Raw genomic sequence first — 576,716 nt, 5'->3', positions numbered from 1 at the left:
ACCACCGCCAAACTCCAGAAGAGGCTCCAGCGGATCCAGAACGCCTCAGCACGTCTTATCCTGGACATCCCCCGTCGCAGTCACATCTCCGGACACCTGCGAGACCTGCACTGGCTCCCGGTCAACAAGAGAATCACCTTCCGTCTCCTCACCCACGCACACAAAGCCCTACACAACCAAGGCCCAGGATACCTCAACAGCCGAATCAACTTCTACGCTCCCACACGCCAGCTTCGATCGACCGGCCACGCACTCGCCGCTGTCCCCCGCTTCCGAAGAGCCACCAGAGGGGGAAGGTCCTTCTCCTACCTGGCTGCCAAGACTTGGAACTCCCTCCCGACCCACCTCCGCCTGACCCAGGACCACCTCGCCTTCAGGAAGCAGCTCAAGACCTGGCTGTTCGAGCAGTAGCGGACCCCCCCCACACCCCTAGCGCCTTGAGACCCTCCGGGTGATTAGTGCGCTTTATAAATGCCTTGATTGATTGATTGATTGATTGCTTGATTGATTGATTGATTGATTGAGTTAATGGCCTGGAATATGGAGACCCCACATCATGACATTGGCACTAATATGAGGTATCTTGGTATAACAATAACTCAGAAGCTAGAATATATCCCGGAAGTCAACCTTAAGCGCATCTTTAAACAATGTCAAAAACAGCTCAACTCATGGCTGCATCTCCCTCTAACAATCTTGGGAAGGATCAACTTGGTTAAAATGTCCATCCTCCCCAAGATAACATTTCTTTTTAATTCAATACCACTTGCTTTTGATATAAAACAATTAGCTAAATGTCAAAGTATAATAAACTCATTTATCTGGAAGCACAGAGCAACTAGGTTAGCCTGGAAGAAACTTAGGCGGAAGAGGGAGAAGGGGGGCTTGGCATTACCAGATTTGCAGTATTATGCTTGGGCATTCCAGCTGACCCACTCTCGAATGCTGCTGAAAATGCCAACTGACACTGCGGTGGGAGCAATGTATCGGGCTATGTTAAGGGGATCCGACTTGTCAGAATCTGGTTTCTTGTTTAAATTTGGAGACCAAATTTTTTTTAAAAAGATTAAATTGAAGACCTTACAGTCAGTAGCCAGAAGCTGGTCGGATATCAGAAGGAGAACCGGGCTGGGCTATTTCTCAAAAAGGGCACCACTATGGGATTCCCCGGGCACTCCTGCATGTCTCAGTGACTCTCTGAGTATTCCGCTGAGAGAGTCTGGGCTTTTGACGTGGGGAGACTTGTTAAATGGGCCAGTCTTGCTTTCTTGGGAGGATCTTCGTGAGGTAGTGGGTCCCGGCTTATCTAACTTTAAATATCTCCAATTAAATAGCTGTTTCCACTCACAGCTTAAAAGTAAGGTTCCCCTTGGGAAAGATAGCAATCTAGAAGATCAACTGGTAGTAAAACCTAGAGGGAGAAGAGAGATTTCATTATGGTATTGGGCCATAGCAGAGGAAGTGGATGGCGAATTTACATTGGCTGATGAACTGTGGGGAGCACAGCTGAATAAACAGTGTGGCTTGCTGTGGAGGGAATCATTTAATACTCTCTATAGAATAGTCAAACCCGCTTGGCTTAGGCGTAATCACATTTTCACAGCCCATAGAGCATACCTCTCCCCCCTTAAACTCTCGAAATTCCAGCCCGGGAAAGTCTGCAACAAATGTGGTTTCCCAGAAGCATCAGACACGCATATGTTTAAAGACTGCCCCTTTTTATCTGAGTTTTGGGATAAAGTAAGAACATCTATGGAATCAATCTTGGGAACCCCTTTGATTATCAGCTTACAGATTATAATCTTCGGCCTGGACGATAATATTGTTGGCCCAGCAAAATCACTGCTTTTCTACGCAATGCTTCTGGCAAGGAGGCAAATATGCAAGTATTGGACAGAACCAGCAGCACCGACGCATTCAGAATGGCTGTCTTCACTGTATGAAGTCTCCAAAGTTGACTTGGCCAGATCTTGTAATAAGAACAAATTGGCATTTTGGGACCTGTTGAGAAATAAGCAGTAGGAGTCGGGGTTTTTTTTTTTTTTTTTTTTTTTTTCCCCCCAAGTCCTATGATTATGCCTGGATTGCTCCTCGGACTTCCTTAAAGGGTCTCCCGGTTATACTGTCCGACAGGTTTTGTGATAACCTAGATGGAGTAAAAATTCTTTTTCCCACATGCCTCCCCCGAGTAAGTGAGTGTCTTTGGTTGTGGGCAGTAAACAACGAGAACACCAGGACACGTAAAGAAAGAGGGAGGTTACTTATTTTTTGTTGTTGTGGGGATAAGGCAAATGTGGACACAAAAAAAAGAAGAAGAAGAAGATAGATGGCCAAAAGAAACCTTGGTGTAACTTTTGTAAATCTACCTCTCACTGGTTCAGTGAGTGCACCAAGAAGGACACAGCTCCTACCAGTGTAGCACCTAAGGCATCTGCACACCCTAGTTCAGTTAACAGTGGTAGTTCTCAACCCAAGGCTATAGTGGGGTTAACCATGGGTACTGAGATGGATTCTGGCCTAGTCAGGATTCCAACTCAGGCTGTTCTTGTCTGTGATGTGGACATGGCTATGTCCTCTACTGTGAGTCCCAGTACTCTGGGCAAGTACAGGCAAACACATTTGATCAATGATAAAGTGGCTCAGGCCTACAGGGACACATGTGTCAGTGTCACCATGGTGACGCCTAGCTTTGTGGACCCTGGACAGATTATACTGGGGGATAATTACCTGGTGACCAATGCAAGCAATGTCACTACTATACATAGGGTGGCAGTTAACTTCTCCTGGGGAGGGGTAACTGGCCTCAAAAGAGTTGTGGTAAGTGCAGATCTCCCTGTGGAGTGTTTGTTGGGCAATTATCTTGAATCCTCAGTCTGGTCAGAAGTGGAGTATAGGACTCATGCAGAGATGTTAGGCATATCAGCTCATGTCCTTGCTGGTACCAGGTCACAGGCCAAAAAGTGCCTACCCCCTTGCCTCAAAGTGAAGATCAGCCTTCTCAGGAAGCTGATAGTGAGGCCCCTGAAGGAACTGTCCTAGAAGAACTTGAGCCTGAACAGGTGGAGTTTCTTGGGACAGGGGGACCTTCAAGGGCAGACGTGAGACAAGCACAGTTAGACTGCCCCTCTCTTGAACCCCTCAGACAGCAAGCTGCTGCTGAGGCTGCTGGGAATGCTACAGGTACCCATAGAGTGTACTGGGATGAAGGACTCCTTTATTCAGAGGCTAGAGACCCCAAGCCTGGTGCTTCCATGAGGTTGGTCATACCTCTGGCATTTAGGGGTTTCCTTCTTACCTTAGCCCATGATATTCCATAGCAGGACACCTTGGCCATAATAAGACTTGGGACAGGCTTTTCCCTCACTTTCACTGGCCCCATATGTCAGAAGATACCAAGGAGTTTTGTCGCTCCTGTGTGACCTGCCAAGCCAGTGGCAAATCAGGTGGCACAACAAAGGCCCCCCTTATACCACTACCTGTGGTGGGGGTTCCCTTTGAAAGAGTAGGGATTGACATTGTTGGACCAATGGATCCCCAAACAGCCTCTGGGCACAGATTTACACTGGTGGTAGTGGATCATGCCACCAGGTATCCAGAAGCTATTCTCCTAAGGACCACAACAGCACCTGTTGTGGCAAGAGCCCTCCTGGGAGTTTTCTCAAGAGTGGGCTTTCCGAAGGAGGTTGTCTCAGATAGAGGTGCAAACTTTATGTCTGGGTATCTAACTGCAATGTGGAAGGAGTGTGGTGTAAATTACAAATTCACTACACCCTACCATCCACAGTACAATGGCCTTGTTGAAAGATTTAACAAGGCCTTGAAGGGTATGATTAAGGGTTTACCTGAAAAGCTTAGGCGAAGATGGGACATCCTTCTACCCTGCCTTCTGTTTGCTTACAGAGAGGTCCCACAAAAGGGGGTTGGCTACAGCCCTTTTGAACTTTTGTTTGGGCATCCTGTAAGGGGACCTCTATGTCTGGTGAAGGAAGGATGGGAGTTACCTCTCAAAAAGCCTAAACAAGACATAGTGCACTATGTACTTGGTCTCCGCTCCAGAATGGCCGAATGCATGAAGAAGGCTTCTAAAAACCTTGAGGCTAGCCAAGAACTTCAAAAATCTTGACATGACCAAAAGGATGTGCTGACTGTGTACCAGCCGGGACAGAAGGTGTGGGTGTTGGAGCCAGTGGCCCCAGCAGCCCTCCAAGACAAATGGTCTGGACCCCACACAATTGTTGAGCAAAAGGAAGAGGTCACCTACCTGGTGGACCTTGGAACTCCCAGGAGCTCCCACAGGGTGCTCCATGTCAACAGACTCAAAGCATATGTTGACAGGGTAGACATGGGCTTGCTCATGGCTACAGATGAGGGGCAGAAGGAAGAGAGTGACCCTCTCCCAGACCTGCAGACTCAGAACCCCGATGATGGTTCAGTTGATGGCGTGGCCTTAGCTGGCAGCCTCACTGGCCAGCAGCAACAGGACTGTAGACAAGTTCTCCAGTCCTGCAGACATATGTTTTCCTTGACACCTTGTCAGACAAGCTGGTGCACCCATGAGGTGCACACTGGTGACAGTCTGCCTGTGAAGAATAAAATCTACAGGCAACCTGACCACGTCAGGGACTGCATTAAGACAGAGGTACAGAAGATGTTGGAGCTGGGAGTTATTGAGCCCTCAGAGAGCCGCTGGGCCAGTCCAGTAGTCCTTGTGCCAAAGCCTCACACCCAAGATGGTAAGAGAGAGATGGGGTTTTGTGTGGACTACAGAGGTCTCAATGCTGTCACTAGGACAGATACCCACCCAATTCCAAGGGCAGATGAACTCATAGACAGATTGGCTTCTGCCACGTTTTTGAGCACATTTGACATGACAGCAGGGTACTGGCAAATCAGATTAGCTGAGGATGCAAAGGCCAAAACTGCTTTCTCAACCCCAGGAGGCCATTACCAATTTGTGGTGATGCCCTTTTGCTTGAAGAATGCACCTGCCACTTTCCAAAGGTTGGTGAACCAAGTCCTCACTGGGTTGGATTACTTTTGTGCAGCTTATCTAGATGATATTGCTGTCTTCAGCTCCATCTGGGAGGATCACCTGATCCACCCGAAGAAGGTTTTGGAGGCCCTGCAGAAGGCAGGCCTAACTATCAAGGCCACTAAGTGCCAGATAGGACAGAGTAAGGTTGTGTACCTGGGCCACCTTGTAGGTGGGGGTCAGGTTCAACCTCTGGAGAGCAAGATCCAGACCATAAAGGACTGGGCTCCCCCAACCACCCAGACACAGGTCGGAGCTTTCTTGGGCCTGTCTGGTTATTACAGAAGGTTTGTTAAGAATTATGGGTCCATTGTGACACCACTTAATGACTTGACCTCAAAGAAGATGCCAAAGAAAGTTCAGTGGACAGTAAGCTGTCAGAAGGCATTTGATGACCTGAAGAAGGCCATGTGTTCTGCACCTATTCTGAAGAGTCCTGATTACTCCAAAGAGTTCATTGTCCAAACAGATGCTTCTGAGTTGGGGGTGGGAGCTGTACTTTCACAACTGAATGTAGATGGTCAAGACCAGCCCATTGCCTTTATTAGCAGAAGGCTGACCCCTAGAAAGAAACGTTGGTCAGCTATTGAGAGGGAGGCCTTTGCTGTGGTTTGGGCCCTGAAGAAGCTGAGGCCATACTTGTTTGGCACTCCCTTCAACATTCAGACAGACCACCTCTTGTGGCTAAATCAGATGAAGAGTGAAAATCCCAAACTGCTCAGGTGGTCCATTTCTCTACAGGGGATGGACTTTACAGTGGAACATAGACCTGGGACTGACCATGGCAATGCAGATGGCCTCTCCAGATATTTCTACTTAGAACATGAAGACTCAACTGGTCAATGTTAGTTTAATGTCCCTGCGTTTGGGGGGGTTGGGGGGGGGTATGTAGGAGAGTAGGGTCTGCTTTCCTATGGTCACCCCACTTTTTGCTTTTTGCTTTACTGGTTTTCGACTTTAATGTGGCTGTGGGCCTGCTAATCAGACCCACAGCCCAGCTGTTCTCTCTCGAAATTCATACCATGTACTTTAGGTACATAACCAATTGGAAATTGGGTCACCTTTGTGAGCCCCTGTATAGTGTACCATAGGTACCCAGGGCATAGGTGCATCCAAGGCCTACCAGGGGCTGCAGCATGTATTATGCCACCCCTGGCTGGCCATCCAAACTGACACAACTGGCTGATCACTCAGCTGGGGCAAGGTCGTGTAATCACCCCTTGCTTAGATATAGTATTCCTATATCTAACACTAGCAGCCCGTCCTGACCTTGTCCGGGAGCAATCAGGCTTCCCCGACCCCTGCCTGCCCCGACATGACCCCCGCCTGCTCCGACATTGCCCAGCAGCCCGGGCCCCTGGCCGCTCTGTCCCCCGCCTGCCCCGACCCCCGCCTGCCCCGACATTGTCCCCCGGATGTCACAAAGGCCCAGTGTTGAGGCGCTCTGCATAAATCTCCATGGCAGATGCTGTAAGTCCCCGGCCCCCTCCTGCCCCGACCCCCGCCTGCCCCGACATTGTCCCCTGGAGCCTTTCCTCGGCCGATGTAAATTGTACCCTTCTGTTTTGTTGTAACTCCCCGTCCCCGCCTGTCCGACCCCCGCCTGGCCCGACATTGTCCCCCGGAGCCTTACCTCAGCCAATCTAAATTCTATCCTTCTGTTTTGGTGTAAGTCCCCGTCCCCCGCCAGCCCCGTCCCCCGCCTGCCCGACATTGTCCCCCGGAGCCTTACCTCAGCCGCCGCTCCTCAGTTCACCGCTCCTCCTCCTGTTTTGGTGTAAGTCCCCGTCTCCTGCCTGCCCCGACCCCCGCCTGCCCGACATTGTCCCCCGGAGCCTTAACTTAGCCGCCGCTCCTCATTTCACCGCTCCTCGCCGCTGGTCACCGCTCCTCCCGCCGGTCCGCTGCTCCTCACCTCCTCCCCTGCGCCATGTCCGCGGCTCGTCACCGCTCCTCCCCCGCGCCATGTCCGCCGCTCCTGGATGCCGCACCTCCCCGCGCTCCTGACGTCAGCACGCAGGTCGCGGCCGGCGCTACTTCGAGGGGACTACTTTTTTAATAATGTTAATTTTTTTAATATAACGTATTTTTTAACTTTATATAGCCTATGTCCATCTGCACACCCTGAGGATTACAACGATGTATCGGGTGATGTGGATTGGCGCTGTGGTTCCCGAGTTTACACGCCTCAAAGCCTCAAAGTTCTTCCTTTATAATAGTAGTATAGATTATATATAGACACATATGCACCTTTAAGTCACTCCTATAGCAGGCCTTAACAATCCTGAAGACAGAAGGCTTGGTTTTATGTGAGATGGTGCTCTAGCATGAGCTGAGCCTGTCTGCAGCTTTCGGAACTATGTCCTTATAGCTGTTCTATGATATAGCCATACCATATACTCTTAAGTGCATTATAATCGTTGCGGTTAAATGCTAACTCTGGTTTGGTTTTATCAAAACATGTCGTATAAGGTGTCATACGCTTTGGAATACTACCCCCTCGCCAGTTCTGGCGACGGGGGTAGCATTCCACCCTTCTAGAGGGAGAAGACATGCTGTTCCTGTTAATCCCGGTTAAAGTTAACCTGAGCCTCAGCATCACAAAATGGATGCTGCTGCCACAGACACAAGTCTGACCTCCTGCTGCTGGGAGTCCTTCCAGTGAGGGAGGCTTGGACAATAGGTTTCCTGTCTTGGGAGGTGCTAGCACCACCCCAGACAGGCCATAGTGTATTGGGGCAGGGAATGAATGAAATGAGACACTGCCTGGGGCACACAAGGTGCTCCATGCATAGTCCGGTTCAAACCAGTTGCTGGGGCACTCCAGACCCCGCTCTGGCGCGAAATTGGACAAAGGGAAAGGGATGTAACCACCCCCTTCCCTGGTACCACCCATAGGAGGGACCTAGCAGGTAATCCAGCCGCTTTGATTGGTATAAAGGTAGGAGCTGAGTCAAGAGACTTTAGATTTATCCTGAACTGAAACTTGAAACGAAACTCTGGACCTTCGACATTCTATTGCAACTAGAAGACTGAAGAATCTCCCTTGTGGTCAAGGAGTGACCACCCTGTGCAAACAGGCACCATCCAGCGATCTGCGGTTTGCTTTGTCGACGCTCCCGCCAGAGCCCGAGCACAGAGCCTGACAAGAGCTGGACTTCTAGACTTCCTTGAGCCCGATCCACAGCCACAGCAAAGCTGAGACCGGTGGAGGCGACAAGAGACCTGGGACCGGACATCTTGAAAAACCTGCTCTTTGCTACTTGTGCACCTTCTGAGGCACCCTCGGAGTTGTGCATTGGGGATTGAGAAGCCCCAGCCCCGAGCACCTTTTGCACCGACGCACAGCCCTCTACACTCACCGAGTGCCACGGGGCCTGCTGGTACTTTTGTGCTCAACGCGTCTGTCCGGTCACTTGCCCGTTGGCTAGTGGCCTCTGTGATGACGAACCTTTGAATTTAAACTGCCTGCCTGGTTGCTCCAGGTTGGCCCCTGCTTCCCTGCAAAGGAGAAGCCCCATAGACCTTGCTAGTCTAACTCGAAGCGAATATTCGATTCCTGCGTGGGTTGCATTTGCCAAGGACTGTTGACTCCAATCCGGAAGCCGACGCCACCAACAGCGACATCCTTTGTGGGACAGTCCGTATCCAGCTCCTGGTCATCGTCGACGCCTCCTGGTCCACGTGGCTGCAGAGTCAAGCTTCACGACATCGCCTGATTGCTTCACGACATTGCCTGGTTCCTTCCTGGTTCCTTCCTGGTCACTGGCTAGTGACCCAGACTCTGTCCCCTCTGCTTTCAGGTACTCTTCATCCTCGATCCGCCCTTGGATCCAACCGGACACTTCTCTCCTGGTCGCCTGTAGATTCTTTTTACAGATCTCCATAGGATTCAGCGACGAAACCCGACACAAATTGACACCTATGCACCCGGCTCCTGTGGGTGAGGTAACGCGGGCACTCCCGGGCTCCTGTGGGTATTGACTATCCTAGTGTCCTAGTTTTCAGTAGCTTTCTCCTAGTTCATCCGGAAGTGTCCTAAATCAACTAGTTTCTAACTCTTACGTTCCCATTGTATCCCTATGGTAACTCGCGTGTGTGAATAGACATTGCACACGCATCCCGTGGGCCTCCTGCTTCCTAACACTTGGTAGTACAGCGTAGCCCCAGCGATTTCCTAGACCCTAGGCCTACTCCCTGTTCGTGACGTGGTTCTGATATCACTATTTTAGTATATGGTTTGCAATGCCCCTAGGGCTCAACTGTATTTTGTGCAACTTATTGTATGATAATTAAGTAACTTGTTATGTGCTTTGTCCTCTGACCTCATAAAGAGTTCAGAGGGGTTGTGTTAGTAATAAATACATATATATTTTATATATAACCTGTGTGGTGTCCTTTCATTTGGTATTCAAGGGGTTACATATGGTAAAACAGCTTGCTTCACATGCTCTCTGAAGTTTTAGCCTAAGACTGCTTTGTCCATGCTACCACTAGGATAGCTGGTCTATAAGGTTGACTTTACAACCATCACCATAAGGGTTGTTTGGACTGGTGCAAGGTGCTCACTAGAATAGTGAACATCATATACCAGGCCAACTTCTCACAAAGTGGTCCAACTTACGCCTACTGTGGTAGACGATTTCTTTGCCAGCTTAGAACATTTGATGTTTTCTCCTAACAACGAGAATGATTTTTGAAGTTAGCACACAGCGTTCTATATTGTATTCGAACTTCACTTGTGAAAAACAAAACTTCCAACTTTAGAACTCTATTTTTCTGCGATTTGACTTTTACCAAAATTGAACCTTTTTGGCACAAAGTAATCTGCTTAAAGTAGAACTATTCTTAGAGAACAATAATTCTTTGAAACACTTCCAAGAGACCATATTGGACCATGTCCACCACCTAAACAGTTTATACATTCTGTCATGGAATGGTCACGACTTTTCTTCTGTATTTCAGAGCCATTTCATAAATGTTATTTCATGACTCATTCTGATAAGCATTTTCCAATGTCACTCTACATGCTTTGAATGAAAATATTGTTTTTTTAAATGCGTACAGCACACATGCTCATCTTTCGTGTACAACCATTTCAAATGCATTTTATGTATTTTGGGAGGGATTTTTACACATCATGCTTTAGATATGTTTAAAAATGCTTAGAATTTAGTAATATCGAACATGATAAAGTGGAGTGGGTGTTGTGAAGCATTTTAGAATCCAAGTGTAATTTACCAATTCATGCCCTTATATAGGTATAATTCACATTGCCCTTATATAGACATAGAAATCATACCCATACTTAGACATAACCCATCCAGTCCAAATACAAATACAGACATGGCTACTTCCACTAGTTCCAAAAAGCCACAACGATTTCTTGGAAAACTCGGCTTCAGCAGTCAGGGACATCCCCTTGCTTGAATATTGCTTGCTTGAATATTGATTTGTCCTAGAAATCATGGAGTTTTCAAAGAACTACCATTCCCTTGGGGTTCTTTGATGACGTTATTATGTCCGACTTTACTTCAAACTAGGCACCTTCAAGGTATAAATATGCCTACACTTGCCCTAGCAAAGGTTTGGAGCAGCTCGTCTATCTACTTGCCCGACGCAGCTCGCTACAGCAAGTGCTGAAGGAAGCTGACCCTCCAGCTGACGCACTGATCGAGAAGCTGTCCTTTCTTTCGCTGAGAATCCAGCTCCAGTGTTTCCAAGCTCCCCTCGCGGGGTGCTGGGAAATCGAGTCCCGAGACAGAGATACCAGACCTCCTTCATTCTAAAACCAAGGTACGGAGCTGATTAGACCCTAAGAGAAATCATGGATAGATTCTTTAGTCAAAAGAAAACGAAACCTATGCTACACCACACTAGACTTAGGTTAGGTACATTGGGGTAGGTGTATTTTAGAAGCACCAGTTGAGTACTTTTAGCTTTGTTATTTATGCATGTATTTATCTATGGTTTAAGAAACCATACAATGCTTTTACAGTATTATTTCATAATACTCTTCTTACTGTACGCATTATAATTTGCAACCAGTATTACGATTGTAGCAGTTCACTTTACTTGCATGAGAAAGAAGACTGTTCATCAAACCCTTTTATTAAAAACGCCCGTCTCTCTATTTCTCTGCACCTCTGATGAAACGAAGCATGCATGATTGACTGAGTAAAATATCTATCTATTGTTTCCACGACTCTGAAGATCAGTTTTATTCTTGGGGAAACAATGTTGTCATGTTTATGCGGTTGTCAGAGAGTAATCCCTTCTTGTGTATTCGAGAAAGTTGGTAGTGACCTCTGAGCTAGCTGGCACTCACAATTAAGTCTAATATATTCGATAGAGACATAGTAGACCCAAGTCCTACATCAAATCTATAGGTTATATTATTCCAATGCGCAGAGCCTATTGGGAATATAGGAACTACACTAAAGCCTCAACGCCAACCTCCTCCACGCACTCAACGCTGGCAGATCCACCACCTGCTTTCAGGCCACCTTGAAGTCATCCACGGACTCTTTGCCTGCCGAAGCTGCAGCTTTACCAGCCAGCGTTCACCAACACGTCCTGCCCCCCCCCTCCCCCCCCACCAAGGCAGGCCACAACCATCTCAGATGCATACTGCTCAACACCCGCTCCGTCCATAGGCTCGCCGTCAAACTCTGGGACCTGTTTGACGTCGCTTTCTTGACGGAGACCTGGATGAACACCTCATCGGCACCCGATATTGCCATAGTCATCCCGGACAGCTACAAGATAACCCGCAGGGACCACACCAACAGATTGGGAGGAGGAGGAATCACTATTGTCCACAGAAAAACCCTCAGAATCTCGACCAGCACCGAAGACACCCTCAGCACCGCCGAACACCTGCACTTCCAGATCAACATCGATCCCAACACCACCCTCAGAGGAACCCTCTTGTACAGAACCCCCGCCGACCCCAGCAACAGAACAGTTCAGCGACTCCATCACAGACACCGTCAGTTTGCACGCCGTGGCCTCCACAGACTACATCCTCCTCGGAGACCTGAACTTCCACCTCGAGAACACCGACGACAGCAATTCCACTACACTAATGGACAACTTTGCCAACCTCGGCCTCCAATAGCTCATCACGACACCCACCCACTCCGTCAGACACACGCTCTACCCCATTTTCTCAGCAAGCAGCCACGTCACCTTCAGGCACACCACCAAACTGGACCGACCACAGCTGCGTCCACTTCTCCTTCGAGAAAACCACCGCACTCAACCACCAGCAAAGGATCCCCAACCGCAGCTGGAACAAGGTCACCGACACAGCCGCCATCAAACTCAGGCAATAAATTGACAACTGCGCCAACACTCTCCCCCTAGCAAGAAAACCTCAAACAGACGCACTGACAGAAGGGCCATCTGGTTCACCGCCGACCTCCATGCATGCAAGCAGACCTGCAGAAAGAGCAAACACCGGACAACCATGCAGCCCTCAAGAACGCCAGCCGTAGGCACCACCAACCGCCAAAAGGACCTTCTTCAAGGAACGCATCGACAACAACGCACACAACAGCAAAGAGCTCTTCAACATCAACATCGTGAAGGAACTCGCCAACCCCAAGCTCCAATGACATCCAGCCGTCACAAGACCTCTGCGACTCTCTAGCCACCTTCTTCTACCGCAAGATCATAGACATCCTCAACAGATTCAACACCCAGACCCCCCCTCCAACAGCCGCCGACACCCTAGACGAACCGCCCCCAGTCACACCGGCCTCCTGATATCCTGGAACCACGTCAATGATGAGGACACCATCAAAACCATGAACACCATCCACTCCGGCTCACCATCAGACCCCTGCCCCCACCACATCTTCAACAAAGAGAGCGTTATTATCTCACCCCAACTCCAAAAGATCTTCAACAGCTCATTCGAGACCACCACCTTCCCGGAAAGCTGGAATCACGTAGAGATCAACGCCCTATTCAAGAAACCCAAGGCAGACCCAAAGGACCTCAAGAACTTCCGGCCCATCTCCCTACTCCCATTCCTGGTGAAAGTCATCGAGAAGTCAAAAGACAACTGACCCGATTCCTCAAGAGAACAACACCTTGGACTCGTCCCAATCTGAGTTCCGCAGCAACAACAGCACCGAAACTGCCCTCATCGCCTTCACTGATGACATCAGAACCCTGCTGGATAATGGTGAAACCGCTGCCCTCATCCTCCTAGACCTCTCGGCCGCCTTCGACACCGGCTGCTACCACACCCTACGCACACGCCTCTACAACGGAGGGATCTGCGACAAAGCCCTGGACTGGATCACCTCCTTCCTCACCGACAGAACCCAGAGAGTCTGCCTCCCTCCTTTCCAATCCGGAGCCAAAAAGATCACCTGCGGCGTACCCTAAAGATCATCCCTCAGTCCGACCCTCTTCAACGTCTACATGACACCGCTCGCAGACATTGTCCGATTACACAACTTAAACATCATCTCATACGCCGACAACACCCAGCTGATCCTCTCCCTCACCAAAGATCCCGCCACCACCAAAACCAACTTCTACAAAGGAATGAAGGCTGTTGCCAAATGGATGAAGAGAAGTCGCCTGAAACTGAACTCGGACAAGACGGAGGTCCTCATCCTCGGCTCCAACCCTTGCGCCTGGGACGACTCCTGGTGGCTGACCTCGCTGGGAGCTGTGCCGACATCCACCGACCACACGCGCACGCAACCTGGGGTACATCCTGGACTCATCTCTGTCAATGATCCGCAGCAAGTCAACGCCGTCTCCTCCTCCTGCTTCATCACCCTCCGGATGCTTCGCAAGATCTACAGATGGATCCCCATCGGAACCAGAAGGACGGTCACCCAGACCCTTGTCACCAGCAGGCTGGACTTCGGCAATGCCCTGTATGTGGGAACCAAGGCCAAACTCCAGAAGAGACTCCAACGCATACAGAACGCCTCTGCATGCCTCATCCTCGACATCCCCGCCACAGCCACATCACTGCCCACCTGCCGGACCTGCACTGGCTCCCCGTCAACATGAGAATCACCTTCAAGTTCCTCACCCACGCTCACAAAACACTCCACGACGCCGGACCAGCATACCTCAACAAGCGACTCACCTTCTACACTCGCAAAAGCCAACTTCGCTCCGCTGACCTTGCCCTAGCCATTGTTCCACGCATCCACCGAACAACCAATGGCAGCAGATCCTTCTCCCACCTCGCCGCCAAGACATGGAACACCCTCCCCATCCACCTGCGACAGACCCAGGACCTGCTGACCTTCAGGAGGCTTCTCAAGACCTTGCTGTTCGAACAGTAGCAGCCCCCCTATCTGAGCACCATGAGTCCCTCACAGGTGAGTAGCGCGCTCTTCAAATGTTTGATTGATTGATTGACTGGTATTTGGCGTGCCCTGGTGTGCTCCTCATTGGGCAGTTAATAACATAGCTCTACACCTTGACCCCCGATATTTATACATGCATCGAGCCCATAAATTAGTGTAAAAATGGAAACAAGAACACGTGCAAGACAACAGTCATGCAGAGGTGGATACTGACATTGGGTGGTGCACAGAGGAAGCTATTGCGGTGAACCACGCTGTAGTACACTGAAGCACTCCTGAAGTGCCTCTTTTGGGTGTGCAGCCCTACGCCTTAAGGTAAGAGGCTATGCAAGCTGTAGTGCCACACCGTGCAGCACGAAAAACGTGTCTATGTGCCCTGCAGGGAAGCATAGCCATGGGGAAAGACCAACCACAGAGAGGGGCACATCAAACGAAGATAGATCAATACACGGCACCGGGAGGCACCTCGACGTCAGATACCTCGCGCAAGATGTCTACAGACAGCGACAATACACAGATTGCCCCTACCCAGGCTCAAATTCTAGCAGCTATAGAGACTTACAGTGCAGCTGTGCATGCCAAGATTGATGCAATGTCCCCCGAGATAGGACTGTTACCGGTTGACCTACGTACTGTAGCAGAAAGATCCATAGCAACCGAACAGAACGTTACTGTACTGCAGAGTGAGGTCTCTACCCTGAAAGCTTCCCTCTCAGATTTAACCGCCAAGTCTGGGGTCCTGGAACGGCAAGTTGAAGATGCGGAGGGTCGCTCTCGAAGATGCAACCTCCATTTTGTTGGATTGCCTGTAGGAGCAGAAGAGAACACACCAGAACTTTTCCTAGCAGATCTCTGCTTTGGGATCACTAGAGAAGGGCAATCCCGAAGCAGGGATACACTCACCTAGACACCAGGGACTCTTTTTTGATGCAGGGAGCTGCCACCATGCAATGAGCTAGTGCTCCTGACCTGGGCCCAATTCTTTCTGCCCTCCCCTGGGGCAGATTGGAGGTTCTTACTGGGGCAGCAGGAAGCCCACTGGAACCTAGGGATTTTTAATAGGGACATAAATGAGTGAGGGCGAACCACCAAGACATCAGGCCTAGTCCCCACCTTTCTAAAATAACCCCAATAGTCTTTCTGCCCCCGTCGGGCAGATTGGAGGTGTTTTTCTCCAATGTACCCCCAGCAGGAGGCAGAAAGCCCACTAGACCAACAGGGACTATACTTGGAGGGGTAGTGCCCCACGGCAATGAGGTAGAATACAGAAGAGTAGAACATTTGTTATTACCAATTGTATTTCTCTGCATAATGTAAGGCAGTGCGTAAGAAAGAAGACATTTTGATAAATGCCTTCTGAATCACATGGTAGTATGAGTACCCACAAATTCAGAGATGTACAAATAACCACTGCTCATAAAGTCTGTACCTGGTGTCTATTTTATAAATACCTAGGTTTCTCTGATACCTATTTTTCATTCTTTAAATTTTAAAATATATGAATTGCTCTACACGCGGTATGCAATAAAATACCATTGTAAGGTGCAGTTCAGTTGTTGGCTCTAGATACATCGAGTTCCTGGAGAACCTACAAGCACTATATATCCCCACATCCAGAAGGGTCTAGCACACATAATATTATATTGCTTTTGTAAATCAGCCATCGTGACAAGAAGGTAAACATGAAAATGTTGTTACAAATGGCTGTTTTTTCGTACAGATTTTAAATATTGTTTTACTCAAGTTGTTAATTTGTTTGGGAAAACCTTTAGGGGTCTACACATATGACCCCTTGCTGAATTCAGCATTGTGTTTACTTTTCAGATATGTTTAGCTTTCCCAGATCATTCATGGGTTTCATCCTGGTTTCCATCATAAACTGAATGTAGGTTGAAAGCACAAAAATTAGGAAAAATGGATTACCTCTTTGAAAAATGCCAAAACAGTGGTAAAAAAATTGTTTTTGTGATTCAGCTCTACATGTTCCTGATAGCCGGGAAGATTGTGATTTTAGCACAGCAAAATATTTTTGACGCCATTTTTGTGGGGGGAAAACTAGAAGCTTTTTTGCGAAGCACTCTTTTCCAATTTTTCTAAAAAGAAAACCAAAATTTGCTATATTTTGGCTATTTTAATAGTCCTTTTCAGTGGAATCCACTGGGTACCTGTAGAATTCCTTGGATGCTGGAAAAAAGGACACAAATTTGGTGTGGACACCATTTATGGAACAAAATGTATGGGGGCATAAGCGCAAACTACCCCAAATAGCCAGAAAAGGACTCTGCACGAGGTGGGGGAGGGGGGTGGAGGGGGGAGGAAAGAGATGACTCTTCAATATTAGAGCAGCTTTGGGGGAACCCTTAGGGATACGAGAATGTTAATCTGGATCCTGGGTGCATAGATGGAATGGCCTGCAGCTTTTTTTTCATACTTAGTAACCGGACTGATGGTGGCCTTCTACAGGTGTGCCGAGAGTCACCATGGGTGGTGAGATGCAATCACTATCAGTCCTATTTAAATACACCCAATTTGTTTATTTCCAATAATCATAGAAATAGATGCATTTGTAACCAGGGCCATTTTGTTTCAGAAGAATACTCAGACCGAGGGATTTCATCTGGTTGTTTATCATGCGAGAAATCTAAACTATGCAGAACTTAATTATACCAATTAACATAGAGTCAATGGTCAGAAGAGAATCATTGAGCCAACACATGTTTCGTCAGACAATGATGTTCTTCTATCACTGACTTCATCAGGGCTTCACATATAGAATAAATCATAATTCTTCCAGTAGGCATCTGTTTCATCAGGTAAAGTGACGCCACACTGAACCGGTTATGGAGTTCTCTCCACTTGAAATCGTGTACATATTTTGGTCTGATTGACAACTTTACCTGATGAAACGGATGCCTACTGGAAGAATTATGATTTGTTTTATATGTGAAGCCCTGATGAAGTCAGTGATGTAAGAACATCGTTTTCTGACGAAACACGTGTTGGCTCATTTTGAAGGCTAGAACTGAAGATGAGAGTATTTAAAAATTGAAGAATATTGAACAAATATATCAATTTGAATACAACAGGAATTGGATACATCTTTTCTTCACACGTTGTTGCTCGGGAAACTGTATTGACTGTTTTTGGACTGGGTTTTCCCCGTTCATTTCTCTGGGCAATAGTGGCAGCCCACTTCCCTGGATCACCCCATTTTGGAAATTGTTCTTTTTGTACATAAGGGAATAAGTAATAAGCTTGCGCAATTGACCCTGCCACCTTTCCTTGTTATAATTTACGATGTTTATGCAATTCGATATTTTTACTCGATATTCTGTCTCTGCACCCTCTGATGCATAGATGTTCTCTTACAGACAGGGGAGGGGATCACATTGTTCGTGGCATGCATGAGGAATTAATAGGAGAGTTTATGCCAACAGCATAACCTCCGGTCAGACTGAGCTGACACTCTGCTTCTGCTCAGAGAGGGGATCCCTGGTTTCTGATCTACTTTCCATAATACATTGTTGCTCTTTAATTTATCATCTTCTCTCCTATATGTGATTCTATTGCAATGTTCTGTAGTTGTTATTTTTTCCCGTTCTAACTACTTGCTATGTCTTGAACCACACTCACACTCTCTTTCCCCCTCTCTAGAGATTCCAGCTGAAATAATACTAATACAGATTACTTGTTTCATATGACTCTCCATCCTGTGGTTATGTTATCTTCATTTTCAGATGAATCTATTTCCTGTGGCTACGCTATAATTTGTATATAAAGCTACATCCTGTGGTTATACTATCTTAATTTTCATATCTTCTATATTCTGTGGTTATGCAGTCCCAGGGTGCTGTTAAAGGCAGTTGATGCTATTAACTAATTTATTCGTTTTTTATTGTAGCTACATTTATACAGTGATCTATACCACGTTAGATGGGATGCACAGCATGATACACTGTAGGAAAGTGCTTGGTTGTACCACTGTGGAGAGGTCTATGTGGGAAGTGTTTTGAAGCCATGTATCAAAAATCTGAGTGGTGCTCTTTTCTCGTCTTAGGGTGTCCCACCGAGGCATTCGATAAGAGGAAGAGGCGTGAACGATAGAATGCATGCATATAGCGTTAATTTATTGTTGACTCTGCCTGAACAGGTGTAGAGTAGTGCACAGTATACACTGGATCCAGGGATTCATACAATAGCCACCTTTGGGAACAGGACATCAACCCACAAGAGAAGAAGCTATTTGTGGTGGATGATTTCACGCAGTCCACATGTACACCCCTGGAACAGCCACCTGCAGTAGATGATCTGAGGAGACAACCAGAAATGACCATGTGTAAGCCTGCAGGCAGACACATGGGAGACACACCGAATACAAGTGATATATAGAGACCACCCATGAGTGGTAATGGAAAGGCACGCAGGCGTGCACCTGGTTTACGGGAAGCATGAGTATATCTCTATGTATGGTAAACAGGTGGGCTTGGACCAGGCCAAGGAGATACCAGCAAAACCTTGCAGTAAAATGTGGGAAGCCTTCAAAAGGATGCACTTTCTTACAAGTCTAAAACATGCTTGTATCCCACAGATTCTACCTGCAACTTGCAGTCCTCATGGGCCTTCCTTCAAAGTTTACAGACAGAGACACAAATAAGACTTTATCTGAACTGTGACCCAAACATTACACTTAAATCCACACAACTTCCAGACATTGTTTTAGGCTACTCCACGTCTGGAGGGCACACTGATTCATGGCCACAGAAATCCATAAGGTGGTCACTGGGGCGACAATGAAGTCCGAGCTGGGCTACAGGAATAAATCCATTACTTACTGGTAAACTTAATTCTTCCAATCATTATATCAGAGAGGATCCCTGATCCTAGGCAGGCACATAGCACCCATGGCGTAACAAAACAGGATTGGGATCCCCTGCAAAGTTCATGAAGGGGGGCCCCCATGCTCCCGACCCAGTCAGGTGTTCTCAGGTTGAACGCCCGCTGCCAGTGCACAGTGCCAGAATGGCCCCCGGAGTACGAGGGTAACCCTGCCCTGCAGAGCTGCAGGGGCAGCTCTTACACCACTGCATAGCAAGCAGTGTTGCTTTGGTGACTATGACACCCTGTTATAGGGTCCTTCCTCCCTTCCAACCTCCAGTAAATAACAAGTAATCTAGTGGAGGTGCAAATCTCAGTGGAAGGGGAGGTAGGAGCATTGACTGGGACAAGGAAGATCTTAGTCATGGTAATGAAGTTTACTGGTAAGTAATGGTTTCATTACCCTCTCAAAGGACCTCCTTGTCCTAGTCATTATATCAGTGAGGAAATCACAAGCAGCCAATGTAAGAGACTGGCTCTATATATACTGCACCAAAGTGAGGTGCAGTGTGTATAGAGTCCAAGGGTCTCCAGAGGTTTGGCAGACGTTAAAATTAGATAGAACCGTCCTCTTTAAAGTGGTAGCTTGGTCAAGCAGTAAGGCAGTATCAGAGGACAGTGTTAAGCATTTGATGTACCCAATCAGTCAGCAAATGAATTCACACACTCAAGAATTGAACTCTAGGCCAATTGTTGTATATAAAAAAAATTATACTGTTGTTTATTTCTAGAACCAAGAAAGCCTGGTACAGGTAAGCATAGAAGTACTTTGCAGTAGTAAATTACTTTGTGTGAACACAGTTCAAAATTGCAGTATAACTTGTACTGATTTTGGTTACAGTTTAAGTAAGCAGTTAGCAACACTTAGCAGGCATAGTACATTCGATTGAATGGCTTTTTAAGTATAATGCAATTAATTACTTTTCAGATCACGTTTGCTAACACAGGGCTGGATCTTAGATTCAGCACTGGGACATTTCCTGAAAACAGTTGAGTAAATTCATTTAAGTTCGAGGTACGATTTTTAAAGAATATCATTGTATTTCAAAAGTTGACACTTCGAAACTTTTTCACATAAAATTACCAACGTTATCCTATGGGAGGAAATTCACTTAGCAGGTAAGTTACTTTAACAATACTTTTCTTACTCAGTGCTGGTTACCTAAATTCAGCACTGGGATATCTCCTGAAAACAGTTGAGAAAATGTGTTTTGGTTAATCGGGTGATTTTTAAGGAATATTCTCAGTTTTCAAAAGTCAACAGTAACTTTTTGGAACAAAAAGTGTCAATGTTATTCTATGAGGAAAAAGAGGTTATCGGTTTCCAGATAGGTAACCAGTCTTTGGAGTTAGGGTCCTGGGGTTAGACTCAGTGGTCTCCCAGGGTCAATGATGCACTGTTGTTGCACCCTCAGCGGCACTCAGACGGCCGGGTGCAGAGTGTTGAGGCCCAATGTTATCCTATGGGAGGATAGGGGGACTCCGGTTGTTGGCGGCTGGCAAGCAGGCCACGGGGTTGTGGAAAAAAAGCTCCTAGGGTTAAGCTCAGGGCAAGTTGCGGACCACACTTCAGCAGGTCTTCCAGCTCAGGCCTGCCACTATTCAGAAAGGGCACCATGGGTGGATGCATGGAATGTTGAGGGTGTCTTTCATTTACAGGGAACGACAGGGCAATGTTACAGAGATAAATTGTATGTTACGTTGGATGTAAAACAATGTGGCTGACACGTATTTTTTAAATCGTAGATACCCCTGACGAAGGCTAAGGAGCCGAAATGCATTTGGTGTGATGTGTGGACTCTTTGTGAGCATTGAAATTCTTAAACGGCTCACTGATAGGCCTGGATGGGCAATCATCGAGCAAATTACATGCACAAGAACAATGAATTTTGTAACCTTTGACGTGACATAAAAAATGGAAAAACTGTGGAATAAAGATGGATGAACTATGATTAAATATGGTTAAGGTGGATTAATTTGGGCTACTGTGTGCATAAAGCTGTGCAACTCATTGACTCGCAAATCGTGGGCCATATTCTGTAGAGGTCAGTAGTTCCCATTGTTTGCCCATGGTTAATGGCTGTTGCTGTGGAATGCACAGATGTGCTCCTCCAGCCTCTGGTGCTCACTGGAGCTAGACACCACGGCACATAAGAATCTTAGATCATAGGAATACCCATATTCTTTAAGTGGCATTTCTAAAGGAGTTATGCAAAACCACCTTTACCACTGTAGAGGGTTTGGCATGGTGAATCTGTGGATAGGAAACATCATGAGGCTGCTCCACTGCAATCCACTATTGCAGCCTGAAGGAAGGTCACCAACTTCCCCATAATAACCTATGGAAAGAGTAAGCCTCATAGGTAGTGAAAACATGCACAAGTATTTCTCACTACCTGGGTGCACGTGCGCACACAGACCTGCGATGGCAGGTTGGATGCATAGTCCTCAGCACCAGGGATGCAAGTGCACCCGCCCCAGGCTGCAACAGTAGACTGGATACTGGTTTAACTAATACATCTGTCAGTGCTTACGCACAGGCCTGCGATGGCAGGCTGCACGCGCAATCAGGGGCACCATAGGTGCGGGTGTGCACACACCGCGGTCTGCAATGGCAGGCTGCTCATAAGTGTAATCCTTTTAGAAGCAAGTGTTCACCCACCAGTCTGCGATGGCAGACTGGCCATGGGCTTACTCAAGCCCTAGCACCTCAGGTGCGAGTGCGCTCACACACCCCTGCCTCGGCCAGCCGGACACAGGTTGTCCCCTTGCGAGGGTGATTGTGCACACCAAGTTCGCGACGGCGGACCAGGCACCTTGTCACTAGCACCATGGGTGCAAGCGCGCGAACACTGGCCTGCAACAGCAGGCCTGACCTGGGAGTTAGAACACAGGGAATGCAGGTATGCACTCACCGGCCCACGATGGCAGGCCAGGCACCTATCCGAAATGCCATCGATGCCAGGCAGACTGGACACATATTTGAAGCAGCATAAGGGCCGGTTCATGCTCCCAGGTCTGTAATGGCAAGCTGTGCGCATAGTTAACACCCCACATGTGAACTTGCTCACTTCCAAGTCTGTGTTGTCAGACCAACCCATGTTTTACAGTTTCACAGTGCACCTACTTAAAACTTTGTTTTTTTTTATATTTTGCATGTTTACTTTACTACTGTTTTGGTACTGTCTTACCTTACACGTTGCCCTAAATTAAGCCTGTCTGCTCTGTCCCATAGCTACTAAGGCGTTGAGCTCAGGTTAATTTAGTGATTGTAAGGGTTCACCCTGAAAAGAGTTGTGATTATTCCTTGCGGTGGGTAGTTATTTTCCCAATTAATAATTCAATTACTTACAGTGAGCCACCAGATAAAGCACAGGGATAGAAGATTTGCACTACTGTAACCATTATTAAGATCTAATAGGAAGGATTTACGTAATTTTGACAACTGTAACTTTGGATATTTGTAATTTTATTATTATATACCTGACGGTTGCACTAGGAGAATCCTTGTTAGACCCTATTAGGAGAGATAGGAATTTTCTTTGCCCACTGTAACTTTGTAAACTCTTGTAATTTTATGATTGTAAGCTTGAGAGTTACCTTGAGGGAAACCTTAAGTTTGCTACAGTACACCTGAGTGGATTATGGTAACAAGCCAATGATAACAGCTCTAGGCCTAGTTGGTTCACTAAGAATAGGTATTTAAGATGCTGTAGGTCTGATCTGTTCATTACGAAAAGCTACAACAGAGGCTGTACGTCTGATTTATTTACTAGGCAACACATATGTTAATGCCGAAAGGCTTTTAGCAGTGGTTCATTTATGCACTGTGTTAAAGCCTGCAGTCAAGTATTTTGTTACATAAAATCTCACATATTACTTTTGTATGGATGACTATTGGTGTTAATGTACTCCCTCTGACAAACCTTAAGTAGGGTGTAAAAGATTTGCATTGTAATAATTCTTATTAGAATCTCTTCGGAAGACCTGACAGCCTTAGCTGTGTGCCAGGATGTTGTCATAAAAAAGAATTAAATAATACATACGTTCATATACATAGACATATATCTATAGAGATACACAGAGGACCTTTTCTTTTGCCATCTTGTGCCATTTGTCTATCTCAATGTAATTTACAGTCTCCTTCCATCAATGACATCATACTGCATGGGGTAATGGTTCGGTCCACATCCGTCATTGGATCTCTTGCCCTGTGAATGAGGGCACTCTTTCATCGCATGTGCACAAGCACGTGTAATGGGTACGCTTCCATGTTAAGCTGGTTTTGCCAGTCCTTTAATTTTCAATCTCTTAATTGTATAGTTTCCCTGTAAATCATTATTATTTTTTCTTTTTTCTTAAGAAGATACTACAGTTCCCCAGTCAGTACTACTGGTTGCTTGCTTGCCTCTCATTTCATCTTCAGTGCACTCTGCATCATTGCTTTACCATGTCATGACGGCCAACTCGTTGGCTATAAATAAGGTGGCCATTCTGGAACTGTAAAACAATGCTAGCCAATGTGCAACACCACTGCATGATGGAAACTGGCTGCTATGCTCAGTTTTGTTATTGCAAGCATATTCCCACTGTGTTTAGAAGGAAGCATGTTGTTTTTTCCGAACTTGTATTCTTTTAATTTTTCTTTCACGTGTTGGTATATTTGTGTGTATTAGAGGGTGAATGCAAGAATGAGTCAGTGGATGGAATGGATGCATGAGTGCAAAGATGAGTGCCAGGGTGCATATGTAACTTATTGAGTGCCTAAATCCATCAATGACACAAAAGACACTTTCATTCATAAGCCAGACCTGTTGGCACTGCTAATGTTCATTGCTACTTTGTTCCTAGCATTTGCAAAGCCAATAGATGTTATTTCAACACACTAAACAGCATGAATGTGTATGCTTACATTAGCACATATATGTTGGGTTTGCTAAATGCTTTTTTTAAAGCAGTAACAACGTGGCTTTACCGTTAACTGATTATGGCGAGTTCCCAAGTGCACGTAGCGACTAGAATGGTCCACGTGAGACTATTTTAAAAAGTAGAGGACACTGGATGCTTCTACGCTGACTGGTCCTGCATGGTACCCTTTATTTATTTATGCATTTTTATATAGTGCAGACTTTACCCAAAGGTGTCAGAGCGCTTCACAATGGGACCAGTTATGTTACATGAGGAAAATGTTACAAATGTACATGTTATAGAAGCAAATGAGATACAAGAAGAGGTATAATACAGCAATAGATGGTAGTCACTCAAAAACACAAAAACACACTGGGATGACACTTGTACAGGTATAGAATCAGGGCACAAGTCCTAAAAAAAGAAGTGGGGGGACGCTGTCACCGGAAGGGACGTCACGACAGCAAGTGACGTCACGAAAAGTGGCTTGAACCATCGGGCTCATTGCCTCCCCTCGCTCACCCCTCAGATGCGATTGCATCCGAGAAGCCAGTGGGTGTGCAGCGTGCTGTGAGCTCCGATCTCGTCCCAGAGAGGCCAAGGAAGAAAGTCCAGCTGCTTGGCAGGGGGGACGGCGTCCTCCCTGTAAAATAAGTGGGGGGACACCGTCCACCTGCGTGGTACCCCGACTCGAGCCCTGTATAGAATACAATATTTACAGTAGTGAAAGACCTTCCTTTAGGGACTTGAAAGACTTAGTTCTGGAAGTGTCTTTGGAAGAGAAGAGATTTGAGGTCAGGTTTGAAGGTCTGGGTAGAGGTGGAGGTGCGGAGCTGCGGTGGAAGCGAGCTCCAGATTCTCACCGCATTGCCTGAGAAGGATTGAGCCATCGATCTCTCCCTTTTGAAAGTGGGAGGCTCAAGCAGTAACTTTTCTGCATTACGAGACAGTCTAGAGCCTCCAGAGATTTTCAGTTTATTCGCCAGGTAGGGAGGGGAGGAAGTGTGCAAGGCTTTTTGGGTGATACAAGCCGTCTTGTAGATTGATCTTGCTTTGATGGGAATGGGTGTGTAGTAAATACGGAAAGAGAACTGTGGGCAGTCGGGATATCTGACAGTTGTTGGTGCAACTATTATTAACTGGTTGCACAGCAGGTGCCCTATTCCTGGGATGGCTGCGGTGGGGGCATTTATAAATTCTAGGGTGCTGGGGTGACATGTATACTCTGCTGTTCAAAACTAGGTCATGCTTGCTTAGTGTAGCGCTAACAGTTTGATCTTGGGCAGAAGAAAATATTCAAAGGCCTTCTCAAACACAATCTGTTTCATCCAGGCTTCTCATGTTGATCTGAGAGAGACCCAGCGCCTGCCTGACGCACGGTGTGATCTTCCTCTACGGGGCAGGGGGGCAGCCTACGATGGAGCCCCTCGGCTGCCCCAGACCAGTGGGTCACCAAATGTACATAAGCCCGTCCCTCCTGTGCTCGCGCAGGCGCAGACGCGCGGCTGCCCGTGGCTGTCAGCGGAAGTCACATGCCGGTGCAGTGATCCCGTGATCGGCTGCAAAGGAGCAGCGGACGCCGCCGGGGCCCGGGGCGAAGGGAGGGAGGCAGCTGGAACCGGAGCCCTCACGCCTTCACCCGGCATCCCTCCAGCGCCCGGCACCGGCCCTGCCCGGGCCAACTGCAGCGGACACCCTGGCGGAGAAGGGAGCAGGCAAGTGAGGTGTAGCGCCCAGAGGATGGAGACAGGTGTGCCAGGCGCTTGGCACCCCGGGAGCTGGGCGTCCAGTCTCTATGTATAGCATTGTTGTAGGTATATTGGGGTAGGGTGGGGTGTATTTTCTTTTAATAATGCACCTAACCCTGAAGGGGATGTTTTTCTCTGTCCAGAGGGTACGCTGCTTTGAGGTTACAAAAGGATGCTAGCGCCTTGAAACACCCCATCTTCTAGTCCAGCGCATTCTTTTTTGTCAAATTTGTTGTGTTCAGGTGTGACACTCCAGTTGTTTGCGTTGAAGTTCACGAAGACTGCAGTTCCCAGAATGCATCTGTTTGATGATAGAGAGCCCGTGTTTATCCTTGTGTTCATGATGTCACGGAGAGGTTATTCGTACACATGACTCAGCCCGGCATTATAGAGTATGTCACACCGTTTATGCTCGCGCCAGGACCTTTGTTAGCTGGATGCTACCTTTGTTAGCGGAATATTAAATGGGTGTTCTTGTTTGTGGTGTTTTGTGCTCCGACCTCATTTTCGGGATACTTTTAGCGTTTTACTATAGCGCTTGCATACCCCTCACAGGTTCTCAGATCGCTTTATTGGTGCTCAAATAGTTTGCTTGTTTTACAGCCTATTGTATGTGAGAGTTATTTCGAGTATTTAGGAAGTATTTTGGTGTCGTGTGGGGTTTGGAGATGTACGCATTCAGGGGAGTGGCAGACGATCTATTTCTAAAGGGAGCGGAGGGGGGGGGGGGGGATTCCAGACTGTCTTGGAGATAAAACCGTGCCAGGGCTCTGGTTTGGCTCTAAGAACCAAAGCCAAGTCCTCAGAAGATGTAAAGTAAGTTATGTAACATATCTCATGAAAAAATGCGATAACTTTAAAATGGAGCAAATGTATTTTCAAAATTTCTCAGTGTCATATAAAAAAAAAAGAGAGAATACCCCCTAAGGCCTGATGGTATTGCCACTAGTTATCCAAAATGTGCCACATTGTCATGCTCTAAAAATGTGCCACATTGTCATGCTCTCTGTTTAACTAGCTTATGTTCTCATTAAATTCGAAACTCGAATATTTAATATTAACTGTGTAATAGTGAGATCTTGTACTGCATAACTTCAATGTGCTTTCAGGTTAGTTACTTAAAGAAAATGATACCTAGTGAAGTAAAGCTCTGACCACGGATCACCAAGGTTGGTCAAGTGGGGAAGCTTGGATTTGAGCCTGTCAGTGTAATAACACCGCATCGGCCGCCATGCGCTACTTTGCTGGCTTGACAGGGGAACTTTAGGAGGGGTTCACACACCAGTGACCACAATTAAAGAATCAAACAACGAGGACATGAACTGGCTCCCACTCCCTCACAGCAGAGTTTCTTCCACCAATCACACTGCTGCAAGGAGGCGGGTGATGTGTAGCTGGACTCCAGAGAAACCTGTTGTGACTGCCTATGTTTAATCTTCAGTTTTTTAACTTTAAGATCATTGGGGGCAGTGGTGTTTATTATCCAATCCATTAAAAATATTGAGGGCTGGTACATCTTCCCTCCCTCAGTTTCTACTCCCCTGCTGAACACGTTACACAAATTTGCAGCTGTGAAGCCGTGATGTAGGCATGCTGAAGTCCCATTCTCATTAGCTTTACATCCCCAGAGAAGCCATTTTTAGGTTTTGCCTAGCAATGCGTACGAAGTACGCATGCGCTAGCAAAACCTCTTGAGTTCTATGTCGGGTGATGACCCGCCTCTGTCTATCATTGGCTAGCTCCATAAATGGAAGCTAGCCATTGGAAGACATTGGCTGTCAATCATTCTTTCCCCTCGGAACGCGATTCGGGGGCGTTTCCGTGACTTTTTTTAAGTCCCGCCCATTTTTCGTCATGGCATTCGGTGGGCGTTTCATCTGGCAGCTTCCAGCCCTCACCTCAGGTCAATTTTTAATTGTATTCACAGTTGACAAATGTAGACAATTCGGGGCCATCTTTGATTAATTCATTAACTTGCTATAGAAACATAAAACTTTTTGTTGATGTTACTTAAATGTTCAGCAAACCGAAAAGCAAAAATCTTAAAAAAATACTACGTTTACGTTTGTATGGCTAATTTTTTAAACGTTGTTTAATTAAATGACTTATGCGAGAAATATTGTTGGCCCGTAGCAAAAGGAATATTTTCCTTCATGTGACTCGGGCTGCGGCATTTCACAGTAGCTGTTGAACTCAGTATAAAAACGCATAAATAAAGTATCACAGTGTTTCGCTCTGTGCAGGAGTCCTTTCACTATGTCTATGAAAGCCAGTTTCTATTGCCCTGGGGAGGAGTAGAGGAAGCCAACATCTCGCCATGGCTACTAACCGGAAGTGCGCGCGGATTCGGCAAAAGTGACTTTTCAAACCTAGGAGGCAGGCGCGAGGTTTCATGTTTGAGTTCGTTTACTTACTGAAGAAAGGGGTTTAGAGGACGAGCGTGCGGGGCTGGATGTGAGAACAGGGAGCGAGCGAGCCGGCCGCAGAAACGGACACCTGACCCGGTGCTCCTGGGGAGGGGGGGGTGAGTTGTGTGTGAAGCCTCGGAAGATTGTACTACATGTTGGGTTTTTGAATTAAACTGTGTTGTGGCGAGCTGCGGGAGGAGGGGCGATATGACATTCACAGATTCAAATTAGGGAAGCTGCTTTCCCTCGGACTCCTTTGAGTCAGCTGTGGCTTCTGTTAAAGAATCCAATAGAACAGCCTGCAGTTTATGATTTACTTCAGGGTGGGAGGGAGGTTGGGTGTTCAACTGAACTACTGATCCCATAATGCATTGTTCGAGAGTAACAGAACCAGCATAGCTCCCATTGCTCCTTGTTAGCAGCAGGGATGTCCCCAGCCCCCCAACTGTGCATTACCGCCAGTCACTGAGGCATCACTCACACTGGAGAGACTTGGCAAGATCGCTAAATCGGTCATCGATGAATCCAAAGGGACAGTCCCCATACTACTGTCCTCGTCATGACTGGGAGCCGAGACTGGGGCTGGTACTGGTGAACATACAGGTACTCCCTCCCCCTCCTTCACAAGACGGTGTTTAATCACTTTCAATGGATCAGCCAGCTTCTCTCCCACTCTGATACCACTGACCTCGGGGGGCACTTTCCCTTTCAAAGACCGCCGACGGAACAGCTGCGGGACAGTCCGCTTGCCTTTCAAAGAAACCGCAGAAACAGGCTTTGTAGTGCCGATAGGCACCGCGACCTTCTCAGCACCCCCGCTGGCAGCTGACGGCTCCTTTCCATCGGAATCACCGGGACCGGCAATGCGTGTGATACCGCGTGTCTTCGCTGCTGCTGATGCAGTCTTAGAGGCTGTCTTTGGGGCCATATCGGGGGCAGAGCAAAATGTGAGGTCGATACACCTGAGGGAGCAGGAGCCGGAGGCGGAGCGCACGTAGACCCAGAGCGACTTGGCGGTAAATTTCGCTTGCAACTGACTAAGTCTGTGGATCATGGTCATCCAACTATGCAGCAATAGTCACCTGAGCATTGGCTGGCCAAAAGTCAAGTCTGCATACTGCCTACAGCAAACACCACAGCAGACTGAAAAGCAGACAATCGCCTGGGCAAGAGGAACAGGGGGTGGTCGAGGCAAAAGACGATAGGGGAGGAATTCACCAGGAGAGCACTGACACCAGCCTATTCAGCCGAGCAAAATCCTAGATTCGTTCCCACTTAACGATGTGTTGGTTACTACATTTCGGATTGTCAACAACACTCTTAATTCGAAAGCAGAACTATGAAAATCATAATGCAGCAGTACTTAAATCAGAAACCTGTTAATGACTGGACTGCTCGTCTTTGAATAAAAAATGTATTCCTTTTATGGATATTGATTCTATCCAAGCAAGGAGCTTGGTGTGGTTACTTTTCAGTACAATGCAAAATTGTAATAAAGAAAAGGATAATGACAAACTACCAGCCGTGCCCACGTCATACAAGTCTGCTTCCCCCACGCCGCGAGGCTTACGCAGGCAGGGAGGGGTGCCTGTTTCGCGGCTTGTCCAGCCCTGACTGACCAATGAGATGCCGAGCCCGCCTCCCTCCTACAGGTGAGCTCATTAGGCTGCTATAAATCACTGAGCCTGACACGGCTTCTGTTTGTTGGGTCGGGAGGCGACAGGGGAAAGAGGGTAGTTTTGGCGGTGCATATTGACTCCGAGATGACTGAATGAACTAAGATGTTTATTTTTGTGAACAGTTCGTGAGAAATCGTTTTTCTTTGTCCTCGTGAACGGGTTTACTTTAAAGCGCCATTAAATGTAATAATATGCAATTATTTAGTGGTAGGCCTTGAAAGTGTTTAGAAGTTTGGTTCTCTTTGCCCCCAAAAATGTTGCTTTTGAATAAATACTTGCTGGAAGAATAGCTCTAACTTTTCCAAAGGCGAAACCGTTGCATTGTAAATGCTTGTTTATTTGGGGGTGAGTCCTGGGCCCTTAGTACACCTGATGGTGGGCGGGCCTTGTTATATTTCTATGGCAAAACCTTTTCTATTGGTAGAGACAGCCTTACATCACTTCCGGCTCTGGTGGGCAGCACATGTTCAAGGCAGGGCCTGCTTCAGTTCCACCCAATTCACACCAACCTCCAGGCCCAGGAAGAGGGGTGTCAGCCCTTTATCACTGTCTCTTTAGACACTTGAGATGCTGCTGTTCGCATTGTTCTGCTGTATGTCCTTTTAGAACACACCTTTGTTTACCCAGGGAGTGTTCATTGTAGCCTGTTAGTGAGATGCCCTCTCACTCGCTGGGCTCTTTCACCCAGTTTATGGCCTGAAAGAAATAAGTCGTGAGTTAAATTTTATTTTGCATTTCACAAGTCTGCCAATTGGCCCTGCCAATGCAAATTGTGTTCTGAGCTGGGTCTGGTGGCTCAGTGGAATAATGCGTCCACTGCAGGGGCCTGTGTTCGATCTCATGGTCAAAGGTCAAATCCCGGCGGGTCCACTCAGCCTTTCTTCCATCTGAGGTCGATAAAATGAGTACCATTGAGTTGGGTAACAACAAACATCTGTTATTCAGCGCCAAGATACCCGTAGTGGTGAACGTGCGCTTTACAAATACACGTGTTATGTTCTTTCTCCTGTTGTGGAAGGTGTAATGCCAGGCGTCACAGCACACGAGTTGTACACATGGGCAGCAGCGAGTCCATCCCTAATACACAGAATAAAAGTCGGGTCGCAGAAGCAGGAGGGCATTCGATGCAGACTAAAACACTAAAGAGAGGGTCATAGAAGCTAAAGGACTGTTGTACGCTCTCCGGAGATAGACATCAACAGACGAGAAGTAAAGCCACCTATATAATTTTTGGATATCCGTTTGGAATCAAATCAAGTATTTTCAACTCTAATATTCCTTTCTCTATCACACACATATTCCTGGGCAGCCTATCTCCCATTTGGGAAGATCACATTTTTAACACTAAGATTGTAGACTTGAGGTTGGCAGTTGCATTTCAACAAATCACAAAAAATTGGAAAGACTTTACAAAGTTATCATTCCAGGCTTGGTGGTGTGCAGTATGCTATCATCACAGGTTGTATACAGCTTGTGTTCATCCCATTCATTTAGCTATGAAACGCTCCATTATATGGTCACCTGTTACATTATTCTTTGATCGTAGTGCTAAATGTTCCTTTTCCTTATCTCCTACTCAGCAAGAGGTTGCTCGGCCTCCATGACATTCCATATATTTGATATTTCTATTCTACAATATGATGTTATATTTTGGTTTAAGCTATATTGCTGCGTGGTTACTATATGTAATCTATTGTTTATATATGTATTGATATTTCAATGCCTTTTTCATTTCAACCTAGATGTTTTATGATACATTTATGTTTCCCTTTCCCTGCTCCTTACCCCCCTTATACTGTATTGTACTGCATTACCTGTTCTCTTAATAAACTTACTTTCTGAACTAAAAACTGATGGAATTGGCATACTTTCATGTACTTGCAGTACGATGAAATATCAGCTACCTAGTGTGCTGTGCTTCATCAGGGGTTCAACATATAACACGGTGTATCATAGAAGAGTACTACTATTAGCTAGTAGTGCAGTTTCCTAGTTATGGTTTCCCTAATTTGGGTGCGGTTATGTCCCTTAAGTCAACTTTCTTCCCCCCCCTTGTTCTATGTGTCCACTTTTGTCCCCCCCCCCTGTTATACTCTGACCTATATTAAAATTGAGTGTGGATGAGCTCAAATATTTTTCACTGGTGTCCCCGTAGTACAAGATTAAAACACGACCTGTTTTCTGTTGCAATTTTCTGCACTCTATTATCCCCATGGGGCCAGGCACTTTACTCGCAACTGCAGACCTTGATATATCGCATCGAATATTGTGAAACAGTCCTTGATTCAGAGGGCTGTTATACAGGTACCTTAAATATATCCTTTGTTTATTAAATGAACATCACATCACAGAACCCATGGAATCAGCAGCAGCACTGCAAGCTTTCCCCATCACAGAACACATGGCAATCAGCAGCAGCATTGTAAGCTTTCCCCATCACAGAACACATGGCAATGAACAGCAGCTGCAGTGCAAGCTTTCCCCATCACTGAACCCATGGGATCAGCAGCAGCAGTGTAAGCTTACCCCATCACAGAACACATGGCAATCAGCAGCAGCAGTGTAAGCTTTCTCCATCACAGCACACATGGCAATCAGCAGTGCAAGCTTTCCCCATCACAGAACACATGGCAATCAGCAGCAGCAGTGTAAGCTTTCCCCATCCCAGAACACATGGCAATGAACAGCAGCTGCAGTGCAAGCTTTCCCCATCACAGAACCCATGGAATCAGCAGCAGCAGTGCAAGCTTACCCCATCACAGAACACATGGCAATCAGCAGCAGCAGTGTAAGCTTTCCCCATCACAGAACACGTGGCAATCAGCAGCAGCAGTGTAAGGTTTCCCCATCACAGAACACGTGGCAATCAGCAGCAGCAGCAGTGTAAGGTTTCCCCATCACAGAACACATGGCAATCAGTAGCAGCATTGTAAGCTTTCCCCATCACAGAACACATGGCAATCAGTAGCAGCAGTGCAAGCTTTCCCCATCACAGAACACATGGCAATCAGCAGCAGCAGTGTAAGCTTTCCCCATCACAGAACACGTGGCAATCAGCAGCAGCAGTGTAAGCTTTCCCCATCACAGAACACGTGGCAATCAGCAGCAGCAGTGTAAGCTTTCCCCATCACAGAACACGTGGCAAGCAGCAGTGTAAGCTTACCCCCATCACAGAACACATGGCAATCAGCAGCAGCACTGCAAGCTTTCCCCATCACAAAACACATGGCAAGCAGCAGCAGCAGTGCAAGCTTACCCCATCACAGAACACATGGCAATCAGCAGCAGCAGTGTAAGCTTTCCCCATCACAGAACACATGGCAATCAGCAGCAGCAGTGTAAGCTTTCCCCATCACAGAACACGTGGCAAGCAGCAGTGTAAGCTTACCCCCATCACAGAACACGTGGCAATCGGCAGCAGCAGTGCAAACTTTCCCCATCACAGCAAACCTGGCAATCTGCAGCAGCAGTGCAAGCTTTCACCATCACAGAACATGTGGCAATCAGCAGCAGCAGTACAAGCTTTCCCCATCACAGAACACATGGCAATCAGCAGCAAAGGGTGCAAGCTTTCCCCATCACAAAACACATGGCAATCAGCAGCAGCACTGCAAGCTTTCCCCATCACAGAACACGTGGCAATCTGCAGCAGAGGGTGCAAGCTTTCACCATCACAGAACACGTGGCAATCAGCAGCAGCAGTGTAAGGTTTCCCCATCACAGAACACATGGCAATCGGCAGCAGAGGGTGCAAGCTTTCACCATCACAGAACACATGGCAATCAGCAGCAGCAGTGCAAGCTTTCCCCATCACAGAACACGTGGCAATCGGCAGCAGAGGGTGCAAGCTTTCCCCATCACAGAACACGGCAATCAGCAGCAGCACTGCAAGCTTTCACCATCACAGAACACGTGGCAATCTGCAGCAGTGTAAGCTTTCACCATCACAGAACACATGGCAATCGGCAGCAGCAGTGTAAGCTTTTCCCATCACAGAACACGTGGCAATCGGCAGCAGCAGTGTAAGGTTTCCCCATCACAGAACAAATGGCAATCGGCAGCAGCAGTGTAAGCTTTTCCCATCACAGAACACGTGGCAATCGGCAGCAGCAGTGCAAGCTTACCCCATCACACAACAAATGGCAATCGGCAGCAGCAATGCAAGCTTACCCCATCACACAACAAATGGCAGTCAGCAGCAGCAGTGCACGTTTCTCAAACAGCTTATCTTTGTGTGCACAAGGCCAGGAACTGCAGCTTCTGTCCCCAGGATGCTACAGGACCGGAAGTGGTAGGACCTGGTGTGGGGCAGGGGTACCAAAGGACTAGAAGTGGTAGGACCTGGTGTGGGACAGGGGTACCAAAGGACTAGAAGTGGTAGGACCTGGTGTGGGACATGGATACCAAAGGACTAGAAGTGGTAGGACCTGGTGTGGGACAGGGGTAGCAGAGGCTAAGAAGTGGTAGGACCTGCTGTGGGGCAGGGGTACCAAAGGACTAGAAGTGGTAGGACCTGGTGTGGGGCAGAGATACCAAAGGATAAGAAGTGGTAGGACCTGGTGTGGGGCTTGGATAACAAAGGATAAGAAGTGGTAGGACCTGGTGTGGGGCAGAGATACCAAAGGATAAGAAGTGGTAGGACCTGGTGTGGGGCTTGGATAACAAAGGATAAGAAGTGGTAGGACCTGGTGTGGGGCTTGGATAACAAAGGATAAGAAGTGGTAGGACCTGGTGTGGGGCTTGGATAACAAAGGATAAGAAGTGGTAGGACCTGGTGTGGGGCTTGGATAACAAAGGATAAGAAGTGGTAGGACCTGGTGTTGGGCTTGGATAACAAAGGATAAGAAGTGGTAGGACCTGGTGTGGGGCAGGGATACCAAAGGATAAGAAGTGATAGGACCTGGTGTGGGGCAGGAATACCAAAGGATAAGAAGTGGTAGGACCTGGTGTGGGGCAGGAATACCAAAGGATAAGAAGTGGTAGGACCTGGTGTGGGGCAGGAATACCAAAGGATAAGAAGTGATAGGACCTGGTGTGGGGCAGGAATACCAAAGGATAAGAAGTGGTAGGACCTGGTGTGGGGCAGGAATACCAAAGGATAAGAAGTGATAGGACCTGGTGTGGGGCAGGAATACCAAAGGATAAGAAGTGGTAGGACCTGGTGTGGGGCTTGGATAACAAAGGATAAGAAGTGATAGGACCTGGTGTGGGGCTTGGATAACAAAGGATAAGAAGTGATAGGACCTGGTGTGGGGGCAGGAATACCAAAGGATAAGAAGTGATAGGACCTGGTGTGGGGCAGGAATACCAAAGGATAAGAAGTGATAGGACCTGGTGTGGGGCAGGGATAGCAAAGTATAAGAAGTGATAGAACCTGGTGTGGGGCAGGAATACCAAAGGATAAGAAGTGATAGGACCTGGTGTGGGGCAGGGATAGCAAAGTATAAGAAGCGATAGGACCTGGTGTGGGGCAGGAATACCAAAGGATAAGAAGTGATAGGACCTGGTGTGGGGCAGGAATACCAAAGGATAAGAAGTGGTAGGACCTGGTGTGGGGCTTGGATAACAAAGGATAAGAAGTGGTAGGACCTGGTGTGGGGCTTGGATAACAAAGGATAAGAAGTGGTAGGACCTGGTGTGGGGCTTGGATAACAAAGGATAAGAAGTGGTAGGACCTGGTGTGGGGCTTGGATAACAAAGGATAAGAAGTGGTAGGACCTGGTGTTGGGCTTGGATAACAAAGGATAAGAAGTGGTAGGACCTGGTGTGGGGCAGGGATACCAAAGGATAAGAAGTGGTAGGACCTGGTGTTGGGCTTGGATAACAAAGGATAAGAAGTGGTAGGACCTGGTGTGGGGCAGGAATACCAAAGGATAAGAAGTGATAGGACCTGGTGTGGGGCTGAGATACCAAAGGATAAGAAGTGATAGGACCTGGTGTTGGGCTTGGATAACAAAGGATAAGAAGTGGTAGGACCTGGTGTGGGGCAGGAATACCAAAGGATAAGAAGTGATAGGACCTGGTGTGGGGCAGGGATACCAAAGGATAAGAAGTGATAGGACCTGGTGTGGGGCAGGAATACCAAAGGATAAGAAGTGGTAGGACCTGGTGCGGGGCAGGAATACCAAAGGATAAGAAGTGATAGGACCTGGTGTGGGGCAGGAATACCAAAGGATAAGAAGTGATAGGACCTGGTGTGGGGCAGGAATACCAAAGGATAAGAAGTGATAGGACCTGGTGTGGGGCAGGAATACCAAAGGATAAGAAGTGGTAGGACCTGGTGTGGGGCAGGAATACCAAAGGATAAGAAGTGATAGGACCTGGTGTGGGGCAGGGATAGCAAAGTATAAGAAGTGATAGAACCTGGTGTGGGGCAGGAATACCAAAGGATAAGAAGTGATAGGACCTGGTGTGGGGCAGGGATAGCAAAGTATAAGAAGTGATAGGACCTGGTGTGGGGCAGGAATACCAAAGGATAAGAAGTGATAGGACCTGGTGTGGGGCTGAGATACCAAAGTATAAGAAGTGATAGGACCTGGTGTGGGGCAGGGATAGCAAAGTATAAGAAGTGATAGGACCTGGTGTGGGGCATGGATACCAAAGGACTAGAAGTGGTAGGACCTGGTGTGGGGCAGGAATACCAAAGGATAAGAAGTGGTAGGACCTGGTGTGGGGCATTGATAGCAAAGCTCTAGTAGTGGAAGGACCTGGTGTGGGGCATTGATAGCAAAGCTCTAGTAGCGATAGGACCTGGTGTGGGGCATTGATAGCAATGCTCTAGAAGTGGTAGGACCTGGTGTGGGGCAGGGATACCAAAGGATAAGAAGTGGTAGGACCTGCTGTGGGGCTTGGATAACAAAGGATAAGAAGTGGTAGGACCTGGTGTGGGGCTTGGATAACAAAGGATAAGAAGTGATAGGACCTGGTGTGGGGCAGGAATACCAAAGGATAAGAAGTGATAGGACCTGGTGTGGGGCAGGAATACCAAAGGATAAGAAGTGATAGGACCTGGTGTGGGGCTGAGATACCAAAGTATAAGAAGCGATAGGACCTGGTGTGGGGCAGGGATACCAAAGGATAAGAAGTGGTAGGACCTGCTGTGGGGCAGGGATACCAAAGGATAAGAAGTGGTAGGACTTGGTGTGGGGCAGGGATACCAAAGGATAAGAAGTGATAGGACCTGGTGTGGGGCAGGAATACCAAAGGATAAGAAGTGATAGGACCTGGTGTGGGGCTGAGATACCAAAGTATAAGAAGCGATAGGACCTGGTGTGGGGCAGGGATACCAAAGGATAAGAAGTGGTAGGACCTGCTGTGGGGCAGGGATACCAAAGGATAAGAAGTGGTAGGACCTGCTGTGGGGCAGGGATACCAAAGGATAAGAAGTGGTAGGACCTGGTGTGGGGCAGGGATACCAAAGGATAAGAAGTGGTAGGACCTGCTGTGGGGCAGGGATACCAAAGGATAAGAAGTGGTAGGACCTGCTGTGGGGCAGGGATACCAAAGGATAAGAAGTGATAGGACCTGGTGTGGGGCTGAGATACCAAAGTATAAGAAGCGATAGGACCTGGTGTGGGGCAGGGATACCAAAGGATAAGAAGTGGTAGGACCTGCTGTGGGGCAGGGATACCAAAGGATAAGAAGTGGTAGGACCTGGTGTGGGGCAGGGATACCAAAGGATAAGAAGTGGTAGGACCTGGTGTGGGGCAGGGATACCAAAGGATAGGAAGTGGTAGGACCTGGTGTGGGGCAGGGATACCAAAGGATAAGAAGTGATAGGACCTGGTGTGGGGCTGAGATACCAAAGTATAAGAAGCGATAGGACCTGGTGTGGGGCAGGGATACCAAAGGATAAGAAGTGGTAGGACTTGGTGTGGGGCAGGGATACCAAAGGATAGGAAGTGGTAGGACCTGGTGTGGGGCAGGGATAGCAAAGTATAAGAAGTGGTAGGACCTGGTGTGGGGCAGGGATACCAAAGGATAAGAAGTGGTAGGACCTGCTGTGGGGCAGGAATACCAAATGACTAGAAGCGATAGGACCTGGCGTGGGGCATTGATAGCAAAGCTCTACTAGTGGAAGGACCTGGTGTGGTGCATTGATAGCAAAGCTCTACTAGTGGAAGGACCTGGTGTGGGGCATTGATAGCAAAGCTCTACTAGTGGAAGGACCTGGTGTGGTGCATTGATAGCAAAGCTCTACTAGTGGAAGGACCTGGTGTGGGGCAGGGATAGCAAAGGATAAGAAGTGGTAGGACCTGGTGTGGGGCATTGATAGCAAAGCTCTAGAAGTGGTAGGACCTGGTGTGGGACAGGGGTACCAAAGGACTAGAAGTGATAGGACCTGGTGTGGGGCATGGATACCAAAGGACTAGAAGTGGTAGGACCTGGTGTGGGGCAGGGATACCAAAGGACTAGAAGTGGTAGGACCTGGTGTGGGGCAGGGATAGCAAAGGATAAGAAGTGGTAGGACCTGGTGTGGGGCATTGATAGCAAAGCTCTAGAAGTGGTAGGACCTGGTGTGGGACAGGGGTACCAAAGGACTAGAAGTGGTAGGACCTGGTGTGGGGCATTGATAGCAAAACTCTAGAAGTGGTAGGACCTGGTGTGGGGCATTGATAGCAAAACTCTAGAAGTGGTAGGACCTGGTGTGGGGCAGGGATACCAAAGGATAAGAAGTGGTAGGACCTGCTGTGGGGCATGGATACCAAAGGACTAGAAGTGGCAGGGCCTGGTGTGGGGCATTGATACCAAAGGACTAGAAGCGATAGGACCTGGCGTGGGGCATTGATAGCAAAGGACTAGTAGTGGTAGGACCTGGTGTGGGGCAGGGATACCAAAGGATAAGAAGCGATAGGGCCTGGTGTGGGGCAGGGGTACCAAAGGACTAGAAGTGGTAGGACCTGGTGTGGGGCAGAGATACCAAAGGATAGGAAGTGGTAGGACCTGCTGTGGGGCATGGATACCAAAGGATAAGAAGTGGTAGGACCTGCTGTGGGGCATGGATACCAAAGGACTAGAAGTGGCAGGGCCTGGTGTGAGCTCTGGGTGGGGCGAGATCTATTTTAGTCTGCAGGGGGCTGTTTTTGATATCCACTTTACTTGGGTTCCCGTGTTGCTGCATCCGTCCAGGCATGGCATAGTTTTAATTTCCTGTATGTTAAGGCGGATGTGATGTTGCTCAGGCGACGCTGGCTGTGTACACACTAGTTTATAGTACATTACAGTCGAGCCAGCAGCACTTTTATTATAGTCTTGCCACGTGTAGCTCCCAGTCCACCCCTCCTTCCTGGAGCTTGCTGCAAAGCAGAGGAGCATGTTACTTGGTGCATTCATTGTTGGCAACACAGGAAGGCCTGAAATCATTTCAGAAAGATCACCCTTGCTCTAAGGCCTCTTACTGTTAATAAAAATAGATTGCAATTCACGTTTTATGGTATTTAACATTTGTCTTTTCTTATCCCTATTGGTTCATTTTGGGTTTTATATTTCCTCATTAAGTTGTACGTGAGGGCTCCTACTTGGAGGCCTGTCGGTTTTTAAGCTCTATACACAGCCGTATTTGATACAACAGTACACTCACTTGAAAAACTTAGCATTGTAGTACACATGCCTGAGCAGTTATTTTAAGAAAAACTATCCTTTTTAGGTCGAAGCCTACCAGACCGCTGCACTTCTGGTTTGCTAATGACATCTTAAGGCTGTTCGGAAAGCTTTCCTGGAAATGGATTCCGCCTGTAGGAGAGTGCCCCTTTTTTGCATTGTTACCCCCACTTTTTTGTGTGAACTCTGATGCAACCTGACTTGATGTGCCCTGGGTACCTGCCAATCGGGTTCCCAGGGCCTTTGTTCTTTACTTACACTGTAGCTTTGTAGCCACAATTGGCACATCCCTGGCCCCAGGTAAGCCCCTTGTAAAAGGTACCAAGGACACTGTGACTAGGGAAGCTCCCTAAAGCCTGCAGCACCTATTGTTACCGCAAACAAATGATGAACGGAATGCTGACAATGCAAACATTCTCCCCCTTTCAAAAGATCCGGGTTAAATCCATCGTTCTTTTGCCCACTACGCCACCCCAGTTTGGTCCCAGCCATATGCAAATCAGCCCTGACCCTGTGCCCCATGGGAACAGGCCAGGTCCTCCCTGGACTGGAAACCAGCATCCTGGGACCGGTTTCAGGGTAGGTCACCCTTCTTCAGCCAGGCTAGTTTTAATCCAGTGGCACAGTGAGCAAGGCACCTATTGTGCCACCCTTAGAAGCCCTTCACCTTAACACCCACACACTGAATGAATGAATGGGGGTCTTATAAAGCGCAACTTAGCCCAAGGGCATCAAGGCGCTAGAGCGGATCATCCAACACACTAACAAAGGGGACAGGATTACAAATATGCCTCGGAAAAAAGCCAGATTTTTAAGACCTTACGGAACAAAGGGAGGGAGGGAGGGCTGCCCTGATAGCTCTAAAGGGAGAGAATTCCACAATCTGGGCACCACAATGGAAAAAGCTCTACCACCCCATTTTGCCTTGGCAAATCTAGGAACCGCAAGAAGGTTTTTATTGGAAGAACAAAGAGATCTACTGGGGGTATAAAGATGAACAGATGACTTGATGCCCTCCGGACCAGTGCCATAAATGGCTTCATGAGACAAACATAGGATTTTAAAGGTGCCATTACAGGCTGCGTGTTTTGGTGCAGAAAAAAGTGAAGTCGACATGGTACACATCCCTCTGTGCATTGCCTACAACCCATGCATGAGGCCTAAGTAGTCACCCCTCTAGCAGGGTGCTCTAGCTCTCAGGTGAAGGCACAGTGGCATGAGCCCTGTACCCCTACAGTCCATTCTTAGACATTGTAAGTGTAGTAAAGCAATAAAGAGTATATGGTTTAGGAATTGGTCATTACCAACTCCACAGCTCTATAATAGCTTTAATGAAACCTTTAAAGAATGGTAGGAAACTTCTCCGCACATTAAAAATGTACTCAGAGGGCATCTTAGAGATGCTCCCTGAAAAACGACCAGCTCTGGTGTGGTTCCTGAATAGTTGTCTACCATTTGCCACCACCTGGCAGGTTTCTGGACCCCTGGGTAGAGAGCCTCCACTCTCTGGGTCTGGAAACAAAGCACATCCTGGACAGAGGTGTCATGCCTCCTCTCCCAGGATGGGCTGGGTCCACGAAGGGGTGCTTCAAAGGCCTGTCGCCTTTGGAAGCTGTCCCTGTCTTTTGCTGCCCCCAGGAACTAGCTCCCACCGGTTCTTCCCCCCCACTTTGTGCAGGAGAATCTGCAGGAAAACCAAGAGAGGTGTGCCCAACTTTGCCAACCCCACTCCTCATGTGGGGAGGCTAGGTGAAGCACACATCAGTCCCCTCCATCTTGAAGATGAGGGGACTCTCCAAATTAGGGAGAGACTCATGCCCCCTCCCACTGGATTGTGGCATAAGGGGTGTACCCACCCCAAGGAAGGGACTCATTGTTCCCGACCTGCACACCACTTTAAACTCCGATAAATCTAGTATTTGGGGGCAACCCTGGCCTTGCTTACTCAGATTCGAGGAAGAAAGGACCAAAGAGCTATGCTGACCCAGGAAGAAGAGGACACCTGCTTTGGCCCCAGCCCTACCGGCCTGTCCCGACTACAACCTGCATACAGCAAAGAAACTGGTGTGTCCAGCAGCCCCCCCCCCACCCCAGAGGACCTGCACTGCTCTCCCCTTACAAACTCTGTCTCCCGTGAGCACTGGATTTGCTCAACAAAGATTCCAAGTACAGAATCCGGATTTTGGCGACTCTGCAATTTTGCACTGGATGCTCACGGCCAGAGTTAGAGTAGCCCAACACCACGAGGAGGTCTCCCCAGTGTTCCTGACCTGGGATCTGGTGATCCCCAACCTCCCTGAAGCTTCAAGAGGACGCCTGCAGCCTCAACCTGAAGGGTCCCCCTGACCACAGCCGGTAAAAAAAACCAACGCCAGAAGACACCCCTGCATCCCAAACCCCCACGGTCTTGGGTGGCCCAACAGATGGTGTCCAGACATACCCTAAGATCCCACTTTCCTCTCCAGCCTGAGGCCTCCTTCAGGAAGTCTCCCTGCCCGTGCCGCAGCAACTTCACAGAACCGAAGGTCTCCATTGAAAAGCACAGGATGCCAACGTCTTTTTGGCACCCTGCACCTGCCCATCCCAGTGTTGCTGGTGGTGCTGCCATAGTGCTGGTCTTTGGCCCCTGCAGTGCTGACCTTAAACCTAGGGGCTTTGCTCCCACACCCGAGTGGCCTGCTCATCAGCAGTCCCTAACCAAAGACCCCATTTGCCCCATTGGCTAACATTGGGGCCCTGCACTCTGCACCCGACTGCTACATTGCTGCTGGTAGTGCAGCTCAAGTGCCTATCAAGACCTTGGGGAACCCCCAAAACTCCCACTCGTAAGTCGTGTACTTGCCTAAGAAATCGCTAACACTTTTTTTCCCATAGGAACCCATGTTTTGAGATTTTGGGCCCAAAATGTTCTAAGTGTTGGACTAATTTTTGTATGGAGAAAAGAGAGCTCCACCCCTTACCTACTACTTACGTTTAAAAAAAAAAAAAAAAATTTATTATTCCCCCGTAGGGACAAGTCAACAGAACATAAGTCAACAAATTCATGATAAACGACAGTATATATATAACTGATACAAACATTTTTTTAGCAAATAGCATTTCAATTCTCCAAATATTCTTGAATTGCACCCCAAATTAATATTCCCAATCGCCGTTTTTTGACCCCCTTCAAAGAATTTAGACTCCATTCCAATTCGTAAGTATGATATAACTTCGCCCTCCAATGCTCGAATACAGGAGGTTCTTCTTGTAGCCACTCAGAGGCAATGCATAGGCGAGCAATCGTCATTGCAACAAATATCAACTATCTAAATCTAAATAAATCAGTACCCTGTTTCACATTTTCACTTATACCTAGAAGCATCATAGCTGGAGACATTTTTACAGTGAGTTTTGTAATCATAGAAAGAAAGTTTTCAATGTGAATCAAAAAATCACGCAATTTACAGCATTCATAAAATATATGAGTGCTATACGCATTGTTGGCTCTACATCGAAAACATTTCCCTTCATATTGTGATCCCCACTTCCTCATACGCTCTGGTGTATAATATAACCGAAAGATAGTTTTAAAAAATTGAGCTTTCAAATTAGCCGAGAGAAAGGCTTCCTTATACAAATCAATCGCGTCTTCTATTAACAAAGACGATTCCCCCAGCTGATTTTGCCAGTACACATTAAATTTCTGCAAATCAGTTCTGTATTCCATTAATAATTTATACAAAAACCCTATTTTCTCGCCTCGGCGAATCGCCTCTACCAACGAATTAGTTTCACCACTGACATGTCTTCTGTTAATAAAGTCTCTTAACTGAACATATTTAAAAAAAGCCGATTTAGTCAAGTGATGCTTTAAGGTCAGCTTTTCAAAAGTGACTACTGTTGCATCTAAATCAAACATATCCCCTATTTGTGTTATCCCTCGATGTGTCCAATCCAGCACCACTCGGTCATGAAAAACAGCAGGTAATATTTTATCTGCATTAAGAGGCGTGTAATACGATACTTTCCTGATATTAATCATTTTAGTTATCCTTCTCCATACCTTAAAGGCTGCTTCCAGAGCCTTATACCGAGTTCTCTTATAATAATTACCCTCCAACTCTTTAAACAGGCTACGTCTAGCATGTATTCCCAGCATTAGGTAAAATATAGAGGGTGCTTTAGCCATATCCTCTACTGGTTCCCCCGTTAACAACACACGCAATCTTTGTAAAACACATACATAGTAATATAACAAAAAGTCAGGAATTGCCCGACCCCCCCCTCTCTCGACCGGGAGAGTCATCCATCTCATTGCTCTCCGAGGTTTCCCTGGAGACCATATAAATTTGGTGCATGCTGATTGTAGCTGTTGTGTATATATTGGGATGGAATCTCAAGAGGTATAGCTCTAAACATATAAAGGACTTTTGGCAAAATACTCATCTTGATTACATTTCCTCTTCCTATAATTGACAGTTGCAATCGTCCCCACCTGTCTCGTGACTGTTGAATATGTCGAAACGTATTAGACCAATTAGCCTCTACAATGTCTTTCATGGATGTTTTAATTATGATACCAAGATATGTAGCTTCAGAAACCACTCTCACATCAAAAAATCGCAAATTCTTAGTACAAAGAACTTGGGTCTTCCCTGAGTTTAGTTTGTAGCCAGATTTAGCTCCAAATGCTGAGGCCAGTTGCTCAATCTCTAATAATGCATCCGCTGGTTTAGTCGTCAGAACCGCCACGTCATCCGCATAGGCGAATACCGTGTGCTCTATATTTTGGGTGACAAATGGCTTAATTAAGGGATTGTTTGATAATCGCTTCAAAAAATGATTGATAAATAAGGCAAACAGCAGTGGCGAGCAGGGACACCCCTGTCTTGTCCCTCTAGTGATTTTGATAATATTAGATTTCCGTCCCATAGCAGCAATTCTTGCATTTGGGGCAGTGTATAGTACCTGTATTGCTGTCAAAAAAGAATCACCAAATCCTGACCGCTTCATGATCTCCCATAAGTATTGCCATTCTACACGGTCAAAAGCTTTCTCAGCGTCAAGTAATATTAAAGCAAGAGCACGTTTTTCGGCCTGAGCTATATCCAATAGAGTAATGACTTTATTTATGTGCGTCACAGCACCTCGGTTAGGAATGAATCCGTCTTGAACTAGAGAGACTATGGGAGTTATAACCTTTGAAATCCGATTAGCCAATATTATTGAATATACTTTACTATCGCAATTAAGTAAATAAATTGGTCTATAAGATCCGGGATTTCAGGGGGTTTGCCCTTTTTATTAAACACAGCAATCATCGCCTCATCCCAGGACTTTGGTGCTTTACCTCGTTGTGCAGCTCTCACAGTATCAAGCATGATATGTTTTAAATGATCAAAAAATAGTTTATACACCTCCCCTGGAATGTAATCGGGTCCGGCTGCCTTACCATTCGCCAAGCTTTTCACAGCATGCTCTAATTCTTCCAAAGTGATTGGACTATCCAGCCATTCCTTTTCCATATCAGAGAGCTGTACAAACTCCCCTAGATCAAATCTGTCATTGCTATCTATTTTTTTGACCCGTATACTATTCCGTATAATATTGATGAAATATATCAAGAATCTTTTCTGGGTCCTGTTGTAGTTTACCCTGTTGATCTTGCATTCTAGTTATAGATCTAGAGGTTGATTGCATCTTTAATTTTAAGGCAAGTGACCTCCCAATCGCCTCCCCGTACTCATGAATATGACGTTTATGTACCAGGTACTTTCTTGCGTTATCTTGGCTCCATATCCCCGTTATCTTGCCTCAACATCGAGCTACTTTATCCTCCGCATCTGCTATGTTCTGTTGATTATCAGTTTTTTGAATTTCCCTTAATAAATTCACCTCGACAGTTTTTAATGCCCAAGTCTTGCATTTCACCCTTTATTTTCTTCTGTCTATAATTACCATAACTCACCACTTCTCCCCTAAAGCACGCTTTGAATGTTTCCCAAACTATATCAATATTAGCCGTTCCCACATTAATATTAAAAAATTCAGTTATCCACTTTGACATATTCAATTTAAACTCTTCATCAAGACATAGTTTCCTGTCAAAAGTGAACATTCTTACTTCTGAATCTCTTGTGTAGTCCGGTATAGTTAAAACAAGGGGCGCGTGATCTGTCGTTACTTTAGGAAATATTTCCACATATGCTTCAGCCAACAATGATAGAGGAGAAAAAAAATAATCTAAGCGAGCCATTTTTTTATGTGGGTACGAGTAATATGTATAGCCAGGTAATGTAGCTTTCTGATTACTCCATACATCTACCAGACCGTGATCATTTACTAAATTATATAAAGCCTGAAACACCTTTGGTTTACGGCCAACATATTTCTCAGGTCCACTAGTGAGTGCTGTATTTTTTAAATTAATATTCATGTCTCCACATATTATCACCGGTGTTATCCAATTTGCTAATTCCATATTTAAATCTATTAAAGTGTCTGGTTCATCTAAATTTGACCCATATATTGAGCACAGTGTAAGATGAGCAGATTTGATTTTTATCTCGGCTATAGCCCACCTGCCCCATTTGTCCGTTAAACTACGAATTAGTGTACACACTCATGGTTTTGCTAAAATCATAACTCCCCTAATCATTGTGGTCTGTTGTGATGCGCAAAGCAGTGAATACCCCAGGTCTTCTACGACTAAGCGATTGCTCCATGGAAGATGTGTCTCTTGGAGACATACAATGTCTGAATATACCGAAGCTCAGAGGCTACCTTGTATCTTTTTTTCACGTTATTGAGGCCGGACACATTTAAAGAGCAAATTTTAATATTGTAAGCCATTCCAATATATATTCATCATGACCCAACATACTGCGGTACGAATCTTTCTAATAACCATATATGTCCTTATAATCATGATCTTACCACAAACATTTTCCTCCCTGATCTGTGACTTATCCCTCACCGGGTTTTTTACCCCTTTTACCCCCACCAAGTTCCCATCCCCTTCACCACTCAAAGACCCTGGGTGCCCCTCTCCCCTCCCCCCTACTACCCTCCCCCTCCCTTTTACCGAGGCTTTAGGACTGATGGTCCTTGGATGTGGAGCCTCCCAGACCTCCAGCCTACCCCCACAAGGATACCAATTTTACATATAATCATCTATTTACTGATACACATGAGAAAGCAACCTCTACTAAACCCAGATTAGCACTAGACCGCTTTGATTTATAAAACCATGCTGCATACAACCTATTGAACTCTGCTCCTTATAGAGTCTGTAAATATTCTTTTGCAGCCTTTATATTCGTAAAATAACGGGAATTTTCTTTATAAATGACTCTGACTTTAGCAGGGTTCATTATATAGGCCTGCGCGCCCTTGCTCTGGAACTGTGTGACCAACTGGCGTAACTGCCATCTATTATCCATGGTGTATTTGGAGAAGTCAGGTGTTGCAAAAAACTCAAAGCCCTCACCCTTTCTTTTCTTGTTGGGGCGTGTATTCATATATACATCCTCCCTAGCTAAAAAGCTATTGAAGGCAACCAAAATCGGCCGAGGCCTAATCTCAGCCGCCCCAGCCTGTAAGTGTGGCAGGGTATGCTCAGACGTGAGTCCCTTGCTCACTTTGCCACTGGATTCAAGCTAGTCTGGCTGAAGACGGCTGGAATGCCAGAAACCGGTCCTCGGAAGCTTGTTTCCGGTCCAGGGAAGGCATGGCTTGGCAGTTCGGCTGGACTGTTCCCATGAGGCACAGGGTCAGACTGATTTGCATATAGCCATGTCTGAACTGGGGTGGCAGAGTGAGCTAAAGAACGGTGATGGATCAATCCCAGATCTTTTGACTGGGTGTGAGTGTTTGATTGGTTCAGATGCTCCGTCCATCACCACCCCCTTTTGTACCGTGATGATTACTAGGGCAGAGGTCTGGACTGCTCATGTTTTTATTTCTTTTGTCCTGATGGCTGCTGTTGGGATCTCTCCAAAGTGCCCTGATCACAGCATGATCACTGTATGGATCCCAGCTCCGAACCTGTCCTTTGGTTCTTCTCTGCAGATGGAGGAACTAATGAACGTTCAATGGTGTTTCCTCTCATGAAGCTGCACTCATTACACGCAGCCAACATCACTTGTCCGATAATATAATACATTTCCACTCGCTTATAAATTATGTATGCGCTTGCTTAACCGTGGCCAGACAGTCTCGCAAATATGATTTCAGTGCACTCAAACTATTTGTAATTGGAAGAATTTTCTGAAGGGAGTTCATTTCTCTTTGCATCCCTTCTTCGTTCGCCCCATCAGACAAACTACAAATTGGATTCTAGATGCTCTGGGAAGTTTTATTATTGTAGACCCGCTATAGTTATTTTATACAATTCAGTAAATCCCTAATATGCAACTGGGCTGTGTCTTCCATTCGGATCTCCAGTTTTTGTTTGCTGATTTCCCATTTGTACCGTGTCTATAGCTCTGCAGATTCTTTATGCATTGGAAGGACAGTGGGCCCGTGACGTGGGCAGTGGGCCCGTGACGTGGGCAGTGGGCCCGTGACGTGGGCAGTGGGCCCGTGACGTGGGCAGTGGGCCCGTGACGTGGGCAGTGGGCCCGTGACGTGGGCAGTGGGCCCGTGACGTGGGCAGTGGGCCCGTGACGTGGGCAGTGGGCCCGTGACGTGAACAGTGGGCTTGTGACGTGGACAGTGGGCTACGTATAGACGGCTATCTACAAATCCACCTTCCAAATTCACCGGGGAGCTTCACCATCTCAGACGAGATTAGAATTTGGAGTACTAAACGAAACACTGGGAAGGAAGTATGCAACTATCAAGCATTGGTATAGCTTGAAACAGAATATAGCAGCTTCAGAATTGCACAAAGCACTGTGGGACGAAATAAAAACTGATGCAAAGTCCCCATACAATCAATTTCTCGAGAAGGCCTTAACAGACACCGGCACAAGAAACCTTTGGGAAACCAATCTGCCTTACCCGGCCTTCAAGCAAGCCATAATAAATAAGTCAACAAAATTCCATTCACTTTTAATTGATAAAGCCACCTTCAGCACAAGAAAACATGCCTTGATGGTTATATCCAAATACAAAACACTGACTGCAGCCCCATATCTAACAATTACATTCCCGGCCCCTAGAAAACAACCGCTAATGGCGCTACGACTGGGAATTTCCTTCCACCATGGACCAGCCAATCTGGGTTCATGACGGACCCAAAATTTGTAGATTATGTGGGAGCAGCAAGGAGGACTTCATTCATGTATCTGCCCGAATTTAGCCCATGCTCGAGCCATCTTCCTAAAAAAGGCCATGAACGATCGAGGCATAAGAACGTGCAGATCGGCGATTATGGCAACCCTAAATCCAACAGACACCCGTTTGAACTGCCTATTCATAAAGTTATTTTTGTCTCATGTTCAAGCGTTGAAATGTAACCTGGTACCCTGCCTAGAATAGGGTAATAGGATGGTGGGCTCTGTGGCAGAGGAATCTCTCTAACTCAACAAAGAATAGTACCAGAACCTTAGGAGTCATTTTACATGGATCAACAAAAGTCTCTTGATTGATTTTTTTTAATTTGTATATTATGTACACCAAAACGTCTACATTTTAAAAATAAGAAAATATTTTCACTAGATTCAGAATGTTTTAGGATTAAGGGAAAGAGAATGTAGCCAAACATTAAGAGCTTCATCTGTAGTACTTGATTTTACAAAATGTATCGTTATGGTTTTAATTAACTGAAACAAACTTTATTATTATTACGTGGATAGTGGGCTCGTGACGTGGATAGTGGGCTCGTGACGTGGATAGTGGGCTCGTGACGTGGATAGTGGGCTCGTGACGTGGATAGTGGGCTCGTGACGTGGATAGTGGGATCATGACGTGCCAGGGCCCTTAAGCTGCTACCTCCTTTCTTGTCTCTGCCATGGGGATGGCATCTTCCTGCATCCCCCTGGCTGCTGTTCGGCCGCAAAAGAATCAAAGACCACGTGACCCGCCCAGCGCACTTCTACAGCGATCAATCAAAAGGGTGGTGGCTAGGTTTAAAGGTGCACACGTCAGTTACAGGGTCGGATTGGTAAGGCGGGCATTTGGGCATTGGCCGAAGGGCAGGTATCCGAGTTCTAGCTGTAGGCTGCTTTTTTTGGGTAGCCTGATGGGCCGATTTGGGTGGTGTCTGTGTTGTTCGATGCCACCAGCGGCCCTTTGGGGCCCTTAGTGACCTTTTCTGGAGGCAGATGGGCGTCCATTACCTCCCTTTGATCAAGGGGGCAGAGGTGTCCCACCCTTTCTCTCGCTTGGCCGGCCCATTAATGTATGCATATTGAGCAGAAGTGGCCTCACTTGTTTTCAGGTGTGTTTCACCAGTGTAATCTAATCCATGCATTTTTTTTTTTTTATCTAAGTAAAGTTAAGAAAACATGCCTCTGTCAGACTACCTCCACCTTCTTTTTACAAAACTTAGCCGAAGCAGTGTTTTGCTAAAAGGCAATATGCAAACGTGGGCAGCTTTTTTTTTTTGTTTTTTTTTTTTAAGCGTGTCCATGCCGATATTTAATCCCAGTCCAACCCTGGGTAAACCATATCATTATAAAGGGTCCATGTTTGAAATGTCCATAAGTTATATGGTGCTCAGGAGGAGCCAACCCATCCTTCTCTTTAAGGAAAAGAGAGATTTTCCAGATTAAGTTCCAAACGAGTCTCCGAGCACTCAATAAATCAATGTCGACGTTGTAGTATCCACTGTACTTTTATTGCAGTATCTGTTTTTAGTCCACACATTTAGACTCGTCACTAGCCCAATTTCCTTGCCAACACGTTTCGTCTATGCTGTATCTTGTGACAGCAGACTTCTTCAGGGCTCATTATCGTAATAAACGCTGTCAGCATTGATTGAATATCTCATAGTTGCAGATCCAGTAATCTTAACCAATAGAGTTGTACATACATCCTATCTAATATCCTGTGTCCCAGAGTATGGACCGGTTTAGTACTGAGCAAGATCTATTTACGGGAGTAGTGCCCTCGCGTCTTCGGAAGCCGTCGCTTCTACACTTCTACAGCACTTGGAAAGCTAACAAGACACTCTTGTCTGGGGGGGGGGGGGGGGGAATTGCCTCGGGGATACGAGCCACAGACCCTGCCAGTGCTCCATTTGTAAAATAAAAAAAAAGTGCCAGGACAGGAGGTCACCCCAGCTTGCACCATCCATTGCCAGTGACAGTACTGTCGCAACTATTAGACTTGCCGATTCTGAGCCCTGGGCCTCAGGCTGCACCCAGAGGCCAGGGAACGGAGGGTCGGGCTCTCCTGATCTCAAGGTCTTCGAAGGGGGTCCCTGTCAGCCTTGTTCTTCGCCATCTCGGGAGCTTAGGGACCTGTGGGGCGGGGCAAAGTACTCCCCACGATCGCCCTCCTCCTTAGCCCCCCCCCCCCCTTCCAAAGAACAGTCTCCCAACATTCACCCAGAGGCCTTGCAAGAGGAGGCGTGCACTCTTTCTCCACGGCTAGGTGCAAGTCAGTAAGTCTGTCTTGGCACTGTGCTCAGCTGGAGGCTGTTAGACTGGCCTTTCTGTTGGGAACAGAGACTTTTTGTTTTCATTTTAACAGCTGTAACGCATCCCCAATTAAGTTACATGTTTGTTGGCACTGTTCCTTTAACTACTTGAGCTCTGTCTAGATCGCACGCATTTACAAATGTCGGTTTACTTTGTACCTCGGGTGCCTTTGTGGCACCTTTTATTATTCGCAGAGCCTCGCTGCGTGCTGCCTCTACTGAAGTGTGTTTTGTGTTTGCACTAGTCACATATGTCTGTTGCAAACACAGCAGCCCTGGAAAAGGTGGAACCGCTTCTGACCATCAAACACCGGGGGCTGTTTGATTTATTGCCTTTTTAGACAGCTCTTCTAGGCTTAGAAATGTACATGTGACTTTCTGCATTCATCCATTCATTCATTCTTGCTATCGTCTTTGTTAACCTGCCACGTTAAGTTATTCTGCCACCCCTTAATGCGGAGTTTGTTGCTGGCACGATGTTGGACTCTGCTGGTGGACCCAGAGCTGATCGCCAGGCCGGGGCAGGGGCTTTTTCTCACTTGAACCCTTTGAAGAGGGAACTAGAGAACCCCTTTGGTAGGTTTGTTCTTCCTTTTAATGACCACGTTGTGGGTTCCATCTGATGGTCGTGGGAGCTGTGCGCTATAAATGAGCCCCTCTGATAAGATGTTGCTGCAGCCCAGAATGGTGCTTCCACTTCGGCTTTGCTCTCCTTGGATCCCACCTCCGGACTGTGCATTGTAGGCCGGTAACAGCTGGACCTTTGTCTGGTTTCTGGATGAGTCTATATCCAGGCCAAAGCCCTACCTAAAACCTCATTCACTGACCTAAGCCCATAGCACTTTTCACCCTAAGTGGGATGGGTATGCCCAGACGTGGGTCCTTTGCTCACTGTGCCACTGGATTCAAGTTATCCTGGCTGATGAAGGGTAATACCCAGAAGCCGGTCCTAGGATGCTTGTTTCCGGTCCAGGGAGGACCTGGCCTGGCAGTTCGGGCTGGATTGTTCCCGTGAGGCACAGGGTCAAAACTGATTAGCATATGGCTGGGTCTAAACTGGGGTGGCATGGTGAGCAAAAGAACAATGAATTTAACCCAGATCTCTTGACTGGGGGTGAATGTATGATTTATTCAGCATTACATCCATCATTTGTTTGCGTAGCATGTTTGTTGCTTGAGCAGACCTGATTGCAGATCTGCCTGAATACTGCCTGCCTGTACCCCTCTCCCTGCCCCGCTAAAGGTGCTGGTATTAAATGGGACACAGTCCACTTCCTGGTGGCCATGCTCACAATTTGTTTCGAGCGGATAGATGTCTGGAATTCAGTGAGACCCCCACCTTGGATATCTGGCCTGTCTCACTTAAAATACATGGCTCATTGACCAGTTGGTGCAGGCCTCTGCTTTTTGGAAACTCCTGGGAAGATGAGACCAACTTTTACTTGTCTGAGTTATGATTTTTAAATGTGCTCCAACTTTTGTTTAGCCAGTTCCTTGTATTCATTTTCCATACTGTAGGACCTCTGCAGACTCGATCACAGAAAGCATCCAACCAGGATGCCCAGTTTTGACATTTTCCTCCCAACACTGACACTAAGCCCAAGATGTAGGCAGGTGGATATCTGACTATATGGTTACCCCAACTTTTTGCCTGGTGTTTTGCTGGATTTCGACTTAGACTGCAGCCCTGAATAGCAGGGTCCCAGGCCAACTATCTGCTTTCTCTATAAAATGGACTCCATGTACTTTAGGCACATACCAGATTGGTTACTGGGTCACCCTTGTGAGCCCCTGTATCAGTGTACCCTAGGAACCCAGGGCATAGGTGCACCCTAGGCCTACCAGGGGATGCAGCATGTATTGTGCCACCCCTGGTTTGCCTTCCAAACTGACACCACAGGTCTGTTCACACAGCCTGGGTAAGGTGGTGTAATCACGCCTTACTTAGATATAGTATCCCTATATCTATTCTTATATAGACACATATACACCTACAAGCCACGCCTAAGGCAGACCTCGACAATCCTGGAGGTATAGTTCTTGGTTTTATGCGAGAGGGTGCGCTAGCATGAGTTGAGCCCCTCTGCAGCTTTCGGAACCATCTCCTTATAGTGGTTCTATGATATAGCCATACCATATACTTTTAAGTGCACTATAATCCTCGCGGTTAATGCTAACTTTGGTATGGCTTTATCAAAACATGTTGTGTAAGGTGTCAAACACTTTGGAATACTACCCCCGCCAGTCCTGGCGGCGGGGGTAGCTTTCCACCCTTCTAGAGGGAGAAGACATGTAGTTACTGGTAAACCCGGTTAAAGTTAAACAGAGCCTCAGCATCACAAAATGGATGCTGCTGCCACAGACACGAGTCTGCCCTCCTGCTGCTGGACGAAACTCCGGCAGGGGAGGCCTGGACAATAGGTTTCCTGACAGACAGGGTTTTGTGTATTGGGGCAGGGAGGGCTGCATTCAGTGAATGCTTTCCAGACACTGCCAGGGGCACACTAGGTGCTTCATGCATTTCCCAGTTCAAACCGGTTGCTGGGCACTCTGCCCCAGCTCTGGCATGAAACTGGACAAAGGGAAAGGGGTGTAACCACCCCCTTCTCAGGTCCACCCTTAGGAGGGACCTTAAAGGTAGTCCAGCCCCTAAACTTGGTATAAGTATAGGATCCCAGTCCCTAGGACTTTAGATTACCCTGGACAAAACTCTGAAACAGAAATCCTAAACCATCGACATTCCATTTCGACTGGAAGACGGAAGACATCTCCCTTGTGGTCAAGGAGTGACCACCCTGTTCAAACAGGCACCAACAGCAACTTTGCCGGTTTACATTTTTGAGGCTCCCGCCGGATCCCGAACAATCTGCGACACAGGACACGGACTTCCAGACATCTCTGATGCTGCTCTATGTTCACAGCAAAGCTGAGACCCGTGGCGGACACAAGAGACGTGTGACCGGAACGCCTGGACATCCTGCATTTTGCTAACTGCATCGAGTCCCGAGGTAACTCGCAGTTGTGCATTGGGGTACGAGAAGCCCCAGACCTGAGCACCATTTGCACCGTAGCTCAGGCCTCCACACTCCACGAGTGTCCCATGGGGCCCGCTCTTGCATTTCAGCTCAACGTGTCTTCCCGGTTCTTAGTCCGTTGGCTAGTGAGCCCCCTGAAGACTCCATTTTGAATCTAATTTGCTTTCCTGGTTGCTCCAGCTTCCCTGCGAAGGAGAAGCTCCACAGACCTTGCTGGGTTGCAACAAAGCCGATCTAGACATCCTGCATGGGTTGTGTTTGCCAAGGCTTGTTGGGTCCAATCCGGATACAAACACCGCAGTCAACAAGATCCTTTGTGGGACAGTTCGAATCCAACTCCTGGTCATCGCCGACGCTTCGTGGCTGAAGAGAAAAACTTCACCTTTCAACCTGAAAGCACCCGCCATCGCTTGGTTCCTTCCTGGTCACTGGCAAGTGACCCAGACTCTTACTCTTACTCTTTCTTCTTCTTTCTTCTTCTTTCTTCTTTCTTCTTTCTTCTTTCTTCTTCTCCAGGGGAACCTTCGTCCACCGAATTTGTTGGTTCTGGTTTTGGGTACGACAAGCGAGTGAAGATGAGCAGAGCGTAGATTGCGATTTGGGCGGTAAGGAGTGATGAGTGAGGTCAGGAAAGCGGGGCTAGTGCAGTGGAGAGCTTTGAACGTGAGGCAGCCCAGCTTGAAGGCCACCCTCTGTTCTATAGGCAGCCAGTGCAATCTGTGCATCAGGGGTTTGCCCGATTGCCATTTTGGAGATTTGAAGATGATGCGGGCTGCCTGGTTCTGGACTACCTGAAGGCGAGAGAGAAGTGTTTTAGGAAGTCCATGATAGATGGAGTTGGAAAAGTCCAAGCGGGAGAGCACAAGAGAGATGATTACTTGGATCAGAGCCGGTGGGGGAAGCAAATGGCTGACCTTTCGAATCTTTCTGAGTTGGAGGAACAGGATGAGATCACGGAGCCGACATGGGGTCGGAGGGAGAGTTCGGCGTCGATGGTCACGCCGAGACTCTCTACAGAGTTCGAGGGGGTTGGTGGAAGTCCCAGTTCAGTGGGCCAGAACTGGGTACCCCAAAAAGAGGGGCTGGAGCCCGGGAGAAGGAGCTCCGTTTTCCCGGGGTTCAGCTTCAGTTGATTGGAGTTCATCCAATCTTGGATGTGAAGCATAACGGAGTGGCAATTATCTACCGCATTAGGGGAGTTGAGTGGAAAAATGATCTGCAAGTCATCCGCATAGTTATAAACTGTGATGTCCCTGTTACGGAGTGAGTGGAGTAGGGGCCGGAGGTAAAGGCTAAACAGTAAAGGTGACAGGGAGGAGCCCTGGGGAACTCCGCATGACGTGGGTGTCTTGGGTGCTGTGTAGGGGCCCAGCCAGATGGCTTGAGTTCTACCAGACAAAGACCGGATCCTGCTGAGGGCAGGGTCCTGGATACCAGCCTGTTCGACACGGTGAAGCAAGATGTTATGATCAACTGTGTCGAACGCGGCCGAGAGGTCCAGGAGGACTAGGGCCTGGGGGGGGGGTCCCCGAGTCGGCGTTTCTCCTCAGCGTGTCCAGAACGGCTAGGATGACAGCTTCAGTGGAAAAGGAAGGCCTGAAGCTGGCCTGATTAGGCTCCAGGTAGCAAGAGGTCTCAATAAAGTTCGAGAGGCATCTAGTGGCATGCGCTTCGAGTAGTTTGGAAAGATAGGGCAGAAGTGATATGGGGCGGTAGTTTGATAATTCAGCTGGGTCCGCGCCAGGTTTCTTCAATAGCGGGACTAAGATAGCCTCTTTGAAGGAGCTGGGGACAGTACCTGTGCTGAGCGAGCCGTTCAGTAAAGGTAAAATGCATTCCGGTAGGGAATGACAGACGCTTCGTAGAACTGAGGGTGGACAGCCATCATTCGGGGAGCCTGATTTAATCCGGGACGCAAGCTGTGCTAGGGAGGGAGGGTTGAATTTGAATTTGAATTTAAAAACATTTGTACAGCGCACGCATACCCAACGGTTTCATGGCGCTAGTGGTGATCAGTGGATGGCAGCAGCGACGGATTTAGGGGTAGGCTTGGGTGAACAGAAAAGTTTTAAGATTTTTACGGAAAAGGGGATACGAGAGGGAGGTGCGTAGAGCGATTGGGAGGGAGTTCCAAAACGTTGGGGCCAGGACAGCGAATCTCACTCCGCCCGCCCTCTGCTTTTTAAAGCGGGGGATGGTAAGAAGGGCCAAGTGGGCCGAGCAGAGTTCTCTGCCTGGGCAGTATGGTTTGATAAGAGAGCAGATGAATTTAGGAGCAGTGCCCGCTCTGGCTTGGTAAGTAAGACAGCCGAGCTTAAACAGGGCACGCTCTCTTATCGGGAGCCAATGCAGGGTCTTGAGTAAAGGGGTGACCCGATGATATCTGGGAAGGCCATGGATCAGACGGGCCGCCTGGTTCTGCACCAGTTGCAGACGGTGGATCATATATGCAGGGGCTCCGTTATAGACTATGTTGCCATAGTCTATCCGAGATAACACCATGGCCATCATGATGATTTTTAGAGCAGGGGGGGAAAAGAAGCGGGAAACCTTCCTAATCACTCTGAGGGAAAAGAAAGATGAAGAGACCACAGAGTTAACTTGTGGGAGAACCGAAAGCTGGGGATTAAGAAAGATACCCAAAGTCTTCACTTTAGGAACCGGGAGTGGAGGGACACCAAGGGAGGGGGGCCAAAAGGAGGGAGACCAGGGACTGCAGCCACCTCCGGTCAAGACCAGTTCGGTCTTGTCCGGATTTAGTTTGAGGTGGCTGCAGTTCATCCAATCTTGAATAAGGGTCATGGTGGTTTGAACATTCAGAGCGGATGAAGGTGAATGGGATAAATTGAAGATTAACTGGAGATCATCCGCATAATTAAATACGGTGACCTCCAGTTGCTGTAACATAAAAATGAGGGGGAAAATATAAAGGTTAAACAAAAGAGGGGAAAGTGATGAGCCTTGGGGGACCCCGCACTCTACCTTGCGGGTGGCTGCTGCAAAATCAGCCAGATGGACACTCTGTGTTCTCTCAGCCAGAAAGGACTGTAGCCAACGAAAGGCTAGGCCCTCAACCCCCGCCGCCCTGACACGGTTAAGAAGAATGGTGTGGTTCACCGTGTCAAAAGCGGCGGATAGGTCAAGGAGAATCAGAGCTTGCGGACGGTTGATGTCGATTCCGTCACGCAGCTTGTCCATAACTGAAATGACCACCTTTTCGGTAGAGTGCAGGGGGCGGAAGCCAGCTTGACAGGGGGAGAGGCAATGATTTGTCTCAATATGAGTACTCAGCGTGGAAGTGATGTGGGTTTCGAGTACCTTAGCAAGGTAGGGGAGGAGTGAAATAGGGCGGTAATTGGAAGCAGAGAGGGGATCAGCGTCCAACTTTTTCAAGATAGGGATGACAACCGCAGATTTATGTGAGATGGGAACGTGACCATGAATAAGGGAGTCATTGAGGAGGGTCAGGGGAGGAGTGAGGCAGACTGAATAGATTTCCCTGAGTATATTGGCGGGGGCAAAATCCTGAGGCGAGCCTGATTTGACCCGTTGAAGCAGGGGAACGAGGGTATCAATGGTAAGGAGTGGGAAATTGGACAATTTAGCAGAGGGGGGGGGGGGGAGAAGGGTCCATGAAAGTGGGGGAGGGTAGGGGAATGTTATGTTTAATCTTTTTGACTTTATCTATAAAAAACTCATTGAGCGAGTCACAGAGGAGTTGGGACGGGGGAATGGTGGACGTGACTCTGGTGGAGGAGGCAAGCTCGTGAACAGTGGAGAAAATTTCTTTCGATTGTGACTCCGCAACCAATATCCGGTGGGTGTAATATTCAGCCTTAGCTTTCAGAATGGTCTTTTTATAGGTATGCAGAGTGGCCAAATAGATGGTTTTTAAGGCAGGATCGTAAGTTCTACGCCAGACTCTTTCAGCCCTTCTAGCAGCAAGTTTTTTCTCTTTCAGATCGGGGGTGAACCAACGGTTGGCTGCGTGGGCCCGTTTTACTGAAAGGCGCCTGAAGGGGGCGAGTTTATCTCCAGCCCTCGTGAGCCAGTTGTTAATTGCGGCAAGTTGGAGGCCGGCTGTCAGGCCAGTAAGGTCCGGGCAAGTCGTGGCCAGGGCCGAGCAAAGGGAGGGCATACTGACCTTACCCCATTTCCGAACCCAGGTATTTTTAGGAAGGGGGGGCTTGATCGGGAGTGATAGAGCAAGGGAGAAGGTGATGGTAAAGTGATCTGACCAAGGGCAGGGTAAAATGATGGGCGAAGTGGATGGAATGTTTAATGTCCAAATTTGGTCCAACGTGTGGCCACGTTGGTGGGTAAGACTGTGAATAAGCTGTACAAAATTCAAATTTTCCATGAGGCTAGTGAATTCCTTGGACTGGGGGCTTTCGGCCGGGTCGGAGGGCCAGAAATTAAGGTCCCCAAGGACAAGTACAGAGGAGTAATTTACTACCAGAGTGGCCAGCAAAGTCTGAATCTCAGGAAGGAACGAGGGAGTAGGCTGGGGGGGGCGGTATATGAGGACAAAAGTAAAAGGGACTTGCTGGGAGGTTGAACGAGCTACAAGAAGGTCAACGTCCGCAATGGGAGGGGAGGGGAGGATATGAAAGGTGATGTCCGTGCGGGCTATTAGCGCCACTCCACCTCCCCGTTTGCCGTCAGAGCGATCCGCACGAATGGCGGAATAGGTAGATGGCAAGGCGGCAAGCACATTGGGGAGGGAGTCGGTCTTGAACCAGGTCTCAGTTAAAAACAGGAGGTCTGGTTCGTTGGTGTCAAGATAATCAAATAGCTCATATTGATGATTTACAGCGGACCTGGTGTTAAGAAGGGTAGCCGAGGTGGAAGGCTGTTGAGTAGGAGGGGCAAGGAGTGACTGGGGGGGCAGGAACGGGTATGGAGGCAGATGGAACAGAAAATGATGCAGAACTAGGGGGGTGGGATGGGGGGGAACAATATAGGCCAAGATGTTGTAGGGTGGTAGTCGTGGTAAGATTTAAGCAGCCGGGGGGACCATAAGAGGCAAAGCTGAGACGGGGTATAGGTGGTATAACCAACAGCGTCCCGTGCCCCTAGCCCCGGCTGGCCGCAGACGGGCTTAACTCAGGCGCAACTCCGGCGCGCATCCGTCGCGCCCGCTGCGCTCGTCCGCTGCGCTGCCTCATGCTATCCGTATAAGTAGGTGTGGAGCGGCGGGGGGGGGGGCGGGGCTGAGGTGGAGAACGAAGCCCAAGCCAAGATGGCGCCCGCTGCCACTGGGAGCCCGCAAAGGACCCGGTCAGCCCAGCCGGCAGCTCACCCCTAGATGCCCAAAGAAGTTTAGATGCCTGCACAATTTGAAGGGTAGGTTAAAACAATTTAAAAACAATTGTAGCCAGAGAATCGCCACTGCTCGCAATCAGCGGGGCGGGAGGTGGAAGAAGCAGCAGCTCGCCAAGCGACCGACCAATCAGCCCACTGCCACCGGGCCACTGGTCAGACACGAGGGGAGCGAGGAAACGCGCTGCTAAGTAGGGGTGGAGCGGCGGGGGGGGGCGGGGCTGAGGTGGAGAACGAAGCCCAAGCCAAGATGGCGCCCGCTGCCACTGGGAGCCCGCAAAGGACCCGGTCAGCCCAGCCGGCAGCTCACCCCTAGATGCCCAAAGAAGTTTAGATGCCTGCACAATTTGAAGGGTAGGTTAAAACAATTTAAAAACAATTGTAGCCAGAAAATCGCCACTGCTCGCAATCAGCGGGGCGGGAGGTGGAAGAAGCAGCAGCTCGCCAAGCGACCGACCAATCAGCCCACTGCCACCGGGCCACTGGTCAGACACGAGGGGAGCGAGGAAACGCGCTGCTAAGTAGGGGTGGAGCGGCGGGGGGGGGCGGGGCTGAGGTGGAGAACGAAGCCCAAGCCAAGATGGCGCCCGCTGCCACTGGGAGCCCGCAAAGGACCCGGTCAGCCCAGCCGGCAGCTCACCCCTAGATGCCCAAAGAAGTTTAGATGCCTGCACAATTTGAAGGGTAGGTTAAAACAATTTTGATGGTTGATGGGGGGAATTCGGTGAAAACTGATGAATTGTTGAGGGGAATGTCAGAAGTAGTGGTCTGAGGGACAGTGGGGATCGATGCTTTGATTTTATTAATTTTTTCAGTGAAAAAAAGATTGAGCGTCACAAGTTTCTTGGGTGGGGGTTTGGCCTGGGAGGGTTCTGTCATCAGATGTGAGTTCATTCATAATTTTAAAAATTTCTTTAGATTTGTTGTCCGAGGTTGAAATTCGGTTGGAGAAGTGGGCTGATTTAGCTGAGGCGATTGCTATTTTTGTAGTCTCTGCGAGCCGAGGTGTATTGCAGTCTGTCTGATTCAGAGTAGTTACGTCTCCATGTCCTTTCCAGCTGACGTATCTTCGATCCACCCTTGGATCTACCTGGACACTTTTCCTCTGGTCGCCTGCAGCACTTCTTTGCAGCACTCCATTGAAATCGACAACGAAACCCGACATCAAAAGACACCTATGCACCCGGCTTCCGTGGGTGAGGTAACACGAGTACTCTGGTAGTCTCTAGGGTATTGGCCCTCCTAGTGTTTAAGTCTAAAAGGGTTTCATCGTAGTCCATTCGGAAGTATCCTTAAACTGTAACTTGTTTGTTTCTTATAGAAAGTCAATGGTAACCCGCGGCTGTGTTTAGACACTGCACCCGTCTCCCGTGGGCCTCCTGCTTCCTAACCTTTGGTTGTTTAGAGTAGCCCCAGCGATGCCCCAGGCCTGCTTTCTAATCCTCACGTGGTTCTTATACCACTATTTTAGTATATGGTTTGTGAGGCCCCTAGGGCACAACGTATACTGTGCAACTTATCGTATTCTAATTGAGATTCTTGTATTGTACTTTTAACTCTGACCTCATAAAGAGGGCAGAGGTTGTGTTTAGAATAAATACATATATATTTGATATATACCTTGTGTGGTGTCCTTTCATTTGGTACTCCAGGGATTACAATTGGTCAAACAACTTGCTTAATACGCTCTCTGAAGTGTTAGCCTGATGACTGCTGGTCCATGCTACCACTAGGATAGCTTTCTATAAGGTTGACTTTACAACCACCATCAATAAGGATCGATTAGACTGGTGCAAGGTGCCCACTAGAACTAGTGGACATCATATGCCAGGCTAACTTCTCACACAAGATACCAGTCACCCATCTCTACGGTGGTAGATGAGCTGCTGGAAAGCCCTACTAGGAGCCAACCTTACCAGAAGGGCAAAGAGCAAGGACGGTCTTAACTTTTCTGAAACTTTGTGGAGGACGCCATGAGCACCTTGGAGCCCAGCTGGCCATTACTGAACGTCCAGAGGGCTATGGATGTCCAGGAGCCATTCAAGAAGTCTGTTTTTAAATTTGCTCTTCCCCTTTAACATTTGTAGCAAATAATATCCAAAATTCTCGCCCAAGAGGTATAATTGAGTTTTTTTTTTATCTATAGGAGTGAGTGGAACTCTGAGTTTTACTCTGCAGACTTGCCAAAAACTCAGAGGTGCTGCGGAGTTCCACGAGCTACAGAATTCCGGTCTATCGTGCTGATTCTTAGAGTCGGTAACTTGTGTTTCCCCCCCCCCCCTTGTAAAATCAGCATGGCGCGGCGTGCTAGAGGGCGCTGCTTCTATCTGCCACTCAAGTACATTTTCTACTATAGCAGCAGCTTTTGCAACGTGAGCAGAAACTTTCTCAACCCTAGCGGTAGTGACCGCCCGCGTTGAGAAATCTCACCAGGAGGCGGTCTAGCGCTTTTTTTTTTTTTTCCCCTCGCTCACCAACTTAACTTTTGACGAGCTGTGAACTCTGGGCGGAGTGGGCAAAACTCTGCAAGAGTAGCATAGTTTACCGCCCACCCCTAGTTTTTCCCCTTTCGTGTTAGACCTTGAGCCAGTGTGCTGCTGGTTGAGGCTAGTTGCCCTCATTACAGAACTGTCTGCCCCATTGCCCTGCTACCCACAGAAGAGGTGCCTTTAAGATCTGGCGCTGGGCCCTCTAGGTTAGAGGCCAATTTCTCACCACCTCATTTCTGATAAAGGATCACAAGATGGACACTTTTAGAGTGACCGGTCAGCCAGCAGTGTGTTGGCAATCATGAATTTGACTCCCCTTTTGAAAGGGATGCTAGATATATTTGTGATGTTTGCATTAGTCGGTATGCTCAGGCCAGCCATCTGGCTCCATTTCTTGTGAAATACTTTTAGCCAGCTCTGGTATTTTAGCTAACAATGGCTTGCATTTGGAACGTGTAGTTTTGTATTCAGTATTGTAAGAATTGCTTAAAAAAATTATAATAAAAGCTCGGCATGCAGAGTGCTTTTGTCTAAAAAGCCAAGTCTGTCTGGAGGTGTCGCTTAGGTCCTGGGGCCATTTGCTAGTCTGCTATGATAATTTGGCAAAATCAAGGGCAGAAAAGAACATCAGTTTTGCCAACATTCTTTGACACCCTCGAATTCCCTTACACATTCTTGCTTCTTTGCCTACAGTGTTTTTCTATTTCACATATCTGATTTATTGTCAGAAAACAAATGACATTTTCAGCGGACTCGCTGCTTTTTACTCTGCATATATTTAGTGTGCGCTTGAGGACTTCTGAAACACATTATTTGAAGAGTGTAGGCTTCAGTTGCATATAATGCTTTCATTTGCTTTTTTTTTTTTTTTTTAGTATTTACTGCATAATAAAAAAAAATGTGAAAAAATAGATTTGCCTTTTTGCTGGGTAGGGGGGCGATTAAAGTATTTTACAGGAAGGGAGACTTCGCATGGAAATGTTTGTAAACCACTGACATAAGGTATCAGATAAACCACATTTTATAGGTGCAATTGGCCGGAGTTGTAGATGGAATTTACCTGCACACCTTTAATCATTTTTCCCCTTCCACGCATAACTACAGGTTGAACATTTGACTTTGCAGACCAATTTAAAGTAGTGCCGGTAATCTTGCTGATAAAAGTTTAATACCCCATTCTGACCGCAGCCCCTCTATTAGCTGGGTACTCTGGCTTTGAGTGGACCAGGTCTTTGATATCCCCAAACCAGTGCATGCGTGAGAATCCAGTTTGGTATGAGGAGTGGCCTTTTGGGTGTTGCCACAGTTTGTGATTTTTATGCTATACTGTCAGCTGTCTGGACTCAAACCATGTGCTTGTCTCCTGGAGACACTGAAAGCCAAGATCCAGGCCAGCTGGGGCATGCATGATTGTTTTTCAGCATTTTGTCCAGCATCATTGTTCATTGACTGGGAAATTGGAAGTAAGCCATTGTATTGTGGCATGTGTGTAAATGTTTCTGTATTGCGTAGCTACTCCGTTGTACATGGTCACTGAAGTGTGTTGGTAGAAGCACCACCTTTGAATGGAGTGTTTTGAGTTCAAGAGATGTACTCCAGACTTGGTGTGGCAGCATGGAGCAGCGTCTTGCGCATGAGGAGGATTGCAAAAGGAATGTGAGGGATAGCGTCTCAGGCAGCATAATCAAAACAGTTGACATACTGTCAGTCGGTAGAGTCATAATTTTGTCAAGAGACAGGTTTTTTTTGTTATCTGAGGCTGTACATGGCTGTTGATGATCCCTTATCCTCTTTGGAAATGAGTTTCAGGGATTGTTGTCTGGATACACAAGGTGATTGTAGGAGAGTGGGGTCTGCAATCCTACGGTCACCCCAGATTTTTACTTTTTGCTTCACTGGTTTACGACTTTCCCTGGCTGTGGGCCTGCTAATCAGACCCACAGCCTAGCTGTTCTCTCTCTAAATTGACAACCATGTACTTTAGGTGCATTTACCAATTGGTACTGGGCCACCTTATCAGTCCCTGTACAGAATACCTTAGGTATCCAGGGCATAGGTGTACCCAGGGCCTACCAGGGGCTGAAGCATGTATTATGCCACCCCTGGCTGGCCATCTAAATCTGACACAACTGGCTGCATGACAGCTGGGGCAAGGTGGTGTAAACACCCTTTGCTGTAGATATAGTATACCTATATCTAACCCTAAAATGGACACATATATTCCTATCAGTCACTCCTATGGAAGGCCTTATCAATCCTGAAGGCAGAGTGCTTGGAATTATGTGAGATGGTGCTCTGGCATGAGCTGAGCCCGTTTGCAGCTTGCGGAACCAAGTCCTAATAGCTGTTCCATGATAACGCTATACCATATACTCTTAAGTGCATTATCAACCTCGCGGTTAAATGCTAACTCTGGTATAACATTATCAAAACATGTTGAGTAAGGTGTCATACGATTTGGAATACTACCCCCTCGCCAATTCTGGCGACGGGGGTAGCATTCCACCCTTCTAGAGGGACACGACATGTATGTAACTGTGAGCCCCGGTTAAAGTTAACTCGAGCCTCAGCATCACAAAATGGATGCTGCCACCACAGACACAAGTCTGACCTCCTGCTGCTGGGAGTCCTTCCAGCAAGGATGGCTTGGACAAAGGGTTTCCTGCCTTGGGAGGTGCTAGCACCACCCCAGACAGGATTTTGTGTATTGAGGTAGGGAGGCCTGAAAGGAATGAGACATGCCTGGGGCACACAAGGTGCCCTGTGCATACACCGGTTCAAACCAGTTGCTGGGGCATCCCAGCCCCAGCTCTGGCGGGAAACCGGACAAAGGATAGGGGGTGTAACCACCCCCCTTCCTGGTCCCACCCAGGGGAGGGACCTAGTCAGTAGTGCAGCCCCCTCTAGGAGAATAAAGGTAGGAGCTGGTCCCATTCCAAATTAGATTATCCTGAACTATTCAACAAGAAGAAACTCTGGCCTTCGACGTTCTGCTCCACAGAAGACTGAAGAATCTCCCTTGTGGACAAGGAGTGTCCACCCTGCAACTTCAGGCACCTTCAAGCGTCCAGCGGCTTCCCTTTGTCGTCTTCCCTCGAGGATCCAGACTTCAGAGCCCGACGAGACCCGGATTCCCAGACCTCTCCGACCTCAACCTACATCTGCAGCACAGCTGAGATCTGTGGGTGCGACGAGACACGTGGGACCGGCCATCTTGGAAGAAACTGCACTTCGCTTCCAGCGCGACTCCCGAGGTAAACTCGACCAAGTGCTTTGGGGACTGAGAAGCCCCAGCCCCGAGCAGCCGCTGCACCGAAGATCAGCCCTCCAGCATCCACAAGATCTGCGTGGGGCCCTTCTGCTAGGTTGCTGCTCGACGCGTTGTCTGGTCACTTGCCGGCTGGCTAGTGGCCTCCTAGACGACGAACCTTTGCTGCTGGTCTGGTTGCTCCAGACTGGCCCTTGCTCCCTTCCAAAAGAGGGGCACCCCGGACTCTCCTAGTCCGCACCAGACGCTTTCTTCACTCACCGCGTGGGTTGCCTTTGCCAAGGCCTGTTGACGCCGATTCCGGATCCAACACCGCCGACAGCGAGAGCCTGCGTGGGACAGCTCGTGCCTCCATCCTGGTCCTCGAAGACGCCTCCTGGTCCACGTGGCTGCAGAGTCAAGCGTCCACTCTTCACCTGATCGCGACGACGACATCTGGTTCCTTCCTGGTTCCACTCCAGTCACTGGCTAGTGACTGTGAACATTGTCCCCTCTGCTTTCAGGTCTTCTTCAACAATCCACCCTTGGATTGCACCGGACATCTTCCTCCTGGTCGCCTGCAGCATCTTTTCTTTCAGGCTCCATTGACTTCAACGCGAGAACCCGAAGCACTTTGACACCTATGCACCCGCAGCCCGGGGGTGAGGTAACGAGAGCATTTTGGTGCTCAAGGGTAGTTTTTTTTTTTTTTTTTTTTTTTTTTTTTTTTTTGCGTAAGACCTTTATTAACATAAAGTAGAATACACAGCATGAGCCCACAACCCTGAGGCCGGCTCGCCACCGCACCTTGTTAGATCAGTACAATCAGAAATGAATATGCAAAGTAATCTGTTAACAGTAGATAGAACCATCCGGTAGTTTCCAGTCAGGGCACGCATTGTACAATCAATATGAGTCTTACATTTTGTGAGTTTATCAACTAACCTCTAACTTCCCCAACTTAAGACCTGCTATTGCCTTCAGTGACATCCTATACAGTGAGCCAAGCAGTGTTCCATAATTCCTTCTAAATAGTCTTCAGGGGCCGTAACCACACGACACTCACTCACCTCACGGCGTCACCCACACATCAACTAATCCTCCCCATTCTCCTGTAAGGAGTTCAAGTAGTCTGTCAAAAAGCACCATACATCCTTGGGCTTAGATTTAGCAGGTAGGTCCTCTTCATACGTTTGTAGGTCATCCCTACAAGTAGACATGCTATGCATCCACCTCTTTACAGTCGGTATCTTACGGCTGTGCCAACATTGTGCCACCTGTCTTTTGGCCATCAGCAGTGCGATAGCACAGAATTTGCGCTTCAGCGCTCTGAGTTGGGGTATAATACCGAGCAGACAGACCTGTGGTGTGCAGTGCACCTCATCATCCAACATGCTCGACAACGCGGCTGTGACCTCCTCCCAGTAACTCGCCACACGCTCGCACTTCCATGCCAAATGTACAAAGTCTGCCCCATCCCTGTTGCAGCGCTTACATTTGTCTTCCTCTTGAAGTCCATATCTGCGCATTTTCACCGGTGTGTAATAGCTTTGGTGGATGAACTTGTAATGAATAATCCTCAGATTCCCGTTAGGTGTAAGTATTTGAGTCAGTGCGCATGAGCTGTACCATTCCGCCTCCGTCAGTGGAGCCTCCAGTAGTGTATCCCATCTTTCTTTGGCTTTAAGTGTATGGCCTGCTATGTCCGATTGTGCAGCAGTGTAAAGTTTGGATACCAAATGAGACAGATCGCTCGTGGTGATCAGCATCTGTAATGGCGCAAGCGTTTCCGGCTCCTCTGGGAATGAAGGGTAATGTCCCTTCAATGCCCTAGTCAATCTGTAATATGAGAAGCGGAACATAAGAGTCTGATGTCGTATGTAATCTAGTTTATCAAGTTCTATAAATGTGCCCCCCTGAAACACGTCGCACATTTTGTCGATCCCGGCTCTGGACAGTAGTGACATCCCCACTTTCTCGCTAGTGACTGATAAGGCCTGATGGTGCTGTAGTGGCATGTTCGGTGCGTATAACGGGGTCTTGTGGGCCAATTGTCCTAGTTTATTCCATGCCTTGATCGTGGTGTCTACCGTGTTGATGTCTTTTGTATGAAGCGGGGGTCTAGTGTGTGTCAATATCGCCGACAGTGGGACCGGATGGGCATCCCCTTCCTCAATGGCCACGTGTGTAATGTAGGGGACTTCGTGATACCAGTACGCTGCGTACTGAGCCTGAGCACAGAGATAATATAGGAGAAAATCTGGAACCCCGAAACCACCCTTCGCCACTGGGAGCGTTAGGGTCTGTAATTCAATGCGAGCCTGCTTACCCGCCCAGATCAAGTTTAGTACTAGTGATTTGATGCGCCGAAAGACCTCCCGTGTAGGCGTGATTGGGATGTTGTTGAAGAGATACAACAACTTAGGCAGGATGTTCATTTTGACGATCGCTATTCGATCAGCTATGGACAATGGCAAGTGTATCCAGCGATTGACCTTATCTTCCAGTTTGGCGATGACCACTCCGTAATTCGCACGTATGACTTCGTCTGGGTCCCTATGAAACATGACACCTAGATAGCGTATGGGGTCGCGCTGCCACTCTAGTGGATAATCTATTGCAAAGGAAACAGTGGAGTCGGTGAGGGGTATTAGCGAGGATTTGGACCAGTTTACCGCCAATCCTGAGTGACCCCCAAAGCGGATGTACTCCCTAAGGAGCGGGTTTAAATGTGTTTCTGGATCGCGAACATAAAGCAACATGTCGTCCGCATAGAGCGATATGTGCAATGGTCTGGACACAAATTGCAACGCCGATTCCCTGTAATTTTGACGCACTATGCACGCTAGTGGTTCCAACGCTAGCGCGAAGAGCAGGGGTGACAGGGGGCAGCCTTGTCTCGTTCCTCGACCAATGTCGAATGGCGCCGATACGTACCCATTTATCCGGACCCTCGCGCACGGTTTGGTATACAACAAGGAGATCCACTGAATAAATCTTTTAGGAAAACCCATCCTATTGAGGACGGTCAGCATGTATCTCCATTCTATTGAATCAAACGCTTTGGCGGCGTCGAGTAGTACAGCCACTGCTTTAACCGAGGGTTTTAGATAGTGCGCCAGAGCAAACAGGGACCTTGTGTTGTGTGAGGTGGATCTCGTGGGGACAAACCCTGCCTGGTCCGGGAGCACTAAGCGAGTCATCAGGGGGGACAATCTGACAGCTAGTAATTTCGCAAGTATTTTAGAGTCCACATTTATTAGGGATAGGGGCCTGTAGGAGTCGCAGTAGTCCGGGTCTTTAGCCGGTTTGAGGAGCGCGATGATCATAGCTTCACGCAGAGTGGGGGGGAGCAGTGATCCTTCAAAGGAGGTGCCGTACATGTCCACCAGATATGGGGCAATAATATCGACAAATTTTTTGTAAAATTCGGACGTGTATCCATCCGGACCGGGCGCTTTACCGTTTGGGAGCGACGCAATCACTTCAGTGACCTCCTCTACCGTGATCGGCCGAGCCAGATATTCCCGTTGGGCATCTGACAGCCAGCCAATCGCCACATCATGGAGGTATTCGTAAGTTTCCTCCGCTGTAGCCGTTGGCTGAGATTGGTATAATGTGCAGTAGGAGTCCGCAAAACATTTGACTATGTCCGCCGAATGTGTGTGAACTACACCCGCCTCAGATTTGACCCGAAGGATCGCCGAATGTCCCCGCCCTTCACAAATTTTCCGCGCCAGTACTCGCCCTGGCCTACCCCCTTCACCAAAAGCCCTTGCGGAGTGTTTGCGGTCTAGATACTTGATTTCTGACGTTAGGAAGTCAGCATGTTCTGTGTGTAAGTCTCGTAGTTGGGATAATAGCTGTATGTCCCGTGTATTTTCATATTGCAGTTCCAAATCCCTCATCCGACTTTCGCAGCGGTGGATCTGGCTCCTAATGTCTTTGAGTACACCTATGGTGGTGCTAATGCAGACGCCCCTTATCGTGGCCTTAAAGGCTTCCCAGAGTAGACATGGGTCGTCCGTAGTGTGAGAGTTATTAGTGAAGTAGTCCTTGATCGCCGTAGTCAGGGTGTCAACATATACGGGGTCTGTGAGGGCCTGGGAGTTAAAACGCCAGTGGAAGGGGGGAGGCGTGTAGTGCGGAATGTCTAGTTGCAATACTACCGGATTGTGGTCCGACAATGTGCGTGGAAGCACCTTCACCGCACGAGCCCATAGTGCAATATCCCTGGACCCTAGCCAATAGTCCAGTCTGGACCAACTATTGTGTGATGCTGTAATGTGAGTAGCTCCTGGCTCGTCGGTATGTTGTAGTCTCCAGATATCCGCTAACGCTAGATCGCTCATCATGTGGTCTATCATAATCCTCGCCTGCTTGTGTTGTTCCACTGATTGGGAAGATCGATCCAGCCCGTCCCGCAGTGTCACGTTCCAGTCCCCCCCACATAAAATGTGTGTGCCAGCGTGGTCCTGTAAGTGTCCCCAGATTTCCCGATAAAAGTCAGGTGCGTCGGTGTTCGGGCCATACACGTTGAGGAGTGTAATGTGATGTCCCCTGAGCTTGCCGGACACCAGCACGTATCTACCAGCTGGGTCTTGGGTCACATGTTTCTCTTCGAAGTGTACCCCTTTCTTGACCAAGGTGATCACCCCCCGGGAATAGGAGGAATATGAGGCTCTGTAGGACGACCCCGCCCATCTCGACCCTAATGTAGCGTGAGTATGCGGAGCCAAGTGCGATTCCTGCAGGAATGCAATGTCAATATTCCACCTGGTGAGACTGGCAAACACTTGCCTGATTTTCTGTGGGCGTGAGAACCCTCGTATATTCCACGTAAGGACGTTTAGTCCGCACTTGCTACCAGCATTGGAACCTGGCGTACCCATTTAACACAGTACCATTCAACCCTAAGCACGCAAGCAATCCACCCCCATCCCGACCCCATCCAGCTCCATGAACATCACTTGCAGACACAAGCCCCAGCAGGGCTAACACGTAACATGCACTGGTTTGCAATACCTTTGGTCTTAGTAAACAGTGAACCATCCCTCCTCCCCAGATCCCTCCCACTCCAACAACCCCAACCTCCCTGAACCCACCCACTCCAGCAACCCCAACCTGCCGAAGCCATTCCCATCCAGTGCACCAATCCGTAACTTCTACAACCATAAATACAGTGCCCAGAACCAAACTCTTACTGGGTTATACCCTTGTAGAGGTCCGCCAGGGGCACAACTCTCCACCCGGTGTACAGGTGTGGGCGATGCTAAAGAAGCTGTATGAAACGCAGTTTAGGTGAATACTCGTCGTCCCCCCCACCCCCCGAAGAGCCAACAACAGAACCACTGGCTGAGCAACATGTCTGGAACAGTGCGTCCCCAATGCAGTCACATCATTTAAACAGCAAGGAGCAGAACCCCTCGCCTCCCACTTGTACTGCTCGCCACATAGAATGCATCGGGGATTGCTGACAGTCAGTGAGCGAGGCGTCCCATAGTTAGTGCATATTGGGCAAAGCACAGCATACAAAGGGGCAGCTTTCTGCCACACGTGAACTAGCCTGCAGAGAGCAAACGCCATAGGGTATTAGTATCTCCCAGCCGTTTAGGCCAATATTGTGTCACGCAGAGTGCATGGGCCGTGGGGCATTCACAATTCAAAGTTAGCAGTGATCCGCACCGTCAAACAGCAGTCTCTGAGCTCCAACGGGCCCTCTTCACCCAAACATGCTGTGCACGTTGTACCAACACCACAATCGATCAAACTGGAAAACAGGATCATGAAGGCTAGCCAAGTGCGGACAACAGTGTCCATGCCAAAACGCAAGATTTTGAACAGAACGGTACACTCACCAGTGGCAGACCATGAATCAACCCCATACCTTTAGTCCGAGTCACGTCGCTGTTCATTTTGCGAATTGTCTCTCATCTCCCGTTGCACCCTCTTGACAAATTCTTGTGCTGCCTTTGGTGACGGCAGTACAGTCGCTTTCTCTTTCCATACCACCCTGAGGCGCGCCGGATACAACATGGAATACACAATGTTCAAATCACGCAATTTGGCCTTCACTGCAGTGTATTCTTTCCGGGCCTGCTGGACCGCAACTGTGTGGTCAGGGTAAAATTCCAAGGAGTTCCCTTGATGCTGGATCTTCCCTTTCTCTCTTGCTAGCCGAAGGATCGTATCCCTGTCGCGGTAGTTGAGGATTCGCGCCACAATCGGTCTTGGCGTGGCGCCGGGCGGTGGTTTCGGGGCCAGTGACCTATGTGCACGCTCCACGATGAAGAGGGGCGATAGGGCCTCAGCCCCGAACAGGTCTTTGCATAGGGTTTCCACGTAGGTCTCCATGCGGCCTGTGTTGGTGGACTCCGGCAGGCCCGCGATCCGTACGTTGTTGCGCCTCGAGCGCGCCTCCAAATCCTCCTCCTTCGCCCTGATCACCTCCAGGAGCCGTTCCATATCTGCGCATTTTGAGGTGGAGGCCCGTGCCTCATCCTCGACCGCGGAGATGCGTGTTTCGGCCTCATCCAGTCTCTCTCCATGCTTTTCTTGCCGTGCCGCCATGGTGTCCATTCTGCAAGTTAAGCTGTCCAGCTTGCCATTAATGTCCTGTAGGTTCGACTGTATCGCCAGCAGGATCTTTTCTATGTTGTTATTGGGCGCAGGCCCTGCCTCATCCTCCACCACCTCGTCAGTGGATTTCTGCGTTTTTTTTCCCGCCTCAAAGGACAGCTTCTGTTGGTGTTTGTCCGGCTTGCCCATTTTGGCGGGCGGGGAGACTGTCTTCCTGCACGTGGGCCCCGATGCCCTCGTAAGCCTGGTCGCTGACGCCGTGGTGAACCCCACCCGTGGGGTGTTCGCCGTCGAAAAGATCGTCACAACGCTATACGTACAGGGTGATGGTGACACCCTCCTGGGTGCGAGGTAATGCGGCCAAATGCTGGCTGCTCGCTGATTGTTCCACTGTCCAACAAACCCCCTCAACGCAGTTGGCTTGCGGCCGCTCAGCCGTGCGGAAAATGCGACCTAGTGTGGCAGCTCACTGTGCAGATGATTTCTCGGGCCTCACCGATCCCCCAGGTGGCGTGATGTCGCGGTACGTCCAGCACACTCCCTCCACATTCGGTACCTCTAGCAGCAGGTGTGTCGTCTCCGCAGGCACAAAGGCATGTCAGGCTGCAGGTCTCAGTTCCAGCCTCGGTGGTCCAGCAATGCCGGGGTCTGCGAGCGCCGAACCAAGAGGGGTGGCCACACACGTGGTCGCTAGTCAGCCCTCGCTACTCTCGTCAGTCACCGACCCGGGCGCCACGGAAGGAAATCACCGGGCTCTCATGGGCTGAAGGGGCAGGGCAGCGATGTCCACAGGTCCCTGAAGTAAAGGCGAACCCCCTCAGTGCATCAGGTAGCACAGCCAAGCGCAGACTGTCCGTCGCTCTCAACGCGTGTTGTCATCAGCCATCACCACCCTCCCTGTAGGAGCGTGTATATGCCACCTTCAGTGCTCGCGCTCAGTACTGCCCTCCACGCTGGGTATATAGCAGCTTGCTGTCACCTTCTCTGCTGCACCGGGCCGCCATCAGGGTCGTGGCACAGCCGCCGGATCCGGAGACGGGTCGGCTATGCCCGCGTTTTTTGAGCTGCGGCCGCCATATTGTCAGGCAGACACTCCGGCGCTATTATGGGGGTCTCCGGCGCTCTGCAGCGCGACAAAGGATGGTGCAGTGGCAGCGGAAGGGCCAGTTCTCAAGACCCTACCTTCAAAACGCTGCGGTGAGCATTGGTGGTCGATCGGTGACTGCCTGATTCATTGCTGCTGTGCCCATGTCCCATAGCGGCGGCCATCTTGTCAGGCACTCGGACATTCCGTTTTGTTCATCGGCAAATTGAGGAGCAATCCATGTCCGCCGGGGGCCTTTCCTCACCGCATTATGTGCTACAGCACTTCCCACATCCGCTGAGGTGCTCGGGGAGCCGGTGGCCGGGGCGAGACCGGCGTGATTCACCAAAGTTGACGATCGCCCGGCGGAGCTGCTGCTCAGGCAGCCATGTCGCTGTGCGCCCCCTAGCGCCTCCCCGTGCTCAAGGGTAGTTTAACTGTCCTAGTGTCCAGTTCCACAGTCGTTTTAGTCCTACCTAGTCAGGATTGTCCGTACTCACCTTTAACTTGAACTGTACTGTCCATAGACGTTATTACGCATCTCGCGTGTGAGTTCACACTCTGCACACGCGTTCCATGGGCCTCCTATTACTTACCTGAAGTTAGTGTAGCGTTGTCCCATCGATCCTACAGCCTCTGGACAGCTCCATTCCTTTTATCGACTCTCACATTCCACTTACTTAGTATATGGTTTGTCGTGCCCCTAGGGCACCATTGTAATTTTGTGCAACTTGTAGTATTTTTCATAAGAGATTGTCATGTGCTTAGCCCTCTGACCTCATAAAGAGTTCAGAGGTGTTTGTTATTAATAAATATACTGTTTATTTTCATAACAACCTGTGTGGTGTCCTTTCATCTGGTATTCTAGGGGTTATATTGTGGTGAAACAGCTGGCTTCACATGCCAAAAGAGTTTAGCCTAAGACTGCTTTGTCCATGCTACCATTAGGATAGCTGGTCTATAAGGTTGACTTACAACCAATCATCATAAGGGTTGTTTGGACTGATACAAGGTGATCACTAGAACTAGTGAGCATCATATATCAGGCCAACTTCTCACAGTGATCCCGCCAGTGTGGGTTTAGGCAGACGCAAAAAGAACAGTTGATGGACCGAATGCTGCATAGTGTCTGAAAAGTTTCAGCGCTCTGTCCAACTCCTTGTGTTTCTTTGTTTGCCCTATGTTGGCAGGGTATGCCCAGATGTGGGTCCCTTGTTCCATTTGCCACTGGATTCAAGCTAGCCTGGCTGATGAGGGGTGTTACCCCGAAACTGGTCCTAGACTGATTTGCATATAGCGGCGTCTGAACTTGGGTGGCGAAGTGACTTAAAGAACGATGATGGATTCAACCCAGATCTGTGACTGGGAGTGAGTGTCTGAGAAATTTCAACTCTCCGTCCATCATCTCCTTGTGATTTCGGCAGACCTCTGCCCAGGACTAAGGGATGAGCAACCACTGTGTTAAGCCTTCAGTAAATACTGTCTGGCGCCCACCCTTAAGCACCAGAAGCTCAACCCCAGGAGATACTGTGAAGTCAACAGTAGATATTACTTGAGTTCCAGCTGAGTAAGAGAGTTCAGTCAGTCAGTCAATTATCTTTATTCGATTATTAAAAATCATAAAAGAACGAGCATTAATACATAGCAACATTTCATCAGAACACAAATTAATACAATCAGTATTTAAAAACTCTAAAATCACAATGTACAAAATAAGTTATACAAAAATGTTAAGAATATTAAAATCAGTGAGATAAAAAAGGGTAATCAATATTCAGGAATAGGGTGCCTAGTTCTTGTGTGGTGCTTATTTATGCGTGCTCCTGCAACTAAAAAACTAGCAACATGAAAAGCTACTCTTACATTAGGAAGGAGTTGCAGGAACATCAAAGCTGGTTTTACCTGAGTAAAACCCAGGTTGCACAAAATTGGAAGCAAATATCTTTTTCTAATCTCAGTATAATGGCCGCAGAACATGGTAAAGTGAATCGTGTCCTGGGTGGAGAAGTGATCACAATCACATGGTTCAGCATTGTCGGGTCTATTCCATATTTTAAAATTGCCCAGAATGAAGTGAATCAAATCAAAACGGAATCTCGTTAGAAGGAAACAATGGTATGGTTTAGTTACCTGGAAAAGGTATGGTTCCATTCCTGGGACAGATGTCAACAAACAGTGTTTCCTAACCATGGGTTTATTTAGCTCTATGGCTTCCCTCTCCATAACATATAAATTTGTCAGGGTATTTTTTACTATTTTTAGATCTTCCTGCTTTATCAAATCTGGAGATGAGAAAAGCTCAGGACAGCCGGCTAAAATTAGCTGCGTTTGTACATATTTTACCCACGGAATGTTTTGGGCTCTATCCAGGGCTAAACAATCTTTCTAGATGATGTGATTTAATGTAAGCTCCTGGTTTAGCCAAATTTTCATCCATCCAATAACTGGGGCTAGTTTTAAAATGTCAGTTATATAGCCCAATCCTAGCTCTGTATGTATTGCATAGGTGGAAGTCGATTGGGGGACAGAAAGCAGAGTTCTCAGAATTTTTTTTTTCTACTTTCTGGATTTTATCATGATTTGTGTACCCCCAAATAACAGAACCGTATTGGGCAACAGACAAACATTTTGCTTTATAGACCTTTATAATGCTTTCCATGGGGCGGGCTCCAAGTTTTTTAGCAAAACCAAGCAACCCAGCTGCCGCTCTTGCCACAGCATTGCTTTTAACGGAGTGCTGGGGGCCCCACGTGCCCTTTTCATCGAAGGTCACCCCTAAATATGGAAAAGATGGAACTCTCCTAACCTCTTTCCCAGCACAAAAAAATGTTTTCGACTTTCTTTTCCTGCCTGCAGCTCCTGCAATCATTACGTGAGATTTCTCTGTGTTGGTTTTCATGTCCAACAAGGACATGAAATCCCCAAAAGATGAAAGGAGTTTATTAAGTGCCACTCCGGAGCGTGCCAAGAGGACTGCATCGTCCGCGTACAGGAGGACAGGTATCTTTCTCACCTGCACGCGGGATGTCGGTGTGGGATGCTGCTAAGACTGCCTCGAGATCGTTTATATAAAGAGTAAAGAGGAGGGGGGCAAGGATACACCCTTGCCTAACCCCCCTCTCTGACTTAAAGTGGCAAGTGCATCTCCCTTCCCTAGTCACTCTGACCGAGGTCATGAGGTCCCTATGTAACTCAGCCAGGTATCCAACCAAACGGGGGTCAATGCCCATGGTCAAAAGGACCCTCCACAGCTTAGCCCTGTTGACCAGGTCAAAAGCTGAGGAGAGGTCCATAAAGGCCATGTACAGAGAACCCCCCTTGGCGATTGCGTATTTATTTATGATCAGTTCTAGGTTTAGGCACTGATCTAAAGTTCCTCTTTTGGCTCTAAAACCGTATTGTGCATTTGATAGGACACCCTTCCCTTCTAAAAGCTGAGTCAGTCTTCCTAAAAGGACTCTTCCCAAGATTTTAACACTGGAATCAATGAGAGAGATTGGCCTATAACAGGCCGGATCTGTTCTCTGTCCTTTTTTAAAGATTGGTATTATCGTGGACTTGGCCCAACTAGTAGGAAAAATGAGATCCCGTGTAGCATTAAAAATATTTGTGAGAATTTTGGCGCTTAGTTCAGGGGCACTCTTAAAGAAATCTGCGGGGACCCCATCGGGCCCCGGTGCCTTTTTATAGAGTGTGTCATTAATTGCTTTTTTCACCTCCTCTAAACTAAAAGGAGAGATGGTAGTTACTACTTGTGAGAATGTCTTCTCACAGTCTAGAGTGATATCAGGACAGCTATAGATGTTACTGAAATGTGTCACCCACTGTTCGTCAGGTATAATGCAGTCTACTCTCTGATTCTCTAGTCCCACGAAGTATGGATGGTTTATTATTGCCCAAAATCTAGCGCTATCTCTCTGTATATCAGGCAACAATAAATCATTCCAGGCCGCCTTTTTAATCTCGGATTTCCTCATCCTGATAGCATAGCTGTATTGTTTCCTCAGTGATGCTATCTGCTCTTTATCTCTGGGTTTATTTTTTAGAGCATTTAAGAGGATAGAGTGGGCCTTGGAACAATTTGAGTCAAACCATTTGGGGCCCCTGGGCATATTGGGCTTTTTCTTTACGGTCAGGTCTAGATTGACCTGACGGCAGATAACATTGAAAGCCTCTATCATGGTAGTACCAGAGTTATTATCATCCAAACAAATGGCAACCTCCCCCTCAACTTTAGCCAGAGTGTCCTGTAAAAAGGTGATTGGGGTTACTTGATCCCATTTCAGTCTGCGATTCTGATCTCTCAGGACTAATTCTGTCATGCATAGAGCATCAATCTCCCTTTTTCCCAAGACTCCCAGTGATACGATCTCTAAAATTACAGGATTATGATCGCTAAAAACTGTAGTTTCTACCTTATAATTAATAACTTCAGGCAAAATACTAGAAGATAAAAAGATGTAATCTACAATTGTGCCTGTGTCGTTGCCCCCGTATGTTGGTAACCTCGGGCCTGTGGGGCAACTACATGATTCATAGAGATTAAAAGTTGCTAGAAGCGATTCCAAAGCCTCTCCACGTGATGAGTGTTCGAAATGCGGTGTGGAGGAATAGGGGGAAAATTCCTCGTGTTCCACATGGCAATCCACATGGCATGGATGGATGTTAAAGTCGCCCATAAGGATCACCTCATGCCCATGGACACTGTTCTCACTGTGGGTAGACAGGAATTCCTCTAAAGTTACCAAATGCTCATTTGGGATTTGACTGACGGGAGAATTATAAAAATTAACAAATAATCTGGGCTGAGAATTTGGTGTAGTTAGTTCAACCGCTAAAACATTTATTGAATTAGTTTTAATCTGTCTTGGCTTTCCTTGAATATCTAGTGAGATGTATATAGCCAAGCCCCCCTTTGCCCTTCCTGCTTTACTAGGAACTGCCGGTACAATGAAGTGGGAAAAGCCGTCCAGAGCCAGTCCGTCTGACGTTTCCCAGGTTTCTTGAAAAGCAAGGACGTTGTTGGATCTAATTATCTCCAGCCAGTTCTTGTCGTTGTATTTGGCTCTAAGGCCAGCGATATTCCAGCTCATAATTCTACAGACCCTAATGCCTGCAGAGTACCGGACTAGTGAACTGGGAGCAGGCTGAGGACCCTCACCATTACTGTCTTGTCTAGGGGAGAGTCAATCGTTTTGGTCCATGAAGGATAACTGGACATAGCGGTTGAACAGTTGAAGAGGTTCTGCAAAAGGATTGTGCTGTACAAAATGGGAATGATGGGCTGCTACGTTATGCCTTGGGTCCCGCCCCCATCTGAGGTTTGAATCCCAATTTCTGTCCCACCCTGGCGCAGGAGTCCTTGGGTGGGTAACATTCTGCTGTTCACCGTAAAAAAACTTTAGGGTTAAGGGGGCAACAGTACCCTGTCTGCGTTGGGGAGGGAATAAGTTAGCAAGAATGTTGGGAAGGACGTCTTGATTTGAAAAGCTCACTGCCACACAGTCCCCTTTAAACTTTTTTGGCCGGTTTCCCAACCAGGGGACCCTAGTTGCTGACTTGATTACACTTGCCAGATGATACTTTCCCCCTGGTGCTAGCCGCATGTTACTGGTTAACCAGTGTAATGCCTTGCTTGTGAGAGAAGTGGAGCTTTCCGCTGTTCCCCTTTCCAGAGGAGGGACATTTGCTAAAACTAAAACCACTGGTGTGGCTTCAACTATAAATTGTAGGGGGTCCATTGAGTGAACTTGTACTGGGGGGATGCTGACAGAAGGGGTTCTATCTGTTGGAATATTGACTGATAGAGGACCCTCACTGTTAACAGTCAATGTTGGTAGATGAGGTGGTGAATTCTCTTCTGGCAACTGGTTTCCTGCGCCATCACTTACAACCTCTCTAGCAACATTTCCCCCTGTGTTATTGCTCAAGTTTGTAACTAACATAGTTATATTTTCTACCCCACCTGCAACCATAGTATGGAGTCCACCCAACTTCTTGATCTCCGCTTGCAGTTTGTCAATTTTTGATATTAGGGGTTTAATAATAGCGTTGATTTTTAACTCAAGAAAATCAGCAATTCTTTCAAAAAAAGCATCCTCAGATGTGTGATTTGATTTGTCCTCCACAGTATTCACTTGCTTTGACTTTGGGGTAATAACCCTCTTCCTTCTTGCCCCCAACCGTGGTCCGCCCTGCTTTGGTGGATTTTTGGTACATAATCGTCTTGGCCTGGTGGCACGCCCTATGGGCGACTGCTCGTCAGATGAAACACGAGTCTGTTTCTCCTGGTCGGAGTCAATGTCAATGTCGCTCTCAGCCTCTACATTGGGTACCTCAGAGGCCGGGGCTACGTTAACAGATGTGCCACTTATTCCTTGAGAAATAGGGCCGCTAGTTATGACCACGTGATGAGCTTCCTGCAGTATGGTGTCGTCAATCAGAATAGATGCGGAGGGGGACAGACATCGTAAATCTGGGGATTGGCTCAACCCCAGAGAATTTCTCCTCTGCGTATTTATTTTTTTAACAGTCTGGACAAGGTAATTGTCAATAGTGTTTAGCAGGGCTTCCTTAGGTTTTGTAGACATGTTTACAATATACACACAGACTCACTTTTGTACAAATATAATATCAGGTAGCAGAATCTTAAAACGATAAGTCTTACTTGAGGAAAGGGACACGCAAATATTTCCTGCAGCGTTTCTGGCCCTGTCCCTGCCTCCTCCTGCCGATGAGGGCCGTAGAGGGCCCGCCCTTTGCCCGGGCTTTGCCCCGGGCGTCCCGCGACGCGGGGGTGTGTCCGGCTTAATGGCGCCCTCGGCGCTGTCACTGCGCGTCACTAACGCGCCGCCGCGAGGCCTGCCGGGTGTTGTGGTTCCCGGAGCGGAGGCGCGGGTCTTAGAGGCAAAGTGACTCTCGGCGGTGGCGGCTTCTCCTTCACGGTGTCCCAAGCGGCGTGGCAAAGGTAAGTGGTCTCCCCCGCTCTGCCGGGGTGTGTCCGGCTTTATGGCGCCCTCGGCGCTGTCACTGCGCGTCACTAACGCGCCGCCGCGAGGCCTGCCGGGTGTTGTGGTTCCCAGAGCGGCGGCGCGGGTCTTAGAGGCAAAGTGACTCTCGGCGGTGGCGGCTTCTCCTTCACGGTGTCCCAAGCGGCGTGGCAAAGGTAAGTGGTCTCCCCCGCTCTGCCGGGGTGTGTCCGGCTTTATGGCGCCCTCGGCGCTGTCACTGCGCGTCACTAACGCGCCGCCGCGAGGCCTGCCGGGTGTTGTGGTTCCCGGAGCAGCGGCGCGGGTCTTAGAGGCAAAGTGACTCTCGGCGGTGGCGGCTTCTCCTTCAAGGTGTCCCAAGCGGCGTGGCAAAGGTAAGTGGAGTAAGAGAGTTGTTTTTTTGTTGGTTAACCTAAGAGGTCTTGTGGTGTCCCATAGGGAGTATTAACTTTTAAATATGGATACCTTTGTTGCCTGAGGTGCAACCTAGGATTGTTACACAGTCTGTGGTCAGGCAAAGAACAGCAGACGGAGGAAGGTGTTGGGTTCATTGAAAGGATGGAGTAAACGGTGAAGGGACAGAGGTCAGGGCAAAATGGCAAGTGCTCTGACCTTAGGAACTCTCAAGGACCACACAGATAGGATGCCTTCGGAAGATGTCCTTAACTGCTCCTCCCTTAATCTTTCCACCCTTGGACTGAACGTTCTGGGTAGAGCGGCTAGGAATGGTAGACGTGGTAAGGAGAGAAACTCCCATCCCAAGATGGCACACTCCACAAGCAAGAGCCCTGGAGAAAGGGGTGAAAGAAGCAGATACAAGCCGTGAGACCCAGTGGTTGGACGCCTTTAGAATGTGATGATTCTGTTTACAGCGTAGCAGCTTTGACTACTCTTTTTGGGCTGGAGGATAGTAGGATGGGAGTGTAGGACTATTTTGACTACTTTTCAATGGCGGAGGACAGTAGGACCCGAGCGGATTCCAGTTCTGTCTCCAGGCTGAGGGAGTATGAAGGGAGATAAAGCTAACACGCGTCACTCTTTCCATGATGAGGGAGACGAGCGAGGCTGCTGCTACAATCTACTGTTAGGTAGTGAGAAGAGTGGGACTTGTAGAGTGACTTGCACTACTTCTCCAAAGTGGCTAGTAGAATTGCTTTCACTTCTCTTCCCAGATTGGAGAGACAGTGGCCGCACAAGTGAGATCCTCCCTTTTCTCTGGGATGGAGAGAAGGATGGCTTTGAAGGGTCACTTTTAGTAGTGTCTCCAGAGTAGGATGGGTTCCCTGCTCTCTTGGGCGGCGAGAGTTGGGTGGATTTCACCGCTCCCTCCCTGGTGAAGATCAAGGGTAGAGCGGTGGCTACCCTCTTCCATGGAGGAGCGGGCGGTTCAGAGTTTGCTGATTCTTCTTTTTCGTGAGCGGGTTTGGGGTGGATGGACCGGCCATGCTGGACCTTCACGTGTTTGGGTGGACTGCGAGGAGGCGAATGTGCAGGAACAGATATTGGGGCGGCTCGTCGGCAGCGCCCTATGGGGAGTGGGACCTCATGATCAGCTGACAAGAGGAGTCTGTGGAGGCATGACCAAGGCGCTGTGAGGAGGCAGGGCACAAAAACCACTGGGGTGAGGAGCTCCTGGACAAGGCACTTTAGGAGCTGCGGGCACGTGAACGGATAGTGCGAGAACGTTCTGGACTAGCCTCTGAGGAGCGAATGCACCCAGGCAAATTGCACGAGTAGCCCATAAACTAGGCGCTGTAGGAGTTCAGGGAAAGGTGCTCTGAGTAGCTCATAAACCAGGCGCTGTGAGGAGTTGGGAGATCACAGACCTGGAACAACAGATTGTGGTTAAAGGAACTAAGAGGGCTGCTCAGTAAGTTGGAATTAGACCACCTATGGAACTCTCCCATTGCTGAAAGCTTCCCATCAAAGGTATCATTGAAAAAAATGTATTGGGAAATGGTATGGTCGTCCGCTTATAGTATTGGATCCAGCACAAATTTAACAGGACGTTTTTTGGATATCAAACCCTTACCATCTTGTGAGCTATACTGGGACATTATTGAAAGGCCGTTTGATAGGAAATTGTATTTTCAATTCAGAATCGGGACCCTTCCTATAAAGGCGTTTACCCGCAAATGGTCAGCTATCCAGGATGACAAATGTCCACACTGTAAAGACTCGATTGAGACTATTGCTCATTTTCTGTTTGTTTGTCCCCTTTATGTAAGCCCACGACGGAAGTGGATAAAACCTGTGTGTTTAAATCTAGGCACACGCAGGTGTATAGAGGCGCTAAGAATGCTGGAATCGGATTGCACACTCTGCTTGGCGATTGCCGTTGCAAAAATTTTAGGTTGGTCATGGACTATACGCACCCGTACTTTACAACAGCTAGACACTGCTTGGTGAATTAACTGACACCGTTTATTATAGGTTTGCTTTTAAAATATTCATGTTTTATTGAACTATTTTTTATTGTTAATAAAGTTTCTCTAAAATTGTAACTGACAGCGCTATGGTTTAATGAGTTTTTAAAAAAATAATGATTTTAATATTTATTGTGTAGAGTAGGATGTAAAATTGCTTTTATGACATGCTGTCGAATAAAGCTTTGAAATTTGATTTGATTGTGGAAGGACAGTCACTGATGGTTCAAGGAGCTCCTGGAGAAGGCGCTTAAGAACATTGAGTGCAGGAGGACATCTGAGGAGATCATGGACTAGGCGCTCTAGGAAGGTGGGGGCACAGAAACCAGTGGCACGAAGAGCTCCGCTTCGATGCGCTGTGAGAATCTAGAGCACACCAGTATGTGTCAGAAGGAGGTGCTCAATGATAATTTGGTGGGAAGAGCAAGGGTCACGTGGACCAGACATGCTGCGAGTACCTCGTGGACGAGGCTCGCATCATCAGGATGGGACGCATCGATGGGTACTTTGAGGAGCGATGGACGAGGTGCTTAGAAGACCCCGTGGCACTCTGACAGACCGCTGGAAAAGTTGGGACCTCGTTGAAGACGACGGAGGCTTCTCCCTCGGTGTCACCTTTCATGGGCGACAAAACCCATGTGCGCCTACGCCTCGTCATTCGTAGTAAGCGCTATGTGCACTATACTGCTTACGCTGTGACTTCTCCTCCCTGCACTCTCTTGCTATACACTGCAGAGATGCCGCTCGTTATGTACGAGGATACATATATGTGACACGTACACCCTTCTAGATGCCGTGTCCTGCATGACCTCTGACCTTAGATCGGGGGTCTCAGATGCACGCTGGTTGTGGCCTGTGTGACCTCTGACCCCAGGTTAGGGTCGCAGATGCACGCTGGTTATGGCACGTGCGCCCTCTGTCCAAGCTTGTGACCTCTGGCTCCCGGGTCAGGGTCGCAGGGCCACGCGGAAGAGGTGCTGCAGGCCTCGGTCTCCGAAGGGGGGGGCTGCTGCTGGGCAGAGCGCACCTCGCAGCTGGGTGTGGGCGCTGCAGTGCGCGTGGCCTCCGGGCCCAGGCCGAGGCCACTGTTTGCATTAGAATCTGCAAAAATGCCACCAAATGTAGCGCCTAGGTGATGTATATCGGCACCGCCAGATGCGAGGCGCTTCTTTTCTTCTTTCATTTCTCAATTTAGACAGTTCAGTTGCTGCTAAGTTGCTTGATCACAGGCGCTATAGGGGGTAGGGGTGAGCTATGATGGATGACACACTGCCCGCACCCCATGGGGGCTTTCGTGGGGGGGCAGTAAAGGTTTTAGCGTACTAAGTTTAAAACATTTTTTTTGTATAATAAATGAAGGAGTGTTTGCTCATTAGCACTAGAATGTTAACATCTGTACTTGAAGTACGATCCTCCGCCCTGTGAAGAAAGGCATAAACAAACTAGATTAAAAAAAAATCTTTAACGTAATTGTTCGTTGTCTTGTGACACCTTTAACCTGTCCTACCTAAAAATACCAGCATGCAGATGTTGCTGGCTAAAAGGCTACTTTTACCTGACGTAGTCCCGCATGGCTTAAGACCACCTGGATGCTATGTTTTTACATATTTCAGTGCAGCGAGCCCCCTTCCAATGCTGTTTGCTGTTACTGCTCGATCGGCATGGAAGCTTAAGTGCAAACCTTGTACCTTTTTCATGCGAGTGCACGATTTCTTTCCCCTCGTCCTTGAATAATGAGAGTTAACAATGCCGTTTGACTCTGGAGTAGTGTTTAGACAAAAGATGCTTCCAAGCTTCACTAAAAGGGAAGATGGGGTTATCAAGGGCAACATATGGGAAAAATGGCCCTGCGCGTGACCGTGTGGGAGGGAATGGGTGCTATGCTCGTGCATGTGCCCATGACCCAGCATTCTGGAAATCATTCTTGGCCACGGGGAGGGCATCCCATAGATGGCATGGGGATATTACCCTGGCACAACGCAGGTAATATTTGGCATATGGGGCAACCATGGCAAATACCTGGTGCCGACATATTAGACGTAATCCTTGGCGTAAGAGAGAGCGCAAGGATGTGATGTTATCGATTGCAAAAAGCGGACTGAAGCATACCAAAGAATTTTTAACAGAAGGGGCACCCATGGTAAAATTCTGGCTCTGGCATATTATTATAAGTATTTTTTTGACAAATGGCAGGTACCTGTGGCATATGGAGGAGGGGGGCACATTACAAAAAAAATCCTTTATCATACCGAAGGCAACTCTTGGCATAGCTCATAGCAATCTTCTGGCCCTGGCATACTGGAAGTAATTCCTGAAATTCAGAGTGCACCCATCACAAATTGGGTCAGCTCCTGGGGATGGTCAGGCCTCCTTCAAGCACCATAAATGTATTGAAATATTTGTTGCGTGCCCATTAAAAACCCATGGCTTTCTTGTAAATGTATGTGAAAATTTTTCTTCAAAGTGCACCATTTATTCCTTTAAAGATATGTCTATATTTTGGGATCCTCTACTAGAAGTTAAGCTCACTCACTTCGCCTGTCACCTGGAATTCTAGGCATGTATTAATCCCTGTCGAGATCACGAGTCTCTGCTGGAGAGTAGAAGTAGCAGACAGTAGAGGGGCAGTGTATGTGCAAAGCTGGCGCGAGCAGAGATGCAGCATTGGAATAGACTACATTGTCCAGTCTTTAAAATGGATTAGATTGCATGTAATTCACAAGTGGGTGAGCCTGCAGCACTCCATCAGATCTGCTATTCTTCACAATATATATTCAAAATTGGGACATGTGACCTGGGACCCACCAATACATTTGTGCTTCTGGTGCCAGTAGTGTGGTAAGGTGGTGTCAACAAAATTGGTTTCCTGTTTGAGGTTTTCTTTTGTTTTTGTAACTCTACTCTAGTTTTTTTAATGATCTTATCTCAGAGGTTCAGTGTATATTAATGTTTTTGTTTTGCATTATTCGTATAGCACAACCTTGCATCAATAGGCAAACAGCCGCTTTACTAAGGACAAAGATACTCACCCGATGAGCGAGGGTGCAGAGTACCAACACGATTTACAAAATGTACAGAAAGGAGAGAGAGCGGTTTGAGGAAAGGAAGTAGCTGGATTGGGGAAGTCACAGCATCCGCACAGTATATAAAATGCAGAGACAGGAGAGGTTTGTGGGGAAAGTACTGGACGGATTGGCGAGGTCACAAAATATCTACACTATGTACAAAATGCAGAGACGTGGAAAAGGCGTAGGCTGGTTGGCTGAGGTTGCAGGGTGCCCACACAGTACGCAAATATATGCGTGGGCACTCTGTGACCTCACCCGTGCAGCCAACACTATTCCCCCATGTCTCTCTTGTCTTTGCATTTTGTGTACTGAGTGGGTGCCTTGCGACCTTACATGTCGTGCCAAAACCATAAACCCCCCCATACTGCTCCTCTATCCACATTTTATATACTGTGTGGGCGCTCTAAATTTGCCCATCCGGCCAGCACCTTTCTCTCGTACCTAAACTATCTACCTTATGAACTGTCTTCTTGATGAGTTACAGAGCTGGCTCTTGTACTGAAACAGCAATTCTAAAAATAACAGAAGATGAACTCCAAATTTTAGACAATGTGACTTCTGTCTCATTCTTTTGGACCTGCTGGCAGCATTTGACATAATAAACCCTGAATCTCTTATTGAAATACTGAAAAAACATGGGTGTAAAGGGGACCATTCTGAGCTGGTCGTCTTCTTGCATGAAAAATTGAAGCTGAAGTTTTAAACTGGAGCACTTTCTGTCCTATAAAGTGGGATATCATGGTGTTCATTTCTGATGCAGCATAGAAGGAAGGCAGTGGTTGAGCGCTTGCTTCCAGGTGTGGTCATTGGAAGATGAAATTGCTTCACCTTCTGGTTAGTGCAAAGCGGTACTGGCAGGGGTAGAAGTGACCTCAGGGGATCCACCTTCAAAGAGACCAGCTCCATCTCCCGTGCCTGAAGATTGATCGCATCTCCTCAGCATTTCTTCTTGTTCCTGGCAACACTGGGAACAGAATTGTTTTGGAAGGTTGCCAAATTGATGCCCGTCTGTGCTTCAGACAAGCATTCCTTTATTTCCACCCTGCTACGGATGGGGGTTGACTTGCATTAGTCGCCATCTCTGCAATCTCATGATGTGCTGATTTCTATTGATGTTATTGCTGTATCTCCTGCAGATTAGAGTCGGATTGTTTCCGGAGTCTTTCGCACTCTATTGATCTTTGCCGGTCTTAAGTGCATCACTGTTTGTCACTTGGACTCTTCTTACTACTTGTTGGCAGGACACTATCTTTTGAGCACAGACACCATTGACGTGCGTCTCCTTGATGTGTTTTGCTTCTTCCCTGGTTGGCTGTGGATCCGCTCGAGCACGGGTGAATTAAGAACTCTGCGTGGCATCATTCCTTTAAGGAACGAGACACTCCTTTCCCTTCTGTGCATGTTGGGATCTTATGTATATTTCTTTTCCTCCACAGGGAGTTCGGCCTCCTGCCCTCAGTTTCCCATTACCATGTCGGAAAGCTCGCCGCTCCTCAATTACCGACTGTTCAGCTCGCTCGCCAGCATCACAGGTGATGATGTGCTGGGCAACCATGAGACAACCGTCAGCACCTCTGTCATCCCGCCGGACCAAAGCAAGAAGCTGTCAACGTTCTTCGGAGTGGTGGTGCCCACTGTCCTCTCCATGTTCAGCATCGTGGTCTTCATGAGGATTGGTGAGTGTCCGCTTGGCCCTGCCGAATGACTGCTCATGTTCCCACATCTCTTCCTTGTATGGTGACATTGCAAGTCCATAGCTTTCCATGTAAAGTGGTGTTTCGTGTGACTTTTTGAGTGATTAGACGAATAGCTTGTTCTGCACTTCTGCCCTTTAACTGTGGGTTTAACCTTCAACTAACGGTGAAGCTGAAGGTTTTTTAATACAAGCACTGGTAAACACTAACCTAATCTTGCACTGGGGAATTTAAGAACTAGCTCAGTGTATTGTAATCTAATAGCAGTATCACTTAAAAAAATAGTTTTTTCTTTTTTCTTTCTCGTTCGCAAGTATAGTCAATCGCTGGGTTTCTGGACAGCGTGTGGGTTGAAGCTGCTCAGCACATGGTGGTTGTCAGTAGATGACAGTGCTCTGAACATCGATGGAATTGCACCACCTACCAGTAAATTTTCTAGGAAGCTTGTATATGTTGGCAGCTGAAGCTCGTCTTTGTATATTTAATCCAGTGTATATGTTTGAGATTTCAGAACATGTACGAACAAAAATGTGGTTTATTTCATATGATGAAAAGGAGATTATAGCAGACACGTTTCACTCTGAAAATTGTGTGACTGGTGACATCCGAGGACCACGAGGAACCAAGGCAGTACTTCACCTTAAACCGAAGTGACATCCTCTCTACTCTTTCAGCCTGTTTTGAAAGCACTGAGATGTCCTGAAGAAGCTCTTGGCGCAAAACGTGTTGGCATTAATCTCCTTTAGATTTCTAGGAAACAAAAGCTTAGATTTTACAACCACATTGTTGTTTGGACCAGTAATGGATGCCCATGTTGTAGATGCATATAGTGGAATATATATATATATATATGCAAAAGAATACTTCAGCTCAGGCTCCACAACAAACTTATTCAAAAACGTCTATTTAAATGTGACTTTAGCAGCTAAAGAGACCGATCTATCAATCACCGACACTGTCTTTCTCTCTGTTAAGGGTTCTCCAACTTGAAGTGGTTGACACACTTTTGAGAGTAATTACTTCTGGCTAATTTCAGGCCAAACCACTGTTAAGAAGAGTTAAAAAAAAAAATAGGAAAACTATTCACTTTAATGTATGCTGGAGCCAGTATTCCCTATGGTTATCCGCACACCAGTTGAAATCTACATACTCCCTTTTTCTGCTTGTACCTTGATTCTGAAGTAATTGCTTCCATTGTCGCTAGCCAGTGCATGCTGTTTAGTTGACCATGGGGACATTTTTTTTCTATTTGCCTTCACACTCCATTTTCTTTGTTTTTTGTAAATGTAAATCGGATATCACTTACACTATTTTGCACTAGAGATGTGATTTCATAATGAATTTAGCTTTCTGTGTATTGCCAATGATTTTTGGAGAGTTTGTTAATGATTGGTGTTTTGTTGCGCAAAGGTGTCATTTGAGGAGGTATTTAATCTGCCATGCATTGCACAAAAGAAATGATCAGCGAGTGTTAGATAATCGGTTGCATTTGCATGTGGAAAAAATGATTTTATGGTTGGTAAATTATGAGACCCTCTTTTTTTTTTTTTTTTTTGGTTCGGTTTACAATGAACCTCTGAGATATTCTCCCTGGTGGGGAGTCAGGGGAGGACACTGATGGGAGTCTGTAGCCCAGAGGAGGACTCTGCCAAGTGTGGCTGTAGAAGGTTGGAAGTTTATCAAGTTGAGGACCCAGATGTCCATTACTGAAGAAATTACGGAAATGATACGCCCTCCCCCACCCCCCAGAAAACAACCCCCATCTCAGGATTTCATTAGCTCTATGTAGAGCTTTGGTTCCTATGGCAGACTCATCCGTCCATTCCCAAACTCCTTCGGTAGGCTTTTAAACGATTGAGTATCAATACTGTAATTGTTATAGACATGTCCGGTGATGTAGCGTTCATAACACCATAAGGTGGTTAGCTAAAACCCATTCTTTTCCTAGTTGTATTGCTTAGAAGTCAAGCCATGCTCTTGAGGTTCAGGACACCATGTTCAATGGTTCATTATGCAGTTTGTGAGGAACATATGCGAAAGCACCGGGTACGTGTATTTTCAAAGGTCTATAATTTGACTAAAGATCGTGTAGACAAGTACCATCACCTGGTGAGCATTAGATATGGTAAGAGCTGCTGCTTTCTGCTGCTGGTCTACATGGTCTTGATGCTTTGCAGGTCTTGCTTCAGTCTGCTGGGACATATTGCTGTACATGACCCCTGTCATTGACTGTAAGCAGTTATTGTTGGCACTTGCTGCTGGTGCTTCTTGTCATCAATTGTATATGGGTCTTGCCACTTTCCGAAGAGGATTCTTGCTGAGGGTTCTAACCGTTATTGATTGTACACTGGTATTGTTGATACCTGCTACTGGTGCCACCCATCGTGGAATGCAGACCGGTCTGGGTACTGTCCGCGGAGGTTTTTCTGCTGCTTATGGCACGTTCATTGATTGAACACGTCTCATTTGTGTCTGCAGGGGCTTCCTTCTGCTGACGCTACCCGTCATTGCTTGTACATAGGTCTTACTAGTATTTGTATGGGCTTTCTGCAGCTGGTGCTACCTGTCTGTGGTTGACTATTTGTCTTGTTAGGATTGGATGGGCTTCCTGTGTGGATGCTACCGATCATTGATTGCACACAAGTCTTGTTAGTATCTGAAGGGCTTTCTTCTGCTGGTGCGCCCAATCATTGGTTGTCCCCAGGTTATGTCGGTGTCTGGCGATCTCATTTCTGAACTTGTTAATTGACATCGTGTGCAGATCTTGGTGGTGCATGCTGCTGATGCTCCATGTCCTGGACTGCTCACTGGTAATGATGGTTCCTGCTGTTGGGATCCCTGGTGCTGATTGTACTCGGGTCTTGTTGGTGTCTGTGTCTTTCCGTTGCATCTGCTGCCAGTTGTACGCGATCCTCTCCGCAGCTGTGGCAGTTGTTAGGTCTCTGTTTGCATTCTCTGTCTTTCTGGGTGCTGGTCAGCAGGGAAGCTTTGACTCTTTCCTCCTCAGTTGTTTTGGGTAAGCGGCAAAGCGATACTTCCTGTGATCAAGAGATCCTCTTTCACAAGTGACAGTTTCTTTATGACAAGCACTGATAAGACATACAGGTAGTAACCTCTGTCCTGTGTATATTTCACTTCTCTTTTAAAGGATGAGAAGTAAATGTATTCTGAATACATCTCTTGGTGGTTGGTGGCCTTATTGACTTCAAGATCTTGTTTCAAAACCTGTGAAGTACATACTCTGTCGTAGAGGTACAAGTTCATTTGCTTTGGTTACTTTTATCCTTCCTCGTTAAGGCAGATGCTTGGAGGTTGCGCTGCTTTTGAACAAATCCCATTGTGGTGGTGGGAGTGCAGTACCCACAGACCCCAGCTACTACAGGGATGCCGCGGACATGGGGTTGCTCAGTGGCAGACAACAAAGATCTAGGGGCCCATAGAAGTGAGCCTTGATGGGCTTAAATGTAATGCTAATGTTCATTCTAAAAATGGTGCTTCCCCAATGTTCGTCTTCATCAAAGCCAGCAGGTCAATGGTTAACGGAGATCAATTGAAACCTATTGAAGCTTTTTTTTAATGGACTTATGGGTGGACCGATGGTCCCATAGAATATCAGGCGTGACTGTGCTTCACAGACTGGCACAAAGAATGGGGCATGGGTGAATGAACTCCTATTTTCCTCCCTCCCCCAATCCTTTCCCTCTCTCTGATCATTCGTATCCCCTGTTCTCTTTTAATGTTTTTGTAAATGCTTCCTCTCTGCTTCTCACACAAAGCATCCTCTTCATCTGGTGGTGTTCTGGCCTGAGGGTGTGACCGTGGCCATGCTAATAGATGTCCTGTGACCAGGAAAGTAGGTCTGATGACGAACGCCTGACGCAGACCTCTGCTGATGTTGTGAGGAGATTTGCTTTGATGGCATGTGCCCTCTGCAGTCTAGCATTGCACATTATTTTGTGAATGTTTTCTGTACCGCGACCCCTCGATGGTGCGCTAAACACATCTCTGCCTCTTTCCTATTGTTTATCCTTTAGCAGGCACTGGAGTTGTTGCTGCCCGTTCTTTTAAATGTCCCCTCTATTTTTGTAGAAAGCTTAACACTGACACTATTCTTTTAGTGCTCTCAATCTTTGCTGGACAGTGGATTTAAAAAAAACAATAACCAAGTGATGGTTGGAATGCTTGGATTTCGCAACCATTGGTGATCTCTTGGTGCCACATTCTAGTCCATCGTTTTTTACCCAGTGTGCCACTCTAGACAAAGACCAGTTGTGTATGTGCAAGTCTGTCTTTGATCTGCTCGAATTGAATAGAAGGGGAACAGCCTATCCCGAAGAGACTGCCTATCCCGAAGAGACCAGTCAGGTCCTGTCCAACCAGGAGCATAAACCTCCCCAGACCGTTATCAGCCTTCTTAGGCCTCTTCAGGGAGGTATAGGTCGGGTCTTTTGTCCTAAGGAGATTGAGCCACAGAGAAACAGGAGGATTTGCCTATGATCACAGTATGGCCATGTAGGAAAAAAGGAATTTGAGCTCTGGTCATGAACCCAGGCACTTACCATGATGGCTTACCATTGCAGATTGTGATGTGGAATGGTGTGTTGAGGCCGCGTGCTGTTATCAGCCAGTGTTTGTTTGCAATCATCTGTGATGTGGCCTACATGTTACAACTTTCTCTGTTGTAAGAGTGACAGAAGGCTAATGCTGAAATGGTTAGTCTTGCTTCCAGGCAAACACCTGAATTGCACAACGTAATGGCGAGCAGAACATCGAATCAGGGCTAAACTGCTGGCAGGTTTGTGTAGGCCTTATACGTGATTACAGCCTTGCGCACGGGTAAGTAGGTGATGGGTGCATGCAGTTTTACACGTGCAGCAAAACACCCTCACAGTTGCTGTTTTGGGCCTATGTACCACGAAGATGGTTCTGGCTGGTGAACGTTTCTCTCTTTTTAAAAGTAATTTCTACACAAGGATGTAGAGCCCTCAAGGCAATGCTATACTATAAGCATAGGTAGGTTAAAGTCACAGATATATATGTATGTTTATGTTTGTGTGTGTGTGTGTGTGTGTGTGTGTATATATATGTGTGTGTATGCATGTGTATGTAAGTATATATATGTATATGTATATGTATATGTATATATGTGTATGTGTGTGTGTAGTGAGCAAGGCGGTGCATACCGCTGAAACGCGTCTTGGTTGTTTTGTTTTGAATAAAGTAATTTTGCTTTGGAAAATATCCACCGAGTCAGCGCCTGCTTTTGAGCGAAAGTTCGGACTGGTATTTGATATATATAATCTACGACACTTATGAAAGTGAAGATTGAAAAGGGGCTGCAGAAGACTAGGAATATATGTATGATCGACCATATTACTCAAATGACTGACCCCGTCATGAACCCCGAAGACCTTACCATGAATTTTCAGCTGCATTGTATATACCACCCTATTCCCCTGCTGCCACCACCACCACCCCACTAGTAATTCTGCCACCTCCATCACAGGATGAAGAAGAATGCAAGGATGGGTCTGTGGAAGATGAGGGTAACGGTAAACAACCACAAGAAGATGGAGGAAGAGCACTGTTCTGAGGAAGTATTGCATGATTGTGCATTACCCTTTGAGGGTCAGATTATACTACCTCGGGCTGATTCAATTCTAGATGATCTCACTGGATTACATTCGCTCATGCAAAGCGCCTTGTAGCACTTTGCCTTACCTACGAGCGCAACAGAGAAGAAGTTCTTCCTCTGACTTTAAAAAGCAGTCAACAAAATCCATTAAGTCTATTCCAATTTTGGATAATGTATGGGAAGTGGTTCTAAGACTGCTTACTACGTCCCTCAAATAGAAAATGACTGCCACCCCCCAGCAGCCTCACCCCCTCATCCCCCCAAAAACGATAAGTTTAACATAACATACTGTACCATGGCCACCAAAGACTGCTCTTCCACACTCTCTGTCTCTTTCTCAGACTAAGTGATCATGGTGTAGCACTTGGTTTTACTGCTTTCCAGATTTTCCTCCATCTCCTTGTTCTTTCATGGACACAAACACAACAGCAGAGAACACAGTAGTGCATCTTTACAAGAAAAACAAACAAGCACTGGCAAAGCCAATACATCTGGGTTTCGTCGGATACCATAAGTGAACGCAGACATCGAGAAATGCGCACAGACTATTTATGCCACATCTCTATAACCGGTCTATTTCTATGCCACCTGTGCTTTATTTCGCAGGCTTATGGTGGCAACAACTGGTTACAAAGTGGCATGCACCATTGGTCTGTATTTGTGTGTGCATGCTTCAGTGTACATGCATTATCACATTAATGGAATCCAGAAAATGTTTTCCTCTGTGTCCATTTATTTAGTGCTTCATACCATATTGCTGCTGTTTCCCAAGTGGCGTTCATAACCGGTATTCCTATTGCCCAAATGTTGGGTATTTTACTTTACCCAAGGTGGAAGAATGGAATTCCAAATCAGTCTTGTTTTCAATTGTGACCGGCAGAAATTCCCGTCTTTCATCAGTGAGTATCCAACTTTCAGAGCCATGCTGCTGGCTGTGTCCTTCGGAGAGGCTAATAAGTAGGAGTATGACCTTCTTTAGTACATTGGCTCTAATATTGTCCCAAATCCTGCAATCAATCTCTTATTTTAAGAATAAAGTACTAGTCCTTGAAAGCTGTTGATAGCCAGGTGCAGACTTCACGTTTCTTTTTGTCCAAGTTTTGGATGCTCCTGCCTGGAGCCAGCTTCATCACTGCCTGCTGTGAGATTCATCACCTTGCACAAAAGCGGTTTCTGCACCACAACCAGAAAATGACATTTGACAGGCAGCCATCCCAAACTGTTTTCAGGACCTTAGGCAATAGATCCATATCCTCCGCCTGGAAACGAATATACAAGTGGCTTAGTTCAGTAGTGTGAGCCTCTTTCCTTCCTCCTTTTTTTCTGGCTTGTTGAAGCATCTGCATCTATAGAAACTCTAATACTAGGAAAGAAATGTACTTTCCTGTAACTACACTTCTCTCCATGCTCTCTCCTTCCTCCCTTGTGATGCTGTAGTGTATTTACTTATAAAAATCTTAGGATGTAGGCAGGGTGACGTCCAACTTCATTCCATCTAATTTACTGCAGTCACGACTCTAAGATTGAGGTGGATGGCTTACAAACAATACTGTATTAAATATGTATAATATTGCTTTGTAACTTTCCCCAGCCTGAGCACATGACTGCATTCAAATATGTCATTGTATAAAAGATACCAACATTGAAGACCTCCAGTAACAGGCAGGCACCTCTTTCATTTGTAACTCTGTGGATGTCCAGATGTCTCAGGCCTTTTTCTCGAACACTATTTATGTTCTTGCTGGTATGCAGAGCTATCCTCTAAGGAGGCCCTTAAAGCCATCAAATGAACCAACCATGATTTATAGAATAATGTGGGTGAAGGATTAAAGGATAACCAGTTTGTGATTGTTACTAAGGTGTTATGTCTCTAGGATGGTGAGCTGTATAATGAAGAGGTGGAAGCAGCTAAATCTGTAAGTATTCTAGAAAGATAACTAGATTCAACCATTGAGAGGAGTATACCATTTCCTTCCCAGGATGATTTGCCAGTCTCCAATCATTTTGAATTCAAGTTCGTCAATGTTTTTTTATTTGTGTGTAAATTTGACATCAATTTTGTAGGTCTTCAGATTTTGTCCTGTTTATCTTCCTGAACCCCTTTTAGTCCACTTGAGTCAAGCCATGAACATGTGTTAATGTGTGGGGCCTGGTACTACTAGAGTGGGAACTGATTAGCGGATTCTTCTGAAACCGTGGCTTAGTACACCAGACAGTTATTTGTTTAATCCTTCTTGATGAGTAGAAGCTGCTAACGACCACCTGTTGAGAGGTAGCAAAACAAAAATGCAACTACATGTAAGACAATTTATACCTACTCCTACAGGTTGGTTTGTTTTTTCTTCTTTTTGTTTGCCATGCACTGTCCTGTCTCTCCGTGGTACCAATGCAGCACTCACTTTTGATTTCTTTCCCTCTCTACCTGCAGGGTTCGTGATCGGTCACGCAGGTTTCCTCCAGTCCCTGCTGATGCTGGTAGTTGCCTATATCATCATTTCTCTCACGGTCCTCTCCGTATGTGCCATCTCCACCAATGGTGCCGTGCAAGGCGGTGGAGCCTACTGTATCCTTTTAACCAGTGAACTGCCACTCCACCCCCCAATACCCCCCAAATTCAATTGGCTCCTACTGTAGGATGATTTGATTTAACATGTCTGTGAACATTGACTGTAAATAACATTTTTTACACATGGTTTACCGAAGGACTGTACAAGTCCACAAAACAGTCCATTAAGTTTATTCTACCTTTGGGATCTTCATTAGATCAAAATACCTCATTTAAGATATCTTCTAAGTACTGTTTAAAGGAAACTGTAAATCTGATTTCTGTGGTTAGATTATGTCTGATCATCCTTAACAAAAGAATATAGCTGTAGATATGCGAGGTCTCATACAACCCAGATTCAGTTACTCTAAAGTACATTTGAATGAAACATCAGTCCAAAACCTTAAGAAATGGCAAGGTGTTGAATGAGGTTCCAAGGCTTATTTGGAAGTGTCACATTAAGGATTCTGGAAGCTGCACTGCATAGCAGGGTTAGTTTGTTCATTTTTGATTGTCACGGTCATGCAAGAGTCTGTCCCTCCCCAGTCTTAATTTTATCCTGCAGGTTTAGTGAGGAGCAATGGACTAGTTTATAAATTCAAAGAGATTATCCTTGTTTGAGGACTAGGATCACAGTTGAGTGCCCTTTCCTTCTCCATCATAGAATGGTGAGCATGAAAATGTTGCCTTTTTATAATGTATTCTGTGTTGCTGCTCGTAGGTGAACATGTCTCTACTATTTATGAATTCCAAGGAAATAGATGATTGAGGACTGGGATTACATGCATGAAACTTTTCCTTTTTGGTTAAATATGAAGGTGTCACTAATATATTGTTTTTTTATGGCTGCTTCTCTGCTGGTACCCTTTTGTTCTTTTTAATGCTTGAATATCAGTTGCTGTATTCTGCAGCTACAATTTTTGATAATGTTTTTGGCATTGCTTAAGGATGTTTACCTCTGACTTTTTTAACCAGTGGTATTTTTTTTTTTTTGAAAATCTTTATTGACATATAGGCAGCTTAAACAGTGATCGTGTTACAATACATCATTATGTTTTTTTTTGTTTTTTCTTTGTTCATATTGGTTTACATTTAAGAGGTTGATTGTCTTGCATCAAATACCGTGTTCCACAAAAGTTCTACACAATAGCACTATACATTCCTCGTGGCACGAGCTTGCCCATACGTTTTGGTGATAACACTACAACTGAGTAACACTAATTATCGTCTTAGTGACTGTATCCAGCTTGCCCCCCTATTCATAATAACCTTTTGAACATCCCCCCCCAACTTATGCCATCATAACTTTCACTTTATCATCTCCCATTGTCCTCAATCAGGTCCGCTGCCTTTCCCAGCTCCACTCAGTCTCCATATAGCAATTCACTCCCGTACTCTGCCCTCTGCATTGCTCACTCCCAGTCGCATCCTCACTCATCTTCCCCCTCTGAGTCTATATTCTCTCCCTCCGGAAGTGGTTCGCATATGTCCCCGCGATATACATTCCATGCCATCCAAACCTTGTTCCACTTCCGGGGGGAGGCTCTGATGACATAGACCACTCTCTCTGTCACCATCAGCGCGTCCATATTTTTAGCCCACCTGCTCGCCGTGGGTAGGTCTGGAGCCCCCCACTTCTGCGCAATGTCTCGCTTAGCCACTGTCATAGCCAGCGTAGCCCACAGCATCCCATACCTTCCCAAGTCGTTGGGCTCCCAAACATTGAGGAGACATTTGCGTGGGTCAGGCAGAATAGTGATTTTAAGTGCTTGAGAGATAGTACGCAGCACCCGTCTCCAGTATTCCTGTATGTGTGTGTGCAGTCCCATAGTGTATGAAACAGTGTGCCCTCCTCTCCGCATCCCCGCAGGCAGAAGGGGTGTGGCGCTCTATGTATTTTATGTAGCAGTGTTCTGGTATAATAAATGCGGTGCAGGATCTTGAGCTGCACCAGTCTGAATTTTGTCGAAATTCCCACCTCTCTTGGGGAGGCCAATGCCTCGTTCCATTCTGTTTCATCCATCTCCCCTACCTCCCTTTCCCATTTCTCTTTCAGTTTTTGTGTGGGGTCAGCTAGGTTGTTAATGATCTTTTTGTAGGTAAGAGAGGTCGCTTTGTGTTGCATGAAGTCAGTTAGCAGTCTATCTTCTAGGGGCGAGGATTCCGGTAAGTCCGTGCCCGCCGGAATCGCCCGTAGCAGTGCATGCCTGATTTGGACATACCTATACGTCTCCGTAGACCGAAGGCCGTATAGATGCTGTAGTTGTGGAAATGATATTACTGTGTCTTTGTCCCACATATCCCCAACTGTGGAAATGCCTATAAGGTCCCACTGCGTAAACCCCTTGCATATCCTCAGGGATCCCAGTGCCTTTGTGTCCCATAACGGTGTCAGTTTCGTTATTTTCCCTTTCCATCCCATCCGTGCCTGTGCTACGTGCCATAGTGTCGCGGTGTGTCGCGTTGGGCCTGTCAGGCGCCCCAGCTGCTGTCTATTATAGAGCACCGAGAGCATACAATCCATCCCCAGTTGGGACCAGTCTGCTTGGTAAGCCGGGTCGTTCCTTGGGGCATGGATCCACTGGTTAATCACTTTAAGTTGAGCTGCCCAGTAGTATAGCTGTATGTTGGGTAACGCTATTCCCCCTTCATACCAGCTTTTTACCAGTTTGTCATAGGCTATACGTGCCGGGCCAGCGTTCCAGAGCAGGTTGGAGACCAACTCCGTAATTTGCCTAAAATACCGCGGTGGGACAAGGTATGGGGTGTTTTCAAATATATATAAAAACCTGGGCAATGCCATCATTTTATATAAGGCTGCTCTCCCCAGGAGGGTCAGGGGCAGTGTGGCCCAGTGTTTCACATCCGCACGTAGGCGAACCAGAGGCGGCTTCAAGTTTTCGTTAAAGAAGGCTGCGGCATCCCGCTTGACCACTATGCCCAGGTATTTAAAGGAGGACCACGACGTCATTAAAGGGCAGTCCGTTTGCAGGTGTGGCGCCAGGCCCGTCAGCGGATATATCACTGATTTTGACCAATTTAAAGTATAGCCCGAGGACCTCCCGTGTGTGTTGCAAAGCTCCAATAGGGCCGGGATCCCGGCGTCAGGGTCGACCATATAGACGAGCATGTCGTCTGCATATAGTGACACCTTGTCTTCCCTCCCGTCCTCCCATTTAATGCCCCGGAACAGGGGCGTCTCCCGAAGCAGGATAGCCAAGGGTTCGAGCACCAATGCAAACCGCAAAGGTGACAAAGGGCACCCCTGTCTGGTCCCTCTGCCCAGTGGGAATGGTGGTGAAATGTGGCCGTTCGCTATCACTTGCGCCACCGGTTGAGTGTATAGGAGTCGTATCCAGGCTATGTATTTCGGCCCAAAGCCCATACGTGCGAGAACCTCGAAGAGATACTCCCACTCCACCAGGTCAAAGGCCATTTTGGCGTCAAGCGAGATGATGACTGCCCCCTCCGTGAGGAGGTGTGCCCGAGCCAGTATTCCATGGACCCTCCTCAGGTTCAACGCTGTACTTCTATTAGGCATAAAGCCTGATTGGTCAGGGTGGATCAGGGCCTGTAGGTGTGGCATCAAACGAGTGGCTAGAATCTTGGCCAGGACCTTGGCCTCCACATTAAGCAGCGAGATTGGGCGATAAGAGGCACAGTCCGTCTGCGGTTTTCCGGGTTTCGGAATGGCTATGATCGTCGCCATGCGCTGGTCAAGCGGTAATACCGCCCTGTCTCTACTCTCTTTATACATTTCTAACAACGGTTTGCTAAGCTCCGACGCCATGGTTTTGTACCACTCTATGGGTAGTCCATTAGGGCCTAGCGCCTTGCCTGATTGCAATGCCTGGATTGATAAGTGTATTTCCTCTTCTGTCGGGTCTTTCTCTAGGTCTAGCCGAGCCTCATGGGAGATAGTGGGGACGTCAATTGCTTTCAGTGATTCCGACGCCACTGGAGCGGTGATGATATTCTTCGGGGTGTATATGTCCTGAAAGTGAGTAGCTAAAGTGTGTACAATGTCTTCTGGGTGTGTCAGTACTTGGCCATCAGTTGTGTGAAGTTTTTGGATACCCCTTGGTCCTCCCCTTCTTTTATCTAACCATGCCAGCATTTTTCCTGCTTTGTCGCCTACATCGTAGATTCTGTGTGCGGTGTTGGTGATGTGGCCCTGAACCGTCAGTTTGAGGTGATTCTGATATTGCTGCTGTCGTAATTGCAATGTGTGCGTTGTGGCCGGGGTGGGGTCCGCCATATGGGCGGCGTTAGCGTAATACAGTAACAGTTCCTTCTCCGCGAGTTCCCTCCGGGAGTCCCGTTTGTGTCCCGCTATTGATGCTATCGCTGCGCCCCTGAGGACCGTCTTGTACGCTTCCCATAAGACTGATGGTGAAGTCACCGTGCCCGTGTTTTCCGCAAAGAAGTGTGTCGTCGCTAATTTGAGTTGCTTCCGGATCTTAGGGATTTGTAGGTAAGTCGGATATAGTGGGTAGAGTCTAGCGCGCTTCTTGTCCCCGGTGGTGAGCGATAAAATGAGTGGTGAGTGGTCAGATATACCTCTGGGCAGGACATCAAGCTTGTCCACTGTTCCCAGCCCCATTCCTAGGAATAGGAAGTAGTCTATTCTAGACAGACTGTTGTGCACCGCCGAGTAGTAAGTGTATTGTGTCGCCGTGGGGTGTAAATGCCGCCATATATCCGTGATGCCTAGGGCTTCTAGAAAGTCAGGTAATGCTGTGTTCCCTCTTGGAGTGTCTCTAGCGGGCATTGTGTCCACCTTCGGGTCCATTATGGCATTCAGGTCCCCCCCTATAATCGTGTCACCCTCCGGTAGGTCTAGGAGGAATTTACCTACGACAGGCAGAGCTACGGAGTGAAGCGCCGGGGGTATATAGACAGAGACTACATTCAGCGGTCTCCCCTCCCATTGGCCGTGTATAGCGGCGAAACGACCCTGGTCGTCTGTCACGCGGTGAGTGATGATAAAGGGCGAGTGTTTTTTTATTAGTATGCCTGTCCCCCTCGAACCGGTGGTAAATTCTGCATGCGTTGCCATCTCATAGCCTCGCCTATCAAGTGCTTTACATGTCGTCCCTGCCATATGTGTCTCCTGGAGGAGGACTAAATCTGGGCTCTGGCGCTTTATGGCTTGTAGCACTAACCCCCTCTTAATTTCGTCCCCTAGGCCCCTGACGTTCCAAGTTAAGAGGCGCAGAGGAGGCACAGCTACTTTCTCGGAGTCAGCCCGTGCGGGCGCTACATACAGTGGTTGGGTCATGGGACTGGTGTGGCAATGGATTGCTGATTGTGGCGCTTACGGCAATGCCGACCTGATGGGTAACGCTAGATTGTAAGCGTGCGGTTCCACTGCAGGAGATAGTGTAGTGCGTGGTTCGAGTGATGGCTAGCAACAGAAACAAGAATAACATAACTTTAACTCTTTCCCCCCTCCCTGCTCCCCTGCTCCACGGACAAACCCCCGCCCGTGACCCCAACTTCGCAGAGTGCTTTAGTCCCTCCCCAACTATCTTACTTTCTCGTGGGGTTGGTGAGTTCCTTACAGGCACTAACTGTGCCCACCTTACTCAGCTGCTTCGGAACCCAGGTCCATTGTGTCTCATCTTGTCTCGCTCCGCTTCAGGGAGTCATCAAACCGGGGCCGGCTGCCCCGAATCGAAGAGATCCTGCGTCGCCTCAAAATCAGTTCCGTCCGTGCCGTCCCGACGCGGTGAGTGTTCGACCTGTGTGTTCAGCTGTCTGCCGTTCCGTTGATCTGGCTGTTCCCTGTTTGTACGATGTTGTCGTCCACTTCGGCGCCATCCATCGAGCCAGTCCCGGGCCACTTCCGGATTATCGAAAAACCAAGTTTTTCCGTCGGGGACCACCCTCAGTTTGGCTGGAAATAACATGGAATATGGAAGTTCTTTGTCTCTCAGCGCTTTCTTAACCTCCGTGAACGATTTGCGGCGTCTGGCTACCTCTGCCGTGTAGTCCGGGAAGAAGGCCAGGGTTGCGTTATGTATCTTGACGGGGGGAGAGACTCTCGCCGCCTGCAGTATAGCGTCCCTGTCTCTGAAATTAAAGAGCCTCGCCAGCACAGGCCTCGGAGCAGCACCAGTTTTGGGCAGCACGCCTGGGACTCTGTGTGCCCTTTCCACGGAGAAGAAGTGGGAAAGCCCTTTCGGTTGTAATTTGGTTTTGATGAGGTCTTCAATGTAGAGGTCCATGGCTCCCTTACCCTCCGTCTCTGGAAGGCCAAGGATTCGCACATTATTTCTTCGCGAGCGTCCTTCCTGGTCGTCCAGCTTGTCCTGCAGAAGCTTGGTGAACTTCTCCATCCGTTCCACGGCCGTTTGTAGCTCCGACGTGTCCTCCACCAGCGATTTCGTCACCACCTCTACCTGGGACACTCTTTCTGACATCTTTTGAAAGTCCGCTCGCAGCAGTGTGACTTCAGATGAGATGGACCCTACCGTGGTTTTGACATCCGACAGCGTTCTCATGATGTCTTCTAACGTTACCTTCATGGTTTCTTTCGTGTCTTGAGAAGTCCCGGCGGAGTTCCGCCCGCTGGGCTGAGATCGTGCATGTTGGCTGTAGGCGAACTTGTCTAGCTTGGCCTGCGTGGAGCCACTCCTGTTTGTCTTTCCCGTCATGTCGAGAGGTCCGCAGGACGTGGCCTCGACCCTTCCGTGGCGGGATGTTGTAGGAAGCTGTGTTCGGGGCTGGGCTCCGTGGATCAAAGTTCGGCCGCGCTCTCAGAGGACTCCCTCTCTCCGTGTCCCACTGTGGTCAGCCCCTTCGTCGCTCCGCTGCCGCCTGGCGACACAGTATTCTCAGCTGTCGCTGGTTGCCCGTGCACTTTCACGCAACGCAACCCCCCGCTTCTGTATTGTGCAATGTCCAGTCTGAATGCCAATGTCTCGGCTCGGGTGAATGGTGTTTCCGTTGGCGTGGCGTCCCGGCACGATTGCGTCGCAATGCGCCACGCACTGGACGCGTGCTGTCTGTACTTTCAGGGTCTCAGTGGGGTGCCTTTATTGCCAAGTCCCAGTCCCGGGCTCCACACTACGGCAGTAATGGTGTTATGTGGCGTTATTTTGGCGTTACTTTGAACGCCGAAAGAGTACAGTTTTTTCTGTTTTAAAAAAAAAAAAAAAAAAATTCTCTGTTAAGGAAAGTTGCAGCGCTATGGCGTGCCCTCCGGCTCTCCGGCCTCCCACTGGACTCTGCAGCCCCGATTAGTGCTGTTTCTCTGTGCCAGCCTGCCTCCTGACTGCGCGCTGGACAGTCCCCCGGGGGTACTCGCCTTTTTCCCTCTGCCGGCCGGACCTCGCCCCTCGGATTCCGACAGTCTCAGGGGGGGCCGGCGGCGTCCACTTAGGCGTCTGCCTCCGAATACCGCACTCCGCCGATCGGCGTCTCCCCGAGGTTCCCGCTGTGGTTCCTGTGGCGCTTCCTCCCGCCAGTCCCCGAGAGGCTTCTCTCTCCCCGTCCAGATGGGGCACTCACCGGCAGGCTCAGCAGGCCGCTGCACCCCGGGGTCGTAACTTAGGGTCCCGACCGTCGGCCGATTCCTGTTGTGGGTGGGTCGTAGGTGTCGGCCGGGCACCGGGAGCCGCCCCCACTAGTACGCCGGCCCGGTCCCACTTCCGCCGGGGCTGGAGGCTCACGTTAGCCTGGTGCTTCCCTCAGCTTCGTCAGCGCAGGCCCAACCGCGTCGGACGATGCCGGAGCAGATTGCAGCGTCTGTTTTTCTTCGAAAGCGGATCAGGTTCTACCGCTTCGGACCCAGTCCCTGCCGCCGCCGATTCAGGTGGGTTTTTCACCGGATTAGTGTGTCGGATTTATGGTAGGCCACAGTGCCCTCAGGAGCTCCTACGTTATGCTGCCGCCATGCTCGGCTGCTAGCCACGCCCCCCAACCAGTGGTATTTTTGAACGAATGGTTTAGATTCCCTCCTGTATTGTACTTTGTTATTCTCCTCGGCTGTTTTAGTGTTTCTCCTCAATTTATGATCATGTTTAAAAGTGGCAGAAAAGAGAACAGACCGGATGGACGGAAATGGCTTGGCAGCAGGAATGCGGCATCATTCTAGAGCCGCGGCGGCATGGCTATGACTGCAGCTCTAGACTAGGTCATTAAGCATGCCAAGGAAATTGGTGACCATCAATTGGAAGGTGTGTGCAGTGGGGATACTGGCGGATGTATTCTACCTAGCGGGTGAATTTTTAATGAATCTTGCAGGTATGGGGAAGCATGCCCAAGCAAACGAATGCTGTACAGGGACGCTGGGGGTGGAGACTAGAAGAAAAGATGAGGCAGTAACTGCTTGTTTACTTTAGTTACCTGTGTACAGTGTCTCTGAGAAGAACCTCCGATAAATGCACCCCGAATGCAATATTCCTCTGACTTTACCATCACTTATCCCCAAATCCCTATGTATCTATGTGCAGACACCTTCTCCCACCTTCCCTGACACTTTTACCCCTGCTTTATTGCCTTGTATTTTGCCTGGATCATGTGTTTGATCAAAGTCAGACTTTCAGCTTTTTACTCATTCAGTACTCTTTAATCAGCAACTTATTGAAGAAGAATGCATAGACTGATTTTATTCACCTTGGGTTGTTATAGCAATGTAATTAAAATGCAACCCATCAGTCTTCATATGTGAGGCCCTGAATCGTGGAGAATCATCGAAGACGTGCCTCCATCTCGTTTGAAACCAGACCATTAATGAGATTACTGTTCCTGTAGAGCTTGACTCTCCAGGGTGTGCGCTGTGTGAATCGTTGGACTGAAACCATGCTGCATAGTGCATGTATACATCACCATGAGACTTATTTCTGTCAAACTGTTCCAAATGGCTACTATTCAGCTGCAAAAATGGATTTACCTTTTATTCTTGCTGGATTTTCCTTTACATAATTTTCACCATCAGTTATGATCAGTCGGACACTCGGCCCGGAGTTCGGAGGCAGCATTGGGCTGATGTTCTACCTCGCCAATGTCTTTGCCTGTGGTGTTTATGTCCTCGGTCTTGTGGAGGCCATCTTGGACGTTTTTGGGAAAGGTGAGTAGTATGTGGAAGAGCTATTGAAAGTAAGAATTAAGCGAAAAGCACAAATCTGCTTATGGATCGATTTCGGTGTATCGAATTGGTGTGTGGAGCATGAGGATGAGGAGGCATTGAGGTGTTAAAAATACTTACAGATCAGAAATCGCAACACTGAGAATTCACCTTTGCAGTCGAAAAGGCTAACCTTGCTATTCCAAACTGCAGTAAATGAATAATACTTTTCCACACGCCGGTCTGTCACTCCCAACAGTTTCATAGCACTTTTGTATAGCTCTGTGTAATCCAGAGGAAATTTTACAGCTCTCCCAGTTCAAAGCTGTGAAATATCAGAATAGAAAGATGAAATGATTTAAAAGAAAGCAAAAATAACTGTTCACCTCGAGGGCAATGCTGGGACTTTCTCTGTAAAATGTGTCTTAGTGGTGTTCCTTGCATATGAAATGTACTGATGGTACTGTTGTTCAACTTTGTAGTTTTGCCTTTGCTTCTGTCAAATTGATGAAAAATTGACTCCTCTCCTTCTACAACTCGTAAGCGTTACACACTTCTCCAGAAGATTCTGTATGCCTTTTTAACATTTTGTTGCATATCCCAGAATTGTCTTTGCGAATTAAGACTTAGCAAAATGCAAGTGTACCTGATCGTGCCTATTGACACACATAGAAAGCTTAAACTGCTAAATACAATGCCATTGTGGTGAAATTGATCTGTGTTTTGATTTTGAGTTAAATATGTTGATCACTGTGGGGAATACCACCCCTAATACTGAGCTTCAAGCATCAAGTTTCACTATTTGCACACTTTGTATCGTGCATTTTACAAGGGTTCCCTGCTGGCCTTTACTTGTAAGAGGAAAAGGAGTTGATCTGAGGGTAACGTAGTAGGGAGACAATACTCGGTTATCCTGCTGCCCCTCCCTCACAACTGGTTGACTCTTGCATGCTGCAAACTGCCCTGTACATTTTATCAAGGGTGCTCTGTTAGTTTTAATGTTTCTTTGGAACTATCCTTGCATACACAATTGTTCAAAACCTGTTAGTTGTTGTCTCCTATTGGGGTGGGCAGTATCCACCTCAAAGGCTAATGTAACCATCTGATAGAAAGCACACAAATTAAATAAAATAAACCTGTGCTTAATCCCTGGTAAAGTGATGCAAAGCAGTCCGGCTTAAATCAAAGGGTTGTAAAGTATTTAAGCAATGCATACACAGAGAAAGGCACACAAAATTCCTAATTATAAAATAAAGAGAAAAATTCTATGAGTGAAATAAGGTCAAAATGACAGAATCCAATACTGGAAACCGAAGATCTGAAAGATTTAAGTGAAAATGGCGCAGTGGTAGACCCGGATCTAAGTGTGATTTGAGGCCGACCGCAATGGAGCGCTGGTTGGATACAAGTGGATTAATCCTGTTGAAAGTCTGAGAGTTCAAAAACTTTTCGAGTCCAAAATGCAGATAGAGTTTGTCACTTTTTGAGCAGTAAAATCCTGCTTGAGGGGTCTAGTGCTGAATATGTAGCCGCTGCTGTTGAACTAAAGCTGGATACTTGAAACAGGTTGGTGCCACTGGAGCTCTGGAGCTTTGGAAATTTCTCACTGAAAAGTTCCTAATTCTTACTGCAGGATGGGACTTAGTTGCTTTGTTCAGAGGTGCTGGGAGCCTTGACTGGGACAAAGCTGAAATTCAGTCTGATGCCAGGGAACTAACAGTCCGATACTATTACCGTAGGACCACCTGAAGCTCTGGATGAAACCTTATTCAAAGTTTCCAAGCTTTCTTTGACTGCCCAATCAGAGGAGTATACTTCCAAGGCCTCCGGAGCGCAGGGAAGGCCACTTAATGCTCAGGGTGTCAACAGAGGCCCTCAGCTAAGTCCAGTCCAGATCAGTTGCCCTTGCTCAGCTGGGTACTCCCAGAAAAAGGACATTTTCAGCTGGTCACTGTAGCCACATGAGTTCAACCAACTGACCCTTGGAGTCGCTTCCTTGTCCTTGGTACAAGAGGCTGTAGATTCAGCCCTTCAGCCCTTCTCATGACAGACAGCAGGTTCAGTCCTCTTCTGATCATCCGCTGGCCAAAAAAGTGAACTGAAGAGGTGCTGCCAAATTTATGCCTGCAAAAACAGGTGATGGACAGAATGCAGAACAATGTCATACATTCACCCCAGTACAGAGATCTGGGCCTAAATCCATCGTTTATTTGCTCACCAGGCCATTCCAGTTTGGACCCAGATATATGCAAATCAGTCTTGACCCTGTGCCTCATGGGTACAGTCCAGCCCGAACTGCCAAGCCAGGTCCTCCCTGGACTGGAAACAAGCATCCAAGGACCGGTTTCGGGCTTTCAGCCTGGATAGCTTGATTCCAGTGGCATGGATAGCGTAGGACTTGCGTCTGAGCATACCCGTCCCACTCGGGGTGACAAATGCAAAAACACCAGGTGATGGACAGAATGCAGAACAATGTCATACATTCACCCCAGTACAGAGATCCGGGCCTAAATCCATCGTATTTTTGCTCACCATGCTATTCCAGTTTGGACCCAGCCATATGCAAATCAGTCTTGACCCTGTGCCCCATGGGAACAGTCCAGCCCGAACTGTCAAGCCAGGTCCTCCCTGGACTGGAAACAAGCATCCAAGGACCGGTTTCTGGGTTTCTACCCTCATCAGCCTGGATAGCTTGATTCCAGTGGCATGGAGAGCACGGGACTCACGTCTGAGCATACCCGTCCCACTCGGGGTGACAAATGCAAAAACAACAGGTGATGGACAGAATGCAGAACAATGTCATACATTCACCCCAGTACAGAGATCTGGGCGTAAAGCCACATTTATGCCTGGCATCAGATAGTGGGTAGAAGGGACTCCTTGGCACTCCCTGTCCAATGGGGTGAACATTTCGAGTGGCAGCCCTGCCCACTTTTTCAGAAGTTCTTGTTTGCCCTACTTCAAACAAACCCACAGTGCACCTCACTCTCAAAATCCAAGATGGAGATAATCTCTCCTTGTTCTTAGCCTTTGTGCCCACCCAAAGGTGTGTACAAGGTAATGAGCAGTGCCCTCTTCTGTAGTCACTCAAAACCAGTTCTGGTAGTACCATTTCTTCCCCTGGGTTTGGTGCTTGCTGACCATGGGGCTAAACCCTGGGGCTTTCCCAGTGTTCTCTATTTTTGTTTGTGACAGGACAGGCCCCTTTGAAGTTACCCAAGTTCTTGAAGCCCACCCCAAATCTTCTCCCTGCCATGTCATTGTCTGTACTCTGGGAGTAGCTTTCACACACTTGTCACACTTAATTCCAGCAAAGGAGTGCCTGGGCTGTTGCTGGAGAAGTAATGCAAAAATCAGTTTACCATTGATTACAATTTTATTAAATACTAAACAAGTGTATTAATGGAGCCTGAAGTTGGTACTGGTCAGAAGTTATAGATTAAAGTGTATAATCTTTGTTTTGACTTTTATTATGTGCCAGCTACCGCCTGACTAGTAACCATGTTTTTGGCGTAGTCACTGGGAGAAGATGCCATTTCTAATGTCACACGTGTTCCACTCTTAAATATTATTCCCCCTAACTTATGGGACGCACACTGCTTAGGGGTGACCTATTTAATATTTGAAATCTGGTTTATTCACCCATCAAATGGGTAATTTGTATTTTGTTCGAATTTTTAGAACACAGAACGCAAGTAATGTGTATTAAAACACTTTACAACAAGGACCGTCACATAGCAAAGATTTGTCACATACTACTGCAACAGCCCACAGGCAGAATCTCTTGCTCCACAATATCTGTCCACCCAGATAACAGCCCCCCACATCAAGATCTGCCTTCTGGCCTCCATTAATCGCAAGCAACGTGGCCTGTTTGAGAGATCCATAATCCGAGAGAGCAACTCCCTTGTAAACTTGGCATCTCTTCGGGCCACTTTAATCTGCTGCTGCTCATCAGCCAACGCTCATTCCTATAGGTCTTTTGTCCAGTTGATCACCTCCGGTGCCATAGAAGTATGTAGCCGTCGTATGTCTCGCTAGCCCAGTTCCAAATCTCCTCACTCGGTATTTCATCGTACTATGTTTCGTTTTGACATTCTGCCAGGTAGACACTTCTATTGACATCTCGATAACTGTGGGGTTCCCCATAAGCTGCATCACCTCTCCTCAAAAGCCCACTATCTGCGGCAGCACCATGTTATCTGCAAGAAGTCTGCCAAGTGCTGTCCACACATTCAGAGGTCCTATAAGGATAAATCGGATTAAGTTCCCTGGGAGTCATGTGCAGGAAATTTAACCGCATCATTTTTAATCTGACTTTTGGAGATAGATGTTCTGCTTGTTCACATGTTTTTTTCCAGTCTGTCACTATTAACTCAGTTGGAAAATCTGCACTCCAGCAGTCTTTTACCGCATCTGTCATTCCACCTCTCTGTCAGTGGTGCAGTGGACAAGTGCGTTATTAATTTTCTGCACCAGCTATATCCAGCAGTCGCTGCATGACCAAATATTCCGGGGGCTCTCAGTAAAAGAGCTCCAGATCATGTGCTCAGTGTCTGGTAACCAACCCTGTATACTGCAGAAACTGTGCCGACCTCACTCCAAACTATTCTGCTCCTGCATGGATGATATAGCTATACTATGTATAAACAACTTGTTAACAGTCACCCTATTACAGGACATATCTTTTAGTATAATCTGAAACAGATGGAAGGACCATAGGAGCATGTCAAATGCAAAGGGAGACCATCATTTCTTTCTTCACCACCCTATGCCTTTTTCTGCCATTTATTGAATCAGGTGGGGAAGTTCACTAAAAAACCCTCCGTCTCATGAAAAGTTCCAGAAAGGTGTAGCCGGGGTGCAGTCCTGCTTTTTTTTTTTCTTGTTTCTTCTCTTCTTCTCTCACCATTTTCTCCCAGTTAGGGCCATCCTCAAACTATTTAACCGTGTGTTGTAATGGCATAGTATAAGAAAGTGTCGGGGAGTTCCAAGCACGGGAGATTTAAAGCAATTTTACACAGCTTCTCTTCCCAGTGGACACCAGCATGTACATCATCTTGTCCGGCCTGAGGAACATCGCTACTGGGAAAGGATGCAAAGCATTTTGCAACACATTCTGGCAGCGGTGTAAAAGCCATCTTGGCCAGAGAGATGCAGCCCATTACAGAAAGAGGCAATGATTCCAAAAGTCTACAGAGCTATATAATCCCTCTAAAGCTTGCCAACATTGGGGTCCTGCTGTGACATTGAACGCTGTGTTACCCAAATCCCCAAGTATCGGAACTTCTCCCTTTCCCACTTTAGCCCAAGATTCAAGGGGATGTCCATGCCAGTAAGCCCAAGTCTACCCAAGGGGAACATTGTTGACTTGCGTCCATTCATATGTGATCCCGAGATCGGGGCAAATCCCTCCCACTCATCCGTCAATTGAGCACAGACTCTACAGGGTCTCTCAAATACATTGGGGCACTGTCTGCATTTAGCGATACAATATGAGCCGTGACGCCTAGTCAGATTTCCCATGGATGAATCCTCACTCTCAGTCTTCTGGCCAGCGGTTCACGAGCAAACATCATTGGGGTAGCTGGCATCCCTGCCTGGTTCTCCTTCTCAACCGCCTGGATTCTGGTACTGTATTACCCCTTCGCACCCTGGATGTATAAAATAATTACACCAAGTTAATGTGATTGGGGCCAAAACCTACGTGCCACAGAACCACCCTCATATTGCCAAATCACTATTGAAAGCTTGCTCTCAATCCAGTGACGTACGTTCGCTAATGTGTTAGCCCATTTCTGTTGGTTCACTACCCTTCCCTTCCACTGCTGAGCTTCAGAGCCTGCTTTATGAAAAGTTAGGCTTACAGTCTCTGAGGAGCACATCATTAGCATCCATAGAAATACTTCAGCGCTGTACAATACATACTTTACTAATGGGGAGAAAGTCAGCCAGGAAGCAATAGTAGAGCAGGTGGTGTAGATTGTGCCTCATGGTCTTGGAAGGAAACCTAAATCCACTGAAAACTTTCTTGAAGGACATCTTTCTTATCGCTAATTTGGCTCAGTTGTTTCTGAATACATTGTCCATCAGCAGTTGGGGTTTACTGGCCAAGCGCAGAGACACTGTCTGGCGTGACCATTGTAACCTGTAACCATTGTTGTCTACCACATGCCCTTGTGTGTCCATAGGTGTATTAGTGTGTCTTTGCAAATCTGTGCCAGTGTGTATGTGCCCTCGTGTATGTTGGTGCACAGTTGTGCTATTGTATGTTTGTGATCTGTGTGAATATAGAGGAGTGTATCCTTAGCAGTGTGAAAGTGTGTGCTACTGTGTGTCTTTGATAGTCTATGCATCTGTGGCAGTTTCCCTGTATCAGCTTGTGTCTGTTGTATCTTTATCCATGTAAACCTGTGCCTGTTTTTGCCAGTATCTGCCTGTATGCATCTGTGCCAGTATGTGCGCATTCATGTGTCTAGATAGGTATGCTTCGGTGATCTCCAAAATGAGACCTTGTTTAGATGCGAATGGATGATATGATGGGCCTACGAACCCATCGCCTCGATGCACTAGATTGTGGGGCTTGGAGGGAGCTGCTAGATGTATAATTGAATTGGGTAAACCTGTACCTGCTTGAAACAGAGGGGCCATTGCATTTACTGAGAAACACTGATGATTGGGACAGAAGGGAGCGTTTGTATAGAAGAAGAAGAATGATACAAGATGTGGTTATTTCCTTATTAAAAAAGAAGATATTAGCCCATCTCTACAGGTTCGACATTCACTAAATCTGTGTCCAGAGGGTATTCTTTGTCTCACACAATAGCTGTCTCAATCTTTCTAAGTTATTTGATTTTTTGGGCTTCTCAGTGCATTAGTATTTATTCTGGTCTAGAGAGAGGTAAGGGGTTTCTGACTTTAGAAGGCCTTGACCGTAAAGTTTTAGGAGTCAGCCTGGTTGTGCCGATAGTTGGTACTTGTTTATATGAACAAATGCATGTTCCCAAGTAACATACAGTGCCACAATGGAGAATCATTCCTTGCTGAGCATTTATACATTTGTCATATTCCTTCTTCCTTTGTGGGTATTTAGGAAAAGATCAAAATAGGCTCTGGATGGCCAGGAAGGAGAACTGCGCTGAGCAAAAGAGGCGGGATAGCTGAACAGCAAGACACATTGGCATAAGCTGAGCCTTATGTTAGAAGTTTATTGATTTTTTGTTTTTAAAAAATGTGGCAAAGCACACCTGAAACTCTTCTGGGAGATATGGGAACCTCGAGGCATCAGTCGTCTACTGATTGTGCCCATGAGGATGATCTAGTGCAAAATATTAGAAGTGTTTTTTGATCTATTGCTATAAACCACATCCATAGGCTCTTGGGTTGCTGTTACGGATATAAGCAGATGATGCATCCCTGATGGTGTTTGTTACCTTCTGATATTTGTAGTTCTGTATTTAGGATGGGAGAGAAACATTACAAGCACCTGAAGAGATAACTAGTACTGAGTGAACGATTTACACCTAGAATGTGACAACTGCTAGTATCCATGGATGTCAAACCCAACCCTTTTTTTGCATGCACTCCAGTTTCCCAGCCTAGCAGATGTGCCTTGCAAAAAAAAATTTCAAACAAATATTTGATTTGTCAGGTAACGTTTTAGCACTTTGAGGCCTTCATGCACCCTCGGAAGGTGAATCTTTGATTGCTTGAGACTTGCATTATTGTGGAACTATATATTTAGTCCACAAATCAGATTTAAGTTGTTGGCAGTAAACCGTTACTTAGGTTATTTTTTTGTGTGTATGCAAATCCTCAGTTTGTAGATTGTAGCTTTACATTACAGGGAGAATGTGTAAATTATCCACACTAGGACACCTTTCAGGTATATGCCTACACATTTCTAATTAAATCCGATCAGCCATAAATTAAGTCACTTACACCACCTTGGCTGTGCAACCTAACTGGTCAGTAGAGGGAACTGCCTCCACTGCCCTTGCTGAGGATCCACCCTCTTTGAACATTTCTCCATGCCTGGTGAGAATTCCTAAGCCTTAAGAGTAATCGCGGCTTAGACGTTGTTTTGAAGTCGAAAGATTTTGCCAAGTGGGCGCTTTGTTACACCCGCTGGGCAACTTTTTTTTGGTGTTTTGTTTAAAAAGAAATCCATGCCGCTGACGCAGGGAGTTTTCTCCCTGTGTACTGGGGCCGTTCATTGATTTCCCTGCATGGGACTGTTCTGGACCAGGAATTCTAGTGACCGTTGCCCTGCCCTGACTAGGGCAGTACAACCGTCACTATGGCCTAGCAGCTGTGTGACCGATGAGCCGTCAGGTTTCCAACTGCAAAGCCAGAGAGGCTCTGCTGTCAAAAAGCCTGCAGCTCCCCCACCTCAGAACGTGGGGGGGGGGGGGGAGAGGGGGTGGAGGGGACTGGGGTAGGGGGAGGTGGAAGGCCTCGGTGAGTTTGGTGTATTGGTATCTGCCAAATTCTAAATGACCTACATAGTCCTTTAGTCCCTAGCCATAGAATGGGGGACTGTGAAACCTTGAACAAGATTCAGCTTGCTTCAGCTCATCTACTTTTGTTTAGTCATGCAGTTTTGTCTTGCTTTCTTTCTCTCCCACCCACATGGGGCTCTGCAGGTGGCGCGTCATCCGGAGAGCTCCATGTCCTTCCCGAGAGCTACTTCTTCAACTTCTTATATGGCACGGTCATCCTCTTCCTCTGCCTGCTGGTGTGCCTGGTGGGAGCAGAGATCTACTCCAAGGCCTCCTTCTTCATCTTCCTGCTGGTCAACTTGGTGCTGGTCACCATTTTCATTAGCTTTGTCGCGGTGGGACAGCGTAGCGTGCAGATTGTTCACAGTGGCAACCAGACCTACAACACCAGCTACACCGGTTTCAACATATCCACATTTCGGGAAAACCAGTATGGTAAGAGCTTGAGAGTGTGGAGGGTCTTATGTCCAATACATACATTAATATTTAAATTCTCAAATATGGGAATGGCCACTCAAAACAAGGTAAAGTGTCTTTTCTGCATGCTTGTCCGCATTTTGTCCCTTTGAGAGCTTGTTATTCTACAAAATGGAATTTGTCTATTTTAAAAGTTGTTCTACTGAAAACCTTTAATAATGTCACCTGCATACATAGTGACCCAGGATTCTTAGTGGGTTTTCACAACACAGACCCCTTTAACCCCTACACAGCCATTTTATTGGCGCTTTCCCCAGAATGCTGAGCTAGATTTGTTATTTGTGAATTGTTTTGAGAATTGTGTATAGTAGCAAAAAGCATAGTCAAATGATTGATGAATAATTGCCAAAACCTCATGAATTCGAAATGTGTTCAAACCTTGTGTCCTACCTTGCTTAACATCATAGGAAATGTTTTACAAATAGAAGGCGGGCTCATGTCCCTAATTTAGATATCTACAGAAGTCAGTTTTCTGATAGTAGAAACTTTGACAAGTTAACCAAAAAGGTAGATAAGCCCAAGTCTGAAAAGCACGTAAGCACATATAAGCAGTTGCAGTCGTGTCTTCGAAGTGCTGCATCTAGGATCGTGGTACTGATATGATGCAGAGCAAGGAAAAAGTACAAAGATGTTTAAAAATTAAAATGAAAAACTGGGTGGGTTGGGGGTGAATCCTGTAAGCAATATGGCAATAGTCCATTCTAGACTGGAAAGGTTTATCAGGGGCACGTTGCTCTGAGCTTCCTTAGCAATGTTTGTAAAGAGCAGTCATTGTCACAGAAATGGCTGTTGGGTGAGGTTACTTCCCATGCTGACTGGGAACCTTGATACATTAAAAAGAGTTCCATGAGATTTACATCTTCCTTGTCCCACATAATGAAATTCCACTACAGCCTTCTCTAGCTTACCGAGCGGGGATTCTCCAAGCTGGAGGTTATTGCTTAAATGATGTATGACAGCTCACAAAAAAGTAACAGCGGTTGTGTAGTGAGGAAATAAACTGGGAGTACCCGTTAAACTAGAACAGTGGCTTTTATAGATACCCAGCTTTCGTAGATAACCTTTACCTAAGATGGTGAATACATGCTGGACTTGGAAATGTATTTATTTCGCTATAAAATGCAAATGGGCACCCGAAGACAATATCACATAATGGAGAGAACATGCAGAAACGGAGAACATAAGGAGTGCCTGACGTACGCTGAGCAGAACGAATATGATTTGAACTTTATATGAGATGAGGGCGTAAGTATCAATTCGGCGTTGCGGACATTGGGGAGCTTAGGTCTCAAGATTCTATATGACCCTCCTGCTTCCCCACCCCCCCACCCCCCCGGACCCCCTTACCCTCCATCCAAGTGAACTGGAAAGAATATGAGGCTTTAACAGATGGTTGAGCCGGTCAGGACTAGTGTGATAGGTTTGATGCACCTGGTCATGAAATTTTAATGAATCCACTGCTTGATGGGGAGCTGGTGGAGTTATCGACACACAGAAGAAACGCTGTCATAGTTCTGTATCCCAGATACCAGCTCTACTGCCATATACTATGTCCCTTAGGACATTTATTTCTTTAGTCCAGATGTAACTGAATCCGACAATCTACCACAGTAGCACATTATTCCGTGGTGAGAAAGAGTAGTGTACTATCAAAGTAGGGAGCAGCTGCAAACAGGAGGACCACAACCTTTGAATTTTAATAAAAAAATACCCATCTTCTGACTGCTCAGTTTTTAAAAATAAATTGAAACCTTCTCCAATGCTGGGGCGCAGACAGGCAGTTGCTGAGGGATCAGTGGATGAGTTGTCAAGCCCCAAATGATGTTGCATACCATCTACATATGACCGCACCTGGAAGCCAGATTCCTTAATCAACTTTTTAAGGGGATGTACATACATGTTAAATGGAGTATATGAGAGGGCAAAGCCCTGGGGAATCTGAGGTTAATGGCCTTTCGTTGGAACCAAAAAGGGTTACAAACACATCGGAGGTTCCCAAAGATCAGGACCTACACCTTTTCACAGGTATGATCACCTAGCCCATTCCCACTAGGCAGTTGATAAAGTTGGCATGACTGACTATAAAATGTTGTACAAGAGGCCAGCTGGGTGGTTAACGGCTCTGTTGTGGCCAGGTCTATGGTAATCGGTTGTCTAAAGGCACAGTTAACGGTCACTTTGGTGATGCCTAATTCCTTCCCGCTTCTCACACTTGGGGAAACACTGTTACTCCAAAAATATTGTTATGCACACTAAAATCAGGCAACCGATTATAGTTACAACATTGTTTGCCATGGGATTTTTATTTAAATTTTTATGGGGAGAAAAAAAAGGAGCAGAGCTGGTTGCAGGGCTGAAGGCACAGAATTTCTGAATCTGAGCACTGCTGATATAGGAGGCGTTACTTTGCAGTCTTTTTTGTTGTAGATCACATGCTGTGCACTCTTGACATCTAAGGCTGGTTCTCAGTATTGCAACTTGTCATATTTGGACCCAAGAAAGACTAATGGTGCGCTCCCTGAAATCCACAATACATCATTACAAAGACTTCAGCCAGGATTATGTTTTCAGACTTCTGATTTAGGCCTGGAGTCAAGAGTGCCATGTCAACCAGTATCATGACCCTGGACAATGAGAATTGGGTGACCGGCAACAAGTAACACATTTTGTGCTAAAAGAATGTTTACTTCTGAACATCGCCTACAAACCACACACCACCAGAGGCTAAGGTTATATGAGAATGACTCAATGGGGCAAGTCCTGGAAAATATGCAATTTTGTTTCTGCTCCAGTTGCTGTAGAAAGGTAACATAATGTGATGGGCATTGGATTTGTAATTTGTGCTACAGTGTAGCTAAACGCTCGACATTTCAAAAAAAGATTGACTATCCTTCATGACTAGACAGCCGTAGGTGAACTCACTATAGTGCGATTTTTACTATCGAAGAAGGCCACTAGGCATATGAAGAGTTTGAAAGTGATGCCAAAATGGTGAAGGTGTATAGTCCTTTCATAATAATTGACCTGGAGGAAGAGGATAGAGATCAACCACATTCAGGATGAGGATGAGGAGCATTCTCCTAAAGATATTCCACCCCTCGGAGTTGACTTGGAGTGCAAGACTTGCATCGGTCTGACCTCCACATCAGAAAAGGACCTGCCTTGAAGGCGAGCCCCATCTCTCAAGGTGTATCAAGAATAACAGGAAGTCATAACACCCATAACTGAAAGGTATTTGTGGCAGCAGTCGTTGACGCCATTGATGCCCCTAGATGCTGCTCACCATCTGAAAAGATCCTCTGTATACATCTGCATCTCAGAGTAGAGGTTAGGCAAAGGATATCGAGGAATCCCAAGATTCAAGACCTTTTTACTGATCCTGAAATGGAACAGGTTGCAGCCGGGACACGAGCCAAATCAAGAGCGTGTGGATGACACACCACCACTTAGACCATACATACAAATACCCAAACTAACCAAAGGAAGAACAATTTCTTAAATAAGTTACATCTTAGTCCCCATCTTTAACTTAGTATCCTGCTTTAGAGGAGGAAGGACACATGAGGAAGAGCATGTACACATGAACATGATGGATTTGAATAGTAAAAAACCAAACAAAATCCTCTAAAACCACCTCCACTTGCTGAAACCTCGGTATACTGTTCATTCAATGGGTGTCAAGTATAGGGGTAATGGCTGTGGAAGAAGGGAGATGTTCTCAACCAGACTTTATCAAGTGCAGACAGATGTATACACGCACCCATATTAAAAACAAGATTCAAGAGTACAAAAGTCTATTCAAACCTAGATCTGTAACCCCAGGGATTGAGGGAAAATATAAAGCTGCACCAGTAGGCCCTGTCTGCATCGAGGGGTGCTGCGAACTCCATGGTGGTGCTCACTGAAACTTTAACCGTTGACCTCTCTCCTGACAAACTAGAAAGGGGATTGATGCAGCTGTGAGTGCAGCTATGACCTGTAGGATGACAAACTCAAGCACTCTTAGGCAGGTATAACAGTCCGCAATGGGAAGACACTGGAGATCTTCTTCTTTTTATTTACAAAAGAGAAAAGGTAAACCTAGCTGCAATGCAAACGTCCCCTGTGCAGCCGATGCTGCTGGTACAGCCTGCAAACAATTTAACAGTAGAATAATGCTGCTCAGGCATTCTTGGTTTGGAGTTCCTGATTCTGGCCTGCGGTCCAGTAACATCTCTTAAATATGCCCTTCGAGGAACTTTTGTTTGGACAACCCTTGGACTACATGTTGTGAAAAATACTAAAAGGGACATAAATACAGCAAACCCAACGGGAGCACAACAGTACCACTGATCCCTCTGTAAACTACAAGAAGGTCCCTCTGGCTCCTACAGGCAGTCGTATGAAAGCCACCTGTCTGTCCAGCAGTCTGCCCCTCAACAGTTTCAACAAACCCTACCTTTTCAAGGGGCAATTTCTGGCCTATTTTTATAGCTTGTGCGACTCACTTCATGCTCCCACTCCTTAATAATAACAAAAGCAAAATGTCCAGGAAGGAAACATTCAAATACTAATTCCCTTTTTCATTGGTGTCACAAATATGAACACTTAATTGTTTGTAAATATAGGGATTCAATGCAAGACACTGTTACTGTATCAAAAAATATAAATTTTTAATTCTCATTACACATGTAGCTTTTCTCCAAGATAAGTCTGGCAACAAAAATACTACCGATATAATCATAATAAATACAATGGTAGTATAAAAAACACCTTTTGCATTAAATATGGACATTTGATTCAACCACATTTGAATGAATAAACACAGTACATTTGGTAAATTAAACTCCAATTAATTTGGTATTTATGCAAAAACGGTGTCGTGCGTCGACGTTTCGGTCCCCGTTGGTTTAGCCGATCCTTAGGACCATCTTCAGGACAAAACAGTTGCACAAGAATATCTAAAATAAATACAAAAACATAAATAACACCCTAAGGTACAACGAGAATTATGTAGTCTGCTCACACCACAAAGGAAAACAAAACCAAAATACCACGAAAGTGTCATGCAACCACAAAATTAAAAAAGTTTCATGCCACCACATAATAGAAAGTCACCACACCACCACTACAGTGAGTGATTCAAACCAATTAGTAACTTAGTCAAAACATAATTAAAAACCTCCATAAATGCCCGGTGAGAATGTATAAGTCACCGAACAGACTCCAATTACTCACATGTCTCAAAAATCAGACTTAGTCGTAATCTAATGGGAATAAGACAAGGTATTTAACATACAACAGTAAGTTAGTGGACACTGACCAATCCACCACAAAAAGATATTACTCACGTCAAGACAAGCCAGATTGGTCATCTACAATATAACAACAAAAGCCCTAGTTACCAAAATCTACATCAAACTTAATCATCATTGCTGCTTATGCAACACCCATGTGTAAAGATACTTAAAAATAACTTACGTCACGAAAAGCCACAATACAACCTGGAGATGTAAAATGTTGTATACCGCCATTAGTCTCGAGCGTATAAAATGCCAAAGACAACATAATGGGGGAACATGAATCATTCGTTATTTTTACTTACTTAAGCGGCAGAGAAACCGGCAACACTCAGTCTCTGAACGCCCGACAAACAGTCCAGGATTCACCGGGGAGCAGCTAACCCCGTGGTTAAGACGCCGAAAGAAAATGACGTCAAATGCCAGAAACCCCGGCGGCCATATTGAAGTGGATCAGAAAGTATCTAACCACATAGGTATATCCGCCCTGAAAAGATTGAAAATGCTCAATGTAAAGCCACCAACTCGTAATTCAGGGTCAAACTGGTCATTCAAATGCGCCATACAAAAACGCCAAGAATAATAAACTTTAATAACATTAAATCAAAATGGATGGTGGCCATATTGAAATGGGTCTTAAGTATCGGGCCACATAGACATATTAGAACTAAGAATGGGCACATCTAAATGTAGCATAAGCTCAAGGACATACCATACGTCTTGTAGTGAACTCCCTCAAATGTGTACCATCACCAAAATAAATAGAAAGAAAACAAACATGAAAACTATGTCAAAATGCCCAAATTGAACACACAGCAGAGTGTTCAAAACACAACTCGAAAATTAATCATTAAGAATTAAAAATTAAAAATGTACTGGACCAAAGAACCATATTTCTACATGGTAAATGTCATGGTCGACCAATTTATAAACCTTTACTGTAATGGAGAAACACTCAGCCGAGTGTTTACCAAAACACCCAATATCAAAAAGGGGTCGATCTGTACAGCTCAAAGGGGAACCACAACAAGTCGTAAACGGTCATGATGTACATGCTATACGCCATAATTATCTTAGAATGGCTAATGTATGCCATTCAATTAGACCATTCAATCCATTTTCAACCGCGTTGCATTTGTTTTCCTTCTGTGTGAGCAGCTTGTCTACATTCTGTCTTCTCTTTGTACCTTTTACAACTTCAAGGACAAACCATTTCATTTTAGATGGCATATGTGACATTTTGTTATAATGTTCAACCAGAGGAGCTGTATTAACATTGCAGCGGATACGTGATTGGTGTTGTAAGATGCGCTTCTTGATTTCCTGGGTTGTTTTACCAATATAATTCAAAGCGCAAGGACACTGTATACAGTAGACCACATTTTTAGTTAGACAATTTGAATGGTGCCTTAATGTTAGTGATCTCCCATTTAAACAGCAAGTCTTTGTTATCTCAGTGGTTGCGCAAGCCGCACAACCACCACAGGGGTAATGTCCTACGATAGGTGTCAAGCCCCATAGGTTGGTGATGGTACTAGATGTAGGTTCAATGTAAGCTTTTACAAGATGATCACGCAAATTTCTCCCCCTCTTAAATGCAAAACGTGGAATTGCTAATTTGTGGCTCTACCTTTCTGATGAGATGCCAATTGCGTCTGATGATTTTGCAAATTTGCGTTGACTCAGTACCATAAGTCATGACACACGTGATGGGTTGTGTACTGTTCTCATTCAAAGTTTCCCGTTTTGATTTCTGTAATAGAGCTTGTCAGTCATAGAACCACACACGTTTCATGGCGTGTTTGACAAATCTATATGGGTAAGATCTCATAACCAGTTTAGCCTGAAGTATCTTAGCTTCTCTAAAATAATCCTCCCTCTTGGTACAGTTCCGCCGAATGCGGAGAAACTGACCAAAAGGGAGATTATCACGCAGATTCCGGGGATGATGGCTATTGTATTTCAGTAGCGTGTTTCTCGCCGTCGGCTTAGTATATAGACTCATTGCAAGGACCTCTTCATCGTGTGTAATCTGTAAGTCTAAAAAGCTGGTTACATTAGGACTGCTTTCTAATGTGAACCGTAGGTTTGGATCACTCTGATTTAACCATGAATGGAATTCTCCCTATTTGTCCTGATCTCCTTCCCATACTATGCATACATCATCGATGTATCGTAGATATTTGCATAAATTTACAAGGAAGAGGTTATCATTATATATCACCCTTTCCTCAAAGGCAGCCACAAAATGATTTGCTATGTTGGGTGCAAAAATTGCACCCATTGCCACGCCTTGGAGTTGCACATAAAAGTCACTGTTAAAAAGAAAATAATTCTCTTCAAGGGCAATTTTGGCACAGTCATTACTGACTATGTTACAAAATGTTTCCCAGCATCGGAGACAAATCGAAACTATAGATGTGTACTTTCCGTAGTGAAGAGCAAGTATTATTTTGGAGGTAGTCTGTGTATTGATGCATTGCGAGTTTCGGGGAGCATGACCATGAGTCGTCATTTGCTTGCTCGGTTCTGAAAACTAAGAGTTTGAAGAAAAACAAGTTTCAGTATTTTGAACCCAGTGCAAAAATGCAGAAGAATGCACAGCATGAGATCTAAGTTACCAGCGGCAGATCAAGTGTTACAGGTGAGTAAGTCTCCCTTCCTGGCCTTCAACATCTCCAGATTCATTATTGAATCTCTTCGGGTGGTTGTGGGACCACTTGGATGTAAATGCTCATAGGATGGGTATGAGGGTCATCGCATAATCTCCACTTTATACAGTTGTCTGCTGTGTGTAAACCGCATCTTTAGCTTCAAAGGAAACGGGTGCACAGGAGCAGGGATAATGGTGACATGATTAGATTACAAGACTCGCCCTACAATACCAACTGGCATATCCGCGTGAATTGTTAAATGTTCAGGATTAAGGAGGACACTTGAGGTGACGGATCAGATATGCATTTCCCCGTCAACATGGGATACCATTAAATCTCGATTTACTGCGCAAGGAAAGTTGTCATCATCCTCAGAGAAAAGTGTTCATATTGGTCCATGGGGTGAATTCTTTTTTTAGCAATATGTAAGTGCCCAAACGGATGAGATGCATTGTGCTTGGAAGCAAGAAGGCCAGTTTCTGAAGGACAGCCTGACTAAATATCCTTCTCTTCCTCTGCAGCCAGCTACTCGCGGGATTATACCACCAACAATATGATGACGTTCGCCATTGTCTTTGCTGTGATGTTCAACGGATGCACTGGCATCATGGCGGGATCCAATATGTCTGGTAAGAATGGGCTGGTGGGCTCCATTTTGAAACTGAAGGGGAACCTGCACTCACTTGGTATCCAGTAATAAATAACCCTTTGTGTGGAAGATATCTGACCCTTTGATTTTATTCAGCTTCATGTACCGTGGTCCCTTTGTCATAGTCAATGACACAAGTAGTGAATAGATGCAGTGTGCTAAAAGGGTTGTCATGCTGTGGTATATTTGCTAACACTTTGATTGGGTGATGGTCAGGTGGCATGAGACCAGCCCCCCCTTGGTTATCGGTGTTGGGGAGCAGTGTTTGGAAGGTGTTGTTAACCATTTTTATCATACTGCATGAAAGTAATACTTTACAATCGTATTAATTAAATCCTGTTTCTCCTTTCTGGTTCAGCAGTCTATTAATACACGCTGTGTCGATTGGGCAGGTGGAGGTGGGCTTTTGGTGTTCAGAACTTACTAGACCCAGCTGTCACTTTACCCGATTTTTCGCGGAATTTGTTTGAGGTGACTGTAGGGACTAGTTTTTTATTGACCTCTTTGTTTTCTTTCTCAGGAGAGCTGAAGAACCCAAGTAACTCTATCCCGAAGGGGACCATCATCGCTGTGGTGTACACCTTTGTCATCTACTTTCTTCTCTTCCTCTTGACTGCTTTCACCTGCGAAAGGTCAGTACTGCCACATTTCTCACTTAACGTCCTGGTAGGTAGCTGTTTTTAGTAAGACTATTCTTCAGTAACTCTTCCTTCCGGGAATGCCTCCTACTTCTGGCATCCCTTGACAGAATTATTTGCAGCCCAGTCACAATGTCTAATTTTTTTTTCTTCATATAACCTTCCTGTATGCACAAGGGTTTCTATGGTAGATCCAAAAACAGGTGCTTAATTCTGGCCTTACTCTTGTGCATAAAGGTTGTTTCTTGGAGAGTTTGTGAATACTCTTAGCACAAAGATCCTCATCCCGCTGCTTGTCATATTGAACACGATACTTTCTGTCCAAGGACAGTACAGGTTTGTTTATTCCCTAAAAGACACTGAAAAGAAGAATCCGATGATGTTTAGGGACTTCACAGATGGCGCTTCATGTGCCATGTAGACCTTATCTCCTTGCAAATTTCTGGTGCAGCAAATGATGGATGTGGGTCCCACGCTCACCATGCCACTGGAGTTAAGCTAGCCTGGTTGATGAAGGGTGATACCCCGAAAACGGTCCTAGGATGCTTGTTTCCAGTCCAGGGAGGACCTGGCCTGGCAGTTAGGGCTAGACTGTTCCCATGGGGAGCAGGATCAAGATAAGATGAGAGGTAATGGGAAAAACCTGGTTCAGGGAGAGTGGGGAGGAACTGTCTTGGGTATAGGAAGGCGGAGATGAAGAGTACGAGAGACTAGAGTGCAGGGGTGTAAGGAGGATCACAAACAAAATGCAGCATAGGCCAAGAGGAGAAAGAATGATGGAATAGAAAGCTCCTTGGTGAAAGGAAGTTTAAAGATTTATGTAAACCAAGGAAATGGACTGCATAGAAATGTTTCAATATGAAGAGTTTTTCACCAAGATCAATTCAACAGCCTTGGAATGTTTTCTTTGATAAAGGCACATTGAGGAAATTACTTTGTAGAGAACATTTCTCCCAAAATGATTTCCTTAAGTAGGCTTTATTCCAGAATCGTACACCAATTTGAACTAGCCAGCTGATAGAGCAGTTAAAAGATTGGCTCTTGAGTGCATGTTGCTCAGGTTTTGAGTAATCCACACTGTTGCCATTGTGGCTGCAGATGCAGGGGTGTGTTGGTTATGTTTGTGTTCGAGGCATTTGGGCTGCTAAATTCATATCTTATGCATAGATCGCCGCCTAGTGTTGGGTCCGGATGATTGCACATTGTTGTCCTGGAAGAGTCTTCGAAGTATCACGAGATAGGTGGCTCCTCCCCTGGACTACAGTGCGCATGGGCATCGACTCCATCCCCAGATTGTTTTTTTCCGCCATTGGTTTCGGATGCGATTTCGACGTCTCTTTGTCGGAATCTGTAAAACATACTTCTTTAAGGCCAAAAGGCCTTCGTTGACTGCGTCGGTATTGTTCGCGTACGGTCTCGGCCTTCATCCGACTCTTCGGGTCGAAATTCTGCGGAGTCAACTAACTCTTCGGACATCGAGGCCCTGTCGTCGCGGCAAGACCCCGGCGAGCTTACCATGGAACGAAGTCCGTTCAAGCGCTGCCCCGTGTGTGGATCCAAATACCCACATATCGACGTGCATCCAGTCTGTGACAAATGCCTCTCGCCGGACCACAACGAGGACAACTGTATGGCCTGCTCACAGTTCAGGTCGAAGAAAACGCTCAAGCTTCGGCGCGCCTCGAGGCCCAGCGAGCGGCTCCGGCACCCGACGACATCTTCGACGAGCCCGAGGCAGATGGCCCAAACCATCGCCTGCAGATTTCACCCCCATCAACGGAGGTCAAGGCAGATCCCGGAGAACCCGTTGAGGGCCAGGACCTTGAATACGTCGAGGAGGTAGGGGACGACGAAGAAGTTTATGGGGCCGCGGAAGATAGCTCGGAGGAAGAGCTATACCCCGAAAGTTACATGGCTCAGGCTCAGGTCACGGGATCGCCACTCGGCCTTACCCACGACCCTGCACCGCTATCCCCGGCCCCGCCTTCTGGCCCGGCCTCGGACACACCAGCGGAGACGCCATTGCGCGTATCGAAACCGAAACCTTCGGATTCTACGACACCAAACATGGCCGACGTACCATCGAAACCGAAACCTTCGGATTCGACAAAACCAAAGATGGCCGACGTACCATCAAAAATGAAAAAGCCTGCTACGTCATCGACTCCGTCGCCCGCCGGGCCTCTGACGCCAATGAAGGCTGTCGAGCCGACACCGCCACAGAAGGTGGCCAAAGACCCGTCCTCTAAGAAGGTCGTCCAACACGTGTCGAGCACGGTTACTCCGGCAAAGTCCACTAAGACTGTTGACACTCCTTCGGACGCGACTGCGGCGCCAACTGGCAAACGCCCAGTCGAAGCAAAGTCGGCAAAGGGCCCGAGCCAAAATCCGGAGGCCCTACGCATCGGCACACAGACGCCGGATCTAAAGCATCGGCATCGGCATCGGCGCATAAGCCTACAACGGAGGCGCGGACCATTGGGGCCGAAGATGCGTCGGCGGACACCTCGTCGGTACGGAGGGCCTCCGATGGAGACGGACATGGGGCATCGGTCACGAAACCCTCCGCTTCCTTCACAAAGCAGGTCACTGACTCCCTCAAACGAATTCGGGAGAAGACGTCGATGACTCACACACCGTCGGCTCCGAAACTGGTTGACGCACCTACGAAGACTTCAACCAAGCTTCTCTACACTCTGCCGCCGAAGGTGGCACCGAAGGCATTTGCACCCAAATCGGTGCCGAAGACCACTGAAACATCGGAACCTTCGACGCTAAGTGGCCGATTGGATCGACATCAAGCTTCAGAAGAACAATCTGAGCATTATATCGATGCCGAAACGGGGAAATTAACGCTCTATAAGCGGAAGATCACTTCCCACCCATTGGAATCCTATGTCATACCACTAAAGAAGAAGAGGCCGGCACAGGACATTCCTGCCCTTGTTGAACCTATTCAACCTCCACCAAGGAGGAGCCCATAACCTTCCCCCAATCAGTCAGGGGGAGAGGACGATGACCAGGATGACCAGTACAATTTCCCGGCTAACACTGACCCTGATGAGCAACGGGACTCATGGGTGGACACTGGTGACCAGGGAGGCCATCAGGTGGTACAGGACCCACAGGGTTTTGGTGCACGAACATCCCCAACTGAGGATTCAGCGGCATTTAATGCCTTGATAGAGCGGGCAGCTGCAAATCATAATGTGGACATGCATGCTGACCCGGTGGAAGAAGATTTTCTATTTGACACTTTCTCTGTTTCAGAAAAGACTGTTAAAACGCTTACTATGCTGAAAGGTGTCCTTAAGCATGCATCAGAGATCTTTAAGGAACCTACCAGGGCGAGAGTGGTAAACCCACGTATTGAAAAGAAATACAGACCGGCACCTGGGGACCCTGCATATATTCAGGGACAGTTGCCTTTGGACTCGTTGGTGGTCGCAAATGCCCGCAAGAGGGCGAACTCCCAGACAACGGGTGAAGCTCCTCCCCCAGACAAGGAGTCGAAAGTGCTTGAGGCATCTGGCAAAAGGGTGGCTGCGCAGGCTGCCAATATCTGGCGCATATCAAACACACAGGCACTGTTGGCACGTTATGATAGGGCGCATTACGACACCCTAGAACAGCTCCTTCAACACCTCCCAGATGAGTTTAAGGAGGCAGCCGAGATGCTCATACAAGAGGGAAAGCTCATTTCAAACGCTGCAATAAAGTGTGCGCTTGATGTGGCAGATACAGCGGCTAGGGCTATTAACACTAGCGTCATGTTGAGGCGCCAAGCATGGCTTCGCATATCCGGTTTTAAACCTGACATTCAAACAACTATACTCAACCAGCCCGTTAATCCAGACAGACTGTTTGGCCCAGAAGTTGACCGATTTTGGAAAAGGGGGGTGGTGATGGACAGAGTTTCTGAATGATTCAGAATACTCTTACCAAGTCAAGAGATCATGGTTTTAATCCATCACCGTTTTTTAGCTCAATGCACCACCCCAGCTCAGAACCTGGCTATATGCAAATTAGTCTGTTCCTGTCCCAGTGCATGATGGGAACAGGGCAAACCAAACTACCAAGCCAATTCTTATACTGGGAAGGAAACAAGCTTCCGGGGACCGGTTTCTGGCATCACAGCCTTCTTCGGCCCGGCTTGCTTGAATCCTGATGGTGCAATGAGCAAGGGACTCACGTCTGAGCATACCCTCCCACACATAGTGTGGATAAAACCGATTTTGGAAAAGGGGGGTGGTGATGGACAGAGTTTCTGAATGATTCAGAATACTCTTACCAAGTCAAGAGATCATGGTTTTAATCCATCACCGTTTTTTAGCTCAATGCACCACCCCAGCTCAGAACCTGGCTATATGCAAATTAGTCTGTTCCTGTCCCAGTGCATGATGGGAACAGGGCAAACCAAACTACCAAGCCAATTCTTATACTGGGAAGGAAACAAGCTTCCGGGGACCGGTTTCTGGCATCACAGCCTTCTTTGGCCCGGCTTGCTTGAATCCTGATGGTGCAATGAGCAAGGGACTCACGTCTGAGCATACCCTCCCACACATAGTGTGGATAAAACCGATTTTGGAAAAGGGGGGTGGTGATGGACAGAGTTTCTGAATGATTCAGAATACTCTTACCAAGTCAAGAGATCATGGTTTTAATCCATCACCGTTTTTTAGCTCAATGCACCACCCCAGCTCAGAACCTGGCTATATGCAAATTAGTCTGTTCCTGTCCCAGTGCATGATGGGAACAGGGCAAACCAAACTACCAAGCCAATTCTTATACTGGGAAGGAAACAAGCTTCCGGGGACCGGTTTCTGGCATCACAGCCTTCTTCGGCCCGGCTTGCTTGAATCCTGATGGTGCAATGAGCAAGGGACTCACGTCTGAGCATACCCTCCCACACATAAGTTGACACCACCCTCGAAAAAATTAAAAAGGACAATGAGACAGCGAAGTCCATGGGGGCGCTTCAGTCCCAGCTATTCAAGGGGAGCACTTTTCGTCGCTCAGGTACCCGCGGTGTTACCAGAGGACACCTGGCACAACAAACACAATTCACGAAGGGTGGCGCACAGTCCTCGTACCCCAAGCAAGGTAGAGGGGGGTACAGAGGAAATAGTGCCAAGGGCAGAGGCAGAGGAAACAACAACTCCCGTTCCTCTGCCACCAACAAACAGTGACTCTCTGTCACTGCCCCCCGACCATCCAACACCTGTCGGGGGGAGACTCCAGCAGTTCCTGCCAGTCTGGACGTCCATCACCACAGACAGGTGGGTGAGAAACTTATCCAGTACGGTTATTGTTTGGAGTTGACATCCACTCCACCCAACATTCCCCCAAGACAACGTCGTATGTCGGCAGAGCACTTGCACTTATTGCAGCAAGAAGTAGTAGTGATGCTGCGAAAAGGCGCAATCGAGCTCGTACCAGTGGAGGAGGAAGGTACAGGGGTCTATTCCCTGTACTTCCTTATCCCAAAAAAGGACGGATCCCTCAGACCCATTCTGGATCTACGCCCCCTCAACCTGTATATACTGTCAGAACACTTTCACATGCTGACGCTGCAGCAGATTCTTCCCCTGCTAAACCAAGGGGACTTCCTAGCGACCATGGACCTCAAGCGACCATGGACCTCAAGGATGCTTATTTTCACATACCACTCCACCCCTCCCACAGAAAATACCTCAGGTTCACCATCCAAAACGGGCACTATCAGTTCAAAGTACTACCCTTCGGAGTGACCACTGCCCCCAGAGTGTTTACAAAGTGTCTGGCGACAGTTGCGGCGCACCTCAGGAGACAAAATATACATGTCTACCCTTACCTAGACGACTGGCTCGTTCAAGCAAAGTCGGAACAGCAGTGCGCCGCAGACATGTCCCACACCATTCACCTCCTTCACAGTCTGGGGTTCTCACTGAACTACCCAAAGTCGCACCTGCAGCCAGCCCATGTGCGGCAGTATCTAGGCGCGACAATAAATACCCTAACTGCTATGGCTCAACCAAACCCGGTGAGGATCGACAACTTTCAGTCGCTCATCCAGAGGTTCAGACCGCAACACTCACTACCAGCGAGAGTGTTCATGCAGTTGATAGGCATGATGGCCTCCTGCATCTTCATAGTCCGCACGCAAGGTTGCATATGCGTCCGCTCCAAGAATGCTTGGCGAATCAGTGGACACAGGCTCAAGGACAACTGACAGACCTAGTGTTGGTTACCGGTCGGGCATACAACTCTCTGCATTGGTGGAATCCACACAACCTTTGCAAGGGCCGACCGTTCCAAGAGCCTGTGCCACAGATTATTCTAACAACGGACGCATCTCTCCAGGGGTGGGGAGCTCATGTGCTCCACTACACGGTGCAGGGACTGTGGTCGACGCAGCAACAGAAGTTGCACATCAACTACCTGGAACTGATGGCAATCTTCATGGCGCTCAAGTCCTTCAAAGTACATCTGTGCAACAAGGTCGTGTTGATCCGGACGGACAACATGACAGCCATGTACTACATCCAGAAGAAGGGAGGTACTCACTCTCCACAGCTGTCTCATCTGGCTCAGAGCATGTGGAAGTGGGCCATTCAGAGGAACATCTTCCTCATGGCAGAACACCTCCCGGGCAAAGACAATCAGATGGCGGATCTACTCAGCAGGTACAGCCATCAAATGCACGAGTGGGAGATACATCCATCAGTACTCCACCCGTACTTCCAACAGTGGGGTCATCCGGAGATAGACCTCTTTGCCACAAGGGAAAACGCAAAATGCCAAAGCTTTGCCGCCAGGTTCCCTCACCCAGAATCGCAGGGGAATGCGATATGGATGAACTGGTCAGGCAGATTTGCGTACGCTTTTCCCCCAGCGCCTCTCATTCCACTGGTGGCAAGAAAGCTAAAGCAACACTCGATGACTCTCATCCTGGTTGCTCCAACGTGGGCACGCCAACCATGGTACACCACGTTTCTAGAACTTTCCGTGGTACCGCATCAAAGGCTGCATCTCTCTCCAAGCCTCTTGACGCAGAACCATGGCGACATTCAGCATCCAGATCCGCAACAGCTCAATCTGGCGATCTGGCTCCTGAGGTCCTAGAGTTTGGCTACCTCAACCTGCCTCCTGAATGCATGGACATCATCCGGGAGGCAAGAAAGCCCACTACCAGAGCTTGCTATGCAGCAAAATGGAAGCGGTTTGTCATTTACTGTACTGAACACAATATCAACCCGCTAGATGCATCCATTCCTAACATCATCTGCTATTTGTTACATCTTTACAAATGCAATCTGGCGTACGCTTCCATTCGGATACACTTATCCGCCATAGCGGCTTATCTCCAAAACAGGCAGCATCTCTCTGTTTTCAGGGTGCCTGCCATTAAAGCCTTCCTGGAGGGACTGAAACGAGTCATTCCTCCAAGAACACCACCAGCTCCAGTGTGTAACCTTAATGTAGTCCTCACTAGGCTGATGGGCCCACCTTTTGAGCCACTACACTCATGCGAGATTCAGTTCCTGACATGGAAAGTGGCTTTTCTCATTGCTATTACATCGCTCAGGCGTGTTAGTGAGCTGCAAGCGCTCACAATCCAAGAGCCATTCATACAAATTCATTCAAACAGGGTAGTGCTCCGCACTAACCCCAAATTCCTTCCGAAGGTGGTGTCACAGTTTCATATCAACCAAACTATTGACCTGCCCGCATTCTTTCAAAACCCACAAACAGTAGCGGAAAGAATGCTCCATACATTAGAAGTAAAAAAGGCGTTGATGTACTACATTGACAGAACACAACACTTTAGGAAAACTCAACAACTTTTTGTTGCCTTCTCAGCCCAGCACAAAGGCAACCCTATTTCCAAAGCAGGAATAGCCAGATGGATTGTTAAGTGCATCCAGATTTGTTATCAAAAAGCTAAACGTACTTTAACAATCCCCCCCAAGAGCGCATTCCACACGCAAGTTGGGGGCCTCCATGGCTTTCCTGGGGAATATTCCTTTGGAAGACATTTGTAGAGCAGCCACGTGGTCTACACCGCACACATTTACCAAACATTACTGTGTAGATGTGCATTCCAAGCAGCAAGCAGCTGTAGGACAGGCTGTTCTCAAGACACTCTTTCAGACTTCTGTAGCTGGCACGGGCAACCGCCGTTAATGGAGGGACTGCTATGTATTCTATGCATAAGATATGAATTTAGCAGCCCACATGCCTCGAACTGAAATGCTACTTACCAGTATGCATCTGTTCTTGGCATGTAGGGCTGCTAACATTCATATCGCCCACCCTCCTCCCCGGTGCCCGTAGCGGCTGCAGATACTATCTTGCATTCAATCATTAGCATGGACATCCTTTACACTATTTCACTCCATCTCTGCCACAATGGCTAAAAACAATCTGGGGATGGAGTCGATGCCCATGCGCACTGTAGTCCAGGGGAGGAGCCACCTATCTCGTGATACTTCGAAGACTCTTCCAGGACAACAATGTGCAATCATCCGGACCCAACACTAGGCGGCGATCTATGCATAAGATATGAATGTTAGCAGCCCTACATGCCAAGAACAGATGCATTCTGGTAAGTAGCATATTCATTTCTTGGCGGCACTCTAGTCCAGGCATCCATTTTAATAGGCTGCATTTGAAAATGAAAGGCTTTGATTCAAGCATTGCCTTATTTGTGCCTTGCATGTAAGAAAAACATGGTAATCAAGATTTTGATTTTCTATTTAGTTCAATGATTTTGAGTTATGACAGGCTACTACAGCTGCTATATCACAATAATTGCAGTCAGAAATAGGGATGGCAGGAGCTTTAAGTAAAGTGATATCAGAAGAAGCAAATATTAAATTGGCAAAATGAAAGATGTGAGTCGGATCATCTACCCGGAGATGCATCAAAGCTTGTAAGGTTTGTTTAAGGTCCTGTAAGGTCATGAGTTAATGTGTGCCAGCAGCAAAATCTTATGGAGCGAAGACATTGCAAGAGTTTAGGTAATTACGTGTAAGGAGTAATATTCAACCACACAATCATGTCATATTGAAGAGTGGGAGTAGTTATGCATAGCTGATAATACAAATCCAGAAAGGAGCTGTAGCAGAGAGCAAAAGTCCTTCAGATAAGTTTGGCTGCTTCTACCCGATTGAGTAGGTTGCTTCTTCCTCTTGTGATTCTGATGGTCTTATTGTTCATCGAGCAGCGAAGTCGACTTCTGAGTGGTTATGTAGCATTAGCATCTTTGCTTTATGGATTTGAAGATTGAGTTGCAACGTTTTCTGAAGATAGGGGACATGGGTTTTCCAGCAGTTCATGATCTCTGTAGAAAGATTGCAGTTGAAGCTTCCAGAAGATTAGTTTGCTGGTTTGAAAAGTAAGCTGCTGGTTTGATGGTAGGTGGCAATAGTTGCTTAATGGAGTAGTTGGACAAAGGTAACCGGTTTGAATAGATTGATATATAAGTAGAGTGTGTTTTTGTTTTTTTGCGTTTTGACTAACTGCATGTGAGCAGGAGGTAAACAGCTCAGTTTTTGAAAACCTGCTTGGAAGCCATAGTGTTCGAAGGTTATTGATCAAGGTTTTGAACATTTAAGTAATTAAAATGAACTCGAGAGGCTCACTGGGTAGCTTGAGCTTGGGGGTCCTGTTGATCAGGTGTATGATGCCTCTTAAAACTTGGGATGTAAGTGATCTTGGGAGGGGCAGCATGAGTATTTTGGTGTTGGATTCTGCGCTTGGCCTGAAACAAATTTATTTTGTTGGGTTCTGATAATTAACAATTTCCTGAGGGGCAGGTTGGTGCTTCTTTTACCTGCTTCAGAGGAGATGAGGAGGTCTTGTTGGTGGTTGGATGTATGGTGAACGTAATAGTGACCATGCACACCCAGATAGGCAGACATTTAAGAACATTTCAATCCATTAAAAGGTTTTCATAATGTTGAAACCATCACAATTCTAGACTTTTTAAAATAAATCCCGCTTAAATTTTCAAATTGGCAATCCTATTTCTTTATACAATAACTATATCAAATAAAGAATTATTTGTCTATTTTATTGAGGATTGTCTTTCTACTTTTACACATTAGCTGTTGCCGCGTGTTGATCAGGAGCAATTCGTTTAGAGACCTAGGGGATGTTCTTGCAGTCTTGCAGCTGTACCATGTAGAAAGTTTGGTACATTAAAATTTTAAAAAAATAGGTCCTACAGCACAATATACAAATGTATTTAATGCAACTCAAACTAGAGTAGGAGATGCGTTGTACTTCAAATTTGTACGCAAGGTGCAGGAGTGCACTGCAACTTGATTTGAACTCTCCTGTACTGATTGCATTTTTGTAATATGCACCAAATGTCATTTATCCATTGTACGTTTTAATATTATTTTTAATGTGAATCAAAGGGCACCCAATATTGTGTAATTTGTGAAATCATGATTTCAGCTATGCACTGTTTCAGACTGCATGGTTAGGATCTACATTTGCCTTTTGATGCACAAATGCCTGTAGTTGTTAAAACACTAAACCATTCCATTAAGCATGTGACTTGTGGAAGATCACGAGCTGCATGCATGCATGCAACGCTACTGCTTTTCAACGCTGGGAGCCACGATTACGTAAGTCATTTTGTAATGAATTGGTTAAACAATGGAGTATGTGACACTTTACTCCCTCTTACGTGTCTCCTGCAGAACGCTTTTGAAAGAAGACTATGGCTATTTTCGAGCCATTAACGTCTGGGGACCCTTTGTCTTGATTGGTGTTTACTCCACGTCCCTCTCTGCCTCCATGAGCACACTGATTGGAGCTTCCCGCATCCTCCATGCTCTAGCCAAGGACGACCTCTTCGGTGAGGGATCAGCCTTTTCTGTTTATACAGTTATACTATTTAATTCTTTCCATGGTTTTTCTTCTACCATCTCCTTTACAACACTCTTGCTCCCCCACTCCATTTACATTTTTGCCAATATTCGTTTTGCTTGCTCCATGATAATTTTTCTCAATTCTTTCTCTATTACAGTTTCAAGCACACACTTCCACCATCTCCAATTTTCTCTGTTCCTGCTTTTCGCTAAATGAGACAAAGGGATGAATGAAAATGTTTGATCTTCATTTACTTTTTTGCCACTTAGACCTCAAGATTGTGCCATTTTTCCCTCCAACATTCTGTTCCCCTAGATAAGAGGGATTCAGGCAAGGAAAAATCCCTTATACACCAAGAGATTTGGGAATTTGATGCTTTCCCAACACCTCAGACTACCAGCTCACCAGACCACACTGGTGGTTCCACCCCTTTGAACATCTGGTGAATTCTTCATCATTGCTGCTGATCAATGCTTTTTTTCCATTTGAGCTGTGGCGGTAAACTTCTGTGCTTTGTCATTTTTTGGTTTTTATTGGGATGATCGCCTCCGCCTCCTATATAAATTTAAACACAATGGGGCATGTTCAGAAAATGCTTTTTGCAGTATGTTTAGTTAAACTTGATTAAACGACACCTTTCTTGTCAATGCGTCTTTTCTGTAGCTGACACCGGATTTGTGTTTTCAGTGCCTGTGGGGCGAGCCATTTCATGCCTAATAAGTTCTGGGTGATTCTTCCTCCTAAAAGGTTCTTTTTAATATATCTAATAGGTAAACTTCCATATTTTTGATTTACCTCTTGAAAGAAAATAAAAGAATCCTTGTTAAGAAGCAGAAGACACCCCAGCAGTCACAGGTGGTTGGCTCTTTATTTTCCCTGGCAGGCCTGATTTTGTTTTTTTCTGTCAGTGCCTCCCAACCATCGAGGAAGTTTCCATTGGACCGCAAGAAGGTTGGGCCACTGAAGACTGGATAACCCTCCCTGGTGCATAACAGACCTAATGCAGAAGTCTGCATTAAGGTGTTCCTACAGCCTGTAGGCACCCACCCTTTTGCTGAAATACCCCATAGTCTGCTTGATAGCACTTCCACCAAGGAGGCCTCCCAACTGAACCACACTGTAACATCATGCTCGAGGTTCCTTCATGAACTCATTTGCCCCTGAGAATACATCTGTAGTACAACAGCACTGTAATCTGGATAACCTCTCTTCCTGCTGTAAGTAGAAACTGTTACGAACTGAGGCCTGTCTCTGACAACCAAGACTTTTTTTTCTGCACAGAAAATATGCCTCCTGGAAAGAAGACTTTAATCATTTCAATAGGTTGAGGGTTGGATTTGCCTCATAGACTTTGTCATAAAATGAGCATAAATTAAACTACTCGGTCAACGCCTTTTATTTAACCCAAGCCAGCCCAATTGTTCTTTGGCATCTGAACCATGTTCTCTCCTTGGTATTCATATTTTTATAGTTTGAGACAGTATGTCTGTTTCAATGCTAAAATGAACACCAGCGGCCATCATTTATGCTGGGCCCATTCCCGCAGATCCTGTTGGGGCTGGCTCTATATGGATCAGTACCTTACTTATGAGGTGTGGCTGCCTGCCCACAAGTAGAGTAGGAGCCTTCTTGGATGTGTGCACCCCTTTGCTTGTTGAGTCTATGCTGGTGCCCCAGAGGAAGTAGTCTCAATGAATATCTTTGAGAGATCTGTAGGATAAACCCTCAGAGGATCTGTATATGTGCTCTTTCTGTAGAGGCTGACCTGATCTGGAGTACATTGTCCATTCCACAGCTGCTGGATGATATTGCTTCTGACACCTCATTCACTATTACCAGTAGAACTCCAACTCAGAGCTGCAGTAGGTCCAGCACCATACAAGGCCAACCAACGGTACTGGTACTGCAACACCCTCCCATAGAAAATAATGGCGGGAGGGACTTCGAATAAAACCCTGCAGGAAATAATGTTAAATTAAATTATTTAAAATAATTAATAATATAAATAAATGCAATTTAATGTTTAAATATCTAAAAAGGAAACATTTAATTTTGGAGTTATAAAACTTTAACCTTTTTCGAATTTACAAATGAATGGAACATTATTTATTATTAACTTATATTTAAGTCATATACAAACGTAGGTAGTGGTGTTCCCAAAGAAATTTTGGAATACACCGCACATACACTGCTTGAGGTATGTATGAAGCCAGTACTGGATTAAACAGTCAAAATAATCTCTCCAAATACTAGAGACGGAGTGCTGCAGAGACCTATATCCCCCACTACCAGAAAGGATCAAAAACTCTCAATCCAAAGGATTGGCGAGTATGTACATAAGCAAACAAATAGGTCAGGAGAGCACAATCCTAGAAAATAGCTGTGTACAAACTGATATAATATACAGTCAGAGTAACATGTAGCTGTAAATGAGGTAAGGGACTTCTCAGGCGTTATAGAACGAAAAGAAGAATGAAGTTCAAATTTCAGGTCATCTTTTTCTTTATTAATTCTCAACGTGATTTTCAAGTTCATAAAACAACAGCCGACACGTGTTTCGTCCGTACTAAGAATAAGTACAAGGACTTTATTATATCAGTTTGTACACAGCTATTTTCTAGGATTGTGCTCTCCTGACCTATTTGTTTGCCTATATTTAAGTCACTTAATTTAATACATCTCTTCTGATAATTACGTTACTAAAAACTGTATTTGTTTCTTTCGGTGCCAATTTATTTTTGAACTCAAACACAATTTTAATGTATCTACATTTTAAAAAAAATTATATAAATTTAATTTACAATAATGTTGTGCATAACCATATTATTTCTTTGTGTTAAACTTTTTTACTTTTCCCTATACTTTACCACAGCCAGACTCCACATTATGGATAGAAATCTCCCTATGGTAATGTATAGGGGAAATTAAAAAAAAGTCTAAACTTTATAATAAATTAGTAGAAATATTTTGGGTAAATATCAATCTTAAATAAATGTTATATGTATATTTTACTTCAGAATTAAAATGTTCATTTAAAACTATTACATTAAATGAAAGTTATCTTTCTGAAGTTTAAATTAAAGTATATATTCCCACAAAGTATACACATTTGTTTGCTTTACTTATTAAAAAGTGATGTATAAAATTAAAGATGTAAAAATTGCTGTTGCATTCATTTATATATCCAAAGTTTGTTGAAATATTTTATAATTAAACTTTTTTGTTTTTAGATTTATTTAAAATGAAATTATATGTATTTATATTTTAAGTATTTTAAATTCATTTAGTATTACCTATGGGGTTTTATTCCAAGTTCCGGTCTCCATTATTTTCTATGCAATTGTGTTGTAGTATCAGTGTTTGGTCATGTGTGGTGCGGGACTTACTACTACTGTTTCATTTTGACAGTACTAACTTGCACTTGTAGATTTGGCTCCAGCCCCTTCCCTTTTTCAGGGGGTGGATTTGTGAGTGTACACTTTTGAGGAACTTTATTACTTTTGACTCATCACAAAACTTAAGTATAAAGTTACACAAAAGTGTAAAAGCAAATTACACCTGTAAACTACTTTGTGAATAATCCTGAATGTGTGTTAAGATGCATTAAGGCCTAATTCTTAATAAACATAAAGGCCTTAAAAACACACTGGCCCTAATTAACCCCTTCGGGCTGATGACGAGCTCTCCGCTCGTCATGGGCGTAACCTGCCGTCACTGATGACGAGCTGAGCTCCTCATGTAACGCGGGTTTTTGCGAATCGCAGCGCGCAGCGGGAAAACCGCTAGCGCGCATGCGGTTAAGATATCGCTCAGAGTTGCCGACATCTCTGGTTTCAGAACAGACCGACCTTGTGTCGGCAGTCTGAAACCGCAATTACGATGTGACCACACATGGTGCGGTCGCAAACTCCCATCTCCCTTTGGGAGCTTGTGAGGCGGTCAGAAACCGGCTGCAGCACAAGCTCCCATAGCGAAATGGGAGGTACTGTAAATCCCTGCATCGTGTGGCAGCCGCCTCACGGTGCCTGCACATGGTGCAGGGATTGGTGGAGGGGTCACCATAGGTGCCCCCCCCCCCCCCGGCCCACAACTGTAGGCCGGGGAGAGAAAGGGGCCCTGCCAGGGCCTCCAAAGTCGCTTTCTGACAGGTTTTCCATGTCAAAGTCCACCATGGAAAGCCTGTTGGAAACCAACATCATAAACAACATCAATAAGGGATTATGTATGGTTTCCAACTGGCCGATGAACTCTTTGAGGGCATTGGAAGCCAGCCGGGTTGACCAGCCAGTTTGGATTCGTTGGAAACCAGCAGGATTGACCAGCCAGGTTGGATTCGTTGGAAACCAGCAGGATTGACCAGCCAGTTTGGATTCTGACCGCCGTAATCTCAATACAGCGGTCAGAATCCAAACCAAAGATATGGGTTGGTAGCTTACCGACCAACATCCTAATTAGGGCTTGTATGCCTTTAGCTGATCTCAAACTATTGATTGCTATTTTGGGTAGTCCAGTGCATCTCCGATTACAGCAAGGTTTCTGGTCTCTTTCCCCAAAAGTCTCCCATTTTTGTGCACGGAGGGCCAAGATAGTGTATGCTGCTTGTCGGATCCACTTTCTCCTGGATATCCTCGACACTTCAGCTGTGGCCTACACACAGGAGTTTTGTAAGAAATACTTTAAAGATATTGATTCATTAGCTGGTGCTCCCTTTGGCCAAAATTTGTGTCGAGTTTCTTTGTCCATGCTGCATCAACAGTAAGGTTGCTTACCATTCCGATCCTTGCTTACAAAACTCTTTCTGTCTGTCATTGTGGAGGGAAGGGTAATTGGGCGGATCAGTCTTTGAACGTTACTCACCAGACTCTTGTTCTGGAAGCCCTTGGTACCAGTGTATAGTAAAGCATTAGACTCTGCTAGTGGGTCCTTCAGCTAACTAACTCCTTTGCAAATGATCTATTTACTTTTTAGATTAATTAGTCTGCTAAATGGGATCACTGCCAGACTAATGTGCATTAGAATTCCCAGCAAAATACAAGTGTCCTTTCATGGTTGTCAGTGTTTACTGGGTAAGGTTCGGAAGCAAGTGTTTCTCAGATGGATATCCATTTTGGAGAACCATTTTTACAGGAAAGTGGCCGTCTAGCTCCATTTAGTTCTTGTAAGGTATGTTCACTTTCTTAGTGCTGGAGAATTCTCCAAAGGAGTTTTTTGTTTGTCTATTCATGTCATAAAAAGGCACCACATTGATGTGTACATATTGCCTTAGAAAATTGTAGAAACAATGCAATGAAAAATCCTTATTTGGGACCAATATGTACTTGAATGAATGAAAGAATAATAGTCTTGTAGAGCGCAAACTTTGCCCAAAGGCGCAATGAAACTGTTAATAAGTCAGTTATATTCTTGGCTAGGTGAAAAATCTAAGAGCTTCTAAATCTTGCATGTTTTTCACAAACATTTGGGTGCTGTGTGCCCACCTTTATGTTTTAACTTTCATATTAATTAGACATGTGTTTATCTAGTCTTATTTCCTAGGCTGTTACTAGCTAAGTTGAAAAACCTTTTGTTAGGTCTCATAGAAATTCAGACTAATGCCAAGTTATGTTTCATCGTTGATTTGATATGCTAATAATGAGTGCCCTTATGTTTTCTTTGGCACTAATTTTGGTTTGTAGGATCTTCCACCTTACCAACATCACCCACCACTCCGCTATGTTATGGTCGTATTATATGCCCTACAGCTGCTTTGTCAGAATGGTTTGTGAGCCCTCATGGGTAAGAGGGCTCAAGAGTCGGGAGGTGGAGAGATGCTGGCTCCTAGGAGCATGTCCAGTGCTGTGCCAGAGGCTCAGCGGAAGGTTTCCATGAGCTGGTAACGTCGGAGTAGACTATTGGTGTGGCCAGTTAGTTTTTATTTATAAATAACATAAGGGAGAGGAGTTGGCCTAACGGCTAGGGCGGTCGTCCTCGAATCTGGGGAACTGGGTTCGAGTCTCTGTAAAAACATTGAACATCCTGTGATTCTGGGCAAGTCACTTAATCTCCCCGTGCCTAATAAAACAAAAAAAAGAATTTGTCCTCATGTAACGCAACTGGTGCTATGTAAAGCGCTCTGATCCCCGATTCGGGTCAAGTTTGCGCTATATAAAACTCTGTAACATAAAAAATAAGCCAGGTAAAAATGTTTGTCATAAAGGAATGTTGGAGCAAAGGACTGGCGAGGGCTGACTTATAACCATTTAAAGGAAGTTAAATCAATGTTTCAAGAATGGGGAAACATTGAATGCTGTTTTTGTCTGACAAACCTTCCTATTTTTCTACTCTAGGTGTTGTTTTGGCTCCAGCAAAGATCACTTCCAAAGGTGGAAACCCCTGGATGGCTGTAGTGTACACATGGGGACTAGTACAGGTAAGCAAAGGGATTCGAATGAGAGATTTGTTTTATTATCTAAAGGGTGAGAAATTAGTTTTTTTGTTTTTATTCTCTGTATATTCTTAACCATCACAAAAGTATTATTGTCCAATTTTACAGAAATGAAATACACAACCCATGGGTCTCTGCATATATGGATGCAACTGATTGAGAGCAAATCAAAACAGAATTTCCCCATCCTGGTTGTATCTACAGACTGACGTCCCCTTTCCACCCTTATTACTAATACTCCAGAAAGAGAAATCAATAAGTGCACTGGCATTGAATTGCTACTCATGATTGGTGGGATTACCCATTGACCTTAAACACACGCTGCTGACTTCTGCTCCTACCTTAAGGTCAGAAGTGTAAGTTCCGACAATGTGACTTAAGCCTTTCCTTGCTAGGTTGGTTAATATACTGCGTAACATTATATTGGGCAATAGTACCCCCTATTAATACGAAACATAAGACTGCAACATTTAAATAAGCGGGCTAAATAAAAACAAGCTACTGTTATTCTGTTATTCTGATTGTTATGAAAGTTTAGGGTGCTTTCAGACATCACCCCCGCCGGAGGGGCACTGGCGATTGCATTGGTCATGAAAGTGCGCTCTCCATCCCCTTCTTAAAGCAGTCCGGAGGACTGGTGCAGCACGGATGCGGCTTACGTACTTTCTATTTCACGTCTGAAGGGTATTGTGTGTTTTGTCTTGGATTTGCCTTTCACAGATCATTGTTATTTGGTGTCGATCAATTGATGCAAGCCCCGACCAAGACCACAAGTCTCCGAATTAATCCATTTTTTTCACTGAAAGTCCTGAATTGAATAAATCATTTATCTTGACCTGCAGCATGATGGCAAGCCTAGGCCAATGCTGTTCTTAAACTGAGCACAGATAAAGGACTTCTGTATTCTACACTGCAATTTGTGCTATGTCATGTTTTGCTTTGACTCGAGGGCATGATGATGAGAACGAACAATGTAGATGAGGAAGAAAGGCAGACGTCAGTACTGCCTTCAGTGTAGGTGGGGAAACAGGATTGACTTTGTGCTGGAGAGTGGTGCGTGATGATCAGACACAAATGAGCATTGAATTTGTTGTGAAGGATGGGTTTGTGTGCTTACATGGGTTATTTTTTTTTTAGTGTGAATCTGTTCTGATTTCAAATGCTGGGCATAACCTCACCATTTAGAGGCGGAGCTTGAAAAAGGATGTTTATGTGAATTGTCTTTTTTGTTTTGGGACTGAAGCACCAGTGGAGTCAGTATAACTGATATTTACATGAAACACACAGTGACCGGCATTGCACAGGTCATCTTCACATTATGATTTTCACAATTCAACGTGTGTGCTGTCTGGAGGGGAGAATCATTGTCTTCAGAGATGGGTGGTTTTAGACTCAAATTAATTATCTCATCAAACTTACATGTGTGCAGTGGAACTCTGGATGTGTCATTTGTGCATCTCGCAGGAACAACTCTCATTGTAGGGGTTTTTTCACAGTTGCCGCTCAGAAATTGAAAATGCATAGAGTAGTGTGCTGGGGGTTCATGCAGCAGAGTTGACCTGAGCCAAGTTAAAGTTTGTCCTTGAACCTTCAACACCAAGAAATCACACTCTGGCTAGCTACCAAATAGTTGCTCCTGAAGGTTAGGAATGGTTCTCGTCTTTGGCTATGCATAAAGCGCTTAATAAGATCATATTAACCTTTCCGTCTGGACTGAAAGATGTAGCACTATCATTTCAGATCTATCAGCCTTGAAGGCTTTGGAATCTGCTGCTTAGACTTGAAGTGTTGGGTTATAGAGCTGAAACTATTGAAAACATAACAAAAGTAGCCCTTCGCCCTTGAGCCGAAAAAACACGAGGTGGCATAAATACCGGTGCTTTCCAATTGAGCAGAGAAGTAGGTTCCTTCAATTGGGCAGTAAACATATTTCACATCATTTTCTGCCAAAAAATGTAGCCTACTTAAAAAAATATAAAATTATGTTTTTAGAAAGCCGTGGATTCTTAAACTTTTCCCAGAAAACATAATGAGAAAAGGTCATGACAGATTTGTCAATTTAGGTTTAAATCTTTTTATTGTGTGATTTGTCAATTTAGAAGGACAAAGACTTACTACAGGGTGGAAAGGATCTAAAATATCACATGGACATGCTGTCTTTTCAAGGCAACCACCAGAGGTGGAACATGGTGAGGACTCCCAAGTGCCTGTGATTATGATAAACGAGAGCAAAGAATTTGGGAAGTTTATTAAGCAGACTTGTCGTCAGAAGAGTGTACGACATGCCATTTGCCGATTGTGGTGTGTAAGTACCATGCGAGTACCTGGAAAAAGGCAGCTCATTTGTATAGATTATAGTTAGAGAAGGTCTGATTCCTGAGGGATACTCAGACACCCCTTTTCAATGTTCAAAAATGTTTTGGCTGTGCTATCACAGATGCTGCAACAGGGATGTGACATATTGAGGATTCCAACCACTGCTCAGTTGTTTACTCCATAAATGAACCATACGTTCTCTTTGCCCGTGGTCATCCTTTGTGCTAGGAAGCGGTTGATGAACCTGGCTGACAAAACAGGTCAACTTCCTCACAAGGAGCACAAACACCTGGTGCCGTGGGCAAGAAAATAGTGGAGTCAGTTGCCATGCAGTGAAGTGCCAGCTCGGATGCTAGTTACACAGATGGTGTATAGCATTTGTGACCAAATCTAAAGGCCACAGAGAATGGCAGATGTAACTGTTAGACACAAGCCTGACCTTCTGGAAAATGAATAAGTGACGCTAAAATGGGGACTATCTAAATAGATCCCTTCCATGTGAGAGGTCAGGAAGCATCCTTTCTAGTCTCAAAGAAAACAGTGTGTTCGAGGCATGTGGGCTGCTGAATTTATATCTATGCATAGATCGCCACCTAGTGTTGGGTCCGGATGATTGCACATTGTTGTCCTGGAAGAGTCTTCGAAGTATCACGATAAAGGTGGCTCCTCCCCTGGACTACAGTGCGCATGGGCATCCTCTCCATGCTCAGATTGTTTTTTTCCGCCATTGGGTTCGGATGTACTTTCTTAACTCAAGTTCGGAATATATATAAATACTCTTTCTCAAGGCCAAAAGGCCTTTGGGGCGTCGGTATTGTCTTTCGTTCGGTGCCTTATACTTGTTTCCAGTTGGAACACGACGTCGAAGACAGATTGCCTTTCGACACCAAAGGCCCCATCGACGATCGACGATGGAACGGAGTCCGTTCAAGCGCTGCCCCGTTTGCAACTCGAAATACCCTCACATCGATGTGCACCCGGTGTGCAATAAATGTCTCTCACCAGAACACGACGAGGCCAGCTGCATGGCCTGTTCAAAATTTCGATCGAAGAAAACTCTTCGTCTTTGGCGCGCTGCACGACGGTCGGTGCGGGAGTCGGCACCCGATCCAGAAAACATCTTCTGGGGTGACGGCGAGGAGGGGGTACGAGAGGAGGATCCTGCTCAGCACTCGGATCCCGCATCGGAGCAAGACTCCCACTACAATGAGGATGAGGAAGAACTCTACGTCCATGATGTAGACATCGTCGAGGTAGGAGATGACGCACAACCTCTCGGAGCCGTCGACGACGACTCAAGCGAGGAGCTAGGCCTAACCGCAGTAGCGGGGCCCCATACAGACTCTTTCACTGCTCAGGTCGAGGCATCTTCCACGTTCTATAGTCCCGCTTCGAGGGCCGACTAAGAACATTTCTAATGAGCCATTGGTCGAACGGCCACTATCCGTGGAGCAAGCGAAACATGCAGACACTAAATCAAAACCGAAAGTGGTAAAAACTACCATCGGCTCGACGACTTCGGAACCTACCAAGTCGAAACGTGTGCTCGACCCCTCGGGGTCGACAGGGGGCGTCGACCCGAAGATCGGAGCGACAAAGCCCGTGTCTACAGTTAAACACGTCACGCTCACGTCGACGTCCGGCTCCAAAGATGGCGACTCTTCCAAGGGACTAAAGGCACAAAAAGCCATCGATCCGAAGATTCAGAAGCCGCAGTTAGTCAAAGCCTTCGAGCCGAAATCCAAGCTCGACCCAAAGGAACAGACCTCGTCAAAGCACACAAGCATACCTGCTGCGCAGCAACGGCTCGAGTCAACAAAGAGCCACAAGCACACGGACCTGTCGGAGTCGGTCTGATCGAAGTCTTCAAAGCAAGCAGGTCCATCACCGATGCTTACGGCGCCAATAAAATATGGCCTGCACCCCACGGCACGGCCTAAAACTGTCCAACTCCCAAAGGCTACCGACTCATCCAAGTCACCGACTGTAGCTGCACCCACTCAGACTCGGACGGAAGACGTTCTGTTCCACCCACCATCCCACGACGAACAGACGAAATTATACATAGACTCCGAATCAGGTCGACTCACCGTTTATAAACAAAAAATCAGGCCTGAAACTCCGATGGAGTCTTACAGGATACCACTAAAGAAAAAGAGGGACTCTACTGCCTCTCCTACACTTTTTGAACCCATACAGCCATATGGGAAAGACTATAACTACTCTCCCACACCTGTCACTGAGGATGTGGAGGAAGGGGACAATGAGGACCAGTTTAACTATCCCATTGACACAGATCAGGATGAGTCCCAGCCATGGGCTGACACTGTTGACCCTGATGAACCACACATCACCCCTGACACTCAGTCATATGCTGTCAAAACTTCGCCTACTGAAGATACTGCTGCGTTTAACGCACTAATTGAAAGGGCAGCCCTTAACCATGATGTCGACATGCACGCTGACCCTGTGGAGGAAGACTTTCTCTTTGATACGTTCTCAACGTCAGAAAGATCTGTAAAAACTCTGCCTATGCTCAAGGGTGTGCTCGAACATGCTAGCGCCATTTTTAAAGAGCCCACTAAAGCGAGGGTGGTGAACCCCAGAATTGAAAGGAAGTACCGGCCTGCGCCAGTGGACCCTACGTATATCAAGGGCCAACTCCCCTTGGACTCCTTAGTGGTGGCTAATGCTCGTAAAAGAGCAAACTCTCAAACGACTGGTGATGCTCCTCCGGATAAAGAATCCAAGATCTTAGAAGCTTCTGGGAAGCGTGTGGCAGCTCAAGCAGCTAATATTTTGAGGATCTCCAATACACATTCCCTGTTAGCAAGATATGACAGGGCCCACTATGACACGTTAGAGCAGCTACTGCAACACCTACCAGATGCTTATAAGGAGGGAGCAGAAATGCTTATACAGGAAGGGAAGTTGTTCTCCAACGCGTCCATTAAGTGTGCGTTAGATGCAGCTGACACAGCGGCTAGGGCCATAAACACTAGCGTAATGCTCAGACGGCATGCCTGGCTCCGCATCTCTGGTTTCAAGTCCGAAATCCAAAATACTATACTTAATTAGCCAGTTAACCCTGACTTCCTGTTTGGTCCTGAGGTAGACACCACTCTAGAAAAGATTAAGAAAGACACTGAAACTGTAAAATCCATGGGAGCTCTGCAGTCTCAACAGTTCAGGGGCAGTTCCTTTTGTCGCTCCGGTAACAGGGAAGCTTCTAGAGGTCAAGCGTCGCAACAAGCCCAATACACCAAGGGAGGCACACAATCCACCTATAACAAGAACAATAGGGGTGGATACCGTGGAAACAGCACCAGAGGACGTGGAAATAATAATGCCAGATCCTCTGCCACTAACAAACAGTGACGTCTGGTCACTGCCCCCCCCGACCATACCACACCGGTCGGGGGAAGGCTTCAGCAGTTCCTGCCAGTCTGGGAAAGCATTACCACGGACAGGTGGGTGAGACAACTTATACAACTTATACATCACGGCTATTGCCTGGAATTAACCTCCACTCTACCCAACATACCCCAAGGCACCGTCCTATATCCGCAGAGCACATGCACTTATTGCAGCAAGAAGTCATCTCCATGCTGCAAAAAGGGGCCATAGAACTCGTGCCTTTAGAACAACAGGGTACAGGGGTGTATTCACTGTACTTCTTGATCCCAAAAAAAAGACGAGTCTCTCAGGCCCATTCTAGACCTCAGACCCCTAAACCAATACATCCTATCAGAACATTTTCACCTGCTCACTTTACAGCAAGTTCTGCCACTGCTCAGTCAGGGAGATTTCCTAGCAACCCTAGATCTGAAGGATGCCACATTCCCATTCACCCCAGTCACAGGAAAAATCCCAGGTTCACCATCAACAACCAGCATTACCAGTTCAAGGTACTGCCTTTCGGGGTCACTACTGCCCTCAGGGTGTTTACCAAATGCTTGGCGACAGAGGCCGCGCATCTTCGGAGACAACACATCCATGTCTATCCGTATCTAGACGACTGGCTTGTCCAAGCAAAATCGGCCCAGCAGTGTGCCAGCCACATGTCCCGCACAATTCACCTCCTACACAGTCTTGGATTTTCACTCAATTACCAAAAATCCCATCTACAACCTGCACCTGTCCAACAGTACCTAGGCGCAGAAATAAACACTCTCACTGCCACAGCGCAACCGAACTCAGCGAGAGTCAACAGCATGCAGGTGCTGATTCGAAAATTCAGGCCACAACACTCACTCCCAGCGCAAGTGTTCATGCAACTAATAGGCATGATGGCCTCCTGCATCTTTATATTCCCTCACGCGAGGCTACACATGCGTCCGCTTCAGGAATGCTTAGCACGCCAGTGGAACCAGGCTCACGGACAGCTGAAAGACCTAGTGTTGGTAACCGGTCGTGCATACAACTCTCTGCATTGGTGGAACACACAAAACCTGTGCAGGGGATGACCGTTCCAGGTGCCTGTACCACAGGTGGTGCTGACAGCAGACGCATCTCTCCAGGGCTGGGGAGCTCATGTCCTCCATTATACTGTGCAGGGACTGTGGACCACACAGCAGAAACGGTTGCACATCAACCTCCTGGAATTGATGGCAATCTTCATGGTGATGAGGGCATTCAAGTTGCATCTCTGCAACAAAGTCATGCTTATCCGGACGGACAACATGACTGCAATGTATTACATTCAAATGCAGGGAGGGACACACTCTCCACAATTGTCACACCTAGCACAGTGCATGTGGAAGTGGGCCATTCAGTGGAACATGTTCCTCATGGCGGAACACCTCCCAGGCAAGGACAACCAGATGGCGGACCTGCTCAGCAGACACAGCCATCAAATGCACGAGTGGGAGATACATCCCTCAGTGCTCCAACCATATTTCCAGTAGTGGGGTCATCCAGAGATAGACCTATTCGCCACACAAGAAAATGCAAAATGCCGCACCTTCGCCGCCAGGTTCCCACACCCGCAGTCTCAGGGCAATGCGATATGGATGAACTGGTCAAACAGATTTGGTACGCTTTTCCTCCGGCACCACTCATACCGCTGGTGGCGCGCAAACTGAGGCAGCACTCCATGACACTCATCCTAGTTGCTCCAACGTGGGCGAGGCAAGCCTGGTACACCACGTTCCTAGAACTTTCAGTGATGCCCCACCAGCGACTAAAACTCACACCCAGTCTCCTCACTCAGAGCCATGGAGACATTCAGCACCCAGATCCGCAACAGTTAAGCCTTGCAATCTGGCTCCTGAGGTCATAGAGTTTGGCTACCTAAACCTGCCCCCTGACTGTATGGACATCATCAAGGAGGCTAGACGACCTACCACCAGGGCATGCTATGCGGCGAAATGGAAGCGTTTTGTCATCTATTGTTCCAATAATGACATTAATCCACTGGATGCTTCCACGCAAAACATCATATGTTACTTGCTGCACCTATACAGATGCAATCTAGCGTATAGCTCCATCAGGATACATTTAGCTGCAATGGCCGCTTATCTTCAAAATAGACAGCACCTCTCCCTTTTCAGAGTGCCGGCCAATAAAGCTTTTATGGAGGGACTCAAAAGAGTCATTCCTCCAAGACACCCGCCTTCGCCTGTCTGGAACCTCAACATAGTCCTCACCAGGCTCATGGGTCCACCATTTGAACCTCTTCACTCTCGTGAGATACAATTTCTCCCATGGAAAGTGGCTTTTCTGGTGGCAATCACGTCGCTCAGACGGGTTAGTGAGCTGCAAGCCCTCACTATTCAGGAGCCTTTCATTCAAATTCATGCTAATAAGGTAGTGCTGCGTACCAACCCTAAATTTATGCCCAAGGTAGTTTCACAGTTCCACATTAACCAAACTATTGAACTACTGTATTACATAGACAGGACTAAAGATTTCAGGAAAATTAAACAACTGTTTGTTGCCTTCTCTCCACAGCACAAGGGCAACCCGATTTCAAAATCCGGTATAGCCAGATGGATTGTTAAGTGCATACAGATCTGTTATCAAAAGGCTAAACACACATTAACAGTTCCCCCAAGAGCGCATTCCACACGCAAGTTAGGGGCATCCATGGCTTTCCTAGGTAACATTCCTCTAGAGGATATATGTAGAGCCTCCACATGGACCCCCATACACACATTCACCAAACACTCCTGCGTGGATGTACACTCAAAACAGCAAGCTGCTGTAGTTCAAGCTGTTCTCCGAACTCTTTTTCAGACTGCTGCAGCTGGCACGGGCAACCGCCGCTAGGGAGGGTACTACTATTTATTCTATGCATAGATATAAATTCAGCAGCCCACATGCCTCGAACGGAATATGCTACTTACCAGTATGCATCTGTTCTTGGCGTGTAGGGCTGCTGACATTTATATCGCCCACCCTCCTCCCCGGTGCCTGTCGCAGCTGTAGCACTCACAATTATTCTCAAGCATGGTCATCACTTACTGTATCATACTCCATCTCTGCCACAATGGCGAAAAACAATCTGAGCATGGAGAGGATGCCCATGTGCACTGTAGTCCAGGGGAGGAGCCACCTATCTCGTGATACTTAGAAGACTCTTCCAGGACAACAATGTGCAATCATCCGGACCCAACACTAGGCGGCGATCTATGCATAGATATAAATGTCAGCAGCCCTACACGCTAAGAACAGATGCATACTGGTAAGTAGCATATTCCATCAGATGTTTGATCTGCACCTATTGGCAATGGTTTGAGCAGCTAGAGAGGAGGCAGCAACAGGTCTGGTTACAGAGTTAATGGGGTTGGGGACGAGGCCGTCCAAATGAGGGAATTTTCAAGATCAGGAGAATGGGGTGGGGCTGGCTGTGATCCAGTGGGCGGTCCCTCACACCTGGTTTGTGCGGGGTTGGCGCCATGCCGACAATGGATGGAGTCCTTTAATCTTGCGGACAAGTGTAGCACAAGTAGAGTACAGTTTTGGGAAGTGGACATGGCTGCCGAGGTTTCGGATTGCTCAGTGTGACATTTTCATGGTTTCGGTGTAATTGTGAGTGACATTTCAGCCACTGTGGGTGACACTATCTGTGAGCGGAGGTTGGGCAGTGGAGACGAGCAGAGCATGGATGTCCGAGTTTGCGCCCATTTGAGCCACGAGAGGCCCTATGTGAATCTTGGGACTGCTGCAGGTCACCAGAGATGGAGGGGCACTGGTCTTTTACTTTTGTGGTTTTGGGAGTATGCAGTGCATCATTGGACAGTTAAGTGTTTTCAACCGGGGTGTTTGGCCCCTCCTCAGTAAAAATTTGCTGGGGTGGTGGCGATTTGGTGGTACCTTGTCTCTGGTGGAGTCACAGCGCAACACTGTTGCACCTGGGTGGGGAAAGATGGACACAGTGCAGCTGCCGATGTCTTTTGGAGGTGTCTCTGTGGGTTTGTCTGTCTCACACTCACTGGTTCAGCCCACTGTATGCGCTCCGCTGTTGTACTGTGGCGGGGTTGGCTCTGTTCCCAGTCGCGACCGTGGTGGGGAGCCCCCAAGAGCTCTTGGTTCTTGACTACCACTGCTCGGCTGATGTGAGGGGCGTGTCTGTCCTGGATACCACCTGCTCGGCCTCTCCCAGACTACTGGTGCGTGTTCATGGGGCGTTGTGGTGTTGCCAGGCCATGGCAACGGTTGCTGGGGCACGGGCTCAGGGTGGTAGATATGTGGTGCATTTTCATGACGGCGCAGAGTGCCGCGAGTGTTGTGTGTGGTGGGGGATAGCGAAAGTCAAATTGCTGGCATTGTGAAAAAGGAATATAAGTGAAAGCGCACAGAAAATAAACATGAGAGGCGCCCACCATTGCAGATCGGAATATTCAAAGAGGTGGGGTTATGTGAAGAGATGGGAGAGTGCAAAGATAAATAACCAGCGTGGCCGCGAAAGTGAAAGCGACCCTTGGAAACATGATCAAGAACAGATGGCACCCTGCGCGTCCCTGCTCGCTCCCGCAAGCTGGAGGCCGCCACACGTACGAGTTTAAGAAAGTGCAGACCGATTCTGAGAGGTCATCTCCTAGAGCAGTGCATGCGCGCTGCAATAGGCTCGGCCTAAAAATGACAGTGCCAGGATGTAATTACCCTACTTGAGTCTGCAATTTTCTGATGCTTCTCAGCCGAAAGGACTCACTTTCACACTCCACTGCATCCTAACCACTTAGGTTTGTAAAAGGTTCCAAACATTCATTTCTTGTGCGGCCATTCTGAATCAAGTCTGCTTGGAGGGTGTTTACCAAATGCATGCCATCTTCTCTACGGCACGTTTCAAGCCAGCTGCAATAGTGGATTTTCAGTTTTTATGGTATGAAACTATTAGTTATTGTATGCTTTTGTGCTTCTGTTACAAGTTTCATGCTTGGATGTGAGCAGTAGTAACGGACTAGCATTCAGTGCTTTTTAAAAGCTTTCAGCTTACAGGGTGTGCAAATGTTTCTTTGAGATACTTTTTAGCACCGGCTGCTTGTACAGTCGTGCATGGCAGAGGTTGTGTTTTGCTTCAAGACAGTGAATTTGTGTAGTGTGTGATGTACTATTTTGAGTGATTTGTGAATAGTTTTGGCAAGTTATAGGTATGTTTGAGAGAAGAAGGTTAACTAGATTGTTTGGGAGGTCTTGCTGTGCTGGCGAAAGGATTGTTGTGATACAAAAGCACATTTTAGTCCTGCCTTATTAGGTTTCTCTGTTTTGTAATGTACTGTGATAGGAGAAGGCATTCTGGAAGTCTAATGGATTCTTTATTTGGGAGCTGGGGCTGGTGGATCAGTGCTTGGGCAGTGTGATAAAGTTGTTTGAAACGCTGTGAGAGAAATAGTGTGTTTTCTTTGGGATTATTTAGTTGTAATTGTGCTTTGGGAAAGTTGGTTTGATCATTGGACAGTGTGTGGCTTTGTAGGGGGTAGGTCTGGGTTGGTTATGTGGCGGTTTGTCTAGTGAGGAAGATGTGGAGGAATTGTCAGAGTAAAGGTGCTGGGTGTTTTTACTGTGTCAGTGGTGGTTTTAGTGTGTGGGTGAGTTATGCAGGATATTTACAAGTAACAGGCTGGCAAGAAAATTTCTGGGAATGACCATTAGATATAACTGTTCTGTATGATTGTTGTGAGTGTGGGGGTGTCACTGTGGTTGGTCTCATGATCCTTTGACCCTTTGGCTAGTGTGGGAACCACATAGAGAGATTACTGAGAGTGAGCTGTTTTCAAGCAGCATTGTAGATGTGAAATAGCAATCAAGATACAATAGAACATTGTCCAAATCGAGGTGTAATATCAATGGAAACAAATACAATTAAATAGACAAATGTCATCCTCTTTAAGACTCATCACTTTTGCTTCCATTTTAAGCAAGTTGCATGTAATAAAAACATCTTTCGGGAAGGGTGTGCGTGGTATCCTAGTAGGAACGATGGGGAAAGTGAGTAAGGATGTTCATCCTAATAAACAATGCCAAGCTATTCATAATGTTCTTTTTTTTAAAAACAAATATGCATACACCTTTCTAAACAGTCCTCATTCTTTGTCCCTGGACCAGGGAAGGTAACGCTAGTAAGCCCTGTAGACTGAGGTCAAACTGCACTCACTGTATGCGTAACATTTCCCCCTTCACCTGCAGCTGGTCTTGTTGGCGGGGAAGCTGAACAGCATTGCAGGCATTGTGACTGTGTTCTACTTGATGGCATATGCAGCTGTGGACCTTGCATGCTTGGCCCTAGAGTGGGCATCAGCCCCCAACTTCCGGTGAGTTTTTGCTTGTATACATTTGCTCTTCTGTTGTTCTGATGTTGATCATGCTTTCCATGACTGATGGTTGATGTAGTTGCCATCGAGTGCTTGTACTGCACACTCACTTTGTAATAGTGGTTTGGACACTGTTTTATCCTTGCCTCTTTAAATGTGTGTTGCTTTTAGAAGTCTGCATCAAAAGCATGCCTTCAGTGAGTACTTTTTTTCCTTCAACAATCAGCCTGAATTAGTCTTAAATTATTTTCTTGTCATTTTGGGATTTGCTTGCATTTCTCAACCATCCAATTGAGTATCTGTCTTTAAGGCACTTTCCCTAAATACAAAGCAAGCTTTTATTCAACTCTTAATTTATTTGTAGATCACGGTCTTACTTTTGTTGCAGGGCACACCTATGTGCTTTCTTTTTTGCCGTCCACCTGATACTGTAGGCTGGACTTGCCTCTCGCCACCTATCTTGAGATTTATTTATTTTTTAAACATCTTTTTATTTGGCATTTTTACAACACAATCAACTCCACTGACAATCCTCCCTCTCCCCCTTGGAAGCTGCGACGAATGTGATTACCGAAGTGTGTACCCACATTCCTGGCCAGAATACAGCAAATTCTCTCATCCGTGCGATCAGGCTTACATCTCCTCCGGCCACATAAGTCTCTCATGCCTTTCTTTTTGGGTTGAGCAATGCCCAGTGACCCCATCTCAGGGTTTCAGTAGTTTCTCCTCACTCTGCTGCCTCCTCCACCACGGGCCCCATATTTTAAAATGCTTTTGAGGACATCCTCTCACCTGGTATATTGGTTCCTCTGCTTGTCTGCACCAATCCATAATAGAGATCCAGTCTCCCCCATTTACCCACAACATCCCTCCGTGCCACAGCCAAGACAAAGTTGCAGAGGGCCAATGTGCATCTGGCCAACATCCCTTCCCTCCCAGATCCACGGGGCCATCAATCAAGGAGTGAGCACCAGGGTGTCGCCCACCACCTGGGAAAGTCTTTTGTATCCCTAACCAATATCAACATAGTTATGGGCTTTCCAGAATCATATGTAATAGGGTGCCTTGCCTACCATATCCCCTTCAACACTGGTTGGTGGTGGCTGCACCCATTGATTGCACCCTCTTCTGTGTGATGCAGGCCCAGGGAAGACATTTCAGCTGGATTAAGCTAAATCCCGCCGTAATGGCCACTTCCCCCTGAAATCAACATGCAGAACCCCATTCATTGTCCTCCATGTTCCTCGGGAGTCCCTAGTACGCTGTATTCCAGTGGGTTACCTTCTGGATCCTGGGTGTAGCCCAGAAGGTGAAGAAATATTTTCTAAACCTGCATATACCATAGGAACTGCCCACCTGACAGGTGGTATTGCCTCTGCAGTTTTTCAAATGTCAACCATCCCTTTTCTCAGGTACCCAAATGTAGAGATACCCAGCACATCACATTGTCTATGTCCCCTTACCCCATGTAGTTTTGACAGTTTAGTGGAGTCCCATAGTGGTGTCTACAAAATCAGGCGGTCCGCTCAGTCCATCTTATGCATCGTTTGTTTCCATAGCCAGAACTTCACCTCCGTAGACTCGCCAAGGTGCTGGACTCTATCTGGTCCATATCATCTCCTCACATTACCGATGGGCATCTGTTGCCCTTCGAGCTGCTAGTAGGGAGGGTTCCCACTGATCCGTGAAGGACCAGTCGTTTATTATAAATGATTGGGCATTTAGTTCAATTTTGGCTGCAGTACGGAAATGTAGGGTCTGGACTTGTGCCTCCACATCTCCACCAGCCTGGGTTTCTTGTGTTTGAGCAGAAACCTTCGCAAAATGTCTGTTTCAGCTACAGATTCTGTATGCTGATTATTTTTTCTAGGATTTACATTTGTGGATCACACTTTAAGAACACAGTTTCCTTAGCTCCTTGTTGCATGAATTCTAGGACAGCCCCCAATGAGATACTCCCTTTTCAGAAACAATAATGCATCACAAGTTATTGAAGCAATTCAGGCTGTCATTGGAGGTAAAAGGTAGCCTGTGCAAATATTATTTTCCAAATGTGGACTTCTGTACGTGCCTACCCATGTCCTGCTGTGGTGGATGTAATTTCTACCTTAGTTTGTGTCTTAGAACTTTTTTCATATTCCCTTTCTAGCCCTACGTTCCAGGTGTTTAGCTGGCACACGTGTCTGCTTGGTATCGTCAGCTGCTTCGTCATGATGTTCATGATTAACCCCGCGTATGCCTCTGGCAGCATCGTGCTCATGGTCATCCTGCTGGGCTTCATTCACTTCCGTTCCACCACCAGTAGCTGGGGCTATATCAGCCAGGCCCTCATCTTCCACCAGGTAGGTCCTCTGGATTGTGCCTCTCCTTTTACCAGACAATGAAATGGCCATCCTTTGTCACCTAAAGAAGCTTCTCAAACTCATTTATATGTGACTGGCCTGATGCTGTTTTAGAAAGCTGGTCTCCATCATCACTGGCTGGTTTCCATGGAAGCTCTTATTTCCTCCCCTATCCTTGCATCTCCTTCAGTTACGCCCACAAGTAGTTTGTTCTTTTATTTGCTTGCTTCTTCCTTTCTTTTTCACTCCCTCCTATTCGCCCCATCAGTTCTAATGAAGCTTTTTTGTCTTCTCTGCCCATCACCCGCCCAATACATCTTCCGAAACACCACAAGAAGTGTCAAGATGCCATTTTCTAACTTTCAGATCCCACTTTCAATGTTTTTCACTTGGATAGGGCTGCACCCCCTTCACCCACACCTTTCCAGTGGACCCTGCTGTTTCAACTGAAGAAATATCGTGAAGTGTTCATAATCCAGTTTATGGGCATGAACGATATTTCAAAGATTTATAGCTTTCATTGAGTGATGAAACTTCTATTGCACAAAGTTTGGAGCAGAATCACTTCAGTGTAGATGGATTGAGAGCTCTAATAAAACGAAAGCCGCTGGACATTTACGCAGCTGCTATGTTCATCTCCGAATGTTCTGCTGTCTTTTCTGCTACACCGCTTCCTTTGTCTGATGTGGTGTCTGTGACCCACTTTTAGGTGCGGAAATACCTTCTGCTACTCGACATCAGGAAGGAACATGTCAAATTCTGGCGGCCCCAAATCCTTCTCATGGTCTCCAATCCCCGCACCAGCTGTCAGCTCATCAAGTTCATCAATGACCTCAAGAAAGGAGGCCTGTATGTGCTGGGCCATGTGGAGATAGGCGACCTCGGTAAGCTACTTTCTCTCCCTATTCAGTAGCACGGGCTTTTGTTGGGAGTGTCCTGCTTGGGCTGGGGAAACTCTTCATTTACTTAGGTGCTGAAGGAAAAAGACACTCTGCCATTGATTGGTAAGTGACAACATATGTACATTTCCTGGGCTGTCTGTTTTGTAAACTGTGAATAATGAAAAGGGAAAACTGGTAAATCAGGGTAAGGACTAAGTACTGGGGGGCAATGGACATTTTTGGGGGAATTGGTTGTGTTGGAAAGGTTTTGAATGTTACGTGCTATGCTACAAAGCGTCTGCTCTGCCGCACTTCGTGTTACGTTGGTAGAATTCATAAAGCACATGATCACTATAGGTTTCTTAGTGTTAGATCAGTGGAAATGGAAATTGCTAAAGAATTTAGCAGGATACAGAAGCTTGGCAAAGCAAGATTTTGAGAGTACATCTAAAACAACAAAGGGTGTCTCCATGGGGGATAGCTTCCAGCAAAGAATTCCACAGTGTAGCTGAGCAGAATGACAAGCTGCTGCTGTGGGCCCAGCTTTTAATACATTCTGGCATGACTAATAGGTTAGCTATAGATAAACAAAACAAGGAATGGCCTGGGTTACATCTCTTTAGATGGTTCCTAATGAAGGTAGGTGTTTGGTTTTGAAGGGCTATCGAAACATTGTTTTGTGCTGTCAACTGAATGTGCTATTTCAGAGGAAGCCAGTGGAGGAGGTAGAGTAAAGGACAGCATAGGAGAAAATACGGGTCCTCATAATCCAGCAGGCAGCAGCATTCTAGATAGTTTCAAAGTTATGTAGATCGTTGTGTGGGATCCCGAGGGAAAGGGAATTGGTGTAATCTACCTATGAGCTAATGGTTAATTGATGTATTGATTTATATAGCAAATGGATACCTTAAAGTGTCCCGGCGCGGATAGGCATGGTCTGAGGGAGTCTAAGACTGCAGAAATGATCAGGTTTTTAACTTTTTACAGAGTGATCTAAAAGAAGGCGAATGAGTGATGTCAACGGGGTGGGAAATCCAGTAGTTTGGTAACACATAGGAGAACAAAACCTCCTCCTTGTCTGGAGAGTTTTAATACGAGAATGGTACGTTGATAGCTGGAAGCTGGCCATAGTTGGCCGGGATGTTTTGTAAAGGTGGATTTGTACCTAAGATAGGCAGGGCCAGTATTTACTGCTCAGTCGATAGTCTGAAGCTGAAAATTATGCGTTTGTGAATGAGTAACCAGTGCAGGTATGGCAAGAGAGTGTAAATGGACTTAGGGCGGTGTATGGAGGGGGGGGAGGCAACCAAATTTTGAGCAGTTTGTAGATGGTTTAGCAGGTATTGAGGTGTCCCCAAGTATAACGAATTTCCGTAGTTGTTCCTGGAGACTATGAAAGCATGTATACCTTATTCTGCGAGCTGACTAAGAAAGTAGAGGAAGAACCTTTGCGATGCGTTCTTAAGATATGGAAAAACATGGCAGCCTCATGATTCATCTGGGTGGCAGAGGAAAGTTTGAGCAGAAACAGTCTTCTGCCACTGTCCGTTTAGATTGAAAGGTTTTTTCCTAAGTAGCCCAAGATGCAAAGTATGAGCAGATTGCTGAATAATTTTGTTTAAACATGGATATTGGATTGTCTATTTTAATTCCTTATTTTTTTACAAATTTTGTAGGCAATAGAGGGTCCAATTTGACTGGGCCAACAAGGGTCAAGTTACTATTTGCAATCAGTGTTTTGGTTTTGTCCATATTCATTTTAATTGAGTTCACTACCCACAAACTTTCAGGGACCCAGTTTATTCCTTTCTTGGGAACTTTACCATGTTGATATCTTTTCCTTCCCAGACACCATGCCTTCTGACCCTGTCCAGCCGCATTACAATTTCTGGCTCAGTTTGGTGGATAAGGTCAACGTAAAGGCTTTTGTGGACCTGACTCTCTCCCCCTCGGTGCGGCAGGGGACGCAGCACCTGCTCAGGATCACTGGTTTGGGTGAGAAATGTATCTTCTTCTATCTTTGATTGTAGAATAAAATACCTGTTGTATGATGCGCAAAGGAAAGTCCAAGCTGGGGAATAGGTGAGATTCTGCATAATACAATACATAGTGGAGCAGACGGGCACCTTGGACCGAGCAGTTCTTTCCGGCCATCACTTATGTAAATGTGAGCGTCCTCGTCGATTAGAAAACCTCATGAGTTTCCATGAGGAAGAACTGCCTCTTATGGTAATGGTGTGTGTAATTAATTCACGTGTGGTGCACACTGGCAGTTAAAATTAGTTTTAGTGTAATAGGTAATAAGTGCTTTTGGACAGGGCGCACTGAAGTCAGTTTTTCCATCATGTGGCCTACATTAATATCCATAAACAATGAATATATTCAGCTAAATGCAGCATTCCAGAACACTTGTGATTTAAAAGTTTCTCCATCTAAAAGTGCCCATTTAAAGGTAGCATTTTCTTTTTTGCTGGGATGAAGAAGCCATTTTTACCCCAGTATTGGAACTTTCATAGATTCCCATGCTTTGTATCATTCCCCGTCGTCGGAATGGGAGTCTCGGTAACAAAAATACCATAGCTGTAGGTACAAAAGACAATGGAAAAAGGCCTAGGCCTCATTCCCTTTTGTAGCATATCACCCTCTTTGTGTAAAAGAGACCAAACTTTGGCATCAGCCAATCAGAAGTGCCTCACCACTTAGAACCTTCCTGAAGGAACCTCAGAGCCTCAGATTTTCTACCGCACGTTGTGCTTAGGGAGTCTCCTTTGAGCTCTGCTCAACTTCTACTCTTCAAAAGGATTTACTTCAGAATTTTTCTTCAGAATTCTTCTAATTCAGTTTGGAATTGTTGCTGCCATCCAAGATGTCTGAAATTGAGAAGAAAAAAGCCCTTTTCAAGCCTTGTTCCTCCTGTGGCAAGAAAAGGCTTTTTGTGGAGGATAAGCATAAGGACTGTATATATTGCCTCTATCCAGACCACCAGGCTGCTGACTGTAAAATCTGTCGCACCTTTTCAGTCAAAACCCTCCGAGACCGGGAAGGTAGGCTTTTGACATGGCTTCAAAAGCTTAAAACCAGGAAGGAGAGTGTCTCAAGTGACAGTGAGGAGGCAGCGTCGATGGTTTCTACGAAAAGGTCAGTGAAAAGGGGTAGGGGTTCCCCTTCGACTTCTTTGGAAAGATCTTCAAAGGCCTCAAAAAAGACCCCCAGTGAGTCTGAGAGCCAGGGTCCCATCAAATCTCCTCACAGAAGTGTAAAGGAGAGGGCCGGACCATCTACGCCTTCTACAGGTGAGAAGACTGCCACAGCCTTCAGAACACCTCCTTCACAGTCTTCTGAGAGGACTTCAAAGTCCTCGACGACGAAGACGGCGGAGGTTCCGTCGACGGAAACACCAAAATCAGGTTTATCGTCGTCGAAGACACCGTCGACAGGAGAGCAACCGTCGACGGCGGGGTCCTCACGGTCTACGGAGAAATCGAAGCCGACGACGAAGGTGCCGTCGACGAAGGATTCGTCGACGTCGAAGGATTCGTCGACGTCGAAGGATTCGTCGACGACTGATACTCCTATGGCGTCGACGACGATTGTGCCGACGTCTATGATGACATCGATGATGTCGACGACGAGCGTCTCGTCGACGAGGGCGTCGACGACTTCTACGGTGACAATGACAACAGCTGGCAGGTCGTTTCATTGTCGACGACGTCGACGATGCCAATCTCGACGACGAGGATACAACCGTCGACGACAGATCCAACAATATTGTCCACAGAAAGGAGGGTTAGCATTTCGGTGACGCGAATCACACCAGAAATAACATCTCCAACGAGCGTATCTTCCCTGGTGCCGACCATGCTCCTTCAGGAGGGAGAGTCAGAGGAAGATGAACAGGATACTTACAGCTATGCCAATAGTCCCTCCCAGCTTTTAGTCAAATGCCAGGACACTGACTCAGAGGGCGAATACGGCCACGAGCAGGTTGGTCAACTTCAGCGGCAGCAGCAGCAATCTGAACAGGACATGATTACGATACCAGCATCTTTCCTTCAAGATCTGCATACGATGCTGCAAGACTATAAATCTAGGGCAAGTAGGCCTCTTCCAGTACCGTCAACGCCTACCACGCCTGCAGGGGCTCCGGCGCCATTTGTGACATGGGATTCTCCGGCTCACACGTCCTTCCAGCAGGATTCCTCTGGGCTACAAGAGAGCCATAATGATGATGATGATGATTCCTCGGATGAGGACCAGCAGTCTGATCATCTCTCTAATCCTGATACGGAATATGATGAATATGTCATTGAGCATCCTGCATCTCCAGTTCCGGACCCGGCGGACTCCCCGCCAGCGGATATTGGGGGCTTCCATCGGCTGATGGAGAGAGCTGCTGCAAGATTTAAATTAGCCATGCCTAAAGTCACTCAAGATTGTTTCTTATATGATTTTAAGGAACCCTTTCGGAAAACTACTAGGTCCATACCTATTGTGGATCACCTATGGAAAGAGGGCATTAAAACTATGAAACACCCAGCGACGGTGGTCCCAGTGCTACCGCGCCTAGATAAAAAATACAAGGCTACCGATGATGCTCCTGCAGCCTTAACAGGTCACCCAAAACCGGACTCTGTGATCTCGCAGGCGGCGCAGAGGAAATCGCGTAATCCTTCTGCCCCACTAACAACTCCACCAGACAAGGAAGGGCGGAGATTAGATAACGTGGGAAAGAGATTCTCATCTATGGCAAGTTTACTGGTGAGAGCGGCTAATGCCCTAGCGATCCTGGGTCGGTACGACCGCCAACTCTGGTACGATGTGGCCCCGTACCTTGATCACCTACCTCCAGAATCTACGCCTGAGGCAAAGAAAATTTTACAGGAGGGAGAGGCGACATCGATGGAAATCATCGACTGTGCAATGGATATTGCAACAACTGCATTCCATTCGTTGGCTGGAGCGGCAGTGCTCCGTCGCCAAGGTTGGCTTAAGGCTACTTGGTTTCGGCCTGAGATCCAGAACAAGGTCTTGGATCTCCCCTTTGATGGGGAAGCATTGTTCGGCAAACTCATTGACGAGACCCTGCAGGACATAAAAAAGGACACAGACTGCCAGATCCCTGGGGACCCTTCAATATAGGAAGTCTCCTTTCAAAGGATCCAGAGGCAGGGGTGGTAATTACAGAGGATCCTTCCAACATCAGCGCTATTCCACCACGGGCTCAGGTTCTCAACAATACCGTCAGCCCTATCAACAGCGACAGGGCCAGGCTACCAACTACTCCAGGCCTTACAATGAAGGAAAGCAGGCGGGACGTGGACGGGATTCGTCCAAACGCCAATAGCGACCTCCTGGCTCTTCCTACTGGACCCTCCTTCAGGAAATCATCAGTTGGAGGCAGGGTCACCAAATACCTTCAGAACTGGTCCAGGATAACATCGGACCGTTGGGTGCTCAACATCATTCGGAAAGGGCATACCTTGGAATTCACGCAAGTCCCTCCACCCAAGCCCCCGGCAGCCACTCCATCGAAACACCAGCGTCTTCTTCGGCTCGAAGTTCAACAGATGCTCCGGAAGGGAGCGATAGAGCCGGTTCCCTCACACCAAAGGGGTCAGGGATTTTATTCCAGATTCTTCCTGGTGAGGAAGTCGCTAGAGAAGTGGCGCCCCATTTTAGACCTCAGGGAGCTAAACACCTATCTCATCTCCCTGTCCTTCCGGATGGTGTCCCTCCAGGACGGTGTGTATCACTTACAACGCAACTTTTACGTCGTAATGCTGTTACAACGCAGCTATTACAACGCAGGATCCATTACAACGCATGGCATTACAACGCATGGCATTACATCGCAGATGCTATTACAACGCATACCATTACATCGTAAGTATTGGTAAGTATATAATTTATTTTAATTTTATTTAATATTATATAAATGATTTAATTAATATTAATTATAAATAAAAATAAATAAAAATATTTATTTATGTTTTTAAATATTATAAATTAAATTTATTAATTTAAGTAATTTTTTAAATAAATATGAGTATAGGAGTATATGTATTGGTGTACTGAGGTTTTAGGGCAGGGTTTGGGTTTTGGGGTACAGGGGTGTTTTTAGGTTTCAGGTTTGGGTTTTGGGGTACAGGGGTGTTTTTAGGTTTCAGGGTAGGGTTTGGGTTTTGGGGTACAGGGGTGTTTTTAGGTTTCAGGGTAGGGTTTGGGTTTTGGGGTACAGGGGTGTTTTTAGGTTTCAGGGTAGGGTTTGGGTTTTGGGGTACAGGGGTGTTTTTAGGTTTCAGGGCAGGGTTTGGGTTTTGGGGTACAGGGGTGTTTTTAGGTTTCAGGGCAGGGTTTGGGTTTTGGGGTACAGGGGTGTTTTTAGGTTTCAGGGTAGGGTTTGGGTTTTGGGGTACAGGGGTGTTTTTAGGTTTCAGGGTAGGGTTTGGGTTTTGGGGTACAGGGGTGTTTTTAGGTTTCAGGGCAGGGTTTGGGTTTTGGGGTACAGGGGTGTTTTTAGGTTTCAGGGTTTGGGTTTTGGGGTACAGGGGTGTTTTTAGGTTTCAGGGCAGGGTTTGGGTTTTGGGGTACAGGGGTGTTTTTAGGTTTCAGGGCAGGGTTTGGGTTTTGGGGTACAGGGGTGTTTTTAAGTTAAATAAAATTAATTATATTATATTAATTACATTTCTTAATTAAAATAATTAAATTAAATACATTATTTTAAATTTATTTTAATTACAATCAAAAAAATATTTAAAATAAATTAATTTAATTATATTAATTAAATAAAATTAATTACAATTTTTATTAAAATTAATTTAAATAAATAGATTTAAAATTATTAAATAAAAATAATTACTATTTTAAAAAGTATTTTAATTAAAATAATTTAATTAAATTAAAATAATTACATTTTTTTAAAAAGGTATACTTACCTATACTTACGATGTAATGCCATGCGTTGTAATAGCATCTGCGATGTAATGCCATGCGTTGTAATGCCATGCGTTGTAATGGATCCTGCGTTGTAAAAATTGCGATGTAACGGTCTGCGTTGTAAAATAACGCGTTGTAACATCATAGATCCGTCCGTCGGACATCGTGAGAAGATCCGGCAGAATTCTCAAAGGCAAGGGAGGAGCTATTGACAACAGATGGAGCTCCGTGTACCAGAACTGCCTCGGCCAAGCCGGGGCTATCAGGATCATCCGGCACCGCTCCACCTTGAGTTTCCTGATCAGTCGTGGTATCAGAGGAATGGGAGGAAAAGCGTAGACAAATGTCTTTGACCAAGCTATCGAAAGCGCATTTCCCAGTGAATGTTGATGGGGAAACCTGCTTGCGTAAGACCGGCATTTCTTGTTGGTCGGAGTGGCAAATAGATCGATCTCCGGCTTGCCCCACAGGCTGAAGACCTGAAGACCTGAAGACCTGATCCAAGACTCTCTGATTCAACTCCCATTCGTGGCTGACCGATGATGACCTGCTCAGTCTGTCGGCGTTTTCGTTTAGGACGCCCGGCGCAGTGACATCCTGTGAAGGATTGCCCATTCCCAGATCTGCTGAGCTTCTTGCGACAATGGGCGCGATCTGGTTCCTCCCTCCTTGTTCACATAGTGCATGGCCGTGGTGTTGTCCGTCCTGATAAGCACTTGTGAACCTTCCAGGCGAGGTAGAAACGCTTGTAGAGCCAATCGGATCGCCCTGAGTTCCAATAGGTTGATGTGGAGGCGTTTCTCCTGGGGTGACCAGTGACCGCTGACATGTAAGTCCTGCATCACTGCTCCCCGACCCTCCAACGACGCGTCCGTTGTTACCACCTGTGGAGACGGGTCGTTTGCGAAGGATAGACCTTGGGACAAGTTGTCTTGATCTGTCCACCATAAAGCCGCTTCCTTCATCTCTGGAGTGACCGTCACCCTGTCCTCGAATGAACCGTGGACCTGTCTCCACGGATTGTCTAGTTGCTCCTGTAAAGGGCGCATCTTTAGTCTGCAATGGGGAATTAGTGGAATACACGACGAGATTACTCCCAGCAGAGACTTGTAGCGGCGTACTGAAAGACACCTTTTTGCTTGTAAGTCCAGGGCCATGGTCTGTAACTTCTGCATCCTTTCCGAAGTAGGGAAGGCTCTGCAGAGTTTCGAATCCAGGATGGCCCCCAGGAAACGAGCTCGTCTGGACGGAACCAATACAGACTTCTCGATGTTCAGAGTGAGTCCCAAGTTTTGAAATAAATTGGTACAAGCCTGAACAGCCTTCAGTGCTGCTACTCTGGATGGAGCTTTCAGTAACCAGTCGTCTAGATAGGGGAAAGACTTGAAAGTGATTGCTTCGCAGGAAAGCTGCAACTGGCGCCAGCACCTCTGTGAAAATCCTCGGGGCTGAGCAGAGTCCAAAGGGTAAAACCCTGAACTGGTAATGGCTCTTGGCTACTGTGAATCGCAGAAACCTTCTGTGTGCTGGATGAACTGGAACGTGGAAATAGGCATCCTCGAGATCGAGCGTGGCCATGAAATCCCCCGGGTTGATAAGCCTTAAGATGTCCTGGAGGGATCTATGATGTTACAACGCGTTATTTTACAACGCAGACCGTTACATCGCAATTTTTACAACGCAGGATCCATTACAACGCATGGCATTACAACGCATGGCATTACATCGCAGATGCTATTACAACGCATGGCATTACATCGTAAGTATAGGTAAGTATACCTTTTTAAAAAAAATGTAATTATTTTAATTTAATTTAATTATTTTAATTAAAATACTTTTTAAAATAGTAATTATTTTTATTTAATAATTTTAAATCTATTTATTTAAATTAATTTTAATAAAAAATTTAATTAATTTTATTTAATTAATATAATTAAATTAATTTATTTTAAATATTTTTTTGATTGTAATTAAAATAAATTATTTAAAATAATGTATTTAATTTAATTATTTTAATTAAGAAATGTAATTAATATAATATAATTAATTTTATTTAACTTAAAAACACCCCTGTACCCCAAAACCCAAACCCTGCCCTGAAACCTAAAAACACCCCTGTACCCCAAAACCCAAACCCTGCCCTGAAACCTAAAAACACCCCTGTACCCCAAAACCCAAACCCTGCCCTGAAACCTAAAAACACCCCTGTACCCCAAAACCCAAACCCTACCCTGAAACCTAAAAACACCCCTGTACCCCAAAACCCAAACCCTACCCTGAAACCTAAAAACACCCCTGTACCCCAAAACCCAAACCCTACCCTGAAACCTAAAAACACCCCTGTACCCCAAAACCCAAACCTGAAACCTAAAAACACCCCTGTACCCCAAAACCCAAACCCTGCCCTAAAACCTCAGTACACCAATACATATACTCCTATACTCATATTTATTTAAAAAATTACTTAAATTAATAAATTTAATTTATAATATTTAAAAACATAAATAAATATTTTTATTTATTTTTATTTATAATTAATATTAATTAAATCATTTATATAATAAATAAAATTAAAATAAATTATATACTTACCAATACTTACGATGTAATGGTATGCGTTGTAATAGCATCTGCGATGTAATGCCATGCGTTGTAATGCCATGCGTTGTAATGGATCCTGCGTTGTAATAGCTGCGTTGTAACAGCATTACGACGTAAAAGTTGCGTTGTAAGTGATACACACCCCGACGGACAAGTCTGGCACCCAGATCCACAGTCGTTACACCTGACTGCATGGCTCCTGAGCAGCGAGAGTTTATGAACCTGCCTTTGTCTTCGGAGATTAGGGAGGTCCTGTCTCAGGCAAGGGCTCCTTCAACGAACAGGACTTACCGCCTCAAATGGAAACGATTTTGTTGTTGGTGTAGGGGACAAAGCATTGATCCTTTCAATTCCAAGCCTCATCAGATCCTGCCTTACTTGCTGTCCTTGGCCAAATCAGGTCTAGCTCATTCGTCAATTAAAGTCCATCTGGCTGCTTTGTCACGCTTCAGAAGGACAGGATCCGGTCCTTCCTTGTGGTCATCCAGGATAATCAAGCAATTTCTTAAGGGATTGTTCAGGGTCTATCCACCAGTGAGACCGCCCCTCCTACATGGCATTTGAATTTGGTTCTCTCTCAACTCATGAAGGGTCCATTTGAACCTGTCCATCGTTCTGACATAAAATATATTTCGTGGAAATTGGCTCTCCTTCTTGCTCTCACGTCAGCTCGGCGTGTTGGAGAATTACAGGCTTTGACCATCCAGGAGCCTTTCCTGCAATTCAAAAGAAACACTGCGATCATGAGAAATAATCCTAGGTTCATGCCAAAGGTTCCCTCGGATTTCCACTTGAACGAACCGGTCATTCTGAAGGCGTTCTTTCCCCAACCTTCAACGCCAGCAGAGAAAGCATTGCATTCGTTGGATGTGCAGCGATGCTTGAAATTTTATTTGCAACGGACGAAAGATTTTCGAAAATCTTCTCAACTATTTGTGGCCTTCGGAGGTCCTAGTAAGGGCCTTCCGCTCTCCAAACAAGGTGTCTCGAGATGGATCACGAGTGCCATTCTACATTGTCACAAGGCTGCAGGGAAGCCTCTGACTGGAAAGATCCGAGCACATTCCACAAGATCTGTGGCCTCTTCGACAGCCCTCTTCGCGGGGGTGCAGATTAAGGATATTTGCAGAGCTGCTACCTGGAGCAGCGTTCACACCTTTACCAAGCATTACTGCTTGGAATCTCTGCAACAAGATGATGCGGAAGTAGGACAGGCTGTCCTGAGGAACCTCTTCCACTAAGGGTGAGCTTTCCTTTCTTTCCCACCTTCCATCTTTCACATTTTGTATCTAATGTCATGTTGTCTATTGCTATAATTTGCGATTCAAAATGTGATTCTCTGCCGACTGCTTGATATTCTGATACAAAGCATGGGAATCTATGAAAGTTCCAATACTGGGGTAAGAAAACAAGTTACTTACCTGTAACATTAGTTCCCCAGTATTGGTAACTTTCATAGATTCCCATGCGCCCACCCACCTCCCCGAGGAAAGCTCAGCCTACAACAGATATGGTGTCTAAGTACACAACCGCTACGAAAATCTAAGGCTCTGAGGTTCCTTCAGGAAGGTTCTAAGTGGTGAGGCACTTCTGATTGGCTGATGCCAAAGTTTGGTTTCTTTTACACAAAGAGGGTGATATGCTACAAAAGGGAATGAGGCCTAGGCCTTTTTCCATTGTCTTTTGTACCTACAGCTATGGTATTTTTGTTACCGAGACTCCCATTCCGACGACGGGGAATGATACAAAGCATGGGAATCTATGAAAGTTACCAATACTGGGGAACTAAAGTTACAGGTAAGTAACTTGTTTTCTAATTCCTCCTTCTACATTGAGAATTACCAAAAATTGGGCTATAGAAGGCAATGGCTTTAGAAAGTAGTTTGGAAAGGTCTCTAAGGCAGCAGGGAACCGAAGGACCGGGTAGTGCCAGCTAAAAGTCCAATTATTTTCTGCTCTGTGGATCAAGAACACATGATTTTAACATGTTCTACCTTTTGCTTGTGTTTTGCTTACTTATAAGCAAATGGAATGTTTGAGATTCTTGTTTTCTCCGCCTGGCAGTATAGTAATCTTCGCCTCCTGGTTTTTTTTGTTCTGAAGTGCTTCCAGTTTCAGTGAAGGTCTACGGCATGCCTCAATTATAAATATCTGAAGAATCGGGTTTTCTGTAGACCAAACTCAAATGAAAGGGTCTCAAATTATTTTAGTTTGCCAGTTTCCCATAATGACTTCACTTCTGGACCCTTGGAAAGGGGAGACATATTAGCTTTGCCTTGTGTTGTTTTTCTCTGTGAATTAAGTGTGACAAATGTGCATAGATGTGGCTTCTATGCTTCACTGTATCGCAGGAGTTGAGCTGTACCTTACCGATGAGGCCAAAGAAGGACCCAACATGTTTGCTCCAGGGCCTAATTGTTTGTATTGGAATACCCATAAGTGGTGGGACAGCGACTGATTTGCATATGGTTGGTCTCCGTTTTGGGGTCTCTGTTCTGCCATTCTACGGCTCCTGTAGTGCTGGAAGAAGGGCTGCAGGTTGCGACTGAAGTGTGGGTTTGGGTGTTTTCATATTTCAAAAACCTGGGGCAGATCCCTGCGAGTTGAGGGACTAAGACCCTGAAACTCCTAAACCTAAGGACATATCCCAGCCAACTGTACACTGGAAAACTGAGTTTGGTTTAGCCTTCCACTGAAGACATGCAAACAGCAACAACTACTCTTCAGTGGACTCTAAAGAATACTGGTTAGGAGAGGACGCAATCCGTCCAGCTGCATTTGACCTACCTACCTACTTGATTTTCCACAAGTAGAAATTCTGCTGGGCAGCATTATGCTCCCCCAGACTAAAGCTCTGCGCCTGCCACCAAGTGGTTGCTATAGAAGGTAAGTAATTTGATCATCATTACATAGGTTTCCTTTTTTTCTGGTATCCTACAGAATTGCAAAGCAGATTTTAGAAATTACTCCTGTGATGGAGAGGCCCATGATGGAGTACTCCAATTATAGGCTGGTATCTTTTCCATTTGTCTCTGATTGGGTCTGATCCAGCACCATCAGCTGAATAGTAACGTGGGCTGGACATGTTGGTCAAACAAACCATATTTCATCCACATAAATATCTGGGATTTAAAACTATTCAGTAAAATGGAGACTAACACAGAACACTGCTTTATCTCCACTGTTTTTAATATAAATATCATGCCGATTTAATAAACGACAATGTGCACGTTCTCGCAAAGTTTTAAATGGTCATGAATGTCTTTCTCTTGTTATCTCCAGGTGGTATGAAGCCCAACACCCTGGTGCTTGGATTCTACGACAACAGCATTCCAGACGACTACTTCCTACAGGACCCGGCCTTCAGCATGAGCCAAGAGAACGACCACTTTGGTGTAGACATCACCTCTTTGCAGGCTCACTTCCCTCCAGCATGGGACGGTGAGGGCCACAAGTCGCTCTCTCCTTCCGAGTATGTTGCAATCATCTCTGATGCTATCAAGATGCACAAGAATGTTTGCTTGGCACGCTACTTCTTCCAGCTGGATAAGAAGGAACTGTTTTCCAAACGTCAGCCCGATCGACGTTATATTGATGTTTGGCCACTTAACCTTCTACGGCCAGACAGCACCAGCTATGTGGATATTTGCAGCCTCTTCCTGCTTCAGATGGCTTGTATCCTGACAATGGTGTCCTCATGGCGTTTGGCCCGACTGCGCATCTTCCTCTGCATTGAGGCAGGGGATCAAGGTTGGATCCGCAAGGAGGAAAAGCTGCGAGAGCTGTTGACCAAGCTGCGCATCCGTGCCACCATAAAGATTGTGCCCTGGGACGCAGTGGTGGCCTTGCACTGGCACAAACAGCTCAGCCCAGAGGAACAAGAGGAAAACTTTGTCAACATGAATGCTGCACACATCACAAACGAGTACCTGCGGGCTGTGAATGAGCTGGTGGTTACGCAAGCTTCCAACACCGCGGTTCGCTTCTTGTATCTACCACGGCCACCAGCAGACACTTCCCAGTATGAGCGCTACCTTGAGCAGCTGGAACTCATGACGCGGGACCTGGGACCAACACTGCTCATTCACGGGCTCACGCCTGTCACTTGCACAGACCTTTAAAGCCCAGTGGTCCTGCACTGGCATTCCTTCACTCGCTTAATGCTGAAAGTCTCAAAGGGCAGGACAGCTCTGGGTGTGATTCCCCTCAGACTCAACCTCCTTAGTGCCCCAAGACAACTCTTTGAGAATATTTGTGCCTAGGCAAAAGGACTTCTAAAGGTGTGAGAATCCTCTCAGCAATGACCCTAACTCTCATTTCATGCTTGGCCGACTATGGAATGGGGCCTGTTGCCAAAAGGATGAACTAGGCAATGGGGAGTGTTTTGAGCTGTTTTGTTGGGATTACTGAACAATTCCTAGCAAAAGTGAAGGAAAATGTAAGGAAACTGAGAGGTGGAGTACATTTAAACCACAGGAAGAGGCCATAAACGGGGAGATAATGAGAAGGAAGGCCCTGGGACACACCACAGGAGCTTGCCCATTTATATTCTGCTTCCGTTGTTGACTGCAATTCATCCCTTCCCAGTTTGGCAGCTTTAAGGTGGCCAACTGCTTCCAGATGAGCGGTCCAGCTGACACTCCACGAGCACTCGCTTAGTGAAGAATTGCACTGAATGCTTTTGTTTTTCATTTGTACCAGTGTCTATTTTCTATTTATCTCTTTAGTAGCAGTCCCTCTACAGAACCAAGAACCCTTTTTATGAGGTGTGGCAGTGAAGTTATTTTCCCTTTTTGTTTTCTGCCCATCTCATTGACAGAGGTCTGAAATCCTCCTTGTCCTGACTGGTCAGGCCTCCGACAAAGGAGGGACTCAGAGGGGGTAACGTAGAGTGAAAATCCTTACTGACAGTGACAATGGAAAAAATAACTTTTAGGAAATTAAAAAGTTATTCTGGATGAATGCAAAGTATAATATGCACTCCTAGAAAATGCCAGCCCCATCAAAGAGATGTTCAGATTGTGGTTGGGGGCATGAATCGAGCATTATTTTAGCCCAAAAGTATTGGAGACGGGTGACGAGAGGTGGGAGGTTGCTTCTTCTGTGTAAATGTCCCTGCAATTATGTATGAGGCTTGCAGGCAAGACTGTTGTGCTTGATCCTAGTCTACAGAAGCCACAGATGATGTGAGAAGCTTGTAGTGCTTGACAGAGCTTTACGCGGGAGCAGAACAGCACACTAAGGTGAATCTGCTTTATTTGTTTGTGCGAGAGAAATCATGTAACCATGTTCTCAGTTTCTGTTTTGGATATTTTACTGGCCTTATGCTCTATTTAATTGTTGTGCGCTTTTGTTTTCTTGACAATTGTCTAAACCAGAAACTAAGGCAAGTACAGGTTAGTGTGGTAACCCGGTGAGTCGTGGGTAATGATGTCATCCGAGAAGTTTTACATATTACAGATGTACTGTAATACTTGTGTTCAGACATTGCCCAGCTTGATTGTGGTGTGAATGATTTTGGGGGTGGGGGAGGGGGGTAACCTCATGGACCTTGTACATGGTTTGAATGTACAGAGGCGAAAAGCAATGTACCTTAAAAGAAATGGCAGCTTTGTAGCGGCTTAGACCATGCACCCACCATTCCTGTTTGCAGAGACCTTGTGAAGACTCCTGAGAAATCGGGATTATTCAGAGATCATTTGCATATACCATTCTTCCTTGATCAGACATCAGAGGTCTTAAAGATAATCATGTAGCTAAAGGCTAGGAGAAGAACCTTGAGGAGAAGTGCTTGGTTCTCTTAACCCTTCTCTTTCCTGTGAGGAGCAGTTTCTGGGTGTGTGGCTAGAACTTTACCTCTATGCTGTAGTTTAGGAAGTATTGTTTGGAAGTAACAATGAAACTGCTTGCCCCGCTAGTAAAGGTGCCACAATGTTGCATTGTTATTAACTCCGCTTGTTCTTTTGCATTGGCTCAGCTGCCTTAGACACAAACAGTTGTACTCTGATTACAGTGGAAACTAGGTGCAGGGATTTGTGCAGGACTTGCATAAAAATGTTTGACCTGAAGAACATCTCACTGGTCTTTGGACTCCTGCATTACATGAGAGAAGTGCCATCCCTTCTCAAGGGCAGCATGTGACATTTGGCCATGGTGAAGGGCATTAAGCGTGAGCCTTGTTACCGAGACTACAGTGAACGTGGTCATTTGTAGCCTTGCTACAGTACATCAAATGGAGAGTCCTTAATGTTCTTCTGTGTGAAGCAGTTTAATATTATCGCTCTCTCCCACTTGCTCATGCTCTCTTGCTAGCTCGTGATCCAAATGCATCATCTGAAAAGCGTAGATTAAGTGGCCAGCTAACTCCTCTGCGTGTGGAGCCATTTGTGGAGCCATTTGTACCTTTCGAACTTAATGTTGCTCCTTGCATGTTGAACGAGTGTTAGCACCTGTAATCACACTCCTATATAATCAAATATTGACCACAAAAACAGGACTTTATGTTGCTAGGAGGTATTTGCTATATTGTGATGCTGCGGTGTGGGGGTCGTGTACTCCTCATCGGAGCGCCTACCTCGTCGATGAGTCTTGGCGTGTCTTTTGGTTGAAAGGCCATCCCAGTATACGTGTTGTTGACTCAGGCGGACCATAGTTCTCCTGTTCCCTACCCCCAATCACAAGGAGCAATGTCATACTCTTCATACCAACAGGACTTTAAAAAGGAAGATCTGTTTCTTTCAGTATTTTCCCAAGTTGCAAAGTGTTTGGACTCCTTCTGCAAGTAGAGCTTTTTTCGGTTCTAGTTGACTTTTGGAAGGTGGTTGAGAAAGGTGTCCTAGCGTGATTTCCTTTATTTCCTATGTTTTTATTGTTTTTATTGTGTAACTCTTAATAAATGGTCTAATCTCAAACCCGTCCTGGTGTGCATGCACCTGCAGCGAGAGATGGTCACCTCTGACAAGCAAGGGCTTCGGACACACCTGGTGCCTCGGATACAGGCACCTCCTCTGTAATCCTGTGCACGTGAACACACATTGCCGCACATGATGACATGAGACGCATTCTCTGCGGAATCTTCTGAGATTTAGTATATGCACGTGCACTTAGATTTCACACTGAGGCAAAGAAGGATTTGTATGATCACCTCAAAAGCACAGTGATTTAGTTTCACCATAGAAGTGTTAATTCACATAGCATAAGCGCCTAGACATATAGTTGCTAGATAGGCGTACAATGTCCTTGGAAACAGACAAACCTGTATCTTCGTGCATCTCGGATACACGTCCAGTTCTGATTGCCTCGAACACATAAAATGTGATGACACGAAAGGCACAGACACTCTTGCAACCTGGACACTTGATTGTTAGACACGAGTACTGTGAAGCAGACACACATCATGGTTGCTTATTTCAAAGATAAATTTGATGACACTTAGGCCAGTACTCCAGTGCCTTTGAGACTTCCACAGTCGCCCCACAAACAAGCAGAGCCCTTGTATAAAGATCCCGTATGCCTGGGAGGCTCTACACGTAACAACATTTCTGTGCAATGAGATACGAGCATTTTGAAGCGCCTGATCCTGACCATCCTGACTATTGATGGTGGCCTGGCTGGGCCTCTGCGCCAACAAGCCCTTGGGTACCATACGGCCTGCTTTAAACTAGACTATCTCATTGTGCACATACCTAAGAGTATATCTGTGGGTAGGTCCATTCCCCAACTAGACTTTCTTTTGGCATTCTTTCACACTCCAAGCCTTAATCCCCCTGCACAAATGGATGTCCATGTTCTAATCCTTTTAACAGCCTCAACCGAACAAGCCAGTTGAGAGCATGTGGTACCCAGACGTGTCTGTTATTTTAGTTTTTTATGTATAGGATAGCCTCAGGTAGAAATATGAATGTTGTGACTTGGGGGCTGAGAGCGCCGTTCTATGTAGTTTTGATAAATAAAAACATTGGTTTTTTTCCCTTGGAAAAAGTAAAAAGCACTAAATAAACTAATTACGTTAAAGACTGATTTATTGTCGTTTGAGTTGCTTCATTTATGGTATTTTAACGATAGTTCTATTTCCAGGTATTTCATTGAATCCCTCAGGCCCTACATGTTTTGCTTGTGCACATTTGTATCCATATATCCGGCCCACTAATATTTGACATCTACTTGAAAGTAGGGTTGCACTCGTACACCCACACTGATTAGTAAAAATCCATTCAGGATTTCAGGCTTCCTAGAATGAGTATGTATGCTTTCTGCAGCAAAATCAGCAAATACTGTTTATTTAACTGCTCATGTCCACCAGAAAATTGGGGCTGGTTTGTCCTGTCGAAATGTACAAGAGAGAAATTACAGGGCATACGGTATTTACCACAAAACTGATGATTCCAATCTGTGTGCAAACAGGTGTTTGCACAGGCAAAGGAAAAAAACATGCCACGCAGAAGGGTTAAGTAGATAGCAGTAGGTTTGTAACTCAGATGGACACAGGAATTGCACTCCATCTGAAAGTCCACCCAGAGCCACATAGTAGGTAAAGTAGTACAGTTAAAATAATGAACTACACAAAAATAAGTCATGGTACCTTCAACCATGAGATGTGACCCTTAAGTCCTTTAGCCTTTAATAATTAAAGTAGCATTATCATGTAAAACAGAATTATACAACGTTTCTAGTGTGTGCTGTCCTTTGGGGTGGAAGGGAGGGCAACTCAGGAGATGTGAGATCTGATGGAGACAGACCAAAAAGCACATCACCCAGAAGTAAACTAGGATTACAAATTCACGGTCAAGGAAGTCTACTGACTGGAAAAGGCAACTGTTTCATAGTTCCGTGAAAATAAACGTTCTTGAATCTCCATGAAAGTGGACCATTTTTAGTTCAATAGTTTGTGGTCTGGCAGACACAGTTCAGATGAGACTAGTTGAGGGTCTTCACTGGCCACTAGGCCAGTGTTTGGACAGCAGAACTACTGGCGAATGTCATAGGGCTGGTGGATTCCCCTGAGCTACTAGCCTTTAAGTCTCCATTTATTTGTACCTGCAGGTCATAATCTAATATTTCCAGTAATCTCCCAGGAAGCATCCACAGGGGCTACTGAGTTCCACAAGCAAGTGAGATTGAAGTTTTGTTTCCAACCATAACAGTGTTATCTACAGTCACATAGGGTGTAGAGATGGTGCCACATATTTCAGGACTGATGGTGACTAGCCTAATTTGCTTAAACAAATGGAGACAGCGAGGATTATGATGGGGTACGTCCCTATCCCCGGGATATAGTACAAAAACACAGTGGACGAACCCACTAGTAAAGTCAACTCTATAGTAGTTATGAGTGCCAGCAACCCATTAGGTTTATAAAAAAGAACCCTCACCCACCAACCTAATTGGTGGCATGCTTCATCATCTGCTCCCAACTGGGTAGCCGAATGCCACCCAGTTGTGCTACAACGCCTGATTACAGCAGAGCTGGATTTGTGATTGTGTGAAGGGAAAGTGCTAATAAAGTGGTGCTAGTTAAAAATGTCTCTGGGAATCCTTACTGAACGGTTTTTATTCCCAGCCGCCCAGGACAAGGTTAAAGGAATAAGGACAACATCAGGATGAATTGATATTAGTTGTCACTGTGGTCTACATGTTTCAGCCTCTTTTAAAAATAGTGAGGTTTTCTTCAGGACCAGGTGAGATGAGTGAAGTTGTGGCAAAAACACGCCACATGAATAATTGTGCAGCACACGCGCTAAGGTGTGCTGTGCATGCAGTGGTATCTGTGTACTGGGTGGCATTTGCCTACCCAGTTGGGACCCCGATGATGAAGCATGCCACCAGCTAGGTTGGTGAGTGAGGGGTCTTTTTATAAACTAATGGGTTTCTGGCACTCGTATAACTACTATTTAGTTGACTTTACTAGTGGGTTCGTCCACTGTGTTTTTTGGACTAGCCTAATTTGTCATGATGCCACGGTTGGAAGAGAAAATCCCTCCAGCTTCCACATGCTGAAAAGGAGAAGATGTACTCACTACAAAATTGGAGGGCAGGGTGAGTCAGGACAGAATCGCAATCCAGAAATAACTAATGCTAAGCAGATGACCTTCGTTTAAATCCGGACCACTGTCCTACAAGGTCTTTGTGGTGGCAGGAAAGCTCACTTCCATGAGACTACCTTTAAATTGTCTTCAGTTTGAGGGACCCTGCCCTTGTCCACCTGATCAGTTGTTAGTGTCTCTCCACGCACTAGGCAAAACAGCTTTCTCTTCTTTCAAGACAGGTCCCAGTAGCAGTGTTTCTGATGAATATTTTTAACCAAATATTCCCAACCTCCGGATTGGATCTGTAATTCTTTAAAGCACTGCCAGTCTGACTCAATGACAACCTTTTAACCCCCTGGAAGTAGTAAGAGTGGAGCAACATATAGGCACCACGCCTGTACACTGATATCAGTTCATCCTTTCTGCTCTTTCAATGCAGAACCAGAACTCTGCTTCCACATTAGTCAGTCTTTTGACGATTTCAAATTTCCAAATGTGCCCAGGAGAGAATGGTCTTCTTCCAAAATTACAGGATTAATGCTGTGCCTCGACTGCAGAAAGCAGATGTCAGTCAGAGAGTGGGAGGCAAACTTCTGTGTAGGTGAACACAAGAAGAAATTGTATTTGAAGCATCAGGTTCGAACCAAGTTGCAGGGGTGCTGCTGCTGCTCCAGACTGCAGAGCAGTTATTGCCCCAAATCACTTCCTGCCCCCCGTCATCAGATAAGTGAAGTCTAAGGTGCGTCATAAGTGCCAGAAGGTGCCTCTCCCACTATTTTTATGGAATATTATTAAAGATAAGGGCTGACAACATCCGTCGCATCATAACAAATAGGTGGTAAGTCAACATTGTACTACTTACTGATCACACCTTTATCTTTTTGTCAAAATTATAGAACAGAGCACATTAATAAACCATTACTGTAGTCGACAGGTTTTAATTTAGAGTAAACTACACGTGTCCCCATCAATCTGTGATAGTACGTGGTAAATATTTACCCCAAAGTGAGCAGACGTGGATGCAGCTACCAAATCAAAACAGAGATTAGAAAGTATAAAACGTAACTTAATTCCATAAACAAATTATCTGAAAGAATTTTGCAAAGTTGATTACAAATAATTGTTCCAGTCAATAAGTAGTCCATAATTATATACCTAGTGCATGCGAGAAACAAGCTTTTCACAATGTTTAATGTCCCACATCAATGTAATATGGTCAAGGTGTGGACAAACAAATGTACTAGCACCTTCTCCATTGAATAAAATGTAGTCCTTTGGGGGAATCTCTTAGAAGAATTTAATGTCCAAATTCCTTGATCTCATAAAAATCAATGTGTTTAGACCTTGACCTTTAAGGGTCTCCCCAGGACATAGGCGAATTTAGGCGTTTCAATTAAATTTCAATTAAATTTCCAACACATTTGTACCCCAAGGAGTGATTTTGTATGGAGTTTGACCACCCAATATTCCTCTAGGCAAACTATTTAATGCTTTCTGAATCCCTTAAAGATTATGTAGCCAGATTAATTCTGTATCCATTACCCTATTAACTCAAAGCTTGTTTAAGTGTACCATTGGCAAGCTGTATGGTTCCTGACAGAAGAGGTTGCAAGTTTGGCAGTTGTACTCCCAGAGGAGCCAGAGGAGTCCTAGCATACATGAACGCCTTAGCAGCGAATGTAGGTGCGTTGTCTGAATGAAAAATATGAACTGCTTCCATTGCTACTAGGCTCTGCAAGTCTTTTATGAACACTTGCGCCGTGGCCGTCTTTTGTGGCCAGATCCAAAGGAATCTAAAGCATCAATCAACTCAAACAACATATTTGTATATTGTTCAACACTCTGGAGTGGCCTGAAGGAAAATTACACCTAAGTCCTTGAAAACAGATAAACATCAGAAATTACACCTTTTTGAGCATCGAGAAGCTCTAAAAACAATTTGAAACTGCCTGCTGCTCAGCATCTGGAATGGAAGGCCAATAACCTACTGCCCCTTCTCAATATCTCACCTTTCTCTTCAACCTTCTGCCATGCACATACTCCACCAAAACAATCTTCTCCAAAACACTGCAATACGCTTGCATAATCTTCCCACATTCTACATTTTATACTTCCTCAGACCACTGCATCTGCTTACAGTACCATGGACAAATCACTTTGCAGTCTCTGACCAGATTAAAATTGCCAGATCATGCTTGGCTAATTTTGACACATCACAACTCCAAACTCCTTGCTTTCATTATATTAGCACACAGTTCACCTCTCCAAACAGATATCACTCTCTAGCCAATGCTTGCCCACCTTCTGTACTAACTGGCCACATAGCAACTGTGGGAAAATGCTGGCAACATGAACTAACACTGCCTGTACGGTGACAGTGTTGTCACGTGACTTTTGTTGTGGAGGGGTGTTTGTCTTCTGTATCCATGACCACTTACATGTCAGCATACGACTTTCAATCCAACCAATCTACACAAAATCCCAATCTAACATGACCACCATTATACGTTGATGAACACAAAAAGATACGTGGATTCACTCCTTGGGAAGGGATTTGGAACGGGACCAGTATGCAGCACCAAGCTCAGGTGAGCGCTGGAAGTTTGAACAAGTTTATTTTATACTGCAGACATCTTGTACTCATGTGAAGGTGCTCTCATAGGTCATGATAAAGAAAAAGGCAACTCCATGAAATACAATATTTGCGTAGGATCACACAACTTGAACAGTTTATTGGTCAAACGCATTCCAGTTAGGTTGAGTAGATTATTCAAGTCATTGGACCTGCAGGTCCGGTAACATTTCTATAATTTTGCGAGGCCTGCTACAGCTGTTTTGTATGAACTATCTGGTTTTAACACCAGGAAAAGTGTAATGGTAAGGCACTTTTTCTTGATATTATAGCTGATCTAAAATAACTTTCATACCCTACGTAGCTTCTGGCGTCAAAGGACATTGAACCTGAATTTGGGGCTCACTCCTTAAGAGTATAAGTGGGACAGATTCTCTATCCCACCCTGCTTGGTTTCTATACAACACAGGAACCTGCTTCATATTACATTCTTGTGTGTACTTTCCCTGAGTCTTTCAGGTACTACTTTCATTTTTACCTCCTTACTTCAAGGTGCATTACTTATGAAAAATAATGAGGCCAGCTATCCTCTGCAGGGATGATATCCTCAGCATCTGATAATTAGACTAGAATATAGCTTTAGTCTTGAGCAATGCATCTTCTTCAATTTGAATTTCTACATTTTAAAACCTGTCTTGTGGGTTTGCGTGTACATCTGGTGTCTCAATTTCTATGTATTTTAGTTGGTCCCCACCAGATGCTCCTTGAGAGTCGCAAACTATTGTCACATCTGCTGCGGTGTCCAGAAGTGCTATTGCCCAAGTGCCGTTCCGCCTAAGTTTCCATACGTTGTAGAGCATCCCTCTTTTCTAAACTGGCTACTTTCTTTTTCTTAGAATGAATATTTCAATCCAAACTTTTCTATTCCTTCTTTATACTAATTCCAACTTCCCACATTGGCTCGCTTTTCTCTTGGCCATATTCGTCCTTTCTGCGATAGTCTGTCCTTCCACTCCTTTCGCTGTCCCCATAGTCCTGAAAAGAACATGAAGAATGGCTAGCAGAATACTTGATACTGACCTGTTTCAAATGTTATCTTGGTACTTACTTCCAGTAATACCCACCTTTTCTGGACTCCTGCATTGGAAGGAAACCAGTTCTGGTTTTATGTTTTGCGTTCTGCTTTTTCTTAGCCTCTGGTGCAGCTTTTTCGTTACTGGAGCCCTCAATCTATTTTTTTTGTTTTGAGCTGCTGTTTTGTGGTTTGAGAACCTAAAGTGTCATGACACACAGAGGTGTAAACTTCTGTAGTAATCTGAGGAAGGTCTCATTTGTGAACTTGACCAGCAACATCTGCCAACTGCTTGTGCACTGCCAGAGCTGCTGCTTCTCCTCAAATGTTACTCAGAATTATGAAGGAACCTGTATCAAAATGATCTATTAATTCCATTCCTAAATCAAGAGCAAGTGCAGCTCCATGCCCAGTTCGAATTTATTTCAACGCTGCTAATGCATTCTTACACAACTGGTACTATACCGAGAGCAACATATATAGTTAACATTCTGTGCCTATCACAGGGTGTTGTGTGAGGATAAACCGCTTCCATCTGGTTTGGTTTATGAGCAATCTAGAAAAATCTTATTTGGCATGAATAGACTGTGGACCCATTGCCTTCACCGTGGGGGACTGGAAACGAGTGCTTGTGTCGCAATCAATTGTAAAACATACCATAGAGTTGCCAACAATTTGCCACTATTTGGTTTAGTAGGTGTCTTACTTATTCAATTGTCAGATTTCCTATCTCAAGATATGGTGTTCACCTAACTAATATCTGCCATGTAGCCCCTTCATTACTCAAGGGACCCATTCTAATATTTTGACCTACATAATGTTGTTGGCTACCAAACCATGCTTCGTGTTCTTAGTATCCTAACGAGGACTTCTAAGTCCTGGTGGAGTGCATCATTTTCTGGGATCACAGCTGCTCTGTAAGAGTGAAAATCCACTGTTTTAGGATCTACAGCATCAAACTTTCAAAAGGATATGCAGCATGTGCATTTACAACCAGTGTTAGCCCACCTCCAGTGTTGGAAACAACACTAGCCAGAAGATGTTAGGTCACTGCTGCCCTGAAATGTACTCTTTTCGAAATAGGTTGTCATTATAAACCCAATTCAAAGCCTGACTCTAAATCTTTAATCAAAACTGGCAATACACATTTAAAAGTCAAGCACCTGACCAACCTACAGCAGAAAAGAAGCCCCTATCTGTTCTGGAGGAGGTAATCAATGCTGCAATCAGCATCGTAGCTAAGTGTATCGCCCATAATTACTAAATGATCTAAAAGAATGCGCCATTTGATAGGGCAGCAAAACATACATTTTCTAGATTTTTTCCCCCTCCAGAACACAGCCTGGGAATGTTTTGTAGACCCCCTGAAACTAAGGACTTTGTCGATTTCCTGACCTGAGACGTAAGCTAAATGGACTGCAGCCACTGTACAACCCACTGAGCCGTGTCTCAGAGTGATGGGTTTCAAGGTAAGAATCAATCTCGTGAGATATAACAGGAATAATTGATGGAAGTCAAATTCTCTTCCATTATGTAAAGACACAGCCAAGAACACTAGGAAACCAGGGCCATGTAATAATCTCACTTGACTGGCAGACATTACTCATTCATTGTCATGCAAAGGACAGGGGAAAAGTAGAGGGTGGGGTTTGCTTTGCTGCACCAAGTCTGAAACCTGCTCCTAGACCAATATCAGAGATGGCTGTCTGCAGAATTGTGGGTTAATGCTGTGGGGACTTATCTGGACTGGATCAGGATGGCCTTTAGATTGACATATTGGTTATACTGGAATAAAACCCTCTTTTACGGTCCGTGCTACTCAGCAGGTGAGTGATGGCCTGCAGGCCCAAGATGAAGTATCTATAATAGCACACAGAGATAGGGCATAGAGTTAACTGAGTTGTGGGAACTGGAACATGAGCAATATGTTACTTTTAACTGCCTTATTAAACTTGGAAAATCATCCTACATGCGTTCGGGGGGGGGGGGGCGGTATTGTGGAAAATGACAAAAATTGGGTATATATAAGCGGCGTTCATTTATGTTCACCCCAGCCACTGTTGAAAGTAAAGTGAAAATCGTGAGACAGTGGCCACGCCATCTTGTCCCTTTTAGGCCCCATCATGCACGTAAGTGGCAGCCATTTTGTGTGTCATGGCCTCTCTGCCCATTGCCAATAGCCTGCGCGTCTCTCCCCGGCCTCGCAAGCATTCCCCCGCGCCCCGGCAGCCCCCGGTCTCTCCTGCTTGAGCCATAAACGCACCTCTAACGCGACCCTGTCTCCGAGCCACATCCCGTGCTGAACCCCCTCGCTCTTTCATCTCATTCAGAGAACAGGCCCTTTTGATAACCTCTTCCTCCCTGCCCGATTGTCCGGCCTGATCCCAGGCCATCACCTAGCCCAACAGATGCAGTTTATTACCCCCTACAGTAGGACCTCGCCTCACATCAAAGGAGCGGGGATTAATCAATGCTTTCGCACCCCGAAGATCCGACTGTTCACACACATCCCTGTTCCCAGCGGAATGCCCAGCTGCGCGATAACCACCACATGCTGAGATCGGGGTGGGAACTCTACTGTAGATGTGTGTGGGAACGAGCCTGGACCGGGGATTCCTAGGATGTCTTTTCTGTCCTTTAAAGAAACATTACGGATGCAGTGTATGTAATAAAGCCATAAACCTGTGTATAAGAGGCCAGGCCTCAGAGATGCGGTTAGAGCACCTCGAGAAGATACCCTGTTGTCTGATTTGACGTGTTCTGCTCCGTCGGAATAAACTCCTGTTTCCTGCCTTCTGTCTCCAGCGCCTGCCTCTTTGTTTGGTAATCTAGAATGGTATGAGAGGCGGCTAACGCCGGGCAAATACTGAAGGGTTCTTGGTCGAATTCGGCCCTTACCCTTTTACAATTGGCGTCCCAAACGTGGGGCCCATCAGCGACACGTGGATCCAGTGGGAGAGGTCCCAACGACAGAGTGAACAACTGCAACGATCGGGAAGTGCACCTGCCCGATAGACCCTCGTCTGGCAGCCGATCATCCGAACTTCACTGGTTCCGAGCAGACCTCTCTCGAGTGATCCACGGTCCTGACTGGGAACCATCAGGAGTGCCACAGCAATTACGGAGAATAGAGGACGATCGGGCGCTGGAAGCGGAAGACGAGAAACCGTCCATGCGGTCCGGGTAAGGTCGTGTAACACGACGAATTGCGAATTGATTGTTTGATTGTTTGAAAATACTAGTATTACTCATTTGATTGTTTCTGAGAGATTCTCTATTTGCAAACAAGCACAGAGTCGCAATACTCTGTTTAGTCTTTGCAGATAGTGAAGGGTAGGTAACGCAGGCCTTTGCCCCCATTGTAATCCGTCGTGCCTGCTTCCCTCTCCATTTGATTGATTGTTATCCAAGCATTTACTGTTTTGGAATTGGTTCTCTTTGGATCATTCTCTATTTACAAACAAGCACAGAGTCGCAATACTCTGTTTAGTCTTTGCAGATAGTGAAGGATAGGTAACACAGGCTTTTGCCCCCATTGTAATCCGTCGTGCCTATTTTTATCCCTCATTTGATTGATTGTTTGTCCGAACATTGACTGTTTGGAATTGGTTCTCTCTTTGGGTATTCCCTATTTACGAATACTGTAGAATAGAAATATTCTGCCTAGTCTCCGCAAAGTAGTGAAGGATAGGTAGTGCAGACTTTTGTCCCCATTGTAACCTGTCATGCCTATCTTCTCCCCATTGTTTAGTAGTTGGTTCAGCCCGGACCGTTATTAGAGGTAGATCATCCGGCTCCACCAGAGGACACCCCTAATAAAAAGGACATATATATAAAAATACGGATTAGCCGCTTTATCGTGCTAGCAAACTATAACATAAAAATCGTTAGGAAAAACAAAAGGAATCAAGCAAAATCAGTAGGCCACTGATGGGATCTTTTGACCCCGCTAAAATAGAAACATTAGGAACAACCCCTCATGAGAAATATGAAACTAGTGAGAAGAGCCGAGCTCGACGCCATGATGGCCGAAAGACAGCTCGGCTCCGTCGCCCACCCCGCCCAAATAACGACAAACCCTATGCAAATATTATAAATATATACAACACTCCAGCAAAGTAACATGTTAAAACTTTTTATTAAACAACTATTTACATGGCAAACGGCTGCAACAACAATCCCAATGCATTCGACGCTGTTCCTGTCCCTCCTTCCTTAAAGTAGCAATGTTGGGCTACTTTGGGCTGCTTTTTAGATGGTTTTGGGCTACAGAAAGTCTACAAAAGCCATCAGCCGGCGAGGTAGTGTCGGTGGCGGCCTGGGGTGGAGGACCGTTGTGCGAATAGGCCGGAGGCAACCCAACGCGCCGAGGCCCGTCCACGGATCATCCAGAGGTGATGTCCAGCAAGTTGTGGGCGGGGGATGCCTTGCTGATGGCTCCCCCCTTTGTTGCCTGGTCCAGCCACCTTGTATACCTACACCAGAAGATGGCGTGGGGCGCCCGCAGATGGCGTGGGGCGCCCGCGGAGAGGCGGCGCGGACGGCCCCCTCTCCCCCGCCCCCCCCCCCCCCAGGTGGAGGTTCCTCTCCCGCACTAAGACTGCCATTAGCGTTCCACTCAACGAGCCCCCGCGGTTGACTGGCCGAGGGACCCGCTCCGGTGGCCGTGGCGAAGGGCGGCTGCTGGGGGGGGGCTCTCAAGATGGCGGCCGGCTCCCCGGATTTGGGCCTGGTCCACTAGGATGGCTCTGGGCTACCATGGAACTCAGATGCTTGCCTGCTCGGGCATGAGCCCCACTCCTGAAGACGTCCTCTCAGTTTTAAAGATTCTACGAGAGTCGTTGGCTCTCGACTTCTGCGGGCTTCCGGTGGGGGCAACCGCCACTGTTGCTAGACTGTCCCCCATGGATGTGCCGCTGCCCCGGGCGACCGCCGCCTTGTCCACGTCTGGTGCCGTGGGAGAGACTGATTCAACGCATCTGTGGAGGGATGCGCCTGCTGTCCCGCTCTCCGGAGTGGCCACAACGTTGTCGCAAGATGGTGATGCTCTCATGCTGACACCAGCTTTTGTCCGAATGACTAAGAGACACTGTAGACTGCCAACTCGATCAGTTCCGGTGGGACCTCAGCGTGACCCGGTAGGGAAGATTTTGCCTTCCTCGCCTTTAAGTCGCGGTTCATGCTGCCTATCTCTTCTGCTGGCGTTAACTGAACTTTTTTTGAACTGCCGAAAGGGATTCTGGTCCGGCCGCTAGTTATTGGAGGCATTTGAACTATACTCTGGACCCGCCTGGCCTCGATCAAAATGGCGCCAGTATGGGCGGGACTTGCAACTCCTTATGACGATTCTAGTTACTTAGCCTTGATGTTATGGGGGATGTATGCAGTCTTTGTGCACATGGCGGGCGGGGAAGTGTACTGACTGGGCATGCGGACAACCCTATTGATGTCGGGTTTTTACTATTGATTATTGTATTATTAAAAGCTCCGAAGTAATGTTACTCATGATACTCGCCCATGGTGTGCGTATGGACGATTTTATTGTAACTGATCCTGTTATACTTTCAATTATAAAATCAACCTTCACTAATCCTGCAACCGTTTGTCACGTTTAGTTTTTTCCAATTAAATGGCTCGCTCGTTACGTACTCCTATACTACAGTGTAATCTCTCCTTACCTCATGCGTTTCCCGTCTGCTCCGTGGCCGGCCTGTATGGTTGGAGGCCCTTATTTGAATGCTGACATTTTTACAATCAAGGTTTTAAAAGGAAAATATATATGGAACTAGCATCATAACAGTCATTTAGATTGATAGGGTTGTTTTTTTAAATACCATGCTCTGCGAACAGGAACGACCCTATACCACCGTAAACATTTTTTCTTTTCCTCGAATGAAAACATGAATCCGTCACCCCCCCACCTTATACTGAATACCCCTGGCCTTTGACCCTCTTCTACATGCGGTCTGTACTACTGCCCTCGGGCGATATATGTAATGAGCAGACTACCATTGGTTATCTTTTCCGCACTACCAGTTCCTCTGGGCTTCAATGCCGAGACATAGGGGACTGCATCCCAGAGAAAGAAGTCAAGTACGTGGTAGGTAAAAACATTTTCTGGTTTATGCGCGCAGATGTGCTTTGAACGCTGCCCCCTCCCCCCTCTTTTTCTTTTTGCAGATTACATCGGAATTTCAGCTGAAGTATGGAGAAGATCTAAAACCGCACCGTGTTCCACGCAAGTAAAATAGGCTAGCTCTGTGAGATGGTACATTATATGTAGGAGCTATCTCTGGGAGCGTGAAAAATTGTATGGTATGAATGTGTGCATGGGCCCTGATTTGTACGGTATGAATGCGTATGTGTGGCGCACGTCTGGGTCAATAAAAGAATGCTTTTTGTATGATTGAGGCGTTGATCGAACGGTTAATGGGATAGGAAAATTAAGCCCGAACATGGTACCCGCATGTGAAAGACGAATAGAAATATAGCACTTACCTTACTTAGGAACGACTCTCTCTGGAGCTAGCGAATGGGAGAGTGGCCTACACCAGAAACTTGAAGGCTTATTTCAGTACAACGAACCCAACCCCAACCGATATCCCAAATGTACACCCAAAATAATGGGCACCAGTGAGTCAATTTATGTGCTGACTAAATAAGAAAAGTTAAGAGTACCCCGGGTTGGGGTTCATCCAAAATCCCCCTCAGCCCAGATATTAGGGATATTGTTATTTTTTTAGATTTACCCCTTCTTCTTCCACCCTCATAGAAAAGTCGGAATTGTACCACCGCACGTCCGACTGACACCCCTCCTTTACCTCAGCTTGGATCATCATTTGCTAGATGTTGGAAGACCCCACCGTGAGTATAAGCGCGACTGGACTAGTGTCCGACTAATTAAAAAGGAGTAAGTATTTTTGAAGCGAGGTTACCAACAAAAATTGTCTACTATTAGGAAGGAAGGAGAACAACGAGCTCGACCCCCAGAATGAATTAAAGGGAATACTGAGAATACGCAACATGCATGACAAAGTCCTTTTGCCCAAAATAGCTCTGCGTCCTGTCTTAGGTTTCCGTACTTGATGTATGTACTGTCGCACCCTATCTGGTATTTGTGTATAAGTAAACTATGTATTTATGTTTTCCCTCAGCTTGTGTTTTATACGTGAAACCGACCCGTACTGTTCTATATGTGTGTGCACTGAATAACCTATTATTATACACGTTTCTCTCTCTCTCTTTATGTTGTACGTGTACTAATAGCCTATTTGGTGCACACGACGCTCTCTCCCTCTGAGGGCTCCCTTGCTCCCTTTTGAATAAATGACGACACTGTACCTCGCCGGTACAGGTATAATTGGCTTTGGACACGACAGTGTTTGAACAAATTGACAGAAACAAAACGATCGTATTTTGCCATATTACTACCTCTCCTTTCTGTAAAATGATGGAACTTAATTGACTGAGAAAGAAAGGACAGGTAAGACGACTAATGTCCCCTAATCTGACCCTTATAAGGGAACTATATGTCAGTGGCTTTTGTTTTAGTGCTTTAGTAACACCACCCTCATCATTTGGATTACCACCGCCCATTGCACAAAAGTAGAATGTCCGAAACGTCCCCGTTTTTCCAGAATGGTCCCAGTTCTGTAACCAGCCGTCCCAGAAAATGTTAGAGATTGTAGCTGATGACCTTGTGTTTAAAGATAAATCGTCCAAAACTGATAAAAGTTAGCAGTTGCTGCCAGAAAAGAAAGAAAAAAATGCTTAACGTATGTCCTGCCCTGGAAAAGGTAGCTGTAAGCCCATGATAATAAGCACTTCACACTTTTTATGAATTAGCAGACCTTGAAGAAAAATATAGCTCAACAGGATTTGTTTTAGAAAAACTCAAGTCTCTACTGGAGGAGCCGGTTTGAATTCGATGAACCATGTAATTGTTGGATATCAGACTTCTTGCCACGCTCGCGAATATAACCGGAATAAACACCAGACAGACATGATGTTTGAAAATAGAAAGATACTTGCAGACCTGCACCACAGCAATAATGCATGAGTTAACAGCATACACCGATGTAAGGATTACTAAGCATCCACCCTATCGTGACCAATAAACGTTTCCCCAACTACTTGGGGTTGGGAGAGAAATTAAAGTGTATAAACCCTGCCAGTTCTCTAAAAACTTGTTTTTTGTACTCATTTAAAGATAACGTGCGGTCGTCGGAGGAGAGGGGCCGGACGTGATGCACAGCCTGGCTGCAGATCGGGGAATATCTATGACCTCGACCAAGGTGGAGCCACAGAGCAAAGAGTTGCGGGACAAGGCACCATTCTCAACGTGGAAAGTGAAGGAAAGAAGGGCTGTCCAGAAGCCCCTACATGTTGATGAGCTCGTGCCGAAAGTCCCAGCCCATTGTGCCCGATTGATGGGCCCACTTGCTTGAAATTTCTGCCCTCCTTGGTCCGTTTCAGGCCTGATCCCACTCCACCCTCTTTTCCCTCGGCCTCCCAAAGCACGCCCCCATCACCCCATTTTCCATATGGAGTTTTTGAACTTTGACTTAAAGAAGAAACACTGCACAAAAGATAGAATAGGGTTTGTCCCGGAAAGAAGAACGGGATACGGGTACCCCGACTAAAGTACCTATGGTAGATTAGTTAGGTAACAGGACAAACAGGACTGTGGTCTGAGAGCAAAGAGTGGCCACACCCTGCAAACGCGAAATCTGAATCCGAGCTGGACGCATAGCTCCACCGCCGGTGCTCAACAGTGCCAACAAAAGAAGAAAAACAATGAGAGCCTACCAGTGATGGCTCGCTGTAATTAAGACACTGGAAAGACGAACCTTTTTTTTTAACATTGCCACCCCTTGACTGCCCCTCGTATTAAGTTGAATTCCTCTCCCAACCGCTTTGTATTGATTACCACCCAATTGAGCTTTCGGAACCTTACATCGGTCACTTTCAACTGTACATGGATAACTAAGAAGGCGTTAACTCTGTATCTTGATGATTGTAGAACACCAGTTATGCACTTGAACATACTGTCTAGTTTTGACCCCCCATGGAGTCCAGACCTCAAGTGATAATAGCCCTTTTCCTGCCAGAACTTTTTTGTATGACATCATGTTTGTATTCGGACGAATCTCCTACATCGTCTAAAGTAATGTCCCCGCCTCCAAGGTCTAACGTATGACGCAGCTAATGTAATTTTGTATGCACTGTCTCCCCGCCCATCACATTAACTGCATATGGTTATGTACGATTCTGTCTGCATTGATGGCAGAATTATTTCCATCTGCCTGTAATGCATATGGGCTACCAAAGCGAATTGTATAACTAATGTCAGCTTGTACATCCTCACCTATGACATGAACAGGAATGAACTAACTTATGATAAAAACTGGGGACTGTGGAAAATGACCAAAATTGGGTATATATAAGCGGCGTTCATTTATGTTCACCCCAGCCACTGTTGAAAGTAAAGTGAAAATCGTGAGACAGTGGCCACGCCATCTTGTCCCTTTTAGGCCCCATCATGCACGTAAGTGGCAGCCATTTTGTGTGTCATGGCCTCTCTGCCCATTGCCAATAGCCTGCGCGTCTCTCCCCCTCACTCCCCGGCCTCGCAAGCATTCCCCCGCGCCCGACAGCCCCCGGTCTCTCCTGCTTGGGCCATAAACGCACCTCTAACGCGACCCTGTCTCCGAGCCACATCCCGTGCTGAACCCCCTCGCTCTTTCATCTCATTCAGAGAACAGGCCCTTTTGATAACCTCTTCCTCCCTGCCGGATTGTCCGGCCTGATCCCAGGCCATCACCTAGCCCAACAGATGCAGTTTATTACCCCCTACAGTAGGACCTCGCCTCACATCAAAGGAGCGGGGATTAATCAATGCTTTCGCACCCCGAAGATCCGACTGTTCACACACATCCCCGTTCCCAGCGGAATGCCCAGCTGCGCGATAACCACCACATGCTGAGATCGGGGTGGGAACTCTACTGTAGATGTGTGTGGGAACGGGCCTGGACCGGGGATTCCTAGGATGTCTTTTCTGTCCTTCAAAGAAACATTACGGATGCAGTGTATGTAATAAAACCATAAACCTGTGTATAAGAGGCCAGGCCTCAGAGATGCGGTTAGAGCACCTCGAGAAGATACCCTGTTGTCTGATTTGACGTGTTCTGCTTTGTCGGAATAAACTCCTGTTTCCTGCCTTCTGTCTCCAGCGCCTGCCTCTTTGTTTGGTAATCTCGAATGGTATGAGAGGCGGCTAACGCCGGGCAAATACTGAAGGGTTCTTGGTCGAATTCGGCCCTTACCCTTTTACAGTATTGCTAGTTAAATCTCCTTATAGGAGGGTCGAAAAAACAGTTCTCGTCCGGAGTCCCTTGAGAGAGCCAGAAGCACAGGTAAGTGAGGTGTTGTTTTTATGTTTCACTCCTATATCTTTCTCCTGTCTACCTAATTATCTTATTCTGCTTTCTCATTACTGTGGTTCAGTTGTATGTCTCCTCCTCTTCCCTTTTGGTGTATATTTCTCTGTGATGATTTATTTGGAGTTGGTTAAGGGAGCTCTCTGTTATATAGCCCCTCCTTCAGAAATTTCAAACGTGTAATGACCCTTTAAGTTGCAGTTAATTGACTGATCCCCTAATAATGTTTTTAAAAAAATAATCCTTCGCTTCTTTCTCCCACTTCGCTTCTTTTACCTTCTTTCCCTATTTTCTATTTGCCTTCTTTTCTATAGTGCCCCTTTAACCACTGTCGCTTTGTTTACTTAATCCTCTGCTACACTTCTATTCTTTGTTTTTCTGCATTAGCGTGGTTTCAACTTTCCACCCCACTCTTACCAGCCAATAATTACCCGCCCGCGCCCTCCAACCCCATACTGGTTCACTAACGTGGGTAAGCCACGCTCCTCCTAGAGTGTGATGGGGCTAAGGGCCTCTCCTGAGAGCTTACCCTGCAGGAGGCACTTTGGCGTAGGTATCCGCAGCTCACGTCAGCGGTGTCTGTTTTGTATTCCACCAGTGCTTCAAGGCACTGTCTACTTCCTGCTGTCTTCCTTCTGCTGGGTGCCTTGGTTCTATCTCGCTGTCCTTTTCTCAGGCTTGCCAGGTTTTCACCTCTTCTCTGTCTTTCTGATCCATCTATTACTCTGGTTTCCTCCTGTAGGAACATTATTATTATCAACTTATAATGCGCACCGCTACCCTGAAGGGTTTCCCGTCGCAATGCGGTGGCAGATCAATCAATCGATCAAGGAATTTGTAAAGCGTGCTGCTTACCTGCTAGGGTCTCAAGGCGCTGGGGGGGGGGGGCCTGCAGCTAGTGGTCGAAGAGCCAGGTCTTGAGTAGTCTTCTGAAGGCCGGGAGGTCTGTAGTCTGTCGCAGGGGGAGGGCGTTCCAGGTTTTGCTGATCTGCTGTCCCACAATGCTGATTCAGAATAGCCAAGTTTTCAGCATCTTGCAGAAAGTGAGAAATGACTTAAAGTTTGTAGGAGAGTAGGGTCTGCAATCCTATGATCACCCAGATTTTTGCTTTTTGCTGCACTGGTTTACGACTTTCCCTGGCTGTGGGCCTGCTAATCAGACCCACAGCCTAGCTGTTCTCTCTATCCAAATTGTACTTAGGTACTGAATTGGCACTGGGCCCTCTCCAAGTCCCTGTACCCAGGGCTGAGGTGCACCCAGAAGTCTCCCAGGGGCTGAAGCATGTATTGTGCCACCCCTGGGCTGACTAACTAAACTGACACAACTGGCTGCACGACAGCTGGGGCAAGGTGGTGTAATCACCCTTTGCTTTAGATATAGTATACCTATATCTAACCCTAAAAATGGACACACAGATCTCCTATCAGTCACTCCTATGGCAGGCCTTAACAATCCTGAAGGCAGAGTGCTTGGAATCATGTGAGATGGTGCTCTGGCATGAGCTGAGCCTGTCTGCGGCTTTCGGGATCCATCCCTTAGCCGTTTCCATGATATCGCATACCATATACTCTTAAGGGCATTATAATCCTCGCGGTTATATGCCAACTCTGGTATCGCTTTATCAAAACATGTCGAGTAAGGTGTCATACGAATTGGAATACTAACCCCTCGCCAATTCTGGCGACGGGGTTAGCATTCCACCCTTCTAGAGGGACACGACATGTATGTAACCTGTAACCCCGGTTAAAGTCAGACATAGCCTCAGCTCCACAAAATGGATGCTGCCACCGAGACACAAGTCTGCCCTCCTGCTGCTGGGAGTCCTCCCAGAGCAGGAGGCAAGGACAAAGGGTTTCCTGCCAGGGGCGGTGCCAGCACCGTCCCAGACGGGGTTTTGTGTATTCCAGGTAGGCAGGGCTACAGAGGAAGGTGACTGCAAGTGGCACCCCGGTGCTCACTGTGCATAGGCCGGCTGAAACCAGTTCCAGGGGCACTCCAGCCCCTGGCCTGGGGAAAGCCCGCCAAAGGAGAGGGGTGTAACCACCCCCTCCTGGTCCCACCCATAGGGCTGGACTTAGTCGCGTGCCAGCCCCCTTTTCCCAGATAAAGGTAGGAGCAGGCACCCTTCCAAATTAGATCATCTTTGGAATCAAGACACGACTTTCTACGAAAGGACATCAAGATTTCTTCTTCAAGATTCTCCCTTGTGGCTAAGAAGTAGTCACCCTGCATCCGCAGGCACCATCTTAAGAACACTGCGGTCTGCCGCAAGTCCTTCCTCCGGAATCCGACTGCCCAGCTCGACGAGAACCGGCTTCCCTGGCACCTCTGACCTCTACCCACCTCTACAGCCAAGCTGAGAACCGTGGGTGCGACGAGACCTCGAGGGACCGGCCATCTTCAAGACTGCACGACTTCTTTCCAGCACGACCGCCGAGGGATCCTCTGGTGAGTGCTTTGGGGACCGAGAAGCCCCGACCCTGAGCAGCTCCAGCACCGAAGTCCAGCCTCCCAGCATCTCCACGATCTGCGTGGGGCCCTTCTGCTTTTTGCTGCTCACCGCGTTGTTTGGCTACTAGCCCGCTGGCTTGTGGCCTTCCTGACGACGCCCGACGACATCACTGCTGCTGGTCTGGTTGCTCCAGACTGGCCCTTGCTCCCTTCCAAAAGAGGAGCACCCCGGACCCTCCTGGTCCACTCCAGACGCCATTTTAGGTCCACCGCGTGGGCTTGAATTTGCCAAGACTTGTTGCCCCAATCCTGGGTCCAGCGACGTCGAGAGCATCATCCATCGTGGGACAGCTCGTACCTCCATCCTGGTCGCCGACAACGCCTCCTGGTCCGTGAGACTACAGAGCCCAGCAGCGCCCACTCACCTGACTGCGGTGACTTCGCCCGGTGCCATCCTGGTGCCCACTTAATCACTGGCTAGTGATTCAAGAACTTGGTCCCCTCTGCTTTCAGGTTTCTTCTTCCCTGATCCAGGCTTGGATCTCTTCGAACTTTTCTTCACTGGCCGCCTGCCAGCAACTTCTTCTTCAGGCTCCTGGTTCGTCAACGAGGAATCCCGACGTCTTTTCAGACCTATGCAGCCGCAGCCCCTGGGCTAGGTAACTTCGGCATTTCGGTGCCCCAGCATAGCCTCACTATCCAAGGGTCCAGATCCACTGTCGTTTTCGACCTACCTAGTCGGGTTCGCCCGAGAACAGTAACTTTGTGAGTTCTAGCTTCCATAGGCTTTTTCCCGCCTTACGCGTGAGAGTTCCCACTCTGCACGTGGTGTCCCAGGCCTCCTGCTCCTAACCTGAGTGTTTAGTATTGTAGGCCTAGCGTTTCTAAAGCCTCTGAGAATTGTTACTTACCTGCTAGTAATTTGCATTCCACTTTTAGAGTATATGGTCTTTCGTGCCCCTCGGGCATTTGTCTAAATTGTGCGACTTAAAGTATTTTTATAAGAGTTTTGTTGTGTGCTTAGCTCCCTGTCTCATAAAGAGCCAGGGTAGTCTTGTTATAAATAAATACACTGTTTATTTTCATAACAACTTGTGTGGTGTCCTTTCACTGGGTGTTCAAGGGGTAATGTGATGGTAAAACAGCTGGCTTAACACGCCCTCTAGAGTCTTAGCCTTAGACTGCTCGTATTCATGCTACTAGGATAGCTGGTCTATAAGGTTGACTTACAACCAATCATCAATAAGGGTTGTTTGGACTGATATATAGTGATCACTAGAATAGTGAGCACTGCACATCAGGCCAACTTCTCACATTGGTGAGCAGCGGTTGGGATTTGAGCTTGCTGTTGTTTTACCACACATATCCTAAGAATATCTTGTGAAAGATCACATAAGTACTAAAGGTACATATAACTTAGCTTAGAATACTCTGAGTTCTACTGAACCAGCTGTTGTAGCTCCTAGGGCCTAGCACACCCTAAACTACAACTCTAGAAAGGGATCAGTAGGCAAACATATAGTGTAGGTAAGTGCACCACTTACACCTCACTAGAAAGAGCATGTCTACCCAAGGAGAATCTACTGAGACTCCCCTTGTGGATGTTGACCCTCCACAGGTCAAATCAAGATATGCAGCTCTCAGTTTTCAGGAGATGAGACAAGTGTGTACCTCCAGAAAACTGAAACAGGGGTCTAACCCCACCATTCCCTTCTTAATAGGTCTCTTAGAGACTTATGATGCGAGAAAGCTTTCTCAGCTAGATGGGAATATGCCAACCTTAGAGGGTACCACTGGGGATCCAGACCTCCACAACACTGTAAATGCAGTTGGGGAGGAGGATCCTGAGGAACTCTCTGGGGATGAGGTAGACAAAGGTCTTGAGGTAGTCAGAAGGCTAACTAGGGCCAACATAGACTTACTTGGGCTAGGATCTGGGGGACCCCCAGTACTGACCCTAAGTAGGCCTAACCTTGGAGTTAGGAGAGATAGATCTCTTTCTAGGGACTCCAATAGATCTCTGCACTCTAATGCCTCTTCTCAGAGGAGAAGGAACTCTCCCCAGAGGAGATTGACTTCCCCTCAGAGAATGGAGCATGAAGCTAGGATGAGACAGGCTACTCTGAGGATTGAAAGGGAAGAAATTGCCCTGGCCAAAGAGCAGCTTGCCTTGGCTAGAGAGCGGCAGATGAGTGGGTTAGCTCCCACTGGTGGCAGCAATCTCCCAAGAGATAGAGAGAAGGGTTTAGATACTAAACACCTGACTAAGATAGTGCCCCCCTTTAAGCAAGGGGATGATATCCAGAAATGGATGGCTGCTCTGGAGAGGGCCTGCACTGTGCAGTGCATTCCCCGGAGTCAGTGGGCAGCTATACTGTGGCTCTCCTTTGATGGTAAAGGTAGAGATAAGCTCCTCACTACAAGAGTGGAGGATGCTAATGATTACCAGGTCCTGAAAAATGCACTGATTGATGGGTTTGGTTTAACCACGGAGCAGTACAGGTTGCTGTTCAGAGACACCCAGAAAACTCAGTCTCAGGACTGGTCTGATTTTGTGGATTGTGCCACTAAGGCTTTGGAGGGCTGGTTGCTGGGTAGCAAGGTTACTGATTACACAGGGTTGTACAATCTCATGATGAGAGAACAGATTTTAAATAATTGTCAGAACCAGTTGTTGCACCAGCACCTTGTTGATTCAGATCTGACCTCTCCCCAAGAATTGGGAAAGAAGGCAGACAAATGGGTCAGGACAAGGATCAAGCAGAACCAGAACCAGGGTGGTCAGAAGAAAGCAGACCAGAAGGGTAATGTTAAGAGTGAACAAAATGACCAGAAGTCTTCACCAGGTCCCCAACAAACCAAAGAGGGTGGGGGGTCAGGCTTCCCAGAAGAAGAAGAATCAAGAAGGCCAGTCAAAGAGATGGTGCCAGTACTGTAAAAGTAAGTCTCACTGGTTTAGTGAGTGCACCAAAAGAGGAGGACAAACTCCTGCCACTACAGCCCCTAAGGCAACTGCACCCCCTAGTACAGTCAGTAGTGGTAGTGTACCTCCCAAGGCATTAGTTGGGTTAACCTTGGGAACTGAGGGGTCTGACAACTTAGTTGGCACGCTCACTCAGGCTGTCCTTGTCTGTACAGGGGATATGGATATATCCCCTGACACAAGTCCCAATACTTTGGGCAAATACAGGCAGACACCTTTGATTAATGGCAAGATGGCTCAGGCCTATAGGGACACTTGTGCCAGTGTCACCATGGTGACACCTAACTTTGTGGACCCTGGACAGATCATGCCAGGTACAGATTTCCTGGTGACCAATGCCAGCAACGTCACTACCAGTCATAGTATGGCGATTGTGGCTTTCTCCTGGGGTGGAGTGAAGGGTCAAAAGAAAGTTGTAGTCAGTTCAGACCTCCCAGTTGATTGTTTGTTGGGCAATGATTTGGAGTCATCATTATGGTCAGAAGTGGAGCAGAGGACTCACATGGAGATGTTAGGCTTGCCAGCACATGTGCTTGCTGTGACTAGGTCACAGGCCAGAAGATGCCCCACTGAACAGGTGCTGGATCCTGAAAGTATGGACCAGACACCTTCCAAGAAGAAGAGCAGTAGGGTTAAGGCTTTGCCTTCCCCCTTGCCCCAGGTTGAGGATCAAGTCTCTGAGGAGGCTGATCGGAGAGAGCTGAGGGAAACTGAGCCTAAAGAGCTTGAACTTGATCAAGTTGAGTTTCTGGGCTCAGGGGGACCCTCCAGAGCAGACCTGGGGAAGGCACAGTTAGACTGCCCTTCCCTTGAACCCCTCAGACAGCAGGCTGCTGCTGAGGCTGCAGGGAATGCCACAGGTGCCCACAGGGTATACTGGGAAGATGGACTCCTGTACTCTGAGTCAAGAGACCCCAAGCCTGGTGCAACCAGGAGGCTGGTCATCCCCTTGTCTCTGAGAGGTTTCCTTCTCACCTTGGCCCATGAGATTCCCCTTGCAGGTCATTTAGGTCAGACAAAGACGTGGGACAGGCTTGTCTCACACTTTCACTGGCCCCACATGAATGAGAATACCAAGGAGTTTTGTCGCTCCTGTGTCACTTGCCAAGCCAGTGGTAAGTCAGGTGGCACCACAAAGGCCCCCCTCATACCACTACCTGTGGTGGGGGTCCACTTTGAAAGAGTGGGGATTGACATTGTTGGTCCAATGGAACCCCAGACAGCATCAGGGCACAAGTTTATACTGGTGGTGGTGGATCATGCCACCAGGTATCCTGAAGCTATTCCACTTAGGACCACTACAGCACCTGTAGTGGCAAGGGCCCTAGTTGGAGTGTTCTCCAGAGTGGGCTTCCCTAAGGAGGTTGTTTCTGACAGAGGTACAAACTTCATGTCAGGATATCTGACTGCAATGTGGAAGGAGTGTGGTGTGAACTACAAATTCACCACACCCTACCACCCACAATGCAATGGGCTTGTTGAAAGATTCAACAGGACCCTCAAAGGGATGATTCATGGGCTACCTGAATCTCTTAGGAGAAGATGGGATGTCCTGATCCCCTGCCTCTTGTTTGCTTACAGAGAGGTCCCACAGAAGGGGGTTGGCTACAGCCCCTTTGAGCTTCTGTATGGGCATCCTGTAAGAGGACCCCTGTGTTTGGTGAAGGAAGGATGGGAGAGACCTCTCAAAAAGCCTGCAACCAACATAGTGGACTATGTACTTGGTCTCCGCTCCAGGATGGCTGAGTACATGGAAAAGGCATCTAAAAACCTGGAGGCCAGCCAAGAACTTCAAAAAGCTTGGCATGACCAAAAGGCTGTTCTGACTGTGTACCAGCCAGGACAGAAGGTGTGGGTGCTGGAGCCAGTGGCCCCAGCAGCTCTGAAAGACAAATGGTCTGGGCCCCACACCATCATTGAGCAAAAGGGAGAGGTTACCTACTTGGTGGACCTTGGAACTCCCAGGAGCCCTCTCAGAGTGCTCCATGTAAACAGGCTCAAGGCATATGTTGACAGGAAGGACATGAGCTTGCTCATGGCCACAGATGAGGGACAGGAGGAAGAGAGTGACCCTCTCCCAGACCTGCTCACTCAGAATCCTGATGATGGGTCAGTAGATGGTGTTGTCTTTTGTGGCAGCCTCACTGAGCATCAGAAACAGGATTGCAGGCAAGTTCTACAATCCTTCAGACATATGTTCTCTCTAACACCCAGCCAAACTGATTGGTGTACCCATGATGTTGACACTGGGGACAGTCTGCCTGTCCAGAGTAAAATCTACAGGCAGCCTGATCATGTTAGAGACTGCATCAAAACAGAAGTGCAGAAAATGTTGGAGCTGGGAGTCATTGAGCCCTCAGATAGCCCTTGGGCTAGCCCAGTAGTTCTAGTGCCAAAACCTCACACCCAGGGTGGTAAGAAAGAGATGAGGTTTTGCGTGGACTACAGAGGCCTCAATGCAGTCACTAAGACTGATGCCCACCCAATACCAAGAGCAGATGAACTTATAGATAAATTGGCTTCTGCCAAATTTTTAAGTACATTTGATTTGACAGCTGGGTATTGGCAAATCAGGTTAGCTGAGGAGGCCAAACCCAAGACAGCATTTTCTACCCCTGGTGGGCATTATCAGTTTGTGGTAATGCCCTTTGGTTTGAAAAATGCACCTGCCACCTTCCAAAGGTTGGTGAATCAAGTCCTCACTGGGCTGGATGACTTCTGTGCAGCATATCTTGACGATATTGCTGTCTTTAGCTCCACCTGGGAGGATCACCTGGTCCACCTGAGGAAAGTGTTGGAGGCCCTGCAAAAGGCAGGCCTCACTATCAAGGCCACTAAGTGCCAGATAGGGCAGACACAGGTTGTATACCTGGGCCACCTTGTAGGTGGAGGCCAGGTTCAGCCATTGTAGAGTAAAATACAGGCCATCCAGGACTGGGCTCCTCCAATCACCCAGACTCAGGTTCGAGCTTTCTTGGGCCTGACTGGGTACTATAGAAAGTTTGTCAGAAATTATGGGTCCATAGTGACCCCTCTTAATGACCTGACAAGCAAAAAGATGCCAAAGAAAGTTCAGTGGACAGCAAGCTGTCAGAAAGCATTCAATGACCTAAAGCAGGCCATGTGCACAGCACCTATCCTAAAGAGTCCAGATTACTCCAAGCCATTCATTGTCCAAACAGATGCTTCTGAGTTGGGTGTGGGAGCTGTTCTGTCTCAGCTGAATTTTGATGGTAATGATCAGCCTATTGCTTTCATTAGTAGGAGGCTGACCCCCAGAGAGAAAAATTGGTCAGCTATTGAGAGGGAGGCCTTTGCTGTGGTTTGGGCCCTGAAGAAGCTGAGGGCCTACTTGTTTGGCACTCACTTCACCATTCAGACCGACCATAAGCCCCTCTTGTGGCTAAATCAGATGAAGGGTGAAAAACCCAAACTGCTTAGGTGGTCCATTTCCCTACAGGGGATGGATTTTACAGTGGAGCATAGACCTGGTACTGATCACAGCAATGCTGATGGGCTCTCCAGGTATTTCCACTTAGAGCAAGAAGACTCACCTGGTCAAGGTTAGTTTATTGTCCCAAAGTTTGGGGGGGGGGGGTCATGTAGGAGAGTAGGGTCTGCAATCCTATGATCACCCAGATTTTTGCTTTTTGCTGCACTGGTTTACGACTTTCCCTGGCTGTGGGCCTGCTAATCAGACCCACAGCCTAGCTGTTCTCTCTATCCAAATTGTACTCAGGTACTGAATTGGCACTGGGCCCTCTCCAAGTCCCTGTACCCAGGGCTGAGGTGCACCCAGAAGTCTCCCAGGGGCTGAAGCATGTATTGTGCCACCCCTGGGCTGACTAACTAAACTGACACAACTGGCTGCACGACAGCTGGGGCAAGGTGGTGTAATCACCCTTTGCTTTAGATATAGTATACCTATATCTAACCCTAAAAATGGACACACAGATCTCCTATCAGTCACTCCTATGGCAGGCCTTAACAATCCTGAAGGCAGAGTGCTTGGAATCGTGTGAGATGGTGCTCTGGCATGAGCTGAGCCTGTCTGCGGCTTTCGGGATCCATCCCTTAGCCGTTTCCATGATATCGCATACCATATACTCTTAAGTGCATTATAATCCTCGCGGTTATATGCCAACTCTGGTATCGCTTTATCAAAACATGTCGAGTAAGGTGTCATACGAATTGGAATACTAACCCCTCGCCAATTCTGGCGACGGGGTTCGCATTCCACCCTTCTAGAGGGACACGACATGTATGTAACCTGTAACCCTGGTTAAAGTCAGACATAGCCTCAGCTCCACAAAATGGATGCTGCCACCGAGACACAAGTCTGCCCTCCTGCTGCTGGGAGTCCTCCCAGAGCAGGAGGCAAGGACAAAGGGTTTCCTGCCAGGGGCGGTGCCAGCACCGTCCCAGACGGGGTTTTGTGTATTCCAGGTAGGCAGTGCTACAGAGGAAGGTGACTGCAAGTGGCACCCCGGTGCTCACTGTGCATAGGCCGGCTGAAACCAGTTCCAGGGGCACTCCAGCCCCTGGCCTGGGGAAAGCCCGCCAAAGGAGAGGGGTGTAACCACCCCCCTCCTGGTCCCACCCATAGGGCAGGACTTAGTCGCGTGCCAGCCCCCTTTTCCCAGATAAAGGTAGGAGCAGGCACCCTTCCAAATTAGATCATCTTTGGAATCAAGACACGACTTTCTACGAAAGGACATCAAGATTTCTTCTTCAAGATTCTCCCTTGTGGCTAAGGAGTAGTCACCCTGCATCCGCAGGCACCATCTTAAGAACACTGCGGTCTGCCGCAAGTCCTTCCTCCGGAATCCGACTGCCCAGCTCGACGAGAACCGGCTTCCCTGGCACCTCTGACCTCTACCCACCTCTACAGCCAAGCTGAGAACCGTGGGTGCGACGAGACCTCGAGGGACCGGCCATCTTCAAGACTGCACGACTTCTTTCCAGCACGACCGCCGAGGGATCCTCTGGTGAGTGCTTTGGGGACCGAGAAGCCCCGACCCTGAGCAGCTCCAGCACCGAAGTCCAGCCTCCCAGCATCTCCACGATCTGCGTGGGGCCCTTCTGCTTTTTGCTGCTCACCGTGTTGTTTGGCTACTAGCCCGCTGGCTTTTGGCCTTCCTGACGACGCCCGACGACATCACTGCTGCTGGTCTGGTTGCTCCAGACTGGCCCTTGCTCCCTTCCAAAAGAGGAGCACCCCGGACCCTCCTGGTCCACTCCAGACGCCATTTTAGGTCCACCGCGTGGGCTTGAATTTGCCAAGACTTGTTGCCCCAATCCTGGGTCCAGCGACGTCGAGAGCATCATCCATCGTGGGACAGCTCGTACCTCCATCCTGGTCGCCGACAACGCCTCCTGGTCCGTGAGACTACAGAGCCCAGCAGCGCCCACTCACCTGACTGCGGTGACTTCGCCCGGTGCCATCCTGGTGCCCACTTAATCACTGGCTAGTGATTCAAGAACTTGGTCCCCTCTGCTTTCAGGTTTCTTCTTCCCTGATCCAGGCTTGGATCTCTTCGAACTTTTCTTCACTGGCCGCCTGCCAGCAACTTCTTCTTCAGGCTCCTGGTTCGTCAACGAGGAATCCCGACGTCTTTTCAGACCTATGCAGCCGCAGCCCCTGGGCTAGGTAACTTCGGCATTTTGGTGCCCCAGCATAGCCTCACTATCCAAGGGTCCAGATCCACTGTCGTTTTCGACCTACCTAGTCGGGTTCGCCCGAGAACAGTAACTTTGTGAGTTCTAGCTTCCATAGGCTTTTTCCCGCCTTACGCGTGAGAGTTCCCACTCTGCACGTGGTGTCCCTAGGCCTCCTGCTCCTAACCTGAGTGTTTAGTATTGTAGGCCTAGCGTTTCTAAAGCCTCTGAGAATTGTTACTTACCTGCTAGTAATTCGCATTCCACTTTTAGAGTATATGGTTTTTCGTGCCCCTCGGGCATTTGTCTAAATTGTGCGACTTAAAGTATTTTTATAAGAGTTTTGTTGTGTGCTTAGCTCCCTGTCTCATAAAGAGCCAGGGTAGTCTTGTTATAAATAAATACACTGTTTATTTTCATAACAACTTGTGTGGTGTCCTTTCACTGGGTGTTCAAGGGGTAATGTGATGGTAAAACAGCTGGCTTAACACGCCCTCTAGAGTCTTAGCCTTAGACTGCTCGTATCCATGCTACTAGGATAGCTGGTCTATAAGGTTGACTTACAACCAATCATCAATAAGGGTTGTTTGGACTGATATATAGTGATCACTAGAATAGTGAGCACTGCACATCAGGCCAACTTCTCACACAGTTCCTTAAATCATCCGGTGAAGAGTTCCAAAGCTTAGGAGCCAGATAGGCAAAGGAATGGCCCTTCACATGGATTAAGGGAAACCTGGGTATACTGAACAAAGCCTGGGTCGAAGATATTAGTAACAGAGTGGGCTCATAGAGAGATACTAGTTCCTGAATGGAGCGTGGTCCAAGGCCAAATTTGGCCTTAAAGATATAGCACAATGCTTTGCATTCAATGCACTTGGCCACCTTAAGCCAATGGAGTTCTTTGAACAAATGAGAAACCAAAACATATCTGGGTAAGCGATAAAGCAGCCTGGCAGCAGCGTTCTGAATAATTTGCAAGAACTGTATGGCTAACTTATCTGCGCCTAAATACAGCACATTGCCGTCGTCCAAGCAGAAAATGACCAACGCCTGTATAGTGGTCCTCTGAGCCAGTAAAGGATTAAGCCACAAAATCTTTTTCAACCACTTAAGGACTGCGAAGCAAGTGGCCATTACCTTCGCTATCTGCTGCTTCATAGAGACCTTATCATTCATAAAAAAGCCCAGGTTTTTTTTTACCTTCAAAACAGGAGTGGGAGGAGTCTGTATCAATTCTGGGCAATGTTTGGCATTACAGAGGGAGCAGTTGTTGCCTAGAACCAGATCCTCGGTCTCTACGTAATTCTGGTTTGCACATGCGCAAAGCGTTTTTGAAAATTAAAGCAGTTTTAGTCGCGTTGCACTTTATTCCACACTAATTAAGCATGCGTAAAGCTTTCTCCCATATCTTGGTGTCTGGTGTATATTAGTTTCGTTTCATCCACAGTTTTAACGGTTAGTAAAAGTTAATGAAGGATTGGTCGGAGCAAGTTTTGTTTTCTTGAATCCTTAATCCATCACTTCCTTTCTGCTTCTCGAGTAGATTTTCTACTCGAGCAGCAGCTTTCTCAACGCGAACAGACTGTTTCTCAACATGAGCGGTCACGAGCATACGCGACCACTCTCATTGATAAATCCGACTGCTCATGTTGAGAAATCTCGCCGGGAGGTTGATTTCCCTCACTCGCGCTTGACGCTGACTAGCAAAAATTTGGAAAAATCTTGCCAGGTGGTGGATTTTCCTCGCTCACCAACTTAATGTTGAACGTGAGCAAGGAAAAAAACTTCACTACATGCAGTGGAGTGTTTTGAACTCAGCGAGCTCCGTGTATTGCTGAAAACTCCACAAACTCAGCAAGTGGAGCAGAGTTCACCGCCCAGGCTTACAAATGGACCCCTCCTTGGTAACATAGTTATGGGGAACCGGAAGGCAATGGGTCTTGCACGCCACATTGAATCTTCTGGTTGCTGCAGGTGGACTGGCTCTCCTCGACATCGAACGTTACGACTTAGCTGCACAACTCCAGTGGGTAGTTTGATCGCTCTGTGGGCATTCCCTGTAAGAGGCAGGCCTCTCTCTAGCAGACTTTCAGAATGGTCTTGTAAACCAGCTTCTAGTCAATCAATCAATCAATCAAGAACATTTATAGAGCGCGCTACTCACCCGTGAGGGTCTCAAGGCGCGGGGGGGGGTGGCTGCTACTGCTCGAATAGCCAGGTCTTGAGTTGTTTCCTGAAGGAGAGATGGTCCTGGGTCAGACATAGGTGGGTGGGGAGGGAGTTCCACGTCTTGGCAGCCAGGTAGGAGAAGGATCTTCCTCTGGTGGTGGTTCTGTGGATCCGCGGGACGGTGGCGAGGGCGAGGCTGGCGGAGCGGAGCTGGCAGGTGGGTGTGTAGAACTTGAGGTGGTTGTTGAGGTATTCGGGGCCCATGTCGTGGAGAGCTTTGTGTGCGTGGGTCAGGAGCCTGAACTTGATCCTCTTGTTGACGGGGAGCCAGTGTAGGTCTGTCAGGTGGGTGGAGATGTGGCTATGATGGGGGATGTCCAGGATGAGTCGTGCCGATGCGTTCTGTATGCGCTGGAGTATTTTCTGTAGTTTGGCTGTGGTACCAGCGTAGAGGGCGTTCCCATAGTCCAGACGGCTGGTGACGAGGGCCTGGGTGACCGCCTTCCTGGTTCCGGTGGGGATCCAGCGGAAGATCTTGCAGAGCATGCGGGGGGTGTTGAAGCAGGAAGAAGTAACGGCGTTGACTTGTCTGGTCATCGTGAGGGAGGAGTCCAGGATGAATCCCAGGTTGCGTGCGTGGTCTGTGGGCTTGGGGGCGGTGCCCAGGGCCGGGGGCCACCAGGAGTCGTCCCAGGCGGAGGGGGATGGTCCGAGGATGAGGACCTCCGTCTTGTCTGAGTTCAATCAATCAATCAATCATAACACTTGTATAGCGCGCTACTCACCCGGAAGGGTCTCAAGGTGCTTGGGGGAAGGGGGCCGCTACTGCTCGAACAGCCAGGTCTTGAGTTGTCTTCTGAAGGCGAGGTGGTCCTGAGTCAGCCGAAGGTGGATGGGGAGGGAGTTCCATGTCTTGGCCGCCAGGTAGGAGAAGGATCTGCCTCTGGCGGTGGCTCTTCGGATGCGTGGTACGGCGGCGAAGGCGAGGCTAGCGGACCGTAGCTGGCGGGTGGGCTTGTGGAAGGTCAGGCGGTCATTGAGGTACTTGGGGCCCGGGTCGTGGAGAGACTTGTGTGCGTGGGTGAGGAGCCTGAACGTGATCCTCTTGTGCAGGTTCCTCAGGTGGCCGGAGATGTAGCTGCGTCGAGGGATGTCCAGGATGAGTCGGGCGGAGGCGTTCTGGATGCGTTGTAGTTTTTTTCCGGTGTAGAGGGTGTTTCGGTAGTCCAGCCAGCTGGTGACGAGGGCCTGGGTGACCGTCTTCCTGGTTTCGATCGGGATCCATCGGAAGATCTTGCGGAGCATGCGGAGGGTGTGAAAGCATGAAGAGGAGACGGCGTTGACTTGTCTGGTCATCAGGAGGGAGGAGTCCAGGATGAAGCCCAGGTTGCATGCGTGGTCTGTCGGCTTGGGGGCGGTGCCCAGGGCTGGGGGCCACCAGGAGTCGTCCCAGGCGGAGGGTGATGATCCAAGGATGAGGACTTCCGTCTTGTCTGAGTTCAGTTTCAAGCGGCTGTTCTTCATCCACTCAGCGACGTTTTTCATCCCTTCGTGGAGGCTGGTTCTGGCGGTGTCGGGGTCTCTGGTGAGGGAGAGGATCAGCTGGGTGTCGTCGGCGTAGGAGATGATGTTGAGGTTGTGTTGGCGTGCGATGGCTGTGAGAGGTCTCATGTAAACGTTGAAGAGGGTGGGGCTGAGTGATGATCCTTGCGGGACGCCGCAGATGACTTCGGTGGCCTCGGAACGAAACGGGGGAGGCGGACTCTCTGTGTTCTTCCATCGAGGAACGAGATGATCCACTTCAATGCCTTCTCTTGGATGCCGGTGTTGCTGAGGCGTTGGACTAGGGTGCGGTGGCAGACCGTGTCGAACGCTGCGGAGAGGTCCAGGAGGATGAGTGCCGCTGTTTCCCTGTTGTCGAGAAGGGCTCGGATGTCGTCGGTGGCTGCGATGAGGGCGGTCTCGGTGCTGTGGTTGGCTCTGAAGCCGGACTGCGAGGGGTCGAGGGATCCATTCGTCTCGAGGAAGGCGGCAAGCTGTCTGTTGGCGATCTTCTCGATGACTTTGGCAGGGAAAGGGAGGAGCGAGATGGGGCGGAGGTTTTTGAGGTCGGTGGGGTCCGCTGTTGGTTTCTTCAGTAGGGCGCTGAGCTCGGCATGCTTCCAGCTCTCCGGGAAGGTGGCGGTGTCGAAGGAGGTGTTGATGACGTCTTGGAGTTGGGGTGCGATGGTGGAGTCGGCCTTGTTGAAGACGTGGTGGGGGCAGGGGTCAGTCGGAGATCCGGAGTGGATGGTGTTCATCGTGCGGGCTGTGTCTTCGGTGGTCACTGCGGTCCAGGTGCGGAGGGTGGCGGTGGGGTGCGTTGGTTCGACGGTTGGGTGTGAGGAGGGTGCGCCGAAGCTGTTGTGGATGTCGGCAATCTTGCGGTGGAAGAATGAGGCGAGGGAGTCGCAGAGATCTTGTGACGGGGTGATGTCGTTGTTGCCGGTGCTGGGGTTGGAGAACTCCTTGACGATGCTGAAGAGTTCCTTCCTGTCGTGGGCGTTGTTTGCCAGTCGAAAGTGGACGCAGCTGTGGTCGTTACAGTGGAGTCCGGTGGAGTGGCTGAAGGCGATGTGCTTGCTGGCTGAGAAGATGGGGTCAAGCGTGTGGCCGGCGTAGTGGGTGGGGGTGTTGACCAGTTGCTTGAGTCCAAGGTTGGCGAGGTTGTCCAGCAGGGCGGCGGTGTTGCGGTCCTTGATGTTCTCCAGGTGGAAGTTGAGGTCCCCTAGTTTCCGTGAGGAACGCGACGTCTGGCGATCTAGTGTCAAGCAGGTTCCAGAGTTCGACGGCGTGTCTGTGGACGGAGTGGGTGTTGAGCAGGATGCACTTGAGGTCGCTGCTGGGGTTCGGCTTGGCGGGCGCGGTGCATGTTCGGAGGCAGGTGAACTTGCAGGTTGTGCAGGTGAAGGGTCCGTGGAAGCGTTTCGGGGCGGCCCGGCAGCAGGCGGGGTTCCGGCCGGCATTGAGTGCGTTGAGGGCGGCGGCGTCGTAGGTCTGTCGGGTCGTCTTGCGTCGGTGGAGGCCAGGGGTCCTGGCGCTGGGCGCGGTCCTGGCGCTGGGTGCGGTCCAGGCGGGGACGGGCTCAGACGGGCTTGCCTTTGGCGCGCCTTCGGCGCGCCCGCTGCGCGTTCGCATCATAAGAGAGGAGCCGGGAGGGAGGAGCAGCTGGGTGGCGGGAGCGGGGCGGCGAATGGGCAGGAGGGGGGCAGGGCCGCAGGGAGTCAGCGGCGGGAAACGGAGGTTCGAGGGCGGCTCAGCGGCGGCTGGGTCGTCCGGGGGGCGAGACAACAGAAACAAAACAGAGGTACAATAAAAATATGAATGAAGGGCTAGAGTGAGCAAGCAGAACAGAGGCACAAGGAAAGCAAAGCGAAGGGCAAGGGTGAGCAAACAAACAGAGGCACAAGGCAGAGCAAAAAGCAGGGCAAGAGCCCAAGGCCAGGCGGGCAGCAGCGAGGCAGAAGCAGTGGTGTGTGGGGGCGACCTCGCCTGTTTACAGGCTCGGCGGTCGTTCAGTTTCAGACGGCTGAGCTTCATCCATTACGAATCGTCTTTCATTCCTTCCTGGAGGCTGGCTTTGGCGGTGGCGGGGTCGTTGGTGAGGGAGAGGATACGCTGGGTGTCGTCTGCGTAGGAGATGATGTTGAGGCCGTGTTTGCGTGCGATGGCCGCGAGGGGACTCATGTAGACATTGAAGAGGGTAGGGCTGAGCGAGGAGCCTTGGGGTACGCCACAGACTATCTTGGTGGCCGCGGCGCGGAAGGGCGGGAGGCGGACTCTCTGAGTTCTGTCTGAGAGGAAGGAGGTGATCCAGTCCAGGGCCTTTTCTTGGATCCCGGCGTGGTGGAGGTGGGTCGTTAGGGTGCGGTGGCAGACTATATCGAATGCGGCTGATAGGTCGAGGAGGATGAGGGTGGCAGTTTCCCTGTTGTCAAGCATGGTCCTGATGTCATCGGTTGCTGCGATGAGGGCGGTTTCGGTGCTGTGGTTCGCTCGGAAGCCGGACTGCGATGAGTCGAGGGAGCCGTTCGTTTCGAGGAAAGTGGTCAGCTGTATGTTGACGGTCTTCTCGATGACTTTTGCGGGGAAGGGGAGGAGCGAGATGGGGTGGAAGTTCTTGAGGTCCGTGGGGTCGGCGGTGGGTTTCTTCAGGAGGGCGCTGATCTCTGCGTGCTTCCAGCTCTCCGGAAAGGTGGCGGACGCGAGGGAGTTGTTAATGATGTTCCGGAGGTGGGGTGCGATGATGGAGTCGGAATTGTTGAAGATGTGGTGTGGGCAGAGGTCGGCTGGGGAGCCGGAGTGGATGGTGTTCATCACGTGGGTGGTGTCTTCGGTGCTGACCGGGGTCCAGGTGCGGAGGATGGTGGTGGGGGGCGTTGGTTCGATGTTTGGATGCGTGGTCTGGGCGCCGAAGCTGTCGTGTATGTCGGCGATCTTGCGGTGGAAGTACGTGGCGAGTGAGTCGCAGAGGTCTTGCGAAGGCGTGATGTCGTTGTTGCTGGGGTTGGAGAGCTCTTTGACGATGCTGAAGAGTTCCTTGCTGTTGTGGGTGTGGTTGTCCAGTCGTTCTCTGAAGGATGTTCTTTTGGTGGTGCGGATCAGCTGGTGGTGTTTGCGGGTGGCGTTCTTGAGGACTGACATGTTTTCTGTCGACTGTTCGTGGCGCCAGGCTTTCTCGAGGGTACGGCAGTCCCCTAAACTCACTTGGACGCTAGGGCTACTTGTCTGCTTCGAGTGGCGAGGACCTGTTTATCTCATGCCGACCCGTATCAATAATATATTCACTGGCTCAAATACGGACTGCCCCTTGATGGCCACTTTTGGGCTTGGACCTTCTCTCTATGCTATGTTCTTGCCCCTCGCTAAAGACCTAATACAGGTATTATCCAACACAACTGGCCTTTCTTTGCCAAATGCCCTACACCTAAGACTATTCCCCATCACTATGGTCTGGAAACTCCCTCTTCTCCCCCTCCCCCCCCCCCCTGCCACCTTGGCAGTCTGGGCATGAGCGGTTGCTTCATGGAGCTGGGCAGAAAGCACAATAACACATTGTTACAAAGAGAGGAGACGGCAGGCCAGAACAGGGCCGGCTTTAGCGCTGATGGCGCCTGGTGTGGCAATCTTTTTTGGTGCCCTCCCCGCTCATGACTTCTTCCTTGGATTCCCTCACTACCACCTGGCAAAAGTGCCCCCTATCTCTCCATTACCCATCTCTCACATACATTTAATTTGTTTTAAAGCACTGGGAAAGGCTGATTTTACTAATCCACTCAGCTATCCACAAAAAATGCAGACCGGTCCTTTGCAGCCGGCATATTAACCCTCTGCGCTACTTAATGGCTAGCTAAAACTGCCAGTAGACAAGACTATATTTCTCTCGCTCTAGTAGGAACATAAATCACAAGAGTTAAATTGACATTTTATTGCTGTGTCACAGCTGGACACACAAGGAACTCTGCAAAATACAGTGCCCCAACTGAGGTGCGTACCCCCACCCCAGTGCAGCTGCACCAGTCGCACCGCCCTAAAGCCAGCCCTGTGCAAGAGACAGTATTTTATTGCACAGACGTAAGATAGGATACTAGAAAACTTTGAAGAAAGTACCAAGGACTATCTTCAGCCAACGTGATACGCCCTGACCCACACGTACAGACTTACAGACACATGATCTAGATTGCTCTGGCCACTGACTGGACGGGAAGGGACATGTGGTCCTATTTCTTAAGGCTCTTGATCATAACATAACACAACCGGTGTATTTGTAAAGCGCATGATTACCCAAAGGTGCCCTGACGCTGAATAACATGTTTATTGTTATCCAACTGAATGGTACTCATTTTATCGACCTCAGATGGATGATAGGCTGGAAGGACCCGCCGGGATTTGAACCTGTGACCATGAGGTCGAACACAGGCCCCTGCAGTGGCTGCTTTAGCCCACTGAGCCACCAGACCCGATCAGGGTCGCTGGGGTCTGTGAGATGCTGTTATTGGGGCCAGTGTAGATTCTAGGAGGCCTTGGGCTGAGTGTTGCCAGGTGTGAGATTACCAACAGGGTCACTCCTGGCAGTAATGACTTTACTTTCTTTAGTAAAGCGAGCTGGTGCCTGGCAGCTTTGCTTTTCTCTGCAATGAGTTCTGTGAAGGAGAGGTAGGCCAGTGGCCAAAGTGAATCCGGGTGACTTGGCTTTGGCAAAAAGCTGGGGTTCTGACCTGTCTAGGTTCATGTCTGAGCCATGTTTGGACTAGGTGTTTGGGCATAGTAGGAATTCTGTTTTCAGGTTGTGTAACAATCCTCGCGAGTTAAGACCAAGTTACGGATTACTTTATTTTGTTTTAGAGTGTGAACTGGCTTAAAAAACATGTTGTGCCTTGATTTGTCTGGTTGCATTATACAAGTACTTTCCAAAAGTTATCGTCTTAATTGGCTTTGTTTCAAGTAATTTGACTAACTCGTCTGGTAACAATAGTCTGTGAATGAAGTGCCCAGGAAGTGAAATGTGCTGTTCTGCCAACATGGAGTTCTACGCTACAAATCAATACATTTTCCAGGGCTACAAACTGGTTAGAGGGGGTGGTACTTTGTTGTAAATATAGTAAACATCTCTGGAAAGGGGGCCTGTATTTCAAGCTGTAATATCAATGTCATTACCATGGATTGCAGTGTTATAATTAGCAGAGATTGCCATTTTTATTTCGTTGGTGCTTCCTATACCTACCTCAGCAGGATGAAAGGCTGAGTTGGTTCCTGCAGAATTCGGCGTCGTGACCTGCAGGCCAACCGGGCTACCGACAAGAAGTGCTCAATTCACTGGGGCTGGATACGTTTACAGCCTTGGCCATTAATATGAGGAAGGCATCTGCACTCATGTGAGCAGGCACTGGGTGTAAATTAATGCAGACTCCTTGCCAAATATGGAACAGCCTGGTCGGTCTGTGACTTCTTACAGTGAATAAGAAGAGAAGACACAGGGTGGCAACCTTGTAACATGCTGCAGTCAGTCAAATATCTTTATTCGGTTTATGAGCAAACCATAAAAGCAAGAAAAAACAGTATATATGAACAGTTGTAAATACCTAATCCATTAAACACAATCAAGACTCCTAAATATATATATATATATATATATATATATATATATATATATATATATATAATCAATCAATAAAACCAGTAAAAACTTTCATTTTAAACACAATATTAAAAAGGGAATGTACATGATAGTGTTTAAGTTAATTTTCTCAAGATTCTTACAGCTGCTGATAAAAAATTAGCGATGTTAAAAGTTTCCCAGACATCAGTCAACATTTGCAAATAGAGAAGGGCTGGTCTCACTTGCACGAAGCCCTTGTTACTTAGAATTGGGAGAATAAAACGTTTCCTAATGACAATAAGGTGTTCACAGAAAAAGAGGAAATGTATAATGTCTTGTGAAAAATTATCGCAAGTACAAGGGCCAAGGTCGTCTGCCCTCTTCCAACCTTTCTGTTCACCAAAAAGAAAATGGAATTGGTTAAATCTGAATCTAGTCAATAAGAAACGATGATTATTGTTTGTGACATAGCCTAGATACGGTTCCATGGATAGTGTTGTTTTACATAGCTGGTGGGCCCTTACTGTCACCTTTACCAGCTCTCTCTGTTCCCTATCCATGGTGGCTATGCGCAAGTACATTTCCTTAGACCATTTTATATCTCCCTTCACTAAGGTTTCTGGGGAGTGATATAGTTCTGGTCGACCCAGTTTACCTGCAAGCTTCTGAATATATTTGAGCCAGGGTATACTCAGCCCGCGGTCGAGTGACATACAGTCTTTCAGAATGGTGTGGTTAAGCACTAAGTCAGGGTTTAACCAAATGGCTATCCATTTCAATAGAGGTGCCACAGCAATGGCATCTTCAACAAAGCCAATTCCGAGCTTCTGATGGACAATGTAATTAGCTGTTGTCTTAGGGACAGATAAAAGGTTCTTTAAAAACCTTTCTTCCACCGTCTGTATGTTCTTTGTGTTTTGTATGCCCCACAGCTTGGCCCCATACATAGCTAGTGAGATGCACTTGGCTCTGTATATTTGGATGAGGGCCTGCATTGGTCTGGCTCCTAACTTTCTGGCGAAACCCAGTACAGCCAGGGTAGCCCTTATCAATACGATTTTTTTCGCTGTGATTTGGGTTACCCAGGATCCTTGGTCGTCAAATAGTACACCCAGATAAGGGAATGATGTCACCCTGGTTAATATGTGTCCCTCGCAATAAAACGTTTTAACCTTTGGGGATTTCTGTCCAATAACCATTATATGCGATTTTGAGAAATTTACACTCAAATCTAATGAGTTCATGAAGACAGAGAAAGAGTCTAGCATTAACTGAAGTCCCACTGCCGTCCTTGCTAGGAGGGCGGCATCATCCGCATATAAAAGTACGGGAATCAGGCGTTTCCCTGCACGAGGAATATCTTTACAGGAGGCAATTAGGGCCGTATCTAGGTTATTGATATATAATGTAAAGAGCAGGGGCGCCAAAATACACCCCTGCCTAACTCCATTAGATATGGGTATGTCTTCCGTACAGTTACCCTGTTGGTCATACCTCACCGTTGCAGATAAATCCCTGTGCAGGTCAGCTAGGAAATAGACGATGTTTTTGTCTACTCCACAGGTTAGGAGCATGGACCACAGCTTCGACCTATTTACTCGGTCGAAGGCCAAGGAGAGGTCCATAAAAGCTACTAATAGTGGGCCTTTCTTTGCCACTGTATATTTACCTATTAGTAGTTGCAAATTTAAACATTGATCCGTGGTGCCCATCCCTTTTCTGAAGCCATACTGGGCCACAGAAAGCGTTCCAGATTCCTCCAGCCAACCAGTCAGTTGGCCAAGGACCACCCTACCAAGCACTTTCACCGAGAAATCGATTAGGGATATCGGGCGGTAACAGCTCGGGTCACTTCTATTTCCCTTCTTATATATGGGTATGATGACAGATCTTGCCCATGTAGAGGGCAAGCCCAATTGACAGGCATTTACAAAGACATTATATAAAATCTTCGACCAGGTTTTTACATCAGATTTAAAAAGATCTGCCGGAACTCCATCCGGCCCTGGGGCCTTGTTACTCGTCATTTGCATAATGGCCTGTGTTACCTCTAACTCTGTAAAGGACAAAGAATATTTCTCCATGTTTAAAACTGGGCCTTTCAGCATCCCATTTCCATCATAAACTTGTTTAAAATGACTGTGCCATTCTTTTTCCTGGATACTACAATCAAGCTCACTATTGCTTTTATCCTGAAAAAATGGCTTATTCACCACAGTCCAGAATTTGGCACTGTTTTTGATTACATCTATTGATAAAAGCTCGTTCCAAGCTTCCTCCCTAATTTCATTTCTTTGCTTTTTTTGTACTTTTTTATAAGTGTTCCTAAGGGCAGCAATTTCCGCTTTGTCAGGCGGAACGGCTTTCAATGCTACCATCAATTTCCGATGGGCTATTGAGCAGTTGTGATCAAACCATTTTCCCCGTTCCTGGGTTGCCCCTTAACTGTTTTTTTGAGGTCACTATCAACCTGAGTGCATATTCTGCCATAGGCTAATAGGACCTCGTCCCCTATGACATCATCTTTCAAACAGGTAGTCCTATCTTCCCCAACCTTTCCCATCAAATTTTCCTTGAAATCTATTGGCACCACTCGGCACCATTTCAGGCGTCGAGCTTGATCGATAGGTCTTATATCATGGATTCCAGCTGTTTGGTTGGATTTGACTTTTTTCTTTAGATCGTCTGTCAGAGACACCCTGACAGGGTTATGATCACCATAGGTAGACCAACTCACATTATACTGGCTGACCCTACTTGCTATATTTACACTCACAAAAATATAATCTATTGTTGACCCCGAACCTCTTCCTTTATAAGTTGGGATGTCTCCTGTAGACTTGGTAGGGTATATCAAATCATTACTTGCCACCAAATCTTCCATGTACAAACCCTGCGGCGTGTGTTCAAAATGAGTATGATCTTGGTTCGCTGGACCTAGACTATCCCATACAAAACAGTTACCATTACAACGGTGAACATTAAAATCTCCAAGAACAATAACCGAATAACAAATGGTACTGTTAACATTATACAGCTCAAAAAAATCGTATAGACTGACTAGATGTTCATTTAAAATACTCTTTTCAAATGAGTTATAAAAGTTGACAATAAGCCAATTCCCAGAGGATTTAGTAAGAATTTCCACAGCTTGGCAGTGTGGTGTACCTGTCTCCACTTTAGTATAAGTCCCCTCAAGTTTAAGTGAAATAAGGGTTAAGAGAACCCCCTTCGCCCTCCCAATAGGGGAGAGGACTGCTGCCGACCAGAAAGCCACATATCCATCCAAGAAAAAGGTGTTCCTTGTGTCCCAAGTTTCCTGGAGCCCAATGATATCCCAGTCAGTCAAACAATCCCTCCACTTTACGTAATTTTCTTTGCTCTTCAACCCAGCGATGTTCCAGCTGTGGACCCTCGTTCCTAGACGTGGGGCCCTCTCTACCCCCGTACCATCAAAACAACCAACTTTACCGACCCCTACAGTGTTCATAACATTGAGGTTTCCACCCCCACAAATACTCGCTGAAATTCCATTTGACCCACATTCCTCCTCCACAGCCAATGGAGAAGCTTCAACAACAGGTATGAAATGGTCCCGGCCGTGTTCAAGTCAGTCATTTGAATCTAGATCACTCAGGGGTTGGTATCGATTGAATGTGGCAACCCCACGGCTGGTAAACCCTTCAGTGCCAACTCCTCTGCCCCTACATAAATCGTTAACGGGCTGCTGAGTTAAGCGTCTATAAAAGTACCCCAGTGAGCGAAGTGTAATGCCCTGATCGGACTGTGGCAGCGAGGAAGCTCTTAGCAAAGCATTGTTAACAAGGAGTGGATTACTGAAGTTTGATGACCCAATCGCCCCTGATGTTCTTTTGGGATCGTCCTATCCATGCGACTCTCCTGGTGGTTAATATCTCATGTGATAAAGCTACTGGAAACCCACACTCTCTGTTTAGCCACGATACAGTTTTATTCTTCAGAGATTCGTGGGATTCTTGCTTATTTAGGTGACCAGCCTCTGTAAAGGGTGGTACATTTGTCAACACTGCGACAAACGGGGCACATTCAGGAGGTAGGTCTGGCTGTGCACTAACAGTGCAACCGTCCCTCTTTTGCTCCCTAGACATGTTGCTGGTGGTGTATTTTTGCATGCAGTTTCCAGGGATACAGGGGCTGCTTTTTCTACTGTACAGGATCCCTCATTTGTGGGCTTTGTTGTCTCTTTAACCGCATGCGTGCGAGCGGAATTCCGCTCGTACGCTGAGATTTTTTAAAGCTGGGCTCGTCATCAGCGTGCCAGGAGGCTACCTCATGACGAGCCCAGCTCGTCATCAGCGTGGAAGGGGTTAATAACCCTAAGGTCCTTTTCAACAGTTTTATCAGCGTTATCAATACGAGGTCCCAGGAGGCTGCCTAATTTCACAATTTCTGCAGACAGAGTGACAATTTTGGCCATTAAAGGTTTAATTAACTTGGTGATTTTTGCCTCCATAATGCCAATCAGGCAATCTAATTGCTCTGTATCTAATTTAATCATGGCATTATTAGTTGCTACCTCATTTAGATTTTCCACACTACCGAGTGGAGGGTCAGCTCTTTTATTAATGGTTCGCCCCCCCCCCCCGTTTAATCTGCGTGTGCTTACGGGACCTCAACAGTCTCGGTGTTACCGGTGCCGTGGAGTGCTCGGCTTGAGCATCATTTAATTCACCCGTGTTGACCGAAATCCGTGATAGATCTGTGGGTAGAAGAGCAGAATCTGCCATATTTACTGAATCATTTTGGGCAGCATCACTACTATCACACTGAGTTGAAAGAGATAACGCCGTGGGCGAAATAGGCCATGTAAGGGGACTGTTTCCCTGACCTAGTGATTTTCGTCTTTCACTATTTATTTTAGTCACTACTTTCACTAGATAGTTATCTAATGTCGCTACTGCAGGAGGTGTTTTGCCTATAGCGGATTTCTTCATTTTCAGAAGTTACAGATAAAAACCTTTAGGGGATCTGATGTAGTGCAGAGGTGGAGGAGATTGGTGCACAAAACAATGATTTGAGGTATTTCCACTCCTTATCCTAAGCGACCCACACAAATACTCTGAAAGAAATGAAGCTCTCACTCAAACCGTAATGACGAGGGTCAGCTACGCAGTACAGGAACCAAAGTCCATGGCCCAGCCCAGCCTCTTTAGGCCTCTGAGGGCCACAGAGGGCCCGCTCTTGTCCCGGGCTTAGCCCGGCGTCTGCCCGCGCGGCTGGAACTACGGCTTCTGATGTACTTCCGGTAGCAAGGGGGAGGGGCGGGTGATCCACTGCAAGCCCCCTGCGGCCCTCTGGAGCTGGTAGTCCCACCACAGGCTCTCTTCACAGGAACGCTGCAGTCTTAACCTGGATGGCACAGTCTCTGAAGGGCACTCCGTAACGTCCTGCTGTCACTCACTAGACATTGCACTGGCTGGAAACACGAAAGCTGTAAGTAGAAGGCACGGGCAGACCTGTGTTTTACTGAAGTCTCACTCACTGAGGTGGCACGGGCTGGAAGCCCTATAACCTTCAACAGTGTCCCTCTATGGAGATCGCACAGGCTGGGAGCCCTGTAACCTTTTGCAATGTCAAACTCAGGAGATGGCACAGGCTACCAACCCTGTAACCTTCTGCAGGGTCACTATGGAGATGGCACAGGCTACCAACCCTGTAACCTTCTGCAGGGTCACTATGGAGATGGCACAGGCTACCAGCCCTGTAACCGTCTACTGGGTCACTCTGGAGAATGCACAGGCTGGCAGCCCCGTAACTTGCTGCAGTGTCACTCACTTTAGAGATGCCAATGGATGCCACCCATGAAACGTTCTGCAGCGTCACTCCTTGGAGGTCGCTCTGGCTGGCAGCATTCTGCAGTGTTGCTCACAGTCGGGGCGATACATGCAGTAGAGCAGCCTCACTACAAAGAGAACGTGCTGGGAGGGGGGGTCTAAAACTTGCCGAAGGTCCATTCGCCGGTGACCTCAAGGCCTCCGTTTTAGCCGGTTCAGGTGTATAATATTAGTTGACATTTGAATAACCTTGAGCACTGTGTGTTGAGAGGGCGGGTGACCCGTACGTGTCCCTCGCTCCAAGCCGGCTCTAAGGTCATTCCTCCCGTGTACAGCAGGTGGCAGCATTTCATTCTTTTAGACGCCTCTGAGAACGCACTGGATGAGTATGTGCTCTTCGATCCAAGCCCGGCGCGCCTCTGCTCGGTGGTTATTCCTCTCGTGTACAGCAGGTGGCAGCATTTCTCCGTTTTAGGCGCCTCTGAGACAGCAGTGGCCGGTCACATGGGCTTTAAATGGACGCCTCCTGCAGGGCGGAGCTCAGCTGAGCCCGTGCACTTCCGGGGGTTGTGACCAGCTGCTGCTGCAGGAGAAGGAGGTCGGTGGTGGCGGCCGGGGTGTAGAGCCGGAGGGGTGAGCGCTGTGGACCCGTGGGGCACATGCACAGGGCGCCGCTGGGACCGCTGGCTGCAGAGTTGGGGCAGGAAGCAGAGGGGCCAAGGGCAGGGCTGCCCATGCATGGGGTGCTGCAGCAGAGGGGCCAAGGGCAGGGCCGCCCATGCATGGGGTGCAGCAGCAGAGGGCCAAGGGCAGGGCTGCCCATGCATGGGGTGCAGCAGCAGAGGGCCAAGGGCAGGGCTGCCCATGCATGGGGTGCAGCAGCAGAGAGGCCAAGGGCAGGGCTGCCCATGCATGGGGTGCAGCAGCAGAGGGCCAAGGGCAGGGCTGCCCATGCATGGGGTGCTGCAGCAGAGGGGCCAAGGGCAGGGCTGCCCATGCATGGGGTGCAGCAGCAGAGGGGCCAAGGGCAGGGCTGCCCATGCATGGGGTGCAGCAGCAGAGGGGCCAAGGGCAGGGCTGCCCATGCATGGGGTGCAGCAGCAGAGGGGGCAAGGGCAGGGCTGCCCATGCATGGGGTGCAGCAGCAGAGAGGCCAGGGGCAGGGCTGCCCATGCATGGGGTGCAGCAGCAGAGAGGCCAAGGGCAGGGCTGGCCATACATGGGGTGCAGCAGCAGAGAGGCCAGGGGCAGGGCTGCCCATGCATGGGGTGCAGCAGCAGAGAGGCCAGGGGCAGGGCTGCCCATGCATGGGGTGCAGCAGCAGAGGGGGCAAGGGCAGGGCTGCCCATGCATGGGGTGCAGCAGCAGAGCTCTCTGGGGGCACAGGGTCAGAGCTGATTTGCATATAGCCAGTGTCTAACGGAGGGTGGTGTGGAGTGCAAAAAACGATGGATTTAGGCCCAGATCCTTGTACTGGGGTGAATGTATGATATTGTTCTACATTCTGTCCATCAACTGTGTTTTTTGCAATTTTCACCCCGAGTGTGCTGGGGATGCTCAGACGTGAGTCCCAGGCTCTCCACACCACTGGAGTCAAGCTATCCAGGCTGATGAAGGCTGATAGCCAGAAACCGGTCCTTGGATGCTTGATTCCGGTCTGGGAAAGACATGGCTTGGTAGTTCGGACTGGACTGTTCCCATGAGGCACAGGGTCAGAGCTGATTTGCATATAGCCAGTGTCTAACCCAGGGTGGTGTGGAGTGCAAAAAAAACGATGGATTTAGGCCCAGATCCTTGTACTGGGGTGAATGTATGATATTGTTCTACATTCTGTCCATCAACTGTGTTTGTTGCAATTTTCACCCCGAGTGTGCTGGGGATGCTCAGACGTGAGTCCCAGGCTCTCCACACCACTGGAGTCAAGCTATCCAGGCTGATGAAGGCTGATAGCCAGAAACCGGTCCTTGGATGCTTGATTCCGGTCTGGGAAAGACATGGCTTGGTAGTTCGGACTGGACTGTTCCCATGAGGCACAGGGTCAGAGATGATTTGCATATAGCCAGTGTCTAACCCAGGGTGGTGTGGAGTGCAAAAAAAAGATGGATTTAGGCCCAGATCCTTGTACTGGGGTGAATGTATGATATTGTTCTACATTCTGTCCATCAACTGTGTTTTTTGCAATTTTCACCCCAAGTGTGCTGGGGATGCTCAGACGTGAGTCCCAGGCTCTCCACACCACTGGAGTCAAGCTATCCAGGCTGATGAAGGCTGATAGCCAGAAACCGGTCCTTGGATGCTTGATTCTGGTCTGGGAAAGACATGGCTTGGTAGTTCGGACTGGACTGTTCCCATGAGGCACAGGGTCAGAGCTGATTTGCATATAGCCAGTGTCTAACCCAGGGTGGTGTGGAGTGCAAAAAAACGATGGATTTAGGCCCAGATCCTTGTACTGGGGTGAATGTATGATATTGTTCTACATTCTGTCCAACTGTGTTTTTTGCAATTTTCACCCCGAGTGTGCTGGGGATGCTCAGACGTGAGTCCCAGGCTCTCCACACCACTGGAGTCAAGCTATCCAGGCTGATGAAGGCTGATAGCCAGAAACCGGTCCTTGGATGCTTGATTCCGGTCTGGGAAAGACATGGCTTGGTAGTTCGGACTGGACTGTTCCCATGAGGCACAGGGTCAGAGCTGATTTGCATTTAGCCAGTGTCTAACCCAGGGTGGTGTGGAGTGCCAAAAAACGATGGATTTAGGCCCAGATCCTTGTACTGGGGTGAATGTATGATATTGTTCTACATTCTGTCCATCAACTGTGTTTCATGCATGGGGTGCAGCAGCAGAGAGGCCAAGGGCAGGTCTGGCCATACATGGGGTGCAGCAGCAGAGAGGCCAGGGGCAGGGCTGCCCATGCATGGGGTGCAGCAGCAGAGAGGCCAGGGGCAGGGCTGCCCATGCATGGGGTGCAGCAGCAGAGGGGGCAAGGGCAGGGCTGCCCATGCATGGGGTGCAGCAGCAGAGCTCTCTGGGGGCTCAGGGTGGACGGCGGGGCGCATGGCGCACACGCTCAAAACTTGGGATGACTTCTGTGGGGCGAGCTGTACTGTGGGGATGGCCTTCTTTATGAATGAGATTGAGTGAAATCAGAGGTTCCTGAGTGGGGGCAGGGAGCAGAATGCTCTAGAGCAGGGTGTCCAGGGACACACGCTGTGAAGTAGGGCGCAGGGAGCAGAGCGCGGTAAAATGCATCTAGGCGCACAGGCAGTCTGTAATGTCAGAGGTGGACACTAGAACAAAGAGTAGACCGAACACAACCTCGAGTGTGCAGGGTGTAAAGGCCGTTAAACAAAGAGAGAGTAAGGGTTTTAGAGTTAGGAACAGACTCCCACTCGGGTGTGCTTCAACGCCCGAACTACAGATCTTGTCTTATTGCTCCCAAAAAAAACTTAGGGAGTACAATAGCCATTTTTAATCCACTCACTTACCCTATTTTCACATCGTTCAAGAAAAACCAGCTCCGCTGTAGTTCAGGCGTTGAAGCATACCCGAGTGGCATTCGGTTACTTGGGTGAACCCCGATGATGAAGCATGTCATCAACTAGGTTGGTGAGTGAGGGGATTCTTAAATAAGGAAATACTTTTTCCCATGCTATTTCGCTCCATCTCTATAGTTCACGTGGACGTTGTTTGTCCTAGGGATATTCCCTCTTCTTGTTTTGTTAGGGTGTAAAGGCTTCAGGGGCAAGAGAACAATTCACTAAGCCAATTTGTGCACCTAAGGTGAACTGTTGGGTGCATAACCAGTTTGCTCTCTTGGTGTTAATTCATGCGTGGTATAGGCAAAACACACATTTGTACGCACAAAGTGGTTTACTCATAGGCAATATTACACCAGCGTTGTGCAACATAGGGCTGGGAATGTAGGTGTTCCAAGGAAGGGATTCCTGGGAAAGGAGGTGAATTGTATTACATTTTCGAGAGGAGCTCCTTTCTTTTTAGGTAGTCTAGATCTGTATGACTTCACATTGTCACTAAAATCCCGTATTAGTGAATTGACATTAAATTGTTCTCGGAGTTTAACAACTTTCAAGAAAATCCTTCTCGTCATTGGAAATCTGTAATTTGAACGGCTGGATCAACTCTTTACAATGTATGCTTTTATATACATAGCCGATTAATTGCCACTGATTCAGAATGCTGGAGCGCCTTTGCTCTTAATCTTCCTCACTGGGACTTTTCCATCAATTGGATCTCTCTCCACTGGCTCCTTCTACCCAAAATAACCAATTTCAAGAGACTTTGTGTTGTTCTGTGACTTTCCATGGCTTTGCTTTACATTATCACAGCATGAGAGGCATCAGCCTAGATATGCTACCTTTGTTCTGCGTGGGCCTGTGTGGTAGATGAACTGGGAGGGCATTACCGTTTCCGCCCCCTGCATTGTGGAATATTCTTCCAGGTATCCTATAAAATTTGCCTAAATCTTGAATTTTTAAAAACAAAAAAGTTTGGCTATTAACCTGTAATACCCCTTTATAGCTAGTCTGATAGTTGGCCACTTCCCTTTCAGTGACATCACACGCGATACACTCCAGGGTCACAGTTCACGCTTTAAAAATTCCATTCCTTTAGCAGTGAGGTTCTACACATTTCCATACATTTGTTCTGCAGGTGAACATGTGTTACTGTCCTCCTGTAGGCTTCTTGTACATCTGTTTTTCCTCTCGTCTGCTCCGTCATGTTATACAGATTTGTAGAGCACACGATCACACGTATTGAGCTCCAGGATACCCTCCTGGTGAGTCTAGGCACACCTAGGGCCTAATGGGACTACTCAAAAAGCCAGTTCTTCAGCTTCTTGCAGAATTCAGTAAGTGAGAAGGAGGCTCTTATGTGTAGCGACAGGTCGTTCCATGCTTTAGGAGCAATGTAGGAGAAGGTTTGACTGCCCGATATGTTTTTCTGTATTCGTGGGTAGTGTACAAGTAGGAGTCTGGATGAGCGGAGGTGTCTGGAAGGTTTGCGACAGCAGATGTGATTGTGGTGGTATGCAGGGCCAGTGTTGTGTAGCACCTTGAAATGTGAATGCGGCGTGGGAGGTTGAAAGTATTTATAGCGGGCGAGTTCTGAATAGTCTGCAGCCTTCTGGTGAATTTTTGGTTGATCCTCGGATAGAGGATGTTCCCTTAGCCCAGCCTGCTTGGTACCAGGGTGTGTGTGCCTGTTTTCCACGTGCTTCTTGGAAGTCATTTGAAAATCTTCCTCTGCATCTTCAGGGTTTGAAAGCATGAGGAGCTGCTGACATAAACTTGGGCGATCATGTTGAGTTTTCTTTTGATTATCATCCCGAGGTTCTTGGTGTGGGTGATGAATGACTGTCCTAGCTCCATTGGACGCAGTGTGCTTTCCCACAGACAAGTGCTCTTCCCGAGGATCAAGATTTTGGTCTTGTTGATCAGCTTTAAATAATTGGTCTTCGTCTAGTCAGGGATTTTTCTGTGTTCCACGTTCTATGTACCCTTCTCTCTCTGCTGGCTTTCCACTGTGTGCACCTGCCAATCACTCCTTTTGTAAAAGGAACCATTGATGGACAGAATTTTGAACAATGTCAAAAATCCACCCCAGTACAAAGATCTAGGCCTAAATCCATCTTTCTTTGCTCCCCATGCCATTCCAGATTGAACCCAGCCACATGCAAATCAGTCTTTACTCTGTTCCTATGGGAACAGTCAGACCCGAACTGCCAAGCCAGGTCTGCCCTGAACCTGGAACAAGCCTCCTAGGACCGGTTTCGGGGTAACACCCCTCATCAGCCAGGCTAGCTTGAATCCAGTGGCAAAGTGAGCAAGGGACCCACGTCTGGGCATATCCTGCCATTTTAGGGCGAACAAATGAAACCTAAGGAGATGATAGACAGAGCGCTGCAACTTTTCAGACACTCATCACCAGTCCTAGATCTAGTTTGAATCCATCATCGTTCTTTAGCTCACTTCGCCACTTCAGTTCAGATCGAGCTATATGCATCAGTCTTGACCCTGTGCCTCATGGGAACAGTCAAGCTTGAACTGCCAGGCCAGGTCTTCCCTGGACCGGAACCAAGTATGCTGGGACCGGTTTTAGCATTTCACTCCTCATCAGCCAGGCTAGCTTGACTTCACTGACCTGGGAGCACGGGACCCACGCCTGGGCATACACGTCCCACTCGGGGTGAAAAATGCAAAACGAATAATTGATGGACAGACTTTTGATCAATGTCAAAATTCACTCCAGTACAGAGATCTGGGCTTAACTCCATCTTTTCTTTGCTCCCCATGCCATTCCAGTTTGAAATCAGCCATAGGCAAATCAGTCTTGACCCTGCGCCCCATGGGAACAGTCCAGCTCGAACTGCCAAGCCAGGTCCTCCCTGGACTGGAAACAAGCATCCTAGGACTGGTTTCGGCATGTGGCACGTGCTGAGACATCATTACCAGTAAATTGTCAATTTAGATGGCCTGCTTTATACTTGGGGGAAGCATTGCAAACATTTCTAATTCTCGTGTGCTTTTCTAGTGCCTAGATGCTGGACCGACACCTTTCTGCCCTCCTGTGTCTAAATGAGTGCAGCGATCAATGAAAGCTTCCGGTGTTCTATAGCATTTGGTATCCCATAGATTGACCTGCATTGTCTCTAACTGGTGGTCTGAAAGTTTGTTGAAGTTTGGTTGCAGGTTACGGTCCATTAAAACTACCTCTGTTGCAAAGTGTCGGTTTTCCATAGATGTCCCTGTATAGTGACTGACTGCGCAAAGGGTTGCTGAAATTTGGCGGCTGGGTGCAGCATACATTCCTGAAAAAGATCTCCAATGTATAGAGCTCTGGTTGCTGCCCTCCTCATGGCAAAGCTGACCCACTGATTTGTGCTTATGCCTGGATTTGTCAGTGACTACATAGTTATATCATCTAATGGGTGAAAAACATTCGCGCTACTCCTTCTATCCAGTCAGAGCAGTGGAGGGCCACTTATGTGTACGGGTGGAGATCTCAACAGCGCTCTCAGGGACTAAGGGAGTGTCTGAAACAAGCTGCTTATTTACCTGTGCTGGTCTTAGCTTATCCTGGAGGCTGTGTCTTATGATCTGTCCATCTGCGTCAGTTTATACAAATAAGGGCCGCCTGTCCTAGGCACTTCCTAGCCACAGAACTCAGTTCTGCAGCTAGGACACCTTGCCTAGGCTGCATATTGTAAAGCCTGAATATCCAAATGTGTCCTGAGGCAACCCCTGAGGAGTGAGGTGGCCCCTCCATACTTAATTGGGTGAGAAAGTAACTTACTATACAGCTAGGAACAATGTATTACAAAACTGGACTTTAAGGTGAAGGAAAGTACTATATAGTAATAATTACTGACCAGATCACATGATCAGAACCCCCTCGCCCTCCTGCAACACTGCATATCTTTCCATGGCCTTGGCTAGGGTATCACCGAGGCTAATTTTCCGGGATGATCCTGGGGTGATTTAACAGAGGAATCAATGTTTTATGTAATGCACTATATATAATTACCATGAGCTATATATCAGACCTTGCATTACTATGATCAGAGAGCAGGTCAAGAATGTGTTGCTCATGAAGATCTTGAAGAGCCACCTGTCGGTCCCTTTAAATTCATATCTTCCTCTGTGCATTTCTGTTTCCTTTCCTATGTATTTTTCGCTGGTAGACTCCTTGTATGTGTTCCATTGTCTCTCCATCTCTTTTTTTCCCTATCTTGTTTACCTCCATGTATACTTCCATTGTCATTATTGCATCTATGTTTTCAAAAACGTATTTGTATTTTGCAATTTTTAGCTCAAGCCTTGGCAGCGCATGCGCCGCTCTGCGAGGCATGCTGTATTGGAGTATGGACTTGAAGCCAAGCCCATTCTCCATCCATATTTTACATTGGCTTGTGTCATTGTCCTTTGTAAATGCTGGCTTCTGATTCGTTAACAGGCTTGTTAGTCCCTCCTTAGTCCCGTCTTGTCTTCATTTGTAACCTTCATTAGGACTGTCCCTTTTACTTCTGTTGTTACAGCGTCTGTCTTACTTAGTCTGTAAGCATTATTTTCTTTAATGAGTTTCTCTTACTACAGGCACGACATGCTTACCTGAAACCATCAGCGCCCCATGCACGCTTTCACTTTCCAAGCAGCCCAGTACAACAGCGGCCGCTTCTTTGCAATGAAATAGGTCTCGCATTCACAAGAGTTTGAGCTATTGGCATTGTAAATGACAATGCCTTTTAATTCTGTTAGTTATCAAAACAGATAAAATAAAGGCACTGTCATTTACAATACCAATAGCTTAAACTCTTGCGAATACAAAACATATTGCATTGCAAATGCTTGTTCTCGTTTTCTGTGTTCATGGGTATTTTTCTCTTTTCTTTTGTGTCAGTTTGTGTTTCTCAATCTGTTTTCCCATTTGTCTGTGTTTTCCTGTCAAGTTACCTCTGTACCTTCCACCTTGGATGCCTTGAATGCCTCTAATGCCTCTATCTTTAGGTCCACCTGTGTACGTTTCCAGGCCTGTTTAACTTTCCTTGTCTTAAGTTTTTCTGTTTCCCTGTAGGCCAATTAGCTTGCTACCGCTACCATGTCCTCCTCTTTATATTTCCTTGTCTGCCACCATTGCTGTCTGTCTCCAGGCTACGAAGCAGTCAAGATTTTTGGTTTTGGCACACTGCTTATGAAGTCACTCCTTTTGGAGGGCTTGTGTTTAGAAGTAGGTTGCATGTGCCAGCGTGCATAGTCAACTGTTTGTAATCTTCTGTTGTGTTTGTCTGCCTTCACAGCTTCTGATCGTGATGTGCTGCCTGAACCTGCTCACATGGAACTTCCCCGAAATGTGCACGAGGGTCTTCCGCCGCCCACTAGCCAGATCAAGCACACCGCGCTAGTCCGCGGTGACTACCTCTATTACCATTATGGCTGTGATGGAGTGGACGACCGAGGCTGGGGTTGCGGCTACCGAACACTGCAGACCATGTGCTCCTGGGTGGTGGCCCAGGACCCCGTCCCGCAACGGCCCATCCCAACCCTGCGCCAGATCCAGGAGGCCCTGGTGCAGATGCAGGACAAGCCCACTTCCTTCGTAGGCTCCCGGAGTTGGATTGGCTCTGTTGAGGTGGCCTTGTGCATGGACTACTTCTACGATGTTCCCTGCCGGATAATCCACGTCCGCCAAGGAGTCGAGCTTCCAGGAGTTGTGGAGGAGCTGCGCGCGCACTTCCAGAGCATAGGGGCGCCTGTGATGATGGGAGGGGACACGGACAACTCCTCCAAGGGGATCCTGGGACTGTGCTCCGGTACTGAAGGGCATCATCTACTCGTCCTGGATCCACACTCCTACGAACCGGGCATGGATGTGGCGCAGGCTCAGCAGGAGGGTTGGGTGCACTGGAGGCAAATGACTTCTTTTGAACAGGGTTCCTTCTACAATTTCTGCCTCCCTCAGTACAAGGCGGTGCTATCTGAAAATGTTTAATACAAATCTCCCTTCCCACTCAGGAGCTGCCTCGGGTATAGTTTAGAGGGGATGGTAGTGTCTCGGCATTATATCACTGAACCCCTATCCACTACGTAGACCTCTCTGGTGAAATTTATCCCTAAATTTATACACAAGTGGAAGCTGTGGATAAGCGCTTTTTTTTGGCCCTGGTTATCTCCAGATAGGTGAACATGTTCCGTTGGTTGGCAATTGATCTTAAGAGATGCCGGTCTAGTAAATGATTAAAGTGATATTGACTTCACATTGTGACTTGTCAGACTATTTTCTGTGACTCTTTACAAGGAAACATTTAAAGGAGTGCTTCCAAGGGTTGAAATATGCAGCTCAACAACTGTCTTTTTTGGGGGGGATGAGGGAAGGGGGCCAGAGTGAAAACTCTTGCTGAAGGGCTGTGGAGTTTCTGTATAGTTTATGGGGTTTAGGGGGAATATGTTGCCAATTGTTTTTAATAAATGTTCCAACTAGCTATACATGGGGGGGAGGGGGGACCACAAGCGGCCAGAACCCATTCTCCGGGTCACAGGGCATGCAAGGATTGCCAGACCCCAACCATGGTGGTAGTGGTCTTTTGCCACTGTTGACCTGGGACCCGTCCTACTATGGTGCTGCAAAATGGGCCAGGAACTCCTCTACTGTGCTTGACACTCAGACTAGCAATGATGAGCTCTTGAAGGAGGTAGTGTGGAGGTCAGAGACGAGGAACTCCACCATTACACAATAGCCACAATCCGTGACTGTCAGGCCCTGTGCTTTTTCTTTTACAAAAGACAAGTATCATGATCAAACCAAAATATAAAGTTACATAAAGAAGTAGTAGCACCTCCGGGATGATCTCCACGGGGCCAATGGGATTCACTTCAAAGGAAAAAGGGCCAGCCCTTGATTAACCCCTTGCGTGCTGCCGTCCGCCGTTAGCCGACGGCAGCACTACCTCCCTACTGCTGCCGTCGGCCACCGCAGCCCCGCCCACTCTTCAGAACGCCCGCACCGCCGCGGAAAAACCGCCGCGGTTAAGGCGTTAAGCACAGTGTAGTAGATTTCCTGTAGTCTGTAGCCCGGAGCTCAGTCCCTACACTTGACTGATATGCTGATTTCATGTATTACTCTAAGTCCCAACAAGAAGATCCATTTAGCCAGCTCAAAGTTCATGTTTCTCAGGCACTTCTATTCCCGGAGTGTTGGTATGAACTTTGATTGTCTGGGCATGGGTGCACAGTTGTTCTCTAAATGGGTTGAGCAGTCACGCTTGCGGTTATCCGGGCTAGTTTTGGCAGTCTTGCCTCCTCTTCACATTGGCCAGTAATACGTGCAGCTGCTCGGTGACGTACACATGTCTCGAGCCAGTGCAGGTATCCACTATTTATAGAACATATTTGCTCCTGAGAAGTGCCGGTACTCTCCCATTAAATGTATTGCACCCATGATGAGAAGTGCAGGTACTCCTTCTTTCAAATTAAAGAAGTGCAGTTACTCCATACCGGACTGCACTTGCTCCAGAACTTGCGTTGGGGAATTTGAGTCCTGGCCTTAAGATGCACTCCTTGGGTACAAAAAATACAGAGTAAAGACAGGTTCTCAGGAATCTTGGTTGAAAAACTTGGTCTTTGTTTGAACAAAGAGGTCAGGAGCACCCCTGTTTCATGCAAGTTGACTTCGTGCCCACTCCCTTGAGCAAAGTGTTTTTTCTGGTTGTAGGAAGATTGCTCTATATATACTGTACCAAAGTAAGGTACAAAAATGAGTCAATGCGTTTTGCAAACTTAGTACAGGTTCACAGGGTTACTCACGAGCCACATGTAGTTCTGATAAGGCAGAACTGAGTTTACGGGTCCGCGGGTAGGATTCAATCAAATGGGCACTCGAGTCGCACCACCAGCTGCACTGAGGCGGCTGGGTACAGAGTGCATGAACCACACGTTAGCCAACGGTTTATGCATGGTCGTGGGATTGGGGACTGCGGCGAGCAGGCTACCAGATTGGGAGACTAAAGCTCCTGGGGTCGAGGTCATCACTGTAGGGCCCAATGGCCAACATAAGAACTACACTGCCAGGGGCGGCCGGGTGTAGGATGCGGTCTTGGCTGATGCTGCAGTCTCTGTTGCGGTTCCCTTGGAGTCGGTCAGATGCTGTGGATGGGAATGGGGCTTTGGGCTGTGTTGTCCCGTGACCGGAAGCATGCAGTGACTGAGTCAGTCGGACGGATGCGGTTGCTGTGTCTGGACCGCTTCAGTGACTGAGTCAGTCCCGGTGTCGCCTTCGGTTGCGGTTGAGGGGATCTTTCAGTTCTTGGCTGCAGGTTTGATTTGGGAGCTTGTTGAGGTTCAGTGATCACTGGGATTCATGCTAGGATCGCTAGGAGTACTGGTTTGCTCCGGCTCAGGGCGCTGGGAGCGGAGTGGGGGAGAATTTGGAAGTTGGCCAGAGTCCTAGTCAGTTACTATTGAGCACGTCCGGTACTCACGGGAGACAAAAGTTCTCTGGGTTTTCGTGGACTGCTGGCTGCAGGATACACCGAGGTTCTGTTGGTGGGGTCTGAGGTCAGGACAGGCTGGTAGGGCTGGGGCGAAGTCAGTTGGTGTCCTCCTCTTCTCTCCACACGGCTGGTCTGTCCTTTTTCTTGCTTCTTCTTTTCAGCCCTGGTCTTGTCTGAGGAGGCAAGGTTCGGGCTGCCCCATAATACTAGATTTAGGGGTGTTACAGGTAGGTACAGGTCGGGACCAATGGGTCCCTTCCTCGGGGTGGGTACACCCTTCAGTGGGAGGTGGGCATAGGCCTCACTCTGGTTGGCAGGGTTCCCCCATCTGCAAGATGGTGGGGCCTGAGAGTTGTGCTTCACCTCACCTCTCCAACCTGAGGGGTGGGGTTCACAAAGATGGGCACACCTCTCCCCCTAACTTGGTTTTCCCACTGAGTCTCCCGCCCAAAGTGGGGATCAGATCCGGTGGAGGCCAGTTGCTAGGAGCAGCAAAAGACTGGAGTAACTCACAAAGGCGGCAAGCCTTTGAAGCTTCCCCTTCCTGGACCCTGCCCATCCTGGGGAGGAGGCTTGGCACCACGTCCCAGAATGTGCATTGTTTCAGGACCCCAAGAGCGGAGGATCTCGACCCAGGGGTCCAGAAACCTGGCTGGTAGTAGCAGCTGGCGAGCAGCCACTCAGCCAGGACATTAGACTTATGTAGTTTTTCAGGGGGCATCTCTAAGATGCCCTCAGAGTGCATTTTTCAATAAATCCCACACTGGCATCAGTGCAAGTTTAATGTGTACCATGTAATCTTAATGGCATCACTGCACTTACAGTGTCTAAGAATGGACTTAGACACTGTAGGGGTACAGAGCTCATGCACTTGTACCCTAACCACTGGTATAGTGCACCGAGCTAGAGGGGTGACTGATCTATGCCAGGGCAGTGGGTTGTAGGCATGGCACACGGGGCAACTTTTTACTTTGTTCTACACCCAAAAAAAAGAGAGAGAGCGAAAGATCCAACCGGCTTATAACATACATACACTTGGAACCAACATGGGTCCTGGTACCAGGCACACTACACACACCACTCACTTGAAAAGGATGTTGAGGCCAGCATAGGGTCTAAAATTAAATGCAAATGGAACTTTACATAAGCAAGCCAGTAGGTATTGCACTCCGTGCTGGTAGCTGGAAATCGGCTGTCCTACTCTAATTCAGAAACAAGTTCTCCCTCAACCACTCACTGTGCATATCACATGAACACAGATTGTAATCTTGTGTTACCAAAGAAGTATGCTTTTTGTTTCCCTCTTAACGGAAGAGCCAGGTTCTGGATCCCACAGTCAATTTGGGACTACGTCTCGGCTTCTGTGTGGAATTTTGTGGGTTTTAGTACCCAAACACATCCAGAATACCAGATTGTACATTTGGAGTCGGGTAACATTGGGCAGGGATGTGCATCCAGTGCAGGGGACATTTCCATCCCAACACAAGGTGGTTCACTCTATTGTTCTGCAGTGATCATAGCAAACATTCACGCATGTCTTAAGAATCCTTGGTCACAATTTTGGTAAGCCCCTCATGAACACTCTATTAATGAAGCAACTTTAAAAAAGCAAGATACTGTCAGTTGACAGATGCAACACCATCAATCACTTCTTCACCATGAGGATCAACAAAATCAGGTCCCACATCCACAAAACAGATAGCCACATTACCTCCTGTCCCTATTCACTCCACCCACAAGTGGTCTCTCTTGAACCTCCTCCCACACACTCAACTTGTAAACCTGGTGAAGTCCTTTAAAGCAACCTCCTATAAATATGACATTCTTCCTTTGTCATCATAGGATTCTTTGAGGAGACACCCCCGCATGCTTCCTGAATATAGTTGATTCTTCTTTGTCAATGAACTTTCCTGTATGCCTTGAAGATATGACGGAGTCTTTCTCTACTGGAAAAAAAAAAACCTGGACTGGGATGATCTTGCCAATTTACACCCTATCGCCAACATACCCCTTTTAGTCAAACTCATCAATAAAGGCGCTCCGCCCGGGCTTAGTTTTGGGCCCTGACCTGTCATGGGCACTTGACCCACCCACACAAGTGAGGTAGCATTTTTTATAGGGAGACCTGGGGGAACTCTGGTGTTAGGAAATTTGTGATGGCCTGGTGATCCCACAGCTTTCCCACACGGAAATGTGAGAAACTTGTTTTTTGTTAAATTTGAGGTTTGATGAGGATTCTAGGCAAGAAAAAGCTTGGGGGATACATGCAAACCACAGCTCCTGGGACTCCCCTGGGTGTTTAGTCTCCATGGTACACTTTTGGGCCATTTCTTGTTGCGGGCACTAGGCCTACTCACACATGTGAGGTACCATTTTTATCTGGAGACTTGAGGGCATGCCGGGTGGAAGTTTGTGACTTTGTGCAGATTCCAGAACTTTCAATCACAGAAATGCGAGTATTTTTTGTTGTTGTAAAGTTTGAGGTTTGCTAGGGATTCTGGGTTACAGAACCTGGTGAGAGCCACACAAGTCATCCCATCCTCGATTCCCCTGAGTGTCTAGTTTTTAAAAATGTACAGGTTTGCTAGGTTACCCTAGGTGCCGGTTGAGCTAGGACCTAAAATTCACAGCTAGACACTTTGCAAAAAAGTGTCTGTTTTCAATTGGAATAAGTGACCTTTCCAAAATGCGTTTTGGGCAGTTTCCTGTTCATGTGCACTAATGCCTACCCACACAAGTGAGGTACCATTTTTATCAGACTTGGTGTGTGTGGGGGGGCGGGGGGGGTGCTGGGCGGCTGGAAGTTTGTGGCTCCTCGTAGATTTCAATCCTTCCCATCACAGAAATGCGTGGAAAATGTGTTTTTTTTAGACCCATTTTGAGGTTTGCAAAAGATTTTGGGTAACAGAAAGCCACACAAGTGACCCTATCCTGAATTCCCCTGGGTATCTAGTAAATGTATAGGTTTGCTATGTTTTCCTAGGTGCAGGCTGAGCTAGGGCACAAAATCCACAGCTAGGCACAGTGGAAAAATGTGCTGTACACGTGTGTTGGACTGTTTCCTGTTGCGGGCACTAGGCCTACCCACACAAGTGAGGTACCATTTTCTCCGGGAGACTTAGAGGAACACAGAATAGTAGAACAAGCGTTATTACCAGTAGTCTTTCTATGTATTTCTGCCTTCCAAATGTAAGAATGTGTGTAAAAAAAAAACCAAGTCATTTTGAAAAGACATAGGTTTCCTTGATGCCTATTTTTCACTCTATATTTTAATAACTGAATTGCAGTACACCTGGTACACTATGAAAACCATTGCAAGGCGCAGCTCAGTTTTTAGCTCTGGGTACCCTGGGTTCCTTGGTGAACCTACACGTCCTATATATCCACACAACCAGAAGGGTCCAGCGGGCGCAACAATATATTGCTTTAAAAAATCTGCAGTAGTTGAAAAGGATGCAAATTTGGCATGGATACCTTTTGTAGACATAAAGGTACAGGGCCCTAAGCACAAACTGCCCCAAAGAAATGCATGTTAAAGATGCCACAGTGGATGTGTATTTGGAAAGATAGCAATCCGACTAAAGGAAAAGTCGGTCGTTGGACTGCTGTTGTAATGACATGTCAATTAAGTTACAGTAATGACAAAGGCACAGTCAATTGCTTTTCTCGGATCAATTTATGGTTTATTTATTCTGAGACTAAAGTGCGTTAAGCCATTATTCTTTGAAAAAGAGGGAAATGACGGAATTCTCGCAAATAACTAAGGAGGAATCCTTGTCACTTGTAGAAAGGTGCCTACTTAGAAATATATTTTGTTGGGACGCTGGACCTCTAAAGGTGGAATTTTACCCTTGACCTACTCCGTGACCCAATATATTTATTTAGAAAGTTATGTGATCAATTGTAAATCCACTTATATTGCAGCCTGATGGAAAACAGGGAGCTAGAAACAGGGATATTATTTTGAAGACTACATGTATGCAACACATACAATACATGCATAACTAAAACAATCACAGGAAATTGCATGTGTCAGTAGTTGTCTCGAAAAAACTTGTGATTAGTAAACAATTCGACATATGATACTCTGAGCCTACATCAGAGGATAAAAGTAGACATAAAACCATTGCGGTATGTCCATCGGATTAAGTGTTCATGTGAAAGCAGCCTGCCTCCAATCAACAAGGCTATTTAGGCCCAGAGTGATCATTTTACATTTGTCCATCCAAAAAAGTTCCCTTCTGGACAGCAGACCTGCGTTGTCCCCTCCTCTGGGACCCAAAGTAACTTGTTCGATCACTTGCAACTTTATTTCCTCACTGCTATAGTGTTGACTCTGATAGTGTTCAACAAGTGGTGCTCCTACGGTGCCGCATTTGATCCTGCTCCTGTGCTGCAAAATTCAGCATTTCACTTTTTGTGTTGTCTGACCAATATATAGCAGGTTGCAAGGACACCAAATTGCATCTATTGCATCCTCTGTATTGCAGTTGTTGAAACCTGTCAAAACCACATCAACATCAAGGTGGGTAAAATTACTGTTATTAAGACAGAATTTCCATGCCACACATTGGCTACATTTAAAGTGGCCTGCTATTGCTGGTAGTCCCCACATTGTGTTCAGAGGGGTTTTGGGTGGTAGGGAAAGTGCCACCCTGACTATGATGTCTTTGAGATTCTGTCCTCGTTTAAAGGAAAACCAGGGTGCCTCCTTGTTGGTAAGGTGTTCCTCAACTAGTCCCCAATGCCCTTTTATGATCCTTTTGACTGGATTGCTGATTGGGCTTAAAGGGGTAACACAGATAATGTTATCTGTTGTGTTATCTCTCATTGTGAGTTCTAATAGATCTTCTCTGTGATTCTACCTAGCCCTTTTTCTGGCTCTTTTGAATAACCGTCTGGGCTATCCTTTTTAGGTCTTGGCCTGCGTAGGCTGCGCATGCGCAGTCTCGCTGGCGAGAATTTATGTTTTAGAGTATGAGGGATTAAACCCACCCCTCTTCTCCATTGGGTGGCTTCCTAAACGGAGGCCAGCCATTGGAGGAGAGGGGCGTCTGTCCATTTAAGCCCCGTCTTTTTGGGATTTGGGGGGGGGGTTTTTAGGTTCTTTCTCTCTCTGACATCCTCATTCCGAAACATGCCCCCCATCACGCTGCCTGCACGCCCAAGTCGGCTCTCTGATTGGTTGACAAATACTAAATAAACACTACCATTGTTTTTCCTTATTAACCAATCAGAGGGCCGACTGGCACGTGCAGGCAGCGTGAGCAGACAACAGGCGATATGGATACGGGCGCCACCCCGCTCCTTTAATTATTTTTATTTTGGTGCTACGAAAAACTGGCCATATTTTGAAAGAAAGTCTGTTTGTTTTGATGATGTGAGAAGTTGGCCTGATATATGATGCTCACTAGTTCTAGTGATCACCTTGTATCAGTCCAAACAACCCTTATGGTGATTGGTTGTAAGTCAACCTTATAGACCAGCTATCCTAATGGTAGCATGGACAAAGCAGTCTTAGGCTAAACTCTTTTGGCATGTGAAGCCAGCTGTTTTACCACAATATAACCCCTTGAAGACCAGATGAAAGGACACCACACAGGTTGTTATGAAAATAAACAGTATATTTATTAATAACAACACCTCTGAACTCTCTATGAGGTCAGAGGGCTAAGCACATGACAATCTCTTACGAAAAATACGACAAGTTGCACAAAATTACAATGGTGCCCTAGGGGCACGACAAACCATATACTAAGTAAGTGGAATGTGAGAGTCGATAAAAGGAATGGAGCTGTCCAGAGGTGGTATGATCGATGGGACCACGCTACACTAACTTCAGGTAAGTAATAGGAGGCCCACGGAACGCGTGTGCAGTGTGAACTCACACGCGAGATGCGTAACAATGGACAATCCTGACTAGGTAGGGCAACAACGACTGTGGAATTGGACACTAGGACAGTTAGACTACCCTTGAGCACTGAAATGCTCTCGTTACCTCACCCACGGGCTGCGGGTGCATAGGTGCCAAAGTGTGTCGGGTTCTCGCGTTGAAGTCAATGGAGCCTGAAAGAAAAGATGCTGCAGGTGACCAGGAGGAAGATGTCCGGTGCGATCCAAGGGTGGATCGGTGAAGAAGAGGACCTGAAAGCAGAGGGGACAGTGTTCAAAGTCACTAGCCAGTGACCGGTGTGGAACCAGGAAGGAACCAGGTGCTGTCGTCGCAATCAGGTGAAGAGTGGACGCTTGACTCTGCAGCCACGTGGACCAGGAGGTGTCTTCAATGACCAGGATGGAGGTACGAGCTGTCCCACGCAGGCTCTCGCTGTCGGCGGTGTCGGATCCGGAATTGGAGTCAACAGGCCTAGGCAAAGGCAACCCACGCGGTGAGTGGAAAAGACGTCTGGTGCGGACTAGGAGAGTCCGGGGTGCCCCTCTTTTGGAAGGGAGCAAGGGACAGTCTGGAGCAACCAGACCAGCAGCAAAGATGCAAAGGTTCGTCGTCTAGGAGGCCACTAGCCAGCCGGCAAGTGACCAGACAACGCGTCGAGCAGCAAACAAGCAGAAGGGCCCCACGCAGATCTCGTGGATGCTGGAGGGCTGGTCTTCGGTGCAGGGGCTGCTCGGGGCTGGGGCTTCTCAGTCCCCAAAGCACTTGGTCGAGTTTACCTCAGGAGTCGTGCTGGAAGCGAAGCGCAGTTTCTTTCAAGATGGCCGGTCCCACGTGTCTCGTCGCACCCACGGATCTCAGCTGCGCTGCAGATGTAGGTAGAGGCCGGAGAGGTCTGGGAATCCGGGTCTCGTCGGGCTCTGAAGTCTGGATCCTGGAAGGAAGACGACAAAGGGAAGCCGCTGGACGCTTGATGGTGCCTGCAGTTGCAGGGTGGACACTCCTTGCCCACAAGGGAGATTTCTTCAGTCTTCTGTGGAGCAGAACGTCGAAGTCCAGAGTTTCTTCTTGTAGAGTAGTTCAGGATTAATCTAACTTGGAATGGGACCAGCTCCTACCTTTATCCTGCTATAGGGGGCTGCACTACTGACTAGGTCCCTCCCCTGGGTGGGACCAGGAAGGGGGGTGGTTACACCCCCTATCCTTAGTCCGGTTTCCCGCCAGAGCTGGGGCAGGGATGCCCCAGCAACTGGTTTGAACCGGTGTATGCACAGGGCACCTTGTGTGCCCCAGGCATGTCTCATTCCTTTCAGGCCTATCCTACCCAATACACAAAACCCTGTCTGGGGTGGTGCTAGCACCTCCCAAGGCAAGAAACCCTTTGTCTAAGCCGCCCTCGCTGGAAGGACTCCCAGCAGCAGGAGGTCAGACTTGTGTCTGTGGTGGCAGCATCCATTTTGTGATGGTGAGGCTCGAGTTAACTTTAACCGGGGTTCACAGTTACATACATGTCGTGTCCCTCTAGAAGGGTGGAATGTTACCCCCGTCGCCAGAATTGGCGAGGGGGTAGTATTCCAAATCGTATGACACCTTACTCGACATGTTTTGATAATGTTATACCAGAGTTAGCATTTAACCGCGAGGTTGATAACGCTATACCATATACTCTTAAGTGCATTATCATGGAACAGCTATTAGGACTTGGTTCCGCAAGCTGCAAACGGGCTCAGCTCATGCCAGAGCACCATCTCACATAATTCCAAGCACTCTGCCTTCAGGATTGATAAGGCCTTCCATAGGAGTGACTGATAGGAATATATGTGTCCATTTTAGGGTTAGATATAGGTATACTATATCTACAGCAAAGGGTGATTACACCACCTTGCCCCAGCTGTTGTGCAGCCAGTTGTCAGTTTTGGATGGCCAGCCAGGGGTGGCATAATACCTGCTTCAGCCCCTGGTAGGCCCTGGGTACACCTATGCCCTGGATACCTAAGGTATACTGTACAGGGACTGATAAGGTGACTCAGTATCCAATTAGATATGTACCTAGGGTACATGGAGTCCATTTTAGCAGAGAGAGCAGGAAGCCTGGGGTCCTGAATAGCAGGATCCAGGGCCAACTAAGTCAAAAACCAGCAAAACACCAGGCAAAAAGTTGGGGGAAACCATAGTCAGATATCCACCTTCCTACAGATGACTCCAGTAAAGCGGCTGTGTATCGTTTAAAGATGATTCTGCGCCTAACATACCGCCTGCTGGTACAGGTGCACGGTAACTAGATCTCCCGAAACCCCCTTCGGGCTCCCCAGGGTCCCACAAGTGGTGGGTACAGGCAGTGCACAGGGGGTGAGCACCCCACGTATCAGCCCGACACACCGAGCAGGAAGGAGATCCTCTGGGAAAAACCACCATAAAGCGTTAAATCCCCAGAACTGACTGACGACAGTGGAAGTGAAATGCGGCCAGAGCCTGGCTGGGCGTCTCGCGCATCAGCCCGAGTGTTTGTTTGTCTTCTCGGGCTGGAGGGCGGCGCAGAGGGGATCCCAGGCTGGCGGAGAGGCGGGACGAAGAGCCTCGGCAGGCGGAGGGGCAGGGAGGGAGCGGAGAGGCAGCGCTGTCCGGGCATTCTACGGAGCACCAGGGAGCTCCCCTGCACTAACCAAACGGCCAGCTGCCCTGCCATACGTAGGACCTTCGAGAGATCCCATACTGCCTGGGATTGAAGAGCCGATGGTAGCCTGGTCTATTGTGAGACCAGCGAAAAGCTCCCTATTGCTAACGGTTGGAGGTGCCGAGGGACCGCCTGCCCCCCTGCTGCCCGCGGAGCCCGGGCCTGCACTCCGGGGAGGCTCCGTAGCCGCTTCAGTGGAGCTGGGCTGCGCTGTACTCCGGCAGCATGTCTGTGCCGTGCTGCGTGTGACAGCTAAGGAGAGACCGTGCTGCTGCTATGTTTGTAAACAACACGCGTGGGCAGCTTGGAGTGGCTGAGCAGGCGCTGTTTGCTTTGCCTGATGCTAGAGCCCGGTGTGCCATATAAATCTCGTTTGCAGTGTCTGTGTGGGGGTTGGCAAGCAGCGAGGATAAGCCTAGATTTGGGTAGCCCAGACTCGGCTGGAAAGTTGGTAGCCTCTTCCACAGATGAACGGCCCCGCTCTAGGAGGCGCCGCAGGTCCAGCACCTGCAGCTCTGCATAGATATTCTAATAGGCAGCAGCCAGGGTCCCCACCCACAGGCGCCTGCCTGCGCAGGGAAGGTGAAGCCATCTCACGCCTGTTCTCAAATGCATCGGCTCCTAGTGCCCGTTTAATCTAAGGTCGTGGAAATGCCACAATACCCCCACTCTTTTGTCACTCCTTATCCTATGGTTGTCTCCGTTACATTGTAGATTGTGTGTGCCTTAAAGCAGCGCCATCTTCTGTAGCGCTCTGCCACCCAGGAATGTGTGTGTACAGCTTTGTAGAATGCATCTGCTATCCGTAAGCAGCTGCTGGCCACGAGGGCCACAGACTCGGATCCCTGCATGGTCGCCCTCTTTCAGCCTCGGGAACCAAGCTTGCAGCACAATGTGTAAAATCATGGGGAGAGCCGAGAATTCACAGGTACAACTGGCGGTTTGTTGTTTTTTTAACTGCATTTGCGCTGGGAAGCTGTCTACCCGGATTATAGTTGAGCCTTTTGGAGCCCCTGGTAGTTTTAGTCAACCACCCTGATGCAGTGGGGTTGCTTTAAAAAAGCTTCTTTCAAGATCACTCATGCTTTGTTGTGTGGCTCTGTGTGTGTGGCTCTGTGTGTGGCTCTGAGTGCGTGCATGTGTGTGTGGCTCTGAGTGTGTGTGTGTGGCTCTGTGTGTGTGTGTGGCTCTCTGTGTGTGTTCATCTGTGTGTGTGTGTGTGTGCCTCTGTGCGTGTATGGCTCTGTGTGTGTATGGCTCTGTGTGTGTGTGGCTCTGTGTGTGTGTGTGTGTGTGTGTGTGTGTGTGTGTGGCTCTGTGTGGCTGTGTGTGTGTGTGTGTGGCTCTGTGTGTGTGTGTGTGTTTGGCTCTGTGTGGGGGGGGGTTCTGTGTGTGTGTGTGTCTCTGTGTGTGGGGGTTCTTTGTGTGTGTGGCTCTGTGTGTTTGTGAGTGGGGCTCTGTGTGTGTAGTGCTCTGTGTGTGAGTGCAAATGCAATAGGTATTGCATTTGATAGAGATTAAGCTATTACTCTCTACTACTCTCTAATGCTTACCTATTTCCATTGTAAATGACAATACCATATATTTATCGGTTAAAAAAAAACAATAACTGAAAAAAATGACATTTGCAATGCCAATAGTTCTAACTTTAACAAAGACGAGAACATTGCATTGTAAATGCTTGTTCTATAAGTCTGTTGATAAGATTATCAGATTCCCTAAAGTAATCAAGTCTTCTGGTGCAGTTTCTGCAAATGCGCAGGAATTGCCTGAAGGGCAAATTGTTTCTTAGACATCTGTGATGGCTCAAGTGCCCAATCAACATAAGAGTTAATTCCCGTGTGTGTACGAGGTCTGAGCACAAGTCTTCCTCAACAATCTGGCCCAAACATAACGCATAGTCTTAATCGAGACATTTGAAGTCCTTACCCTAGAGACGGGTCGTGGTAGCAATAATCTGCGCTGCAGAGAATCGTTAGAGGGAGAGGCAGGCTCCACAGACCACAAGCCCTCCCATTGGTAGGCACCCATTGCAGCTGAGCCGCCAGGTGATAGAGTTCAAAATCGGGAGATGCTAGGACCCCCATCGCAGGTAGACACAAAGTATCCAGTTCCTGGAAAAACTGTTGCAGGATCGCCATCAGGAGTGCTGCAAAAAGATAAAGTAAAGGCGGTAGCATGATCATCTTTGAGGAAGCCACATGGCCGTGGACCGATAAAGGCAACGCTACATGTACTGATTACTCTAGGCAACTTTTTGGTTATCAAGTTTACTGGGACACATAGATCTTTCAATATTTCACATCTAACACTGACTCCATGAAATTAGTCCAAGGTCTAGCACAGGTGTGGCTCTGGAGCATCAGGTGAGCTGTATCACAGGTGACCCTGGAGTATCCACAGCAAGGGTGGTAAGTGTATGCAACTACCAGCAGCAATGGAGGCACAGATACACCCATGTGGAAGAATATAATGTTGTGAATGCAAAGGCAGAGCAGGTTAGTGGGTCTGTTTACAGACCGCAGCATCATGAAATAAAGACCCTTGGTGTCAACAATGCCAGGTTCCTCACTTATGCTCTATTGGCAATCAGAATCGGCAGCAGCCATGATTGTTTTGGACCCCGAAATTGCTTTGCCCAAGAACATTTTTTGTGATAGATTGATTTCTTTTATGTAGGAAGGTTGTGTGGGCCTTCTGCACTAAAAACCGAAATTTTAATGGGACATTCCATTTTTTTTATTTGGTCAGCCACAGCAATCAGAATTTGAAAATGCCTAATGCAAATGGTGTATATGGTCTGTTATTTTGTAGAAGAAGAGTCCTCGCTAGTAATGCTTGCTTTCTCTATCTCACATTTGAGCCTTTATCGTCTGCAGATTTTTTAAACCTAAAATATCAAAAGAAATGAATATACTTTTTAATATATATATCTTTTTACAGATTTTTATATAGCGTGAACTTGACCCGAATCGGGTATCAGAGCACTTTACTTAGCACCAGTTGCATTACATGAGGACACGTTCATTCTTGGTAGGCGCGGGGAGATTAAGTGATTTGCCCAGAATCACAGGATGTTCACCTGTCATCTGGCTTCATAGGCTCTTAAAAGAGCTGGTAAACCTCAGTCATACCTTCTGGGGTAAATCGAGTAAAAGCAAGTCTTTTGACACTTTCCTGAAAAAGACGAGCCAACTTGCAATAAAAATTAGAAATGAAAGGTGCTCTTTTCATATTATATAAAAAAGATTAACACAGAGAAAATTGTCTGTGCAGTGCTGCCAAGTGGTTCTGTGCCCTCCGGCATCTTAGCGCTGCACAAAAAAAGAAAAACTGAAAGAGCAAAATAAATTAAATTACGCCTTTGGTCATTGGTTTTTTTCCCTCTCAGGCTGTGCCACCTACATTTCCGACTGAATCCTGCCCTTTGTAACTTAAACCTGGCTGCATTACTCACAGCACCTGGAATTCGACCCAAAGTTCATAAGCCAATTTCTGATGTGACAATTGACAGTCTTTCTTCAATAAACATGATGATGCTTTCAGACCTAAAAGACGCTTTTCCCATTGCTTAGGTAGGTGGTAAGGCCAAACTGTTAGTTGTCTGTCAGTGGGTGTGATCCTGCCATAAAGAGAGGGCCATACCTGTTAGAAAACAATTTCTTTCCCCTGGCGCCTAGTGGAGCATCTGGTGCACCATGATTAGCTCCTAGAGACCCCTTCCCAATGTCATCCACCTCCTATCACCAGACCAAGACAGTCTATGGATCTAGTGTTGGGGTGGGAAGGGTGAAGGTGTCTGTCCATCACATGTCCGTGGTACTCACTCACCCTAGAGGCCAGCCAGGGAACCTAGAAGTTTCAACTCGCCTGAGGAGACCCCACTGGATTACTTGCCACTTGCTGTTCCAACTCCAAATCCAGCTTGAATTGAAAGTGCTCGCGGAACAGATATCACCAACCTACTTTAGGAATACTGCCAGATTAAAACTGTAAACTTGTCCAACACTTTTCCATCACAAAACCTCCTTTAGGGCTTGCCACAACTGACCGAGTGATAAAAAAAATCCTGTAACTGGGTTGCAATATCTTCTTTATTGCTCCAGTGGATTCAAACTGATAGTAATTTCCATGACACCTCCTTAGGATTACTGGTATTGGTTTTAGGTTTTTGCTACAAGCAGCTTTAGGTCTCTGTAGGCAAACCTAATATTTCCAATTATCCTCATATTCTTGGAGTCTGCTTATTTTTTTTAATGTATTTATAAAGTTTTATATAGTGCGAACAAGGTACCGGAGGTTATCAGAGCGCTTTACAATAGGAAGGAAGGGATATAAATGCAATAACGAACATCGAGTGGGAAAAGGAAAGTAATACAATGAGCAGGTGTAAAGAAAAAAAAAATATATATATATATATATCTCCAATCACCATTGCTTTACTTTATTTCTTTGCATTGGGTTGAATATATGCAGCTGCAAGTGCATTGTTGTGCATTTATCACAACTGGGCGATACAATGTTAACTGTGATTCTTACCATTACAATATGTCTGCCATTCTCGATATTTCTGTGATTGTCCTATGTTGATGTTTATACAACCCACCATGCTTTATTAGTTACCATTTCCTTTCTGTGCACGTTACACGTGATCAAGGCTTCGGATGAAGTTGAAACACGTTGTGTAGTAAACACTTTGGTGGAATTTTACTTATGCAGAGTTTTGATTGTCCTGAGAGCGCACAGATTTGCGTTTTGTAAGTGATCTATATATATATATATATATGTGTATATATATATATATATATATATATATATATTATTTTTTTTCATTTCACCAGACATAAAGTCTTTACACCGATGCACTCCACTCCAAAGAAGTCTGCCACTCCAAATTCAGTTGCAATCAAGGTTTTTATTCCAAATTCATTGCAGCATGTTGATGGATTAAACCCAGATCAGTTGACTGGGGGTGATTGATTTGCTCAAACGCTCCGTCCATCATCCCCTTTGTTATCGCTTTATAGGCCCTGTGTTACGTCATAGACGTATGGTGTCGCGCCACGTACGCCATTCCCTCATTGTATGTCTCCAAAGTATATGTCAATAACTTTAAAGTGTATATGAGAGCAAGCGATAATCTAAAATATTTTAAACATTTATACATTTCTAACTGTAATAAACTTATATTATAGTAAACATATTCTCTCAAAATTGCATCGGGTGCGGTCTCCTTGCGTGCTCGGTGCCTGAATGCCATGTGACATTAAAAGAAAGCATTTCATTACTTCATAACATTTCCCATTGTAGCATTTGGAAAACGCCACCCATTTTAGTAATTTTCTCTACACCATTTGATGACACACCTCTTCTGCTTATAGAGCGTTTTTGCTATGTACACATATCTTACACTACACACAACATGCAAAAACCATCTTCGTCAATATTCATTGTCTGTAAACTAGCTTTCCACCTGTGATAGCCATACACCTAAAAGTTACATAATCAAAGTTTTCCCCACTACCAGAGGTAACATGGTTGCATATGCTGTCCACAGCACAATGTAATGTAGTACGGCCCAGAGGCATTTTCATGCATAGATAATGATGAACACACAGACACCGATAGATAGTGGAAGTGGGTACGGGCACGTGCGCTCAACACCTTTTTATTACCAGAGTCACATATCCAGTGACGTCTGTGGTGGATGCGTGTGGAGTGAGTGTAAACCAGCCCTCAGGGAATGGTTGCTGCTACCATCAACTACAACAGTAATCATTGGATCACACACAGACATTCAATCATAAAAGAATCAATAATGTGTGCTGCAGTAAGGTAGGGACAGTAGATGTGAAATAATACAGAAAAATATTGTATCTTAAAGGGTCCATCAGTTCTAGTGTACTTAGATAGCCACATCAAAAGCATTCAGCATGTGCACAGCCAGCAATGATGCGTGCTGCGGGCGGGCCGTACTAGGAGCAATATCTGTTGCCATCAACACTGCATCATCTGTAATAGCGACTCGATCTGAATTGTGAACACTGCTGTCTGCAGTGTAGGCCAGAGAGAGCGGTCAGCAAGGGCCCACAACTATGTAACGTGTACTTGAGCTACCCAGTTTGTCATACGTGAAGCAACAAAAAGTGTGTGCGGAGCCTGCAATGATGCGCATGCGTGATGCGGACAGAGCGCACTGGAGCAATCTCTTTTGCCTACATGACTGCGTCATCTACAATAGCGACTCGATCTGAATTGTGAACACTGCTGTCTGCACTGTGGGCCAGAGAGAGCGGTCAACAATGGCCCACAGCTACGTAACGTGGACTTGAGCTGCCCAGTCTGTCATACACGAAGTAACAAAAAGTGTGTGCGGAGACTGCCATGATGCATATGCGTGCTGCAGACAGAGCGCACTGGAGCAATGTCTTTTGCCTACAGGACTGCGTCATTTACAATAGCGACTCGATCTGAATTGTGAACACTGCTGTCTGAAGTGTTAATTGAAGGCAGTACTCACACAGATATCCATGAATACTTTTTCTCACTTCACCTTCACAAAATACAACAACATAAATTAAAGAAAACTCTGCAATAAATAAATCAAAACAATTCGAATTGCGATTTCTGCTGACCACAGTGTAGACTATTCAGTGTTCCTTTGGACTTGCAACATTAATTAGATCTTTGTAGTAAACTTATAAGCCATCTAAAAAAAATTCTTCAAGCAAGTATAATAAAAGGATATTGTGTACATTTCAATAGACATTGTAGTTACTTGACTAAGGGATTATGTAATTAAACAATCACCACTCGATCTGAATTGCAAACACTTCTGTCTGCAGTGTAGGCCAGCGAGAGCGGTCAGCAAGGGCCCACAGCTACATAACGTGGACTTGAGCTGCCCAGTTTGTCATAAGTGAAGCAAAAAAAAGCATGTGCGGAGCCTGCACTGAGGCATATGCATGGTGCAGACAGAGCGCACTGGAGCAATGTTTTTTACTACAAGACTGCGTCATCTACAATAGTGACTCTATCTGAATTGTGAACACAGCTGTCTGCAGTGTTAATTGAAAGCAGTACTCACACAGACAACCATGAATACTTTTTCTCACTTGCTCGTCACAAACTACAACAACATAAATTACAGAAAACTCTACAATAAATAAATCAAAACAATTTGAATTGTGATTTCTGCTCTCCACAGTGTATTCAGTGTATTCAGTGTTCCTTTGCACTTGCAAGATGAATTTGGTCATTGTGGTAAACCTATAAGTCATCTAAATAAATTTCTTCAAGCAAGTATACTAAAAGGATATTGTGTATATTTCAATAGACGTTGTAGTTACTTGACTACTCGATTCTGTAATTAAACAATCACCACTTGATCTGAATTGTGAGCCCTGCTGACGGCAGTGTAGGCCAGAGGCAGTATTCATTAACGCCTCACAGACATCTACCGTTTAATTCGAAAGCACGGAGTTGGTTGCACCAGATCGGAGGGGGCACACAAAAATAATCACAGACTTCAACTTCTGACAACCTCAAGCATAGAATCAAGACCCCATTTCACTGTTCGGACCTGCTGTTCCGCGGTGTACTTGACCGACTGGTGTCAACCAAGCACAATAATCATGTGCAGCAGTTAGCTACGCAAGCACACAGTCTGATGCACCTCCATGGAGGGAGTTTTATGAAAACCAAGCAGCAAGTTAAAGCGGACATCTTCCATTGTGGGATCAAGACACCACTGACTGGTGTCAACCAAGCACAATAATCATGTGCAACAGTTACCAACGCAAGCTCAGAGTGTGATGCACCTCAACAGCGAGACTTCTGTGAAAAGCAAGCAACAGGTAACATCGGACATCGTCCATTGTGGGATTAAGACACCGTTCCACTGTTGGGACCTAGAGTTGGTTGCACCTGGTCGAAGTACCTTCATCTCCACTCTCAGATGCGGTTCTAACATCGACCATTGTGGGATCAAGACAACGTTCCACTGTTTGGTACCTGTTCGACTACTGTGTCAGTAGTATTCAGAGCACTCCACGCTGCTGAGCCTTAGACTGGGTGCCGTGTGCCTGTGTCGCGGTAGCCAGCGTTCATCTCAGGAGCCTTCCAAGCTCGCAGACCTCGGCCCACAAGCTTCTTCCAGCACTTAGGGGGCCCTCTTTCACATACGGCAGTGTCAAAAGCTGAACTGTGTGGCATATATGCGTCGCAGCGGCCATAACAGTTTCTCAGTACCAGCACGCTGAGAGCAACATTCATGCAGCCACCTTCGCTCACGTGGCGGTGTAAGCTGCACAGACCTGGCAGACACATTTGCCATTCCGGAACCAAATCACACCCAGAGAAACGTGCCTTTTATTCATACCCCTACGCTAGCCTTGCGTATGCCGAGCTAGCCCACTACGCTAAAGATTTGGGGAGGGGGGGTTGGTACGTACGCGCTATGTTTCCACAATCTTCCCTACTGACTGTACTATCATGGTTGCGTCCACTATCCACTTCACTCAATAGACCATCAGTGTATGTTGACATGTACATGTCTGTGCTCTGCATACTCAAGTCTGTCCGGCACCTCCCCTCAACACTTTGCATTGTATACTTTTATAATCGAGAATCACTTGCCACCTTCGCACCTACTTTGCTCCCATCTCTCCCTGCATTCTGCATTGTGTGGCAGAGGTGCCATGCCATGTTTGCCTTGTGTACAAGGCTATCCACGGTTCCCACAGTACGTAGTATTGTTGTGTCTGCTAGGTTTACATGTTGTTTGTCATGTTGTATGTGATTATACAAGGTAGCACGTTTATTCACAAGCAGTGGTTTCTCCCATTTACAGATCGCTGTCTTAAAGAGCATACAGAAGTTTTTCACACAAGTAACAACTGCGACTACAATGGCGGTCATTGATTACTATCCAAGAATGTCCAACTGCACGACGCTTCTAAGCTCACAGCCCCCAGTCTTGCGTGCTTTCTTAAAAGCACTCCAACTCCCACAATCAGACCAACATTCACACAGCTTTCTAACGGCAGCTATCTGCTTCTAAATAACATTCACTCCTACGGAATATCAGCTGGCATACTGTATGTCCTTACTGCTTCAAACCGAGTAACTTCCTATGGCAATGTCTATTCCCACCCACACAAAGTAACTCCCAAACTTCCACTTGGCCTTGAATCCCTATTTTGAAAACAGATTTCATTAAACTAACCAAACTGAAAGCGCTTTTGTTCAGAAGAGAAGTGTCCCTCACGTCTGCAAAAGAAATTTATCAACTGAAGATAGCACGCACTTCAAGTAAAATACAGTCCCTTTTAAATACGAACCTCCCATTACAGTTTGTGAATTGTTACACAATTTTCAACACATCTCACACTCAAGGTCTGGCACACTTTTTTAACATGGTCTCCTGCGGCCTTCTCACAGCCTTTCAAACTGTTTTTCGTATAATACCAGACTTCATTCATTCGATCATCTCTGGAATAACAGGACCAATGTCCAAAATTCTCGCTCTGTTTGCAGCCATCCTACTATTTTTGCTTGTAAAAAATGGCTGCGCTCCCTGTGGTAACGAAATACGCCTCTACACAAAGCTACATCAATACTGTAACAAAATGGAACAACTTTTTGGCTATCTATTATCAGAGCCAGCTACAACATGACATTTATTTACACATATGCAATCTGCGTGCAACCATCTTTTTATTGCAAAACTTACCCATTCAACTGGCGAATGGATCTATGCCTTGCCAACAATCGCTCCCGATATCCAGCAGGTAATCCAGTTTCTTGAAAAACATGAACTTGAACGCAAAAAGGTATTGTGGCGGAATGGGATTTCTGAGCAGCTGCGAAAGATCTCATGCAATGTGCGACCTTTCACAACATCGCAGACTGCCTGCCAATTCAAATTGCCACTCCAACATTCGAGGAACATTACTGTCCCTTTGAGGACATGAATTGGATTGCTTCGCTTTTCTCACACAATGGCAACAATGATCACTTGGAGCATTATGCATCGTAAGCTGCTGAAGAACTTCGGACTACAATTTTTACTTTTTCCTTTATTTTTTTTAATACACTTCAATTGTACTACTTTCTTATAATAACTTTCTAAGTATGCTCAGGCATTTAAACTCTTTTTTCATTATTGCCCCTTACGTCTCCACTCTAACCAGGGATCGGTGATGTATGGCCTATGCAAATACGCTATTTACTTGCTAAATTAGCCTAAACCCGACATCCATTTTGAAACCATGTCTATTCTTTGTGCACACATCTCTCTGCCTTCCTGTTATTCGCACAGCCTTTTCACTCAAATCTACTCATCCTCAGCCTGTGCTCACAAGCTGGCGATCAATATCAAAAAACACGACATTGTTTAAGAACTGGTTGGCACAGTCTGGTAATCGTATCCTACCTTTATTTTCATTATACAACTTGGTCATTCATGTCTAATAGCTATTGTTCATGTCACATGAAACTGTAACATATAATGTCGGATTCACTGATGCAGGAGCTTCGGTTTGAATACACCAGAAGCGGTTGGAGTTTGCCTCAGCTCGATGCCTTAGCTCTCTGCGCAAGAATGTTTTTTTGAAACCGCTGAAGACATTAATGTATGGTTTGACCAGAAGGGTACCGAATGTGCTTCTCAGAAGCGCAATGTTTGTGTTCCTCCTCAAAGTTCCAATGTGGGTAGAACTATTACCAATTCTGACATGCACCAGATTGAATCTACTGTACAACAGATTGCTGACTGTTCTACTGTTGAAAATTTTGTGTTACAAAAACGGAGTACCAGGGTACCTAAAAAGTTTGATGATTACATTTTGCAATTTCTTTTTTTTTTTCTTTTCTAAAAGGATACATGTAGTAATCCTATCCTACCTTTATTTTCCTTATAGAATTTAGAGTCATTCAAGTCTAATAGGTATTGTTTATGTCACATGGAACTGTAACATGTAATGGGGAATTCACTGATACAGGAGCTTACGTTTGAATCCAGCTGAAGCGGTTGGAGTTATCCTCAGCTGGATGCCTTAGCTCTTGCACCAGCGGGTCCATTTATGGCACTTAAATAATGACACTTTTTATATAACTGTCAAACTCCATCGCTTTATTACACACAGCCACTTTCTTAGACACACCTGATTTCACAATTTGTCTTTTGTGGCATTGCAACATTCTGCATTATATTCTTCACAAATATTTCTTTATTCCTGCTTGCTAAAATACTGCATTCGAGTCTTCAGACCGGTATGGGTAAGTTGTTCGATTCCCACTCCCTGTATAGTATAAATGCATACTAACACTACTTACACAAGTATGCTACAGCAGCCAGTATCCTACAGCGCCCACAGCACATCACTTTACAGTAATCCGCTCACGATTTAAACTCACGGTTTCATGCCAGAGTCTTCAGACGGGTACCAGTGAGTAGTTTGCTTCCCACTCCCGCTATACTCTACACGCATACTAGCACCCCCTGCAAAGCTATGTTACAGCGCCCAGAGCGCGGTTTAGGTACACGCTTTCATCCCCAAGTGTACCAGCCCCTCGCCTCAGCACCATCTCACAGTGGGCAAAACAGCACTTTTACACCAGTAGGGGTAAATACTTAGCTTCGGCCAGTATGCTACAGCGCCCAGAGCACATCAGTTTAGATGCACGCTTTCATCCCCGACTGTACTGACACCTCACCTCAGCACCATAATACTTCGCTTCAGCCAGTATGCTATAGCGCCCAGAGAACATCAGTTTACAGCACTCAGCTCACGGTTTATATGCACGCTTTCATCCCCGACTGTACAGACACCTCACCTCAGCACCATCTCACTCTGGGCAAAGCAGCACTTTCACACCGGTAGGGGTAAATACTTCACACTCCCTGTATAGCACACCCTAAACACCCCACAGACGTTACAGTGCCCCTACCAAGTTCTTTCTACTTTTTTTTTGCCCTTTTTTCCCCTTACTCGCTTCAACGGAATCACAAAATGACGGGCAACACTTCCTAGTTGCAACCGCTCGCAGCCAATAAGCAGCAAGCTCGTGCTTGTAACGCCTCAGCCAATCAGATGGCAGAATTCCCAAATATCGATATCTGTAAATTTCGATATTTCTCAAAAACTACTGAACGGATTTACACTAAATAAACAAAAGTGTGCTTTCTAGACCAAGACCATTCTCCCTGCCAAATTTGGGGTAATTCCGTTCACCCATTCGGCCTGTAGCCTTGTCTAAAGTTTCCTATGGAAATTAACTTGGAGAAAACATGTTTTGGGACCCCCATTTTTCTTGGCCCCCCTTGCCGAATCACCCCCAAGCTTTCAACATAGGAACTGATATGAAGAAAGAATTAGTTTAGAAAATGTCATGAAGATTCATCAAATGATGCCAAAGTTATAAGCAAAACAGAAAATGCTGGGGGGCGTGGCCAGCAGCAGAAGGTAATGGCTGCAGCCTGAATGGGCTCTCCCGTACCCAGGGCGACTAAGTTATGCCACAGCCCTTAAAGTTGCATTGAGTACGGGCGGAATTGTGCTGGAGACTGCCCTGACGTGACGATCCCTCACCTGGTCGCGATCTGGTGGAGAGCGCCTCGGCCTCTGCGGTGGTGGAATCCAGTGGAGTGGGCCCAGAGGTCGGACTCGGTCGAAATGGCGGCGATGGCCTGGGGCGATGACCGCGGTGTGAGGCGGAACCGCCTTCGCGCTTGAAACCTGACGGTGTTTTGGGAGCGACTTGATCGGAGGCGGCGTGGGTGTGACGGAGGCTCGTGTGAAAGCCGGCTGACTGGGGGAGGCTCTCACTCCTCGAACGACTTCGCTCCGGAGGAAGAGGGCCCCGGGCTGGGGGTGCCCTGAAACTCTGGGCCCCGGCTTTTGGGCCTTGTACTGTGGCGGTCCCTTCCTGGGAAACAAAGACCTGAGGTGGGTGAAGCCTTCCCTAGCTGCCACCGGAGAAGAGGGGGAATGGTTGAGAAGCCCCGCTCGGCAGGAGGGGCCTTGCTTCCTTCGGGCACGGCGCGGCCGCGGTGTGTGGGCTCCGGTCCGGGTGCCTTTGAACTCTAGGCCCCGGCTTCCAGGCCTTTTGCTGGTGGACGGCCTCCCTCCGGCGTGGGCCCCGCAGCGGTGACACACCTTTGGATTGCTGCAGCGGGGGGTGAGGAGGAGTGCCCCCCCCTTCCTGCGGGGATAGCGATAATCACTTGTTTGGGGACAAAAGCGGCCGCCTATGGAGGAAGTGCGGGCCCGCATAGGAGGCATTTAAGAACAAGACAAGTGCACTACTTTTGGCGGAGGGGTGCCTCGATCTCTCTCGTCCACGTGTCCGGGTGCTGCTGGAGTGAGGTCTGAGGCCTGGCAGCCCTAGTGGTTTGGGGGCTTTACTGACTGGAACACTGAAGGTCGGGACTTGGCCTCTTGTAAATAGCTGATAAACAGAACAAAAATGGCTAGTCAGGTTTCTTTTCTATTGAATTAGTACACACCCAGCCAATTTGTGCTGCGTGAGACAAATGTTTTGTGTTACAAAATGTTTATTTTCATTTATAGTAAAGTCTCAATAGTTCATCCACATGGCTACAAAGGAAACACTGTCAAACAGTCGAATCAATAACATACAATTGTGTGCACAATATATACAGGTGTACGAAAGTTCAAAAAAGATGCTCAAAAAAGATGCTCAAAATTCATGACACCAACATGACTTTTTACATGACAAATAGACTCAAAGTAAATTGAAACATAAACAGTTCAACAAAGAAATTTGGAACACATAGAAGACCAGTCCTATTCACTTAGATACCAGTGGACAGGCGGAAGTAGTGATGGAATTAGACTGCCTGCCTATCACACAACACCTGTGATGAGTGATTAATGTACAGGATTGACAGCGGGTTCCACCAAGGTGGAATTGATTATTCCTAGCTGCACCCTTCTATCTTGTCACAGGCTGGGGGTCAACGCGTTTCGAACCGTAGTGATTACAGGTTCTCCTCAGGACGGGGACTGGGTATAATCCTCACTACAAAAAAATTAAATTAAAAGTGGGTGTCAAACTGATAGTGTGACAACGTATGAGAATACACTCTCTGACTCAACAAGAAAAAATGAAAGAGATTGCAGTTTACCTGCCCAACACGCACGATGGCTGCGGGAGTGGGGATCAACTGCACATCAAGTGAGTTCGTTTTTTTTATAAAAACCAATGAGGCGTCTGGAAGAACAAATGAGGCGGCAATCAGGACTAGTTGGTTTTTTAGGGGTCATAGAAAACGAGAGTTCGAAAAAGGAAGTGGAACAAACCTGTCTCATACCTGTATTAAGTTGTAGAGACAGGATGACAAGTACTCATGTGTTACTGCGCCCGTGAGGTGGTGCGCGATCAGTAATTGAAGCAGCTCGCCTTCTTTGGAGTGCTACATGAAAAGAGAGCAGACAGCTCTGTAGTGTCCTGATGGTATTATTTAATTCAATCCGCAGAGTATGACATCAAAAATATTGGTCATAACCTACCTGCGCACGCATGTAAATACAAATCAACAGCGGTACCCTGGGAAACTGCCGGTTGGCGCAGAGGGCAGAACTCTTCTGCGTACACACCGCTGTAAAAGGGAAAGGGGTTTACTCAGGTGTATTGAGTCATCGTGAGGATTTTTGTACAACAAAAAACAAAAGGTAGGCTTCAGGGGAACGCAAGGGGAGAAGGACTTACTTATACAGGGACTGGATTCAATCCATAACACAGCCGCGAGCATCAGACGTGTAGCTGCGCGGGCCGTTTCCCATCTATTAAACAGGAAACCGGGTAGGCACCACAGACAGCGATGATGGACGAACGTCCAGCGCTGGGATTATGGTACTTGTAGTTCCACCTACGGACCCGAAAAATCTCGTGCGTGCTGCCACATGGGGTGTCCCTGAGGATCCCCGCTACTAGTGCAACAGCCAATTCTAGTGATGGTACACATGTAAAAAAAGGATCGGCTATTTAATACAAAGTGCGGAACTAGCCTGCCACCACCCTTATTCCCTCCAGACGAAAAGTTGCAGTCTAAAAACAATACCATGTACAATTAGTGTCTGAAAGTTGTGAAAACATTGTCAAATTAAGCAGCAGAGCCAAAGAGGTGTTAGGCATCAACAGAGGGCTCCCTCTAGACGAGGAATTACAGTCTGAAAGCAATGATAAGTACATTTAATATTTGACAATAATGCAGACATTATCAGTTTTAAGCAGCAGGGCCAAAAACAGCTCAGCGCCAGCAAAGGGCACGCATATGGTGCCGGCCAGAGGGGGGGAAAAACGGGGGTTTACAGATTCCCAAGTTCGGACAACTCATTCAGACCCGAGTTGGATGTATCAAATTTGAGGATAAGATACGCCTCTTTCTGCGAGAGACGTGCGTCTGGGTCCCCACTCCCACCTCTAATCACAGCAAGCACAGTCCATCTGATGTCATTGGGGGAGTGTTTATGTTGTAGAAAGTGGGAGACCAATGGTGCCGCCAATATACACCTTGTTGCACGGACATTGGATGGCATAAACAGTGTATTTCGTTTTGCAATTAGTATGTTCACTGGAGTGGCCCCGAAGATGGTACTTTGGGTGTCTCTCTTGGCAGGGGGCCTTGTGGATGTAATCATCTGGCCGATACTCCGATTCTTTTTCCAGGGCAAACAGAGGAGGGCTCACATCTGGTAGAATTTCCTCGACCAGGTGCCAGCACTTTTTGATTGTTTTTTGAAGCTGATTGGTATGAGGACCAAAAGTGGACACGCAGACAATCCTTTGGGTTGCCCCCTGCCAAGAGAGACACCCAAAGTACCATCTTCGGGGCCACTCCAGTGAAGGGGCACCGTAAATGTGGAACATGCTCTGTTTGCGACCTCACAATGGAGGGTTCCCTTTTCACAGACGGGACAAAATTTTGGCGCCATGATGAACATACTAATTGCAAAACGAAATACACTGTTTATGCCATCCAATGTCCGTGCAACAAGGTGTATATTGGTAAGACCACGCAGGAAGTGCGACAAAGAATCATCCAACATCGTTCAAGGATAAACAATAAAAACCTGACGGCACCATTGGTCTCCCACTTTCTACAACATAAACACTCCCCCAATGACATCAGATGGACTGTGCTTGCTGTGATTAGAGGTGGGAGTGGGGACCCAGACGCACGTCTCTCGCAGAAAGAGGCGTATCTTATCCTCAAATTTGATACATCCAACTCGGGTCTGAATGAGTTGTCCGAACTTGGGAATCTGTAAACCCCCGTTTTTCCCCCCCTCTGGCCGGCACCATATGCGTGCCCTTTGCTGGCGCTGAGCTGTTTTTGGCCCTGCTGCTTAAAACTGATAATGTCTGCATTATTGTCAAATATTAAATGTACTTATCATTGCTTTCAGACTGTAATTCCTCGTCTAGAGGGAGCCCTCTGTTGATGCCTAACACCTCTTTGGCTCTGCTGCTTAATTTGACAATGTTTTCACAACTTTCAGACACTAATTGTACATGGTATTGTTTTTAGACTGCAACTTTTCGTCTGGAGGGAATAAGGGTGGTGGCAGGCTAGTTCCGCACTTTGTATTAAATAGCCGATCCTTTTTTTACATGTGTACCATCACTAGAATTGGCTGTTGCACTAGTAGCGGGGATCCTCTGACACCCCATGTGGCAGCACGCACGAGATTTTTCGGGTCCGTAGGTGGAACTACAAGTACCATAATCCCAGCGCTGGACGTTCGTCCATCATCGCTGTCTGTGGCGCCTACCCGGTTTCCTGTTTAATAGATGGGAAACGGCCCGCGCAGCTACACGTCTGATGCTCGCGGCTGCGTTATGGATTGAATCCAGTCCCTGTATAAGTAAGTCCTTCTCCCCTTGCGTTCCCCTGAAGCCTACCTTTTGTTTTTTGTTGTACAAAAATCCTCCCGATGACTCAATACACCTGAGTAAACCCCTTTCCCTTTTACAGCGGTGTGTACGCAGAAGAGTTCTGCCCTCTGCGCCAACCGGCAGTTTCCCCGGGTACCACTGTTGATTTGTATTTACATGCGTGCGCAGGTACGTTATGACCAATATTTTTGATGTCATACTCTGCGGATTGAATTAAATAATACCATCAGGACACTACAGAGCTGTCTGCTCTCTTTTCATGTAGCACTCCAAAGAAGGCGAGCTGCTTCAATTACTGATCGCGCACCACCTCACGGGCGCAGTAACACATGCGTACTTGTCATCCTGTCTCTACAACTTAATACAGGTATGAGACAGGTTTGTTCCACTTCCTTTTTCGAACTCTCGTTTTCTATGACCCCTAAAAAACCAACTAGTCCTGATTGCCGCCTCATTTGTTCTTCCAGACGCCTCATTGGTTTTTATTAAAAAAACGAACTCACTTGATGTGCAGTTGATCCCCACTCCCGCAGCCATCGTGCGTGTTGGGCAGGTAAACTGCAATCTCTTTCATTTTTTCTTGTTGAGTCAGAGAGTGTATTCTCATACGTTGTCGCACTATCAGTTTGACACCCACTTTTAATTTAATTTTTTTGTAGTGAGGATTATACCCAGTCCCCGTCCTGAGGAGAACCTGTAATCACTACGGTTCGAAACGCGTTGACCCCCAGCCTGTGACAAGATAGAAGGGTGCAGCTAGGAATAATCAATTCCACCTTGGTGGAACCCGCTGTCAATCTTGTACATTAATCACTCATCACAGGTGTTGTGTGATAGGCAGGCAGTCTAATTCCATCACTACTTCCGCCTGTCCACTGGTATCTAAGTGAATAGGACTGGTCTTCTATGTGTTCCAAATTTCTTTGTTGAACTGTTTATGTTTCAATTTACTTTGAGTCTATTTGTCATGTAAAAAGTCATGTTGGTGTCATGAATTTTGAGCATCTTTTTTGAGCATCTTTTTTGAACTTTCGTACATCTGTATATATTGTGCACACAATTGTATGTTATTGATTCGACTGTTTGACAGTGTTTCCTTTGTAGCCATGTGGATGAACTATTGAGACTTTACTATAAATGAAAATAAACATTTTTGTAACACAAAACGTTTGTCTCACGCAGCACAAATTGGCTGGGTGTGTACTAATTCAATAGAAAAGAAACCTGACTAGCCATTTTTGTTCTGTTTATCAATTGTTGAGGTCCAGGCTAGCCAGTGATAGGATCCAATACCTTCCTTTGTGCACACTCTTGTAAATAGCGGCAGCGCAGGGGTGGCACTGACCTTCGCTGGCACTTTGGTATATTTGGGCAGTGATGCAGGGCCCCGTGGACATTTGAGAGTGCCCTTCCATTTGTATTGTACCCCTCCGTCGAGCAGCAAAAATCGCGAGGTGCATACCTCGGTCCCCCGCTTGAACAGGGAGAATTGGGCCATGAAATTGCTGCTTTGAGCTGCCGCCTGAACTAATTTGTTGGTGGGTCCCCCCCCCGAGGTGCCCTCTGCTACACTACGCGGCACGGCGGTGCCCCCACCTTCTCCTGGACTTTTCAGACTGCTGGTGGGATTACGGAGCCGGGACTGTTCATCGTCTTTGTCCGTCCGGGGTGGAGAGGTGACTGCGAACGACACACACAATGGCGACGGGGGGCAGGGGCTCCAGAAGCAATGCCCAGGGGAAGCTATCTAAATTTGCCTGCTCCAAGTGAGGAGATAAAGGTGATTCGCCAAGGTCGGATAAGGGTGCACCGGAGGAGGCCCGCCGAGCAGGAGCCGACGCTTCGGACGTCTTGGCCGCCATCGGTGGAATGCATACATCCATGGACTCAGTCTCAGTGGAGGTCTCTCTGCTTAGGGCAGACTTTAAACAGATGAATGAGAGAGTGCAGGAGCTCAAGATAACGACGACTGCGCTACGAGACGACACTTCGGAGCTACAGCGACAAATGGAAGAAATGGAAAAACGTCAGGTCATAATGGCGCAACAACTGGATGATTATGAAGGGAGGGCCCGCCTCAACAACATCAGGATCCTGGGCGTCCCGGAGAAAACGGAGGAGCCAGTGGCTGATCTCTATGTGGATGAACTCATCACAAAACATCTCAAGCCCAAGGCGTTGTCCAGTTACTTTTCCATAGAACGGGCACAAAGGGTGCCGGGCGGCTGGCCCAAGCCCGGGGCCCTGCCACGGCCAATCATTGCCAGGGTCTTTAATTTCAGAGACAGGGACAGCATTTTGCAGTGTTCCAGATCCGGCCCTCCACTTAAAATCGACAACTACGAGGTATCCTTTTTCCCAGACTTTACGGCTAGAGTCCAAGCGCAACGGAGAAGCCTCCAGGCGGTCAAGAGGGAGCTGCGTAGCAAGGACCTGTAGTATGCGATGCTTTTCCCGGCCAAGCTAAGAGTGGAATGGGATGGCAAAACCTGGTTCTTCGATTCACCTGAAGTGGCCTGGGAATGGCTGGAGGGCTGGACCACTGTTAGAAACCGGAGGGGTAATCGTCGCAACAGACAGAGACAGCGGAACGATGATGGTCTGGGCGAAGCTGAGGAAGGAGCTGCAATGGAATCTGCGCCGGAGACGAGTGGTTTGGATGTACAAGAATGATGCGGACTCCTGATTGACTGTGGGGACATGATAATCTAACAGACCGCAAGTAGAGCGGGGGGCGGGGGAGGGGGGAGGGTCGTTGTCAGACCTGGTTCATGTAGAAAATCATGGGTGGGGGATAGCTTAGCACTATGTAAGGAGTGTACTATGTTTGATTTAATTGATTGCCAAGATATGTTATGAGGATATTTCAGGGCGTCTCATTGGTTACTGGGCTGTGTTGAATAGTAGCTAAATATTCATCGCTAGTGGACGGGGGGCGGGATTCCCCTCATTTGCGCTTCAGCATGGTTGGGAGGGGTAGAGGCAATCTGCCATTTTGGGGGGTGGGTCGTTCTACATCCACAGGCAGGGGAGCAGGGAGGGGGATGAGTGGTAGAGGGTGGGACGTTCATTGGGAGTTGTGGGACGGATATTCATTAAGGTCTAGGATTGTGTGGTGGGTTGGGGGGGGTTCTGGGTTTTGTTTTATGTTTCAATTTCGGGCTGCAAATAAAATGGTAGTACACTCAGAATTCTCCACGGGCTCCCGAGGGGTAGGTATCCTAGTACGGAAGAGTTTTCCTTTACTTGTGCACCAGGTATGTGAGGACCCCCTTGGGAGGTTTGCTGCTGTGACGTGTCAGTGGGAGGGGAAACGGTTTAATGCAGTGTCGGTGTATGCTCCTCCTGCTCTTCATTCTGTGACCCTTCCAGCTCTGAGTGTGTTTTTATCGAATCTTCCCGAAGGTGAACTCATTGTGGGGGGGGGATTTTAACGCAGTCATGGACGGGGCACTGGACCGCCACCCGTGTGGAACGATAGGGGCGAGTGACTCACGGATGAGTGGATTTTTGGACGCATTGGGACTAACTGATGGATTGAGATATAGACACCCCGGGGGTCGTGGATACACTTTTCACTCGGGGCACATAATAGTCTCTCCCGTATTGACTATTTTTTTGTGTCGGCGGACAGTCTCCCTTATTTGACCTCAATAGAAATACGGCCAAGGGGGATCTCCGATCACTCACCGATTAGTTTGACTTACACCCCCCACACGAAAGTGCGTAAACGCATCTTTCCCATATCCCCCGGTTATTTACGGATCCCAGTGATTTGGAAAGATATTGAGGTGGACACGAGGCAGTACTTTCCAGATAATCTTGGCTCAGTGCAATCTCCTGGGGTCCTGTGGGAGGCCTACAAGACGGTGCTACGGGGACGGGCAATCTCCTCCATCACAGGGCACAAACGCACGATGATGCACGACCTAGAAGCGCTGGAAGCGGAACTTACAGCGCTCCAGAACCTACACGAGGCCAACCCTACTGCGGAGACGGCCCAAGATCTGTGCCTCAAAAAGGTTGAGGTTACGGAACTACAAAAAGCACAGGTTAAGCTCCGTCTCCAAACCAGCAGGCACACTATTTACGAGCAGGGTGATAAGACGGGCAAACTCTTGGCATGGCTGGATAAAAAAGAAAGGGCGCAGAGGACGATTGCACAACTTCGTACACCGGCAAATTGAATAGTCACGTCCCCGTCGGACATTACAAACACCTTGGCCGACTATTATGAACAGGTTTATACATCAACTTCGCATATATTAACGGAAGAGGCCCAGACTTACATAAAAGACATACGAATGCCCTCTTTATCAGAGGAAGAGGCTCAGCTCCTAGACTCTGACTTTACGAAAGACGAAGTCTCGGCGGCACTACATTCCCTACAATCGGGTAAGGCTTTGAGTCCCAACGGGATCCCGATTGAGTTGTATAAGCGGGTCGCAGATGTGACTGTTCCTTATCTCATCGCAATGTTCTGTGACAGTTTGGATAAGGGGAAATTACCTTTGGATCAGCGAATAGCTACAATAATTACGATTCCTAAGCCGGGCAAGCCCCGGATGAATGTACATCTTATCGTCCGATATCGTTACTTAACGCTGAAGCCAAAATTTTAGCTAAAATGATAGCGAACAGACTGACCCCTCATCTCGAGACTCTGATACACCCGAATCAATCTGGGTTTATGCCTAACAGAAGCACTGCTCTTAACTTGCGCAGAATACACGGGGTTCTGGCACAGATGCCGAGTCTCCCGGAACCGGCGGTTATTCTGTCCTTAGATGCGAGGATGGCGTTTGACATGGTGGAATGGCCGTACTTATTCGCGGTCCTCTGACATCTCGGCTTTGGGCCTAAATTCTGTGCGTGGGTGAAACTCCTTTATGCTGAGCCCCTGGCACACGTAGTGGCAAACGGTCATATCTCCAGAAATGTCCCACTTAGCCGTGGAACGCGCCAGGGATGCCCGTTGTCACCCTTGCTCTTCGCTTTGGTGTTGGAGCCATTGGCTGCCTGGGTCCGGTGGGATCCTATGGTGAGAGGCCTTAGTTGGATGGCTACGTGGGAGGACCACATATCGTTATATGCGGACGATATTCTTCTCTATTTGACCCTCCCACGGCGCTCCATTATATAATGCTTCTTAATATTTTTGAGATTTTTGGGCGGGTCTCTGGATACAATATAAATTGGTCCAAGTCAGTTTTGTTTGTCCTGAAGGGTCCCCCGCCTCAGCTCCCGGCGGACTGCCCCCTTAGGATTATCGATGAACCCTTTAAGTATTTAGGGGTCTGGATTACACCTGATTGCGATGCTTTCTTTCGCCATAATTTGGAACCCCCACTTGACCGTTTCCGGGCAGATGCTAAACATTGGTGCTCCCTGCCTTTGACGCTTCTGGGTAAAGAGGCGCTGTACAAAATGATGACTTTGCCCCTGTTGCTGTATGTTCTTGGGAATACCCCGTACCCCGCCCCCCCGAAGTACTTCAAGTCAATAGAGGCGCTGCTTTCAGGCATCCTTTGGGGCAATAAGCCGGCTCGTATATCGCGGCAGAAACTGGTTAGAAGCTGGTACGATGGGGGGATCGCCCTCCTGGATATTCAATTGTATTACTGGGCAGCCCAGCTAAAGATTATAAACCACTGGCTGCATGCCCCCAGGAGGAGCCGGCATTCAAGGCGGATAGATATGACCTGTGTGGAGCAGGTGTGCTTGGCGCACTATATGATAAAAAAGGCACCTCAACTCTGATCGGCACAACGGCGCATACGGTCAAGCTGTGGTACGTCGCTCAGGCCCATCTTAAATGTCGAGACACACTTACTCTCATGATGCCACTTTAGTCGTCCCGGAAGTTGGGCAGTCTGAGACACACGAAAGGCTTTGAGGCATGGGATTTGATAGGGATCTCAACTGTAGGGGTTCTGTGGAAACAGGGCAGCATTCTGACATTTGAACAACTTCAATCACAATACGACTTAGCCCCAACGGAGCGCTTTCGATATTTGCAGGTACGTCATGCCTTGGGTTCGATCATCCATCCGGGCGATGCGGTGCCCGACTCCACTCCACTTGAGGACAGGCTCCTCACGGAACATATGGCCAAGAAGGCACATCCTTTGTATACCGCAAGATCATAAATAATCTCCCTGACCCTACCCTGAAACTTAGGGACTCCTGGGCTCGGGAGGTGGGAGAGTTTGACGAATCGGATTGGCAGACTGCGCACTCCTCTCCTAGGGAGGTGGCCATACCATCCAGACTCAGGCTTGTACAATTGAAGATCTTGCATCGGGTCTATTATACCAGGACCACGTTGTACACGATTTGGAGGGCCACGCATACATTTTGTTTAAGGGGCTGTGGGGAGGAGGGATCTTGATGTCACACTATTTGGGACTGTCCTCTAGTGGCTCCATATTGGGCCATGGTCATGAGGACCATGTCGCAAGTGGTAAAGGTATCAGTGACTCCGGACCCTTGATGAAGCGAGATAGAAAACAAAATTTTGTTTAAACTCGTGAAGTCACACTTCCATAATATAAAATAACAATATTAATGATTTGTGATGTGTTATGCTAACTCAACCTAGATTAAACTTTACACATGGGGATATTAACATGTGTGCTCATAAACGTGCATTATTGTTGCATCTTTTGTTTGTGCAAAAATAATAAATTAATTTTGTCATTTTCATTTTCATCATTACTAACGGCAGCAGATTTAAAAGTGGTATGCGCTTGTTTTGCTTTCCTTGTCTATGTGATGTTATTTCTACTATTATAGGTGCATATAAGATTTCATGGATTTTTGAAGACTGGTAGATATAAAATGCTACTTTATGTGTTTGCTTCTTGCTAGGTAACATTAGACTAATGGGGTGGGTAAATCAATTAGTAAACGAAGGGTGGAAACAGAATAAAATAATATTTCTTTCATTAATATTTTTATTGTGTTTGTTTTATACTAGAAAAATAAGTTGCCTGCTTTGGGCCTAGTTTGCTCGAGTTTGCTAAAAGATGAATTCAATTTCTGCCTGAAGCACGATGTCCATCCTAAAGTTTTCCATGAAAGTTACATTCACTTGACAATGAAGAAGCGCTGTCATTATTTTTGTCGGACGTGGCCAAGGTCAGAAACCGGCAGAAAGAACTTTTGATAACTTGGCATCCGAGGAAGCGAAATGAAACCAGTGAGAACTCTTGTTCAAATTTGTTGCAAACTAAGGAAGCTTTGGAACACGTACAATAAAGACAATGGTCTCAAAGAATATGACAGAATGGAAGTTTTGAAATATGGGGTGACATGTCACTTGTCACTTTCGGACCAATGGGACATCGACTTTTGCAGAAAATTTTCCTTTACTTAGATTAGCTAGCGTAGAAGGGTATAAAAAACCCGTGCCTTATGGTTAGTGCTGGCTGCTGCTTTTCAACTTTCAGATGAGGGTGTCGTGCTGACGGACTTTGCTTGGAGCACGTAAGAACCCATAAAGACTTTATTTTATTTTCATTCATTTTATCTTAGCTAGGGACTTAGGATTTAAAAATGCTAAACTTTAAATTTCTTGCTTGAAACTGTAATTTTCTATAATGTTTTCACACATGCTTACTATGACTCTAATAAAATTACATTTATAAAATTTTATTCACAATAATCTATAATTAGTTAATAAAATCTTACTTTTGGAAACAAGCTGGTCTTGGTTATTCAGAAGTGTGGGTGGCTAGATGCCATCGCCATGGTGGTCATTTAAATAGTTAGGATTTGTTCAAATGATGTTATCTTTTACCGTGGTTGTATATAAATTGTAAATAAGTTGTATATAAGTTTAATTTGGCCACCTGATTCAGTAGGTCAAAATATGTCATATTTGATTAATGGGTCCATGAGTTAGAGTAGTGTTTAATGTAATAGGTTATAGAGTTAGGTAGCGTTGCTTATGACATATTTCCTATAGGCCGCTGGATCAATTCTTCTGGTAGCAGAGATTGCTGGTTGCTAAAGGTAACCAATTTGTTATGGTATAGATATAGGATCTATGTTTAACACATGTTGAGTTCGTTTTTGTGATATATGTGAGTAGTACCGGTACAGATTGTGTGATGAGAAGGTAGTCACACAGGGCATTTGATCTGTTTCAGAGTAGTGATATCGCCGTGTATCACAGGTGTTGTGGCCGGTGCAACACATTTTAGGGCTAGGTGTGAATGTTGTATAGTGAGGATTATCTAAGAAATTTGAACAGCATGAGAATAGGGACAATGAGCCTATTATAAAACTCACTGTGATAAAAGTATTAGTATATATTCGAGCTCGAATGAGGGGTAGGGTAACGTCGGTGCATGATTATCTGTAAACAGGTGAGAGTCCTGTAGGGGTACATGTTTTATATCTATAAACAGGTGAAAGTCCTGTACGGATAACGTCGTTATTCTACTAACGGTGCATGATTTCTATAAACAGGTGAGAGTCCTGTACGGATTTCATGTGTGTTTGAATTTAGGGACTTTTTCCGTGTGAAAGTGCGAGGTTGTTTTGTAAATTATGTTCAAGTGGAACTTTCGAATAGTCACTTAGTTGTGCGTTCTGAGGAAAATGAGTTCATAATTACTTGTTTGAAGGGTAGAGTAAAAAGATTACTGTACTGGCAATTGTATATTCTATGGGAATAGTGCCTTCTATTCCGAGAAAGAGAATACTTGAGTGATTGCAATTCTATCACTTTTTAGAGGAACAGACAGATGAGTCTTTCTTGTCGTTGTTAAAAATTAATTTTCACTGAAAGAGCGTTCTTAAAATGGCGCTGTGAAAAGATTTTGTGAAGGAGGGGTGAGCGCTAAGGGAGAGAAGTGAGAAACCGCAGCTACTGTGTACGTCACAGAGCCGCGCTGTGATTGGGTGATATACGTCACTAGCTGTGTTCTGATTGGTTCTCGAGTTTCTGACAAGCTGTAAGCTAATTGGCTTTTCAGAAAAGCTTCACATCTATTGGTTGAGCAAAATAGTGACGTGGCTCAACTCTCATTGGCTTGTTAGTGTGTTTCGCGCACGGATTGGTTGGCTGTGTGGAACATCCCGGAAATATTTTACGAACAAATTTGTTAATTGAATTTAACTTTTAAAAATGAGTTATCATTTTAAACACGTTGAGAAAAAGCCAACATTGTTTCAGAAACTTAAAAATTGTATTTCACCTGACAAGAAAATTGAAACGCGAGGTGGTAAATTACTTCATAAGTATAAAACACCTGCAGCGTACATGGAAGGTGAATATGGTTATCATACTGTTTTGTGGTTTGATGTTTGGAAACATTACACTAAGGATGATGGTGTTTTGGTTTGGCCTGATGATGGTTCATTTAATGTAAAGGTTTTGAGAAATTTGAGAGAGAAAATGAATGCTCTTATTCCAAAACCGAGACCTACTCAATTTGAAGCTTTAGTCGAATGGGAGGATGAGATGTTTCAATTACAAAGAGAAGCAAGTGGAATTAAAAGACCTCCTAAAATTCCAAGTTATAGAAGAGAGACACATGAAGATAGAATGCGAATGTGGAGACAAGGAAGTATGAGTGAGGGACTCTAATTAGAGAAATGGTTTTAGGTTCTCCTGGTGAAAAAAGAACTGAAAAGAAAAATAATGCTCCTGTAGAGAGTGAAACTGAAGATACAGTTTTAGAAGAAATTTATACTTCCAATAAAAGGAATGAGCCTTTGAGACCTCCTAGATCATGGTCTACTCCGATGGTTTCTACAGAAATCACACCGAGTGCACCTCCAATTAATGATTCTTCTAAGATTTATCCAAATAATTCTGAATCTTTTGAAACCTCAAGAAAATTGGAAACTGAGACAAATGCAGATGTCTGTATTGAAGGTAGACATTTTTCATTAATTCCAAGAGAAAGGGAAGCTCCAAAAAATTATGTGAGAGAAGTCAGAAATGTGGAAGCTGGGAATTCTTCTGAATATTTACGATCAAAAGAAGAATTAATTCGACAAATAACAAAAAGCATGGAAGCTGTGACAGTTCCAGTAACAATTGGTCCTGTTCAGCCTGTATTTGAACAAATAGAAATTAATAAGCCAGGTTTGACTATCCCTTTAAATGCAGAAATTCAAAAAGTTGCCGAAAATTGTTATTCAGACTTATCTAAAATTAATTCTTCAAAAACGAGAATGCCTAATCTAACTTTTAATGAGGATTCATTTTCTAAATCACCGATGGGTGCAGAATCTGATGCTGAGTATTCTGAAGTTAGAGTGACAAAACCTAAACTTGATGTTGCAAAATTAAAAGCAAATTTGGAAGAATTAATAATTGGTACAATAGGTCCTGACAGTTTAAAATTTTATCGAGATGATGAACTTCTGTTCATTTGTAAAAGTATTCAGTGGAAAACGAAAAACAAATATGATCAGTTGGATGAATTGGCAGCAGAACTTGAAATTGATTTGAGCAGACAAAAGAATTTTGCAAAACATTACAGATTAGACTTTTCAGAAGATGACATTGAGAATTTGAACTCAATGGGAAGAATAATGCACATAAAAGATTTGATTGTTTATATCAAAAAACTGGGAGAGTTGAGTAAGTGGAGAGTTAAATGGACAAGAAAGAAGGAAGATGAGAAATTAGAAAAATTGTCAAAACAATTTCCAATGAGAGAGATTGCAGGTGGAGGGTATGTTCATGTCCCTTGGTCAAGGCAAGACATACTATTGTTTACAAATGATTTTCCGAGGCTGAGAGAGAAACCTGTTGAATGGTATAGACAGGTAGACAGGTTCATCAAAGTCTCAAAGGTTCTGTGGATTGATCTGGATGGATTTTTTGACATTGTTGTCCCATCGGATCTTTGGACAGAATGTAAAATAGCCATAAGTTGGCCAAAAGTAGAACCTGAACGAATAAAAGAAACAGGTGCTCCTAATCCGATTGTAATGGATTTTTATGAAAAAGTGATTTACTGGTTAAAAGAAAAAATTCCACCAAAAGAGGTTGATTGGGTTAAAATAGAAAGAACAAATCAAGAACCAAAGGAATCAGTTCATTCATTTTATGAAAGGTTACTGTTGATTTTCAAACAATACAGTGGCTATGAAAAGCTAGACGAAAAAGATATGAGTCATTTCGTCTACAGATTTGTTTATGGTTTGAAACCTGAAATTGCTGATATGATTAGGAATAGTATTGTCGGATGGCAAGCACTTTCTGTTGATGACATTTTAGGAAAAGCAAAATACTGTAGTGATGAATTAGAAGTGAGACAGAAGAAGCTCAAGGAAAAGGCAATGTGGGCTCAAGTGAAAGTGGCTGAGCAACAAATTGCTAATCTTGGAAATAAAAACACAAATTTTGTTCAGACTACAAATTCAAATTTTGGTCAAGGAAAATTTAAGGGTAATAATGTAATCAGAAAATTTAATCCCAAAATTGAAGAGATGAAGCAGAAATTACCTTGTTTTAATTGTGGCGAGATTGGACACTGGAGAGATGAATGTAAGAAACCACCTAGAAATTTAAAAAATCCATTGTTAAATCCACAGATGCAGAGTGATGTTGATCTGCAGCGACAGCTACAGTTACAACAGAGTTTAAATGAGTTAAATCTTCAGCGACAGCTGCAGCATCAGATGAATCACCAGCAGAATCAATTGCCACAGCCTCCTTTTCCTAATTCTGGGGGAATACAAACATTTAATTCTGGTGTGGGATTTCAAGGAGATGAACAGGTAATAAAACCCCAAAGGCAAACTGTGCTAAATGCTTCACAACAGTTTTTATTAACAGAAGGACAGAGAAGTGACTCTGATGATTACTTCTGACGGTGCCCGAGAGAAGGGGAAGAGTGTGTTATTGGAGCCACTCTTGAGGTTGACCAGTCTGGTCCTTTTGTAAACGGAAAAGTTAATGATGTAGACATCACTTTTCTAGTGGACACTGGTGCTACCCGTTCTACTGTTAGATCAGTAGAAATTGAAAACCCACCTCTCTCTGGGGAAACAATCCAAGTTGTCGGAGTAAGTAATCAACAGATCAGAACTGATTTAACTGATCCAGTACCGGTCGAAATTGGAAATTTTAAAGACAAACACAGGTTTGTGGTTTGTAACAGTAGTCCAGTAAATCTATTAGGCAGAGATATATTGTGCAAAATGAATTGCAGAATATATTGTTCTCCTGATGGGGTTGAATTGCAAACAATAGAAGAGGATGGCCTGTATAGAATGACAATGATGTTGATGGAATCAGAGGAATCAAAATTGTTTCCCTCATTTGAAAAAGATATTCTGCCAGAAGAGCTCAAAAATACAGTAAAATCTGAAATTTGGGATTTGACTGGAAATGAGATGGGTCTGATGAAACATATTGATCCAGTCAAAATTACATTGAAGCAGGGAATAGAATTTCCTAATATTCCTCAGTACAAGATGAAAGCTGAGACAATTGAGGGAGTTATACCTGTGATTGAAAAATTCATTAAACAAGGTGTTTTAAAAGAAATTGAGAGTAGTTCTTGTAATTCACCGATCATGGGAATTAAGAAATCGAATGGAACGTACAGAATCGTTCAAGATTTAAGAAGAATTAATCAAATTGTAGTTCCATGTTGTCCTGTAGTTCCAAACCCAGCAGTTATTTTGTATCAGATTCCACATGATGCTGAATGGTATACTGTCATTGATCTTTGCAATGCGTTCTTTACAGTTCCTTTACATCCAGAGAGTCAGGAAATCTTTGCTTTCAGATTCCAGAATAGGACCCTCGCATGGTGTAGAATTCCTCAGGAGTATACAGAGAGTCCTTCAATCTTTAATGAACTGTTAAAAAGATCTTTGGAAAATTTAGATTTACCTGGCAGGTCAACTTTGGTGCAGTATATTGACGACTTGTTGATTGCTGCCAAAACAAGAGAAAATTGTGTGACAGACACAATAATACTTTTAAATCATCTAGCAGATGAGGGACATAAAGTGTCTCCGGCTAAATTGCAGTTTTGTAAACAAGAAGTGAAATATCTTGGTCATAGAATTGCTAAAGGGAAAAGACAGGTGACAGTTGAGAGAATAAAAATAATTCAAGCAATGCAGCCACCGAGAACACAGAGACAAGTTAGGATGTTTCTGGGAATGGTTGGCTACTGTCGACAATGGATAAGTGGATTTTCAGTAATTGCAAAACCACTACAGAGACTTACTAAGTCTGATGTAAAAGATCCAATTATTCTTAATGAAGCTGAGTTGGAATCTTTTGAGAATTTGAAAAAGAGCTTATGTCAAGCTCCTGCTTTGGGTTGCCAAATTATGAGAAATGTTTTGAACTGTATTGCAGTGAAAGAGAAGGATGTGCATTGTCTGTGTTAATTCAGAGACATGGGAATTTGAAGAAACCCATTGCATATTTCTCTGCAGTTCTTGATCCTGTAGCAAAAGCCTTACAAGGTTGTTTGAAAGCAGTGCAGCTACTAGTGTCAGTCTTGAACAAAGTGAGGGAATCATAATGGGATTTCCTGTGAAAGTTTTTGTGCCTCATTCAGTTGAAATATTACTGACAAGGGGTAAAACTCAACATTTGACCAGCAGCAGATTGACAAAGTATGAGAAAATCATACTAGGAGCAGACAATGTTTCCATTTCGAGATGCTTGAATTTAAATCCATCTACTTTATTACCTGATTCAGAAATTGTTGATGAAAATGAAGTGGAACACGAGTGTTTGGATGTCATGGAATTTTGCACCAAACCAAGGCAGGATATTAAAGATGTACCTTTGCCTGAATCAGATGTTGTCTACTTTGTGGATGGCTCCTGTCTGAGGACAGAAGGAGGTGTTTTGAAAGCAGCGTACTCAGTTTGTACAGTTGCAGATGTTGAAGAAGCATCATGTTTTGAGGGAATTCGTTCAGCACAAGTGGCTGAATTGATTGCTTTAATTCGTGCATGTGAAGTATCAAAGGATAAAAGAGTTACTATCATTACTGATAGTCAATATGGGTACGGAGTTGTGCATGATTATGGACAGCTTTGGTCCCAGAGAGGCTATTTAACTTCAGCAGGGTCACCTATTAAAAATGCAGTTTTTATTAAGAGATTAATTGACGCTATACAATTGCCAAAAGAGATTGCAATAGTAAAGTGTGCAGCTCATACAAAAGGAGTGGATTATATTTCAAAAGGCAATGCCTATGCAGATGAAACAGCTAAATATTGTGCGAAAAATTGTCGTGCATATAATCGGGAAAAAAGTAAAGAATGTGATTCAAATTCATTGATGCTAACAACAACAGTAGAGACATGGCAGGAAATCAGAGACTTACAAAATGAAGCAGATGATGAGGAAAAAGATTTATGGTTGAGAGCAGAATGTAGACCACGTGATGAGGATGGAGTGAGGACTTACAAAGATGGTAAAATAGTTTTACCAAATTGTCTGATTGCTGACATGGCCAGATTATATCATGGTCCAGCTCACCTTGGAAGAGATGCTACGATCAGACTTTTTCGAGAGACTTGGTTTAACACAAAATTCAGAACAATTGCAGAGTCTTTTTGTCAAAGGTGTTTGTCATGCCAACAAATGAACCCCAACAGAAAATCAGTTGTAGGAACAGGGGTAATTGGTCGAGAGGGTGGTCCTTTTACCAGGTTGCAAATGGATTTCATTGAAATGCCTCTACACAATTGTTTGAAATATGTTCTTGTGATTGTTTGTTTGTTTTCAAGATGGGTAGAAGCTTTTCCTACACGACATTGTGATTCAATTACAGTAGCAAAACTGCTGCTCAGAGAAATTATCCCAAGGTACGGTTTTCCAGTCACTGTTGAGAGTGATGGAGGAAGCCATTTTGATAACAAACTTATGAAATTGATATGTGAGGCATTGAACATTGAGCAGAAGATACACTGTGCATACAGACCAGAGGCATCTGGGGTGGTAGAACAGATTAATGGGACAATAAAAAACAGAATTGGAAAAATGTGTCTAGAAACTGGTGTAAAGTGGACTGATGCTCTTCCACTTGTCTTAATGTCATTAAGAAGTACACCTGATAGAAAGACAGGTTTGAGCCCTCATGAAATTCTCATGGGAAGAGTCATGAGACAAGCTTTTGTACCTGTAGGCAAATTGTTAAGTATAAATGATAGTGCTATTTTGGATTACTGTAAGAGGTTATCTGATATAGTAACTTCTGTGTCTAATCAGGTGGGAACTGAAGCACAATCAAATGAGAAAGTTCAGACACATGATTTGAAACCTGGTGATTGGGTCAGAACAAAAGTACATCGAAGAAGGAATTGTCTGGTTCCTAGGTGGCAAAAGCCTAGACAAATTATTCTGGTCATTACAAATGCAGTAAAGTGCAGAGTATTGAAAAGGTGGATCCATCCTAGTCATACTATTCCAGTGCCTACTCCTGAAAATTCTGACGATGAGAGTGATACTACGGAAGATTCTGATTCCGAAGTAGAAAGTGAAACAAATCTAGATTCTGAAGATCGACAGAGAGGTCGACATCTGGATCATGTACCTGTGAATGAAGAGTTGAAAAGAAAAGACTTGGAAATTATTGAAATAGATTCTGGAGAAGAAGAGAATCTATTAAAAGGGAAGACAACTGAAGATTCAGTTAAGAAGATAAATGGAGTAAATACTATTGAAGACAGAGAAGCTGAACCAATTGAAATTTCTGTTGTACCAAACTTTGAAAAGCACCGCCAACAAATTTGAATCTCCACCATATGTGGTTGATAAAGTCTATAAACAAGAATGTTTCAAAATGAAAGACGCTGTATCCGTGATTGCAAAAAAGTTCAAAATTCCTTTAATAATCCATTTGAGGTACCAGCCAACGCGTTTCGTTCCGTCAAGCGGAACTTCTTCAGGGCGCAATGAATGTCATCAGCCGTATATATATTCCAAATCAGAGTATCGAAATGGGATACAAGTCTGTTCCCTCAATGTGGGTAAACGGTAAACGAGGTAGGTCCAAGATCAAGGATTTTTGATTATTTCTTTTCGATTTTTCAAACGGACTATTTCTTGCCAACTATTTCGAAATATCTATTGAAGATATAATGTTCACCTTGCGATTTCGAAGGGTATATTTCTTGGAAAGTATTCCTATGTCTTCATCTTAATTTTCGATATACTTGGTAATTTCCTGTAAGGCACTAACCTTAGATAATGTAACGTGCACGTCCTGCACCGTTACGTGGTCAGACTTCTAAATCTTCAGTTGACTCACAATTTCCAATTACTTAAAGGCAGTAACCTGTCAGGGTCAAATTATAGAACCCCCAGTTGGCGTCTCGATAGTCCACGCGCCAAATCCTTTCCGGCAAGAGTTACCTTTGACCAGGAGAGTATCGAAAAGCAGAAATCAAGCTCTGAAGTGAGGAACGGAAGACCAGAAACTGGGAAGTTGGAGGTAATTGAGGAAGAGGAGGAGGACGAATTACCGAGTACCAGTGATGGAAGACAAAGCATAGTTCCTGACAGAGTGAAACTGCCGAATAGAAAAATTCCTGAGTCAATCATTGAAGTTTCAGATTACGATTCTGGAGAAAGTGACGTTGAAGGTGAAAGTAGAAGTGCGAAGAAAAGATCCTGGAAGTCAGAAGTTAATGTTTCTGAACCCAAAAGAAAATTCTTGAGAAAAACAGACTTTTGGCCAGGTGGAAGATTGAGAGTCAGATTAATCAAAAAACCGAGGGAGCAGGTGGAAGAAATAAGTAGTCAAAAAGATTCAGAAAAAGAAGTTGGAGTTGGAAGAAAAATTGAAGTAGTGACAAGAAGACAAGGAGGATTATAAAGCCAAATCAGAAATATAAATCTCCTGAGTGGTCTTATCTAGTGATTCCTCCTGTTATTGATATTTACGATAGCAGCCAAGAAGAAGAAGAAATTGAAGAGATTAGTGACAATGATTGAAGTATAGAGATTTTTATTGGGATTTGGGGTTTTTTAATTTTGGCAAAAGGCCGAAGAAATCTTGTTAGGTGACGTAAGGTCGAAGAAATTTTGTTTAGCTGAGAAAAATTGTTTGTAACATAAGGTTGAAGAAACTCTGTTAGGGCTTGTAAAAAAAAAAAAAGAGAAAAATTCTTTTAAAAAGGGGGGTGTAAATAATTGATTAATTAAATCATTTTTAAAATAATTTTTGTTTTCTTTTAAGGCAAAGCTATTAAGGATGCCTTATGTCAAGGAACAGAGTACTTCAAGGTGTTCCATTTTTAAGAGATGCTGTAGGATGACTCTGGTGTGTGCTCATTTTAATTCTGCTCTGGTTAATTTTAGCTGTTGTTATTCCTTTTGAAATTAACAAAGATTTTCACAAAGTAAACATGACAAGTAAAGCTTCAGTTAGTCAAAACAAACATAGTGTAATAGGCAAAGTTATTGATCATCGACCTGACATTCATCAGGACAAATCTATTAGTGATTTTTCAAGCAATACATTTACAAGGCTTTTGAGCGAATATGTCAAAGTAATGAATGCTAAAGACTGTTATGTTTGTGTTAAATTACCTGCTTCTGTTTCTGAGGGAGTGACATACAATATGCTTCCTCTTACTTATGGTGTGACATGCAGTGTGTTAGCTAGTCTGTTCTATCAAACTGGACGCTTAGAATATTATTATTCGAATTATGATGAGATTTTTGCTAATTTAAACATTGAGGCTACTTTGAATAAGCATAAAAAGGCTAAACAGATGAGGGAATTTTTCCTTGTTACTAATGAACTCACATATGAGTATGCTTACAAAAACAATCTAACCTGCAAATTAAGTGTTGAAGGAAAGAAGTTTTTGAACCTAGTTGAAGAGAGGAGAGCAATTTACAAGAGAAATGAAATAGTCAAGCAGACTAAGTCTAGGTTCTGGCAAAAAGAGGATGAGAAGTTAAATGGTAAAACACTTGATAACGCTGCAATTCACATAGATAAACCAATTAGTGGTAAGCTTTGCATTAGAAGGGACAATACACTTTTTGATAATTATTTTGTGGGTGCTAGCAATTGTGAAGATACATATCAGATTATGGGAGGTTGGGGATTCAAAGGTGGAAGAGATCCAATTTTCCCTGGGATTTATTTTGTTTGTGGTGACAAAGCTTACTACAACCGTCCTGACCATTGGTATTGAACTTGTTATGTTGGGATTGTTTTCCCTAAAATCTTTCATGTTGATAGAAATACAGAAGGACTGTTCAAAATTGATAATTATGTAAATAGGGCTAAAAGAGAAACTTTTACAGAAATTTTGGGAGATATTTTTGAAGCAGTGATACCTTTAGTAGGTATAACCCTGAATTCAGGGAGAATCAGAAAATTGTCCACAATTGTTGACAGATTGTCAACAGATACAGCTGATGGTTTCCAATTAGTGAATGTTGAGGTCATTGCAATCAGATCTATGGTGATTCAAGATCGCCTTGCTTTAGACATACTCCTCGCAAAAGAGGGAGGGGTCTGCGGCATTTTACATGTGCAACATTGTTGCACTTACATTCCTGATGAGAGTAAGAACATTGAGATGTATATTAAGAACATTACTGAAATGCATTCAGAGATAATTCCTTTGGAAGAAGAAGATTTTTCAGAAAGACTTTCAAAAAGATTTCAAACTATAAAAAATTGGTTCCATGATATTGGGAGTTCAATTCTTGGCAAGATTTTGGCACCTTTGATTGTGATAATATTCATATTTGTTCTGACAAAAATTGGTTGTTTGTTGCATAAAAGAAAGAAACAACTGAAAGAAAAGAGAAGAATTTTTAAAATTAATAAAGAAGAAGAAAGGGAGATTGAGTTACAAGAATTACACAGAGCACAGTATGACAATTGCAAGGATTTTGCAGAAACAAATTTCTAGAAATACTAACTCAAATGAATTTGAATCATTTTTCCAAGATATCTAAATTTTCCCAAAATTTTGGGTTGTGGTGTGGTGATTTGTTAATCACCAGATGAGGGAGTTGATGAAGCGAGATAGAAAACAAAATTTTGTTTAAACCCGTGAAGTCACACTTCCATAATATAAAATAATAATATTAATGATTTGTGATGTGTTATGCTAACTCAACCTAGATTAAACTTTACACATGGGGATATTAACATGTGTGCTCATAAACGTGCATTATTGTTGCATCTTTTGTTTGTGCAAAAATAATAAATTAATTTTGTCATTTTCATTTTCGTCATTACTAACGGCAGCAGATTTAAAAGTGGTATGCGCTTGTTTTGCTTTCCTTGTCTATGTGATGTTATTTCTACTATTATAGGTGCATATAAGATTTCATGGATTTTTGAAGACTGGTAGATATAAAATGCTACTTTATTTGTTTGCTTCTTGCTAGGTAACATTGGACTAATGGGGTGGGTTAATCAATTAGTAAACGAAGGGTGGAAACAGAATAAAATAATATTTCTTTCATTAATACTTTTCTTGTGTTTGTTTTATACTAGAAAAATAAGTTGCCTGCTTTGGGCCTAGTTTGCTCGAGTTTGCTAAAAGATGAATTCAATTTCTGCCTGAAGCACGATGTCCATCCTAAAGTTTTCCATGAAAGTTACATTCACTTGACAATGAAGAAGCGCTGTCATTATTTTTGTCGGACGTGGCCAAGGTCAGAAACCGGCAGAAAGAACTTTTGATAACTTGGCATCCGAGGAAGCGAAATGAAACCAGTGAGAACTCTTGTTCAAAGTTGTTGCAAACTAAGGAAGCTTTGGAACACGTACAATAAAGACAATGGTCTCAAAGAATATGACAGAATGGAAGTTTTGAAATATGGGGTGACATGTCACTTGTCACTTTCGGACCAATGGGACATCGACTTTTGCAGAAAATTTTCCTTTACTTAGATTAGCTAGCGTAGAAGGGTATAAAAAACCCGTGCCTTATGGTTAGTGCTGGCTGCTGCTTTTCAACTTTCAGATGAGGGTGTCGTGCTGACGGACTTTGCTTGGAGCACGTAAGAACCCATAAAGACTTTATTTTATTTTCATTCATTTTATCTTAGCTAGGGACTTAGGATTTAAAAATGCTAAACTTTAAATTTCTTGCTTGAAACTGTAATTTTCTATAATGTTTTCACACATGCTTACTATGATTCTAATAAAATTACATTTATAAAATTTTATTCACAATAATCTATAATTAGTTAATAAAATCTTACTTTTGGAAACAAGCTGGTCTTGGTTATTCAGAAGTGTGGGTTACTATTAGCTAGATGCCATCGCCATGGTGGTCATTTAAATAGTTAGTATTTGTTCAAATGATGTTATCTTTTACCGTGGTTGTATATAAATTGTAAATAAGTTGTATATAAGTTTAATTTGGCCACCTGATTCAGTAGGTCAAAATATGTCATATTTGATTAATGGGTCCATGAGTTAGAGTAGTGTTTAATATAATAGGTTATAGAGTTAGGTAGCGTTGCTTATGACATATTTCCTATAGGCCGCTGGATCACCCTAAGTGTTGTTTGTTGAATATTTGGGAACCAAATGACTTAACGCGCTATATGCAGGATTGGATGACATTAGGCAGCATGTATGCTAAGAGAAATATAGCCACATTTTGGGGATCCCCGGTGCTCCCAACGCTCAGAGATTGGTGCAGTGATTTAGATTCCGCAATGTTGGCGGAACGAGCAGTATATTTGAACTGAAAGTGCCCCCGGAAGTGGAACCGAATATGGGGGGCTTGGAATGAGTACAGAGGTAATTTGTGTGAGCCGCCGGTGTTGGGAAGCGAGGATGACTCGGAGTGAATGAGGGTGATAGGAAATGGTGTCTTTTTAATGTGATGCCAGAAATTTCTGTCCTTCAGTAGTAATTGTGTAATTTATATCTGCATTTTCGATCTATATGTCTCAACCGCTAACTGTTACAAATGTGATGTAAGATTATGTTAGGCCCTATGTTTTCTTTTTGTTATAAAATAATTAAAAATATAAATAAAAAAAACTGAAAATGCGTTTCCTATGGAAACTTGGTCATAACTATAACTTCCTACTGGTGACCGCCAATAGGATATATATATATATATATATATATATATATATATATATATATATATAAGTAACTTTCAAAGTATCTTTAATGTTTTATAAATGTAAAATAAAGGTAATATTTTTCAGTATTCATTAACAGTACTAATAATTTTGAAACATACAATAATTAAATAATCAATTTTTAAATACTTAATATGCTAAAAATAAATTACATCAGATTAAGAAACATTTAAGGCAGATTTATAAAAATAATAGTATCAGAATATTAATCTGATAGGTTTTCTCTATTTAAAATGTTATTACATTTTGTATTGCAAAATACTGAAGCTTTTTAGTAATCTAAAATATAAATATTTCGAAATGTTACAGTTTTAAACTATACATTTAAAAATACTCCTCGCTTAGGACCCCTAACCTCTAACTACTAACTATAAACTATATATCAGATTAAACAACATTAATATGTTTTATCTTTTTTAAATATTAATACATGTTTCTACTACACAACGCTCTAGCATTTTTAGTACTAATTCAAATTATTATTTTACAATATTACAATTTGTTCCAAGTATTTTTTTAATATACTCCCCATCTAGGTCCCTCTAAATGCTAACATCCCACTCTTAAAAATAAATTACATCAGTTTAAACCACGTTTAACTGATATTATTTTTTATTTAAAAAAGCCAGAGTATTAATAAATATTTATTCTATTTGAAATATTACATTTATATATTACACAATACTCAAGTATTTATTAGTATTAACTAAAAATATTATTTTAAAATGCTATAATTTTTTTTAATATTTTTTAAATACGCCCGATTTAGCATCCCTAAACCCCTAACATCACACATCTAATGATAAATCTTGTTAGATTAAAAAATATAACCCCCTTTACCTTCATTTTTTAACCTATTACCGGAAAAATCCAATTTTATTTTACCCTCCGCAAACTCCTTGCGTTAATTTTTATGTTAATACCTTAAATATCCAAACCTTTTTATGAATGGGGTTAACCCCCTCAATACTCTTACATTCTTTTTTTACACAAATAACCTTTACCCCTTTTCATCATCTAACAATAATATACTTACCTTACTTTATGGTGTGTTGTAAAGTTTTGAGTGGTAAAATACCATGTGTTGTAATTGCTACATGCTAAATGTACCGCATAGGGAATATGAGGGAAAGCTTGACCGCTGATGAAGTAGGTAGCAATTAATCTCCTGCACAGGAACCTTAAAAGAGTCTAGCTGTTTTGAGAGACAGTCATGAGTGAATCTTTCCATTTGCCTGCAAAACAGGCATTAGTGGGCTTACCCATCTTCTGCAAGATGAGTATGAATACCACAGAAGTTTGAAGTTGCAGAATTCTATCAACTCAGGTGCCAGATCGCCAGGTTTAGCTGTCTGGATTTCGGGTTTCTGTGCTACCAGTTATGCTGAGTGAGAAGGACCGGTCTGATTGGTAGCTTCTCAGGTGGAATGATTGACATCACTAGAAGCATGAGATACCAGGGCTGTCTTGCCCAGGTTGGTGACACAAGGGTGAGGGCCATAGACACTTGTCCCAACTTCCTCACCAATGAAGGGATGAGGGGAAGAGAAGGAAACATGTATGCAAACATCTCTGACTAGCTCATCTATATTACATTGTTCATGTAATGTCCATGTCAATGCCTGGAGGTGAAGGTTTGGCATTTTGTGCATTTAGTAGTGGCACACAGGTCTATATGTGGGATTCCCCACTACTGGAAGTACGTGTGAAGGACTTGGATGTGGAGTTCCCGCTCGTGGATTTGTTGATGCATTCTGCTGCACAGGACCGCACAGTCGTTCTCCAGTCCCAGCAAATACTTGGCACCATGAGCATGTTGCTGTGGATTGCACTGTGACACATTTGTTAAGCCAGTGGAGAGATCTGGGGAAGTGGATGCCCCTTGCTTCTGGATGTAGTAGATGGTTTTATTTGAAAACAAGATCTCACCGTGGGACTCAACCTAGTGGCCATCAAAACTAGGACCAACACCCACCAACCACACAAGAAATCTGGGGATCAACCTGGTCCAAAAAACTCACCATGATTGCACAAGTCAATGCAGTGAGCGCTGTCTGCTTCCACATTCTATGCATGCTAAGAAAGGTCTTCAAGTGGCTGCCACAGAACGCCAGAAGGATCGTCAACCAGCACTCGTCACAACAGGCTCAACTACGGCAATGAACTTTATGCCAGAATCTCCAAGCAACACCTACATAGACTAGACCATCCAGAACATCACCGCAAGACTCATACTGGACCTCACGCACCTCATCCGCATCATACCACACTTCTAGGAGCTCCACTTGCTCCCCATCCACAAGCGCAGTCAATTCAAACTCCTCACCCACATATACAAAGCCCTACAAAACTTTGGATTAGCATACCTCAACAGCCTCATCCACTTTCACCAGCCACACAGGCATCTATGCTCTGCCTCCCTATCGCTCACCCCCACACCCCCCCCCCTTCACAAAAAGAGAGCTGGAGGTTGTTCGTTCCCCTATATCGCACCCAAAACTTGGATGAAACCCTCAGCAAGTCTGGGCCTCCTTCTCATGTCTTGAGCTCTGCAAGAAGCTGAAGACTTGGCTCTTCAAATTACTCAGCGGGGACCAAATATTTACTCACCTGATGAAGTGGACACCCTCACAGGTGATTAGTGCACTCTACAAATCCGCATAACATGTTCTCTGTCTTTAGTAGTACAATCTTCCCCTGAATATACTTGAGGAATGCTTTCAGAGCTAGTCTGATGGCTAAAAGCCCTAAGTAGTTTATGTGGCACCCCTGGTGCTGAGATGTCCTGTCATCTCATGTAGGTGAGCTCTCCACCGCACAAGGCCACCTGTGGAAGTAGTTCCAGAAAGGGCCCGCCAAGCAAGAGGCTGTTGCTGTTCCTCCAAAGTAGAGTGCTGAGTCCTGGTTGTTACCAACACTAGACACACCCACTGCCTTAAGAGGCGCTCTAGTAGTGGGTGCATTTATGCACTTTGGCATGTAGTACAAGTGCAAATGCTATGGCTATGGCGTAGCTTTAAAAGGTGTGCTTTCCCACCCACAGCTGAACTTGGTTCAATGCACCAACGATGAATGTGTAGCGCCGCTGATCACTAATCAAGGTGCCAAATTTGTTATTGCTTTTGGATTACTAATACTCCCCCATGAAGGGATCAGGGGCACCATGGTCACAGTAACAGACCTATTATGATGTTCAAAATATCACATACACACAGAACTAACAGCACGAAGAAGAATGAACACCTACGTAAAAGTATTTATTACTACAGAAACAAGCTGTTTCTCAGTACATCATACAAATCTACAGAGAATATTACAAAAACAACAAGGAGGCAGGCTATAAATAAAAAAGAATAAAATGAACATTTCTAGCATGCTCAAAATGCCGACTAAAAGCCTAGTGCCTACTTCTGTGCTGTACACCAAGGGCCAGATGTACGACCATTCCAAATCGCAACTCGCAATTTGCGCTCAATTGTGAGTCATAATTTGGAATGTACAACCGTGTCAGAGACACTGATTGCGATTCCAAATGGGGTCGCAAAAAGCGAGACTCATGAATATTAATGAGCCACTTGCAATTTGTGACCCCATTGGGAATGGCTGGCCCTCCCAGAGATGGTGGCCTGCTGGGCTCAGCAGACCTCCATGTCTGGGACTGCTTGTCAATAAAGCATTTTTTTTAATGCAGCCCGTTTTCCTTAAAGGAAAACGGGGTGCATTTAAAAAGAAATAAATGAAACGTTTTTGTTTAATTTTTTAAGGGCAGGTAGTGGTCCCTGCCCTTAAAAAATATTTTTAGAGCCAGTCTCAAAGGGGAAGGGGTCCCCAGGGACCCCTTCCCATTTGCGACTCCATTACCACCCTCTTGAAGAGGGTGGTAAATTGTGAGTGTTTTGCGTCTGCAATTGCGGTCGCAAAACATTCATACATGGCTAAAGTCGCTATTAGGAAGGGAACGCCCCTTCCTAATAGCGAGTCGCAAAAGACTATTTCGTGAGTTGCAATTTTTTTGTGACTCGCAAAATAGAGTTTGTACATGGCCATAAAGGTTTTTGTGTGCGCAAACAGGTCGCAAACCCGTTTGTGTGCGCAAAAACTGGTCGTACATCTGGCCCTAAGAGAGCATGGAAGTGCAACTTGCAGTCTAGAGTTTCTTAGGAAGAAGAGACACACTGCATTCCTTGTTGACAGCAAAGGCTGTCTTAATGACGGGAGGTGCAAAGACAATGGCGCAGATTTACAAGGAACTGACGGATCTGCATAGATGCGTCAGTTTCCTTGCGACAGTGCCAAATGTCCTCGCACCACCATGGATGCTCTGTATTTACAATACAGTGCTCCACGGCGAAAGGATTAACAGATGCGTCAGCAATGCCGACGCATCTGGTGGCACAAAAGTGAAGCATTGCTGGAGTTGCTCATGAAAGTGACGCAACTCCAGCAATGTGCCACAAAAGATAGGTGGGTCCCATACAAAAAGCCATATCATTCCTTACGCCTGGTCTGAGCAGGCGTAGGGATTTCGACGCAGTGAAGGCATAGAGTGGCGCAGTAAAATATTGTAAATTTCAATGCGTCAGTTCCACATGGCTTTTTGTGTGGGAACGCCCACGCTGCATACATTTTATGTGACGCAGGGCTATACAATTTGACGCATCTCCCTAGATGCGTCACGTTGTAAATTGACCGCACTGTTTGTGCCGACCTTGCGTCAAACAAAGTAACATGGCGGCGCAAGGGGCTTGTAAATCTGCCCCAATGTTTCCTGCAAAGGGCAAACACATGCAGCAGGCTTCGTCTGGGATTTGGCTTTATCAGCTTCAGACTAGATGTAGTGTCTGCAAAGTGTGCTGGACAAAGGTGAGACTGTATCTAGCAGAATTTCAGGCAATAATCTGGGTGGAGGACCTCTCTTGACAAGTGGTCAAGTGGCTGTCCTTAAATAATAAATCTTATCAGAAATTAGAACTTCCAGCATACTTTTCTGAATGTGTGTGTTACATAGATTGTGAATCAAGTTGTGCTTCCCAGACATTTCCTTATGAGCATATAAAGTAAAAGGACGTGGTCTCCGACTATACCATTTCAGCTAAATGTCTACATGTGTTCTTATTTAACCATGACCTTAAGAAGAGTAGATATTTGACCCAGACGAATTTTGCATCAAGTGTTATATCTATGTCATTAGTCAGTGTCTTGACACTTTCACAGTTTTAAGAAAGATAAGGTCTGGTTACTGCTGAGTTTAAGGGCCGATATGTAAATGTAAATGTAGGTGTACTTATATAGCGCAAACCTGTCACCCAAAGGGCATCCTGGCGCTTGCTTAGGGAACCCGTCCTGGTATTCCCCTGTGAGAAACCCCGGCAGGGTATCCGCAAGGTGAAAGCCAGGCATCCCGCCGCGAGGGACCGTAGTGGAGATTAAGCAAGCTATTGCCCAGAGTCGCAGAGTGTGAACCCGTGAGTCGAGTAGGCACCGGAGCGAGAATTGTCGTGGAATTTTGAGCTCGAGACCCGCCGAGGCGGGGAATCGAACCCTGGTCCACGGTCGATCTCAGCTTCCGGGTCTGCCGCCTCTAACCACTGAGCCACGCTTCTCCACAATGACAATATGATATGACAATGATAATGCATAAATCAGGGAATATGGATATTTCCATGGTCTAAGAGTGAGAAGATGGTGACCTGTATTATCCAAGATTGAGTCAGGACCTACATAAAATAGAGTTGGCACTTTGGGGCTTTACATCACAATCACTATGCATAAGGCTGTCATCCATAAGAGTTTCATCACAGTACGAATACTAATTGGATGGTGGGTCTGAAAAAGAGTCATAAGCTGTTGGAATGCCATCACCCTTTGCTTGATGGAGTATATTTTGCCTGCCGTTGCATTTAGAACAGAACCCAGGAAGGGCTGGACATGTTGTGGTTGGAGGTTTGACTTTTTCACTTTAATGGTGTAATCTAGGCTGTGAAGTTGGATCCCTGCTATTTGTGTGAGTGCTAGGCACTGATGTGTGCTGCTGCTCTTGAGTAATCAGTCATCTAAGCATGGAAAGACGTGTGTGGACTTTCTGTGCGGGTGAGCTGTAACTACTGCTTGGCACTTTGTAAACACCTTTGAAGTTGTAGTGACTCTAAAGGGTAACACCTTCTAGTGGTAGTGTCATCCGACTACCAAGAATGAAAAGTACTGGTGAAGCACTGGGTGATCAGGTTGTGAAGTACACATTTTTCAGATCCAGTGTTGACATCAAGTCGACTTGGCGTTTGCAGCAGGATGATGTCCATCATGATGACTATTTCAAAGTGCTCAGGTAGGATGAAACTCTAAATGTGGTCAGAGCTCAAGGGTCAACCTGAGTGAGGATTGGGAGGTAGAGGACTACAACCCTGCCCAGCATGGTTGTGCAGCCACTGGTTTGATGTTAACCTTTTCTTCTAAAGGTGACAGCAGCCCCCACCCACACCTCCCATCATAAATAAAACAAATTAAGTATTCAGGGTCATTGGAAGAGGTGTGGCGCAGCGGCCAGGGCGACTGACCCCGGATTCTGGGGATCACGGTTAGATCCCCGGCACCAGCGGCAGGGGTCTGCCCAGCACCATGTGACTCTGGGCAATAGCTGGCGCCGCGGCTAGGGCGGCTGACTCCAGAATCTGGGGATCACGGTTCGATCCCCGGCACCAGCGGCAGGGGTCTGCCCAGCACCATGTGACTCTGGGCAATAGCTCGCTTAATCTTCCCGACGGCCCCCAGCGCCGGGAATCCTACTACGAGTAGCTGTGCGCTTTACAAATACAGGATTATTATTATTGAATGCATAACCCCAGGAGAGCGTACCTTTCGTTTTTGAAGCACGCTGTGCGGCAGATGTATGCTGTTCACCTGGAGTGCGGGGAACCCTTGTGGTAGGTTCGATGGTTGCATTTTTGTGGCATGAGTAGTGTTAAGGAGAGACTCAAACAGACTTTCATAGTTGTTTTGAAATAAATTGCTTTATTTAGATTTTGTTAAAATAATTATAATGCATTTCCCTGTGTGTATTTATAAAAAAATATTTTTTTAATATGGCTATTGATAAACGATTGTGGTGACTTTTTGACACAACCAATATGTCTGCTTTATATATGTTGAAGTGCTAACCTCTTGCTAATGCCAGTAGATCTGCCTTTTATATTGTGGTGGGCTCACTCTTTGACAAAGCCAGTGGATGTGCCTCACTTTCAGTTTAGAAAAAACAAAAACTGAAATTCACTGGAAGAAAACACAGGTTAAAGGGGTGCTATAGTTAGGGAATGTAATAATATCTTACTTTAATTTTTTTTTTTTTATTCCCTGCAAATTCACTGATACAACGCAAGGGCACGAATTATAGTTTCTTTAGGGCACACTTTCTAGTTAGTTCAGATAACTATAACTGGTGTATCTCAGTGGTTTGTTAGTTTAAAATTATAAGTTTCAACTGACATTTTGACCTAATTATATAATGTGCTTTTAACCATAGGCCTTTCAATGAATTTGTGTATATATATATATATATATATATATATATATATATATATATATATATATATCACGTTTCACGAGTGTCCAAAAACAGAGAGCACTCCAACACCGAGTAACACAAGTTAAATAGGATGGCAGGTAGGCTGGCATGTACTGTTGCAATAACTAATGCCTAACGCGTTTCAAGCTCAGTGGCTCTTGATCACAGGCAAGCGGCAGCAAAATGACGAGTGCGGGCTGCTTTTCGGCATTTAAATTAATTTTAATTCCCCGCAGGTGAGCTGAAAATCCAAACAATTGCACCCTGGGATAGGTAGTCCGATTGCATGATAACATTCATCATATATTGCCACTCGGTGTTGGAGTGCTCTCTGTTTTTGGACACTCGTGAAACGTGATATTGAACGGCAGTCCAGCCGTTGGAGTTGCACCACCGCCATGGATGTACGGCGGCCCCTGCTTCTTGTGAGGATGAGGCACTGGGGCACACTGAGGATGTTATTTGCAGGGACAGTGGGTCATGGAACTGTTTTGACCTATTTGAGGTATTATTGAACAATATTTAATTGGCAATATATGACGAATGTTATCATGCAAATGGACTACCTATCCCAGGGTGCAATTGTTTGGATTTTCAGCTCACCTGCGGGGAATTAAAATGAATTTAAATGCCGAAAAGCAGCCCGCACTCGTCATTTTGCTGCCGCTTGCCTGTGATCAAGAGCCACTGAGCTTGAAACGCGTTAGGCATTAGTTATTGCAACAGTACATGCCAGCCTACCTGCCATCCTATTTAACTTGTGTTACTCGGTGTTGGAGTGCTCTCTGTTTTTGGACACTCGTGAAACGTGATATTGAACGGCAGTCCAGCCGTTGGAGTTGCACCACCGCCATGGATGTACGGCGGCCCCTGCTTCTTGTGAGGATGAGGCACTGGGGCACACTGAGGATGTTATTTGCAGGGACAGTGGGTCATGGAACTATTTTGACCTATTTGAGGTATTATTGAACAATATTTAAGTGGCAATATATGACGAATGTTATCATGCAAATGGACTACCTATCCCAGGGTGCAATTGTTGGGATTTTCAGCTCACCTGCGGGGAATTAAAATGAATTTAAATGCCGAAAAGCAGCCCGCACTCGTCATTTTGCTGCCGCTTGCCTGTGATCAAGAGCCACTGAGCTTGAAATGCATTAGGCATTAGTTATTGCAACAGTACATGCCAGCCTACCTGCCATCCTATTTAACTTGTGTTGCTCGGTGTTGGAGTGCTCTCTGTTTTTGGACACTCGTGAAACGTGATATTGAACGGCAGTCCAGCCGTTGGAGTTGCACCACCGCCATGGATGTACGGCGGCCCCTGCTTCTTGTGAGGATGAGGCACTGGGGCACACTGAGGATGTTATTTGCAGGGACAGTGGGTCATGGAACTGTTTGGACCTATTTGAGGTATTATTGAACAATATTTAAGTGGCAATATATGACGAATGTTATCATGCAAATGGACTACCTATCCCAGGGTGCAATTGTTTGGATTTTCAGCTCACCTGCGGGGAATTAAAATGAATTTAAATGCCGAAAAGCAGCCCGCACTCGTCATTTTGCTGCCGCTTGCCTGTGATCAAGTGCCACTGAGCTTGAAACGCGTTAGGCATTAGTTATTGCAACAGTACATGCCAGCCTACCTGCCATCCTATTTAACTTGTGTTGCTCGGTGTTGGAGTGCTCTCTGTTTTTGGACACTCGTGAAACGTGATATTGAACGGCAGTCCAGCCGTTGGAGTTGCACCACCGCCATGGATGTACGGCGGCCCCTGCTTCTTGTGAGGATGAGGCACTGGGGCACACTGAGGATGTTATTTGCAGGGACAGTGGGTCATGGAACTGTTTTGACCTATTTGAGGTGTTATTGAACAATATTTAAGTGGCAATATATGACGAATGTTATCATGCAAATGGACTACCTATCCCAGGGTGCAATTGTTTGGATTTTCAGCTCACCTGCGGGGAATTAAAATGACTTTAAATGCCGAAAAGCAGCCCGCACTCGTCATTTTGCTGCCGCTTGCCTGTGATCAAGTGCCACTGAGCTTGAAACGCGTTAGGCATTAGTTATTGCAACAGTACATGCCAGCCTACCTGCCATCCTATTTAACTTGTGTTACTTGGTGTTGGAGTGCTCTCTGTTTTTGGATACTCGTGAAACGTGATATTGAACGGCAGTCCAGCCGTTGGAGTTGCACCACCGCCATGGATATACGGCGGCCCCTGCTTCTTGTGAGGATGAGGCACTGGGGCACACTGAGGATGTTATTTGCAGGGACAGTGGGTCATGGAACTGTTTTGACCTATTTGAGGTATTATTGAACAATATTTAAGTGGCAATATATGACGAATGTTATCATGCAAATGGACTACCTATCCCAGGGTGCAATTGTTTGGATTTTCAGCTCACCTGCGGGGAATTAAAATGAATTTAAATGCCGAAAAGCAGCCCGCACTCGTCATTTTGCTGCCGCTTGCCTGTGATCAAGAGCCACTGAGCTTGAAACGCGTTAGGCATTAGTTATTGCAACAGTACATGCCAGCCTACCTGCCATCCTATTTAACTTGTGTTGCTCGGTGTTGGAGTGCTCTCTCTCTCTCTCTATATATATATATATATATATATTACAACCAAACTTTCCATCAAAATAAGGCGCTGACTCTGTGAATCATAATCCAAACGATATTTAATTGCTCAGTTGCTGCTTAGACGCGTTTCGGCGGCTTGCTTCCGCCTTGTTCACTACATCTGCATGAACATTGTGTTGAACTATATATATATATATATATATACATACATGTTACGTGTTCACATGGGCATTCGAATGTTACACAAGTTTCAATTGGCTAAGGGTTGTTATGGTTACAGGCATCTGACCCTCATGGATGGACATAGAAGAGTTCATGACTTGCACATTATTTCATCATGGCAGTCTTTTTACACTCTTGTCTCGAAACTTTAAAAGCACATAGGAATCACAGTTCATAAGACGTCTCTAGTAAACTTGATGTTTGTAAATTCACATCCGTATATTTTAGACACAGAGAACACTCTAATTTATCTAAAACGTGCACCCACGCTATTTACAAGTTTAAACTTAATACGTGTTACATTGTCAGTGGCATGCTCCATTGCGCCTAAAGTTTTTGTGGCTGATGATAACATTACAGTCAAAATATCGGCCTTGTGGCTGTTGGAAATTGGTGCGTGCGACTGAAAGTCGGTCGCATATGGAGTTAGCGCTCCAGGGTATAAGCCCAATAGTACTACATGCTCACTACTGTATTCAGTGGATACTACTATCATATGAGCGTCAAATAGCATTTATTTGATATCCAACTTATTTATCATATGTTTGCGGCATATACAATTGGAGTGAAAATATTCCTACTAGCATTATTGCGCACAATGTTATATAATTTACTGTTAACATACTATGGTGCTGCGCATGTGTAAGTATCTCACACCCTGTACTTATGTCATAATGGCCACACTTGCTTATGATTCCAGCACCAAGACACTGCGCAATGGCCACAAATATATATATGGGAAAGCGGCAGGACACTTTAAAAACGAGGTTGGGACAGCATTCTTAATGAGCGGCATCTGACGAAGGCCAAGATAGTCGAAATGCATTATGCCCTGCCATTCCATTAAAGAGCTTCCAACAGGATTCCCAGTGTGGCCTCTGCTTCTTCAGTCTGGAGGAGTTTTTGTGGATATTATACGCGTCAGCCAGAGACGTGGTACAGAGGCCCCGTTGTACAAGCTGGCCTGAGCATCATTAGTTCTGCATCTGCAGTTGTTTTTGGCATCCAAGGTATTGGAATGGCTCAGGCCCGCCTCACAAGACAAGCAAAGCAAGAGTGGCTGCGGCACAGTTTGTGACTTCACTTGCTGGTCTGATTAAGAAGCCATCTTTCTTTTCTGCGTGGGTTGCCTTTGCCAAGCCTTGTTGACTCCAATCCGGAAGCCGACACCGCCGACAGCGAGATCCTTCGTGGGACAGTCCGTGCCCAGCTCCTGGTCCACGTGGCTGCAGAGACAAGCTTCACGACATCACCTGATTGCTACGCGACATCGCCTGGTTCCTTCCTGGTTCCATCCTGGTCACTGGCTAGTGAGTGACCCAGACTCTGGCCCCTCTGCTTTCAGGTACTCTTCATCCTCGATCCGCCCTTGGATCCACCCAGACACTTCACTCCTGGTCACCTGCAGCATCTTTCTCCAAGGCTCCATAGGAATCAACGACGAAACCCGACACACTTTGACACCTATGCACCCGCTTCCTGTGGGTGAGGTAATGCGAGTATTTCGGTACTCCTGTGGGTATTGACTATCCTAGTGTCCTAGTTTCAAGTAGCTTTTTCCTAGTCCATCCGGAAGTGTCCTAAAAGAACTAGTTTCCAATTCTTTCGTTCCCATTCTAACTCTATGGTAACTTGCGTGCGTGTAAAGACACTGCACGCGCATCCCGTGGGCCTCCTGCTCCCTATCCTTTCATAGTACAGTGTAGCCCCAGCGATTCTCCAGGCCCTAGGCCTTTCCTTTGTTCGTGACGTGGTTCTTATACCACTATTTTAGTATATGGTTCCAAGTGCCCCTAGGGCATTACTGTATTTTGTGCAACTTATTGTATTTTAATTAAGTATCTTGTTATGTGCTGGTGCTTCTGACCTCATAAAGAGTTCAGAGGATTGTGTTAGAAATAAATACATATATATTTTGATATACAACCTGTGTGGTGTCCTTTCACTTAGTATTAAGGGGGTTACATATGGTAAAACAGCTTGCTTCACATGCCCTCTTGAGTTTAGCCTAAGACTGCTTTTGTCCATGCTACCACTAGGATAGCTGGTCTATAAGGTTGACTTAACAACCATCCCTATAAGGGTTGTTTGGACTGGTGCAAGGTGCTCACTAGAATAGTGAACATCATATACTAGGCCAACATCTCACAGGGTCCACTAACACGGATTCTTAAACAAATACGTTTGTTGCAGACCAAACACAAGTACAAAACACAATATGTTCTTAGTTGCTTGATGCTTTATTACTTTCATGATATGACTTTAGTCTTTAGGTCTGTACAAGGATGTAGGGAATATGACAAATGGCAATTCTTAATAGGAACATAAAGAACGACAAAGTGCGAACCAGTGGACAAACATGCTTGAGGTCTCTTGGGACATGATCCACACATGAGAATAAAGTGATCAGTCTGCGTACCATACCGACAAGACAAACATGGCCAGTGTAACTATGATACAGAAAAGTTGTATCTCCACGGCATAAGTGAATAATGTTTCAATCACGAGTAGGATAAAGGGATCATCACCAGGACTCTTAAGTATTGCAAGATCTGCAAAATACAGAAAAAAGGGAAGAGAAAAGTATTAAAAGCTGCTAAGCATATTAAAATCCATTGTACAATGATTTGCATGACTACAGCATTTTACTCACAGCATGTGAAAAAGTAATAGAGGGACACCCACCAGAGTGGCCAAAGATGATGGTAAATGAGCACGCCTCCCCTAGCAAGATGTGCAAGGCAGGGTCATCTGATTTGAAGGGTGAAACAGTGGACTGTAAAGATGCAAACCTGTCCATTCTGATACTACTTAATGCACCCTCACAGATCTTCGGGGTGTCTCACCTATAGGACATTACAATTCTGGACACTGCCAAGTATGTCCTTTCTCAATTGATTCCAATATATTTTCCTATGACACTACACAATTTCTACTGAAGAATGTTTCTAATTGCAATGGACTGGACTCTGTAAAACATACTAAATGCAAGTAGCCATTAAGGAAAAAGAAGAAAAGATTACTTACCTGCCACTGCATTTCTCCAATGCTGTATCTTTTTGCTAAATTGACAAACTTGAATAATCCCCGTTGTAAGGCTGAGAAGCCTTTGTAGTCAATATTAACATAGCAGTGAACACTTACACTAAAGTGACCTTAAATAGCTGTACAACATATGTAACCCACCTATCCACCATATTTCATGACTCTAACCCTGGCCAATGAGGCAGAGAGGCTCTTTGCTCCAACTCCCCACAACTCGCAGCTTGTCAAGATTAATGAGGTTCATCCTAATGAAAGAGATTGCGCAACAACACCTAATCATCATCATTAAAGCTTTATTCGATATTGAAATATCTTAAAAGCACAGAACAATAAAAGTACAATTCATGTTGTTAATTAAAACACTTAATAAATAATTAAAAGGCAAGATAAAACAGCATTAAACAATTAACAGCTTTGGAATAGTTAGCAAAAAAATATATAACAGGGGTTTGTCAGGGAAAAATTCATCATATAGCTTTAAATCTAATCGCCCATGCCCAGCTAAGGAATTTTGCTACCCCACAGGCCAGTACTGTATTGGGATCGGATTGTAAGATTCTTAACGCTGGGGCATAGCCTCTAGTCTCGAGTAGGCGACAGACTGGTTTTAGCCATTTGGATCTAGGCCTGTTATAGGCGCTGCAGACAAAAAAGACATGTGCAATGGTTTCCAGTTCAGCGCTGCAGTGTGGGCAGGTGGCGGGTGTCTGATGGGGGGGTTTCCATTTAGAGGTGCGTTCACGGACTGATAGAGTTCCCATTCTAAACTGGATATATAAGGCCCTATCTTTGGGTTTTCTAATGAAGTCCATATAGGGTTCAAGCAAGGGTACTGTCTTGTGCAGACGAAACTCGTCTGTGAGTCTACCTAGGTTATCCGCTCTAGATTCTTGGACATCGACCCACAACCAGTATGCCCGCTTAACCTCCAGTTTAGATATTAAAGCACCGGATTCCCATATAGCCCACAGGCCAATGGCCATTAGGAGCTCCTTCACTTTGGAAAGCCAAGCGATTTTGTGAGACCCCTGCAGGTTCATGACTTCTTTAAGGCCGTCTGCGTAGCTCTTTAGCTCTGGTGTACGCCACAGGCGGGCCCAATAAAGAAGCGGACGCAGAGTTATAAGATCTTTGATAGATCTGCGTCCAAGATCGTATAAGATGGGTTTGCTTGGGGTACTCTTAGGGACAGACAAAAACTCCTTATAAAATGTATTCATTACGAGGGAATCAACGTTATTGAAGCCCCAAAGCTCTGCTCCGTACAGTGCACTACCTACTGCTTTTTCAGAATAAATCTCCAAAGCGGGAGCTATGGGTCTTGATACTGAAGATCCATGCTCTCTGCCTATGACGCCCACAACCCATTTGTAGTTTAAGGCCATTTTTTCAATGTTAGGGTTCCATTGAGTTGGTCGGATATCCTGTTCCAAGGTAGTCAAACATTTTAAACCGCTCCAATTGCTCTTCATTAAGTGTGAGCGGGCGATTGGCTTTCCTACTGGGATTAAAATAGAGGAGCTTGGTTTTAGAGGTGTTGATGACCAAGCCCCTTAGAATTACAAAAAACACAAAACCGATCCAACAATTTTTGGAGCCCCATGGGCGTTTTGGAGACTAGTAACGTTTCATCATCAAAAAGCATGGCTGGAACTTTCACACCGGCCAAGCTAGGGGCATCAGCATCAATATCAGTTAGAAAAGAAACCACCCCATTAACAAATAGAGAGAAGAGGGTCGGTGCCAAGACGCATCCTTGGCGGACACTTCTATTCACCGTGATTTTTGCAGTTTTCTGCTCCTGCGTGCCCCACCGGATGCATGCATACGTTCCATCATGCATGCGGGCCAACAAATTCAAAATGGGCAAAGGAAACCCCATCTCATGAAGAACCGCCCACAGGCGCCCTCGAGGGACCAGATCGAACGCGGTTTTCAAGTCAATAAAGGCCAAGTACAAACTGCCCTTACCGATCGATACTGTCTTCCAATGGAGTAATAACAGCCTGAAAGCCTGATCTACAGTGCTTGTACAGGCCCTAAAACCCGCCTGGAAGGGGGAGATGATGTTGTTCTCCTCTGCCCAGGAGAGAATCCTTTCCAGGAGGACTCTGCCAACCACCTTCTGACCAGCATCGATCAAGCTGATCGGACGATAGTTGCCGGGTCACCCCTTGGCCCCATCTTGTAAATAGGTATCACTTCAGCCCCCATCCATGAGCTTGGAACTGGAGACCCAAGGAGGAGGGCATTAGTCAAGAGGGAAAAGAACTTGGCCCATTGCTTGGGGCTGGCGCGAAACAGGTCACCGGGAATGCCATCCTGGCCTGGTGCCTTGCCTGGGACGATTTTGCTGATCGCACGCTCAACCTCGGTCTGCCCTATAGGGTCAGTAAATAAGGTTGTATCGTACAGGGGTAATATACATTCTACTATCGGTTCGCTATTCTCGGGAGCCCCTGCCCAGGCGTACAGTCTCCTAAAATGGTCGAACCATTCCCTGTCCGTGATATGATTGGGTAATGGATCTAAGCCATCATCGTTGCTTTTTCTTACTAAGGCCCAGAATCCATTCACCGTTCCTGTTCTGGCTAGCCAATTTTAACTCTTCCCAGTGGGAATCATCCCAAGCCCTCTTTGCCACTAATAGTGCGCGCCTATACACAGCTCGGGCCAAACGAACCTCAGTGGGATCTCGGGTTTTAATGGCACAAATCAGTTTGGACTTAGCCCCTCTGCATTCATGGTTATACCACCTAGCTGTGGGCTTCCTGCGCTTCAATTGACTTGCCCCACGTCCGTCAAGGAAGAGAGCGGCCATCCTGTCAATTGTATCCACGTAGACCGTGTTAACCTGGACAGAGCCCGGATCGTCGGTACAGAGTGCAAGAAGCTTCTCCGTCTGATCTCTTACGATCTCCCCCAGGGCATAAGTCTTTTGCTCGTTGATGGCAAGTTTATGCCATTTGATGAATCTTTTACAATTCGAGGGTACTAATTCTCTGGTTGCCGTTGTTAATCCATTACTCAACAGGGAATTCCCCACAGTTTTCAGGTTAATCAACTGCTGTCTAGGCTGTGCAGACAGTAATGCTTGGCAATACCATGAGTGTAGGTCTATGTTGCTGTCTTGCTATATGTCCTTTGGGGGACACTCTGGCAAAAAGGTGCACCTGTGACACACCAGTAGAAAGCATCACTGTTCACCCGGGAAGAGTATGGCAGAAGGAAATACAAGCTGTGAACCATTTTTTTTTTTTTTTTTTTTTTTTTTTTTTTTATTAAAGACCTTTATTAGCAACAATACCAGCGTCGTTACAAATACCTTAGCAAGCATACAGTTCGTGGCTACCGGGACCAAACAAGTCCTCAGGCAAAGATGTTACACAGCCATGATTGCCGGCATCCCGGGGGCCCGGCGGCGTCATTTAGTGGACTCAGCTCAGCTGTAGTGATAGTAAATTCCCCATCAAGGCAGCACTAATCACAGCACGACTTCTGATTATTCATTAACAACAGCTCGCAGGGAAGGTCTGATGTTTGCAAGGTCAATAGTAGAACGAAAATACCCATAGACCTACCCTAACCCCAACTCCCCACTCTACCCTCCCTCCCCAGTGTGTTCCGTGGAATGCCCAGTCAGTCTGATTCAGAGTAAACCTGCCGGGCAAACGTGTCGTGTAAAAACCATGTCCCGAGTCACTTCCCAACCCATGTCATCAATGGCCTAAGCCTCTAGTGACCCCCCCCGTTAAGCCCTCCCACGTAGGTGACTACTTGTGTGTCCCAGCGCCCCCCTCAGCAATCTCCCCACTGTCTTACCCATAGGGGAGCCCCCCCGTCCGCCCAGCCCTCTATTCCAAAACTTGGTCCTGGAGATCCACCACCTCAGATGTGTCGGAATCACCTTCCTCCCCCTTTCGTAAGTACTCCTTGTAGAGGTCCCAGAAGTTTTTTGGCCTACTTCTAGGTGGCAACAGTTCACTGTACAGCTCAGTTTGGGTACAGCAATAGCGCAGATCCCTCTTCCACCTCGCCACGGTGGGCAGCGGTCCGCGCATCCAGCAGGACGCAACTACTCTCCTGGCGAGCAACAACGCCATATCCGCTAGTCGGCGAAGTGATGGCGGGAGCGGTTTAGAAAAGCCCAGCAAAGCAAGCGCCGGTGTCCTGGGGAGCGTCTCCTCTAGCATTTGATCAAGTTCCGCAAATACCGCATTCCAGAAGTCTCGCACACCGGGGCAGAGCCACGCCATGTGGAAGAAGTCAGCGACCTGGGTGCGACAGCGCTCACATTCCGCCGTGGGCCGCAGGCCATAGCGGTGCAGTCGCTCTGGGGTATAGTACACCCTCTGGAGGAACTTAAAGTGCACCAGCCTGTGCCTGCCATTGAGTGAGATCTTGCGGGTGCTGGAGCAGCAATATCCCCACATGGCATCATCTATGGGTGATAGCAGATCCTCCTGCCATGCCTCTCTGGCTTTAGACTGCATCAGATTCTGGTGTGCTACGCCTAACTTGTTGACCGACGAGAGCAGTTTAGCCGAGGACTTAGTTTTAATAATATAGGACAACTCTGGGATCTCCTCAGGCTCTTCCATAGACGGGCCCAACTCGTCTCGGTAAGCCGATCGCAGTCTGTGGAACTGAAACTGCTGTAGCAGTGTGGGGCTCGCAGTCCTCAAAGCTAACTGACCCCAAGTTTTAAGTGTGCCCTCCTCGAACAGATCCTCCATCCTTTCCAGGCCTAAAGAACGGAGGGACTCTACAACGCCCTTTTCTCTCAAGGGGCTCAACCACAGCGCCCATTCAATCGGCATCAGGGGTGAATACAATCGATCACAATCACGGGCGCGCACCAGTGCATGCCATGCATGGTTAGTCGCCTTAAGGGAGTCAAGGCGCCCGACCGACCGATCAAGCGGAAGACTAATCGTTGCTGGCAGTGGGAGTGGGTCCGCGAACAGTCGCTCCAGGAGCAAATGCGGTGTACGCGCCTCTCCATGAACCCAGGAGTGCAAGTGGGTAGCCTGTGCTACGCGATAGTATCGTTCCATGTCAGGGGCCCCCAGGCCCCCCATTTCGCAAGGGAGAATGAGTGTCGCCCATCGTATCCTGGGCTGTTTGCCAGCCCACGCCAGCCGAATGAGAACCTGCGTGAGTTGTGTAAAGAAGGCCCTCGAGAGCACCACCGGTAGATTCGTGAATAAGAACAGAAACCGGGGCAGGACAACCATCTTCATTATAGCTATTCTGCCCAATAATGACAGTGGGAGCCTGCACCAAACGTCCACATCCTCCACCAGTTTGGCGAAGGCAACGCCGTAGTTATCACGGACAAGAATTTCCGGGTCGGTGTGTAAGTGGATGCCCAGGTATCTCACCGAGTCAGTCGTCCACTTTAGCGGGTACTCCACAGGGAAGGGCTGCGTCACAGGTGTGAGGGGGAATGCAATAGATTTGTCCCAGTTCACACGTAGTCCTGAGAGCGCGCCGAATCGAACCACCTCTCTGAGGACTGATGCCAGGTTAGCCTCCGGGTCACGGACGTATAGCAAGGTGTCATCTGCGTACGTAGATATGCCTATCTTATAGCTGGGGAAGCTGATCCCCTCCAAGCTGTGGTACTCCCTGATGGCACAAGCTAGCGGTTCCGCCACCAGCGCATAAAGAAGAGGTGATAGGGGGCAGCCTTGCCGCGTCCCTCTGCCGATATGGATCGGTGCTGACACCCTGTCCCCCAGTTTCAGTCTGGCTGACGGTCGGTGATACAGCGCGCCAACCATTTGCAGAAATGGTTCACCCAGACCTAGCTTCCGAAGCACCCGGACCATGAACGGCCATTCGACAGAGTCGAATGCCTTTTCCATATCCAGGAAAATCGCCAGTGCTTTATTCTCCTGTCGCACATGTTGCATGGTACCCAGGACTGTGCGTATATTGTACGTCAGATTTCTACATGGTACGAACCCAGACTGCTCAGGCGCTACCAGTTCCGGGACTAGGAGGGCTAGCCGATTGGCCAGTACCTTCGCGTATATTTTAGCATCCACATTCAGCAGACTGAGGGGCCTGTAGGAGCTGCACATGTTCAATGGCTTCCCCGGTTTCGGGATTGTAACAAGCAATGCCTCCCGCATCGTGAGGGGCATTTCCCCATCCTCGCAAATCTCATCAAAGAGAGTGATCAAATGAGGAAGTAAGATCTCAGCATAGGCTTTATAGAAGCCCACCGTGAGCCCGTCAGAACCCGGAGCGCTGCCCGCCCTCATGCCCGCCAAGGCTTCCAGTATTTCGTCCCCATGAAAGGGGGCCGTAAGGAACTCTCTGTCGGAATTCCGCAAAAATGGCATAGCTATATGCCCCAGGTAGTCGTCTATAGCGTCCTCCACGCCCAGGGACCTGGATTGGTAGAGGTCCGCATAATATCGGCGGAAAGTCGTCAGGATCTGCACCTCATCCGTGACCACGCCTCCCTCGGGGGTGGTCAGTTCTTCTACAACTAGCGGTTTGCGCGAGTTCCGCACCATGCGTGCCAGAAGTGCGCCTGGCCTGTCCCCTTCACCGTAGGCGCGGGCCGTAGCATATTTCCCCATGAAGAGGACCTCTCTGTCCGCCAGTTCCTGGTATTCTGTTAACAGAGGAGCGAATCCTGAGTCAGCCTCTGGGCCAGGGTCTCTGAGCAGTTTATCCTCCAAGTCCGCCAATTTGGCCTCCAGCGCAGTCAACTCCCTTCTAATAGAGCGCAGTGTACTGGAGTGTTTGGACATAGCCATGCCTCTGGTGAAGACCTTAAACGACTCCCAGACCGTAGAGAAGTGATCTACCGAGCCCAGATTCGCAGCAAAGAACCCCTCAATATCCTCCGCCAGTTCACCCCGGAACACCTCGTCAAGCAGGGCAAAGGGGGGGAACCTCCAGGTAAATGCTGGAATACCTTTCCTGGTGGTGGTGATATGCAACAACACAGGAGAGTGGTCAGAGAGGGTGCGTGGCAGCACCTCACATTTGTCGATACTCCGCTGGACCGAAGATGACGCCAACCAGTAGTCTATACGTGTGTGGACATTATGGAAGGCCGAGTAGTGGGTGAAGCCACCGAGCGAGGGGTGCTTCTCCCTCCAGACATCGACCAAGTCTAGTTTAAGCATTTCGGTGGTCATATAGACAGCTGAGGCCACCGGCCTTCGGGCTGGTCCTAAGGAGCGGTCCTTCTCGGGGTCAAAGATAAAGTTAAAATCACCTCCCCACAGCAACCCTGGGTGATTGTGCTTCCTACATAGTGCAGACAGGGCTGCATAGAAGTCAGCGTTGACATAGTTAGGGCCGTAAACATTAACAAGCATGAGATCAAGCCCTCTGCCTACACATCTGGACAGGACATACCGCCCCTCAGTGTCTACCTCCACCGGGAACAGTTTCAGTTGTGAGGACGGGTTAACCCAGGTCAGTACCCCTCTAGAGTGTGTTGTAAAGCCAGATGCCACTATGTGTCCCGCCAACCCTCGCGTCTGTAACATCCTGCTATGGATGGGTAGGTGAGTTTCCTGCAACAGGGCAATATCCACCTTATGGCGATGCAGGTAACTGGTAACCTTCCTCAGTTTGCGGTGATCATTTAGGCCCCGTACATTCCACGTCATCAGTTTGAGAGAGTGCGGGGCATGTGTGCGATCAGTCAGGGCGACATTCGACATTGCAAATCAACTGTTCAATCATTAGACCACGGGCAGCAGGGGTAGTCCTCCCCACCAGAAGGGCAGCCACCAAGGGCATCCGATAAGCAGCAACACACAGCGTTACACATTGCGTCCCCCTGAACCATGTACACTCCTTGCCGTGAGCGTTTCCACAACTATGAACACACGAAAACCCCCCCCGAACACCACCCACATACGTCCCACACAACAGACCAAACAGGTGAACCAAAGAACAGCCACCCACCCACCCACAGCCGACCATCCCCAACCCGGTCAGACAGGCCTCATCACCACCCGCCATCCCTCCCTACTCAACAATGATTTCTACTGAACCCCAAGTAGCCCCCGAGGGAGCTAAAAGCCAAAAGCGCAGGGGCAGAGGAATCTAGCCAGCCAACTACTCAGCAGTGAGACCAGAGCTAGTAACCACACGCGTGCTCCCGTCCCGCCCCCCGCCCAGTGTCTTTGAGCCCTGCCAGCTCCAGTCTTCGCAGTTTGTTAAGTCCAGACCCTTATGTGCGGCGGACTACCCCGCAGCCGACCTCCCGCAAATCAGGCAACCCCCCCACCCCCCCAGACCACAGCGCAGATAAACCATCCCGGTAAGAACCAGGTAGATCTCACCCCAAAGTCATATCTCTACGGGGCCGCAGTGACAGCGCGCCACTCCAGCTCCTCCTTGCGCCTCCAGGTCAGAAGCGACGCTCTCGAGTCCGGCTACTCCTGTTCATCCAAGCGGGATGTGTCCTCCAAGTCCTCCCGCGGACTCCTCTGTTTATTGCGGATGTCCTTCTCCCAGTCCTTCAAGGATTTCTTAAGTTCAGCGGGGTCGGTGAAGAAGTGGGAGTGACCCTGTCTGTTGATGCGAAGCCTCGCAGGATACAGCATGGCGTAGTCGAGGCCTAGGTCTCTCAGCTGCTTCTTGTAGGGGGCAAACCGCTTTCTTTCCTCCTGTACTCTCGCCGTGAAGTCTGGGAATAGTGAGATGTTCATGCCCTCGTACTGTAGCTTCCCCTTCTCTCTGGCCAGTCGCAACGCTAAGTCCCTGTCCCGGTAATTTAATAGCTTCGCTATAATCGGTCGCGGGGGGAGGCCCGGTTGTGGCTTCGGCCCCAGGGTGCGATGAGCCCTCTCAATAATGAACATAGGGGAGAAGACATCCTCCCCCAGCAGGGTCTGAAGGAGCTTCTCCACAAACGGCTCCATTTTACCGGTACTTGTGGATTCCGCTATTCCCGTAATGCGTAGATTGGAGCGCCTCGAGCGCGCCTCCAAATCCTCCGTCTTATCTTGTATCACCTGTAGCAGTCGGCCAAACTGTCTGCGGTCCTTATCCCACTCCGTTTGGGCCTCTTCCGCCTCTGTAAGTCGCCTCTCCGCCATGTCTAGCCTCTCCGCGTGCTTGTCCACCCTCTCGGACATGCGGTCCATCCGGTACGTCAACGCATCGATCTTGGTGCTGATCTCCGCCATGCTGCCTTGCAGACCTCTTTCCATGCTTCCCAGCATGTCCCGGATCTCCGTGCACAGAGAGTTCTCAGATGCCGCCGGGCGCGGAGGGGTGGTTTGTGCTGTCCCCTCGGCCCCCTTCGCTTTCCTCTGATCGAAGGAGAGCTTGGGCTGCGATCTGTCCCCCTTCCCCATGGTATTTCTAGTAGACATACAGCCGTCCGGCCAGAGTTGTGAGGTCCACCACACGTGATTAGAGACCAGGCTCTGCGGTGGGCGAAGCGTCAGGGGATCCCCACGACCAGGGTGGTACACAGCGGGACCGGCGCCCAAAATGGCGGCCGCGAGCACCGGCTTGCAGATGGCAGTCGCCTCGTGGGCCTCACCCCCGTGCAGTGCCCCCCGCTGGCCGCTTCTCTAGCGGATGGCGGAGCTGCTCCGGTTCCTGGGAGTGAGCACTCACCGTCCCTCCAATGGCCCTTCACCGCGCGGTGGTGGCTAGCTGTGCTTCTCGCCTTCTGGGACGCTCCCACCGCCAATGTGTGCTCCGCACTCCGTGTGCTCCTGCACACCGTGGTTACCGGGTCGGGCCGGTCCTTATTGTTGCTTCCAGCACCGTCCGGGTGCGCGCCAACCAGCAAAGTGTCTTTGTAGGTGGCCGGGACCGCCTCGATCACACTCGCCGCACGTACTGCGACGTAACCCGGGCAGCTCTTCAGCGGAGGTCGGGGATCGCGGCCTGGGCTGCCGCTGCTCCGTCAGCTCCGTCGCCAAGTCTCACCGCTCCCGTTCCCCGCCGGACAAAGGGGTCGCCGTCCCGCCGGGGCTTTGTGCTGAGGTCCGCCACTGTTTTGAACGCCAGCAGGGTAGTTTAGGATAAGTATGCCGGAGTTTGGCGGGTTATCGGCGAGGAGCTCCGCGCTCGCGCGTCTTACATGGACGCCGGCTAGCTCCGCCCCCACAAGCTGTGAACCATTACCAGATAAGATGAAAGAATGATGCGAATTGCGAAAGTTCTTTGTTCTATCTACGTTAAAGTTCTAATGAATATAAGGTCCTTTCTAATGAAGTAGATAGTTAAAGAATAAAGGTCGGCAAGTGCTTTTTTTGTTAAGGTGGAATGGCGATGGTACTTTGTGCATGAATAAATGCTTAGTAAAAACTGACTGTGGGTTTATCAAATTTAAAGTATTGATCAAAAGTCAAAGAAATCCAAGGAACCAATGGCGGACCTCAGATCCTGCACCTCTTTCCATGTTTCAGTAAAATTAGGTCCCGTGCACTGCAATTCTTGTACCTGTCGTCGTTCGGTACCACTGCGTTTCAGATAGAAACTGATACTTTGGAAGGAATGGTGCACCAGGAGGATATTTATATATTTCTGTCCAATGAGATCCAAGACGAAGTATCTTTATAGAAACCAGTTCAATCCTTTATTTTCTCTCTTGAAACATATAGTTGCACATGAAAAAACCTACAGCCAACACGTTTCGCTTAGGGAAAATAACTTTTCCGAACTTCTTCAGGGCTTGTTACTATCTTGGAATCAAAGAGATTGCGCAACAACACCTAATCATCATCATTAAATTCGGTTGAATTTCCCAACACGATCGGAGTCCTGCGGAGGGCAATCACATTATTCTTGGCGGACTTTATGGGAGCACATTTCCCATGGACCCTAAACATATTGGAAATCCAACGGAATTGCAATTCTATTACTGATACCAAGATATTAACAAGCCATGAAGAAGTTCGAAAACGTTATTTTTCCTGAACGAAACTAATACACCATGCTGGTTTTACAGTTAAATGAATAGTCATGAAAAGATCTGAAAGGAAACTCAGGTTTTTAATAATGGCTCCCAGCACAGTTGGCCGACCCCTACAAATTGATGTTTTGTCAGAGTGGCAAAAGTGTAAAACTTTGCTTTTAAGAATTTACACACAACTCTTGTGAAGAGCAAAGAAAGAGTGCCCAGTCCTGAGGAATCCGGAGACCGCCTTCAAATGCACCCAAATGGTGTATATTTTAGGCAAGGCTCAGCCACATGCAAAGGGTAAGGACATGAGGGTATATTTTAAGTGGATCCTTGTGAAGTGGCCTAATCGAAAAAAGGTTTCTGTGGGTACTTTTTCAGGGGGAGGTGCCAGGGGCAACCAGGGGTAATTGGGTTCAATTTTATAAATTGATGTCATTTACCAGTGGCGTCCAGAGTTACCTTAATATGATCACCCAATACTGAAATTCAAGCACACCCCTTCAGAGCTTGACTCTCAAGGTAGCGACAGCATAGCAGTGCAAGGCTTCCTCATGGAGGGGAAGCGGATTGGAAACTCCGAACTCAGTAATGCACACAGTAGCACTCAAAGACCAATGTCCAGTCAGTGCTTTTACTTTTAACACCTTCGCTGCGGCGGCTATTCCGCCGCAGCGCTAAGGGGGCGGGGAGGCCGCGCGGCGGGCCCATGCTGGTGACGGAACCGCTCCATCACCAGCCTCGGTTGAGCTGTGCTCATGACAGAGCGGTTCCGTCATGGCCCCGTCCGCTTAATAGAACGCGCCAGGCAGGCGCGAAATCAGTGCCGCGCAGGCGCGTCGGGCGGGCCATGACGGAACCGCTCCGTCATCAGCACAGCGCCACCGCGGCTGGTGATGGAGCGGTTCCGTCATCAGAACGGAAAAGGTTAAAAAGGAAAAAATGCTTTAATGCACACACAGGTAAATATGTTGTTCTCCTTCTTGCGTTGCTGTTTGGCCCAACAGCAGGAAGGATTTTCTGGTCTCCAGTTTTTTCCCGTCCTGCAGGATATACTTTTCTAGAGCAAGTCTAGATTCCTAGTGCAATCTGGCATCTGGGTTTGTTTCTGTTAATAGTAGGGAATAGTATGAAGGAGACTCTACCTTCTGGGACATGCTAATAGGCTGAATCAGGCTATTACACTGACTTGTGTAATCACACCACAACTTTGGATCTTGGGCAACCTTGTATGCATCAAGAAGCGCATAATGACACCAGTTTCTGCAGTTGCCACTGGTGATGGCAAGGAGGTGGGTAGCCATCACATTGGTGGGGATCAGGGCTCCCTCTGAGGGGCTATAGATCCGAAATGTCTGAGTGTTCGGTGGCGGAGGAATCACAAATGCAACGCACCCGCTTGCAAGCTAAACTACCAGGGGCATATCAATCAGGTCACAGGTTTTTGGACCCGGAGGAGAGCCCTCGGAGAACGACTCCACAGACAGTGAGGTGCAACTATAGGGAGGAAATGTATAGGCAAGAGCGGGTGGTGCTATATGAATACATTGTATATGTTTTGTGCATGGGTACAACTCTTTCCTCCCCTGCTGTGCTCTGCAACTGTAATTGCATTCATGATATGTACCAAGATTGTCTCTGATGCTATTGTAATGTAACCTTTGTCCACAGCTCTGCTTTGTCGTATGTTTGCCAACAGGGCTGGGCTGGCCATAGTGGGTGCGGGCGTTTACCCAGTGGGCCGGAAAGGTGGGTGGATTGTTTTGGACCGGTGGGGGCTGTTTTTGTTACTTATAAACCCCCTGCAATAAAAGCAGCAGCAGTGCAGCAACAAACCCCCCCCCTCCGCAGCCCCCCCCCCCCCCGGACCCGGTCCGAGTTAATTGCCGGGGCGGGTTTGCATTCAAAGTCCCGCCATGGTTGTCAATCAGTTCTAAAATAACTAATAAAGGTTAAAAATAGAAATTAAGGAGACCCTCAGCCCGGTACCAAGAAGATCTGCTATTGGTACTATACAAACCACGCAAGACTTTCAGCCTATATGTGGAGGTCCCTGCTATTCAGTGCCACAGTGCAAGTGCTCCCTATGTTAAAATGATGTATTGATTAGTGAGTCCATGGTTGGGTTATTTGGTTTACTTGTCAGACGCTAGTACCGTGCACCATGTGTGCACAAGGTTTGTAGATCAAATGCTGCTGGTGGGCTTGTAGCACTGGTTGTGCCACCCGCAGAAGCAGCTTGTAAAGTGTGTCTCAGGCCTGCCATTGCAGGGTCTGTGTGCAGTCTGTGACTGCCATGTCGACTTGCCAAGTGCACCCACTTGCCAGTCCCTAAATCTTCCCTTTTCTTCATATCAGACACCCCTTAGGTAGGCCCAAGGGCAGGGTGCATTGTAAGGATAAGGTAGGACATGCCCTGATGTGTGTGGCATGTCCTAATAGTGAATTACAGCCATTTTCATTTTTCACTTTTGGAAGGCTACCTGTTCCCCATAGGCCAGAATGGGCAGTTTGATTATTACATCTTATAATCCTAACTGACTCGGAGAACATGGTAGAAATTCGAATTTAGTATGCCTGAACTCAGAATGAAATTACATCTTTTAGTAAAGTTGGTTTTAACACTCTGTGTTTGAAAATACCACTTTTAGAAAGTAGGTATTTTCTTGCCTAACTATCCAAGCCTGCCTCTGCTAGGTTGTGTATTCCTTGTCTGGAGTTTGAGTGACAGGGGCTGGGGGATTCCCAGGAGACAGGGTGAGTCAGCACAAGGCTGAATAGAGAGATCTGCATGCAGATGGGTGGGAGGAGTTGCACCTGGGACCTGAATAGGGCTGTGCCTTCCCTCCACAATGCTGGCTCCACCTCCTGTGGTGTATCTGATGTCCCTGCCCTACACTGTGAGAGGAAAGATGGAGTCTTGTCAACAAAGTGCTCCAGGACTGACCAGAACTGGTTTGGACTAGGCAGAGGCATCTCTGCCTTCAGAGAGCAAAGAGAATTTGAATATAAATATGGGGACCCAGACCCCAAGTTTTTAGATCACTTCTGGGAACAAGACAAACCTTTTGTCAAGGAGAAGAACCAAGGAGGCTGCAGGAGTTTGGACTAACCCCCAAATGCAGATGTGTCAATTTTACGCATGAATTATTGTGTCACCCGCATTTGGAGATTCACACCCATCAATCAACCCTTTTCACTTGCAATTATAATATAATCTTGTTAAACTTCATTGTTGATGGGTAGGGGCAAATTGAGAGGGTTGGGGCTTGCTGTCAACCTATTTGGAACATTTGCAGTATAAAAATCAGGAAATTACTACTTTAACTTTTTCACAGTGTACCCATTTAAGGCAAGTGCTGTTGCACTTACTCAGCATTAGCGCATGGTACAGATTGACACTGCATTTGCTGAAAAAGTAAGTGGCTGTAGAAAGCTGGCCTTGCACGACCTTGATTACCAAGGCACTACACTTCTATTCGAGATAACCTACCACCAGGCATGCTGGAGCAATAGAATCAGGATGGTAAGCTGGGACAAGAGAGAGGGGGTTTTGAGTCCGAGACGAAGAGGGAAGGCATCTTTGGCCGCGCTCACACTGTGAATGGAGGTGATGAGCTAAAGCGCTGAGGTGCAGGAAGGAGGCAAGAATGGCACTTAAAGAGAAAAAGAAAATATGGGGAATGGGAGCTGAGATGAGCGGGGAAGGGGTGCTCAGAAGGAGGAAAAAGAAACAGGGGGAAGATGGGGAGTTTGTGTGAAGAGAAAGAGGGGAGCCAAACCGAAGAAAGCTCAGAATGGAGACTGATGACTTTTTTGGACAAAATACAGTTATTTTCGCTGCTTTGAGCCTCCTCCCCCTCTTTGTTGTTCCAAAATTCTAATCCGTGGGCTTCCCACTGAGGATATTCTTGGAATTATGCAAATATCACCATCATTTTGGTCTTGAAAAGTTGGCAGCTGTGCAAGTTGCACTCACACAGATTGAGACTTGAAGGTCTCAGGGCCCAGACCTGTCACATCACCTTAACTTGCTGGGCGCCAACCTCTTTCCAGTGATATTCACCCTCCTAAAAAGCAGCACACATCCTATAGACTTATTTTTGCCCACTTTGCAAAACAATATTACCCTCAATTTTTGTTGTTCGCCATTCACCGCAGAAACTAGAAGACCCCATTCAGGTACAAGACTCCTGATTCTTGTAGCCAATAATAGCTTTATGTTAGGTGTCTCCCACCTAGAACAACCTTTGTCTCAATATAAGCCTATGGGGAATTCCCCTTCTAAAAACCAGCATGATCCTATGGGCTTAAGTTATCCCTCTTTGCAAAACGGCCTTACCCTCAGTTTCTTATGTTTGCCATTCACTCTACATGCCAATGGAATGACACTTTTCTGCATTCAACCTAATCTTCATTAGAACATTGGAATGTTGGGAGCTCCATTGAGAACAATGGAGTACTCCGGGCTACTAATGGCTGGTATAAGCGTGGAGCTCCAACATTACAATGTTTCTTTGTTCACAGCTCTGGCTGAACAAAGGCTTCAGGGAGCCTGATGGGATTCCAATTACCTCGCGCTCCCATAAGGCTTTGTTCTTTTTTGTTAGAACATTCTGCCCTGTAGTGGCAGAATGTTCTAATAGCCTTATAGCCCTTTGTAGCTGGGCTATACCAGCTATTAAAGTCCCTCCCCCTTGTTAAAGGCCTGAGCCGAACGCTGGAGAGGACCTTTAATAGCCGATATAGCCCTATATCACAGCTTTCCAAACTTTTCATGTTGGTGACACACCTTTTAGAGAATCTTCAACTAGGGACACGGTAATGCCAGCGAGCTAAGCGAGCGAGCCTGAACCACCTCAGGGGGTGAACATTTTAAAAAAATAGTGGGAAAATTGTGCATTTCCAAGCAAACTTATATTGCCGCTTTGCAGATTTACAAGCCCCTTGCGCCTCTTTTACGCCACCGTTGCATCACTTTTGCGAAGCAGTGGCAGCGCAAAGCCAGCGCTTCGGGATATGCATCACGTTGTAAAGCCAAGCACCACATGTAGGCGTTCTGGCGCAGGGGGGTGTGGCGTTCCGGCGCAGGAACGCCTCGTAAAAGTGACTCAGTGAAATCTACAAGATTTCACTCAGCCACTTTTCCGACCCCGCTGCGTCAAAACCCTGCGCCTGCTTAAAGCAGGCGTAAGAATTGATGCAGCATGTTAGGGATAGGGCACCCTGAGCCTTGCTGGAGCTGCGTCGCGCTTGCGACGCAACTCCAGCAATGCAGCACCTTTCCGACGGGGATGCGACACGCATCTGTCCATCCGTGCGCCGCATTGTAAATACGGCGCATCAGTGGTGGCGCACGGGTGGGCATGCATTGGAACTCTTCTGGCGCATCCCTGCTGATTAGCAGAGATGCGCCAGAAATAGTAAATCTGCCCCCTGGTTTTGTTTATCAAAGTCAAATATAAATGCTCCAATTCCAAAACAATGGCAAGTGATCTCATTCATCTCACAGTCCTAAACTCCAAAGGCAAATAACTTTACATCCCTTCATAATTACCGCCGTGATTAATCTCTCTTGTTGACTTTATCGGAACGCCCTGCCAGGCTCCATCCTTTGATTAAGAGTACTCCGGAGAGAGGGATGATACACTTTTCTGGGAAAAATATCGACCATTTGCACAAAATGTAACTTTCTGGACAGACCAGATTATGGCATTTTAATAAATAGTTTGTATAAAGTCTTATGGGCTCCTTTTTTACAGTAATTCTACATCGCTTAACTTTAAATTAAAATAGGAAGAATGTAGAAAATTCCAGGATACTCGTTATGGCCTTTAAATTGCATTTGCAGCTTTAAAATTACATTTCAAAGGCTAAAAATGCCGGATTTTGGTGGTTATCTCGAGTGTTTTTTTTCTAGACTAGACAGAATGGTAAAATACTTGTCTGGTAGCAACCCTACCTTGATGGATAGATGATATTTATCACACCGTTCAAGTCTGATACCCAGGAGCCAAGCAGCTTTGACCTGCAGAAATCTACGCTGGAAGGGGTGGGGGTAGTTTGGTCTTTAAACCAACAGGTGTGCTGAAATCCGACCCACTTGTAAATGCAATCCCGTGAGGCCTAAACATATGGTGGGCTATAAGGCTATATTACAGAGCTGTCCGACAGGATTCATCCCTCACTTTCCCTGCAGTTCTGCTGAGTGCCACGTATCTCGGGTGAGAGTAACGCATTTCCGTAATTCTCACCGCATCACCGGAAGCACCTAAGATTTTCAGGCAATTAAGCTGAATTGCAATGCCAGTCTCAGTGTGTGCAAGCCTCAGTCATTTGTTTTCAAACTATGTGCAAATACTAGTGAGATATGCATGCTACTTGGGTTGTCAGGGTGTCAGAGAGTGGGGGAAGAGGTATTAACTCAGTAGGTAGGATTTCAACCTATTTTCTGTTCAGTGGTATGGCCTACGATTCTGTGCGCACGCGATCACAGCGTAGTCCCTTCTAGATCCTGTGCGGCAGTGTGCTTTACCAAAGTGCTGCCTAGGCCCTTGTTCCAGGCCGCAAAATGTGGCGTCATTGCCGAGGAGGCAGGTTTAATAGTGGCATGGATGAGGCACAGCAGTTTGTTTATACTCGCCCTAAAGGAGCCTAGGAGTCTGTTCTGACTGGAACTGATTAACCACAAATCTGGATTGTGACAGCATACCGCAGGCCACATTCATATAAGCCATCAGAGCGCATTGGACTGGTTTTGGGAAATGGGACAGGAGCAAAGCCTCCCTGTGTTCCTGGCCTGATGGGCACAGCAAGAGAGCACCCAGTTGAGATGCGGGAAGCTTAGCAGGACTGTCTCTGGAATACATTACATATTTGTATATTCCCAGGTGTTTTTCAAAAATTTGATAAAGTAAGCAGAAAGACCATGTCATCCCAACCTTTCTAGGCGGCCCACCCACAATTCGCAGCATTAGAAGTCGCTCTGAGCAGAGGCACCGGTGAGGTTTTTAGCCTTCTTCCTAGTCTTTGTTGACTTAAAAATATATCTGTGGCACATCCCGAGTAAAGTTACACTCTAGGTACAACCTTTCCATACACACCAGATTATTAAGAGGATTGGCTAGGGGGGCACACTGACTACTCGCCCTTTGTAACCCCAGGGACTGCGGCCCGGCTGCTGTAAGAAACAGCACCCCCTTGGTCCCTCTCTAAGGGTAACTTGAGTGGAGGTAGTGTACGCGCATGCTCGGGCTAGTTAGAGCCCAAAACTTCACATGTGGAGTAGTGTGGCTCACTGGTTAGAGGCGGCAGACCCGGGAGCAGAAGTCGGCCCGGGACCAGGGTTCAATTCCCGACGCGGTAGGGTCGTGGACTTGGGTCAGCGGACTCGATAATTCTCGCTTCGGTGCTTACTCTAATCAGGGGTTCCACTCGGCAACTTTGGGCATTAGCTTGCCTAATCTCCACAACGGCCCCATCAACTCCGGGGATGCCTGGCTCCACCTCGAGGACTCCCAGCAGGGACCATCCCACAGGGAAAGCCAGGACGGGTTCCCCAGAGTTATACAGCGCCAGGAAACCTACGGACGGGTAGCAGTGCGCTTTACAAGCTCAAATACATTTACATTTACATTTACATGTGCAGTACTCAGGCAGCTGAGTGTGGACTGTCACTAAGCTGCAGCAGCCCAGCCCAGCCCCACCCGGATTAAGTCGGGTGTGTCCCGGATTCCCGGGGGGTAGCGCTGTGGCGCTTTTAACATTCTTTAGGATTGTTGCCAATGCAAAATATTTTTGTGCTTGACGACGGTGCGTCCATGTGGCTTAGTGGGGCTACGCCCCTATGCCCCAATGGACGCACCACGCCTGCTCTCACATCCTGCTTGGGAGAGTCGGCCCAGGTCCACGTGGTACAGAGAGGTCCTGGACTCCGGAGGGCACAGCAGGATACCTTTGTCCATGGTGATGCCACTTGCAGTCACATGGCTGAGTCTTGTGTCTGTCTATTCTGAATAGCATGGGTCGGCCAAGACACACATAGGACTCACGCAGCTTAAAGACAGCTCGTCAGCTGCCTGGCGCCAGATAAGTTCCAGGCACCGTTTCAGGTGAATGCACCAATAAAAAAAAATTTTTAATTGATTCCTCAAATAGTAATTATTATAATTGTGAAAAGGCATTTGCAAGTCGGCACATATTAAAGTGATGTACTGTTATCAAATTGTATTCTTACTAATTTGCTTCCTAATTGACACCTACGAGACGGCTTGCATATTGAAGCATGAGCTGGGCGCAGTGCATAGAGGGGTGACCAGTTGCTATGGAAACCAGTGTGTGCTTTGCAAAATTGTTTTGTGTGTTTTTGGCTACAATAATACAGAACCTTCTCAGGGTCCAGCCACCACTCGGCTGTTTACTCCTCCTGAAGTGTATCAGCCTAACAGCCCTGTGATTTTAGAGAGACAGGCTCGCCTTCACTCTTAGCTCTCAGCCTAGTGCTGAGGAATTGGTGCAAAACGTTTTCTGGATAACATGTTTTTCTTTTACAATTTTTTATAGCATTACCTCAATCCAAAGCTGTTGAACCTCTTTACATGAGCACTAATACATTACACATGCCCACATTCACATTATTTTTTTCCAACATTAAATGAAATTGGAAAGAAACTTTGACTGCAAACAGTGCCACACATCAAAACTACCTGATCAGGGAGGAAAGGTGTTGGACTTGGCCCTTTTTGCAGGGTCATCCCTGAACTTTTTGCCTTCCTCCTGTATTTTTTCTGACCTGTTGTTGGCTGTTTTATGACTCTGGGTACTTCACCACTGCTGATCAGTGCTAAAGTGCACATGCCTCCCTATTGTAAATTGATGTATGGATTAGTCACTCCATGATTGGCTTATTTGGTTTACTTGTCAGACCCTAGTACAGTGCACTGCGTGTGCCCAGGGCTTGTGAATGAAATGCTGCTGGTTGGCTTGCAGCACTGGTTGTGCCACCCACTGGAGCAGCTGTAAAGTGTGTGCAGTCTGGTACTGCCATGTTGACTGGGCAAGTTCACCCACTTGCCAGTCCCTAAACCTTCCCTTTTCTGCATATTAGTCACCCCTATGGTAGGCCCAAGGACAGGGTGCATTGTAGGTAAAAGATAGGACCTGCCCTGATGTGGGTGGCATGTCCTGATAGTGAATTACAGCCATTTTCGTTTTTCACTATTGCAAGGCTACCTGTTCCCCACAGGCCAGAATGGGCAGTTTTATTGTAACATCTTATAATTCTAACTGACTCATGGAACTAGGTAGAAATTCGAGTTTAGTATGCCTGAACTCAGAATGATAACATACATCTTTCAGTAAAGTTGGTTTTAACATTCTGTGTTTGAAAATACCACTTTTAGAAAGTAGGTATTTTCTTGCCTAACTATCCAAGCCTGTCTCTGCTAGGTTGTGTATTCCTTGTCTGGAGTTTGAGTGACAGGGGCTGGGGGATTCCCGGATACAGAGTGAGTCAGTACCGTGCTGAATAGAGCTATCTGCATGTAGATTAGTGGGAGGAGTTGCACCTGGGACCTGAATAGGGCTGTGCCTGCCTTCCACAATGCTGGTTCCTCTTCCTGTGGTGCGTCTGATGTCCCTGGCGCACACTGTCAAAGGAAAGAAGGAGTCTTGTCAACAAAGTGCTCCACGACTGCACAGAACTGGTTTGGACTGGGTACAGGGCCCTCTGCCTTCATAGGATAAAGGATTTGCCAGTATAAATATGGGGACCCAGACTCCAGAACTTTAGATCACTTTTGGGAAACAAAAAGAACCTTTGCGGAGGAGAGGCACCAGAGAAACTGAGGAGGAGACTATCCCTAAGCTGAGTGTTGTTTGGGGGATTGGCCTGCAGTGGTTGCCTGACTGCCAAAGAAAGGAGATAGGACTTTGTGATACTTTCAAATCAACGTGTAAAGGATCCCCAAGGGCTTGAGATAGAGATTGCCTCCTGCTGAAGTCTCAGGGACAACAGTCTTCACCAACCAGCTCCCCTGCCTTCCCTTGCTGGGAATTGAAGTGTCTACTGTTGAGCTGGTCCTTCTGAGAGACTGTGTGTCCCTGGGAGCTGGAAGCGCGACTCAAGACCAAGAAGCGCGTTGCCGCCTCAGCCGTTGTCATTGCATCACCGGAGAAGAGTGTTGCCATCGCAGCAGATGCCGTCGCAACACCGGAGAAGTGTACTGCCGCTGTTGCCTTTGCATCACCCGAAGCGCATCGCATCACCGGAGAAGAGTGTCGCCGTCGCAGCAGACGCCGTCGCATCACCGGAGAAACGTATTGCAGGGCCTGTCGCGGCTCAGAAGAATCGTTGAGTTGCCGCACGGCCATCGGGTGTGTACGCATCTTAGACGCATCAAGAAGAAGATGCCTTTTTGTTCATTGCACCTGATCTTCATCGCATCACGGCGTTGCTGGTCGCATCACCACGGAAGCGCAGTAATAAACTGATGCATCACCTCCCCACTCGGAGAAGAACCGACGCATCCCCTACGCAGCAGTAGGGACCCGATGCATCACTGTTCTTGGATGTAAGGAACCAACGCATCACCTTCCCTGCAACACTTTCATTGTATAGCATTACGCATCCAAAGGTACATTGAACTTAAAGTGTTGCATTTTACATCTAAAGAGAACTAAGCTATTTCTACCATTTTTAAAGTACAGTACTGTGGATTTTTGTCATTTGTGGTCTTGTGTTAAGTCTCTATAAAGATACTTATTTTTAATATACAACCTGTGTGATGTCCATCTGTAGTGTTGTCACTGGATTACTGTATGTGTTCACAAATGCTTTACACACTGCCTCTGAGATAAGCCTGCCTGCTCGTGCCAAGCTACCAAAGGGGTGAGCAGGGGTTATTTTACAAATGTACCCCCTTACCCTGTCTAGATGCCTGGGTCCCTATTTGGTCAAAGGTACCTTCCTCTGCCAATTAGAGACCCCCAAATCTAACAAAAGGTAAGAGGAACAATTTAACAAACACTTGAATACCCCAATCTGCAGGTCAAACAAGCATAACCAATCCCTTGAACTCTTCTGGCTCCTCCAAAGCACACAACTCTATAGATGCAATGCTCCTGGAATCTGGCACCTGACCTAGCAGTGAGGAGTGACCTAATCACCAAAGCTACATGCCAGCATCTAATGTTCTGGAGGCTTGACTCGAAATCCGTGATGACAGCTGGTGCATCAGGCACTATTAGCGTAAGGGACAGTCCGGCCCCAAAGAGTCACATTCGAGGCCTGCCTGAGGTATGTCTGGCTATTAGTGACTGCTGCCTTTACCAAAGAACTAGCCATACAAAACAGTTTATAGCCTCAGCAATATAGTAAGCAATTCTGCATTCACTACAATGCAAAATCAGTTAGTGGCCTTCCAGTACATGGAATTTACAGCACTGTCTTGGTCTTTTGTAAGCCTTCTCACTGCTCAGAAGTGGATAGTTTCTGATATTAATCTCTTTACATGGACCTTATTCCTCGGTTACATTTATGATAAACTGTTGCTCAGGGTGTCACACAACTTTAACAATAACACCACTCATAAATGCAATTAATCCTTGGAAATGTCACATATGAACAATCTGAAATCTTGGCAGCTGGGTGTAGTTTCTGTTATTTATATGTTTCCCTCATCTTTACTGCTTGATTTTGCTTGCAAGAAAGTGTCACTGATAGTCGTTGAATGTCACTCATAATTACACTGCAATTACTATGGCAGCTATGACCCTAGCGAGCACTGACTCTGGGCCCAGCTTGTCCGAAGGCCTGGACTTACGCACAGAGCAATTTTTAGGTCTACTCCGGGCAGCGCATGCGCTGCTCTGCGAGGCATACTATATACAGGTATGGATTTGAAGCTCCGCCCACTCTCCGCCCATATTTTTCATTGACTTGTGTCATTGTCCTTTGTAAATGTTGGCTTTTGCTTTATTGATAGGCTTATTAGTCCCTCCTTAGTACCTCCCTGTCTTCTGTTGTTACCTCCCATTTGGACTGGCCCTTTTACATGCGTCTTAACCTGGGAGCTTATATAAGAAGTTTGGAGCACTATTTACTTAATTAATATAGACAGGACTCGCGGGACAACAGCAATGGTGGCCGCTTATGGCTTGCTTTCACTGTGGCTGCATCCCCCCCCAGCTATCACGGAACACCGGCAATGGTGGCTGCCTCTATGTATTAGCAAAAAGAACAATTGATGGACAGAATGCAGAACAATGTCATACATTCATCCCAGTACAGAGATCTGGGCCTAAATCCATCATTTATTTGCTCACCATGCCATTCCTGTTTGGACCCAGCCGTATGCAAATCAGTCTTGACCCTGTGCCCATTAGTCCAGCCCGAACTGCCAGGCCAGGTCCTCCCTGGACTGGAAACAAGCATCCTAGGATCGGTTTCGAGCTTTCAGCCCTCATCAGCCAGGATAGCTTGTCTCCAGTGGCATGGAGAGCATGGGACTCACGTCTGAGCATACCCGTCCGACTCGGGGTGACACATGCAAAAAGAACCATTGAAGGACAGAATACAGAACAATGTCATACATTCACCCCAGTACAGAGACCTGGGCCTAAATCCATTGTTTTTTTGCTCACCATGCCATTCCAGTTTGGACCCAGCCATGTGCAAATTAGTCTTGACTCTGTGCCCAATGGGAACAGTCCAGCCCGAACTGCCAGGCTAGGTCCTCCCAGGACTGGAAAAAAACATCCTAAGACCAGTTTCGGGCTTTCAGCCCTCATCAGCCAGGATAGCTTGACTCCAGTGGCATGGAGAGCTCTGGACTCACATCTGAGCATACCCGTTCCCACTCGGGGTGACAAATGCAAAAAGAACAATTGATGGACAGAATGCAGAACAATGTCATACATTCACCCCAGTAAAGAGATCTGGGCCAAATTCATTGTTTTTTTTCTCACCATGCCATTCCAATTTGGACCCAGCCATATGCAAATCAGTCTTGACCCTGTGCCCAATGGGAACAGTCCAGCCAGAACTGCGAGGCCAGGTCCTCCCTGGACTGGAAACAGGCATCCTAGGACCGGTTTCGGGCTTTCAGCCCTCATCAGCTAGGATAGCTTGACTCCAGTGGCAGGGGGTGAGTGTCTGAAAAGTTTCAGCGCTCCGACCATCATCTCCTTGTGTTTGCTTTGTTCGCCCTAAGTTGGCAGTTTATGCCCAGAAGTGGGTCCCTTGCTCACTTTGCCACTGTCAAGTCAAGTCAAGTGAAGTATAGCTTTATTCGATTTTTCTTTAAAAAACCATAAAAGCATATTAAAAAAGAGGTACACATGTAAACATTATACACAGCAGCAGATTATACAAAAAGACCCTTTTGTCTCCGTGGGCACCAATAGGTTATAACTTCTTAAAATAACATCATTAAAATTTGCTACAATGATTTCCTATACTTGATTACACTTTTTAGATAAGACAGCATCACACAAATTGTTAATTCATTGTCTAAACATTGCAGCTTCAAAAAAGCCACTTTACACTGTTTCAGACCTTGGTCTCTTAAGAACGGCTTTAAAAATCTTTTCCGGGGCATCAAATAAAATTTACAGAAAAGGGTAATATGAATAGTTGTTTGTATTGATTCTTCATCACGTGGGCAAGGTGTTAGATTGTGAGACCAGTCATTTACCTCTGGAAAGGTAACCATTCTATGTAGTATACCTATGCGAAATCGTGTTAGCAACATCCTCTCATAGCTTCCCTGCAGGCAAGATACATACAGCTGCAACCCTGGGCTTGAAAGAGTAAGATAATTCTCCATAACAGTCCTTTTTTTCCCTTTTCTTCACCCATCTTTTTTCTGCTAGGAATGCCATATAATCGGTTTTTAAAGTTTTTCTGCTAATACATTTCATGCTTTCCGGATCATTAAAAAATTCCGGACGGCCCAGCTCTTGTGACATATCCTTGATGTGACTTAACCAAGGAATAAGGGAAGATCTTTCGAGTTTCATACAGTCTTTTATAAATTCACGATTGAAATTCGCCTCTTCTGTCACCCAGATTTTATGCCATAGTAGAAGAGGGTGTGATTTTATTATGTCCGACAGGTACGGTAAGCCCACCTCTGAATGACCTATATAATTAGAAATTGATTTGGGGATAGCCAATAAATAACTTAAAAAGGCATTTTCGCATTGCTGTAAGCCCATTACATTTGTATAACCCCAGATACCTGCTCCATATACTGCTGTAGAGACACATTTTGCCTTATATACAGTTATCAATTCCGGGATTGATTTGTTTCCTAGTTTACTTGCAAAAGAAACTAGGCCTCCAATTGCTCTTGAGAGCAAAGCTTTCCTCGTCTGGGTTGCCGCTTGCCAGTTGCCTGTGCATGTAAAATTTATCCCCAAATAAGCAAAGCTATCCGTACATTAAATTTTATCTCTATTTATAAAAACATTACATTTCTTCTTTAAAAAGGATTTCCCACATTTCATACTAAAAGTTTTTGAAATATTCACAATTAAACCTCTTTCCTGCATAAAATTTACGAACTCTGTTACTGTTCTTTGCAAGCCAATTTGTGATCTCGCCATTAAAACAGCGTCATCCGCATATAATAGCACAGGGATGGGGCAATTATTTATTATTGGGTGGTCAAACGTGTGCTCTGCCAGTTTCCTTCCCAGGCTATTAATGTATAATGAAAAGAGAAAGGGTGCGAGTACGCACCCTGGTCTCACGCCTTTAGTTATTTTAAATTGTTTTGAGCACTCCCCTTGTTTTCCAAACCGCACCCTTGCCCCAGCCTCCCTATACAATTCTTTTATAAAAGATAAAATACATGAGTCTACCCCCATGTCCTGTAAAATATCCCAAAGTTTGTCGTGTATTCCACAGTCAAATGCTGTACTCAAATCAACAAAAGTTAAAAATAAGTTACCCATTTTTGCCCTAGTATACTTGTCAATAATAAGACTCAGATTTAAACCCTGCTCCACGGTCCCTAATCCCTGTCTAAAGCCATATTGCAGCTTGGATAAAATACTGTTCTCATCTGCCCACTGTTGCAACCTATTTAATAGCACCCTCCCTACCACTTTCAATAACGAATCTAAGAGGGAGATTGGTCGATAACACTTCAGGTCCTCTCTATTACCCTTTTTTAAAAATAGGAATGATAATAGAGCCTGACCATGATGGTATAAAACCATATTGAGTACAGCTGACTAAAACATTTTTTTTAAATTGGAGCCCATAGATCTATGTTGTGTTTATAAACATCGACAGGCACACCGTCAGGTCCTGGTGCTTTACCCGCTGCACTTTTTTTGAGAGCCCTAATTGTTTCATCTAAGGAAATAGGGATATTCAAGGGGAAAATAGAATCCAATAAGTTCCCCTCCGTTAATTGTTCTTCCGAGTCTTTTCCTTTTTCTTTGACCTTTTCCTTCCCCATTGAACCCACCAAATTTCCACTACTAGTTTGTTCCACGGGACTCATGTCTGAGCCCACCCGTCCCACTCAGGGTGACAAATGCAAAAAGAACAATTAATGGACAGAACGCAGAACAATGTCATACGCTTATGGCTTGCTTTCACTGTGGCTGCATCCCCCCCAGCGCTCACGGAACACCAGCAATGGTGGCTGCCTCTATGTATTAGCAAAAAGAACAATTGATGGACAGAATGCAGAACAATGTCATACATTCATCCCAGTACAAAGATCTGGGCCTAAATCCATCATTTTTTTGCTCACCATGCCATTCCTGTTTGGACCCAGCCATATGCAAATCAGTCTTGACCCTGTGCCCATTAGTCCAGCCCGAACTGCCAGGCCATGTCCTCCCTGGACTGTAAACAAGCATCCTAGGACCGGTTTCGAGCTTTCAGCCCTCATCAGCCAGGATAGCTTGACTCCAGTGGCATGGAGAGCACGGGACTCACGTCTGAGCCTACCCGTCCCACTCAAGGTGACAAATGCAAAAAGAACAATTAATGGACAGAATGCAGAACAATGTCATACATTCACCCCAGTACAGAGATCTGGGCCTAAATCCATTGTTTTTTTGCTCACCATGCCATTCCTGTTTGGACCCAGCCATATGCAAATCAGTCTTGACCCTGTGCCCAATGGGAACAGTCCAGCCCGAACTGCCATGCAGAACAATGTCATACATTCACCCCAGTACAGAGATCTGGGCCTAAATCCATTGTTTTTTTGCTCACCATGCCATTCCTGTTTGGACCCAGCCATATGCAAATCAGTCTTGACCCTGTGCCCAATGGGAACAGTCCAGCCCGAACTGCCAGGCCATGTCCTCCCTGGACTGGAAACAAGCATCCTAGGACCAGTTTCGGGCTTTCAGCCCTCATCAGCCAGGATAGCTTGATTCCAGTGGTATGGAGAGCACTGGACTCACGTCTGAGCATACCCGTTCCCACTCGGGGTGAGAAATGCAAAAAGAACAATTGATGGACAGAATGCAGAACTATGTCATACATTCACCCCAGTAAAGAGATCTGGGCCTAAATCCATTGTTTTTTTCTCACCATGCCATTCCAGTTTGGACCCAGCCATATGCAAATCAGTCTTGACCCTGTGCCCAATGGGAACAGTCCAGCCCGAACTGCCAGGCCAGGTCCTCCCTGGACGGGAAATAAGCATCCTAGGACCGGTTTTGGGGTTTCAGCCCTCATCAGCTAGGATAGTTTGACTCCAGTGGCAGGGGGTGAGTGTCTGAAAAGTTTCAGCGCTCCGACCATCATCTCCTTGTGTTTGCTTTGTTCGCCCTAAGTTGGCAGTCTATGCCCAGAAGTGGGTCCCTTGCTCACTTTGCCACTGGAATCAAGCTAGCCTGGCTGATGACGGCTGTTAGCCAGAAACAGGTCCCAGGATGCTTGTTTCCGGTCCAGTAAAGACATGGCTTGGCAGTTCGGGCTGGATTGTTCCCATGAGGCACGGGGTCAAGACTGATTTCCTTATGGCTGTGTCTGAACTGGGGTGGCAAAGTGAGCTAAAAAATTATGATGGATTCAACCCAGATCGGTGACTGGGGGTGAGTGTCTGAAAAGTTTCAGCACTCCGTCCATCATCTCCTTGTGTTTGCTTTGTTCGCCCTAAGTTGGCAGGGTATGACCAGACGTGGGTTGCTTGTTCACTTTGCCACTGGATTCAAGCTGGCCTGGCTGATGACGTCTGTTAGCCAGAAACCGGTCACAGGATGCTTGTTTCCGATCCAGTAAAGACATGGCTTGGCAGTTCGGGCTGGATTGTTACCATGAGGCACGGGGTCAAGACTGATTTGCTTATGGCTGTGTCTGAACTGGGGTGGCAAAGTGAGCTAAAGAACAATGATGGATTCAACCCAGATCTGTGATGGGATGAATGTCTGAAAAGTGTCATCGCTCCGTCCATCATCTCTTTGTGTTTTCTATGTATTAGTAGCGCACCATGCATGCTTTAGCCCTGGCTACCCCCGACTCTCACAGCACTTGTGGGACACCAATGGCGGCCACTTCTTTGTATTACCAGTGCGCCATATGTACTTTAACTGTAACTGCCCCCCTGCCCGCCCAGCACTCGCGGGACACAAGCAATGGCGGCCGTTTAGATATAGTAGCAGCGCACCACAAGATCGATGTGACAAGCCAGTGAAGTCTTTGATTTCAGAGCTGGTTTCTTGAAGCATGCTCTTTAGTTACATCTGAGGGTTGGCTTAATGCGTCCAGCTGCTTTGGACTGGTCAACACGCTAACATCTCTGAAATATCAAAATAAACTGATTGACTCATTCATTGGGATTTTACACCCATCAGAGTTTTACTAAGGCACTGAATCATCTTGCTAAAACAACACCATTAGACTCAACTAATCGATTCAAAATGAATAAAAAATAATAATAATCTCCACACGGTTTCAGTTGAACTGCTATTCTACTCAAATCTTGGGCACTTGGGAGATCTTGGGCCGTATTTTTATGGATTACTCCCTCATCTCTTGCACGATTTCTTTGGGAAGGTCTCTATTGTGCCCTGTGGATTGATTCTTTCAGGTACCTGGGATATGTTGGACATAAATATAAATAAATTATACCAGCGGGCGCTGGTTACAACTGCCTGAGGCGCATTTGCGTAAAAACGATTTCTAGCCTCTTGGAAATGGCTTGTGTCCTAGTTACCAGTATCAATATGTGCATTATCAAATGTGAAATTTATGGTGTCACATGGAGGGAATCCACATACGAGTTGGGTGAGTTTGAGTGTTTCCACCACTGGCTGCAAATGGGGTGTGTGCTTTCACTGCGGCAATTTAATAGGTCTTGCATTTCTCAGAGTTTGAGCTATTGGCATTGTAAATGAAATTGCCTTTCATTTATGTGTTGGTTTTTTAAACATTAATAAAAGGCATTGTCATTTAAAACGCCAAATAACCTGACAGAGGGCGCATTTACGTAAAAACGATTTCTAGCCTCTAGGAAATGGCTTGTGTCCTAGTTACCAGTATAAATATGTGCATTAACTAATGTGAAATTTATGGGGTGACACGGAGGGAATCCACATACGAGTTGGGCGAGTTTGAATGTTTGAACCACTGGTGGCAAAGGGGGTGTGCGCTTTCACTGTGACAATTTAATAGGTCTCGCATTTGTCAGAGTTTGAGCTATTGGCATTGTAAATGAAATTGCCTTTTATTTATCTGTTGGTTTTTTTAAACATTCATAAAAGGCATTGTCATGTGCACCGCCAATTATAGCTTAAACTCTCGCAAATGCGATACCTACGGCCTTGCAGATGCTTTTTCCCTGTGTAAGGTGGTCCACCATCTTCCTTGCAAATTCTTGTTCCCTGTGCAAGGTGGTCCACCATCTTGCTTACGCCCATCAGCCTTCTGGTCTGTCATCGAGGGAATGATTGAAGGCGCGTGCAGGCGTCGCGCGCCGTGCGTCCCCGGGGGGTGCGCGTGAGTCGCCGTTGACGCTGCTGAACGACGCCTCTCTCGTGTCTCGCGCTTCTTTCGCAGATCCCGCTCTGGGCGCCGTGTAGAAGGGTCGTTCCAGGCTGTGACGGATTTTATGTTCTCTTTCTCATTAGAGCTCCATAACAAGTACAAAACACGGCATTGTTATTATTGCCTGTTGTAACTCGCTTTTTTTCCTCGTCTGGTGGGATGCAGGCTTCGCACAGGGCCTGAGGTGAGTGTTGGGCCTTTTTTCCCCTTTAGGAGGTGCGTTCAACGCACGTTTTCGTCTCTGACCTGAGATATACTTGGGAGGCTGACGGTGTGGAAATGTTTATTTTTTAACAATGCATTTTAGCAGAGTTTGGAATCTGGTGAGATAAGGAATGCCTCTTTCCCTGAGGAAAATGCAAGCCATTTGTCCACGCTTTAAGTTTCTGCAAACGACAGGGCTAAGGTACTTAAATAAAAACTTTATTTTTTATTTTTTATAAAACCGTCTGTATTGATTTCTATTATGGCAGTGCTGTGGGAAGCAACCTCGTCTTTATCAAACACTTTACCCAATGCCTTGATCATACCAAATATGCCAACAGAACCGATTCAGACGGGAGACTTTAAAGACAAAATTGGCCTTTTTCTGGCCCTCTCCCGGCTGAAATGTAATTTCCTTCAATAGACGTCTGTGGGGGAAATACAATCTCCCGATTTTTTTTTTTTTTTACATCTCCCACTTTACTCTTCTAAAACGTTGGCGTATATGTCATGCATGCAATTGTTTCGAAACCGTAAAGAGGGAGATAGTGAAAAAAGTGGTGGAATATATTATACCCCTTATTTGCATGTTGCTGGGTCTAAACTAAGGTGGCATGGTGTGCAAAATGGCAATGGTCTGGAATGCGGGCCCTAGTAAGTACTACACTATTTTTATACTTCAGCACTGAAACGGAGCCAATTTCACCTGGGAAACAGCGCAAATAAATGCTGTTTTTGGTTTTAAAAATTTGGAGTCTCAAGCCTAAATTGGGTCTGTTGGCATGTATGCTTTGCCACGTAGGTTATCCCGCAGTACACATGCAGATATTTTTTTTAACATACATTTTGTTATTTAAAAACAAAAAGTGGTTTAGGTGCTGGTAAAGCTAAAGTGAAGTTAAGGGGATTTTAGGGTTTGACGTTTAAGTATTTGACAAGGGATTTAAGGGTGATTTTTGAGTTTAGGGGCCGATAGAGATAAGCGGGTTTACAAACGGGTAGAGGTAAAGGGAGGGAAGGGCAATTTTGAAGCACAGTGGTTGGAGAGGTAGAGGGAGTTAAGAGTAATTATAGGATTGGGCAGAGAGAAAGGGAGGTAAGGGTAATTTTAGGTGTTAGGGATGGGCAGCTGTAAAGGGAGAGCAGGGTGCATTTGGGGTTGGGTAGGTTTAAATGGGAGTAAATGTGAATTTAGGATTCAGTGATGGTAGGTCATGGAGGGAGGGACGGGGGATTTTAGAGATTGGGGTGGGTATAGGGAAGGGTGCTAAGGGTAATATTAGAATAATTTTAGGGTGGTTAAAGAGGGCAAGGGTACTTTTACGGTTTAAGGGTCGATAGAGGTAAAGGGGGGGGTAAAAAAAACAAGCATTTACAATGCAACGGTTTCGCCTTTGGAAAAGTTAGAGCTATTGGCAATGTAAATGACAATGGCATTTATTTATCTGTTTTCAAAACCAACACATAAATACAAATTTTGTCATTTACAATGCCAATAGCTCAAACTTTTCCAAAGGCGAAACCGTTGCATTGTAAATGCTTGTTATTCAAAGTGCCCACTATCAGAGGAAAACCAATGAGTGACCTTTTTTTTCTCTCATCTGGCTTATAGAAACTTGTATTCCAGAAATCTCCTATCATGAATTCCAGTCCTCTCAGAGGAGGTGTAACCTTTGCAATATCAATAAAATTAAAATTGTTAAACCGGGTAATATAATTGCGCATATGTACAGGTTTGCAGCACTGAAAGAAAAATAAATGGCATTGTCATTTTCATTGCCATTAGCTTAATCTCGGCAGTCACTCTGCACTCCCTAGCACTCACTAGTCACTCTGCACTCATTGCACTCAACGATGAAGGGCAACATTATTGCTATAAAAGGACCACTGACCGAATTAATTGAAGATACTGTTTAGAGTAAGATTTAGAAAAACGCAAAAGCAAGCATTGGCAAAGGCAATATGTCTGGCATTAGGATTTTTTTTTTGCAAGCATATGCAATTGACATTAAAAGAGTAAAAAAAAGTAATACAATTTAAAAATACCACCATCTAAATGTGGTATATAGTTTTTCAAAAAGAACATTTTAATAATAAACCACTGCAAGAGTAAAAAAGAAAAAAAAAGTGAAATGAGAGCAGAGATTGGATTGGCCTGACCAGCAAAGGCACCGAAGTAGAGCACTTTTAGGCACATGTGAAAAAGCAAAAAGCCTATATATATATATATATATAGATAGATAGTTGTACATTAGGTCAGAGTTTCCAGAGAAAGATCAGTTTTTGTTTTGCATCAGTGATGTGATTGATTGATGGTGTATTTTTAGATGTCTCAGTGACGTCATTTACATGTCACGAGAGATGTAATAGAAGGTCATAAGCAGTGAATTGTTGGGGTGCAAGTTATACTTAGGTCAGTGAGTAGAAATGGTGAATGTCGTCTTCAAAACATTACAAGACCGAACTATAATGTTGCTTTAGCCTTTAGTTTTTTTTCAGCGAACATGACTTAATATATATGCTGCACAACGAATTGCTATTGCACTCTGTACTTCAAATTACTTTCATGTATCATACACATCCGCAGCTGTCCAAGGGTCCGTGCCATGTTAAATGCACACCGGAACACTTGCCATAGTACATGCACTGGGTGCATTTGGCTCTGCATCTGCACTATAAACATGCCAAGCATTGTAGAGCATTACAAACAAACCTAGCCTTGTACAATCATCAGAGACGCACATGGGACATCACCTGGACCATGCACACCCTAAGCTGCAGGAGCACAAAAGAAATACATGGCACTGAACGAGAACCACAGAATGAACTAGTACTGCACAATCATCAGAAAAGCAACTTAAACTGCAAGTGCACAAGTTGGATCCCTCCTGCAAATGTCCCATGTGCAGCAAATACACCACTGGTGTAACCAGTGCTACAGATGCACAACGCATGCAGCTAGAACACCACTCATGGGCAGAATCAAATATAGACCACTCGTGAGAAAGCACTACACTCGCAATAATCATGCACTTACCATTGCAAACGTCAGTTGCAGTGTACCATTGCAGTAGGACACTACTCACATACTGTTTACATTACATATCCGAGAAATGCACCAAGCGTTGAACATGGACCAATTCTCCTTCCTTTACTATACACACACACCTCGTACCCCCTGCAGCTGCATAAGCACCATAATGCACCAGGGATGCACATGCTCCACTCAGACACCAGATGCTAAATAAGTTATATTCATCACTGGACTCTGTACATGCTCCATTCATACAGCCACGCCATTCAAACTTCCAGTGCAGCTCATGTACCTGAGGCTGCACAAATAAATCACATTAAGTTGCACATGCGTACATAGGAAGTACTTCTGCAAGAAGCACTGCATCAATATCACTCACACCACAGTGCTGCGGTCACCATTCATGTCCCTATATTTCGCACGGGCATCATTCATGCACACCTTGTGCTACAAGCATATCTCAGTGCGGAACACGCCTCACACATACCCAGTACTACACGTGCAGCAGACAGCACACGTATCACACACACCCCGTGCTTGAGTTGTGCATGAAGAACCTAAACACGCAATTGTGCACATATATTCATATTACACTCGCACTTCTTGTAAACCCACTTCTGTACAACACTATCCTATACATGTCCCAGAACCCTACTAAGGGCCGAATATGGACCACGTATATACCCACTGGTTCACACACATATACCAAAACACAATACACTACAAATGTACAGTTCACACACAGTGTTCTGTTCTGCACATACTACGTATGGTCCAATGTCTCGCATGCAAATCCAGATGCTCCGCACCAGCAACTCAAGCACACATGTTACACAGACACACACCCTCCTAGGACCGTAAATCGTAAAGTAGTTGCTGGTACAACTGGTTCGTTGCTGGTACAACTGGTTCGTTAGTTAATCTAACACTATCCATGCAGTATTCTTCCAAGAAGCACTGAACATGAACGAATGTTCCACCTGGCATTGCGTATATACCAATCCTGCTCTCACATGCTTCAAATGCATTTCATTTATCGGCAACACTCATACTGCCCGTGCTGCAGACAAACCCACACATCGCAGACCCTACTCATCCTCGTTCTGCGGGCCACAGTGCAGCACATGAACCAGTCTCTTGCAACTCATGCGACGGGTACTACTGCCCATACATCAGACACTACATGCACCGCTCACTGCACCGCTCACAACCAGCAGTGGAGATCCAATCCAAACTCACAAATGTAACGTGCCTATGCTGCACGTATACTTCTCATGCGCCCCGTAATAGACGTGCACTCTAAACGTGATACTGAGTGCTGGACAAATGACACCTCGACATGCCATGCACTACACATACTTTCATGTATACTATGGTACTATAATCCAAGAACTACAGATGCACCACTTATATATCCAATGACAACGATAGCGCATGCACTCCGTGGTACATATACATTCAATTCTTTGTACACCCAGAACTGCAGCAAGCGCTGAACATGGGCCACATATGCATGCACCGGGGAAGCGCGCCACATACACCACTCATGCAGTTACGGTTGCATGCACAACTGTTCATGCCCTCTTGGCTGGCAACCCACCACAGTTGTACCAGTGCATGTTCATTCGGCAAACCATGTGCAGAGCATAAAGCAAACATTCACCAGCCACTACACGTGCAAGTCTGCTAGATCCAGTGCTGCGCACATATCCTCACAGAGGATAAATGCACGTAGTGCTACACGTGCACCACGCATACACCTATACTGGTATGCAAGTCTCTGCACAGCACTGAGAGAGTCAGCAGGAACATCAGAGGAATGATGACGTTATGTGTTAAATTGATGTACCCCTGCCCACTAGTTTGATTAAGAGGGTCCTATTCATTCAAACTACTGCTTGGCAAACAGATGCAAGAAACAAATACTTCCTCAGCCTGGGAAACATGCGTCCCACCTACACGTTACTTCTCTACACCCGCGCTCTGGAGTACAATCCGTGAAACTTGCAGAATAGCAGCACTCGCAATGTGTTTAAGTAATCCTACAAACACGGGATTCAATGTGGCTCCAGGACTGCTACGCGAGGGATACTTAGAATGAGTTATCCACAGCAATTGTATGGGAGATTCAAAGAGACCCTTTGAAAGAAGCTATGTGCAACTTGCGGTGGAATCCCCAAAGCCCCACTCCCGACCATTACCATGCCCTCGCATCGCTTACCGCACAACCTCTCCTGTCCATTTGCAACCAGCTCGTCTTCGCTGCACTGGGGCCTGCCATAAACCTCTGCTGTCAATGACATAAAAGAGAGACTATTCTAAACTGAGACGACTAGCCAATCATCGACAGGAGAACATCAGCCATCTTGGAAAGGAGACGTTTAACCGGACGGTCGGCAAAAATCACCAAGAATAGTCAGTAACATTAGGCGAAAATAAGCATTTTGGAAAAACGTAGCCAATATAACTCATACATTGAGACGGTAAATTGAAAATGCAAATATAGATGTAATTAAAGAAAAATGTATACACTACAGAAAACATTTGATTCAGTTTTAAGATAGTCGGCAAATAAATTGTTTTAGCTAAACACCTTCATGGTGTGAGTCGCGGAGTCTAGGATACATTCCTTTCTAAGATGCTGTTATAGGAAGTGGCGCCTACCCAATAATACATGGCAGCCGGGGAATTCATGTTGTTAGGCACGGGGAGATTAAGCATCGACGGCGGGTGCCGGCAATGCCGGACCAGATTCGGGCAGCAAGCACCACTCACTCCTGTAGGGATTCGGGGGCGTGCTCTCCCCTTCCCATTGGCTGGAAGGTAAAATTCCAGCCAATGGGAAGAGGAGAGGGCGTGACTTAAAAAAAGACCCGGAAACGCCCCCGAATCGCGTCTAGGCGGGCCCTCAACTCAGTGACGCTCCTCTCCCCCAATGGCTGGCCAGCATTTACGAGGCCAGCCAATTGAGAAGAGGGGCGTGTTAAGGCCCCCTACTAACAACAAAAGATTTCGGCTCCGCCCACCCACTGCTTACGCAGTGGGACGGTAGCCGAAACCTAAAAAGGGGGAGGGGATTTGAGGGATTCTCCCAAAAATGATATGGATTGTAACAGAAAGAAATGCAAAGGAATGGATTCATTTACAAACAGAAAATCGTGTGTTGGAATGTAGATGAAAGGAAATCAAAATTTGATTGTTCCTGTTTCGCATTTGTAAAACTTTATCAAAAATGTATTCATTTGCTTTTTGAAGTTCGTTATCAGTGGGTCCAGGCCTCGAAAGAGCAGGTCTGGTGACTTGAAAAATCTACTTGCCCATACTGTAATGCGCTTGACCCGTAAACTGGTGTCAAATTCTTTGATCTTAGGCAAATATTTTATTTACAGTCACCTTTGTCTTCATTATTACATATGAGAGTACCTTCAAATATGTAAGTTCAGCATGTCTGCTGCACAAAAAACTCTTGTTTGATGTAGTAAATTAAACATTTGCCTTTTTGTATAATAAAAATCCAGCCCACATACAGGGTATACATGATCTCTTGCCTCTTAGTTTGGTATTAACATTGTCATCAGGGTGGGGGCAGTAATGTCTCAGTTCATGTTGAAAAAAACTCTCACTTTTAATAAATATATTACTAAAGTATGACGTGGTACTAGTCCTTTGGTGGCAGCATATTTTCCATTGTAATAGCCACAGACCTTCCCACTCCATGCAGTTTTACGGTTGAAACTATGGTATACAAAGTATAATGTGTGGATATCGGATTTCAGCTCATGATTATCATTTTCACATCTCCCAGTAAAGGGCTGTGATTTGTTTTGATCCTGTTAAAACCTTTATTTCCATCATACTTGATTGCAAAAGTGCTTTTCCAATTACTGAAATATATTTTGAAATATTTGTACAGTTACAAGCGATTCAAATGTGTTTTAGAAAAAAATCCAGACATCCTTCAGCCTTAAATTTTATACTCCCTGTACTCCTGCATTATTGTTAGACCGTTCACTCCAAAAATATCCTCTACCTTTGCAGTTAGAAAGAAAGGTAAATCCCAATATCCAGAATAAAGAAGCAGCAATTTGAAAAGAAGACATAGGATGACATTTGACCTCTGTCTTTAATTGCACAGCATATCTGACAAAATAAAATCAAGATTTAAAGGCATATGTATTGCGATTCACTCTCTGAATGGACAGAGCACCTATTCTTTGCCAGCTGTAGCTCTCTCACAAGACCGTATCTTTATGCCCTAAAAATAGCTCGCCCTGATAAAATCTGATTTTTCATAGCAAGTGAGATTTCTTGAGGCCATTCGTGAACACAAAAGATGGTTAGAAAAACACAATAAGGGAATCTAATCTCCAGGCCTTGAAAAATCTATTCACCCATTTCCCATACAAGATTTTTTCAGGTAGAGCAATTTATAGGATCTACGCGTCAATTCTGGCCGTGTCCATTCTGGCGAGTGAACTTAAACTGGAAAGGAGCATTTGAAATGTTCATTCAGAAAATGAATGAGCAATAAAGACGCCTTTATATCTTGGTTTTATCTGGACACAATTGCTTTCTGTTCAAGGACAGAGGTCAAATGTCAGTTTGTTTTTTTAGTAATTGCTGCCTATTTTATCCTAGAAATGTGTTTACTTTTCTTTCTTTTATTACAGTTAGAGGTTTTTGCAAAATGATCTACCTGACAATCATTGTGAAACAAAAGGCTGTAAAATATCAGTTTTTTTCTCTAACACACAACATTTAAACAGCTTGTAAATGAATAGTAGATACATTTCAAAATATATCCGTGGTGGACCTAGCATTTTATTCCCAAATGTTTTGCCTCCCTCCTATTTTTTCAGACCTGGGCACTTTACCACTGCTGATCAGTGCTAAAGTGCATATGTCTTGTGTCTAAATTGTATTGGTGATTGGTTTATCCATGATTTGCATATTTAATTTGACTGTGCACTTTATAGTGCACTGTGTGGGCTCAGGGCCTGTATAATCAAATGCTACTAAGGGGCCTGCAGCACTGTGCGCCACCCACATCAGTATCTCTGCAACCATGTCTCAGATCTGTCACTGCAGTATTTGTGGAGTTTTAAACAGCTCTCTAACTTTCCCATTTGCTACATGTAAGGCACCCCTAAGGTAGGGCCAATATAGCAGACCACATGGGCAGGGTACAGTGTATTTAAAAGGTAGGACGTGTACTGGTGTGTTTTACATGTCCTGATAGTCAAATAGTGCCAGTTTCGTTTTTCTCTATTGCAAGGACTATCTCTCCCATAGATTATCATTAGAGCTGCCTACTAACATTTTACAGGTTTATCAATTGAGAAGAGACAGAGATTTGGAGTTCTGGGTTCCCTGAATCAAAAGTTAAGAACACATATTCTGTGAAGGTGGTTTTTAATTTGTGTGTTTGGAAATGCCACTTTTAGTAAGTAAGCATTTTCTTGCTTTACTATCCTGTGCCCCTGCCTGCTGTGGAATTCACGTCTGGTCACATTTGGGCTGTTTGTGCATTCCCTCTAGCCAACCACACAAAAGAGAGCTGGGGTGTGCCCTGCATATCCCGATGGTCCATCACCAGGCTGATGGGCCTCACTGAGCTAGAGTGGTGGGTGGAGTTGTCACTGACACCTGAATAGGGCTCTGCCTGTCCTCGCTCAAAGCTGTCTCAACCCCTTTGTAGTGTGTCTGGAGCCAGGTCAGGGCAAGGCAGAATGTGCGCACTACAAAGACTATCCTTTGAAGTATGTCTACTTCAAAGGCAGAAAGGGGTACGAATATTGGACATGTGACCCCACATTTTACTAAGGAGATTCTGCCAAGGCGGGAAGCTGCCTCTCTGCTTGTTGCTGTGTTGTGCTGACCTGCGGCTTGCTGCTTCTGTCTTGGACAGTGGAAGGACTGGACTTTGCTTTCTTCGTCTTGTTTGCCAAGGTTCTCCAAGGGCTTGTATGTGCTTGCCTCCTGTTGAAAGTCTGAGGGATATCAAAGATGTCATCCACATCTTTTTGCCAGCACTGGGACTCTTCTGCTGCGAGTCCTGCATTGCCAAATGGTGTTTTAACCAGTCCTGGGCCCTCAGAACTGAGTGGTTGTGCTGTAATTACAAGAAATACAAAAGGGGATGATGGACAGAGCGTTTGAACAAATCAAACACTCACCCCCAGTCAACTGATCTGGGTTTAATCCATCACCATTCTTTAGTTCACTCAGCCACACCAGTTCAGACATGGCCATATGCAAATCAGTCTGACCCTGTGCCTTATGGGAACAGTCCAGCCCGAACTGCCAAGCCATGTCTTCCCTGGACCGGAAACAAGCATCTTGGGACTGGTTTCGGATTCATAATCCTCATCAGCCAGGCTATCTTGAATCCAGTGGCCAAGTGAACAAGGGACTCACATCTGAGTATACCCTGCTACACTTAGGGCGAACAAAGCAATACAAAAGGGGATGATGGACGGAGTGTTTGAACAAATCAAACACTCACCCCCAGTCAACTGATCTGGGTTTAATCCATCACCATTCTTTAGTTCACTCAGCCACCCCAGTTCAGACATGGCCATATGCAAATCAGTCTGACCCTGTGCCTTATGGGAACAGTCCAGCCCGAACTGCCAAGCCATGTCTTCCCTGGACCGGAAACAAGCATCCTGGGACCGGTTTCGGATTCCTAATCCTCATCAGCCAGGCTATCTTGAATCCAGTGGCCAAGTGAACAAGGGACTCACGTCTGAGTATACCCTGCCACACTTAGGGCGAACAAAGCGATACAAAAGGGGATGATGGCCGGAGTGTTTGAACAAATCAAACACTCACCCCCAGTCAACTGATCTGGGTTTAATCCATCACCATTCTTTAGTTCACTCAGCCACCCCAGTTCAGACATGGCCATATGCAAATCAGTCTGACCCTGTGCCTTATGGGAACAGTCCAGCCCGAACTGCCAAGCCATGTCTTCCCTGGACCGGAAACAAGCATCCTGGGACCGGTTTTGGATTCATAATCCTCATCAGCCAGGCTATCTTGAATCCAGTGGCCAAGTGAACAAGGGACTCACGTCTGAGTATACCCTGCCACACTTAGGGCGAACAAAGCGATACAAAAGGGGATGATGGACGGAGCGTTTGAACAAATCAAACACTCACCCCCAGTCAACTGATTTGGGTTTAATCCATCACCATTCTTTAGTTCACTCAGCCACCCCAGTTCAGACATGGCCATATGCAAATCAGTCTGACCCTGTGCCTTATGGGAACAGTCCAACCCGAACTGCCAAGCCATGTCTTCCCTGGACCGGAAACAAGCATCCTGGGTCCGGTTTCGGATTCATAATCCTCATCAGCCAGGCTATCTTGAATCCAGTGGCCAAGTGAACAAGGGACTCACGTCTGAGTATACCCTGCCACACTTAGGGCGAACAAAGCGATACAAAAGGGGATGATGGACGGAGCGTTTGAACAAATCAAACACTCACCCCCAGTCAACTGATCTGGGTTTAATCCATCACCATTCTTTAGTTCACTCAGCCACCCCAGTTCAGACATGGCCATATGCAAATCAGTCTGACCCTGTGCCTAATGGGAACAGTCCAGCCCGAACTGCCAAGCCATGTCTTCCCTGGACCGGAAACAAGCATCCTGGGACCGGTTTCGGATTCATAATCCTCATCAGCCAGGCTATCTTGAATCCAGTGGCCAAGTGAACAAGGGACTCACGTTTGAGTATACCCTGCCACATTTAGGGCGAACAAAGCGATACAAAAGGGGGTGATGGACGGAGTGTTTGAACAAATCAAACACTCACCCCCAGGATGCTTGTTTCCGGTCCAGGGAAGACATGGCTTGGCAGTTCGGGCTGGACTGTTCCCATAAGGCACAGGGTCAGACTGATTTGCATATAGCCATGTCTGAACTGGGGTGGCTGAGTGAACTAAAGAATGGTGATGGATTAAACCCAGATCAGTTGACTGGGGGTGAGTGTTTGATTTGTTCAAACGCTCCGTCCATCATCCCCTTTTGTATCTCTTTGTTCGCCCTAAGTGTGGCAGGGTATACTCAGACGTGAGTCCCTTGTTCACTTGGCCACTGGATTCAAGATAGCCTGGCTGATGAGGATTATGAATCCGAAACCGGTCCCAGGATGCTTGTTTCCGGTCCAGGGAAGACATGGCTTGGCAGTTCGGGCTGGACTGTTCCCATATGGCACAGGGTCAGACTGATTTGCATATAGCCATGTCTGAACTGGGGTGGCTGAGTGAACTAAAGAATGGTGATGGATTAAACCCAGATCAGTTGACTGGGGGTGAGTGTTTGATTTGTTCAAACGCTCCGTCCATCATCCCCTTTTGTATCGCGTAATTACAAGAAAAGCAGCCCCAATCCCGTCACTAATGCGTTGCCTGCACCAAAGCCATTGTCAACGCTTGTGAGAAGTACAACTCATCGCAGCCCGACCTCGCAGACGATGCTTCACACTGGCATCTAAGCCACAGTCTGAACTGTATTTGTGGGCACTGCTCGTGACAAGCACGACGCATTGCCCCGTTTCAATTTGCAGCCCCTGGTTTGCTGATGACCGCACCATCGACTCCCTACTTTGTCCAACAACGCCGCTACATGCACTGTGGCTGAGGGCACTGCTCGTGAAGAACACAACTTAATCTCCCCGTCTCGCATCTCAGCCCAGGGTCTATCGACAACCGTGCTTCATCGACCTCATGCCGCTGCCTGCTCCAAAGCCGTGGTCACCACTCGTGAGGAGCACAATGCATTGACCGTTAAATCACAGCCTTGACACCTGCCCAAGCCAGCGCTCCTGAAATGGACATCACAGAGATCGAGCGGCAGTACTTGTGACGCCAGGGTCTCACCAACGTCCGGAACCGGCGCCCGCCGATGCCGGTGAGGCCTCATCTTCAGGTCTCATCGCAAGGCTCCAGATGCCTCTTCATTTCCAGAGATAGTGTTTTGCGGTTTTTCTCGATGCCGCACAACTGAACGGTTGGATTTGTGTTGTTCATGACGACGGGATAGACCCATTTGGCGCTTTCGACTTCAAGGAACTGTATTTTGTTTTATTCAGATAAAGGTTATCTATTTTTCTAAACCGGTGTGATGTCCATTTGTAGTGTTTTCACTGTGTTACTGTGTGTGTTTTGTATAAATGCTTTACACATTGCCTCTGAGATGAGCCTTACTGCTAGTGGTGAGCAGGGGTTAGAAGCTGTGCAATCCCCTTACCCTGATTGGAATAAGGGTCCATACTGGGACATGGACATGGTGCAAACCACTGCCAACTAGACACTCCCATTTCCAACAGTGAGGAATTACGAAAGCACATTTATTTTGTAATTCAGAAGTGTGATGCAATCAAAGATTTAAATATGAGCAAAACCAATAAGAACAGTACTTGGTGATGTTCAAATGACAAATATTTGCGGAAACTCGATTTCTAGTAGACATTGTTTGTATATTATAGTTTTATCAGTAGGTAGCATGTTGATGAGACATTTTGTGGCCATTCAATGGAAAATCTGCTCTTTGCAAATGAGTGGGCAATCACTTAATGATTTAGGTATGTTTATATTAAATGTGATAGTTTTTAAACCTGATTTGAGAAACATTCCTGCCCACTCCCTGATGGCAATGCTGTTCATAAACTAAGAGACAAGTCAGTGGTCATGTGTATCCTGTATGTGGCTATATTTGTATTATATATGAAACGCATGTTTTGTTTATTAAATCAAACAAAAGTGTGTTTTGTACTACAGACATGCTGAACTCGCATGTTTGAAGGTGCTCTCATATGTGATAAAGAAGAAAATGGCAGCTCTTTGAATTTAAATATTTGCCAAGGATCACATAATTTGAAACTAGTTTGGGCTGAAGAGCATTATAATTAGGCCAAGTCAATTATTTAAGTCACTACACCTGCAGGTCAAGTAACATTTTATGATGTTTTAGGCCTGATCTTCCTTTTAACTTGCATTGAACCGTAGAAAGCTTGAAGAAGTGGGACAAAGGCAAAATGTAGGTGTTTTTGGAGTTTGAAATTTTGAAACTTGTGCCTAAGACACAGATGTTAGCCTGTATGCAGATAACTCATTGAAAGCCAATTATTCATCATTGTCTTAATCAGTGCTATTCGTGTGATGAAAAATGGGAGTGGTCTCTAACGCAGGCATTGCCAAAGAAGCGTACTTTGAGATCCTTTCCTAGAGGCGTGACCTGAGTAAGAGTAATTAAAGGTGTGGCACAGGGCATATAAACTAAAATCCTGTGCATCATACAGCGTGGCACCTGACCAGTACTTGGCTGCCTGTCCGTGGGTTTGTCTGTTGCATTCAAACATGTCACAACAGAAAACACATAATTATTACAAGCCAATCCTGTTGGCTTTACTAGTGCTTTTTTTTAGGTCTCTGCCTTATCAAGCACAAAGGTTCAAGGTTCAAGTTGCTTTGTCCTCCCCAATGTCAAACAAGCATTGGCATAACCAATAGGTCTCGTTACTTTTTAAAGACACACAAAGGCTACCCCCCTCCCAAATATCCTGCTTTAAATTTCATCACTCTGCACCCTCACACACACTGCACCCTCTCACACTCTGCACCCCTGTTTGTTTACCGCACTCATTATTACTTCACTTATATCCCTCGTTTTTTAACAATAACAAATTACACACAATTGAAAACACCTATCTGCAGTTTTCACTGTTATTTATCACAAAAATTTCCTGTATTTTTTACGGACATAAACTAGAACTATTACACAATACAGTCACCAAACAAAGAAACAAACTGCTACATTCCTTATAAAAAAAAAAGACCATTCAGGCATAAACATGCATTTTACTGTGCCACAACACACACACTGAGCCGGCCACACACACTGCGCCCTCACACTACTTTAGGCTACACACACTGCGCCCTCACACTACTTTAGGCCACACACATTGCGCCCTCACACTACTTTAGGCCACACACTGCGCCCTCACACACTCTGCACCCTCACACACTCTGCACCCTCACACACTCAGTGCCACATATTTATATGCTACAGAATTACACTGCGCTCAACACAACATACACTCCAAATACCACTCGGTGCCACATAATTACACGCCTCATAATTACACTGCACTCAATGCAACATACACTCTAAATGCCACTCAGTGCCACATTACACACCACATAAGTACACTGCACTCAATGCAACATACACTCCAATTACCACTCAGTGGCACATAATTACACACCACATAATTACACTCTACTGAATGCAATACACACTCCACACAATACCTCCCAGTGCCACATAATTATATGCAACATAATTACACTGCACTCAATGCAACATTCACTCCAAACAATACCACTCGGTGCCACATAATTACACGCCACATAATTACACTATCTATCTGTCTGTCTGTCTATCTCACTCTGTCTATCCATCTATCACCCTCACTCTGTCTATCCATCTTTCGCCCTCACTCTGTCTATCATCTATCGCCCTCACTCTGTCTATCCATCTATCGCCCTCACTCTGTCTATCCATCTATCGCCCTCACTCTGTCTATCCATCTATCGCCCTCACTCTGTCTATCCATTTATCGCCCTCACTCTGTCTATCCATCTATCGCCCTCACTCTGTCTATCCATCTATCGCCCTCACTTTGTCTATCCATCTATCGCCCTCACTCTGTCTATCCATCTATCGCCCTCCTCTTTTTATCGCCCCTCATCCTATCTATCGCCCCTCACTCTATCGCCCCTCACTCTATCGCCCCTCACTCTATCTATCTATCGCCCCCCCTATCTATCGCCCCCCTCTATCTATCGCCCTCCCTCTATCTATCACATCACCACAGCATCACTCAGCATCACCACAGCATCACTCGGGGCACCACAACATCACTATGCGCCACCACAACATCAGTATGCGCCACCACAACATCGCTCGTCGCCACCACAACATCACTCGTTGCCACCACAACATCACTCGTCGCCACCACAACATCAATCTGTGCAACCATTCAACAATTGGTTCAAATATGTTCTCAATGTTTCAAGCTTTATTACAAATGTCACAAAAAGATGTTAATATTTCACTTCTGTTCTTGGATTTTCCTCACAATAAAATACACTGAACATAACCTTCACAAAAGTTATTTACAAAAGTTTAAGCTATTGCCATTATAAATTACAATAACCTTTATTTAAGTATTAATTATTAAAAAAAAAATTAAAAGCCATTGATATTTGTAATATCAATACATCTAAGTCACGTAAATACAACACATATTGCATTACAAATGCTATAGGTGTCACATTTGCGAAAGTTATAACTATTGGCATTGTAAATGACAAAGCTATTAATTTCGCTATTTTCAAAACCAACACATAAATAAAAAAACTCATTTACAATACCAATAGTTATAACTTTCGCAAATGCGAGACCTATTGCATTGCAAATGCTTGTTAGCTGTAGAGATGGTTAGCAGTAAAGGAACATATGGGTTATTTTAGGGTTCAGGGATGGAAAGGGTAATGTTAGGGTGAAAACTATTTTGTATGGAATATTTAGAATTTAAAACGTTTATTTTCTGGAAATATGAGACTGAATTCTAAGTCAGGACTGGAGGTGAGGATTATGCTTTACTTTCTCCACTTTTATTGAACTGCAGCCATTTCAAAACTTAAACTCAACAACTACAATTCCCATGAGGCTATGGGAATAGAAACCGAGTTAAACAGAACAGTCTCTCTATCCCAGCCAATAAGGCGTTGGCAAACCAGATTGTAGGCCATCATCACTAGCCATTCCTCTCCTTTCTTCGCTGCTCGCAGCCAGAGATAAGTGGTATCTTTCTCTCATGCCTGGTATTGCTAAATGGTTTTTTTCCTTATGTAACCTTGCGGTGCAGTATGCCAATATTTAATTGACTCTTGTTGTCCTGTCGTATATATTTTGCCAACTGCTTTCACTCAGTATTGTTTACCTATGTTTTATCATTTTAGTAACAACCACTGCACAACTGTAATTTATTGTGGCTGCGGGAGAGTTTTTCGCCTCTTTGCGGCCACTGATAGCTGTTGCAGCTCTGCTGTGTGGTCCTCCCACCCATAGAGGGCTTCTGCTTGGTGTCTTTCGACGGCGGCGCACTCTCCACGTTACGCTTATATCTCAGGAAATGGAGTCGCGCCACGGTTGGAGCCTTGTCCATCTGGAGTGATGCCCGATCAGGGTCTGTACCACCGTCTGTGTTAGATGCTCCCCTAGGAGGGAGTCTGCATTGCTGAGCAGGCTCTAGCTTGCAGGCACGTCCCCCAGTCTTTGTGACCCTGAATATTGTGCAACAAGGGTGCGAGGTCCCTGGGCTCCTGCCCTATTGAAACGAGGCTTGCCCCACTTTGAAGCATGGCTGACACCCAGCCCTTAATAACTAGCACTCTCTCTCTTCAGTGCCTTCTGCCCCAATATATTCTAGTGCGCTTATACTTACAAGGTAGGGCGCGGTGGCCATCCCCAAGAATAGACTCCTTCAATGACACCCAGGGGGAGGATGACCACCTGAGCGGACTCCCTTGGAATGATTTTTATGATTCTGTTGATGCATCAATTTATAGGGCAGTTTTAGAGGCCATGGCCTTTCTCGCCAAATGGCGCAAACCTGTGAAAAGATGATACGATCCACTCTGGGCCCGCTACTACAAATCTGCCCCTACAACCCCTAGACTCGAACCCGCTGCCAGCGAAGCGCCCCGCAAGGCGGGAGTAGAACTAGCATTCGCTAGGCTCAAGCTGGCGTTCTTGTCCAGTGGACCTGCTGCCATGGTTGACTGCCATAGGAACACTGATGACAACGCGGGACACTCGCAACCCTGGCTTCCTTCCTCCCATCCCCCACGCCCCCTGCCCCCATTTACCTGATGACAATGGGCTATGCTCTGACATGTTGGACCCAGATGAGATTCTTCACCGAGGTCTTCCAAATTGGCCCAGTCCGAGAAGGTCGCACAGTGTGGCGGGCTGCATTTGGAAGCCTCTGGAGAACAAATACCGAAACTGTCTGAGGGCTGAGTGTCCCCTCCCCTTTCCCTAGAAGGTAAGGTGGTGCTAACACCTGACATTGACCCAGGAATGGCCACCTTACTGCAGAACTTCATGAAGGACTCTAAAAAAGGGATAGATAGGTTCTGGCGGGCCTTCAAGGGCAAGCTGCTAGACACCATGGGCCCACTAATGAAGATACTCAACATGGCAGAAGAGGCCAGGTAATTGGGCTCTCGTTTCACCTGATACCCTTTCGGCCTGGGCGCAATGTACCATTGTCTTCCTCAGCAATGCAAACTGCGCGTTGACCGAGAGACGTTGGTCCCTGCTCATTAAGGTGGACCTCAAACTTGGGGGTCTGGCCGACTCCGAAGCAGACCCTATTGCGCAAGAGGGCCTCTTTGGGGAACCTTTTATCAAGGAATTGGGGAGGTTTGTGAATACCTCAACCTCACTGGAATGAATCCGAAACCGGTCCCAGGATGCTTGTTTCCGGTCCAGGGAAGACTTGGCTTGGCAGTTCGGGCTGGACTGTTCCCATGAGGCACAGGGTCAGACTGATTTGCATATAGCCATGTCTGAACTGGGGTGGCTGAGTGAACTAAAGAATGGTGATGGATTAAACCCAGATCAGTTGACTGGGGGTGAGTGTTTGATTTGTTCAAACGCTCCGTCCATCATCCCCTTTTGTATCGCTTTGTTCGCCCTAAGTGTGGCAGGGTATGCTCAGACGTGAGTCCCTTGTTCACTTGGCCACTGGATTCAAGATAGCCTGGCTGATGAGGATTATGAATCCGAAACCGGTCCCAGGATGCTTGTTTCCGGTCCAGGTAAGACATGGCTTGGCAGTTCGGGCTGGACTGTTCCCATGAGGCACAGGGTCAGACTGATTTGCATATAGCCATGTCTGAACTGGGGTGGCTGAGTGAACTAAAGAATGGTGATGGATTAAACCCAGATCAGTTGACTGGGGGTGAGTGTTTGATTTGTTCAAACGCTCAGTCCATCATCCCCTTTTGTAGGGCAAGTTGCTGGACACCATGGGCCCACTAATGAAGATACTCAACATGGCAGAAGAGGCCAGGTAATTGGGCTCTTGTTTCACCTGATACTTTTTCGGCCTGGGCGCAATGTGCCATTGTCTTCCTCAGCAATGCAAACTGCGCGTTGACCGAGAGACGTTGGTCCCTGCTCATTTAGGTGGACCTCAAACTTGGGGGTCTGGCTGACTCCGAAGCAGACCCTATTGCGCAGGAGGGCCTCTTTGGGGAACCTTTTATCAAGGAATAGGGGAGGTTTGTGAATACCTCAACCTCACTGGACAAAGCACAGGCCACTATTAAAGAAGTTTTCCACTCGAGTTTTCCACAGGGCCGGTTCAGGCAGGGGCCGCTCCACTTAACGCCATAATAACCAGTACAACTCCAGAGGACACGGCTCCCACCAAGGCCAGTATCAAGACCATGCCAGATTCCCATACTTCTCCCCCACCAGAGGGAGGCGAGGCAGAGGATCCAGAGCACTGGGGCCTCCAACAATGTTTCGGCGGTCCGGTACATCAACCACTTAAGGGGCACCCAATCAAAGGCTCTCTCCAACCTCGTGGCCAACTTCTGGCAATATTGCTTGGACCCCCAGATCTCAGTGATGGCGTAATACCTTGCGGGTCAGGGCAGTCAGGTAGTGGACTTTCAGTCCGGCCTCTTTCGGGAAGCGAGCCTATGGAAACTTCATGCGAGTGTAGTCTCGGACCTCCAGAAAATATAGGGTCCTTTTTCAGTGGATCTCTTCGCCTCCCAACTGGATCACTAATTACCCAGGTTCTTCAGTTGGAGACCGGATCCCTTGGTGTCGGCCACGGATGCATTCCTCCATGACTGTACAGGGGAGCAGGGTTATGCCCCCCCTCCTTGTTTACAGCCCTGCTTCAGTCCGGCACAAAAGCCCCACCCGCTCATCCTGCAAGGGTCACTAGACCTCATGGCGTGGCGGATTTAAGGGGGCGATGGTCAGTCCCAGGCCTTTACGGCGTGGTTGAGAAGTTCATGTCCAAGGCCTGGGGGACAGCAGTCAAACGCTATAAGTCTACCTGGAGAAGGTGGTCCTGTTGGTATCTGCAACGGGACCTCAATCCCATGGCAGCAGATGTGATCCTGGTCCTGAATTTTGTGGCCTTGCTGGCTGAGGAAGGTCTGGCCTACAGGTCTATTAATACCTTCACTCGGCTATATTTGCGCGACACTCAGTAGGGGAATACCCATTTGTTTGTCGGCTCCTGAGGGTGATCAGGCTGTCCCTGCCTCCGGAGCCCAGATATTCAGAGCTCTGGGATATGAACCGGGTACTCCACCTCCTCTCTTTCTCTCCTTTTCTCTTTCTCTCCTTTTCTCTCCTTTTCTCTTTCTCTCCTTTTCTCTTTCTCTCCTTTTCTCTTTCTCTCCTTCTCTCTTTCTCTCCGAACAGGTTCCTGTCCAGAAAGAGCTTTAGGTGAAACTAGCCATGCTTCTCTCCATGATCTCCTGTAGACTAATGTCAGATGTCAGAGCCCTGGACATCAGTGACCAGATTTTTTTTCTGCTTTGTGGGTGACTTTCACGATCCGTAGACTGACAAAATGTGGGACTAAGTCCATTTCGTATCCGGCCTTACTCGAGTCACCGAAATTGTACGTAGTGTTTTGCCTTAAGGCCTATGAAGTAATATCAGAGGAATTTTGCCTTCGGGCGAGTGTCAACTCTTAATTTCCTTGCGTAAGCCTCACAGATCGGTGTCTTCCTCCACAATAGTCCAGTGGGTTTGTTGGGTAATGCACAAAGCGGGTATCAACCTGAGGTTGTTTGCAGCCCACTCCACACGTGGGACGATGGCCTCGAAAGCCTTCTCATTAAGGGGCTCGATTGGAGGATATAATTAACACCTCCGATTGGTCTTCGGACTCCACATTCAAACGGTTTTACTTCAAACCCGTACTACAGATGGCCCACTTGGTGGTAAGTAAGTTTTAAACTAGCATATTCCTCTGCTCCGGTCCTGACATAGAATGACAAATTTCCTAGCTATTGTAAAGTTTCAATTCTATTAAAAACTCGGAGGAGAGGATTATCCCAAAAGTAAGTAACTAAGTTTGAGTTTCTTGTGTTGAGCTAATATTGCATGAATAAATGTTTGATTCACCGTTCAGGTTTAAACGTAAGCCATGAATGGGTCCTAAGAATGTCTTTTTTTGCAGGCATGGATGCAAATAAACAGGATTCATGAGTTGACGGCAATGGCTGATCTTGCGCAATGAAAGAGGAATGGCCAGTGATAAACTATGACCTGAGTTGCCAAAGCCTGGTTGGGTAGGATTGAGAGACTGTTCTGATGAACTCTAATGTTTGGTTCTATTCCCACTGCCTCTTGGGAATTGTAGTTGTTGAATTTAAGTTTTGAAACTGCTGCTGTGTATAATTGAAACTTTCTGTTGCGATGGCTAGGACATTTTTCATTAAATATCACTAATGTATGTGGGAGGGGTAGTTGCATTAGGAGTGTCTCAATCCTTCAAAACTCTTCTTTGCACCACTTTCTTCTGTATCTCTTAATGTGTTAGACACAGCCTTTTTCTTCCCCCATCTTTCTGAAATAATCTATATGAATATCTCACACTTTCCCACAGTTACAATTGCCATATTTGCAATAATCATTCAGTTAGATCTGTAGAGAGAACAGGGACTTTATGTTCATGTCGTCCTCACACCGATCTGATCCAATCAATCAATCACTGCATTTGTAAAGCACGCTACATACCCGAGAGGGTCTCAAGGCGCTGGGGAGGGGGGCCGCTACTGATGGAAGAGCCAGGTCTTGAGGAGTCTTCTGAAGGCCAGCAGGTCCTGGGTCTGTCGTAGGATGGTGGGGAGAGTGTTCCAGGTCTTGCCGGCGAGGTAGGAGAAGGATCTGCCGCCGGCGGTGGTTTCCCGGATGCGGGGGACTGTGGCGAGGACGAGGTTAGCTGAGCGGAGGCTTCGGGTAGGGGTGTGGAAGCTGAGTCGGTTGTTGAGGTAGGTGGGTCCGGTGTTGTGTAGTGCTTTGTGTGCGTGGATGAGGAGTTTGAAGGTGATCCTTTTGTTGACGGGGAGCCAGTGAAGGCCTCTCAGGTGGGGTGTGATGTAGCTGCGGCGGGGGACATCGAGGATGAGTCGGGCCGAGGCGTTCTGGATTCGTTGGAGTCGTCTCAGGAGCTTGTTGGTTGTTCCTGAGTAGAGGGCGTTCCCTTAGTCGAGTCTGTTGGTGACGAGGCCCTGGGTGAAGGTTTTTCTCGTGTTGAGGGGGATCCATTTGAAGATCCTGTGGAGCATGCGGAGGGTGTTGAAGCAGGACGCGGAGACGACGTTGACTTGCCTGGTCATGGAGAGAGTGGAGTCTAGGATGACCCCCAGGTTGCACGCGTGGTCCGTGGGTTCCGGGGCTGTGCCTAGCGATGTGGGCCACCAAGAGTCGTCCCAGGCTGATGGGGTGGGCCCGAGAATGAGGACCTCCGTCTTGTCTGAGTTCAGGTTCAGTCTGCTGTCCTTCATCCAGTCGGCTACGGCTTTCATTCCTCTGTGGAGGTTGGCTTTCATTCCTCTGTGGGGGTCTTCTGTGAGGGATATGATCAGCTGGATGTTGTCAGCGTAGGAGATGATGTTGAGGTTGTGTTGTCGTGCAACGCGGGCCAGAGGTGCCATGTAGATATTGAACAGCGTCGGGCTGAGGGAGGATCCCTGTGGGACGCCGCAGATGATCTCGGTGGTTTTGGAGCGGAAGGGTGGGAGGCGGACGCTCTGGGTTCTGCCGGAGAGGAAGGATGTGGAAGGATGAGGTCCAGGCCAGGGCCTTCTCTTGGATACCGGCGTCGTGGAGGCGTGCTGATAGGGTGCGGTGGCAGACCGTGTCAAAGGCTGATAGGTCCAGGAGGATGAGGGCGGCTGTTTCTCCTTTGTCCATCAGGGTGCTGATGTCGTCAGTGGCGGCGATGAGGGCGGTCTCGGTGCTGTGGTTGCTGCGAAAACCGGATTGGGAAGGGTCCAGGATGTTGTTGTCTTCGAGGTAGCGGGTCAGCGGTTTGTTGACTATCTTCTCCGTCACTTTTGCTGGGAATGGGAGCAGGGAGATGGGCCGGAAGTTCTTGAGGTCCTTGGGGTCCGCCTTGGGCTTTTTCAGAAAGGCGTTGATCTCGGCGTACTTCCAGCTTTCTGGGAAGGTTGCCGTCTTGAAGGAGCAGTTGATTATTTTCCGGAGGTGGGGCGCAATGGTTGTGTTGGCTTTGTTGAAGACGTGGTGAGGGAAGGGGTCCGATGGGGATCCGGAGTGGATGGAGTTCATGGTTTTGATGGTGTCTTCGTTGCTGACGCTGGACCAGACGGTCAGGCGACTGGTGCGGGTGGTAGTTGCAGGGGTGGCGGACTCGGTGGTGGGTGCGGGGGGGTCGGAGTTGAAGCTGTCGTGGATGTCGGTGATCTTGCTGTGGAAGAAGGTGGCCAGGGAGTCGCACAGGTCTTGTGATGGCGGGATGTCGTTGGTGTTGGAGCTGGGGTTGGAGAGTTCTTTCATGATGCTGAAGAGCTCTTTGGTGTTGTGTGCGTTGTTGTCTAGGCGGTCCTTGAAGGCGGTCTTCTTGGAGGTCCTGATGAGTTGGTGGTGTCTGCGGGTGACGCTCTTGAGGGCTGTGTGGTTGTCTGGTGTTCGGTCGTGGAGCCATTTCTTCTATAGCTTCCAACAGGTGTGCTTGGAGATCCGGAGGTCCTCGGTGAACCAGGCGGCTTTCTTGTTGGTGTGGTTGGTTGTGGGGGTCTTGAGAGGGGCGAGGGTGTTGGCGCAGTCGTTGATCCACTGTGTGAGGTTGGTCGCGGCGGTGTCTGGGTCGGTGGGGTCGGTGGGTGGTCTCAGGGCGAGGGCGGTGGTCAGTTGGTCCTCGGTGACCTTGCCCCAGCAGCGGCGTGGTAGCTGTTTGGTGCGGTGGTGAGTGGTGGGTTTCATGAAGGAGAAGTGGACGCATCTTTGGTCGGTCCAGTGGGGTTCGGTGGTGTTGTTGAAGGAGACGTGGGGGCTTGCGGAGAAGATAGGGTTGAGCGTGTGTCCAGCGGCGTGAGTAGGTGTCGTTACGAGCTGTTTGAGTCCGAGGTTGGCGGTCAGGGCGGTGGTGTTGGCGTTGTTGTTCTCGAGGTGGAAGTTCAGGTCCCCGAGGAGGATGTAGTCCGTGGAAGCGAGGGCGTGGGTGCTGATGAGGTCGGCGATGGTGTCGCTGAACTGTGGGCGTGGTCCGGGGGGTCTGTAGATGAGTGTTCCTCTGAGGGTGGTGTTGGGGTCGATGTGGATCTGGAAGTACATGTGCTCGGCGGTGGTGAGGGTGTCGTCGGTGTTTGTGGAGATTTTGATGGAGTCTTTGTGGATGATGGTGATTCCTCCTCCCACTCCGTTGGTGCGGTCTCTGCGGGAGATCTTGTAGCCTGGTGGGATGGCTATCACGATGTCTGGTGCTGAGGTGGCGTTCAGCCAGTTCTCCGTCAGGAAGGCGACGTCAGAGGCGGTAGAGTCTAGGAGGTCCCAGAGTTCGATGGCGTGCTTGCAAGCTGAGCGGGTGTTGAGGAGGATGCAGCGGAGGTGGTTGGGTTCTCTGGCTGGTGGTTTGGAGGGTTGGATGCTGGTGAATCTGCAGTTCCAGCAGGTGAAGGGCCCTTGGGTGCGCTTCGGGGTGACCCGGTAGCAGGGGTGGTCTCGTTCGGTGTTGAGTGCGTGGAGGGTGCTTGCGTCGTATTGCAGTCTGGCGTTGCAGGGGGTGCTGGGTCCAGGGGTTTTGGCTTTGGGCGCGGTCCAGACACGAACAGGCGCAGACGGGCTTGCCGCCCGCCGCGTGGCCGCTTCGCGGCCTCCATATGAGCGGCAGAGGGAGGGAGGAGCAGCTGGGAAGTGGGAGCGGGGTGGCCAATGGGAGTGAAGGGGGCGGGGGCTCAGCGGCGGGAGAAAAGCGGCGGAAAAAGACGGCGGGAGAAGCGGCAAGGGTCACGGAGGGAGGGGGGATAACAGAAGAAAAAGGGCACAAAGAAGGGTGAGAGCACAGGGGTACAGAAATAAAAAGGGAATAAATACAGTCGAGTAGGCAAAAACGGCAAAACGGAAGTGACAGGCAACACCGCACACAGCTGGGATGCAGGCGGCTGACACGGGTGTAGGCAGCGGGTCCAATCACACAGGGGGCTGCGTGTGGGTTGGGGCAAGCGACTTGCCTGGTGACAGGGTCAAAGGTCGCTCTCTACCACCGCCTCGCAGCCTCCATATGAGGGGCAGAGGGAGGGAGGAGCAGCTGGGAGGTGGGAGCGGGGCGGCCAATGGGAGTGAAGGGGGCGGGGCCGCGGGGGCTCAGCGGCGGGAGAAAAGCAGCAGGAAAAGATGGTGGGAGAAGCGGCAATGGTCACGGAGGGAGGGGGGATAACAGAAGAAAAAGGGCACAAAGAAGGGTGAGAGCACAGGAGTACAGAAATAAAAAGGGAATAAATACAGTCGAGTAGGCAAAAACGGCAAAATCGAGGTGACAGACAACACCGCACACAGCCGGGATGCAGGCGGCTGACACGGGTGTAGGCTGCGGGCAGCGGGTCCAATCACACAGGGGGCTGCGTGGCGGTTGGGGGGAGCGACCTGCCTGGTGACAGGGTCAAAGGTCCTGTGAGAAACTCCCACTGCCTTCATGCCTCCTTACTATCAGTCATTCACAACCTGAACGCACCCAGAAACCTAGCTGCAATTCATTTCAGAGTATGCACTAGACAAGTCATGTTACATGAAAAACAAGCATTTGCAATGCAGTCGGTCTTGCCTTTGTGGGACCTTATATGTATTTAACTATGCACCACATTAGCATGGGTGCTGAAACATCCACTGTTCTTTAACATGGAGGGAAAGTAAGCACCAAACTGTATGACACACCAGGTATGGGAACACAGAGAGAAATGGTGCCTTTCTGCAGGAAACAGTATAGACCAAAGCTCTGTTTTTAATATAAAATCAAGGCCTTCGGTGGTCATATCACTGAAAATACAAGATTTGACAAAAATATTGTGTACGGGTGCTCGTAGAAGACAATTTCTAAGGACTGGAATCTAGAGAATGCTAAAGTGATTCTGGTATTTTACTCACCCCTGCTGGTCGTTTTCTATCAAGAAAGTTAAATAGAAGCAGTTGTCAGAAAAATAAAAAAAGAATGTCCGTCCACAGAAAGTAATTCTGGTATTTTGCTCACCTATACTGGTCGTTTCCTATCAAGAAAGTTAAATAGAGGCAATTGAACAGAAAGCAGAAGCAGACCTATCCTAGGGCGGATCTCTAGAACCCACAAAGTACATACACATAGAAGTATATACTAAAGTATATACAAGAGATCTCGAATGCTCGACCTAAAAAGTCCTTCGTACACCGGAGGTAAATGACCCCTATTGTTAAAACTGATGTCCAATACCTCATGAATACCTTGGGACTATGTTTATTCAAGCCTTGTACTGTAACATACTTTCAACATATATCCATCACAAGTGCTTCAACGCCACGTCAGGGGTAGTAAAGCACTATATAAGTACCATTTACAATTGCTAATATTGTGCACCAGAAAAACAACTTCTTGGGATTGGATATCAGACCCAATTAGTCAGTTCCTAGAGCATGCAAAACTTTACCAGAAGAAATGCATATCCTACACTTCATAGGTGAGCTACACTTCACACAGCAGGAAACCATGCTCATTTATCAGATCTGGTCAACAACACTGGAAACTCTGAAACACTGAGTAAATAAGTATCCATCTTGCTATTGAGAATGGTTAAGACTACTTAATTACAACTGCAAACCATCAGGAAGGTATGTATGTTTCTATCTGCATGGTATTTCTATAGAGTAAACCTAGCCAAAAGGCAATGGAGCACTGTGCAGAGTTAAAAACAAAGTCAACGAGTGATGGGAGAGGTAGCTGGCTTGTGGACTGTTAATGCATTGTGATGTAGTGTTCTTTAACCCTTTCGGTGAGTCGGACGGCCCCTGGCCGTCAGACATCATGGTGGGCGTGTGCGGAGGACAGCCGGGGTCTGTCCGAACCACCCCACCTATTATTTCACCAGCACAGCGGCGGAATTCGTGCCGCGGTTTACGGGTTAAAGAGGCGAGTCTTACTCTTCCCTAAATTGGATCAGCATTGGGGCAGTCCTGATGGATGTGGGGATGTTGCTTCAGATCATGTGGGGCATTGATGGAAAATACCTCCTTTTCTTTTTACACTTCTTATTTTGCAATCTGATGGTGCATGGACTCAGTGTGCTGAGAACCACGAGATATGTTGAGCCTCTCTGCAAGATAAGCGGGTGCTGGTTTTGAGGGATCTGTATATGATGAAGCCAGTTTTGAAGATGGTGCAAGCCAGAAAGAGGAGCTAACGCAGTCCATCAGGATGGAGATGATGTCATTATATTTATTCATGCCTTTGAGGAGATGTGCTTGGTGTGTAGAATGCCCTTGCATGCCAGTGTGGAGTCTTGGAGGCCATGGAATATGGCATCACCACCATCCTGGTGCAAGAGTACGAGGGCTTGACCCACAGTTCTAAGAACCGCTTTGTTGAAGATGTGGTTTGATTTTGTCCAAAAGAGAGACTGGTGCCAATGTGTTCTTTCGGGGTGAGGTTGATAGTTTAGGGTGAATCCAAGCAACTTACCATTTTGTAAGAATTGGGGTTCGAAGCAGTCCAGGTTCATGTCACTTGAGTTTGTTCAGGAACCGGCCCCCGGGAATCTTGTTCCCAGGGAAGAAGACGAGAGCCTGCCTCATTGGCCCACCACTCTGCTTTCTTCCTAGCCTCCGGGACCCTTGTATGCGGTGCAATACGCTGGCGAGGCTCGGGATGACCTTGGTTGCGGGTCCTTTAACTCCACCAACCCAAAAACCGAGGAGTTCATAAGCCACGCCCCCTGGACATGGGAGCGCGATGCGCCGGAGGAGAACGAGGACGCCGAAGAAGGACCCAAGAGAGAAAGGACTCGCGAGAAACCAGTCGCCTTGACGGAACTGAGGAAGAACACCCCCCTCCCCACTGGGAGGACGATTCAGGAGTGAAGCCGACCTGGTGAATCTGGACTCCGGCGGTCAAGACTACGGAGGAGAGCCAGGAGGCCAACGACCTCGCGACTCAACCAGCCGCGTTCCAGCAGGAACGTGGCTTGCTCAGGTACGCGCAAGACTCCTCTGGAGCGGGTGGCGGGCGGGAGTAGCGCCCCGGGGTAGAGAGAGGGAAAACCCCTTGTCAACTCCCTATGTGTAACAGGACCTTGGGGCTCTCCGTACTGACGGTGGTGGTCTCTCACGCTCACCCTTTTCAAGCGAAGCAGATGGTGTGTTGTCTCCCTCACTCACTCAACTTACTATTTTGCGCATTGCGCTGACAGTGTTTTTTTTTAATTTGTTTATGGTACCTCCTCTCTCCTGACTGGGCTAACTGAGCGGTGGAGAAAAACCAAGACCCCAAGGAAGAGCCAAGAATTCCCCAGGAAAAAAGATGTTTGACATTTGTTTTTCTTTGGTTCAAATGTCGGGATTTATGTGCAGATAAACCCCTTACTTGAGACACTTAGTCTGGTGATTCCTACGTAACCTTACAGCCAGGTTTGTATTGTATCTTGTTTGTTGTTGTTGCCAAATAACTGGAATACTGTCTTAGTTGGGTTGAGCTTCATGTAGGCGCTGGACGTCCAAGTCTGGGTGATGCACAAGCAGTGTTTGAGATGTTGGATGTTTTCTGTTGCTGTTTGCAATATGTGTCTTGTGATAATTAGTAGATAGGTTGCTTATGTAGTTTAAGTGGTTTGGCTGGAGATCTGGCTAAAAGCCTTTAGTTGCCCCCTGGGTTAATTGGCTTTTCCATTTCTCTGCCTATTTTTAGAACAGTGAGTGAACTGAAGTTTGTGGTGCTAGGGAGCAATGATATCCATTTACTAATTGATGAGTTGGACTAGCTGGGTTTCGTTCAATGTCTTCTCTTGATTGGTTAGCATGAAAAGCTCTTATTTGTGCTTCTGCTTTTGTGTTCATAGTAATATCTAACTATATGGTTTATTTGGGCAGTGTTGTATACATATGATACATTTGGTCTAATATGTTGTGTAGTACCTTTTCATTTAGTTGTTTTTTAAGTGCTATTGTGATTATGATGATTTCAAACTACAATGAATGTGTGTGCACTGTTGTATATGTGTGATATGTTCTTTTTAATATGTGTTGGATATCTAATTTGTGTGTATTTGGTAGAAATTGATTTTGGGAGCATGTCGATACCATTTACATTGCATTTCTCTGTGGTTTGAATGTTTGTGCAGCTTTCTGTCTAACCTATTCTCTAAGGAACTTGGGTTGGAGTTGAAGATGGTGTGGACAGCATGATAGCCATTTACATGGTATATCAGTGCTATGATGGATGCGTGCAAAGTGATCTGTCTAAAGTGTTTTGTTTGTGCTGAGCCATCTGTGGGAGAGTCTATTCAGGGCCACTGAAATGATGAGATTCTGCAACCTCAACTTTTTATGCATAATTTTGGGTCTGCTAATTTTCCTTCATCTGGTGCATAATTTGCAGATTTTAACCAAAACAATGTTTCCAGCTCAAAACAGATCAAAGGTTACTAAAAATTAGAAACACTTGCTGCTGTGCAATGGAAGGCTCTTTATAAAGATTCACTGGTCGCCTTTCAGTTGCTTATTGATGCATTTGGGGGTTAACCGAATGCTTATGTGGCGAAATCATTACTCTGACAAATTTAACGTGTAAAAATGAGAAAATAATTAAGTAACACTATCACAAAACATGCTGCATATTTTGCCTATTACTGCTTGATAATGTAGTTAATGCTGTTGGATAATTTGGTTTTTGCCTAATTTCAGTGGCAGTGAATATATGAAATACAGATCCGAAAGTGTAAGGTGAAAAGAACACATAGCAGTCTTTTTGTTTACAACGAAGAATCATTTAAGCAAGCCACTATGTATTCATAATATGAATTAGTGTGGAATATAAGAGAATTAAGCTGATCAAGGTTATTTAGTGTCAGAAATTATTTAGTGTGAGAAGTTGGCCTGATATGTGATGTCCACTATTCTAGTGGGCACCCTGTATCAGTCCAAATAACCCTTATGGTGATGGTTGTAAAGTCAACCTTATAGACCAGCTATCCTAGTGGTAGCATGGACAAAGCAGTCTTCGGCTAAAACTTCAGAGAACATGTGAAGCCAGCTGTTTTACCATATGTAACCCCATTGAATACCAAATGAAAGGACACCACACAGGTTATATATAAAATATATATGTATTTATTATAAACACAACCCCTCTGAACTCTTTATGAGGTCAGAGGCTAAAGCACATCACAAGATACTTAATTATCATACAATAAGTTGCACTAAATACAGTAGAGCCCTAGGGGCACATAAAACCATATACTAAAATAGTGGTATAAGAACCACGTCACGAACACAGGATAGGCCTAGGGAATCGCTGGGGCTACGCTGTACTAACGAGAGTTAGGGAGCAGGAGGCCCACGGGAAGCGTGTGCAGTGTCTACACACACGCGAGAGTTACCATAGCGTTATAATGGGAGCGAAAGAATTGGAAACTAGTTCTTTTTGTTAAATATGGGGTACGTACAGTGGATGAGGCAATGAGTCTTATTTTTAACATGAAATCTGCTGACATTTGTTTTTATACTGCCACGTTTTTAATTAAATCTATCAGTGTACGTAAAAGCATGATATTTTAGTATATTGGTCTGTATCGTATTGTAACCAATTTTTTTAATTTTCAATGATTTATGTATGTATCTTTTATGTCTGCTTTTATGGTCAATTCTTTTGTACCGAATAAAGCATCATGAATTGAATTGGAAACTAGTTCTTTTAGGACACTTCCGGATGGACTAGGGGAAAGCTACTTAAAACTTAGACACTAGGATAGTCAATACCCACAGGAGCACCGAAGTACTCGCGTTACCTCACCCACAGGAGCCGGGTGCATAGGTGTCAAAGTGTGTTGGGTTTTGTCGCTGATTCCTATGGAGTCCTGTGAAAAGATGCTGCAGGCGACCAGGAGAGAAGTGTCCGTGTGGATCCGAGGGCGGATCGAGGATGAAGAGTACCTGAAAGCAGAAGGGACAGAGTCAGGGTCACTAGCCAGTGACCAGGAAGGAACCAGGCGATGTCGCGAAGCAATCAGGTGATGTCGTGAAGCTTGACTCTGCAGCCATGTGGACCAGGAGGCGTCGATGACGACCAGGAGCTGAATACGGACTGTCCCACGAAGGATCTTGCTGTTGGCGGCGTCGGCTTCCGGATTGGAGTCAACGGGCCTTAGCAAATGCAACCCACGCAGAAATCGAATATTCGCTTCAGGTTAAACCAGCAAGGTTTATTTATTTTTATTTTATTTATTTATTTATATAGCGCACTACGACCTGAAGGCGTCTAGGTGCTAACCTGGCGGAAACAAATCACAACAGCCACGGAAGAAAGAACACAGAAGATTAGATGGAAAAGAGCCAAGTTTTCAGATCTTTTCTAAAAGGCAGAAGATTTTGGGATGATTTCAGATGAATAGGAAGTGCATTCCACCACCTGGCCGTAATTAGATGAAATCTTTTCCTTCCCCATCTCTGTAGGCGGTAATTGGGAATTTTGACATTATTGGCCGATGAGAAATGAAGCGTCCTAGAGGGTAGATACCATTGAAAAAAATCCTGCAAAGACTTCGGGCCAATACCATGTAAAGCCTTGAAGGCGATGCACAGGGCTTTATAGCGGATTCGCTTTATAATAGGCAACCAATGTAATTCATTTAAAGCATGTTTTGCAGAAGAGAAACGGGGAAGACCCAACAGAAGGCGGGCCGCTGCATTTTGGAGAACCTGTAACTTGGCAGTAACAGATTTGCAGGCTCCTACCAACAGCCCGTTATAGTAATCCAACTTGGACATGACCAACGCTGCCATCACTGTTCTTTGTTGATCAACTGCACTAAAAAGAAACACTTTCCCAAGAATACGAAGGGTGTAAGAGGTAGAGGATGTCAACATGTTTATGTGTTGAGAAAAACCAAGGGAGGAATCAATAATGACACCAAGGTTTTTAGCCTTTACTACCGGAGATGGAGTGAGGCCCAGCTCAGCGGGCCACCAATCAGCAGACCATATTGAGGCATCCTTTCCGAAAATTAGTACCTCGGTCTTATTAGAGTTGAGCTTTAAACAATTGGTATCCATCCAACTGTTGACATCACTCATACATTTTTGAAAATTAGAAGCTGACTCAGAGATGTTGCTGGAGACAGACACAATGATCTGTGTATCGTCAGCATAGGAAACTAAATTAAAACCATAGCTTCTTATTAAATTAGCATGGGGGGCTACATAAACATTAAAAAGAGTAGGGCTTAAGGAAGAGCCCTGAGGAACCCCACAAGGAAGTCTATGGGGCTTCTCCTTTGCGGGGAAGCAGGGGCCCACCTAGAGCAACCAGGCAGGCGGTTCAGATTCGAAGGTTCGTCGTCACAGAGGCCATTAGCCAAAGGGGAAATAACCGGACAGACGCGTCGAGCAGGAACATGCAGAAGGGCCCCACTCAGAACTCGTGGAGTGTGGAGGGCTGATCTTCGGTGCAGATCATGCTCGGGGCTGGGGCTTCTCAGTCCCCAATGCACAACTTCGATGGTGCCTCAAAAGCTGCGCAAGTAGCAAGGAGCAGGCTTTTCAAGATGGCCGGTCCCACGTCTCTCGTCGCCTCCACGGGTCTCAGCTTTGCAGGGACTGTGGATCGGGGTCAAAGAAGTCTGGAAGTCTGGTTCTTGTCAGACTCTGTGCTCGGGCTCCGGCTGGAGCGTCGACAAAGTAAACCGCAGATTGCTGGATGGTGCCTGTAGGTACAGGGTGGACACTCATTGACCACAAGGGAGATTCTTCAGTCTTCTAGTTGCAGTAGAATGTCGAAGGTCCAGAGTTTCGTTACAAGTTTCAGTTCAGGATAAATCTAAAGTCTCTTGACTCAGCCCCTACCTATATACTAATCTGAGGGGCTGGATTACCTGCAAGGTCCCTCCTATAGGTGGGACCAGGGAAGGGGGTGGTTACACCCCTTTCCCTTTGTCCAGTTTCGCGCCAGAGCTGGGGCTGGAGTGCCCCAGCAACTGGTTTGAACCGGGCTATGCATGGGACACCTTGTGTGCCCCAGGCAGTGTCTCATTTCATTCAGCCCTCCCTGCCCCAATACACTATAGCCTGTTCAGGGTGGTGCTAGCACCTCCCAAGACAGGAAACCTATTGTCCAAGCCTCCCTCGTTGGTTGGACTCCCAGCAGCAGGAGGTCAGACTTGTGTATGTGGCAGCAGCAGCATCCATTTTGTGATGCTGAGGCTCTGGTTAACTTTAACCGGGACTAACAGGAACAACATGTGTTCTCCCTCTAGAACGGTGGAATGCTACCCCCGTCGCCAGAACTGGTGAGGGGTAGTATTCCAAAGTGTATGACACCTTACACGACATGTTTTGATAAAGCCAAACCAAAGTTAGCAATAACCGCGAGGATTATAATGGACTTAAGAGTATATGGTATGGCTATATCATAGAACAGCTATAAGGACATGGTTCCGAAAGCTGCAGACAGGCCCAGCTCATGCTAGAGCACCATCTCACATAAAACCAAGCACTCTGCCTTCAGGATTGTTAAGGCCTGCCATAGGAGTGACTTATAGGTGCATATGTGTCTATATATAATAGTAGGTATAGGAATACTATACCTAAGCAAGGGGTGATTACACAACCTTGCCCCAGCTGAGTGATCAGCCAGTTGTGTCAGTTTGGATGGCCCGCCAGGGGTGGCAAAAGATATGCTGCAGCCCCTGGTAGGCCTTGGGTGCACCTATGCCCTGGGTATGGTACACTGTAGAGGGACTCACAAGAGTGACCCATTTCCCAATTGGTGATGTACCTAAAGTACATGGTATGAATTTAGAGAGAGAACAGCTGGGCTGTGGGTCTGATTAGCAGGCCCACAGCCACATTAAAGTCGAAAACCAGTGAAGCAAAAAGCAAAAAGTAGGGTGCCATAGGAAAGCAGACCCTACTCTCCTACATTTAGCATTTGCATAAAAATGTTTAAAAGCGAAAGACAGTACGTTCTAATGTGTTGCTTTAGAGCTAAAATATAAAATGTGTAGAGAATATAGGCCCATCAAGGGTTGTGTGTACTTCCTGATTTGGTCAGAAACAGTGTTCTGGATGAATGTGAATTTAGAAGGAATGTGGAAAGTGTGATCAGATTGTGTTAACCAAAAGCCAGGACATTTAACAAAAATAGAAGTAGTACTATAATTTCACATCTTCCATGGGGCGCAGACTGACTTTAATAGACAGCACTCACAAGCATAGAAAGCACGGACACCGAGGCACTAAAGGGAATAAATTAATCACAACTTTTACACAGAGCATCATAAATGGTAATTAGATTGATTTGCGACAAGGCTGGTAAGTAATACTGCATTGGAACACATACAAGCTTGCCTCCGTTTAGGTTCAGTTGGCCCTCTCTAAACCCGGGACGTGCTAAATTTAGAGAAATCTGTAGGGACAGATGATCAAAAACCTGAACTGCCTTGCCAAATCAGTCGTGCTTGATCACCCTACATTTGGACTACTTAATTCCTGATAAAACCTCTCCGTATAACCCCCTGGAAATTTTACTACCAAAATGCTGGTGAAATCTCCGGAAAGAAAATGGGCCAAAAGTGGGGACCTAGCATGAATATGGAATATTGTATTCCCTATTCCTGTGGAACTCCACCATTTCTTTGGGGACACTTTAAGAAATACTTGTAATAATGTGTTTCTGCATCCCACTGTTCCGGCTCTTCTTGGAGTGGGAATACTGATGGGGTGCTTCAACATTACTCATAATCAGAGCCATAGTAGGTGAATAAACTCAGCCAGAACTCCAGAACAACTCTCTCTTTAATCCATGGAGCCTTCCTGGCACCTCTCTTTAGATCAGGACCAGTGGAATTATGCAGCAGGGGATGTCCAAATTATGCGATAGGGTTGACTAAATAATGCAGAAAAAAATGCAAATTACACTATGTAATTGGCACATAATGTGATATTACTACTTCATTTTGTTGTCATTTTCCCACTAACATGTCTAGGCATAGGTCTCGCCCCAGTACTAGTTCAACACCCAAAGATAGCAACAAACGACTGAAAGATAACAAGTTAACATTTGTGACGGGCCTTCCACTGTATGTCAATACATTGCTGCATCTCTAGTACATTTTGATCCGCTTGCACTAGAAACTTTTTTTTTTGTTAATAGCTGCAAATTATGTAGCACATGATGGAATAAGTGACAAAAGCGGAAAATCCATAACCAGGTAGAAAACGCTGCAACATCGCATAATTCCAGTGGGCCCGCTTTAGATGTACATGTGCTGACATCAACATCAAGGCTCTTTTTGGCAAGACTTAAAAAATGCGCCTACCTTGTGACTTAGTACTCAGTGAGATGCTTAAGCCTCCTAGCATACTGAAAGCTGGTGAGGAGTTTTGCAGAGCAGAACCTATGCTGAGGTGAATGAGGCGAGTGACAGCCTTTTGGTTTCTGGCTTCTGTCTGAGTGTGTGCAGAGAGCGAAACCTCGCTCCCACTCCTTCCAAATTTAAAATTTACCAAGTCCTTCGGGAAATGAGTCAAGGCGCGTGATTGAGCCTTGTGTATTTTCGTCTGCCTTTGGGCGTACTTGATGCCTGTCTAAATGTTTGCAAGTTATTTTCAGAATATTCCCAATTTACAGCTCTCTGGTCCGTGCATGCTAGAAGGAATGCAGCTGCCCGCGGCCCCCGCAGGGGGCCATCTCGGAGAGCGGCCATCCTTAGTGCAATTTAGGCGCCTCCCCTTTCGCTTCTCTGGACTCCAGGAGGAGTCCCCTTACAGGGCGCGCTGGACACGTCATGTCCGGCGCGCCGGGGGTTGGGGAGGGGTATTTAGGTCTCCCTCCGCCATTGTTGGACCTCTTTGTGCCCGACACGCCGTCTAAGGGGTCGTTCCGTCGTTGGTGCATGCATGATCTTTTCTGCCCGACACGCCATCAGAAGGGTTGTCGGATCATCGCTGTTCGTGCCCACGTTAGCTGCTCTACAACAATTTGCACAGTGAGTGCATTACAAGGCCTCCCCCAGCCCGATCCTCCCATGCGGGATTGGATCCAGGGTGGCCCAACCAAGGTGGCGGGCCGGCCGAGTTGGGGGGGTGGAGTTGTTGGGGTGGCTCAAAAGTGGGCACAGGCGTCTTGGCATGGCGGGTGTCTATTTCCAGGCGGCGGGTCGCTGCTGCCTTGGTGCCCTTAGGTCGTGCATGGGTATTGGTAATGCGGGGCCAGCGCCATTAGCTACCGCCTCCCCCTGGGTCCTTGCACGCCGGCTATGGCCCGCGTGGGACCCCATTTAAATGGCTCAACCCCGGGTCTGGGGAGAGTTACGGGGGCAGGATAGGGGCGGGTGCATGCAGCACGGCCTCACACTGTGCTGCCTCTTCTAACCAAGGAGTTTGTGCTCCGTTTGCCATGGAGCAATATTGCCCGGCTAATCACGGCTTCTCCCAGCACAGGGCAGCAACTGGGCAGTGGGCCTAAGTGGGAGGCACAGTCCAGCATCTTCCCCGCCCTTCGGGACATGCTGTCGTGTCCGGGGGGTGAGCGTCTGTCCAGTGGGGGTGGCAGAAGGTACAGAGCTGCAGACTTGGGGATTTGCGGTCCGCGCCTGAGTCCTCCTGCGATCTTTGTCACTCGCGCCGGCTCTGTCCCGGGAATGCAAGTGGATGGGCAGCCCCCCTCACCCCCTGCTGAGACCCAAATCTTTCATGTCAGGCGAAGAGGATGCTTATTCTTGCTGGGAGTGTCCCAATGCCGACTTGTCGTAGAGCCGCGATTGGGATACACCGCGTTAGGGGCAGTCCTGCCATCTCGATTATTAATGGGAGAGGCCAGCCGCCCTGTCGCGTGGTTTTACACTGGATATGCTTTGTATCTTTGTCCAGCATACAGGGTCCGTCGGCGGGCCTCGTGCAGTGAGGAAGCCACTAGCACTTTTTTTGCACAGACTTTGCGTTGCCGACAACTATGCCTGCCCCCCCCCCTGTCTCCGTGTGCCCCCACCCTTGCGTACAGCCCGCGGCCTAAGGGATAAGGCAGTGGTTTCGTAAGCCAAAGCTTACGATGGTGGATCATGGTCATTCGGGGGTGGTGGAGTGCAGGGCTCCGGGTGATGCCTCCGGTTGCGGTCAGCAATGGCGGTCTCCATTTCCGTGCCAGCCGCCCCACGTGATTTATGCATGCCCTGCAGCAATAATTTTGACTGTCCATGTAGGGGCTAGGTGCGCGAGCGTTGCGTACGGCCTCCTTTGCCCCCGAGGTGTAGGACTTTGACCCATGTGGGGTGGCCACGAGGGGCGAGGCAGCCTGGTGTGCGGTTGTTTAGTTTGCAGGTAAGACAGCAAAGGCTGTCCGCTTCGCAGGACCCTCCCGGAGACACAGGTGGTCCAAGCCAGGAGGGGGGCAAGGGAAGCCCCCCTCCCGGATTTCCAATCCAGATCTGATGTTGCAGGCCGGAGAGCAGGGTGTCTCACGGGATTGGCCGTGGCCACGAGGTGCTCATGTAAAGCGTCCAAGGACTTCCGGTCTAGTTGGCGCCATATAAATAGGTAATGAACTGAATGTACCCCCGTGCCTTAAGGTATAAGCAACCGGTGCTCATGTAAAGCACGCCAAGACCTTCGGCTCGAGCTCCCGCTATATAATGACACAATATTTGGAATGATAATTAAAGTGCCCTAGATAGATCCGTTCGGAGAGCGTTTGACTAAGATCTAGAGGTTCCCGGTTCTATCCTGGGTTTGGCAGAAGCCGTTTATTGACCAAATATTCTTCCCTAACACGCTTAGAAACGTGAAAAATAAAACTAAATACAATTTTCTCCTTGCCTGAATGTGCAGGCAACCGGTGCCCATGTAAAGCCGGCCACGAGAGAACTGGCTCCCTGCCCACTCCCCCCCCCCCCCCCCCCCACCTACAAAATGGGTGGCTCGCGCGGCTGATGTTTGGCGCATAGGTCAGGTCGCCTGACCGACTCTGAGGCTGCGGACCCAGATGAGTTCCTCAGTGCCTGCACAAACAGTCTGGGATTCTCCATAAGAGGAATGTGCAATGTTGCATTAGGTGGAAAGCGGCAAGGGAAATGTTTGGGGGGGGGGAGTGGCGGTTTGGCCGTGAATCACGGTTTGGGCTATTCGATCACGGTCTCCCGTATTAGCAGCAAACAGTATATTTTAATGTCCTGAATGCAGTGATGCGCTCCGCGGTGCCAGTAGGTACTGAGGGATTTAGCTTCTGTAGGCGGTTTGATGGAGTAATGGTGCGTGGTTGGGGGATACTGAGCATCAGGGCCCAGTGGAATGGGGGGACCCTGCCTTGCAGGTTCCTTGAAGCAAACAGCAGTCACGGTTTCACTGGCTGCTGTGGCCCGCTAATGTGAAGGCCTGCGGGGGATCCCCTGTGCACCTGTTAAATGTTTCACCACTGGTGCTAATTTGAATGACGTCTCGTATTCTGGTGCAGGGACGTGGTTGCAGGACGTTGGACAGGGGTCCGTGACGGTTTTGAAGGTGCAAGCAATTAAATGTAAGCGGAGGATCAAAGATGGCGGTCGCTGTGGACACATTCCATGGGTGACTGGTTAGGGATCAACATGGTACCGGAAGTTCACGCCCAGTTCATGGCCAGCGGTTCGGGACTGTGAATAGTCAATGGGTAGGTCGCTGGGCGAAGGTTGAGAGTACTGCACTATATAATTGTGGCAGTAGGGCCATTTGGACTTAATGTTGTACGGACAGGAAGGAAGCCAGGTTTGCTAGGGGGCTATCCTTCACGTGTGCCTGAAGTGCGGGCAGAAAAACGGACATGCTGTGATTAGTGGCTATTGTTGATGGATTGTAGTTTCTGCATGCCGCGCGATTGAGGCACGGCGCGTGGTTGGTGGGGTACAGAGCAGCAGATCCTTGCGGCGTCCCGATGGGTAGCAGGAGCGTCTGGGTAAAGGTACCACTGAGCATGCTGCGCCCAACAGAAGCAATGGTTACGGTCTCACTCTTTGCAAAGTGTGAAGGCCTGCTGCGGTGTCCCTGCCCATGCTTTACATGTTTTTGCCAATTGTATAAATGTGTATGACGGTTCTTGTTGTGCTACAGTCAGTGCTGGCAGCGTTTCGCAAGGTTGTCCGCAGCATCGTGAGCACAAAAGATTGGTGAACATGGGCTCACTTGCCAACTTGTGATTAAAGAGTCATATTGTGTTGTAGGTATAAAATTATCATAGACCTCCGCATAGTGACACATATATTTGAACTGGGTACGTGTTGCTCAGGTACAGGGTAGCGCTGACCACCCAGCGTTTCGGCTGAGTTAGATGGTGGACGTGGTACCTACCTATCAGGTTTTCACAGAAAGCACGGAGCGCACCGCCGTCCATCTTTTATGCAGCCAGGCCACTAGAGGGCATTGCTACTCTACTCCCCAACGAAGGTGTAGCATGAGTTGACTACTGTTAATGGCTGTTTCGATGCTGTGGCAGCGCCTGATGTTAAGCTTTTATCTCGATCTATTTATCATGTTTTCACAGAAAGCACGGAGCCCACCGTGGGCCAGCCATATGTATTTAGGCCACTAGAGGGCACTGCTACCATGCACTGTAGTGTAGTTCCTATTATCCCAATAGGCTCTGCGCATTGGAATAATACCTTCAATAGTATAGGCCTAGACCAGACGTTAACTAGGTCTACTACTGTCGATATTAGACTTAAAGTTTTGGGTTTTGCCAGCTAGCTCAGAGTTCACTAGAAACTTTCTCGAATAGGCAAGGAGGAGTTGAACCTCCCTGGATAGACAAGAAGGGATTTAGTTTCTGACAACCATAGAACATGACAACTTTGCTCTCCCCTAATCAAGAGTGTATCTCTAGAGTCGTGTGAAAACAAAAGACGACTTATTTTACTCAGTCAGTACGTGCATTCTTAGTCTCACCAGATTGTAGAGAAAAGGAAGAGACGGGCGTGTTCAATAAAAGATGTTATTTATTGATCAGTCTCTTTTCTCATACAAGAGAAATGGATCGATATTATTGCAATACTTATGGTTAAGTAAAGTGCATACAATAAAAGCAGAAGTATAAAATAATACTGTAAAAACATTGATATGGTTTCTAAGCCATATGAAGGTTTAAAACGAATAAAATGAATACATACACATTTACATTTGACTAATCGTACTCAACTGGTGTTTCTAACTACGCCTACCCCGTGTACCTGACCTAAGCCTAATACGTGGGCGGGAATAGAAAGTTACAGTTTAAGTTAAGTTTGTTTTGCCAAGTGACTGACTAAAGAATTCTCTGCAAGGGGTTATTCAGTTCTGTACCTGGAATCTAGGATGAATGAGGGATGGTATCTCTCGTCTCTGGTCTCGATATTCCAGGCTGCCTGCGAGGGCTACCCGGAAGCGCCGGAGCTGGATTTCTCGGCAGGAGAAAGCAGCGTCTCGTTCTCAGCGCGTCAGGAAGGCGGGGCTGCGCCAGCGGGGTCTGCTCTGCTCTGTGCTTCGGCAAGTCTGGCTGCTCCGATCTCGTCACCACTGCGTGTGTTTGCATAGGGCAATATCGGTAATATTTATACCTTTAAGGTGCCGATATTGACGTAAGGATGGACATAGATACGTCAATAAGGATGTCATACGACCTGGTCGTTAGCACATTCTTTTGCTGAAGTTCTCGGTGAAATCAAAACAATGGCCGCAGGGTTTTTCCCAGGTCTGTCATAGGTTTGATTTGTTTTGAGAACTCCGTATGCCTTATCAGGGGCTGGAGGAATATCGCTTGTCTAATTAGATGGCAAGCGTTATGACCTAATCAGATAACACGTTCCTGTGCCGTAGTGTGGCTTTATCAGATAACGGTTCCTGCATCATGGGGGTTTTCTGCCTCATGGGATGGCTGCTAGTTAACTTGTTAACCAGAATAGGGTCAGGAATAGGGGGATCGATACAGAACCCATAGGAATACATCACAGCACCATATAAGTACCATCCGGTGCTACCGATGCCCTGCAATTATTTAAAAGGGTGCACATCAGGCCTAGCTTTTGGTACTCTGCTTACACTTGTACAAGGGAACCGCCCAGTTCTGAGGGCGTCTGATAATGCTGCCTGCTTGTGGGCCCTGAGGGGCCACGTTTCTGGTGGCGGGCTGTGTACGCCTGCTGCCGGGTGTATATTTTGTTCAAGCCTGGCGAGGTGAAACCGCTTTCAATGGCGCGACGCTTCATGTTTTAGTGAGTTGGGCCCCAAAATGTTCGATTTTTCTAGAGGCCCCTGGCAGCGCCTTTGGGGTGGGCTGCCCTGCCTCTGTGCTTGTGGCATGCATGGCTCAGAACGAGGCAGCGGGGGAACAGGAAGGAGTGGCAAACTTGCTTTTACCCGGCATTTCTTAGTCATGAGCCTCAGTAGAATGTTCATGCCGATAGTGACAAGGCAATCAGCCAAAAGGATTCAGGGCGTTTTTATTTGATTAAAAAGTCCACGCTAAGCAAGCAGTTGGGCATCAGTAGATTTGGGTTGAGCCCTTCCGTTTCCTGCGTAAGGGGCTGTGACTCATGATTTGAATGTTTGAGTCCATAGTCCGGCTTGCGGTAACTGGAATAAAGCATGTTGATTACATAACTGGATGCGATGACGGAGGAGGTTCCTGGTGAATTGTTTTGGTCCAACGCCGAAGTGAGTCAGTGCAGTGCCAGAATCATTAGGTCACTGCAGCGCGACAAAGGTCTTTTAAAGGCACTGCTACAAAAATGGTGCATGAGAAGGGGTCCTTAAAGCCCACTCCTCACAAGGAGGGCTAGCAGTGGCCAAACAGGGTAACAAGCCATTAGCTGCTGATGTGTTTAGGGCAAATACCTAGCAGAACATTTTTTGAGGGAGACTGCTGAGTTGCCTAGGATTGTTTGCTCGTCCCGGGGCTAATTATGGTTACTTTTCAGGGTAAGGTTCGAATTCTTAGTTGCGTTTGGATACTTTGACAGGTTGCCCTTACTCATGCAACACAGCAATAAAGTTGCAATTTTGTGGAGTGGTGAACTAGGTTGGACTTGGAGCAGTAGGACTGTGGCCTGATTGACCTAGTGAGTTATGTAATCCAGGGTAATTGAAATACCCTGGTATGGAGTCCCTCTAGTGTGCCATGGCGGGAGTACGGTGGCACTTTGTAGTTACACTGCCCCGGGGCTAAGTCAAAATCTCAGCCTAGCCTCCTAAGGGGTGGGCTGGGTTCAGCTTAAATGTGTACTCCCTTCTCCTGACTAGAGAGGTGGGGTCAGCCAGGCCCAGGCACTTTCCCTAACCTACTAGAAACTCCATTCACAACATTGGTAGAGAATGCCTAGGATTTGTTTGCAGTCCATTTGCAACCACCCCACAGGGCGAATGTTTTAGGCCACTAGGTTTGTAGAGGTCCCTTGTGTGGGAGTCGTTTGAAGAGCTACGGTCAGGCTAGGAGGTCTCGCGCTTTCGCTGCACGGTTGAGTCCCAGCCACAAGCGGATTGTATTAGGGTGAGCGGGCTGTGGACCAGGAAGCGCCCAGGCATCAGTAGCACTGAGCAGCTTACAGCCAGATGCAGTATCCGATGCAAGTGGCATCTGTGAGAATAGAGCCCTTCTCTGGGGTACCGCCTTAAGTGCTTGGAGGTCTGTTGGCACCGTCTTTTCAATGGAAGCCATTGTCTAGTGGGCTGCTCCGAGCAGAGCATTTGCAGGCATACTTCAATAATTTACTCCGATAACTGCGACAGAAATTAAAGGCGGGCTATATAACTTTCTTCTACCTGCATTGGCACATCTGGTCAGGAGTGATAGTCAAAAGGGATTGCACATCAGCCGGGTAATGTTAGCATCCATCCACACCAAGTCGATTGTTTAAGGTCACCCTGGGTCGCATTTACACAGCCCAGTATTAGGCCTATGTGTTTTTCGTGCCAGATATTACTACATTGAACGGAACAGGAGGCGTGACCGTGTGTTGCAAAAGCAGAAGTTTCGGGGGAGCAAGTCTCCACACGTGGTCATGGTGTAGGTTTAATTAATTTGAGTTGGCACTCTTATTTGACCTGGGGTTTAATGCTACACGAGGGCATTGCCGCGCTTCGGCCAGAGCACAGGCATTGAGTTTCCCAGGGGGCAGCAAGTAAAGGCAAGGCTCTTTCCAAATCTGGCACCAGAACACAAACATAGTCAGGGCCAACTTGTCTGTTGGGTGACTTGTGTAGGCACCTGGGTTGCTGTCGCTCCACCTAGGGGTGAGTTGGCTCCAATGGAGGACATATGCATATATTGTTTCAAACCAGATTTGACACCAGTAAGGTGTTCACCAGGGTCTAGCAATCACAGAATCACAATCGCAAACAAAAAAGTTGTGTTGTGCATTTATTTATGCATGCCTTTTCTACTTTAGTGCTGGTGGGGATCATCTTGCGCCAATAATGGAACTAATGATATGTGTCTTTTTTATTTCCCGGTATTCTGGATATTTTAAATCAGCCGCTTGCGTCTGATTTGAAGCCTCGGGTTCCCCGAGCTGATGATTAATTCTGCTTTTGAGCTGCAGATCTCAATGCTGATATAAAAGTGGTGAGGCTTGTCTGTGAATCTGTGTCGTGAATCAGTGACTACTCTCGAGGCGGAAGTTGGGCTGGCCCTAGAAAAGCGCCTGCTCTCTGGCGGGATGGGGATGCTCTTCCCTCAGACCTCGGCAGTGGGAGTACATGAATGGCAGCCTGACTGACTGCCTCTCCTCACGCTCAGGAAGTGGTGTGCGGTGTGGGGGGCGCCTTCTGAAGAAGTGTTTGAAAAACACCAACTCCCTCACCGGAGCAGAGCCAGTGTGGGTGCATGTCTGCAGGCGGCGGTGTGCACCGGCCCTGATCACAAGCCAGACTCCCTGGTAGGAGGGAAGAATGAGTGTGGTGTGAGTTGAATCTTTGCTGTCGGTGACTGTCTCTGCAGCAAAGCATGCCAGATGCAAAAACAAAGGTATAGAAAAGCAATAAAACAACAAGCATCTAGATTGCAGCTTCCAAAGTGAAAGTGAGCTATGCTTGCTGAATATAAACAAAGCACGTTGTCCTGCCTGAAGTAGGACAAACCCAATAATGAAAATAGCTAGTACAACTCTAAAAATAACACATACTGTGTAAGAACCAAAGTAAAGTGGCCTGTAGCCATGGGAGGTTACAAATGATGACATGGCGGTACTCAGGAGGGACTAGTAAGCCTTGTAATTAATCAGAAGACAAAGGACAAACACACAAGTCAATGAAAAATAAGGGGGGGGAGACTGGGCGAAGTTTCTCTCCGTACTGAACTACCACAGCTCTTTGTAAGTATAATATGAAATGTAAACAGGAATTGCATTTCTAACATAGAAATACTTTAAGGGTTTATCCAGCCTTAGTTGAAAAATGTTTTTACCGGTAAAGTTAAGCATGTGAATATAGACCCCTCCACTAGAGACCTGTTTCCAAGTCAGTTTTTACATACTGCGTCTGTTGCCCGGCCGAACTTACCTCACTTAAAGCCACTGTGATATATGATGTCTCAACAAAACTGGGAGAGGCACCCTAAACCGCAAAAAGGGAAGAGGTAGATATATATCTAAAAAGAAGATTCCCTTTTGTGCAACTATCTTGAGTGAGATATAAATTTACTTGTTGAGAGCAAACTTTCTTCAACAAAAAAGACCATAAACACTAAATCGGTGAAAAAAGAGAAATATCAATTATATATTAAAACCACATTTCACACATTTTTCCCAGTGTTAATACATCTTTTTGGATCCTAAGGTTCACATACAGAAACTAATATGATTTTGAAGAACACAACAGAATGTTGTTGAACATGCTTCGATTTTGCCTTGCGAACAACTTGTTCTTGTTTAATCATCAATTGTATCGCCAACTTCAGGGGGTAGCTATGGGGGCCAGCTTCTCCCCAAGCTTTGCGTGTCTGCACATGGGGGCTTGGGAGGAGCTGGTCCTCAGGCAAAACTACCAAGATATCATTAGTAACAACCTGATTGCATGTTACCGTTTTATTGATGATCATTTGGAGGGGTAGTAAGGAGGAGGCATTGAGCTTTATTGAGAGTATAAACAACAATAATCTCAATCTCAGATTTACGGCTAGGCTACCCTTAGCCAGGAATCTGTCACTTTCCTGGATACTGAGTTATACATTCACAATGGACACCTTGAGAGGAGAATTTATCGTAAAAAGACTGCAGGGAACAGCATTCTTCATGCTGCCAGTGCACACCCGGCACATTTGATTTCTAGCATCCCCTATGGGGAGATGCTTCGTCTACGCCGAGTGTGCAGTAACCCCATAGACCTCAAATTGGCTCAAGAAGATAGCATGAAGCGTTTTTTGGAAAGAGGTTACTCTGAACAGACTGTTCACAAAGCTAAGGAAAAATCAATGATACGAACTAGAGAGGACCTCCTGTCAAGACTGTGGATCAGCAAGTAGCGGGAGCTGTGGGGACTAGGAGTAAGATAGATGCGGAAAAGAACAATTTCCGCATCATAACGGGGTTCAGTAGACAACATAATGAGATATACAAAATTATGAACAGACATTGGCCTCTGGTTACCCGTGACTCTGTTATTGGGACCACCTTACCCAAGAAAGTTTCCCTTACTTTTAGTAAGGCTCCCTCACTACGTGATATATTAGTTGATACCAGTCCAGAACCTTTCAATAAAACGTCTTGGTGGCAACAAAACAAAGGATTTTACCGTTGCAAGACTTGTAAGGCGTGCGTCCATGGGGAAAATACAAAAATCTTCATGGACGGTTTCACTGACCGCCCTCACTCCATCACGCAGGTTTTGACCTGTAAGACCGAATTTGCGGTCTATGTTCTACAATGCCCCTGTCTACTGAGATATGTGGGCAGCACGAAACATGCAGTCCATAAGCGCATTTTACAGCACTTACGTGCGATCACCAATGGTGATAACACATACCCAGTGGCCCGACACTTTAGGGAGGCCCACCAGATCAATAACACCTTACGAAAATACTGGGTGATTGATTCAGTGCTAGCCAGTAGCAGGGGTGGAGATAGAGAGAGCAAGTTGAGGAGGCTTGAAACCAAATATATCCTTTTACTTAATACCAAGAGTCCTGGGGGATTAAATGTGACAGAAGACCTCTACACATGCTTACCTTGATGACCAATACATAAGTATATTATTGATGTGTCATCTAAGAATAATCTTATACTCTGACAGATTTTCCCCGGCTGGGTGACGTAAATGTAATACGCAATCTGTAATTCTTAGGTTTTGGATCTGACATGAATCTGTTTCTGCTGCTATTTGATCATGAATTATTTTAACATTTGATGGGTAAGGCTGGATATAAGTAGACTGGATGCTTGTTCCCTGATAGTCTTACATACCCAGCCTACTATGCACTTTATTCACGGTGATTACTGTTTTTAACATAGTGACATTAGAAGGAAAGGACCTGTGGACGGAGGGTCATTTATGAATTTATCTGCTATTTTATCATCATTTTATTTGTATAGGACCGGGTAGTTTACCCTATATATGTTTTAACCATATTTTATAGCATATGTGATTATTTAATTGGTTATGGTATTTATTGTATATTATGTATACAGTATTACAGCTGGAGGGACTATTAGATTTTAAAGTCTCCCTACTGTTGGCATCAGCGATGTTTGCACTATTTTGCGGGATTTTGCACAGTTGGTATGTGAATGATCGTACCTTGCTAATTTTGCACTATTGCGATTTGTTGCACATTTAATATGCACTATTGCAGTTTTTTTCACAAAGAACAGTATGCACTTGCGCTTTATTAAACAACAGTTAGCTGTGAGTACTGTGATAAAAATTATGGTATTTTACTAACATTTACAACATATGTCCTATTATACGAATTAATTTGATGATCAATGCTTATTTCTTGCAATACCTCTGTTCCATTCGAATTCAGTTTGGTTTTTAGGCAATGTTTTGGTATTTTACCGAGATTTCAGTAGTACATGTTTGTATTTGACTCACATGCATTGCAATGACCTGCCAGTATGTCTTCTATGACTCAACACTACCCTTTCATGTGACGATCATTATCCAATCACTGGCAGTATATAATGGTGTACGTTTCATTTATACATTGTCATGTGAACAAGGCTCTTGCGAGCCGAAACGTCATGAGACTGAACCTGCACCTTAAAAAAAAACTTGGAGCACTATACTTGGTCCGTGTCCGTTGGCTTCCTTCCTGGCTGGAGTAGATCCAGAGCGTGAGAGGAGTGGCGGTGTGGTCGATATATATATATATATACTCACACACACACACATCTTCGAATAGTTTACAACCAAGTTATCATACAATTTAAAAACCATACATAAAAACAATTTGTAAAAGAAAATTGATTGAGAAAAATACTGTTGACGCAGCATTTTGGTGGTACTTGAAATGGTTCACAACACCTTATTCTGGACACAGCATTACAAAACTGGCACAATTTCTAGGAGTCAAAAAAAGCATATTCAGTTTCCTATTCTCTGACCAAACAATAAACTTGTTTACCAGTAAGGCTCGGCTATGTTTTAGTGTATATCTTTCCTCTTAAAAGCAACTACCTACATAATACTCTATACTTGTGACTTAGCTTACATAACAGGAGAAGTGATACCTCCCATTTTGTTGCTGTACCTTAAATCTAGCATAACAGCAGCAGGGGTCACTCCAAAATTGATGTTACACCTTATTATAGAACACATTAAACTTTATTTCAACATTATGCTCCAAGGTGTTATTGTCCAACTCATATATTACCTTTGCCACCTTCTGGGGCACTATGTTTTCTTCCATGCCATGGTAGCTAAATCAGTCCCTTGGTGCACATTTCTAGGGGATATTGATCCTTGTAGGGTGATAGAATATTAGAACACAAACTCCTGGATCATTTTATTAGTGGAGCTTGAAATTCTTATAATTATTTCCTCAAGAATAAAGGTAAAGCCCCCAACAATAGACACTCCACCCAAGACAAGCAGTTCTGGCAGCAACTCAGAAATGCAGGTAAGTGGAACACATGAGATGCATCAGAGTTCAAAAAGGTTGCTTTTTGGTAGTGAAACAATCATACGCCAAATATGAATATTTTTGTTTTTCTGATTGATGTAATACAAGCTTTGATGAAGCCAGTCGGACTCTGCTTTCAATAGCCATGCTTTTGGATTGATTTGCCAATGCTTGTTAAACTCGCATGTGGCAAGATACATCCGCACTCATACCAAGCTGTATGGAAAGGGCTTCTTAATAAAGGGTACCCATCCAAAGGTAACCACTATGCATCATGATGCAGCTCCAGATTCTCCCAAAGGAAGCAAGTGGTGGCAAAGCCAATGGTTCTGGCGCTGGCCACCAGCCTTTTAGCTTTGACAATTTTTATTTTCTTCTCTCGTGGCGTTTGCAAAACGTTTTGGGGAAAATTGCTGTTCCCTCACCTATCTAAAAAAACATATTGGCTGAACACAAATATATTTATTTTGTCTAAAAAAAGCACATTTTGCCATAGTAGTTTGTCCCTGGCACGGAGAAGAGCTACTTTGTTCCTGGATGTACTTCTTATGAAAGCGCAGCATGTCATAACTCACAGTAAAGTCATACAGTGTCTGAAATGGGCTGACCCATTGCTACATGAGTGAGTGAATGGAAGAAAGATATAGATTGCATGAATACAGACTAATGCATAACATCTGGCTGAAAACGTAATCACTAACTATATTATAGAAATTTTTTTAGTAAAGCAAAAGGTCTTGGCTAATCAGTCTGGAGTTGGCTGCCAGCTTCTTGCCTTTGCTAATGCTTTGACCATGTGCTCAATACAAGTCAATAGGGAAGTCGCAGTTTTCAACAAGGACCCTTTCCAGAGGACCCTGAAGAAACCCAGTGGAAGGTTGGAAAGTCACCCAATCTGTGGAAACCCCTGGAACCAGGATACCTACACCAGGGAAGCCGGGTGAATAGATGCAAATTGACGTCGGGAACCGCCGTAGACTACAATGGATGACTTCAGTGAAGATGCTGCTGGCGACAAAGGTGTCAGGTGCAATTCATGGGTGGATTCACAAAGAGGTACCTGCAAGCAGAGGGGACAGAGTATATGCCACTCAGGAGTGACCAGGAGGCACGGAAGATGAATGGCCACTGATGTAAGATGCAGAAGAGTTGACTGTGACCTTGGTGGTGTAGCTGTGTGGACCAGGCGACACAGTGGAAGACCCGGATGTAGCAGAAGAAAAAGGTGCAGTGTCGAGATCAGCAAGGTCCAAGGGAATCACCACGAGCAGCATATAAGTCAGAGTAGGCCCAGAGAAAGAAAGGGGAGCCCATGGAAGACAAAGAAGACCCTCAAGAGGACCCACAGCCCGAAGGCAAAGGAGCTGCAAGTGGACCTCGAGCAGCTCACCAATGATGCAGGCTGATGGTGCAGAGGATGCGGTGAGGACTAAGATCTTGGTAGCAAAAGATGCTGGAGCTTCTCGGATCCTGATGATCTTGGGTGAAGAGTCAACAAGCTTTGGCAACGGCAAGTCGACGCGGTGCACAGGGACGCTGTTCCAGCAGTTCCGACGAGGGATACTGGCATCCAACTTGGTGAGAAGACAGTGTAGGCCTCGACGGAGTTTCAGAACTACCACCTGTGTTGCTGAACCTTTCGGAGTCTGTGGGACGTCAGGAGCAGCAGACCAGTCAGCTTAGTCGCGGTGCCTGCAAATGCAGGGGAGTAACTCCTTCACTCCAAGGGAGATTCTTAAGGGTGTCTTTGATTCCTACAGGCCTGGAGAAGAACCTGGATGGAGCACAGGCACAGCTGACTCAGAAGACTGGCAGGACGATGAGACCAAGAGCAGCAGGGGTTTTCCCAGATGCAGTCTTCCTTTTATTTTTTTTTTAATCTTTATTATGTAAACAAAAGCAGCATAGATCAAGAATAATAAACCCAGATGCAGTCTTGGTTCCCAAAGCTTAGTCCAAAGGGCCCAGGCGGTTGAAGATGAAGTGTTTTCGGATCTAAATCTTGTCCCATGACTAATTTGAAGGTAAATCTTTGAGTATCATAATGAAAGGGTTGGGACGATTCGGGGGTCCCTTCCAGAGGAGGGGCTGGACAATGGGAGGATACTCCCATAACCTTTGTCCAGTTTCGCGTCAGAGTGGGAGTCAATGGCTCCCTGAACTGGTTCCAGCTGGAGTATACATGAGGGGACCAAATGTGCCCTTCAAGGCAGTCTAGTGGTGCTGGCAAGCGCCCCCACCTCAGCCCAATACTCTAAGTCCTATCTATGAGGTCGTCACACCTTCCTGTGACAGGAAACCTAGTGTCCTACCTTTGCCCTGCTTTAGCTTGGCTCAGCAGCAGGGGGGCAGAATCATGTCTGTGGTCGGCACCAGCCCTAGCTTGCTGACAGACTCTTGAAGACTGGTACTGGAAGCACAGGGGCTTCCCAGAGGAGCCCCACAGTGCATGGAATAATACCTCCAACACAGTGTACTGGAGAATGGACTCAGGGATTTGTAGGGGTGCCCAGCTCATGCAGGGGCACCCTCACGCTTATAACCAAGCACCCTGCCTTAGGGATGACGTTTTAAGTGTAGTGACCTCAGATATAAGAAAACGTATATCTGTTGTAAGTGGTGCTAGCACCAGCTCACAGAGGCTGCAATGGAAGGCCTGTAGTCACAATTTCGGTGGTCTCCCATGTGTGGTATAATGCATTCTTCAGTCCATGGGGGACCCTTGGCGCACCTATGCCCTGGGTACCTTACTACCATATACTAGGAACTTAAAGGGTACACCAGTAGCCAATAGAGGAGGGGGGTACCCAAGTACTCACCAAGGTTCAATTTAGGGAGGAAGCACAAAGACTGGGGTCTTAATTTGCAGGATCCCAGTCAGACTAGTCAGAAAACACAATCCCTGGCGCTTGAGCACTTAACCCGATTTCTCATTGTTATATGTATGCCATCAAAAGCAAAATGAGCTGGTAGAAAGCGTCCTGCTATCACATCAGTTTCTAAACACTAATGCAACACTAAAGTAATAAACAAAAACACTGGCTCAGAATCAAATTATCTTGTGCTGATGTGGTCCTTGTGAAAGCTCAAAATGCAGTCACTCACAGTGAAGCTGGCCAGTGACTGAAGTAGACTGACCCATTGTCGTATGCTTTATGCTGTAGAGAGCGGGAGCAAAATGTGAATGGCAGAAGCACAAACCAATTTATGAAGAGAGCTGGCTGAAAGCCCCTTTAAGTAAGTATATAATTGTAGGAAAATCAAAAGGTCTTAGATAACGCCATACCTAAAAATAGGCAGTGGTACAGGAACAACATTAATGCTGTTAGAGGTTGCAGATGAGTTGACACCACCTTGTAGAGAGTATCAGGGAGGAGGTCTAATTAAAAAAAAAAAGTCCGGGGAAGGGAGATAAAGCTACATAGAGGTTCAAACAAAAATGCGAGTACACAAGGCCAATAGATCTCACCTTTAATGAATGGGCATTGACTGATTGACTTTGGCAATGCTTTTCATTTTACTCTTCAAAAATGAATTACCGCCATGGTGGAAAGGAAAATAAAAAATACAAAATGGTGACCTTGTGTCAAGCTACCTGCATGGTGATGCATGCAAGCCCTTTAGTGCACATAAGCAGAAAAGGCACCCCGTTCCAGGTTGTCAGAATGTTCCCTATAATGCAGGCAGTTGTATGAAAAGCATGTATGGATAGTGTTTTAAAATATCACCTGTAGTACACAGAGACCGGAAAGGAATCCAGGGTTAAGCCATGAGAATGTGATAGATAGTACATGCTAAGGTAGGAAAAGCATACAAGGATTGGAGCAGAATAAAAATGTCTGCACATGGCAGCAGGAAAAGCCCCCATCAATGGGGCAGAATGAAAACGTCAGTGCAAAAAAATGTGTTCCAGATAATCACGTATAGCATCAACACAAGGGGGTGCCTGGGAGGTGTACAATTGCGTGTAGTATCTCTGAAATCGATTTGCTATGTCTTGACTGCTACGCAATGGCTGACCACACTCCTCAAGTATTTCGGAGATAGTGCCCACTTTACGCTTGGGGCACATCTGTGCTGCTAACATGGCCCCTGGGCAATCTCTCTCTCTCTCTCTCTATAAACCCTGGCCGTGACATACTTGTCCAGGTGTTTAACCTCCCAGTCTGCTGGGTACTGGTACTCCTCTAGAGCGGGCTTAAGGTCGCCCAATATATTGATGTCCTGTGTCCCCTGAAACTTTTGTTCTAATGTTGAAATGTCCTGCTCCAGTTTGGTCAGCCGGTTCCTTGGTGATCTGAGCACTCCAGAATATTTAGCCATAACCATACCCCTGATTTACCCTTCAAAAGCCTCCCAAATGCTGGCAAAGCTATCAACTGATCCCATATTTTTCTTAAAGTATGCCTCTGTTGATGGTGAATTTGGTCACAAATACTGGATCATGAAGAGAGTAAGGCGGAAACCTCCAAAGGAAAGCTGGTGCCTGCATAGCTGGGCAATGCAAATCTAGTTGTAGGGGGAATGGTAGGCAGGTGGAGTGACCATTTTGTGATGTGGCCAAGAAGGCCCTTGGGCGCAAGCCAGTAGTCACTTCTCGTGAGGGTGTCATGCAGTGCAGAGTAGTGAGTGAAACCAGCGATGTCGGGGTAGAGGAGCCTCCAAATGCCGTTCAGTTCTAAGCCCTCCATGAGGTCTTTGGATCGCACCGGCTGCCGCCGAACGGCGACGTGGTGGACCCTTTGAGCGGTCCTTTTGAGGATCCAATATATAATTGAAGTCCCCGCGTATTACTATTGAGGAGTCCCTGTAGCGGAGCAGGCTGCTACCCAGGCTATTATAGAATTGTGGGTCGTCAAATTTAGGCCCATATATGTTTACAGGTCAAGTCAATAGTTGCTTTATTCGACAATACATTTCATAAAAGCATTGCAAATAAATAACAATTTTAAAAACAGTATACAGATAAAAAATGAATAAAAAGATTTTTGTACAAAGGTAGACAGCCGTCTTCAGATAACTAAATACAGTCAGACATTTAGTTCATTATTAAAAAATACATAAAACAGTATATACAGAAGGGTCCTGGGCAATCACATTTGCAGCACAATTAGGCATGTTGGAACCCACAATTCACAGTTGGCCTAATCTGCGTACAAGGTTATAGATAGGTAGCAATTATCAATTTTCAAACAGTTTGCTGCGCACGGATTAGCCACATCCACTTTAAGAACTTTGCTACCGGGATGGCATACTTGAGTGATGGATCTGTGCAAAGAATACAAAGGGCTATGCTACACGATCTTGTGCCCATGTTCCTACAGGTTTGCACTAGCCATGTTTTGCGCGGGCCTGCGTATGCAGGACACACAAACAATACATGTGATGGAGTTTCTACCTTATCTCTACATGTATTACATTTATTGTTCTTTGATGTGGAACATTTGGATGTGAAAAACTTTAAAGGAAGGGACCCCAGTCTACATTGGATGTAGTTTCCAATCCAGTTGCTTTGTAATAGTTTCCCAGAACGGCTCAAGACTTGGGCGAGATTTAAACTGTAGGAAGAATCCTGTGAGTGAAGTGGAGTCGTGGCACCTACTCTCTTCCGATGCAACCATCTCCCAGTATATTTCTTTGAGCTTGTCTATCGTCAGAAACATAGTCGTTGGGACTATCCCACAGATGTGCAAGGCCCATTTCATAAAACAGACCCTTAAGATTTCTCAGCCAGCTGATCTTATGGAATTGATCTCTTTCTATAACGTCCCTTAAACCTTCAGCATATACTTTCAGTTCCGGTGTACTCCACAGCCTACGCCAGTACAAAATCGGCCGGAGTCTAGCGAGGTCTGCTATAGCATTTCTACCTAAATCACTCTTTAAAGGAACAATTGGTGTACTTTGCGGTAGACTAGTTATCGCTCAGAAGAATGTGTTTTCTGCAACAGTCAGCTGCAGAAGGTTTCCTAAACCCCACAGCTCGGCACCATATAGTGCCAAGCTCACCACCTTGATGTTAAAGATTTGGAGTACTGTCCTGAGCGGTTTTGTCATGGAAGTTCTAATTTCCTTTCTTAAAATACCCGCTAGCTGTCTGTTTTAGTGTCATAGCATCTACATGCGACTTCCAACTCGTGTCCTTGTGTAATCTAATGCCCTAGTAGGTGAATGAGTCCTCCTGCTTATGTCCTTGTGTAATCTAATGCCCAAGTAGGTGAATGAGTCAACCTGATCAAGTGGGAACCCTTCCATAAATATACTGCCCTTAAAAGCCATGAATTTTGTCTTATCTGCATTGATTTTTAGGCCACGTAAGTGACAACATTCCTCATATCTTCGCAGAGCAAGTTGTAGGCCACTTGGTGTTTTGGAAATAAAGTATTGTCTGCAAACATTAAAAACTGAATCTTTCTACCGGCTAAAGTTGGAGCATCAGTATTAGTGGCAACCAGAAAATTTGCCACACCATTAATAAAAAGAGAAAAAAGCGTGGGGGCTAGCACACAACCCTGTCGGACGCCCTTACACACAGGGAAGGTATGGGTCTCGTCACCCTTGACACCCCAATGTATCTGTGCAAAGTTGCCCTCATGAAGACGGATTATAAGGGAGAGTAGGTCCTGAGGTATCCCCATTACTTTCAGAACCTCCCATAGTTTGAGCCGTGGGACCAGGTCAAAACCTGTTTTCAAATCGCAAGTGCAGCATACATGCTGCCATTGCCGAGAACTACTGTTCGCCAATGAAGAGTGACAAAGCGAAATACATGATCAGTTGTGCTTATGTGAGCCCGAAAACCTGCCTGAAGGTGGCTGATGTTGGAATTATCTTCCAGCCATACATGGATCTTGCCCAGCACAAGCCGAGCTACCACCTTTTGTATGGAATCTATGAGCCTTATGGGCCTATAGTTGTCAGGCATCAATTTGTCACCTTCTTTGTAGATTGGGATTATTTCTGCCCCCGCCAAGTATCTGGGATGGGAGCACCGTGGGTAATAGCATTCACTAATAAAAGTATATATTGAGACCATTTAGGCCTGTCCTGGAGAAAGCCATCAGCAGGAACAGTCTAAGCCTGGGGCTCGACCACCTGTTAGTGAATTTAAGGCAGCATCTAAGTTTACCTCATCAAATACGTTATAATTAGCACAGAAATATGTCCGATCAGGGCCGCAGGCCTCTCTCTCATCTCTTGCGTATTGGCCGGAAAAATAACGAATCCACACTTTCGGGCCAACGTGATTTTCTGGGGGTGAGGCCACTCCGCTACTCCCCCATTTGACCAAGTGCCACAACTGTTGTGAGTTTTTAATATTGCAGGCACGTTTTAATTCCTCCCACCTATCCTCGTCCCAGGCTTTCTTGGCAGAGAGAGTGACATTCCTATACATAGCCCTAGCAGCTCTCACTCTGGCTGCATCTCCTGTCTTGATAGCCTTGCTGAGGACCCCATGGGCATATCTACATTCGGTTTTATACTAGCGATCTTTTGCTTTAGTTACCCTTGTCCTCGTTTGGATTGTCTTTGAAAGTGCGACCAAATTTTTGCAAATAGGATATCATGCAGTTGAATAAAATCATTTGATAGATGGTGATTAAAACTAGTTGATACCATCGCATTTACTGTTTTTCCCAACTCATTAGCAATGGAGGACAGAATTTCAGGGCGCTCTTAAGATCAAAGACCATTTAACTCGCCACTAGTTATTTATTGGATGAAGGTCACAAGTTGTGTATGCTACATCATACCCTGCTCTGAACTGCCAATGTTGATTACTGATTGCAATCGGGTGTATCTTGTGAAGAAGCAACCAGATCCTAGATAAACGTGCTTCAAAATCTTTGTGATGAGAGGAATTACAAGTTGCAGTGATTTTGTTTTGAAATAAACAGTAGGAATGAGTAAATTGAGGAACTTTAACAATATTATCATCCTGAAGTCCCAATGAGATTTTTTGCACCAAAAAGCTCTATAAAGTGACAATCTGTCCCTTTTTCCTGAAAAAAGATAGGAATGAAAGCCTCCAACTTTACCAAGGATGCAACATTCTCCCTTCTCCCTTCATGGCTTCTTCCATAAAAGTTATTTTGGCCAGGGAGTTTGGATGAAGTGCGGCTCCTGGAAAAGCGACGGTTGGTACAAACATTCATCTTTGTAATAGTAATCATATAAGAGCAAGACCCCCACTAGATCGTGCCTATGATGTCATATAGTCTAATTGAATTTCAAGATGGCCGATAAATATCAAAATTTCATTTTAAATCTTCCAATTTGCAGAAAATTTGGCACAAAAGTTATTGTGTACACATCTGGGCATGTCATGTACATGCCACATTGGATCTAGACTGGCATCATAAATATAAAACTAAAATGGACGCCAAAAACTTTAACATTCAAATCTTGTTACAAATTAGATGTAAATATTCATACTTTCTGACGTTATTTCCCACCTAGCCTTGGCATCACTAAAGACTTTCAGTACCAACCATAGGGAAGTGGTTACTATTGGTCACTATCGGTCAACCAAAAAAACACTGAAATATGGCGTTCTGCAAGAATACGCCCTCAGCCTGGTTCTGTTCAATGTATAAATGGCTCCACTTATAGAATTGATATTGAAACCACTTCATATGCTGATGATACTCAGTTGATCCTAGTGCCTGATAAGAATTCCACCATTGCAGAAGAGCAGTTTCAATTATGTCTTACAGATGTCATCCACTGGATGCAATGTAATCATCTTAAATGTAATACTGAACAAAACTGAGATCATGCTACTAGGAAAGGCCAATCATTTTATCCCCAGCTTATGGTGGCCAAAAGATATTACCCCTCTGCTTACACAGTTGAGGCGGTAAACAATCTAGGAGTAATATTTGATACATCACTTTCCTTTCGCCCATAAGCACTAGCGGTGGCTGGTAAGTGTTTCTAGTGGATTAAAACCTTTAAAAAGTTCTTTAACTTGATACTGAACACGGCAAGAAAAACAATGGCCATAACCCTCATTACTTTGAGATTGGACTATTGTAATAGCCTGTATGCAGGGACCAATAAGACAATAAAAAAAAACTGCAGACAGTACAACATGCTGCAGCACGTCTTGAGCTAAAGCTACCTCGCCGATCCTCTGCGTTAGCACCCCTCAAGGTACTACATTGGCTGCCAATTCATAAAAGAGTATCATTTAAGATCTTGCTTATCACCTTCAGAGCGACCATAGCATCGAGGCCCAAAGACCTAGCGGCCAGGTTCATTCCATGCGTCACTTCCCGTCTGCTCAGATCTTCATCAGCAAACCTCCTAACGCCTCCTCCTTTTAGGTGTATAACTAAATGTGAAAGATCTGTAGCTGTCCTTGGGCCAAAAGCCTGGAACTTGCTTCCTGACCATCTCAAACTCACATATTCAGGATCCACCTTTAGGAAATTGCTGAAAACTTGGATCTTTGCAGCCCCGGACTCCCTGTGCCTCTTGCTTATATGATTCGCATATTTGGTCTGTAGCAGACTTGAGTTATTTTCCTCCCCTCCGCACAGCGACCGGATGCTCCTTTGGTGCTCTTTATAAATATTTTATGCATACATACATACATACATTATACATACACAAGACTCTTTGAACATAGAAACGCCCATATTCTATAAGTGGCATTTCTAAGCGAGTTGTGCCAAAACCACCTTTACCACTGAAAGGGGTTTGCCATGGTGAATCCATTCATGGGAAACATCATGTGTCTGCTCCATGGCAATCCACTATTGCAGCCCAAAGAAATGTCAACCAATTCCCCATGTTAACTGATGGGAAGAGCAAGCCTCATAGGTAGAGAAAATACGCACAGGTATTCCTCACTACTTGGTGCGCACATTCGCTAGTACGCACACGGACCTGCAGTCGCAGGTTGGGCACATAGTCCCCAACACCAGGAGTGCAAGTGCGCCCGTCCAAGTCTGCAGCGGCAGGTGGGACACCGGTTTAACTAATACAGTTTCAGTGCACATGGACAGGCCTGCGATGAGAGGCTCCACACGCAATCATAGGCACCATAGGTGCGGGTGCGCATACACAGCGGCCTGAAATGGCAGGTGACTGCTCATGGCTTTAATCATTATAGATGCCAGTGCGCACACACCGGTCTACGATGGCCCTTTCAGAACATCTAGTCAGAGCCACTTCCCAAATGGATAGCAGGGGCACGTGCATCTTTCGCACTACATTATGACAGTGGGATTGTGCCTAGAGCCCGGAGGCCATACAAGAGAATCAGCAAAACCCAGGTGGAAAAAGCAAACATTTTAGGGAAACGCTACCTGAGGAGTATTATGTCAAACTGCAAGTATCAACTATTATTAATATGTATTATATATTAATATGTACCTTTCTTTTTTTAGATTCAACACAACTTCTGTATTGCCTAAAAATGAGTAGCATACCTTATTGCAACACACACAACCAGTGGTAAAGCTTTCCAGCACGATGTTGCAACAATTTGGTCTATCTGTGTTCTTTGTCAGGAAAGCCCTTCAGAAAGACTTACTAGCCCTGCAAATGCTGCAAGCAAAGATTATGAACTGGATTTAGTGTTTAAGACTAAACCCTGCAGAAATTTAAAGAACTGAAATGCACATCTATAAATCTAACTAGACCGCTTAATGGTGGTTCTGGTATTGAGCAGACATTAAGGACTAAAACGGCAGTGTGGCATAAATCATGCTTTAGCAAGTGCTACAGTCTAAAGCTGCAACAGGCTCAGACAAATAAAACATAGTGATGCAGATCTATATGATAGCCCAGTTAAAATATGTTTGGCAGTTCCTGTTCCGAATAAAATTCCTGGAAGAAAAGCATATTTCTTTTGCAGTGAAACAGATACATCTGTAATGCATAAAGTGAAAACCGATGATGTGGACGCTTGTTTGTCAGTGTGCCGATTTAGTTCAACATACATAATTTATGCAAAATTGGCTATGGGTGATCTGCAAGTACAAAATGCCGAATTAGTTAGGACTCTATAATGGAGCACGCGGTGTACGAAAGAATAAAAACTAATCACCTACTGAGACCTCCTTAAAAGGAATTGTTCTAGCCGAACTTGTATCGTATCTGAAAGATGCGCGAGTGAGAGATGCTAAAACAAATTTCAAACTCTGTGACTTAGTAAACCTTTACACAAGGTCAGAGTGTAAAGTAGCTCGATTCCACTGCAGATAAAGCTACTTCAACAAGACTAAAAAGGGAGAATTCTCAGAAACACAACAGGTTTGAAGGCATACAATGAAGGTAGAGATGTTTTGTTAGCTTTAGAAGGTGAAGTGGGCCCGCATTAATATTTGCTTTGACAAGACCAATTCGGACGCTGTAAATATTGGTAATGCAGCAATTGTTGTTAGGACTTGATTCAGAAATCTGAAAACTTCAATGGAACGTTTGGGGATGATTGTAGAAACAGATCAGTTCCGGAATCACTTTTTGCCCTTGTTAAAATATTGCTTGATGGATCCGACATAAGAGGTCCGTATTCCTGTGAAACAGCCACTACCAATATAGTGTTGTCTATTTCTGAATTACTGATGTTTAACAGTGTAAAGAATTCAAGAACAGACTCTTCTTCAGTTCCTAGACATAATGTTAACAAAGAAACTCCTCTGCCCATATACATTGCTCTATCCAGAGTCAAACGAAAAATCGGAAAACTTATAGAAAAGTTTCAAATTTTAGGTATTTGTATTACATATGATAGGGTTTTGCAAATATCCGCTGACTTAGGAAATATCATTTTGCAAGAAATAGCATTTAAAAACTGTATGAGAGTAAGCCAGGTGTGTGTCCCCCAAAACTGAAGTTGCAAGTGCTCACCAGTGGAAATATTGATAACATAGATCACATTCCAAGTTCCATGACCGCTAATGACTTCTTCCATGGAACAGCAATAACTTTGACACAACACCTAGAACAAGAACTAGAAGGAATGTATTGTGGTGATTAATCCCTATATGGCAAAGTCAAAGCCGATTTCAACTCTTCCAGTACTGTATACAAATATCGAACCAGCTTCAATGAACAATACAGGTTATCACGTTTCATTACTCTCTGTAGTAGTTGTTCTCCAAAGTTATCTAATTGATGCTGCTAACACCTTTACATATAAATGGGTTGAAAAAGGGATGCGCTTTGTTGGGAGTGGAAATATTTCTTCTCATGAAAGTATATCTACGGCAGAATATCAGCCATCATTGCTACCACCTATCAATAGTACACTGTCAACTACTGCAGTGTTGCCTCTGTTCACAGAAAGTGCTCATTCTAAATCTATGGTCTTGCATTGTATAAAAGTTGTTAAAGAGCTTGTTCATTATCTCAGTCAAGGACAAACACCTATTATTTCAATGGACCAACCTCTCTTCGCCCTAGCAAAACAAATTCAATGGCATGTACCACATCTCTATGGTGAAGATAAATATATTGTGATGATGGGGGGGGTCAGGGGAAAGGAGGAGCCTCGTATCAAAATGACTTTATTTAAAGTTCTTGGAGATTGGCTTTTGAACAGTAGATGGACTGGTATGTTTTTGCGAGCTGACATCACTACCGTAGGGAAAGCTGATGCTATATTGATGGTTTCCCACTTAAGCCATACACGGCATGCTCATCAAATTATTGTTGCTGTGCTGTACATATTACAGAAGTAGTCTTATCAAAGTTTTCTTGAATGTAAAATAGTCTTGTGAATAAATAAGGGAGTTTTGTAACTGGATTAAATGGAAATCAAACTAGCACCCATATTTCCAATTTGAGCAATTGTTATGGATCTTCATATACTCGCACTTGAATTTGTTTGTTCAATTAGAGAGGGTAACTTTGATTTGTATGTACAAGTACTTAATCAGATGGTTCCATGGATGTTTGCTACAAATCATAGTCCTTATTCTCAATGGCTGACTGTCCATGTTCGTGACATAGCGACACTAGCAGAGCGTATTCACTCAGAGTTTGGTAAAGTACAGTTTGTTGTCAATTAAAGCAACCATGCATTCTCATCAATTGCTCTAGATCAAATCATGAGCAGGAAAATGCTATAATCAAGGGAGATGGAGGTGCAGTAGGTCTTACGGAAAAACCAGGAGCTCTGAGAAGATGGATAATATTTGGGCCAAAGATTTATAGAGCTGTAAATGAATTTGAACAAACATTTGTGAATGGCAAAGAAACCTTTGCTACTATGAACACATACTTAGGGGGTCATTAGAATAGCGGGCGGAAAACCACCCCGACCGCCATGTAGGCGGAAACCAACCGCCCGCACCGCGGATACACCGGCGGCCACATTAGGATCAACTGCCACTTAAGACCGACCGCGGCGGTAGCGGGCCAAGCAAAGCCGTCCGACGTGGGCGGTGATGGTCAAAAACAGACTGCAGCGGTCAGAAGAGCTGTGGAAAAGCAACAACCCACTGCAAGGACAGCGGACACCCCGCGCGGGAAATTAGGATATCCCCGAGTGTGTCGCGGTCGGAACCGCTGTTACCGACCGCCGCGGACGTACATAGGAGTGAATGGGAGAAATAGCGGAAGAGCTGCAGAATAGCCACCGCAGCGGACGGGACATGAAAAACATGGCGTACAATGCCAAAACACCGCAGTGATGCCAAACATTGCACAAATAAAATTAGCCATGCCCCCCAAATACACAACACACATACAAATTAAACAAATAAATGCAAATAAAACAGCACAGGACAACACCCACAACACACCTGACACCCAAATTCCACTTTGACACACCCACACAGCTGAGTATAAAGCCACCCCCTTCACTAACCACAATCCTTTGCTACACTCCAGAAGAGAAGGCCATACACCACATCTAACAAGAGAGGAAAAAGAGCACAGCACACACACAAATCCACCACTACCAGCACCACCACCATTACACCAGCACAAACAAGCCCCGAGCACACAACACACCCCTGCACCCACAAATACCTCAACCACCACACACCATGACAGCACAAAAAATGCTCAAATTCACCGAGAGTGAGTTGACAGTCATGGTCAATGAGATTGTGAGAGTAAAGCCACAACTGTTTGGTAGCCTGGTCCAACAGACACCATTAGCCACGAGGACTCAAATGTGGGAAAGGATAGTCCAAAGGGTGAATGCAGTAGGGACCACCCCAAGATCCAAGAAGGAGATCATGAAGCGGTGGCATGATCTCAAGAGGGTTGTCAAGGAGAGGAGGAGCAAGAACTGGACACTGGCAAACGTGACTGGCAGTGGCCCTCCCATCCTACTGAAAACATTCATACCATGGGAGGAGAAGGTGCTTGCCATACTGCTTCCTGGGAGTCTCACAGGAGTAGCCGGGGGAGCGGAGGCTGGTAAGTACAAACAAATGCCAAACAACACACTGAGAAGTACTTCCTTGCAATACCTAAACACCATTACACTGTCCACCCTCACCCAAAACGTAGCTAGCCATCTTGCTTAGGAGGCCTGTATGGGGGAGGGAGGGAGGCCTTCATCATCACTCCCACCATGCCCCGTGGCCTACAGCTGAGCAGGATACAGGCCTCCCCCACCCAGGAGCAAGTGTCAGCCATTGCACAGTTCAACAAACAGACTTACGGGTAGGTAGCCATCTTGTATTGGAGCACTGTTTGGGGGTGGTAGGCCTGTATCACTACTCCCAGCATGCCCCCTGGCCCACACTCCAGCAGCATGGAGGCCTCCCCCACCCAGGAGCACGTGTCTGCCATTGCACTGTCCACCCTCACCTAACAGGTAGATAGCCATCTTGTATTGGAGGACTATTTGGGGGTGGGAGGCCTGTATCACTACTCTCAGAATGCCCCCTGGCCTACACTCCAGCAGCATGGAGGCACCCCCACCCAGGAGCATGTGTCGGCCATTGCACTGTTCAACAAACAGACTTACAGGTAGGTAGTCATCTTGTATTGGAGCACTGTTTGGGGGTGGGAGGCCTGTATCACTACTCCCAGCATGCCTCCTGGCCCACACTCCAGCAGCATGGAGGCCTCCCCCACCCAGGAGCATGTCAGCCATTGCACTGTCCACCCTCACCTAACAGGTAGGTAGCTATTTTAACTCTTCCTGATGTGTGTGTGTGGTAGACCTGCATCCCTAAACACAACAACAATTGCATGCATTGACATTCAACATGTATGAGTAAATGATGTTCCTCTGCACTGATATTACACACAGTGTTGCCATGAATTGTACTACTGGTGACTTCATAATTGTGTAGTGTACAGGAAGTCGATGATACGCAGATGACAATACTTGCACAGTGCCCAACACTGACCATTCCCCATCTACTCCACAGGTGATGAAGAACTCACTGCTGAGGACCACCCCAATGACCAGCAGAGCCAGTCTCCTCCCCCGGCACATGGACTCTCAGATGTGGACTCCCAGGACAGTATGGACGATGAGCTCCGACCCGGCCCATCTGGTGTACCACAGACTCCGAGGTCCCAGGCCCTCATCCTCCCTACCACCTCGTCTGCTGCAACAACAGCGCAGCAGACCCCTGCTGTCATGGCCTCTGCCTCCACCGCAGCCACCGCCACTACCACTGCCACTACCACTAGTACCACCAGTACCACCTGCAGCACCCTCCCTGTCCCAGGGGATGACCAGCCCACAGCAATGACTGTGGAGGGCAGGGAGAGAGTGCGTGGACCCACAGGGGCGAGGCAAGAGGTCCGTGGCAGCAGAGCAGGTGGGAGGGCCAGGGTCACCACCAGACCTCGGGAGGAGTGGACACCATCCCTGGACCACTTCACCAGAGCTGTGCAGGCCTACCAAGAGGTCCAGGGACAAAGTGGCTGGTCCGATGAACTGTTAAGGGAGCTCATCCTGCTGATGAGGTCCATCGATAACCGCCTTGGACAGTTCGTGGACCTCATGGGCCAGCATGTGGCGTTGCAGAGGGACAGGCCTGTGTCCCAATCACCACCTCCGTCCACTCCTGTTGTGCCTCAGGATGACAGTGCACCCTCCTCCCCTGCGCCAACAAAGAAGGGCGAGTCCTCTGACACCGCTGGCCATTCAGCAGGCCCCCCACCGCCAAAAAGATCTAGGGGGCGTCCAAAGAAGAGCCTGGGAGTCTCTGGAGGCAAAGCACCTGTCACACGCCAGTCACGGAGCCAGCCGTGAAGACAATCCTCTTCCCCACTGCATTCACTGTTTGGACTGTCTTTCCCCACATTGTCTTGGCAATGGCACCTGTCTGTTGAACTGGGTCCCCACATCCATGTGGTGTCTACTCTTACATCTCATCGACCATGACTGTCAATTCACTGCTCATTCCCCACCTTCATGTAAATATTCCCTCACAATTCACATGTCCACTTCCTAAATAAAATACCTGACGCACCTGATTTTGTGCATTATCGTTTTTAGTGCAATATTTACAGTGTTGACAATGTCCCAGATGTGTCCAAATGATGTACAGTATGTAGGGCAGTATTCTTCTGTAGCACCTAGGGAGACACAACAGAACAACAGTCACTGGTCTCATTGTGGCACCACAGGCAGAACACTACACAAAACAAGACACAACAGGCATACTAGACAATGGGCTGCAGGTGTGAACAAATAGGGTCCAGCATACGTCCCCATATGGAACGTCAATGTCACATTTACCACACACAGGTGACTGAACGTGTGCCTGTCAGTTACATCCGCGCATAGCCCTTCACAACAACAGCAACCACACCAAACAATGTACACGTTGTAACTCGACACCCACCTTCAAGTGAAATAGCGGTCGATGAGCTGCTGGCGCAGGTCTACTCCTTCCTCCTCTACACTGTCCTCATCACTGGACTCCGGTCCTTGAGCAGGTGGTGGCCTTGGTTCCTCACCATCGTCCAGGAGCAGGGGGACTCCCTTGTGGATGGCCAGGTTGTGCAGCATACAGCATGCCACAACGATCTTGCACACCTTCCCAGGCGAGTATGCCAGTGCACCTCCGGTCCTGTCAAGGCAGCGGAATCTTGACTTCAGCAGGCCAAAAGTCCGTTCGATTTCCTGTCGGGTCCTGCCATGGGCCTCATTGTAGCGGATGTCAGCCGGGGTCGTGGGATTCCTGAGGGGGCTCAACAGCCATGGCCTACTGGGATATGCTGAGTCACCTGTGAATGACAAACACCCATTGCAATGTTGCACAGCCAGAGTGCATCAGGTAACACACAGCACGCCATATCAGTAGGCATACTCACCCACAATCCGAGCACGCTCGGGATGCAGATTCTCCATCTGTGGCACCATGCTGTTCCTCCTGATGTATGAATCATGCGCCGAGCCCGGATACTTCGCACACACATGAGACATGGTCATGTCCGCAAGGCACACCACCTGCACATTGATGGAGTGATAATGTTTGCTGTTCCTATAAATGTGCTCCGTTGCCTGTGGTGCCACCAGACCTACATGGGTGCAATGGATGGCACCAACAACATGTGGGATGCGCCCAAGGGGATAGAAGTCACCCTTCACGGCAGCCAATTCTCCTCCCCAAGGGAAATGGATGTAGCGATTCCGATACAGCATCATGGCTGCAAGAACATCCCTCAGCACCATGCTGAACATGGGCTGCGACATCCCTCCAGCGCTAGCCACGGTCTCCTGGAAGGAACCTGTCGCAAAAAAGTGGAGTGCTGCCATCACCTTGTATGTGGGTGTGAATGCCGTTGGATAGTGGCGCCGAGGCTGCAGGTGGGGCTCCAATAGATCACACAGGATCTTCAGTGTTAGTCTATCCAGGCGGAATTTCTGTATTATTGCCTCATTCTCCATGTCCTCCAGCACTGTCAGATGACGTAGGAGATTTGGCCTCCTCCTAGTTGAGATGTAAAATTGAAAAAGTCATGAGATGGCCACAGCACATACCATCAATGAGGTCATGGGAAAACAAAGACTGCCTGAGACATGCATGGCACACCAGGTTCCATGGGTGGCCTTTTGATACACACAGAGGGCACACCTCTCCACTGACCATACACAAGTGCCACAAACACATCGGGGAATGTGAATGCGCACATACTGGAGAACACAATTCACATGTGTAGGCAAGGTGCTGCAACATCGGCCAATGTCTTTGAAATTACCATGTCTGTATCATACCCATCTGCTGTACCTGTCACACCTCAATGCATCATGTAAACTCTGCACACATCCATCAACACAATGATCACAGTATCGGGAAAACTTACAGTTGTGTGCATGAGCTGTTGTGAATGCAACAGTCTGATAAGATACAATGCAGTTACACAAGCCTTGTCAAGGTCATCACTGACCCACAACAAATTGATTTGTACTACATCATTAACACCAGCTCAAGAGTGTCAAGCATCATCAGCCATCAAATGCATAACTAACATGGCAGGGACCACAGACAAAAGTGTGTCGCACTGAACGTGCGTTGACCTATGGATGAAATGGAAGTATGGCATTTGTGTACAATGATGTGCCCTTCGCCATGTTGCTGCTGTGTACTGATACACTCTTCTGGATTGACATAGCCATCAATGGTCATGAAAATACCGGTACCTACCGCCTGTCCCCGGCGGTGTGACGCCAGCACCACCCCCTTCACAAGTGCGGTAGCCATTGGCATATGGGCATGTATACATGGCGGTCGGCATGCTCCGCCACATGCATCGCGGTACCTACCGCCTGTCCTCAGCGGTGTGACGCAGGCACCACCCCCTTCACAAGTGCGGTAGCCATTGGCATATTGGCATGTGTACATGGCGGTCGGCATGCTCCGCCACCGCGGAGGCGGTCATTGGATACTTTTGAATGATGCACCATCGCCGTAGCGCACCCCGGGCACCCACAGTGCATCACCGCCATGGAGCATTGCCTACGGCCAATGGGAGCAATGATCGCGGTGGCATGATACAGATTTGAAAGTCGCGGAAGGTGTGTTCCGCCACCGCGGAGGCGGTCATTGGATACTTTTGAATGATGCACCATCGCGGTAGCGCACCCCGGGCACCCGCGGTGCATCACCGACATGGAGCATTGCCTACAGCCAATGGGAGCGATGATCGCGGTGGCATGATGCAGATTTGAAAGTCGTGGAAGTTCATTGGATACTTTTGAAAGAGCCAGACCTGGACAACCAATTCTTGCTGCTTTGCAGCTTCCAAACGACCCCAGGGGGCTATAAATCTGTGGGAGAGAACCTCACATTTACACTGCTCACAGAGCCTGCTGCCTGGGACCCTCTCCTGCTGCTGCCTGGGACCCTCTCCTGCTGCTGCCTGAAGAGCCTGCTGCCTGGGACCCTCTCCTGCTGCTGCCTGGGACCCTCTCCCGCTGCTGCCTGAAGAGCCTGCTGCCTGGGACCCTCTCCTGCAGCTGTCTGGGACCCTCTCCTGCTGCTGCCTGAAGAGCTTGCTGCCTGGGACCCTCTCCTGCTGCTGCCTGGGACCCCTCACCACTCACTACCACCACAGGTGTTAAATGTCCACAGGGATGTCAAGGACAGAGAAGATCTGTGCCAGTCCATTCACAAGTGAGGAGCTGGAGGCCCTTGTGGACGAGGTGCTGGCACAGAACCCAAGGCTGTTTGGTGGTCCCAATGTAGTGGTAAATCAAAATGAAGGTAGCTGCAGGGCAGGGGGTTGTCAGACGTGTAGTTGCGCAGCTGCAGTATATGCCTGTTGGCGTGTTGTCGTGTGAAACACTGACAGACAAGCTGTCTCCAGGGCAAGGGATTGTGTGTGTCACAATGTCACTCTTTTGTATGCCTGGACTTGTATGTGTGTGTGGTGTGATACGTTGTCAGACATACAGAGCCAACGGTTGATAGCCATGTAGGTGACAGTATTTGCATGTGTGAATATTTCTGTGTGCACCTGTAGTCTGAGACAGTGTGACCCAGAGAGTTGATTCAGTGCCTGCCCATCAAAACGATTATACATCATCAAACTTACATGCTCCTTGCTCCAGTTCCTTCACACTGAACAGTAGATATGCACCATCTATGCCCTGGATTACTGCAGACCTACACACTTCTGTCGATGCATATTGTGTTGTGGCATCATGCATTTGTGGGAATATCATGGAGCATATACGCCCCAATGTGTGCATGCAATCACAAATGTCTGGGCCATGCATAGTGCCCTTGTGAGGGGTCCCCCAGTTTTGGAGGGAGGTTACAATTAGTCATGAGTCTGTGTCTTGCTACTGTTCTGATAGATGTTGGTATCTGACATTGTGTAACTGGACATTTACCCTTCTTTTCTCTCATACCTGCAGCTCAAGGTACACTAGCGTAAGGCCTTGTGGAGGGCCATTGCAGAAAAGGTGCGGCTAGCAAAGCAAGTGGCAGAGATGACTTTGGGGATGATACCACGCACTGGGCGTTTGGCACGGCGCAGCATGACTCCACTGATGGGCCGCATCTTGGCAGTGGCTCATCCAGACCTGGATGCACGTCTGAGGGAGCATCGCCAGCAAGGCAGGGGTGGTGAGTATCTGGGGAGGGTGACATTTCCTGGGAGTGGATGCATGTGGACAGGGCCTGTGGCACCGGAGACCCATGTGTTGTGCGTGCGGTGCTGTGATGTGCTGTGTAATGTGAGTGGCTGCTGTGATGTGTCGTTCTATCAGGCATTGGCCCACCCTGGCCTTACTGAGCTGATAATCCCTGATGTACTTTTGCATTGCCAGATGGGTTAGGCTCCACATGGTCGTTCTTCATTGGGATAGTGTGGGGAATCCATAATGGGGTGAACTGCAGTGTCAACTTTCTGAGTGTGACTTCAGGTATGCCTACTTTGCATGCACCATGATCGTTGAGGCCCACACATCAGACAACAATGTGCCCCAGGTTACCACATGGTGCTTGCTATGGCCTACTTGGCATTGTGGACTGTAATGACCTGAGAGATGTGTGTGTTGTCCCCTCCTGTTCCCTGAAGCTCTGACATTGGTAATAAGTGTTGTATCCACATCATGTCCCTAGGGCAGGGAGAGTTGGGGGGTGGGGCACTCCATCTACGGGTAGGGAGTAGTGCTGTGTTGCATGAACATGCCTAATTCATGGCATATTTTGTGCATTACAGGCACTGTTGTGGTCTATGTAGTGTGTTGCTGCACAGTGATTGCAGGGTGTGCCGGTTACCATGTAGATTTGGGCATCTCCTATACTGCATTGCATGTAATACGTGTGACCAGATGATGACACTTACACAACCCTGTATCTCTCTCTCAGGCAGATTTGCAAGAGACCACGGAGGAGCATGAGCCAGAAACCAGTGGTGGAGACAGTAGCACTACAGCTGCAGCGGAGGCCAGTGACACAGAGCCCACCAGCGCATCTGAGGGGGACAGAAGTATGCAAGAGGAATCTGTGCCGGAGACACAGAGTACCACATCATCTGATGCCAGCAGGGATGCATTCATGTTGGCAGGCACAGGGGATGGGCAGTCTGCATCATCATCTACCACCCAGCTGCCAGGGCCCAGCCTCCCATTAACTTCCTCTGGTGCTGCCCGTATCCGTGTCACTAAGAGGGGACGAGTCAAATTCACACCTGGCACCGCTGCCCCTGCACCTGTCCCTCCCTGCTGCCCTCAGTGCAGAGTGTGTTGAGCTCCTGCGCCAGCTTTGTGTGGGCCAGACCTCCCTGCTCAATGCCTTCAGTGACCATGAAAAGAAATTGGGCCAGGTGGTTGCATACATGGAGGGCATACTCTCAGACGTGGGTGGGCTACACCGGACAGTCCAGGCGTTGTCATCCACAGTCACGTCAGCCCTTCAACGGGCACATGCTCCCATTGCAGCTCAGGTGCCTTTGTCCACCCCCCAGTCAGTGGCCACATCCGATGACAGTGTGCACGGTTCGACTGCATCAACTAAAAGGTACAGCACCAGGAGCACACAACAGACACAATCCAACACTCCCGCCCACAGACACCATCCCCACTGAAGAACATGGCCACGCCAGAATGCACAGACAAGAGCCAGTCAGGGAAGGGCAAGGCCAGAAGAGCAATGAGGCAAACATCAGCCTCACATGCTGCAGAGGCATCACCAGCACAAGACTCTCCTGTCCGTAGTACATCACACAAACCTACACATGAAGTGTCTGTGCCACTGAGGAGGTCTTGCATATCAGGGGTACACCTAGGAAGAGCACAGGGACACATCCACCAAAAACGTCTACCCCAATTCCACGTTCATTGATGCGGGTGGAGGAGGGCAGTGTAGAGACCACCCCTGGTAAGAAGGCAAAGGAGGGCACTGTAGGGGGTACACCTGGCAAGAAGGCAAAGGAGGGCAGTGTAGAGACCACCCATGGCAAGAAGGCAAAGGAGGGCACTGTAGGGGGTACACCTGGCAAGAAGGCAAAGGAGGGCACTGTAGAGACCACCCCTGGCAAGAAGGCAAAGGAGGGCACTGTAGGGGTTACACCTGGCAAAGAGGGGAAGGTGGTCCAGAGACGTAGCCAGACCAAGCGTTCCGCTGGTTCAAGCACATCTCCATAGGTAGTGCCAGTGTCTGCACCTGATGTGGGACAGTTGGGGGGTGTGCCTGTTGTGTCATCACCACTTCCCCTCAACCCCAAGACAGGGAAGCCATTTCATATTCCCAAAAAGTGGAAGGGCACCCCACCCACCTCACCCACCCACACTGTGTCAGAGGTCTGCATGACTCCACCTCCACGTGCCACTATGCCACCTGGTCCACACAGCCCCACCCACACTGTGTCAGAGGTCTGCATGACTCCACCTCCACGTGCCACTATGCCACCTGGTCCACACAGCCCTCTAGCTTGCCAAGCCACTGTTAGCCCCACAGCACCTGGGGCTCTGTCACCACAGTCAAGTGGGCCTGCTGCCCCCGACACACAGCCAGGTACAAGTCCGCATGACAGCAAGGAGAGAGTTGACATAACCCTCATATGCCTGTGCATCATATAGGTGTGCTAGTCCTGTACATTGTTTGGAACATGGGTGTGTTACTGGCCCTGTTGCTCTGCTGTGTTGGCCTCCCCCCTGCCATGGACACTGGCCCTGTTGCTCTGCTGTGCTGTACTCTCACCTGCCATGGACACTTGCCCTGTTGCTCTGCTGTGCTGTACTCTCACCTGCCATGGACACTGGCCCTGTTGCTCTGCTGTGCTGTACTCTCCCCTGCCATGGACACTGGCCCTGTTGCTCTGCTGTGTTGGCCTCTCCCCTGCCATGGACACTGGCCCCGTTGCTCTGCTGTGCTGTACGCTCACCTGCCATGGACACTGGCCCTGTTGTTCTGCTGTGCTGTACTCTCATCTGCCATGGACACTGGCCCTGTTGCTCTGCTGTGCTGTACTCTCCCCTACCATGGACACTGGCCCTGTTGCTCTGCTGTGCTGTACTCTCACCTGCCATGGACACTGGCCCTGTTGCTCTGCTGTGTTGGCCTCTCCCCTGCCATGGACACTGGCCCTGTTGCTCTGCTGTGTTGGTCTCTCCCCTGTGCTATGGACACTAGCCTTCCTGTTAGTGTTTCACCTGTGCATGGTATCTAGCATTTATACATCATTTTGAGCCTTGCTGTTGTCTACAATTGTTGTACCGCTACATCTGTGCAATCTGTGAATAAATACAGTTACTTCTGTTGTGTCTTTTGTCAGTGTCCTTGCTGATTAAAGTTCTGTTTCTGTTCGCATTTGATTGCCTGTGCACCATGCTCCATGTATAACTTCAACATTGCAAGGCTCTTTGCAGGCATCATATTTTTGGACAGGGTCTTCAGTCCATTCTGACCCTGAAAATGTTGTCATGTGTGATGGCTATTTTAGCTGCCATGCAGCCATCTTGATAGTGATTTGCTACTGTTGCCTACACTGTTCACATGTCTGGTTGAGGGACACCGCCGGCACAGGGTGTGATGCTGTGCAAATGTTTAGGAGCTGGCTGGGATATGTCATGAAGTATGTGTGTGGTTTCCTTTCTGTGTGCCCAGCCTTGTATGTGTATGGTCATCTTGTGTTGGCCCTTGGTCCTGGTACCATGGCCTACATGAGATGCGTGGTCTTGGGTGTAGCAGAGGTGTGCAGTGTGAAGGGTGTCAGTTTGTAGTGGATGTATGTGTGCCCCTGTGTTGTGGGGGCCACACGTGTCACCCAGGAGTTGTATTCCTGTTGTTTGTTTTGTCTTGACCTGTGTAGAGGATTGTATGCACTTGTGTGAGCTGTTTGTAGTGCACTGTGCTGTGTGTTAGTGTATCCAAGGTGTTGTGTGTGACTCCTCCTTGTTGTGTTTGTAAGTTTGAAGTGTGCAAAGTGTGTGAGTTGCACATCAGTGTTGTCTTTGGTTGATCCTCAATGTGTTTTGTGTGTTTTTGTGTAAACTGTGTGGGCCTGCTGCTCCACACTGGCATTGTGTTTGTCATGCATTGCAGGCACATGGTGGTTTTTCCACTCCTGTATGACATGGTGTGTGTGGTTTGGGTCCATCCCCTATGGGTGCCACTTGTGCCTGGCCATTGTGGGTGTTCCCTCCCTCTATTTGTGTGTGGTACACCCCTTAAATGTTTGCTACTTACATGCAGGCTGTTCCACTTTGATGTGAGCTGTCCCCTTGGTTTCCATGTGTGTGTGCCTCCACATCACTTCATTTGTGGGCTTGTGCTTTGTGGTGCAGTTCTTGGGCCATGTGTGTTATTCCACTCTTTTGCAACCTTTGGTCCATGGCGAAGAGCTGCAGCGGGGACTACGTTTGAGGAGATCCACGCTCCTCACCCTGGGTCTCTGAACCTACCTCTCGCGTTTCCCGCTTCGTGGGAAACGCTCGCAGCGGAGACCATTTTCGATAGCAGTGGGGGCTACGAGCTGGTGGAGGACTACACCACCCACAGTCCAGCCGGGCAAAGACACGCCCCCCGCCACGAACTGCTCAGGTGCAGCAACTTAAACACTTTTCGTTCCCCGCACCTCTGGTGACGCTTTTGCAACCTTTGGTCCACGGCGAAGAGCAGCAGTGGGGACTACGTTTGAGGAGATCCACGCTCCTCACCCTGGGACTCTGAACCTGCCTCCCGCGTATCCCGCTTCGCGGGAAACGCTCGCAGCGGAGACCAATTTCGGTAGCAGTGGGGGCTACGAGCTGGTGGAGGACTACACCACCCACAATCCAGCCGGGCAAAGACACGCCCTCCCGCCACGAACTGCTTAGGTGTATATAATCAGCTCACCATTCCCGCCTCGCGGGACGTGCCGGGCGAAGCCCGGGCCAAGGGCGGGCCCGTTTAAGCCCGTGCAAGGACGGGACGGGCTACCCCTCTAACATCTACACTGGAACAAAGTCAGTGAATTTCCGATTAGGCATAGACTGTTTTGTGCGGCCGGATTGGCTAAAGCAATTGGAAAGAAAAGTAAAGTTTGTGATTTCCACCTGACTTACCATGTCCACACCTTCTACTAGAGGAGAACATAGTGGGAAAAATACTGGAGAGGCACTAATGGATACTTTAGATAATTTTCTTATATGATTATCCTCAGCTCTGGCTAAAGACATTGAACTGACTGAAAAAAGATTATCTTTAGACCCTCTTTTTGATAAGCGGTCGTCAATGGGAAGGCTGGCTAAGGTTAGGTCGCCTGTCTCCAACGAGGTTGATCCTGAAGACACATTTTGTTCCTTGGGGGATGATGACAGTAGTTGCAATTCTCTGCCTGATGGATATACCGCATCCCCGAAACAACGGCCTTCAGATTCTTTAGCGAAGACAAACCAAGGCATCCCTTCGAAAGGGCTGACCACATGTAGTATCAAGACCAGGTCAACAAGTGGTGTCAATAAGGCTCGAGCATTACAATCAAAGGACATGGCACCAATGAGCAAACGCCCAATGGTTCAAGCTCAAGCGCAAGCCCTAGCAAAAAAAAGGAAAAAAGGAAAAGAAAAAGAAACCAAGGAGAATGCCACATCTAGCACTGTAGACTGTCGAGACTCATTGACCCCAGCTAGTAATGAGGCTAATCTATTGCCAAGTGTGGAGGGTGAATCATCGGGCGATCCTGGCGTTTTGTTCTGGAAAAAGCTGGAACTCATCGTCAAGAAAACAATTCACCCGATACATGAGAGACTGGACTGCATTGAGAATAGACTGGTATGTCTGGAACTCTCGTTGGCTTCGGTTCAGAAGCGGGTGGGGAATGGGGACGGTGGCTTACACTGTATACAGTCAAACTCGGCAGGGCAAATCAGTGTAGGAGCTGTCCTTGTTGTTCCTAATGTTCTACTGAATGGTAGTATTAGTACCACAGAAAATCTATCTGAAGTCCCCCTATTGCCAATTCTCTAACCAACACTGAAGGGGCATCTCAATCTGCACAGATAGCCAGGGATAAAAAGTGGTGACTAGTATACCAGCTGTGCAATCAAACCCATCATCCAGTGGCCCTTCAGAGCATGTAGTATCTAATTTGCCAACTATAGAACTCCCCCCTGGGTCAGCCCCCTATGTAGTAGTACTAGCAGGGGTTCCATCATTAAGTCAGGGAAAGAGGGAGACGTATATGGAATTAAAAAATAAATGTATATTTTGGCTTAATGCTAATCGTCCATTGCCAAACCATATACGTGCAGAGATACTATTTGTCAGAAGGGTTAACTGGGTGGGCAGAAGCTCGAAGACAATTGGGGGTGATTGCGTCATTATTAACTTTAGGGATAGGAGATGTGTGGAGCACATTTGCAACTGGCCTCAAGTAGATCTTAGATCACAGATTCAGGCACTTCCACTGATTTGCTTTTATGTACCAGTACAGGACCCACATAGAGAAATCTTCTCAGGGAATGAGGTAGTAGGCTATCCTGTTTCACAGAGTTTAAAATTATATAATAGATTCTCGGTCTTATCAGGATTGGAGGAGTGCGACTGACAGCAAATAGAGGTAGGGCGTTACCGTAAGAGCATAAGAAGATCGCCCAAGGATTTTGTAGTTAGAAGCAAGGGACAGGTGAATGAAAATGCTAGACCAGATGCAGGTGGGACGAGACCTCAGGTAAATAATGGAATTGCTACGCTACAGAATGGTGGCAACTCCCTTACTCAGTTAACTGCATGTAGGGTAAGTCCCGCACCCCCTACTGATTCTCACTCGTTGCAGCAATCTAGCCCCGTTGTAGTAGGGAATGATGTAGACGGAGGGCCTAGGCGTTCAACCTCCTTGACCTCGTTAATATCGTGGAACCTGGCGGGTATGGGGCCAAACTTAGTGTCACCATGCTGGCTAAGTTTTATTGATGAATTCGAGATTTGTCTTTTTCAAGAGACCTGGGCTGTTGAACCAGTATTTAGACCAGGCAACTTGAATTTTTATGTCCCTGCTGTGAGAGGGTTAAAGGGACGTCCAATGGGAGGAATGGTGATTTGGGTCAAACAACACTTAATTTGCAGCATTCAACTACTCCCGGCTAGGCATTGTGATATAATTGCAGTTAGGCTCAGCATCCTGGGTAGCATGAAAATTGATATTTTTAATGTTTATGCTAGAGGGATCCAGAGCGGGAAAAAATCTGAGGTGTTAGACGTATTAGAATCACTGATAGAATCTTTTCCAGAAGGGATAATGCCACTACTCGCGGGCGATTTTAACACAACTGTTGAACCATTGGGACTGGAAGATTTGAAAATGTCAGAGGAAGAAGACTCTAGATGGGGGGTACCCCAATTAGAGACTAACCCTATAGTCAAATGGACTGAGGTTGCATTGCAGTTGAATGGCCTTTGCCTCGGTAACCAGCTAAGGGCCGCAAATGGCCGAACACCCTCTGATAGGGTGGGGAGAAAAACATATGACAATGGTATAAGGTCAAGTAAAATAGATTATCTGCTTGTCCATTTGAAGCTTTGGCACTCACTTGTTGATATGGAAGTGAAGACTCGTATTGAGAGTGACCATAATCCCCTGACAGCATCATTTAGATTGGGCCTTGAGGGTATAGCAGTTATGTTGGAAGATCTATTTGCCCCTGAAACCATTCTAGCAAATGATGAGCGTCACCTCAAGTGGGGTAAAGTGATTAACCAACCAGAAACATTAAATGCCATCAAAAACAGTGTAGATAAGGTGCTTGGTAAAATAGGGCTAGATGTAGCTGGCGGGATGGGGTATAAATCATTTGGGGAAGATCATGCTGATCTTTTCTCCAATCTTAAAGCCCATTTTTGTAAACCTGGTACTGCTAAGGCAAAAGCAAGGAAGAAAACAGAGAGGCGGTACAACAAATTATGTAGGGAAACTCGGGTTGAGCTGGGCTTAGCGTTAAAAACCAGAAATCCAATAATGATAAAAGCTGCACGGCGTAACTATAGAAAAGTCACTAGCGGGGCAAAAAGAGTATGGGAAGAGCAATTGTGGCAGGAACCTAAAGGCGCATGTTTGTCCAAAAACCCAAAGCTATTCTGGGACACTTATAAATGAGATGGGGACGGTCGGGCAAATAGCCCGCAAAACAACATCCCCCAAAATTCTTGGATTGAGTATTTCAAGCCCCAGTATGAGAATACAGAACATAACCAAAGTGCGGCGGCTTTTCTTTCTACATATTTTAAAGGTGTTGTTTTTAGCTTAGGGGATGTGGATAGAGCCCTGAACTCAGTAACTGAGGGACGGGCACCGGGGATAGACTGTATACCTGCGGACCTATACTTAAATGACAAGGAGAGATGTTGAATATATATCGCCTATCTATCTAATGCCATTGCTCAGGGGATGGCTGTTCCGCATTCATGGAAGGGAGCGGAAATTGTGCCTGTTTATGAAAAAGGAGATAAGTCCCAAGCAGGCAACTACAGGCCTATTAGACTGATCGATTCCATACAAAAAATAATGGGTCGTCTGGTTCTCGGGAAAATTCAGGATTGGATGGACGAAGGGAACATCCTGAGCCCATTACAGGTGGGCTTTCGCCTGAGGACCAGTACGATTGAACAGGTCTTTCGATTCATTATCTTATATTGGCGGACAGTTGTCCTGGAAAAAAGGGGTATTATATGCAGTCTTCGTCGACCTGAGGGCGGTGTTCAACCTTGTCCCCCGAGGAAAGCTTTGGCAAGTCTTAGGGGAGCTAGGAATGGCCCCGGAACTGCTGTCCTTGGTTATCCGTCTGCACGAGGACACTTATGCTAGGGTCAGATGGGGCAAGCAGGGCGAGGTTACAGATGCCTTCCCTGTTGAGCGGGAAGTGAGGCAGGGTTGCGTTATGGCGCCTACGCTGTTCTCACTCTTCGTGAATGGGGCTGCAGACTACCTCTCATTGGTCCCTACTGACGCCCCTGTGATGGCCGGAGAGTGCGCCCCGATCCTTATGTTCGCGGACGACACTCTGATTATCTCAAAAAGACCTAGTGGTCTCCAACGGTCATTGCTGAGCTTCACAGACTTTTGCCAGCAGCGCGGCCTCGAAATAAACATTGCTAAAACAAAATTTATGGTCCTTACCGAACCCAAACGCCCCAATGCAGCTAAACGGTTTAAGGAAGCTATACATATGAATAACTGCCCATTACAGCAGGTTGACGCCTTTACGTATTTAGGGGTCAATCTTCAGAGTGATATGTGCTGGAAAAGCCAGTTAGATATGACTGCATTAAGGCATAAGGTGCAGGCAGGTATCCTCCTCAAAAGATTTAAAACATCTCTTACTAAACCAGTAAAACCACTCCTTGAGATTTACGGGATGAAAGTCTTAAGCTCTGTCCTCTATGACTCTGAGCTGTAGGGGTTTGCAAACTTAAAGAACTTAACATTAGTAGAAAATGAATTCCTGAGAAAATCTACTCATGTCCCCCAAAGTACCCCTTTAATTCCCCTGTTTTGGGATCTTGGTAAAAGAACAGTGCAAGATCTGGCCACCCTGCGACCTGTATTATACTAGCGCAGAATCTGGACAACAGAGGAATTATATCATTATGCTCGGGGACTTGAAGAAATTATTGAGAAGGATCGCTTTCACAAAATTAGCTGGCTGAAATCAATTAGATCTCTGCTAGTTAGAATGGGTTTGAGTAAACTGTGGGATGACCCAGTAAATGCCTTATTCCCATCTAAAAGAGATATGAAGGCGATATACTGGGAGATGGTCATCACAGAGAAATGTGCCTAGGGGATCTCATCCCATCTCACAGAGCGATTTCTTGAGTTCAAGGCGTACCCAGCGTTGGAATTATATTGGGACGCTATTGAGAAACCCCTAGATCGCAAGCTCTATTTTCAATTTAGGGCAGGTACTCTTCCCATAAGGTCGTTTACCGCTAGGTGGGCTGGGACAAATGAAGATAAATGCCCCAAGTGTAGGGCCAAAAAAGAATCTATTAGTCATCTTTTGTTTTTTTGTCCGTTATATACAGCCCCGCGGGATAAATGGATAAAACCAATATGTCGATTAATTGGCACACGAAAACATGATGAGGCGATAAGAATATTAAATACTGATCCTAGCCTTCCAATTGCCATAGCAATGGCAATGTTTCTGAAATGGGCGTGGGTCATTCGATCAAAAATGAATTGACAATAGCAAGGATAGATGTAAAACATCTAATGAGGAAGTTATTGTTATGCCTATCTGAACTGAGAAGATTAACTTGAAGTTTATAGCTTTTGTAAATTTTCTTTCTATCCCCTACTTTTAAGGAATATTCGACATTAGTCTTGTGAAGTTTAATCTCTTCTTAACATTTTAAATATTTATGTAAATGTCTTTTTAAAGGATCTTATATTGTGACAAATGTAAATGTCTTTTTTAAAGGATTTTATACTGTGACAAATGCATGTTTTGTGATGCTTTTATGACTTAATTATCGAATAAAGTAATGTTAAGAAAATGAATAAGTTATTCCACTCTGGACATTGCCCCAATGGTTTATGTGTGCTGTCCCTGTGCTATTGGTCATTCTGTAGTGGTTATGTGCACTTCAGCAGTGTGTGCTGGCCAGTGATCTGGTGGAGGTGGCTGGGCTATTGTATTCCAGAATTGTCCATGTGTAGTTGTTCTGTTGGATGTTGGCTGTGGTATTGCTTGAGTTCCTGGGTGTGCTGTTGTATTTGTGCAGTGCAGTTTTGTGGTGTGTGTGATGCGGTTGTGTCAATCATGTGTGTGTGAGCTGTTGTGCTTGTTATGCACACACTGCTTGTTGTGCATGCAGTGCTGTGTGTGTGTGGCCTTGGCATTGCCTGATGTGCATCCCCTGATGTCTAGTGGTGTTTGTTGATTGGGGTTTCATGTGTATCTGTGGTTGGTTTGGTGTGACAGTGTGTGTTTGTCCAGATGAACTTCTTGTGTGATTAGTGTTATGGTGTGTGTGTTTTGTTCCTGAGTGATGTTGTTGTGTACTCCTGTTGTGTCTGTGCTCCCATTGCTTTTCCCCAGTGTGGCTGATAGGATATGTCTGTTTCTGTTGGAGTTCTGTATGTGTTCCTGTAGTGTTTGTATGTTGTTCTTGTGCAGGCATATGTTGGGGCATCCCTGTGTGTGTGTTGTGTTTGTGGCTACACCCAGGGTGTGTGTTTGTTTGTGTATGTAATGGGAGGGATTGTGAGCCTTCAGTGTGTGTGGCACTGGTGTTGTGTGTTCCTTGTCAGCCACTTCTGCAGTGACTGTGTCCCTGGTTGTGTGTTGTGTGGTGCAGAGGGTGTGCATTGTGCTTGTTGTTGCAGTGCTTGTTGGTGTGCCTGGGTGGTGCACGGGATGGGCACCTGGCCTGTGACTTGTTGGGGTGTGTTGATGTGTAGTTGGGGGTGGTGTGTCCCTATGGTGTTTGTGCCCTGCCCATGCCTTGGAGTGGCCCTGCCTTCTGCATAGTGCGCATGTGTTTACCGCGGCGGTGACGTGACCGGGATGTTGCAGCTGGCTGGCGGACGATGTGTGTTCCGGATGCAGAGGGGTGCCTTGTTGTCAGGTGGGTGATGTGTGGGTGCCCGTGTGGATGTGTTGTGTCCCCCAGCAGGGTGTCTGTGTGGTGCTTGGGCCCTGTGTCGGCATGTGTGTTGTGTGTTGCATATGTGTAGTGGCGTTTACCTGCAGCGTCGTCCGCGGCGGCCCATCTGGCAGTAGTGTTGTAGCAGGTACATCACTGGATGCATATGGAGGGCTGGGTCCATGGCGTTCATGACCGGGTCTCGGCGACCTGCTCAGGCTGGGCGGTGTCTCCGCTTCGGTGCGTCGGCTTGTTTGGGCCATCCTAATTTGTCGAGCGGGGCGGACGTCATTCGGCACGGTGGAGAGTCTCGATTAGCTCCCGCCGCCGCGGTGGCGGGCGCACTTTGATGGCGGTGCACGTCGCTCCGCGGCAGACGGGAATTGACCTATGTTTTGTTATCCTAATGTGGCGGACATGAGTACCGCTGCTCTTGGGCAGAAAAAGTTGTTTTTCCGCCCCGCCACCACCGCGGTGGTGCCATCGCCCGACATCCTAATGGACCCCTTAGTGTACAAACATCTTTCGCAAAACATGTCAAATTCCTGATGTTCACAATCGAGGACATTGGTAATCCGTTTCTGGAGGAGAGCGATGATCTCTTCAGTCAGGACAGTAACAAAATTATGCCTGCTACAGTCATCATGTCTGTGAAAACAATACATGAAAGGTCAATCGCAATATTACTCCTATTTTCATGAAGTGTTGCAAACGTGTTTGAGGCCCATAACTTATACAATACCAAGGAACAAACATCAATTGCTCAGCACCAGCCTGCATAAAATTTCAAAATACAAAGAGAAACTGTGAGAAGTTGGCCTGGCTTATGCTGTCCACTATTCTACTGGGCACCTTGCACCAGTCCAAACGACCCTTATTGATGGTAGGTTAAAGACAACCTTAGTAGAAAGCTATCCTAGTGGTAGCTGTGGAGAGCAGCATTCAGGCTAAGTCTTGAAGGAATGTAAAGCAACTTGTTTTACCAGTCTATGATCTCGTGAATGACTAAATGAAAGGCAAACCACACCAGGTATATATATATATAAAATATATGTATTTATTCTAAACACATCCCACTAGTCTCTTTATGAGGCTAGAGGCAAAAGTACATACGTAAACTCAATAGCACACAGTAAATTAGCACAATATACGTTGAGCCCTAGGGGCGTACCAAACTATATATCAATAAAGTGGTATAAGAACCACGACTTGCATAGAGACCAGGCCTAGAGCCTGTAGAACCGCTAGGGTGACCAGGAACCACCCAAGGTAGTGACACGGGACCCACGGGTGACGCGTGCAGTGTCTAAACACAGCCGCAAATCACCATTAACTTCTATGGGGAAAGACGCAGTTGGAAATTTAAACATAAAGGACACTTAGAGGAGGCCTTGGAGAAAATCCCTTTAGACTTGAGGGGTTCTAGTGCCAACACCCACGGGAGCACTGAAGTGCTCGTTACCTCACCCACGGAAGCCGGGTGCATAGATGTCTTTTGGTGTTGGGTTTCGTCGTCGTTTTCAATGGCAATCTGCTGCAAAGTGCTGCTGCTGTCCAAGAGGAAAGTGTCCGGAGGGATCCTAGCCTGGATCGGCGATGTGAAGAACCTGAAAGCAGAGGGGACAGAGTCTGGGTCACTTGCCATTGACCAGGAGCACGATAGGCGGATGTCGGGTGATTTCAGGTGAAGAAGAAATGGTGAGGGACTTCGCAAGTGAGATGAATCTAACACTCCTGGACCCAAAGATTGGCATAGTCCCCTTAACCAATATGAAAACAAGACCGTTGTTTGTTTTACTGAGTCATTGTCAGCTGTCAGGGTAAAGTTGCATGTTCCACACCAATTATGAATTGTGGAATGTTATCGCCTTGCAACCATAAGGAAGTGGACACACAAGTTATGCTTTATTCTTTCCATGCAGCAACTGCAGATCATGCCAAAATAATGATTTGTACAGTAAATATCGATGTAGTCGTTCTTGTGATTGTGAATTTAAACAAATTTGATTGTCAAGAATTGTGGTTAGCATTTGGTACCGGAGTTTGTTTTTGCTACATGCCAGTTTACAGTATTGCAGCAAGCTTGGGCATTGATATATGTGAAACCTGTCCATTTTCCATGCTGTTACCGGTTGCAGCATCATGATGGCTTTTCAAGGAAGAGGGAAGAAAGCAGCTTTGAGGCATGTGCGCTGCTGAATTCATATCTATTGCATTAGATCGCCGCCTAGTGTTGGGTCCGGATGATTGCACATTGTTGTCCTGGAGAAGTCTTCGAAGTATCACGGGATAGGTGGCTCCTCCCCTGGACTACAGTGCGCATGGGCATCCTCAGATTGTTTTTTTCCGCCATTGGGTTCGGATGTTAACATCTTAGCTCAAGTTAGGAAACTTTTTCTCAAAGCCAAAAGGCTTTTGCGACCGTCGGTATCGTTTCGATCGGTATCGATAACATTTATCTACAGGACATCGACTATCAGACGGCTTCCTTCACCTCTTGCATCGAGTTACATCGACGATGGAGAGTCGAGGCCTTTTCAAAAGGTGTCCGCTTTGTAATGCAAAATATGCACACAACGACGTCCACCCTGTGTGCAACAAATGCTTGTCACCGGACCACAATGAAGGCCAATGTATGGCCTGTGCCCGGTTCAGATCAAGGAAGACTCTTCGGACCCGACGCGCGGCTCGATTGCAATCGAATAGGCCTGCGCCAGAACCAGATAATATCTTCGGGACCGGAGACGAAGAAGTCGTCGAGCTACCGGACCGAGATGAATCATCGGAGCAGGGATCTGTGCATGGATCCGACTATGAAGCCGATGAAGAGGAGTATCTGGAAGACGAGGAGACTTATGAAGTCGTCGACGAGGTAGGAGACGTCGACGTTCAGGCCCTTGGGGCCGAGGAAGATAGCTCGAAGGAGCTAGGCCCAACCGTCGATACGGGGGCCGATGGACATAATATCAATATGGCTCAGGTCGAGGGATTGCCTCAAGGCCTTACCCAAGATCTACCTTCGAGTTCAACAGCCCCGCAACAAGGCCTGGCTTCGAACATTATCTTTGAGCCATCGGTTTCCAGACCAACTTTGGTTGATCTCAGCAAAACGAAACCGAAGCCAGCACAGTCGAAATCGAAACCGAAAGTGCAACTGGCTCTAGTCGGCGCCAAGGCCTCCAAACCCTCAGGGCCGATGAAACAAATGAGGGACTTCGATGCGGGGAGCTTCCAGAAGGCCCTCGACTCGAGTAGCGGGGCGCCAAGGGCCACGGTGAAGATCTTCGAGGCGAAGACGTCGGCACCGAAGGGAGCAGCTACACAGCTCGAATCGAGACAGAGCTCCACTCCTCGATCACTGACGGGACCGGAGAAAAACGTTGGTTCAAAGTCAGATGCGGCGCATGCAGAGCATAAGGCCCAAGACATGGCCCTACACGTCGGGGAGTCGATTCAAAGAATCAGAGACAAGGCTCTGTCGGCGGGACCGAAGAAAGTCACAACTGCTAAGTTGGTCGCTACGTCGGCGCCAATAAAATACGGTTTGCCACCGCCAGTGAGGCCGAAGATGTTCGAGCCAAACAGAGCATTGACCCCGTAAAAAGACCCGCATTGGCCCACAGGCCTGCATACGAGACAGAGGAACGAGAACCGAGGAAGTTCATCGACTCGGAAACGGGGAGACTGTCTATCTACAAAAGGAAAATAGTCCCAGAAAAACCCATGGAGTCTTTCAGGATTCCTCTTAAGAAAAAGAGGGGTTCACCTGCGTCACCAGTGATGGTCGAACACTTGCAGACATATGAGCAGGAGCCTCTATCCTTTTCCCCTACATACTCGGATGCAGGGGCATGTGACGATAATAATGATGCTGATGACGATGTGATGGACACTGGTCGTGATGATCAGAACCACCCATGGGCAGACCCTGCTGACCCAGACAACACGCAAAATGACCCTGATACTACGGTCTACAATGTCAAAACATCACCAACTGAAGACACTACAGCTTTCAACGCTCTGATTGAAAGAGCTGCGTTAAATCATGACGTTGATCTTCATAGTGATACTGTGGAAGTGGACTTCCTTGTGGACACGTTCTCAACTTCTGAAAGAAGTGTAAAGACACTACCAATCCTCATGGGCGTTCTTAAATACGCCATGGACATTTTCAAAGAAAATACTAGAGCAAGGGTAGTTAACCCGAGAATAGACAAAAAGTATAGGCCGGCGCCTGTGGATCCTACCTATATTAAAGGCCAATTTCCTTTGGACTCTATGGTGGTTGCAAATGCAAGGAAGAGGGCAAACTCGCAGACAACGGGAGATGCGCCTCCGCCTGATAAAGAGCCAAAGATACTGGACACATCTGGCAAAAGAGTGGCAGCACAGGCTGCAAACATCTGGCGTATTGCTAATACTCAGGCGCTTCTGGCCAGATATGATAGGTCACACTACGATACTCTGGAGACATTATTACAGCACCTCCCAGAACAATTCAAGGAAGGAGCAGAGCTGTTGGTTCAGGAGGGGAAGCTGATCTCCAACGCTTCCATTAAGTGTGCACTAGACACAGCTGACACTGCAGCTAGGGCTATAAACAGTAGCGTCATGCTAAGGCGACATGCTTGGTTGAGGATATCTGGTTTCAAACCAGAAATACAGACCACCATTCCTAATCAGCCAGTTAACACTGACTTCTTGTTTGGCCCTGAAGTTGATGCCACCCTAGAAAAGATTAAAAAGGACACAGAAACTGCAAAATCCATGGGAGCTCTGCAGTCGCAGCAGTTTCGGGGTCGTTCCTTTCGGCGCTCCAATAACAGAGGACCCTCAAGGGGCCAAAACACCCAACAAACGCAGTATAACAAGGGAGGTACACAATCCACCTACAATAAAAATCCCAAGGGTGGATATAGAGGAAATAACATCAAGGGCAGAGGACGAGGAAACAACAACTCCAGATCCTCTGCCAATACCAAACAGTGACGCCTTGTCACTGCCCCCGACCATCTAACACCTGTCGGGGGGAGACTACAACAGTTCCTGTCTGTATGGAAATCCATCACTACAGACAGGTATGTACGAGATATTGTACAGTACGGGTATTGTCTAGAGCTTACAGCCACTCCACCCAACATTCCACCAAGACACCGTCCTATGTCCGCAGAGCACTTACTCTTATCGCAGCAAGAGGTCGTCAGTATGCTGCAAAAAGGAGCCATAGAGCTCGTGCCTCTAGCGGAGCAAGGATCAGGGGTGTACTCTCTGTACTTCTTGATTCCAAAAAAGGACGGGTCTCTCAGGCCCATACTCGACCTACGACCTCTGAACCAATACATTCTGTCAGAGCACTTCCACATGCTCACCTTACAGCAAGTCCTACCGCTTTTAAGTCAGGGAGATTTCCGCGCAACACTGGATCTCAAGATGCGTACTTCCACATTCCCATGCACCCTTCCCACAGAAAGTATCTCAGGTTCACCATTCAGGATCAACACTAACAGTTCAAGGTCCTCCCCTTCGGAGTGACGACGGCACCCAGGGTATTCTCCAAGTGTCTGCGACAGTGGCGGCACACCTAAGAAGACACCACATACACGTCTACCCTTATCTGGACGATTGGCTTATTCAAGCAAAGTCGGCCCAGCTGTGTGCCAGCCACGTGTCCCACACCATTCACCTCCTTCGCGATCTGGGATTCTCACTGAATTACCCCAAGTCTCATCTTCAACCCGCCCGCGTACCGCAGTACCTGGGCGCAACGATAGATACTCTGGCAGCCACAGCTCAGCCAAATTCAGTGCAGATACACAGCATGCAATTGCTGATACAAAAATTCAGACCTCAACACTCGCTTCAGGCAAGAGTGTTCTTGCAGTTGATAGGCATGATGGCCTCCTGCATCTTCATAGTCCCGCATGCGAGACTACATATGCGCCCGCTTCAGGAGTGCTTGGCACGTCAGTGGAACCAGGCTCAAGGGCAGTTAAAAGACCTAGTGTTCGTGAGCGGTCGGGCATACAACTCTCTGCATTGGTGGAATCCACACAACCTTTGCAAGGGCCGACCGTTCCAAGAGCCTGTACCACAGGTGACAACAGACGCATCTCTCCAGGGATGGGGAGCTCATGTACTCCATTACACAGTGCAGGGACTATGGACGACACAGCAGAAGAAGATGCACATCAACCTTCTAGAGCTGATGGCAATCTTCATGGCACTGAAAGCCTTCAAAGTACATCTGTGCAACAAAGTCGTGTTGATCCGGACGGACAACATGACTGCCATGTACTACATACAGAAGCAGGGAGGCACACACTCTCCACAGTTGTCTCACCTGGCTCAGAGCATGTGGAAGTGGGCCATTCAGAAGAACATGTTCCTCATGGCGGAACACCTCCCAGGCAAGGACAACCAAATGGCGGACCTGCTCAGCAGGCACAGCCACCAGATGCACGAGTGGGAGATACATCCATCAGTACTCCATCCGTATTTCCATCAGTGGGGTCATCCAGAGATAGACCTATTCGCCACAAGGGAAAACGCAAAATGCCAAAGCTTCGCCTCCAGGTTCCCACATCCGCAGTCGCAGGGCAATGCGATATGGATGAACTGGTCAGGCAAGTTTGCGTACGCTTTTCCCCCAGCGCCATTGATTCCGCTAGTGGCACGCAAACTGAGGCAACACTCGATGACACTCATCCTGGTTGCTCCAACGTGGGCACGCCAACCTTGGTACACCACGCTCGTGGAACTTTCCGTAGTGCCTCATCAAAGGCTGCGACTAACACCCAGACTTTTGACGCAGAGCCATGGCGACATTCAGCACCCAGATCCGCAACAGCTCAACCTGGCGATCTGGCTCCTGAGGTCCTAGAATTTGGATACCTCAACTTGCCCCCAGACTGCATCAATATCATAAAGGGGGCAAGAAGACCCATGACTAGAGCATGTTATGCGGCCAAATGGAAAAGGTTTGTCATATACTGCAACAATAATGACATTAACCCACTAGATGCATCTATTCAGAACATTATTTGTTATCTGTTGCATTTATACAGATGTAATCTGGCTTACAGTTCCATCCGCATACATCTATCCGCAGTAGCAGCCTACCTGCAAAACAGGCAGCACCTATCCCTATTCAGAGTACCTGCAATTAAAGCCTTTCTTGAGGGACTCAAGAGAGTGATCCCTCCGAGACTTCCACCTTCACCAGTCTGGAACCTCAACCTGGTTCTCACAAGACTCATGGGGCCACCCTTTGTACCTCTACATTCCTGTGAGATTCAATTTTTAACCTGGAAAGTGGCTTTCCTAGTAGCCATCACCTCACTCAGAAGAGTTAGTAAACTCCAGGCGCTAACCATTCAAGAGCCATTCATACAAGTTCACCCAAACAGGGTTGTTTTACGTACAAACCCCACTTTTATGCCTAAGGTGATTTCGCAGTTCCACATGAACCAAACCATAGAACTGCCGGTTTTCTACCCAAATCCAGAAAATGTTGCAGAGAGATGCCTGCACACAGATGTGCAAAGGGCCCTCATGTATTATATAGACAGAACTAAAGATTTCAGAAAAACGAAACAACTGTTCGTCGGCTTCGCTCCACAGCATAAAGGCAATCCCATTTCAAAATCAGGAATAGCCAGATGGATCGTTAAGTGTATACAAATTTGCTATGAAAAAGCTAAACGCACTTTAATGATTCCTCCACGTGCACACTCCACACGCAAGTTAGGAGCATCCATGGCTTTCCTAGGGAACATTCCACTAGAGGAGATATGTAGAGCAGCCACATGGTCCACTATTCATACATTTACAAAACACTACTGCGTAGATGCACACTCTAGACAGCAGGCTGCTGTAGGACAGGCTGTTCTTAAAACACTTTTTCAGACTGCTGCAGCTGGCACGGGCGGCCGCCGCTAATGGAGGGACTGCTATGTATTCTATGCAATAGATATGAGTTCTTGGCAAGTAGGGCTGCTGACATTCATATCGCCCACCCTCCTCCCCGGCGCCTGTTGCAGCTGTGGCATTCAGAATTTCTATTTAGCATGGACATCACTCACTGTATTACACTCCATCTCTGCCACAATGGCGAAAAACAATCTGAGGATGGAGAGGATGCCCATGCGCACTGTAGTCCAGGGGAGGAGCCACCTATCCCGTGATACTTCGAAGACTTCTCCAGGACAACAATGTGCAATCATCCGGACCCAACACTAGGCGGCGATCTAATGCAATAGATATGAATGTCAGCAGCCCTACATGCCAAGAACAGATGCATACTGGTAAGTAGCATATTCGGTTATGACACTTGGATGGCACTATCTTCCGCTACTCCCCATTTAAATTTCTGTCAGATCTTCAAAGTTCTGTTGAACCAGTTGACTTTGGAAATGTTGAGAGATTCCCTGTACGAATGTATAGCCGCACTTGTCCATTGCATGAAGTAAACGTTGCTCGCCAATTCATGTTTGCTAGTGGCAACAAAACTATTGAAAACCTTTGACTTAGACAAGACGCTCTTCTTCAACATGTTAAAAGACCTGCGTACCAAGGGGTCCATTTTTGGGGTCTAACTTTAGCGCCTATTCAAGAATGATCAAATTTAAAAGATTGGGGCTGGAAGCAGATTGATGGAGTAATGGTACCACATTGGACAACCATTCCGGAGGCATATAAGGCATGCAAAAAACGTATTTGTTGTGATTGCAAAAAGTCATGCCGAAATAAATGCAAATTCTCAAAGGTAAGCCTTCCGTGCTCAGACCTTTTTGCTTTTGCAGTGGAAACTATCAAGATTAAGACTGTATACAGACTCGAATCATCATTGTTTCATATGATAGAAATTTAACCAGGGTTTAACCCCTTCGCTGGCCTTTACTCCCTGTGCTAAGCCTTTTTTTTTTGCCTGTTTGGGATAGTTCACGCTTAGGCCCCTATAACTTTTTGACCACATATTGTATCCACACCAAATTTGCGCCCTTTTCTTCCAACATCTTGGGGATTCTAAAGGTACCCAGGGTTAGTTGATTTCCCTGTAGGGGACCCAGAAATTAGCCAAAATACACCTTCATTTTGTTTTTTGGGCGAAAAATGGGAAAAAAGTGCTGCAAATGAAAGCGTCAGATTTTTTCTCTGCAAATGGTATCAGACAAAGGGTTTGTGGGGGTTATATCACCATTTCCCCAGCTTTTGAGGACTGACAGACGTTTGTCCGAAAAGCAACAATTTTTACACTCTTTTGCCATTTTACTGGGATATAGCCTATTTTTACTATTCTTTGTGCTTTCAACCTTCATCCAGTAAATGGTAGAAATTGGTATGAAAGCAATAATGGATCCTGAAAATCTATACATTTTAGAAAAGTAGACAACATTCTGTATTCAGCAAGGGGTCATTTGTGTAGATCCTTCAAGGTTTTTATAGAAACTAAGTTAACGATCGAATAAATTGCAAATTAGTTGAAAAAAACAGCCATATGTGCCAACGTTTTCACCTGTAACTTCTTCTAATTGTGACAACTGTTTGAAAGCAATATATAGTTATATCCACTGGACCTTTCTGGTTGTGGGGATATATAGGTCTTGTAGGTTCACCAAGAACCCAGAGCCAATAACTGAGCAGCGTCTTGCAATGGTTTTTCATTATGTACCAAGTATATAGCAATTCATTTGGTAAAATATGTACATGGAAAAATCGGTATGAAAGACACCTATGTATTTCTGAAATTGGAACAAAATAGAGTTTTGAAACAGATATTTGTACATTTCCGAAATTGTGAGTACCGATACCAGCATGAGAATTATAGGTCATTTTTCGAAATTACATTTTTTACACATTGTCTTCCATTTGGAAGGCAGAAATGCATCGAAAGTCAAAAAGTAATAACAGTTGCCCTACACTTCTGTGTTACCCTAAGTATCTCGATAAAAATGGTACCTAACTTGGGTAGGTAGGCCTAGTGCCCACGACATGAAATGGCTCAAAACACAACATAGACACACCACATTTTCACAGTGAAAACTGACCCTTTTTTTGCAAAGTACCTAGCTGTAGATTTTGAACCCTAGCTCTGCTGGCACCTAGGGAAACCTAGCAAACCTATACATCTTTGAAAATTAGACACCCAGGGGAAACCAAGATGGGGTTTCTTGACTGGCGCTCACCAGGTTCTGGTCCCAAGAATCCCTTGCAAACCTAAACATTTGCCCCCCCCCCCCCCCCCCCCCCAAAAAAGTTCCTCTTATTTCTGTGGTGGAAAGTTCTAGAACCTGCGTGGACCCACAAAATTCAACCCACCCCGCATTCATCAAAGTCTTCAGAGAAAAATGGTACCTCACTTGTGTGGGTAGGCCTAGTGCCCGTGCAAAGAAACGGCCCAAAACGCAACGTGGACACACCACAATTTCACAGTAAAAACGGACCGTTTTTTTTGCAAAGTGCCTAGATGTAGATTTTGAACCCTAGATCTGCTGGCACCTTGGGAAACCTAGCAAACCTATACATTTCTGAAGATTAGACACCCTGGGAAATCCAGGATGGAGTGACTTGACTGGACCTCACCAGGTTCGGTTACCCCGAATCCCTTCAAAACCTAAAATGTTGAAAAAAATAATTCCTCCCATTTCTGTGGTTGAAAGTTCTGGAATTTGTGTGGATCCACAAATTTCCTCCCACCCAGCGTTCCCCCGGGCGGCCTGACAAAAATGGCACCTCACTCGTGTGGGTGGGTCAAGTACCCGTGACAGGCAATGGCCCAAAACTTATTAAGGCGACATCGAAATCACCTAGCGCAAAACAACCTGGTTTTGCAAGGGGGGGTCCAAAGAGTTTTTGGCCCCGGGCTCGGCTGCCATCCATTGAAACCTACCAAACCCACACATTTCTGAAAACTAGACACCCGGGGTAGTCCAGCGAGGTATGGCTTGCGTGGGTCTGCCAACATTTTCCTACCCAGAATTCCTTGCACACCTCAAATTTAGCTGAAAGTAATCACTTTTTTCTCCAATTTCTGTGTGGGAAAGTTCTGGATTCTTCATGGATCCACAAATTATCTCAAACCCAGCGTTTCCCCAGGTCTCCCGATAAAGATGGTACTTCAGTAGCCTGGGTGGGTCAAGTACCCGCGACGGGCAAGGGCCCAAAACCTATTGAGGCGACATCAAAATCACCCAGCGCAAAACAACTTAGTTTTGCAAGGGGGCTACCGTGAGTTTTTGCCCCCGGGCTCGGCGGCCATCTAGGAAAACCTACCGAACCCACACATTTCTGAAAAGGACACCTGGGGGAGTCTAGCGAGGTATGGCTTGCGTGGGTCCCCCAATGTTTAATCACCTGCAAACCTCAAATTTAGCTGAAAAAAGCACTTTTTTCTCAAATTTCTGTGTTGGGAAGTTCTGGAATCTGCGTTGATCCACAAATTTCCTCCTACCTAGCGTTCACCCAGGTCTACCGATAAAAATGGTACCTCACTCGCATGGGTGGGTCAAGTACCCGCGACGGGCAAGGGGCCAAAACCTATTGAGGCGACATCAAAATTACCTATTGCAAAACAACCTGGTTTTGCAAGGGTGGTTACATGAGTTGTTGGCCCCAGGTTCGGCAGCCATCTAGGGAAACCTACCAAACCCACACATTTCTGAAAACTAGACACCCGTGGTAGTCCAGCGAGGTATGGCTTGCGTGGCTCAGTCACACACCTTTCATACGTGACACACAAGACCATTCACACCTCCAGTCGTGGGCACAGCATATTACAACATTCACATGAACAGACAGCACCATTCAAGGGCCCATCACTTTCATACGCCCAAATGACTGACACAGCAATCACACCAGCTGGTGGTTGATACAATGTCTGCAGTGGTGTTTGACTAGCAGAGTGTGTAATGACCAGCAACAAGTCACTACTCACACACCGCCAGCCAAGCACCAGCCCGCGAACACCGCCAGCCAACCACCGTCCCACCCACACTGCCAGCCAAGCGCCAGCTCACGCACACTGCCAGCCAAGTGCGAGGCAACGCATACTGCCAGCCTGGCCACGCACACCCTCAGCCAGGCGCCAGTCCTCGCACACCGCCAGCCAAGGGCCAGTCCACGCACACCACCAGCCTAGCGCAAGTCCACTCACACCGTCTTTAATTTTAACAAGAAAGAAAACACAAACCAATTGCAACTAGATACAAAAGTATAACAACAAAAACAACAGCAGTAACTAAAGATATCATTCTATTGCCAAACATGAAACTGAACAACAACTGTAGAAAACCATACAGACCAGGCAGAGCACTATTATACCCAAGGTTGCTCCGAAAAACTCTTTTCTGAGTGTGATAAAATCTGAAACGTGTGGGCGCACACAGCCCAAGATTAGAAGGACAATCGGCACAGTGCATACGACTCTCCTTCCGCATACCTCTTCTCAAGCAGACTCTACATCTCTTACAGGGATTTTTTCTGGGGAGCGCGGGAGGAATTAAATCAGGAAAGTGGCGATCTTTCAATCTAGCCACATCCTCCACCACTCCAACAGTAGGAACACTTGCCAGTTCCAAAACACCAAGGCTGCCTATCACAAACTCCTGAAACTGAACAAAATTCATCTTTGACACAGGAGAACACTCCTTGAACACAACAAAAGCATTACAAGTTGCTAAATTGAAGAGATGGATGGTGTTAGAAATGGGATCCCTGGCTGGCCAGGGCTTTCGCCAAAGTCAGTCAGAGACCACCACTCCCAAGTCACGGCAAGGGAGTTACACGCCAAGATAACCCCTGCTCACCCTCTAGGTAACGTGGCGCGAGCAGCAAGGCTAAACTTGGAGGCAATGTGAGTTAAGTATTTGCGCACGCACCCCAGCAACAACACCCAAAGGCCCACCACAAAGGAAACTCCACACAAGGCTATATAAAAATAGCCTTTGTATTACACCAAAACACATTAGATAAAATTGCGAGCAGCCCGGTGGCAGTGGGCTTGCTAGCGGTAGCTGGATGGTTGCTATTGTTTTTTAATATCACTTTGTCCCGCTGATTGCGAGCGGTGGCACGCTCTTTTAATTGATGCTACCTCAGTGCTTTTTAACTGTGTGTCTAACCTGCCCTCAAAGTTAACAGGTTACTAACCTGCTTCCTTCTTTTCAGGGACTGTGCGTGGCTGGCTGTGGGCTGATAGTCTCTGGCGGGCTCACAGCGGCCGCCGCCGCCATCTTGGGTCGGGCAGGACCGGCGAACTCCACACACGCCACTCCCCCCTCGCTACTCCTCTATTTAGGAGTGTTCTTTGCACCCTCCCAGCGATTGCGAGCAGCCCGGTGGCAGTGGGCTTGCTAGCGGTAGCTGGATGGTTGCTATTGTATCCCACTAAAAAAGAAAGAAAAGAAAAAAAATTACACATAAGACACAAAACTCTAATTAAATATGCAGCTATTATTTTTTTTTAGACAAACTTTATTAGGTTTATAAAGCAAGACATTGGCAATTTACAAATCTTAAATCTAGTCTGCCCTCCCCTGGCATGCGTTACAATCATTTAAATATAGGATCTTCAACGTATTACCATGATACTTTCAATTATAATATCGCAGAATAATTGACTACACATTCAATTAGTCTTTCTTGTCGCTGAGAAAAAATACACTTGGGTCAAGGGGAATAACCTGTAGCACTTAGTATTACCCTTAAAATAGCCCTGCATCACTAGCCCTAAAAAATCTAAACTAAAACACTCCCAAACTTCCCTCCCCCACCCTCCCTCCAGGCATGTCACTTCCAATGTTACGCTGTGCTATCAATAAGCATTAGCAGTACTTAGTTGGTGGTCTCCAATAATCAACAAATGCAGGCTTGTACAGATTGCCATTCCAGGCTCACTTATCATATGTGTCTAATGTGGTCTTATCCTACTCTGTTTCCGGCACTCCCGGATCAGTGTCGTCCTTACTATCAGCATCTGGGTCTCTCAATCTCACCAAGTGCTCCCACGCCCTAGCTGCCTCCAGCACCCTCTCACTCCCCGTTCTCTTTGCTAACTGTAATAAAACTATCCCATCACATTCTGCCCATTTGATGAACTCTCTCTTCCATCTAGCTACTGCTGGGGCCCTACTTGCTTTCCAGTGCATCGTAATTTCCCTCTTGGCCAACACCAGCACCATTCTTGTAAACTTGCTGGTGATCTTAGTTTTAGCTGTGTGGGGTAACCAATGCAATATACAAGTCCCTAGTGCCAGATCCAGCTCTCTTTCCGTCACAGCCTTCAACATTGCAATTACCTCATTCCAATAACTAGCTAGTAGCAGGGATCCCCAAATCATGTGAGGAATGTCTGCCCCCTCTCCTCGGCACCTTGGGCATTTATGTGTTGAAGTATGTTTTGATTTTTCGCCGGCATGAGGTATGCACAATGTAAGATATAAAAATGAACCAATTGAAGCGGGCATTCCTGGTACTTTCCACGCTCGCTCCACCACCTCGGCCCAGGCCCTATCCGCTATCTCGCCTCCTACATCTACCTCCCACTTTTTCTTGAGTACGTCCAAAGAGGGCAGCTTCTCTTGGGTCATATGCTTGTACAGGCATGTGACCGCCTTATACTTCCCCGCTGCAGTTACTATATATTGACATCCTAAAGAAGCCCTAGAGTCCGCTTTGCCCTCTTTCCAGTGCACACAGATAGCCGCAGTAAGCGCTGCATGGAGCAAGAAGCCCTCCGTCACAAATCAAATCGCTCCTGCAGAGCACAAAAGGGCAGCATGATCCCATCTTCATATAAATCCCCAATAGTAGGCAGCCCCCTCTCACTCCAGTCACTCTGCTCCCGCCAGGATCACCTGTGAGGGAGTGCCTCGCACATAGTGAGCGGTATATCAGGGGCACACGGCACTTTCAGACCTGCCCTCTTGAGACTCCACCTCCAACATTGTCTTGCCGTCTTAAGGTCCTCGGGGAGAGCACCCATCCAAATAGGGAGGTCCAATACTATTTGAGAGAGCAGCTGCAGCTCCGGGACTCCCCCCTTTTCCTCTTCCGGGCCACGCAGCCTCATCGCCACTCTTTGCGTCAACCAATGCAACTGTGCAGCTAAGTAATAGGTTTCAAAATAAGGTACCAGCCACCCACCCTCCGATCGTGGATGCATCAGTACTTTCAGTTCAACCCGCTGTCTCTGAGTGCCCCAAAAGCACCTCGTGATCATTGACGTAAGTTGTTTAAAAATCCGCGCTGGTATCCAAATAGTCAAGGTTCCAAAATAGTACAGCAGCCAGAGTAGGGCCACCATTTTAAGTAAGGTCACACTCCCAGCAACCAACAATGGCAGCGATCCCCAAAAATCAAAACTACCCGCCAGGCCTCTTATCGCTCTAACGATGTTGCCCCCCAGGATATCCGACCTAGAATTATATTTCTGAACCCCCAGATAGGGGAGGCATCTACTTTCCCATCACACTCCTGCTATATTGTGTAAACCGCTCCTCTTCACATCTGTGGGGAACAAGCAGGATTTAGTCTGGTTAACTCTGAGGCCAGATATCTCTCCTAGCTCATGCAGTAACGCCTTTGCTCCCAATAATTCCCTCTCTGTTTTTCCTAGGAACATGAGCAGGTCGTCTGCATACAGGGCTATGTGGTGAGCTTAACCTTGTACAAACGGAGCCCGATAATTCCTCCCTGTCCTAGCCTTCGCTGCCAATGGTTCCATGGCCAATGCGAACAGAAGGGGGGATAGCGGGCATCCCTGTCTCGTGCCCCGGCTCACCTCACAAGCTTCAGATATCACCCCTCCTGTCCTAACCTGCGCTGTAGAGGACTTATAAAGTAAGGCCGTCCATGCTATAAAGTCGCCCCCCAGCCAATTGGGTCATGACATGAAAGAGGTAGGGCCATTCCAAACTGTCAAATGCCTTTTCTATATCAATAGCAAATATCACGGCAGTGGCTTTGGGGTAGGAGTCCGCCTCGAGTATTTGCAGCAATCGCTGAACGTTTAAGACCGTATTCCGAGTAGGAATAAAGCCAGACTGATCTCAATGGATTATGGTTGACATGTGGGGCAGTAGACCAGTGGCTAGGATACGACTCAATATCTTGTAGTCCGTGTTGAGCATAGATAACAGGCGGTACGCTGTACTGTCCCATGTCTATTTACCAGGTTTCAGTAGCGGAATGATAACCACCTCTCTTGTGGACACAGGGAGATGGCCCAGGAGTCTCGCACTGTTATACAAAGTCACTAGGCGCGGTGCCAACTGCTCAGAGTAAGTAGAGTAAAACTCGATTGGGAGGCCATCTTTTCTCGGTGTTTTATTCCGTGACATATATTTAATAGCCGCCCACACCTCTTAATTCAGTATCCCCGCCGATTGCCTCCGCTTGGTCTTCATACAGTTGTGGGAGCTGGAGCTCGCTCGTAAACCCACCTAAATCGTCCCCCGTCTTGACTGTCTTGCTTCTGTATAACTACTTATAGAATTCATAAAACAGCTTGTTTATACCTCCCTGAGTAAAGCAAGCGTCCCCCGGGTGTCTCAGATCTCCAATATTAGTGAGCACCTACGCGATGGGTTGGCCAGCCAGGCAAACAAGGCTCCGACTGATCTCTTGACATGTGTACGTGTGATATAAGCCTTGTGATCAAAACATCTTAAACGCTCCACTTGCCCTGCCACTGCTTCTCTCACCTCTTCCAAGTCCCACTGTCTATCCTGTATTTCAGGGCAAACTTTTTTGGCATCACACAAGCATTTTTCAGCGTCTCCTACCTCTTCTAATAGTACTCTGCACACTCCCACCACTTCAGCTATTGCGCGCCTCTGAATCACCGCCTTAAAGGTGTCCCATTCTACTAACTACGTGGAGGCTGTCCCCTCGTTATCCCTGAAGTATTGGGTGATGGACATACCCACTGTGTCCCGAAACGCTTGGTCCTCCAATGCCTCTGGGCGCAGATGCCAGGTCGTTATCTATGGGCGCAGATGCCAGGTCGTTATCTGGGCCCGGGTTTGCGACCAGTGCATCCGAAGCAATTCAGGGTTATGATCCGACAGCGTTCTGGCAAAATATTCACTACACTTCACAATAGCATGCACGTCCGGAGTGCAATGTCACGCCCGTCCAGTTTCCCCAAGTACCATTACAAACCTGCCCTCCGGATCAATAAGCTTTCCCCTGCATTGGAAAGGCACCCCCGCTCGCACCCAAACCAACACTCCCCGGGCAAAAGCAGAATAGGTTGTGTAGTACAATTGACATCGCCTGCGACGCTGCCCCATCCTGCGCCTGTAAATGAGTTTCCTGTAACAATGCAATATGAACTCTCCTCCGCACTAGATACGCATACATCTTTTGTTGACGCCACATAAAGTGCATGCCCGCACATTCCATGATAAACACTTCAGATCATTCGCAGAACCATCCCAACTGCATCCGGAAATCAACCCAGAGATCTATTCTAGTGACAAGCCTGGCCCTATTAACCTCCATTACTAAGAATTAACCCCAACTTCCCCTCCCCAGGACATTATTATAGAACTAGTACCCATCCAAACCATGAAAACCAAACACTCAAAAACCTCTGACTGATTCAGAGGTGCTAGGGGCAGCAGCTGGCTCAAGAAACCCCCCAGGTAATGCACATCAGCCCCAATTCTACTAAGCCAGTCCGGGCCCTTCACCAATCTGTGGCTAGCAGTACCAGTACGCAGGTTGCCACATTTCTACATTCTCTTTCTTCAGGCAACGTCATCCGCCGTCTGCGGTGTCACCACAGGCATCTGCTCCTTGCCAGTTTGGGATGAGTCTGAGTCCTGTCCGATCCTGGGCCCTTCCACTCTCTGAGTATCCCGCATTCACAATCCGCCAGCTAGAGGCCAAATCGATTCTGTTCTACACGCTCTATCTGCGCCGCCGGCGCCAGTGTTGCAAGCAAGTTTCTATCCGTGTCTCCCAGTGGAGGATCCGGCGCCCCCAGTCGCGAGCCGGCCACCTCGCAAGCAAATCTACGAACGCCCAGCAGGGGCCCTCTCAGGGATCAAACTCTGGGCTGTTGCTGTCCTAACCATCAGCCCCCCCAAAGTATGGCGTAAATGATTGTTCGGAGGGCCCTCAATGAGCGCGGGGCTCTCCCACACCAGTGCCCCTTCCTGGCAGCCTAGCGGTCACTTCCAGGCCGCCTCTGATCACAGTAGCAATCCCCGCTCTCCTGGGGGGTCTGTCAGCACCCAGCCGCCTTGCTTCTGTGGTCTCCCAGGGGGCACTCCCAGTCGATGGAATGCAGCTCACAGCAAATTCCAGTCCGCTGGTCTCGATTGCTGCCCAGGGCCGCAGTCAGGGGCTCCCAGCACAGTCTCTTAGCCCTCCCTGCCCCACGTACCTTCTACAAGCCGCCCCACGTACCTTCTACAAGCCGTCTGCTCGCTCTTCTCTACCGGGTCACCAGTCCAGTAGCTGACATCAATTGGCAGCCCCGGCTCCTCTCCAGGGGTCTAGCAAACACCCGCAAACATGTGGGGCTCTTGCCTCCAACATTGTCTTGCCGTCTTAAGGTCCTCGGGGAGAGCACCCATCCAAATAGGGAGGTCCAATACTATTTGAGAGAGCAGCTGCAGCTCCAGGACTCCCCCCTTTTCCTCTTCCGGGCCACGCAGCCTCATCGCCACTCTTTGCGTCAACCAATGCAACTGTGCAGCTAAGTAATAGGTTTCAAAATAAGGTACCAGCCACCCACCCTCCGATCGTGGATGCATCAGTACTTTCAGTTCAACCCGCTGTCTCTCAGTGCCCCAAAAGCACCTCGTGATCATTGACGTAAGTTGTTTAAAAATCCGCGCTGGTATCCAAATAGTCAAGGTTCCAAAATAGTACAGCAGCCAGAGTAGGGCCACCATTTTAAGTAAGGTCACACTCCCAGCAACCAACAATGGCAGCGATCCCCAAAAATCAAAACTACCCGCCAGGCCTCTTATCGCTCTAACGATGTTGCCCCCCAGGATATCCGGCCTAGAATTATATTTCTGGACCCCCAGATAGGGGAGGCATCTACTTTCCCATCACACTCCTGCTATATTGTGTAAACCGCTCCTATTCACATCTGTGGGGAACAAGCAGGATTTAGTCTGGTTAACTCTGAGGCCAGACATCTCTCCTAGCTCATGCAGTAACGCCTTTGCTCCCAATAATTCCCTCTCTGTTTTTCCTAGGAACATGAGCAGGTCGTCTGCATACAGGGCTATGTGGTGAGCTTAACCTTGTACAAACGGAGCCCGATAATACCTCCCTGTCCTAGCCTTCGCTGCCAATGGTTCCATGGCCAATGCGAACAGGAGGGGGGATAGCGGGCATCCCTGTCTCGTGCCCCGGCTCACCTCACAAGCTTCAGATATCACCCCTCCTGTCCTAACCTGCGTTGTAGAGGACTTATAAAGTAAGGCCGTCCATGCTATAAAGTCGCCCCCAGCCAATTGGGTCATGACATGAAAGAGGTAGGGCCATTCCAAACTGTCAAATGCCTTTTCTATATCAATAGCAAAAATCACGGCAGTGGCTTTGGGGTAGGAGTCCGCCTCGAGTATTTGCAGCAATCGCTGAACGTTTAAGACCGTATTCCGAGTAGGAATAAAGCCAGACTGATCTCAATGGATTATGGTTGACATGTGGGGCAGTAGACCAGTGGCTAGGATACGACTCAATATCTTGTAGTCCGTGTTGAGCATAGATAACAGGCGGTACGCTGTACTGTCCCATGTCTATTTACCAGGTTTCAGTAGCGGAATGATAACCACCTCTCTTGTGGACACAGGGAGATGGCCCAGGAGTCTCGCACTGTTATACAAAGTCACTAGGCGCGGTGCCAACTGCTCAGAGTAAGTAGAGTAAAACTCGATTGGGAGGCCATCTTTTCTCGGTGTTTTATTCCGTGACATATATTTAATAGCCGCCCACACCTCTTAATTTAGTATCCCCGCCGATTGCCTCCGCTTGGTCTTCATACAGTTGTGGGAGCTGGAGCTCGCTCGTAAACCCACCTAAATCGTCCCCCATCTTGACTGTCTTGCTTCTGTATAACTACTTATAGAAGTCATAAAACAGCTTGTTTATACCTCCCTGAGTGAAGCAAGCGTCCCCCGGGTGTCTCAGATCTCCAATATCAGTGAGCACCTACGCGATGGGTTGGCCAGCCAGGCAAACAAGGCTCCCGACTGATCTCTTGACATGTGTACGTGTGATATAAGCCTTGTGATCAAAACATCTTAAGCGCTCCACTTGCCCTGCCACTGCTTCTCTCACCTCTTCCAAGTCCCACTGTCTATCCTGTATTTCAGGGCAAACTTTTTTGGCATCACACAAGCATTTTTCAGCGTCTCCTACCTCTTCTAATAGTACTCTGCACACTCCCACCACTTCAGCTATTGCGCGCCTCTGAATCACCGCCTTAAAGGTGTCCCATTCTACTAACTACGTGGAGGCTGTCCCCTCGTTATCCCTGAAGTATTGGGTGATGGACATACCCACTGTGTCCCGAAACACTTGGTCCTCCAATGCCTCTGGGCGCAGATGCCAGGTCGTTATCTATGGGCGCAGATGCCAGGTCGTTATCTGGGCCCGGGTTTGCGACCAGTGCATCCGAAGCAATTCAGGGTTATGATCCGACAGCGTTCTGGCAAGATATTCACGACACTTCACAATAGCATGCACGTCCGGAGTGCAATGTCACGCCCGTCCAGTTTCCCAAGTACCATTACAAACCTGCCCTCCGGATCAATAAGCTTTCCCCTGCATTGGAAAGGCACCCCCGCTCGCACCCAAACCAACACTCCCCGGGCAAAAGCAGAATAGGTTGTGTAGTACAATTGACATCGCCTGCGACGCTGCCCCATCCTGCGCCTGTAAATGAGTTTCCTGTAACAATGCAATATGAACTCTCCTCCGCACTAGATACGCATACATCTTTTGTTGACGCCACATAAAGTGCATGCCCGCACATTCCATGATAAACACTTCAGATCATTCGCAGAACCATCCCAACTGCATCCGGAAATCAACCCAGAGATCTATTCTAGTGACAAGCCTGGCCCTATTAACCTCCATTACTAAGAATTAACCCCAACTTCCCCTCTCCAGGACATTATTATAGAACTAGTACCCATCCAAACCATGAAAACCAAACACTCAAAAACCTCTGACTGATTCAGAGGTGCTAGGGACAGCAGCTGGCTCAAGAAACCCCCCAGGTAATGCACATCAGCCCCAATTCTACTAAGCCAGTCCGGGCCCTTCACCAATCTGCGGCTAGCAGTACCAGTACGCAGGTTGCCACATTTCTACATTCTCTCTTCAGGCAACGTCATCCGCCGTCTGCGGTGTCACCACAGGCATCTGCTCCTTGCCAGTTTGGGATGAGTCTGAGTCCTGTCCGATCCTGGGCCCTTCCACTCTCTGAGTATCCCGCATTCACAATCCGCCAGCTAGAGGCCAAATCGATTCTGTTCTACACGCTCTATCTGCGCCGCCGGCGCCAGTGTTGCAAGCAAGTTTCTATCCGTGTCTCCCAGTGGAGGATCCGGCGCCCCCAGTCGCGAGCCGGCCACCTCGCAAGCAAATCTACGAACGCCCAGCAGGGGCCCTCTCAGGGATCAAACTCTGGGCTGTTGCTGTCCTAACCATCAGCCCCCCCAAAGTATGGCGTAAATGATTGTTCGGAGGGCCCTCAATGAGCGTGGGGCTCTCCCACACCAGTGCCCCTTCCTGGCAGCCTAGCGGTCACTTCCAGGCCGCCTCTGATCACAGTAGCAATCCCCGCTCTCCTGGGGGGTCTGTCAGCACCCAGCCGCCTTGCTTCTGTGGTCTCCCAGGGGGCACTCCCAGTCGATGGAATGCAGCTCACAGCAAATTCCAGTCCGCTGGTCTCGATTGCTGCCCAGGGCCGCAGTCAGGGGCTCCCAGCACAGTCTCTTAGCCCTCCCTGCCCCACGTACCTTCTACAAGCCGTCTGCTCGCTCTTCTCTACCGGGTCACCAGTCCAGTAGCTGACATCAATTGGCAGCCCCGGCTCCTCTCCAGGGGTCTAGCAAACACCCGCAAACATGTGGGGCTCTCGCTGCTGCTCAGGGCGCAGCACGCTCGCCGTCGTCAGCAGTCCGCTCCACGGCCCCCTCACGCAGCAGGAAGGCCTCAGCACCTCGTCAAAGGGGATGAGTTGAGACGCGGCCCCCCCGCTGCACTCCGATAGCCCCACTCACTGCCAGATCATCAGTCGCCACACAGTTTCTGTAGCGCTGCCTCAATAACATCCCCGGGGCCTCCCATATCCTGAAACCAGAGCTCAGATCTCCATGGTCGCTGCTGCGTTCGGCGCCTTAGCCCCAGCTGCCATTTTGTGAGCTCCCAGCCTCTCGGGGTAATCCCTCGGTCTCCGCTAGGTTCTTGGACAGGTTGCTTTCGCCGGTCTTCCTGATCCTCACCTCAAGCGTGCAATCCCCTCCGAGGGCTCCGGTAGCGCGAAATTCAACCCGGACGTCCTTTGGATCAGGATAATCGCGAGGCTGATGCGGAGCTCTCTGCTCATGCGTCCGCCATCACTGCTAGCCAAGCCATACTCAATATGCTGCTGTTATGACACCACTTCCAAAAAACTCATTCATGCATTACATTAATAGTAATTTGTAGTAAACACAACAAAAATGTGTTTCTTACCAAAAAAATGCAACTATGCAAAACTGCAGATCAACCACTGCCGAAACCGCAAACAAGAATCAAAACGTTTGCACTAGAATAAAAAGGAGAAATAAAGCATTAGAAGCACATATGCTAATAATGCACTAGCCCACTCACTATCGACCAGCCAAGCAAAGGTGGTAGGTGGGCCTAAAAGCATAAGGCTGATCTGCCCCCACAGGGAGCAGAAACAGCCAAACAATTCACCCTCATAAAGGGCGAGCAACCCTTGCCCAAGTGGTCATTCCCCCACACCAATATTTAAGGAGCCCTGGTGTCTAGTGGCTTTTGCCCCCCCTCCCCCTCGAATTTTTACATACATACCAATTTGCGATTCTGAAATAGTGATTTCTTAAAAATCGCTATTTCAGAATGGTAAAATGGTTACCTTGATACATATGGCCCATAATGCCTTATTATTTATCTCTTTTTATAGATCTGCCCCCCCCTCAAGGGGGGCAGACCCATTCACAAAATGTGCCCAAGGGGCCGCTCCCCAACACAAAAGGCCCTTAAAAAAACCAAAAAAACAAGCATTCCTGCTGCACGATTGTGCCCCATGCGCGATCGTGCAGCAGGAATGCTTGAAAAAGACATCGGAGAAAAGGAAAACACTTTCCTTTCCTCCAATGCCTTTTTAAACACCCCCCACCCCGACGTCTAACTCACCACCTCTTTCCGGATGCACTGGAAGCAAATGGCTTCCAGCATCATGTAATGATGTCAGCGTGCGAGGCGCGCTGACGTCATTACATGATGTCGGGGGTGGGGGGGAAGCGGTAGACCTCCCCTTTAATTGGGGGTGAGGGCAGCTTTAGGGGTGGCCCACGGGGTGGGCCAGCTCTTCCCCTGTGGGTGGGTGCTAGGACGGCCGGGAGCCGTCCGACGCACACGCCCACAGTGACGTCGGACAGCCGGGAGCCATCCGACGCAAGGAAAGGGTTAAAACACTTTTTTTTATCTTGTCAAATTTGTGTGCGTTCAAAGATAGAGGAAAATGTCAAGCTATGTCATTGACAAATTTGGCTAATTCTTTCAGAATGGAGATTGGTGTTTCTTTTTCTTTTTCTAACTGCAAATTGAGAGCGTTTTGTAAAGTGAATTATGTGAAAAATCTTGCATTTGCACTCTGTCTTTTGTGCGATACTCTGAATTTTTTTATATAGCACAATGTATTTTTTAAATAAAGTACAATGTATTTGAATATTTGTTTCATATTGAGTTATGTTTTAAATATGGTTTTTAAATTAATTTAGTACCATTATTTTATAACTTAGCAACGTTGATGTTTTTCTGTTTTTCTCCTTGATTGTATATAAAAGAACACTTTCTTTGTGTAGTTCTGTACACATCATATCACAAAAGTCTTCCATTGGATTTGCCGTGTTATTGTATGCACTAGTGTTGTTTCTTTATCCATGAAAGGGGATTTTTTGTTTTTTGTTTTTTTACATACCCATTCCTTTTCTGAGCATTAGGGTAACTCTCTTAAGTTTTTGCAATATAATGGTACTAGGCCATGAATTTAATAGCCTTTGTCCATTTAAAAAAAAAAAAAAAGACCAAACTTGACCTATAAACAATCAGGAGGCTGCACCCTCAAGAACACTCCCCACAGAGGTCAGATTTTCTACTGCAAGTCATGTGAAGGGAGCCTCTCTGAACTCTGCTCAGTTTATTCTTCAAACCTACTGATTTCAGGAAACTTCTTCTCAGATCAGGCAATTATTTCTTTCTAATATTACCCTTGGACATTCTGGCAATGTCAGAACATTCTTAGAAGGGATTAGTCAGGCCATGTAACAAAAAAAGACTATAAATTGATGACCCGCATAAAAAGTGCATTTATTGTCTCTGTCCTGATCAAATAGTCAAAGACTGTAAAATCTGTCCCACTTTCTCCCAGAAGACCCTCAAAGACAGGGAGGGAAGACTTCTGTTGTGGCTACAGAGGTTTAAAACTAAGGACAACCCAGTCGAAAAATAAGTGTCTGTTGAAAGGTCCAGTAAATCCCTTCCATTGACGACGGGAGTACTTGCTGTGGAAAAAATCAAAGTTTCTCCAGTTTCCATTTTGTCGATGATGCTGTCATCAACCTTGAGGTCTACCTTCTCTACAGTGGCGGCGCCATTGATAATGTCTCCAGCAGCGTTAACTATCATAGTAGCTTGAAGGTTGTTATTGACAACGACATTGAAGTCGACTCCACTGTCTCCAGTCCTGTCGACAAAGCATTCATCTAAGCATTCGTTGACTACTTTGTTTGACCAAGGGGCCTATTCATCGACGAAGACATCCATATCAGTGGATCTCTTAAAGAAAACACTGTTGAGGTAACTCTCGGCGACAACACTGTCGATGTCAACAACACCATCAACGGCAATTCAGATACCGCCTCTCGATATGTCAACGTGGCAGGGCCAAGTCCTTTTAGCCATGACGGGCGGCCCTTTCCGCTTTCAGCCTGGAGGGAGGTTTTTAAAGGTTGGCTAGCGCATTTAGCTTACCTAGCGTTTTTGGCCTGCTGGTTTAAGTGAAGTGATCGCTGTTGTTTTCTCTAAATTAACTTGACAAATAGCACAACCAGATAGTTATCTGGTAGACTTTACTTATTATGTTCTATGTCGAGGTCCTGTGGGCAGGCACATGACCATGACGATTTGATAAATATCGCCGCCCACGTAAGGATGGTCCCATTTGAATGCACGGACTAGTATCTGCATGCCCGTTTATTTTGCCCAGTCTGACCTCTAAGGACCACGGAAGTCCTAGGTTCTTTGATGTCTAGTTGACACAATTTTAAACTTATGCTGAATAACCATTCATATTTTCTCTTACCCGGTACTCCTATTTTGTAGCAAGTCGGATTTGATCCATTTAACTGCGAGTGCTTGATTAACCCACTGCAGAAGCTTTCTCTCCGTTCCTTATTGAATTAGAAGGTAATGGGGATTGATACACTTACTAGTAAGTTTTCAGACTTATGACATTCGGTATTAGATATCTGATTTTTGTTTCCCTCTGACTCTGGGAGCCATATGAGCCCACGTCTTTTGACTGTACAGCGGAGTACTCTTGCTGTTCCCCCGAGTAGGTATCAGTTACCTGTTTCATCTGTAGCATTCACAAGAATTATTTCACACTATGTCCCTCCCCTCACACACTGTTCCAATTGTTCACAGGTGCTCTTCTCTGCTTTTGTCCTGATGAAGACCCCCATCGTGAGGACTGAATTTACCCTCCTTCATAGGGGTCTAAACGTTGACAACATACACCTACATCACAAGCTCTGATGACTGATTTCCAAGTAGTGATGCCTATTAGAGTTACGTGTATATCCGGGAACAATTGACCTGTTTCAGGCCGGAAAGGTTATATTATGTATAACTGATGTATATATGTCACAACACCTTTTCCCTGTCCTTCACCCACACGTTTTCGCTTATTTCCCAACCTTCCTATACTAAGAGCACTGTAAATACGTATCACACTGTTATATGCTTGAGCAACTGTGTTGCCAATAATAACCAATGCTTTGAATTAAAATATCATTATATACCAATGATTCAGAAAATAAACTGGATTTATGCATTACATGAAAAGAAAGCCTGGTGCATGCCAATATTATTTATTGTTCACTACAAGTGTTGCTATTGCGACCACTTACTTACTATACTGTATTCCTCAACTGCATCCAACAATCCTGTCTCCACAATAAACACCACCTCCTCAACCGCGAACATTGCAAATCTTAGGTACTTCTCTATCATCTCCACCATTGGCAGATCCACCTGTTCGGGACCCTGGCACTTCGGATGGTGATCAGGAAGAAGAGGGAGAGATCAGAGATAACTCAACCACTATTAATGAGTGGGATGACTATTTGATAACTGCACCATCTCCTCCGGTTCCACCTCCAGTGGATTCACCGCCGGACAATATAGGTGGTTTCTATAAAATGATGGAGAGAGCAGCGAAGAGTTTTCAGTTGCCTTTCACTACCAAGCAGGCAGACTGATTTCTTTCCGACTTTAGAACCCAAAAAAAATCAGTAAGAGCGATCCTCTTTATAGATTCTATACTGCAAGAGGGAATACGTATCATGGAAAAGCCAGCTTCAGTGGCGGCGGTTATGCCCAGATTGGATAAGAAGGCACGTACCGTATGATGCTCCAGCATGCTATATTAAAAAACCAATACCGGATTCGGTCATCAATTAAGCAGCCCAGAGACACTCCAGGAATCAGATAGGGATGGATGTCCCCTTGGCATTATTCATAAACGTTTTTCCAGCATGGTGCAGTAACAGTAAGAGCAGCAAATTCTCTAGCAATACTAGGTAGATTTGACAGACAACTGTGGTCGGATATGGCACAATATCTGGATCAACTTCCAGAGGATGAGGGGCGCTAGATGGCGCTCAACCGAGATGGCCGCACACCCGTTAGGCTCCTGCTGAGTCCTGCTGAGTCGGGGGGACAAATATACATAATCATTATCCTTTGATGCAGAAAGAGCTATAACAAAGAATATCCAGGCACCGGAATTGTGGCTGACACCTGCGGTGAGGTTGCATCGGCGCTGGAGCAAAAAACTGAGTGGCAGCGACCAGAAAGAACCCTGTGCCGGGAGCTGAGCTTGGCATCTGGAGCTGGGAGACAGTGGCGGGAAATAGGTAAGGCTGTAGTAGTGTAGGAGAGCGCAGGCATGCCCCTCGAGTGGGTGGCGGTACGGAGTGCACATTTGCCGGAGTAGCAGAGATCAGCGATAGTGCGCATCGTCATCCCCCGAGGTGAGCGGCTACGGAGACTAACGTGGAGTCCAATTCGTGCTGGGGGGGTTGGAGACTGACTCAAATGGGAAATATTGCCTCCTCTGGGGGCGGTTACACTCCAGTGATGTGACGATTGCCAACTATTACAGCCCCAATACAGATGATCCACACACACTACACATGTTGTGGAGTAAGAACCAAACAATAGGCACCACTTATGTTATATGGGGCGGGAACTTTAATACAGTAGTATGCCCACAGATGGATAGATCCTGGGTCTTTCCCTTGCATTACACAAATACACAATGGGCATTCAAGGAGCTGATAGACACCAGCTATTTACTAGACACATGGCGATACAAACACCCTACGCTGAGAGAGGGCACACATCATTCTGCGTTCCATTCAACATGGTCCAGACTGGACTATTTGATCGTATCGGTGGGAATGGCGCATTGGCTGGACACAGCGACTCACCTAGCCAGTTTGTACTCAGATCACTCCCTTGTGATGGTAGCCATGCAAACCTCGGTAGACCACACTCCCTACGCTAGCTGGCGCCTAAATCCTATGCAATAAAGTTACCTGCCTATATAAGATAATTCCAAAAAAGGCCCTAAGAAGAGGGTCCCATGTATTGCCCACAGGCACCAGCACTGACAATTGCTAATATTCAATAGTCCAACCATCAGATGATTTTATCAAAATAATTTTTCATTTTTATTTTCATATTTCAAAACAAGATTATCAAACTTTTTCAGGATAAATACATAAGAAATATGGTACTAGACAATAAATATACATATACACAGTGTCCCACACAGCTCAATCAGAAATATCAATCATACTAACATGCATTCAGATTAGCACATACATTCATACTACACGGCAAACAAATTCATAACATCACAAATACATAGAGATGGTGAAACTGTCACATGAAGTTCAGATGATCGTGGCATTATTCATAAACGTTTTTCCAGCATGGTGCAATAACAGTAAGAGCAGCAAATTCTCTAGCAATACTAGGTAGATTTGACAGACAACTGTGGTCGGATATGGCACAATATCTGGATCAACTTCCAGAGGATGAGGGGCGCTAGATGGCGCTCAACCGAGATGGCCGCACACCAGTTAGGCTCCTGCTGAGTCGGGGGGGGGGACAAATATACATAATCATTATCCTTTGATGCAGAAAGAGCTATAACAAAGAATATCCAGGCACCGGAATTGTGGCTGACACCTGCGGTGAGGTTGCATCGGCGCTGGAGCAAAAAACTGAGTGGCAGCGACCAGAAAGAACCCTGTGCCGGGAGCTGAGCTTGGCATCTGGAGCTGGGAGACAGTGGCGGGAAATAGGCAAGGCTGTAGTAGTGTAGGAGAGCGCAGGCATGCCCCTCGAGTGGGTGGCGGTACGGAGTGCACATTTGCCGGAGTAGCAGAGATCAGCGAAAGTGCGCATCGTCTTATCCCCCAAAGTGAGCGGCTACGGAGACTGGGAGCGGCGTATGAAATATATCGTAACTGGGACTGGAAAAAGATTGAGTAGCTGCTGCTGCTTCGGTTAGAATCCAGCGGCTGTGTAGAGGTGCGACATGGGGCCCGGCTGCCTGAAGGTGCAAGCATGCGCACTTGAGGAAAGCTTGCTATTTTGAACACTGGGGGCTACCAGCAGAAAGGTGTAACAGACCACATAATGCACGGAGGACCACCATTGATCAAAAGCTGCGCAACGCTGCACCTCGCAGTGGGTGAGAGGGACGACCGCCATTTTAGAAGCCTGGTACGGTCTGGGAGACACACGGGACCTGGTGTTGACATAGAAGGCTGGCATTTGAGCAACATCCTCGGCACTTTGGGTCTGGGGCCTGATACAAGGAGATACAGCCGCTGCAATCGGTGTTTGGCAGAGTTTTATATAGCGCAAACTAGACCCGAACCGAATCAGGTATCAGAGCGCTTTACTTAGCACCAGTTACGTTACATTAGGACACACATTCATTTTTGTTAGGCACGGGGAGATTAAGTGATTTGCCCAGAATCACAGGAAGTTTGGCGTTGTTACCGAGACTCAAACCCAGTTCTTCCAGGTCCGAGGTCGAGTGCCCTAGCCGTTAGGCCAACTCCTCTCCCTGGTGCTAACTGCATAGGAAATATTGGGTGTTTTGGAGGGATTGGGAGGCTGAAGCTAGTGGCGGCCATTTTATAATGCAAAATGGAGAACAGAAAGAGGACATAAGTCTTGCTTGGAGGACTCTGGCATGCAGTGGATTGACAATATGGGACGCACTGATGCAAAGAAACAAAGATACCGTTTGAAGCGTGCAAGGTGCCCAAAATAGGCATTGCGGAGCAAGCGGACTCGGATACTGCGGAAAACCAGGAGGAGGATTGGAAGTCATTGCTGCTCAGCATGAAACATAGCTTGACGTCCATTGATGCGAAAATGGACACTATGAATGCGAGAATGGACTCTGTTGTGCATAAGTTAGATCATCTTAAGGAGTCTGAAACCAGAATATCTGAGTTGGAGGATGGGGCCACGGCAAATAAAGAACGTGTCTCACAAATGGATAGACTCCTTAAGATAATAGTGGATAAAAACGAGGACTTGGAAGCCCGCTCAAGAAGGAACAATGTCCGAATTCTTGGCCTGGGTGAAACGACCCACACAGGCCGCATGGAAAATTTCTTTGAAAAGCTTAAAGTTTATCTGTTTGGCAGAGATTCTTTTTCTACACACCTGACATTGGAAAGAGCACACAGATCCCTAACTGCGTGCCCGCCCCCGGGAGCACTGCCGAATCCTGACTGAAGATAAAGACTTCAACTAGAATGAATGTGACTGTTCTTTACAAGCTACCCACTACAAATTTGTATGTACTGGTAAAGTATTAAATTAGGCATCAACCTGCTAACTGGTCTGCCCGGACTCTCGCCTCCTTCCCACAATAACTGCTCGCCTGCCGAGGGTCAGGTTGGCAAGTCGGTATGATAGTGGAGGGGAGTGGGCAAGGCATGGGCCCCTAGTGACTTCCTCCTTTTTTCTCTGTACAGAGGTTTTGTAATTGTTAGATTTAAGGTTCTAAAGGTAGGGGAGGGTACAAATGCCCGACGAGTTGGGGATGTCAGAGTGGGTGGGGGAGTTGTCCTAGCCCGGCAAAGGTATATGTCGTTCAGCAAACACTGGGTAGTGACCTACGCTTCGACATGATATTCATAGTGTGGGGGGAATGGCAGACAATGTTGATAATAACAGCAAACTACACATAATATCATGGAATGTCCGTGGCCTGAATAACGTGAGGAAGAAAAGGCAGGTAATATGGTACTTAGAAGGGCACCACATTAACAAAGCCCTACTGCAGGAGACACACCTGAACCCAGAGACCAAACCCCAGTTTGCCATGAGATAGGCATTGCATCGATGTTTCTCTTCATATTCTGGATACTCTAGGGGAGTAGCCATTTTTATCAAACGTGGAGTCCAATTCGTGCTGGGAGGGTTGGAGACTGACTCAAATGGGAAATATTGCCTCCTCTGGGGGCGGTTACACTCCAGTGATGTGACGATTGCCAACTATTACAGCCCCAATACAGATGATCCACACACACTACACATGTTGTGGAGTAAGAACCAAACAATAGGCACCACTTATGTTATATGGGGCGGGAACTTTAATACAGTAGTATGCCCACAGATGGATAGATCCTGGGTCTTTCCCTTGCATTACACAAATACACAATGGGCATTCAAGGAGCTGATAGACACCAGCTATTTACTAGACACATGGCGATACAAACACCCTACGCTGAGAGAGGGCACACATCATTCTGCGTTCCATTCAACATGGTCCAGACTGGACTATTTGATCGTATCGGTGGGAATGGCGCATTGGCTGGACACAGCGACTCACCTAGCCAGTTTGTACTCAGATCACTCCCTTGTGATGGTAGCCATGCAAACCTCGGTAGACCACACTCCCTACGCTAGCTGGTGCCTAAATCCTATGCAATAAAGTTACCTGCCTATATAAGATAATTCCAAAAAAGGCCCTAAGAAGAGGGTCCCAAGTATTGCCCACAGGCACCAGCACTGACAATTGCTAATATTCAATAGTCCAACCATCAGATGATTTTATCAAAATAATTTTTCTTTTTTATTTTCATATTATCAAAACAAGATTATCAAACTTTTTCAGGATAAATACATAAGAAATATGGTACTAGACAATAAATATACATATACACAGTGTCCCACACAGCTCAATCAGAAATATCAATCATACTAACATGCATTCAGATTAGCACATACATTCATACTACACGGCAAACAAATTCATAACATCACAAATACATAGAGATGGTGAAACTGTCACATGATGTTCAGATGATCGTGTATCATCCGGGTGGTGAGAGGAGTTACAATCCACAAACACGAGATAGGTTAAATGCCAAACGCCCGTTTCGGTGTATAGCCCCCGCCGGGGCAACACCTTCATCAGGGCAAAGATGGAAAAGTGGTGTGGGACAAACACACACACCTAAAATCACGAAAAAATACGTCATCAATATATAATATGGAATAGTCTTAACGCTTCAATCTTTGTTATGGGAAAAAATTGTGGCAAGAGTCAGCCCCGGTGTGACACAAATTTCCTTGTTTATACATATTTATAAGTTTAACAAGACCAATCGGTCTAATAGATGCAATAGGGTGCACCAAGAGGTTTCAAAGAACAGAATAAAGCATAATGTGTGAGAAAAAAACATATCAGTTTTGTCTTAGGAATTGACTGTTTAACATGCAGACTGGTAGTAGATAATGCAGGAACCCGTGAAGTAAATCAGAAATTTGCAAATAAAGGACCCAAACATGCAAGAAGATTGAAAGAAAAGAGCTCTCTCGCAAGCTAAAAAAGGTACCTGTGGGGAATTGCTATGTTTCCCACTAGCACAATCAGGAGATGCGACCAATGAGTCCACTCAATTTTCATCTGTGGTGGAAATCCAGGAACAACATTTTTATAGGAGTGGGGCAGGGCGGGCAAAAACATACTATGAACACACAAGATGTTTGTACATAACACAATATCCACCCAGAATCCTCCAGGTTTCCAAGAATCGGTATTCCAATAAAGCAGAAACCGATAGAAAACTGCCAAAGGAACCACCAGCCGATAGCTGCCGAGGTTGTATAGTGGATATATCGAGGGGTAAGGATCAGCAGGTATCTCACAAAAAGTTAAGCGTTTCTACATAAAACAAAGAGGAAAAGGTTGCGATGTTACAACACAAGCTGGAAAGGGAGGTTGAAAAAAATGTTTATCCTTTATATATATATATATATATATATATATTCACTGAAAAAACCATAGGTTATAGACCATATATAGTTAGGAATTAGCATTTAGAAAACCTTATTTTACTCACACAAAACCATTGAAATTCCATATATAGTTAGTTGCACTAACTATATATCGCGCACCCGCAATCCACTGCTGATGATGTCACATATTACATCATTCATGACATGGTCAGTGACATCACTGATGACATCTCAAATGACATCACTGATGACAACATCCAGTGATTATGTGTTTCTGTAAAGTTTAAATATGTTTTACATATTGAAGAATGAGTGGATGTATAAGTGTCTGAATGAAGGTTTTAGTAGGTGCGTGATTGACTGTATGAGTGAGTGATTAAATGCGTCTTACTAAATGCACGGGTTAGTGATTAAACTGTCTGAAAGTGTGCATCAGTATGTCTGTTGTGCAAGCTGCTGCATGTGTTGATCAGTAGCTATATAAGTAGCTATATGGGTTATTGATTGGTTGCACAAGTATTTGTACAGGAGACTGAGTGTGTGTATGGCTGGCTGGGAGGTGTGTGACTGTGCAGATCAATGTGTACTTGTATCAGTGATTCTATAAGAGAGTAAGTATGTGTTAATATATGTTTGAAAATGTAAGGTACTCTATGTTTAACTGTGTAGATTAGAAAATGGAAGTGTGATTGATTCTTTACAGGACTGACTAGGTGTGTGAGTAACTCCATGGATGAGTGGCAGAGTGTGAGTGTCTGTATAGGTGTATGAGTGCATATGATTGTGTTGTAAAGATGAGTGATTGTATGTATGAATGATTGTATGGGTGAATGAGTGAATGTGTGTGTAGACGTAGGAATCAGTGAGTGCGTATGTAGTAACTAGTATTGGTGTGTCAATGGTTTCAAAAATTATACTCTGTATTTAACACTGGGTGTAACAGAGGTTATATTAAAGTGTGAGGAGATGCATTGTATTGTCACATTAATGATATCATCATTGATGTGACCATTGATGTCAAATGAGATATCATCAGTGATGTCATTTGAGATGTCATCAGTGATGTCATCAGTGATGTCACTGACCATGTCATGAATGATGTAATATGTGACATCATCAGCAGTGGATTGCGGGTGCGCGATATATAGTTAGTGCAACTAACTATATATGGAATTTCAATGGTTTTGTGTGAGTAAAATAAGGTTTTCTAAATGCTAATTCCTAACTATATATGGTCTATAACCTATGGTTTTTTCAGTGAATTTCATTGGTTTTTTAACAGCTAATATCTGTAGCTGTAAAATGTATTCTTCTTTAAATCCAAAAATATATTTTATATGTTTATTAATAATTTTTTTTTTAAATATTCTTTTTTCTTCGTTCCCGCTTCGCGAATCGGGAAACTTCCCGTTAGCTGACCTTGATGCCGCGAAATAGACCGCGAGCCGGTAAACGTTTCTTTACCGCAACTGCCGCGTTAGAAAACAACATCGTGACGCCTCCCGTCCACATGACGTTTCGCGTTGTCGCGTGATACGTCATATGACGTGCTACGTTAGCGAACTGGTACGCGAAGCGAGGCGCAAAGCGCAGGTTTCTGGAAGCAAACCGGGAGGCCCTGCAAAGCGCGTAACGTAAACACAGCAGGTCATGTGACTTGGTAATAACACTTTTCATTGGTTCATTTCACTTTTGGTTTCCTAATGATGTAAGACTAGGTCATATAATCTAAAATGAACACTTTTCATTGGTTGAGAACTATTGTTTTTCCCAAATGATGAAAATCCCTCCTTCTTTCCTCACTCTGACTTTCATCATTGTGAGAGAAAGACCCTTTGTTACCAGTGAGCAATGGCTTCTTTAGTAGCTTCAGCTGGTGCTTCCCCACCACCTCCACCACATCCAAGGAAGAGTGGACCACCTGCTGAAGTTATAATTCAGCAAGAAGAGGAAGAAGAGGAACAGGACGAAGAGCACGAAGAGAGGCACTTTTTGCCTGAGGAGCCCAGGACGTCTCACCGGAAAGAAAACTTCATTTGGCAATTTTGTAAAATTCCCAAAGGTCAGAAAAAAGTAAATGCAAGATACGTAACTTGCCTTATATGTCAAGATAGACTGTCCAGAGGGACCGACAAAAAATACAGTTTCGGAAACTACACAATGCATCGCCATATGACTAGGTGGCATCCTTACAACTACAGTGCTGCACAGTTTCGTAACGACCTAGATAATCTCCCTATTATGGCCAGAAGATCTGTTGTACCGGAAGTAACGGGACCAGAGGGCAGGGAGATGGTGCCAAATATACAAACGAGATTTCGTGAAGTAAAACAAGTCTGCGTACATTGCAGTGGATTCATTTGCTACGGAGAAAGTAGCATCACTCTGATCAACAGAGCTATTGACAATCATGCTCATGTTTGTCCGAAACGCCCCAAACAATAAATTCTTTTTATTTTTTTTGTTGCTCCTGTTGCGCCCTTTACAATGAATCGTTTTCGTTGCCCCCTCCAAAAAAAACCAAAAAAAATATAAAACTTCAGAAAAATTCAAAAAAAGTAAAAAAATGTTCAGAAAAATAATAAAAAAAATATAAAACAACAAAAACAATAAAAAAAAAGTTCTTTTCAGAACTACCTCCCCGGTATTAAAAAATTGGTACAATATTTGGAACTGTGCCAACCTCTATTTCTCTTAGTTCGCTTCCCAGTTCGCTCGCCGGTACGCGAACCGGAAGCGAACCAAAAAAACAGTAAGTATAAGGGAAGGAAACAGACAGTTATGTTAAAAGAAAGACAGCTATAGGGGAGTAAACTAGAGATACTATTACCCGTAATCCACTGCTGATGATGTCACATATTACATCATTCATGACATGCTCAGTATGTATGGAAAGGGGCAGATTTATATTAACTAGCACATCCCCAGAGATGCACCAGTTAACGTGCACCGCTGCTCTACCACCCACAGTCTGCCGCATTTACAATCAGATAGGACAAAGCTGCATCAAAACCCTGCGCCTGCTTGAAGCAGGCATAGATCTTGACGCAGGTAGGCTGAAAGCTAAAGCAACAACTAAGTGTCGTGTGCAGAAGTTGCAAAAAAGGAAAAATGGTGTTTAAACCAATAATGAGCCCATGCTAACTTAACACAGTGTAAAGATATCCAGGATCTACATCAGTTTGGGGTTCACGAACCTGGCAGGTAAAAGGCACTGAGGCTTTGCACCGTGCATATCTCATCCCAAATCATATGTTGTTTGTGAATGAAACAATTTCCCAGACCAAATGCTTTGGATTGGCTACTTCTAAAAAATTAAAGACCCCTACTATCCCGGAGTTAGAGGAATATGATGGTTGGAGTAATTTTACTCGGTTGTCCATTAAAGATTTACAGGCCCTACTCCATAATTCTTCCTTTAACATTTCCAGTATAAATCCAAAAGGTTGGCTGCTTTGGCAACGTGCCTTATCCACGGTTTAATAACGCTGCCTTTTGCTTTATATAAGTTTTCAAATTGTATGAAATATATACCAATAGGTCGTTATGCACCTTTAGGTAGTGGTTTTCTTCATGAGGTCTGGTCGCTTCCATACACATACAGATGTTTCAAAGATGATCAAGAAGTTTATCTGAATGGAGAGGAATGCACTGAGACGCCAGATCATTCACTAATGTGTAGGCACATACAGTTACACGGTTCATGCAACAAACACCGACCAAATATGGCTTGCGTGTTGCAAGGCACGCCAGTTCCTGCTATGATCCCCACGTTCAAGTTGTTGGAAAATGGTAGTTATTTGATGCTCAATAATGAAGATTGTTCTGGGTTAATTAAAAGTATTCCTTTTATCGTAACAGTAAGTGAACGGGTTATTTGCTGCAGAAATGTTCTATTTCCTCCCACACATGAACATAGGGAGTTTTCAATCTGGCCACAAATACCAACCTTGGGAACAGATTTCAACGGCATGGCAAGAATAAGAGCTCTTTTGTCTCAGAGAGAGGTGGCCTTGAGTTCGGCCCGTGAAACTTTCGTGCTTCACATAGCGAACACCCGTACAGAGGTGCAGACCCTTTTAAATACAGATTTGCCTTTCCATTTCAGCAAGATGGTTCGGACTATCTTTAACGCGTCCTCCACAAAGGGCCTGGCGCACTTTTTTAAAGTTGTTACCAGTGGTCTCGTGACTTCATTTGAGAAAATCTTTGGAGTCATCCCTGCTTTCTTTCATTCTATTTTTTCCACTGTGCTTGGTGGATTCCCATTTTTACTTGCATTACCAGCGGACGCTCTTGTGCTTTTTTACATTTTTAAATATGGATGTCCCTCCTGTGCAAGCTCCCGCCCTGCAGCTGCTGACGCTGTTCCGCAATCGCATGCTTGAATATTATGGCACAATGCCGTTGGCGATATTAAGCACGGCATATGGATTATCTTTTCGATTCTCCTACTTCACCTGTGTCCAGCTTGTATTTCACTGCCTGACCTGTGATTTCGATTGGGCCATTGATTTGTGTCTCTGCGGACCGGTTTCTCCTGACGTCGACTTTAATCAGCTGATGACTCCTATCATTACTCACGAGTTGGTTTGTCCTGGCGAAAGGATTATGGCTGTGGCATTGATGCATGGACTAATTGGTCCCTGGAATTTACTGGCGGCAACACAGTCTTTCTTGGAACAGAGCTTTCTTGAAAACCCACCGAGCTGTCCTCTGATGGTGATAGAGGATCCGGTGCTGGGAGAGCACGTATGTTCTTTTCCGCTTTTAAATTGGATGGCTGAACTCTTTTCGGATGAAGACGGTGACTTCCTATTGGAGGCTGTTGCAGCTTATTTTGCATACACAGTTATGTCATAGACCTTTTTCAAGTTTGATATGCTGAGTACTAGCATTTCATTGACAATTCATTGACTTATTTGTCAAGTTTTTATTATTTAGCTTGCCTATTGGCTTAAGCCTCGATAAAGTAGTTGGCTGTTTTATTTTTCTTTAGCATTAAATTTTGCTAGTTTTTAATGTTTTACCTTGCGGACCGTGCACATATAAAGTTGCAATCTGCTCTCATGAGATGGCACTTCTATTATCTTATTCAGTTCGTTTCCGGATCATGGGGAGGTGTCATGTAGATCCTGGATATCTTTACACCGTGTTAAGTTAGCATGGGCTCATTACCGGTTTAAACGCCATTTTTCCTTTTTTGCAACTTCTGCACACGACACTTAGTTGTTGCTTTAGCTTTCAACCTAGTAGTTCATCGTGGTTTACATGAGAATAATATGTTATTGCTCTACTATCTGCTTTGCTTGTTAAACTATATCTGTACAGCGACTGCTGAAGTTTCAAGAACAACACGATACAGAATTGTTATGAGGTCTGATCTCCACGACTTTATACTCATAACATAAGTGCAGCTTCTGCCAATTCTGGGCATGAGGCGGGTTTTATATTGCTTTGCCGAACACACATACACAACACTTGATGCGGTTCACATGAAGAGAGAGCTGGTGTATGCTGATGTGATTCCTTCAAATCTAAGACACTAAAGTATGGGCACGCCCTAAACCAACACAAAGAGACCTTCTTAGCAAATAATATAATATGTGTATTAGGGAGGGTCAGATATAAGCAGCCGTGGGCCGTGGAGGGAGTTACGGTGAGGCAGGGAGGCGGGGAGGGGGAGGGGCAGGGTGGAGCCCTCTCCACCCTGCCCCTCCCCCTCCCCGCCTCCCTGCCCCACCGTAACTCCCTCCACGGCCCGCGGCTGCTTATAAGTGTTGCTAACTCTTATTCATTTACAGCATGTTAACATACTGTCACCATTCGCTTTTTATGTACTAGTAACTATGCTGGTAATTTTGCTACTGATAATATGTGTACTTCTATTATCTAAGATACTACGCCTGAGAAGACGGCATTAGTAAATAAACATTTCAAATACACATGTGTTCTTCTTAACTCCATGTTCTGGTTTCTAAGAAATATATAACGACCGACTGTTCATGAGTTCCACGTATCCTGAGGTACTATAAGTTCATATTCTGGATTGTCTAAACATTGAGAGTTTGTTATATCCAATGTGACACTGTACCTAGCTTGCTAAGGGATTTTTGATTACTAAGGTGAGTTTTGGGGCACCCTAATTCGCCGAGGTTCCAATCCTCTGTCCACAGTTCTGTGTGAGAACAGAAACCCTGCGACAGGGACACCCCTGAGCCTTGCTGGAGCTTCATCACACTTGCGATACAACTCCAGCAATGCGCCACCTTTACGGCACAGATACGTCACGCATCTGTGCTGTTTTTGCCCCATGATGCGCCGCATTGTAAATGCAGCACACCATAGGTGACGGAACAGCGGCACAGAATGACTAACACATCCCTGGTGATGCGCCAGTCATCATAAATCTATCCCTATGCTTCTTATCTTGTTAGAGATGAACCGCCATATGTATCATCAAAGTTTTTTGCATTTCCTAAATAGCGAACTTTAAGGAATAAATAGCGATTCTTTACCATTCCTAGTTTGCGATGAGCTATTTGCTAATTACAAATTACCCATTCATTTCCATGCAGCAGGAGGCCCATAGGAATGAAGGTGCAATTTGCGATTAGCAATTACCTCATCACAAATTACGAATTTTTCCGAGAGTGCAGGGGTGTCTCAAGAACACCCTGCTGCACCCCTGAAAAAGAAATTTGGGGGAATATGGCGCACATAAATTTTGAAAACATTCCTTTACCTCAAAAACGATTTTCAACTCATAATTTGAAAACACTGCACATGGGGAAATGACTTAAAATGTCCTTAAGACACATAAAAGCGTTTTTTGATTGCCTTTGCAGCATGTTTCAGTCACCTTTAACATGCCTATGTAACGCAAACATTCAAAATCTAAATTTGCCATGCACAGGTGGGAGCATATTTACAAGCAATTTGCTCCACAGACAAACTTCTTACATTGAAATGGGAAAAATAACATCAGAGACTCTCAATTACCTTATAAAGAAGCAGACACCATTATGTCCTTGTCATCAATATTAAAACCATTGCTTTTTCTCAAAAACGATTTACAAGTCATAATTTGAAAACACTCCACAGCTCCTATGCACATAAAACCCTGTCAGTACTAATACTTCACATTTTCTCCAATTACAATTTCTCAAAGAAACAAAATCTATTTGTAAAACACTTGAGACAAAGCAACATTTGAAAAACACAACTTTCTTCATAATTTTCTCCTTAAAGCACACTATTTTCTATCTAAATTAAAGAAATCTTTTCTCACCTTAGCAAATACTTAGAGTTTCAAAACAGTCTCAGAAACACACCAATTTGTCTTCAGCAGAGCAAAAGGTAGGCACTCCAGAGTCTGCAGCTATCAAAAGCACAGAAATGCTGTAATTCTTCACACATATCTCTCATGTCACCCAATCAAAACTCTTCCCTCACTTTTTTTCAAATGAAAACCCTTCCCCCCTCTGCCATTTCATGCCTTTTCTGCATGGCAACCACGTCTTGGAAGACCTCTGGTGTTTGCAAGTTCACACAACAATGTTGCAATTGAACTCTGAACTCTCAGTGCACCTCATATCCAGTGCATTCTTTCATTTAATGATTTTTTCTTGACCACTCAAAATACATCTTTCAAACAACTCATCCATGCACCCTAACTTTCTGTTTTCAGCAATCAAAATCCACCAATCACTGTTACTGCTTCATTAACACAGAAACTCCACAGTTTTTTTCATTTTAAACTCTTATTTTTTCAACTGCCATTTCATTGCCACACTTCATCTGACTGCAGGAGAACCTTCTCTCACCATGTTTTCTGTCTGGATTGTTGGACATAGTTACATCTATTGGGCTCAGAGGTATGCTGAGAACAGGAATTTACCTAACCTCAATTTACAAGATGTGGAAATTAAGTGGTTTGGCCACAGAGGATTAAAATGTCACCAATTGATACCATTGGTGAAAACCTTTATGCATTTGCCAAAACCTGACCTGTTAATTGTGCACTGTGGAGGTAATGATTTGGGCACTTTGACTGGGGTAGGTCTGGAAATGCTTTTAAAGGACACCTTTGAGCAATTGATGGCACTTTTTCCTCAGACTGCCTTGGTATATTCAAATATATGCCAAAGACAGAAATGGAGGTGGTCAAACCAATTTTGTCCACAAATTGAGAAGTCGAGGAAGCATGTAAACAAATCTGTTTCAGCTTACATGAGAGACCATGGAATGGGCTCCCTGTACAACAATAACTTGCGTTACTACATGCAAGATATCTACAGAGGAGATGGAGTTCACTTCTCAGATGAGGGCAACAGAGTTTTCATTTTGAATTTAAGACTGTGCATTGGTACCTACTTATAAGTACCTAAATGTACCATAAACCCAAAAGCTATTCTCAGAGCTACCCTACATCTGATCACTCACAATTATTATTTTACTCTAACTTTTTTCACTAATTTTCAAGAAAGTACGCTCCCCAGAACGCTTCCCGGTTCGCGAACCGGGCGCACTCCACGCAAAAAAACTAAAAAAACGATATATATTTTTTTTGCCCTGCGAGACCCTTTTAAAGCTTCCACATCAAACCTAGGGGGTCAGGGACGATCTACTATGCCCCCTTATGGTCATTTGCCCCTTCGCTTTGGCCTCCTCTTGTCTCTCGATCCTACCGAGAGACAAGATGGCGGCCGCTACGGACTGTTTGGAATGTTTACAGACGCCGAAGAACCAATCAGCTTCGCAAAGCTCCGAAGCGGAGCGCTGTTACAGATATATATCTTTTTTTGAACGTTAATTTCTCAAAATCCACTGGAGCACATATATTGAGACCTAGCAAAGGCACATCGGGCTACCAGTCCCTACAATTTTGCCAAGTTTCGTGCAAATCCATTCAGCCGTTCGATTATTATTATTATTATTTTTTTTTTGCCCCGCGGGGCCCTTTTAAAACCTCCACATCAAACCTAGGGGGTCAGCGAGAATCTACTATGCCCCCTTATGGTCATTTGCCCCTTCGCTTTGGCCTCCTCTTGTCTCTCGATCCTACCGAGAGACAAGATGGCGGCCGCTACGGACTGTTTGGAATGTTTACAGGCGCCGGAGAACCAATCAGCTTCGCTTCACAAAGCTCCGTTGCGCGAAAAGTACGCGACTGGAGCGCTGCCCGGTCCGCTGTTACAGATATATATCTTTTTTTGAACGTTAATTTCTCAAAATCCACTGAAGCACATATATTGAGACCTACAAAAGGCACATCGGGCTACCAGTCCCTACAATTTTGCCAAGTTTCGTGCAAATCCATTCAGCCCTTCGGGCTAAAAGTGAGGCCAACCGCCCTATGGAAAACTCAATGTTAAAAACACGTTTTGGGACCCCCCTTTTTTCTCGGCCCCCCCTTGACGAACCCCCCCAAATTTTCAAGGGCTGCTCAGAAACAAAATGTGCCATTTTCCTGAAAATTTCAGCCAATTCCGTCCACAAACGCCAAAGTTATTAGACATAGAATTTTCAAAAATCCCATAGGGAAAAAATCCTAACTATATATACCTACTGGCGACCGCCAGTAGGTAATATATATGTAGAACCACTTCCCTCAGATAATACATATACATATATAATGTGCACACGAACAAAGAAACTGCACTCGCGGGGGTCAAATCCAGAACGGATTTATTGCACACAGAATGAAATTCAGACGCGTTTCGGCGGTACGCCTTCGTCAGTTATATATATAAATATACATATATATATACATATATATACACACACACACATACACACACACACGCACCCTCGGGTGCCGATCTCCCTTAATAAAGATATGGGGAAATCAGGAAAGGTGTCTAAACTTTTCTCACATAGCATCAAGCCATGATAAGAGCCGACAAACTGCTCAGTGTGATTAAAAAAAGGGGGGCAGAAGAATAAGTTAACACGAGGCATAATTTTAGGCGAAAACAGAGTTTCAAAGCATCTGCAGGCTTAAGGGCGACTAGCAGAGTAACGTACGACGCCCGCCCACCTCCCTGCTACACCACAAATAACATCGCTATATTTGTCAGGCAGAGAAGTGGGTGAAAATAATCGGCATCAGAGGAATAAAGGAGGGAGAGTGAATTTAAGGCAGAATGTAAGGCTCCCACAAACTGACCGGCTTACCGGGTTTAAAGGATAATTGCTTCATGGACAAATTCTGTGGCGTGGCGGGAATCCTTGGGTTCAAATGCGTCTGCGGAGGGCTGGTCAATTTCAATAATTCCCGAGCCGGTAGACTGCCAATGAGAGAACTTAGAGTTCCGCACTGCGCAAAAGAAAGCGGACTAGAAAGGACTCAACTTTCCAAATGCGAATGGCGGCCATCTTAAAAGGCCATCTTAAAAGGGGCGAAACAGGAATCATGATTGGAAATCAATTTATCTGGTAATAGATAACAGATAGTATGCTCAAAGGCTGGGTGGTGCCACCCATGCCGAATAAGTGCTCCTACCACGTATTAGAAAGGGCACCTAAGGCATCAAGACATCAAGTTAATGTGAAACACAAAACGATAAAGATAAAAAAGGAAAATGGAATAGGCTCAGCTAGGGAGACAGTATCAAGGAATATGCAGGGTAAGAGAAAAATCAATCAAAGAGTCAAGACCCCATCCCTATATCCATCATAACAGATAGGTACGGGGCTGAGGGCCAACGTTTACATAATCTCCAAAGGACAGTGGGGTATATTATCAAGGGGTTTATCTCCGCTTTTTTGGCTTTAAAAGCCAAGAAAGCGGAGATAAAATTATCTCCCTATTACCAAGCTGTCGCTAACACCAGTTAGTGACAGCTAATAGGAGATAGCGACCATCTTGGGCCCCGCTTTGCATGTCAGTGATATTTATCACTAATGACATGCAAAGTGGGCGTGCCAAGATGTTAGCGACTGGAAACAGTCGCTAACATCGCTATCTCCTATTACCAACTTTTGGAGATATTCGCGCTAAGCGCGAATATCTCCAAAAGCTAACACCTGCCCTGAGCAGTTCTTCACCATGTTATCCAATGGGAGGTGGATAACATGGCTAAGAGCATTTGCTCGATAATGCATGAATATCGCTGACTTTTCAGCGATATTCATGCATTGCGGCCGTTTTTTATCGCATTTGCGATAAACCTTGCTAATAGCAAGGTTTATCTGCGATAAAAATCGCCGATGTGCGGCGATAATTTTTGTCTCTAAACAAGTTAGAGACAAAAATTATCGCTAGTTGTTGGTAATATACCCCAGTGTTCCTTCAGGCCTTTATTCACAGAGTTGAGGAGGTAGATCCAAAATACCTCTCTTTTCTTACGGATTGAGGTGGGGTCTTTTCCTGGAGTAGTACAGATTTTTTTCCAGTATTGACCATTTATGGTCAGCTTCAGAATGCTCCTTTTCAAGCCAATTGCTAACCAGGGGAGCCAAGAGCTTTTTTGTTCGAATGTTCGATTTTTGTTCCCCAATTCTAGTCCTACTCTTGCGTCCAGTTTCTCCAACGTATATAAGATCACAGGGACACTTGATAATGTAAATAATATTGGAGGTGCGGCAGTTCGTCATTCCCTGTAGTGAAACCGTACGCTCAAGGATATTGATGGTGTCACCCACGATGGCATTCAGGCAGGATTGACAAGTGTCACAGCAATGGTTTCCCTTTATGGGTCCAAGGCCACAGATGGATTTTTGACAAGGGACAGACGGTTCCTGGGTTCTCCCTTTTACTAGGTGGTTTTTGAGATTTTTATTTCTCTTAAATGTAAAGAGAGGTTTAGGGAGTTTGCTGTCGGGGCGACCATGTTCAAAAGATAGCAACTGGAATTAATTGTTTGTCTTAATTTATGATTGATGTTTGAATGTTTAGTGACACAGACGAGCTTGTCCATAGGTCTTGTCTCATTGGTTTGAAACATGGCATCTCGGTTGAAGTATCTTGCCCTTTTAAAGGTCTCCTTGATCAATTTGCGGAGGTAGCCCTGGTTTGATAGCTTTTCTTTAAGTATGTTAGCTTGTTCAGGAAAGTCTTTAATGTCAGTGAGTTTCTTCGAATATGAAGAAACTGACTAAAGGGGATACTATCCCTTTGACAACGAGGATGATAACTTTCATACTGCAACAGAGTGTTTCTAGCAGTGGGTTTGGTGAATAGGGAGACATATAGTTTGTTCTGGCTGTGCTCAATCCATACATCCAGGAACTCTAATTTGCACTTGCTTGAATGTGCTGTAAATTTCAAGTTGATGTCTGCAGCATTGAGCCAAGAAAAAAATTCATCGAAGGAAGCCAGATGAAAAAAATATCATCAATAAATCGAGACCAAGCTCGAACATTCTCATGGAAGGGGGCCATCTCATTATAGATATTTATTTGCTCTAAGTGCCCCATGTATAAGCAGGCTATGCCGGGGCACAAGAGGCCCCCATGCTTACTCCCTGGACTTGTTGGAAGTAACAGTTGTTGAATTCAAAGTAATTTTTACTGAGAACCACATTGAGACATTTGATCATGAAAGGGGCATTGGTGATCCCGGGTTCAATGGACAGAATCACTTGGAGCACCAGCAGCACACCTTCCTGTGGAATGTTAGTATACAGGGACTCCAGGTCCAAAGTAACCAAGAATTCCCTGTCACAGTGCATTCTCTCAATTTTTGAAATGAAATGGCCAGAGTCCTTACGAAGGATTCCAATTTGTTGACAAGCGGTTTTAAAAATCGATCAACATTTTTGGAGAGAGGCTCCGTGACATATCCGATAGTTTATACAATGGGCCTCAGGGGCAGATCAAGTTCATTCTTGTGGTTCTTTGGCACCCCAGTAGATGATGGGCATACGGGTGTGCCTAGGAGTCAGAAATTCTGCTTCCTTAGGGCATATGTATCCCATGTCTACAGCGGTCTCCACCATAGACAAGATCCGCTGTTTAAAGCCATGTTCAGGGTTCCTGACAATGCGTTTGTAGTGTCTGGTAGATGACAGAAGCATGTTCATTTTTCAATATCCCCTCCCTTCGTCACAGGGCTTAATCATACGTTGTTTGTTTTGTTTCAGAGACATCAGAGTAGTGTTTTCTACTCTGGAAAGATTGCATGGAGGTTTGGGCACATATTTGAAGATTTTTTCAATTTTAGTGGTCACAACCTTCTCAAAAATACCCACCTCCGGTCCAACTACATCAAGAGAAGGGGCGAAATCAGACAGAGGTCTCAATACCAAGATATTCTCAGTGGCTTCAGGAGATGGTCTCGTGAGAAAATATTTCTTTAGCCTGATTTTCCGAAAAAACAAATGAAATCTTTCATAAATTCAGATTTATTGAAGTTAATGTTGGAGGTGGACAGGTTAAACATGGGATGTTTTTTATGTTTTCCAGTATTGGTGGTGCCGCGTCTGGATATACATTTGTGGCTGACCCTGACCCTGATGGAAGTTCCTCTGTTGGGGGGTCCGGTTTGTTTGTCCCACACCACTTTTCCATCTTCACCCTGATGAAAGTGTTGCCCCGGCGGCGGTTATACACCGAAACGCGCATTGGCGTTTAACCTATCTCGTGTATGTGGATTGCAACTCCTCTCACCACCAGGATGATACACGAGAATTTGTCATCTGAACATCATGTGGCAGTTTCACCATCTTGATGTATTTGTGACTTTATGAATTTGTTTGCCGTGCAGTATGAATGTATGTGCTAATCTGAATGCATGTTAGTATGATTAATATTTCTGATTGAGCTGTGTGGGACACTGTATATGTATATTTATTGTCTAGAACCATATTTTGTATGTATTTATCCTGAAAAAGTTTGAAAATCTTGTTTTGATAATATGAAAATAAAAATGAAAAATAATTTTGATAAAATCATCTAATGGTTGGACTATTGAATATTTGCAATTCGGTGCTGGTGCCTGTGGGCAATACTTGGGACCCTCTTCTTAGGGCCTTTTTTAAAATTATCTTATATAGGCAGGTAACCTTTTTGTATATTGGTTCTCCTTATTTACCCTCTACTACCTGCCTATTATCAGTTGTCAGGGGTCCCCTTTGTAGTGCCTAAATCCCATGCACCTGCATGAAGCAGTCTTTAGAACTGAGATCGAACAGGAAATCCAGGATTTCTTTGAGCGCAATGTCGCATCGGTATCCAGCCTCACAACTGTGTGGGAGGCATTTAAAGTCCAGGCTAGGGGATGGTGCATCTCTAAGGGCAGGGGAATACTTGGAGACATAAGAAGAGAACTACGTAGCCTAGAAGGGGACATCAAGGCTCTTGAGAGGGAGCTTACCACTGGGATAAATGAGAGAGTAACTAGGGCCAAATTGTGGGATAAACTGACAGAATATGGAATCACTGCAGATAGAAAGTGCAAATTTCGAGGGAAATATCATATGGCGAGAGTATATGGGGAAGGGGACCGCTCGGGGAAGGTTTTTCGAATACGGTGCGCCCGCCCAAGTTTTCAGTTATGTAGCAGAGGTCCAAGACTTGCATGGCAGGATTCATAGAAACCTCCCGGGACAGTTGCAAACATTTGTAGAATAATATAGTTCATTATATACATCCCAAAGAGGGCCCCCGCTGGATCTTCCTCAGTACTTTGAGGACACAGCTTTAGCCTGGCTCGGAGATACGCAGCGTATATTTCTAAGTTTGGAGTTAGAAATAGATGAAATTACAGAGGCAATCATGCAAATGAAGGCTGGGCGTGCGTCGGGGTCGGATGGCCTTCCCGTAGAATTTTATAAGGCTTATGTGAAGCAATTGGCACCTCTTCTGAAAGAGGTATTCTATGAAGAGGGGGAGGAGGGCTGCTTACCGCGAACCATGCGAGAGGCCCAGATAGTTTCCCTATTAAAACCTGATAAGTCCCTGTTGCACTGTGAGTCCTACCACCCTCTTTCACTACTGAACTGTGACACTAAGATACTTGCTAAAGTCCTGTCCAACCGTCTTAGCCTCCTGATGGACCAAATGGTCCTACCAGATAGGGCAGGGTTCATGCCAAACCGAGCCACACCCCACAATCTTAGAACTCTCTTAGCAGTCATGCAGGACATAGATCCTAATAGCTCAGCGGTGGCAGTATTTCTCGATGCCACTAAGGCCTTTGATTCGGTAGAGTGGGACTATTTAATAGGCACCTTGGTATACATGGGGATACCCCGCGTATTTCTGAACTGGGTGCAGCTGCTGTTTACGCAACCAAGAGCAACAGTATTGCTGAATGGAGCCAGATCCAACAGTTTTGCAGTATCTAGGGGCACAAGGCAAGGTTGCCCCCTGTCTCCATTCCTATTTGCCCTGGCTATTGAGCCCCTAGCCGCGAAGATTAGGCAGCACCATAAAGAAAGGGCATTAGTATACCCGTCTCGCCAGTTGCTTATCTCCCTTTACGCGGACGACATGGCTTTATATATAAAAACAACCCCAAGAAAATCTAAATCCGGTCCTGCGGGAAATAACTAAATTTGGGGCCATCTCTGGGATACAAATAAATTGGACTAAATCTGCAATCTTTCCATTAACGGAGAAGACTATCCCACATCCAGTAGACTATCCCCTAGTATGGAAGAATGATGAAATTAAATATTTAGGCATATACATAACTCGGGACAGAGACACACTAATGCGTGCTAATTATAGGACTGTTATAGATGGGATAACGGATAGCATCACTAGGTGGGTGCAATTGCCGCTTTTGAAGGCAGGGAGAATATCTCTTATTAAGATGGTCTTTTTACCAAAACTCCTCTACCTATTCACAAATATACCTTATTATCCCGGGAGTTTTTTCTTTAAAACGCTCAAAACGCAACTAACGCGATTCATATGGGGTGGGAAACAGGCATGAGTAAACCTTGCCACACTGATGCTACCGTATCATCAGGGAGGGTTTGAAGTCCCTATTTTCGAATATTACAACTATTGCGCCCAGGCACACTTTGCAGCCTATTGGTTTACCCGACCCCGTTCATGCCACATCTGGCTGTTGAGGACGGGTACATGGCCCCGACACCACCCTCTGGCTACTTGTTCACGGCAGTAAGAGATCGGGAAAGGGATCCGTCAACGGTGGACTGTACCATTGCCGCTTGGCGGCGATTAGCTCGCAGATTGGAGGCCCCAATAATGTACTCTCGCAGCCTGCCCTTGCTGCGCCACCCCTTACTGTAGGTCACATGGGAAGGGATATGTCGGAGACTGCTAGAAGGTCTCCAATACACCACTTGGGGAGATCTTTATGTTGGAGGGCAGTTTCGCACCAGGGAGCAATTCTTTGGAGCACACACTCCCACTACTATGGACCTTTCCATGTATATACGACTCCGGCAAAGCGTTAAAGCTGCCACGCCTACATTTCCCACAGAGCCGACGACCCTGCCACTGCTGCCTGCGATAGTGCAGCCCTAATGCCCCAAACATGTCACGTCCTTATTGTACAGACACACACAGACTGCACCATCTTTCCGGACCCCGCTCGCTCGGACGTAATGGGACAAAGATATGGTGGTTCCCCTGACGGATGAACAATGGGAATTTAGTTGTATGCAGACGGATACGGCTACTGCCAATAGTCGACTGAAACTCATTCACTATAAATGTTCTCCTTATTTACCCTGTACTACCTGCCTATTATCATTTGTCAGGGGTCCCCTTTTTAGTGCCTAAATCCCATGCACCTGCATGACGCAGTCTTTAGAACTGAGATCGAACAGGAAATCCAGGATTTCTTTGAGCTCAATGCGGCATCGGTATCCAGCCTCACAACTGTGTGGGAGGCATTTAAAGTCAAGGCTAGGGGATGGTGCATCTCTAAGGGCGGGGGAATATTTAGAGACATAAGAAGAGAACTACGTTGCCTAGAAGGGGACATCAAGGCTCTTGAGAGGGAGCTTACCACTGGGATAAATGAGAGAGTAACTAGGGCCAAATTGTGGGATAGACTGACATCTGCAGTCCTTTTTGTAAAGACACACACAGACTGCACCACCTTCCCGGACCCCGCTCGGTCGGACAGAATGGGACAAAGATATGGTGGTTCCCCTGACGGATGAACATTGGGAATTTAGTTGTATGCAGACGGAGACGGCTACTGCCAATAGTCGACTGAAACTCATTCACTATAAATTTTTACACCAACTGTATCATACTCCTGTTAACTACATAAGTTTCGCCTGCGGGAAGGTTACAAATGTGCTAGGTGTGGAGGGGAGGGGACGGATTTTTTCCATTTGGCATGGCAGTGTCCACAAGTGCTGGAATACTGGATACAGGTGTTCAAGGGTATGTCACAAATGATAGGGGTGCAAGTACAACCGTCCCCCCTGATAGCTCTCCTGGGCTATATTCGAGAGGTTATTACAGTTCATAAAAAATATCTTGCGCTAGGCCTTCTCCTTGTGAAGGGCCGCGTTGCCTGTAGGTGGGGCAGAGGGCCGCTCTCAAGTTCAAAGACTGGATACAAGATTTAACCACCTGGCAAGAACATTTGAACAGTTATGCTGAACTTTTACCCCTAAAATCAAGACCAAAAGAAATTTAGGGACCTTTAACTGCATATCTCTTAGCACAGGAATTGGATGTGGACGAAGAGGGGGAGGTGGGGGGAGAAAGAGATACAGGCGGAGGGCGTGATGGCTGAACGTTCTCTGTTGCCTCTAGATGTGACTATAGCTCTGGAGCCCTGAAGGTGGACAGTACTGAAAGGGTGAGGGATACAGGGAATGGGTAACGGTCTGGGCTCTCTATAACTTGTGACTGTGCTGGTGCCCTAATTACTCATGAACTGTGTATATGGACTGGTCAACGGATGGTCTCATGAACCTGGGCGACCTGAGTTGGGTGATGCCAAAACCTACACTACATGGTATACTGATGGTCTGAAATGTTAAATTGTGTTCTCTTGAAGGGCTGGGAGGGGGGTGGAATTTAGTTTACATTCCGCAGAAACCGTATAATAAGATGTTGAAAAAGATGTAATCAAAACTTTGTACTTGATATTAATTGATTACTGAATGACTTTAATGCTGTAACATTCTTGCAAATAATAATGGTTTTTTGAAACTTTAAAAAAAATAAACTTCCAGAGGATGGTAAACCTAACTCCAAAAAGATTCTCGTGGTAGACAAACAAGCTTCTTCGGAGATCAGTTACAGTGCCTTTGAGATCTCTTCAACTGGTTTCCGGCACTTAGCTGGGGTGGCAGTTCTTCGCAGACAGGGCTGGCTCCAGGCAATAACATTCAGGACAGAATTCCAGACATAAATTTTGGATATACTCTGACAGAGAAGGATTATTCTGAAAACACATTGACGAAGCTCTGGAAACTATTAAAGCGTATACTGACACCGCCAAGTTCCTAGGAACAATTTTGCGAACAACCTTTTTATTGGGCTGGAGGAAAAGGTTCCTTCTCTTACAGAGGAGGATACCTAAATAAATTATAGACAACAATACCAGTCTTTTAAAGGACAATATAGGACACAATACACATAACAGCACAGACAGCCACCTTCAACGGCTTACAAACAGCCAGCAAGAGGAAAACAGCCCACCAATCCACGATTTATGTCACTAGGAAGCAATGATCTTTCTATAGTGCTGGCTACTTACCACAATCCCAGGAAGCAACTAGGGGGTTGTCTTTCTCATTACATACCCCAATGGTCCATGATAACATTGGACTAGTGGGTACTGGATATCCTAGCTCTGGGGCATACCTTGGAATTCATCAACAAGCCACCAAATGTACCACCAAAAAGGATGCTTTCCCCCCATCTAAAACACCTGCTGAAGGAGGTTGCTATCATGTTACACAAAGATGCAATAGAGAAGGTCCCGAAGTCTCAGAGGGCTATCATTTTTTCTCTCGTTTCTTCCTTGTTTGGAAAAAGTCAGAAGACTGGCGCACTTCCAGGGATCTTTGACAGATGAACAAATACCTGAAAAAATTGTCATTTCGAATGGTCACCCTACAAGACATTTTACACCTTCACCACCAGGGGGACCACATTACAGCTCTCGACCTTCTAGACATAACTTTACGTCCGAATTCATCACAAACATGGAAGATAACCTATGTTTCCAAGTAGCCGGCACACACTATGAGCCTAAGATCTGCCACACGAATATTCACCAAGTTTATGGCCCCGGTGGCAGCCCCTCTAGACTAAACTGAATTCAACTTTTCCCGTATTTAGATGATGGGGTAATAAAAGCTCCAACGTACCAACCAGCCACAGCAGACCCAGCACTATGCCTTTCATTATTCAAGAAATTGTGTCTCACACCAAATCTGCAAAAATCGTCCCTCAACCCAACAACAACTTTAACGTTTCTAGGAGCAGTCTTAGACGCAAAGTTGGACAAAGCTTTCGTCTCCCCAAACTGAGGAAATAAGCTCTAGCTATTAACACAAATACTTTGTGAAAGAGTCAGTTTCTGTCCGACTGTACAAGTAATTTCTGGGAATGTGTTTGTCCTGCATTCCCCTGATACCCAATTGCAGACTATATATGCGTCCTCTACAGGAACAGCTTGACAAGCATGAGATGCAAATTCAGGGGTTATTCGCCGATGTAATCCTCATAACCCCGGCAATGGTCATGGCTATACACTGGTGGACAGTGACACACAATATCTCACAAGGGATGACTTTTCTCTCTCCGACAACAGATTTCGTCATCAACACATATGCGTTCCTGGAGGGAAGGGGCGTCCACTTCAGGATCTATGTCAGTGGCAAATGGACAACCTCCAAAAAAGAATGCATTTAAATCTACTACAGCTGAAAGCCGTCGCCCTGACTCTGTTATATTTCTCCACAGAATTGCAGGCTTGTCCGTACTTTTTTTTTGTGAGTCAAAACGTTTTATTAACAAGCTAATTCAAATTCCTTTATTTTTTTTATTGCTTTTTGTACATTGCGTACATACAAACTTACAAAAACGAAAACATTTTGGATATAAAAGTAGAATCAGTTGGTCAGTACTGCGTTTTTACATCAGTTCACGGTGTGATCGGTCTTCTAACAATGGTTCAGTCTTTTGGTGACATAACTACATCTTGATGATTTCGAAGGAAATCAGTTAGCGTTACCCAGAAGTCCCTAGGCCTGGAGCGAGAAGACAGTTCTTCCTCATAGATCTGCAGGGTATCTTTGCAGTATGCCATATCTCGGAGCCATTGTTTGGTTTTAGGATAGCTCTTTTCCCTCCAATGCATGTAGACTCTTCTTTTAGCTAAGAGTAATGCAATCACAGAAAACTTGCGTTTAAGGGATTTTAAATTGGGCACTAATCCCAGGGGACAGACCCTGATTGTGCAATCTATCTGCGTCGCAAGTATTGTACCAACTAGAGTTGTGACACTTTCCCTGTATGCTCTAATATCTGGGCATTGCCATGCTAGGTGGAGGAAATCTGCATTATCAGTACCACATCTTTGGTAGTTCGCATTTTGTCGAAGCCCAAATCTATTTAGTTTTGCGGGGTATAAGATGTTTGAGCAAATATTTATAATGTATAATTTGTAAGTTACCATTTGGGGTGAGCATATCAGTCAGGGAACAGCAGGTATGCCATTCCTTCTCAGTAATATGTATATCCAGTCGTCTAGTGCTTTGGATGCCGTTCCCCCAATATCTGCCTGAAGCAAGACGTATAGTTTCTTAACAAGGTGATTATTGTGTGGGTTTTGAATGATCATTTGTAAAGCTTGTAGGGTGGGCGGTTCCTGTGGGTATGAGGGGTCTAATTGTTTGATAGCGCCTTGTAATCTATGATATGTGAATGTAAAAAGCACTGTTGGATTACATATATAGTTGAGCTTACCAAGGTCTATGAATACGCCATTGTCATATAGGTCGTCCATCGTGTCTATCCCCACTTTTTGTAATTGTTTCATTCCCACCTTTTCTTGGGTGACAGATAAGTCTGGGTGGTGTAGCAGTGGTAGTTCAGGTGCGTATAGCGGCAATTTATTCGTATGTTTACCCATCCTCTGCAAGGCTAGGTTTGTGGTACGAATCGTGCTGATCTCATTTTTGCAAACATGCGTGCATGAGTGTGGTATTATGCTGCGTAGTGGTATCGGGTGTGCGTCGCCATCTTCAACCGATGTATGCGGTAGATACCTGATCAGATGGTACCAGTAGTGTGCCTAATGTGCCTGAGCACACAGGTAGTACAATAGAGAATCAGGAACTTTGAAGCCGCCTTCTGAATAGGGCAAAGTCAGTGTATAGAGATCAATACGTGCTTGTTTACCAGCTCATATAAGTTGAGTGATCATGGTGGAGATCCTACGAAATATGGCCATCGGCGGTGTAACGGGAACATTGCTGAAGAGGTAAAGAAGTTTAGCCAAGATAACCATCTTAACAACGGCCATGCGATCTGCCAATGAGAGTGGAAGCTTAATCCACCGCTCCACTTTATCTTCTAGCTTACTAATAACTGCGCCATAATTTTCGCGTATAACCACCTCCGGATTGCGATGATACCAGATTCCCAAGTATTTAATTGAGTCTGCCTGCCATTCTAGGGGAAACTCCGTCGGGCAGGATATAGTACTGTCAGTTAAAGGTAGGATGATTGATTTGCTGATGATTGATTTGCTCCTGAGTGCTGAGTGTCCCCCAAATTTAATGTACTCCCTAATTAGGGGGGATAGATTGAGAGCTGAATCACGGATATACAGCACCGTATCATCTGCATATAGTGAAATGTTCAGGGGACGCTGCGGAAATTGCAAGGCGTATTTTTATGCCATTGCCTTATTTTACATGCTGGGGACTCCAATGCAATAGCAAATAGTAGCGGCGATAATGGGCATCCCTGCCAGGTGCCCCTTGTAATGCAAATCTTATCTGATACATATTGATGTACCCGTATCCTAGCTATAGGCTGTGTGTATAATATTTTGATCCATTGTAGAAAGATGGCGGGTAGTCCCATTTTCTGCAATACTGTAAATAAGTAATTCCATTCAATTGAATCAAAAGCTCTTGCTGCATCCAATAATACAGCAGCAGCTTGCAGATCAGGGTTAAGTTGATGGGATAAGGCGAATAGGGTGCAAATGTGGGCGGTAGAGCGGTGGGGTATGAACTCTGAGTGGTCTGCCAATACTATGTTAGGCATCAAGGGTTGGAGCCTGGTGGCAATCAATTTAGCCAAAATGTTTGTGTCTGTGTTAATCAGCGACAATGGCCAGTAGAAATCGCAATATGCGGGGTCCTTATTTGGCTTTAACAGGGCTATGATCATAGCTTCTCTTAAGGTAGGTGGCAGAATCTGCTTTTCATGTGCATCACCATACATCTTAACCAAATGAGAGGCTATCAGGTCGATGTATGCTTTGTAAAATTCATTGGTGAAGCCATGGGGGCCCGGAGCTTTGCCATTAGGTAGTGATTTTATTATGGTCATAATCTCTTCTACCGAACCAGCTTGGGAGAGGTATTCCCACTGGGAGTCTTAGAGCCAGGCTATGGCCACATCTTTGAGGTATTGTAGGATGTCAGGGGATGTAGCTACCTGTCAGGAGTTATATAGATCACCGTATGTGTCCATGAATGTTCTCAATATACCCGCTGTGTCATAATGTGTGGTGTCTTGGCGATCTATAATTTTAGTCACTGCATTTGAGGTGCGTCCGGTGCAAATTGTATGAGCCAATGTTCGTCCCGGTCTGCCTCCCTCCCCATAGGATCTGGCCACACCACGTTTGGCGATATATTTAAGTTCTTGGTCAGCATAGTCTTGCTATTCGGTAATATGTTACGAATCTCACCTAGAAGCTCCATTGTTGTTCCAGGGTCTTAATTTTCACTTCCTGATGGGGGAGTTGTTGATGTATGTCTTTGAGGATACCCGAAGTTGTGCTGATACATATCCCACTTATTGTCGCCTTAAAGGTATCCCATAAGAGACTAGGGTTGTCAACTGAGGGCTGGTTCAACGTGAAGTATTCCTCAATGGCTGTCCTAATGGTATTAACATAGGCAGAGTCTAGTAGTGCCTTAGCATTGAATCTCCAGATATATGGTGGTGGGGTATAGGAGGGAGGCTTCAGCGTTAGAAGAATGGGCTTATGGTTCGATAATGTTTTTGGTAGGAGTTGTATGTCAGTTGTCCAAGTGGACATTTTTTGTGTCGCGAGCCAGTAGTCAATGCGTGACCAGCTGCCGTGTGGTGTTGAGTAGTGTGTGGCCTCCGTATTGCGCAACCGCCATATGTCTACCATGTTGAATTCTGCCATACCCTCTGTTACCGCCCGCACTGCCCATTTCTGTGGTTCCCTAGTAGCTCCTGATCTGTGGACTTCCTCTACAAATGAAAGTTTGAATCTCCGGCCCATAGTAGTTCCATATCAGGCAGCTCTCTAAGGGTGCGCCATATATTGCAGAATTATTCAGGGTCATCTAGATTGGGACTATATGCATTAATTAGACCCATTCGGTCCCCTCGCAGATATCCCGTGACAATAATGTAGCGTCCCTGCTAGTCTGTTATGGTGTGTTCTATGATGAAGTGGACACCCTTTTTTACTAATAGGACGACTCTCCGTGAATAAAAAGAGTATGAAGATGTCAGGACAGTTTCAGCCCATTTACTGCCCAAAGGGCATTTGGTAGCTTTGCCTGGGTGGGACTCTTGCAACTTGCCACATCTATTTTTTTTGAGTTATTTAAGCCCCTAACGTTCCAGGTTAAGAAGCGAATCTGTGATGATTTTAGTTTAAATTCGGTAGGTTCGCCCGGGATCTGGGAGATGTGGAATCAGATAGTTATCACGTATGTGTTCATCTGGTGTAACATACATCAGTATTAAAATTATATCAAACCCTGTAAGCATTGTAATAGCCGTTGCGGTGTACTTCAATAGTATAAGCCCAAATAAAAACAATAACTGCCCAGTAAACCCCCAACTCACTTTGGCATCCCAATCATGCCAAACCCATCCCATATAACCAACAGTGCCATTGCACTAACCATTACAGGGAGCACCCTTGGGGGGAGGGCGCTGAGTGCTCGTCTCAACATCTGTAAGAAAACGGATGTGGTCAAGGTATACTCATTTCATTTGGTGTACTATCTAGCTACATCAACATCATAATAGACTATGGGGTGAGTTTTAGTGTCATGTCCCATATATATCCCATATATTACAACAATGTTATGGGTGGACTTACAGTTTTGTATATACATCTTTGTATTGCATGAAAAAAAACAGAGCACACAAAACTCTTAGCATAGACTGCATTATAATCAGTTATCCACTTCAGAGCAGTCAGGGTTAAGTGTGCAAGGGAAACATCACTTACAACGCAACTTTTACCATGCAATGCTTTTACATCGCAACTTTTACAACGCAAACCATTACAACGCATTGCGCTAGGGGGGGCGCTCTAGGATAGGGAATAGATTTAATTTACTATCCAACACCTTCCCTACAATCCACGGGGACTGGAGTTGGAATAGTAAATTAAACTATTCACTATCCAGCACCCCAAAGCGATATGCGTTGTAAAACTTGCGATGTAAAAGCATGCGTGGTAAAAGCATGCGTTGTAATGTCATACATCCAGTGTGCAATATTGGGATGATATATATTAATTAGCCTTTCCATACATTTGGTAGGTTGTTTTAACTTAGCAAGGCGTGTAACATAGCCACCCTATGCGAGAAACATCCTGAACTGAGGAGAAGGTCAGGATATAGCAGTAATCTATCCTGTGAAAAATCTCACTTACACGCCCAGCGTGCAGGGGCCACTGGATAGCGCAGTGAGTGGGAACCACAGCCATGTAGTCTCTGGTCGTGAAATACCTTAGTGAGAATAATTCAGTGTATAACTAGGGGACCATCCCAGTTATGGAACATAACAAGTCAGATGAGGATATGTACCTACATTGTGCGAAATACCAATTGCAGAGCACATAAAATACATTACCACCCAATACAGGCAAATCAGTCTGAGTCCGGATCGGACGTGGCTGTACGATGGGGTTTGCGATTAGAGAGAGTCTTTTTGATAAAGTCTTGTGCTGCTTTGTTAGTTGTGAGAATCTTCGAGCGTCCATCTTGTGTGACGCGTAGTCTCGCTGGGTACAGCACCGCATATTCAATTCCCAGTTCTCTCTGTTTCTTTTTGATTGAGGTAAAATCTTTGCGGGCCGTCTGCACAGCCATCGTGAAGTCTGGGTAGAAGGAAATGTTATTGCCCTTGTAGTTTATCTGTTGTTTCTGTCTCGCCATGCGTAAGATCGTGTCTTTGTCTCTATAGTTTAGTACACATGCAATGATGGGTCTTGGTGGGTTCCCTGGTATTGGAGGAGGCCCAAGAGATCTGTGGGCTCATTCAATAATGAGTAGATTAGAGAAGTTTTCAGTTCCAAAGATGTCACACAACATTTCCTCTACATATCTTTCCAGCCTATCCGTGTTGGTACTCTCCGGTATCCCAATTATGCGCACATTATTTCGGTGGGACCGAGCTTCCAAATCTTCATTTTTCTGTTGTATGACTGCCAGTATTTTGTCCATCTCCGCGCATTTGCACGTTGTCGCGCTAGATTTATCCTGGACCGCAGATATGCGTGCCTCTGTTAGTCTCTCGCCTTGCTTATCGAGTTTAGACGCCATGTTATCCACTCGCTGTGTGAGGAGTCGAGTTTGCCATTGATAGCTTGGAGGCTATGTTGAATGGCCAGTAGGGCAGCGTCCATCTTGGATGGCTGTGTATGGTCCGTATCTAGTTCGTGTCCGAGTGTGCCATCGTCTGCTTGTTGGAGCGTTTGTTTTCAAAGGTCAGCTTTGGCTGTTGTCTGTCTGGTTTTCCCATTGCATTTTTATACCCCGATTGATTGGATGTTGCAGCAGAGTGCGTACGGTTGAAGAATGGGTAGCCGCTTGTCTGTATCGTAGAGGCCATAGTGAGACTATGAAGCAGAGGGGCGAGATGCAGCCCTTTCGAATCCGGACACTTCCACGAGATGCGGGGTCTCTGTGCCAGTTCACGTTTAGCCGCACTCGTTACCGATGTTGGCCCCAGTGTAGTGGCTATGTGGGATATCAGATCAGGGCGCTCCTGGCATTCCAGATAGCGGGATATTAGCCGAGCAGCCCAGCCTCCACATGTAGCCCTCTACAGAGCGTCTTATCGTTGAGGCCTGGCAGTGTGATAAGCCATAACCAAGCCACTGGGATATTCCGGAGTACGCCACACGTTATGGATCCCCTGCACACAGACTGGTTAGGCTATGGTGATATATGGGCACCAAGTATAGATTGCTTTTCCACATCTCGCGACCGCCGGTGTGTTTCTTTGGGCCGATGTAGGGGTCGCGCGCAGTTAAGGGTGCAGGTTGTAGTCTTTGACTCCGGATGGCGACCCCATGCGGCAGCTAGCAGCTACGATCTTCACAATTTGGCCAGTGTTGTCCTACGCCAAAGGCATGGGCTTCATAGGTCTATGAGCAGTGGGGGAAGTTATGGGGGTATATCGCCAATTTTGGCACGTACCGTGCAATTGCTGAATGTCCTGTCCGGTTCTAGGAGCGTTCTGTAGGTGTCGTTTTACCAGCACGTCACCCTGGAATGCCGCCCTTCGTCCTCGGCGTTGGCAGTGTAGTGCTTCTTGCAGGATCGAGTCATCTGTTGGGAGAAAACCCAGCCGTGCAAGTCTCAATGGCGTTGTTCTCTCTCTCAGACCCACGCTGCCATTTCATACTATGTACGCCACTGCTGTCGCAACCATCTTGTCGACGTCTTCGCAACCGGGGGGTCCTGACTTTTAAGTCGAAATTCTCCCCAGTGACATTGTCCCCCGCACATCAGAGGGCATTATTATGGAGCCAAAAGGTTCCGATGTGTCCTCCAATGGTTCTTTTTCGGAGAAGTACAACAATAATAGCAGTTTTCTGCAGGATTGTGTCCCCGACCGGCAGAGCGCCCTCAAGCCCCCCAACCAGCTCTGGCTCGTCCGTACTTATTTGTATGGGCAATACTACAAGCATGCACTACCTAAACAAACAGGGAGAGACAAGGTCAGTTGCTCTATCATGTCAGGCGCAAACAATTTGGAATTGGGCCTTGCAGAACAATGCAACACTGAGAACAGAACACGTTCCAGGAGTATCCAGTGTGCTGGCGGACACTTTGAGCAGACTAACAACCAGTTGTCACGAGTGGGAACTCTATCTTCAAGCTCTGCAGGACATCTCCCTTCGCTGGGGCACACTGCATCTCGGTCTATTTGCAACCAAGACAAACAAGTAATGCCAATCCTATGCAAGCTGGAATCCCCAGAAAGGATTGTTTGGAAATGCCTTTTTGATCAGTTGGTAGAAAATATTTGCTTACACTTTTCCCCCAATTCCTTTGATACCAACAGTACTCTGAAAAATTAAGAGAGAACCATGCAGAATAATCCTCATGGCTCCAAAATAGCCACCAAAAACCAAAACGAGCACCAATATTGCCAACTACTTCTTACTGGGGCATCAGGTAGCCACTCAACCTACCGAACTGAACAGTAAGTCTCAGGACACTTTTTAGTCCAGAATGAATCAATTATTTTAATCTCAAATTTTCAGCAGCACATATTTACAAAAAGATATCACAAAATTTCAAAAAACATTACTTATATCACTCCACACTTACTTGTGACCACAATTCTATCATACAAAAACATTCATTCACTCAGCCATACCATCAAAATAACACAACAAGAACTTTACATCAGTTAATACAGCAATAATTTACAATTCAAATTAGTACAATAAAGCAGCGTAGGACAAAAGTTCAATTGTTTAGCCACGTTTTGTATTTATGCATAACAATCCTAATGCTGTATAGGGAAGGTCTACGCGTTTCGATAACCCTCGATTTAAGGGAAATCTCGTCAGGACCACGTAGCTCAATGGTGCTCTGTTTCTTTGGGTTACGCTTTGCTTTCACAACAGCCACAACGCCATTAGTCTCTGTTTCCTTCTTCCCGAGACTCGGGAAGAAGGAAACAGAGACTAATGGCGTGGAAACCTGTTTGGCTACATCAATTGAGCTACTAATGCGCGACACCCTGCCCGCCTTCTCATCTCCACACGCTGGGATTTGAAACACGCCAGATCACAAATTTCACTCCCCTTGAGCCATAGGCTGTTGTGAAAGCAAAGCGTAACCCAAAGAAACAGAGCACCATTGAGCTACGTGGTCCTGACGAGATTTCCCTTAAATCGAGGGTTATCGAAACGCGTAGACCTTCCCTATACAGCATTAGGATTGTTATGCATAAATACAAAACGTGGCGCACACCTCCGTTGAACTGGATGGCGATAGCAACACTCATTGGTTACAGCATCACATAAAATGATTTCGATTGCATTTACAGTTTAATCACTTTGTCCACATTCCGTGCCATGCACAGAACACGGAAGCTAAGCACACCTTCCCTAACACTGTGCAGCCTTGACTTGTGAGAGGTGGCTGTACATCGGGAACACAAATATTGGGATTCTACGCCAAGAAACAAAGAGGCATCTCAAATGGTCCTGGCAACAGATGAGTATTCTACACAACATTCAGGGCCTCGGACATGGGCGAGCTGGGGCCAGGCTCAGGACGCCAATTTTCCAAGGGGGCACAGCAGGGAGAAACCTGACTTAAAGTCATGCAAACGGGTAGCTTGTCCATCCTACTTGGTCTCAATTAGGTCCTTCCCGTTAAAGACTTTGTAATCAGCCCTTAATGTACGTCATCATAATTGTTCTCATTCCATAACCCCCCTGCCCACCACCCATCTTTCTCACACGTCCTAGCGTCACACTGCAACGACCCCCGCCCCCAAAACAAGCACCACATTTTCTTTCCTTCCAGAGCACTGTCCTGGTCACTACAGTTTAGGGCCAGCCCTGACAACATTCACGGTAGTGGATAGGTCTGCTGACAGTGAGGACTCACAAGATCCCGGTGTGGGCACTGCCCTGCACTCAGTCCTCATATATGAGACTCGAGATTTGCGGATATGTGCCCTTGGAGCCTATTTGCACTCCACCCCTATCGCCATGATGAGCGAGGGCAAATATGGGAGCCTCCCCTCTGCAGATCACGAGAAAAAGCAGCGTGACACTTTACTTACAGAGACAGCAAGCATTGGCATAGCCAATAGATCTCGCCTTTGGGACCTTATAAGTGTTTAGCCATGCAACACTTGATGTTGTTGCACCAAGGATATTGTGCTGGATAACTAACCACTTATATGGTCCCAAAGGCGAGACCTATTGGCTATGCCAATGCTTGTTAAATAAGGCTATGTTTTAGACTTTAAAAGTTACGTGTAATTTAGGCATTTATTAGCATTGATTTCTTGAGGCTGTGTGTGTGTGTGTGTATATATATATATGTATGTAGCAGCTGCTCTGTGTGCTGTTAAAATCCTTAGATCCTCCCTATGAGAAAGGCCAAGGTGGCCGAAACGCATCAGGAAAGGGAACACAGTTTTTCGTAATTAAACGCTAAATTCCATTGTAATGTGTGCGGCTCAACTCCTTTCTGTGTGAGAGGGGGCTTGGTGAGATTATATATATATATATATATATATATATATATTTATATATTTATATATATATATATATATATATATATATATATATATATATATATATATATATATATATATATATATATATATATATATATATTCTCGCTCCAAAATGCCCACAGGACAAGCAGCACTCCTGACACCAGCGTAGTGGGAAACTCTTTTAATAGGTATGGACAAAGTCTCGTTGGCTGCATCCATACAGCCCTTTATCGCCATCCGCCTTTTTTTTTTTTTTTTTTTCAGGCGGATGGCGATAAAGGGCTGTATGGATGCAGCCAACGAGACTTTGTCCATACCTATTAAAAGAGTTTCCCACTACGCTGGTGTCAGGAGTGCTGCTTGTCCTGTTGGCATTTTGGAGCGAGAATACATACACGGCAGCCTAGCCGTGAAGCAGCACCAACCTAATAGTTTGTGGGGCCGTGCGGCTCGGTATCCAACCGAGTCGTCATACGGGACATCAGCTAAGGATTGAGGACAAGGCTCGACGGCGGAGTTCTATTCAAGAACTCTTTTATCCGGCAGTGGATCTGTGCACCCATCCAGGGTTTCTATTTGGACACCACAGTTCCCATAATGCATCTTGGCATAGAATAACGATATAGAGAACTGTGTGTGTGATGCACTTCCTTTGCCACGCCTCTGAGGAAGAAGAGAGAATTCGAAACGCGTCAGGCGGATGGCGATAAAGGGCGGTATGGATGCAGCCAACGAGACTTTGTCCATACCTAATAAAAGAGTTTCCCACTACGCTGGTGTCAGGAGTGCTGCTTGTCCTGTGGGCATTTTGGAGCGAGAATATATATATATATATATATATATATATATATTCCAAAAGTCCTGATTCCGGCCCCAATCGCCGAAACTTCCTACAGGTACAGATCACTCAAACGCCAGTAGTTTGCAGTGTACGTGGTATATTTCCCCATTACCACCAGCGTGACGCGTTTCGGCTACGTCACCGCAGCCTTGATCACACATATATATATATATATATATATATATTTTTTTTTTAGTACCACGTACAATATTGAGGTTTAAACACATGTATATATTATATTTAAAAGTGCTCCAGGGTCCCCATGCATGGGCAAGACTATTCAGTGCTTATGACTTTAATGAGTATTCCCCTGGAAGAGAACTAGGATTACAGGTAAGCAATTTATCCTTCTCCTTCATGAGTGCTCTCTCTGATTTCTAAATAAATATCCCAACCATCTCCTTGTGGACCTTGTGTCAGACCATTCTGTTTTCTCTTCAAACCTGAACTGTCTGACTGACCATGTAAGGCATGGTAAGACGGTGCAGCTTCAGTAATTCATAAATATGTTTAGTCATTTGGACACTGACCTATGTTAAAGGTTCCATTTTTCTTTTTTTTCTTTCTGTTTACAAAGTGGTATTTTGACTCAAATGTACTTTAACTATTTGGTCTTTTTGAGAGGTATGTTTAGCTGCAGATTCCACAACATGTGAGTATTCCCCAGGCTCCAGACTGCATCTGAAAACTTTATAGCAGTACTCCTGCATGTTGTTAAGTAGCGTCGCACTGGCTCGTGCTGACAGTGTTCTGCTCCGTAAGTGAATAGCGGAGACGCATATAAGCACCACCAATGCGTGCTCTCTTTCAGGACTTTCAGATGCGCATCCAGAGCTACTCCTTGGTCTTTTCTAGACTCTCTTCCCTAAACCTTTCCAGTGTGCAAGGGAGCATTTCACCCTTGAGACAACAGGCTTCAAGCCATGTAGAGACTGTCACAAAAAGTAGTTCTTGACAGACCCTCATATAGTAGCTCTTTGGCACCTGGGATCGGAGTATAATTCCAGGGCCGAGGGGGCGTGGCTTGGACGCCGGAGAAATGGCGGCGTAATTCTGTCCTCCTCCAGGCAACTCCGAGCTTTGGAAAATAAAGAGCTGCAATCCGACTGCATTCCTCTCCAAAACGGGTGTGTAGCTGTCGGACCTCCAGACCCAGCGATGCGGATAATTTGAGCCGAATCCGTGCGAGAAAAGTGAAGAAAATCGACCTTCTGCCTTGTCCGCTGGAAACCGCAGTACGTGACGGAGCCTAAACCCGACTGCACCCACGAGGCCTCCCGGAGCACCGGTCGCATCTCATCAAAATGCGAGGGACTGCTCGCTTAACGCGACACACGGCTCCGGGATATATGCCACAGCGACTGAGTCGTGAGTAAATGGTTGCTCATAGTGAGCTTGCTGGCAAATGTGCAAATGTTGAGAAAAGCGGCACAGGAGATAACCGTTTGAAATGGCGGTTTCCCGGCGTAATTAATCTCACGCTCGAGTCACCCTGCGCTCCGCTGCTGTGACCACCGCTTTGAATGGCACGGAAGTCTTTGCTTCTGAGAGTGAGTTGAGAGACTTTTTACAGGCAATTAACCCCCCCGCTCAGATACATTTGTTAAATATAACGCGGCATTTACTAATTGGACAATTTGAGAGTCAGCCGAGCTGATACACGCGTTCACCAGTGCCTAACTAATTACTCAACTTTAATGCAGACACGTGAAGGCTAATAAGGTCAATGGGGAACTGAGACCAATATATGTGCTCAAGAACTATAACTTGCATCGTGTAGCACGCTGTTCGTGCTTCCTGCAGTAACCATTAACAGAAGGTCATATCACGCGCTGTACAAAATGGCGGCTCTCGCCGATGAGTGTTCATGGGGGGCTCTGCATCCAATATACTTGTAATGCAACATATCTTTCTCGTCAGTGAGGCGCTAGTCACTACTACTTTTCAATACTCATGATTACCGGTATAAGGCAGACTATTTATATGGAGTGCACCGCAATTTCAAAGAGGCTTATCTACAGTGTACTGTGCGAGAGGCGAACCTTGTCCAACTGGTGAAGCTAGTGAATTCCAACCCAGTACGCATGACTCCAACTGCAGTATCAGCAAGCTATCGTGCTCTGATTTCCCACAAGAATGCTGGAAGAATGAGTCTGATATATATCTGCCCTATGTGCCACACTGCTAGAGTCCACAACAGCAGCCTGTAAACGACGTGACGCGCTCTGCATGTTACAAAATCGCGACCCCTAAAGTAACTGCCCCTTGTAAAACGTACAGCTCGTGAAAGTGCAGCGTAGGGTCTAATTAACTAAAATGGCGGCTTCCCAACATGTCTGCTATCGCGCTCGAGCCATCCCGGGCTCTAATGCAGTGATGCCTCTGGTTGTGCCCACGAGGATCTGAACTCCACAATCACTCCGCCCACCATGCGCTTTACATTGAATTTAGCGCTTTATTAATTGAACACTTTCACTAATCTCAAGTCTGTCAGCGCCCACAAGGCCTAGGTTCTATAAAGAACATCTTTAAAAAGGGAGGGGTGTATACTCCGCAATCCAAATATACGTGGTCTCATCGCTACATGCCTGAAACCCCAAGACGCCTGTACAACCCATCGCCTAGGCATTTACAGTATGGGAGAAAAAGAGAATGGTGCAGCTGCCAAACGCCTGAAATCTAACCCACCGACACCGATCAAAGGGAACAAAGGGAAAAAAATGGAGGAAGCCGTGGAAACAATCCTGAGCAGGCTAGAAGAAGTCAGAGACTTGGCCAAATCTACCAAGGAAGAGGTTGTTGCTATCCGCCAAGACATTAAGGACATCAACTCGAGATTAACCGACACCGAGTCAAGGATAAGCAAATTGGAAGACCTCGAAAATAAGACATGTGGAGCTGTCAAGAACCTTTCCTTGTGCTCTGACCATCTCGTGAGGAAGGTTGCAGAGTTGGAGGACAGAAACAGAAGAGGGAACCTAAGAATTTTTGGCATGCCGGAGAAATCGGAGGAGAAACATGATTCCTGCATACCCTTCCTCGAGGAGTGGTTCACGCAGGCCACAAATCTAACTTTCACTCAGCCACTGGAGTTTGACAGGGCGCATAGGGTGCCAGGACGAATCTCAAAGGACCAAAAGGGCCCAAGAGCGATTGTGTGCAAACCACTAAGGTACCAACACACAGAACAGATACTCACCTTCGCTCGTAAACACAACCACGTACTATGGAAAGGCCAAAAAATCTTCATCTCACAGGACTTCAGCAAGGAAACTATGGAGATCAGAAAAGCCTTCCTTGCAATGAGACCCCAACTAAAGTCACTTGGTCACCTGTATGGCTTTATCGGTCCAGCTAAGTTTAGAGTGACAATACAAGGCATATCCCATGTGTTCTCAGACCCGCGAAAACTACGACAACTCCTGTTTGACCGTGGTGATGGCAGTATGGAAGTCTCCCCCCCAGATCAACAGGGAGCCTCTGCGTCTGGCCTCGGATAAACTCTGATTTTGAAATTTTGTCCTACCAATCTCATACTCCAGAACTCTTATAACTCTTATAAAAGTGCCTATCTGAACTGGATCTGACATGCGGCTCTCTTGTCTTGGACTTGATACCTGGTTGGTGAGCATAAGTGGCCTTTGGACGGTAATGTCACGGTAATGTACTCTGTACCCTTGGGCCCTATATCAGCTATTCATCTGACTCCAGATCTATATTGGAACGATCCCTTGAACGATCTGGTGAACCCTTAACTTGAAATATCTAGATTAGATAGATTAGATAGATTGGATATCTAGATTAGAATGATTAGACCGATCCCTTGAACGATCTGATGAACCTTCACCTTGAAACAAATATCATTATAAGCTGCCTCAGTATGGTTCTACCCTTGCTACTGCACCCACGACACCATACCTATGCTAATATGATACCATGCTACCATGATATTGTTCATGCCCCTTATGGGCCTTAAAGAGGCACTATGCCCTGCTGTACTGTTGACCTGTTGTTGAACACGCTTATGATAATTCTTTGCAAGTACTGATATATTTGGTCCCGACACTGAACCCAAAGCAGTGATTTTCCTGTGTTTAATGTTCTGGCACCAGCGTTGTTTATTGTTTGTTGTTGCCTAACACATTTGGGCTAATTCCTCAGAATTAGGATTGCAGCCTGTAGAATCGTAGTTAAGAGTAAGTTGCTTGGAGGCGGCCGACTGGTCGTCATTCCTGAGTCGCCATGTTCTGTTGTATCTACTATTGGGGAGGGAGGGGAGGGAAGTGGGTGAGGGAGGAGGGTGGTGGGAGGTTGGAAGGGAGGAAGGGAGGGGTTGTTTTGTTATTTCGTATATGGTTTTGCTTAATTCTGTCCGCCTTGCATACTAGCTTACATCCAATGTACCACATTATGTTCCGAAGCTTATACTCTGTACCTCTGTATCCTGCATACTGTCCTAGCCCCACATCATGTGTGTCAAAAGATGCTGTTGACTCCTTAAGGGGTATGAGACCGCTTCCATGGCCTAGCCCTTATGTATACACATGTGTTATGAGACGATATTACTGGATGCATAGTTGATGGCTGCTGTTATAGACACTCCGATAGGAACAACAACTGTAACTAACCTTAAAATACTATCGTTGAATGTGAAGGGACTCAACCAGCCAGTTAAACGCCAAAAAATACTTGACTATCTACGAAGACAGCATGGAGATATAGCCTTATTGCAAGAAACGAAACTGGAAGCAAAGCAATTCCACACACTACGCAATAAGTATTATACTGAAGTGATAGGCTCTGAGGCAATCTCAAAAAAGAATGGGGTGGTAATGCTAGTGGCTAAAAATGCGAATGTGGAAATAGTCTCTAGTGCAATAGATACGAAAGGCAGATGGGTCTCAGCGAGACTACTCAGGGATGACACTGAATTCTTTATCACGACTATCTATGCCCCAAATACACATGATCCGTCCTTCTGGGTAGGCTTAACGAAGCAGATAAACTCCATCCCCGACACAGCAGTCCATATTTTGGCGGGCGACTTCAACCTCCCACACGACCCAATACTAGATAGAGACTCTAAATGCGTCTTTCGCCCGGGGAAGGCCCATAAGGCATTCATGAAACTGTGCAATAGATTTCATTTGGTGGACACGTGGCGCTTGATGCACCCTGATGGCAGAGATTACTCATTCTATTCCCCACCGCATGACTCGTTCTCAAGAATCGACTATATACTCATATCTAATAATGCGGTGGCAAGAGTTGAGGACGCGGACATTGCTCCCAGATTAGTCTCTGATCATTCCTGCGTCTCCCTTACATTGTCTAATATTAAACCGACCACCCGTCAATCTATGTGGCGATTCAATGACACCATTATCACTGACACAAAGCACAAAGAAACCCTTGACACTGCCATAAAAGACTTTTTATTATTAAACAAGAGGGGGGACACTTCTGACACCACTCGATGGGATGCGTTGAAGTCCACCATAAGGGGGGTTATTATAAAAATATCGTCTGCAATTAATAAGAACCGCACTGCAGCCTTGTTAAAATTAGAGGAGGACATTGCAAAACTCCAGCACACATACTTGAGGAATAGAAACCCTGAGGTTCTTACTGAACTGTCCAATCAGAAATACACCTATAACAAACTTATTAGTGAAAAGGCGGGAATCTGGTTAGACAGGAGGAAGCGTTTCAAAATTTGTGACTCGAACAAAGCCGGGAAGGGACTAGCCGCTTATCTTAAATTTAAAATTCAAAAGAATACCATTGCATCCTTACTCGATGACAATGGGACTCCTAACTCTGACCCCACTAAGATTGCGAATATCTTCAAGGACTTTTACGAGAAACTTTATGCTAAGAACATGCATGTAGACAGCGTAAAAATGGAGAAATACCTCTCCAACTGCACGCTCCCAACACCAACGGCTGCGGAAAGAGACTCCTTGAATGAACCGATCTCTGAGTCGGAGGTTATTGGCGCGATCAAGTCTCTCAAAAAGGGGAAAGCCCCTGGGCCTGACGGCTATACAGCACAATTTTATAAGACCTTTGGCCATATTCTCTCCACCCCTCTCCTGGAGGTCTTTCATGAAATTACCAATACAGGCAAAGTTAAGGGGACTATGGCAGAGGCTGTGATTGCGGTAATACCCAAGGAAGGCAAAGACCACAAACTCCCCAAAAACTACAGGCCTATCTCACTGATAAATTTAGATTGTAAGCTCCTAGCATCAATTCTAGCGAATCGCATCCAAAGAGTCCTGCCGTCTCTTATACATCCCTCGCAAGCCGGTTTTCTGAAGAACAGGCTCTCGAGCGATAATACGAGAATCCTGGCTCATGTCATTGAGAAGGCGAAACTCTTAGCTACACCCACCATCGCCATCACACTAGACGCTGAAAAAGCGTTCGACAAAGTAGACTGGGGTTACTTAAATGCTGTACTACATAAATTTGACCTGGGTCCCACATTCACTAAATTAGTCATGTCCCTCTATGCTTGTCCCTCTGCTAGAGTACGAGCTGGCGGCGCTTTTTCCTCCCCATTTGGTCTAGAGCAGGGTACTAGACAGGGATGTCCATTATCCCCGTCCTTGTTCCTCCTGGCTATTGAGCCTTTTTTGTACTACATAAGGGAAAACCCTGACATCGCTGGAATCCGGTTCACCGACTGTACAATTAAACTCACGGCTTATGCAGACGACGTGTTAGTCATGAGCGAACAAGCTGATAGGGCTATCCCTGCGCTAATGTCCACGATAGATGACTTCTCAGCTGTTTCTGGATACTCCTTGAACAAGGATAAAACTGAGGTGAAGTCATTGAATAATCTATGTGATAAAGCCATCCTGGGCGACTCCGGGCTTACCTGGCAGTCGAAGAGTTTTAAATATTTAGGCATGGAATTTGAAAAGGACTTGATATCCACCTTAAAAATTAATGAGGAGATACTCTACAAGAAAATACAAAAGTTGTTGGATGGGTGGTCCCCTAAATTTCTTTCGTGGTGGGGCAGGGCTGAAACACTAAAAATGATGATCAGTCCCTTGGTGAATTATATGGCGTGTATGCTCCCCATGACCTTCACGGAGGACTTTTTACATAGGATTGAAAAACTGATCTCGGATTTCCTGTGGAAAGGGAAGAAGCCGAGAATTGCCATGAAAAAATTGCAACTTCCAAAGCTTAAAGGGGGTTTAGGATTGCCAAATTTCAGGAATTACCAGGCCGCCTTTCTCTGTAAGCAGGGAGCCTCCTGGTTTATCGAGGACCCTGTCTACACGCCCTTATGGATCAATATTGAAAAATCCATTATAGGCAAAGCCCCGCTATCTGCAGTCCTAACAATGGACCTCTCACATCTCACGAACTCTAAATACATCATGCTCAATACCAAGAGAGCCCTCCTGCGGTTAGATCGCGCTCATGCCAATGGTCAACGAATCCACAATTCCTCCTCTTCGTCCTTATGGCGTAACCCGTCCATTAAAATTAGTGGATCACCTGTCGTATGGGACCACTGGTCCGATAAAGGTCTTAATGTGGTCTCTGATCTATACGAACATAATATGCCATTGCCATTCTCGACTCTACAGGCTAGACACTCCCTGTTACCGATAGACTTTTATGCCTTTTTAAAGCTAAAATCGGCCTTATCCACTAAAACATTCAAACTAGCGAAGCCTTGGCTAAAAGCTATGCTACCCCACTTTCAATCCTCTGGACATTTTGTCTCTAAAATATACAAACTACTCGCGCCAACGGCCAGCAAATCAATGAAGCGCAATGAGTTGAAATGGGAATCAGAAACGAACAACACTGGCATAAGTATAGACTGGGTCAGGATACATGCATCAGCACTCACACACAAGGTATCACCGATACTATCACAAACCAAATACATGATTATCAACAGAGCATTTTGGACCCCACAGAGGCTATTTAAGGTTGGCCTACGGGACACACCGGATTGCTGGAACTGCTCCTCTGGTATTGGTGACCTTCCACACATGCTGTTTGATTGCCCCATGCTCCACGCCTTCTGGGCAAAAATCTTTGACTACATTGCACACACGCTCCACATACATCCTACGAGGGAATTCATCTACATTCTCCTAGGGGCATTAGATCCATCACTAAAAGGTGACCATGACCGCCAGCTCCTGGATCTCCTACTAACTTTAGCATGTAAGGTGATCCTGTGCAATTGGAAATCAACGGGTGAGGTCTCCTTCAATGCCTGGAGGGAATGGCTGTCCTGCATTAGGGGCACTGACAACCCCGCGTTACACTCATCACCATGGCAGGTCACCAACAAAAAATTATGGTCTTCATTAGACCGAGCCTCCTTCATCTTTGACCCACCTTGAAGTTCCATACGATGAGGTCTGTTCTCAGTGAATTATGGGCTCCGTGTTGCGTGAACTGTAATGGCTATATCTTGGGCTCACGGGCTTGACAACCTTAGAATCATGAAGCAAGAATGGTGTAACATACATGGTGTGATATGACTTGATTTGGACAGAGGGCTCTACGGAACTATGTACAAAAATGTGAATGCAAGGATGGTACTTTATTTTCCTTTACTGTCTACGTATTGTTTTGTGTAATAACCCATGTCTGGTTGCGGTACTTTGGCAACATGATTGTAATTCTTTTGATGCTTTCTTGCCGCTATCATCTCTGTTATGGTTAATAAATAAAATATGATTTGAAATTAAAAAAAAATAAAAAAATAATAATAATAATTCCAGGGCCGATTGTGATGACTACATTCAGATAAATCCGAAGGCCATTCTAAACTGCGAGGGGAAGCTGTAGATCATCAACCATTGGAAGACTCTATGCTGTGACTGATTGAAGTCAAAAGGAAGGTCCTGTTTCCAGTCCTGCATCAGATGATCGTCTCTGTTGAAGTCTTTGGTTAAGCCCAAGGAGAAGCATAAGAGTCCAAAGAGGGCGCAAGTGTGTCAACGTGCCACCCATTGGAGCCTATCCCAAGTCTAGTCCCAATGCACCTTGAATTTCCAAGTCCATCAGTGATGTTGCAGCAAGTGGAGGCTTTCACGGACGCCATACTTATTTATGTTGTTTTGCTAGTTCCATCAGTGTGACTTCGGTTCCTGCTCTGCCGGTTCTCTTTGCATCAATGACGGTGCTGATGTTGCTGATACCGGAGGAGGATTCACAACCTATTGTGCTGTCCGAGCAGAATCCACTAGGACCTCAAATGAGGGGCACTGTGATCCCACCAGAACACTGTTAGCTGGCAACCCTTCTGATTCTGATGCTTTGCCCTAACCATGTTATAAGGCCAATCTTTTCAACGCTGACTCGGACAATGACAATTGTGATAAAAGAAATGACATTGTCCCTCAATATGATGAGGGAAATTGGTATGACCTACTACAAGATATCAGTGACCTGAATATTTCTTGAGACACTGGTCTTGTTTCTCCTTCTGGAGAAAGTGCCTCCTTTGCTGTCATTATGAGGAGGACTTGACCTACAACTTCATACTAGGGAGGTGAAGACTAATGTTCGAACAGAGATCGTCCAGCCTGGTCAAGCATTTGTATCACCATTTTACGAAGCTCTTACGGATACTCTCTTGGGTACTTGGATGAAAGCATTTTCTGGATCATCAGTCAACACGCAATAGTGCAAAAACCGACCATCTCCTGATGGATTGTTCTCTGCATTAAGATCTGCCATGCACTAAGAAGAACCCTCCAGATTGCTTAAGGACTCATTCCCCCAGAACCAAGGGTGCTACTTCTGCGCTGGCATGTGTGGAGTCTGTCCTGGATATTTGTTAGATGGCTACATGGGCATCTCTACATATCTTCTCAAAGCACTACTTGCTCAAGATTGAGGTCTGTCTAGAGGAGTATTTTGCCCGCTTGTTCCTGCAGGACGTTTTGGTGTGAGCTAGTACACAGACCCACCACATGAGGAGGTAGTATTATGGTATCTATTCGCAAAGAGAGGAATGTGCGGTTAGAAGTCTCTATAAGAAGAACAAGTTACTTACCTCAGCTAATTACTTTTTTGGTAGATAATCTATATCAGTGCAGATTCCCCACTGACCCTCTCCCCTCCGGGTTCTGTCAAGTGGGCTCTTGTTCCATGTAAAAAGTCTCCAATTTCGAGATATGCACACTGGTCTTATCAACCTGGCGCTAGGCTCTGCATCTGCGTACAGCTTTAGAAAGCAACTGACATCAGCACACGTGTGGGCTTTTTTTTTATCTCTGCTTGTCACTTCCAGACTGGAGCAACGTCAGCACGAAGCTGTCCCCTATCGGCTCGCAGGAGTACTGCTTTTTTAAGTTTTCAGGATCCAGTCTGACACCTGCAGAATATTTACAAAGTAAGAAATCTGCGGTTAGATAGAATATTCACCATAAAGATTGTTAGCAAAGGTAAGTAACGTGCTCATTAGTTGCATGTTTTAAAACCAAACCAAAAGAAATGGTGCCCTATGGCTGTATTTTCTTTAATACATCTTTAAGATAAAAATAACATTTTAAGTCAATTGCTTTGTATCAGAAAGAGATGGCATATTTGATGCCATAGTATTTATGGTGGCTCTCCTTTCTATTCCATCAGGTAAGGAGAATTCAGCATGAGATTGAGGAAAAAGCGAGTACTGCTTGGTTGCTTCTTCGTCCTTGGACTCCTCTTCCTGTTTCTGGCCATGGCTTTTATTTTCTTGAAGCCCCAGTTTCACACTGCCATTTTCTCAAGAAACTCCATTCACTCTTTCTGCAAGTCAGAAAACCTTCGTCGTACCTACCGGCTCTCAACCACGCTCAGGGATCACAGATTCACCTACCGACTCAACATCTCTGACTACGAGCGAGAATTTCCCTGCCTACAGAGTTACATCTGTACCATTTTGGAAGAGGAGGCGAGGTTCTGCCAGTGTCCTGAATGCAAACCCCTGCTTATAATGGCCATCAAGAGCCATCCATTGTCTGCTTACCGGCGAATGGTTGCTCGCCAGACATGGGCTGCTGAGAGACAGGTCTTGGACTATCATGTTAAGACCTTGTTTCTGATGGCCAAGACTGAGAACACATCACACATGCAGCTAGTGGCCAGAGAGGTCAAGGAGTATCATGACATTCTTCAGTGGGACTTTGTGGAAAACCACCATAACCTGTCGCTGAAGGAGCGCTGTTTCCTGGAATGGGTCCACTATAACTGCAAAGAGGCGGAGTTCATCTTTAAAGGTATAGCATGTTATTTCCTTGTTCACTGATGTGATTGTAAAAAAGTTAGCATATCACAATCAGAAGTGTTCAACATGGTAACACACTGATAACATTATCATGAGACATAAGTTAATCTTGACTGAGATGGTTCTCTTCCAGTGTATCCTCATAAAAAGTCATAAACAAAGAATTGTCTTTCCTATGTGTAGGATCCTGAGCACTTCAAACAAGTAAATATGTATACAAGTATACATTGTCAGTTTAAGCAAAAAGCTGCATTTGTAAAGAAAGTGTGTTTTTTGCCGATTTTGGGAAGCTAAATTGACTGAATTTCAATTAATCTCTAAAATTCCTAAAGCAGGACCCTAGTTATATTTATTTCTCCCTCGTGGTTGTCTGTTGATTTCCACCCCAACCCTGACCTACCGCTTTTATCTGCACGTGCTGCTGCTGCAGGGAATGCTCATTATACCATGAAAAAATAGAGGACTGAGAGTAATTCTGGTCCAGTATACACACTCCCATTGTGATATCCGTTATCAATAAAGTGTACTTTTCTGATGTCGAGCACAAGCCCTCATCCACCAACAGGTAGCATGTTTCACCATAGGGCTGTGCTCCTCTTTTTGACAGCGCTGCTTTGGCCAACGGCCTCCTCCAGAGGGCTCTTTGCTGGAAATCTTTATGTAGATGATGGCTTTAAGTGTTGCAAGTGTGCCACCCTATTGCCTCCGGAACAAAAACCGGACGAGAGTGTTGCAGTGAACACGTGTCAAGGAAGATTGGTGAGGATGTGTGCTGTATAAAATTAACTATGTTACCCCTATTTACTCATGTTTATTATTGGGGCCTATGTTAAGGTTTAAAAACGGAAAAGAGAATGTGCAGGATAAAAATGTTCCCAAATTCTTACTAAATGGTCATTGGTCAACATATTTTTTCCTCCTGTGCCTACGTATCAATGGCTATTCATTGGGCCCTTGAAAACTGCCTAATCCTATGTTATGCAAATATTCTATCCCATTCAGAAATAGTATGTGAACCCACACATGTGAAAGTCACTCAGTGCCAGGAAAACAACAAGGAATGTTGTTCAGAGGAGTTACATACCCAAATTAGGAATATAGTAATTAGTAAACGTTTATAGCCTGAATCCTTTGATAAAAGAAGCTCCTTGGGATTTGTGGAGGCCATACTATTCAGAGGTCATTGCCCTGTAGTGTAGTACTTACCACAACACCTACCCGTCTTCAATGTTCCCATTCCAATTAGCTAACGCTAGCATTAACCTATTTAGGTTTGGATTCTGAATATAGTTAACCAATAAACAACTTTGGAACAGTATACTTTATTGATTACTGATACTCCTTATAAGTCATAGTACGAAAATTGTTCTGCCACACAGTGAATTCCAGAGTGTATGAAACTGGTTGAGCGGGTATCTAAAACTCTACTCAAGCAGAAACCACAATCCTTGTCAGGGTGAAGTCACAAGCAATCCCTAAATTAACCTGTTCTCCACCTCCTGGTAGCTTGGCACAGAGCAGTCAGGCTTAACTTCGAGGCAATGTGTAAAGTATTTGTGCAGCACTTTAAAGAGTCACACTGTGAAAACACACCACAAAGGATTCTAAATCAGTTTAGAAACAAAGAGAATGTTTAAATAAATAAATAGAAGACATACCAACAAAAATCCAAACAGTACTACCGCAGATATACAGTTTTCAAGATTTCAGTGAATATAGCCCCAAAAAGCACAAGGCGCCAACAGTGGCTATCTGGTTGCGCTTAACTAGGACAAAGTCAAAAGTTCAGGCTGTGGAGTGTGTACCAACTTCAGGGACCAAGCTAGGCCCACTTAACAGAGTACCTTAGGTCCTGGTTGCAGAGTATTCCGAGGTCCTGCGCCAAGGATGTGTTGCACAGCCGAGGCAATGCTTCACTTCCGAGGTGCTGCAGAGCTGCTATGCGAGGTTATGAATCGCTATCGAGGATCCAGTCGATAGGGGCTTGCGATGCGAAGCTTGGAGTCTATGGTGTGTCACGCAGTCGAGGCGTCGCTTCTGAGGAGTTGTGGGACTGTGATGAGATTACCTGCATCATCGTCGAGGCTACCATGGACCAGGGATTTGCAATGCATTGGGAAAGCTTTGCAAAGGCAGTGGTTTTCATGCGGTCTATGAGGTAGATGCAGAGTCCTTGTTTTGCAAGAACCTTTGTAGCAGAGGTGCTGTGGGTTCTGCTCAACAGAACAGAGGAGATGCGTGAGTTCTGCTGGATTGACAGATGGGCTGGCAGAGCACCTTCAGTCCACTTTCAAAGGTCCAGGACTGGGGTGGCATCACTTGGCAGGGTAGGACTCACAGATGGCAGAGCTCCGGTCCTGGGTTTAAGGTTCTTGGAGGCTTCTGTCCATCATGCTCTAGTCAGGAGGCTAGTCTACTAGCCTTTGGAGTCACTTTGGGGTACTGGGTTCAGCTGATGCAGGTCCAGTCCTTCTCACCCAGGCAAGAGGTTAGCAGATCAGCACAGCAGCAGTCCTTCAGTCCAGCAGAGGGGCAGTCCTTTCAACAACACAGCAGTCCTTTTTCCTTGCAGAGTATCCACAGGTCCAGAGGTGTGCTGAAAAGGTGGTGTCTGAGGACCAGTATTTATACCTGGTGCTCTTGCTTCCTAAGGCGGGCAAAGTTTCTAGAAATTCTCTTTGAAGTGCACAGGCTTCCTGCCTGCTCTCTCTTGGCTCCAGACTCTAGCTATAGGGAGGTATGCAGCCCTTTGTGTGGCAACAGGACACAGCCTATTCAAGTTTGAGTAGGGTTGTGCCCAGCTGCACCCTCCTGTACTGTCAGTGATGGCCCATCCACGCACACCTAAGCTTTCTATCCTCTGTGGCTGTCTAGGAGGAATATACAAAGTCCAACTGTCAACCAAACCCAGTCTTGTGACCCAGGGACCAGCTAGAGACACTGAATGGCTAAGGCAGGAAAATGCAAACTTTCTAAAAATATCCTCTGCAAAATTGTAATGTTAAATCAAACTTTACCATGACGGATGATTTTTCAGTAAAATTCCAAAGATCCCAAACATGAACTCGTAAATTGCTTCCACGTGGAAATTATTATGTATTACATGTAATAAGGTAACTCCAATGTTATCCAATGGGAGAGTTGGGCATTGCAGTAGTGAAAAACAAATGTGAGTGTTTTTCTACTACCAGGACATGTAAAACCAAAAAGTACATGCCCAACTTTTTAAATACACTGCACCCTACCCTCTGGGCTCTCCGGGGCCTATCGTAGTGGTGACTTACATGTAGTAACAAGCATTGGAAATGCACTAGGTCTCGCATTTGTTTGATTACAAGCTTTTGGCATAGTAAATGGCAATGTTTTTTACCACCGTGTTATGGAGTTTATGTATGTGGTATATAGTGGAATTATGTAGGCTGGATTGGAATTGTTAGTTGTGGAGCAGCATGAAGCACAAGGAAGGAGAGTGAGGAGGTGAAGAGCAGGTAACAATAATGCTCTAGTGTTCAAATAAAATTCAACAATTTTTTCATAGGCATACATTTAAACAGCTTACATTTGTAATCATTTTCCACTTTTCACGTTAAATATCCTGACAGATCATTCAACATCCCTTTCAGAATGAAAAAGAAACACGCATCCATTTACTTATTTATTTATTTTAGTGTTTTATAGAGCGCAAACTTGACCTGTGAGGGTATCATAGCGCTTTACAACGTTTACAGAAGTGAACAAAAAAGGCTTAGAAATACAGAAGTATACAAACGATTGAAGAGGGGCAGGGGTGCTGGGCACATGGGGGATAGAGGGACACATGCGTATGGCTTACAATTACAGTTAATCAGTACAAGACCCCACAGTTTCTTGGAGGAGTGAGTAGGTGATCTGAGGGAAAGGCGATAGTGGTAAATTAATCAGGCTCTCTGTGGTGGTTGAAGGCCGAGATTAGGTGAGGAATTTACCCAGTATCGCTTGCTGGAATAGTGGTAGATGCTTCTCATGTCTGCCTAAGAGTTTACAAGATCTGATCTTTCTACTCAAGAGGCAGGGCACAAAGGAGTTCATCCCGAACAGGGAGAGTGTGTACTTTGCTTTTAGCTGCCTACCACCTCCTAAATCCCCTCACTCAAAAGTGAAAGAAAAACATCAGTTCATAGCACTGAAATTGCGCAGGGTTAACAGTCCAGTTTAGATCATGTTTCAAGCACAGCCTGGTTTCAAAAACAGAAAATATTGCTCAACAAATAAGAATATCACATGACAAATTGGACAGCAACCAAATGGGACCCTTTGCTGTGAAATTCAAACTCAGGTGAGCACACGCACACAGCTAAGCCAGCCCAGAGAGAAGTGAACTCACAGCAGCAGCTACACTACTACTCTCCGTCCTTACGTTTCACTTAAACTGTGTGTAATCAGTTATAAACGAGCCCTCAACCCAAAAGTCACCCATGAAGCCAGCATAGCTGCCAAGGATTCAGATTGCTTGTATGTGACATTTTCTTAATATTGGTTTAATTATGAGTGACATTCAACAAATACGAGTGACACTTTCTCGTGAGCAAATATCAAGCAATGAAGGTGAGGGAAATATATAAATATCAGGGATTACACCAGTGTGAGCAACAAGAAACTCTAAGAAGCTCCTAAAACTGCTGCAAACACCAGAAATGGAAGGGCACTAACGGACATAACACAGGATGTGTTTTTATTTGTACAGTTGCTCCAAATAACATGTTATTGAGAAATATTGCCAAGGCATAAATGTAGAGAATGAATATACAACTCCTAGATATCAGTAAAAGAGCAAAGACCAAACTGAACTGTACTTTTATACTGATGGAGCGAGATGTTGAATAACATTTTGTTCAAACTCGCAAAGTTAAACTTCCACTGAAAACTGTAACCGTACTAATAAGCATGTGATGAAAAGTATTAATCAACTTAGTTTAAAAATGCATTTACACAGAAACAAGAGGGACTAACTTATGTGCTCTATGTTGCAAATGCAAGTACGTGAAAAATAATAAACTAACCTTGTCTATTGTCTTTGTCAGTATTAAATGCGGCTGTTTAACTAATGGCATGTGCTTATTTATGTGCTTATGTTATGTCTTTTCTGTGGCAAAAGCTCGTGGAGGATTCCTGCGGCCTAAATGAAGAAGGTAGATATAAAATGCAGCGTTGTGTGCACAGCTAGGTAACATAAATTGATGGATTAATAATTAGCAAAGGGGGTGGGTAACAGTGTGGGTCTCAATTCTTTAATTAATTGATGTCTTGTGTTTGTTTGAATAATAGTTTCAGAGAGAGGCCTAAGGCCTATAAAGATGGCGTTTAGAATCCTGTCCAGAGAAGAGCCTTGCACAAGAAGTGGAAACTTTTACCACATCGACAGTTTTGTCAGAAAATGCAGTTTATTAAGTTGTGCTAAACGTGCTCTTGGAGAGAAATTCAAGGACAGGAAGCGGCAAGATTGCCAAGCCAAGGAAGTCATGAACTGTAACTCGAGTGAAATGTTTCATTTTCGAGGAAGCCAAATGACACGAAAGCAAAGGACAATAGAGCTTAAGAAAAGCTCGATTTAGGTTTGGAAAACGGTGATGACGTATCATGAACTGACATGAGTCAACCAATGAGAGTTCTGAATGGCAAAGAAAAGTGAACAATTTTGAGGAGATTAGCTAGTTAGAAAGGTATAAAACTTAGCCCCATGGGTAGGAGGGCGCTTCTCGCTTTCCGATTCCTGAAGGGCGTGACGTGCTGTTGGACTCTGGCGCACGTAAGGACAGCAGTCTTTAATGACTATTCTTTTTAGGTGGAGCGAGTTTTAGACAGGGAGATAGAATTTAGGGAATGGAAACTGTTATTTGCTTTAATTCATGCTAACTGGTTTGCATTTGAAATGTCAGTCTAATAAGTCTTTTCCTTAATAAATGTTGCTTTCATTTTGCTAATAAAATAAAGATTCTTAATTGAAAATGCTCTTTCTTTGAATAATAAAGTAAATAAAAATTAGATTTTGAAACGACAAGCTTGTCTTGTTTATTCATGGTCTAGTTACCATTAGTTGATTCATTCGTCTTAGTGACTTAATTAAAATAATATATGTTTTAAAACCATGGTAAGAAATGATAAACTGCAGTTGTATATAAATATGTAAATAGTTTGTGAATAGTTCTGATTATTAAGGTCACATGATTCAGTCGCAAAAAAAGTGTCTCGTTGGATTATGGGCCTTATTAGAGATTCATGATTAATGGTGAGTATTGTGGTGTTGGGTAGCGTTAGTGAGACAGTTTTTCATTCGGAGCGCTGGATCAATAACTTGGTAACAGAGTTACGGTTACTATGGTAACGGACATGCTACATGGTAATTACATAGGATTGATGATTAAAACATGTTAAGTTTGTCCAGTTGTTATATGTAGTCGAAAGGTTTTTTCCAGCAGTGTGAAAATTCCTGGCTTGCCGGCAAAATAAAGTGTAGTGTAACAGGGAAGTTGCACAGTGCATTTGTTCTGTTTCAAAATAGTGGTATTGTCATATATCACTAGTGTTGTGGACGTGGAGCACAAGTTTAGGGATCTAGGGTGTGTAAGGTAAAATGTATAGTGAGGATTGTCTCTGAAATCGTAGCTTTCGAGTATAGGGACACCTGTCCTGTTTTAAAACTCACTGTGAAAAGAGTAGTAGAATTTATCCGAGCTTGACTGAAGGGTAAGGAAGCGTCGTCTATTTTACTGGCAAATGAGGATTTCTGTGGTGGGTTAAAGTCCTACCAAGATTCATGTATGCATGATTAGGGATTTTTCCGTTTGAATGTGCGTAAATGATTTTGTAATATCCGATCAAGTGAAACTTTGAATTGTCACCATATGTGCATTCAGAGAGAAACAAGTTCATTATTACTTGCTAGAAGGGTAGAGTAGCCTTACTTTATCAACGAATTTAAATATTCTGTGAAAATAGCGTCGTCTATTCCACGCAAAAGAATACTTGAATGACTGGGAAAGCTATCTCTTTATTTTAGCGAAACAGGCAAATGGTTTGTTTTTGTGGAGTTACTAACTGAATTCTATTGAAAAGATTTGTAAAAATGGCGCTGTGAAAATATTTTGTAAAGGAGTTTTCAGTGTCACAGTGGTGCGAAGACAGAGAAGCTGCAGCGGCAGTATACGTCACTAGTGTCATGCTGTGATTGGCTAGCATACGTCACAGTATTAGCGCACTGATTGGCTCATGTGACTAGGCAGGCTTGCAGCTGATTGGCTTATCCCGAAAAGCAGCAATTCTATTGGTTCAGCAGAATAGTGACGAAGCTTAACCTGATTGGCTTGTTGGTGAGTTTCGCGCACAGATTGGTTGATTTTGCGAAATAACTATTTCCTGGTTGTAAATAGTTACGACCTTTCTGAAGGAAGCGGAATTGTTTAAAAACATGGATTATTATTACATGAAAGAGGAAAATAAGCTTTCATGGTTTCAGAAATTGAAAAATATATTGAAACCTGACAAGAAAATTGAAACGCGAGGTGGAAGATTACTTCATAAGTACCAAACACCCGCAGCTTATATGTTAGGTGAATATGGTTATCATACTTGCCTCTGGATGGAGAATTGGATGGAATATACCAAAAATGATGGTGTATTAGCATGGCCGGAAGATGGGTCATTTAACATTAAGGTTCTGAAAAACTTAAGAGAAAAAATGATGACTCTTGTACCAAAGCCCAGACCTACTCAATTTGAGGCATTAGCTGAATGGGAGGATGAGATGTTTGAATTGGAACGAGAAAATAGAGGTGTAACAAAAGGTACAAGATTAGACATTAATAGGGAAACTCATGAGGATAGAATGCGTCGATGGAGACGTGTTGACATGTGTGATGGTCTATATCCAGCAAGATTTGGTGCGGCTACTGGTCAAAAGAGTGCCCAAAAGAAAAATAATAATGATGAAGATAATGATTTAGAAGATGCGGTTTTAGAAGAGATTTATATTACAAAACAGAAACCGCCACCTTACCAACCAGTTTGTTCATGGTCTCCCCCGAGAATTCCTCCAGGAACTTCTCCAAGTGCTCCTCCTAGAGAAATTATTGATGAGACTCCTTCCAGATTAAATTCGAATATGGCAAAAACTCCCGAAAGAGTAGAAACAAGAACTAATTCTAGTATATCAGGAGAAAATAGAAATTATACTGAAACCCCAGTTCTGAGAAATGAAACCCCAAGAAATGTGATGAGAACAGAAAGATGTGAGGAAACACCAAATACCTCGGAATATTTTCGATCAAAAGATGAATTAATACAGCAGTTAATTAAAAGCATGGAAGCAGTAACAGTACCAGTAACTATTGGACCTGTTCTTCCAGTATTTGATCAAAAGGAAACTAGACATTCAGCTCTGACTGTTCCATTAAATGCGGAAATTCAGAAAGTGGCTGAAATATTTTATTCAGATTTATCAGAAATTCACCGAGAGAAAACAATGATGCCCGATTTAACTTTTAATCAAAGTTTGACAAGTAAAACTCCAACTGGTGCAGAATCTGATTCTGCAACTCCAGAAAAGAGCATTAATAAAATTAATTTAACGCACATTCCACAAACCCAGAATTTAAATTACTTGATGTTGCAAAGTTGAAAGCGGGTTTGGAGGAATTGATTATTGGTACAATTGGACCTGACAGTTTGAAGCTATATCAGGATGATGAATTGTTGTTTATTTGTAAAAGCATACAATGGAAAACGAAAACCAAGTATGATCAATTGGAGGAAATGGCTGCTGAATTAGAAGTTGATTTGAGTAGACAGAAAAATTTGCAGAAACATTATAGAGTGGATTTCTCTGAAAAGGACATTGAAAACATGAATACCACAGGAAGAATTACACATAAAAGATTTAATCGTGTTTCTAAAAAGATTAGGTGAATTAAATAGAGAGTAAAATGGACTAAGAAAAGAAAGGAAGAAAGAAGAGAAAGGGGAGAAGTAGCAAATGAGTTTCCAATGAGAGAAATAGCAGGAGGTGGGTATGTGCATGTTCCTTGGACAAGACAGGACATTTTGCTGTTCACAAATGATTTTCTTCGGCTGAGAGAAAAACCTGTGGAATGGTATCGACAGGTAGACAGATTTGTTAAGGTTTCAAAAGTTCTGTGGATTGATCTAGATGGATTCTTTGACATTGTTGTCCCATCGGATCTTTGGACAGAATGTAAAATTTCTATAGATTGGCCCAAAGAAGAATCTACCGGAGATAGAGTAACAGGTGCTCCTTCAGCAGATGTTATGAATCTGTATGATAAGGTAATTGTGTGGTTGAAAAACAAGATTCCCCCAAAAGAAGTAGATTGGGTTAAAATAGATTGAACAAATCAGGAGCCAAAAGAATCAGTACATTCTTTTTATGAAAGATTACTGCTGGTATTTAAACAATACAGTGGTTATGAGAAATTGAGTGAGAAAGATATGAGTCACTTCATATACAGATTTGTTTATGGCTTAAGACCTGAAATTGGTGAAATGATTAGATCTGGAATAGTTGGCTGGCAATCACTTTCAGTTGATGACATTCTGAGAAAAGCCAAATACTGCAGTGATGAAATAGATGCTAAACAAAAGAAGTTAAAAGAAAAAGCTATGTGGGCACAGGTAAAAGTGGCTGAACAGCAAATTGCAACATTAGAAAATAAAAATGTTCATCAGAATCAAGGTAAATTTAAAGGTAATTATAATAAGCCAAAGTTGATGGGAAATATTGAAGAGTTAAAGCAGAAACTCCCATGTTTTAATTGCGGCGAAATTGGACACTGGAAGCGCGAATGTAAGAATCCGCCCAGAAATTAAAAAAATGCATTATTAAATCCACAGATGCAGAATGAGATAAATCAGCAGCAACAGCTACAGCGACAGGTAGTGAATCAGATAAGTCAGATTCCACAACCGCCACTTCCAAACTGTGTGAATGTGAAGAGATACAGTACAGAAACAGGATTCTGCGGAGGTGAACAGGTAAACAGACCGCAAAGAGTGAATGTGTCAAATGTTTCTCAACAGTATTGGATGAAAGAAAATGGAGGGAGCGATTCTGAGGATTACTCATGACGGTGCCTGAGAGAGGAGGAAGAGTGTGTGCTTGGAGCCACTCTTGAGGTAGATCAGTCTGGTCCATTTTTAAATGGTAAAGTGAATGATGTAGAAATCACTTTTCTCGTGGACACAGGTGCTACCTGTTCTACTGTTAGATCAGTGGAAATAGAAAACCTGCCTCTCTCTGGGGACACAATCCAAGTAGTTGTTGTAGCTAATCAACAAATTAAAACAGATTTAACAGAACCAGTTGAAGTTGAAATTGGCAAATTTAAAGACAAGCATAGATTTGTAGTTTGTAACAGCAGTCCTGTAAACCTGTTAGGAAGGGACATCGTTTGTAAGATGAATTCTAAAATATATTGCTCACCGGATGGTATTGAGCTCCAAACTAAAGAAGAGGATGGGCTTTACAGGTTAACAATGTTAATGGTTGAAGCAGAAGAAAGTAAATTATTTCCTGCATTTGATGAAAAATAATCTACCTGAAGAATTAAAAGAGACAGTCAATGCTAAAATTTGGGATCAGGAGATGAAATGGGCTTGATGAAAAATGTAGACCCAGTAAAAATAAAAGTAAAACAAGGAGTAGATTATCCAAATATTCCTCAGTATAAAATGAAAGCAGAAGTTATTGAAGGTGTCATACCTGCAATTGACAAATTCATGAAACAAGGTGTTTTAAAAGAAATTGAAAGCAGTCCATGTAATTCATCGATTATGGGAATTAAAAAGCCAAACAGAACTTTCAGGATTGTTCAAGACCTGAGAAAGGTTAATCAAATAGTTGTTCCATGTTGCCCAGTTGTTCCAAACCCAGCGGTAATTCTATATCAGATTCCGCATGATGCAGAATGGTATACAGTTATAGATCTTTGTAATGCATTCTTTACTGTTCCATTGCATCCAGAAAGCCAACAAATGTTTGCCTTCAGGTTCCAAGAGCGTATCTTAGCATGGTGTCGTATCCCTCAAGGGTATACAGAAAGTCCATCTATTTTTAATCAGTTGCTAAAGAAATCCTTGGAAATTTAGATTTACCTGGAAAATCAACGTTGGTGCAGTATATTGATCATCTCCTTGTGGCTGCAAAAACACGAGATAACTCTGTGACTGATACCATTACTCTTTTAAATCATTTGGCAGATGAGGGACATAAAGTGTCTCCTGCAAAATTACAGTTTTGAAAACAAGAAGTAAAATATCTTGGTCACAGAATTGCAAAAGGAATCAGACAGGTGACAATTGAGAGAATAAAAATGATTCAGGGAATGTAACCTCCAACAACACAGAGACAGGTCAGAATGTTTCTAGGAATGGTAGGTTATTGTCGTCAATGGATTAGTGGATTTTCAGTAATTGCAAAACCATTGCAGAGATTGACAAAAGCAGACATAAAGGACCCGATTACACTAACAGAAACTGAGTTAGAAGCTTTTGAAAAACTAAAAAGAAGTTTGTGTGAAGCTCCAGCATTGGGAATGCCAGATTATGAAAAGGAATTTGAGCTGTATTGCAGTGAAAGGGAAGGATGTGCATTATCAGTCCTGATTCAAAGACATGGAAGACTGAAAAAGCCAATAGCATATTTCTCAGCTGTTCTTGATCCTGTTGCAAAGGCATTGCCAGGCTGCTTAAAAGCAGTGGCTGCAACAAGTGTAAGTCTGGAACAAAGTGAAGGGATAATAATGGGATTCCCTGTAAAACTATATGTACCCCATTCAGTTGAAATTCTCCTCACTAGAAGTAAAACACAGCATTTGACAAGTAACAGGGTAACAAAATATGAGAAAGTTATTCTGGGATCAGATAACGTTTCGTTTGCGAGATGTGTGAATTTAAATCCTTCCACATTATTGCCTGATGGTACTGTAACAGAAATCAGAAATGAAAATGACATTGATCATGAATGCTTGGATGTATTAGAATATTGCACCAAACCCAGGCAGGACATTAAAGATGTCCCATTAGCCGAATCAGATTTTGTTTATTTTGTTGATGGTTCATGCTTAAGAACAGATGAAGGTGTTCTGAGCGCAGCATACTCTGTCTGCACAGTTGCAGATGTAGTTGAAGCATCTTGTCTCAAAGGAATTCGTTCAGCTCAAGTAGCAGAATTAATTGCTTTGATTCGTGCATGTGAAAGAGCAAAAGAGTTCAAAGTTACCATAGTGACTGATAGTCAACATGGATATGGTGTAGTCCATGACTATGGCCAGCTCTGGTCTCAAAGAGGTTATTTAACTTCTGCGGGAACTCCTATCAGGAATGCAAACTTGATCAAAAGATTGATCGATGGTATTCAATTGCCAGAGAAAATTGCTGTGGTAAAGTGCACAGCCCATAAAAAGGGAGACGACTACATGACAAAAGGAAATGCTTATGCTGACAAAATTGCTAAATTTTGTGCAAAGAATAATATGTCCATTAATTGGGAAAAAGACAATGAACATGTTTTGAACTCACTTATGCTAACATCTGTAGTTGAGACATGGCAAGGAGTAAAAGATTTACAAGATGAGGCAGATGATGAGGAAAAAGAAACATGGTTAAGAGCAGGTTGCAGACAGCGAGAAGAAGATGAGATTTGTGTTTACAAAGATGACAGACCAGTAATGCCAAATTGCATGATTGCTGACATGGCTAGAATGTATCATGGCCCAGGACATTTAGGAAGAGATTCAATGATCAGGTTGTTTAGGCAGACATGGTACAATCCAAAATTCAGAATAATTGCAGAATCTTTTTGTCAGAGATGTTTGGTTTGCCAGCAGATCAATCCAAACAGAAAAACAGTTGTGAGCATGGGAACCATAGGACCGGAGGGTGGTCCTTTTACCAGACTACAGCTTGATTTCATTGATATGCCACCCCATAATAAGTTAAGATATGTCTTGGTGGTAATCTGTCTGTTTTCAAGATGGGTGGAAGCATTTCTAACACGTCACAATGATTCAGTTACTGTGGCAAAATTGCTTTTAAGAGAAATCATACCTAGGTATGGATTTCCGGTGACGGTCGAGACTGATCGTGGCCCACATTTTGAAAACAGATTGTTATAATTGATTTGTGAAGCACTGAACATAAAGCAAAAACTACACTGTGCTTACAGACCAGAAGCATCAGGTGTTGTTGAGCAAGTGAATGGTTCAATCAAAAATAGAATAGCTAAGATGTGTCTAGCTACAGGAATGAAGAGGACTGATGCACTTCCACTTGTTTTGATGTCTTTGAGAAGTACCCCAGATAGAAAAACAAGTTTGAGTCCACATGAGATACTCATGGGCAGTCATGAGACAAGCATTTGTTCCAGTTGACAAACTATTGAGCATTAATGATAGCGTCATATTGGAATACTGCAAGAACTTGTCTGACGTGGTGACTTCTGTGTTCCATCAGGTGGGAACTGAAGTGATAACAAAGGAGAAGGAACAAGCTCATGATCTGTTACCCGGAGACTGGGTGAGGACAAAAGTTCACCGAAGGAGAAATTGCCTAGTACCCAGGTGGCAAAAGGCAAGACAGGTGATACTTGTCACAACAAATGCAGTGAAGTGCAGAGGTTTGAAGAGATGGATTCATGCTAGTCACACCATTCGAGTGCCACCACCTGAAAATCCTGATAAAGGTGACAACAGCTGATTCAGATTCTGAAGAAGAACCTGAAAGAAATCCAGATCCTGAAGATCGACAAGAAGGTCGACATCTGGAAGATTCAAATGCGAATGAGGCATTCAATGATGAAATTGAAGAGGTTGTGATACAAGACTGATTCAAGATCAGGAGAGTATTGAAAAGCAGATTGGAAGCTCTGGAAGAAGGAACGAAAATTCTAAAACTGGTGGATTGGAAGTAATTGAAGAAGTAGAAGAAGACGAATTACCAAGTACCAGCTATAAGGATGATGTTCCTAACAGAGTGAAGCTGCCGAGTAAAGAAGTACCTGAATCTAGAACTGATATCACAGACAGTGAAACTGATGAAAGTGATGATGAATCCAAAGTGAAAAGATCAAGAAAAAGAGCTTGGAGAGTAGAGTGTAATCTTACTGAACCGAAGAAGTTATCAAGAAAAGGAGATAATTGGCCAAATGAAAATGAATGCCTAAAATTCAAATTAGTGAACAGATCAAAGGAGCAGGTTAATGAGGTCTCAAGTCAGAAAGGAGACTCTGATAAGAAAAATCAAGCAGGAAAGAAAATAGAAGTGATCAGCAGTTGGACAAAAAGGGTGATAAAGCCTAATCAGAAATATAAGTCACCTGAATGGACTTATATTATAATCCCACCAGTAGTGGAAGTGAATAGTAGTAGTCAGGAAGATTTAGATGACACAAGTGATAATGATTGATTTTGCTTTGATTCAAGGTTGAAAAAATTTGTATTTGACACAAAGTCGAAGAAATTGTGTTAGGTGACACAGGGTCCAAGAAATTGTGTTAGCTGGAAAAACACATTGATTTAAGACGTAAGGTCGAAGAAAAGCTGTTAGAAAGTAGGGTTTTCTTTAAAAAAAAAATTAAATGTTAGATTTTTTTTGAAAGGCTCTTGTTTCAAAGTAAAGATGCCTTCTACTAATAGCAATTCGAGGTGCTCTATTTTAAGAAGATGTTGCAAAATGTCTTCTATTTGTGTGATTTTAATAATTTTGGTTTGGCGAATTTTAGCTGTCATTTTTCCTTTTGGAGTTGACAAAGAATTGTACAAAACTAACATGACAAGTAAAGTTGTGGCTAAACAAGATAATCATGGTGCCAGAGGCAAAACTAACAGAGTTATTGAACACAGACCAGAGATCCACCAAGATAGATCTGTTGGTGATTTTTCTAGTAATACCTTCTCAAGACTTTTATCTGAATATGTTAAGGTGATGGATGTGAAAGATTGTTACATTTGTGTGAAACTACCTGCTTCTGTTTCGGAAGGGGTTACCTATAATATACTTCCTCTTACTTATGCCATCACATATAGTGTAATAGCTAGTCTGTTTTATCGGACAAGTCGTTTAGAGTATTATTACTCAAATTATGACGAGATTTTTGCAAATTTAAAAATTGACAACAGCCTCAATAAATTGAAACATGCTAAACAGATGAGGGAATTTTTCATAGTAATCAATGAACTTACTTATGAGTATGCTTTTAGAAACAATCTAACATGCAAGTTGAGATCAGAAGAAAAATCTTTCTTAAACATGGTTGAAGAGAGAAGGGCAATTTACAAGCGAAACGAGATGGTCATACAAACCAAATCTAAGTTTTGGCAGATTGAGGATGAAAAGCTCAATGGTAGAACTGAGAATGTTGCTATTCATATAGATAAACCTGTTAGCGGAAAACTTTGTATTAGGAGAGATAACACGCTTTTTGACAATTACTTTGTAGGTGCTAGTCAATGTGAAGATACTTATCAAATCTTAGGTGGATGGGGATTTAAGGGAGGCAAAGATCCAATTTTTCCTGGAATTTATTTTGTGTGTGGGAACAAAGCAAATTACAATCTCCTAGACCACTGGTATGGGACTTGCTACGTAGGATTAGTTTTTCCAAAATGTTTTCATGTAGATAGAAATGCAAAAGGTTAATTTGAAATTAGCAATCATCTGAGTAGATTCAGAAGGGAACGTTTTTCAGAAATTTTGGGAGACATATTTGGCGCAGTAATACCTATGGTAGGAATAACCCTGAATGCAATTAAAATCAGAAAAATGTCTACAATTGTTGATAGATTGTCTACTGATACTGCTAGTGGATTTCAATTAGTAAATACAGAACTTATTGCCATGAGAACGATGGTAATGCCGAACCGTCTTGCTTTAAACATTCTGCTAGCTAAAGAAGGAGGAGTGTGTGGAATTTTGCATGTCCAGCATTGCTATACATATATCCCAGACAAGAGCCAGAACATAGAATTGTATATCAAGAACATTACAGAATTACATGCCGAGATAGAACCTTTAAAAGATGAAGATTTCTCAGAACGTTTGAGCAAAAGATTTGCAGCAATCAAAGACTGGTTTCAAGAGATTGGTAGTTCAAAATACTGTGTCCTTTATTAGTCATAGTCTTTGTGATACTTTTGTTAAAAATGAGTTGCATGTTACACAAAAGAAAGAAATATCAAAGGGAAAAGAAAAGAATTTACAAACTCAGAAAAGAACAGGAGAAAGAGATAGAATTACAAGAGTTCCGTAGAACCCAATATGAGAGTTACAAGCAAACAGCTGAGTCAAAAGTTTAGAAACACTAATACTGTGAATGTCCAAAACATGTTCAAGGGTTAACATTTTTGCTAAAATTTTGGGTGTAGTTTGGTGATTTTGAAATCACCAGATGAGGGAGTTGATGGAGCGAGATGTTGAATAACTGTAACCGTACTAATAAGCATGTGATGAAAAGTATTAATCAACTTAGTTTAAAAATGCATTTACACAGAAACAAGAGGGACTAACTTATGTGCTCTATGTTGCAAATGCAAGGACGTGAAGAATAATAAACTAACCTTGTCTATTGTCTTTGTCAGTATTAAATGTGACTATTTAACTAATGGCATGTGCTTATTTATGTGCATATATTATGTCTTTTCTGTGGCAAAAGCTTGTGGAGGATTCCTGTGGCCTAAATGAAGAAGGTAGATATAAAATGCAGCTTTGTGTGCACAGCTAGGTAACATAAATTAATGGATTAATAACTAGCAAAGGGGGTGGGTAACAGTGTGGGTCTCAATTCTTTAATTAATTGATGTCTTGTGTTTGTTTGAATAATAGTTTCCGAGAGAGGCCTAAGGCCTATAAAGATGGCGTTTAGAATCCTGTCCAGAGAAGAGCCTTGCACAAGAAGTGGAAACTTTTACCACATTGACAGTTTTGTCAGGAAATGCAGTTTATTAAGTTGTGCTAAACGTGCTCTTGGTGAGAAATTCAAGGACAGGAAGCGGCAAGATTGCCAGGCCAAGGAAGTCACGAACTGTAACTCGAGTGAAATGTTTCATTTTCGAGGAAGCAAAATGACACGAAAGCAAAGGACAATAGAGCTTAAGAAAAGCTCGATTTAGGTTTGGAAAACGGTGATGACGTATCATGAACTGACATGAGTCAACCAATGAGAGTTCTGAATGGCAAAGAAAAGTGAACAATTTTGAGGAGATTAGCTAGTTAGAAAGGTATAAAACGTAGCCCCATGGGCAGGAGGGCGCTTCTCGCTTTCCGATTCCTGAAGGGCGTGACGTGCTGTTGAAATCTTTGGCGCACGTAAGGACAGCAGTCTTTGATGACTATTCTTTTTAGGTGGAGCGAGTTTTAGACAGGGAGATAGAATTTAGGGAATGGAAACTTATTTGCTTTAATTCATGCTAACTGGTTTGCCTTTGAAATGTCAGTCTAATAAGTCTTTTCCATAATAAATGTTGCTTTCATTTTGCTAATAAAATAAAGATTCTTAATTGAAAATGCTCTTTCTTTGAATAATAAAGTAAATAAAAATTAGATTTTGAAACGACAAGCTGGTCTTGTTTATTCATGGTCTAGTTACCATTAGTTGATTCATTCGCCTTAGTGAATTAATTAAAATAATATATGTTTTAAAACCATGGTAAGAAATGATAAACTGCAGTTGTATATAAATATGTAAATAGTTCTGATTAATTAGGTCACATGATTCAGTTGCTCAAAAATTGTCTCGTTGGATTATGGGCCATTTTAGAGATTCATAATTAATAGTGAGTATTGTGTTGTTGGGTAGCGTTAGTGATACAGTTTTTCATTAGGAGCGCTGGATCAATACCATTAATACATTTAAAATGTTGCTTTATTCAATTGGACTCATTTTATCCACAGCAGAACAATTAAAAGCTGACCTTAACTGGCAGCTGCAGAATTTGCAACTGTGTCCTTCAGATTAGCCTTAGAGCTGGAAAGACCATGCAGCAAACCAGACAGAAAACCATATTCATTTTTATCGCTCACTAGTGCCGGTACCCACCTCCCTCCAGCCACTATTTCTCCTCTCAGCTTTTCCCCATCCAATCTATCTCCATATAAAAGATTATTTCCTTTCTGCCACGAGTTACAGAAGGCACAATTACTCTGGGCCTCAGCAGAATGCAGCATTCTGAACCTTCAGGACAGTAATTCTCGTCTCTCTGTAATCTTTTTAGGTAAGCTGAAAGGTGCTTACTCCCCAAGTACCATTTTAGTGTTAGAGCGGAGAACAAAAAGTGATGGGGAAAGCCGGGGTCAAGAGAAAGACGTAATAAGCTGGAAGCTGTGCGTCATCTACCACAACTGGCAGGCGCTAAAGACTGATCGGTCTTTTAAATAGCCCTATGTGGTGAATAAACGAGGTCTGGTCCAAGTAGTTTCCAAGTAAATTTAATTAGGATAAGTTGTTACAGCGTAGAGCCCCACACCACATCCTCGTCTCCAATTGTTATGTAAAGAGGCACTCCAAAGTAGTTTCCAGAGAAAGCTTTATTAGCAGATCGGTGAAACAGGCAAGAGCCAGGCAGCGCGGCGTCAACTCCAAAACATCTGTAGGAACTGATGCCCTGGACTGGAACCTGCAGTAGAACAGAGCAAGCATTCCATGCCACGCTCTACGCCATGCTACACATAATCATACAATACACAACACACCTCCTCCCCTTACAACACAATAATTGAACAACAACAATAAGAGAAATTATAAGTAGCAAAATGGAAAGCATATAAAGAACATGAGAAAATGGATATTATATAAAAAACATGAGATCATGAGAAATCACATAATGTATTCTTTCAGCCATCCCGGAAGAACCCTCTTCCTTTTTCCATAGTCACAAACCTCCTCATCGCCCCCCCAACTGGTTCAGCTATTCCGGACTGCACCTCCTCACTCTTTCCAAAACACGCCCCCTCCGGAGCAATAGTGCCATATACAGATTCCTCTGTGGTTTCTGAAGTCTCCTGGCTCCCCATCTCACCTCCTTCAACCATTCCATTATAATGAGCAATGTCTGAAGCCGAACTAGATTGAATGGCACTCCGATCAAAGTAATCTTCCACCCCCTTAAAGTCCCTATTACCTTTTCCTTGTAAAGCTTCACCACACATAACACCAAAATTCTGTCAGAAACATAAAGCAATGCTTTTAAGATTCCAGACCCTACCATCTTTCAACCTCACTGCATTGTGCAGGACCTCACCACTTCTTGTGGTGCTTCAAACTGATTCTCACCTTTGTGAATTTTACCAGGTCCCCTAACTCGAACCCAATCACCAACTTTCACCAGTACTTCCTTTGCACCATGACTCTCAAAATAGTAGACCTTACTTTTATTATGTACATCCTCCGAATTGTTTTTGACAGCAGTAGCACACCTTGGCTCCACCATACCATCAGAAAGCCAACTGGGACTAAACTTACACCTGGGTTTCCTACCTCTCTTGTTGACAAAAGGAGATAAACCAGTGGCGCTATGAGTGGTCACCCTATACGTCCAAACAGCTTTTTATAGTTCCAACTTCGAATCCATTTGCGTACACATGGCCGCTTGAATAACACCCTTCAATATGCAGTTACACCGGTCTACAGTGCCATTGCCACTGGGGTTGTAAAGAGCTGTAGTCTTGTGTTTAACACAAATTTTCTCAAAATAGCCCTTAGCACATCTAGAAGTAAATTGCACCTCATTATCACTTAAAAGGGCATCTGGTAAACCTTCCATCACAAACAGTCTGTCAACAAATTCAAGAATTGTATTGGTGTCTACCCTTTCCACAATTTCCACAACTGGCCATTTTGAAAATAAATCAATGGCAACAAAACCATACTCTTTAAGTTCACCAACTGGTCCAAAAATATCCACTGCCACAACTTCCCAAGGTAAATTTGGAATTAAACCCTCACTCATAGGAGGTTTTAAGGTCTTCAAACATTTGTCCGCAGAACAACATACTTCACATACTCTAATAAGTCTCTCAATCAATCAATCAGAATATTTGTAAAGCGCACTACTTACTCGGGAGGGTCTCAAGGCGCTGCGGGGGGAGGGTGCTGCTACTGCTTGAAGAGCCAGGTCTTAAGGAGTCTTCTGAAGGTTAGCAGGTCCTGGGTTGCCGTAGGTGGGTGGGGAGGGTGTTCCAGGTCTTGGCGGCGAGGTGGGAGAACGATCTGCCGCCGGAGTTCGCTCTTCGGATGCGGGGGACTGTGGCGAGGGTGAGGTCGTCGGAGCGGAGCTGGCGGTTGCGGGTGTAGAAGCTGAGTCGTCTGTTAAGGTATGCTGGTCCGGTGTTGTGGAGTGCCTTGTGTGAGTGGGTGAGGAGCCTGAAGCAAACTGGAGAATCTCCGTCCCATATCTCTCCTACCTTTCTTTGCAAAGATCACGGAGAAGGTGGTTAATGCTCAAATAACTGACCACATGAATCAAGCCAGCCTACTCCATCTCACGCAATCGGGCTTCCGAACTTCATATTCTGTCCACTGAAATCATCCGTCGGCTGGTCGATACTGGGCAGACTGTGGCGCTGGTTCTGTTGGATCTTAGCGTAGCTTTCGACACCGTGGCCCATCCCATACTGATTCAGCGCCTCAAGAAGAGCGGAATGACAAACCTGGCTCTGAAATGGTTAAGCTCCTTCCTTCAGGATAGAAGCTTTCAAGTATCCCAAGGGCAGTATTACTCAAAGAAGATCAGATTGGGTCAGCGGATACCCCAGGGATCGATACTCAGCCCTACGCTTTTTAATCTGTACATCGCCCCTCTGTCTAACATCATTGATAAATACGGCATTAGTATCGTGTCATACGCGGATGACACGCAGCTTGTCGTATCCTTGACCCAACCCCAGAAAGAAGCTGCCACTAACTTCTTGGCTTGCCTTCAAGAGCTCTCAGTCTGGATGGCCAACAATTGTTTAAAGTTAAATGGCGGCAAGACTGAGGTCCTCATTGTGGAAACACCCCCGCAATATGGTCTCTGAGTTGGTGGCCGCAAACTCTGGGTACCACCCCTGTCCCCAAGGAGGAGGTCAAAAACATGGGGATATGGCTAGACCCCACTCTCTCCTATGATCACCACACCAGGACGGTGGCAGGAAAGTGCTTTGGTATAATGAAGGCTCTTCGGAAAATCTTAGATGTGCTCCCAGTAGCTGCCAGGAAAACCCTAGTCCACGCATTTGTCACCTCTCGCTTGGACTATGGGAATGCACTCTACATAGGGGCCAATAAAAAGAGTGTGCTGAGATTACAGTGCATCCAAAATGCTGCTGCCCGCCTGGTCCTGATGCTTCCCAGGAGAGCCTCATCTAAAAAGGCCCAAACTACCCTCCATTGGCTCGCTATAAGGGAAAGAATTATATCTAAAACTATGTGTATTAGGCAACGTAATCTGTTGAGGAAAGGCCCAGGGTACTTGCACAACCTACACGCCTACTAGAGCCCTGCGCTCCCAGGGCGCTGGACTGGTGCAAGTTCCAGTGATAAAAAGAACGATAATGGGAGGCTGTTCTTTTCGCTATTTGGCCGCCAAGCAATTGAACGCTCTCCCCTTTCACCTCCGTATGGAACAGTCAGAGAACTGGTCTTCCGAAATGACGATATTAAAGCAAGGGCATGGTCCTTGATCCCTATGTGTTCAAGGCGTATTAGCAATGTGTCATGGTGCACAGTATCAAAGGCCGCTGACAAATCCAGGAGAATCAGCACAGCGGCGCCGCCCTTATCCATCACTGCTCTAATCTCCTCGGTGGCCTTGATAAGAGCTGTCTCGGTGCTATACCCTGAACGGAATCCAAATTGGAAGGGGCTGAGTAAATCATTACCCTGAATAAACTGAGTAAGTTGGCTGTTCAATATTTTCTCGACTATTTTAGCGGGAAATGGGAGCCTTGCGATAGGGCTATAGTTGCTAGTAATGGAGTTATCCAGATTGGCTTTTTTTTAAAAGAGGGAGGATGACTGCATCTTTCCAGGCTATTGGGAAAGTCCCTGTTAAAAACATATTGTTAAAAATATTGGTTAAAATTGGGCTTACCTCCCCTGCCATGTCCTTAAGAACTGCCAGGGGACACGGATCAGAAGGTGATCCAGATTTAGTGTCTTGAATGAGTTTTTCCACCAGCTCACTAGATACTTGTGAAAAGGTCGACAACTAATTTTTTTTGAGCCTCAGTAATGGAAAATACTTTTGGTTGCCTTATTAGAGGTGGCAGCGAAGATATTCTATATATCATTGACTTTATTCATGAAAGCACAGGCAATGTCATCACATAAAGATTGGCTGCTCACTGATACTGAGCTATTGGGTAGAGTAGTAAGCTTCTTCACTACCTGGAGAACTGTTTTACTGAGTTTTTAGGTGAATAAGGTCCTTTTCTCAGTATCTAGTAACATTTTATAATTAGCTCTGCTTCATAGTTCTTTCTCCAGCGCCTTTCCAGTCTCCGACATTTTTGTTTCTCCAGTCGCAGAGCTTCCGTAAACCAGGGAGCTGAACTTTGGTTATGATTCCCAGAGTTTTTACCATTTGGCACCGTCGCCGTGAAGGCATTGTTCAGCCAATCAGTATATTCCTCTACTGCTTGATCCACTTGTATGCTCAAAATTGGACGTGTCTGGTTAGGTTGAAGTGCAAGCATATTAGTATCTATCTTATTCCATGCTTAACGATTTCCCCTGTGCTTTATTGGTACTGCTTCTGATGTAATTTGGTAGTGGTATTCAAATAGAACTAGGGAGTGATCTGACCAAGCGATAGGAAGGATATTTTTAACAGTCATTCCAGGAACTGAGGAAAAAATGCCATCCAGAGTGTGCCCTGCCTGGTGTATGTGTTTGGATTTATGTACCAGCTGAGTGAGCCCCAGCGTGCCTAGAGTTTCAGTGAACATTACTGTATCTTTGTCTGACAGCAGCTCAAGGTGTATGTTAAAATCTCCCAAGAGTGTGAACCTTTGTAAGATGAGGTTCTAAATGCGAATCTAGGTTGGTGAGGAAGTTAGTCCTTGACCCTGGGGGGAGTGGGGGGGGGCGATACACCAAATCACCCCTGAAGGTATTTTTCGGGTTTAATTCTATTGAGAAATTCAACCCTTCATAGTGGGGAGTAAGCACTGGAGAGAAGGTAGCTCTGAGATGTTCGCGATAAATAACAGCAAGTTCGCCCCCTCACTTTAAGGGTCTGTCAAATCTAGAGGAGACAAAACCCTGTGGGACAGCAACCACAATATCAGGGTCGGATGATGCATCCAAATTATGTTGCACGATGGTGTCTGCAATTTCCACTTTGTGTTTTGCCAGCGACCTTACATTAATCAAACCATAATGACTCTCAATTTGTCTGAGGGCCTGAGCTGATTTAGTTTTTAGCTGTATAATAGCTGGCAAACCAGATTCTCTCAGATGTAGATCAGGTAGAACATAACCACAGGGACATGCAAACTGGAGGGACCCAGATCCTTTATCCAATATACATCTGGTGCAGCCTTGATTTAGGTTAGGCTTATTGAGTTTATACATCTCTGTGCTAGTGTACTGCATAACATCCGAAACTAAAGGACCAGGGATTATGGCCCTAGACCCTGTCCAGGCACGGACGGGTGCAGATGGGCTTGCCATTGGCGTGCCGCCGGAGCGTCCGCTGCGCGCGTCCTTACCATGTCTGTTTAAATATTGTGATTGTGGAAAGACTAGACCGCTCACCACCGGAAGTCGGAAATTAACCGGCTCAGCCCGCCGGGACTGTCTCAAGATCCCCGTCTCTTGTTAATCGGAATTGCCCTACCTTTGTAAACTTTAGGTTCTGCATCCTTTCTAAGTACAATGGTATGTTCAAACCCTTTAAGCTCTCCCAATTTCTTTCCAAAAACTTTGGGAAATCTTTTAACCAAAGCATCTTCCACTTACTGATCTCATCTACAACAAGTACTTTCTCTTTACTCTTAGGATCTAAAATGATATGCAATTTTTTCAGATCCATCCAACTAAGAACTGATGGACCTGATTTAGCCACATAAAGTTTCCCTCTTGCTGACCTTCCTTTAAATAAAAGCGTCTGCCATCTAAAACCTAACATATTAATGTTCTCACCAGTAAAACTTATGGGGTTGACATCAGTGGAAAACAACTGTGTCCAAATTTTTGCAATTTTTTCTTCCCAGGACTCTTCATTTATGATAGTATAAGGTGATCCTGAGTCTGCAAACATCTTGACTGAAACACCCCCTATAGATATGTCACACACAGGCTTCCCTTTTAATGAGTCATCGGAGACATTCAACACAAAATTCCCATGCAAACTCTTCACACAATCCCACATAGGATTTCCATTCTCTCCCTCATCCTCTATACAACTCTCTTCATCCCACACATACTTAACATTTGTTTTCCTCCTACACATTTTACTGAAATGACCAATTAAACCACAAATACTGCGTTTCTTTTTTGTTTCCGGACAATATGTGCTCAACGCCAAAAGTTCCTTGCTATCACAACAATAACATCTTCTTTGCTCAGGTTTCTTCTCTTCCCATGTGTTCCTCTGTAGTTGACTCTGACCACGGCCCATGCTTTGTTGGCATTGACTTCTGCCCATGTTTTGTACTTTGAAAACTCCCCCAGAATCTTTGTCGGATTCTTTTAGTTCATTTGCGCATCTCCCAGACATCTCAGCCTTCCTCACAATAACTAACACATCTTTCAATGGTGCATCCCTATTGACCCATAAACGGTCTTGTATCACAGAATTATTTTTGTGCATTACTAATTGATCACATATGAAGTCATCATGTAAATCTCCAAACTTGCAATCAATGGCTAACATTTTTTTTTATTTTTATTTTTTTGTTAAAAACTTTTATTGAGCAACAAAAACATGTGTACAGAGATGGGCCCACAACCGCACGGGCCGGCCGCTAGGATCAGAGCGTAATATGAGATAAAACAGTGATCGCCACTCCGGCAGTCAGGCACAAACTGAACACAAAATGTCGCCCACATCATGGAACAGGATGAGACAATTTTCTTATTTTAAAACACACCAAAACAACAAACATAAACACCAAGGCGAAGGAGTAATACACAGAGAGTCAGCCCTGGAGGGGTGGGAAACCCACTAATCAGGAACATGAAGGTACAATCAATAGGACAAGTTAAGGCGGGGGAGCAGCGTGGAGGTCAATCAAGCCAAAGGACAGTACGTTAAATTTCAGGAACATCGACCTAGGGTGATAAGAGAATATCAGGGGCCTCCACCTGGGGAGGAGCACAAATGTCTCCACGATAGGCGTTCCACTGACACCAGATCTTCGTCCATGCCCCAGGTCTGCCCCTAGCTGTGTATACGGTCTTTTCGCGAAACATAGACCAGTCCATGTTTTCTCCCCACACAGAGACAGTGGGGGGCCTGTGGGAGCCCCAAAGTTGCGCTATGTCTCGCTTCGCAACCATATACCCCAGGGTCGCCCATCTGGTTTGGGCCACCGAACAGTCGGTAGGTTCCCACACATTCAACAAGCATCTCCGGGCCTCCGGCACCAGTGCAATTCCAGTCACGTCAGCCATCACCGCAAGCACCGCAGTCCAATAGGCAGCCACCCTCGGACACTCCCAAATAATGTGAAGGAACGTCGCACTCATCCCACACCCACGCTTGCATAGGCCATCCGGGGAAAAACCCATCGCGACCAAACGAGGACCAGTAACATACACCCGGTGGAGGATCTTGAGCTGAACCAAACGGAGACGGGCAGGAATGGCAACCTCTTTCGGAGAAGATAACGCCGATTGCCAATCCTCATCATCTAATTCTAGCCCGTCGCCGACCCACGCCTCTCGAAGTCGAACGAGCAAGTCAGCGCAATTGTGAATCAGCTTCTTATAAATCAAGGAAATGGTGCTATCAGGGAGATAGCCATCTAGGATACGATCCTCAAGGGGGGAGGATTCAGGGACGGCGACACCGGAGGCCAGAACTGAAGTGAGGGCATGACGGACCTGTAAATATCGAAAAAATTCCCTATCACTCAGGTCATAATCATTCCGAAGGCCATCGAAGGACTTCACCGCCCCATTCGCACACACGTCACCCACTCGACAGATTCCAATCATGTCCCAACGGTCAAACCCTTTCGTAGTCCAAAGACATCCCAGATGCTCAGAAGCAAAAAGCGGAGTAGCCAGCGTCACGCGGTCATCCCACCCCAAGCTCACATTCGCGGCGCGCCACACACTAACAGCAATCCTAGTTGGTCCCGTAAGGTGGAGCCCAGCCGACCTAGAGTAAAGCGCTCTATTAAAGTTACCACCCGGCAGTTGGAGTCTGTCCATCGCAAAGGCCGGAGCCGGACCCGGGGAGTACATCGAGTGGTTAATGGCAGACAGCTGCGTAGCCCAATAATATCTCCTGATATCAGGAAGTGCTATGCCCCCGTCATACCAAGGGATGGTGAGTTTCGCAAGTGCGATACGTGGGCGCCCGTCCCAAATCAGTTGCCTTTGTAGACTCTCGACCTCTCGGAAGTAAGTAGCGGGGATATCATCATAGGAATTCTGGAGTGCGTAAAGGAATCGCGGTAAGGACATCATCTTGAAAAGGGCAGCCCTGCCCAGCGGCGACAAGGGTAATTTACGCCAGCGAGCCACGTCCAGCCGCAATCTATGAAGCGGGGGAAGGAGATTACGTTCAAACCGGAGCGACGAATCCAATGTAATAAAACCCCCCAAATATTTGAAACCGGACTGAACAACCTGGATGGGAAATCTATTCGGCAACGGGGGCAGGTCACCCGAAATAACATAGACACAGGATTTAGCCCAGTTTATAATCAATCCAGAATTCTTACCAAACGAGGCGAGAACGTCAAATAAGACATTCAAAGATGTACGCGGGGAAGTAAGATAAAGAAGAATGTCGTCCGCGTAAAGCGAAACACGGTCCTCAAAATCTGGGGACCAACGTATACCCTTGAGGGAAGGCTCCCAGCGAATCCACGCAGCTAGCGGCTCTAATGCAAGAGCAAAAAGTAGCGGAGACAAGGGGCACCCCTGTCCGGTCCCCCTACCAAGGGGAAAGGGAGCCGACACTCGACCATTAACCACGACCTGTGCAAGGGGGTCGGTATACAGGAGCTTCACCCATCCAATGAAACCCGGGCCAAAACCAAACTTCTCAAGAGCCGCCCAAAGGTAGGGCCACTCTATCGTGTCGAAGGCCATCGAGGCGTCCAGCGAGGCCAAAATGGCCGGCTCCGTCAGAAGTCCCGCCCTCGCGATGGCTCCATGAAGGCGACGTAGATTAAGGGCTGTGTTACGGTGCGGGATAAATCCGGATTGGTCCGGATGAATCAGGTCACTGACCACCGTGAGGAGGCGAGTAGCCAAAAGTTTGGCAAGAACCTTAGGCTCAACATTTAACAGGGAGATGGGTCTATAAGACGAACAAAGATCCCGGGGCTTACCATCTTTAGGAATTACCACAATCGTAGCCAGGCGCTGGTCATAAGGGAGAACGCCCCGCTCCCGGGACTCCGAAAACATTGTCCGAAGATAGGGCGCAATCTTATCAGGACGCAGTTTGTACAACTCGATCGGCAAACCGTTCGGGCCCAAAGCCTTGCCCGAACGGAGAGAGCGGATTGCAGTCGCGATTTCGTCCGTAGAGAACGGGGCCTCCATAAAGGACCGCTCCAAATCGGAGAGGCAGGGCAAAGCAATATCGCGCAGCAAGAGGCGAGAGTCGTCTTCATCCCTTTCCGACACTGGGGAGTAAACCGCACGAAAATAATCCGCAAAACATTCCACTATTTCAACCGGGTCCGTCACTCTCACACCACTCGATTCGCCCTCTCCTTCTTATCCAACCAGGCAAGCAATTTCCCCGCTTTGTCTCCGACATCATACAGACGACCCTGTTGTTCTCTAAACATCATTTTGGCCGCGTCTGTGACCAGAGACTTATAGGCCAATTGCTTCAGACCCAGGGCATGGAGTTTGTCACGAGTGACACTCAATTCCAGGTCAGCCTCCATTTCAAGTATTTCCCTCTCAAGCTCCACCACCTCCCGATTCCTTGCCTTTTTGGCTTCAGCAATGAGAGATAGGGCCTGCCCACGAATCACTGTCTTAAAAGCCTCCCATAGGGACACTGCAGAAGAGACAGACCCCTCGTTCTCCAGAAAGTAGTTGTCCAAGGACGCAATCAAATGACCACGGGTCTCAGGGGAGGTCAGGTACCAAGGGTTGATAGGAGCCACCCGGCCCGCCGCCTCCACCCCCACATCAAACCAGAGCCAGAGCGGAGAGTGGTCCGAGATGCCCCGGGGGAGGTGTCTAATCTCGCGGACAGCAGATGACTGGTCAGCAGGCATGAGGAAGTAATCTAGTCTAGACAAGCTCCCATGGGCCCCGGAGTGGAAAGTATATTGAAGTTGAGTGGGGTGCGTAAGTCTCCAGCAGTCAACCAAACCAAAAGTATCCAAAAAGCCACCCAGCCACAATTGGGTCGAAGGAGTATCCCTAGGGGGGTAACGATCACTGAGACCAGAGAGAACAGAATTAAAGTCACCAGCCATAAAGAGAGCACCCTCAGGGAGGCCCAACAGAACTCGGCCCAAATCGAAGAAGGTAGAGGTCTGCAAGCCGGGGGGCACATAGACGGTAAACAGGGAAAGGGGGTTACCCTCATATCGACCTACGAGGACGGCATAGCGCCCCCGATCATCAAGGATCACATCATCTATCACAAGGGGAAGGGAAGCCCGGACTAGGATGCCCACCCCCCTGGAACCCGTTGTAAACCCTGAGTGCGCAACAAGACGATAGCCCCACCTATTCATCGCTCGACAAGTATTGCCCACTAGGTGCGTCTCCTGCAGAAAGACAATATCAGGAGACAAACGTCGTAAGCATCGCAACACCACCCCCGCTTTATACGATCCCCTAGACCATTGACATTCCATGAAATAAACCTCAACCCGCTACCCCCCATCCCACGAAGTAATGCAGGAATCCTCCCCCAATGAGCATGACACCGAAAATACAATCATCAAAATAGAATCGCCTTGAAAAAACAAAACACAAACTACAAACCCCCACACAACCCACCCCCCAACACCCAAGGAAACACCCCCCACCCTGCACCCCTGCAGTAGACAAAGAAGCCACCCCAACATGCAGTGTGCCTGTCGCCCAGAAAACCCCAATCTACAAAAAGACCCCGGAGGAGGAAAAGGCTCTGTCCCACCCGCCACCCCGACAGAAAGAAGGGGAGAGGAGAACACAGTGAAAAAGATGCGCTCAAGTACAGAACCCAGGAAGAGATAACATGATACAGAATCAGGGGCACAGATATCAAGTTCAGCTCTCCACGCCACCCTCGGCACCAACCGGGTGTTCGGTGGGATCAGCCAAATTAAGCCGGTCCGGCAGAGAGTCCAGCCAGTCATTTACCGAATCAGGTCGGTCAAAGAAAAGGGTCCGTTCATTGTACTCCACTCGTAGCCTGGTAGGAAAAAGCATAGCGTATCTCAGACCCAGGTCCCGAAGCCGCTTCTTAACTCCACGGAAACCCATTCGCTGTCTCTGCACAAGCTGTGAGAAGTCCGGGTAAAAGTTCACCGCGGCATTTTCGAAGGCCACCGGGCCCTTAACTCTCGAGGCCTGCAGGATAGCGTCTCGGTCCCTATAATGAAAAAGTTTAGCAACAATGGGCCTCGGCGGGGCGCCCGGCTTACCCTGGCCACCCGGAACACGATGGGCACGTTCCACCGCAAAGAATTTGCTCAATCCGGATGGAGAAAGGTAGTTTTGTATCAAGTCCTCAACCAGGAGATCAACAGAATGCGGATCAGGATTTTCCGGAACACCGATCACACGCACGTTACAACGCCGTGCCCTGTTTTCAAAATCCTCCAGGCGCTGAGTCATGAAATCATTTACCTTTCTAAGGTTGCCGATTTCCGTCTGCATCTCCGAGACGTCGGCCGTGAGGCTAGATGACTTGAGGTCCAATGACTTCACCTTCTCATTGGTTTTAGATAAGTCGGCCCGAATAAGGTTCACGTATCGATTTTGTGGGCCAGAGCTTCATACTGTTGGCCAATGGTTTCTCTCATGCCAGAGATGGCGGCCATGATGTCTTGCAGGGACGGCTCTGCCGAAGCCTCCAAAGGGGGCCCCACTGCACTCGGGCCAGGAAAGGAGGCACTGGGGGACACCTTCGCTTGCGTGTATCGCTCCATGCTGTTCGACTGGACCGGGCCTCCGCGAAGGGGCGTCTTGGCCTTTCGCCTCTCCTGGTCCCCTCTGCCCGTCATAGTGGAGACCGCGTCCCCGAGGGACCCACACGACCTGGTGAAAATGGCCGCAGGGAGACAGGGCGCCAGAGCCAAAAGAGTCAGCAGCGAGGGCAAGTCGAGGTGTGAACCGTCCCAGAAGGATACTGCGCAGGCAGAAGGGACCGCTGTAGCCTCACGCCGCCGTACTCAGCACCGGCCAGACACCTCCGCCGGAAGACGTAGTCTGAGTCAGAAACGAAACCGAAAGTTAAGAGGGGGGTCCAAGGGTCGAGTCTCCCTGCTGCTGTTGTTCAACTCAGACACGGCCACAGAGCCTCACCAAGACCCGGGCACGCCACCAAGGCGGGCCCCGAAAGTTCGAGTCGACATAGCTTCGGTGCCCCTGGTCCAATTCAAAATCCAAAAACAATATTAGGATCAGCCCAGGTTCCTCTTCATTAACCCTTGTAAGAAATCAGGATATGTTCAGGATATCATGTCGGGAGTGGCGGGGGTCCGGAGAGCGCTGTGCTTACGCGGCCATCACGGATGCCCGCCAAGCTCCTCCTCGGCTAACATTTTTTAAGAACATCAACATACTCATCCACAAGCTCTCCTTTATTTTGTTTCCTTTGAAAAAATGTGTAAAGTACAACACCAATGCATACTTTATGGGCAAAGTATTTACCTAAGTCTGTCAGGGCTGCTTCAAACACATTTACATTTTCACTAGTGGTGAACTTAGGCATGCAAGTATATGTCTTTGTGAGTGTAATAAGAGCCTTTTCATTTGATCAGGTTTCGTCTTACCAGCTTCATCCACAGCATTAATATAATTTTCAAAATAATACTTCCATTCTAACCATTTCATCGTCGGTTGTGGTCCTGCTGCCAAAAACGCATGTGGAGGGCTGATTGTAAAACTTTGTTGTGCCATGACTCTCTCAACTTCCTGATCTCCTCGTTCCATTCACCGACTTGATCAAATTGATTATTATATTTATATAATTCTCCTTATTCTTTTAATATAGAGGTGAAACAATATCCCAAAAGGTATAAATGTAAGGACAATTTACTTGGTATGCAATCAGCATTAGATGGAGTACAGAAAGGAGACACCTATTCAATTAGTTTTAGAAAAATAAATTTTTAGTTTTTGATATTTCAGCAATGATTTTTTCGGGTATACACAGTTATATACAGCACATGAACCAAAACTTAGAGTGACAACCCAAAGAAAAACTTGGTGCACTATATGTACAAGTGAGGTGTAGCGACTCAAGTGAAGGCGTGTGCAGCGGCGGACGGCGCAAAGTGAGCAAGGTGAAATATTTACAGTGAGTAGTTCAACAGTGACATGAAATCAGTGACAATCTATAATACAGTTTATAGTTTCAAATTTCAATTGGGGTCACAGTAGTATGCGCCTAAAATTTGCGCTGACCTTCCAGCTGAAATATCAAAAACTAAAAATGTATTTTTCTAAAACTAATTGAATAGGTGTCTCCTTTCTGTACTCCATGTAATGCTGATTGCATACCAAGTAAATTGTCCTTACATTTATACCTTTTGGGATATTGTTTCACCTCTATACTCAGCACCCGATTGGTTTATGGGTAATACTCCTGTTCTCTTTAAAAAAAAAACGTATTCTTTTAAGTCACTCCCTTGAAGGATAAAGTTTATGACTATCTTCAACAGTCCTAGAAGATAAATGCTAAACAGGTAGAAGACAGTTATCTTTGCCAAATTAAAACTGTGGTCCAACTAGTTGTAAAACGAGAATTTTTCTTCAAAGAATAACACGAATAGCCATCTCCCGACTATCTCACCTGTTTCATAAGTCTTTCATCAGCATTAAATTCCTGCAAAACTTGCCTCAGATGTAGAATAAAAATTAAGGAGGTGAGGCTGCTCCGATGTCATTCCCACACAGGTCTGATGTTAAAACAAATCCCAAATGGCTTCCACGCAAGGTCACGCAACATGACCTCATGTGATGAGGTATTGCGCTCCACTCCGCCCAGACGTCACAAGTAGAAGTGTCAGAGCCAGAATGGACGCGCAAGCAGAGAACACTGCCGCCGCTCGAAAGTTACGGCCTGTGGCAGTTCCCCCCTAATGGTTTCAAAACCAAATAAGCTTCTTTTACCCCAAAACTTCTATACGTCGGGTACTTGAAATCATGCAGTTTCTTCCTCAGCAGAGTGGAGGATAATCCAAATAAATCCTCTTCTACATTTTCGTGCAAAATCTTAAATTCATGCAGCTGTCCGCAATTTCATGTCCCTGTCCGCATAAGTTCACAATCCAAATCGTCGCCAATTGTTACCATCCTTGTTGCCAAAATGTGGTGAATAAACAAGGTCTGGTCCAAGTAGTTTCCAAGTAAGTTGTTACAGCATTGTGGCCACCAGGAGCAGCCTTCCTGCTGCTCAGCCCATTCTCCCTACTGACAACCTCACGTATCCAAAATTCCACACCACACTCGCACTGGCTGAGCAGCAAGTACAACACCCTAGCCCAGAGAGATTAACCCGGGTTGGAAGGTTCGAGACAAGAAAAAAATTGAAAGTTCAAATGCTAGGGAAGAGAATACAAACGTGTGATAGAAAGCAGTCATATTACCAGTGCTTGGATCACTAAAACTGCTGATGTCCGCAATGTTATAGAACATTACTAATTGATACACCAGTGACTCAATTCCTGTCAGTTATAGAACATTACTAATTGATACACCAGTGACTCAATTCCTGTCATAAATAGTGGCTAGGGGCAGCCTTGGAGTTTACACATTGTAGGAGCTTGATGTCACTGCATGGACATGTGCCAAGAGGCCGCTCTGTGTTGCGCTGCGCATGTCTTTCTGCACTCACATGCCTGAAGAGGTGTCACTTGTGCAATCTTAGGCATGCAGTGAGAACCCCCTGCACACCCCCTTCTGATTAAAATACCTATCTTCCAGAGTGTCAGTTAGAGATAAGCCAAGACAGAAGGAAAACAAGCTATTTGTATTCCAAAAACAAGTGCAAGATGCGAAGCTACACAGACTGCATGAGACCAGAGGCTCAAAGTACCGACCTACGTTCTTCATTGGAGGAAGGCAGGCAGTCTGATTCCATAGTATGAACAGACTCGAGTAGCTAGTGCACTGCACACGATAGTCTCAATAAACTTACTTCAACTTTGCAGCGCCGCCACCGGGGCAATTGAAAGTTTGCCGCCTGCCTCCTGAGTCCTTCAGAGTCCTAGCCTCTGCAACTGCACACTCCACCTCGGGGGCAATTGAATTCTTGTTGGGGTGGGGTCACATTGATTTTAACACTGATTTTAACACACTGATTTTTAGCAGCTGAGACCAACATGGCTCGCAGCAAGTGCAAGCACTCAGGCAGCGCAGCCAGCGCCGTGATTGCTATCGCGTCGGCGCTGTTTAACTGGCAGCGGGCACGTTAACCAGAAGGTCTGCCGGCAGCTTTGGGGCGCAACATTGCAGGCCGTTGAAATAAGCACATAGAGGCTGTGGTGCAGTATATTAGCGCTCATGCATATGCCTGCCACTGGCGTCACATCCGCGTTGGCTGAATTTTATTACCTTGGTCTTGTGACTCCCCAGACGAAACCACTAGCACATAGTCTCGGGGCATGTACTCAACCCTACCCCGTACTGCTCCTCACAGTGGGCCTAACCCAGCCCCTATTATGTCATAGGGGTCGACACTACATTCCCCCCAAAACAGTATCAAAACTATCCCTATTATGGCAACAAACATACGACAACAATAGATATATATTACTGGAACAGGCTCACATGACAGGGTCTTTTAGCCGGCAGGATAGGGCTGGGTTTTTCCACAGACAGTGCTGAGAGTATCCCCGGCTTCCTGATATGCTGGTCATACTGAGCTCCATGGTGCCCCCTGGAGTGCACCCACCAGTCTGAGATACCTCCGGATCAGCTCCGCCCACTTCCTGGCAGTCCACTTCAGTTGTGTCCCACTCATCAGTATCATCAGGAGACACTGCCCGACCAGACTCAGGTGAGCTCACCTCAAGAGGGACATCTCCGGCTGGATGAAAAGTCTTGATGGGAGGAGCTTCGCGCGATTCCAAGATGGACGCGTGAGCTAAGGGCTCCCGAGACCCTTTCCGCCTCCCGCGATTATCCTGCTAATGATCCTGATTATGACGACGGGTACTTTTTATTGATGCCCTGCTGATGTCCATGTCTTTTTCAAGAATCGATTTGGCCGCCGGATACCGGACTTGCTGCACTCTGGAATTCGAGGCCTACATCGTATGCCAGCCGGGGGCTTGAGTCCCCGAGGTACCCAGGTGGCAATCGAACAACAACGGCTGATGAGCCACGCCCTCTGCCCCTGGTGTACTTTCAGTTTCGTTTTTGGTCGCTGTTGTGAACGCCCAGTCGTCGATCGGCACTCCAGATCTGTTCTCGCTGCCCACTTTCGGCCAGCGCTGTGACCCTACCCTCTCACCGTTTCAAGCTCGCCGAGACGGAGATTGTTTTGGCTAACTCCTACAGACCCAGTCGGAGCTCATTGCCCGTCATGGCGGGCAGGGCGGTCGTCGAGAGGCGCGCCGCTAGAGGCCCGTCCCGAGGGGGGGTTGCCCAATCTCAGACCATCGATCGATTTACTCGACCTAGGGGCTCCCCGGGCGGGTCGAGTGGTGCCCTAGAGGAAGCTGGTGATGGCACTCCTGAAAACGAGGTGCCAACTCTGAAGGACATTATGGGCGCTATTGCGAGTGTCCAATCCACCATGGGCCAGCAATATGAAACCTTGGCGGCCAAGATAGATACGGTGGCGATCGATGTCACCCTCATTAGAGCGGACCTGGGGAAAACCAACGAGCGTTTCAAATCCCTTGATATCAAGACTGCTAGTTTGACCACGGACGTCTCGGATCTCCAGACCACTGTCCGCAATCTTCGGACTACTTGTGATCTGTTCGCCAATCGGCTGGAAGATTTCGAGGGCCGGGCCAGACGCAATAACGTCCGCATCGTGGGTGTCCCGGAGAACTCTGCTGATTTGCCTGTTGATATCCTGGTGGAGGACCTCGTGCTGAAGCATTTGGCACCAAAAGGCCTGAGTAAGTTCTTTGCAGTGGAGCGAGCTCATCGTGTCCCGGGTGGTAAGCCGAAGTTGGGTGCCGCTCCGCGGCCCATAATTGCCAGGCTTTTCAATTTCCGTGACAGAGACGCTATCCTGCAAGCTTCACGGATGACCGGTCCCACTAAATTTCACAATGTATCGATCAGTTTTTACCCGGACTTCACCCAGGCAGTCCAGAAACAACGTATGGGCTTCACGGGCGTGAAGAGGCGTCTCAGAGAACTGGGACTGAAATATGCTATGCTTTTCCCGGCCCGCCTGAGAATTGAGCATGAAGAGCGTGTGTTCTTCTTCGACCGCCCCGAGGTGGTTAGTGACTGGTTGGACACTTTGCCGACGCACCAGGAGGGCCCGGAGAACTCGAGAGGCGCTGAAGGAGGTTTGGAGGACCAGGAGCAGTGAGTCTACATCGGTGAGCCTGATTCCATGGCAGTGGCTCAGAGACTATGTTCTGTTATGGTGTGCGTGCCCGGGGGTGGGGGGGGTTTGGGGGATCTTCCTCCTCTGGGGATTTCTCTCTCTTTTGTGTAGGTTAGTTTAATGGGGCGACAGGCACACTGCAAGTTGGGGTGGCTCTTAGGTCTACCGCAGGGGTGCAGGGAGGGGGGTTGCGTTTGGTGGGTTCACTGGGGGTGGTGGGGGGGTTCCTTTTTCTTTGTTTGTTTCTAGGCTGTGCTTTGTTTTACATTTGCTATCATGTGGCTGTTTCGAGGTGGGGAGAGCGGTCCGCTTTCTTCTGGGATGGGGGGTGAGGGACTTAGGGTGTTGAGCTGGAATGTTAATGGTCTTGGGGACAAGATAAAACGTGGGATTGTACTACAATATTTGAAGAGATGTTCCCCGGAAGTGGTCTTGCTCCAGGAGACCCACTTGGTGGGCAACACATGTCATGCACTGAACAGACGAGGTTACCGTTTGGTGGCTCATTCCGGCTTCACCTCTGGATCGAGGGGGGTTGGTATCCTGGTTAGGAACTCCCTCCCCCTGGAGATAGATGGCAGGGTGTTGGACGATAGAGGCCGATACGCAGCTATTAATGGGAGATGGGAAGGGAAGTTGATTTCCATACTGTCTATTTATGTTCCGCCTGGCCTGCAGTCTACTACCTTCACCGATTTGGGTGAGGTGATTTTGGGCCTGCCCGATGGCTTGCTTGTGGTGGGTGGAGACTTTAATTCTGTGGTGAACGGTGAGAGTGACCGTAGCCCTCCCAGGCTCCTCCCTACATCGCAGCTATGGCTGGGTAAATTCTTGGACGCCTTTGGGTTGGCAGACTGTTGGAGACAACTGCACCCTGGCCGGCTTCAGTATACTTTCCACTCGGGAGCCCATGGAAGTCTCTCGAGACTAGACTATATCCTAGTGCCGGTGGTGCAGTTGGTCTCGGTGCGTGAAATCAAGCATTTGACTAGAGGAATTTCGGATCACTCCCCACTATGGCTCCACATCGATATACATCTGGGGGCTGGGGGCCGGGTTGCCCCGATCAATCCATGGCATTTTCACAACCCCAGAATCAGATCTGAGGTGGTCAAGTGTATGAACTTTTATTTTACTGAAAATGAAGGGTCGGTGTCCTCCCCGGTCTCCCTATGGGAGGCTTATAAAACTGTGATCCGTGGTCAGACCCTGTCTTTGGTTGCTGGTGAGAGGAGGCGCAAAAATGAGGAGGTGGTGAACTTGGAGTCTGAGATTGCCGTACTGGAGGAACGGTTGGAAGCAGGGGTTACACCCGAGAAATTGCATGTCTTGGCCCTTAAGCAATCTGATTACAGGGCCTTGGTGACTGACTCGGCTGAGGCTATGAATCGTGTGCAGCAGGGGCGTCTGTATGATGTGGGAGATAAAGCGGGGAAGTTGATTGCTTGGCTGGATAAGCGAGACAGGATGAATCGTGTTGTGCCTGTGGTTGAGAAAGTTGATGGAACGCGAGTCGTGGACCCGGTTGAGATAGTTGAGGTGTTTGCCCAGCACTTTCGGGTTGTATACGCGCCGGTTTCGGGCTTGCCGGAGGAGGACTCGCGCTTGCTGCTTCGTGATCTTGAGTTGCCTAGTCTCTCGGAGTCGGACGGAGTGTTAATGGAGGCTGATTTTTCCATTGACGAGGTTAGGCTCGCTATACGCTCCCTTCGCTCGGGGAAGGCCTCTGGTCCCAACGGTATACCGGTTGAGTTATACAAGCTATGCCCGGATAAGATGGCGCCGTATCTGCTTCGTATGTTTGCGGCATCGCGAGACCTTGGATCCCTTCCCAGGGACCAGAGACTGGCCTCTATTGTGGTTGTCCCTAAGGATGGTATACCCCGCGAGCGCTGTTCATCGTACCGCCCGATCTCACTTTTGAATGCTGAACCCAAAATATTGGCAAAACTTTTGGCTAACCGACTGGTTACGGTGATTAGCGAGTTGGTTCACCCTGATCAGTCGGGTTTTATCCCCCAACGCAATACTGCGCTCAATCTCCGGCGTCTTCACGGCGTCATCGCGAGGGCGGGGACTCTTAGCGAGCCGGCCATCTTGGTTTCTCTCGATGCCTCGATGGCCTTTGATACGGTTGAGTGGCCATATTTGTGGGCTACTCTTGCTAAGTTCGGGTTTGGTCCGAAGTTTATTGCATGGGTCAAGCTACTGTATGAGCAGCCGTTGGCGCAGGTTGTGGTTAACGGTAGAGTCTCGGAGCCCTTCGTTCTCGGGCGAGGCACAAGGCAGGGATGTCCTTTGTCACCGTTATTGTTCGCACTTGCGCTCGAGCCCCTTGCTGCCTGGCTCCATTGGGAGCCTTCGCTAACGGGTATTCGGTGGTCCCCTGACTTCGAAGATCGTATATCATTGTATGCCGATGATATTTTACTGTACCTGACGTCCCCCCGTAAGTCACTGGGAGTCCTTTTTGATGTATTGAGTTCCTTTGGACGTAACTCCAGGTTGGTTATCAATTGGTCCAAGTCGTGTATCTTCCCGCTGACCGGTGATCCTCTTTCTCTGCCCCGAGTATGCCCGATCCCGGTCTCTAGTGTTGGCTTTAAGTATTTAGGGATCTTTATCTCACTTGACCCTGTGATACGCTATGAGCGTAATTTGTTGCCTCCACTCGCCCGGCTTCGGTCGGACGTCGCTGCATGGTGTGGTCTACCCTTGTCCCCCCTGGGACGGGCGGCCCTGTTCAAAATGATGTCTCTCCCCCGTTTTTTGTATGCCGTACAAAACACACTTGATTTAGTGCCGGCTAGCTACTTTCGTGAAATCGAATGCCTCCAGAGAAAGCTAGTTTGGGCTGGCCGACCCCGTATTGTGTTGGCTAAGCTTACGTTGCCCTGGTACGATGGGGGCATAGCGTTACCTGATATACAAAGATACTACTGGGCATCTCAGCTGAGTGCTGTGAACCATGCCATGTACGGTCCAGTCTCGAATCCTGCATTCGGGATGGACCGGTGGCTGTTACCCGGGGGAGATTACTACAGGGCTCTCTACTCTCGGGCGCTAGGGAAAACTTGACGGGACCCATTGAAGTGGCTGTGCGGGTGTGGGGCAGCGCGACCGCGGCTACTGGATGGGTAGATAAGCTGTCCAGGGCGACCCCTCTGTTTGCCGCGGAGAGGCTTGGTGAATTGTGGACGTCCAAGGGTTTTGATAGGTGGGACTTCATCGGTATTAGCAAGATAGGTGACCTCTGGGTTAAGAATAGAGTTAAGACCTTTGCTGAATTGAAACAGGAATACAGTTTGAATGACTCGGAATATTTTCGATACCTCCAGGTTCGTCATGCCATTGGGTCTGTTTTTCCAACCGGTTCTGATATTCCGGAGAGCTCCCCCCTGGAGGACAGGGTGCTGGACGGACATATTCCAGACAGCACTATCTCCCTTATTTATAAAAAACTTATCAATACTCGATCAGACTTGCTTGCTCAGCTTCGTAGTACTTGGAATAAAGATGGGCTGGAATTGGATTATGAGGATTGGCAGGCTGCGATATCCTCTCCTAAAGAGGTTGCGATTCCGGCGCGTCTGCGACTCGTCCAGCTGAAGATTTTGCACCGAGTATATGTCACGGGTCCGCGACTGATGCATATGGGTTTTTCTGAGGATGGACTGTGTCGACGTGGCTGTGGTACGATTGCTACCTTCCTTCACATCATATGGGAATGTCCGGCAGTTGTGTCTTTTTGGTCTAGAGTGCATGCGGTGATGAGTGAGGTGACGAATGTTGCGTTGCTGCCTGAAGTCAGGCGCTGTCTGTTGAACATATGGGAACCGAACGACTGCACTGTTGCTCAAACTCGGTGGGTTACACTGGGAAACATGGTTGCGAAGAGGGACATTGCACAATTGTGGGGATCTCAGAGGGCACCATCAGTTTCCAAATGGGAGGAAAATATGGACTGGTGCATGTTCAGAGAGAAGACTGTTTATATCTCCCGTGGCAGGCCCCAAAAATGGGGTAGGATATGGGGCCAATGGAACTCATACCGTGGGGAGATATGTGATCCCCCCTTCCTTGATCCCCCTGACACTCCTTGTTCCCCTTGATTATACGCTTCGGCTGCCCCCTGTATCACATTCTTGATATGTTTCTGGCTCTGGGTCCCCCTTTCCCCACACCCTTCTTTTTCTCCTGGAGGTTCTCCTGCTTTCCATATTGTCTTTGATTGCCTCTCCCCGTATCGTATGGAACAGACACAACACTTTAGAGTGCAGCCTCTTTTTTCTCTTTTCTTCGATGTTCTTGTTTGCTTGTTTTAAAAATGAAACCTTTCCATATCTTATCGTTATAGATTTGACCAACATCATGCACCATTGCTGCCGGACCCTTGGTTGTCGGCTGATGAGCTGTGTAATACTATACTGTTTTTCAGATATGTAACTGGCCGGCCCAGAGGCTAGTATGCCTGTAATTGTATTCTCTTTCATGCTAAATAAAGGTTTTTAAAAAAAGAAAAAAGAAAAGTCTTGAAGATGGGCACATTCCTGGGGACTGTTTCCACACCCTTCTGGGCCGTGACTCTAGTGCCATTCATATGGGTGACCGTCCATGGCACCTTTTCATACCGCCGGCCAAACTTGCTGTTAACAACTCAATTTTTTTAGAACAGAATCACCCACTTTGATACTCAGCAGTCGTGATCGCCGTCGCTGGCTGGCATGATTGTTTTGATGTTGACGACGTGTTTGGATCTGCAGTTTATTTAGTGACTCTGGACGCCACTTTGGATGATGGGGAATAGAGTTTGCAACCACCCGACCCATGGAAAGATGCCCTGCAACCACTCCGGTTGTGGAGTGTGGCGTTTCGCGTTACACTGAGGAATGAGAAAATGGCCAGTTCCAAGGACTGCTGACGGTAATGGGCTATGCGGATGACTTTGTTTAGTGTGTGCATAAACCGTTCTGCTTCACCATTTGCTTGCAGCCATCATGGGGTTATCTTTATGTGGGTGATTCCTAGTGACGCCAGGTAATTGGCAATTTCATGATCTGGAACGGAGGGCCGTTGTCGGTCCGTATATCTTGTATGAGCCCTTGAGTGGAAATCACTTTCTCCAACTTTGAGATAACCTCGCTCTCCATCAGCGACTGCAATATTTCCACCTCAGGATATTTTGAGTGGTCATCGATCAGCACAAAGGTGTGTCGCCCATCCGGAAGACTCCCAAGGTCCAAACTGACGCACACCCGGGGCGGTCAGGTGATGTTCCTTGATTATTGGAGCGGATGAGCTATTTTCCCTGGTGGCCTGGCACCATTGGCTTGACCTCACCGCCTACTCTACTTTCGCATCCATCAGAGGAAACCACAGTTTTGTCCTCAGGCGGGTCTTGGTTTTCACAATTCCTTGGTGACCCACATGTGGCAGTTGGATAACCTGGTTGGTCAGGGCCGAGGGTATCACCAGGCGGTGACCTTGAAGTAGGCATCCCATGGAATCCTCATTGAGTTCCTGCCGGACATTGTTCAGACTTTCCATGATCCTTCTCGCCTCTGCAGTAAGGACTTTCCAGTCACTTCTCACACTTTGCCACCAGCCATGCTTCAGGATCTCTAGTGCCCACTGGATGCACTCATCCCGTCTGGTTTCTTCCCCTACCACTTTCATGGACAATGAGATGGGGCACGATCTGGCAGTAATGTATCAGACATATTCTTCAGTGTCCTCTGCGTCTTCCTTCTCTTTCGGGGTGGCTGCCCTGGGCTGACGGGAGAGATAGTTGGCCGGGTTCCGCACTCTTAGATGATATTCCACACGGCAATTGTACCCTTGCAGCTGCAGCATCCACTTTTCTATGCGTGGGGCCGGTTTAGAGGCGGTTCCAGCAAATAGTGAAAGAAGCGGCTTATGGTCAGTGGTCACAATGAAAGGGTGTTCTTATATGTACAAATGGAAGTGGCTATAGCTTTTTTTTCTAGTTAAGATCACTGCTGAGTGTCTGTCAATGACTGTCTAGCGAAAGCCATCGGGCCCAGTCTTCCTCTGCCTTACTCAGCTGCAGTAAGACCGCTCCATGACCTTTTGGTCCTGCATCAACTGCAACCATGGATCGCTTTCTAGGGTCCAAGAAAGCCAGGGTTGTGTTGGCAGACAGGGCATCCTTAACCGCTTGGAACGCTGTTTCCTGTTTGTGAGCCCTCTTGATGGAATGCACCTAGTCCGGATCGGGATTCACACCTGAGGCTGGTAATACGTAGCCAAAAAATTGGATTTGTTGTTTGAAAAATTCATACTTGTCTCGATGGAGAGTGAGACCAGATTCCTGTATCCTCTGAAGTACTTGCGTCAGCCTGGCTTGTTCCGCGATGGTCCTAGCTTAGATAAGAATGTCATCACTAAAGTTCACCACCCCTGGAAGATCCATCAGCAGCTCATGGATGATATTCTGAAAGGCTTCCGCTGCGCTTGACACTTCAGAACTCAGGCGAGTGTACCTCCTCAGGCCAACATGGGTAGAAAAGGTCGTGATGTAGTGGGAATCTTTATCTAGCACCAACTGGTGATATCCCGACCGCAGGTCCAGCTTAGAGAACCATCACGCTCCGCTCAGTTGTCCAATTAGGTCATCAATCGTGGGAGTGAGGTGCCTTTTTCGTTTTATTGCTGCATTAGGTAGCCTCATGTCCACGCAGATCCGCACCTTACCTGGTTGCTTGGACGTTCGCTTGACCACGATAGGTGACACCCAGGGGGTGGGACCTGTTACCTTCTTGATGATGGAAGCTGCTTTCAACTTGGATATTTCCTTCTCCACCAGCGGCCTCAGGTGAAAGGCATCGTGCCTGTGGCGTAGGGCAACTGGCTGAATCGTAGGGTCAATGTGTAGATGTACATCTTTTCCTCACAACTTCCCAATCCCATTGAATATCTCTGGGAACTCGGCTAGGATGTGTCGTACTGTCTCTTGGTGAAGCCCAAAAGCGAATGTCACAACCCCTAGATCTTCGGCGGCCCGGCAGCCTAACAGCATGCTCTGCCCATCTTCTGCTACGTAGACTTGTGACTTTGGAGCCATATGAGATCGTCGCCTTGAATTTTCCGTGCATCACCTGGGGTTTGTCTTGTCCATACGCGAAGGCTTTGATCTCCGTGGTGTCCAGCACTGGAGGTGGCTTCCTCATCTTGTAGAGTTCCAAGGACATGATGTTGATGGAGGCCCCCGTATCAATGACGGCGGTGTTGTCCTGCTCTTCCACCTCTATTTGACATTGTGGCAGCCGGTGAGACATCTAAGTCGCTGTTCCAATCATATACGCGATGGACCACTTGCTCATCTCTGTCATCATCGTCCATGCCACTATTACCACTTTGTGCTTCTGGGATGAGGTTGACGGCTGGCCGGGGTCGTCTGTTCTTTCGCGACCGGCACACTTGTTCAAAATGATTGAACTTTCCACACCCGGTGCACTTCTTTCCTTGTGCCGGACAGTCCAGTGCCCGGTGTGGGCTTCCACCACAGCATCCACAGCTTGTGGGCTTCCACAATTCCTTTCGGCTTGATGTTGCAGCTGGGCGTGTTAATACCGCGTTGACAGGTTCTACCTTTACCGGCGCGTGTAGTGCCGCCTCCATGTGGGCTGCTCAGGCCCGCAACAGTTCCTTGCTTCTCCCTAGGGTCAGGATGTCGGCCAGGGCCTTCCCCGATTCCTCCAGTATTCTCTCCCTGAATTTTGCGGAAGTACAGCCTTGTATGATTTGGCCTCTAATTTCTTCTATCTTATCCGCGAAACCACAGGTGGTTGCTAAGTCCTTGAGCCGGTCGTGAAATGTGTCAATAGACTCATCTGCCTGTTGGTGCGCCTGCCGGAATACCAACCGCTCACAGTCTTGATTCGCCATGGGCTCGAAATGCGCAGACAGGGCACTAATTAGTGTGAGGTGAGTTTTGGGGGCAGGTCCATGCAGCGATTTGGCGATCCTATAGATGGCTTTCCCCCCTAGGTGCAGGAGCATGGCCTTCTTCTGGTCATCTTGCACCCCTGTGGCTTCAAAGAATAGAAGCAGCCTCTCCACCCACTCCTTCTATTTGGGCACCTGGGCAGAGGTAGGGGCCTCCACTATAAGGGGCTCAATGGGTGGAATTGCAGACATGGTGCAGGTAAACTTTGAAGGTAAACAGATGATCTCTCACTCCCGCTGCACCAGCACCTATCCGGCCTGTCTTTACTGCAACTGGCAGCCTGCCTCTGGCTCCAGTGTGAGGAATAACCACATGTACTAGTTTTTCCGGGCCCAGTGTCCTTCCTGGAGGCTCACCTTGATGTTGTCTGCTGGCACACTGACAGTTTAGTGGTGCACCTTCCCCACTTCCTGGGCAGCGTTTCATGTGCTTTCTGCCACGGGGTGTTCCCAGTCGTCACCAAGGATCAATAAGCCGGTTACTGGCTCCACTGGCACAGGGAGCAGGTCACTTAGCAAGCAGGGACTCGCCGATTTCCTTGCTTTGTTGTTTTGTGTTTTTTAGCCGGTGGCCGACACGCACCCGCGTGCTCCCACTCTGAGGGACGAGCACCGCTTTCGTTGAAGCAGCACTGCAGCCGCCTCAGAGCGAATGTGGGATACGGCCGCCCACCACTCGTCGCCTTTTCTGTAATAAGAGCTACTTATTTCCAATGAAAATCATTCCGAGCTACTAATAGTATTAGTGAAGGAATATTGACCATTATATAAGACAGGATTACATGAGTGTCCACCGGATGCAAGATTCTGAACAATGATCACCTCAGCCTCTGCCCATTGCCAGCAAACAAAACAATCTCTTAGTGAAATTGCCAGCAAGGGAGCTAAGCCCACAAAGGAGGGACATTTAAGCAAATCCACCAATAACAAGCCAACATTTGTAAATGATCCACATAATAGCCAATGGCAATTGATGGGTGTTCCATACCCCACCGAAGAGATATACCCGGAAGATCAGGCTCTACATATAAAGGGAGGTTTTGAGCCTGGCAAAATGCTTATTTTGCTAGGTCTAAATTGCAGTTTAAAACTGCACATGTACAGGCTGCAATGGCATGCCTTTAACATGTTTAAAGGGCTACTCAAGTGTGTGCTATAGCGTCCCCCCCAGCCTGGGAACTTGGCAATAACTATACCACATGCAGAGCTTAGTATAACACATCTGTTGCGTGTAACTGCAAAATCCCGCATTCTAAACCCGCATCCACTTCACTCCCTTCTAAAGCTTATTTCACAGTTCTGTGGAGTTCATTAGGAGCCACAAAGGTTCCTTCATTGAAGGCTCACCCAGCACTATATCTCCTGGTCTGTTAAATGCAAATGTACATATTTTTACAAATATATTAACAATCATAACTCTTCAAAGATTCTTTGTGGCACCTGGTTCCCACTGTGTCATCGTAAAGTGGGGACAGGCAGTAGACGTGTTCATGACCTGCATTGGTGATGTAGCAACAACAGCAATCAGGGGGTCTTCACTTGTCCTTTCAGACTGAGTCTCTATATTGACATCAGTGCCTGACGAGCGATGAGCCACATGTCAGAAATGTGAGGAAACTCGTGTAATGGTATTCCCAGGACATTGGGGAGGCACCAAGGGTTCCTTTGGTGGTCACAACATGAAATGGTTCAGCATCAAAAGCAGCATCACATTTTTGTTTTCTATGCTAGACGAACAAGCTATTGACTCTAGTGAATGTACCGTCCCTTGCATGTTGACGCTTGTCTTCTTAGGCCTTTATTTTCCTTTAGCTATCCAAGTCTTTCATGCAGGTTTCTTCCTCATTATTTGAACTTCGGTTGGTTCACTTAGGTAACTTTGTCGTAATGTGTCTCCCGAAATTCAAGGTTGCAGGGCTTTCACCTGTGGTCTAGTAAGGGGGTTGCTCGGATAGTCGAATTTTTGACAGTGCTAAGATCGAGCTTTTCTAGTACAGCAACTGAACAACTTTCTTAGGAGTACTCATGAAACGTTTGACAAGGTCATTGGTCTGTGGCCAAAGAGGCGTGCTCTTCTGATGCTTCTCATTGAGGTGACTGAGAGAGTCTCGACTGGTGAAAGGCGGGCTGTTGTTAGACATCAAGATCGAAGACACATCCTATATCACAAAAATTCCGTCTAATCCCTTGATGACTCTTTCTTGAGTGATAGATGAGATATCCTCCATCAATCGAAAATGGGAATATTCATCAACTATCATCAGGTTATGTTCGTGGTCAAGAGGCCCGAAAAGTCAACATGAATGTGCTGGCAACTCTGACATGTTTAAGGTGTAGGAATGCTTTCGATGACTGGCAGTTGCATACATGACAGGCCTTCAAATCTCTTCCAACTTTCTCGTTGAGATGTGTAAACCAGACTGTCTCAGGGAGCTCGTTTGGTAGCAACAATTCCACGATGTCCTTCATGGGCCACTTCAATTATCTGATGTCACAGACTCTCCAGAATGACAATTTTCAAACCTCTTAGAATGATGCCTACTTGAGTAATGGGCAGTTCATCTCTGACATTTTTTCACTTCTGATATTCACTGTCTCTGGTAAGAGGTCAAGAGTGTGGCTACCAAGACTGATGTGTAATAATGCCTTTTTTGTTTAGCATGTCACTATCCTGACTCGTCGCAGTGACAATTTGTTCTAACGAAATGGCAGCTGGGATTCTTGATTTCACAATTAAATTTATGTATGCTTTAGCTGTCTTGGAAGGATTGCCAGGGCACTGTAGAAGCACTCATGAGAAGTAGTTGACAGGGTTTTGATCTTTCCCTGGACGATTCATGATGATGAGTTGTATTTTTGCAATCGCAGACCCCAAAGTTCAATGCGGTGAGGCATTTTTGCCATTGGATTGCCAAAGATGGTCAACAATGCTTGATGAACTTTCACAAGCGTGAAATGCTTCCCATACAAGAATACCAGGAAATGTTCACAAGCCCATACCTTTGCTAAGCTTTCTTTCTCCAGTTGTGAATAAACATGTTCAGTTTGGGACAAACGTCTGCTGTCATGTGCCACAATACGCCTTTGTATTGACAAGAAAGGGTGCCAACAAGGGATTTCATTTGGAAGTGTATAGTTATTCTACAAAGTTCTTAATCTAAGGGTTTTGTTGATGTCAAATCTATCAATCTTAAACCAACAGTCACATAAATTGGACACAAGATGCAATCAAAGCACAAGGAATCCGCGGCAATTTGAGAAAAAACAGAGAAACACTGGAATATCTCTTGATAGGGTACATACAAAAGAAATTTCATTAAATCAAATGCAGAAACATTAAAAAGGTACAGTAAACTCTGACCTATAGTTCATGAATACAAATGTCTGTTCCTCAATCAATCCAACTTTGAACAATTGTCATGATAGAAAAAAATTGTCATTGCACAAACACAAATTGTTAAGGAAGCAGACAATATAGTCGACGTTTCTGTCTTCTTTCAGGGAAAATCTGTCAGACCATCTTGAGGACAAAATAGTGCTGCATGTGACAATAAACCCTGGAAGGGCATAATGCATCTTGTTATTCAAATGTCATCTTCCGTTTATTAATTTCTAAAATCGAAAAGCTCAAAAAAACTCTGAAAAAGATAACCTGTGTACAAACACACTTGTAGTGCTCCCCATAAACATTAGGGTACCTGTCGCTAAATATAGTTTCTAACCTCCTTAAAAAAAAAAGGGGGAATAGTTATAATTTCAGACTGTTACTTTTCAAAAAGGCCAAACTGCAACGTATTTGCAGAGTAGGTGCTGTTATAAAAACACTCAATGATGTTTGTTGATTTATTCTGGAAAAATAAGACATGCATATCAACTAATTGCTCTTGTTTCAGTTCTTGTCTAATGATGACATCCTCTCAACAGTATCATGTACCTGATGACGCCGTGATCAGTTTTGCAGGGTCAATATAATCGAATGTCGATTGGCAGGGACAATATCATTAGAAGTGTGCAGTTAGTCACACTTTATTTTTTTTTTCAGATAACCAATCTGGAAAAAAGGGGGGGACAATACCGCTATTACAGCCAGTTATCCGCAGATTCGAACATCGTTTATTTAAACCGTTTCGATCGTAAAACCGACTATAGACTACTTGTTGCATTTTTCCATGCTGTGCTGCTCTCAGTTGTGAATCAAAGAAAGGGGAAAAACACCCAGATAATAGCATGTATTTAGTGGTTGTTACTAGCAATGCAATAACATACGTGCTGAAAGACGTTTTACGTTACTGCACCGAGACAAACAAGATCGCTGCAACTGTCATTCATCAAGTTATACGCATGGCGGGAGTGTTAGCCACGCCAAATTAAATCAGACATAAAGTTACGATCCCATTGTAAAAAGCTGACTGTTAACCTCGAGAGTTGAAACAGACTGTCGACAAATGTAGCAGCATTCTTACATCGCTACATTTTTATGCTACACTGAAACGCACAAATCAAAGTTATCTTTAACAAACATGGATATTACTATGAATTGAGACTCGAAGATCAGAGAGACTGACCGTCAGACTCAGATTTTGTCTCTACTTAAAGCGATACAGCAATTGTAATGCAAATATTCAAGTCTTGCATTGAATACTACTCGAAATTATCTGCGACAAATTTAGACAAGAAACGGGCAGCATTTCGCTTTTAACTTACGTTATTTGTGGTGCAAGGATGAATACAGCAGTGGTCCTCGGATTGCAGGGCATTAGGAAGTGAACGTTACGGATTCGACTTTTTAAAGTGAGTTTAACCGGAAGTAATCTCTAATCAGACCACACCGGTCAGGATTATCACGCGGCTATGTTAAGACGTCTAAATTAAAGAACGCTTCATGTTTATCGTTATTGCGAAGCCATATCTTAACTAATACTATAAGTTCTGACCGATGACCAATACTTATGTGAACTTCATTAATCTAGTTCCGAATATATCGGAATATTTCAGGTTATATAGTCTACCCAAATTATGACATAAACAAATTTGACATAAGAAAACATTTCTTTTTGTAGCCATGTGTGGCATATATGTATAGTTGCACGACAATGTGCTTTAATGCCTAAAACTATAGTGTCTTGAAAACAAACTAGATATTTAACTCCTACTTCATGCATACTCTGCATCTCCGTATAGTTTACATCAAAGAGTAAGGTCTTGTGGTAAATAAATAAATAATACCCTATTTTTGACTAGACTTATAGCATAACAGATAGCTCAATAAATAAGAGTCAAGATTCGAGGTAGTAGGAGTTTCTGCAGGTTTATTACAGCATAAGGACAGGATCAGGACAACCTGCATGGGAATAGGACAATAAGGCCCAGCAGGACAACTGGGGCCCAGCAGCTGCCGGGGCTTGATCTGGGATGAGCGCGCCAACATTTAATAACAAAACATTGACTTATATACATAGCGCAAACACATAGCATTACATTGCAGTAGGCGTAGCAGTGGGTGGAGTAGAAGGCGTGACGCGTAGCAGTCGCGAGAGATAACAGAAATAAGAGGTGTAACTGGGAGTTTACTTAGACATGTGATGCAAAACGTAACAGAATATGTCATGAATGGGCGGAAACATTGGAGGGGGCTACCTAAGGAGCCGGGACCTCTAACCTAATGGTGCGCGAAAACTAGCAATGACGTGTTACTAGGAGAAGCTGGGGGCTACGAACTCTGTGCTAGGAGCAGAGACTAGAGTCTGGAGGGTCGGAGCGACATGTACCTAAACCCTATCTGGTATCTAATGTTTAGGGAACATGTTGATATAAACTAGAAGTCATGAGGGGAGAGGCTAACCTGATTTCTAAGACTGGACCATGCATTATTCTATATGTAGTGCGTGAAGAATATTAAATGACCATTAAATACAGTATTTCTCTAACGTGGAGACGAGAAGGCTAGACAATGACGAAAACTATAAAGTTCAGTAGCTTAGGAATGCAGAGGAGGAGGACTGAACTGATAGCAGGAACTATAACATACTTTTGGCAGACTCAGAGGCAGAGCCGGGATGCACCGGGCACTGCAAGGCAGGAAGTGAGTGAAGGGTCGAGGATACAGGTGGGGGCTGTATCGCTCCTCAGCGAGGCTTTCAGGAGACAGGAGCTGAATCTGTGGTCCGGGCCCTTTTGAGGCCTGGAAACGGAGACTTTATAATTGAATAACGTGCACACTGAGAAACGTGGCAACATTACTTTACATGGGCCTGATATTCGTAGTATTCACGAGGACTGGAAACTAACATACTAGAGGTGGACACAACTGTAATTGCGTCTTTAATCAGAAATGGGGAATAACATATGCATATTGATCATGCACACATAACATATGATGGATGAGGCATAGGGACACAGAACATGGCAAAATTTACTTTTCCACATTCCCTCCTTGTCACTACGTTTCCATCAGGAAACATCAATATTCATGATACCGTCTATCATTTCATACAGTACCATTTGCTCGTCTCGAATTGTCTTGGAACGGGATTTAGAACAGGGCTTGGGACTGAGAATACAAGAGGTAGCACACATGCTGCAAATCGCAGGGCCACATTGTATACAGAGGCAGCAGCTGAATATGATCGCTACTGCAATACCTAAAAAGGACAGGACTTTCCAACCCCATGCGGAAATTATATTCCAGAACCAACCGGACCATGTCCAAGTGCCTGGATCTTGGTGTAACAGATGGGCAATTTTATGGAGTCTGGTTATAGCTGAATAAACAGACGGCGCGTTATTTGGAATGAAAATACAACAACTGGATCCGAGAACTCTACAGGCCCCGCCCCTATCGGCCAGTATGACGTCAAGGACGAGACGATTCTGTAAAACGACAATTCTCATAAAGGATTGCTCTTCAGTTAAGTTACCTAGAGCGGAGGCAGTCTCATCTACTACTGCTTCAAGGGTTCTTGTTAACCTACGAATGAGCTTACTATTTACAACTGTACCTAAATAAGGGAAAACACCTTTATCTATATCAATGAATTGCTCTGCGGCGGTTTCAGTATAATCGACAATCGGGAGATTTCTCTTGTATCTAGTGTGTACTAAGAAAGAATTCCTATGATAGTCAGGTGGGGCTAGAAAAACAGGTGGCAGTAGGAAAGCAATGTAACAGGTTCCCTCCCAATCGAGGGGCAGACGGACATATGCAGTTTGACCACAAATAAAATAAGAATGACGTGAAGCTTTGAAAATAGATTTCCTACTGTCACTATACTGGATAACAGTAGTACATTCACTATGACCTATATGTACAGAACCATAACTACGGACACATAATTCGCCTTTGACTGGTAGTACTGAAATAGCGGGTGAGTCTGGAGTAGTATCAGACTGAACATTCAGAACCATGAAATTCGACGAATAATTTCCTAAATTATATACTTCATTTTCTAAATCTAAACCTGTTCTGTGGGGGAGACCTTGCTTGTCTGGGAAACATGTACTGTTAAGAAAAGACATATCTGTTGAGGACGACGTCAACATGGACCATGCCCCACACGAACCATTGTGTGAGAATGGATAAGGAAAGAGTGGCAGAACTCCCTTCGGTGTCTGGAAAGGGGGGAGTCGACCACACACCCAACAATTAGTGGCATTGCTGGTCTGGTGTGAATAATGTAACATACGGATAAATGTGTTATTACGCATAGCGAGGCGGTATGAATATTCGTGAGGAGGCAGATCACTAAACGTGTGCTCTACTGTAGCATGAGCAGACATATTTACATGAGGAACTGGAAAACACAGATAGAAAGCATAGCTGGTGCAGGAAGCCATTATGCTGATAAACAATATGAAACTCAGAAAAACGATACATTTGATTGAACTTTGACTGACTCTCTCACTATGGGGGTCTATTTTATACATGTCAGAAACAGTCTAACCGTTTCACCTAGGGGAGGACTTATACAATCAAACTGGCTGACTTATTAGACCTGAGCTTTAACTTATACTCCTGTTGCGGAGTTTTCTCTAACAAGGGAGGGGTTGTAATAATGTCTTGTGCGGGACAGTCCTTTAAAACAATGTTCTGGCAATCCTTCGAATCCTGGGAAATGTTCTTGGAAATGTTTTTGAAGACTGGTTTCGGTCCTTTGAAAAGTTTTACATGAGAAAGGTGGACCCACCCCTTCCTGCCTTCCAACTTGACGGCAGTTCGGGTGGTCAAGAGGACCTGACGTGGCTCCTTCCAACGTGGTTCCAGCGGACTTGATCTGTCGAAATTTCTGATCATCACAAGGGAGCCTGGAACGATCTCGTGCGGTGCCACCTCGGTATTGTCTGGAAATGCGGCGGCAACCTGTGAACGACATGAGTTGAGGGCAGACATCAAGGAAGCTAGGTAATCTGTCAGCATATTACATGAAACATCGGTAATACTTCGGGGTCTAGGAGTACCCCACATATTAGGGGGGCGGCCGAAAACGACCTCATACGGGGACAGACCTGATCTGGAATGTGCGACCATACGTATGTAAAACAGAGCGACTGGCAAAGCTATTAACCAGTCCACACCCTTGTCTTTACAAACTTTTGCTATACGGATTTTCAGAGTCTGATTATGCCTTTCGACTAGTCCAGCTGCTTCTGGATGGCGTACACAATGGAACTTCCACTGGTACCCTAACAACAGGGAAACGTGTTTCATGAGTTCAGATGAGAATGGCGGGCCGTTATCAGAATATACGACTCTAGGGAGTCCATATCTAGGGAAGAATTCACGAACCAACTGCTTGGCAGTGGTCGCGGCTGTGTAATCTGGGACTGGATATGCTTCTGTCCATCTGGACAAAGCGCATACAACTACAAGAACATACTTGAAACCTCGACATCGCTCCATTTGAATATAATCCATCTGGAGGACCTCAAAAGGGTGGTCAGGGGGCTGGAAACCACCTTGTTCCACCGGGACACTTTTACCTGGATTAAACTGACAACATATCATACAGGTACGGACTTTCTGCTTGGCTGCAGCTCGTAAATGCTTGTTGAACCAAATGTTCTGGATACCGTCTAACATAGCTTTTTCTCCTAAATGTGCTGGACTATGTGCGGTATTGATAATGACTTGAACCATAGAATCGGGGAGAAACCATGTGGCTCTACCCTTCGTTAACCATCCTTGATCTGTCTGGACCCCTCCTTGTACAGACCATTTCTTGATTTCATCGGGAGTAGCATGTAACTGGATATCTATGACATCTTGAGTAGGGTCCTTAACTGTCATGCATGTAGTCAGATCTGGAATATGTGTCTGATTAACTGGAATGTCTGGAGTCTGTGCTGTAAGCTTGGCTGTGCGGTCTGCTAAATCATTACCTTGGGAAATAATGTCTGTAACTTTCGTATGTGCTTTACACTTCATAATAGCAATAGATGTCGGTAAATGTATGGCATCTAACAGGGCTTGAATAAGGAGACCATGCTGAATCTTGGTTCCATGAGAAGTCATAAAACCTCTCTCCTGCCAGAGCACTCCGAAGTCGTGTACAACTCCGAATGCGTAACGTGAATCTGTGTAAACATTAACCTTCAGGTTCTTGGCATGTATACAGGCTTGTGTCAGAGCGACTAGCTCTGCTGCTTGAGCGGACAGAGTATCAATACGGTGTGTTTCAATAACTTCAGTGTCAGTAGTCACTGCATACGCGGCGACTAGTTCTCCTGTACTAGTTCTCATACATGAACCATCCACATAAAGTGTCAGGTCAGGATCTGGTAACGGAATATCTGTCAGGTCTTGTCTTGGCTTTGTCGTAATGTTAACTACTTCCACACAATCATGTGTGTCTGGATTTGAACTAACTGATGGTAACAGTGTAGCAGGATTCAGGACGTTGCAGCGTCTAATTTCTATGTGTGGCTGGAACAGTGTCAATTCATAACCTGTTAAACGTGCAATTGTCAAGTGCTGGGTTTGTGTTCGGTTTAAAAGAACTTCTACTGAATGTGGGACCTGTACTGTCAGGGAATGTCCTAAAACTATAGAATCACTTTGTCTGATAGCTAGTGCTGTGGCTGCAACTGACTTGAGGCACGCAGGCAACGCCTGGGCGACTGGATCTAATGTGCTCGAAAAATAAGCACAGGGCTTGTATTGACCTGCTTGATCTTGTGTGAGAACAGATAATGCTGTACCTTTGCGTTCTGTAACGAAAAGTGTAAAAGGCTTACTGTAGTTCGGTGTAGCTAGAACTGGAGCTTGACATAGGGCTTTCTTTAACTCGTTGAAACTAAGTGTATGGTCAGATGTCCAAGGGAGGACAGTCGACACGGCTGCCTCCTGTGTCGTTAACTGTATCAGTGGCTTGGCTAGGAATGCATACTGGGGAATCCATTGTCTACAATAAGAAGTAAGGCCGATAAAGGCACGTACCTCCTTCTGGGTTCTGGGCTGGGGAAGACTCGCTATTAACTGGATACGGTCGGGTGTCAACTGCCTACCCCTCTTGGACAGCAAGTGTCCTAAGTATACCACTTGCTGGACACAGAATTGAAGCTTCGAAGGTGACACCTTGTGCCCCATCTCGGCTAGAAAATACAGGACTGTAAGTGATGCACGCTCGCAGTCACGTTCAGAACGGGCTGTGATCAGTAGATCATCGACATACTGGAGCAGGGCAGTGTCAGTTGGCATGTGAATGTTGTCTAGTTGTCTCTTGAGTGCTTGACTGTAAATACTAGGGCTTTCTGTGAAACCTTGAGGAGCGCGTGTAAACATATAGCTCCTTCCATTTAAACAAAATCCGAAAAGAAACTGGCTGTCTGGATGAATTGGAACACTAAAAAATGCATTTTTGAGGTCAATAACAGTGAAAAACATGGCTTCGGAATCAATAGCAGTTAACAGGGAAGAAATGTCTGGGACAACTGGGTACTGAGGAATAATACATTTATTAAGCTCTCGTAAATCAATCACTAATCGATATACTGGGGGTGCATTTGGATCAGTACGTTTCATGACTGGAATGATCGGAGAATTACACACATTGGAGTCAGTTTCTACAACTACTCCTTGAGCCATGAGCTCGTCAATAATTTTGGATAAGGCTGCTACAGCCTCAGGTGGCAATCTGTACTGCCTGATTCGTGGTAACACTACACCTGGTTTGAGAGTCACACGATAGGGTGTGATTTGCATGTAACCTACATCAGTTGGACCTTGCGCCCATAAATGCTGCGGAACATTAGACAATCTTGAATCAAAATCTCGTAATACATAGTGACCCTTAAAGTCACGTAGGAACAGACGTATTCCCTCTGGGGAACAGCAAATAACTGCACCTAATTCTTTCAATGTCTTAATGCCTAATAGATTTTCTGGACATGACTTAGTAAGTAACAGATCAGTAGTACGGGACAATGGACCTACTTCTAGAGTAACTGGCTTTGATATCTCATTAACTATGGGTTTTCCTGAAAATCCAAGGGAAACATTTCTTGAGCCTGAGAGCGGAGCCCCTGGGACTTCGGCGTGACTAATTGTGGTCCTACTTGCCCCTGTATCGATCAAAAACTTTCTGTCTTTCCCTAATACTTGACTATGAACATAGGGACCTTCTTGGTCTACAGGTATCTCGATGAGAGGCAAGCCTACCTCCCTCTCTAGGCTGTTTCATGAATATGACTGGTACTCTGGATACTCGGACTGTGCATACTGGTACATCTGTGATGTAACGTGCTGTGTTGCAGCAATAGGCTGCGGTACTGTAACTGTCTGTGGTGCATTCTGTGACTGAGGAGTCTGTGAAACTTGTTCTTGTCTCGGCGGACGTGGTCTTTCTTTAGTCTTACCAGTAGCTATGTTGTGTTTCAGAACTGCACACTCGTTTATAAAATGACCTGGCTGTTTACAATAATTGCAGTTCCCTTTAACGGGAGCCGCAGGATGACTGGCTTGATTCGGACCCCTCTTCTGACTGTCTTGAGGAATAGATTGTGCAACTAGCACTTTCATTTTCGTGTCTTTCATACGTTTTCTTTCGTGTTCTTGCTCTTCTCTGATTCTATTCTGGTGATACTGGAGCATCTGGAGCATCTGGGACGGAGTATTTGCTTGCCAGGTGCTTTCGACTTTCAGAACTCGGTTTTTAATTTGTGGACTTGAATTCTCGACTAATTTGGTAACGAAAAGATGAGGGTATGACTCACTACTTGTCTTGAGACCACTGTTAATACTGAAACATTTCTCAAATCTAGAATAAAAATCACTAATATCCTCATCTTGTTTCTGTTTACAGGCTGAGATTGCATCCCAGTCTTCTTTCCTAGTTGTCAATAATCTGGGTAAAACTTGAATCAATAATTCTGGTAATTCTTTACATTTATCTCCAAGACCGGTACCTGGTACTCGTGCCTTGTCTTCAGCTTCTAGAGCTGTCCAATCGATCTTTTTCTCTCCCACCTCCCATTCTTTTTCCTTTAACTTTTCATACACCCCTGCGGGTAGCAGGACCTTTAACATTTTAATGATATCTGGGTAAGTGTATTCTCCCATACGGAGCATGTCTTTTAATTCTCTATGGAACCCTGCTGGATCTTTGTCATGACAGGGGATTAATTTCTTCATTTCAAGAAGTTCCATCTTTGATATCGGAGTGTATACAAACACTCGTTGCATTACGCCACCCGCCCCTTGGACTGGGTGGACTTCTCGTAGCGGATTCTGTCTGTCTATGTAGAATGGTTTACTTTCTGGGGGTGAGACATGAACAAAATGCGGGTTCAGGAACGTTCTATACTTGTGACGCTGTTCTAGAATGACACTAATTAAATCGGTACCTAGACCTCTCCATCTGTACTGGAGTAACTCGTTCAGGATATCATGTAACGGGCCTGGATCAGAATGTTGACCCTCATACAGGGTAATGAGGTGCTGGATCATATACATACCCACCAGTCGTTGCTCGGCTGGGGGCAGTTTCAGAAACATTTGTGCCACTATTTCGTCTGGAAAAGTGGTAGAATCAGTAATCCATCGGACTGCTGATCGGGCTAGTTCTTGTTCGTGCATGGTACTTAATTCGCTATAACCGACTCGTGATTTCAGGATGTGATCGGTAGCTTGAAATACTTGTTCTAGAGAACCTTGTTCTGGTGCTGGATGATGAAAAATAGACTTAGGTTCTGGACGTAAATGGCGATCTGGAAATCTGGATTTTCCTACATACGCTATTCTGACGGGATTCTCGTTCTCTTCCTCTTCAGGATCAGAGATACTTTCTTTCTCGCTTACTTGTGCTGCTTTACGCTGTTCGTGTAACCTTATTATTTCTTTACGAATCTTCTTGTACATACTTTCCATGGCACTAATGGTCTTGTGCTTACCCTCGGCTATATTATCACTCCACCTTGTTAGGATTCTCATTTCGGCGGGATCTTTAGACGGGTAATCTTGTTCTCTTATTAGACAATTGATCAGGAACTTTAATATCATGAGCTGAATCTCGGCTTTCCTTTGAGACATAATCTCGCCAATACTTTCTGGATCATCCCCTGTACGGATGAAACGATATATTCTGTCTAGATCTTCTTTCATATTTGGTAAGGTGACTAGATACTCGGTCACCCTTCTTACGCGTACGGAATATAAAACCATATTATACTCGCCTGGGACTGTGTCATAGACACATTCGGCAAGGGCTTGTCTGATTTCTGTAACAGACTTATTACTTTTAGGAGTACGCTGTGATGCTTGAGCATGTAATTCGAGTGCTGATAAACGCTTGTGTGGCGGCGGGGTTTGAGGAGGACCTCCTCCTGCGGCCCCTAGACTAGAATCGTCGACTGACATTCTTCGTGCTTGCAGGGTCGGTAATTGTAACGTGGGCTGAACTTGTATGGCAGGCTGACCCGGGGGTACCGTAACAGGTACTCCGGTGTCTGGAGGAACGGGAAGTGCCTGATTTACAGGGACAGGTGGAGCGCGAACTGGATTTGCATATTCTGGAACTGTGTCGTCCAAATAGGACGAAATAAAAATATCAGCTGCGGTCGGTTTGTGACGTAGCTTGGTCGGAACTAATGGTGGCGGGAAATTACTGGGTGCCTCTGGGGTCGCTTTTGGCAAGCCTTCGGCAAGGAGAGGATACATACCCTTAATAAGGGCATGCCTCTGTCTGTCTGACTGTTCGGCTTTGACTTGTTCACCTATCTCGATTAATTCTCTTTCTTGGGCTCGTTCTTGGGATTCTCTACTTAACTCTGACTTTCTGACTTCCTTTTCCGTTCTTCTATGCGCTTCCTTACGCCATAACTCGATGGCATCTTTCTGTGACTGTCTGGCTTTCTTTTTCCATAATGCTTCTTCTACTCGCATGATACATTCGGCATCCCATGTACCCGATACGGGCCATCTATACTTTTCTTCTAACTGTTTGGTATACTCTACCCATAAATCTAGATACAATATGGCGCTTATGCCATGTTTCTGATACATAAAGTGACCTGGACTGTCCCTAGGCGGAACAGGAACTGCTGCTTCCAGCAGACCCTTTCTAGTTTTTAACTGACGTAACTTGGAAAAGAGCGGCATTCTAAACTTGAATCGGAACACAATACAATACACGAAAAACAATAACAATTGGGAAAACAATTCAGGCATACCACGACATTGGAAATACATTAAACAATATCATAACATAACAGCTCGAACAGAATACTACCTGAAAATACTGAAAACAGAAACAGAACAGAATTCTCGAGAACGGAACAGACTAGAGTTACTGGATGCACTGCTGTAACAGTACGGAACATACCGGTCCCATAAAGGAACGCATCAAGACCCGTATCCACCTAGGTGAACACTTCGTTTGTGGGCTTGGGTACCACCAACCCACGGACCAGGAGTCAATTTAGACTGACCCTGTCTAGACACTACCCCAGCAATGGTACTCACCGGGCAGCACGGAACGGAAGGCCTCGGACGGGACTGGACTACGACGACGAACTTCGGACTTCGGACTTCAGTTACGGGTGGGCCTCCGGATACCTCGGACCTTGGACTCTCGGCTTGGGCTCGGGTCGGGACTCGCCGCGTTCCTCCACCGTCTCGTTCGGATGCTGGACCGCCTCCTCCGTCTCCTCCGTGGGCCTGAGGGATACTTGGAGCAGAAATATCTGCCAGTGCACGGTATGGTTCCGTCACGACTGCAGAGGGTCAGGGGGTCGGCGTGGCTTCACCGACGCGTGGGGAAAGGGCAAGTCCCTATTCGGGCGCCATTATGTGGTAAATAAATAAATAATACCCTATTTTTGACTAGACTTATAGCATAACAGATAGCTCAATAAATAAGAGTCAAGATTCGAGGTAGTAGGAGTTTCTGCAGGTTTATTACAGCATAAGGACAGGATCAGGACAACCTGCATGGGAATAGGACAATAAGGCCCAGCAGGACAACTGGGGCCCAGCAGCTGCCGGGGCTTGATCTGGGATGAGCGCGCCAACATTTAATAACAAAACATTGACTTATATACATAGCGCAAACACATAGCATTACATTGCAGTAGGCGTAGCAGTGGGTGGAGTAGAAGGCGTGACGCGTAGCAGTCGCGAGAGATAACAGAAATAAGAGGTGTAACTGGGAGTTTACTTAGACATGTGATGCAAAACGTAACAGAATATGTCATGAATGGGCGGAAACATTGGAGGGGGCTACCTAAGGAGCCGGGACCTCTAACCTAATGGTGCGCGAAAACTAGCAATGACGTGTTACTAGGAGAAGCTGGGGGCTACGAACTCTGTGCTAGGAGCAGAGACTAGAGTCTGGAGGGTCGGAGCGACATGTACCTAAACCCTATCTGGTATCTAATGTTTAGGGAACATGTTGATATAAACTAGAAGTCATGAGGGGAGAGGCTAACCTGATTTCTAAGACTGGACCATGCATTATTCTATATGTAGTGCGTGAAGAATATTAAATGACCATTAAATACAGTATTTCTCTAACGTGGAGACGAGAAGGCTAGACAATGACGAAAACTATTGATGCAGTTCAGTAGCTTAGGAATGCAGAGGAGGAGGACTGAACTGATAGCAGGAACTATAACATACTTTTGGCAGACTCAGAGGCAGAGCCGGGATGCACCGGGCACTGCAAGGCAGGAAGTGAGTGAAGGGTCGAGGATACAGGTGGGGGCTGTATCGCTCCTCAGCGAGGCTTTCAGGAGACAGGAGCTGAATCTGTGGTCCGGGCCCTTTTGAGGCCTGGAAACGGAGACTTTATAATTGAATAACGTGCACACTGAGAAACGTGGCAACATTACTTTACATAGGCCTGATATTCGTAGTATTCACGAGGACTGGAAACTAACATACTAGAGGTGGACACAACTGTAATTGCGTCTTTAATCAGAAATGGGGAATAACATATGCATATTGATCATGCACACATAACATATGATGGATGAGGCGTAGGGACACAGAACATGGCAAAATTTACTTTTCCACAGTCTCCAAAATCAGACAACTGTTGCCATATTTGAATTGATCTCTACCTCTCTGTTATGGGCAGTGCACTTTCAATATACGTGTAATGTCAGGAAACCTTGCGCTTTTGATGTCTCTCAGCGCTCACATTCTAAAGTTACATCAACATACGTAACAATCTTCATTGTATGCATGGCCAATCATAGGCAAACGTTTGTATCAGAATTTGGCTCTCAACATTACAGGATTTGTTACAAACTAGCAATTATAGACGGGTTTAAACATAGCATTATTCAAAAAACAACATAGTGTCAAATACAGGTGGAACCAACTACTTAAGTTAAACACGCTAGAGTATGCCATTCTGTGGCTGAGTTAAAACCTTGTTTTACACTGTTAGCCTGACACATCCAATGATTCTCTTTCACTGTGAGAATGTCATCAACATTACTCTGTCTGATGGAGGGATTGACCACTTCTATCACCCACCACAACATATCCTCCTCAGTGTGTTTTAGTTGAATAAAATTATTTACAAGAGGAGCATTTTCAACTTTACATTTAATCCTCGATTGATGTTGGAAAATTCCCTTTTTGAACATTTGTGTTGTCTTGCCTATATATAATAGGCCACAAGGACATTGAATGCAATACGCTACATTAGTGGTATTACAATACGCCTTTGAGCATTAGGACCGACAATTATGAAAAGACTGTCATGAAGCTAGTTTCCTTTCCATTATGAAGCTAATTTCCTTTCCAATGGTTGAAAAAGAAGTATGTCTTCAGTAAAAAACAAATATGTTAATAATTGTAGAGTACAAGTTGTCTAATGCCTCTCTAAATATGTATCCTCTTGTTTTGGCCAATGCTTGTTAAAATCCCTGCTTTCTAGCAGAGTGTTAAAGACTATTAGCTCGAGTTCGTGGTTGCTCGCGTTTTCAGGCGCCCCAACTGCCAATTGCCTGCCCTGAAACGTGATGGGAGACTATTTAAACCCTGCCCGTCCTTCTCCCAGCGCTTCGGTTCATTCAGATGCGACTCCTACTTGTCTCCGTGTCTTCTCCAGATCGTTCAAGCAACAGGCATCCGGCTGGCATCCCCGCTCGCCCAACGCTCTCCTGCTGACTCCGTCTGTCCTCCTTCGGCGCTGAACTTCCGTTGAGGTTCCCTCCTTTCCGCAACATGTGAAAATAAGAAGGCATCAACAGATCATTGCCAAGCAAAGTATTGTAAGCCTGTTGTTATTTATTTTCTATTCCGGCATTACAACGGTAAGCTGAACATCTTGTTCTTTAACTCAAAAGACAACTTGAAGTTGGTTAAAGCAGTTACTGCACTCGGGAGCGTTTTTCAGGAAAACGAACATTGACCCTCGAGTGCATTCTACAGAACAATTATTTAACGCTTGAGTAATTTTTCAGAGACGATAATTCACGCCTGACTGCACTCTTCAGAACGTTTATTTCTCTTCACGCTAAAGTGCATTTCTTCCACAGATGTTTATTTAAACGCTTCTTTGCATTCTTTAAGGACTTCATTTATCCGATGACTTTATGCTGGAACTCAATTAAGGCTCAATAGTGAACATTGTTTAAAGATACTTCAAGACAGCTTAATAAGAAACTCAGAAGTTTAATTTTGATTGAAAACCACATAGAAAGGCTGAATTAAGCCAATGTTAATATGTACTATTTACAGAAAGGAACATGAGTCTGTGATCGGCTAGCAAGCCACATTGCTGTCTTTCTTGTGTTCTCTTTTTTTTATTTATCATTTCAGAACCTCCTTTTGGAACCTGGGACAGGTATTATTAAGGTACAGAACTCCTTTTGGCACATGACAATTGTGATTAACTAAGAATATCGTGAAATAGTATTGAATATGCTTTTATATGTATTTTATCCAGAAAAGTCAGATTAAGGAATAATGTAGGAAAACACCAAATGAATACTTTAAAAGAAGTACAAGAGCTGCTGTCAACTAGCATGATATGTTAATTATAAGTCTGCTAGGATTTGATAACTATTCGTGTAATCCCAAAAATGTACGAGTCCTTAGTATTCCATTTGTTTCTTTAGGTTAATAACCACAACCTTGGTCGCATCAAGTACCATGTTCCCAGTTCCCTGAGAGACATCCACAAGAAGTATTCCTGACGCCAACTGACGGTGTTTTGTTTCTTTCTCTCTCTTCCACTCCCCCCTTCCCTTGTGGGTCATTTGGAAACAGTGAGTCATTTACTTTCTTGCTTGCTCTGACTGATTCTCGAGGGAGGAGGGAACAAGCAACACCAAGAAAGGACGCAAACAGAAATTCAGGTGAGAGTCTTCGTGACAGATAGCGAAGCCAACAACACAAAAAAACAAGGCGTTCCTTCTTTGATCTTTCAACATGGAGTATGGAGATGAGACTTTAGATTCTTCTCAACTGACACCATTAGTTAGAAAACTATCATTAGAAATGAATAGTTTAAGAGAGGAAAATCAGGCATTAAAGCACGAGTTAGACAAAACCAGGTCAGGTTTCCCAACTTGGCGAGAATCCGATCCTGGGTCTTTAAAAACACTCATTGCACCTGCTAAATTTAATCCCCAACTTAATACCACTTCTACAGCATCAGGGGGAAGTGCAGAGCAGAATCTGCAGGTTACTGTTGTGTCGCCAAGCCCAGTTCCCTTAGCCAATCCAGAACGTTTCCTTGGGGACTGCAACAGGTTTTCCACCTTCATGAGCCAATGTCAATTACATTTTATGTGCAAACCGCAGGTTTTTACTAATGACACATCAAAGGTAGCCTTTGTCATATCGTACTTGGGTGGAGTGGCAGCTAGTTGGGCCATGCCACTTGTAGATACCAATGATCCATTACTGCACAATCTCACTGCATTTAAAACAGCAATGTCAGGATTATTTGCTATACTTGTCTTCATTCATGCTTCTGACAATGAGCTTTTAAATCTCTGCCAGGGATCAAAGGATCTGATTACTTACGTTACAAATTTAATAGGCTGTTGTCAGAAACACATTGGCCAAAAGATAAAAGAATCTCTTTATTCTATCGTGGGCTTCGGGATGATCTGAAGGATTCATTAGCCCACATTGTTAACTTGCCTGAAGATTATACAGAGTTTTTAGACCTAGTAGTTAAACTGGACTACCGGTTAGGTGAGAGAAAACATGAAAAACCCAAAGGTGATTTTAGAGGTCTGCACTTCAGAACTGAAAGAAAAGAAGTAGAAGACAAAAATAATCATCAAGAGCCAATGCAGATAGGTGTCTTGAAAGGGCCACTATCCCCAGAAGAAAAAGAACGAAGGAGAAAAAGTAACCTATGTCTTTATTGTGGTAAACCTGGACATTTCGCCAAAGATTGTCAGGTTAAACCTAATAAAAAGAAGACAGTTGCTGTAACCAATTCCACAGTGACAGTCGGCAAACTAATATCCCCGAGGAAAGTTGAGATCGTTTCTTCGAGTTCATGTGACACTCAGATCTCCCATTACTCTACAAATGTAATTAATAACACCCCAAAACATCTGACATTAAGAATGACGTTCATTTTCTCCACTCAGCATAGGCAGAGTCTTGCCGTGATGATGGACTCTGGAGCCACCGGCAATTTCTTTGATCTTGAATTAGCTAGTAAATTAGGCCTTAAGAAAATCCCTAAATCTGAACCAGAAGTTGTGAGAGCTGTCGATGGATCGGCTCTATCTTCTGGACTAATACATTCCATACTCAACCACTGACGATAGTCAGTGATAATGGACATACTGAAGAAACAATATTCGATCTCATAGATAACCCAACCTTTGGCGTAATTCTGGGAGTTCCCTGGCTAGAACATCATAACCCCAAGATTGATTGGGTTAAAAGAACGGTAACCCTAGACTCAATTTATTGCAAAAATCATTATCAGGACACACAGGATCCAATACATCCTTTGTTTTGTTCTGCTGTTAAGACTCCTTGTCCACAGCTGCCAGAAGAATATCAAGACTTTTCTGAGGTGTTTGATCCCATTCAGGCAACCAAATTACCTCCTCACAGGGTATATGACTGTCGCATAGATCTGCTTCCTGGTGCACTTTTGCCTTGTAGTAGGATTTATGCCTTGACCGAACCAGAAAACCAATATTTAAAAACATATCTTGAGGAACTTCTGGAAAAAATGTTCATAAGACACTCAACGTCACCTGTTTATTCGCCGCTCTTTTTCGTAGCTAAAAAATCCGGCGATCTGAGAGCGTGCATAGACTACCACACCATAAATAAAGCAACAATCTTAAAACGCTATCCCCTACCATTATTTCCGGTCCTGCTGGAACAAGTCAAGGGATCTAGTATTTATACTAAACTTGACTTACGTGGTGCGCACCATTTGGTATGTGTAAAAGAGGGCGATGAGTGGAAAACCGCATTCCGCACAAAATGTGTACTATATGAATATACTGTAATGCCTTTTTGCCTCTGCAATGCGCCAGCCGCATTTCAGTATTTCATTAATGAAGTATTACATGACTTACTGGATGTATGTGTCATTGTTTATATAGATGACATTCTAATTTTTTCAAAATCAGTTGAACACACCAGTCATGTCAGTTCGGTGTTACAGAGGTTAAAAGAAAACTCCTTATATGTAAAACTAGAAAAATGCGTATTTCACACTCAAGAGGTAGAATTTTTAGGTTATTGGTTTTCCCCAAAAGGCATTACCATGGACCCAAAGAAGATTGAGGCTATTTTAAATTGGCCCACCCCAACCATAGTAAAAGACATTCAACGGGTTTTGGGGTGCGTCAATTTTTATTGGTGATTCATATCTAATTTCTCAGAAATTTTTACCCCTATTACCCAGTTGTTAAAAAAAAGAGTTAAATTTCACTGGAATTCGAACGCAGAATCGGCTTTTACTAAATTAAAAAGGGCCTTTACTTCAGCACCCATCTTAATACATCTTGATCCGGATAAACCATTTTTTGTGGAGGCCGATGCTTCCCAAACAACCTTGGGAGGGGTGTTATTACAAAAAAAATCCACTACTGAAGGCTCCATCCAATTGCCTTTTACTCGCGCAAACTGCGGACTGCTGAACAAAACTATACAATTGCAGAGCAAGAGTTATTAGCCATTAAGGCGGTGTTTCTTGAATGGAGACATCACTTACTAGGGGCCAAGCATCCGGTCACCATTTTCTCAGACCATAAAAATGTACAGTTCTTCACTACCATCAAGGCTTTAACCCCAAGACAAATGCGATGGTTGTTTTTTTTTGTTGCGAATTCGACTTCATCATTACATACAGTCTTGGTCAAAAGCAACTGCTATCAGACACTTTATCAAGGTTAGTCTGTGACAAAACGTCAGAAAGAAAGAACGACTCACCTAGTATCATTTCTCCAGAAAAAATAATCAGTTACTACCGCTGAGACATTTCTTGCCCAGGTTAACCCCTTCCATGCTGGTGACGAACCCAAGCCGTCACGCTCCGCGGCACTCGTGTGCGGATGACGGCTGGGGTTCGTCACGGCCCGCCCTGTTCGTTTGTGTACCGCACAGCGGCGGAAACGGGCCAGCATCGAAGGGGTTAAATCATCTTCTCAAAATGTGGACAAACAAAAATGGCTTAAGCAAAAAGACAATTCCATTCAGGAAGGTTATCGTTTTCACAAAAATAAAATGTTTCTTCCCCAAAAAGAATTACAGCAACAAGCCCTGAAATGGAACCATGATTCCAGTACAGCAGGTCATCCAGCAATACATAAAACCCTTGAATTATGTCAGACACTTTTGGTGGCAAGATATTAGTCTAGATGTCCAACAAGATGTAAAATCATGCCCAACTTGTGCGAGACAAAAAGCATCCCATCAATCTCCCACTGGGCTTTTACAGCCACTTCCCATTCCGCCATCTCCTTGGCTCATAATAAGTCTGGACTTTATCACGGATTTACCTGAATCTCACGAATTCACAACAATCCTAGTAGTCATCGCTCAGCTTTCAAAAATGGGACATTTTATCCCTTATTAAATCTGCCTTCTGCGATGGAATTTAGTAGCATCTTTAAAGAACACATAGTTTGATTACACGGACTTCCCAATAAGATTATTTCGGACAGAGGCCCCCAATTTGTGTCTACATTTTGGAATCAACTCTGTAAGCATTTGGAAATTGAGGTAGATCTGTCATCCGCCTTTCATCCACAAACCGACGGCCAGAAAGAAAAATTGAAACAGTAGTTAGAACAGAGTTTGCGATGTTTAACTTCGACTGTTTCTGCCAATTGGGATGAGGTTGTGCCCCTAGCTGAGTTTTCTTACAATAATACTCCCCATCAGCCTTAGGTTGTTCCCCTTTCTTTTTTCTGACTGGCATGCACCCACGATCCCTTCCTGCCATCCCACCTGATACTAATCACACTATGCCTACTGTGACTGAAAGAATTCAACTTTTGCATGACTTACAAAAAAAGGCCAAAAGAAGTTTAGCCAAGACTAAGAAAAAAATTAAGTTGGCAGCAGATAAACATAGGAACCCAACACCAACATACAAGATAGGTGACTTAGTTTGATTACCTACTAAAAACATCCAAATTGAAGGTCCAAAGAAACCTAAATCAAGGTATATAGGGCCTAACCCAATTGAAAAGATTCTCAATCCAGTGTCCATCAAACTAACCTTGCCACATGATTGTACCATTCACCCAGTTTTTTACGTGTCTCTCCTGAAACCACATGATCCAAATACAAGACAGGACCATCCACCTCCACCAATTATGGTGGGGAACAATGTAGAATGTGAGGTAAATCGCATATTGGATGCTAAACATATTCATGGTCGTTTACACTACTTGATTGATTGGAAAGGGTATGATACTTCATAACGTTCCTGGGAACCTGACACGCATGTACATGCTCCAAGACTTGTAAGATCTTTTCATGCCCAACACCCAGAAAAACCCCGCCCAGTGAGAAGACATTTGTGGGGAGAACTGTTATGAAAAGACTGTCATGAAGCTAGTTTCCTTTCTATTATGAAGCTAATTTCCTTTCCAAAGGTTGAGAAACAAGTATGTCCCCAGTAAAAAACAAATATATTAATAATTGTAGAGTACAAGTTGTCTAATGCCTCTCCAAACATGTATCCTCTTGTTTTGGCCAATGCTTGTTGAAATCCATGCTTTCTAGCAGAGTGTTAAAGACTATTAGCTCGAGTTTGTGGTTGCTCACATTTTCAGGCGTCCCCAACTGCCAATTTGCACACTTGGTTGAACGTGTGCCCTGAAACGTGATGGGAGCCTAGTTAAACCCCACCCGTCCTTCTCCCAGCGCTTCGCTTCTTTCGGATGCGACTCCTACATGTCTCCGTGTCTTCTCCGAATCTTTCAAGCAACAGGCATCCGGCTGGCATCCCCGCTCGCCCGGCGCTCTCCTGCTAACTCCGTCTGTCCTCCTTCGGCGCTGGACTTCCGTTGAGGGTCCCTCCTTTCCGCTTTCTGTGAAAATATGAAGGCATCAACAGATCTCCCTTGTAGCCAAGGAGTGACCACCCTGGGCAACCAGGCACCATCCAGCAAATCAACGGCTTGCTTTGTCGACGTTCCCGTTAGAACCCGAGCACAGAGCCTGACAAGACCCAGACTTCCAGACCTCTCTGACCCTCTCTTCACGACTGCAGCATAGCTGAGATCCGTGGAGGCGACGAGACACGTGGGACCGGACATCTTGGAAAGCCTGCAATTTGCTAACTGTGCAGCTCCTGAGGCCTCCTCGAAGCTGTGCACTGGGGATTGAGAAACCCCGAACGTTGAGCTCCACCTGCACCGAAGATCAGCCCTCCACACTCCACGAGTTCTGCGTGGGGCCCTTCTGCTTGTGTTCTGCTCGACGCGTTGTCCGGTTGCTGGCCCGTTGGCTAGTAGCCTCTGTGACGACAATCCTTTTGAATCACATCGCTGGTCTGGTTGCTCCAGACTGGCCCCTGCTTCCCTGCAAAGGTGAAGCACCCCAGACCTTGTTGGTCTTGGAGTATCCTGCGTGGGTTGCCTTTGCCAAGGCTTGTTGACTCCAATCCGGAAGTCGACCCCTACATCTGCGAGAACCTTCGTGGGACAGCTCGTCTCCAGCACCTGGTCAACGTCGACGCCTCCTGGACCACGTGGCTGCCAAGACAAGCTTCAAGACAGCACCTGATTGCTCCTCGACATCGTCTGGTTCCATCCTGGTTCCACCCGGTCACTGGCTAGTGACCCAGACTCTGTCCCCTCTGCTTTCAGGTCCTCTTCATCCTCGATCCACTCTTTGATCCACCCGGATATCTTCCTCCTGGTTGCCTGCAGCATCTTTCTTCAGGTCTCCATAGGATCCAACAACGAAACCTGACACATCTTCACACCTATGCACCCGCCGTCCGTGGGTGAGGTAACGCAAGTGCTTCGGTGCGCCCAAGGGTATTGACTATCCAAGTGTCTAGGTTTTTAGTTGTTTCCTCCTAATTAAACCGGAAGTGTCCTAAATCCTTCTATATCTAACTTCTAAGTTCCCATTGACTTTGCATTGACTCTCGCGTGTGGGTGAAGACACTGCACGCGCCGCCTGTGGGCCTCCTAACTCTAAACTATTGTTCAGATAGTGTAGCCCCAGCGATTCTCTAGGCCCTAGGTCTTTCCTTTTCTCGTGATGTGGTACTTATACCACTTCCTTAATATATGGTTTGCTTTGCCCCTAGGGCCTAACCGTAAATTGTGCAACTTAACGTATTCTGAATAAGTATCTTGTTATGTGCTTTGGCCTCTGATCTCAGAAAGAGTTCAGAGGAGTGTGTTAGTAAATAAATACTTATATATTTTATATATATCATGTGTGGTGTCCTTTCATTTGATATTCAAGGGGTTACATGTGGTAAAACAGCTGGCTTTACACGCCCTCAAGTCTTTTAGCCTAAGACTGTTCTGTCCATGCTACCACTAGGATAGCTGGTCTATAAGGTTGACTTACAACCATCACCATAAGGGTTGTTTGGACTGGTGCAAAGTGATCACTAGAATAGTGATCTTCATATACCAGGCCAACTTCTCACAACCAGTACCTCCCAGCTCCTCTCAAAAAACAACGCTGGCTGGCTGCTACCTTACTAATCTTAGATCCCTCCTCAAATATTAATTCAATAGCTTTGATTTTATTGATTCACATAAGGCGGATGTTCTGTAAACTGAAGCATACCTTTGTGACTCCTTAGGCCTTGAACTTGATGCAGCCATCCCATAAGCTAACTCGTAGTGTCTGGACTGCCCTCTTAGCTTTCAGGGCAACCTCACTCATGTACACTTTGTGATAGCATTCCCTTTTTGCCTTCAGTTTTCTTTCAAATTCAACCTGACTATCCATCATCATTACCGCCTCGTTGCTATATCCCACTCTGGGACCTCAAGCTAATTTCTTTACCACTTCTATATCCCATTATATTTGAAGGCTGCCAACTTCACCCTTCTTTGCAGCCACAGTTTCCATCTAGACAATATCTCCCCTGTAGAAATCTCTGTATGAATCGACTCTGGTCTTCAACAGAGTCTCTGCCCCCTCTCATTTGGCAGGTCACATTCCTGTCATAATTTTGTTAATCTTTATTCCTTTTGGATGATATTCCCTTCCTCCTTTCTTGTTCTGAATAATATGCAGTCCCGTTCAAGATTTTTGCTCCTCTTAACCACAGCAAATCCTCGGACAAGTCTAAACCCTCTGATTTCTCAGTCTGAAGTTAAACAGCCTAATTTGTCTAAAGTTCTGTCTGAAACTCCTTTTACACAGTCGACAAATATATCGATATCCTCAGACAGTTTTAACATCTGGATTTTTGTGGCCGTAGACTTGTTGTCTTGTGCACCATGGTATAGGTATACAGTGGGACTTCATATATCTTCTTAAAGTTCTTCAATGGTGATGTAGGGAAAATTGTAACCTGGAATCTAAAATATATTATTTTGCAACTATAAAGAAAGTTGTAAACGTCTTATCAGAGTCGTTTGCACCTTTTACTATGCGACCAGGTTTGATGCACCTAATAAATCAACTCGTAAAATGGAATTAATGGGAGCATTGTTCGAATAACTTGATGGTCCAGTAGTGGAAATCACAGAAATTACCGTTAGCATAAGCTGAAGCCATTTTGTTTGAGACAGCCATTTTAGTTAGCCATGTGCTCGCCATGTGCTGCTCCCGTCTTCACTGTTGCCTGCCCTTGTATTCTGCTTAAGTCATTGGTTATAATTAACTTCTTCAGCACTGAGCCAGAGCAATGTATGATCAGAAAGGCCTGTAGCTGCTAGAATGCACCTGTTACAGACTTAACTGTCAGGCTATTCCAACTGATGTAAGGGTTTTTGTTACTCCTCCCACTCAGTTGACTAAGGAGTTTCCAGTTAACCATATATATGAAATAGCTATTCATGTGTATACTTGTACCGCCTCTTTTTGAGTCTTTATGCTTACTCAGTTATAAACTGGCCATAAAACTCCCATGGTTTCTGTACTCCTTGGACTACCTCATACAGTGGCCTGAGGGTACCGTATTGACGTAATCTCCTTCATGAAAGGTTAATTAATGTATCTTCTTTAATATAACCGCTTCCGTGCCAATCTCTATTTTGTCAGTCTAAAGGACCAGTGCGCAAAGAAGGGCAAACCCCTGCACCAGGTGGGCCTCTCAAAAGGCTCACCCCCACACAGTTGTGGAGCACATTTCTTAGGGTGTGGCAGCCACCACTCGTCGGGAGGCCACCCCTATATGCATATTGTCTGTCATGGCAATATCTGATGGCAGCCGAGATATCGTAACAAGCAAGTGCCATTACCTGGGTGATGGGTGCAGTACAAAGGGATAGAGACTAAGGAGAGGGTGAGAAAGTCATGAACAATAGACATTTTTAAGGTAAGAAAGGCCAACAGGTACAGTCCATGTGTGGTGAATCCAGTGGTTCTGTGGGAATCTCCAAGAGAGACCTGTCGAGGAGTCACCCTCAAGGTTCTGTCTTTGTGGTCTGTAACTCCTTTCCGAACTGGAACTCCCACCAACAAGGACCTAAGAATATGAGTGTACAAGAGAGGGGAGATGTTATGCGTTACCCCTTCGCCTCGTCCTCACCCAACATTCCAATGTTGCATCCCCATCCCCGGGAGGACTCTCCATCCTCTGTGTGATTATATGGGTGTCACCATTGACTCCCTCAGGGAACAAAGTGTGTTCCTGTTTCAGCTTCATGAGGTGCAAGATAATGTCCGCCTTGGCCTCCTCCGTGTGTCTTGAGGTTGATAGCTACTGAAGTTACGCCAAACTGTCTGCCATTCTGGTTGCTGACGCTGTTCCTGTGCGTCTGGACCGTTGATCCCATCTGAGGGTATGTCCAGCAGCGACCGGGCCTCTTCTGAAGTTCTGACTTTGCAGAATTTTCCAGCCCATTGCAGTGATAGACTGAAGGGATGGCGCCATTACCACACTCACATTGGCTATTGGTAAATTTTGCCTCAACTAACCCTCAAGTATGATGACGTTGCGCCCTGCTCTCCGATGTCCTCCATCAGTCTTCGGACGCAGACGAGTCGGCAGGGGATCCCGTCCCCGTGGCTCCTTTGGAGCCTGCAAGTCCTGCGGCCTACCCACCTTATCCGGGTCCGTCAGCGACTCCTGCCCAGGTGCAGGATTTTCTTGCAGCCATGGACCGCCTTTTCAGGCATCGGACTCCCGCCGGCGTGCCTTCAGGCCCTGCGGTCCCAGCTGAGGGCCCTCCCTTGCCGCCGGCTCTGCTGCCTGAACCACCAGCGGCTCCGGCCCCGGCACCGCAGGCTCCTCTGCTGGCGGTACCGGCCCCGGCGCCGCCTGCGGCTCCGCTGTTGGCACTGCAGTGGGTTCTGTTCGTTCCACCGATGCCCTTGCCTGGGTTCCCGGACAATTTTGCTCCTAGTTGGGACCCTAATTGGGACACAGAGCCGGACCGGCACCGTTCCCGGTGCCGTTCGACCATTTATATTCCCCTGTCCCTCCCCCTCCGCCCCAGCCTGTTCCACGGGCAGTGGAGGAAGGGGATGACTGGGAGGGGTCTGAGGACCCTCTCGCACGGCAGTGCAGATCGGAATAGGAATGAACAGAAGAGTTAGAGGATGAAGGTGGCCTTGACCTCTCCTCTGACCCTGGTTTTCTTTCTCCTCCCTCTGTGGCTATGGAGGAGGACGCTACGTACACAGAGGTGCTCCGTAGAGCAACTCAGGCCCTTGACCTTGACCTGCCTACAGTGACCCTAAAGACTAATTTCCTCACTGAAGTACTTCAGCCGTTGGCAAGCTCTATGGAGCCCCTGCTACCCATTAATGAGGCGTTAATTGTCGTATTGATGGGCACCTGGTCTAGACCAGCCACGGGGGTTCCCGTGGATAAGAACGTAGCCAGGCGTCATCGCCCGGCCCCGGGTGACCCTGCTTTTCTGTCCACCCACCCCACCCTAGAGAGCCTGGTCATCCAGGCCTCCTCTTCCCAAAGCGCATTCCCAACCGCTCAACTGGATAAGGAATCCAAGAAGCTGGAACAGTTCGGCAAGAAACTGTTTTCATCGGCCAGGTTGGGGGTGCGGTCGGTGAACACTGCATGCCTCTTGGGCTGCTACTCCCACGCTGTGTGGGACACTGTTGCGCAGGTGCTGCCTCAGTGTCTGGTGGAGGTACGGACAGTGCTTTCTCAAGCTGTTGCTGAGGGGAAAGATGCAGCCAAGTTCGCCATCAGGTGTGGACTTGACACCGCAGACTCACTGGGTAGGGCGATTTCCATGACAGTGGCCCTCCGTCGCCATGCCTGGTTGTGGTTCACTGGTTTTTCAGGGGATGTTCAAAGTTCTCTTATGGACATGCCCTTTGCTGGTACTGGCCTGCCGCCTGTTTGGGGATAAAGCAGATAGTGCGCTGGAGCTTTTAAAGGACTCCCAGGCTACGGCCAAGTCCTTAAGTCTCTCCACCACGTGCCCGGCCACGTCTGCTTTTCGTTCCTTTCGTGACCACGGAAGGGGCGCCCCAACAAGTTCGTTCAGCCAGAAGCCTGTGCAGAACCAACCTCAGCGCTGCCGCGGACGTGGTTCCCGCCGCAGCGGGACAGAGGGCCAGCGTGTGGGTCAGTCCACCTTCGCTCTTGCAACATCCGTCCCAAAGCCTTCCTAGTCCGAGCTTTGGAGCACACCCCATGCCGGTGGGAGGCAGGATTCGCCATCACCTCCCTGAAACCTTAGACAGGTGGGTGCTGCAAATCATCCAAAGAGCCTACTCCCTCCTCTTTGAGACTGCCCCTCCAGCCATGCCACCTCAGCTCCCCTGCATGTTGGGGACCATTTTGCGCTTCTCCAGCAGGAAGTCACAGTCCTTTTGGCCAAGGGGGCCATCGAGCGCGTTCCTGAGCCAGAAGTAGGATGTGGTTGTTATTTCCACTACTCTCTGGTCCCCCAAGAAGGAGCAAGGAGGCCTGCGCCCCATCTTGGACCTCAGGAACGTCAACCGCTTCCCCTGGAAGGAGAAATTCAAGATGTTGACTCTGGCTCAGGTCTTGGCTGCCCTCGACCCTGGAGACTGGATGGTAGCGTTGGACTTGCAGGACGCATATTTTCATATCTACCTGTCCACCGGCATTACCTGCGGTTCACGGTAGGCAAAGAGCACTTTCCGTTTGCCGTGCTCCCCTTTGGCCTTACCAATGCCCCTTGGGTGTTCACTAAAGTGATGGTGGTGGTCACAGCTCATCTGCACAGATCAGGGGTTCCAGTCTTCCCCTATCTCGACGACTGGTTGTTGAAGGCGAGCTCGCCCCAGGCATTCGTCTCCCACCTCCAGACTTCGGGCGATCTCCTGCATTTGCTGGGGTTCTACATCAACGTGCTGAAGTCGCACCTGAGTCCCTCTCAGAAGCTCCCCTTCTTCAGAGTGGTTCTGGCTTGGATGCAGTTTCGGATTTATCCTCCCGAGTAGCGAGTTCGGGATATTCAGGCTATGATTCCGATCTTTCAGCCTCCATACCGGGTATCAGTCAGGATGACCCTCCGGCTCCTGGGCCTAATGGCCTCCTTTATCCTGCTAGTGCAACATGCCAGATGGCATATGTGGGATCTGCACTGGGACCTGAAGTTCCAGTGGGCAGAGCATCAGAGCAACTTGTCCGATCACGTCCAGATCTCGGAGCGCACTGCATGACAATTGCAGTGGTGGCTCATGAACTGCGATTGGGTCAATGGCAGATCTCTCACCCCTCCCCAACCGTAGCACACAGTGGTGACGGATGTGTCCTTCCTGGGATGGGGTGCCCCGATGGGAGGGGCGGAGATCAGAGGCCTCTGGTCTCCGGCGGATTCCTGGCTCCATATCAACCTTTTGGAGCTTCGGGCGATCCGGCTTGCACTGAAAGCATTCCTTCCTTCTGTCCGGGGGGGTGTAGTGCAGGTGTTCAAGGACAACACCACCGCCATGTGGTACTGCAACAAACAGGGCAGGGTGGGCTCATGCACCAAATGTCAGGAGGCTCTCCACCTCTGGACATGGCTGGAACATCAAGGTATTACCTTGGTGGTTCAACACCTGGCAGGTTCTCTGAACGCCAGGGCGGATGAACTCAGCCGCCGGTGCATGATAGCGATCACGAATGGCGCCTGAACTCGGACGTGGCGCAAGGTCTTTTCTGCAATGGGGAGATTCTTGGTTAGATCTATTTGCCACCTAAGATAACTCGCAATATCATCAGTTCTGCGCTTTGGAATTTCCAAGGCGGCACTCGCACTTCTGCCAAGAGTGCTGAAGAAGATTTGCACGACCGGGTCCAAGTTATCTTTGTGGCTCTAGATTGGGCAAGAAGATACTGGTATCCCGAGCTACTCAGCATGGCGATTGATCCCCCGATCCGACTGCCTCTTCGGAAGGATCTTCTGTCGCAGCAGCAGAGAACGGTCCTCCACCCGAACCTGTCCAGCCTCCACCTCCATGCGTGGAGATTGAGCAGCGACAGTTGACAGCTTTCGACCTTCCTCCCGAAGACTGTGATGTCATTCTGGCAGCCAGGCGTCCCTCCACTAAAACGGTATACTCCTGCAGGTGGTCCAAATTTGTGGCATGGCGCACAACAAAGGCTGTGGATCCCCTTTCTGCCCCTCTTTCCGAAGTCTTTCTGTTCCTTCTCTCATTGGCCCACCAGGGCTCTGCTCTGGGCACTCTCAAAGGTTATCTTTCGGCCATCTCCTCCTTTCTTCGGCTTCCAGATCAGCCTTCTCTTTTTAAGTCCCCGGTTGTTAATCGCTTCCTCAAAGGCATTACACCCACTTTTCCTCCTGTGCCTTTCATTATGCCTCATCGGGACTTAAATCTGGTCTTGACCTATCTGATGTGTGCTCCCTTTTCACCACTTCATGACTGTCCTTTGCATCTGATCACTATAAAGACAACTTTCCTGGTAGCTATCACCTCTGCCAGAATAGTGAGTGAGTGAGCTCCAGGCTCTTTCTTCTAAACCACCTTTTCTTTCTGTTCATCCGGACTAAGTGGTTTTAAGGACTTGTCCTTCTTTCTTGCCAAAGGTTGTCACGCCCTTCCACATCGGGCAGACCATCACTTTGCCCACCTTCTTTCCGTCTCCGCATCCTTCAAAAGAGGAAGAGAGACTCCACCATCTGGACCCAAAACATGCGCTCTCCTTCTATCTGAAGCACACACAACAGTTCCGGGTGGATGACCAACTTTTTGTTGGCTAGTTGGGTGCCAAAAAAGGTTGGCTGTGCACAAAAGAGCCATCTGTTTGTGGGTTGTTCTGTGCATCAAAGCATGTTACTCGTTGGCTAAGAAGGAGCTTCCTGTGGGTCTGCGTGCCCATTCTACCAGGGCACCGGCAGCCACTACTGCTTTGGGACGCAGCGTTCGCTTGCAGGACATCCGTCAGGCAGCTATGTTGGCCTCGCTGCATACGTTTACCAAGCATTATTACCTTGACAGTCAAGTCCGGATAGACGGCTTCTTTGGAGTTCTGTTCTCCGTGACTTTCTGGTGTAATCTTGTTCGCAGACCCACCACCGGGGATGGTATTGCTGGGGTATCTTTTCTAAGGTAAGGAATCTATCACTAACATGTCTTTCAGATGCACATGTTACGACTTGTGTAACAATATATCTGTAAGAGGCATTAGTTATTGATAGATTCCTTACCGCCCACCCATCCTCCCCGTTTTGCGAACTGATTTTTAGGGTTAAGGTCATCCCTTTCAGGGCCCTAGTTTCATGGCACCAGTGGTCAGTTTCTTGCATGGCTCTTCGTTCCCGGGGCGGAAAGTTGTGTACAGAACTGACATCAGCGCACATGGGTGGCGCCTAAGTAGTCTCCGTGACGTCATCTTGGTGCCTACGACGCCAGCGACTGACGCGGAGGCGCACGATGCAACCTTCCGACGCGCAGGGGTACTGCTGACGAAATCCCGATCCAGTCTGATGCCTGGGGATATTCTAAGGTAAGGAATCTACTACTAACTAGTGTCTCTTACAGATATATCGTTCCACAAGTAGTAACTTGTGCATTAAAATCATCATGCTCTTCCACATAGGGCAGTATATCGTCCTGCCAGCTTTTTTCACTCCACTACATCCATTTAAAGAGGAAGAAAGACTCCATTGCCTTGTTCCCAAGAGATCCCTGAGCTTCTACATCGATTGCACCAAGGAACATTGTGTGGATGATGAGCTCTTTGTGGGTTTCTCTGGAGCGAAAAAGGGTAAAGCTGTTCAGAAGATAAGCATCTCCAGATGGATTGTCTTATGCATTAATATCTGTTAAGGTATGGCCAAGAAATAGCCTCCAGAAGGTATTTGCGCTGATTCCACCACCGGAAAGGCTGTTACCACAACACAGGTGCACAGTGTGCCAGACTTGGACATCTGCCAGGCAGCTACATGGAAATAATTGTACACATTCACAAAACACTACTTGCTGGATAACCTGGTTTGGCAGAGGTTCAATTTTCCTGGTCTGTCCTGTATGATTTCCTGCTCTGAGCCATTACATAGACCCACTACATGGAGAGGTATTGCTTGGATATCTATTTGCAAAGTAAGGAATCTGCTGTCAGTTAGAAGGATCCTTCGCAGGAAAAAAGTTACTTACTTCAGGTACCGTTTTTTCTGGTGGATAGTCTATCTAACCTCAGATTCCTCTGGGACCCACTCTCCTCGGAAAAGATTAATCTAGTCCTTGTTAATAAGATCTCAATCAGGAGATGGGCACACTGGTAGAATCTCCAATGGCTCTGTATCCTACGACGCGGAAAGAGATCAGAAAGAAACTGACGTAGACCCACAGAGGTGGCTTTTATATGGTGACTTGAAGTCACTTCCGGGAAGGAACAGATCTGACATGAATCCGCACAACGCCACCTACTGACATGAGAGGTGATCGCTGAGGAAAATCTCCATATGCAGTCTGGCACCTGCGGTTAGTCACAATGTGAATAATCTGCAGTTTGATTATCTACCAAAAAGAGAGCTACCGAAGGTAAGTAACTTTTTCGAGGTGATAACAGACTTAGGATCCGACACACCTAGATCATCTTCAGCTTCACCATTTACAGTCTTTCCTGTGGTCCATATGACCAAGTTTTGCAATGTCCTTTCTGTAAATGCTGTTAAGAAACACTTCGCACTTCAACATCAGTCACTTTTAAAACACACCAACCAAAGGTTCCATCAAGACCTTTCCATAATTTTAATCAGGACTTTCTAAAATCAGCTTTCGAAATGTTCTTGATTCCACAGCACTGAAAAGGTGGCTACTACAAGACTTTAGAAAACAATACAGACTGCCTGAACAGGACCCTAATTTCCCTAGATATGATGCACAACCTGACCCATTCATAGTCTCAGCTGTTAGTAGGAGGCATTCTCCTACACTGGTAACATCATTGCGTCCTGGATGAGAGCAAGTATTACCCTGCACACGTAACATCTCCTCAATAGAAAAAGTTCTCAAATGCTTTTCACAGAAGGGTATGTGGCTCAACAGTTACCACTTTAAAAGCTGCCAGTGCTACTGGTCTACTTGGTCTATATGCATATCAAACAGGAAGATCATCCGAGGCAGAACGCACCACGACTAACTAAAGTCTGCTGGCATCAAACCAAACTAAGAATGCATCTGTGGATTGGACAGAACTAGCTATGCATGAACATTGCCACAGGGCTGCTCATAGGATGTTATATTTTGATTTCATTGAGTAACCAAAATCCAGGTGCACTGCAACAAATGATGAACTTTACGTTTCCAAAGTTGGTACTATGTGTTCCGCACACCAGCCACAACATGCCTAACATGGAGTGTGCAACTCTTTTTATGTCTCATTTCAAAACTCTGAAAACCATGTTGCCAGTAGGTCTGGACAGTCTTTCTAAACAGTTTTTTCCATATGGACTGCCTTTCTAAACAATTCACTTCTGGTATTACACACCTGCAGGATTAGCTAATGGAAACCGAGCAGGGAGGATGGCTATTGGAGGCAGTGCGGACATCTGGGAACACTGACCCATATTCTCTGACACTGCCCCAAACTACAACAATACTGAACAGATGTACTAGCAGACATCAATGAGATGTGTGACTTGGACATACGCAGATTCCCCTAGATACATATTGATGGGCCTCCCCAAGCCACTAAGATACCCCTTGCGATTGACATGGGAGAGAGCCACTACCCTTGCCCTCTGTGCGTTGAAACAAGTTTTACTGTTTTCAATGTTAGACTAATAACTAACTGACAAGATTGGATTGGCAGCATAAACTCTGGGGACTTCTGGGCATGGAAAGACTGATGGCAGTGGTGGAACATAAATTGTCACAATTTGATAAAACATGGGGACCATGTATACGTTTTCTATCTAAGGAGTTCATGGACTCCCTCGGCCAGCTTACCTACAAGTACTCCGCCTTACACAGATGGAACATGGTGTTGATGGAGGAGAAGCAGTTGCATCCTAGTTTGGGCACTTCACGCTAGGGCTTAGGCATATTGCATTTCTTAACACCAGGTGTTGTTGAGTAGATCCCTATTACTGTCCTCTTGAAGTTTCACCTCTGTTATGTTATGTTAAAAAATATTTATTGAGCTCACTGCCACCGATTGGTTTCCTGGCGCTTGGAAAAACAGAGGGCGACACCTGGGGACGTGAAAAAATGGGGATTTTAGTGAAAGGCTTGTCTAAAGAGCCAAGTTTTTAAAGCTTTCCTGAATGACATGAGGTCCGAGCAGACCCTGATTTCAAGGGGAAAGGTGTTCCATAGATGCGGTGCAAGAACAACAAATCTGCGGCCACCAGAACGTTTGCGATTGAAAGCGGGTGTCTGGAGGAGGAATTGGTGGGCAAAGCGCAAATTACGGGAGGGGGTGTGCCTGATGATGAGATTGTCAATGAATCCGGGACTTTTGCAATGAAGAGATTTAAAGATAATGCAGCCAGTTTTAAAGGAACAGCGTTGGGCCATAGGAAGCCAGTGCAGGTCCCTGAGCAAAGGAGATGCAGAATGCCATCTAGGTTGGGCAGTAATGAGTCTAGCCACATAGTTTTGGACCATCTGGAGGCGCTTCAGTAGGTATGAGGGTAGGCCTAGATATATGGAATTTGCATAGTCCAGGTGGGACAGTACCGTGGTGATCACCACCTGGATAATGGCCTCTGGGGTAAAAAAGCGTCGTACCTTTCGAATTTTCCTCAGCTGGAAAAAACACTTGGAGACCACCTGACCCACTTGAGTTTTTAAAGAGAGGTCACTATTCAGGGTCACTCCAAGTGTCTTTGCAGAGGAGGCAGGAGTAGGGGCTTGGCCCATGTCTGATGGCCAGTAGTGGGTGCCCCAAAATTTTGCACTGTCACCTGTTAGCACCAACTCGGTTTTTCCAGGGTTTAATTTTAGGTGGTTTTGGTTCATCCAAGTTTGGATGAACCTCATGGTGGTCTGGAAATGAGAGATGGAGAGGGTGGAATTGTCAACAGTAAAGAGTAGTTGCAGGTCGTCTGCGTAGTTGAACACAGATACCTGCATTTCTCTTAGGGCCTTGATTAGAGGGAGAATGTATATGTTGAATAGATGGGGTGACAGTGATGAGCCCTGAGGGACTCCACAGGTGATGGGCCGTTTAGGGCCGACCAGGGTTCCAAGGCGAACCGACTGGGAACGATTCTCCATAAAGGACCGCAGCCAGTCAGCAGCAAGGCCCCTGATGCCAACCTGTTTGACACGGTCGATCAGAATATCATGGTCGACCGTGTCAAACGCGGCCGACAAATCTAGGAGCACCAGGGCCTGAGGGGAGTGTCTATCAGCGCAGTCACGGAGAGAGTCCAAAACCGCGACTACCACTGCCTCAGTTGAATGGGCGGGCGGAAACCTGCCTGGTGGGAATCAAGGCCATTTGAGCCCTCCAGGAAGTTGGACAGATGTTTCGCCACATGGGCTTCCAAAACTTTTGCCAAAAAAGGGAGCAAAGAGATTGGCCGATAATTTGCCATGCAGGAAAGGTCTACCCCAGGTTTCTTCAGGAGTGGGATGACTGTTGCTTCCTTAAAGGCAAGCGGTACTAGACCAGCTGTTAAAGAGTCATTCAGCAGAGTAAGGGCCGGGGTCGGGACGGAAGACAGACATTCTTTAAGGATGTAAGGTGGACATTTGTTGGAAGGTGCCCCTGACGAATGAATGTGGCTTACTTTTTTCTTATTTAGAGTTTTTACCATCCCAAAACGTTCCTGACATTTTGTAGAAGTTGATTTGTTGTATACTCTATTCAATTACATCGCTGTCAAGGAGAAAGCACAGTTACTTGTAATCCTATATCTCCATCTCCGGAATCTTTTTAACAAAATGTTGTTAGTCGGGATGCCTTCCTCTCCCGTAGCATCTTTTGAATGGTAAGTGGTACAAAGTATGAATCTATAGAGACCATAACATCTTAACAAAGCAACTCCCATATAAGGCATGGCAGGATATAACAGCTTTTCTTGTCCTTGTAGAGGCAGTGTTATGTTGCACTTCCCTAGAACTGTTGCCTGTTTAGTTTTCTTTCCCTCATTTTCTCATCATTTTACTTTTACTTCAGTATTGGAACTGTCATAGTAAGGAAGTAATCTTTATTGTATAAAGTTAGTTAAAACTCGTACAAAAATGGAAGTAAAATGTGCACAATCACGTGAGCAGCTACAACAGGTGATATAAACAGATAAAAAAAGATTTGCTAATAAAAAGCTGTGGCACGAAATTGCCAGGGCCATTAAGCCTAAAATCCTCAAGTCCTTTGGCTGTTCACTCTGAAAGCATTTGCTGATAGTTTGGCATCCTGAGTGAGGAGAAGTATGCGTAAATTCCAGAGGGCATGTGTGCTTTCCCCGTTGAGCGGAGCCATCCATGCACTATCCTGTAGCTTTTCCTACGGTTGTCAGTTTTTCGTCTTTTAGCGCTAGGAATTTTACTAACTTGCTGTTTATCTGCGGGTCATCTGGATTAGAACAGGCTGTCACGGCTTGTCTCTGTGTTCGAATCCCATGCTGGTTGAATTGATGTTTGACGAGACGAACTATTTCCCCTGTCAGGCTGGAGCAAGAGCATATCAGGTGGGCCATGTCCTCAATTACATAGTTGCACAGGCGACAATGTGGCAACATTTGAGCCCTCAGCCATGGTGGCAGATGCTGAATGGCTGGCAGTTTTCCTAGTCAATGTTTCGGGAAGTTCTTCTTGATGGTCCGGGAGTATCCTGCACTGAAGTACGGTTTTGGTCTAATGGATGTGTAGCCATTAATTGTCGTCCAGGTGAGTTTTCTCAATGCAAAAGTGTTGTCTTGTACTAGTACCTATTGTCTTCTGCACTATTTTCTTAAAGCCCGCATGTGTGGTCGGAACTTCCCAAGCCTGGCTGAGGCTGGTATTTGTGAGACAGTGATATAGGTGTTTTCTTGCTGGCGCTGCTATTCTTTGCCGAAACTCTAGCCAGAGTAGATGGCTTAAGCTGTTTAAGGGGGCATTCTTGATTTTGTGTCAACAGGTTATATATGCCCCCTGTCTTGCTAGCTGTTGGTTTATGAAGCCTAATTTACAGCCAGATCTGAGCTGCGGATGCGTATGTAGAGATGTTGAACATATGTCTGTAGGCCCTGAATAGGGTGCTGTCCTGGATTTGTGCGTCCCTACCTCTTAAAGCTTTCCTGCTGTATGTAATTGTAGGTAAGATTTTGGCTTGCGTAATCTGGATAAGAGGAGAGAGCCTCGGCCCCGTGAGCTGGGATTTTATTTGCCTAAAAAGTTATCGCAAAGGTCATTCCTTTCCTTTTTATCATCTCCAGCTGGCTGGAGAATTTGCCCAGTTGTCAAGGATTACCCCCAAGTATTTGTAGCTTATTGAGTTTTGTATTTGGGTGTTTCCCTAGTGCCAATAGTGTTTTTTTCCTGTGCCTTTTAATGGACATTGTCTTTGTTTTTTCCAAGTTTACTTCCAGGAAGTTACCTTTTGAAAATCTATGGAGAGTATTTAAAATGCGTTGCATTCCAACGTGCATGTGGCTGAATGGCACTACATCGTTGGCGTAAAGGATACTAGATAGGGCCTTACCACCTATCCTTGGGTTATGTGCGTTACATAAGTCAAGGGTATGCGTCAGGTCAGCCATGTAGAGATTAAACTGGGTTGGGACAAGTATACAGCCCTGTTTGAGCCCTTTGGTGGTTGGAATACGCCTTGGTAAGCAGTATTGGAACTTTGATAGATTCACATCCTTGAATCATTCCCCGTTGTTGAGATGTGAGTACTCGGTATATCGATATAGCAACGCAAAATTAACATAAACTAGAAAAAAGGCCTAGGCCCATTTTAGTTTTGTAACCTATCTCAATTGTTTTGTAAACGAGACCAAACCTAGGTTTCAGCCAATCAGATCACCCTACTCTTTAGAACACTCCTTAGAGAAACCTCAGACCTTCAGATTTTCTACAGCACGTTGTGCTAGGGAGTCTCCACTAAGCTCTGCTCAGTTTTCTTCATTTCAACTACTTGGAAGTTTCATAAACAGTTTTTTTCTTATTCCTTAACCAGTTAGTACTTACGGTACCATCTTCTTTATTGTGCAGTTCTTTTCTCCTGACTTAACTATGCCGTCCAAGGAGAAGTCTCTTCAGAGTCGTCCTTTGTACCCCCTATGGATAAACGGTAGCTGAAAACTCTACCGTTGACGAAGATTTGCGACAACACGATTGGCAAAAAAACCATCATCGTCTTCGACATGGAGGGATGTCCACCAGTCTTCAGCATCCAATACTCCTTGATCTACTGTTTCTGCTCCACCGTCGACACCATCACTGATGGGACCATTGTCATCGAGGGCTTCACAATCATCACTGACCCTTATCCCGCCGACGTCATCATTGTGTTGTGGCACCTGCGACGGCTACGCCAAAATCAACGGTATCTTCATTGCTGCTTGTATCAACAACACCGATGGTGGCTCCGTCGACAAGGGAAACATTACATAATAAAGGGGAACTAATCAGAATTAGATACCTTACACCAGAGGTCACCTCACCTAGTAAAGTGACATCTTTAGTTCCCTGTCATCTGCTGAAAGAACAGGATTCCGATGACAATGATGGTTTTTGGCTATGCACATAACTCATCACTGTTGAATGTTAAGTGTCAGGAGGATGACTATGAGGAGGAGTATGAGGAACAACACTATTATATTCCTCAAGAGCAGTATCACTAGCAATACCAGGGCTTGAAAAGTCCACTCGACCCCCACACTGTGTCTCCGAATGTATAACAATTGATATGGAGAACGAGCTGTCCCTTCTCATTGTCACTGCCTAGTAAATGTATTGCTAATGTCACTTTATAAGTGAATACCTGAGGTCTGGAAATCTGTTGATTTCCATACCCTGCTTCGCTACCCACTAGATTGTTAATGTACTGTTTTCCTTATGCATGTTGAATAAACACAAACTTTTCCATTTGGATAAATCAACACAGCACCGATTGTGGCTCTGTGTTTATGCCTTCCATATTTTTGTTATAGGGATCCGTTGTCTCTAGTAATCCTTTCTGAGGAGCCAGCAACAACAGGTGTTTCCCTACTTCGACGACTGGCAGATCAAAGCACCTTCATTACCAGCAGCTAGTTGTCCACAGCAGCTTGCACAAGGTTGTTCGCCAGTTTAGGCCTTACCTTGTACAAAGAAAAGTCAGTCTTAACACCCTTTCACGAACATCATCTTTTTGGGGGCGATTCTGGACACAACTCTCAACAAGGCTTTTCCATCACTCGGAAGGCAGACAAAATTGATATTGCTGGCCCAGCTAATCCTAAGAAAAAAAGTCACTTTCAGTTCGCCGTTATAAGTCTCTCCTGGGAACAATGTCATTGTACATGCCTCTTATTCCCTTTTGTCATCCAAGAATGAGTCCGCTTCAGGATGACCTAGACTTGCAATGACGTCGAGCAGAAGGGTCTTTCGAGGATGTGAATACAATCACACCAGCAATGGTCCAGGCCCGTAACTGGTCATAATATCGAATTCATAATATCGATAGGACAAAATATCGAGTCAAAAATATCGAGTATAGGGAAATATCGAATTGTAGAATATCGAGGACAAAAATATCGTTGAGATTAACAGTTAAAAAATATCGTTAACAAAAATATCGAATCAAAAATATCGAGTAGTCATAATATCTACTTTTTAGTGTTGTCAAAAATATCGATAATATAAATATCGATAGTTAATGTTATAAAAATCTTTTAAAAAATAATATGTTTATAAAATGTTGAGTTTGTTTGATTTAGTCAATATTAGTAATGTTAGAAATGTGTAAATAATTAGAAAAAAATATTTTTTATTGATGGGATATTGTGTTATTAGGGCATAAGGGTGGGGAGTAAATAAAAAAAATAGTTGAAAATTTTCAATTTTTAAAAAAAATATTTATTTTATTTAAATAAAATATTTTAAAATTATAATAGATATTTAATTTTTAGGAGCGGGATTGGGTTATTAGGGGATAAGGGTGGGGAGTAATTTAAAAAAATATTTGAAAATTTTCAATTTTTTTGAAAATATTTATTTTAATTAAATAAAATATTTTAAAATTATAATAGATATTTAATTTTTAGGAGCGGGATGTTGGGTTATTAGGGGATAAGGGTGGGGAGTAATTTAAAAAAAAATTGAAAATTAAAAAAAAAAATTGAAAATATTTATTTTATTTTTAAAAATCTTATATAACGGTAAAAATAAAATTAAAATATTATACTCAAAATTTATGATAAAAAAAGATATATAATGTTTAGGAGCGGGATGTTGGGTTATTAGAGGATAAGGGTGGGGAGTAATTTAAAAATATATTTGAAACATTTCACAAAATGTGATGAAATGTAAAATATTAAAAAAAATGTATAAAAAAAATGTAAATCCCAATTTTTTTTTACAATTTTTTAAAATTACAATATGTCGGAGTGAGATGTTGGGGAATTAGGGTATAAGGCTGTGGAGTAGAATAAAAATCATTAGGGAAAAAAATTAAATACATTTTAATAATTTAAAAAATAAAAAAATAAAAATTCAAATATAAATTTGAAATAAAATTTAAAAATTCCTGAAAAAAAGTACAATTAAAAAAAAATAGTGAATATTTAAATTAATTTTTAATTATAGTAAAAATATATTTTTTTTAAATGTAAGCAAATTTCATATAATATTTAAATACATTTAAGAAATGTAAATTATTAAAAAATGAATGTAAAAATTTTAAATTAAAATTTTAAACTATTAACAAATATTTATAAATAAATAACACATTTTTGAGGAAATTTACCATTATTAAATAATTAAAAGTAGAATTTTGTTCAACAATACATAATTAAGATGGGTCAGTGTCCAGCATCTTCCCTGATATTTCTCTGATTGGAGTTTGAATAGTAAATTATAATGGATCAGTGTCCAGCACCTTCCCTGATATTTGTTTGACTGGATTTGGAATAGTAAATTATAATGGGTCAGTGTCCAGCACCTTCCCTGTTATTTTTTGGATTGGAGTTGGAATAGTAAATTATAATGGGTCAGTATCCAGCACCTTCCCTGATATTTGTATGACTGGAGTTGGAATAGTAAATTATAATGGGTCAGTGTCCAGCACCTTCCCTGATATTTGTCTGACTGGAGTTGGAATAGTAAATTATAATGGGTTAGTGTCCAGCATCTTCCCTGATATTTGTCTGACTGGAGTTGGAATAGTAAATTATAATGGGTCAGTGTCCAGCACCTTCCCTGATATTTGTCTGACTGGAGTTGGAATAGTAAATAATAATGGGTTAGTGTCCAGCACCTTTCCTGATATTTGTCTGACTGGAGTTGGAATAGTAAATTATAATGGGTCATCGTCCAGCACCTTCCCTGATATTTGTGTGACTGGAGTTGGAATAGTAAATTATAATGGGTCAGTGTCCAGCACCTTCCTTGATATTTGTCTGACTGGAGTTGGAATAGTAAATTATAATGGGTCAGTGTCCAGCACCTTCCCTGTTATGTGTTTGATTGGAGTTGGAATAGTCAATTATAATGGGTTAGTGTCCAGCACCTTCCCTGATATTTGTCTGACTGGAGTTGGAATAGTAAATTATAATGGGTCAGTGTCCAGCACCTTCCCTGATATTTGTCTGACTGGATTTGGAATAGTAAATTATAATGGGTCAGTGTCCAGCACCTTCCCTGTTATGTGTTTGATTGGAGTTGGAATAGTAAATTATAATGGGTTAGTGTCCAACACCTTCCCTGATATTTGTCTGACTGGTTTTGGAATAGTAAATTATAATGGGTCAGTGTCCAGCACCTTCCCTGTTATTTTTTGGATTGGAGTTGGAATAGTAAATTATAATGGGTCAGTGTCCAGCACCTTCCCTGTAATTTTTTGGATTGGAGTTGGAATAGTACATTATAATGGGTCAGTGTCCAGCACCTTCCCTGATATTTGTCTGACTGGAGTTGGAATAGTAAATTATAATGGGTCAGTGTCCAGCACCTTCACTGATATTTGTCTGACTGGAGTTGGAATAGTAAATTATAATGGGTCAGTGTGCAGCACCTTCCCTGTTATGTGTTTGATTGGAGTTGGAATAGTAAATTATAATGGGTTATTGTCCAGCATCTTCCATGATATTTGTCTGACTGGAGTTGGAATAGTAAATTATAATGGGTCAGTGTCCAGCACCTTCCCTGTTATTTGTTTGATTGGAGTTGGAATAGTAAATTTTAGTGGGTTAGTGGCCAGCACCTTCTCTGATATTTGTCTGACTGGAGTTGGAATAGTAAATTATAATGGGTCAGTGTCCAGCACCTTCCCTGAAATGTGTCTGATTGGAGTTGGAATAGTAAATTTATAATGGGTCAGTGTCCAGCACCTTCCCTGATATTTGTCTGACTGGAGTTGAAATAGTAAATTATAATGGGTCAGTGTCCAGCACCTTCCCTGATATTTGTTTGACTGGAGTTGGAATAGTAAATTATAATGGGTTAGTGTCCAGCACCTTCCCTGATATTTGTCTGACTGGAGTTGGAATAGTAAATTATAATGGGTCAGTGTCCAGCACCTTCCCTGATATTTGTCTGACTGGAGTTGGAATAGTAAATTATAATGGGTCAGTGTCCAGCACCTTCCCGGATATTTTATAGATTGGAGTTGGAATAGTAAATTACAGTGGGTTAGTGTCCAGTACTGTCAATGATATTTTTTGGAAATTTTTGGGACTACTGTATTGAATTGGGTAAGTTTACATAATTGTATAATTTATTTATGTAATTTTAATGAAGTGGTAATAGTGTGTTATATATATGTACAATATGTATCTCATAAAGAATGTGATAAAAAAATAAGAAGTAATTTATTTGTTTTTATGATATATGTAATGGTACATGCAGTTTGAAATTTACATTTTTGAACATAATTAATACATTGAATTTTTTAATAATTTATGCACTTATTAAAAATAAGTGGACATGGATGTTTAGAAGATTTTTATTGACAAATTGTATTTATAATATGCACAGTACAGTATATAATATTTCTTTTATTTTACACAATTATGTAGTTGCACATTATATATTACATTACATTTATGTTCATAAAGGTTGTAAATTTTTTAAATAAAATATTCTTAATCATATTTTAACAATAAATGATAAAGAGTTTTTCCTTATATTTGGTCAAAAAATAGTAAAATTTCAAACATATTTAAAATAATACTTTTCTAAGCATATTATTTATTTATTTAATAATGTTAATATATAAGATATTAATAATATTAAATATATATGTCATATATAAACAAAAATATAAAATAATAAGCAGTTATATAGTTATGTTTATAATTTTAAATGTAAATACAATTTACCAAACATTGGTTCATATTAAATACATTGTTCATAATCAATATAAGTAAAACATTTAATCATTATTACATGTATATATATATTTGAGGAAAATACATTATTCATAATGGTATATTAAATAGTACATAAATTAGTACGGTGTATATAATGTTTCATTAGTCATTTTCAACAAATTATATACATGTTTCACATCTTTAATAATAATAAATAGTATATTATATTAATTATTATAATTAATTTATAATGTTTGTAAATAATAACATTTTAAATTAAATTACATATATGCAAGGTACAACTATTTATTCATATTTATATTTTGCATTTATTTACAACTAATTATATACATTTTATTAATAATATTAATAAATAATATTTATTATTTATTTTTATTATTAATTTACAAATGTAATATAGTTGTAGAGTTAATTAAATCAACTAATAAACAAATATAATATGTATAAATTCACCCAAAATATGTTTAATGTATTTATAGCAATTTGAATATATTTCTATAATATTAATATTAATTAATATTATAAAAATATTATTTAATAGTAATAATTAAAGGATATTTAATATAATAATATTTTTATATGTGTTATATAATAGTGTATAAAATAATAAGTGCATTTATATATTTTATTTACACTGAGAACATTGTATTTTGTATGTTTAACTTCCTAATATTGTTTAAAGGGGACAACTTTTTTACCGCGTAAGGTTATTTTGCTACATTCAGGTCTGGAGAAGCTCGCGGTTGGAAGCTGCGTCTCGTTCAGGAAGGTAAGGTGTATTTTAAGTAATATATTTAACAGAATAGTAATGTTTGAGTGTATATTGTAGTTTTGTAGTAGTAATGTGTGTATGTAGTAGTTGGTTTGCTATGTTGAAGCTGATAAAATCTTTTGACGGAGGTGTCGTGTTTGTTTGACGCGTAGTGTACTTTAATGTTTTGGATGTTATCATATGTGTATTTTAATGCTTTATATTAATGTTTATATTTATATTTGGACATGTATGAATTTTATGTGGGTGGGTTTGTTTTCAGAATGCTTTTTTACAGGTTCCGGTATTACGGTGTATATTTCCGGAGAAGGAAGCGTTTTTTTTTAGAAATGAGTGTATTACTTTGTAATGTAATATTTAAAACTCTTTCTCCATTTTCCGTGGTTTCCTGGAGCGTTTCTTTATATTTTTCATATTTTTCGGGATTTTAAGGGTATTCGTTTGGAATGGACTTGGAGAAGATAATGCGTAATTTTTTTAAAACAAAGTGTGTTTATGTTCGTTTTTTTAATTAAGTCTACACACTTTGTTTATTTTCGTGTTCCTGGAGCTATTTTTATGTAATTTTACTGTGTTTCGAGTTTTCAGTATATCATCTTGGATTGGGAGAAGAATATGCTTTTTTATTTTAAATTACGTGTGGGTATATTACTTTTTATTAAAAAGGTACCACACATAATTTTTTGGGATTCCTTGGAGCGTTTTTTCCGATTTTTATTTCTTTTCGGGTTTTTTAATGGTTTGATAATTGGATTTGTAATGGATTGCCAAAGGATTGGATGGATTTTAACTGCATGTATTACGTCTTCTTCAGTGACATAAATTGTAAGTATTTTCATTTTATATTACTTGGGTGGGCAATGTAAATTGTCTATTTTTTGTAATGTTTGAAATTATAATAAATATTGCATATTTGTTTACAAATTGTTTTGTAAAAGTTTATAAATATGTACTACAAATATGTTATATTTTTTATGACACCAAAATATCTATATATTGTATATATCTGAAGGTATAGTAATTTTATTAAGGATATTTCATAGAAGAGATTTTGCTATTAGGGATAGGTACTCTAGACCTCTTGTTGAAGGATATAGTGTTACCTGGCTTTGAAGTAGTCGGAACATTTGTTTTGTTTGTTTGGTTAGTTTTGGCCCTATTTCTATTACAGATTGTTCCATGCGTAGTTCTTGGTAGCTTTGTTCTTTTAGTAAAGCTTGTATTAGATTGTGGAAGGTGGGTTTTCCTCTGCTAGTGGTAGCTTGGAATGCATTATGCCATCCTTCTACACTGTTGTTAGTTTTAGCCTCCTGATTCAATGTACTTAGATATACATTCCACCAGGCTATGTGGAATTTAGGTTGTCGTCTGTGTCCAGATCTATGTAACCTTCCCACCCAAGTATCGTCAAAGTAGTTTAGAAGTGGGGCCAATTTGTCTTCATATTTTTTGTAGTATGGACTGTCTATTAGTATATTATAATGTTCTGCAACATCAGTTACAGGGACATAGGAAAGTGCAATTAATTTTTTTACTTGATATGCAAAATTGCTATCTGTTGCATATAGGATGCTTAATGTTGATTTTTGGAGGTGTCTCCATGTGCTTTGGTTAAAATGATAATAGCATCCTTGTATTGATGTGTGGGGAAATGTTTTTAAAATGCTATTAATCATTGCTAGCTCGAAATCAATAATTATTTTTTGGGGAAAATAATTATTGATTTCGTTTTTTATTACATTTAGTATTTCTGTATATATGTTTTGTTGTTTGTTAGGTAACAAACAGTAAATAAATGGGATATTGGAATGATGGTACAATCCATGTATGCTCTATAGTTGATAGAATGGTTTAGGACATGGTTTAAAAGTACCATCCATCATCCAGTGTTCGCATTGTTGTAGTTTCCTTAAATTAGTAGCAGTAGCAAACATAATTATTCTGTTTGTAGGGCTTTCATTGTCATATAGTATGAATTTATCCTTATTATGTGTGATGCTCATTTCTGATGAAAGTATAATTTCCTCAAATGTTGTAGGGTTAGGTTCAGTTGTAGTAGTGAGTCTTTTTTTGGCGTTCAATTGTACTCTTTAGGGAGTGAATTGATGGCAGTTAACCTGAAGCATGGCTAGGAACTTTCAAAAGTTCCTCTTTTAGGATCTGTGTTGTTGGTTTCTCACTCCCTGTACTTGCTTCTTTGATACTTTCTAAAGCATCCCTGATCTCTATTTCTGTGACATTAGGGGGGTGGTTGTGTTCTCTAGTAGATAATACATTTGCTTCATCAGTAGTAGCCCTACCATAGCATTTATTAGAATAATATTTTGTACATTTCCAAAATACTTTCGTTCCTGTTTGTCTTTCCTGATTATAAACATAGCATAGCAACAGTTTATTTTTCTGTGACATTACACATTCAGCACCTTCAGTCATTTTTCTATTATTTTTGCTAGGGAAAAATAGTAAGAAAAATATTTTAATGTCAAATGTTGTTCTATATGCTAGTTAGAAATTTATATTTCACAATTTATACTTACAGTTATATTTTCTAGTGTAGAGAAATGTAGAAAATCTGTTTTCAAAATCTTTCTTGTATGTTCTTCTTTTATTTCTGTTGGTAAGAAGAGCAAGAATGTGATTAGTTATTATTTTATAATAATTGTTGATTTTTCTAGGGGAAAGGTGTTTAGTAGGTAGTTTTAATGGCATTTTAGGAAGTTAACAGAGATACTTACTTGTTAGAATTGTGTAGTCTTTGCTTTAGGTGGGATTTAATCAGGATGTATTCTGAATATCTGTGTAGAAGATAGAATAGAAAAATATTTTTAAGTAAAAGGCTTAAATATTTTAGTGACTTTTAGGAAGCTAACAGATATACTTACTTGGTAGAATTTTGTAGTCTTTGCCTTAGGTGGGGTTTAATTAGGATGTATTCTGAATATCTGTCAAGAAGATAGAATGTAAAAAGATATTTATTAGAAGGCATAAACCTTTTAGGGCTTTTTAGGGAGTTAACAGTTATACCTACTTGTTAGAAATCTGTAGTGTTTGAGTTTGGTGCAGTATAATTAGGATGTATTCTGAATATCTGTGAAGAAGATAGAATAGAAAAATATGTTTTACTAAAAGGCTTAAACATTTTAGTGACTTTTAGGAATGTAAATGTAAATGTAGTTGAGCTTATATAGCGCACAGCTACCCGCAGTGGGTTTCCCGGCGCTTGCTTAGGGAACCCTTCCTGGTATTCCCCTGTGAGATAGCAGGGTATCCACAAGGTATAAGTCAGGCATCCCGCCGCGAGGGGCCGTTGTGGAGATTAAGCAAGCTATTGCCCAGAGTCGCAGAGTGTGAACCTGTGAGTCGAGGAGGCACCGGGGCGAGAATTATCGGGTCCGTGGAATTTTTAGCCCAAGACCCCGCCGAGGCGGGGAATTGAACCCTTGTCCAGGACCGATCTCAGCTGCCTCTAACCCCTGAGCCACACTTCTCCACATTTTAGGACTTTTAGGAAGCCAACAGATATACTTACTTGTTAGAATATTGTAGTATTTTCCTTAGGTGGAGTTCAATTAGGAATTATTCAGAATATCTGTGTAGAATATGGAAGGAAAAAAACCGTTTATTATTGAAAATATTTAACATTTTAGTGCGTTTTAGGAAGCCAACCTATATACCTACATTTGTAAGTACAGTACTATTTTCATTAGGTGGAGTAGAGTTAGGATGTATTGTGAATATCTGTAAAGAAAATAGAATAAAGAAGAAAAGGATATTATTAAAGATTTGTTAAGAAATGTATTTAGTGTGTTACAAACCATTTATATATAATTACAATGAGTATGTAGTGGTTAAGATTTTGTCATAGGTTATTTTATGATTTTTAGAAATGTTTGTAGAAGGAATAGTAAAGTAGAAAAATAAATGTTATTTTCACGATAAAGAGACATAGTTATTTATCGACTTTAGTACTTGTTTACTTAAAAGATTAGCTATAACTTACTTGAATTATTTATGTAGAAGTCTTGTTTTCTGCAGTAGAATTCTCAGGAATAACGTTGTCAAAGTGTAGCGTTCTTTTTTCTATAGATTTACCAGCAGGAATTGGCTGTAGGCATGTACCCCTTTTATAGTGTGTATTGAATGTGTTCATTCATTTGATTGGATGTTTTACGAAAGGGACCATTTTATTGGTTAGTTTGAATTTTTTTAGATTTAATTGCTTGGCTTGTTGTGAAAAAGCAAAAATGAGAAGAAATCAGCATTGAATGTCGTAAATATGTTATTATATTGCAAAATATGTATTTATAATGTAATATATGTTGAATAATTAGTATTTATTAATATATGTGCTGCAATGTTTAGATAATATGTGTTAAAAAAGCTACAAACAACTAATGTGTATTTCCAAATGTTTATATATATCGTATATGTATTTTGAAGTGTATATAGTTCAAAAAAGCAAGGTTAAAAAAATTAATTAGTAAATGTTTAAAATCTATTGTCGATAATAATAGATTTTCGATATTTTGACTGTCTATATATATGCTGTCGATATTTTTGTAGTGTGACATACAATTTTCCTTAAAACAATATTTTTGTACTCTATATATTTTCTATCTATATTAGTGTAGTCGATATTTAAAGTAGTCGATAATTTGTCCTCGATATTTTTGTAATTTCTTAAATGAATATAGTAAGTCGATATAACTGTAGTCGATATTTTGTCAACGATATTTTAGCAACTCGATATAGTGTCCGTCGATATTATGTCAGTGATCCGTCCAGGCCATCTCTGGTGGACCCAGTGAATAAATACTTCAATCTGTCTCGCTTTTCTCGCCACTCTCTCTTAGCTCATGATCACCACAGATGCCTCCCTAGATGGATAGGGAGTTTTTCTGAAGAATCTCCAGGTCAGTGGCTGTTAGTAGCAGCAACATAGGCATCTCCATATCAACTTACTGGAGCTCAGAGCTGTGCGTTTCACCTCACAAGCATTCCTGTGATAAATAAAAGAACTCTGCCGTTTTAGTCCGAACAGACAACACAACCACGATGCATTATGTCAGCAAGAAAGGGGCACCAGATCTCATCTTCTCTCTCCGGAGGTACAGTATATCTGGAAATGTGCTATCCAAAACAGGCTCAAGTCATCATGCCATGAATGGGAATTGCATCAGTAGATACTCAACAAGATCTTTCTCCAGTGGAGCAAACCAACATTGGATCTTTTTGCGACTCCAGACAACAATAAATGCTGGTACTTCGCAAGTTGGCTTCACCATCCAGATCTTGGGGTAATGCATTTTGGATGGCATGGTCAGGCCCCTTTGCCTACACTTTTCTGCTGATACCCCTCCTGCCAAGGCTGCTGATGAAGGTGAAGGCAGAACCCTGCAGAATCATCTTCATAGTCCCATCATGGCCCGGCCCGGTCATCATTGGTCCTATTTTTAGAGCGACAGCCCATCCTCTTGGATCCCATTTTATCTCTTCTGACAATATCCCAGGGACAAGTGCTACATCCAGATCCCAAATGGCTTCGATTAGCGTCTGAACACCTTGAATATGACCATCTGAACCTCCCAGCTAAATGCAAAGAGATTCTTTCCAATCCCCGGGCACGGAGACCTAACAAAACATATAGAATGAAAGTGTAAGCGATTTTGCCTTTGGTGTCAAGAATCGAAAGTACATCCTTTCTCTTCCTCACCTCATGAAATCCTTCCTTACATCCTTCTTTTTGAAAAATCTGGATTGGCCTACGCCTCCATTAAGGTCTGTCTAGCTGCAATCTCTTTTTTTATAAGGACCTCTTCAGGGTTCTCTTTATGGTCAGCTAGGATCATTAAGCAATTCATGAAAGGACTGTTTAGAGTCTTTCCATCAGTCAGACCTCCTCCACCACTCTGGCATCTTAACGTAGTCCTTTTTCAACTCATGAGGCACCCTTTTGAGCCTACCCATAAACTGATCTCAAGTTCGTTTCATGGAAGGTTGCCCTTTTTCTAGCATTGACATCTGCTGGAAGAGTCAGTGAAATTCGGGCTCATACTTTTCATAACCATTTTTTCAAATTAGGGATGACAGAGTAGTCATGTGTACCAACCATTAGATTAATTCCTTAAGTTCCTTTGGACTTTCACTTGAATGAGCCTCTTATACTCAGAACATTCTTTCTACAACCTACGATGCCAGCAGAAGGAGTTCATTAGCTAGATATACAACGATGTCTAAAATTCTGTCTTCAAAGAACTAAAGCCTTACAGAAATAACCTCGGTCTTTGTGACCGACAGTGCCCCTCAGAAAGGCTAGCCCCTATCCAAACCGAGTATTGTACATTGGATCTCAAGTGCTATTCAGTACTGCCATCAATCTGCAGGAAAACCTCCCAAGGTGCCAGTGTTGGCCAATTCTGCGAGAGTGGGCTCAGCCTCAACTGCTCTATTTGCTGTAGTACCTTCTAAGGACATCTGCTGAGCTTTTACCTGGAAGATTACCCACACCTTTACCAAGCACTACAGCTTGGACTCCACGGTTTGCAGTGACACAGCAGTAGGCGGGGCAGTGCTGAGAAACCTTTTTCATTGACGATGAGCTTTCTCCTTCACCCCTCCTTCCTTTCTTCCATGAAACGACGCACATTTTTTCCTCACTAATGTACTTTTTTCCTCCTGTTCCTTCTTATTTGCTATATGTTTGAATTATAACTTATATCTCTTCCTTTTATTGCCAATTTTAAAGATCATATTTTAAAGCGTGCCTTGTATTAATATTTGGAAAATTGATTCTTTCAGCTAGTCTATTGACCAAAAAAGTGCCAGTAACTGCTGGCTCGTGGATTCAAGCACGTGACTCTATGAACGTTCCAATACTTGTGTAAGAAAATAAGGTATCTGTAACTGAAGTTCTCCATTATTGGAATCTTTCATAGATTCCCATGCCACCCACTGTCCTCACCCTAGTAGCTCACATTTTGGACTTTGCAGGTGTAGTCTTGCACTAGTGCTATGAAAATCTGAGGATCTGAGGTTTCTCTCAGGAGTCTTCTGGACGGCAGTTCTGATTGGCTGAAAACTATGTTTGGTCTCTTTTTTCAAAGCAACTCAAATATGTTGCAAAATTAAAATGGGTCTAGCTAGGCCTTTTTTCTAGTTTATGTCAACTTTGCAGTGCTATTTTGATATACCGGGGATTCCATCTCGATGACGGGGAATGATTTGAGCATGTGAATGTACGAAAGATTCCAGTACTGGAGAAATACAGTTACAGGTAAATAACTTATTTTCTTACCTCGAGGCATTAAAGTTGGCTTTAGACTATCCTTTTTGCATTAAGAATGTAAAGGTTCAATTGACTCTGTGTAAAACGAGAAAAAAAATCAAATATAATTTGTCAAATCAGTCTTTAGATAGGCTGCAACTTTATTCTTATTTAAAAATACTTAATTTATCAATAAGACTTGTATTGCAAAATCTCACATGCAAGTTGAAATTTTCAAATGTTTGTCTTCAACGAAGATTCCCACGTGGAAAATTGGTGTTCCTTTTTCTCATGTTGTGTCGAAGTATCTCACGGTAGCACAGTGTTTTTGGCTATCAGTTCTTAATTATTAAGTCGACTTAATTTAGTTTTGTAAAAAAGAAAGGAAAGTAAGTGTAGATACTATTTGAATGTTTTTGTGTTAAAATTATCTTCAAAAGTTAAAATATGTATATTAAAGTGTGTCAAGGAATCGTGCATGTGCATGGAAACATCCTACCCTTAATGAAATCAGAAATTATATCCATAATTCAGAACTCGAATTACAATTTCCCTTTCAGTGCTGTGCCAACTATTAGTCTGGGAACAGAGTTTTTTTAAATAACTGACATAACAGTAAATGGGATTTTTTGATATTGTAGGTAAACACTTGTTGCTATCTAGTAGACGTGAAGCTCCTACTGATTGACCTACAGCTTCTGCTTATCATTCATTTTACTTTTGCAGGCGATGATGACGAGTTTGTGAACCCTGATGCAGTTGTGAACTATGTAAAGGAGACTCCTGAGGCCGCCCATACCATTCACGGCAGCATGCAGACTGAGTCAGTGGTGATGCATACCGGAAAGTATGGAGTCAGCGAGTCCCTCTTCCCTTACTGCTTATACCCGATCTTCCCCTCGGGAGGTGGGTTCATCTTTCCAGGTGCTTTCATCCCTACCCTTTATCAGGTGTCTACTTGGCTCCCCGTTTTTCCATTGGATGACGTGTACTTTGGCTTTTTGTCCTTGGCCGCCAACCTATCCCTTCGCCATGATGAGCGTTTCTACACAGTAGGAACAGAGGATAACCTATGCAGTTACAAATGGGCACTGGTCATCCATGGTGTGCCTCTAGATAAAGTAGCGCAGATCTGGCAGAGTGTGCAGCACAACTGGTGGTGCCACAGAGAAAGCTTCTTGCTGACTGTCGTCGTCCTTGCGCTTATAGTGGCGACTGCATCCTTACTTCTAATGAGTGCATTCTTAGCTATAATGTGCATCTATGTTTTCCCATCCCTCTACTTTCAGAATATGACTTCTAATTCAACAGAACTGCCACCTGAATCCGAGGCTGCAGAGAGTATTCAAACAGATTTCATAGATTAAATCAATGTGAGCTTGTTTCTTTTAGGTTTCTGTGGGCAGATAATGTAATTGTACCATCTACCTGCAGAATACCAACAAACCTGTATGGAAACCTTTTTTTAATGATGGAATCCCAAGCTGCAATACCACTGCACTCCCTTCAAGCAGTTTGTTCTCTCGTGGATGCAAGGAAAGGTAACCAAGGCTTTTTTTAGGAGGTGGAGAGGGGTTAGAACCACAGACTTAGCCTTCTTGGGCCAAGGTTTGAACCAGACTTTTAATAGCTTCCATGTACTGGGTGCTGGGCGCTTGGGTGTTTGTAACTCTGCTTTAGGATCAGTATTATTTACATAGGGTGGGGGTAAGTTGGTTCAGGTTGAGTCTTATTATAACTTTGGAAGCGTTCAGGTCTCTAGCTGTAAAATAGCTGAATGATGGGATACAGCTAGGGAAACTAATGTGTGCTGTATTTTGACTTGGAGATTTGTTATCTAGAGGATGTTCAAATAAAACAAATTATGGTCAGACTTCAATGTGCTGATGCTTTTTCTGCAAGCTTGGAAATAAACAATACAGGGCACTGCGAGAGGAAGAGAGGATTGCTGAGAGACATGGTACAAATAGTCTGCATGTGTTCATCCCTGTTTGTACATGCAATATCATATTAGTATAAGACTTATGGGCTTTGTTGGTACTAGGCAATTCAGTAGGTAACTAGCTTTATGAATAACTGTGTTTTTCATGACAACACAAGGCCTTCAAGACTATCTGTATAATCCACAGGACCACCTTTGGCAAGGGTCCAATATCCATTTAGGTAACACTGCAAACAACAATTGCAGAAGAGAATTCTCCTTTATAGATTGTGACTGTAGGACCTGCTTTCATGGTTACCCTCACTTGTTGCTGGTGTTATGCTGTTTTCTGACTAGGCTGACTTTGGTCCTGCTAATCTGGACCCCAGTCACTGTGCTCTCTTTCTAAATGTGACTATGGTACCTTCCCAATTGGCTACTGGCCTACTAAGTCCCTAGTATATGGTACTAAGGTTCTCCGGACATAGGTACACCATCAGTCTCCCATGGGCTGCAGCATGTATTATGCCACCCATAAGAGACCAATAAAACTGTGACTACAGCCTGCCATTGCAGCCTGTGTGAGCTGGTGCAAGCACCACTCACCAAAGATATGAGTTTCATTATATCTGAAGTCACAGCACTTAAAACCTACAAGTCACCCCTAAGGCAGGCCTTTGAATCCTGAAGGCAGGATGCTAGGTTTTAGTGTGAGGGTACCCTGCATGAGCAGTCACACTCTAATAAACCCCGGAGTCAATACTCCAGGCTTCCTAAGTGTTGTCAGCCATTTAATACATATAGTGGATATCAAATCAATTACGAGATGTCTAACTATACAGTGTCTGATCCGCAACTGGTCATATTTGGTATCAAACATGTTGGAATCATATCCCAACACCGATTCCAGTGTTGGATGTAGGATCCCATATACTGGGGTGCTCCCCTAGGGACCCTCCTGTATTCTCAGTACCGGAATTTCAGGGTCTAACGGCAAGCTAGTGCTGCTGCCGACCATAGACCCAATTCTGCCTTCTTGCTGCTGAGCAAGGCTCGAGCAGGGGGAGGTAGGACAATAGGTTTCCTGTCACAGGGAGGTGTGACCACCTCCCAGACAAGACTTAGTGTATTAGGGCTGGGGGGTGCTTGCCAGCGCCACCAGACTGCTTTGAAGGAAGGGCACATTTGGTGCCATCTTGCATATTCCAGTTGAAACCAGTTCAGGGAGCCATTGGCTCCCGCATCGGTTCAACTGGACAAAGGACATGGGAGTATCCTCTCCTCTGTCCAGCCCCTCTGGGAGGGATCCCTGAATCGTCCCAACCCTTTCACTAGGATACTTAGGGCTTACCTGTGGGTGGCTCTTCAGATTCGTTGTGGGACAAGATTCAGATCCGAAACATCTTCAACTTCAACCATCTGGGCACCTTGGACTTCGCCAGTACCGGAGATTGCATCAAGGAGGACTCCTGCTGCTCCTGGTCTCATTGTCCTGCCAGTCTTCTGCGTTGTCTGTGCCTATGGTTCATCCAGATTCTACTTCACGACTGTGGGCATCAAAGATACCCAAAGTAATCTCCCTTGGAATGAAGGAGTCACCCCCCTGTATCTTCAGGCACTGCAACCAAGCAGACCGATCTGCTGCTCCTGAGGTCCCGCGGACTCTGAAATCTCAGCCACACAGGTGGTGGGTCTGCAACTGCCTCGAGGCCTGCCTCATTGGAACCGCTGGAACAGAACCCTGGTGCACCACGTCAACTTGCTGTTGCCAAGGCTTGTTCCAGCATCTCTTCCAAGATCTGTGTCCTCATCGCTTCCTCTGCACTGAGGGCCTGCAAATTTGGTGAGCTGCTTGAGGTCCTCTTGCAGCTCCAATGCCTTCGGCCTGTGGGTCCTCTTGAGGGTCTTCTTTGGCTTCAGTAGGCTCACCTGCTTGCTCGGGCCTGCTCTGACTCGCCTGCGCTTGGTGAGACCCTTGGACCTTGCTGGCCCGACACTGCACTTTCTTTGTTTAGTCCATCTGTTGCTGCAGCCAAGGCTTGAGGGTGCTCCCGCTGGACACCGACCCCCTGGTTCTCGCATTCCGACATGGGGCATCTTGTGAGCGGCTCCTGGTCTTCCACAGCGGCGCATGGTCCTCAAAGCTGCAGCAACAAGGTCACCGTCAACTCTCCCGCATCTTCCGTCATGGGTGGTCATTGGTCTTTCATGCCTCCTGGTCACTCCCTGGTGGCACAGACTCAGTCCCCCCTGCTTGTAGGTAGTCCTCTTCCACAATCCATTCACAGGACTCTTTCACTTTCCTCGTCAGTAGCATCTTTACTGAAGCCCTTCATTGTAATCTATGGCAGTTCCCTGGTGTATGTATCCTGGTTCCTTGGGTATCCACGGGAGGGGTGATAATCCAACCTTCCATCTTCCATGGGGTTTCTTCAGGGTCCACTGAGAAGAATCCTTTTGGAAATCTGCAACCGCACCTTTCCAATTGACTTGCATTGGGTATGTGGCTGTGTTTCCACTCTGGTTACTTACCTCGGGTGGTTCCTTGGGTCCCCAGCTCTTCTGAGTCTTCTGGACCACGTCTCGACTTTGGTCGCAGTTCGTATTACACACACGTAATATATAGTTTGGTCTTCTCCTGGAGACCACTGTATTTGTGCTACTTACCTTTTCTGATTTTGAAATCTTGGGTGTATTGTGTTGAAATCTCGGGGTAGGAGATATACTAATGTGTTAGTGAGTGTGTATAATAAATATTAAAAAAATTCTCTCGCAGGGGATTTCCATGTATAGTCGTAAGCTCTGAATAGTCACGCTCATTTGCGGGGACCCCGGAGCAGTTGTTAGATATATATAGATATATATCTTCTTAAGTGTTGATTTTTGCCTTTCCTCAGGAAGGCCAGCAAAGACACTTAAGAAAAGCAGACAGTTTATGCAGCCTATTTACCTAGGCTGCACTGGCCAGGTTCGTCATCTTGAAGAGAAAAAAGTGGTCAGAATAAGCACATTTCAGATACTTTTAGTGTCAATCAGTAGAAATATCTCTCATGAACCCTTTTTAATGTTGGAGATGAAAAGAGCAGGGCAGAGTTGGTATATGTCTAAAAAAGAGCACTGTACCTTTGAGGAACCAGGCACCACCAGTATCCCATCATGCATAGCAGGTGGCAGTTACTTCAGTTCTTTTTTCCGGCTCCTGCTGACCGGATCCTGGAGCATTGAGGTCGACCAAAAGTGTTTATTTGTTCAAAATTCTGTACTGAATTTGAATAATTACTGTTTCATTTGACGTCTTTTGTGTTTCCCTGCCTTTTTCTGACAGAAATTAAAAGCATTTTGTCAAGAAATCTCTTTTTGACAAGTGCCAGGCTTGTGGGAGAAAGAAGGCAATACAGACCCACATGAGGTCTGTATAATCTGCCTTCCAGAAGATCTTGTTCCAGAGTCTTGTCAACACTGCAGGAACTTTACCAGACGTACCTTGAGAGACCGGAGAAGATTCACCTTCATGGGTGAGAGGGGAGCCAAGAAGGCTGCAGTCTCAATCTGAAGATGGGACTTCAGGTCATGGAGAGGGTACAACCTCTACCAGGTCTCCGTTAACAGCCTCTAGGGATCGTACCAAGAAGAAAGGGGCTCAAAAACGACATTGATCCCGGTCGACGTCGAAGACGTCGAGAAGAGGTACCACGCAGACTTTTTCGCCGGCGATTCCAGGTACGACATCAAGCAAGCGGCGAAGAACGATGGCAAAGACTCCATCCAGGTCGCCGTCTGAGATCGTCGTCGAGGCATAGTTCTCGTAGATCGACGTCGAGGCATACTCAGATCGACGTCGAGGCATACAAGATCAACGTCGAAGCATACATAATCGACGTCGAGGCATGCTCGAAGATCGACTTCGAGGCGCTCTCTGACATCAAGACTATGTCGACATTCAGCGTCGACAAGCAGGTTGACGTCAAGATATTCGTCCACATCGAGAACTCTAGCGACGTCACCCAGGATTGAGGAGACCAGGAAGAAGAGGCGGCGCATATACTCCTCACCTGACTGAGTATTCCAGAACATACTCCCGTCTTCGAAGAATCAACGAGTTGCTGCCTTTATATCCTCGCCGCCTCCTCCAACTCCTCCTCCATCTCCTCCTCCACCTCCTCCACAACCTAAGTCTCCTCCACCACCAGCTCCAGTCACACCACGGAGGTCAAGACCGTGCCATGAATCTAAGCCCCATCGTCATAGTTCTTGTCATACTTCCACTTCTCAAAGATCTCATCACCGTCGCGATCATCATTCATGATCAACATCTTCTACATCTACTGACCGTTACTCTCCCACACTGACTGACTCTCTGCCTGCACAAATTTCTCCGGTGGACGATGTCTCCACTTTTCAAGAGGTTCTAGTGAGGGGAGATTTGAAACAAAGTATTCCTTTATCGGCTTCAATTCCGACAACATCTGTCATTTTTGAGACCCTACACCAGAGGTCTATAGCTAGATCCTTGTTACCGTTGGTGCCAGGTCTCGTTGAACCGGCCATGGAGCTTTTTCTTACTCCAGCTTCCGCCAAGACAGCGCAGTATCGTCCTCCAAGGCAGGATCTAGCTTTCCTCCACAATGACCTGGCACCTGATTCTGTACTTGTGGTAGCGGCAACAAAACACCATGCCACTACTCATTAATCTACGGTCCTTCCGGATAAAGAGAGTCGTAAGTTAGACTCTGTTGGTCTGAAGATGTGTGGAACGGCAGCAACGCCCATGAAGGCAGCTAGCGTCACTGCCTTTCAGGCAGATATGACAGAGCTCTTTGTGAGTCCTTGAATCAGTTTCTTGACCATCTGCCCAGAGAAAAAAGAGCGACTTCATGGAGATCCTTAATGAAGGTCTAATTGTTTCAAATAAGGTGATTAGTGCGGCAGCAGACTCTTCATTATTGGCCACTCACGAATACTGCCATGGGACAGCCCTTAGGCGACAATCTTGCCTGCGTCTAACCTCTCTCAAACCAGAGGCACAGCAAAGGATTCTAAATCTGTCTTTTCTACTACTACTACTACTCTTTTCGGAGCCCACGCCGATGAGGAAATGTCAAGAATGAAGTCAGACATGGAAACTCTTAAGGCAGTCGGCCGAGAAAGACCTAGGGAACAAAGAAAATCTTTTTGGCCTTATCAACGCTGTTTTTCGTCTCATATAGGCCAATCTTCCTCATGGGGTCAACAGGGAGGTGCACAACAGCAAAAAAGGCCTTAACAGTCATATCAACAACAACAGCCTAGAGGGAGATCTTCCCAACAACGTCTTTAAGGGGGAAAACAGCCTCTGTGCTGAAGCCTTGAATCATTACTTCCCCCTGGTCTATTCCCCACACAGGTGGGGGAAAGGGTAAGTCACTACCTGGTAGAGTTGCAAATATAACAAATAGACTCCTGGTTGCTGAATATTGTTTGTAATGGATATTGCCTGCGGTTCATCAGTCCTCCACCTTCTATTCATCCGAAGCCAACCAACTACCATCTTCCTCTGTTACGAGCGGAGGTTATGTTATGTTATGTTATTTGGATTTTTAACGCGCACGGCTACACATGAGTGTCCCGGCGCTCAACATCCTGTTACAGAAGTTGGCAGTGGAGATAGTTCCTCCTCAACAGCAAAGAACAGGCATTTACTCCAGATACTTTCTTGTCAAGAAGAAAGACAGAAACAAATTCAGACACATTCTAGACCTAAAGACAGCCAAGAAGTAGATTTGGCAAGAAAAGTTCATGATGCTGGCACTACACCAAATGTATCCTCAACTACGTCAATGGGATTGGCTCCGCTCAATGAACCTACAAGACGCGTACTTACACATTCCAGTTGCAAGAAAGCATTACAAATTCTTGAGGTTCGTGGTGGGACAGGACCATTACCAGTATCGTGTCCTCCCATTTGGTCTGAAATCAGCACCCATAACATTCTCCAAATGTATGGCAGTGGTTGCTGCCCATCTCCAGAGACACATTATTCATCCCTCCATATCTAGACGATTGGCTCATCAATGCGTCCTCAGCCCAAGAAGCATAGCTTCATTACAACTGGAATCTCTTACAGAGACTGGGACTTAAAATCAATCACGACAAGTCTATCTCCACCCCAGTACATACCTTACACTATCTAGGAGCCTCCATCGACACGTTAAAGGCAAAAGTGTTTCCTTTGGAGGAGAGACGCTTATTGGAAATGTCAGGGTCTCATGAAAGCTTCCCGTCCAACAGTGAATCTCTTCTCGGCTCGATGGCTTCTTGCATTTTTTTCATACCGAATGCCCGTCTACTCAAGATGATTCAGAGAAGAGGGATTCAGAAAAGGGGGTGGTGATGAACAGAGTGCCTGAATTAAGCAGACCACTCTTACCCAGTCCAAAGATCAGGGCTTGATCCATCACCGTTTTTTAGCTCACTGCACCATCCCAGCTCAGAACTTGGCTATATGCAAATTAGTCTGTTCCTGTCCCAGTGCATGATGGGAACAGGGCAAACCAAACTACCAAGCCAATTCTTGTACTGGGAAGGAAACAAGCTTCCGGGGACCGGTTTCTGCCATTTCAGGCGTCGTCGGCCCGGCTTGCTTGAATCCTGATGGTGCAATGAGCAAGGGACTCACATCTGAGTATACCCTTCCACGCTTATGGTGGACAAAATGATTCAGAAAAGGGGGTGGTGATGAACAGAGTGCCTGAATTAAGCAGACCACTCTTACCCAGTCCAAAGATCAGGGCTTGATCCATCACCGTTTTTTAGCTCACTGCACCATCCCAGCTCAGAACTTGGCTATATGCAAATTAGTCTGTTCCTGTCCCAGTG

The 576,716-nt window shown here is 45.9% G+C and overlaps 3 protein-coding genes across 6 annotated transcripts; all 3 read left to right on the top strand.

Annotated features, from left to right (window-relative positions):
* Positions 1-25,658: 25,658 nt before the first annotated feature.
* SLC12A9 (solute carrier family 12 member 9) lies at positions 25,659-172,690 on the top strand. Of its 3 annotated transcripts, none has more exons than XM_078670774.1 (14): positions 25,659-25,877; positions 86,842-87,081; positions 95,163-95,297; positions 104,224-104,355; positions 112,998-113,288; positions 121,785-121,892; positions 122,433-122,544; positions 133,245-133,402; positions 139,743-139,825; positions 151,787-151,911; positions 154,061-154,253; positions 154,963-155,137; positions 156,983-157,129; positions 167,954-172,690. In XM_078670774.1, exons 2-14 carry the CDS (start codon positions 86,877-86,879, stop codon positions 168,790-168,792), a joined length of 2,703 nt encoding a protein of 900 aa, XP_078526900.1. In that variant the 5' UTR covers positions 25,659-25,877; positions 86,842-86,876; the 3' UTR covers positions 168,793-172,690. The 3 variants fall into 3 exon arrangements, with proteins under 3 accessions (XP_078526900.1, XP_078526901.1, XP_078526902.1); XM_078670775.1 differs by having other exon boundaries at positions 25,703-25,972; XM_078670776.1 differs by having other exon boundaries at positions 25,763-25,881; positions 86,846-87,081.
* Positions 172,691-215,564: 42,874 nt separating this feature from the next.
* Positions 215,565-224,767, top strand: UFSP1 (UFM1 specific peptidase 1). The gene is made up of 2 exons (XM_078671410.1): positions 215,565-215,628; positions 223,811-224,767. Exon 2 carries the CDS (start codon positions 223,846-223,848, stop codon positions 224,500-224,502), a length of 657 nt encoding a protein of 218 aa, XP_078527536.1. The 5' UTR covers positions 215,565-215,628; positions 223,811-223,845; the 3' UTR covers positions 224,503-224,767.
* A 92,155-nt stretch (positions 224,768-316,922) lies between these two features.
* Positions 316,923-569,813, top strand: LOC144797568 (beta-1,3-galactosyltransferase 5-like). Of its 2 annotated transcripts, XM_078668217.1 has the most exons (4): positions 316,923-317,120; positions 337,476-337,587; positions 470,433-471,058; positions 568,667-569,813. In XM_078668217.1, exons 3-4 carry the CDS (start codon positions 470,449-470,451, stop codon positions 569,305-569,307), a joined length of 1,251 nt encoding a protein of 416 aa, XP_078524343.1. In that variant the 5' UTR covers positions 316,923-317,120; positions 337,476-337,587; positions 470,433-470,448; the 3' UTR covers positions 569,308-569,813. The 2 variants fall into 2 exon arrangements, with proteins under 2 accessions (XP_078524343.1, XP_078524342.1); XM_078668216.1 differs by lacking the exon at positions 337,476-337,587.
* The last annotated feature ends 6,903 nt before the right edge of the window (positions 569,814-576,716 follow it).

Source organism: Lissotriton helveticus, chromosome 12 (genome assembly GCF_964261635.1).
Source record: "Lissotriton helveticus chromosome 12, aLisHel1.1, whole genome shotgun sequence".
Classification (NCBI taxonomy): Eukaryota; Metazoa; Chordata; class Amphibia; order Caudata; family Salamandridae; genus Lissotriton; species Lissotriton helveticus.
This window is presented reverse-complemented; position numbering and strand designations above follow the sequence as displayed.

Bases quoted from the DNA above. Each gene is read 5' to 3' on its own strand.
- LOC144797568 (XM_078668216.1), top strand. From the start codon at position 470,449: ATGAGATTGAGGAAAAAGCGAGTACTGCTTGGTTGCTTCTTCGTCCTT. The intron at 471,059-568,666 runs GTATAGCATGTT...TTACTTTTGCAG, and splicing joins GGCGGAGTTCATCTTTAAAG to GCGATGATGACGAGTTTGTG.
- SLC12A9 (XM_078670774.1), top strand. From the start codon at position 86,877: ATGTCGGAAAGCTCGCCGCTCCTCAATTACCGACTGTTCAGCTCGCTC. The intron at 87,082-95,162 runs GTGAGTGTCCGC...CTCTACCTGCAG, and splicing joins CGTGGTCTTCATGAGGATTG to GGTTCGTGATCGGTCACGCA. The intron at 95,298-104,223 runs GTATCCTTTTAA...TTTCACCATCAG, and splicing joins GCAAGGCGGTGGAGCCTACT to TTATGATCAGTCGGACACTC.
- UFSP1 (XM_078671410.1), top strand. From the start codon at position 223,846: ATGGAACTTCCCCGAAATGTGCACGAGGGTCTTCCGCCGCCCACTAGC.